A 556,358-nucleotide genomic window follows, 5' to 3' on the forward strand; every position below is an offset into this window, starting at 1 on the left:
AGCAGAGTTTTCTTCATGACTTGGCCGTGCCACGATCTGGGCAGCCCACTTTCGAGGGGAGGGGCAGGTATCTCTAGCCCCAGAACCCAGCACTCTGTGTCCCAGCACAGGGCTCTCAGGTACTGCTGCCTCTTCCTAACTCCCGCCTCCGTTCTTAAGGGCAAAGCAGCGGAGACAGAGCCAACACTTGACCTTCGATAGCTCAGCTGGCAGAGTGGAGGACTGTAGCGGGGGCTCAGCAAGTTATCCTTAGGTAGCTGGTTTAATTCCGGCAGGGCAGGGGGAGGCAGGCAGGGCATGCTGGGCCCTAGGGGGAGTAGCAGGGCAGCCAAGGCGCGTCCAAGGAGCTGCTGAAGTTCTCCGCAGACCAGGGGCACAGCTGTGATGCTGTAAAGAGCCCAGCTCTAGAGGGTCAGGGGACACAGAGCCCAGCCAAGCCCTGGGACTGAAGCAGGGACCTTTAGATCTTCAGTCTAACATGGGCCCGACTGAGCTACCTCAGGCCTCCCAATACGGCTACGGGGAAAGGCCTTCTCATGGCAGAGGGAAGCCGAGTGTCACACTGAGTCCCCCAGCTGGGTTTCTAGTAGGAATCTATTCTCACTATTTCCCACTAAATACAAGGCCCTGAAGATACTGAATTTACTATTTCCCTAAACGCAGTGAAAGAGTGAAAATCGCTAGACAATAGCTACAAACTACACCGTCTGCGTGGGCGATCGAAACCCTCACACGGTCACCTCTGCTCGGTCTCACCAGTAAAGACGCAGAGACACCTCTAGCTAACTCGTGTCCTTGGGTCTGGCTAGCTGAGGAGAGAGACCCCCTGTCACGTTACTGGATTTTGAGGGGAGCAGCCAGATCACTGATGCACCCATAGGTGGGGGTGTTGGCCCCAAAAATGGTATAAAAGGGGGCCATGTGGGGTGTTGAATAGAAGCTCACTGTCTGCTAATCCTGTGTACGCTAGTCATGTGATTGCATAATGTCTGTGTGTGTAGTTAGGAGTCTGTAATCTGTGTAGATACTGAATATTTCTCTGCATGTGGTTGAGCAGTGGGCAGAGCCCGGCCTATGGACATGCTAATCAGCGAGGCCCTGTGGGACAATGGCACTCAATGGGCCAAGGACACACCTAAAGCAGGAGTGGTGACTCATACCTAAGGGCTACCAGCAGGGAACACAGGAAGAAGCCGTGGGCCAGGTGACCTGCTGTAGCCAAGAAGAGACCAGGAAGGAGGGATAAATAGGCCATGTGGCGGACTCCATCTTGGTCTTCAGCTCAGCACTTCATCCCAGAGGCAGCAAGACCTGTGGACCCATTCTGATCCTAGGATGCACAAGAAGGACTTTTAAACCAGCAGCTGTAACATCTCTGCTAGACCCTGCATCGAGAACTGGGAGATTCGATGCATATAATGTACTATCCTTTAACAACCTGACTCTCATGCTTTTCTTTTTTGTAATAATAAACCTTTAGATGTTAGATGCTAAAGGATTGGCCCAGCATGATTTGTGGGTAAGATCCAGAGGGTAAATTGACCAGAGATCTGTGGCTGGTTTCTTGGAACCGGACAGAACTTGTTCGGGGTAGGTGGGATTGGGTGCTAGGACCCCCCCACCTGTGTATGATGTCCGGGGCCATCTGGGGCCTGGATATTGCTGGGATGTTGGAGGGGTTTTGCTTGTGAGGCTTCAGGCAGGCAGCTGAAGTGCTCTGTGTGACTGCTTTGTGGCCTGTTTGGAGTGGTCACCAGTCTGAGGGCTGTAAGGAGCCCTGAATTTGAGCAATTCGCCCTGAGCAGACGCCCTCAGCTGTGCCCAGACACGGCCTGGTCTGTCACACCCCCGTGTTTCTACATTCCTATGTTTAAGACCACGTGAGACAGAACATGGTTGTTGCCAAAACCTTAATTTAAATCAAAATCACAAATTTCTATTGAACGCGCCAAGAACGACCCAGGGACGACAGCAGAGATCGATTTATTGATTTATTTGGACAGGCGAGCAGATGACTCATTTACAGGGACAGTTTTTACATTCAGTCTGAGTACAAAATGGCTTTGTTAACGAACACACTCGAGGGAGAAGCTCTGTGAGCCACACGCTGTGTATGCACTAGGGACGGGAACATGCATGTACTTAAGTTACACGGTTACATGCAGGGGGCAGGCAGCTCATGGTTTCCCCTCCCCTCTGCTGCCTCTGGACTGGAGGCAGCAGCGCAGGGTGGGGGCAGGCGGCTCCACTACAGCTGGTACATGTGGGGCCTTGCTTTAAAAACCAGCACCCCGGGTCTACTAGCTTCTACCTGCCCCCTGCTCTGAGCTGCTGCCTGTGAAAGAGGCACCCTTGCGTGGGGGAAAATGGTCCGGCAGGAGCTGGTGCGTACGGGGAGCTGGCTTGAAGACTGGCTCTCTGCACGCACCGGCCCCCACCTGCCCCCATGTGCCTCTAATGCAGAGGCAGTGCTGGGGGGGGAGGCTGCCTGTTACCGTGCACGTTAACCGATGAGCAGAGGCTCAGGAGGTAACCGCCTCTACGTTGGCACTTTCACACCCCTAGTGCACGCACACTCTGCCCACTGTAACAGACTGGACTGGAAACGTCTCCTGTCAAGCCCCATGTGCTGCCTGTGAATCCCCGCGCAGGGCTCAGGGCTGCCGAGCAGAGATTTCCCTTCCCAGCCCCAAGGCTGCCGACATGGGGCAGAGGCTCTCGGGAGGTGAGAAGTGAACCGGGATGTGCGGGGGCTGCTCACTGGTTCTGGGTAACCAGTGGAGCCTGGAGGAGCCCCCCGCCGCCGTGGGCAGGGGTCTGCTCAGCCCTGCGGAGCCCGACACAGGCAGGTGCTGCTCCGGCGGGGCTGGAGTAACCCCTGCCTGTGTGGGAGGGGGAAGATGCTCCAGCCCGGCCTCAGGGGCTGGGGGAGCCGGTCCAGCCCGGCCAGACTGCAGCATCCTCTGGCTGCCCCTTTCATCGGTTAACCCAGCGGTTCTCAAACTTACACAGGGGTTGTGAGCAACTTAGAGGGGGGCTGCGCTATCACAACATTTGAGAACAGCTGGATTAACCCATGAAATGGGATATTCATCCCTAAAAAGCACCTCTCCCCGGCAGCCCCAAAGTGGAGCTGCCTGGCTGGGGAAATAGCGCCTCTCCCTGCTGCCCCAATGCAGAGCTGGCACAGCCAGGGAGAGACACCTCTGCTGCCCCCCTCCTGCAGCCTAGATCTGCCCCCGCTGGGGGAAATAGGTACCCACCAGCAACTCTCAGGGCAGGTGCTGCCACCATGGAGAGGTGACTCTCACTTGCCCTGAGATTCTGCAATGAGCCAGGGCTGGGGGGAATCCTCTCTGCTCGTCAGCCTGCACCCCATACGCTCCATCCCCAGCCACGCCCCTGAGCCTGCCCCCATCCAGAACATGTACCGCAGCCCACTGCCCATGCCCTATGCCCCCTGCCGCACCTGGACGTAACAACTGAGGGGGAACGTGTCCCCGTAGAGCCGGCCCGAGACTGGGTTTCACCAATGGACCGATGGGCCAGCAACATGAACTCACGAGCGTGCCGTGACTGTGGGTCTGTCCCCAGCGACTAGACAAACTCTCAGCTGTTACCCAGTTAGGCTGGCGAGTTGTCAGTCCGATGGGGGCAGATGTCCCCGGCAGAGTGTCCATCTGGAAATGGGTCATAGGACCTCTCTGAGGACTCCTCTGCCCGACCTCCACCAGTCATGGTGGCCCCTGCCCTTAGGACCATCGAGGGAGGGGACTGCACCAAATGGGGGAAGTGCCGTGTTGCGGGGTCCAGCCCACAAGAGGGTCCTGTGACCCCTCCCAGGAATCTCCCCACCATCCCCTCCAAACCAGTGAGGGTCACCCCCCTCAGGCCAGCTCAGAAGGGAAACGTGCACCAGTCAGAGCAGGTGCAGCCCGACGGGCCAGGCGCTGAGTTCTGGGAACGAGACGGGCTCCTTCCCGCAGTCGTGCGCAGGGACGTCCAGGGCGATGGTGCCGGCCGGCCGCTCAGCTCCAGAGATGGGGGCTTCTGGCCTAGGCCTTCGGGCACTAGCTGCTCTGACTGATGCATGTTTCCCTTCTCAGCTGGACTTGGGGGGGGGGTGACCCTCCCTGGTTGGGAGAGGACGGAGGGGAGACTCCTTGGAGGGGTCCCAGGACCCTCTTGAGGGAAGATCCTCACACCACGGCACTTCCCCTATTTGGTGCGGCCCCCCCCGCCCTCGTTGGTCCTGAGGGCAGGGGCCACAGTGACTGGTGGGGGGCGGGCAGAGGAGTCCTCAGAGGGGTCCCGTTACCCAATTCCACATGCGTCCTGGCCTGCAATTGTCTCCAACGGGTGAAATCCATTCCCGAGGCAGATTCACGTGGAGAAAACCCGCAAGAGGGTCCCAGGACCCCTCCAAGAAGTCCCCACACGGCCTCTGCCAATTGCCTCGGGTTTCACCCCCTCGCTCATTGCAGAAGGGACTCGGGCACCAATACGAGGTGGCGCAGCCCAAAGGCCTCGGCCAGAGTTCCTGAAAAACACCTTCTTGGAGCGAGACCACCTCTTCCTCGCTGCGTCGCCGTGGGATCGCTGGGACGATGCTGCCAGCCGGCCAGTTGTTCGGCTCCAGAGATCGAGGGCTTCTGGTCTAGGTCTCCGGGCCTGGCCTGCTCTGATTGGTGCCCGTGTCTATTCTGAGATGGCCCGAAGGGGGAGTGAAACCCGCCCCTGTGGGCAGAGGGCTCTGTGGGGGTTTCTTGCAGGGGTCACAGGAGTCAGAGCACCTGAGCACAGCACGTCTGGTGCTTGGGCAAGTCCCCTCTCTCCAGGGCCACTACCCCGACTGGTAGAGCAGTGGGAGTCATGGGCAGTGAGCGAACGGCTCACATGGGACAGCAGAGCCCAGCCCCGCCCCTTCTTCCCGAGGCTCCGCCCCCCCATGCCCACCAGGCTGCTGGCCCTGCCCTGCCCTCTCCTCCCCAAACTGGTGGTTGCCCAGCCCCAGATTTCTACCCTCCCACCCCAGCCCCCAGGCTGCCTGGCTCCCTGGCATCCCCACAAACCCCAGAGCAGCCAGACAGCCTCAGCTCCCCACCCCAGTCCCAGAGCGCTGGGCAGCCCCAGCCCCTCCCCCCACCGCGGACCCCACAGTGGACACAACCCTTACCCCTCCCCCCACCGCGGACCCCAGTGCGCGCGCAGTCCCAGTCCCCCCAGGAGCGTGGTCCCACACTGGTGTTTGTGGGAAGGCCGATGGGCGACGAGAAGAACCCACCCAGATGGGCAGAGGCCGGTGGGAAGGGCCCGGAGATGGGTGGGTCTGATGGTGATTTGTGAGCTGTGTCCTGGGGTGACGGGCCAGACAAACGTTGGAGACCAGACCGCAGGGCTGGGGAGGGGCTCGGCTTCCTCTGGCCTGGGGGCGGAACGGCTCCTGGCCTCTGCGCGGCTGGTTCCCCGTCACGTGCAGCTCTGCCTCTTCCGCATCCTCCTGGTGTCCCAGCTGCTTGGTCTTCTGGCCAGGCCGGGCTCGTGGTGGGCTCAGCCGGTGTCTGCCAGAGGAGAAAGGGCAGGAGCACAGATGAGAAGAGCACAATTGTCAAGGGGGAGACTCTGGAGCAGGGCAGGTTCCCCCCATCCCCTCGCTCCCCTCGTGGCTAATGCTGTGGAGTGCGCTTGGCCCCGTGCAGGGAAGGCCCCAGGCTCTATTAGGGCCTTGTCAAGCCGCCACAGCAGGGCCTGGTTTCCTCAGAGGGGAGGGTGAATCTGTCGCCCGGCTCCGAGGGGCCGACTCCTCCCTGAACTGAAGCCTGAGGAAGCCCCACGCTGGGCTGAGTTGTCGTGAGTCAGGTTCCAGCCAATGCAGGAGGCAGGAGCTGGGCTGGTGAGTCTCAGAAGAGGCATCGGCACCTCCGAGGAGAACCAGCAACTCAGTCTGCTCAGTGTCGCTTCATGGCTTGGCCCTCTCCTCTGCCTGAGAGTGGTGCCAGGCCGCCCAGGCCTCAGCCTGCTCCAGCCCTGCTCCTGCTCCGGCCTCGTCCCTAGTCCTAGCGCAGCCCGGCTCGCAGTCCAGCTAAGCTCCCAGCCCTGCTCCTAGATGGTTCCAGGCCCGCACTTGACTCCTGGCTCTGGCTCCTGCTCTTAGCTCCTCTAGGCTCGACCGCCACCACTCCAACTACTAGGCCCCACTGCCACTGCTCCAACAACTAAGCCTCCCCCCATCCCCATCTCAGACAGACAGGAATAATTCACGTTTCTGCTTTCCATGTGTCTGACCCTGCGTTGGTCAGCACCGGCTTTGTGAGAGCCTTGGAACGTCTTCCCAGGTGTCTCTGGGCTGGACTCTGCTACGGGAGCTGATGTCCCTTGTGAATACCCAGCCCACGGCCCAGCCCCTGCTCCAAAGAGCTCCTCCCGTCTGTTGTACGTACCGTGGCAGGATGAAGAGTCCTTCTGTGTCGGTGCCGCTCCCTAATCAAAACGCACCCCACACGAGGTTCGTAAGCTTCTGCAGCCACTTAAAATGTTCATTCAGGACGATCGCTGTGGTCCTGTCTGATCTTAAAGGCACTTCCTGGAAAGCTGAAAGAAAGAGGAAATGGGTTGGAAACCTCACAGAGCTGCTGTCACAGGTGGCTGGGAAACCTTTGCTTCCCAATGGCCTTTGCCACGGGAACACGACAGCAACCGTAACTCTGGCATTTAGGTGCAGAGCCGCAAAGGGGCTTCGGCTCCTAACTTCTACCGAATCCTTTGTGCATTTGTACCGCCTTCAGTGCTCTAGAGGTGGCAGGGAAAGGTGTTTCCTGGGGGCCGCACGGGATGGCCTAGGAGCCAAGAACCCAACTCTGGGTGAAGGTCCCTGGCCTACAACCTCTCTAGTGGAGGGGAGCAGGTGGTGGAACTTTTTGTAACAGAGGGTAAGAATCCTTCTCCTCCTCCTACTGACTAGTCATTTTCAGTTCTGGCCGGCCTCCCTTGAGAGCCTTTGTGTTCTTATCCCCATTTTACAGGTGGGGAAGGTGAGGCACAGAGTTGCTCCTGGTGGCTCAAATCTCCTCACTCCCATTCTTACATTGACCAGCAAGACCATTCTTCCCCCTTAAGCACTGTCCCCAGACAGAGACAGACACTGGGGCAGCTGTGTTCAGGCCTCATACTGCCCACAGATGCCCGAACGCCCAGAGCTGTTTCCTTACCTTCACACAGGCGGAAGATGCCATCTGCACTCACTGTCTCCGCCAACAGGTAGAGGTAATGGTGGATGGTCTCTCCTAAACAGACAAGGAATACCCCGGAGCTCAGGACTTTTCAACATCATCCCTGAAAATTGCTAAAGATACAGCTATTCCCACAAGACAGCCATTGGGAAATTCAATACCCGGCCCTTCGATGTGGCGCGAAGCACATGGGAGAAAGCATCTGGCCCCAGAAGTCACTGAAAGGCCGATTGCAAAGGCGACTGAAATTACATCTTGCTGGTTTCCTGGAGATGTGGCCAAAAAGTTGTGGGCAGGAGAAGTTGGAAGGGACCAAATGGCAAAGTGGCTCCCTCCAGCTTGCAGTAAATGTGAATTCTGGCACACGCAGATCCCCGCTGTCGGATTCTGGTGCTTGTCAGGCTGGGTGCGTTGATTTAAATCAAGTTTCCCACTGGTATTACTTCTCTAATTGCCTCAAACACTAGTGCAAATCTCCTCAGTGACACATAGTAATTTATAGCTGGGAGTAGCATTTTACACCAGCTAAGAGAGCACCTTGTGTGTCATTCTGGTAGATAACCTGACTTCTGTTAATTTAGGAAATAGCACATGATCACCAGTGTTAAGCTGCAGACCTTGAAGCAGCATGTTAGGGATGGGAAGGACTAAATCATACACAAAAACACAATAGGGCTGATATTTTATTCAACTAACTCTTCCATGTTATATCCATGTTTCACATTTGCAGTTGCAGGAGGCTCCTGAGTTGCTGGCTGATGCTTGTCCTGAAACCCCTTTCGGTTCATGTTCATTTTTTATTAATTCAAACAGACGTGTCCCCAGAATGCTAAATGTGCAGTGTCCTTACGACTTCTGCAGGGAGCTCTCCTCTTCCCTCCTCCCACTGGCATTGTGATGCAGCTCTTAAGCCAAGTGACCCAAAAAGCTAAGTTGTGCTTGGGAGACACTTAATTTTGCTGTAAGCCCACTGAAAGACATACAGCAGGGGGGACGTTTGGGAAAGCTGAGTTCTGCCTGGCCCAGGCTCACCACCAGACAAGCAGAGAAGAAAACATATCGGATCCGGGCTATGTCTGTCTGTGCCCATGTGTCTCAGCGGGATGACAGACAATGAAAGCCCAGAACTGACAAGGAGGAAGAGATGCTGGTTAGGCTGGAGAGACTAGAACCATTAATGCGATTGGATGAGACTGTCGGGGTGGGCAGCGCATGTTTGTGATAACATCGTAACCTATTGAACTGATTGTTCAATGAAACTAGTGAAAATTCCCCCTGGTCCCAGAGAACGGAGTGGGAAGTGGAAAAACAGCTTTGAAGGAAGCACGGGAAAAGCTCACGTGGGTTTGCTCTGCTTACCGATGAACAGGGCTGCAGAATGTCGGATGGATGGCTGGGAGCTTTCCAGATAGTTTAAGGCCTGGAACAGGAGCCTGGGGACGTTCCTCTCGTTATTCTCCATCTAGGAACAGAGCAGGGAGAAATGCTCAGTGCAGACAACGTGATCTGCCCACAGCGGGCAGGCCAGGGCTGCTGAAGCTCAGAGGGAGGGCAGGGCAAGAGCCAGTAGGAGCCCAGACGATGGAGCTGCCCCTCTCGGAAGGGCCGGATGCAGACAGTGCCCAGCAGTCCCAGTGTCCTAACCCCACAGGGCCTGCAGGGCAGCAGGGGAGTGGAGGGCAGGAGTAGGGTGCACAGCCACTGTGCCCTCCCCCACAAGCAAAAGGGGCAGGACCCCAAGGGAGCCCTTCTAGGAGGGGCTGCCTCTGATGTCCCTGCGTGACGAGCTGGGTGGAGAACCCCCTGGGTGCTCGGGGGGTGGGGCTAGAAAGGTCTCTCTGAGCTCCCCACTCACTGCTCTGCGGGCCCAAAGAACACACCTACCAGGCACTTCCCGACGCACGGCAAGAGCTGCGAGGAGCCGTCCCAGGCCAGGCTGCAGAAGAGACTCTTCCGATTGGCCCAGCCGAGGAACACGGCGCAGCGGAAGAGGGTCACTTTGCAGCTCTGCAGCACAAGGGGAGAGCGAGGGGACTCGCTGAGAGAGGGAGCATCTGGGGCACGTCCCCTCCTCCCTGCTCCTTGGGCTCCTGCTCTCCCTGCCAGGGGAGGTTCCTGCCCCTTGTTCCCAAAGGGAGGCTGCTCAGGGGAGGGGCTGAGAACTGGCTGGTGAGAGCCGGACGGGATCTCCACAGCTCAGCCCTTCTGCGCAGAGACGGCAACGGCAGCGCCAGGCCGCTCTGGGACCCCAAAGGGTCTGAGCCCAGGGGCCCTCCCCTGTGGCCCCTGCACGTCCCCAGTGGCCCTGGCTGGGCAGGGGCTCTGGAGACGGGTGGGGCCCAGGGGACTCTGGCGCTTTGCTCTCTGGAAATACCGAGCGCGGCACTTACCAGGATCACGCTCTGCTCCTCGTCTGCCAGGTGGAGCAGCAGCGGGAGCAGGCAGTTGGTGAGTTCCTGCTGCACGGCCGCTTTGTCTGGGTCCTTCACCCCGCTCAGCATGGTGCCCAGCAGGGAAATGGCGGCTGAGCGGACACTGCCCCTCTCCTGGCAAGGACACGTGGGGCGGGGAAGCCGGTGAGAGCCGGGCCGTGTCCCTGGCCACAGAGGCTGCTCTGGGCTCCCCTCCCAGGGCCCTGGGGCCTAGCGCTCACGCCTGCCCCCTTGGGGAGCAGCAGCAGGCGGGGGAGGATCTGGGGACAGGAGGTTCGGGGGGGAGGCTGCAGCAGGGCTGGGAGCTTGGCGCTCAGCTTGGCCCAGAAGGGCTCTGCCAGGGAGGAGGCTGCGTCAGAGACGCCCCACCCTTGGCAGGGGCCCCCTTGGGTGCCGCGTGGCCGGCCTGAGGGGGGAAGGGGCTGGGCAGGGACATACCAGGGCGGCAGGGAGAGGAGGGAGCGGGAATGTGCTTCTCTGGGGTTCCCAGCCTTACGTGGTCAATGAGCGGGCGCAGGCTGACTGCCATGTCCTGGGAGATGGAGCCAAGCCCCTCCCCGGCGAGCAGGTAGATGGCGTCTGCCGCCTCCGTCATGGCCTCCAGGACAGTCCTTGCGTCCGTGGCGCAGAACATGGCGATGGTCCCGGGCAGCTGGGCCCGTAACAACTGCCCCTGTGGGAATGCAGAAGGCAGCTCACCACTGTCCTGGGACGCAGCCTGGGGCAGGGGCTGGACCCTCCCTCCCCATCGGCCAGACCCCAGGGACGGCCCAGCCCCCCAGCAGGGGAGAAAGTCCTTCTCCTGCCGCTCCGCCAGGTGCTTTGCACCCCTGGCCCTTGAGCAGAGCCTGCCCTGTCGCCTGCCGAGAGCCGCTCCAGGCCCCGCCCACCGAGCTCTGACCCCGCCCCCCGACTCCTCTGCCGTTGCCAAGTTTGGGCTTTGTTGCCCGACTCCCCTCCCCCCACTGCCCTGAGCGACGACCTGAGTCTCCTTCCCCGCCCCATAGCAGCGGATTTAGGGCAGGGCGAGCGGGGCGGCTGTCCCGGGCCCCGCGCTTCCCGAGGCCCCGCGCATGCACCGAGTCAAAGGAGGGGCCCCGTGAAATTTCACTGCCCGGGGCCCTGCAGTGCTGCCCTGGGCCCCGCAGCAGTCTCACCCGCCCCTGCCTCCCCACCACCTACACTGACCATGCTCTGCCTGGGAGCAGGGACACCCCCTCGCGCCTGGTTTGCTCAGTATCGCACCCCAGGATCTGGGCGCTGGGAGCACCACAGGCTTCCTCGGTCCCCTGGTGTCAGATCGGGGCTCCCCAGGGCACCACTGAGAGGCAAGTCAAAGGCAAACTCCTCAGAGACAGGGCGACTTCCAGCCCACGACTGGGGCCCTCCCTCTGAGGCACCAAACCAGCCACACAGAGCACTGCTGTTCCCCACACTGGCTGGCCAGCAGTCACCCCAGCAAGCCCTGAGATGTGCCCTCACCTTCCCCGGCCAGAAGAGAACACTGGCCAGGCCTCGCAGACAGAGCCTCCGTATTGCAGGGTTGTTGTCTCGGGTCCATTCCATCAGGTGTTCCTGGAGGTCTGATTTGGTGACAGTGCTGAGGATGGAAGGACTCTGGAGAAACTGGAAAGAGAAAATCAGCATCAGGCTAAGGAGCAGAAATCTGCCTTTGGTCTGTGCCTGCCCCATCATCTTTGCCAACTGGCCATTTTCTGCTGCACAAAATCCCTGGCGTGAAGGAGCCAGTGGCTGGTGTTTGAAATGGTCCATTCCTAGAAGGGCAACTAATCCACAAGCACCTAATGAACTCCAGGGACAGAGGACTCTCTGGGGACCGCTAAGCGTCCTGGGCAGAGCGCTGTGGCAGAGGAAAAAGAAACCCCCGGGGAAGGCGAGGAGAGAGGCCCGGGCTTGGGGTGCTGGAGAAACATCTCCTCTTGTCACATGTCCCAGGGAGGTGCATCCAGCCAGGAGCAATCTCACCCTGCCCCCCTCCACTCTGCCCAGTCCCACTAGTATCTGCGTGGGCAGAGGAGCTGGCTGGCTGTGAGATTGCTGAACCGCTGGCCATGGGCCCCAGCACCTATTGGCCCAGGAGGGGTCTGAGCTGCTCTGCACAAGCCCACGTGTGCCAGGCCACTCCGGACTCTCACCTCGGTGCAGAAAGTCAGAGCGATTTCTCTCAGCGCCTCCTCCTCCTCCCGACTCTGCACGATGGCGATGGCCTCTCTGAGAACCACAGGGACCTGTGGGTTCCGGTGCTCGACCATGGTTCTGGAAGAGCAAAGGGAAAGTCCCCAGGATTACCAAAGGGAGAGACAGTCCCTCCCCCATTGCGGGGCTGAGAGGGCCGGCTGGGGCAGAGGAGGATCTCCCGCCCAACTCCCATTGCCCAGACAGGCCGCAGGAAGAGGAAACTTGAGACTCCTACCTTGCGATCAAGCCCACCCCTCGGGAGAAGTGATGGCGGGAGGCGATCATTTCCCAGCCCTGCTGTAACTGGATACTGGCAAATTCCTTCCAGTATCTGGGCATGGAAAAGAGGGTCTTCACGGCCTCCAGGGATGTGCTAAACTCAAAAAAAAAATCCTGGTGTCAGAAATCTACTGCAGCCCAACCCGCTCAAGGCCTGGGGCACAAGGCATGGTCAGCAATAGCCGCTTTCCCCCGGGATGGACCCAGCACCCTGTCGGGGCTCACTGAGGTTTTGGCAGGTGGCGACACTGCAGCTTCTGCAGATGCTCGGTGCCCTCGCTCCCAATGGTCCAACACCTGACTCTTCGCTGGGGCCGGCACCAGGTCACTGGGCACATGGGCCAGATCCTTACTTGGTGCGAGGGAGCAAAACTCTGCCCGTTTGCAGCAGCTGAGGTGCCTTCGTGCTCCCCGGCTCCCCCCAGGGGAGTCCACACGGAATCAGCTTCATGGTCCCTCTTGCTCCTGCCTGCTTGTGACACGGCCCCCCTGCCGGGCCGGGCCCCAGTGCTGCCGGCCTTGCTCTCTCTGCATGTGCTCTGGCGACCCTGCCCTGGGCTGGTGCCTTGTGGGGCCGAGGCCCTAACACTTCGGCAGGTGGCGCATTGGGAGGTACTGACGTGGTCCCTGCCTGTGCTGGGAAGGAGCCGGCCTGTTGGCGGGGTCAGAGGAGCAAGCGTGAATCACAAGCACACGGGTGCCCAGCACCGCTCCCCCCAGACAGACCTGCCCAGAACTGCACCTGGGCTCCGCAGGGGCCGTGTGTGACCTGCGGGTGCAGCAGATCAAATCTGTTCTTCCCCTTCCTTACTGCCGTTACCTCAAGGGGCTGAGGCGGCTGGATCCCTCAGGGCTGGATTTCTGGCTGGCCATCCAGGTCCCTGGCAGGCGCAGGTCCAGCACGTGCTGCACCTGCCTGACGCAGAGGAGGAGCAAGTGGGGAAACATTTGCAAGATGGCTTCTCGGTATCCCCACAGGAAAAAGATCTCATAGAGCGTGTCCATAGCCTGGAGTCAGAACGAGACAGAAAAGTCACTGAGCTGTCCCCACCTCCCATCCGCTCCCAGGGCATTTTGCTGTCATGCTGGTGCCGTTTCTCACATCCTTGTGGCTTATGAGGAAGGAGGGTTAGTTCCTCAGCGGGAGGGGAGATGTGATGGCCCCTGACCCGTCTTCCATTGCTAGAATGGGCGCAGAAGGGAACCTCTTGGAAAGATCAGAAGAGTCCGGCTGACATTATTCCCCATTATCTCTCTCCATGGCCTAGCCCTCGCCCTTCGCCTTCCCAGGCCTGACCGGAGGGGGCGACACCATCATGAGGAGACCCAAACTTCTAGGCGCATGTACAGGGCATCCCACGATCCCTCTGCTGCCTGAGTAACTCCAGTGCCACAAGCAGCAGGGAGCCGGGGCGATGCCGGGAGGTCGATGCAGTTTCAGTCCAGACCCCACGTTGCTCCCGGCGACTGACTTTCCAGCAGCTCATGGTTTGCAGGTCCTCGTTTTCACTCCCCCATCGTGCAGGGCTGCTTGTGTGTTCTGGGCCTGTAGTAAAAACTAAGTGTGCTTCTTCCCCTCCATTGCTTAAGCTCGATACAGAGAATGAGACAACCTGACTGCAGAGGAGTCATCCATAACTATCAATGAGTACCCCTACTCATGAGAAGATGGGATAATTGGCAGATTGACGAGCCTTAGAGCGGAGCAAGCCCCCCGAAAGGACGACTGACTACAGGATGAACCTTCGAGAGATGTTCTGGGAACACTCACATCAAAAGATAACATTCCGGTCACAAGCGGACAGAGCGAGATCCATGGATTTTAACAAGAAGGAGGAATATATAAAGCAGGGTGCTTTGCTATGGAACTTTGAGTTCGTCTGCCACACTATCTGGAGAGGAGTATCGGATCGATCGACCGACAAGGCCCTGCTCCCCCCTGTGTTCAATCTACCTGGCCACTAGATGGACACAGACTCTGGACTGGTAACTATATCATCTGGCAGAACTGTGTATGCATGATGTTTTGTGTGTAGGTGTGTGTTTGAAAAGCATAAGCAACTGTTGTATTCTCAATCAATGCGGCGTACTGCCTTTCCCCCATAAAAGATCTCGTGTGCTTCGTTTAAGCATAACAGCGTAGCCCACTAGCAGGAGGGTAGACTAATGGCTTGTGCTGCTCTTCTAGAAGGGTGCCACCAGATCTAAGTTCCTTGCTGATCTCAAACCAGGACCCCTGGGGCCAGCACTGAGATTGACCATCTCCCTGGCTTGTGTCTGCCCCTTGTTGCCAGGCCTTGGAGGGGTGGGTCACTCCTTTGCTCTTGGAGAACATCCCCCCAAGATCCCAAACTACTTCACCAGGGTCAATGGGAACTTCTGCCGGGTCGGGTTCGAATCCTCCTGCCCCAGTTAGAGGGACCCCGACCGTGCTGCTTCTTTGACTCTCTCAGATGCCCCGGCTTGGGGTCTGGCTTCCCTGGCTCCTCTGAGGCCACGTAGTCCTCAAGCAGGGAGACAGTTTCAGCGAGGGGCACCGGGCGGTGTCGCTGCGCCCATTCCTGCCTGCCCCCGGCAGGATCCGTGTCACGGGCGCGATCACAGAAGACTCCTTGGGGGCGTTTCCCAGAGCGCTGGCAAAGCCGCTGACACTCGCTTCTTGGCACTCAAGAGCTTCTCGCTACACTGTCCTGCTGGGCCAGGTCTCCTGGTCTCCCCCAGCCGAGGCACAGAGCAGAGACCCTCCCCCGCCCCCAGAGCTATACAGACATTGAGTCTATTCTGGTCTGAGGTCACAACTGTTTACACAATGCTTGATAGGAAACAAAAGTGATTTTATTAAGCACAAGCTGTGGGATTTATGTGTTTGCAAGTGAGAAAGGGCAGAGCAAAGTGAATTACAAATGTCAAAGAAGAAGAAACGCATCCGTAGTTTTAACACACACTCGAGCCTCTTACAAACTCACCCTCCAACTGTTCTTATTTGGGTTAAACCTCCCAGCAAGGGCAGGTCTTTTCCCTGGGGTCTCTGGCTCTCTTTCTGGGGAGTGCTATGCCTGGCACAGACACAGGGGCAGCTCACTTCTCTGGGGTTCATAAAAATCACTGTGTATGGGAACGTGGAACACTCTCCCCACCTTCTATGGAAAATTACCTGCTCAGACGTTACCCTTTGCACTTTGGGTATGGAAATGAAATGAAGTAAGAAAAGATCATGAGTAAATAAAGGGGGAAAGGGAATCTAGTCGTCAGGTGGGTATTTTTCTTTACTTTTGGCTGGTTTGAATTGCTCTGTGTGAATCTTTTTTTTTTAAGTTTTCTTGCAGGTCCCCACGTTCTGTGCTCAGAGCGGAGATCAGCCCTGGCACGTGGTGTCCCAACCCTGCACTGGGGCTGCAGAGGTGAAGCCTGGCTGCCTAGCAGAGAAGGTTGCACCCCCACAGGCGTGCTGGGCGGGCTCCAGCTGGAGGTAGCTAGAAAGGCCGGTGGAGCAGCTCAGACAGGGCTGAGGCCTACGGGGGCAGAGGTGCCGCTGGGGCTCCCGAGGAGAAGCGCATGTGCACCCAGACGCCATCACCAGTCAGCAGGAAACCGCAGCAGAAGCCCCAGTTTGGAGGAAAGAGACGGCGCTCAGGATGGGAGAGAAGCTGGCAGGAAGCAGCCCAGGGCGGGTAGTTGAACCCCGGGTGCTTGGCGTCTTTCGGCTGGATTCCCCACCCAGCTAGTGGTGCCCCACTCCAACGCTGACAGGGTGCACTGGGACCCGGTGGAGAGGGTGGCCTGGGTCCCCCTGCCCCTCCACACCAATCCCACCAGGAGTTCTAACACACCTCTGGCTGCTAGGCCTGTGTGAAGGGAGCTGCCCTGTTGATTTGGAGCACAGGGAGTTAAGCCCCGTGTGCAGGGAGCTGCAGGGTTGATTTGGAGCATTGGGACGCAGACGGGGTTGAGCTCCAAGTGAGGGGCCTCCGTGTTCGGTGGCGAGTTCGCTACGTGACAGCTCCAGTCTCACTTACGGCCAGAGACACGCTGCGGCTCCTCTCCTCCCGGTGGCTCTTCCGGAGCTTGTCCAGCAGCTGGTGCAGCACGTGCCGGGGGAGCTGTGCTTCTTCCCCCAAGGCCTTCCACAGCTCCCTGGCACCTCTGCAAGGTCACAAACCGAAATCAGAGCGTCCCTGCTTGCCCACCCTTGTGTCCCCAGGGAGAGGCTGGGAAGGCCAGCGGGAAAGGGGGCCCTTAGAGGAGACGCCCGGGGGCTGGGAGGCTGAGGCAGGTGAGTCCCTTCCATGAGCTCTTCATTTATTCCCTTCCCCAGAGGCCTCATTTCTCCTGCAGTCTGTGCTGCTGCTTCCAGTAACTGCCCTCGGGCTGCGCACAGCGTGACACCACCCAGCCCAGCCTGCACCAAAGGCTGCTCGGTGACATTTACGCTGGAGTCACGGCCCAGGGATGCTCCCCATAGCCTGGTCCTGCCCCTCTGGTGGAGCTGGCGGGAAGGGGGGTGACCCACAGAAATCAGGAGCCTGCTGGAACTCTCCAGGGACCTGTCACGTCTGCACTCTGGGCAGGGAAGGGGGAGGGGCTGGTTCCCAAGGGGCTGGGCCTGGGCATCTCCCCTCAGGAGGCAGGGACAGCCCCATGCCCAGCAGGGAGCTGGCTCCATCCCTGTGGCCTGCCAGGCCTTTCCCGCGCTCTGCCCTGGAGGAGGAGGGGAGGGGCAATCAGGGGCTGAGGTGATAACAGCCTCTCCCTACCTCTCCCATGGCGGCGCGTGGGCCACACAGGCTGGAACCACGTCCTGGGGGTGGGCGCGAGCCAGCAGGGCGACGGTTCCCAGCGCGGCTCTTCTGGCTCTGGGGTCCTTGACGTCGTCCAGCCAAGTCAAAATCTCTCCCACGACGTCTCCCACCTGGAGGCAGCCAGAAAGCTGAGGGGGGGATTGCTGAAGAGCGGCCTCCTGCCAGGTCACCCCTCCTGGCAGACGGCGCTTGGAGAAGGGCAGGAACGTCACCAAGTCACTGAGCCGCTCTTGGTCCCAGGTCCCCGTGTGTCACGCGGGTAGAATTCCTGCCTCCCCAGAGGGCGATGGAGCTCAATTGATCAGGGCAGTGACTGATGCTCACACCTCCTAGGAAGGGGCTGTAGAAATGGACTCGGGCAGAGCCCTCCCTGCACCAGTCTAATTCCCAGGGGGGGGCACCGGAGCCGGTGGGGCTGGGCAGCAGTATCACATGTCACAGGCACCGGGGCAAAGTGCAAAGCCAAATGGTTCCTGCTGCACCGGCGGGTCACACAAGGGCCCTGCAGGGCACGTGAGGAAACCCCGTCCGCTCCGGGAGCCCAGCGTGGCGGCCCCTCGGCAGACTCTGTCAGTGCCGCGCTCCAGGGCTGGGCTGTGACCCACCTGCCGTGGGGCTGGGCTGGCCCCAGGGACGTGTCTGAGCTCCAGCGCACAGAGCTCTGGAAACACCTGCCCACCCCAGCACCGAATGGAAAGGGGCTGAGCCGACCTGCCAGACCGGGACCCTGTGCCCCAGGGCCGGTTTCCTCAGAGCCAGTTCTCCCAGCCCCTCTCCCCACACGCCCCTGCCCCTCGCCGGGCGTCTCTTACTCGCTCCATGCGGGCGCTGTGCTGGGACACGGTGGCTCTCAGCGCCTCCTCCGCCGCCTGAAAGCTCTCCAGGGCGGGGGCCGTCAGAGCCTTCACGGCTGCCAGCAGCAGGGCTGTGGGCTGGGCTGAGGCAGGGGGCTCCCCGAGGGTCTGCAATGAACAGGGGCAGAGCCTGTAGGGACTGAGCATTTCCACTGGGCAGCTGCCCTGAGACACTCGCTCCCTGGGGGCTGGCAGGGCCTGGAGACCATGAAGGAGCCTCCTGAGACCTTTGATTGAGCAGCCTCACCCGGTGCCAAGGGTTCCCCCATCCCCTGGGCACCACAGGTCCCTGTAACTCACGGCCGCTGCACTTAGCGGACTTGCCTTTGGCTGAGAAACCTGCAGAGCCCTGCAGATCCCGTGTGGAGGGCAGCAGAGGGGTGACTGGAGGACATGCCCCATGTTCCATCCTCCATCCTGGGCCTGAGCAGATGGGCCCAGTGGCTCTAGCCGCCCACAGTGTCCGTGTGGAAAGAATTGAGTGCGGGGCCCTCATGGAAACACCCTCTGCCTTCCCCATCTGGCAGCGTGTGGCGCTGCCTCCCAACCGGCAGGAATCACGGGCAGGACAGGAAGTAGCTGAGACTGAGGCTACATCTACAATATAGCCGTCTTGCGGAAAAGCTTATGCAAATGAAGCTTGGCGTGGAATATCGCCGCGCCCCATTTGCATAAATAACGAGCAGCCCTTGTTTTGCAAAACCCCCTCTTGTGCAAGAGCCGTTCTTCCTCAAAAAACAGACTTCTTATAACGTGTAAGGAGGGAAAAGTTTAGCTCGTCTCTCAGGATTTATTGTTTTCCTTCTTTAGGGATGTCAAACTAATGTCTGAGGGTATGTCTACACTACCCCGCTAGTTCGAACTAGCGGGATAATGTATGCATACCGAACTTGCTAATGAAGCCCGGGATTTGAATTTCCCGGGCTTCATTAGCATAAAGCCGGCGCCGCCATTTTTAAAAGCCGGCTAGTGCGAACCCCGTGCCGCGCGGCTACACACGGCACGGGCTAGATAGTTCAAACTACGTAGCCATTCCGAACTAATTCAAATCCCGGGCTTCATTAGCAAGTTCGGTATGCATACATTACCCCGCTAGTTCGAACTAGCGGGGTAGTGTAGACATACCCTGAGCTTCTTAGGGTTTGGGGTGGTTTTTTTCTTCCTTCCTTCCTTCCTTCCTTCCTTTTCCAACTAAGGCTTCAGACCAGGGACTTTGCCTTGGTACCAGTCTCAAAAGGTGGCTCTTTCCATCTATCCAATGTAGAATCATAGAACCATAGAGCTGGAAGAGACCTCAGAAGGTCATCAAGTCCAGACCCCTGCTCTAGGCAGGACCAATCCCAACTAAATCAACCCAGCCATGGCTTTGTAAAGCTGAGACTTAAACACCTCTAGGATGGTCTGTCTGTGTGGACCTGCATGCCTCTGACTAAGGGGTCAGCCACCAGAGCCTGTAGCTTGTTTTTCTCTTTTATTTTTCAAGATCTTTTGGGAAAAAGAGCTTGGGGTACCCCTGGGGCTGGTTTCAAGTGTCCAGCCCTGTTTGTGGGTTCAAAGCATTTGATGGTGGCAGCAGAGTCCCCAAAATATGGGTATTAGGATTCGGGGGGGGGGGGGAGTTTCGGGACCAGAGCCTGTGCAGACAAGGGTTTGGAGTGTTCTTGCAGACCCCCAACTTCTGCGTTCGTTGTGCCGGAGTGGGGAACAGCCTCGACAGGGCCGCTAGGCAAGTGAATGGCAGCACTTCACTGACCTCCGGGGGTGCCAATCACACATGATGAGACTTGCTGTGAACGTTCAGACCAGCACAAAAGCGGAGGCTGCTGCCTGAGAAGGACTGAGTCAGGCCTGCGCCAGTGACGTGCTCATGTGACAGACTCCATCTTGGGACAGACTTTCACAGGAGAACAACGGGATTCCCGCCCCCTGGGCAAGGGGATAAAGGGGCCTGAGGATTCCCCCATTTTTGTCATCACTCCTGTCCTCCCTCCTGATAATCAACTATGAAGGAACTCGGCTATGGACTGAAGCCTGAAGTGGCCCCAGAGCCCTCAGTCTGGGGTTCTCGTCGGCCAGGGAGACTCGCTCCTTCAGTCTCAGCTACTTCCTGTCCTGCCCGTGATTCCTGCCTGTTCGGTGGTAGCGCCACATGCTGCCGGGTGGGGAAGGCAGAGGGCGTTTCAGGAACGCATCCAGCCTAACAGAGGACGTATTCCTGAAACTTGCTCTAAGACCCCCCTTCATCTCATCTGTCACAAGCCGGCTCCAAGGACTTTGCAGTTGGTGAATGGAATTTGATTCCTTTAACAATATTAGTCTCAACATTTTGTTCTTTCTTTTATTAATAAACCTTCATATATTAAATTCTAAAGGGTTGGCACCTCAGAATCTTTGGGATAAGATCTGAGCTTTAAATTGACCTTGCATGTAGAATAGTAATAGCGATGTAGCCGTGTTAGTCTGGTCTTGCTGAAAGAAAACACAGGTCTGGGCCACAAAAGCTCATCACCTAATAAACCGTCTTGCTAGTCTTGAAAGTTCTGCATGGTCCTGTCTTAAACTGACCTGGGCATGTGGCTGGTTTGCTGGAGTGGGAGGAACCTGTTTGGAATTGGTGGGACTGGGTCTCAGAGCCTCTCACCTGTATGAGGGTGGTGCTGGTGGTGGCCCAGAGGACAGGAGTGTCTAAGGGGGTTGCTCGCAGGGCTTCTTACTAGCCAGTGCGGGGAACAGAAGTGCTGTTTGGGACGGGTTCCGATCCTAGCAGTGGAGGACCCCCCGTTGTGGGCTCTAAGAAGCCCTGTCTCAAAGCAAGGTGCCCTGCTTCCACCCTCGGCGTGGTGCTCCAAGAAAGCCCCCATATTACAAGGCTTTGCTCCAGGGAGCTGGTCACACGTAGGAGTGTTTCCTTTGGTCCCTGAGCCGGGGGGGGGGGGGGGGGGAGCGTTCTCCTCTGAGAGACACCGGCTCCGGCACATAGACACTCGCCCCGCAGGGGATGCTTCCCATTGGCTCAGTCACAAACCTCATTACCAGAGTCATGTGGGAGCTGCTCTGTGCTAATGGGATGGGCCGGCGGTCTGGTTCCTCCTCCTCTTCGCTCCCTTCCGCCCCGTTGGACGTCTTCTGGGAGAGCTCGTTCTCCACCCCTGGAGCAGAGGAGACGCGCTGGTTTGAATGTGTTACCGCTGGGCGACAGCAGGACACGGGGCCCAGAGCCCTGACGTGACTCGCCCAGGGTCACACAGCAAGGTGCTTGCAGGGCCGAGCAGAGAGCGCCGCTCCCATGACTCTCAGCTGGGGGCTCTCCCCACTGGGCTTCCTCTCCCCTAGGGGCAGAGTCTCTCCCACGGTGCGTTCTCCTCTCCCCGGCCCTCGCCCCCTTCCTGCAGTGATGGGAACAGGCCTCATTTCCCGTGTGACACCCCAGGAAGTGATGGCCCAGCCCAGCCCAGTTCCCAGTTGAGAGCTGCTGCGACCTTTGGACGGGGTGACCCCTGGTCCCTTTTTAACGGTTCTGTTCCCTCCTCTCCAGCAGCTGCTGCTGGCGCAGGGGGTTGGAGCTGCCCCTCGGCTCCCATCCAAGGATCCCTGGAAGCTGCGTGCGAATCCCTTTCCTGATTGGCTGGGGAAGGACATGGGGCACTCGCTCTCTTGTGGTGGAGGAGGGTGTCCTGCCTCCAGCCTCCACCCCGGTCCCCCCACCCCTCCCAGCCCCCTGCAGGGTCTGCACTGGCTGGGGGAGCAAATCAGGGAGCCAGGACGTACTTGGGGGATCATGTGACCCAGACCATGCTGAAGGGGAGGAGGGATCAATTGTGCTGCATTGGCTGCCACCGCCCACATGGGAAAAGCTGGGGAGGTTACAGGCGCCTTCAGATCAGGCCAACTTCTCTACTTTGCTCCAAGTCTTCCCCGCCCGGTGAACTGCGAACAGGGCAGCAGCCTCCCTCGCACCCTCCTCCTCCCCTGCCTCCCGTTGGGGAATTGGCCCAGCAGGGATCCTGTTTTCTCCCGTTACACTCCCCTGATGATCATTCAGTTCTGTTTATTCTCTGCCTGCTCCTTTGCCCCTGCTCTCCCCAATTCACACCCAATATATTTTCTTCCACACCCACGGCCTATTGAAAATACATATTTATACCGACGGGTTTGGGTCCACACACCACACACCACCGCGATATTGGTGTTGCACATGAGAAAATTCAGTCGGCCCAAGGTTGGAAAATCTTAGCGGGAACACTGCTCCTACCCCCTTGTCTGACAGCCGGTGAGAGGGGACCTGGCTCCGTGGCCACCAGAGCCCTCCGGGAACAGGGGCTGCAGGGGAGCCCTCCTGGCACAGCACGTAGTTACCCCCTGTTCACACACAGCCCCTCGCTGCTCCTCTTTCTACACCCTGAGCTACCCCCTCCCTGCCCGAGCTCCTGTTTCAAACTTTTGGAGCTGAGCAGCCCCCTCCCCTGCTTGTGTCAAAATTTGTACTGTGGCTCCCCAAGCCATTTCCAGGAGAGGCTGGGTGGCCTGCTGGGGAGATCGAAGGGGGGTGGGGACTGGCTTGAGCCTTCTGGGCCCAGCTCCCAAAATAGAGGATCCAGGCAGAGAAAGATGACTGGAGCTATAACACGGGGCTGGGAGGTGTATAACTGGTAAGAAAGGAAACATTATTAATCAAAATCAAAATAATTAAGCAAAGGGGCCGGGGGGGAGGAGTTGGGTTTAGGATTCACCCCTCCGCTGTTCCAGCTGCATGGAGAGCGGAGGGAGACAAGAGAGGACCAGAGTTCAAGGATTCCTATGGGCCAGATTACCTCTTTTCCGTACCAGTGACAGTAGATTTGTATGACCTGCCCTAGCTTTTGGGGTGAGGCCAAGATGAGGGGTTCGGTGTGCGGGAGGTGGCTGCCAGGGCATGGGATAAGGATAGTGGCGCAGGAGGGAGTAAGGGTGGAAGTGTGGGTGGGGGGAAGGTTGCTGGAGTGGCCTGGGACTTTGGGTGCTGGCGGCGGTGAGGTCTGAACAGGAGGGAGGTTGCAAGAGTTGGCTGGGGTAGGGTATCTGGAAGGGAGGGAGGGTGCTGGACTAGGCTGCGGATGCCAGACCCCCAGAGAGCTGTGCCCTGCCATTGTCTGTTCTTCCCACTTCAGGGAGGAACCTGCCCCCCTCTGCCAGAGCGTCTGGCACTCGATGGATTCCAGCCTCTGAGGAGCCCATCGCTGTCCCATGAGACGGCCCTAACGCTCAAGGCTTGTACAGTGACTGGGGTCAGTGTCCCTCACATGCTCCCCTCTCACCGGGTGGGTTGTATCCTCACCTGTGAGATCCAGCTGGTCTTTGTCTGGGCTCTCCGGTGGCTTCTCCTCCTCTGGCTCCTCCTGCTTCTCCGCTGAGTTCTTCTTCCTCTTCTTCCTCTTCTTCAGGGAGAAGCGTGTCCACCGCCTGGGAGAGGAAGCTCTTCTCTCCTCCTCAGCCTCTGCCAGGGAGCTGCCACACTGGCTGCAGGCACAGAGTCTTCTTATGCCTGACAGGATCTTCCAGGAGCCTCTGGTTCTCTTGGGCTCCTCTGGCAAGGCCTGCTCCTGCTGGCTGAGGCCGGTGCATGCCTCGGCTGCTGCAGGTTGGACCACCACCCGGAGCACTCGGCTGTGTCTGTGCTCCCTTGAGGTGAGTCTTTCAAAGAAGGAACACAGCCTGGAAGAAAAAGAAGGAGCCGATGGGTTTTTCTGCCCTGGAAAGTCAAAACATTAATCTGCCAGAATTCAGATACAAGAGCGCTCTATTGAAACCATCCGCTTCTCTAAGAGCCAGAACTGGTCAATAGAACCCAGTCAAAGGTGAAGACACATGGGGCTGTGGGTGACAGGAATTCTTGTGGGGAATTTCTAGGGCCTGGGTGGTGCAGGAGCTCAGACTCGGGGAGCAGGGCTGTGCCTTCTGGCCTTACAGCCTGGGACTCCAGGGGCTGATGACCCTCAAGTTATAGAAGTGGCTGAAGTTCATCCTCCATTTGCTCTTAACGGGCTTTGGGCCTGCAGTCGCCGTCCTACTGGTGGAAGGGAAGCTGTTGCTAGTGGTGGGTTTAGTGGGGGTAGGAGACTGAGCCTGCCATCTCTCTGATGTCCCCAGGGCTGGTTGTGGGGCCCGGATGGCATGGTGGCTTCTGAGCTGCTTCCAGGGAGGGGCCATGTGGGTTAACTAAGTTAACATTACTGCTACTCTAAACTGTACAGGATTTGGATTTGTTATTTTGGGAAGTCGACAAAGAGGCAGAAGAAACTGACCTGTCTAACTGGAATTATTTTGGATTCTAGCTGAGATTCACTGGGTAGTGCCTTTCTGGGCTTCAGCAGATGAAATACAGATAATTACTATCTTTTAGAAGCTACCACAGCAAATAGTAATTGTTCAGTGAAATCAGATGTATTATAGATTGTTTTTAAGCAGTTCTGAATCTCACTGGGCCTCAGAAACTGATCCCTTTGGAGTCAGTTTTGCTTTGTACAAACTTGCAACATGCTTTTGTGAAATCCTCCTGAGTGTTTTGTACTTGATTTGCCTTTGGTGGCAAAACTCAATGAGCTATTTCCTTCTTTTCAGGTTGGTGTTTTGCATCATGTGCTACTAACCCTTCCACTATTGCTCCAGAGGACTGTTATGTTGTTTTGAATAAGGGAGAGAAGGAATCACCCCTGAGGTACCCATCTGTTGCCCTGAAATGTCATCTGGGGAGGTATGCCGCCTGCCAGGGGCCCATATCCCAGACATTACGGAGGCATTGCTGAGGAATATCCAACCTCCTGACTACTACCCCGTGCTTCTCATCCAGGTGGGCCCTAATGATACTGCAAGGTGTGACCTTGAGAGGAGCTAGGGTGGCTACGGGGCTGTGGGAGCACAGGGGAAGGAGTTTGGCGCACAGGTGGTGTTCTCCTTAGTCCTTCCTGTCAATTTTCGGGGCCCAGACAGAGACAGGTACATCCTGGAGGTGAGTGCCTGGCAGTAAAGATGGTGCCTCCTTGACCACGGGACGCTGTCCCAAGAAGAAGGACTGCTAAGCAGAGATGGGGTTCACCTTTCAAAGTCACAGAGTGGCTAACCTAGTGAGAAGGGCTTTAAACTAGTTTTGATTGGGGCAGGTGACCAAAGCCCATAGGCAAGTGAAAAACATGGAGACCTGGGAGATGGGTTAGAAATGGGAGGGAAAATGGGCTTTAACAGCAGAGAGAAAGGAGGGACAAGGCAGAAGTGAGGGGGGCAAAATCCAATCGGTATCTTAGATGCTGGTGTACAAAGGCAAGGAGGACGGGGAATAGGCAGGAAGAACTTGAAGTGCTTATAAAGAAACACAAGGATGACCCAGTTGGTATCACAGAGACTTGGTGGAATAATACACACAATTGGAACATTGATACAGAAGGGTACAGCTTGCCCAGGACTGACAGGCAGGGATAAAAGGGAGGAGGTGTTGCCGTATCTATTAAGAATGTACACTGGGCTGAGGTGAAGCTAGGCGTAGAAGACAGACTTGTTAAGAGTGTCTGGGTTAGGTTAAAAGAGGTAAAAAGAAGGGTGATGTCATGCTAGGGGTCCACTCCAGCCCACCAACCCAGGCAGAAGAGGGGACTGGACTTCAGAAAAGCAGACTTGGCTCCCTCAGGGAAGTGATGGACAGGATTCCCTGAGGTGCTAACATGAAGGGGAAAGGAGTCCAGGAGAGCTGGCAGGATTTTAAAGAAGCCTTAATGAAGGCACAAGACCAAAGCATCCCGATGCACAGTAAGAAAAGCAAATATGGTGGACAACCAGATGGGCTTAGCAGGGAAATCCTTCGTGATCTTAAACACAAACAGGAAGTTTATAAGAAGTGGAAACTTGGAGAGATGACTTGGGAGGAGTATAAATATACTTGAGAATGCCAGGGAGTCATGCTGAAGGAAAAAGCACAATTGGATTTATAGCTAGCAAGGGATGTGATGGGTAACAAGAAAGTTTTCTACAGGCATGTGTCACGTTCCTGGATTTTGAGGGGAGCAGCCAGATCACTGCTGCACCCATGGGGGTGTGTTTGCCCCAAAAGTGGTATAAAGGGGGCCATGTGAGGTGTTGAATAGAAGTTTACTGTCTGCTAATCCTATGTACGCTATTCATGTGATTGTACAATGTCTGTGTGTGAAATTATAAGCATGTACAGTAAACTTCTGATAATCCGGTACCTTTAGGACCCAGGGGGTGCCGGATTATCAGATATGCCGGACTATTGGAAGGGGGGGCTATGAGGGGTCTGGGGTGGGATGGGGGGAGATGCCACTCCAGATCTGTCTTAGCCCCCCCTTCCAATGATCCGGCTCTGCTCCAGGCGTCCCCAATTCAGCCGCTGCTGGTCAATTTCAGCAGCAGCTGAATTGGGACGCCTGCAGCAGAGCAGCTGGGGTGCTGCCGGTTGGTCCCACAGCCCCAAGGGGCAGCGCTATGGGACCTACCGGGCAGCACTCCAACTGCTCTGCCCCCAGCTTCCCCAATTCAGCCGCTGGTCAGTTTCAGCAGCGTCTGAATCAGGAAGCCTGGGGCAGACCAGTTCCAATGGTCCGGCTGCCCGGAGCACTTCCGGGTTCCTGATGGTGCCGGACCATCAGGAGTGCTGGACCATCAGATGCCGGAAAAATGGAGTTTTACTGTACTTTGTATGGATACTGAATATTTCTCTGAATGTGCTTGAGCATTGGGCAGAGCCTGGCTTCCTAATCCGAACTAGCTGTACACCTGTCACGCACACACAGTGATCACATACACACATACACATTGCAGGCCACCATGATCTCTCTCTCTCTCTCTCTCTCTCTCTCTCACACACACACACACACACACACACACACACACACACACACACACACACACACACACACACACACACACACACACACACAGGGGTGGTCCGTGCCTATAGGCATACTAGGCAGCTGCCTAGAGTGCCAAGTTGCATGGGGCGCCACATTCTAAACTCTGCCCCTTCCATTTCCCATTCCGTTTGCTGTGCCTTACCTGGAGCATGGCTTCCCTGCGGCCAGGAGGGGGAAAGTCCTGGGAGTGGGAGCACACGGGTGGGGTGGGGGTGTTTCCCCTGTGCCGCGGGGGGGGGGGGAGGGGACGGTGAGCTCCAGAGGAGGAGGAACGTGTGTGTGGGGGTTCCCCTGTGCCGCAGGAAGGGTCGTCCCCGGGGAGGAGGAACGCGGGGGGGTCGGCCCCCGGGAGGAGGAACATGGGGGGTTTCTCTCTGGAGGAGTGGGATCTTGGGAGGGTCCCTCTGGCTGGCACCCTGTCCCCGGCCCCAGAACTCCATCCCCCGGCCTGCAGCCACCAGCCCCAGCCCCCTGATCCAAAGCCCCCAAACCCCTGGCCCCAAGCCAGAGAACTCCATCCCCAGACCCCAGACCTCCAACTCCATCCCCAAACCCCCAACCCCTAACCTCCTAACCCCCAGCCACAGAACTCCATCCCCAGCCCCCCTCCCCCCAGCACAGAACCAAACCCCTCAGTCAATATCTGCCTTTGGGGTGGGGGGGCGCCTACTGCATTGATCTCCTAGGGCGCCAGTTGGTTGCAGTTAGTCTAGGGCAGCCCCCCCCCCCCACACACACACACTCTGCAGGCCACAGTGGTATCACTTGCTCACGGTGATATCGATCTCTCTCACACTCACACTCACACTCACGGGCTGTAGTTTGCTGTGGGACGTGCACATGATGCTCCTCATCATGAGAGCCAGGGGGCAGAGCACACGTGCACATGCCTGCAGGAGCTGCTGCAGGAGCTGGTGGGGGCGGTCGGCACGTGCTCAGAAGGGTCCAATTGAAAATCATGTGACAGACAGACAAGAACTGTGATTAGTGCTCTTCTACATACAGCAAATAAATGAAGTGATTTTTTGTGTTAAAACCAAATGATTTAGTTTTTGTTTCACAAGTCACAACAACAGAGACTCTCTAACGCTTTTGCCTGTAGAAAGTTTTTTTCATGTGCATCAAGCCAAGAGATGTAATCTTTAATTTCAAGCATAAACTGTAACAATTTTTTTATTTAATATGTCAATATGAATAACAGATTTTGTTTGCTAGGCCAAGAAATAGCAGTTTTGTGTTATGCCTCAAAGGAACAGGACACCTGTAAGATACCAAATGGCTACTGAAAACAACGTATTTGATTTCATAGTAAACAAACATTTAAAGTCAGGCACCTTGCCAACGATCCCTTGTTGTAGTATTCTTTCTTCCATAACATTTTAAATATATCTAAGGTATTTGTTAGTAACTGCAGGTGCCTTAGTGGCACAAATCCCAACAAGCGCACATGACCTTATTATTGGTGCACAAGACAAAACTCGTGGCTGGAGAATCTCAGAGGGATCACTGGTCCCATCTATTTTCTATGATTCTCAGCTGGGCCTTCTCTCAAACCCCACAGCTTTGTGCTCAGAATATTGGGACTCTGGCTACAGATAGGGGCCAAGCTGAAAATGAGGAACCCTCTGTTCCCATCAAACCCAGTAAAAGGAATAAAAGATTGTTAAGTAGCGGGGTTGAAGCACTGGAAGGACAGAGTATCAGCTGCAAATATGTTTAATTCCTGTCAAGTATTTCAAAATCTGGATTTTGTTAGCAGGGGGAAAAAAACCAGTGAGCATTCAATGAAGAGTTTTACACACTATTTAGAACATTGATTCAGAACTGAGGTCACCAAAAAATTACAAAGAAAACACACGGAGACTCATGACAAAATGAGGTAGCAGTTTATTTCAACCCATTACCTGGAATGGAATGTCAGAGGGAATTTACACCGATATTTTATAGGCTGGAGGGGGTACAGGAGAATTCCTATGGGGTTTTGAGTTTCTGAGAGAACTACCCGCATGAGAGCTTGGGACTGGCTATGGAGCTGTACCACTTTCAATATAATTAAAATAGCACTTTGTTATTCTAATTCTGTACATTCTGAGCTGGATGTTGTCTGAACACATCGATATTGGACAATCATTACTTGACACCAAACATTTCTCTACCCATCCTGAAGGCAGGGGATGCCTTAGGGGCACCTCCAAGAGGAATAAGCTCCATGGAGACATAAACCCAAATTCTACTCAAGTTTTGCTACGTTCCCTTTAAGTAAGAAACTTGTAAATTCACCCCCACTGGTCGGCAGGGAGGGAAAATCATCCCCATCTGCCTCAGGAGCACGGGAAAGGCTGAAGCAGAAGGAGAAGGGAAGATGCCCCGAGTCAAATCAAAACGGAGTGTTGGGAACTGACTGTTGCAGCCCCTGCTCCCACCCGTCCTAGGCCGAGGAGGCTCCAATCTCCAAGGTGGGCTCTCGGGGGCAGGGAAAGACTCCGGGAATTACCTTCTGTACAGACTCATCCTCTCTCACGCCCGCGGGGACAGCGGCTTCCTGAGGTTCTTGACAGAGGCTCAGTTCTCGTCTCTCAGATCCTTGGGCACCAGCCGTTGCCAACCAGTTGGACTGGAGGCAGGATAAGAATGCTGCAGCCACATTCTTTGTTGTTGTCACACATGACATCACAATACACTCAGGCCTCCGTACAGAGACACCCCCCGCCCAGGTAACTCATCCTATCGCACGGCCAGGCAGGGGGCAGCGCTAACACCCACAGCTGGTTCATACTGGAAAGCTACTGGGAAGGAAGGCAGGAGGCAGAACTTTCCCTTGACCTAGCTCTGTCCTTCTATTCCTTCTAAAATCAGGAATAAGGGACCTTTCGGAAAAGGCTTTATTTTCCGAAAGATCCCCGTCTAGACTGGCGCTTTTTTCCGGCAAAGCCCCGAGCCGGAAAAAAGCGGCAGCCATGTTCATGCAAATGGAGCGGGAAAAATTTAAATCCCTGCTGCATTTGCATTTCCGACTTGTCTCATCTGTATCCCTTTTCTGCAAAAGGGGCCCAGTGTAGACACAGCCCCTCTGTTTATAACACATCTTCTGTTGCTGCTTCTTTTGCTGCTACTTTTCTTCTTCTGTTGCAGCTTTTTCTTCGGGTGATTCTTCTTCTGCTGCTGCTGCTGCTGTTGCTACTTCCTGTTTCTTCTGCTGCTGGGGCTCATTATTCTTATTATTCTTCCGCTGCTGCTTCTGCAGTGCTGCTCTTTCTGCGGCTGCTTCATCTGCCTCTGTGGCTCCTCCCTCTCCTGTCCCTACTTATTTTCATTCTTCTTCTTCTTCTGCAGCCACTGTTCCTGATGACACCTTTTTTTCTGCTGCTGTTACTTCTCTAGCTTAAATCTGCTGCTGCTCCTGATGCTCCTTCTGTTGCTGTTCCTTCTTCTGCTGCTACTGCCGCTCATTCTCCTGCTCCTATTTATTTTTCTGCCTCTCCTTTGTCTGCTGCTTTTTCATCTGCTACTGTTGCTGCTCCTTCTGTTGCCCATACTTGTTGTTATGCTTCTTCTTCCACTCCTTCTTTGGCTACTTTCCTTCTGCTGATGCTTCTTCAGCTGCTGTTTTTTCTTCTGCTACTTCTGCTTTTGCTGCTGCTATTTTATTTTCTTCACCTTCTGCTGCTGCTGCTTCATCTGCTTCTCTTGCAGCTGCTTCTACTCTCCGTACTTATTTTTCTGTTTCTAATTTTTAGTGTGTGCTGCTGCTTCTACTTTTGCTGCTTTCTGCTGTTTCAGCTTCTTCTCCTGTTGCTCCTCCTTTTATTTCTGCTACAGCGGCTTCTGCTGCAGTTTCTTCTCCTCCTGCTGCTGCTGTTTCTTCTGCTGTTGCTACTACTTGCTTTTTCTTCTTTGCTTTCTTCTTCTGTTGATGGCTTCTGCTGCTGTTGATTTCTCTTTTCATCTGCTGCTGCTACTCCATCTGCTTCTAATGCTACTTCTTCTTCCGCCGCACCTGCTGTATCTGCTTCTTCTGCTACTGCTGCTCCTTCTCCTGCTTCTACTTGTTTTTCTGTTTCTCCTTAGTCTTTTTTTCCTGCTGTTAAAGTTTGTTGCTCCCCCTTTTTTTTCTGTTTCTCCTTAGTCTGTTATTTCTGCTGCTAAAGTCTGCTGCTCCTTCTGCTACTGCCACTTCTTCTGCTGCTCCTTCTGCTGTTTCTTTTTCTGCTGCTACTACTTCCTGTTTCCTCTGCTCTTTTCTGCTGTGGCTTATTATTGTTATACTGCTGCTGCTTCTTTGGTTTCCGCTGCTTCTCCTCCTAGAATCATAGAATCATAGAGCCATAGAACTGGAAGAGACCTCAGAAGGTCATCAAGTCCAGCCCCCTGCTCTAGGCAGGACCAATTCCAACTAAATCAACCCGGCCAGGGCTTTGTCAAGCTGAGACTTAAAACACCTCTAGGGATGGAGACTCCACTACTTCCCTAGGTAACCCATTCCAGTGCTTCACCACCCTCCTAGTGAAATAGTGTTTCCTAATATCCAACCTGGACCTCTGCTGTTTCTTCTACTGCTGTTCCTGTCTCTTTGATTCTGCTGCTTCTTCTGATGTTTCTTCTGTTGTTGCTTGTTCTTGTGATCTGATGCTGTGGCTTCTTCTGCGTCTGCTGCTTCTGCTTCAGCTGAGGTTTCTTCTAGTTCTTCTGCTCCTGCCTCTTTTCTTCCACTTCTTCTTCTCCTCTGTTGTTTCTGCTGCTCTTGATGCTTCCTTTCTTCTTCTGTTGCTCCTTCCTTTGCGATTACAGTTTTCTGCTGATGCTTCTACTTCTTCTGCGTCTTCCTTCTTGGTTTCTTCTTTTGATGATGCTTCTTCTGGTGCTACCACTGCTCTTTTCATCTGCTGCTGCTACTTCTTCTGCTGCTTCTTCTGATTCCAATTCTTATGCTTGTTCTTCTGCTGTTTCTTTTCTTCTGTTGCTGCTCCTTCTCCTCCGCCTGCTTGTTTTTCTGCTTCTTCTGCAGCTTCAATCTGCTGCTGCTTCTGCTGTTTCTTCTGTTCTTTCTTCTTCTGCTGCTTTTGCTCCTGCTTCCTTTGTTACTGCTACTTATTCTGCTCCGACTTTTCTTCTGCTGCTGCTCCTGGTTCTGTTGGTGTTTCTTCTTCTTCTGCTACTGCTGCTGCTGCTGTTGCTGCTATGGCCTCTTCCTTCAATTCTTCTCACTTCCTATTTTTATTCAGCTGCTTCTTCAGCTGCAGCATCTATGGCTGCTGCTGCTTCTGTAGCTGCTACTTCTTCTGCATCCGCTTCTTGTGAGGTTGCTGCTACTCCTTCTTTTTCTGCTCTTGCTCCTTATATTCTGCTGCTGCTACTTCTTTTTCTGGTTCTTCTGCTGCTGCTCTTCTTCTGATGTTCATGCTACTTTAGCTGCTGCTTCATCTGCTTCTGTTGCAGCTGCTTCTTCTGCTCCTACATGTTTTCTGCTTTTTCTTCTTTTCTTTGTGCTGCTGCTGCTTCTTCCGCTGCTTTTTCTACTGCTGATACTGTTCCTTTTTCTGCTGCTGCTACTTTTCTATTTCTGCCACTGCTTCTGCTGGTTCTGCTTTTTCTGTGGCCGCTGCTTTTTCTTCGTTTGTGCTACTGCTGCTGCTTTCGCTGTTTCTTCTGTTATTTCTTTTGCTGATTCTTCTACTGCTGCTTTTGCTCCTGCTTTCTCTGTTGATCCTACTTACTCGGCTGTTGCTTCTACTTCTGCTGCTGTTTTTCCTGCTGCTGCTGGTGCTGCTGCTGCTTTTCTTCTTCTTCTTTTGCTCCTGCTACCACTGTTGGGGCTACTTATTCTGCTGCTGCCTCTTCCGCTGCTGCTTCGCCTGTGTCTTCTTCTGATGCTTCAATCTGCTTCATCTGCTTCTGTGGCCGCTTCTTCTTCTGTCCGTTTCTTTTCATGCTTCTTCTTCCTCTTTTGTTTCTGCCGCTGCTCCTTCTTCTCCTGTTGCTTCCTCTGTGGCTGTGGTTGTTTCTTCTTTTTCTGCTGATGCTTCTTTAGCTGCTGCTCTTTCTTCTCTTGCAGCTACTTCTTCTGCTCCTTGAGGGCTATGTCTCGACTGCATTGCTGTATCGGGATCCTGGAAGGATCCTGAAATAGCAACGCCACATCCAAGGAACGCATTTGCTATTTCGGAAAAATTTTGAAAATAGCGGACGCGCTCTTTCACCAGCCCTGTAAACCTCGTTGTACGAGGAATAAGGGACGGCTCGAAAGAGCACGTTATTACAAAATTTGGTGCTGTGCAGATGCACCAAATTTCAACATAGCCTCTTTCGAATGTAAAATATGCAGTGCTGTTTAATGCAGGGCAGTGCTGGCCCTGCTTCTGCTGCTATTTCTTCTTCTCTTCCTGCCTTTTAGCTTCTGCTCCTTCTCCCAGTAGTTCTGGCTGCTGTTTCGCCAGCTTCTGTTGCTGCACCTTTTCCTGCCCATACTTGTTTTTGGGCTTCTTCTTCTGTTTATGCTGCTGTTTCTTCTTCCGCTGTTACTTCTCCTGCTGCTGCTGCTGCTCTTTCTTCTGCTGTTGCTACTACTTGCTTTTTCTTCTTTGCTTTCTTCTTCTGTTGATGGCTTCTGCTGCTTTTGATTTCTCTTTTCATCTGCTGATGCTGCTACTTCATCTGCTTCTGATGCTACTTCTTCTTCCGCCGCTGCTGCTGTTTCTGCTTCTCCTGCTACTGCTGCTCCTTCTCCTGCTTCTACTTGTTTTTCTGTTTCTCCTTCTTCTGTTCTTTCTGCTGCTTAAGTCTAGACTGGCGCTTTTCTCCGGCAAAACCCCGAGCCGGAAAAAAGCGGCAGCCATGTTCATGCAAATGCCCCGGGGGATATTTAAATCCCCCGCGGCATTTGCAATTCCGACTTGTCTCATTAGCATCCCTTTTCCGGAAAAGGATGCCAATGTAGACACAGCCCTGCTGTTTCTTTTGTTGATTCTTCTGCTGCTACTTTTGCGCCTGCTTCCTTTGTTGGTCCTACTTATTCTGTTGCTAGTTTTCTTCTTCTGCCACGGCTGCTTCTGCTGAGTTTTTTCTACTGCTGTAGCTGCTACCGCCTCTTTCTTCTGCTGTTCTCCTGTGCTTCTGTTTCTGCTTCTGCTACTATTTTTTCTTCTCCTCCTGCCTCTTTTCTTCTGCTACTTCTCCTACTGTTTCTGCTGCTGCTGCTGCTTCATCAGCTTCTGTTCCTGCACCTTTCCCTGCCCCACTTCTTTTCAGGCTGCTTCTTCTGTTTGTTCTGCTGTTTCTTATTCCGGTGCATCTACTACTGCTGCTGCTTTTCTGCTGCTGCTACTTTTTTTCTGCCACTTCTTCTTCTGATATTTCTCCTGCTGCTTCATCTGCTTCTGCTGCTCCATCCTTTTCTGTTGCTTCTTCTACTATTGCTGCTGCTGCTGCTGCCACTTCTGCTTTAATCTGCTGCTGTCTCTTCTGCTGCGGCTGCTGATTCTGTGGCTGTTTCTTTCCTGTTTCTGCTTCCTTTTAATCTGCTACTGATTCTTCTGCTACTGATGCTTTTTCTGTTCCTCCTTCTTCTGCTTTTTCTCCTGATGCTGCTACTTTTCTTTTTGTGCCACTGCTGCTTCTTTTAATTTTTCTTCTTCAGCTGCTATTTCCTCCTGTTTCTTCTACTATTCTTTTTCTGCTACTTCTTCTGCCCTGCTTTTTTCATGCTTCTTCTTCTTTTGTTTGTGCTACTGCAACTTCTTTTTCTGTTGTTCCTCTTTCTGCTGTATCTTCTGTTGCTGTTACTTCTTCTGCTTCATCCTCTTTTGATTCTGCTGCTGCTGCTTCTGTTCTTCTTCTGCTGCTGCTTTTACTTCTCTCGGGCTTCTCTACACTGAGAGGTTTTTGCAGCAGAGAGTATGCTAATGAGGGACTGATGTTTTTTGCGCAAGGGGGTTTTTGCACAAAAAGAAGCAGTGTAGTTGTTTCTGCTTTGCTCAAAACCTCCTTTTTGCACAAGATCTTTATGCCTCTCCGGATCTTGTGCAAAACAGCTTTTTGGCAAAAAACAGAAGTGGCTACGCTGTTCTTTTTTGCACAAAAACCCCTTATGCAAAAAGCATCAGTACAAAATATGCTAATGACATCACAAAGCATACTCTCTGCTGCAAAAACTTGCAGCCTAGACACAGCCTCACTCGATAAGGAGCAGCCAGAGTTCATGACTCAGAGATGCTCCCCATTGCCTGGTCCTACCCCTGTAGTGCAGCTGGCAGGAAGGGTGGGGGGTGACGCACAGAAATCAGGAGCCTGCTGGAAGTCTCAAGAGAACTGTCATGTCTGCAACTGTGCAGAGAAGTGGGCGGGGCTGGGCCCTTGCTGAGCTCTGCCCTGGCAGGAAAAGGGGAGGGGCAATCAGAGGCTGAGGTTATAAGAGAGCATCTCCCTCCCTCCCATTTAGCACATCATTGACAGCAACAGCAGACTGGGAAGCACTTCCAAAGGATGTCACAGAACTAGTTTCAGAGGGGCAGCCTTGTTAGTCAGTAACTTTGTCCCGCAGCACCTTAGGGAGTATTTACACAGCTCCCTGCACTCAAAATAAGCGATGTTCCAAAGATACAAAGATGCTAATTACCTTGCCTATTACAATGATAGCTTCCCCACTTATCACCCCCTGATTAGCCATTCATTAACTCATAAACAGCTATTCCCTCCCTACCTCTCCCTCACCCCACCTTCTGTACTTAATCTGATTTGTCAGGTTAATAATGTGTTCACTTTTTTCATTCTATTCCTTTGGTGTATATGGTAATGCCAATTGTCTTCCAGAATATGATCTGAGGAAGTGTGTCTGGCCCCAAGACAGTGAACACAGAGAACCACCAACCTTAGCGAAACATCTCCTTGGGTCTGACGAACTGGCTTAGACTTGCACAAGGACAAGGACCTGAGACTCCTCCCCATCAATGCCTCTGTCCTGCCAATCGGAGGGAGAGCGGTGGAACATTCTCACCAAAGAGCCCAAAGCATGGCCCACATCATGGGGGCGATCCCAGTCAGAGCACTATTTATGCCCCACCATTTTGGTTTGACTCCCGGGAGACCAGCTCTTGATGTGGGGTGGGGAGCAGAAGAGGACAAAAGAGGCAAGAAAAGAAGAGAAATGCGGGCGGGACGGAGGGAAAGAGAAACCAAACAGGAGAAACCCCCACGGCCCCAGTGGTTCTAAGGGACAAAGCCCCAGATGGGGAATAAAATTCCGACCCTTTCACCCAGTGTTCCGTGCCTAGAATCCAGCCGGGACCAGGTGGATCAGACTGAGCAGTTCCCACCCCCTCGGAGGCTCTTACCTTCTCCACAGGGATGTCTGAGCTGTAGGGAAATCAGGAGAAGGAGGAGGAAGCTCGACAGAGGTTCCTCCAGGCGCTCACGTGCAGGAATCAGGAAGCTCTGAGTCCTCAGAGAGACATTGCGAGACAGAGACTTGCCTTAGCAAATGCCACAGGGGTCTGCGAGGTCATCCCGGCCTTGCCCCTCTTGTGCCTGGCTGATGTCAGCATCTCTCAGTGAGGTCACCACCTCCCCACCATCTTTGCCTAATATGGGGAGGGCCTGCCAAAGGCCTGTGTGATGTCACGGCCGCCCCCTCCCCCCACGCTGCAGGATGAGTGTCCTGCCTCTGGCCACCCCTTGGGATGTTTGAGCCATTCCCTGTGCTCCCCCCACTCAATGCCTGTTCCTCCTAGGAAGTCAGCCGGCTGCACAGTCGCACCTCAGAAGTGTCACATTATTGGATTGTGAGGGGAGCAGCCGGGTCACTGCTGCACCCATGGGGGGGTGTTCGCCCCAAACGTGGTACAAAGGGGGCCATAGAAGGGGGCAAACAAAAGCTTGCTTTCTTCTGATTCTGTATCTGCTCTTCACCTATCTGTATAATGTCTGTGTGTTTAGTTAGGAATCTGTAATCTGTGTGGAGACTGGAAGTCTCTCTGAATGTGGTTGAGCAGTGGGCAGAGCCCGGCCTATGGACATGCTGATTAGTGAGGCCCTGTGGGACAATATCACTTAATGGGACAACGACACGCCTTGGGAATGATGACCAACACCTAAGGGTACCAGCAGGGAACACAGTGATAGGCCACTGGCCAGGTGACCTGCTGCAGCCAAGAAGAGACCAGGAAGGATGTATAAAGATGCCATGTAGCTGACTCCATCTTGGTAATCAGCTCAGCACTTCATCCCAGAGGCAGCAGTGCAGGGATCGAAGAGCTGGAAAGAACTGAGGACCCGTTTTAACCTAGGATGTACAATAAGGACTTCCAAGCCAGCAGCTATAACTTCTCTGCTAGTGCCTGCATCGAGAGCTGGGAGATGCAATGCATGTAGCGTACGATACTTTAGCACCCTTACTCTCATGCTTTTCTTTCTGGTAGCAATAAATCTTTAGATGTCAGATGCTAAAGGATTGGCTCAGTGTGATTTGTGGTAAGGTCCAGACGGTAAATTGACCAGGGATCTGTGGCTGGTTTCTTGGAACCGGACAGAACTTGTTCGGGGTAGGTGAAATTGGGTTCTAAGACCCCTCACCTGAATATGAGGCCCGGGGCCATCTGGGGCACGGATATTGCTGGGGATTGGAGGGGTTTTGCTCATGAGGCTTCAGGCAAGCAGCTGAAGTGCTCTGTGGGACTGATTTGCAGCCTGTTTGGGAAGGTCTCCAGAGGGTCTGTAAGGAGCCCCAAAGTTGAGCAATTCGCCCTGAATGGACACCTTCAACTGTGCCCACGCCGGTCCAGTATGTCACACCCCCCTTCCTGAGACATCTGTCCGTTTTCAAGCTCCTGCTGCATCTGAATTCCCTCCCAGAGTTTACATCTCTCATCCCTTCCCACACCCAAATCCCCCATTCCCACCTCAGAGCCCGCACCTCCTGTCTCAACCCAGGGAGAGTGCATAAGGGCTGGGGACAGCAAGTGATGGAGAGGAGGGGAATGGACAGGATTGGGCCTCAGGGAAGGGATGGGTGTTTGGGGATGGTGGTGGGTGCTTGGAGTAGATCTTGGCTTGCCCTGACATTGAAGAAGGGATCTTCGGTGTAAAAAGGTTGGAGAGAACTGATAACGAAACTGAGAGGCTCATTGAATCCCTTGACTCTGGGAGCTGGGGCTGAAAAGCAAATGACAAAGTTCACAGGATGCATGAGAAAAAGATGAGAAATGGCCACACAGTGTGCAGGGGGCCAATGCTAGAAGTAAATGCTCCTGTTCCAGTCACAGGGCTCAGGAGGCAGAAGGTGATTCCAACAACACCTAAAAAAGCAGAAATTCAAAGCTGGTTCCGGGAAGAATTTCATGTTGAAAAAAGGCCGTTTTTTTCCCAGCCGGGTCTCCTCCTGCCTGCCCCAGGAAAGCCAAGTTCAGACACTGGGGCGATGGTTTTAGTGGCTGAGAAGCTGTTTAACGGGCTGTGATGCTTCAGGTGCAGGAGCAGTGATCTACTGTCCCTCCCAACTCCTCAGCCAGTTTTCATCTCTGTCCGTGTCAGGTGGTGGGTGCCAGGTAAATGCTGCGGCTGCTTTGTCCAGTGCCAATGGGATTATTTCACTCGGACATCATCAGTGGTGCCAGGGGAGGAGAATCACTTACACAGGGCTAGAGCTGTGTCCACACTGGGGGGTTTCCACTGCCCCAGTAACACTTCCTGGTGCGGACCAGGCTGAGGGTGCTGCCTTGGCCCCCACTGCCATAGTGATCACCTCCTGGGCATCGCTGTATTGACCCTCTCACCTGCCTGTGAGGCAGGGCAGGGCTATTAGCCTCGTGCTACAGGTGGGGGAACCGAAGCACGACACGATATTGGATTCACAGAGCTGTGTAGGTGCCTGACACTGACTGACCTTAAGGGGAGTTGGGTTGAGAATCCCAGCCCAGTGACTTACCCCGAGTGTTCCAGGAACCAGGCCAGAGCAGAGAGCTGAACCCAGCTCAGTTCTCTAACCACTGAACCAGCCTTCCTCTGTCACCTGTGTCATGAATCATGGGTAGTGTGAATGGTTAGCACGAGTGCATGAGTGAATCAACAGTAAGTGAGCTGAAGAGAGGCCATGCTGAGGTCCAGGCAAGCGCCCCAGAGAATTATGGACTTGTTTGTTCTGGACAAAACCCCTGGAGGATTATGGACGTGTTTACAACTTTAAGAAGAAGGACCGTGGGAAATAAAAGAACTCTGTGTATGTGGCTGAGGCAGCGTTTCCAGCATTGCCAGATAAGAAAAGTAACAAGAGAAGAGTCTAACCAAGGACAGACCGTTGTTTCTCACTAGTGGTGAGGCAAGTGGTGCAAAAACCGGATATTTCTGGATCGGTCGTGGACACACCAGTAAGAAGAAGGGGGTGTCACTAACGGACATCACCCCACCTGGACTGTGTGCAGCCAGTGGATGGCATCCCACCGGCCTGGCCCCTGCCGAGGGGATATGTACCACACCATTTCCCCCCACAAGCTGGAGTCCATCGATTCGGCATATTGGGGTGATGTGCACATTGGACTTCCACCTCAACCAAATTAACCAACATTCCCTGGGGTCTGGCCAGCCCCAGAGGGTGAGTGTGTGAGTGTGTTAAATTGAATTAAGAATTAAGCTGCTAAATCGGGTTAAGGAGTAGATGTAGATTGTTATTCCATTTAAATATTGCTTTTAATGCTTTTAATGCTTGTGATGCCTTGTATTGTTGTTTTAATTGCTTAGTACTAAATATACATGTAGCGCCCCCCTCCACCTGGTTACCTTCTTTAAGGCCAATCTCCTTACAGGTTTTGATGGAGAGGTCTGGGTTCTTCTGGATTCCGCCACCCACTCAACTTTATTTTTTCCGATGGATTTATTTGGCGGTGCCTCCACCCCCCTCACTCCTTCCTGGCAGGGTCACCAGGGCAGCTTGGGAGAAAAATTCTAACCCAGGGGAATCCCCACGTATTTGCCAGATAGTTGGAGACTCCCAGAAAATAGCACAAACACATACACTATAATAAACACAGTTATATTAAACAGGAGACAAATAGAACAGAACAGGGTAAAACACTATTTTTAAGTTCACCGGTGCCCAGCAACTGTAAGGTCAGTGTCCCTTTGGTACGAGCACTTTGTTGGGGCCCTTGATGACTTTTGACCACAAAATTCCTCTCTGCAGTGGTTTAGCAGTGGGGCTGTCTGGGTCCAGTACAGCCCAAAGGACTCACAAGTGGGAGAAGGTGGTAAATCCCCCACAGGTTTAATATGCAGCAGGTAATAAAATCCCCAAACAAATTCCCTGACTTACTAACTAAAAGATGCTGCACTCACACACTCCATGGATGAGCCTCAGGTTCAGAGATGACTCCGTCACTGCAGAGGGGCTGCTCTCTTCTGGCAGGGATCCTCCTCAGGCAGGAATCAGGCTGCTTCAATCCCGGAATTTCCCCTCATCACAAAGGGGTTCAGGCCACACAACTGCACCAAATTCAAACTATAATCTCCTAGCACAGCATTCAGACACACACAGCAGGCAGCAGCCCCGAACCAGCAGACCGGGCAGAGCTGACCATGGTGGCTGGTCTCACCCAGGGAGTGGGAGAGCCAGCTCTGCCTCGCTGGGGAAGCCTCTCAGCAAACTCCACAAACTGGGAATCAACAGTGGAGACATAACACCCAGCTGAGGGATCCTGCCTTCCGGTCCCTAGAGGCTAGCTCTCAGGGGGAACCCTGCATGCAGGCCTGGGGTTCACTAGCTCCCACACAGGCAGCTTCCCCCTCCCTAGGGGCTGGCTCCAGACTCTCCAACCAATGGCTCCTCCTTCCCCTCCTGAACTCCCTGGGAGGGGCGTCTCACTCCCTATGGGTTGCTGGGCAGACTCTGTCCCTGGTAGGGAGGGGGAGCCAAGGCAAACTCCGTGCGCCTGTCCCTGAGCTGCCAGCAGACAGAGCCCCAGGAATCCAGGTCATCTCCTTGGGGTTACATCCACATACATAGAGAGCTTTTCAAACTGCTCCTGAACTGAGCGCAGTAAAACTCGTTACAGGGATGTCTGAGATACTGAGGAAGACTCTTTTGCTCTGGGAATAATGAACCAAATGCCTTGTGTGACATGGCTTGATCAACCGGAGCACAGCGCCCTCTAGTGACACCTGTTGGCTGCTCTGCACTGGCAGCTGGAGGCTGCGCCATGACACCGCTGCACCAAACATGGACACAACCCCTGCTGTGCCAGGGGGACGTGGTGGCCGGCGTCCCAGTCTCTCCCCCTGGTGCCCGTTGGGGAGATACCTACCCAGCCCTCACCTCTGCCTGTCCCCAGCCCCGCTGTTAGTTCTGTCCCTGCCCAGCCCTCACCTCTGCCCTTGAGGGCCTGATTGCTCCCTGGGGCTGAAGTAGGTTCCTTCCACCTCCCTTGTCCGGATCTGTGAGGGGCGGAAGGAGGTTTCAGGATAATAGAGAGGAGGAGCCAAGGACTGGGTACAGGGGAGTCCTCCAGGGTCACAGACACTGGGGGGGTATGTCTACACTACAAAGTTAGTTCAAACTAACGTCCGTTAGTTCGAACTAACTTTCATAGGCGCTACACTAGCGCTCCGTTAGTTTGAATTTAATTCGAACTAACAGAGCGCTTCGCTCGAACAAGGTAATACTCATTCCACGAGGATTAAGCCTAGTTCGAACTTACTAGTTCGAATGAAGGGCTGTGTAGACCCTTAATTCGAACTAGTGGGAGGCTAGCCCTCCCCAGGTTTCCCTGGTGGCCACTCTGGCCAACACCAGGGAAACTCTACTGCCTCCCTCCCGGCCCCGGACTCCTTAAAGGGGCACAGGCTGGCTACAGTGCCCGTGCCAGGTGCAAGCCTGCCAGCACCCAGCCAGCAGACCCTGCACTTGGCATGGCTCGAGCCACCCACCCGATGCCCCCCAGCCCTCCCCCTCTTCCTGGGACCACGCTGGCGGCTCCCGGGAGCTTGCCCGGGACCGCAAGAGGTGGGCACCCGCCTGGGCTAGTGCGGACATCGTGGACCTCGGCCACAATCTCCGCACTAGCCACAGGAAAGTGGCCGGCTTGGGCAGGATAGCTGCCAGCCTGGCCACCCAGGAGCAGGTGTACATGAAAATCAAGGGGGTTCACTGAGACCCCCGACCCTGAGCCCTGAGCTTACAATGGTCGTCCTGGGTCAGACCAAAGGTCCATCTAGCCCAGTAGCCTGTCTGCCGACAGCGGCCAACCCTAGGGACCCTGGAGGGGATGGACCGAAGACAGTGACCAAGCCATTTGTCTCGTGCCATCCCTCTCCAGCCCTCCACAAACCTTGGGCAGGGACACCACTCCTACCCCCTGGCTAATAGCACTCCATGGACCCAGCCTCCATGACTTGATCTCACTTCCCTTTAAACTCTGTTCTAGTTCTAGCCGTCACAGCTTCCTGCAGCAAGGAGTTCCACAGGTTGACTCTTTGCTTTGTGAAGAACAACTTTCTGTTACTAGTTTGAAGCCTGCTACCCATTCATTTCCTTTGGTGTCCTCTAGTCCTTCTTTATGGGAACTAATGAAGAACTTTTCTGTATGCACCCTCTCCACCCAACTCCTGCTTTTATAGACCTCTATCCTATCCCCCCTCCATCTCCTCTTTTCTAAGCTGAAAAGTCCCAGTCTCTTTAGCCTCTCTTCATATGGGACCTGTTCCCAACCCCTGATCATGTTAGTTGCCCTCCCCTCTCCCAGCCTCTCTCTTCCCCTCTCCCACCTCCTTTTCCCAGTCTCCCCCAGTTTTGTTCAATAAAGACAGATTCCATTTTTGAACACAATTGTCCTTTATTTTGTACATCAAGAAAAGGGGCTAGGGAAGGGTAAGTGGAAGGAGGTGAGGGAGGAATGGGGTACGAGCCCCCGATGGGGAGGACTGGGCTGGCTCTGTGGGCTTCTGGGGGTGGAAGCTCTCCTGCAGCTCCCCAATTGCCCCCTCTCCCCAGATGGCAGCCTGCGGCAAGTGCAGCCGGGCTGATGGCCGAGTGCTGTGATGTGCCCAGTGTGGGCACTCCGGGCACTCCAAGCCAGGACTGCTTTGCAAGCGGGGCACCCCTGAGAACTGTCTGTCCGGGGTGGGGGTCGGGTCCCTTTAAGCGCAGCCCTCAGCTAGCCTGAGACAGTAGCTCCACGCTCTAAGTCCTCATTTGATGCCCTGCCGGCACTGCTTCCGGCCATCCTTAAGCCCGGTTCAGGGTCCACTTAATGAGGACATGCTAGTTCGAATTAGCAAAACGCTAATTTGAACTAGTTTTTAGTTCTAGATGCGTTAGTTCAAATTAGCTTAGTTTGACTTAACTAATTCGAACTAAATTAGTTCAAATTAGCGCTGTAGTGTAGACATACCCGGGGTGTGAGGCCAGAGGCTGGTGTCAGGGGGACAGTTGGAGCTCGGTTCCCCCCAACACCCAGATCAATGGTCAGAGTCTCTCCCCAGGGAGGGAGCCCGGCGGGAAAGTGAAGATCAGGACCTCGGTAGCAGCATCGATAAATGTCACCTGCCCCCGGTCACAGTCCAGACAAACCCGGATCCTGCTGGGGGGGTTCAGGGGCAGGGGGGTGTGAGGGTCAGTGAGAGCCTGGAATTGATCCTGCCACCACTGCACAGCCCAGACCCCCCTCTGGGGGCTCAGGCTGATCCATCCCTTCCTGCTCGCAGACTCTCTGGACACCCCCACAGCCCATTGGCCATCCCCCACCTCCACCTCCCAGTAATGTCTCCCCAAGGTGAAGCCCTCTCGGCCCAGCACACAGGACCAAGTGTCAAATCTCGCCGGGGTGTCAGCCACTGGCTGCCATGTGTCTGCCCATCTCACACGTTTCCCATCCTCAGACGGAACGAGCCGGGGATGCGCCATATCTGGATCCAGTCACGTTGGCTGGGGGAGAATCAGAGCGTGAGGGGCAGAGTTTGGCCCTGGGGAGGGTTCGAGGCGTCAGGGACAGAATCTGTCCCAGCTGGGCAGTGACTCAGGGACTCTCCTGCCTCCAGGGGCGCCCGGCTCTGAGTGGGGAGCAGCCCTGAGGTCTCGGCTTTCGCTCCTGAGGTTCATCCCACCGGCCACTGACAGAGCAAAGAGATTTACTGCCCCCGATCTGAGACTGTCTTCCCCTCAGGCACCATCTGTCCCTGGGTGGGGATTAGTGGCCAGGGGCAGACTGGCAATCAAAATAGGCCCAGGAAATAGGCCCGGGGGAGGAGAAGAGAGGGTGGAGGTTGGGGGCGGGGGCACACAGGTGGGGGGGGACAGCCAGGCAAGGGGGGGTTCACAGGCAGGGGTGTTGCAGGGGAGAGAACACAGGATGGGGTGGCCGGCCACAGGAGGGGGGGGCCACGGGTGGGGAAAGGGAGTTGCGGGGGAGCACACGGGAGGGGTTGTGGCTGGCTGGAGGGGGCTCATGGGCCAGGGTGTAGTAAAAACTAAGTGTGCTTCTTTCCCTCCATTGCTTCAGCTCGAAACAGCACGTATCATTTAGCTGATTGTGCATGTCTTAGAAGGTGCTAAACTTTCTGCCAGGGAACCAAGTAAACTTGCAGTGACCAATCACGTTGCGACACGCTGACCAGAAGGAATGTGAAATCTATAAAAGTTTCAGCTCAGGCGATGCTCAAGGTCGACCTTGCTTTGAGCACTGAGCTCCTCGGACGAACTTGTTTGCAAACAATAAAATAGAGTTGGACCCAGCCTGAAAGTGTGACTCTGTTCTTGAAGCAAATTAAACTAGCCCCCAGGGGACGAAACTAGCAATTTATGCAACAAGTGTCCCCTTTGGGCCCCGCTCCCAGGTAGAGTCGGCAGCCACAAGGGCTGGGTCAGTGTCTGGGGGTTCCCCTGCTGCTGGGCCCCAGAACAGGCCTCCCTCCCCAGCCACAGCAGGGCCGGTCCCAGGCTAGGTTGGGCCAGAGGAAAGGACACACCACAGGTGTGAGAAGACCGACCATGGCTGGGTTCAAGCCAGGTAGAGGGGTCTGCCCGGGGAGGTCTGGGCCTGGGGGCTCGGGCTGGGAAGTGGTGACCGGGCCATGGAAGATCCCAGCTACAGCAGGATTGAGTCCAGGGGATGAGGGAAGTGGCATGTCCAGGCACCCACAGGTCCAGGTGTATTGGCTGCAGCTGGGTTCTGGCTGGGAGCCCCTGAGCCCTTCCTCTTTCCTCTCGCTCTGCCCAGCTAGGGGAGGGAGGAGACGCTCCCCTTGGAGCCAGAGTCTAGCCAGCCACCGACAGTCACTAGCTGAGCACCCGCTACAGCCCTCGCTCTGCCGGCCGGGCTATGGAAGGGCCTGCGGGGGTTGCCACTGAGCAGACAGCTCAGGTTTAACCCTCAAGCCCCAGCACAAACCCTGCAGCCGGGCACCTTCACTTACCTCCGCAGAAGCTCAAAAGGGAGGAGGGGAGCCCTGTTATCTCTGGCTGGGGAAAGGAGACAGGAGGCCCCATCTCTTCCATCCTGGCTCTTTGCTTCTGTCACGGGTTGTGGGGGAGTCACCGACCTGCACCCCCATCCGCAGCCAGACACGACTCTCACCGGCAAGTCGAACTGAAGGTTTATCGGTTCACAGGACACAGCGCAGCACGGGATCTTTGTTAACACAGGGACCAGGAGCAGGCAGGACCATTCCTCTCTGGGAAAAGGGCTCTGGGCCCGGCTCCCCCCTTCCTGCTCAATCCCCCTCCCTCATCCTAACCCAACTAAGACTGACCCTTCCCCCCAGGCCCTTGTCACCATCCTGGAGTCAGCCCCGCCCACCCCTTTGTTCCCCTTCCTGGTCGAAGGTCTTGTCTGCGGCCCCCTGGTCCTCAGGACATGAGACTTAGGACAGGAGAGACACATTCACCTCCACAGTGAGTCATGTCCAGCCTTCCCCTTCCTCAGCCAAGCCGTGTTGCAGTGCCCAGGGAAACTGAGGCATGCACACACACAGAGGGTATGTCTACACTACAAAGTTAGTTCAAACTAACGGACGTTAGTTCGAACTAACTTTAATAGGTGCTACACTAGCGCTCCACTAGTTCGAATTTGAATCGAACTAGCGGAGCGCTTAGTTCGAACTAGGTAAACCTCATTTTACGAGGACTAACGCCTAGTTCGAACTAGCTAGTTCGAACTAAGGGCTGTGTAGCCCTTTAGTTCGAACTAGTGGGAGGCTAGCCCTCCCCAGGTTTCCCTGGTGGCCTCTCTGGCCAACACCAGGGAAACTCTGTGCCCCCCTCCCGGCCCCGGACCCCTTAAAGGGGCACGGGCTGGCTACGGTGCCCGTGCCAGGTGCAAGCCTGCCAGCACCCAGCTAGCAGACCCTGCACCTGGCATGGCACAGAGCCACCCACCCGATGCCCCCCAGCCCACCCCCTCTTCCCGGGACCAGGCTGGTGGCTCCGGGGAGATTGCCCTGGACCGCAAGAGGCGGGCATCTTCCTGGGCTAGTGCGGACATCGTGGACCTTGTCCACGATATCCGCACTAGGCACAGGAAAGTGGCCGTCTAGGGCAGGAGAGCTGCCAGCCTGGCCACCCAGGAGCAGGTGTGCATGAAAATCAAGGGGGTCCACTGAGACCCCCGACTCTGAGCCGTGAGCTTACAATGGCCGTCCTGGGTCAGTCCAAAGGTCCATCTAGCCCAGTAGCCTGTCTGCCGACAGCGGCCAACCCTAGGGACCCTGGAGGGGATGGACCGAAGACAGTGACCAAGCCATTTGTCTCGTGCCATCCCTATCCAGCCTTCCACAAACTTTGGGCAGGGACACCACTCCTCCCCTCTGGCTAATAGGACTCCATGGACCCAACCTCCATCACTTGATCTCACTTCCCTTTAAACTCTGTTCTAGTTCTAGCCTTCACAGCCTCCTGCAGCAAGGAGTTCCACAGGTTAACTATTTGCTTTGTCAAGAAGAACAACTTTCTCTTACTAGTTTCAAGCCTGCTACCCATTCCTTTCCTTTGGTGTCCTCTAGTCCTTCTTTATGGGAACTCAGGAAGAACTTTTCTGAATGCACCCTCTCCACCCAACCCCTGCTTTTAGAGACCTCTATCCTGTCCCCCCTCCGTCTCCTCTTTTCTAAGCTGAACAGTCCCAGTCTCTGTAGCCTTTCTTCATCTGGGACCTGTTCCCAACCCATGATCATGTTAGTTGCCCTCCCCTCTCCCAGCCTTTCTCTTCCCCTCTCCCACCTCCTTTTCCCAGTCTCCCCCAGTTTTTTTCAATAAAGACAGAGTCAATGTTGGAAGAAACGTTATCTTTATTTTGTACATCAATAAGAAGGGGGGCTAGGGAAGGGTAAGTGGAAGGAGGTGAGGGAGGAATGGGGTACGAGCCCCCGATGGGAAGGACTGGGCTGGCTCTGCGGGCTTCTGGGGGTGGAAGCTCTCCTGCAGCCCCCCAATTACTCCCTGTCCCCAGATGGCAGCCTGCGGCAAGTGCAGCCGGGCTGATGGCTGAGTGGTGTGATGTGCCCAGTGTGGGCACTCAGGGCACTCCAAGCCAGAACTTCTTTGCAAGCGGGGCACCCCTTAGAACTGTGTGTCCGGGGTGGGGGTCGGGACCCTTTAAGCGCAGCCCTTGGCTAGCCTGAGACAGCATCTCCATGCTCTAAGTCCTCCTTTTATGCCCTGCCGGCACTGCTTCCGGCCATCCTTAAGCCCTGTTCAGAGTCCACTCAATGTGGACTTGCTAGTTCAAACTAGCAAAACGCTAGTTCGAACTAGTTTTTAGTTCTAGATGTGTTAGTTCGAACTGTAGTGTAGTGTAGACGTACCCAGTGTAGTGTAGCGCTGTAGTGTAGACGTACCCAGAGTTATTACAGAACAGCAGAGGACAGTAGACTCACATACAGCACCACCAGGCAAACAGAGTGAACACAGACCCCGCGACGTCACAACTTCCCTGCAGGCATCACCGGTAGACATGGTAAGAATCCGCACTTAGAGCCCAAGGCTGGGAACCACGTTCCCTGGAGGGAGGGGGGATCTAGAAAGTTCTCAGGGTGCAGGGGGGTAAACAGGCCGACACTGTGACATGTTAGGATGGGCTAAATCATCCTGCATCGGGAGGAGCAGGGACAGGGGTATCCAGAGGCCCCCAGACTGTGGATGGAGGCAGGAAAACCCACAAAAAGTCTCTGCCTCACAGTATATTTTGCAAAGACAAGAAGAGGCAGCGAACAGCCTGGCAGAGGAGGGGAGGCAGGAACTCAGGCTGGGGGGGAGAAGGGACTGAACATTGAGAGGGGAGGGAGAGATGATTTCTGGGTTCCCGCTGTGTGTGTGTCTGCGGGGGCAGGGCTGAGGTTTCCATGCCCGTGATCAGGACAACAGAGATTTCTCCCTGACCGCTCCTCTTGGGAATGTCGGGGGACATTTCGCTGGGGGTCGAGGTTCCGGGAATTCCCCAGCCCCCCTAACTGCGGCAGCTCCCCACGACCACGGCCCCGGACTCCACTTACCGTCCATGTTCTCCTGGGTGCTTCAGGGAGCGTCTGACCCCCCGGCTCAGCTCCGGCTCAGGGCAGGAGGACTCCAGCCGGGTGCGACTCCCCCTCGGCCTGCGGCTGGACAGGACACAGCAGGGAGCGGTGACCCCGTCACCCGTCAAAGCCTGGCCCTGGGCGCTGGGCCCGATGTGGGAGGGTGCAGGGGGAGCCCCTCACTGGCCATGGAGAGAAGCCAGGGGGGAAGGCAAATTAGCCATGAGCCTTGTACACCCTGTACCACCGGGTCTGGCGGGGGGGCTCTGTCTGTGGGGCACAAACTTACAGATAGTCAGGGATCTGGGGCAGAGGCTGGCAGAGGGGGATTATGTCTCTGGGGACAGACTGGCAGTTAGGGACGTGGGGGAGGGCCTGGTAGAGGGGGCTCTGTCTGTGGGGCATAGACTGGCAGATAGTTGAGGATGGGAGGGGCTGTTAGAGGCTGGCTCTGTGAAAACTGACTGGCAGTTAGTCAGAGATGTGGGGTATGGGCTGACAGAGGGGGCTCTGTATGTGCAGCTCAGACTGGTAGTTAGTCTGACACATGTAGGAGGGGCTGGCAGAGGGTGGCCCCATCTGTGGGGCACAGACTGGCAGTCTGGGATATAGGGCAGAGATTAGCACAGACTGGCAGTTTTTCAGGTACATGGGGGGTTGATAACTGATAATAGGAGACTAGCTGGTCTCGTGGGGGTGTCTGGGTGGGGAAGTTTCTAGGCTGCGGGAGATGGGGGTGGGGTTTGGACGGGGGGCACAGGCAGTGCTGGGCTGTGTGTGCACTGATGGTTCAGGATGCAGAGTTAACGGGTAGAAAATCTTCACCCCCGGCCTGTGTTTCAGGGGCAGCTGGACCAGCTGACGTGGTTTCTGGTGCTTCCTTTGAGCATCCCCCCGGGAGCAGGTCGGTGCTGTTGTGTTCACTAGTCTGATGATGATGATGGAGGAAATGTTGCCGTTCAGCTGAGTGTGAGCAAAAGCAACACACACGCCCAGGAGAAACCACGTCCTAGTTCCAGTGCCCAGTGCACCCCTCACATCCCTCTTCTAGCCTCTAGGCCTGGTGCTCCTGGGAACCTCTCCTGGGACCCCCCTCTCTGCCCCGGTGCAGAGTCCTAGAATCACTGGGCTGGAAGGGCCCTGAGGAGTCAGCTTGTCCTGTTCCTGCTCAGAGCAGGGCCCAGCCCAACTCACTCACCCCAGCCAGGCGTGTGTCAGGTCTGGCCTTAAAATCCTCTCAGGACAGAGATTCCCCCCTTCCCCAGGCCTCCCGCTCCAGCGTTTCACCAGCCTCAGTGAAATCGTTTCCCCTAATACCCACCCCAGAGCTCCCCAACTGCAACTCGAGACAGTCGCTCCTTGGGATCCCCTCTCTGGCCATGGAAAGACCCTCTTAGGCCTCTGCCTGGCCTGCATCCTCTGCCTCACCCACCCCCAGCACAACCGGCTGTGAGCCCCAGGCCGGACCTTCCTCCTCAGCCCTCGCTCTGGTCACACAACAAATGGCCTGGGAGCACTTTACAGACCAATAAAACATGCAGGTGGGATCATGAGCTTTGGCGGGCTCAGCCCCCTGCTTCAGATGACCGGGGCCTGGGGGGGCATCAACCCTGCCCTGCGAATCAGCCCCCCCATCCTGCTGGGCCTGCCCCCCGAGGGAGCGGAGTAGAAAAGCCTCTGGAGCCGCTCAGGCCGGGCCGACTGCAGGAGGAGGAGGATGCGCAGGGAGCTCTGGGCCCAGGGGAGCCGAGGGGGCAGGAGCCTCCAGCAGCAGCCACGGCCAGGGAGGCCCTCGGACGGGCCGTGCCCACAGGCCGCGTGAGGGGAGAGACGCCAGGGCTGCTAGGAAGGGGCCCAGGGCGGGGATTGTTCCTGGGGGCTCAGCGTGTGGCTGTCGGAGTCCCTGCTCCTCGGCCAGCAGGGCCCAGGGCTTGGGCCCAGGGACACAGGGGCTCAGGCAACGGGGCGGGAATGGGCGCGTTTGTGCTGCCAGCTCCCATCGGCGGCCCTTGGACTGACATGGGTGGGAGGAATTGGACCGGCTGCCCCGCGCTCCGCAGAGGGAAACGTGGGCTCCCCAGTGCTGAGCTGCTCAGACAATTCTTTCCCCGCCGTGTGGCTGGGGGCTCCGGCCAGAACACGCCTGCTCCTACTGACCCCGTGTTGGGGGGGGAAGGGCTTGTCAAGGGGTCAGACGGGCAGAGTCTGTGGGGGTTGGGTGGATGCGGCTGCCCCCCTCTGCAGAGACCCGGGCTGGGTTCAAGTTGTGCAATGGGGGATTCTCCATCCCTTGATATGGCTGAGCTGTAATGTGAGGGTGTCAGTAACAGCCAGGGCGAGTGGGGCTGGGGCGGGAGGGGTGGGGGAGGTTCTGGGACCTGCAAGGTGCAGGAGCTCAGCCCACATGACCATGATGGTTCCTCTGGCCCTTCAAGTCTGAGCCCATGAGACCGGCCTTTGGGCTGCTCTGGGACTCCTGACCCCAGCTCTGATCCACAGGCCCTGCTCTGACTGCTAGACATGACTGCTCCAGCCAGGAGTCTGGGAGGGTTTTGCCTGGGGAGGGGCTGTTGTGACAGCAACAGAAACACCCCTTCTGTGCCTGTGGGCTGCATCCCAGTGAGGGGCTCTGCTGGCACCGCTCTGTCCCCACAGGCCCTGGGGTGCAGCCGCCCCCTCGGCTGTCATGGGAAAAGTGTTTCAAGTCCTCTGGTTTGCAGGGAATGGCTGAGACCGGCCCGCGCATGCGCTTAAGGCCCAGAAAGCAAGGCTCATACAAACAATGATCGGGTTATTTCTCTTCACTCTCTTTATTTTAAATCAATCTCACAATTTGTTTACTTGGCTCCTGCTGTTGCTGCACCTGAGGTGGGTGGAGGTTTTGGCGTTGAAGGAGCATCTCTCGGACACCACGAATCACTTCTGCTCTTCCCGGCAATGCAGGAGAAGGCAGCAGGGACTCCAGAGTCAGCGGGAGGCTGGATACATCTGGGCTGGCCCCAGTGGCCGGCAGACACAGAGTTTTGGGCCTGGCTGAGCAGCAGGTTTCTTTACACACCCGTCGGTTCCCAGGAGTCTCTGGCCACTCCCTGCCATGGGTGCTGCCGTGTGAGCCCTGCCCTGGCCCTGGGCGTCCCTGGCCAGGCCCTCCCTTTGCTCCTCCACTCTCCATCCAGGCAGATCTCTGAGTTGGGGAAACCTCCCCTGAGAACCTGCCGCCTCCTCCCTGGAAGTGGTGGGAAAGGGGCTGCCGGGAACTCCTGGCCGTGGTGGCCCTCGGGGTCGTAGAGGAATCCCCTAGTGCAGCGTTTCTCCCCCTGGGGGTCCCTGCCCAGAAGGGGGCGGCAAGGCGAGGGCAGGAGGGTCGCTCACGGGGGCACCGGACGTTTGGGCTTTCCCAGCCGTGGCCTCGTGTTCAGTCCCCAGGTCCCCATCCCGGCGGAGTTTGGAAATAAGAAGAAATGTCCCTGATCTCTCCTGGCCTCCCCAGCTGGGCGGCTGGAGGGGCAGCTGCTCTCTGCCCCCAACCTGGCCAGCAGCGGCGCAGACGGAAGGGTGGCAACGGCATCGCTGCCTCCACTTCTCCTGCGCTGCTGCTGCTGCTGGCACTGACCCCACAGCTGGGATCCTGCTCGCTCTGGCCACCCAGCTTGGAAGGGAGCGATGCCCCCAGCAGGGGGCAGAGGGAAGGATGCAATGGCAGCCACTCCCCCTTCCTTCTGCGCTGCTGCTGGGAGCGGAGCTGCCCTCCGAGCTGGGCACCTCCCCTGTGGCCCCTGCTCTGTGGTCCCCAGCGGAGAAGGCAGCCCTGCCAGCAGCAGTGCGGAAGGAACGGTGGCAACATGCCAGGCCACCCTGCCTCTGCGCTGCTGCTGGGGCGGCGTTGACTTCTGAGCTGGGGGACCCGTCAGTGACCACCCCTCACTCGCTGCTCAGTGGGACCCCCCCCAATCTGGGCCCCACAACAGCAGCCTCTGCCCTGCTGCCGCCCAGGTCCAAAGGCAGCGCCACCGCCTGCAGCGGCACAGAAGGAAGGGCTGAGATACCAGACCAGGCCTCCCTTCCTCCTGTGCTGCTGCTGGCGCTGACTTTGCAGCTGGGTGTCCTACCAGCATGGGCCTCTCGCAGGCCACTCAGGGTATGTCTAGACTACAGGGTTTTGTCGACAAAAGTGGACTTTTGTCGACACAATTATACCTGCGTCTACACTGCTGCTGAGTTCTGTTGACAACGTCTACAGAACTCCGCTGTTTTGTCGACAGCTGTAAACCTCATTGTACGAGGAATAACGCCTTTTGTCGAGAGAGTTCTGTCACCAGAAGGCGCTATTGCATCTCCACTGCCCTTTGCGTCTACACTGTCATGTTGACAAAGCGGCTTGCTCTGTCTACAGAACTGGACGTAGTCTAGATGCTCTTTGTTGACAGAAGCTTTGTCGACAGTATCTGTCGACAAAACTTCTGTGGACAAAAGCCTGTCGTCTAGACGTAGCGTCAGTGTGGCAGGCAGGGCTGCCCCCAGCAGTGGCACGGAAGGGAGGGTGGCTCTGCTGGGTCAGGCGGCCTTGTGCACATGGTGCCTGTGCCTCTAGCTGCCCAGCTGAGAAGTGAGAGGCATGGCCAGCAGCGGCACAGCAGGGAGGGCGGCGATATCAGACCAGCTTCCCTCCCTCCTGCGTTGCTGCTGGCGGTGGGGTTGCCATCCAGGTTGGGCACCTGACCCCTTATAACTTCCTCAGCCTCCCCATTAGTAGGCAGAGCCTCTGCCCGCAGCAGTGCAGAGGGAAGGGAGGCACCGCCACACCAGGCCGCCCTCCCTTCTGCACTGCTGGTGGTGCTGGCGCCGCCTGCTCATGGGAAAAGGTGTGAAAAGGGGGCTCCAAAGGAGCAGCGCCACATGGACCTCGGGGTTGCCAGGGGTCTGAGTCCCCTGCTGACTCCAGGCTCCATGCAGGTGCTTCCACTCAGAAATGCACAAGAGCCTTCAGGACCCTGAGTCTTTCAAAGCAGAAGGACCCTCGTAAAGCCGAGTCAGTGGAACTTCCTGCTGGCCCCGGGCTGCACACGGAGTTGCCGTTTTGAAGTGCACAGGAGGCCCTGCTGGGGCCCTTGTCCAGTTCAAAGTGCAGAAAGTGCCCATCGACTAGTCGAGTAGCCAATGGAAATTCCATCGACTCCTCAACTTGTCCATGAATCGTTATTTAACATCCTTACCCAGCAGCAGCAGTGCGGAAGGCAGGGAGGCAAAGCTGCAGCAGCCCACCTGCCTTCTGCACTGTTACCGGAGACAGCACGGACTGTCCAGCTGCCCGGCGGGAGTGGCAGCGCTGTTGCCAGCGATGGCAGAGAAGGACGAGGGGAGCACCGTCCAGGGCCCCCCTCCCTTTTTGCTAGGGATGTCAGACAGGGAGTCAGTGAACAATCATGTCACTGCATCAAACTGTAGCAATTCCACGATTATTCGATAGTCCCTGGTGCCTGAGTCAGCAATGAGGGGCTGCACCGGCATCACACACAGCAGCCTCTGTGCGACGAGAGCTTGTGCCAGCCCCGGACAGAGGCTCCTCTGCAGCAGCCTCCTCTGGAGTGTGAGAGGCAGGAGCAGGCAGCTCCGCAGAACTGGTGCTCACGGAGAACTAGATTTTAAGTCAGCTCCCCTCGAGCAACCCTCCATCCCGCTCGCCTCTATGAGAGACAGCAAGGGCAGAAAGGGGGCTCCATGGAGCTGGCCTGTGTGGAGAGCCGGCTTAGAAGATAGTTCCCCGAACATCTCATGTCTGCCCTGCCCCCACGCTGATAGGGAGGCAGCAGTGGAGGGGGATGGGTGAGATGTGGTTCCATAGGAGCTGATACACATGGGGAGCTGTCTTAAAAAGCTGCTTCCTCTGTGCACCAGCTCCTGCCTGACTCCCTCACCCTCCGTGTTGCTGCATCTCTATGAGATGCAGCAGCCCATGGTGCGGGCCAGGCAGCTCCATGGGATCTGGTGCTCATGGGGAGGCAACTTAATAGCTGGATCCCCGCAGACACCAGCTCCCACCTTCCCCCCCTCTTGCTGCTTCTGTTCCTGAGGCAGCCGGGGGAGGGGTGCGTGGAGTCGACAGGATTAACCAATAAGCCCAGACGTATCGGTTAATCGTGTAGCCAGCTACACACGTTGACACCCCTAGTTTGTGCTGCTGCTGGTATCGGCGCTGCCCTCTGAGGTAGCCCCTGGCCAGTGGCACCCACTCTCTGGTCACCTGGTTTGGGAGGCAGGGCTGACACCCGCCGTGGTGCTGAAGGAAGTGCTGCAATCCCGCCCCTCCTGCACTTCCTGCTGCACCGCTCTTGGGGCAGCACTGACGGCCGAGCGGGTGACCAGAGAGTCGTGGCTGCTCCTGGGGCGCCCAGCTCGGAGGACAGGGCCCCCGCCAGCAGTGGTGCAGAAGTAGGAGTGACACAACACGGAGCCACCCTGCTTCTGTGCTGCTGCTGGCAGGGACGCCGTCGTCTAAGCTGGGCCCCTGGCCAGCAGCCACTGCTCTCCAGCCACCCAGCTCAGAAGGCAGCCCCACACCCTGCAGCACTGCCCCCTTCCCTCTGCGCTGCAGCTGGTGGTGGCGCTGACTTTTGAGCTGGGTGACCTGCCAGGGGCCGCTGCTCTGCAGCCACCCAGATGGAAAGGCAGCCCCACCGCCAGCAGCAGTGCAGAAGGAAGGGTGGCAACACCGGACCAGGCCTCCCTTCCTCCTGTGCTGCTGCTGTCAATGGGGCTGCCTCCAAACCGGATGGCCAGACAGTAGCCGCTGCTCTCCAGCCACTCAGCTGGGAAAGCCGGGAGAAATCCGACAGTTTTTAATATTTCCAAATATCTGCCCAAAGGAAGATTTGAGGCCCGAAGACGAGGTCATGGCTGGGAAAACCCAGGCGGCCAGTGACCCTGTTCGCGAGCCCCCTCCCCTGGCCCTGGGACCCCCTTTTGGGTGGGGAGCCCCAGCTGGAGAAAGGCTGCACTAGGGGATTCCCCAATGACCCTGGAGACCAACAGGGCCAGGAGTTTCTGGCAGACCCTTTCCCACAACTTCCAGGGAATACGCCGGAACTAGGGCCCCATCGCGTCCCCCTGCAACCTCGCCCATTTCACAGCCAGACCGTGTCCACGCTGCTCCCTGGCACACTCCCGGGGGCTTCCGTGGGAAATTTCCCGGCTCTCTGACCAGCTGGGTCCTGGCCCAAACTAGGATTGTGTGCAGTAGGGGTGGGGGCATCCCAAGAGTGCCAATTTCACTTGTAGCCTGTGGGGCAGAGCTAGAGCAGTTCCACCCTCACTTCTCCCTGCCCCTCAGGCTGGCTCTGATCTGCCCCCTCTGAAAGTGCCCATGTCGGGGCAGGACAACTCCTGTCCCATCCCAGCAGGGCCAGGCGAGCAGCTGGTGCCTAAGGCCCCTTCGCCACATTGGGAGCTCAGACTCCCCTCGCCATTCCCCCATCCCCTCCTCTCCCCCCGTTGCACGTCTCCTGGCTGTGAAATGGGTGGGGCCCTAGTCAGGTTCCCAGGGACCTTTACCCCCCACAGAGCAGGGGTGGGGAACCTTTGTTGGGTCGGGGCCACTGACCCACAGAAAAATCTATGGGGGGCTGCACACAAGTGAGAAACAGCCCCCCTCCCCTCCCCAGCGTGGGCCCCCAATGCAGGGGGGAGCCCCGACCTTCAGGGGCCGGATCCCCGCCAGCCGGGGCTGCATCCGGCCCCCGCGCCTGAGGTTCCCCACCCCCGCTGTAGGGATCTGCACTGGATGGGAGTCTCCCTGGGAAGGGCCTGGCCAGGTCTCCGACGCCCAGGGCAGGGCTGCAAGGCGCCCCGGTTGCTGGGGCTTCTGTGCCCGGCGTCCTGGCTGAAGGGCACCGGCAGCCCGAGCTCGGGTCTGGGGGAAGCGGCGCGATGGGGAGGCCCCTTCGTCTGTTCCAGCTTTAGCAGGTCCCCGAGGTTCAGCAGGTCCCTCTCTGCCCTGGCCGGCCGGTTTCCTCCTCCGCTGCCCTGGTCCCGTGTGTGACCTCGCCTGGTCCTGGCTGCTGGGCGGGTTGTTTAGTCTTCAGTCTGCGCCGTGACACTCCCCGTCTCTGGGCTGGAATCGTCTCCGTCGGGTCGCTGGGTCCAGCCCGCGCCTGGTTCCGAGGGGACGGCAGCTTCTCCCGCCACAAAGCCTGCAGGCTCCCAGCTTCCCTCTGGCAGAGCTTGCCATAGGGCAGAGCGGCCTAGTGGGTGGAGTCTGTATTGGCCCCTTTTCTCAGGTCAGTTTGGCCCAATGGCCAGAGTCAGAACTTTGCCCCTTTTCTAAGGGCAGTGTGGCCCAATGGCCAGAGTCAGTACATTTCCCCTTTTCTAAGGGCAGTGTGGCCCAATGGCCAGAGTCAGTAATTGCCCCTTTTCTAAGGGCAGTGTGGCCCAATGGCCAGTGTCAGTAATTGCCCCTTTTCTAAGGGCAGTGTGGCCCAATGGCCAGTGTCAGTAATTGCCCCTTTTCTAAGGGCAGTGTGGCCCAATGGCCAGTGTCAGTAATTGCCCCTTTTCTAAGGGCAGTGTGGCCCAATGGCCAGAGTCAGTAATTGCCCCTTTTCTAAGGGCAGTGTGGCCCAATGGCCAGTGTCAGTAATTGCCCCTTTTCTAAGGGCAGTGTGGCCCAATGGCCAGTGTCAGTACATTGCCCCTTTTCTAAGGGCAGTGTGGCCCAATGGCCAGAGTCAGTAATTGCCCCTTTTCTAAGGGCAGTGTGGCCCAATGGCCAGTGTCAGCAATTGCCCCTTTTCTAAGGGCAGTGTGGCCCAATGGCCAGTGTCAGTAATTGCCCCTTTTCTAAGGGAAGTTTGGCCCAATGGCCAAGGTCAGTTTCTTGCCCCTTTAATCCAACCAGTGTGGCCCAATGGCCAGTGTCAGTAATTGCCCCTTTTCTAAGGGCAGTGTGGCCCAATGGCCAGTGTCAGTACATTGCCCCTTTTCTAAGGGCAGTGTGGCCCAATGGCCAGAGTCAGTAATTGCCCCTTTTCTAAGGGCAGTTTGGCCCAATGGCAAGTGTCAGTACATTTCCCCTTTTCTAAGGGCAGTGTGGCCCAATGGCCAGTGTCAGTAATTGCCCCTTTTCTAAGGGCAGTGTGGCCCAATGGCCAGTGTCAGTACATTGCCCCTTTTCTAAGGGCAGTGTGGCCCAATGGCCAGAGTCAGTAATTGCCCCTTTTCTAAGGGCAGTTTGGCCCAATGGCAAGTGTCAGTACATTTCCCCTTTTCTAAGGGCAGTGTGGCCCAATGGCCAGTGTCAGTAATTGCCCCTTTTCTAAGGGCAGTGTGGCCCAATGGCCAGTGTCGGTACCTTGCCCCTTTAGTCAGGGCTATGCAGCCCAATGGCTACAGTCCATAAGCTGGCCCTGACTCACTGGGCTGTGCAGGACCCTGTCCAGGGACAGGAGATGGGGGAGGGGAGGTTCTATCCCCCGCGGGGGGGAGGGGCAGCTCCTCCTTCTCCCATGGTGCCCGGTCCAAGGCCGAGTCGGGTCCGTGGCTCCAGTCCCGGCGTGAGCAGGAAAAGCTCCGACTGATGCTCCTACTCCCGCTGGCAGCTCCTTCCCTGCAGGCAACACCGGCCCTGGAGCCAAGCTGGGGGTGGGGGAGCTGGTGCATCCCCGTGGCCGGGCTCCTCCTGTCCCAAGACAGCAAGGGCCTGTCATATGCGGGGCCCGGGACCCAGGGGGCAGTGGGGGCTTGGCCCTGGGCTGCGCCTCTCTAGGGCCCCCAGGGCCAGACCCCTCTGGCCTATCACTGCAGGAGCTGCTACCGCCTCCCCCCCCATGTCCCGCTGCCCCCGACCTGTTCCCCTCTCCCCCCCGTCAGGCCTGCTTCCCACTGGCCGCCCCAACCTCCCTCCCTCCCCCGGCCAGCCCTGCCTCCCTCCTGTCCCGTCCCCCCACCCTCATCTGATATCAAGTGTGTCCAATATTTTTTTAACTCACCTGGTAACCCTACTCCCATTGCAGGTGGGAGCCTGGGCGGGGTCATTTCCACAGGGCCCCCGGCCTGGCATCTGCCGGTGTCTGCTCTAGCGGCCCATTGCCCATCAGGGTCCCTCACCTCCGGCACAGCAGCAGTGGGCAGAGGGGTCAGGCCCCTCCCTGGCCGGCTGGCCGGTGTCCTCGGCTGGGCCCCCGAGGGACAGTCCCAGCTGGGCCCCGCGCTCCCTAAGGGGGGCTGTGCTGAGCTGGGATGGAAGGGAGGAGACGGGGCCCATCAGTGTCCTGCTCCCAACCCCCCTGGGTCAGGAGCCTCCCTCCCCACCTGCCTCTGCTGGAGCCACTGGGGAGAGGAGCTAATGGGCCCCCCACCTCCTGGGGCGAAGGGCGGTGGGCAGGGCCCCCCATGGGGACTTGCACCCCCAGCTGGTTTTGCAGGGTTTGCACCAGACAGAACCAGCCAGGCAGCACGTAGCTACACAGCAGAGTGGGGAGTCTGGGGAGAGATGGAATCCTGGGGCCAGACTCGCTCGTCTTTCGCCGGGACCGTGTGCGGGACAGGCAGCGCCCCGGGATCTGCATGCGCCCAGGCCAGCCCCCTCCCCACTGGCCGCTCCTCCCTTGGCCAGATCCACTCCCCCCAACTCCATCCCGGCTAGGCCCCTGCTTCCCGCCGGCTGGTCCCTTCCCCCCCTCCCCGCTCCCAGTTCTCCCCCCCCCCCCATCAGCCCTGCTCCTCCCGACCTCCTCCCATCCAGCCCTGCTTCCCGCTGGCCGGTCTTCCCCACCCCCGATCTCCCCGCACCAGCCCCGTTCCCCCAGCCCCATCCCAGCCTCACTCCCCTCCCAGCCAGTCCCCCCCTTCCCGTTCTGAGATCACGTGTGTCTGGGAGGTTTTTCAAACCCATCTGGTAACCCTACCAGGGGACAAGGAGGGGCCCATGGCCAGATAGGAACCTTATCGTCCCCGGGTCTCCCCTGAGCCAGGAGAAGATGAGCTGGGCCCAAGTCTGGCTCAGGCCCGGCTCTGACTCTGCCCTCCCCAGGGGTCACTCCCAGCCCACAGCCCTGCCACTGCCGGCCCTGCGGCCTGTGGGAGCCACCTGCTCACCCCGGGGGCCAGAGAGGCTCAGAGGTCACTCACCTCCCATGCCGGGTGCGGGGGGGCAATTACAACCGGGCTCTGCTGCTCCCTGGGGCCTTGGCTCCCTTGGGACACTCTGGGCGCGATGCAGGAGCTGACACGCTGCGGGGAGAGGAGGGGGGCAGGTCAATAGACCCGAGCCCAGCCTGTGCCAACGAGCCCCCATCCCCATCCCCGGGGCTGGGCCCTGGTGCTCAGGGGAGCGAGTCGGATCCATGGGGCCTGGCTCTTGGGAAGGGCCTTGTCTCTCCAGACTAGGTCAATGTGGATGGATCCCATAGTGGGGGGGGGGGGGGGGGAGTTGTGAGGGGGAGGGGATGGGATTTGAGGTTCTTGTTCCCAGAACTAGCCAGGCCCTGAGATCAACTTCCACTCCCAGCCCTGACCCTGGAGGGGGAAGGGCCCAACACAGCCCTGACCAAGGGTCCCCAGTCTCCCCTTTCCCACCCTCCACCCCCAGTGCTAAAGGAAAACAGCCTCCCCCTGCTCGCCCATGCTCACCTCCCCGCTGTCTGCGCGCCCGTGTGGGGCTCTGCCCGCAGGTCCCCCCGCAGGGCCGGCCCGAGGCCAGACCCCGCCGTGCGGAGCCTGCAAAGGAAGAGGAGCCGGGGTCACCGCTGGGAAACCTCCTCCCTCTCCATGGCCCCCTGCTCAGCCAATCAGCAGTGAGACTGGGAGAGGGGGCGGCCGAGAGGTCTCAGGGGACGTCCCAAGGGCTGGCCCAGGTCACCCCCGAGGGGTCGGTCTCAGAGCGATTCCAGCCCCGCCTCTTTGGGGGGCTTCCACACAGCCAGAAAGGGCTGGGGAGGGGGGGATATTTCTGAGGCTGCCCTGCCTTGCAGCTGATGTCAGGGAATCTCCATGAGCTCAGCCCCCCCCCCCCCACTCCTTCCCCCCCAGGCCTTTGTGGCATCACCGTCCCCTCCCCCCACACAGCTGGTGTCCTGCCCCTTAGGACACTTGGACCTAAGAGCCCAGAGCTGTACAACCAGCCACAGCCCAACCACTGCTCATGGGCACCGCCAGCAAGTGTGTGAGCAGCCCTGGCCCTTAGAGAGACTCGGGAACTGCCCAGAGATGGGTAGGTAGAGAAACAGCTTGATCACTCCCCCTCCTGCTGACACACACACACCTCCCCCGCAAGCCCTGCTGCTCTGGGACTGATCCGTCTGGTCTGTGAATCACAGAACAGTAGAATGGGAAGGGACATTGAGAAGCCATCAAGTCCAGTTCCCTGCCCTCACGGCAGGACCCAGCTCCGTCTAGATCATCCCTGACAGGTGTCTGTGCAACCTCCTCTGAAATATCCCCAGTGATGGAGATTCCGCAACCTCCCCAGGCAATTTGTTCCAGTGTTTCACAACACTGACAGGAAGTTTTCCCAACAGGCAGAAACATTTTCCAAATGTCCAACCTAAACCTCCCTTGCTGCAGTTTCAGCCCATTGCTCCTTGTCCTGTCCTCAGAGGCCAAGGAGAACAGTTTGTCTCCCTCCTCCTTGTGACACCCTTTTAGATACTTGAAAACTGCTCTCATGTCCCCTCTCAGTCTTCTCCTTTCCAGACTAAACAAGCCCAGTTCTTTCACTCTCATGTTTTCTAAACTGTTCCACATTTTTGTTGCTCTTCTCCCAGCCTTCTCCAATTTCTCCAATTCATTCCTGAAACATGATGCCCAGAATTGGAGACAAGACTCCAAGTGAGGCCTAAGCAGCGCAGAGTAGAGCGGAAGAACGACTTCTCCTGTCTTGCTCACCACACTCCTGTTAGTGCCTCCCAGAATCATGGTTGCTTTTTTTTTGCAAGTGTCACACTTTTGACTCCTATTTAGCTTGTGGTCCACTCTGACCCCTAGATCCCTTTCTGCAGGACTCCTTCCTAGAGAGTCACTTCCCGTTCTGTGTGTGTGAAGTGGATTGTCCCTTCCGAAGTGGAGCACTTTGCATTTGTCTTTATTAAACTTCATCCTATTTACCTCAGACCATTTTTCCAGTTTGTCCAGATCACTTTGAATTCTGACCCTTCCTCCAAAGCACTTGCCACCCCTCCCAGCTTCGTATCATCTGCAAACTTAATAAGCGCCCTCTCTATGCCAAGATCTAAATCACTGATTGAGATTGAAGAGAACCGTCCCAGAACAGACCCCTGCAGAGCCCCACGTGTTAGGCCCTTCCAGCATGGCTGGGAACTATTAATAATGACTCACCGAGAACAGTTTTAAAGAGAACAAAAGGCCGCGAGTCTCCCCTGTCAATAACCACCCACTCGACCAATCCGCAGTGAGACTGGAAGCTCGGAGGCAGCAGGGGGAGGGGAGAGGGCTCAACAGATGTCCGAAAGGACGGGCCAGGTCACCTCCAGCTCCCAGCGCTCTGCCAGCTCAGCTCTGAGTGAGGCCTCCGACTGCCCCAACCCTCCAACACCCACCCACCCTGCTTGGTGGAGCAGGGAAAGGGGGGAAGACGCAGAAGAAGGCGAGACAGAGGGAGGGGAGGGGGCAAAGGGGAACCAAACTGAGCAGGCTCCAAACCTCTCTGAGGCTCCCACTGTCTCACCGGGTCCGGCACTGCCGGCCGCAGGGAAGTAGAAAACGCCGACGAGGCTCCTCCTGCCCCCGCCCCTCGGTCCCAATTCTCCATCCTGGCCCCGCAGAGACCCTGGGAAGGGGCCGCGTTGCTGCCAAACCGCGGGAATCTCTGAGCTTGACCCGGCCTTGCGCCTCTGTCCTGATTGGCTGTTGTCAGAGTCTCTCTGTGAGGTCATCCCTGTCCCCCAATAGGCTGAGGTCCTGCCACAGGCCTTTGTGATGTCACTGCCACACCCACCACCAAAGGCTGGTGTCCTGGCCCTGGCCGGCCCCTCTGGATGTTTGAGGGGTTCCCCTGGGACCCTACTGAATGGCAGCTGGGCCTGGGGCCGAGCGGGCTGGGCAGTAACGACCCCAGGGCTGCTCCCTCAGCCCCACCCAGCTTGTCGGTCCTTAGCAGAGTGTCAGGCCAGACAAGCCCATTCGTGGGTCAATAAAAGTTGCCCCTCCCCCAACACCTGAGACATTAGGCCACTGTAACAAGTTGGGGGGCTGGGGGGAATTGTTAATAGGACTGGTCTAAGCCCTAGCGTGGATACTATAATGGACCCTTCTCTTCCTAGACTTGAATGTAGGTCCTGAGCTGGAATCAGCTCCTGCTAGAAACTCTTTCACACAGGTGGGACCAATTCCCTTGTAGTTTTTTCGTTTCCCCACATTAACGACAGTTGATACATTGGCAAAGCACCTCTAGCTTGTCTCATCAGCAGCACTCACCCTACTTTCCAAAGGAGAGAAGGTTCATTATCCTCATTCTGCAGAAGGGGAAACTGAGGCAGAGAAAGGGGCGGTGTTTTGCCCAAAGTCACCCCACTGGAAACTGGTAGATCCAGGTCTGTTGAGTCCCAATCTAGGGCTGGAAACATGCCGCTCAATCAGGAAGGGCCATATTAGTGTCCCTCTGAGCATGGTTCTTCAGGATCTAGTGGCTGGTGACTTAGAGTAAAGGGCCCTGGGGGAACAGAAAAAATTCAGAGCCAGGGGCCAGGGATGACAAAGAGCATGGAGTGGGTCCGGACGAGGAGCAATTAAAAGTATCATGCTGCACAGCTTAGAGACGAGGCAGCTAACACGGGATCTGAGGGGTGTCTATCAAAGGACAAAAGGTGCATGAACACCTGGCTAGAGAAGTGGGATTCACCTGTTCCCACAATACACCCGCTGCTGGCACAGTGCAGTGGCGATGCTCTGCCTGCGGGTCTGGGGAGTCGCCTGGATCCCTTTCCCATGGCAGGACCTACTGTCAGGGTAGTTCAGTCGTTCGAACTAAGGGAGCAGCGACAGTCCTGCTTTGTAAAACCAGAATGAACTTTTCAATTTGAAATGAAAATAAATGGGTTTGGTCATTGTAAACACTTCCTGTCAAAAACTGGATTTTTTCTAGTTGCAGATCAAGTCTTCCAAGGGGAAATATGATGTTTTGTATTACAGCCAATTTCTCAGTAGAAACACTTCCATGGCTGAAACATTTTAGGTTTCTCCAAGTGGAAGACTAAAGGAGAAATTACTATCAAGTAAACAAATTACAATCCTATAATCAATGGAGAAAAATCATAAAGAAGAGTTATTTACTTCTTCCCAGGACACGAGAACTAGATGGAGACCAAATGACATTTATAGGGAGCAAATTTCAAATAAGCCAAAGGAAGTATTTTTTCACATAGCACAAAGTCCACTTGTGGAACTCCTTGCCAGAGGATGTTGTGGCAGAAACATCCATCTCCATCCTTTTTGCAGCCACATTCTTGCTCTATTTCCTGTTCCTCTTAGGGACCCCAAACCTCTTCCGAGGCTCAGGTGGCCTTGTGGAGTGCTAGCGTGGAGATATCCAGTGGTCCTGTGATGTGAACTATCACCCACGTGGTGATTTGCACCTGACCCTGAACGGCCGAGGGAAGACCAGGAGAAGCTATGGGGATAGTTGCTGCCGGATTGCAGCAGCCCAGGCATGGCACATGGACAGGGGATAAGGCAGCAGTGTGCACAGACCTGCCCTAGGTGGCTGGTCCCTGCTTAGGAGACACCTGTGGGGGCTGGTCTGTCCCCTGGAGCATCGTTTGTACAGCTTGTCCTGCTGCGCAAGGGACATCATTGTGTCTCCATCAGTCCACTCTCTGGACTGCTCTGGCGTCGCCTTGTGTGACATTGCAGCCCATGGACCAGGGACATGAGTCACTCTGCGCGATGCATCATGGATATGCAAATGAAGTTCCAGGGTCTCGGAGGCTATTTCTACACTACAAGGCCATGTCTACACTGCCCAGTCTTCAGCAAGAACATATGCAAATGAGGCACAGCAATGAATATCGCCGTGCCTTATTTGCATACTAAATGAGCCACCATTTTTGCTCAAGAGGCTTTTGCGCAAGAAGGAGAAGTCTAGACTGCTCCTTCTTGCACAACCCCCCCCCCTTGCGCAAGAGTCCTTCTGCCGCTTATTTTCCCCTCCTGTGCAAGAGAGGGGTTTTGTACTACACTGCTCCTTCTTGTGCAAAAGCTCCTTGTGAACGATGGCAGCTTATAAAGTATGCAAATAAGGCACGGCAATATTCATTTCCATGCCTCATTTGCATATCTACTTGCGCAACAATGTGCCGTGTAGACACATGTAGCCTATGAGTAAAAATAGTAGAGTTGAGAATAACATTATAAAGTTACAGAAGAATAAATTATAAAATAGAAATGCCAGTGTTAGGCTATTGGATTCCCTAAGCAAGAATATTTTCCCCTTCCCACAACACATAATAATAATTAATAGGGGGCCACTGGAGCCACCTGGGGCCCTAAGCAATTGCTTAGTCTACTTACGCCTACTGCCAGCTCTGAAAATGTGGAGTTATACAAAGTTACAGCAGTACAGTCATTCTATGGTAGCTATTACAGTCAATTTCCTTGCGTAGAAGAGCCCTTAGTGTAAATAAGAATCAGACCATGTGTGCCTAATTCACAACTGGCATTACAGGCAGTCCCCGGGTTACGTACAAGATAGGGACTGTAGGTTTGTTCTTAAGTTGAATCTGTATGTAAGTCGGAACTGGCGTCCAGATTCAGCCGCTGCTGAAACTGATCAGTTTCAACAGCGGCTGAATCTGGATGCCAGTTCTGACTTACATACAGATTCAACTTAAGAACCCCAGGCATCCCCAAGTCAGCTGCTGCTGAAACTGATCAGCGGCTGATTCCAGGAAGCCCTGGGCAGGGGCTTCCTGTAGTCAGCCACTGGTCAGTTTCAGCAGCGGCTGACTTGGGGACGCCTGGGGCAGAGCAGCTGGGGTGCTGCTGGGTTGGTCCAGTAGCGCCGCCGCTCCTCAGCGCTACTGGACCAACTGAGCAGCACCCAAGCTGCTCTGCCCCAGGCGTCCTGATTCAGCCGCTGCTGAATCTGACCAGCAGTGGCTGAATCAGGACGCCTGGGGCAGAACAGCTGGGGTGCTGCCCAGTTGGTCCAGTAGCGCCCAGAGCGGCGCTACGGGACCAACTGGCAGCGCCCCAGCTGCTGTACCACAGGTGTCCGGAGCAAAGCCATGGAGCACGGGGGCAGCGGGACAGCCCAGACGCGCCGTGGCTGTCCTGCTGCCCTCAGGCAGCAGGCTTTGCTCTGCTTTGCTCCCCGTCCCCCTGATCTGCAGACCAGGGGGACAGGGAGCAAAGCGGCAGAACACGCGGGCAGCGGACAGCCCAGACGTGTCTGGGCTGTCCGCTGGCTGCATGCTCCGCGGCTTTGCTCTGCTTTGCCCCCCCCCCGTCCCCCTGGTCTGCAGACCAGGGGGATGGGGGGGGGCAAAGCAGAGCCAAGCCGCGGAGCGCGCTGCCAGCGGACAGCCCAGACGTATCTGGGCTGTCAGCTGACCGCGCGCTCCGCGGCTTGGCTCTGCTTGGCTCTGCTTTGCCCCCCCCCTCCCCTGGTCTGCAGACCAGGGGGATGGGGGGGGGGGGGGGGCAAAGCAGAGCCAAGCCTCGGAGCGCGTGGGCAGCAGACAGCCCTGTCCACTGCCCACGTGTTCCGCCGCTTTGCTTCCTCTCCCTGGTCTGCTGGAGACCAGGGAGAGGAACGGCCCCGTTCGTAACTGCGGATCCGACGTAAGTCGGATCCGCGTAACTCGGGGACTGCCTGTACTCCAGTTTTAGTACAGTAATAGATTACACTATTCAGTTAAATTACAGTAGCAAAATAATCCAGTAATACAATGAAGATTCAGGCACTAAAGTTTAGAATAATTCTAGGCTGATTTCTTTAAAATATTCATTTTATTTTTAATTAAATAGCCTTCAATCTTGTATGCACATATTTGTGCTAGATTCTTCCACTGTATATGAGCTCTCCTGATTTCCATCCACTCAGTTTTGGGGTAAAATAAAACAATATGGGTACAGTTTTACATCAGCCGAGGATCCATCCTAGAGAAATAAAAAGATACAGCAAAACGTTTAAAGACTGACAATGACCCCCATCCTTTATGCAAATATACACACCAAAATATAGCTGAATGCAGAAAGTCCATTTCTGCTAATAATTTGCCACCAGTGACTCTTTGCCTGATCTTTGTTTTATTTTTCAGTTACAAATTAGGGATGCCTGTTAATTAGTGAGCATTCAATTTAGTTGAAGATTGGATGAACACAGTTTCCTAGAGTGGGTGTGAACTTAACCCATGAGTACATTTTAGAGAAACATGATAGGTCATTTTCACCATTGACTAAGGTTACACTGTATTGTACACTATGTAGAAAGCCTATAGCTAACCTACACTAGACAATTAAATTAAATAAATATTTTCCTCACAATTCTCAACTGCATAGGTGCCTATATGTGTATAATAACCTTGTTGTATTTTCCATGCAGTGTTTTAATGGCAATCCATGAGAAACAGATGAAAACAAATGCAGACCTCAAAGAAACTGAACTTTCAAGATACAGGACTATGTATCACTTTAAAGACTAACAAGATGGTTTATTAGATGATGAGCTTTCGTGGGCCAGACCCACTTCCTCAGATCAAATAATGGAAGAAAATAGTCACAACCATATATACCAAAGGATACAATTTAAAAAAAATGAACACACATGAAAAGGACAAATCACATTACAGAACAGAAGGGGGATGTGGGGGGGGGGGGGGAGAAGGAAGGTGAATGCCAGTGAGTTAATGATATTAGAGGTGGGGAAGGGGAAGGTGTGTGTTATAAATGCACATATTTTTATCTGAATCTGACCTGTATGCAGAAGTCACATTCAGATCAATGGGACAATACCAAGGCACAGAAGATGCAACCTTAGCACTACCTCTTTTGCACTGTCTGGATTTTGGGTTGGTGGGATCTGCTCTAATTTACGACAGTTTTAGTCAGATAACCTATGAGCTGTGCCATTGCCAAGAATCTCAGTTGCGCTTAGTGCTGCAGATACTCTGGTTTCTACCTCTAGTACCCTTCTTCTTGCCTCATGTCCTAACATGGATTCTATCTGAGTGCTATGAGGAATTGCAGAGGGTTGCATTGTGGCCTGAACTGACTTCTATGCAGGGAATTTTTCTGCAAGTGGTTACAGTTCCTATGATCCCTGTGCATTGCCAAAATGAATCCCAGAGTTCTTTGTGCATTACTTGCAAACTTAAGACAATGACTGTGTTTTTTATCTATCTGTGCCTGTTTCTAAAGTTTTTGAGGCAAATATATGTATGGATACGTGTACTGTATCTCTTATACCTACAATTCATCAACGCCTTTGATGTGCAACACAGCAAGCATGTTGATGAATTGTAGGTGTAACAGATCTAGTAAAGTGTATATTTGATGCTCCAATAATATATAACATTCAACAATTGGGAAAGTTATATGATTTAAGTCTGAAGAGAAAATTGGTGATTAACTTACAGATAATGTTACAGTGGGGGAGGTCTAGGTTGGATATTAGGAAAAACCAATTCATTAGGAAGATAGTGAGATACTGGAATGGGTTACCTAGGGAGGTGGTGGAACCCCGATCCCTAGAAGTTTTTAAGTCTTGGCTTGACCAAGCCCTGGCTGGGTTGATTTAGTTGGGATTGGTCCTGCCTTAGGCAGGGGGCTGGACTTGACCTCCTGAGGTCTCTTCCAGCTCTATGATTCTATGATTCTGTAGTAAAAAATAACTAGCCAAATAAAAACTTCTTGACAAGATATATGATACTTTCATTAAACTAATAATTAATACTTCATAAGGTCTGAAGAAGGGACCTTAATAATCTGTTAATTTGTTTCTGCAATATAAATTTGATTTAGCTTTGAGAACTTTTATTTATATGGTATAATAAATGCATACAGAAAAGGTGCACACTGGTTCCTCTAATGCTTGAATCATCAATCATTAAGTTCATTCATCAACTATTCTGCACCTCATATGTAAATAATAGATAATTCTCTATTGTGAGTACTTTTTCTCAAAGTGTCATAAAATATAAGAGGCAATAAGCCCTTTAAAGTCTACTGAAGTTAACAGAACTAAAGGCTACCTAGCAGGATCAGGCTCATGAAAGCGAATAACATGACTAAAATTTAAAAGCAGCTATAGCATCCATATGAGGAACATAAGAATTCTTTATATATTGTACTTTAGAAATATCATTACTTCATCTTTAAGCCACAGGCATCTCCGCAAAAACATTTATTTGTTAAGCAATCTGGATGGCTAAGGGGATTGGAAACATGATACAATGCCTTTCACTGATGCCAGTTCTAATCTGTTTCCCCAGAACAGCAATGAATGAAACTTGGTATCATTTGATGCCTTTGATGGACTCTGTGAAACCAGTTTAGGTTCAGACCACTCTGTGGAGGGCAGGTGCATCACAAAATCACACTTACAGCAAGTACAAATTTGTACCCTGGCTGGTATGCTCAGCAGAGATGCCAACTACAGAATGGAGAAGGAGAATGAATTATCTTCATCTCTAGAAAGCACATTTCTTAGCAGCAATGGGCACTTGTTGCATGGTTATGCTGATGCTCACCTCAGGTGGATTACTTGGAGCCACCTCAGGGAATGACAGGACTTGGGAATGAGGCAGCCCCATTGTCACACAGCTGATCCCTGGAAGAATCATAGAGCTGGAAGAGACCTCAGGAGGTCATCAAGCCCAGTCCCCTACCCCAAGCAGGACCAATCCCAAGTTAATTGACCCAGCCAGGCCTTTGTCAAGCCCAGACTTAAAAACCTCTAGGGATGGAGATTCTGCCACCTCCCTCGGGAACCCAGCCCAGTGTTTCATCACCCTCCTAGGAAATAGATTTTCTAATATCCAACTTAGACCTCCTTTCGCCCCAATTTGAAGGGCTGTGCACTTACACATTTGCTTTCCTGCCATGTTTCTGGATGTACAGGTGTGTCTGTCCGCACCTCTGCTAAGGAATCCCCTTCCTCTCTCAGGGGAAACAGGGTTGTTACTCAGCTGGCCCAAGAGTCCTCCTGAGTGTGTGTGTATAAGTGTATGTGTGTATGTGTGGGGAGGGAGGGCTTTGTCAATGTGCGGTCGCCCTCCTACCCACTAAGGTGAGGGGCCGTCGAAGCCACAGAATAAGCTGCAAAGAACAGGAAAGGGGGGCAAGTAGGAGGCTGGGGGGGGGGGGACCCGGAGGAAGCAGGGGAAGGAGGAGGCCAGAGAGCAGGGCAGAGCGGCAGAGGGGCTGCGGGGAGAAGCAGGGCAAGACAGGAGAGCCAGTTCTAGCCCGGGGGCGAGGGTGCCGCCCTGATCTCCCCCCAGCCCTCCTCCAGTGGTGAGCGGGGAGGGGCCGGACGCCCCGAGCAGCCCCGGGGGGGCGGTGGCCGGTCGGGGCGGGCTGAGAGCGGGGATCACGGCGGCCGCTCTCCCAGCGGCTTCTCCTCCCACCCGCGGGGGACTTTCCGCGGGCGGCGCCTCCTCCCTGGGCTGGCGGCGGCTCCCGGCTCTGCCCAGCGCGGGGCGGCTGCTGGGGCTTGGGCTGCTCCTGGGCTGCGGTGAGCGACGCGTCTTCCCCGGGGGCCGGAGTTGGGCGAAAGTTTGTGCCGCGGGGCCCGCGCTGGTTGGGGGCTCGTGGCCAGGAAGGGGTGGGGAGGCAGAGCCTGGCCAGGACCCCCCCCCCCCACACACACACACCCCGGGTGCGTTGGGGGCGGGCGGTGCCCGGCGCTGCTGGGATACAAGCTGCCGGGCAGGGGGTTTGGGGTCAGATTCCTCCTGCGGCCGCCTCGGCACGTGGGGCTGTAAATCCCCCCCCCCCCCCCCCGCTAGGTGCTATGTTCGGTGTGTCCCCCATGCTGCGAGGTGCGCGTGGCCAGCTGGGGTGGGGACGGTCCCATCCTCTTTCCACGCGCGGCCCGCTGCCTGCGAGTGGGTCTACACGTGCGTGGATGGGAGGACAAAGGGGCCTGCGCGGGCCGGATCCGGCCCGCTGAGCAGGTAGCTCCGGCCCACGGAGACCCTGCTGCTCCCCCGCCCCCAGCCCAGGCGGGGCCTTGGAGCGCGCGAAGCCTCCTCCCACCCTGCCAGGTGCAGGAGCAGGTCGCTGCTCGCAGGCGTAGGAGGCTTCACGTGCTTGTCCCCTCCCCCCACCGCCAGTCAGGGCCTGGGGCGGGGGAGCTGCCGACTCCGAGTGCCCTGAGCTCCTGGCAGGGGGGAGGAGGCTTCCTGTGCTCCCCTGCCCCTCCCTCCCAGTCCTGATTGGCCTGGGGGTGGGGGGAGCATGCCATGCCTCTTCCAGGGCATGGGGCCTAATGGGAAGGAGGGGGGCAAATGGCCTCCTATCATGGTCTGGGGGTGGGGTAGCCCCACTCCTTCCTATTTGGGCTCTGCCCCAACTGGATGGCCGGGGGCTCCTTCACTGGGCAAAAATTACTGCCTACCCCTGCCCTTAGAGGTGTAGAAATGTTCCTCGGATTCTGACACTCTCATTGAACGCTTCCCTCCCTCCCCTCTTACCTTTGCTAACAGTGTTTGTTTAGAAGGAGGGGGGGGGGTTATACTTGTTCAAGCCTGGGGGAAGCGCTCTTTTGTTTCCTCCAAAGCCATCACACGCACCCTTCGCCCTGAATCTGCGGCCCCTGGTATTGAGAGTTGGGGTTGAAAGCACCGAGTCCCACCTGTGGTTTGTTGTGACCCTGGGGGGAGGAGTGACACTCTTCTCCCCCTTCCCAAATCCGCTCTTGCGGAGAGTAGTTGAATCCACAGCAGCCTGGTTGTCTTACTGGAAAAGAAAGGGAAGGCAGAGCCTGGCCTCAGTGGGAGTTACGTGGGGATAAAGGAAGAAAGGGGACATGAGATTGGTGAGTTTTAAGAGAGCCATTTACAGAGCAGTAGTTATGTTACTTTCCAGAGCAGTGCAAGTACCTAAAGAAGCCACTGCTGCTAGGCACCGCTTGGGCTGCGTCTAGACTGGCAAGTTTTTGCGCAAAAGCAGTTGCTTTTGCTCAAAAACTTGCCAGCTGTCTACACTGGCCACTTGAATTTGCACAAGAGCACTGACTTTGTAATGTACAAAATCATTGCTTCTTGCACAAATACAATGACGCTCCCGCTCGAGCAAAAGCCCTCTTGTGCAAATGCTTTTGCGCAAGAGAACCAGTGTAGACAACCCAGAATTGTTTTGCGCAAAAAAGCCCTGATGGCTAAAATGGCAATCGGAGCTTTTTTGCACAAAACCATGTCTAGATTGGACATGGATGCTTTTGCTCAAAAGCGCTTTTGTGCAAAAGCATCCGTGCCAATCTAGATGCGCTTTTGCGCAAATGCTTTTAATGGAAAAACTTCCATTAAAACCATTTGCGCAAAATCATGCCAGTCTAGATGTAGCCTTGCTGTTTCCCTGTTGAGGAGCTGGGCTTCGTGCACAAACAGGGAGTAGAGTGCAGTGAGATTGCTTTGCGGCAGCGTTTCTGTGTTCAGCGAGGTGCCCTTGTGGGGCGGGAAAGAGAGCGCTGCTGTATCGTTGCCTGAGGGGGCAGACTATCACAGTGTGCTCCACTAGGGTGGAGTGTGAAATCGCAGAGAACTGGTTGCGCTCAGGCGAGCTCTGGAGAATAGTATGCCAGGTAACTGCTTTCTGTGCTTTGCCAGATGAGGTTTTATTGGGTTTAGTCATGCTCAGTGTAAGCACAGTTTTGTTTGGCTTCAAACTGGGAGAGGATACCCTTTCTCACACACCACTTCTCATAGACTAATAGACTCATAGACTTTAAGGTCAGAAGGGACCATTATGATCATCTAGTCTGACCCCCTGCACAGTGCAGGCCACAGAATCTAACCCACCCCTCTTAGAATAATCCTCTCACCTATATCTCAGGGTATGTCTACACTACCCCCCTAGTTCGAACTAGGGGGGTAGTGTAGACATACCCTCAGATATTGAAGCCTTCAAATACTTTGAAGGCCCCAACATGCAGAGAGTCCTCCAGCTGTGATCTGTGCCCAATGCTACAGAGGAAGGCAAAAAACCTCCAGGGCCTCTGCCAATCTACCCTGGAGGAAAATTCCTTCCCGGCCCCAAATATGGCGATCAGCTAAACCCTGAGCATGTGGGCAAGACTCACCAGCCAGACACCCAGAAATTTTCCTATAGCAACTCCTATCATCCCTCCATTGACCTATTTCCAACTGATAATGAATGGTCAATTAGTTACCAAGATCATGTTATTTCATCCAACCATCCCCTTATCATAGAATCATAGAACTGGAAGAGACCCTAGAAGGTCATCAAGTCCAGCCCCCCGCTCTAGGCAGGACCAATCCCATCTAAATCAACCCGGCCAGGGCTTTGTCAAGCCGAGACTTAAATACCTCTAGGGATGGAGACTCCACTACTTCCGTAGGTAACCCATTCCAATGCTTCACTACCCTTCTAGTAAAATAGTTTTTCCTAATATCCAATCTGGACCTCTCGCAGCACAACTTGAGACCATTGCTCCTTGTTCTGCCATCTGTCACTACTGAGAACAGCCTCTCTCCATCCTCTTTGGAACCTCCCTTCAGGAAGTTGAAGGCTGCTATCAAATCCCCCCTCACTCTTCGCTTCTGCAGACTAAACAGACCCAAGTCTCTCAGACGCTCCTCGTAGGTCATATGCTCCAGCCCCCTAATCATTTTGGTTGCCCTCTGCTGGACCCTCTCCAATGCGTCCGCATCCTTTTTGTAGTGGGGGGCCCAGAACTGGACACAATACTCCAGATGTGGCCTCACCAAAGCTGAATAAAGGGGAATAATGACATCTCTGGATCTGCTGGCAATGCTCCTCTTAATGCATCCTAATATGCCATTAGCCTTCTTGGCTACAAGGGCACACTGTTGGCTCATATCCAGCTTCTCATCCACTGTAACCCCCAGGTCCTTTTCTGCAGAACTACTACCTAACTGGTTGGTCCCCAGCCTGTAACTATGCTTGGGATTCTTCCGTCCCAAGTGCAGGACTCTACACTTGTCTTTGTTGAATCTCATGCGATTTCTAGTGGCCCAATCCTCCAATTTGTCTAAGTCACTCTGGACCCTATCTCTGCCCTTAAGCGTATCTACCTCTCCCCCCAGCTCAGTGTCATCTGCAAACTTGCTGAGGGTGCAATCCATCCCCTCATCCAGGTCATTAATAAAGATATTGAACAAAACCGGCCCTAGAACCGAACCTTGGGGCACTCCACTAGAAACCGACCACCTGACATCGAACCGTTGATCACTACCCGCTGGGCCCGGCCTTCTAGCCAGCTTTCTATCCATCTTACTGTCCATTTATCCAATCCACAGTCCCTTAACTTGCTGGCAAGAATATTGTGGGAGACGGTATCAAAAGCCTTGCTAAAGTCAAGGTATATAACATCCACTGACTTTCCCATGTCCACTGAACCAGTAACCTCATCATAGAAGCTAATCAGATTGGTCAAGCATGACTTGCCCTTTGTGAATCCATGCTGACTATGGGGCAATGTACTGACACTGGCCATTGGGCCACACTGCCCTTAGAAAAGGGGCAATGTACTGACACTGGCCATTGGGCCATACTGCCCTTAGAAAAGGGGCAATGTACTGACACTGGCCATTGGGCCAAACTGCCCTGAGAAAAGGGGCAAGGTACTGACACTGGCCATTGGGCCAAACTGACCTGAGAAAAGGGGCCAGTTACAGACTCCACCCACTAGGCCCCCTTGCCCTAAGGCAAGCTCTGCCAGAGGGAAGCTGGGAGCCCACAGGCTTTGTGGCGGGAGAAGCTGCCGTCCCCTCGGAACCAGGTGTGAGCTGGACCTAGCGGCCTGACCATGACGATTCCAGCCCAGGGACGGAAGACTGAAGAACCCGCCCAGCAGCCAGGACCAGGCGAGATCACACACAAGACCTGGGCAGCCGAGGAGGAAACCAGCCGGCCAGGGCAGAGAGGCCAGATGGGGGCTGCACCTCAGGGACCTGCTGGAGCCTGGTACAGACCAAAGGGGCCTCTTCTAAGCGCTGCTTCCCTCAGACCCGAGCTTGAGCTGTTGGTGCCCTTCAGCCAGGGCATCAGGTGGAGAAGCCACAGCAACCACAGCGCCTTACAGCCCTGCCCTGCACACTCGTGGCCTGGCCAGGCTGTTCCCAGGGAGTCTCTCATCCAGTGCAGATCCCTATGTCAGGGGTGGGGAACCTCAGGCACGGGGGCTGGATGCAGCCCCGGCTTGCGGGGATCCGGCCCCTGAAGGTCGGGGCTCCCCCCTGCACTGGGGGCCCACGCTGGGGAGGGGAGGGGGGCTGTTTCTCACTTGTGTGCAGCCTCCCATGGATTTCTCTGTGGGTCAGTAGCCCAGACCCAGCAAAGGTTCCCCACCCCTGCTCTGTGGGGGGTAAAGGTCCCTGGGAACCCATTTCACAGCCAGGCAACGTACAACGGTTGGGGGAGGGGAGTCTGAACTCCCCATGTGGTGAGGGGCTTGGGACACCAGCTGCTCACCAGACCCCACTGGGATGGGACAAAAGTTGTCCTGCCCCAACACGGGCACTCTCGGAGGGGGCAGATCAGAGCCACCCTGAGGGGCAGGGAGAAGTGAGGGTGGAACAGCTCTAGCCCTGACCCGCAGGCTGCTGGGAAGTGAAATTGGCACTCTTGGGACGCCCCCACCCTCATTGCACACAATCCTAGTTTGGGCCAGGACCCGCCCGGGCAGAGAGCCGGGAAATTTCCCACGGAAGCCCCCGGGAGTGTGCCAGGGAGCAGCGTGGACACGGTCTGGCTGTGAAATGGGCGAGGTTGCAGGGGGACGCGATGGGGCCCTAGTTCCGGCATATTCCCTGGAAGTTGTGGGAAAGGGTCTGCCAGAAACTCCTGGCCCTGTTGGTCCTCAGGGTCATTGGGGAATCCCCTAGTGCAGCCTTTCTCCAGCTGGGGCTCCCCACCCACAAGGGGGTCCCAGGGCCAGGGGAGGGGGCTCGCGAGCAGGGTCACTGGCCGCCTGGGTTTTCCCAGCCATGACCTCGTCTTCAGGCCGCAAATCTTCCTCTGGGCAGATGTTTGGAAATATTAAAAACTGTCAGATTTCTCCTGGCTTTCCCAGCTGAGTGGCTGGAGAGCAGCGGCTACTGTCTGGCCATCCGGTTTGGGGGCAGCCCCACTGACAGCAGCAGCACAGGCGGAAGGGAGGCCTGGTACGGTGTTGCCACCCTTCCTTTTGCACTGCTGCTGGCGGGGGGGCTGCCTTTCGATCTGGGTGGCTGCAGAGCAGCGGCCCCTGGCAGGTCACCCAGCTCAGAAGTCAGCGCCAGCACTAGCCGCAGCACAGAGGGAAGGGGGTATGATAAGGTCTTGCCTCTTCCCCTTCTGCACTGCTGCTGGGTGTGGGGCTGCCTTCTAAGCTGGGTGGCCGGGGAGCAGTGGCTGCTGGCCAGGGGCTCAGCTAAAATGACGGCGTCCCTGCCCACAGCAGCACAGAAGCAGGGTGGCTCCGTGTTCTGTCACTCCTACTTCTGCACCACTGCTGGCGGTGGCCCTGTCCTCCGAGCTGGGCACCCCAGGAGCAGCCATGACTCTCTGGCTACCAAGCTCGGCCATCAGTGCTGCCCCATCAGCGGTGCAGCAGGAAGTGCAAGAGGGGGTGGGATGCAGCACTTCCTTCTGCACTGTGGCGGGTGTCAGCCCTGCCTCCCACATGGGGTGACCAGAGAGTGGGTGCCACTGGCCAAGGGCTACTTCAGAGGGCATGTCACGTTACTGAATTTGAGGGAAGCAGTCAGATCACTGCTGCACCCATGGGTGGGGGTGTTGGCTCCAAAAATGGTATAAAAGGGGGCCATGTGGGGTGTTGAATAGAAGCTCACTGTCTGCTAATCCTATATACACCAGTCATGTGGTTGTATAATGTCTGTGTGTGTAGTTAGGAATCTGTAATCTGTGTGAATACTGAATATTTCTCTGCATGTTGTTGAGCACTGGGCAGAGCCTGGCCTATGGACATGCTGATTAGCGAGGCCCTGTGGGCCAATGGCACTCAATGGGCCAAGAACACACCTAAAGAATGAGGGCTGACACCTGAGGGCTGCCAGCAGGGAACACAGAGATAGGCTGCTGGCCAGGTGACCTGCTGCAGCCAAGAAGAGACCAGGAAGGATGTATAAAGAGGCCATGTGGTAGACTCCATCTTGGTAATCAGCTCAGCACTTCATCCCAGAAGCAGCAATGCAGGGATTGATGAGCCGGAAAGAACTGTGGACCCATCCTGATCTAGGATGCCCAACAAGGATTTTTAAGCCAGCAGCTGTAACATCTCTGCTAGAGCCTGCATCGAGAACTGGGAGATTCGATGCATGTAATGTACTATCCTTTAACAACCTTAGGGTATGTCTACACTACCCCCTAGTTCGAACTAAGGGGGGTAATGTAGTCATACGGAGTTGCAAATGAAGCCCGGAATTTGAATTTCCCGGGCTTCATTTGCATAAAACCGGCCGGCGCCATTTTTAAATGCCGGCTAGTTCGGACCCCGTGCCGCGCGGATACACGCGGCACGGACTAGCTAGTTCGGATTAGGCTTCCTAATCCGAACTAGCTGTACGCCTCGTGGAACTAGCTGTATGAGGCGTACAGCTAGTTTGGATCAGGAAGCCTAATCCGAACTAGCTAGTCCATGCCGCGTGTAGCCGCGCGGCACGGGGTCCGAACTAGCCGGCATTTAAAAATGGCGCCTGCTGGCTTTATGCAAATGAAGCTTGGGAAATTCAAATCCTGGGCTTCATTTGCAACTCCGTATGACTACATTACCCCCGCTAGTTCGAACTAGGGGGGTAGTGTAGACATACCCTCACTCTCATGCTTTTCTTTATTGTAATAATAAACCTTTAGAAGTTAGTTGCTAAAGGATTGGCCCAGCGAGATTTGTGGGTAAGGTCCAGAGGGTAAATTGACCAGGGATCTATGGCTGGTTTCTTGGAACCAGACAGAGCTTGTTTGGGGAAGGTGGGATTGGGTTCTAAGAACCTCTATCAGTGTATGAGGCCTGGGGCCATCTGGGGCACAGATGGGGTGCCGGAGGGGTTTTGCTCGGGAGGCTTCAGGCAGGCTGCTGAAGCGCTCTGTGTGACTGCTTTGTGGCCTGTTTGGAGAGGTCACCAGTCTGGGGGCTGTAAGGAGCCCCGAATTTGAGCAATTCACCTTGAGCGGACGCCCTCAGCTGTGCCCAGACATGGCCCAGTCCATCACAGGGCATCACCAGTGCCAGCAGCAGCACAAACTAGGGATGTCAACATGTGTCGTCGGCTACATGATTAATATACCTGGGCTTAGTGGTTAATCATCTTGACTCCACGGACCCCTCCCCCTGGCTGCCTCAGTTTCTGAGGTAGTAAGAGGCAGTAGGGGGGAGCTGGTGTCTGTGGGGAGCCAGCTTTTAGGTTGTCTCCCTATGAACACCAGATGCCACAGAGCTGCTTGGCCCCCTACCCCTATGCTGCTGCTGACAGAGATGCAGCAACCCAGAGGGCGATGGGGGCAGGTGGGAGCTGGTACCCGTGTGAAGCGGCTTTTAAGACAGCTCCCCATGTGTATCGGCTCCCATGGAGTCACTTCGCACCCACCTCCTCCACTGCTGCTTATCATAGGTAGCAGTGTGTGGCAGGGGGCAGACAGGAGCTGGTATGTAGGGGGAGCCACCTTTAAAGTGGGTTCTCTACACATGCCACCTCCACAGAGGTGCCTTTTCCCCCTTGCTGCCTCCCACAGAGGCAAGAGCAGGGATGGGGACAGGAAGGAGCCGGGGCTCCGGGGCAGCTGGCTTAAGAGCTGGTTCCCCATGAGCACCTGCTCTTTAAAGCTGCCTGCCCTCACCCCCACACTGCAGAGGAGGCTGCTGCAGAGCAGCCTCTGTCCGGGACTGTTCCAAGCTCTCTGTGCACAGAGGCTGCTGTGCGGGATGCCGGTGCAGCCTCTGTCTTCAGGTAGCTCAGACCCCTGTGGAGAGGGGCTGCACTGCCCCGCGTTGCTGATTCATTATCAGTGTGGGGTGGCCGGGGGCTCCCTGGGACTGGAGCAGGAGTGCACTGGCTGCCGGCCCCATCCCAGGGACTATCAAATAATCGTGGAATTGCTATGGCTTGATACGGTGCCACGATTATTCAATGACTCTGTCTCACATCCCTAGCAGAGAAGGGAGGGCGGCCCTGGACGGTGCTGCCCCTCGTCCTTCTCTGCCATATCTAAGATCAATGAGCCCTGGGAAGTAGGCCCTTTGAAAGGAGACTGGACCTGTGGATGCCTTGGGAGTCTGCAGCAAGGGCCGGCTTTGGGAAGTCCTCTCTTTGGAGGTGAGTGTGGCAGCATTGAGACACCACCCAGAAGCTGGCGCCACCGACACTAACTGCAGATTCGTGGGACGGCTCTCACAGATCTTACACATGCATAAGATGATCGATCTGTGGGGGGGAAGGAGTAACATAGTGAGGAGGCCGGAGGGGGGCAGAATGCTCCCAGACTGGGGCTGTTAATGCCTCAGTGGGGTTAGTGGTTAGGGGGTTGTCAGCCGACGGTCAGGGCAGTGTGTGCGTGTGTGTTACACCCAAGTCTTCAACTGCTGAGACACAGAGTCTCGTTGCAGCGGGCAGCCTAGGAGGCTGGAGGGCACCCTGAAAAGTAGTTTAACGTCCGTGACTTTACTGCTAGGACCGAGGTCCCGTCGCAGAGGGTAGCCAAACAGGCTAACAGACGCCCCAGTGTGTACAGGAAGAGCTTATTACGCTTCAGATTTTAGCTGCTAGAATTTCATAATTCCTTCGCAGCGGGCAGCCTCGGGGAGACTGAGAAGCGCCCCAACTGAATTTTGCCACCTGGGTGTGACACAAATTCAAACGCCCAAGCTCTTCCTATACTATGTGTGTACTATACGCCTAAGACTTTAACTGCTGAGACCGGGGGTCCCTTGCAGTGGGCAACCTGGAAGAGGTTGAAAGGCGCCCCAATAAGTGTACAGGGAGAGCTTATTACGCTTCAGATTTCAGCTGCTAGAATTTCATAATTCCTTCGCAGCGGGCAGCCTCGGGGAGACTGAGAAGCGCCCCAACTGAATTTTGCCACCTGGGTGTGACACAAATTCAAACGCCCAAGCTCTCCCTATATCTGTCCCTTTATGACCGGCTGAAGTTCTTTTGTTTGTGTTCGGTTCGGGTACAGCAGCACGGGTTCAAGTCAGAAGCTTGACACGCACTGGCTTATTTATAGGAGAAAGAAAGAGAAAAGAAATAAAGAAACTTGGTTCAGTGTATATAGATATATATATATTTTATAAGTGAATGAGGGCACCCCACTTGTTCCCAAAGTTTATAGCAAAATCACCTTACCAAAGGTGATTTACAATAGAAATGAAGCAGTTTGACTTTAAGAAAACTATAATAAAGTAACTAACTTACAACAGAGAGATAATTAGAGTGTACACATAAAGAAAAAAACATTGCAGGTACAATTCTCACCCCTGCGTTCCAGACTTGGCGTGGCCAGCGTCTTTCTCTCAATCCCTCGGGAAGAAGTAGGGCGAGGTTGGGCGTCCCACGGACCTCGGGAGACAATCAATACCTGCCAGCAGGTGTAGGTGATTGGAGCTCAAATTGGGTGGGCAACTCAACCCTCTTTATACCCCTTGGGTCACATGGGCTTCTTCCTGGTCTTAAGTGGCCAATCAGGAAAAATGGCTTTGAATGCCAAGTTTCCCACGAAGGGTGCAAAGCATAATTCACACCTGGGAAGATGCAGACAATGGGCACCTCTGGTATGTGATGGGCGAAGATTCCTCTCCCGAGACAGTGCAGGCGTGTCAATTACTGATACTAGCCATCACGGCGACGGGAGGCCTCCCAGTCATCAGCTAGCCCATTTACTGTCTGGTTTCTGTTTATGGTAGAATAAGGGACAGGCACCACACCTGCGTTCCCAGGGCATCAAAGGCTGACTGCCTTTCTCTTGCTCTCTGGGGGGGGGGAAAAACAAGATGGGGCTCGTGGAAAAACAAGATGGGGTGTTGTGTCTGGCTACATTCCACCCCCTTGACACGCCTCACTATGTCTCAGAACGCAAGATGGCGGTGATGCCAGCACCTTTTGCCCTTCTTGGAGGAAGCTAAAATCGCCCTATCGGCAGGGTCTGATCAGATAATTTTGGATCAAGGGATTGATTAGGATCGCTTCCCAACGCCATATATCGGACCTGTACAGAGGAGGTAGCAGTGTACACCAAACGCTTAACAATACATAGAAGCATGCAGCAAGCAATTACAACAAGTAAAACGGTTAATATAGTATTTACAATAGAGTGAAGGAATGGAGTTAACGAAAATCCTAGGTGTTGGGCTAGCCAATCTAGCCATGAGGCTTTTCCATCCTCAGTTACAGCATGTAGTACCTTGACAGCGCCCTTTATAGCGAGTACATCTTGTTCAATTTGTCCTGATTTATTTACATAGAAGCAGCAAGATTGGTTGATTACCGCACATACTCCCCCCTGTTGGGCCAAAACTGCATCCAAGGCTATTCTGTTCTGCAGGGCAAAACGGGCTACTGATTGAATTTGCTCGTTAAGCAAGCCCAGAGCATCTGCAGTGTGGTTGAGTGCCTGTTCTATTTGCCCAGATACATTTACTATTGCCTTCTCTAGCTCAGCTACTCCAAGCCAGGGCAGGAGCGCACGGACGAACTGGTGGAAGCCTGTGGGACGTATTATAAGGGGATTAGTGGAAAACCTTCGTGGTGACCGGTGTAAGAAGCTCCCAAGATTAGTAATACCAGGAGCCATAATGTGAGGGTGTACAGTGAGTCCCTCAGGGGCAGCGTGCCCCATTGAGCAGCGCCCCATCCAATTCAGTGGCAGATACTTGTAGGCTTTCTGCCTGCAAATGAAAAAGAGTCCTGGCTCCTCCTTCAGAATGGGGGAGTAGGGTCCCTTATACCACCCTGTTCCAGTGGGTTCTTTCTTTGGGGTATGGTGGGTAGCACAGTAACTATCATTAGCAGCTGTGCAATGTAAGGCAAGCAGCAAATCCTGTAGGACCTGGTCCGCTGCAAAAAGCTCTGTCCTAGCGCACTGGTTTGGGAGTAGGGTATTACTGGTTACCAGTGTGGGGTTGTATATTTGACCGGTGTTAGGAATTATGAATAATGACTGATTGTACCAGGCTTTTCCCTCCAGGTATTGGCTGAAGTTTAGGGGAATAATGGTGACATTGCTAGATAGTGGTGTGCCACTGTGGGAGATATTATATCCCCCGCACCTTAAGGGTTTTTGGTGGGTTGCACTGGGATAGACATCCCAGACCTTTAATTTCTTATTAAAACTTACTATGTGGGTGCACTGCTGATCCCCTAACCACCCGAGGTGAGGTCCTGTACCATTTTTGTTCTCAAAGCAGATGGGGTATACTTCCCTAGAGGTTCCTGTTATATACTCCAGAGGTTGACCCCATAGTGTAGGTTGCCATTGTCCATGCCACCCCCAAGTTCCCTTCCCAGAGTCATTTAAAAGTTTGTAGTCGCTGGAGCTGCTGTCATCAAACCAGGCTGGTCCCCACTTGAAAACGTTGCTCTTGTTCCACCAGTCATTTAAGTTTAAAGGGACAAATTCAACTCCCAGTCCTGTGGGGGAACCTAGCAGGGTACATATCCAGCAGTTTGTAGCATCGGCTGCAGAGGCAATAGTCTGGATAGCATTCCTGAGAGGGTGCTCTGGTACAGCGGAGATCGCAGTGATTAGGAGAAACAGCAAAGCTCGATCCGGAGTCATGCTGCGTCTTGAGTTGGGTAATGAGGTATTGTTCTCTTGTTAACTCCTTCCCTGCAACAAAACAAAAAGTCAGCCGGTCTTGGATACAATCCAAGCCTCAGAAATGGTTAGTGGCAGTTTGTTGGGGTTTGCAATAATCCAAACGCCCTTGTTTTTATAAGACTGAAGTACACAGGTATGTGTGCCCAGGCTGGGGTGTTTGACCACAACAGTATCCCCAGGGGCATATTTGGAGTCCGTTAGTGGTGTCCCTGGAGTCAGAGAGGCTTTCCTTGTTGGGAAAAATCCTTTGCTAATTGGGCTACCCGTAGGGGTTTGCCGATTGTTTAGCCGTTGAACCACGGCATCCAGTCTGCCTCCCCAGGTTCCCTCTGTAGGCTTAAGGTGGTATTTTAGCAGTCCATTCCATCTCTCAATTATGCCATTGGACTGAGGTCGGTATGGGAGGTGAAAGGTCCATTGGACTCCATTCTGGAGAGCCCACTCCTGGACAGGCTTGTTTTTAAAATGTGAGCCATTGTCAGATTGAATTTCCTGAGGTGTTGGGACAAGTGCAATTAGGCGATTCAGTCCCATAATTGTGGATAGTCCTGTTGCTAAACGAGTAGGGTAAGCGAACCCTATACCTGAGATGACTTCCACTCCTGTGAGAATGTATTTCCACCCTTGCCTGGTGGTGGACAATGGACCCACATAATCGATCTGCCAGGTCCCCCATAGCGTTTTCCCATCCCTTAGTTTGGCAAACCGTTGTCCTTCCGTGATATGCCTCCTGGTCTCAGCACATGTAGTGCAGGTTTGCACTAAATCCCTAGCCTGTTGGTGGGTGATGGGCCACCCCCTGATATGTGCCTGCCTCACCAGCTCCTCACTCCCCGTGTGTCCCAGATTTTCATGCAGCCAGATGTATAGGCGTTCCCAGTCCACCTGGGTAACAGAGATCTGTGCTGCTTCATCAGCTAGGTTATTCAATTGTGCAGTTGGGGTGTTATTCTTTTGGTGTGCTGACACATGTCCAATACTTAGGGGTTGCTGGGTGGCATGGTGGTATATCCACTTCCAGTACTCTAATCCCCATACGGATTTCCCTCCTATTTCCCAGTGGTTATTTTTCCAGTTAGTTATCCACTGGGTGGCTCCTGCCCATACAGCATAGGAGTCCGTATAGATAGTACTAGCACCTGCTTCACAAGCCAGCTTGATTGCTGCTAGTTCTGCAAGCTGAGCTGATCCGTCCACATCGGTGGTTAAGGGTGTGGTGGAATTGTCTGCTGGAACGGCTGCAGCCTTTCCTTTCCATCTCCCTTTAATCAATTTAGCACTACCGTCTGTGAACCACACTCCCTCAGGGTGAGATGGGTCAAATGCAGCGGCGTTTTGAATGGGAGAGGGCTGTGGGGGCAGGTGATATTCATTGGGCATTCCTACCCTCCACAGAGACTCCTTAATCATAGTGGGGTTCTGTGCGGAGTCTGCACCACCCACCCTGTAGTGTATGTACAGTGCCCATTTCTGGGTGGTCATTTTCTGTGCTACTCCTGGCGGCAGCTCCTTTCCTTCCAATATGGGCTTAATAATTGGAAGGGGAGTGTGTATGGTTATAGCGCGATTTTGTGTTAGCTCCTCAGTTTCCCTTAGAGCAGTATAGGCTGCCAGGAGCACTTTCTCATAGGGAGTGTAATTGGCTTGCGATCCCTGCCATGACTTTGAGCCGAATTGTATGGGGCGGCGGGGTGCAGTTTCACTCTCTTGCCATAGGGCATAAGACATTCCCGTAGCTCCTATGGTGAGATACACGTGGAATGGAGCATCGGGATGGATTGGACCCAGAGCTTGGTATGTGTGTATTTCGTTTATTAGCTGCCGCAGCGCTTCCTCATGTACAGGGGTCCATTCCCAAACAGCACTTTTCTTTAGCAGATTATACAGTGGTCGGGCAATTACAGCAAAACCAGGCACATGTTTTCGCCAAAACCCTAAAACTCCCAGAGTTTGCCTTAGTTGGGACTTGTCCCCAGGTGAAGGTGCCTGGCTCAGTTCCTGTACAGTGTCATCAGGCACAGACCTCCGCCCTCCCATCCAGACAGCACCCAGGAACTTCACCTCATGAGAGGGACCCTGGCACTTATCTGGGGGTAAAGCTAACCCAAGATTTTCTAAGGCAGTCTTTACTAAGTCCACAGCTTGCTGCACTTCTTCAGTAGTGTCCCCTCCTATTAGGATATCATCTATATATTGCAGCATTTGGATACTAGGTGGCATGGTTAAACCATCTAGGACCTTTGACAGTGCCCCATGGCAAATAGTGGGGGAATGTTTGAACCCTTGGGGCATACGTGTGAAAGTGTATTGGACACCCTTCCATGTAAAAGCAAATCTGTTCTGGTCTGCAGGCTGTAAAGGGACCATGAAAAACATGTCCTTTATATCTAGCACAGCTAGCCATTGCTTGTTCCAAGTTTGTATGGTATTTACAATGCTTGCTATGTTGGGGACTGCTGCTGTTAGGGGTCCTGTGTTACTGTTTAATTTTCTGTAATCAATTGTGAGCCTCCATTTACCATTAGGTTTCTTTACTGGCCATACCGGGGAGTTGTAAGGGGAGTGAGTGCGAATTAAGACTCCCCTTGTTTCCAGATCTTTAATTAGCTCAGTGACAGGCACTACAGCTTCAGCTGGGACATTGTATTGTTTTACATGAGTCACAGCTGATGGTGGGAGAGCAGGAGCTTGGGCTAGTAACCTGACACTATAAAGAGGAACTTTCCCCTCCTCCAGGATTGTTGTGCTGGGTTTGCAGCCAGCTCCGAATGCCCACCTTTCCCCACCAATGATTCCTTCCTTGCCCTTTAGGATGTCCATGCCCAGTATATTGGCATTCCCAAGTATTAACTCATGTTTCCTGGGCTGCTGGTAGGGGTTTAAAGGGATATCCAGTTTTACTTTGACCAGCGGGTAAGACACAATAGTGCCGTTTACTCCTGTAACCAAAACCTGCTTTCGGCCAGAAGGTGGAGGTCCAAGAAAGTTTTCTCTTTTAATCATGGATAATTGGGCTCCAGTGTCTACCAGGAAAGAGACAGCAGTCTTATCATTAACTGTTACTAAAATCCGGGGGTCGTTGTTATGATTTTCTCTCTCTGCCTGCTCAAGTTTACTTATACAGAGAGAGATTGGACCCCCGCTTGTTAGTTTCCCTGGTCAATTTCAACAAGCGGCAGCAGCTCCTGTAATTGCTGCCTTAGCTGTGCATGAGGAGGGTCAGAGCTGATGCGGGGAGCACTAGGAGTTACTGCTGCTTTCTCCTGCTCAACTCCCTTTGAGGCAGCCAGAAGCTTTAGCTTATCGGTTGCCAGCCCATGTAATAGATCTCGGGTGAACCCTAGATCCAAGCACCGTTTCCACAATTTAGTCCTAAATTCCCTCTCCTGTGGTGTTACTTCGCGTCTAGGCCTAAAGCCTTCCTGCTTGCTTCTATAATCTCCTTTTAAATTCCGCACCTTAACTTTAACCTGCGGTGCCTCAGTTTCCCCAAATTCTCGGAGATCCCGCAGCATAAAATCAAATAAGTCCTGATAGGTCATGCGGTGGTCCTGAGCATGATTTCTTGTGGCTAGTGCTATAGCCTTATAGGATCCGGGAGCCCCTTTTAGCACTGGTCTTAAATCTCCTGTCACTACCTGTTGTTCCCATGGGCTCTCTTCCTGCCTCCCATTTTGGGGACCCCCTTGACGGAGCATAGCTATTATAGCAACAGTTTGTAGGGCTCCTCTAAGTTCATCCCCATTAATCCATGGGATGCTAGTGGGTTCACCTCTGTCAGCGTGGTGAATTCCCCGAGCCCATCTACAGGCAAAGGTCCAGATAGACTTTGGACCCTCCTGATTCCTGGGGCTAAGGAATACTCCTGCACCCAGATTTACCCTGCCACACTCCCGGGAGGACAGTTGGGTATGGCCAGCTCCTGTGTCCCATATCCTAGCTAGCCACTCTATCACCCCTTCCCCAGGTCTCTTGGCAAATTCGTCCTGGATCTTTCTCAACTCTGCAGGCTCATAACTGCGAGTAGTAATTCGGGTGGGTCGGGATTCTGTCCTTTTGCTAGTGGAGGGGTTATCTTCATCAACCTCACTCTCATCTTTCTCAGTTAGGTCCTTTTGGTATGTGATGATGGGTCTCATGTGGACAGGGGGATTCCCTAACTCAGGGGAGGTGGGACACTCATCAGCGGAGGAGTCCCAGATGTCTCCATCCCAATCCTCCGGATCTACCCAGAGAGCAGCCTCTACTTTGGCTTGATTAATTTTTCGGGGCTTGCTCTCTAATCTCGCTCTCCTTTCTGCTCCCTCCCTTTTTATTATTGGAGCAAGACGTTGTTCTAATTGGTGCACATCATTGCTCAGCAAGCGCGCCCGGGTGTCTAGGTTCTGGCAGCGCCGCTCTAGCTCATCCCTCTCCTTCTGTACCCTTTCAAGCTCCATTTCCAATTTTAAATGGCTTTTACATGCTGTCTGCAGGGCACCTTTAAATAGCCAAATGCATGCTCCTTTCCCCTTTCCCCTTTTCATTTTACAAGCAGTTCTCCAGTTACAGAACTGCAACCACAGTTCCTCAGGGTTTCCCCACTCCTCTTCTAACATTTCTTTATCCCATTTAGGGTCAGCCCAACCTTCCTGGGCGAAACTCTTTTCTACCTTGCTAAAATCAGTGACAGGCTTCATGCTGCTGTATTTTGAACCGATATCACAAATCCTGCCGACTACGCCAATTCTGTCAGCCGACGGTCAGGGCAGTGTGTGCGTGTGTGTTACACCCAAGTCTTCAACTGCTGAGACACAGAGTCTCGTTGCAGCGGGCAGCCTAGGAGGCTGGAGGGCACCCTGAAAAGTAGTTTAACGTCCGTGACTTTACTGCTAGGACCGAGGTCCCGTCGCAGAGGGTAGCCAAACAGGCTAACAGACGCCCCAGTGTGTACAGGAAGAGCTTATTACGCTTCAGATTTTAGCTGCTAGAATTTCATAATTCCTTCGCAGCGGGCAGCCTCGGGGAGACTGAGAAGCGCCCCAACTGAATTTTGCCACCTGGGTGTGACACAAATTCAAACGCCCAAGCTCTCCCTATATCTGTCCCTTTATGACCGGCTGAAGTTCTTTTGTTTGTGTTCGGTTCGGGTACAGCAGCACGGGTTCAAGTCAGAAGCTTGACACGCACTGGCTTATTTATAGGAGAAAGAAAGAGAAAAGAAATAAAGAAACTTGGTTCAGTGTATATAGATATATATATATTTTATAAGTGAATGAGGGCACCCCACTTGTTCCCAAAGTTTATAGCAAAATCACCTTACCAAAGGTGATTTACAATAGAAATGAAGCAGTTTGACTTTAAGAAAACTATAATAAAGTAACTAACTTACAACAGAGAGATAATTAGAGTGTACACATAAAGAAAAAACATTGCAGGTACAATTCTCACCCCTGCGTTCCAGACTTGGCGTGGCCAGCGTCTTTCTCTCAATCCCTCGGGAAGAAGTAGGGCGAGGTTGGGCGTCCCACGGACCTCGGGAGACAATCAATACCTGCCAGCAGGTGTAGGTGATTGGAGCTCAAATTGGGTGGGCAACTCAACCCTCTTTATACCCCTTGGGTCACATGGGCTTCTTCCTGGTCTTAAGTGGCCAATCAGGAAAAATGGCTTTGAATGCCAAGTTTCCCACGAAGGGTGCAAAGCATAATTCACACCTGGGAAGATGCAGACAATGGGCACCTCTGGTATGTGATGGGCGAAGATTCCTCTCCCGAGACAGTGCAGGCGTGTCAATTACTGATACTAGCCATCACGGCGACGGGAGGCCTCCCAGTCATCAGCTAGCCCATTTACTGTCTGGTTTCTGTTTATGGTAGAATAAGGGACAGGCACCACACCTGCGTTCCCAGGGCATCAAAGGCTGACTGCCTTTCTCTTGCTCTCTGGGGGGGGGAAAAACAAGATGGGGCTCGTGGAAAAACAAGATGGGGTGTTGTGTCTGGCTACAGGGGTTAATGCCTGAGCTGGGGAGTTAGTAGCTGAGGTGGGAGGGAAAGTTAGTGGCCGGGGGAATAATGGCTGAGGTTGGGGAGAGGGTTACAGGCCAGGAAGGTTAGTGGTTGAGATGGGGGGTGAGTGGCTAGGGAATGACCCAGTGGGGGAGCTACTAATAGCTGAGGTGGGCAGTTAGCAGTGGTTAGTGGCTGAGGATTATGTGTGGAGGGATGTTGCAGGGAGGAGGGTTAATGGCTGAGGATGTGGTGCGGGGGTAGTGTCCGGGGCATTTATTGGCTGATGGAGTGAGGTTAATGTCTGATGTGGGGGTTTAGTGTCCAGAAGGATCAATGGCTGAGTAGGAGGGGGGTCAGTGATCAGGGGTGTCAATGGCTGAAGTCGGGGGGTGTTAGTGACTAGGGAGGTTAATGTCTGAGGTGGAGGGATTAGTGGCTGAGGTGGGGGGGGTTTAGTGACCGGGGGGGGGGGGTCATGGTAGAGGTGGAGGGGGGTTAGTGACTGGGACTAACCCCCCAATCATGTCCAGTTCTGGGTTCCACATTTCAGGAAACGTGGAGAAACTGGAGAAAGTCCAGAGAAGATCAACACAAATGAGGAAAGGTCTAGAGAACATGAGATATGAGGCAAGGCTGAAGGAATTGGCCTTGTTTACCTTGGAAAAGAGAAGACCAAAAAGGGACATGAGAGCAGCTTTCAAGTATCTCAGGGTATGTCTACACTGCCACCCTAGTTCGAACTATGGTGACTACACGCGGCACAGGCTAGGTAGTTTGAATTAAAACTCTTAATTCGAACTACCGTTACTCTTCATTTCAAGAGGAGTAATGGTAGTTCGAATTAAGAGTTTTAATTCGAACTACTTAGCCTGTGCTGTATGTAGCCATGGGCAGGTAGTTCGAACTACCAGGCATTTAAAAATGGCGGCGCCCGGGAACATGCAAATAAAGCCTGGGATATTTAAATCCCGGGCTTCATTTGCAAGTTCGAATGACTACATTAGTCACCATAGTTCGAACTAGGGTGGCTGTGTAGACATACCCTAAAAGAGTATCATAAGAAGGAGAAAGGAAAATGGTTCTGCTTGGCCTCTGAGGTTAGGATGAGAAGCAATGTGCTTAAATTGCAAATATTTAAGACCAGGTTAGACGGATACCTGTCAGGGATGAGCTAGGGTAACTCAACTTTGGAAGCCCCAGGAGCCACACTGATACTTACAGAACATGCTGAGGGCCTCAACTTAAGTGTGGTTGCATATGCAAGCAAATATATACAAATAGCTTCTCTCACACGGACAGGCATGAATACAAAGATTCAAGATACAAAGATGCAAAGGCAAGACTACACAACACACAGGCCCCATTTAAGTCAGTTTTGCTGATATTAATAAAATGCAATAGTTACCCGATTTCTACCCATGTGACAGCACTTTTCATGAGCAATGACAGTCCAAAAATGTAACTACTAAAACATATATCAACAGAAGATCATTTCACTGACTACTTTTTTGTTTTGGCTCCCACTCGCCGGCCACGTCTTGATCCCCACATAAACCCAAACTGCAGCGTGGGGTGCAAACAAACTGGCCGTGGGCAGCATACCACGTTAATAATAAATATTTTTAAACCTTTACCTTTTCTCTCTTCTGCCTTGCTCCATCATCTCCCCTGGTGCCTGCTGTCCCCCAACTCCTCACCCTCCTCTGCTGTTCTGACTCCTTCCCTTCTCACTGCCCTCAGCCCTCCTGTGGCCTGCCCCCCTCCACCAGCCCTTCACTCCTCCCTGTGCCCACTCCTCCAGTAGCACCACTCTGATCATGTGAGCTACCCCTCCTCATCCCCTCTCCTAACACCTCCCTCTACACACCTGCCCTGCCTCTCTCCTCTGGTGCTGGTCCCTCCCCTGCAGGTGTCTGCCCTTCTGCTTCACCCCAGATTTCCCTGGCACCTGCACCTTCCTTTAGCCCTCCTGGTGCCTCCCCCTTCCCTTACTCCCCCTGCCCCCTTTGCCCTCTTTTTCCCTGATTCCCACCCCCTCACCAGTCTCTGCCCCATTCCCCTCCTGCCCCTCTGTGCCCTCACACATGACTTGCTCCATCCCCACCTTTCTCAGGCCGACCCCTTCTTTCAAGCCTTCTCCCAGCACCTCCCCCTCCCCCTTTAGCCCCCAATGCCCTTCTCCTCTCCTCTCCTAGAATCACCCTGTCCCCCTCCCACTGACACCTCCCTTCCTGCCCTTTCCCTCATTGTCTGCACTCGGCCCCCTTCCATTTCTCTCTCCTCCACCCTGTCTCTTGATACCTTCCCCTTTTTTCCTCCTCCCCCTCCACATAAACCTTTACTCTTCCCCCTTCCCCCTCTGCACAAGACCCTTCCTCTCCCCTCTCCCCCTCAGAATAAGCCCCTTCCCCCTCTCCTGCCACACAAAACCTTCCTCTCCCCCCTCTCCCTCTGAATAAGCCTTTCCCTACCTTCTGCCTTCCACTTTATGGGGCTGGAGTCTGCGCTCAGTTCCCAGAGCCAGCCAGGCCAGGTCCCACAACGTGGCCCTGAAGAGTTTTAAAATCCCAGGCTGTGATGTCACGTCACACCTGAGTGTCCTCCCCACCCACCTGCAATGCCGTGCATGGCAGCAGCAGATGGTGAGGGGGAGCTGCGCACGGCAGGAAAGGTCCGGGGCCAAGAGGGACTCTCTGGGGGCAGGGTGGGAGGACGCGCAGGGCAGGCTAGAGGGGGGGGCTGGTGCCCGCTCCAGGCAAAGCCGGGGGAGAGACCTCAAATGTTCAGTACTCCATTACTCCTCCTGAAATGAGCGCGTCTACACTGGCATGTGCTTTTGCGCAAGAGCATCTGTGCCAGTGTAGATGCTCTCTTGCGCAAGAAAGCTCTGATGGCCATGTTAGCCATAGGGGTTTCTTGCACAAGAAATTCATGTTGCCTGTCTACACTGGCCTCTTGCACCAGAAGGCTTATTCCTCGTGGGGGGAGGAATAACTCTTCCAGAAGAAGCCCTGTTTTCCGACGGTGTACTGTAAATTTACTTGCGCAAGAATGCACGTGCAGTGTAAACACCCAGCAAGTTTTTGTGTGTTCTTGCACAAAAAGCCACCAGTGTAGACGTAGCCTCATTGTATGAGAAATAAGGGAAGTTGGAGGAAGACTGCTTCATTTTGAACTAAGTGCTGTGTAGATGCTCCCAATTTCAAAATAAGAAACGCAATTGACATCGCTCACTTTGTGTGGCTTATTTTGAGGTAAGCCCTGCTGTGGAGATGCATCCTAACAGGGTTCAAGAAAGAGCTGGATAAATTCATGGAGGTTTGGTCCTTTAATACTTATTTGCCAGGATGAGCAGAGATGATGATCTTAGATTCTGTTTGCCAGGGGCTGGAAATGGGCGACGGGGAGGGATCATGTGATGTTCACTTCCTCTGGGGATCTCGCTTTGTCCACTGTGGGACGCTGGGCTGGATGGGCCTCGTGTCTGACTCCATATGGCCACTTATGTTCTTATGTCCTTAAAGAGCCCCCGCCCTGCTGCACCCAAGTGTGTCTGCACTGACACAGACGCAGCAGCGCAGGGTCCCGGGTACCTGAGTCCAGTCGTGAGTTCACAGAGAATCTGAGTCCTGCTTCTGTTCAGTAGAATAGTCTGAACGGCAAACACCCCTCCCCCCACAAAAACTACCCCCTAGAGACAGCAAAGCCCCCCCCCCCTTTGTGGCAACAATCCATTTCCTAGACGGGGGAACACACCAGAGAGCAACCGGACAGGGGCAGATGGAAACATTTTATTGAAGTGAATGATTCACACACAGTTCCTGACACACAAGTTACACAGGGGCTGGGCAGGGAGGGGTCCCTGGCCTCTGTGTGTCGGGGGCTGGGAATGGGCGACAGGGGAGGGGTCACTGGATGTTCCCTGTTCTGTTCCCTCCCTCTGGGGCACCTGGCACTGGCCACTGGGGGCCGATAGGACACGGGGCTGGATGGGCCTCTGGTCTGACCCAGTCTGGCTGCTCTGATGTTCCCTGGTGAGCGCCCCCCATAGACTAGCTCAGGCAGCTCCCTGCCGGGCCTGCTGGCTTGTCCCAGACACTCCCATCCCCCGTCACTCAGGCTGGGGGCTCACAGCGTCGTGCCAGGGATTTTCTGGGCAGCTACAATTCCAGGCAGCGCCGTTCAGCGTTGCAATACCCCAGCCCCTGCCTGGAGCTCGCTCCTTGTCTCCAGCTCTGCCGGGGAGAGCAACGTTCCCAGCAGGCAGCAGCTTCAGGAGCCGGGGCCGGCTGCTTTCCTGAGCCCAGCTGGACCCCAGAGCCCCCAAGGCAGGGAGGTTAGTGAGGGGCAGAGCCGTTGGGTTGGTCGATTTGTGTGACCTGATTTGAACTCTGCCTGTCCCCAGCCCGGCTGTTAGCTCTCCCCCTGCCCAGCCCCCAGCTCTGCCCTTCAGGGCCTGTCTGCTCCTGGGGCTGCAGTAGGGTCCTTCCACCTCCAGTAAGTGGAGCTGCAGGGAGGGAGGGGAAGGAGTTTCCAGGGATCACGGAGATGAGGAGCCAGGATCTGGGTACCGGGGAGTCCTTCAGGGTCACACAGACTGGGGTGTGTGAGGCCAGAGGGGCTGGTGTCAGGGACACAGTCGGAGCTCGGTGTCTGTGTCCCCCACCCAGATCCAGGGTCGGATTCTCTCCCCGGGGAGGGAGCCTGGCGGGAAAGTGAAGATCGAAGCCTCGGTTCCAGTATCGATAAATGTCACCTGCCCCCGGTCACAGTCCAGACAAACCCGGATCCTGTTGGGGGGGCTCAGGGGCAGGGGGGTCTCAGGGTCAATGAGAGTCCGGAACTCATCCCACCACCACCACACAGCCCAGATCCCGCCCTTGGGTCTCAGGCTGATCCCTCCCTTCCTTCTCACAGACTCTCTGGCCACTCCCACAGCCCATCGCCTACCCCCCACCTCCACCTCCCAGTAATGTCTCCCCGAGGTGAAGCCCTCACGGCCGAGCACACAGGGCCAAGTGTCAAATCTCTCCGGGGTGTCGGGCCGTGGCTGCCGGGTGTGTGTCCATCTCACACGTTTCCCATCCTCCGACAGGACGAGCTGGGGATGCGCCGTGTCTGGATCCAGAGTCACGTTGGCTGGGGGGAAGAATCAGAGCGTGAGGGGCAGAGCTCGGCCCTGGGGAGGGGGGGGGGGGGGTCGATGGCGTCAGGGACAGAATCTGCCCCAGCTGGGCAGTGACTCAGGGACTCTCCTGCCTCCAGGGGCGCCCGGCTCTGAATGGGGAGCAGCCCTGAGGTCTCGGCCCAGCCCAAGGGGCAGCTCACTCCCCAGCAGGGAGGGGCCATGGCAGAGAGAAGGGGTCAGAGGGGCCCTGACACTGGGAATCTGCCCCCTCCCCCTGGGCCGGGGACAAGCGACTCTGGGCCGGGGACCCCAGAGGGACGGGATGGAAACTGCCTGGTCAGGGCTGGCTGAATCCAGGCCCTGCGCTCGGCTGGGCCCCTCCCCATTGAAATGTCCCTGGGTCCCAGCTGCCTCTGGGCAGGGTTTGTGATTCCCCCGTGACACGTCTCCCCCGCACGGCACGTCTGGGCTCGGCTCCTTTCCCGCCGCACTGGGGCTCTGGGCCGAGCTCTGACCTGCCCCCCGCCAGGCTGCTCAGCCTCCGGCCCAGCGCCCAGACCCCACAGAGCCAGCAGGGAGGGGCAGGGACCGGCCCCAGCTGGGCGGGGCGGGAAGAGGCTGAACTAGGTGAGTCCTGCACTGGGGGTGCCCAGGCGCTGTGCGGAGGGAACGGGGGTGTCTCTGTCCCAGCCATGGCAGAGGCTGACTCAGGGGTGACAGAAGGAAGAGGGGCCCCAGGGAGCTGAGGGGGTCCCAGCGGGGGCTGGGCGGAGGGAGAGAGAAGCTGAGCTCACGCGGGGGGAGAGGAAAAGGGGAACAGGACCAGAGCTCTGCTCTCAGCAGCTCCCCAGCTGCCTGCAATGGGCCCAGGACTGCCCCTGTCTGTGCCCCGGACCCTGGTGCTCTGGGGTCTGATCCATCCCTTCCCCCGGCAGAGCAGGGACCCTCCCATGGACTCCTGGGTCCTCTGCCGGGGGCAGGAGAAAGAGCAACGTCCCCGAGTGCCCCAGAGTCCATGCTGGGCACAGCCCCTCAGTCACTGGGGGAAGGGAAACTCCCCTCTTAGACACCCCATGCCAGAGAACAAGGTGAGACCAAGGCTGAGCGGACACAGGGAGGGGTGAGGCCGAGGGTTTTGGATACTGGACGGGGGGTACAAGCTGAGGCAGAGAGTTGGGGGGCTGGAGGGGTTGAGGTCTCCAGGGGAGCCTTGGGGATAAGGGGCTCTGGGCAGGGGGTTGGGCTCTGGGCTGGGGCTGTGGGCTATGGGGCGGCTCAGGAAGAGGAGTCTGGGGGCAGGAGGTGGCCCCCAGGGTGGAGGAGGCTCTGGGAGGGGCAGTTTGTGGGGCTCTGAGGGGGGCAAGGGGCCCGAGGCAGCTCACCTGGTCTGTATGCTCCTCGGGGTTCCCCACTTTGAGCCTCCAGTGCGGCTGGCAGAGTGTCTGGGGGAGGGGAGGGGCAGATTCAGGTTTGCACGGGGAGCACAGAGCCGGGTTGTCGTGTCACAGACACACTCAGGCCTCCTGCACGTCCAGCCTTTTGTCGTTCCTTAGGCCCAGGCCCTGCAGAGCCTTTGGAATCAGAAGCTGATTTCGGCACTTTGGTCCCTTGGTGCTAACAGGATGTTCAGTGAGTGTGAGATCCTGGCTCTCGCTGGGAGATGTTTATCCCTGGGGAAACTGAGGCAGGGGAGGTCGGCTCCATTGGCCAGGTTCCCCCTGTGCCAGCAGAGCAGGGCGGGGAGGCCACTTGTGACTGGTTGGTCAGTGGCTGCAGGGGCCGGGCCGGGCTTGGCTCAGGCTCAGCCAGAGTCACATCCCGGTTACAATGGCCCCGGGTGCCTGGGCCAGGGAGCAGTGAGCCAGAGGCCCAGAGTTACACTGACCATCTCCCTCTATCCCTCCACCCTCCACCTCTTCCACGAGGAGTAACTATCTAGTTCGTGCCGCGTGTAGCTGCACGGCACGGGGTTCGAACGAGCGGGGATTTAAAAATGGCGGCGCACCGCTTGAGCAAATGAAGCCCGGGAAATTCAAATCCCAGGCTTCATTTGCAATTGCGGTATTCCTACATTACCCTCCTAGTTCGAACTAGCGGGGTAGTGTAGACATACCCTCAGGGACAGGCCTTGGACCTGCAGCTGCTGGGAGGAGGCACAAAAGGCCCCTGTGCTGGAGGGACCCCTCGCCATGGGGGGGGGGCTTTCTCCTTCCCTGCAGCCCCTTGGCCCAAACAGGCTGCCAGGAGGGGCTGGGCCCAGCTTCAACAAACGGCCATTAATTGAGGGGCCTGTGTCTGGGGGGCTGCACTGCCCTTGGGCCCCTGCAGCCTCTGGCTGGGAGAGACGCAGGGGCCCAAGCGAAGGGATTTTGCTGAATGTGGCCTGAAGGTTGTGACCATTCGTGAGTCGGGAGTTGATGGGAGATGCCCTCAGGCCGGGCCCGGCTCCTTCTCCTCTCCCTCGGCTTGGCTAGTGGGGAAGTGCTGAGAACTGGGACCAGGGTCGTTGCTCTGTCCACGTTTGGAGACTGAACCTGGGTATTTACACCAGGGCTGGGCAAAATCCGGCCCAGGGGCTGGATCCGGCCACCAAGCCACCTGATCCAGCCTGTGGCCCCCCCTGCCGGGACCCTCAGGCACACGCAGCTGACGTGGTTTAAAGCTCAGTCCCTGGGGCTCTGGGCTCTGCAGCGAGGGGGGGGGGGCTTCATGTGATCTCCCCACCCCCAGCCCAATCCTCAGCTCCGATTGACTGGAAACAACCGGCCAATAGGAACTGAGAGATTGGCCTGGGGGCAGGGAGCAGCACAAGCCTCTTCCCCCTCCTGGAGCTGAGAGCTACATGGAGGGAGCAGCCTGCAATTTTAGTGATCTGGGGCTGCAGGAGGCAGGGAGCCCAGCCTGCCTTGGGGGTGCTGCAGGGCTGCTGGCTGGGAGCTACTTAGGTAAGTGCCTCCCAGACACAGCCTGCCTCTGGCACCCCAGCCCCTCCTGTGACCCAACTCAATTCCCTAGGTCACCCTCCAAGCCCTCTGTACCCCTTGTCCCAGGTCACAGCTCCCTTCCAGACCCTTTACCCCTCCTACATCCCTTCCCCAGGCCAGAATCCTCTCCTGAACCAAGTCCCTCTCCCTGACTCTGCACCCCAATCCTCTGACCAAAGTCAACCACCCAAACCCTCTGCACTCTGCACCCCCCTTTTCCCCTTCTCCCAGGTCACAGCTCCCTCCCAGACCCTGTACCCCCCTCCTACACTTCTCTCCCAGGCCAGAATCCTCTCCTGCACCCAGACCCCACCCCAACCCAAAACAACACTCCCTCCCCGACCCAGGTCACCACCCCTCCCTGTCATACCCCACACCATCTCCTAAACTACAGTCCCTTACCCCATGTGCTGTTCTGCTCCCAACCTCCACCCTAGACTCTGCACCCCGCCACAGCAAAGTGTGGCCCTTGGCCACATTCCAAAATCTTGGAGTGGCCCCCACCAAGAATTATTCCTCCACCTCCCCTGCAATTGATGCTGATTGGCTTGGCTTGGGCCTGGCAAGCTGTGTGCTTGCCATAAGGGAAATTTGTCCTGCATTGACCTTGCCCTTAGGGTGTGCCTAGACTACAGGGTTTTTTCGACAAAAGTGGACTTTTGTCGACAAAACTATACCTGCGTCTACACTGCCGCCGAGTTCTGTCGACATAACGTCGACAGAACTCAGCAGTTTTGTCGATGGCTATAAACGTCATTCTACAAAGGATAACGCCTTTTGTCGACAGAGTTCTGTCGACAGAAGGCGTTATTGCATCTACACTGTCCTTTGTGTCTACACTGTCATGTCGACAAAGCGGCTTGCTTTGTCGACAGAACTGGATGTCGTCTAGACGCTTTGTCGACAGAAGCTTTGTCGACAGTATCTGTCAGCAAAACTTCTGTTGACAGAAGCCTGTCGTCTAGACGTACCCTTAAAGTGCCATGTTCCTCAGTTGCTCTGCGAGACACAGATGTGTTGCCCGCACAAGGTGCTTGCAGACAGACACCCAAAGTGACCTGCCCAGGCCAGGGAGCGACGTCCAGAGACCCCCTGTGGAGAACTGACCTATGCACATCAGAAAAGAGAGTAACTTGAAAATTTCTTGGACAGCAAAAACCCTCCAGCAATTCAAAGTTCCTGTGTGAGCAGTGCACAAGTCACATAAGATACTTACTGCCCCTAATGCAAAGGTGATTGGAACAAAACTCGTTCGGGTATCATCTGGATGGTTATAACAGGTCAGATACTGTAAGGGGTGGTCCTACTATCACAGAAGAAATGCACCATGACCCGCCTGTGCCCCAGGAGAAGGGAACTGGGCGTGTTTCTCTCCCTGGCGTTTCTCACTCTCACAGTCACTGTCATTGCAAAGGCTGCTTCTGAACAAACAAGGGTTTGAATTAATCAACCTGCATATCTTGGAGCCCAAGTCTGGACCATTCACCCCCCAATTACATGGAAGCATCATCTAATTATGAACCAATTGACCGGCACCATTCTCCTTCAATGGTCTCACTTTCCCCTCCTCCATCCCCCCTAGGTACCTTTGAACTCCCTCAGCATCTCCGACAGCGCAATCGCTTTCTGGGAGAAACCACGGACTTGTTCTTCCAGTTCAGGAGCCATCTCCTCTGGCTGCTGGGCCCGCGCCGTCTCACACCTAGGGAGAAAAAACATCCCATGGTGACACTGCAGTGGTTTCCAGCCTTTTCAACCATGTGGGCCCCTTTTCAAGCTATGAAAATTTTATGGACCACTGTCCCCTCCCTGGGGGAGAAAAAAAAGGAAAACAAAAAGAAGGATCAGGCCCACCGCAACGGGCCCAATCCTTGCTTTTGAACTTTCCACAGATCCCCTGCAGTACCCTCGTGGACCATCAAGGGTTTAGGGTTGCCAGACACTTTCATAAAAAATACCTCCCCCTCACATGGCAGGAGCAAAAACAACAACAACAAAAACCAACTGAACAAAAAAAAAAAAAAGCGTCACTGCGCCTTTAAATCCCCAGAGTCCCCTCTCTCCATGTTGGGAACCACGGCCCTACCAGATGCAGCAGGGGAAAAATGTTCAAGCAGCCTTCCGACCAAGAGAAACAGAAAATACCAGACATTTTACTGGACAGAGGCCACAAATACCGGACTGTCCTGGCCAATACCAAACACCTGGCAACCCTGCAGGGGTCTGCGGCCCACAGGTCGGGACCCGCTGTGATCCTGCCATGACTGACTCAGTTTTTAAGTTCTGGTTAGTGGGTATTTGAGTCTCCACGACCAAGTCACTCCTGGGCCTCCAGGCGCTGAGGGACGGGAGGTTCCCAGGGGAAGGGCTGTAGGAATCTGATCACTAGGAACGAGACTGAGACACCAGCTCCCCCTCCCTGGCTCATCCCACACAGGTCTCCAAACAGCCCTCGGGTGGGAAAGATGCTGGATCCTGCTGCCCAGGGCTGAATGGTGCCCAGCGCCCAGCAGGGATGGGCCCATGTCCCACCCCTCAGGCCTGGGGCAGCCAGTCCCCAGGGCGGTGACATGGGTAGAATATACCACAGGCCAGTCTGCGCCTTTCCCTGGGGAGTTGAAGAGTCGTCTCTAAAGGGGCAAAGGCCTCAGAGTCAGAGATTTGAATCCCAAATGTGACCTTCCCACATGTTCCGCTGTGGAGCCCTGGGGAGAGGCAGCGACAACTTCACTGCCCAGTGTTTCCCCCGCGCTGTGAGGTGTGAGAGCCACCGACCTGCTCAAGGTGCCTCTGACGTCCTGGAGAGAGAGAGAGAGAGAGAGAGAGAGAGAGAGAGAGAGTTTCAGTCCCACCTGACACACACTGTGAATTCCAAGGGAGGGATTTGGCGAGTGAGGGGGAACTAGGCTTTGCCTGGCCCCAGGGCCATGGACCCCTGAACGAATGGGGCTTTGCCATCACTAGTCTCTCTGGGTATGCTGGAGATCTGTGGGTACGTCTACACTACAGCGCTAGTTCGAACTAACTTAGTTCGAATTAGTTAATTCGAACTAAGCTAATTCGAACTAACGCGTCTAGAACTAAAAACTAGTTCGAATTAGCATTTTGCTAATTCGAACTAGCAAGTCCACATTGAGTGGACTCTGAACAGGGCTTAAGGATGGCCGGAAGCAGTGCCGGCAGGGCATCAGAGGAGGACTTAGAGCATGGAAATGCTTTCTCAGGCTAGCCGAGGGCTGTGCTTAAAGGGACCTGACCCCCACCCCGGACAGACAGTTCTCAGGGGTGCCCCGCTTGAAAACCAGTCCTGGCTTGGAGTGCCCAGAGTACCCACACTGGGCACATCACACCACTCGGCCATCAGCCCGGCTGCACTTGCCGCAGGCTGCCATCTGGGGAGAGGGGGCAATCGGGGGGCTGCAGGAGAGCTTCCACCCCCAGAAACCCGCAGAGCCAGCCCAGTCCTCCCCATCGGGGGCTCGTACCCCATTCCTCCCTCACCTCCTTCCACTTACCCTTCCCTAGCCCCCCTTCTTATTGATGTACAAAATAAAGATAACGTTTCTTCCAACATTGACTCTGTCTTTATTGAACAAAACTGGGGGAGACTGGGAAAAGGAGGTGGGAGAGGGGAAGAGAAAGGCTAGGAGATGAGAGGGCAACTAACATGATCAGGGGTTGGGAACATGTCCCAGATGAAGAGAGGCTACAGAGACTGGGACTGTTCAGCTTAGAAAAGAGGAGATGGAGCGGGGACAGGATAGAGGTCTCTAAAAGCAGGGGTTGGGTGGAGAGGGTGCACACAGAAAAGTTCTTCATGAGTTCCCCTAAAGAAGGACTAGAGGACACCAAAGGAAAGGAATGGGTAGCTGGCTTGAAACTAGTAAGAGAAAGTTGTTCTTCCCAAAGCAAATAGTTAACCTGTGGAACTCCTTGCTGCAGGAGGCTGTGAAGGCTGGAACTAGAACAGCGTTGAAAGGGAAGTGAGATCAAGTCATGGAGGTTGGGTCCATGGAGTAGTCTTAGCCAGGGGGTAGGAGTGGTGTCCCTGCCCAAAGTTTGTGGAAGGCTGGAGAGGGATGGCACGAGACAAATGGCTTGGTCACTGTCTTCGGTCCATCCCCTCCAGGGTCCCTAGGGTTGGCCGCTGTCGGCAGACAGGCTACTGGGCTAGATGGACCTTTGGTCTGACCCAGGACGGCCATTGTAAGCTCAGGGCTCAGGGTCGGGGGTCTCAGTGGACCCCCTTGATTTTCATGCACACCTGCTCCTGGGTGGCCAGGCTGGCAGCTCTCCTGCTCTAGACGGCCACTTTCCTGTGCCTAGTGCGGAGATCGTGGACGAGGTCCACGATGTCCGCACTAGCCCAGGAAGGTGCCCGCCTCTTGCGGTCCCGGGCAAGCTCCCGGGAGCCGCCAGCCTGGTCCCGGGAAGAGGGGGTGGGCTGGGGGACATCGGGTGGGTGGCTCTGTGCCGTGCCAGGTGCAGGGTCTGCTGGCTGGGTGCTGGCAGGCTTGCACCTGGCACGGGCACCGTAGCCAGCCCGTGCCCCTTTAAGGGGTCCGGGGCCGGGAGGGGGGCATAGAGTTTCCCTGGTGTTGGCCATAGTGGCCACCAGGGCAACCTGGGGAGGGCTAGCCTCCCACTAGTTCGAATTAAGGGGCTACACACCCCTTAATTCGAACTAGTAAGTTCGAACTAGGCTTAAGCCTCGTAAAATGAGGTTTTCCTAGTTCGAACTAAGCGCTCCGCTAGTTTGATTCAAATTCGAACTAGCGGAGCGCTAGTGTAGCGCCTATGAATGTTAGTTCGAACTAACATCCGTTAGTTCGAACTAACATTGTCGTGTAGACATACCCTCTGTGCCTGTGCGTCTGCACAAAACAGCAATTCCCATGCCAGGAGGGCGCACACGGAGCCTGACTCCTTTGCCCACCTGTTAGGGGCTGTCCTGTCTCTGTGGTAGCATCTGGGAAATTTCCGCTCAGTCTCACCTGCAGGAATTCACTCGCTGGCTTCTGACACTTCCCCTCCAGCTCCTCGATCCGCTCGCTGAGATGGGAAATCTGCTCCGAGAGTTTGGTTACAGTGTAAGTCCATGTTTTCACTATCATCTCATCCAGCTGCTCCAGCTGGGCCAGCAGGAGTCGCTCTTGTTCCTGCAGGAACTGCCGCAGCTGCTGAAACTCGGCCACAATCTTCTGACACTCGGTTTGTGTCCATTTCTGGAAAAAGAAGAACAAAAGGAAGAACATCACCACCGCTAGGGGAACATGGATAGAGCCTGGGGCCCTTCAAGGAGCGCTGAGTGTGCAGGGGGAGAATCTCTTTGAAAATTCTAAGTCACCAGACAGTGAACAGTCTCCTGCAGTAAAGTAGAGAGAAAATTTTCTTACGTCTTCCTGTTTAGCCCCAAAATCTCATGAAGCACGTTTCTGTGTCTGACGTGCTTTGGATCGTGAGTGGCTCATTGCCCCAGCGATGCTGATCCAAAGCAGCAGGGAGCAGGACTCCACACTAGCCCTTGGTGACGTTTTCCACATTGTATTTTTTCCTGGGAAAATGCAGATTTGTCACCAAAGACACATTTCATGAATTACTGGCAACGTCACTGGTTATTGTGCTGCAGAAAGAAATATATGACGAATCAAAATATTTGCTTAATTTTTTCTAGAGTTTAAAGTCTGACTTATTTTTGAACCTGTCCTTGTGTTTTATAACATTATTTTAAGGAAATGGCCAAGTTGAAACAAAACATTTTGATTTCTGCCAAAAAAATTTCATTTGATGAAGCAAAAAATCAAATTCGTGATTTGCTAATAATTTTTAAAATAGATAATATTTTGTTCGACCACTTTTGTTAATATCCTGCCAGCAAAAATCTGGCGTTAGCCCAGCTCTACCCAGAGCCACGCTCACAGACACAGGTGGGACGAAAAAAACAAATGAAACAGTAAGAGAAAAAGCAGGCACCCAAGGTGAACGACAGGAATGGAGAAACTGTCAGGGCAGAAAGGGTGCGTTTACACAGCAGCGCTATTACAGACTAGCGGCCGTTATTCCAAAATAATACGAGCGTCCACACAGCAATTCCATTATTTCTAAATAAATTCAAAATAACAGGTGGCTTATTCCTCCTTCTGTAAACTTTATTTGATGAGGAATAAGGCCTCTTCTCACATTGCTATTTCGAAATAGAGGTCGTGTGGGACGCTCCACTGCTGCTACTTCAAAATAGCCCCTCCCCAGGGTGGTTCTGAGTAATTTCTCCTTAGTGTTTCCTGGAGCTCTACATCGACGTACTGCATCCACATTAGGAGAGCCTGCCTTGGACTGATTTCGAGGGTTCCCTGTAGTATGGATGTGCCATTTTGAAATAAGCTATTTTGGGATACAGGCAGTCCCCGAGTTACGCGGATCCGACTTATGTCGGATCCGCAGTTATGAACGGGGTTTGCTGCCCGTCTCCCTGGTCTGTTGGAGACCAGCAGACCAGGGAGACTGGAAGCAAAGACTCTGAGGACGCCGGCAGGACAGACCAGGGAGACGGGGAGCACAGCCGGGGAGCACGCGGGCAGCGGACAGCCCAGACGCGCCGCGGCTGTCCCACTGCCGGTGTCCTCAGAGGCTTTGCTCCCCATCTCTCTGGTCTGCGGGTCTCCAGCAGACCAGGGAGACGGGGAGCAAAGCCGCGGAGCACGCGGGCAGCAGACAGCCCAGACACGCTGCAGCTGTCCCACTGCCGGCGTGTTCCGTGGCTTCGCTCCCCATCTCCCTGGTCTGCTGGAGACCCACAGACCAGGGAGACGGGGAGCAAAGCGGAGCAAAGCTGTGGAGCACGCGGGCAGCGGACAGCCCAGACGCGCCGCGGCTGTCCCGCTGCCAGCGTGCTCCGCGGCTTTGCTCCGCTTTGCTCCCCGTCTCCCTGGTCTGCTGGAGACCCGCAGACCAGGAAGATGGGGAGCAAAGCCTCTGAGGATGCCGGCAGCAGGACAGCCACAGCACGTCTGGGCTGTCCAGCTGCCCCCGTGCTCCATGGCTTTGCTCCAGACGCCTGTGGTACAGCAGCTGGGGCGCTGCCGGTTGGTCCCGTAGCGCCGCTCTGGGCGCTACTGGACTAACCCGGCAGCACCCCAGCTGCTCTGCCCCAGGCATCCTGATTCAGCCGCTGCTGGTCAGTTTCAGCAGCAGCTGAATCAGGACGCCTGGGGCAGAGCAGCTGGGGTGCTGCTGGGTTGCTCCTGATTCAGCCGCTGCTGAAACTGACCAGCTCTGACTACAGGAAGCCCGAGGCAGAGTTGCTCTGCCCCGGGCTTCCTGGAATCAGCTGCTGATCAGTTTCAGCAGCAGCTGACTTGGGGACGCCTGGGGTTCTTAAGTTGAATCTGTATGTAAGAACTGGCGTCCAGATTCAGCCTGTTGAAACTGATCAGCGGCTGATTCCAGGAAGCCCGGGGCAGAGCAACTCTGCCTCGGGCTTCCTGTAGTCAGAGCTGGTCAGTTTCAGCAGCGGCTGAATCTGGATGCCAGTTCCGACTTACATACAGATTCAACTTAAGAACAAACCTACAAAGGCAGGGTAATAACACCGGGCACCTACCAGATACTCCTGGCTGGTCTCCTCCCTGCTCACTTTCAGTCCCAGCAGCTTTTCTCTCTCTGCTCTCAGAGTCTTCAGATGGGCCTGGAGCCTCTCCTGGAGACACAGAAACATTTCATGTGACTAAGCAAACAATCAAATGTGAGTTTGCTAATAATTAAAAAATAGATAATTTTTGGTTCAACCCATTTCTTTAATGTCCTGCCAGCAAAGATTGGAGAGGAGCGGGTCCAGCACAGCCACACACTGTGCTCACGACTGCAGGGCCCGGCAGATTTATTGGATCAGAGACACAGAGTCACAGTAATAGACACTGGGAGTGTTTTCAGGGTGTTTGAAATTGTCGAACCTTGTTACAGTAGGGAGCTGGGGTCACATACTCAGACGCTGCATGTGCAGGGGCGGGGGGAGATCGCAGGGGAGGGAGCTGGAAGAGAGGAGGGACACCACGAGCATCGGGGACCTCCAGAGAGGCTGGGGGGGGGGGCGAGTGTGGAGGAGGGACTGAGCAAGGCAAGTGCAGGGTGATAATCTGGCCTGGAGGTCATCACAGGTGGCTGCAAGTGTTTGCAAACAACATTCTGTGTCCATCCCCCATTCCCATTCCTGCTTCTTTCCTTATCTACCTGCTGTGTGTCATGTTCATGAGGCTGAGCCTGGGACTGGGACTGGGACTCTCCCTGTGGCTCAGGAGAGGCGGGTAGGGACGAGGCTGGGCACAGGCTGGCTGCCCTTTCAAGGGAGGAGCTCTCAGCAGGGTCCCTGTAAGCCAGGTGCTTGGGCCCAAGAGCGATTCCAACGCTGCCCCGCTGATTAGCAGAGCGCCCAGGTGCCCACAGCTGGCAGCAGGTGTTTCTATGGGTGGTGCACAGCCACACATGCCTTGGTGCACAGAACAACATTTATTCCACACACAGATGGAAAACATTAGAAAAAACATTGGTTGTCAGCCCCGCCTGAGAGACAGTCAATTCTCCTCCCCAGGAAGGGACAATGAAGGGCAGGATGAGGGGCCCTGGGATCCAACCCGGCCTGGGGTAGGTAAGACAGAGGCCCAGGGAAAGCCAGAGGGAGGAGGCCCATGGAGCAGGCACAGGAGACCCTGGATCTTGCTCAGGATGATAAGACCAAACTCCAGACTCAAAGTCCTGAGAGTCCCTGCTGGGAGAGCAGGGCTGTTACTGGCCACAAAAAATGCCACTGTGGGTCTTTTTTGGGAAACTGAGGAAGGGCTACCCCATGGCAAGAGGGGCACTTAGGAGGCAATGACCCTGCTGCGGTGCCCTATCACCACCCATGATCCTATCAGCTAGATTCCCAGGGCGGGAGCTGCTCCCCACTGCTCCCCCTCCGTCCCACGAGGGCAGGGATCGCAGTCGGCATTTCCCCACCTGGAATTCTGCGGCAGCTTCCTCGGCAGGAATCACGGTGTGATCCTGGTGCCCCTTGGATCTGTCACACACCACACAGATGGGGATTCCATCCTCTCTGCAGAAGAGTTTGAAAGGCTCCTGGTGTTTCTCACACAGTCTCTCTGGGGCTGGTCCGCTCCCTGCCTGCAACCGGAGATCTCTGGCTAAGTCCACAATACTCCTCAGCAGCCTGTCTGACCTGAGGTTCCCCTGGGGAAAGGTCCGTCTGCACTGGGGGCAGGAGACGTCTGCAGTGAGTCCCCTCCAGAACTGGGTGATGCAGGCTCGGCAGAAGCTGTGATCACAGTCGAGAGACACCGGATCGTCGAAATACTCCAGGCAAATGGGACAGGTCATTTCATCCTGAAGCTTCTGTCCTGTAGTCGCAGCAGCCATGGCTTCTCCTGCAGAGACCAGAGAGTTTAGTCTCACTTCCTTCTGCTGGGAAATGGGCGGGCTGCAGTTTGTACAGGTCACTGTTGCCTTTCTGGGTGTGTTCTCCTGCTCCTTCCCTTACAGACTCTACAGCACCTTTGCATGAAGTGTGATGAGTCCAAACTGACAGTCACTCCTCCGAAACATCTGCCAGGCCCCAAACTTGGGCTTAGGCACTCTACACTGCACGCTTGTTTTGGAATAAACTATTCTGGAAGATACATTCTGAAATAAGAGCATCTACACTGTAGGGGTGTGTCTAGACTACAGAGTTTTGTCGACAAAAGTGGACTTTTGTCAACAAACTCTACCTGCGTCTACACTACCGCTGAGTTCTGTCGACATAATGGCGACAGAACTCAGAAGTTTTGTCGACGCTGGTAAACCTCATTTTACGAGGCATAACGCCTTCTGTCAACAGAGTTCTGTCGACAGAAGGTGTTATTGCCTGTAGGGTTGTGTCTAGACTACAGGGTTTTGTCGACAAAGCAGCTTGCTTTGTTGACAGAACTGGCTGCAATCTAGACGCTCTATGTCGACAGAAGTTTTGTCGGCAGTATCTGTCGACAAAACCCTGTAGTCTAGACGTACCGTAGGACTATTTGTTTTTCCTATTACATTCCAGCTCGGCTTTCCACTTGATATATTTTTTACCCCCTGCCTCTTCTGGTCCTCCCCCCATTTTTTCCTCTCCCCCCCCGCTTCTCCCCTATTTATTTTAGTTCTGGACATCCAACACTCTGGTCATCTGAAGAAGTGGGCTGTACCCACGAAAACTCATGATCCCATCTACATGTTTTATTAGCCTTTAAAGTCCTACCAGACTATTTGTTGTATGACCATAGCTCGGTGTGAGGAGGTAGGTCCAACCTGGGACTCACAGCTAGTTGTGCTGGGGGTGGTGTAAGGCAGAGAGGAGGGAGGCGAGGAAGAGGGCCTAAGAGGGTCTCTCCATGGCCAGACAGAGAGGGGATCCCAGGGAGTGACTGTCTGGACTTGCAGTTGGGGAGCTCTGTGGTGGACATTAGGGAAAATGGTTTCACGGAAGCTGGTGAAACACTGGAAGGGGAGGCCTAGGGAAGTGGGGGAATCTTTAGACCTGACAAAGTCCTGGCTGGGATGATTGAGTTGGACTGGGTCCTCCTCTGAGCAGGGAGTAGGACTAGTGACTCCTCAGGTCTCTTCCAGACCAGTGATTCTGACTCTGTGGACAGGGGCGGGGGAAAGGGGGTCCCAGGAGAGGTTCCCAGGAGCACCAGGCCGAAGGGCTAGAAGAGGGATGTGGGGGGTGCACTGGGCACTGGAACTAGGACGTGGTTTCTCCTGGGCGTGTGTGTTACATTTGCTCACACTCATCATCATCGTCACCAAAATAATGACCAGTGAACACAACAGCCCCGACCTGCTCCCGGAGGGATGCTCAAAGGAAGCACCAGAAACCACATCGGCTGGTCCAGCTGCCCCCGAAACACAGGCCGGGTGTGAAGATTTTCTACCCGTTAACTCTGCATCCTGTGTCATCAGAGCACACACAGCCCAGCACTGCCTGTGCCCCCCGTCCAAACCCCACCCCCCATCTCCCACAGCCTAGACACTTCCCCACCCAGACACCCCCATGAGACCAGCTAGTCTCCTATTATCAGTCATCAACCTCCCCATGTACCCGAAAAACTGCCAGTCTGTGCCCCACAGACAGAGCCCCCCTCTGCCAGCCCCTCCCCCACATCCCTGACTAACTGCCAGTCTGTGCCCCACAGACAGAGCCCCCCTCTGCCAGCCCCTCCCCCACATCTCTGACTCACTGCCAGTCTGTGCCCCACAGACAGAGCCCCCCTCTGCCAGCCCCTCCCCCATGTACCTGACTAACTGTCAGTCCCCACAGAAAGAGCCCCCCTCCCCCCACATTGCCAAGTGCCAGTATGTGCCCCACAGACAAAGCCCCCCTCTGCCAGACCCATTTCTACAGAGTGTTCAGGGCTCGTACACAATTTGCCCCCCCATGTGGTTTCTCTCCATGGTCAGTGAGGGGCTCCCCCTGCACCCTCCTGCCTCGGGCCTGGCACCCAGGGCCAGGCTGTGATGGGCGACGGGGTCACGGCTCCCTGCTGTGTCCTGTCCAGCCACAGGCAGAGGGGGAGCCGCACCCGGCTGGACTCCTCCCACCCTGAGCCGGAGCTGAGCCGGGGGGTCAGACGCTCCCTGCAGCCCCCCAGCACCCAGGAGAACATGGACGGTAAGTGGAGTCGGGGGCCGTGGTCGTGGGGAGCTGCCGCACTCAGGGAGGCTGGGGAATTCCCGGAACCTCAACCCCCAGCGAAATCTCCCCCGACATTCCCAAGAGGAGCGGGCAGGGAGAAATCTCTGGTGTCCTGCCCCTGGGCATGGAAACCTCAGCCCTGCCCCCCCCACCCACACACAGGGGGAACCCGAAATCATCTCTCCCTCCCCTCTCAATGTTCAGCCACTTCTCTCCCACAGCCTGAGTTACTGTCTCCCCTCCTCTGCCAGGCTCTTCGCTGCCTCTTTTGGTCCTTGCAAAATGTATTGCGAGGCAGAGACTTTTTGTGGGTTTTTCATGCCTCCATCCACAATTTGGGGGCCTCTGGATGCCCCTGTCCCTGCCCCTCCCGATGCAGGATGATTTAGCCCATCTTAATATGTCATGGGGTAGGCCTGTTTCCCCCCCTGCACCCCTGAGAACTTTCTAGATCCCCCCTCCCTCCAGGGAACGTGGTTCCCAGCCTTGGGCACTCAGTGCGGATTCTTGCCATGTCCATTGTGATAGTAAACGAGTCATCCTGCAGCACCTGAGGGTACGTCTACACTACAGCGCTAGTTCGAACTAACTTAGTTCGAATTACTTAATTCGAACTAAGCTAGTTCGAACTAACGCATCTAGAACTAAAAACTAGTTCGAATTAGCGTTTTGCTAATTCGAACTAGCAAGTCCACATTGAGTGGACTCTGAACAGGGCTTAAGGATGGCCGGAAGCAGTGCCGGCAGGGCATAAAAGGAGGACTTAGAGCATGGAGATGCTGTCTCAGGCTAGCCAAGGGCTGCGCTTAAAGGGTCCCGACCCCCACCCCGGACACACAGTTCTAAGGGGTGCCCCGCTTGCAAAGAAGTTCTGGCTTGGAGTGCCCGGAGTACCCACACTGGGCACATCACAGCACTCGGCCATCAGCCCGGCTGCACTTGCCGAAGGCTGCCATCTGGGGAGAGGGGGTAATTGGGGGGCTGCAGGAGAGCTTCCACCCCCAGAAGCCCGCAGAGCCAGCCCAGTCCTCCCCATTGGGGGCTCGTACCCAATTCCTCCCTCACCTCCTTCCACTTACCCTTCCCTAGCCCCCCTTCTTATTGATGTACAAAATAAAGATAACGTTTCTTCCAACATTGACTCTGTCTTTATTGAACAAAACTGGGGGAGACTGGGAAAAGGAGGTGGGAGAGGGGAAGAGAAAGGCTGGGAGAAGGGAGGGCAACTAACATGATCAGGGGTTGGGAACAGGTCCCAGATGAAGAAAGGCTACAGAGACTGGGACTGTTCAGCTTAGAAAAGAGGAGACGGAGGGGGGACAGGATAGAGGTCTCTAAAAGCAGGGGTTGGGTGGAGAGGGTGCATTCATAAAAGTTCTTCATGAGTTCCCCTAAAGAAGGACTAGAGGACACCAAAGGAAAGGAATGGGTAGCCGGCTTGAAACTAGTAAGAGAAAGTTGTTGTTCTTCCCAAAGCAAATAGTTAACCTGCGGAACTCCTTGCTGCAGGAGGCTGTGAAGGCTGGAACTAGAACAGAGTTGAAAGGGAAGTGAGATCAAGTCATGGAGGTTGGGTCCATGGAGTGCTATTAGCCAGGGGGTAGGAGTGGTGTCCCTGCCCAAAGTTTGTGGAAGGCTGGAGAGGGATGGCACGAGACAAATGGCTTGGTCACTGTCTTCGGTCCATCCCCTCCAGGGTCCCTAGGGTTGGCCGCTGTCGGCAGACAGGCTACTGGGCTAGATGGACCTTTGGTCTGACCCAGGACAGCCATTGTAAGCTCAGGGCTCAGGGTCGGGGGTCTCAGTGGACCCCCTTGATTTTCATGCACACCTGCTCCTGGGTGGCCAGGCTGGCAGCTCTTCTGCCCTAGACGGCCACTTTCCTGTGCCTAGTGCGGAGATCGTGGACGAGGTCCACGATGTCCGCACTAGCCCAGGAAGGTGCCCGCGTCTTGCGGTCCAGGGCAAGCTCCCGGGAGCCGCCAGCCTGGTCCCGGGAAGAGGGGGTGGGCTGGGGGGCATCGGGTGGGTGGCTCTGTGCCGTGCCAGGTGCAGGGTCTGCTAGCTGGGTGCTGGCAGGCTTGCACCTGGCACGGGCACCGTAGCCAGCCCGTGCCCCTTTAAGGGGTCCGGGGCCAGGAGGGGGGCATAGAGTTTCCCTGGTGTTGGCCAGAGTGGCCACCAGGGAAACCTGGGGAGGGCTAGCCTCCCACTAGTTCGAACTAAAGGGCTACACAGCCCTTAGTTCGAACTAGCTAGTTCGAACTAGGCGTTAGTCCTTGTAAAATGAGGTTTACCTAGTTCGAACTAAGCGCTCCGCTAGTTCGATTCAAATTCGAACTAGCGGAGCGCTAGTGTAGCGCCTATTAAAGTTAGTTCGAACTAACGTCCGTTAGTTCGAACTAACTTTGTAGTGTAGACATACCCATAGAGACTAACAACTCTGTGTCCGTATTGTAGCATGTGCTTTGGTGGGCACAGCCCACTGCCTCAGCCGAGCCGAGCGATGGAGTGTTATCTCCCCTGCTCAGCTCATAGCGGGCTTCTGTCGTTTAGTTCTCCCATTTTGTGAGGGACCCCCACCCCCACGTGCTGTATGAAATTGACTTATGGCTACGTGTATGCAGAACTCAAAGATGCTTGGGACAAAATTCCTCATGTAACCTCTCAATGTTAATGTCACTCTCTGAGGGGTGTGTCTGTTGTAGCTGGGTGTCTGTGTCACTCCTGCGTGTGAAGTTAGAAATACGGGGCTGACACTGGTTTGTGGTTTTAAAGGTGCCGATGAAAGACATCGGGGTGTTTCCCACAAAGTCTCAGCGCTCACCTGGGAACGGCCACTTTGTCCTTTCAGTCTTAGCCGTGGTTGGTCTTAGGAAGGCATGGGACCTCCCCACTGGTAGGGTCTGACCAGGTCATTTTCCATGGAAGGGTTAATGCAGAAACAGATCCCCCCCCCCGTCCCCTGCAAAATGAAAAATCCAAGCATCAAACCCGGCTCCCAGAGCACAGGGGGAGTTGGGGGGGCTCGTTGCTGGGCCGTGGGGTTCAGACTCAAACCAGCTCCCTCCGGTGGGGCCTGGAATTGTTGTGGAATCAGGGGACCTTGCACCTAGGCACCAGCCATCAGAGAGTCTGGCCGGTCACACAGAGACCCCGCTGGGCTGCCTGGGCCTAGGCCCTGGAGCAGGAAGCAGTTCCCCAGCACCTGTGATGCCTGCAGGGAAGTTGTGAAGTAGTGGGGGCTGTGCTCACTCTGTTTGCTTTGTGGTGTTATGCGTGATTAACTGTCCTGTGCTGTTCTCTAATTTCCCTGGGCACTGCAACACTGCTTGGCCCGAAAGCCCACACCCAGACCTGCCAGGCCAGAGTTTCCCTTCCTGGTTTCAACCCAGACATGTGTAAGCCGGGGCTGAATTACTGCATGCTATCACCCAGCTACAGGGAGAGAGCTGCTCTGGGGGTGGGTGTGCTCACTCCAGTTGTTTAGCTCTGCAAGATACTTCACTGCTAACTGTTGATATGTAAATACAGCTCATGCCAGGAGGCAGAAGGAATCCGAAGTGCAGTTATGTAAATCCCATTCAGCCATGGCTGAGGGAGGATCAGTGTTGGAATGGAATGTGGTGGATTGTAACTAATCTGGGGCTGTTGTGGGGGTCACAAATCATGCGACCCCCTAAATGTGGGAACTGTAAAATATACCATCATTGGTTGCAGGAGAGACACCATCATTGTAAGAAGTCTCAGAGGAACAAGCCTCCCCCCTGTCAGAGTTGAGTGAAGTGACTTTGGGGGGAAAGGGCTTGAGTCAGCCTGCTTCACGCCTGCTAGGTGTGAGCTGTAAGTCTGGCTCAACCTGCCCCTTTTGCCCCGGGTTTTAAGGACGGACCTAAAGCAGACTTTATGAGGACTCTTTTTGCTAGTCCAGTGGAAGCTGGAATCTTTGGCCAGCCTAGGTGATGGCTAAAGAGTTGAAATCACTAAGGCCGTGTCCAGACTCAGGGGTTTTTTCGGGAAAAGTAGCCTTTTCCCGAAAAAACTTCCCCTGCGTCCAGACTCAAGCCGCGTTCTTTCGAAATTATTTCGAAAGAACGCGGCTTTTCTTTCGATGGCGGTAAACCTCGTTTCACGAGGAAGAACGCCTTCTTTCGAAAGTTCCTCTTTCGAAAGAAGGCGTTCTACAATGTAAAGAGGCCGTCTTCGAAAGAGAGCATCCAGACTCGCTGGGTGCTCTCTTTCGAAAAAGCGGATTCCCTCTATCGAAAGATCCGCCTGCAGTCTAGACGCGATCTTTCGAAAGAGGCTCTTTCGAAAGATGCTTTCGAAAGAGCCTCTTTCGAAAGAAGCCTGCAGTCTAGACATAGCCTAAGAGCTGAAATCACTGGTTTGGTTGGAAGCCAGACCCATTGCAGCCAGCGCTGCGGCTGGCGGGGACGACCGGCGGGTGGCCAGTAGGAGCAGCATGAAGGTGGCATAGACTCAGGCTGAAGGAGTAGAGTCATCGGGATGAGGTGTCAGGGTCTGCACTGACTGGACAGAACTGTAAGTGGGGCGTTTGACCTGGGGGACGGAGAAGGTTTGGGTAAGTGAACGGAACCCTTGCCTTATTGGACTGGTGAGCCTGTGAGGCAAAAGACATTGCTCAATCCTTTGGAGCTGGGACAGTTACTCGTGGGGGAGGGGTGCGTGAATTTCCCAGGCTACTGGGTGGGGGCTCAAGCCGGTTCTGTGAGAGATGGGCCCCTAGATATTGAACCTGGCCCTGGTTGCTGCCGGGCCTACCCAGTGGAAGGGTTACTCATGGATGGTCTTCTCAGACCTATGGTGTCTCCCTGCTCCAACCCATCCCGGGACTGGCCCTGCCGTGGCTGAGGAGGGAGGCCTGTCCTGGGGCCCAGCAGCAGGGGAACCCCCAGACACTGACCCCGCCCTTGTGGCTGCCAACTCTCCCTGGGAGCAGGGCCCAAAGGGGACCCCGGCCGTCATGCCCGGGGCGGTTCACCCATCAGACAGTGGCCGGCTGGGGCAGGGCTCTGGAGGCTGCTGGTCCCCAAACACGGGAAAGGCTCCCCTGCCAGTGCTGGGCCTGGGTGGCCTATTGCCCCCATTCCGGACCCCTCCCCCACAGGAGCCCGAATCCCCCACCCCCTATTGCCTCCCCTCGGAGGCTGGTTTGTAGCCAAGTTGCTCCCGAGGGAGGCGCAGAAGCAAAGACCAAACCGAGGGGCTGCCGGGGCCTTTTCCATTTTTTGCCAGAGGCTGGTACTTCCTGTGTCCCAAACAAGCTTCACCGCACAGGCCCTGCCTGGCTCGCGGGCCCCACGGGCGCCGTCCCTGTTCTCCCCCTGGGGCGGTGGCACAGCCCATGTCCATGGCTGGAGCCCCGAGTGGGGGAGGCCGGGCTGATGCCGCTCTGTGTGGGGTGTGACTCTGCTGCACAGAGCCAGGGTGACACTCAGAGACACCCGGCAGCCCCACAGCTCCCCGTGCAAAGGGATGGAGGAATCAGAAGGAGGAGGCAAGGGACTGCTTTACTCCATCCCACCTGTCCTCTGCCTCTCCCTCCCGCCCACAGCCCCTAGCGGAGTGACTCACCTGCTCCCTTCCCACCAGCCAATGGGAGAGCCATGTGGCCACGCACTGCCCAGGCTGTTCCCCCATTGGCACGATGGGTGACGAAGGTGGAGGCCTGTGGAGGACGTGAGAACACCCTGCCAATAAAGGCTTGTGTTAAACTCCCCCAGAGTCATTCAAACTAATTAGTCCCCAGGGCTTCCCTGGGCTCTATGTAGAGGTAGCGTGTCTTCATTGATGGAGACTGTCTTGGACTATTTTTGAGGCTTCCTCGTACAAGCCATTCCCGCTATACGTCTACCCAGTATGGGTACGTCTAGACTACTGCGTTATGTCGACAGGACTCAGCGGTAGTGTAGACGCTGGTATAGTTTTGTCGACAAAAGTCCACTTTTGTCGACAAAACTCAGTAGTCTAGACACACCCTATACGTCGGTTCTGCGCCAACATTGTTGACCCTTGTAGCAACCGTTGTTATACATCCTCCCATTCCCTGCTCTTATGTCATGGAAAAAAAAAAAAAAAAAGATAGCGACCAGTTCATACAAATGGAAGTCAGCCGTGGGGTAAAAAAAATCCCCGTTTTACATCATTTTGCTGTCTATCCCTGTGTTTTGGAACGTGTCTTGGGTGTACAGCGGGGACGCCCTGCAGTGGGAACACGCTATTTTGATGCTGTAAAATTGGGAGTTATTAAGTCGAAGTTAGTGATGTTGAAATCGTTTCCTAGTGCAGACACGGGGTATGTCTACACTACCCCGCTAGTTCGAACTAGCGGGGTAATGTATGCATACCGAACTTGCTAATGAAGCCCGGGATTTGAATTTCCCGGGCTTCATTAGCAAGTTCGGTATGCATACATTACCCCACTAGTTCGAACTAGCGGGGTAGTGTAGACATACCCACGGTCTCTGGGTGCGCTGGCTCCGCAGTCGCTGCACTCTGGGTAAACTACCGTGGCGGGAGGCGTAGAGCTTGCTGGGCTCTCGCCCCAGTGCTGGGGGCAGTGTGGACACCGTAGGGTAGCATGGCTAGTGACTGGCCCCCAGCGCCCTTCCCCCCAGAGACCCGTGAGGAGGGTGGTTTTCAATTCTTTCGTATTATGGCGTTAGAACAGCCATTTCACTGAACCTGAACATGTGTCTCCTCATGAGTCTGATTTTGTCCCATCTCTGCAAAATCCACTTTCAAACAAAAAAGGCAGGTCAGGGCAAATGTTGCTAGTAATTCCATCAGTGGGGAAAAATTACAGTGAATGAGAAACGGTGGGTGTATTTGGGAGAAATATTCTTGGGTTTTTATCACTCGTTTTTTTTCTTCCAATATGTCAGAAGTGAAATGATTCCATGCCATACACGGAGTTGTTAAGTAAGAGGGACCACATAGAAAGATGATCCCCCTACTGCTGGATTTGCAGAAGTTTGTAACTTGCTTCACAAAAGAGAAACCCATTATATATTTTAGAGAGTTTGCATGTCTGTCCGTCTGTCTGCCTGTGAGTCTATTTGTTCAAGAACTCCTCCTAAATGGTAAGAGCCAGGCCCACCAAATGCAGCATGCACCTTCCTCTGATCCTACCTTAGCGCAAGGTCACAGTTTGGTTGTGCCAGCACAATGGGACGTATGTGGAATGTGACTGTTTCTCATCAGATGCAAAGGGATGGGTGTGATAGCAGGGACAGTTCTACCCCAGAATGAATACAGGGGAGTGAGCAAATGTCCCAGCTCTGGTTCAGAAAAGGGCAACAAAAATAATTCGGGGTTTGGAATGGGTCCCATGTGAAGAGAGATGAAAAAGACTGGATGTTTTCAGGGTAGAAAAGAGGAGACGAAGGGGGGATAGGATAGAGATATGTAAAAACATGACTAGTGTGGAAAAAGTGAATAAGGAAAAGTTATTTACTTGTTCCCATACCCGAAGAACAAGGAGTCACCAAACTAAATTAATAGATTGCAGGCTAAAGACAAACAAAAGGACGTTTTTCTTGACACCGCGCACAGTCAGCCTTTGTCTACATGGCAACTTTATTCCAAAATAACTAAGCCCAGGTCTACACAGCAGGCAGTTATTTCAAAAGTGTAAAAATACTGTCAAGCTGGAGAACTTCTTACTCTGACTCCTGTAACCCTCAGGCTACGTCTACATTGGCACCCCTTTCCGGAAAAGGGATGCTAATGAGACGAGTCAGCATTTGCATTTACATGGCTGCCGCTTTTTTCCGGCTTGGGGAGAAGCCGGAGAAAGGCGCCGGTCTAGACGCAATTCTTTGGAAAATAAGCCCTTTTCCAGAGGATCCCTTATTCCTCCCCACTGAAATGTCCCTGGGTCCCAGCTGCCTCTGGGCAGGGTTTGTGATTCCCCCTGGGACACGTCTCCCCCGCACGGTACGTCTGGGCTCGGCTCCTTTCCCGCCGCACTGGGGCTCTGGGCCGAGCTCCGACCTGCCCCCCACCAGGCTGCTCAGTCTCCAGCCCAGCGCCCAGACCCCGCAGAGCCAGCAGGGAGGGGCAGGGACCGGCCCCAGCTGAGCTGGGTGGGAAGAGGCTGAACAAGGCGAGTCCTGCACTGGGGGTGCCCAGGCGCCGTGCGGAGGGAACGGGGGTGTCTCTGTCCCAGCCATGGCAGGAGGCTGACTCAGGGCTGACAGAAGGAAGAGGGGCCCCAGGGAGCTGAGGGGGGTCCCAGCGGGGGCTGGGCGGAGGGAGAGAGAAGCTGAGCTCACGCGGGGGGAGAGGAAAAGGGGAACAGGACCAGAGCTCTGCTCTCTGCAGCTCCCCAGCTTCCTGCCATGGGCCCAGGGCTGCCCCTGTCTGTGCCCCGGGGCCTGGTGCTCTGGGGTCTGATCCATCCCTTCCCCCCGCAGAGCAGGGACCCTCCCATGGACTCTTGGGTCCTCTGCCGGGGGCAGGAGAAAGAGCAACGTCCCCGAGTGCCCCAGAGTCCATGCTGGGCACCGCCCCTCAGTCACTGGGGGAAGGGAAACTCCCCTCTTGGACCCCCCCCCCCCGCACCAGAGAACAAGGGGAGCCCAAGGCCGAGAGCTGCCAGGGAGACCAGACCAGGCCAAGCCAAGTGTGCTGGAGAGACACAGCCAGGGGGGAGATGGAGAAGGGATCTGTCCTGGAGGAGACAGAGGCAGAGAGACTTCCGGCACAGACCATATCGGCCCTGTCCCCGCCCCCTGCTGAGATGCCCAGGGCTGGAGCGGCTTGGCCCAGCGCTCAGTTCTCGGCTGGGTTGCCAGGCACTTCAGTGAGCCCGGTGAGCAGCGCAGCCAGGAAAGTAACTCCAGGACCCCCCCGGGCTGTTTTCTAATGGACCCCTGCCTCCTGCTCTCAGGCACTGGGGGGCGCTCTCCACTCGGGGGTGTTTGCTTTGCATGGCCCTCGGGGGGATGCTGCAGGAGGGCCCCCCAATACTTGGATGCCAATATCTGAACGGCATCATGACGTGGATTCCCCTCCCTTTGGGCTCTTGCTGATCCTGCACCCTTGGCGTTTGACACAAACTCTGTGGCTGTGGCTGATCTGGGCCTCACACCGAGATGTTTCCCGCCCTGCACATCATGCACATTGACACACTGGCTGGGCCGACACTGCCCACGTGATGGGGCCGTGCAACGTCCTTACGTTCCTTGGGGGGAAGGGTGAGGGCGGGACGGAGCAGGCCCTGAGGGAGGGGAGCTCCCCTGGACTGAGGCTCCCTGGCTAAGCAGGGGGCAGAGGGGTCAATCCCAGGGAGAGGGACACAGCCAGGGACCAGAGCAGCCCAGCCAAGGGAAACCCTTTTCACAAGTGTCTTTTGTTCCGCTCAGACCCCGGGCTCCAGGCTGGGGGGAGGCCGAGGGTGTTGGATACTGGAGGGGGGGCTGCACACTCAGGCAGGGAGTCGGGTGCTGGAGGGGCTGGGGGCTCTGGGCAGCCGTGGGGATGAGGGTTTGGGATGCAAGAGGGGGCTCCAGTTTTGGGGAGGGACGCTGGGTTGGGCTCTGGGCTGGGGCTGTGGGCTTCGGGGGGCTTGGGATGAGGAACGCGGTGCAGGACGTGGCCCCCGGCCTGGAGGAAATCAGGGTTGGGGGGGGTTAGTTTGGCTGGGGCCTGGCCAGTGGTGCCAAGCAGCCTGCCCAGTCCCTGCCTGTCCTGGGGCACCACACTGCGCCTGGCAGTGGCCAGCAGGCCTGGCTCTGAGGGGGGATGAGGCTCTGAGGCCGCTCACCTGGGCTGTGCTCTCTGTGTGACACCAGTGCACCCGGCAGAGTGTCTGGAGGGGGAAGGATAAAACAGGTGAGATTTCGGGTTTGCAGAGTGAAATCCCTTCCCCCACCTGCCCCATCCCCATCCCTACCCCTCCATCCCTGCCCCCTCCCCCTCCCCATCCTTCGAGCCCCGTTCCCTCCTGATCCCCACCCCTCCAGCCCTGCCCCCTTCCCATCCCCATCCCTCCAGCCCCACTCCTTCCCCATCCCCACTCCTCCAGCCCCACCCCCTCCCCCTCTCCTCCTCTCCAGCCCCACCCCTCCCCCATCCCCATCCCCACTCCTCCAGCCCTGCCCCCTTCCCATCCCCATCCCTCCAGCCCCACCCCTTCCCCATCCCCACTCCTCCAGCCCCGCCCCCTCCCCCTCTCCTCCTCTCCAGCCCCACCCCTCCCCCATCCCCATTCCCACCTCTCCAGCCCCGCCCTCCTCCCCACCCCTCTCAGGGACAGGCCTTGGGCCTGCAGCTGCTGGGCGGTGGCACCAGAGGCCCCTGTGCTGGAGGGACCCCTCGCCATGGGGGGGGGGCTTTCTCCTTCCCTGCAGCCCCTTGGCCCAGACGGGCGGCCAGGCGGGACCAGAGCTCAGGGAGGGGCTGGGCCCAGCTCCACCCCACGGCCTGAGACTGAGGGTTCAGATGTCGGGTGCTGCCCTTTGGCCCCAGGGCCTGGCTCTCAGCAGGGATGTGCCAGGTTAAGGGGCTAACCAGGCGGCAGCACCCTGGCTGGGCCGTGCTCCCTGGGCTGGCTCACCAGGACCCGGTGGGGCTGGAGAGGCTCCGCGCCGGCCACGGGCAGGGGGCTGCTCCTGGGCCCGCGGGGGACGGGGCTCTCCAGTGGGAGCAGGGAGCCGGCAGCAGCCCCCGCCCAGGTCTGGTGGTGAGAGCCCTGCAGGTCGGGGGCTGCTCCAGGGGGGAGGGGCCGGCACTAGCCAGACCCGCTCAGTCGGATAACGGGTTAGACACGAGGTTTGCATCCCACGAGGAATAACGGGTCGGTCGACAAAGGGCTTTGATGTCGGCAGGGGAGCATCCAGACTAGCGCGCTGAGCCGACAAACAGCTGATCAGCTGTTTGTCGGCTCAGCACGGCAGCCATGTAAATTTAAATGAAGCCGCGATTATTTAAATCGCTGCTTCATTTCCCTTTGCCTACAACCCTCATCTACATGACTCCGTCGATGGAGCCATGTAGTCTAGACACAGCCTAGGAGGTAACTTCTGCCCCAGAAGGGAAACAAAGGGCAGGTGGGGCCGACTGCAAGCGGGGCTTAGGACCTGGGGAAGGGTCAGTCTCAGGCTGGGTTAGGCTGGGAGAAGGGGCTTAGCGGAGGAAGCGGGACCCTTCTCCCCACGAGGAATGGTCCTGCCTGCTCCTGGTTCCTGTAACAAGGATCCCGCTGCCCTGTGCCCATCTGTGCATAAACCTTCTGATCTACTCACCGGTGAGTCATGTCAGGCTGCGGATGGGAAGGGGGGTGAGGGGGGGAGGGCCTGGAGACTCCCCCATGCCCCGTGACGGGGGGAGGGCCCGGAGACTCCCCCATGCCCCGTGACAGCAGAACATGTCAGACATGGGAAGGGGCAGTCAGAGCATCACAGGAGAAATGCATCATCCTCCCCCCCCCTCCATGCCCCAGGAGAAGGGAACGGGGCAGAATTTGTTTCTCTCTCTGGCGTTTCTCACTCTCACAGGCAGTGTCATTGCAAAGGCTTCTGAGCAGAGAAGGGTTCAATGAATGAACCTGAGTGTCCTGCACCCCCAGTCTGTGCCATGCGCCCTGTTCGGTCCCTCCAGGTACCTCTGAACGTCCTCAGTCTCTCCGACAGCGAAGCAGTTTGCTGGGAGAAATCCCGGACTCGCTCCTCCAGTTCAGGAGCCATCTCCTCTGGCTGCTGGGCCTGCCCCTCCTCACACCTGGGGAGAAACAAAGTCCCATGGTGACCCTGCACTGAGTGACTCAGTTCTCACCCTCTGGCCAGTGAGTCGCTGCCCCGATGGGGCTGGAGTGAGAATTTCTCTAGTTCTCCCAGCCTGAGAGCAGGGGCAGCGCAGCCCCCGGCCGGGCGACCTTCCCCGCAGGGACTCAGGAATGTTCCCCATGACCGGCCTGGGGAGACCAGCTATGGGGACAAAGGGGAATTGGGTCTCCACGGCCAACTCACCCCTGGGCCTCCAGGCGCTGAGGGACGGGAGGTTCCCGGGGGCAGGGCTGTAGAATCTGCCCGCTGGGGACTGGACCAGTGATCACCGAGCAGTCGATGGGATTTGCTGGTCAATCTTGGAGCCTCTGACGGGGGATCCTGACGGGTCTGGCCAAGAGGCCATCGAGCCCAGCACGTCAGCTGCCCCTCCCCCCACTGCTGGGCATCTCCTGCCCTTTGCCTCAGAGCTGTTTCCCCCAGAGTGTCCTGCTTTCTGTGCCAGGCAGGGCAGGGCGAGGAGGACCCTGATGTCAAGGTGCCCCCCCTCCCACCCTGTGTCCTGTCTCCACAGATCAGAGAGGGGGCACAACAGGACTAGGGATAGAGCAAGTTCACTGGCTGCTTTTGGGAGTGGTGCAGGCCAGGACGGGGTGAACCTGCCTTACCCCACTGCCCCACCACCCAGGAGCCACCTGAGGTGAGCAGGGCTCAGTCGGAGCCCACATCCTGAAACCCTGCCCCAGTCATGAACCCCCTCCTGCACCCCAAGCTCCTGCCCTAGAGCCAGCACCAAGCACCCCTTCCAACACCCCAAACAGCCTGCCTCAAACTCAGCTCAGAGCCCCTCCCACACTCCACAACCCTTCTTAATCCAAGACCAGAGCCTGCACCCCAACCCTCTGCCCTAGCCTGGTGAAAGTGAGTGACGATGGGGGGGATGGAGTGAGCAGGGGCGGGGCCTGAGAGAGGCGGGGCAAGTCACACAGAGGAGGCGGGGCCAGGGTGGGTTTGAGGTCGATCTTGGATTGCACTTCAATGTATAAAGTGATCTCGTGCTTAAAAAGGTCGGAGACCCCTGGACTAGACTGAGACACCAGCTCCCCCTCCCCGGCTCACCCCACACAGGTCTCCAAACAGCCCTCGGGCAGGACAGACCCTGGATCCCTGCTGCCCTGGGCTGAATGGTGCCCAGCGCCCAGCAGAGACAGGCCCACGTCCCACCCCTCAGGCCTGGGGCAGCCAGTCCCAGGGAGGGGGCAGCTCTAGGAAACACTTGAGGTCACTGGATGGAGAATGGAGTCTCTGCACAATGGGGGTAAGTCTACACTACAAAGTTAATTCGAACTAATGGACGTTAGTTTGAATTAACTTTGATAGGCGCTACACAAGCGCTGCGCTAGTTCACACTTAATTCAAACTAGCGGAGTGCTTAGTTCGAACTGGGAAAACCTCATTCTATGAGGACTAGGCCTAGTTCGAACCGCCTGGGCTAGTGCGGACATCATGGACCTCGTCCCCGACCTCCGCACTAGGCACAGGAAAGTGGCCGTCTAGGGCAGGAGAGCTGCCAGCCTGGCCACCCAGGAGCAGGTTGGCATGAAAATCAAGGGGGTCCACTGAGACCCCCGACCCTGAGCCCTGAGCTTACAATGCCCGTCCTGGGTCAGACCAAACGTCCATCTAGCCCAGTAGCCTGTCTGCCGACAGCGGCCAACCCTAGGGACCCTGGAGGGGATGGACCAAAGACAGTGACCAAGCCATTTGTCTCGTGCCATCCCTCTCCAGCCTTCCACAAACTTTGGGCAGGGACACCACTCCTACCCCCTGGCTAATACTCCATGGACCCAACCTCCATGACTTGATCTCATTTCTCTTTAAACTCTGTTCTAGTTCTAGCCTTCACAGCCTCCTGCAGCAAGGAGTTCCACAGGTTGACTCTTTGCTTTGTGAAGAACAACTTTCTGTTGTTAGTTTGAAGCCTGCTACCCATTCCTTTCCTTTGGTGTCCTCTAGTCCTTCTATTATGGGAACTAATGAAGAACTTTTCTGTATGCACCCTCTCCACCCCACTCATGCTTTTATAGACCTCTATCATATCTCCCCTCCATCTCCTCTTTTCTAAGCTGAAAAGTCCCAGTCTCTTTAGCCTCTCTTCATATGGGACCTGTTCCAAACCCCTCATCATTGTAGTTGCCCTCCCCTCTCTCACCCTCTCTCTTCCCCTCTCCCACCTCCTTTTCCCAGTCTCCCCCAGTTTTGTTCAATAAAGAGAGATTCTATTTTTGAACACAATTGTCCTTTATTTTGTACATCAGGAAAGGGCGCTAGGGAGGGGTAAGTAGAAGGAGGTGAGGGAGGAATGGGGTACGAGCCCCCGATGGGGAGGACTGGGCTGGCTCTGCGGGCTTCTGGGGGTGGAGCCTCTCCTGTAGCCCCCCAATTACCCTCTCTCCCCAGATGGCAGCCTGCGGCAAGTGCAGCCGGTCAGATGGCCGAGTGCTGTGATGTGTGGGTACTCCGGGCAATCCAAGCCAGGACTGCTTTGCAAGCGGGGCACCCCTGAGAACTTTCTGTCCGGGGTGGGGTCAGGTCCCTTTAAGCACAGCCCTCGGCTAGCCTGAGACATCAGCTCCACACTCTAAGTCCTCCTCTGATGCCCTGCCGGCACTGCTTCCGGCCATCCTTAACCCCGGTTCAGGGTCCACTTAATGTGGACATGCTAGTTCGAATTAGCAAAACGCTAATTCGAAGTAGTTTTTTAGTCTGGATGCATTAGTTCGAATTAGCTTAGTTCGAATTAACTAATTTGAACTAAGGTAGTTTGAATTAGTGCTGTAGTGTAGACATACCCTGGGAGACCCTCAAACTGAAGTTTATCAGAGAAATTTGTGCCCAGCCTGTGACCTTCCCCCCCATTTGGCTGTGGAGCCCTGGGGAACGTGGTGCTAACGTCAGCTCCTCGCTCATCCCCTCACACCCCACAGGGCTGGGAGAGCGAGAGCCACGTACCTGCTCAAGGTGCTCCTGATATCCTGGAGGAGAGAGAGGGAGAGAAAAGAGCATCAGCCCCACACGGCACACAGGGAATAGCCCATCAGACAGACAAAGGGGCCCCAGAGAAGGGTTTAGACGTAGCTCTGTGCCTGGGACTCTGCAAAGCCCAACAGTCGCTCACATGTCAAAGCACCCGCCGAGTTACACCCAGACCTGACGGCTGGACCCCAGCACTTGTGTTTCAGGAGCCTCCCTTCCCTGGGTGGGGGGCTGGGCTGTTTCCCCTCGGTCTCACCTGCAGGAATTCACTCGCTGGCTTCTGACACTTCCCCTCCAGCTCCCGGATCCGCTCGCTGAGACGGGAAATCTGCTCCCAGAGTTTCCTGCCCCTCTCGGTCTGGTGCTTCTCAAGCTCCTCTTCCAGCTTCTGCAGCTGGGCCAGCAGGAGTCGCTCTTGTTCCTGCAGGAACTGCCGCAGCTGCTGAAACTCGGCCACAATCTTCTGCCACTCGACTTGTGTCCGTTTCTGTGTGAAAACAGGGACAGGGCTGGTCGGGGGCAGTAATGGAGCCTGAAGGCCCTTAACAGAGTCTGGCAAGAGACACAATTTCTAAAACATTGTACAGGGACCAGTGTCAGACCTAGAGCTGGGGCTGGAAGTCAAGATCTAAAGCCAGAGTCAGACCTGGAGCCTGAGTCAGGATCTTACTAAGGGCCGTGGCCAGAACTAAGATCCAGAGTCATGACAAAGGCCGAGCCAGAGTCAGTGTCTGGGGCCATGTGGGGGCAGGACTGAGGTTGGATTCAGGCTGCCAGGTGACATGACAAGCCTGAGTCAGAGACAGGCAGCAGTGCCCCAGGCCAAACCTGGTAACACCAGGGCCAAGCCAGGGTCAGGGACCAGCCCAGCAGCAGACAAGGAAGTAACTCAGTTGTTTGTATCATGTCCCATGGCTCCTTCTAGTGTATCTAACGATCATGCATCCACAGGGTGACCAGATATCCCCATGCCAAATAAGGGACACCACTGGGGCGGGGGGGCCCTGCTGGCACTTGGGGCTTCAGCCCTGTGGAGGGCTGGGGGAGGGGCAGCACTTGGGGCTTCAGCTGTGCAGCGGCAAGGGGGAGCTTGGGGCTTCAGCCCTGCAGTGTGTGTGTGTCTGTGAGACTCAGGGCTTCAGCCCTGTAATGGTGGGGGGGAGGGGCAGTCAGGGATCCAGCCCTGTGAGGAAGGGGTGGGGGGAGCCACCAGCACTCAGGGTTTCAGTGGCTGAAGCCCTCAATGCCTGCTTTCCCTCTGGGGGTGGCCCCCTTTCAGAAGTGGCGTGCCATGATTTAACCTGTTCACAGATCCGTGTGCTGGGGGAGGGAGGGAGGCAGGGCCAGGCAGGGTACAGTGACCATATTTCCTGAACCAGCTGCAGTGGGGGAGAACGGTTTACACAGATTACGCATTTTACATTTCTCGTGTTAGTTTATCCAAATTAAAAAGACTCGGGAAAAGGAACGCAGAATTCAGGGCACGTTTCACACAGCTTTTCCAAAACAAAACCGTCTCTCGCTGCACCCTGAGACACCTCACTCCCCTGCGCGCCCCGCACATCGTCCCTCTGTTCCAGCTTCATTCCCCTCAGCCCCATGATTCTCCCCACCCCCGCAGCCTGATCCCCCTGCATTGCCCCCTCCCGCCTCAGTGCAACCCCTGCCCCCTCCCATCCTGCCCTCACACCCTCCTTCATCCCCCCCACCTCCCCAGCGCACAACAGCAGGAGAGGTGGGAGGAGGGGCAGAGTCTTTTCCCTGCCTGGCCCAATCCTTTGCTTGCAGGCAGAACCCTGGTTCCATCCCAGAGGGGCACAGGGGAAGGGGCTTCCTAACCCCCCCCCCCCACAGTTCATGGGAAGCAACCTGGGCCCAGCACACTTGTGCCAGCTGCTCATCCCTGCCCCCTCCCAAAGCAAGAAGCCGGGGTGGGGGGGAGGTATTAACCTCTTAGCTCCCAGGAGCTGCATCCCGAGGCTGAGCAGGGGCATCCCCAGGGACTCACGTGCATCTTTCCCACCCCTTCGCCTTCCCAGCTGGAAGCTGCAGCACAGGCTCCCCGCTCTGTGGTGGGAGGGGCCACAGAAAATTGGCTCTTGTGTCACTTGTGGCGCGTGAGCTTCAGGTTGCCAACCCCTGAAACCCTGCTGAGCGCTGGCAGCTCCGGGGAAATATGGGACAGAGTCAGAACGCTGGGACCAGCCCTTAAATATGGGACTGTCCTGGGAGAAACGGGACGGCTGGTCGCTCTCGGCATCCAAACGTCTGGTCCAATCCGGAGCTGAGCCTCCCCGGGCCAGAGTTCGACCAGCCCCTCCCCTGCTCGCTCTGCAGTGCTGTTGGGTTGAGGTGATAGGCTGGGACCTGGGGGCTGGGGACTTGCCCCCCAACGGGGGGGCCAAAGAGGAAACTGCAACAGTGGCACCCAGATCTCCAGGCCCTTTAAATCTCCACCAAAGTGCTGGGGGGCGTCCCTGCCCCTTCCGCCTCAGGCTCTACCCCTTCCAGGAGCATGGAGCTGCCCCCCCCACACACACACACCTTGCTTAGGGGGCTGTCAAGGGTGTCAGCTCCCCTGACTGGGGTTCCAAACCATTGCTCCTTCACAGCCGGATACTTGACTGTATGTTTTCAGCACAAGGGAAGGACTTTTTTACACTTTGCTCCCAATATCCCATAAGTGGCTGCCTCCAAGTCTCCTGGGAAACAACCCTTGTGTTTTGGGAGAAGTTGGTTGTGAACATCACAGTGAATAGAAATTCATTCAGTCATTAAAATGCAGCTTCCATTTTTTCCAGGGAGAGAATATCTGTGACACGCACACACTATCCCATGATCATGGAGAAACTCACATAAACCCACCTTCACCAAGGCCACCGAGAAATCTAACAATAAACAACCCTAAGCCCCAACTATGTGAAAAACAACAGACACCTATCAGATACTGCTGGCTTCTCTGCTCACTGGCCTCATTTAACCCCAGCAGCTTTGCTCTCCTTTCCCTCAGAGTCGCCACGCGGCCCTGGAGTTTTTACTGTACAACAGAAATGAGTCAGTGGGTTTATTTTGGAGCGGTGACTGTTTGTAGGGGGCGTTTTCCCACCCAAATTGCAAGATGCTTCTCGGTCTCCCTAGACAGACTCGGTGGGGGAGGCGATATCTTCTACCTGTCGGTGAGAAAGCCGAGCTTTGGGGCTTTCACAGAGCTCAGCTCTGGGGAACAGACACTTTCCTGGACTTGAACACATGGGGACCATGAGACTCCCTCCCTGTCTCCATGCCACTCTGGTCCCCTTTGCACACACAGGCCCTTGCCTAGCTACAGGCACTGTGTTTTAAAAGCAGAGTCAGTCGAATGAGCCCTAACCTGTTCCTTCCAAGGCCTACCACCAAACTGAGTCCAGCAGCTCCCTTAAGACCTCTGTGCTGTATCTGCTGCATGGAGACTGCTTAAAGGATGCCTTTTGCCTTGTAACTAACACACACCTATTGTGTCGCACAAGTGTTCTTTTATGCTCAGTGATTAGCTCCTGCATTCTGCAATGTGTCTTCTCTACCATCTGCCCTTCCCTTGTGTTGTTACAGCGACTCCCAGACAATGGCCCCTGAGGTCCCTGCCAGCCTTGGGATTCTGTGATTTACCCGTATGACACGGTTACAGCTGTGTGGGGCAACCTGTGATGCCATTAACAAGTAATTGCAATCCAAAGTTATTACTCATTGGACTGAACAGCAGCTTAGTCCCTTGTATTCCTGGGCAGCTTCCTCTCTGGGGGTATGTCTACACTACAAAGTTAGTTCGAACTAACGGACGTTAGTTCGAACTAACTTTAATAGGTGCTACACTAGCGCTCCGCTAGTTCGAATTTGAATCGAACTAGCGGAGCGCTTAGTTCGAACTAGGTAAACCTCATTTTACGAGGACTAACGCCTAGTTCGAACTAGCTAGTTCGAACTAAGGGCTGTGTAGCCCTTTAGTTCGAACTAGTGGGAGGCTAGCCCTCCCCAGGTTTCCCTGGTGGCCACTCTGGCCAACACCAGGGAAACTCTATGCCCCCCTCCCGGCCCCGGACCCCTTAAAGGGGCACGGGCTGGCTACGGTGCCCGTGCCAGGTGCAAGCCTGCCAGCACCCAGCTAGCAGACCCTGCACCTGGCACGGCACAGAGCCACCCACCCGATGCCCCCCAGCCCACCCCCTCTTGCCGGGACCAGGCTGGCGGCTCCCGGGAGCTTGCCCTGGACCGCAAGAGGCAGGCACCTTCCTGGGCTAGTGCGGACATCGTGGACCTCGTCCACGATCTCCGCACTAGGCACAGGAAAGTGGCCGTCTAGGGCAGGAGAGCTGCCAGCCTGGCCACCCAGGACCAGGTGTGCATGAAAATCAAGGGGGTCCACTGAGACCCCCGACCCTGAGCCCTGAGCTTACAATGGCCGTACTGGGTCAGACCAAAGGTCCATCTAGCCCAGTAGCCTGTCTGCCGACAGCGGCCAACCCTAGGGACCCTGGAGGGGATGGACCGAAGACAATGACCAAGCCATTTGTCTCGTGCCATCCCTCTCCAGCCTTCCACAAACTTTGGGCAGGGACACCACTCCTACCCTCTGGCTAATAGGACTCCATGGACCCAACCTCCATGACTTGATCTCACTTCCCTTTAAACTCTGTTCTAGTTGTAGCCTTCACAGCCTCCTGCAGCAAGGAGTTCCACAGGTTAACTAACAACTTTCTCTTACTAGTTTCAAGCCTGCTACCCATTCCTTTCCTTTGGTGTCCTCTAGTCCTTCTTTATGGGAACTCACGAAGAACTTTTCTGAATGCACCCTCTCCACCCAACCCCTGCTTTTAGAGACCTCTATCCTGTCCCCCCTCCGTCTCCTCTTTTCTAAGCTGAACAGTCCCAGTCTCTGTAGCCTTTCTTCATCTGGGACCTGTTCCCAACCCCTGATCATGTTAGTTGCCCTCCCCTCTCCCAGCCTTTCTCTTCCCCTCTCCCACCTCCTTTTCCCAGTCTCCCCCAGTTTTTTTTCAATAAAGACAGAGTCAATGTTGGAAGAAACGTTATCTTTATTTTGTACATCAATAAGAAGGGGGGCTAAGGAAGGGTAAGTGGAAGGAGGTGAGGGAGGAATGGGGTACGAGCCCCCGATGGGGAGGACTGGGCTGGCTCTGCAGGCTTCTGGGGGTGGAAGCTCTCCTGCAGCCCCCCAATTACTCCCTCTCCCCAGATGGCAGCCTGCGGCAAGTGCAGCCGGGCTGATGGCCGAGTGGTGTGATGTGCCCAGTGTGGGCACTCAGGGCACTCCAAGCCAGAACTTCTTTGCAAGCGCGGCACCCCTTAGAACTGTGTGTCCGGGGTGGGGGTCGGGACCCTTTAAGCGCAGCCCTCGGCTAGCCTGAGACAGCATCTCCATGCTCTAAGTCCTCCTTTTATGCCCTGCCGGCACTGCTTCCGGCCATCCTTAAGCCCTGTTCAGAGTCCACTCAATGTGGACTTGCTAGTTCGAACTAGCAAAACGCTAGTTCGAACTAGTTTTTAGTTCTAGATGCGTTAGTTCGAACTAGCTTAGTTCGAATTAACTAATTCGAACTAAGTTAGTTCGAACTAGCGCTGTAGTGTAGACATACCCTGGGAACCACCGTGTGAACGCGATGAGCCCGGGAACAGATGCCAGGCCAGACAGGCAGAAGTCTGATCAACCTCACAGAACAGTTTCAGAGCCTCCTGGCGCTCCCTGCGCACCCTCCTGACCCCTTTGCTGCCTCTGAACGTTGTTTCTGTGTCCGTCACCAGCCGCCTGTCTGGCCGCAGGTTTCCCTGTTGCCGTTTGTCGTTACTGGGGGCCGTGCCTGGGCCGTCAGGGCTGTGGTGGGGGCAGCTCACTCCCTCCTTTCCCGGCCTGGCAGCAGCACAGACACATCTTGCTTCAAGCCTGTGTGCGGGGAAAATGCCTCTCGCAGGGCTGTGGGGCCCACCTCTCCCTAGGGGTAGAATCACAGCTCTGGAAGGAGCCCTGAGAGGTCTTCAAGTCCAGCCCCTGCATGCACGGCAGGGGGCTGGGTGCCAGGAGTGCTCAGAGTTCCCTGCACCTCCCACAGAAAGGAGCTTGCAGGGGACAGATCCAGAGATCAGGGGAGAGAATGTGGGAAACTGGGAGATTCAGGGGCTTGGACAGACTGAGTCTGAAAAAGGAAGGATGGAATTAACCCGCATCCAGAGTGGGTCCTATGTTGTGTGGCTGGGCAGCCTCATCCAGGGGCAGCACCGGGTAAGATCTGTGCTCAGGGGATCTCCAGCAAACCACACACACGACTTCCCAGTCCTCCTCGCAGAACAGATCCAGGGCTCTGCCGTGTCTCCCGCACAGATTCTCATTGCCTGGGCTAAAATCCAGTTGTCTGAGTTTTTCCACAATATTTGCGAGCTGGTTGTTACTCCGGAGGGCCCCTTTCCGGATTTGGGCTCTGCAACTGGGGCAGCACAAAGAGTCATAAACCCCTTCTGCCCACGTCTCAGTGCTGAGTGATGCAGCCTCAGCAGAAGCTGTGCCCACAGTCTGTGCTCACTGGGTCTGTGAGATACTCCAGGCAGATGGGACATTTGGATTCCTCTTGGATTTCCCGTGCAGGAGTCGCTGCGGCCGTGGCTGCCGGGAGCTCTCTGGATTTTGTTCTCATCAGGACTGGTTTTGGAGATAGTGGTAGGGCCGTGCCCCATGTCAGAGCAGCTGCACAGGAGCAGGGTGAGGTGAAGAGAAAGGAGAGGCTGGAGGGAGGAGCTGCAGAAAGATACGGAGAGGAGGAAGCAGGAACTCCACATAAGGAAGCCATGGGGAACAGGGGGGTGTAAAGTAGCAGAAGGGAGTGAAAGGAAAAGGGGAGAAAGCGACACACAAGAACATAAAAGCTGAGAGCCAGGGTCTGTCTACGTGGGACGTATCTGGTTTTGGGCCGGTTTGGACCCTAGTGTCTAGCCCATGCTGGTACCTTGCTGCTGAGGCCTCCCTGCTATTGGCCAGGGGCTCACCCCAGCAGGGTCAACATGTGCACATGTATTGAGCTGGGAACCACACATGCCCCCAGTGGAACTAGCACATTTGTACCCCACAGTGCGGGCGTCCATGGCCACACACCCACTTGCAGAGAAGTAGCAGATGGGAACGGACCCCTCCCTGAGTCACTGCAGTGACACCGTGTGTGAAGAGGACCCTCGGCTTAGCTGTGCCTCGCTGAACACCCCACCTCCCGCTGGGACAGCCAGTGTAATGTAGAACTTTTGACATTCCACCAGCATGTCCCTGTGGCCTCTGAGAGAGGCAGAGCAGGAGGTCTCCACATGCTGTCTTCTCCTGGCCTGCAGACACTGCTCCTGCAGCTCCCAGTGATCAATAACGGGGAACTGTGGCTAGTGGAAGCTGTGGGCTCAGCGCCTGTAGATGAGGGGCAGCACACAGCACCATGGAGCTACTGCTGTATGTGCCAGCTCAGCTGCTTTCAGGAGTGTTTCATAGCCAGGGCAGGAATAAGCTTCCCTTAACCTCACTGCTCATCAAGTGGAAGCCATTTCAGTTAAGTGGTTCTCACTCCGTCCTATTATTGAACCCATCCTCTTTCCGGGTATGTCTATACTACAGCATTGATTCGAACTAACTTAATTTGAATTAGTTAATTCGAACTAAGCTAATTTGAACTAGTGCATCTAGACCTAAAAACTAGTTCGAATTAGCATTTTGCTAATTCGAACTAGCATGTCCACATTGAGTGGACCCTGAACCAAGGTTAAGGATGGCCGGACGCAGTGCTGGCAGGGCATCAGGTTAGGACTTAGAGGGTGTGTCAAGACTACAGGTTTTTGTCAACAAAAGTGGACTTTTGTTGACAAAACTATACCTGCGTCCACACTGCCTTTGAGTTATGTCGACATAACATCGACAGAACTCAGCAGTTTTGTCGACGTATGTAAACCTCATTCTACGAGGAATAACGCCTTTTGTTGACAGAGTTCTGTCGATAGAAGGCATTATTGTATCTACACTGTCCTTTGCGTCCACACTGTTATGTCGACAAAGCGGCTTGCTTTGTAGACAGAACTGGATGTCGTCTAGACGCTCTTTGTTGACAGAAGCTTTGTCGACAGTTTCTGTCAACAAAACTTCTGTCAACAAAACCCTGTAGTCTAGACGTACCCAGAGTGTGGAGCTGCTGTCTCAGGCTAGCCGAGGGCTGTGCTTAAAGGGACTCCACCCCCTACCCCGGACAGACAGTTCTCAGGGGTTCCCCGCTTGCTTGTCTAACTCGATGAGGGACAGCAAAGCAGTCCTGGCTTAGAGTGCCCTGAATGCCCACACTCGGCACATCACAGCACTCAGCCATCAGCCCGGCTGCACTTGCCGCAGGCTGCAATTCGGGAGGGGTGTCAATCGGGGGGCTGCAGGAGAGCTTCCACTCCGAGGAGCCTGCAGAGCCACCCCAGTCCTCCCCATCGGGGGCTCGTACCCCATTCCTCCCTCACCTCCTTCCACTTACCTGTGTTCTCCTCCCTAGCCCCCCTTCCTGATGTACAAAATAAAGGACACGTGTGTTCAAAAAGAAAAGCTCTCTTTATTTAACAAAACTGGGGGGAGACTGGGAAAAGGAGGTGGGAGAGGGGAAGAGAGAGGGTGGGAGAGGGGAGAGGGGAGGGCAACTACAATGATGAGGGGTTTGGAACAGGTCCCATATGAAGAGAGGCTAAAGGGGGCCAATGCGAGAAGTAAATGCTCCTGTTCCAGTCACAGGGCTCAGGAGGCAGAAGGTGATTCCAACAACACCTAGAATAGTTGAAATGCAACGCGGGTTCCAGGAAGAATTTCATGTTGAAAAAAAGCCGGGTTTTGCCAACCAGGTCCCCTCCTGCCTACCCCAGGAAAGCCAAGTTTTAGTGGCTGAGAATCTGTTTAACGGGCTGTGATGCTTCAGGTGCAGGAGCAGTGATCTACTGTCCCCCCCCCCAACTCCTCAGCCAGTTTTCATTTCTGTGCATGTCAGGTGGTAGGTGCCAGGTAAATGCTGCAGCAGCTTTGTCCTGTGCCAATGGGATTATTTCACTCGGACATCAGTGGCCAGGGGAGCAGAAGCACTTATAGGGGGCTAGAGCTGTGTCCACACTGGGGGTTTCCAGTGCCCCAGCAGTGTTTCCTGGTGTGGACCAGGCTCACGGTGACACCCTGTCCCTCATTGCTGTAGTGAGCACCTCCTGGCCATCACTGTATTGACCCTCTCACACACCTGTGAGGCAGGGCAGGGTTATTAGCCCCGTGCTATAGGTGAGGGAAACCAAGGCACAAACCAACTACGGGATTCACCAAGCTGTGTAGGTGTCTGACACTGACTGACTTTGAGGGGAGTTGGGTTGGGAATCCCAGCCCTGTGACTTACCCCGAGTCTCCCAGGAGCCTGGCCAGAGCAGGGAGCTGAACCCAGCTCAGTTCTCTAACCACTGAACCAGCCTTCCTCTGTCACCTGTGTCACAAATCATGGGTAGTGTGAATGGTTAGCACGAGTGCATGAGTGAATCAACAGTAAGGGTGTGTCTAGACTACACGGCTCCATTGATGGAGCCATGTAGATGAGTTTACTAGACATAGCAAAATGAAGCGGCGATTTAAATAATCACCGTTTCATTTACATCAAAATGGCTGCCGCGCTGTGCCAACAATCAGCTGATCGGCACAGCAGGGCAGTCTAGATGTGCCGCGGTCAACAAGAGAAGCCTTTGTCAACCGCTCCGGTATGCCTCGACCACTCCAGAGGCCATGCTGAGGTCCAGGCAAGAGCCCCGGAGGATTATGGACTGGTTTGGTCCTGGGAAAAACCCCAGAGGTTTATGGACGTGTTTACAACTTTAAGAAGAAGGACTGTGTGAGATAAAAGAACTCTGTGTATGTGGCCGAAGCTGCATTTCCAGCATTGCCAGATAAGAAAAAGTAACAAGGGAAGAATCTACCCAAGGACAGACCATTGTTTCTCACTCATGGTGAGGCAAGTGGTGAAAAAACGGATATTTCTGGATCAGTCGTAGACACACCAGTAAAAAGAAGGGGGTGTCACTAACGGACATCACCCCACCTGGACTGTGAGCAACCAGTGGATGGCATCTCACCGGCCTGGTCCCTGCTGGGGGGATATATACCGCACCATTCCCCCCCAGGAGTTGGAGTCCATCAATTCGGCATATTGGGGTGACGTGCACGTTGGACTTCCACCTCAACCAAATTAACCAAGATTACCCGGGGTCTGGCCAGCCCCAGAGGGTGAGTGCGTGTGAGGGTGAGGGTGTTTAATTGGATTAAGAATTAGGCTGCTAAATTGAGTTAAGGATTAACATGTAGATTGTTAATTATTCCATTTAAATATTGCATTTAATGCCTTTTAATGTCTTTTCATATTGGTTTAATTGCTTAGTACTAAATATCCACATACATAGAGAGCTTTTCAAACTGCTCCTGAACTGAGCGCAGTAAAACTCGTTACAGGGATGTTTGAGATACTGGGGAAGACTCTTTTGTTCTGTGAATGCTGAACCAAACGCATATTGTGATACGGACTGATCAACCGGCTCACAGCGCCCTCTTGTGACCCGTTGGCTCCTCTGCACTGGCAGCTGGCAGCTGGGACATGTCACCACTGCACAGAATGTGGCCACAGCTCCTGCCATGCCACGGGGGGACATAGTGGTCGGCATCCCAGCATCTCCCCCTGGTGCCCGTTGGGGAGACACCGACATAGGGCTGTGCCTAGACTCTCAAATGTCATGTCGTCGGCCTGGTGCTGGGCTCTGCTCCTCCCATTGGGCCCAGAGTCAGATGCAGGTGCTGGGGGGACATCTGTTAGCTCTGTCCCTGCCCAGCCCCCATCTTTGCCTGGCCCCAGCCCAGCTATTAGTTCTGTCTGCCCAGCCCCCACCTCTGCCCCTCAGGGCCTGTCTGCTCCCTGGGGCTGCAATAGGTTTCTTCCACCTCGCTTCTCTGGATCTGCAGGAAGGGGCAGGAGCTTCTGGGGACATAGAGATGAGGAGCCAGAGCAGAATACAGGGGAGTCCTCTAGGGTCACAGAGACTGGGGTGTGTGAAGCTAGAGGGGCTGGTGTCAGGGACACAGTCGGAGCCAGTCGTCTGCGTCCACCCCCACCATGATCCAGGGTCGGATTCTCTCCCCGGGGAGGGAACCCGGCGGGAAAGTGAAGATCGAGGCCTCAGTTCCAGCATCGATAAATGTCACCTGCCCCTGGTCACAGTCCAGACAAACCCGGATCCTGCTGGGGGGGCTCAGAGGCAGGGAGGTGTCCTCAGGATAAGTGAGAGCCCCGAACTGATCCTTATATCGCCCCACAGCCCAAAACCCGCTCTTGGGGCTCAGGTTAATCCATCCCTTCCTGTGCACAGACTCTCTGGCCACCCCCACAGCCCAGCCTCGCCCATCCCCCACCTCCACCTCCCAGTAATGTCTCCCCGAGCGGAAGCCCTCTCGGCCCAGCACACAGGGCACAGAGTCAAATCTCTCCGGGTTGTCGGGCAGTGGCTGCCGTGTGCTTCCCAGTCTCACATGTTTCCCATCCTCCAACAGGATGAGCTGGGGAAGTGCCGTGTCTGGATCCAGAATCACGTTGGCTGGGGGGAGAATCAGAGCGTGAGGGGCAGAGCTCGGCCCTGGGGGGGTCGATGGCGACAGGGACAGAATCTGCCCCAGCTGGGCAGTGACTCAGGGACTCTCCTGCCTCCAGGGGTGCCCGGCTCTGAGTGGGGAGCAGCCCTGAGGTCTCGGCCCAGCCCAAGGGGCAGCTCACTCCCTGGCAGGGAGGGGCCATGACAGAGCCCAGGCACCGTGTGGAGGGAATCAGGGCCGGCTTTAAGAAGCACAGGGCCTGATTTTAGGGGCGGGGCCCCACATACACCGTGCATCTGGGGTCCTACCCATGCGCCGCGCACCCAGGAGCGGGGCCCGCTTACGTGCAGGGCCCCATTCCAGGGAATTGGCTGAATCAGCCTAAAGCCAGCCCTGGAGGGAACGGGGGTGTCTCTGTCCCAGCCATGGCAGGAGGCTGACTCAGGGGTGACAGAAAGAAGAGGGGCCCCAGGGAGCTGAGGGGGGTCCCAGCGGGGGCTGGGCAGAGGGAGAGAGAAGCTGAGCTCTCACGGGGGGAGAGGAAAAGGGGAACAGGACCAGAGCTCTGCTCTCAGCAGCTCCCCAGCTGCCTGCAATGGGCCCAGGACTGCCCCTGTCTGTGCCCCGGGCCCTGGTGCTCTGGGGTCTGATCCATCCCTTCCCCCGGCAGAGCAGGGACCCTCCCATGGACTCTTGGGTCCTCTGCCGGGGGCAGGAGAAAGAGCAACGTCCCCGAGTGCCCCAGAGTCCATGCTGGGCACAGCTCCTCAGTCACTGGGGGAAGAGGAACTCCCCTCTTGGACCCCCACCCCCGCGCCAGAGAACCAGGAGAGCCCAAGGCCAAGAGAAGGCACGGAGGGGTGAGGCCGAGGGTTTTGGATACCAGAGGGGGTACAAGCTGAGGCAGGGAGTTGAGGTGCTGGAGGGGCTGAGGGCTTTGGGGGAGCTCTAGGGATAAGGGGCTGTAGGCAGGGGATTGGGCTCTGAGATGGGGCTGTGGACTTTGGCGGGGGGAGATCAGGAAGAGGAGTCTGGGGGCAGGAGGTGGCCCCTGGGCTGGAGGAGGCTCAGGGAGGGGCAGTTTCTGGAGCTCTGAGGGGGGCATGAGACCCGAGGCAGCTCACCTGGTCTGTATGCTCCTCGGGGTTCCCCGCTTTGTGCCCCCAGTGCGGCCGGCAGAGTGTCTGGGGGAGGAGAGAGGGAGATTCAGGTTTGCACGGGGAGCACAGAGCCGGGTTGTCATGTGACAGACACACTCAGGCCTCGTTCACGTCCGGCCGTTTGTCGTTCCCTAGGCCCAGGCCCTGCAGAGCCTTTGGCATCAAAGCCCATTTCGGCACTTTGGTCCCTGGGTGCTAACGGGATGTTCAGTGAGAGTGAGATCCTGGCTCTCGCTGGGAGCTGTTTATCCCTGGGGAAACTGAGGCAGGGGAGGTCGGCTCCATTGGCCAGGTTCCCCCTGTGCCAGCAGAGCAGGACGGGGAGGCCACTTGTGACTGGTTGGTCAGTGGCTGCAGGGGCCGGGCCGGGCTTGGCTCAGGCTCAGCCAGAGTCACATCCCGGTTACAATGGCCCCGGGTGCCTGGGCTAGGGAGCAGAGAGCCAGAGGCCCAGAGTTACACTGACCATCTCCCTCTATCCCTCCACCCTCCACCTCTTCCTCCTGCCCTCCCCACCCCTCTCAGGGACAGGCCTTGGGTCTGCAGCTGCTGGGAGGAGGCACAGGACCCCCCTGTGCTGGAGGGACCCCTCGCCATGGGGGGGGGGGCTTTCTCCTGCCCTGCAGCCCCTTGGCCCAGACGGGCTGCCAGGCGGGACCAGAGCTCAGGGAGGGGCTGGGCCCAGCTCCAGCAAACGGCCTTTAATTGAGAGGCCTGTGTCTGTGGGGGCTGCACTGCCCTGGAGTACCCGCCCTGCAGCCTCTGGCTGGGAGAGACGCAGGGGCCCAAGCGAAGGGATTTTGCTGAATTGGGGCCTGAAGGTTGTGACCATTCGTGAGTCGGGAGTTGATGGGAGACGCCCTGAGGCAGGGCCTGGCTCCTTCTCCTCTCCCTCGGCTTGGCTAGTGGGGAAGTGCTGAGAACTGGGACCAGGGCCGTTGCTCTGTCTACGTTTGGAGAAACTGAGGCTGGGAAATATACGGCCCGGGGGCCGCATCTGCTCGGCCAAGCCATCAAATCCGGCCTGTGGACCCCCCTGCCAGGACTCTCAGGCTCACTCAGCTGCCGTGGTTTAAAGCTCAGTTCCTGCGGCTCTGGCTCTGCAGGGAGGGGGGGCTTCATGTGATTTCCCCACCCCCAGCCCAATCCTCAGCTCCTATTGGCTGGAAACAACTGGCCAATGGGAACTGAGAGTTTAACCTTGGGGATGGGGGCAGCACAAGCCTCTTCCCCCTCCCAGAGCTGAGAGCCACCTGGAGGGAGCATCCTGCAATTTTAGTGATCTGGGGCTGCAGCAGGCAGCGAGCCCAGCCTGCCTTGGGGGATGCTACAGGGCCACTGGCTGGGAGCTACTTAGATAAGTGCCTCCCAGCCAGAACCTGCCCCTGGCACCGCAGCCCCTCCTGCATCCCAACTCAGTTCCCTAGGTCACCCTCCAAGCCCTCTGTACTCCCTGCCCCCGTCACAGCTCCCTCCCAGACCCTGCATGCCCTCTTACATCTCTCCCTCAGGGCAGAATCCTTTCCTGCACCCACACCCCCTCCCTGACCCTGCACCCCAATTCCGTGACCCAGGTCACCACCCCAAACTCCCTGTCAGACCCCACCCCATCTCCTGCACCCCAGTCCCTTACCCCATGTGCCCTTCTGCACCCAACCTCCAACCTAGACCCTTCACCCCCACCACAGCAAAGTGTGGCCTTTGGCCACTTTCCAAAATCTTGGAGTGGGCCCCACCAAGAATTGTTGCCTCCTCCTCCTCCCTCCCAGCCGATTGATGCTGAATGGCTTGGCTTGGGCCTGGTGAGCCATGCGCTTGCCATAAGTGACCTTGCTCTTAAAGTGCCACGTTCCTGAGTTGCTCTGCAGGACACAGATGTGTTGCCCATACAAGGTGCTTGCAGACAGACAAGCAAAGCGACTTTTCCAGGCCAGGGAGGTGTAACACTATGGCATTTCTGAACCAAAGGCACCTTCTGCAACCAGACTGCAGAGCATCAGCCATTAGCTGTAGGGCTTGGAGTCACATACTCACATTCCATTCATTTTGTATTAAAACAGTGTCACACCAGGCTGTGAGAATAGGACTTTGCCTTGATAGCTCCCCATTGTCACCAGATAAAGAAACAGATCTCAAGATGGGTAAAGAAAACTGAAGCCACACCATTCTGTCTGGCCAGAAACTGCTTATCAGTAAAGAATGTTGTGGAATCCTCATTCTATGATCATTGTCATTACACTTCCCTATTGTCTGACTGTATGATCTCTGTCTGGTTTGTACCTGTTTCTGTTTGCTGTATAATTATTTTTGCTAAGTGTAAATCAATTAAGGTGGTGGGGTATGATTGGCTAGGTAATTTTTTATGATTGTTTAGTACAATTATACTAAAATAATTTGTTACGGTATAGCTAACCAAGACTCAGGTTTCATTATATAAAATGGGGTCCAAGAAGGAGACCAAGGAAGAAGAAGATCAAGAGTAACAGAAGCAGAAAAGGCTGGAAGAAGACCAAGAACACCAAGAGAAGAGGGAAGACCTGGAAAAGAAGAACTCGCCTCCAAGACAGAGCCAAAGACCAGAGAGACTGATATTGCCTGGCCAACAGGGGAAGTCTGCCTGCACCTGGATTGGTGACTATGATACTGTGTGCTTAGCATGTGTATGCTGTTTGTTTGGGAATTGTCAATAAATAGAGGATAAGGATATTACTGTGTGAGGCTCTTTCAGTGGCTAAAGATCCTGCAAAACCCACAGGAATATGCGCCCTGAACCCTAAGAATTGGGTACGGGTGGGTGTGTAAATTAACAGGGTTGCACCCTGAGCCCTAGGAACTGGGTAAAGGTGTGTGTGTCCCTACAGTGTGGAAGGGATAGAGAAATTTGTGTGGGTAACAGAATGACATCCAGAACCCCCCCTGTGGAGAAGTGACCCGTGCACATCAGAAAAGAGAGTATCAGAGGGGTAGCCGTGTTAGTCTGGATTTGCAAAAGCAACAAGGAGTCCTGTGGCATCTTAGACTAACAGATGTACTGGAGCATAAGCTTTTGTGGGCAAAGACCCACTACATGCACATGACAAAGTGGGTCTTTGCCCATGAAAGCTTATGCTCCAATACATAAGTCTATAAGGTGCCACAGGACTCCTTGTCACTTTTATCAGAAAAGAGAGTAACTTGAAAATTGCTTGGACAGCAAAAATGCTCCAGCAATTCAAAGTTCCTGTGTGTGCCGTGTACAAGTCACACAAGGTACTTACTGTCCCTAACACAAAGGTGATTGGAATAGAACTCATCCGGTATAATCTGGATGGATATAACAGGTCAGATACTCTCAGAGGTGGTCCTATTATCACAGGAGAAATGCACCATGACCCGCCGGTGCCCCAGGAGAAGGGAACTGGGCGTGTTTCTCTCTCTCTGTCGTTTCTCACTCTCACAGTCACTGTCATTGCAAAAGCTGCTTCTGAACATACAAGGGTTTGAATTAATCAGCCTGAGTATCTTGGAACCCAAGTCTGGGCCATTCACCCCCCAATTCCATGGAAGCATCATCTAATTATGGACCAATTGACCAGCACCATTCTCCTTCCACGGTCTCACTTTCCCCTCCTCTATCCCCCAGGTACCTTTGAACTCCCTCAGACTCTCCGATAGCGCAATAGCTTTCTTGGAGAAACCACGGACTTGTTCTTCCAGTTCAGGAGCCATCTCCTCTGGCTGCTGGGCCCGCCCCTCCTCACACCTGGGGAGAAACAACGTTGCATGGTGACACTGCAGTGCTTCCCAGCCTTTTCAAGGGTCCAGGGTTGCCAGATACTTTCACAAAAAAATACCTTCCCCTCACGAGGTTGGAGAAAAAAAAAATCCACAACCATACAAAAAAAGCATAACTGAACCTTTAAATCCCCAATCTCCCTGTTCTCTGCACCTCCACTGAAAGTGCTGGGGGAAAATGGCCCAAGCGCCCTTCTGACTGAGAGAAATAGAAAATTTTACAGGACAGAGGCTGCAAATACCAGACTGTCTGGGCCAATACCAGACACCTGGCAACCCTACAGGGGTCTGTGGCCCACAGGTTAAGAACCGCTGTGATCCTGCCTTGAGTGACTCAGTTCTTAACTTCTGGTTAGTGAGTATTTGAGTCTCCAAGGCCAAGTCACCCCTGGGCCTCTGGGATGGGAGGTTCCCAGGGGAAGGGCTGTAGGAATCTGATCACTAGGAACGAGACTGAGACACCAGTTCCCCCTCCCCGGTTCATCCCACACAGGTCTCCACACAGACCTCGGGTGGGAAAGATCCTGGAGCCTGCTGCCCTGGGCTGAATGGTGCCCAGCGCCCAGCAGGGACAGGCCCATGTCCCACCCCTCAGGCCTGGGGCAGCCAGTCCCCAGGGAGGTGACATGGGTAGAATGTACCACAGGCCAGTCTGCGCCTTTCCCTGGGGAGTTGCAGAGTCGTCTCTAAAGGGGCGAGGGCCTCAGGGTTAAATGGGTCAGAGATTTGAATCCCAAATGTGACCTTCCTGCACGTTCTGCTGTGGAGCCCTGGGGAGAGGCAGCGACAACTTCACTGCCCAGTGTTTCCCCAGCGCTGTGAGGGGGTGAGAGCTACTGACCTGCTCAAGGTGCTTCTGACGTCCTGGGGGGAGAGAGAGAGAGAGAGAGAGAGAGAGAGAGAGAGAGAGAGAGAGAGAGAGAGTTTCAGTCCCACCTGACACACACTGTGAATTCCAAGGGAGGGATTTGGCGAGTGAGGGGGAACTAGGCTTTGCCTGGCCCCAGTGCCATGGATCCCTGAGTGAATGGGGCTTTGCCATCTCTAGTCTCTCTGTGCCTGTGAGTCTGCACAAAACAACAATTCGCATGCCAGGAAGGCGCACACGGAGCTGCCCTGTGACCTCTGACTCCTGTGCCCACCTGTTAGGGGCTGTCCTGTCTCTGTGGTGGCATCTGGGGAATTTCCCCTCAGCCTCACCTGCAGGAATTCACTCGCTGGCTTCTGACACTTCCCCTCCAGCTCCCGGATCCGCTCGCTGAGACGGGAAATCTGCACCGAGAGTTTGGTGACAGTGTCAATCCCTGCCTTCACGATCATCTTATCCAGCTTCTGCAGCTGGGCCAGCAGGAGTCGCTCTTGTTCCTCCAGGAACTGCCGCAGCTGCTGAAACTCGGCCACAACCTTCCGCCGCTCGACTTGTGTCCGTTTCTGGAAGAAGAAGAACCAAAGGGGAAAAAATTACCACCACCGCTAGGGGAACATGGATGGTGCCTGGGACCATTCACAGAGCGGTGAATGCGCAGGGGGAGAATCTCTTTGCAAATTCTAAGTCACCGGACAGTGAACAGTCTCCTGCAGTTAGTAGAGAGAAAATTTTCTCACATCTATCTGTTTGGCCCCAGTGTCCCATGAAGGACGTTTCTATGTCTGATGTGCTTTGGATTGTGAGTGGCTGATGGCCCCAGTGATGCTGATCCAAAGTAGCAGGGAGCAGGACTCAGCACCAGGGCCGGTCCTAGCCATTTTGGCATCCTGGGTCCGGGCGTGCGGTGCCACCCCCAGGTGCTCGCCCATGCGGCATGGGCCTGCCCCCCCAGGGTGTATGTGCAGGGCCCTTCTGGCCATCGCCACGGGGATGGGTGGGCCAGTGCCACAGGGATGGGGGGGGTGGCCGGCATAGCGCCTGATAGCAGCTATAAGGGACGCCATGCGCCCCTTACAGCTGCCATCAGGTGCCCCCCATCGGTAGCTGCCTGGCTCGCCCACCCCTCAGTCCGGCCCTTCTCAGCTCTAGACCTTGGTGACATTTTCTGCATTTATTTTTTTTCCTGGGAAAATGCAGATTTGTCACTATAGAAACATTTCATGAATTACTGGTGATGTCACCAAATATTGTTGTGCTGCAGAAAGAAATACATGGCAAATCAAAACATTGTCTTAATTTTTTCTAGATTTAAAAGTCTGACATTTTTTAAACTGTCCTTGTGTTGTATAACATTATTTTTAAGGAAATAGGCAAGTTGAAACAAAACATTTTGATTTTTGCCCCAAAAATTTCATTTGACCAAGCAAAAATCAAATTTGTCCTTTGCTAATAATTTTAAAAATAGATTTTTTTCTGTTCAATCCATTTTGTTAATACTCTGACAGCAAAGATCTGGCTTTTGCCCAGCTCTACTCAGAGCCACGCTCATAGAGACAGGTGGGAAGAAAAAAACAAATGAACCCGTGAGAGAAAAAGCAGGCACCAAGGTGAACGACAGGAATGGAGAAACTGTTAGGGCAGGAAGGTTGCGTTTACACAGCAGCGTTATTACAAAATAGCGGCCGTTCTTCCAAAATAACAACGCGAGCATCCACACAGCAATTCCGTTATTTCTAAATAAATTGAAATTAACGGGCAACTTGTTTCAACTTCTGTAAATCTCATTCCATGAGGAATAAGGCCTCTTCTGAAATTGCTATTTCAAAATAGCGGTCGTGCAGGATGCTCCACAGCTGCTACTTCGAAATAGCCCCTTCCCAGGGCCGTTCAGAGTAATTTCTCCCCAGTGCTTCCTGGGGCTGCACATCGAGGTAGCGCATCCACATTAGGGGAGCCTGTCTCAGACTGATTTTGAGGCTCCCCTGTAGTGTGGAAGCGCTATTTTGAAATAAGTTATTTCAGGATATATTTTCTGGAACAGCTTATTCCGATATAAGTGTGCAGGGTAGAGGTACCCAAAGGGACTAAGCCAGGAAGGAGCAGAGGGACAGAACTCACCGCATGACAGCCGGGAACACGGGGCTTTATTTAGAGATTTAAGCTGGAACTGAGAACAGCACAAACAGAGATTGCACAAGAGGACTCCCCCAGACATAACTAAACATCCTGCAAACTCTGGGCTGAGGGAAGCTGGGAACTGACGAATGAACGTGTTTCCCTGGGACTTTGGTCTCAGGCTTGGCATTTCCTAATTCCCAATTCTGTGTTTGTTAATATAAATTGTTGCTTGTGAAGTGAGTTTAATGAACTAATCGTAGCTAACAGACAGTAGATGAGAATAACAGTTCACAGAGCGAGTGGCACTGGTTTCCACCCTGGGGTCTTTGTGCCCCCGGGGCCATGAACCATGTGAGCAAAAGACTTAGACTGGACAGAATTCAGCTGTTCACACAGACAATCGATTTTCAAAGGTGTCACAGAACCTCCCTCTGCCATTTCTAAAGGGGTCCACAAACGCACAGAGGGTGGAAGCGCCTGGCTTAGGGTCCAGCCCTAAGGAGGGATTCTGCTAAAGCAATGAATTGTGATTTCTGCGTGCTCATTCCCTGACTGATGAAGAGAAACCGTAATCCAGTCTAGGGCCGCTCCTTAGTGTCTGATTCAGGATCAGCGCCCTCTGGCTTGCTCCAACGGCAGGGTCATAATTGTTGCATAAAAAAAGCCTCCGCCTGAGCTTACTTAATTTATATACATGGATTTTCTGAAACTACACCAAACTGTAAGGTCTAAGGTTTTAAACGGCAACGCATTGTGATCTTTGTCAAACTTTGTAATCTTGGTAATGCTCAAAGTTAATGTAAGCTGCAACTCTAATCTTTATAACCAGGGGCAGATGACCGTTTTGCGGTGCCCCGGGCAGCATAATTCCACTGGGCCCCCCCTTTGCCACGGCGCATGCGCAGTGACGCCACGGCGCATGCACGGGGCTTTTTGAAGCACGGGGCCCGGGGCGGCCACCCCGTTCGTCCTGCTCTATATCCGCCCCTGTTTATAACTCTCAGCCATTTTGCTTGTAACTTTCTCTAAGCTGCATTCTCCCCTGAGTGAATGGAAAGAGTGTGAATGCATTTTTGGGTTTGAAGAAGACAGAACAATGCAGCACATGACAATGAGTCATCACAGTCTGGGCATGCTCCCTGCTGGATCAAGGGAAATAAGGAGAGGAAGCACGTGTGAGACTCTTTTTTTCTTCCCCTGCTCCTGAGAAGCTCCTCTCCAGTGTCTCTCCTCCAGACCAGCTTCCCCAGCCATGATGGGCAGACAGACCCTCCAGGATCCATATGCCTTGGCTCCTTCTGCAACCCATATGCTTGGCTGTGTCTACACTGGCGCAATTTTGCTTAAAAGCGGCCGCTCTTGTGCAAAAACTTGCTGCCTGTCTACACGGGCCTGTCTACTACCCTTGCGCAAGTAAACTGACGTTCTACTATATAAAATATGGGCTTCTTGCACAAGAACTCTGAAGCCCCCACTCAGGAATAAGCCCTTTTATGCAACTGTTCTTGCGCAAGAGACCAGTGTAGACAGGCAACATGAATTTCTTGCACAAGAAAGCCCTATGGTTAAAATGGCCATCGGAGCTTTCTTGCGCAAGAGAGCGTCTACACTGGCACGGATGCTCTTGTGGAAAAGCACATCTCTTGCACAAAGGCACATGCCAGAGTAGATGCTCTCTTCTGGAAGAGTTTTTGCACAAGAAGCTGCCAATGTAGATGTAGCCCCTGTGTAAGTGGGTGAGTGCCTGAGGGCAGGAATAAGTGGGTGTGAAAGAGTGAATGAACAGAGGTGGGTGTGCTTGCTTTTGTGTGTGTGTGTGTGCGCGCGCGTGTGTGTGTGAAAGAAAGAGCTCAATCTTCTTTAGCTTAAACCTTTGCTGGCTGCTCTCTCCTCTTTAGTTTTACCTAGTGTAAATAAACCCATACTAGTGTAACCCTGGGTGGTCTCCAGTGAGAATATTTTTGGGATAACAATAATGCCAGGCACCTACCAGGTACTCCCGGCTGGTCTCCTCTCTGCTCACTTTCAGTCCCAGCAGCTTTTCTCTCTCGGCTCTCAGAGTCTTCAGATGGGCCTGTAGCCTTTCCTGGAGACACAGAAACATTTCAGGTGACTAAGCAAAAAATCAAATGTGAGATTTGCTACTAATTTAAAAATAGATCATTTTTGGTTCAGCCCATTTCTATAATGTCCTGCCAGTGAAGATGTTTAGTTTTTTAGATTTGTTTCTGCTATTGTTAGTTTCAGGACTAGAGGGACGGGAGCTGGCCCAGCACAACCACACACTGTACTCACGACTGCATGGCCCAGTAGGTTTATGGGATCAGAGACAGAGTCATAGTAATAAACACTGGGAGGCTACGTCTATACTGGCATGATTTTCCGAAAATGCTTTTAACGGAAAAGTTTTCCGTTAAAAGCATTTTCGGAAAAGCACGTCTAGATTGGCAGGATGCTTTTCCACAAAAGCACTTTTTGCAGAAAAGCGTCCGTGGCCAGTCTAGACGTGGTTTTCCGCGAAAAAGCCCCGATCGCCATTTTCGCCATGGGGGCTTTTTTGTGGAAAACAGTACTGTGCTGTCTACACTGTCCCTTTTGCGCAAAATTTTTTCAGAAAAAGACTTTTGCCCGAATGGGAGCAGCATAGTATTTCCGGAAAAGCACTGATGATTTTACATGAGATCGTCAGTGCTTTTCCGGAAATTCAAGCGGCCAGTGTAGACAGCTGGCAAGTTTTTCCGCAAAATCATATGATTTTGCGGAAAAACTTACCAGTCTAGACACAGCCGGAGTGTTTTCAGAGTGTTTGAAACTGTCGACCCTTGTTACCGTAGGGAGGTGGGGTCACATACTCATAGGCTGCATGCACAGGGGGAAGGGGGAAGATTGCAGGGGAGGGAGCTGGAGGAGAGGAGGGACACTGTGAGCATCAGGGACCTCCAGAGAGGACGGGGTACGCGGGGGGAGGGAGGGGGAGGTGCAGAGAGGAGGGACACAGCCAGGCAGGTGCAGGGTGGAAATCTGGCCTGGCAGCCACCCGTGATGGCCTAGCTCTGGCGACTACAGGTGTTTGCAAACTACCCTCAGTGCCCCTCCCCCATTCCCACCCCTGGTTCTTTCTAGGAGCTCTCTCTGGCTGGCTTGCCCAGTCACTCCCTGGGGCCTGGAGAGGCTGGTGCTATGGACACCAGTGCATTCTACTGTGGCGTAGTGGGGGGGCTGTCTGCTCTGTGACCCGGGGTCCCCCTGCACTGGGATGGGAGATTCTCACTGACTCACCCACATGTGTATTAACGCAGACACCCAGGCTCAGCCTCCTAGGGAAGGAGGCAAAGGGAGGAGGGCGGAGACCAGCACCTGGCTGGGGGGCAGGGCTGGAAGAGAATTTTTAGCTTCTGTCTGGAATCATGGAGGACGCAGCCTAAGCAAGGGGGCTGGGATTTAGGGGCCCAGTCTCCCCCATCTCAAGGGGGGGCAGAGGCATCCTAGGCCTGGCCCTGTAACCGGATTCCATCTGTGCTGTGCTGTATCCTGGAGAAGCAATAAACTCCCTCTGTTCTACTGGCCGGCGGAGTCTGTTCGTGCCACTACGGGGGTGCAGAAGGCGGGGGAACCCCGACGCAACGTCACATGTACTCACTACCAATTATTGCCATTGCCATTAACGTCAGCATGGACACATCGTGGGCACAAGGTTCCCCCACTGAATCTGCAGAGAAAATCTGCATGACTGGGACTCTCCCTGTGGCTCAGAAGAGGTGGGTGGGGACAAGGCTGGGCACAGGCTGCCTGGCCCTGTCAAGGGAGGAGCTCTCAGCAGGGTTGCCTATAAGCTGGTCACTAGTGCAGCCACCCAGGAGAGATTCCAGTGTTGCCCAGCTGATTAGCAGAGTGCCCAGTCTCCCACAGCTGGCAGCAGGTGTTTCTATGGGTGGTGCACAACCATGCATGCCTTGGTGCACAGAACAAAATTTATTCCACACACTAATGGATAATTTTAGAAGGAACATTGGGTGTCAGCCCTGCCAGTGACATAGTAAGTTCTCCTCCCCAGGAAGGAACAATGAAGGGCAGGGTGAGGGTCATGGGATCCAACCTGGCCTGGGGTAGGTAAAACAGGCCCAGGCAAAGCCAGAGGGAGGAAGCCCCTGAAGCAGGCAGAGGAGACCTGGGATCTTGCTCAGGATGATAAGGCCAAACTCCAGACTCAAAGTCCTGAGAGTCCCTGCTGGGAGAGCAGGGATGTTACTGGCCACAAAAAATGCCACTGTGGGTCTTTTTGGGAAACTGAGGCAGGGCTAGCCCATGCCACGAGGGGCACTCAGGCGGCAGTGACCCTGCTGCGGTGCCCTATCACCAGGCCGTCCCTGCTTCCTTCAGTCCCACCCCTGATCCTATTGGCTAGATTCCCAGGGCGGGAGCTGCTCCCCAGAGCTCCCCCTCAGTCCCGCGAGGGCAGGGATCGCAGTCGGCATTTCCCTACCTGGAATTCTTCGGCAGCTTCCTCAGCAGGAATCACGGTGTGAGCTCGGTGCCCCTTGGATCTGTCGCACACCACACAGATGGGGATTCCATCCTCTCTGCAGAAGAGTTTGAGAGGCTCCTGGTGTTTCTTACACAGACTCTCTGGGGCTGGTTTCATCCCTGCCTGCAACCGGAGTTCTCTGGCTGCGTCCACAATACTCCTCAGCTGCCTGTTCGGCCTGAGGTTCCCCTGGGGAAAGGTCCGTCTGCACTGGGGGCAGGAAACATCTGTGGTGAGTCTCCCCCGGTACTGGGTGATGCAGCCTCGGCAGAAGCTGTGATCACAGTCCAGAGACACTGGATCGTCGAAATAATCCAGGCAAATGGAACAGGTCATTTCATCCTCGAGCGTCTTTGCTGGATTCACAGCAGCCATGGCTTGTGGTGCAGAGACCAGAGAGTTTAGTTTCACTTCCTTCTGCTGGGAAATAGGCGGGTTGCACTTTGGATCAGTCCGTGCCGCCTGTCTGGGCGTGTTCTCCTGCTCTTTCCTTTTTTAGACTCTATGGCCCCTTTCCATGAAGCATGGTGGGTCCAAACTGACAGTCACTCCTCCAAAACATCTGCCAGGCCCTAAACTTGGAACTAGGCACTCAGGGTGCATCTACACTGCACCGTTATTTCGGAATAAGCTGTTCTTGGAAGATACATTCTGAAATAAGAGCATCCACTCTACAGGGAAGCCTCAAAATGAGTCTGAGGCAGGCTCCCCTAATGGGGATGCACTGCCTCGATGTAGAGCCCCAGGAAGCACTGGGAAGTAATGGCTCTGAATGGCCCGGGGGGTGGGGAAGGGGATCTATTTCGAAATAGCAGCAGTGGAGTCCACACGACCAGCATTTGGAAATAGATATTTCGGAAGCAGCATTAGTTATTGTGGAAGGAGGGTTATAGAAGCTGGAATGAGCCATCAGTTATTGCGACTTTATTTCCAAATAGTGGAATTGCTGCGTGGACACTCGCATTGTTATTTCAGAATAACGGGCCAGGGTCTCTTGTTACCCTAAGTGAGAAAGGGGTAACAAGAGACCGGGGGGTTCCCTGCCTGACATGGGGATGGGATGGAGCAGCCGGAGAATGCGGGCGACAGTCTCAGCTAATTGCCTATTCCTCTCTTGGCCATTAGGCTCTGTAAGCCCCAGGTCCCTCTGGTGCCCATGAATCCCACTGCTGGGGGTGTAGCTGATGCTGTTCTCAAGGGGTGAACACTTAGCACCGACGGTGGGACGCTCGCCTGTGCTGTGAGGTGTGGGGGTTCTGGTTCAATCCTGGGGCTGGCAGCCCAGAGACCAGCTGTCACCCTTGTGCTTGGCCCCAGTGGCAACGGGGTCTTTTCTGTGAAGTCTCCCCAGCTCTCATGGCAGCGGGAGGGGGGAGCTGGTGCTGGGCCCTGGTGCTGTGTGGGGATAACCAAACACTCCAGGTCTCACGGCTCTCAGGCCACTCACCCAGCCTGGCTGCGGGGGGATCTGGGGACAGACAGAGCGGGCCTGGGGGAGTCTGGGGAGCAGCCCCCTTGGACGAGCCCTGGAATCCAGCTGTGGGGGAGAAAAAGCAGCACAGAGGTGGACCGACCCTCTTGCCACCGGGTTCTCCCTGCCCCTCCTCTTCCCACCACCCGCAGCCGCAGCTCCTGTCGGCCACCGGCACAGCCCAGGCAGGGAGGCAGGAAAGGGGCCAAGTAGTGAGTCAGGCTGAAGGAGGCAGGCAGGGCCGTCCTTAAGCTTTATGGTGCCCTAGGCAGGGTTTATTAAACTGGTGCCCCTCTGCCTGACTTGCTCTTCCACCCCCACTCCCTCCCTTTCCCAGAGACCCCAGCAGCCAATGTTGAGGCTCTCTCTAGCGCGTTCGGCTCTCTCTAGGACCCAGCCCTGTTGTTACATGCTCCACTGTTTCCTGTCACATTTCATTAGGGTGTGCACCCAAATAATTTTTTTAAATGTACTCTTTGACCCCCCCCCCCCCCCCATAGCCACAATCCTGACCCCCATTAGCCAGGCCTCTGGAGGCAACACTCTCAGGGCAAGATGGACACATGACCAAAAGTAAAAGGTGTCATGTGACCCCCCCTCTCAGGACTCTTCCCATCCTCCTCCTACCAATAGGGATTAGTCTGGTCCCCACCAAACCCCTCTCATGCAACTATCCTGCAATTGCATTAGCCCAACGTGTGTGACATTAACTCGGGGGCGGAGAGGCCGGGGGAAGTGTCCCCTCTATGAGTTTCCTCCCATGAGCAGAATGAATTTTGTGTTGTGCACCAGTACTGACTTCATGTGGCTTGTTTGAATGTGCCACCCACGTTAATAAATATGGGTATGTCTACACTAGCCACCCTAGTTCGAACTAGAGTGGCTAATGTAGGCATTCGAACTTGCAAATGAAGCCCGGGATTTAAATATCCCAGGCTCCATTTGCATGTTCCTGGGCGCCACCATTTTTAAATGCCCTGTAGTCTGGACTACCTGCCCACGGCTACATGCGACACGGACTAGGTAGTTCGAATTAAAGCTCCTAATTCAAACTACTGTTATTCTTCCTGCTTTCCCTTCCCCCGGCCCGGTACCTTCGGTCTAGCAGGGTCTTCTAGCCGGGCCGTCCCGGAAGAGTGGTGCCCCAGAAAAAGTGGTGCCCTACGCAACTGCGTACCCTGCGTATGCCTAAGGACGGCCCTGGGGGCAGGCAAAGATCCTCTTTCCTTGCAGGGGCCCCGGCAACAGCTTCTCTCTCGTGCGCCGCTGCTGAGGAAACTGCCTTGAGAGAGACGCGCAGGCCCTGGGGCCAGGGGGCAGCCGCTGAAGTGGCGGAGTTGGGAGAGCGCGAGGCTGCAGGTCGAAAGGTCCCTGGTCCAGTCCTGGGCCTGGGCAGACGCCTCTGTCCCTGGGGCTGAGCTCTTGGGTGGCTCCGCCATGGAGAGCGCAGCTGGGCCTCCTGGAAGGGCCTTGTCTGCCCTGCTGCCCGCCTAGGGGCCAGCCAGCCCTGCCTCTGTCCCCGTCTGCCTAGGTCCCAGCCCTGCCTCTCTGCCCCTCTCTGCCTAGGTCCCAGCCCTGCCTCTCTGCCCCTCTCTGCCTAGGTCCCAGCCCTGCCTCTCTGCCCCTGTCTGCCTAGGTCCCAGCCCTGCCTCTCTGCCCCTGTCTGCCTAGGTCCCAGCCCTGCCTCTCTGCCCCTGTCTGCCTAGGTCCCAGCCCTGCCTCTCTGCCCCATCTGCCTAGGTCCCAGCTCTTCCTCTCTGCCCCTGTCTGCTTAGGTCCCAGCCCTGCCTCTCTGCCCCTGTCTGCCTAGGTCCCAGCCCTGCCTCTCTGCCCCTGTGTGCCTAGGTCCCAGCCCTGCCTCTCTGCCCCTGTCTGCCTAGGTCCCAGCCCTGCCTCCCTGCCCCTGTCTGCCTAGGTCCCAGCTCTTCCTCTCTGCCCCTGTCTGCCGAGGTCCCAGCCTTGCCTCTCTGCTCTTGCTCTCCCTCAGCCAGGGCAGGGAAGAGAGTCTCCCCTTCGAACCGCAATTAAACCAGCCCCCTAGGGAATCATTTGGCTCAGTTCCCGTGACAGCCCTGCCCTCTGCCCACAGAGCTGTCGAAGGGGCTGCACCTTTGTCCAGGTTGGCCACCTGCAAGTGCCACTCAAGTGGGTGGCATCCCAGGGGAGGGATAGAAAACCGAGTCATCCTGAAGCACCTTGGAGACTAACAAATACACGTCTGTATCATGCACCACACACTGCCTCAGCTGAGCCGAGCGATGGAGTGTTCTCTCCCCTGCTCAGCTCATAGGGGGCTTCCATAGTTTAGTTCTCCCACTTCGTAATGGACCCCTCTCCTCCAGGCTGTATGAAACTGAGTTCTGCATATTTGTATCCATCGGTCAAAGAGACTTTGGACAAAATTCCTCATGTGACTCTCAATGTTAACATCACTCTCTGAGGGGGGAGTCTGTCTTATCTGGGTGTCTGTGTCACTCCTGGGTGTGAAGTTAGACATACGGGGCAGGGACAGGTTTGTGGGTTTAAAGGTGCCGATGAAAGATGTCAGGGGTGTTTCCCGCAATGTCTCAGCGCTCACCTGGGAACGGCCACTTTGTCCTTTCAGTCTTAGCAGTGGTTGGTCTTAGGGAAACACGTGACCCCTCCCTCCCCACTGGTAGGGTCTGACCAGGTCATTTTCTGTGGAGGGGTTAATGCAGACACAGCCCCCCCTCCCCCATATGAAGAATCCAAAGAGCAAACCCGGCTCCTAGAGCACAGGGGGAGTTGGGTGGCTCGTTGCTGGGCCGTGGGGTTCAGCACCAAACCAGCTCCCACTTGTAGGGCCTGGAATTGTGGTGGAATCTGGGGACCTTGCGCCTGGGCACCGGCCAACAGAGAGTCTGGCCGGCCACGCAGAGACCCCGCAGGGCTGCCTGGGCCTAGGCCATGACGCGGCTCCCCAGCACCTGTGTTGCTTACAGGGGAGTAAAGTGCAGGGATGGGAGAGATGGGGTCTCCTGTCTCCTCCCCCGCCCTGAGGCAACAGGGCTTCCCCCTCCCCTTTGAGCTTGTGTGGAGGCGAGCGACAGGGCCCGGCTGCAGAGTTTGTGCTGGGGCTTGAGGGTTAAAGCTGAGATGTCTGCTCAGTGGCAGCCCCCGCAGACCCTTCCATAGCCCGGCCGGCAGAGCGAGGGCTGTAGCGGGTGTTCAGCTAGTGACCTCAGGGGCTGGTTGGACTCTGGCTCCAAGGGGAGCTTCTCTTCCCCTCCCCCCTGGCTGGGCTGAGTGAGAGAAGAGAGGAAGGGCTTGGGGGCTCCCAGCGTGAACCCAGCTGCAGCCAGGAGGACTGGACCAGTGGGTACCTGGACATGCCACACCCCTCACCACCTGGCCCCAACACTGCTCTAGCTGAGACCTGCCATGTTCTGGTCACCCCTTCCCCATCTGGAAACCCACGCTCAGACCTGCAGCGTTATACGTCCTCCCATTCCCTGCTCTTATGCTGTGCAAAAAAAAAAAAAAAAAAGACCAAGTAGTTAGCCATGGGGAAAAAATATCCCCACTTTGCGTTTCGCTCCACATCTCCATGTTTCAGGACTCTTCTTAGTGGGAACACACAATTTTGAAGTTATAAAATCAGGCGTTAGTAAGTCAAATTTAGTGATGTTGAGATCATTTCCTAGTGTAGACACGGTCTCTGGGTGCACTGGCTCCTCAGTCGCTGCACTCTGGGTAAACCACCGTGGCAATAGGCGTAGAGCTTGTTGCGCTCTGGCCCCAGTGCTGGTGGCAGTGTGGACACCGTGGGATAGCACCGCTCATGACGGGCCTCTGGCTCCCTTCCCCCCAGGGACTTGCGAGGGGTGTGGTTTTCCATTTTTTCATACTGTGGTGTTAGAACAGCCCTTTCACTGAACCTGAACATGTGTCTCGTCGTGAGTCTGATTTTGTCCTATTCCTACAAAATCCACTTTCAAACAAAAAAGGCAGGTCAGGGCAAACATTGCTAGTAATTCCATCAATGGGGAAAATTACAGTGAATGAGAAACGGTGGGTGTACTTGGGAGAAATATGCTTGGGTTTTTATTACTCACGTCTTTTCTTCCAACATGTCAGAGGTAAAAAATTTTCGTGCCCTGAGGGGAGTTATTAAGTAACAGGGACAACAGAGAAAGATGTTCCTCCTACTGCTGGATTTGCAGAAGTTTGTAACTTACTTCACAAAACAGAAATCCACTCTATATTTTAGGGTATGTCTACACTACAGCACTAATTTGAACTAACTTAATTCGAATTAGTTAATTCGAACTAAGCTAATTCGAACTAGTGCATCTAGTCCTAAAAACTAGTTGGAATTAGCGTTTTGCTAATTCGAACTAGCATGTCCACATTGAGTGGACCCTGAACTGAGGTTAAGGATGGCCGGAAGCAGTGCCGGCAGGGCATCAGATTAGGACTTAGAGCGTGGAGCTGCTGTCTCAGGCTAGCCGAGGGCTGTGCTTAAAGGGACCCGACCCCCACCCCGGACAGACAGTTCTCAGGGGTTCCCTGCTCGCTTGTCTAACTCGATGAGGGACAGCAAAGCAGTCCTGGCTTGGAGTGCCCTGAGTGCCCGCACTCGGCACATCACAGCACTCGGCCATTAGCCCGGCTGCACTTGCCGCAGGCTGCCATCCGGGGGGGGGGGGTCAATCGGGGGGCTGCAGGAGAGCTTCCACCCTGAGGAGCCTGCAGAGCCACACCAGTCCTCCCCATCGGGGGCTCATCCCTGGCCTCTGTTTGTGGAAGGCTGGAGATGGATGGCACGAGACAAATGGCTTGGTCATTGTCTTCGGTCCATCCCCTCCAGGGTATCTAGTGTTGGCCGCTGTCGGCAGACAGGCTACTGGGCTAGATGGACCTTTGGTCTGACCCAGTACGGCCATTCTATGCTCAGGGCTCAGGGTCGGGGGTCTCAATGGACCACCTTGATTTTCATGCAAACCTGCTCCTGGGTGGCCAGGCTGGCAGCTCTCCTGCCCTAGACGGCCACTTTCCTGTGCCTAGTGCGGAGGTCGTGGATGAGGTCCATGATGTCCGCATTAGACTAGGCAGGCGCCCGCCTCTTGCGGACCTGGGCAGGCTTCTGGGAGCCGCCAACCTGGTCCCGGGAAGAGGCGGAGGGCTGGGTGGCAGCGGGTGGCTGGCTCGAGCCGTGCCAGGTGCAGGGTCTGCTGGCTGGGTGCTGGCAGGCTTGCACCTGGCACAGGCACCGTAGCCAGCCCGTGCCCCTTTAAGGGCTCCGGGGCCTGAAGAGGGGCAGAAGAGTTTCCCTGGTGGTGCCCAGAGTGGCCACCAGGGCAAGCTGGGGAGGGCTAGCCTCCCACTAGTTCGAATTAAGTGGCTACACAGCCCTTAATTCGAACTAGGCGTTAGTCCTCGTGGAATGAGGTTTACCTATTTCGAATTAAGCGCTCCACTAGAATTAAGTTCGAACTAGCGGTTTGCATGTGTAGCGCCTATCAAAGTTAATTCGAACTAACGTCTGTTAGTTCGAATTAACTTTGTAGTGTAGATATATAGCCTTAGAGAGTTTTCATGTCTGTCCGTCTGTCTGTGTGTGAGTCTGTTTGTTAAAGAACTCGTCCTAATGGTAAGAGCAGGCCCACCAAATGCGACATGAGCCTTTCTCTGATCCTACCTTAGAGCAAGGTCAGAGTTTGGTTGTGCCAGGACAATGGGACATATGTGGAATGTGACTGTTTCTCATCAGATGCAAAGGGATGGGTGTGATGGCAGGGACAATTCTACCCCAGAAAGAATACGGGGGAGGGGTGGGGGGGGAGTCAGCAAATATCCCAGCTCTGGTTCAGAAAAGGGCAACAAAAATGATGAGGGTTTGGAAAGGGTCCCATATAGAGAGAGAGAGGAGAGAGACTGGGACTTTTCAGCTTAGAAAAGAGGAGATGAAGGGGCGATATGTTATAAATCAATAAGATCATGTCAGGTGTGGAAAAAGTGAATAAGGAGAAGTTATTAACTTGTTCCCATAACCTAAGAACTAGGAGTCACCAAATTAAATTAATAGGTAGCAGGTTTAAGACAAACCAAAGGACAGCGCACAGTCAACCTGAGGAACTCCTTGCCAGAGGATGTTGTGAAAACCAGGAATTTAAGGGCATGTCTTTACTGCAACTTTATTTTGAAATAACTTAGTCCAATTCTAGACAGCAGATAGTTATTTCAAAATTGTTTCAAGATACTGTCTAGCTGGAGGACATTGTATGAGGAATAAGGGAAGTTGTAGGATGAGAGCTCTATTTCAAAATAAGATATGCAGTTGACGTAGCTCACTTATTTTGAGGTAAGCCCTGCTGTGGAGACGCACCCTAACAGGGTTAAAAAAAGAGCTGGATAAATTCATGGAGGTTAGGTCCGTCAGTACTTATTAGCCAGGATGGGCAGGGATGGTGACTCTGTTTGACAGGGGCTGGGAATGGGTAACAGGGGAGGGATCCCTTAATGATTCCTTGTTCTGTTCACTCCCTCTGGGGCATCTGCCATTGGCCACTGTCAGCAGGGCTGGATGGGCCTTTGGTGTGACTCCATGGGTGTGTCTAGACTACCTAGTTTTGTCGACAAAAGTGGACTTTTGTCGACAAAACTATACCAGCGTCTACACTACCGCTGAGTTCTGTCGACATAACGTCGACAGAACTCAGCAGTTTTGTCGACGCTGGTAAACCTCATTTTACGAGGCATAACACCTTCTGTCGACAGAACTCTGTCGACAGAAGGTGTTATTGCCTGTAACATTGCGTCCAGACTACGGAGTTCTGTCGACAAAGCAGCTTGCTTTGTCAACAGAACTCAATGTGTCTGGACGCTCTTTGTCGACGGAAGTTTTATCGACAGTATCTGTCGACAAAACTTCTGTCGACAAAACGCGGTAGTCTAGACGTACCCCATATGTCTGATCTTATGTTCCTATTTCCTTGAAGAGCCCCCACCCTGCTGCACCCCAGTGTGTCTGCACTAACGCATACGTAGCAGCGCAGGTGTCCCAGGCACCTGAATCTAGCCATGAGTTCACAGAAAATCTGAGTAGTTCAGTAGAATAATCTGAACGGCAAACACCCCTCCCCGCACAAAAAATACCCAACAGAGCAGTGTTTCTTAAACTTTTTAACACCAAGGAACATCAAACAATATTTTTTTTCAGGAACACCAAGGAAACTTTAAGGGTGGCCATTGTGAATTCTGATGTTCTCTGTGGCACACCTCCAACTGCCTCGCGGCACTGCAGAACACGGTTTAAGAAACACTGCAATAGAGACAACAAAGCCCCACCCCTTTGTGGCAACAATCCATTTCCTAGAGGGGAGAACACACGAGAGAGCAACCGCACAGGACCAGATGGAAACATTTAATGAAAGCGAATGATTCACACACAGTTCCCGACACTCAAGTTACACAGGGGCTAGGCAGGGAGGGGGTCCCTGACCTCTGTGTGTCGGGGGCTGGGAATGGATGAGAGGGGAGGGATCACTGGATGTTCCCTGTTCTGTTCACCGTCTCTGGGGCATCTGGCACTGGCCACTGCAGAGAGATAGGAAACTGGGCGATATGAATCTTTGGTCTGTCCCAGCCTGGCCACTCTGATGTTCTGATGTTCTCTTGTGAGCGCCTCCCACTGGCTATTACCAGACGGCTCCCTGCCTGGCTTGTCCCATTACCAGACACTCACATCCCCCCTGTAACTCAGGCTTGGGGACTCACGGTGTCGTGCCAGAGATTTTATGGGCGGTTACAATTTACAGGCAGTGATGTTCAGCGTAGCAATACTCCAGCCCCTATCTAGAACATATTCCTTGTCTCTAGGTCTACAGTGGAGAGGAAAGTTCCCAGCAGGCAGCAGTTTCAGGAGCTGGGGGCCAGCTGCTTTCCTGATCCCAGCTGACCCCCAGAGTCCCCAAGGCAGGCGGGGGCCTCGTGAGGGGCAGAGCTGTCACACTGGTCACTGATCTGAACTCTCTTATGCTTTGTCTAGTGAATTCACAGAGCAATGCGGGGCAGGACTTGTGCAAAGAGAGATCAACTTGGCATGAAGCTCTGGGAGACTGGGGGGGGTCTCATCACGTGGGACTTTGAAGGGTCAGCTCATGGCACAGGGGGTGACACAGCTGAGGCAGGGCCTAGAGACCCTCCCCCCAAGAATGTGACCAGGGACCCCAAGATTGGGGCAGTGGCTGGGCCTGTGATTAGGTCCCATTGTTTGTCCTGATTTTACCGCTTCCCCTCTGGCTCTGCCAATGGACCCAGATCTCTGCAAATCGCCTCCTGCTGCTGCAGAGCCTCCAGCTTCTCCCCAACCCTGATGGGTTAATTCTGTGTCCTGCCACCCCCAGCTCCGCCTGTCCCTAGCCCAGATGTTAGTTCTACCCCTGCCCAGCCCCCACCTCTGCCCTGCAGGACTTGGCTGCTCCCTGGGGATGCAGTACATTTCTTGCACCTCGCACATCTGGATCTGCGAGGCAGGGGGAGCAGCTTCTGGGGCCAGAGATATGAGGAGCCAGGGGATGCATACAGGGGAGTCCTCCCAGGTCACAGAGGCTGGGATGTGGGAGGCTAAAGGGGCTGGTGTCAGGGAGACATATGGAGCTCAGTGTCTGTGTCCCCCACCCAGAACCAGGGTTGGACTCTCTCCCCAGGGAGGGAGCCCGGCGGGAAAGTGAAGATCGGGGCCTTGGTACCAGCATCAATAAATGTCACCTGCCCCCGGTCACAGTCCAGACAAACCCGGATCCTGCTGGGGGGTGCAGGGACAGGGGAGTGTGAGGGTCAGTGAGAGCCTGGAACTGGTCCCCCCACCGCCCTACAGCCCAGATCCCATCCTTCGGACACAGGCTGATCCATCCCTTTCTGCTCACTGACTCTCTAGCCACCCCCACAGCCCAGCATGGCCCATCCCCCACCTCCACCTCCCAGTAATGTTTCCCCAAAGTAAAGCTCTCACAGCCCAGCATGCAGGGCACAGAGACAAATTTCTCCAGGGTGTCGGGAGGTGGATGCCATGTATGTCCACATCTCACACGTTTCCCATCCTCCGACATGACGAGTTCGGGATGTGCCGTGTCTGGATCCAGACGTTGGCTGGGGGGGGGAGGAGAATCAGAGCGTGAGGGGCAGAGCTCGGCCCTGGGGGGGTTGATGGCGTCAGGGACAGAATCTGCCCCAGCTGGGCAGTGACTCAGGGACTCTCCTGCCTCCAGGGGTGCCCCGCTCTGAGTGCGGAGCAGCCCTGAGATCTCGGCCCAGCCCAAGGGGCAGCTCACTACATGGCGGGGAGGGGCCATGACAGAGCCCAGGCACCGTGTGGAGGGAATCAGGGCCGGCTTTAAGAAGCACAGGGCCTGATTTTGGGGGTTGGGCCCCACATACACCATGCATCTGGGGTCCTACCCATGCGCCGCGAACCCAGGAGCGGGGCCCGCTTAGGTGCAGGGCCCCATTACAGGGAATTGGACGAATCAGCCTAAAGCCTCTTCCCCCTCCCGGAGCTGAGAGCCACATGGAGGGAGCAGCCTGAAATTTTAGTGATCTGGGGCTGCAGCAGGCAGGGAGCCCAGCCTGCCTTGGGGGTGCTGCAGGGCCGCTGGCTGGGAGCTATGTAGGTAAGTGCCTCCAGTCAGAGCCTGCCTCTAGCACCCCAACCCCTCCTGCATCCCAACTCAATTCCCTAGGTCACCATCCAAACCGAGTGTACCCCCTGCCCCAGGTCACAGCTCCCTCCCAGACCCTGTACCCCGTCCTACATCCCTTCCCCAGGCCAGAATCTTCTCCTGCACCAAGACCCTCTCCCTGACCATACACCCCAATACCCTGGTCCAGGTCACCACCCAAACCCTCTGCACTCTGCACTCCTCTTTTCCCCTTCTCTCAGATCACAGCTCCCTCCAAAAACCAGTACCCTCCCCCCCTACATTTCTCTCCCAGGCCAGAATCCTCTCCTATATCCAGACCCCCTCCCTTACCCTACACCCCACCCCCCGACCCAGATCACCACCCCAAACTCCCTCTCAGACCCCACTGCATCTCCTGCACTACAGTCTCTTACCCAGTGCAGCCTTCTGCACCCAACCTCCAACCTAGACCTTGCATCCCCGCCACAGCAAAGTGCAGCCCTTGGCCAATTTCCAAAGTCTTGGAGTGGCCCCCACCAAAAATTATTGTCCCCCTCCCTCCACCTCTGACTGATGCTGATTGGCTCGGTTTGGGCTTGGTGGGCTGTGTGCTGGACATAAGGGAAATGTTTCCTTCCGTGATGTTGCTCTTAAAGTGCCACGTTCCTGTTTTGGTCTGAAGGACACAGATGTGTCGCCCACACAAGGTGCTTGCAGACAGACACCCGAAGTGACCTGCCCGGGCCAGGGAGCGATGTCCAGAACCCCCTGTGGAGAAGTGACCCCTGCACATCAGCCTGTGCTGAGCAGTAATGAATCGGAAAAGAGAGTAACTGAAACATTGCTTGGACAGCACAAGTCCTGACAATTAGACTGACTGTTTCTGTCTGTGCAGCATGCAGGAGCAGCCCTAGACGAGCTTCCAGTAACTGGCACCCTAGGCGAAATGCACGATTGGCGTGCGATCAGCAGCCCCGCCTAAAGATCTCAACAACCATTCATCTTGGCGCCCTAGGCTACTGCCTAGTTTGCCTGTATTGACGGGCCACCACCGGCAGTTTGTGAATCATACAAGCCCCTTACTGCTCCTAAAACAAAGGTGATTGGAACAAGACCATTCCAGGTATAATCTGCATGTGTGTAACAGGTCAGATACCATAAAGGGTGGTCCTAGCATCACAGAAGAGATTATTCATGCCTTGGCATTCCCCAGGAGAAGGGAACTAAGCGTGTTTCTTTCTCTCTGTCATTTCTCGCTCTCACAATCACTGTAATTGCAAAGGCTGCTTCTGAACAAATAAGGCTTTGAATTAATCGACTCGAGTGTCTTGAAACCCAAGTCTGTGCCATTCAGCCCCCAATTACATAGAAGCATCATCTAATCATGAACCAATTGATCAGCACCATTCTCCTTCCCGGGTCCCCCCAAAGGTACCTTTGAACTCCCTCAGACTCTCCGACAGCACAAAAACTTTCCGGGAGAAACCACGGACTCACTTTACCAGTTCAGGAGCCATCTCCTCTGGCTGCTGAGCCTGCCCCTTCTCACACCGGGGCTGTGTCTACATTGGCACCCCTTTCCGGAAAAGGGATGCTAATGAGACACTTCAGAATTGCAAATCCGCGGGGGATTTAAATATCCCCCGCGGCATTTGCATTTACATGGCTGCCGCTTTTTTCCGGCTCGGGGTTATGCCGGAGTAAAGCGCCAGTCTAGACGCGATTTTCCGGAAAATAAACCCTTTTCCGGAAGATCTCTTATTCCTACTTTCAAGTCTAAAGAGATAAATCCCAAAGAGAAACCTGCATGTCTGTGATCAGGAGAGGTGGGTGGGGAGGAGGCTGGGCACAGGCTGGTTGGCCCTTTCAAGGAGGAGCTCTCAGCAGGGTCCCTGTCAGCCGGGCACTTGAGCAGCCACCCAGGAGAGATTCCAGTGCTGCCCAGCTGATTAGCAGAGTGCCCAGTCGCCCACAGCTGGCAGTAGGTGTTTCTATGGGTGGTACTCAGCCATGCATGCCTTGGCGCACAGAACAAAATTTATTCCACACACTAATGGATAATTTTAGAAGGAACATTGGGTGTCAGCCCTGCCAGTGACATAGTCAGTTCTCTTCCCCAGGAAGGGACAATGAAGGGCAGGGTGAGGGCCATGGGATCCAACACGGCCTGGGGTAGGTAAAACAGGGGCCCATGGAAAGCCAGAGGGAGGAGGCCCCTGGAGCAGGCAGAGGAGACACTGGATCTTGTTCAGGATGATAAGGTCAAACTCCAGACTCAAAGTCCTGAGAGTCCCTGCCGGGAGAGCAGGGCTGTTACTGGTCACAAAAAATGTAATTGTGAGTCTATTTTGGGAAACTGAGGCAGGGCTACCCCATGCCACGAGGGGGACTCGAGCGGCAATGACCCTGCTGCGGTGCCATATCACCAGGCCGTCCCTGCTTCCTGCAGTCCTACCTCTGACCGTATCGGCTAGATTCCCAGGGCGGGAGCTGCTCCCCAGTGCTCCCCCTCAGTCCCACGAGGGCAGGGATTGCAGTCGACATTTCCCTACCTGGAATTCTTCGGCAGCTTCCTCGGCAGGAATCACAGTGTGACCTCGGTTCCCCTTGGATCTGTCACACACCACACAGATGGGGATTCCATCCTCTCTGCAGAAGAGTTTGAGAGGCTCCTGGTGTTTTTCACACAGTTTCTCTGGGGCTGGTTTCATCCCTGCCTGCAACCGGAGATCTCTGGCTGCGTCCACAATACTCCTCAGCTGCCTGTTCGGCCTCAGGTTCCCCTGGGGAAAGGTCCGTCTGCACTGGGGGGCAGGAGACATTTGCAGGGAGTCTCCCCCAGGACTGGATGATGCAGCCTCGGCAGTAGCTGTGATCACAGTCGAGAGCCACCGGATCGTTGAAATACTCCAGGCAAATGGAACAGGTCACTTCATCCTGGAGCGCCTTTGCTGGATTCACAGCAGCCATGGCTTCTTGTGCAGAGACCAGAGAGTTTAGTGTAACTTCTTTCTTCTGGGAAATAGGCGGGTTGCACTTTGTATCGGTCAGTGCTGCCTTTCTGGGCGTGTTCTGCTCTTTCTTTTTTCAGACTCTATGGCGCTTTTGCATGAAGTGTGATGAGTCCAGACTGACAGTAACTCCTCCGAAACATCTGCCAGGCCCCAAACTTGCCCCACAGACAGAGCCCCCACCTCTGTCACCCCTCCCCCACGTCCGTGACTAACTGCCACTCTGTGCCCCACAGACAGAGCCCCCTCTGCCAGACCCTCCCCATGAGAGCTGGGGAATTCCCAGTACCTTGACCCCCAGCGAAGTCTCCCCCGACATTCCCAAGAGGAGCGGGCAGGGAGAAATCTCTGCTGTCCTGCTCACGGGCATGGAAACCTCAGCCCTGTTCCCCCCCCCCCCCAGTGGGAACCCTGAAATCATCTCTCCCTCCCCTCTCAATGTTCAGTCACTTTTGCCCCCCAGCCTGAGTTCCTGTCTCCCCTCTTCTGCCAGGCTGTTCGCTGCCTCTTTTGTCATTGCAAAATATACTGTGAAGTAGAGACTTTTTGTGGATTTTTCATGCCTCCAGCCAGTTTGGGGGCCTCTGGATGCCCCTGTCCCTGCCCCTGCCCGTCCTAATGCAGGATGATTTAGTTCATCCTAATATGTTATGGTGTAGACCTCTTTACCCCACCTGCACCTCTGAGGCCTTTGTAGATGCTCCCCGCTCATGGTGCCCAGCCTTGGGCTTTTAGTGTGGAGTCTTGCCATGTCCATTGCGTTATTTACCCCATTACTCAACTAATATCAGACTTCACTAGTTTCATTCTCCCACTTGGCTTTGGAGACAAGATGACAGTGCTATGGACCCCGGCTTTGCTTTCAGGGTGCTTCTCCCTAAATACAGCATGGATTGACACCGCCCTGCTGTGTGTACAGCTACCAGCCCTGGCTCACTCAACTATGAATGTCATGAGGGAATTGTGGGCTAACCTGAAATGGAACTGTAGGGGTAAACTGAGGCAGTCCAGGGGCTCTTGCTAAGAATTCCCATTCAAATCCTAAAGTTGAGGCCAGGCCTGGGAACACAGCATAAGCCTTTCACTTGACCCTGGTTTCCCTAGCAACCACATTCCAGGAGGGGCTCACTCTGATAAGGCCCTGTCTGGTACCAGACAAACTGCGCAGGAGTTATTTTCACTGTCTGCTTTATTCCTAGAAAATAAGCTTGAATCCCAAGGACCATGCCAATGCAAGGCAGTATCACCCCCGCAGTAGACGCATCATATTTCCGGCCGACAAAGTCCATCAACATGCCTTTGTTTATGTTGGCTTATTTAGTTTGTTAGGAATAATTATTTGTATTATTGATAAGATGTTTAATTGGCAATGGGCAGAGATACTCTGGGTGTGTCTCATTCACAGCATTTGTGGTTGGAGACGTGAATATTGAAACGGGAGAAATTGCCTTTGTAGTGAGTTAACCAGCTAAGAACTTTATTCAAGCCTAAGTGGATAGTTTCTGATTAGCTGACATAGTTAGTCCTCAGACTTGATTGGCGCACATCTGATTTTTTTGAACATATTGTCAGAGCTTATGTGATAAATTGCAAACATAATGGTCAGGGTTTAAGAAAACTGGGAGAGATGAAAGAACCATGTGTTGACCTGAGAATGACTGATTCTTGTAACACCAGTGTTGTCCAGATTAGCTATGAACACCTCTGAGGAATGGGCAATATCTGGCCAGATTAATTTTCAATGTAAAAAAAATGGAGCAATTAATTGATTCATAGTGACCTGGGATAGGATTGACTTTATTATGAATGCTGTGTGTAAACACCAAACGGAGACTTTGTATGAATACATTTTGATACTGTTGTGTTTTTAATCAGGGGTGGGACCCAAATATTCTTTATGCTCAGGGTCTCTGTGTCTATGACTCTATTTCTGTTCAGAAGCAGCCACTGTACCTAACCCATGTTGTTAGCCTGGTACGATTCTCAAACATGAGTCAGGCAGTTAGTCAGGGCTGGGGGTGGGAGGGCTGGAAGAGTGTAAATCAGGGGGCTCTAACCGTTTTAACCACTCGATCACTTTTTTGATTAAAGTGAAATGTAAGATCAACCTCAAACCCAAATCCCCTTGCCTCACTTCCTTCCCACCTCTTCTTTGAGGCTCCACCCCTTCTTCAAGCCTCCCCCTGCTCACTCCAACCCCCTTCCTCCCCCATCCTCACTCACTTGCACCAGGCTGGGGTAGAGGTTCAGGCTCTGGACTTGGGCCAAAGGATTCAGAGTGTAGGAGGGGCTCCGGGATTAGCCCTGGGCAGGCGATTAGTGTCCAAGAGGGGTTCAGGGTGCAAGCTCTAGGAAGGAGTTTGGGTCCAGGGGAACTCACGTCTGGGGCAGGAGGTTGGGAGCATGACTGGGACAGGGGTTCAAGAAGCGGGCTCTGGCTGGGCAGCATTTAACTAATATGGCTTCCGGATGGCGAAGCAGTGGGGTTAAGGGAAGTGTATTCCTGCCATGCCCCTGCACCACTCCTGAAAGCAGCTGAGCAGTAGCTCCAGGGTGCCATGTGCTGCCCCTCATCTACAGGCACTGAGTCGGCAGCTTCTACTGGCCATGGTTCCCCATCACTGATCAATGGGAGCTGCAGGAGCAGTGTCTATAGGCAAGGACAGCATGTGGAGACCCCCTCATCTGCCTCTCTGAGGCCACAGGGACATGCCGGCCATGTCCAGGAGCAGCAATTCCCACAGGGATACTTACTCCAGCCACGACAGGTTTGGCATTTTAGAACTCACCACGCAACCAATGCCATTTGAGCGTAAGAGGGAAAAGAAAATTATGAAAAGCACAGTCCAGTCAAAAGCCCATAAAACCCCACCTTGCCAGGAGTAACAGAAATAACAAAAACCCAGGTATTTGCTGGGTGGGGAGATGAGAGTGAGGGATACTGTGTGCTTGTGGGAATGACAGAGATTTGCCAAGCTTCCTCCATCCCCTCCCCCCATTAGACAGGATACAGGAGTGGGGCGGGGAGGAGGGACAGCCTGACATCAGCACCCTTCTCCCCCCGGCCAGAGGCAAGCGGGGCACAGGCTGACCCAGCTCGGCCTGCAGGGGAGCCCGGCAGAGGAACAGCCCGGCCGTGTTGCGCATCGTACGGGGCTCAGGCCGCTGGCAGCCCGGGAACTGCCCCGCGGGCCATGGAGGCTCGGAGGGTCAGGACTGGGGGGCCTTTGGCTTACAAGTTCCTCTGGGAACCGGCCCCGCCACTTGCCCAGGCCCGCCTGAGGCTCCTGCCCCCAGACGCCGGGCGGGCGGGCGAAGGCCATGGGACATCTGGGGCCCCGCCAATCACCGCTCGGCCTCCCAAGGCTCCGCCCAACGGGAAGCAAGGGACACGCCCCTCCGTCCCCGCCTGGCCACTTAGCAGTCGTCTGCGCGGCCAGCGCACACTGCTCGGGGAGCCCGGGCGGGGGCTGTAGGTGCAGGGCTGTACGCTGTGTGGGGCACAAGGGGACCGGTCCCTGTGCTACATCACCAGGGGGACCCCATGACCAAGGAGACCGGTGTCAGGAACTACGTCATTGGGGGACCCCCCCCCCCGTTACCAAGGAGACGGGGCTGTGGCGCTACATCACTGCGGGGACCCCATTGTATCTATATCACTAGGGGGATCCGTTACCAAGGAGACCAGGGTCCCGTATCTACATCACAGCAGGGGGACCCCCCTTCCCAGGGAGTCCTGGGTTCTAGAGCCTTGGTACCGGGGAGGATGAAGTTCTAGAACCTCCCTACTCCAGTTCCCCTCCCCAATGCTGGCGGGGGGAGGGGGGTCAACCGTGCTATACCAGGCCATGTCCAGAGCTCTGGCATCTCCCTGCCCCTATTGCAGTCATTGGGGTAACGGGGGGAAGTGGGGGACAACCCTCTCTTGTGCCAGTGAGTCCAGGAAGTGTTGTTCAGCCTGAGACCTCCCTGACCCCACAAGTTTCTGAGTGGCGCAGGGGGGAGGAAAGGGGCCGCCCAGGGCCTCCCTTGTCCCAAGGAGCTGCAGTAACACGGATTCTCTGTCCGGCAGCATCCTGGTCTCAGGCACTGCGGCTGGGAACAGGGGCACTCGGACTGGGGCAGATGGCTCCACTCAGAGGCATGTGATGCGGGGCTCAGACGGGTCTGCCAGAGAGACACCGCTGCCATCTAAACAGGGCGACCCCTGAGCTTGCGTCACTGGGACGCTGAGGGCCCAGCCCTGGAGCTCGGCAGGCTGGATCGAGGCTTTCAGTGGTGCCAGACTGAGACCCACCTCGCAGCACCTCCCCTCTGCCCTTCTTACCTGGCTGGGACCATGGGGGGCAATTGGCATCTGCCCTGTGCCTGCCCCGTGCTGCTTTGTACCTAGGGCTGGAGGTACCTTCTGTGGCAGCCGTGGGCCAGCCCCCCAGCCCCACATGCTCCCCCCTCCCAGGCCCAGCTGTTACTGCAGATTGGCAATGGGCTCCCCTGCAGCCTTCAGTCCCACAGGTCACCTCCCTACCCCACCCATCCCCCTATTTGCACTGTCGCCCCCCCCTCCCCTTCGCCGCTCTAGTTCCACCTCCACCTCCCTGTGCTGAACTGGGACTGAATGTCCTTTGTGGATCCGTGAGGTTAACCTGGCGCAGAGGGTCCCACACCAGCCTGGCAGCCCCCCGTGTGGGACCCGTCCTCAGTGCCCAGCTCTGGAGCGAGAAGGTCCAGAGCGTCTCCTTGTGCTGCAAGGGCAGATCAGACCAACCCTCTCAGATGGGCAGCTCCCTGCTCTGTGTGGGGTCTGAGCAAGAGACACTAGGGCTACGTCTACACTGGCCCCTAAAAATGGAAAAGCGATGCAAATCAGGTAAGTCAGCATAGGGAAATCCGCGGGGGATTTAAATATCCCCCGCGGATTTAAATAAGAAGTAGGAATAAGAGATCCTCCGGAAAAGGGCTTTATTCCGGAGGATCGCGCCAGTCTAGACGCTTTTTTCCAGCTTTTCCCCAAGCCGGAAAAAAAGCAGCGGACATGTTTATTTAAATCCGCGGGGGATATTTAAATCTCCCGCGGATTTCCCTATGCTGACTTACCTGATTTGCATCGCTTTTCCGTTTTTAGGGGCCAGTGTAGACATAGCCTTCAAGAGAAAACCAGCTCTCGGGCCACAACTGGCTCAGGACACACAGAGGCACCTTCTGTTGCCCAGGGCTCCACCTGCCCCTGGCCAAGGCAGAGGTAGGAATGGGGACCCTGGGTCCCTCCTTCCTGGTTTGGGGGGAGCAGCAGTTTCTGGCCCCACCCAGGGCAGGTGCAGGGTTCGTAGCTCCCCAGAGCTACCCATTTAGTTGTTTCATTTTCAGCGTGGGCTGCCCCTTCCCTCCCCCCCGGCTCACAAGAGGGAGAGTATAATACTTATATACTTTGCTGTTCAGAAAGTGATGTTGCAGGGGACCTTTTGACTCCAGATCAGGAAATCAAATTCACCTCTTTTCCCTCCTGAGCTGGCTAATCCTGCTTCATTCAGCACCTCAGTATTTGGTCGTGTGTTACGGAGGTTTTAAATATGGAGATATACACCTCTCTAGAGCTGGAAGAGAGACCTGCAGAGGTCATCCAGCCCAGTCCCCCCCTGAGGGCAGGACCAAATACCATCCCTGACAAATTTGCTCCAGACTCCTACACAGCCCTCTTACAGGGTTGAGCTCAGGACTCTGGGTTTAGCAGGTCAGTGCTCAAACCACTGAGCTATCCCTCTCCCTGCGGTTAAGCATCCTCATAATGAAAGAAGGCTACAAGAAATAAAAGGGGCCCCACAGTGAGCAGAGAAAAGTTTAAAAGCGAGAACAGGGATGCATGTGGACGATCCTGATGGGTCGATACCCAGGGTACAATAGGTGGGAGGCGTTTGATCTTTCTATGCGGAAGGCGACGGCCCCGTTCCTCTGGTCCAGGGTCTGTCCCCTGTGACTCACTCAGGTGTTTTATTGCCCCATCCCCTTCCTGGCTAAAGAGGAGATGAGATATAAAGTGAACCCAGAAGAAGAGCCTTGGGGAATGATCCAGAATCAGGGGATGTGGGGCGGAGGCTGGGGAGTCCCTAGATGTTATGTGGGGAGAGAAGAGAGCGGTGGGGGTGGTTCGGGGCAGACAGCAGTGATGGCGCCACCCCCATCTCATACAGCCCCCTGGGCGGGTCCCCTGAGGGGAGCGGAACTCTCGCCAAGGCGGGAAAATCCGGTTAGAACCGGTTCCCCAACGGTCGCTCGGCTCCCTCGCCGCAGGGCGCCGGAGCCATTCCCCCCTCCCCCGCCCAGTGCGGGTGCAAGTGCCCAGCCGCAGTGACACTGTCCCCACCGGCCTGGCTCCACCCGGCTCCTAGCCTGCTGCCCTCTGCCGCCTGGCCCCAGGGTGGAGCAGAGCGCAGTGGGGCTGGGACATGGGTGGGGCCGGGACATGGGTGGGGCCCCACCATGATGAGCGTGTGGGGCTGGCCCCTGTTCCCACCCTCTGCCTGGCCCCCCAGTAATCTCCTGGCTCATGTCACACAGGAGAGGGGGCTTGGAGAAAGGGGGGCAGTGGGGATGGGAGGGGGTAGAGCAGGAGTTGGGGCTGGGGGAAGAGGCGGAGGAGTTCTGGGGCATTGTGGGAGCGGTTTGCTCTGGTCCCCCATGTTTCTCTAGGAACAGCCCTGCCTGCTTCCTAGTGTGGATACTCAGAGACAGTCTGTGGGAACAGCTCCCATCCCATGAACACCCCCCCTAGACACCATAGCCTGGGAGGACCCACCCAGACCAGAAACAAATCTAACCCCTCCTCACCCAGCAACAGGACAAATCAGACTTGTCTTTTCTGCCCCCCATTTTTTAATACCGTAAAAGCCCATCAGAATGAAAAGGAGCACAGAAGCAGCTTTAATCCCCACGTCAATGGCAAAGAGGCACACAGATGGGAGAAGGAGTTTATGTTTTAATGACACTGATACAGCAACCATGTCAAGGTAGAAACCTGAAATGAGTGAGCAGCCGTCTCCCCTTGCATCCGGATCGGTACATTTCTAAGCCCCTTTTGAGCTGCCTTCAGTTCAGCCTCGTCTTCCACGTGTTATTTCTAGACACCCTGTTCCGTTCCTGTTTATTTCTTGATGTCTCTCCTACTCTCCCCCAATCTCTCTCAGACACCCAGCCCCCTCATATTCTCCTTTTCCCCTACATTTATACCCTCTCCTCCAACAGCCATTGGCAGTTTTCTCCCCCAGGAGTGTTTCTTTTGTTGCTTTTATATCCAGTTTTACACTTTTCCCAGGACACTCTGTTTATTTCCTTGTACTTGAACTTTTCCTTTTGTTTTCACTGTTACCTCAAGTTCAGCTCCTCCCATACCATCCCCCTCCCCTGCATTTTGTAGCCTGTCCCCAGCCCGCCTTTAGTTGTTCCCTACCCAGCCCCCACATCTGCTCCTCCTCCAGGCCCAGGCATTCTCCCCCCTTCCTGTCTCATCCCTGGGGCTACAGGAAAAGAAAGGGGGGAGTACGGGGTTATGGAGATGAGAAGCTGGGAGTCCTCCAGGGTCATGGAGACTAGACAGGCTGATTTAAAGGTCCCCAGGGGGACGTCTCTCTACACCCCCATGTCTCAGGGACTCAGGCTGAGCTGGGATCCTGACCCCACCCAGAGCCAGGGTCGGATTTTCTCCACAGGGAGGGAGCCCGACGAGAAAGTGAAGATCGAGGCCTCAGTACCAGCATCAATAAATGTCACCTGCCTCCCATCACAGTCCAGGCAAACCCGGATCCTGCTGGGGGGGCTCATGGTCAGGGTGGTCATAGGGTCATTGAGAGCCTGGAACTGATCCCCCCACCGCCCCACAGCCCAGATCCCCCCTTCAGGGCTGATGGCTCTTTTCCTCCTCCTAGATTTCTTGGCCACCCCCACAGCCCAGTGCCCCCCGTTTCCCACCACCACCTCCCAGCGATGCCTCCCTGCGGTGAAGCCCTCCCGGCCCAGCACACAGTGATCACTGTCAAATTTCTCAGCGTTGTCGGGCAGCAGCTTCTGTGTCTCTGCCCGGCTCACGCGTTTCCCATCCTCCGACAGGACGAGGTCGCGCTGAGCCGTGGCAGGATCCAGCATCACGTTGGCTGGGGAGAGAGAATCAGAGCATGAGGGGCAGAGCTTGGCCCTAGGGAGGGTTTGATAGAGTCAGGGACAGAATCTGCCCCAGCTGGGCAGTGACTCAGGGACTCTCCTTCCTCCGGGGGGGGGGGGACCTGCTCTGAGTGGGGAGCTGCCCTGAGGTCTCAGCCCAGTGACGGAAGGACTCACTCACCAGCAGACAGGGAAGTGAGAGAGAAAAAAGTCAAGCCTGAGACACAGAATGTCTCCCTCTGAAGGGGATTAAAGGCCTTAACATTTCAGGAAGTCCCAGGAGACTTCCACTCACATTAATCTTTTCCCAGATGCACCCTCCCTCCATTTTAAAATCGTGGTGCTTAGACATCCGTTGTCTGTCATGGGGGCCACCACTGTAGATCATGACAAAATTAAACAAGTCCCCAATTAAAGTTCTGTGGCTCATCATCTGGGCCAGCCAAAGAGAATTATCACCCCCGATTTCAGAGTCTGAAGTTAGGATTTTGGTTTACAAGCAAAGAGCTTTCAGAGCCGAAGGAGGTATGTGGGGGAGGGAGGAGAAAGAGAGTTAGGAAGTGAGTCCATGAAAGAGAAAATGGAAAATATGGATAAAAACAGCAGGAAGTTGCTGTTTGACAGAGAGGAAAAAGGCAGAAAAAAGAGGGGTTGGAAGTGAGTCCATGAAGGAGAAAGTAGAAAATATGATTTAACACAGTACAAGGCTGGTGTTTGACAGAGAGAGGAAAAATGGAGGAGAAAAGCAGAACCTGACCCATCACAAGGGGGCTTTGGTTTGAACACTTTGGCTGGTCACTCTTGTGCCTGGACCTGACAACAGGACTGGGATCCTATGGGACAATCACAGCTCAGTCACTCGGAGCCAGGATCATTTACAGCATGAGCTGAACTAGGTGTCAGTAGGGCGTGTTGTTGTGTGGATTCCTTCCTCTTCCTCCTTTGAACCGCAGGGCCCCTCTGTTCTTTGGGCCGGGAAATATTACATTCCTCTTTCCTCCTTGTGTTTTGCACGGTGAGAGGGAGCAGGGTCTCCCATCGATTAAACACGTGTTGGAATTACCTGCGTCACTGAGGGATCTCCTCTGCTCTGAAAGCAAAGACACAGGTGAGGATGAGAAGGAAGCCTGACCAATTCAGTACCAATAGGGTGAGTTACCACAGAAAGGGGTGCAGTAGAGAGAAGCCAAACAGAACATGCCCTTACCTAGCTCTGTGTGAAGTTTACCTGAATAAAAAAACAAAGAAAAAGGCTCCTTTAAAAGCTTCTCTTGGGTGAACTGACCTCCTCCTGGTCCCCAGTCATTGATCATTTCAGCCTGTCTGCTGGGCACTGTTTAACATCGATACACCCCTTGGCACTGGGCACAGGGTAAGCCCACCAATGCAAGTCACTTTTTAGTGGGGTGTGACTGCGTTGGGGCAGACCTGCAGCAGCTCGACATGGAAAGGCAGAAGGAACCCAGAAGTCTGGGCAAAAAGTGGCAATTCTAACTCATGCATCCCATACCACCTTCACAGGATCCTGCCCCCAGTGGCCACATCGTCCCTTCCATCCAGGGCTGCCACCAGCCCCTCTGGGAAGCTCTTTATATGCAACTAGCATGGAGCCATTTCTACCATGGGCATCACGTGCCCAGTTCCCCCATCGTTCACTCCAGGAGACACATGCCCAAGGCTGGCTTCCTACCCGCTCCTGTCATAACATGCCATGCACTGAGTCAGGGCAGCATTGCTGAGGATTTTCTAGTGGACATGTTCACATTCAAAATTCTTTATAGCATCACGTGTGTCCTGCGAGGAGAAAAATGGAACTTACTGATCTCGTCGAGATGTTGCCCTAGAAAACAAAAGGAGCACAGTTTAAGGGCTTTTCCAGTGACTCCAGATTGAAAGGTGTTTTTATTCAGTTTCACACCATGAATGAGGATATTCTCATTTATGAACCCCTGCCTAATAATAATGTTGTTCCTCTCTCAAGCTGGTGCTCCCAGGGGGCAGAAATCAGTACATGTTGAATCTTTCTCATCCAGAACTCTCTTGTTCAGAAATATCTGTGGTCCAGCATGGTGTTAGCCAGGTGTCCATTTTTCCAGATGTCTCGAGAAATGAGGTCCAAGAAATGAGCTAACTCTCCTGTTTGGTTCCCTTCTCCTGAAACTCTGCTGAACCCCAAACTACCAAGAATGTAGCCTGCCGGCCCCAAGACTGAACATTAGCACACACACTCAAAACAAAAATAAAACTGCAAAAAACTAGGAAGATTTGCACCGTGACTCCCCTAGAAGGAGCCAGGCAAACCCACAAACAGAATGCATCATTCCTTAGTGTTGTAGTCATCTTTTGAACACACTAGATTAGAATTAAACCTCAAACTCTCTGAGGCTAGGTCTACACTAGACCTGACAGCTTGGTTTAAGGGGTGCAACTCCAGCTATGTAGAATATGTAGCTGGAGCTGACTTACCTTTAGCCGAGCGTGGGGGGCATCCCCAGAATGGGAAGCTAATGGGAACAAATGCAAGTCTTAACGAAACTGGGTAAATCAAACTCCAAAAGATCAATCACAGAAGCGTTGATCTTCCACAGAATGAAGACCAGCCCTCAGGCAAGAGTTTTCATTGGAGCCAAGGGGACGTACGAGCCCCAAACACATCGATTTTCAGCAGTAGCAGGACAGTTAATTCCCTTAGCTCCTTTTTCAATGTAATTCAACTGGTGCAGTCCAAGAGTTACACTTATTTTAGGAGGAATAAGAACAGGTTTAAGTTACCCTGAAATAAACTGCACTGTAATCCATGTGTCCACATATAGGTTTGCATTGACTTCAGAAAATCAACTGAATCTCACACCTTAAACTGGGATGACTTTCTCATGTAGAAAAATTATAACTGTCTTTCCTAACCTGGAGAGCTCATTCTGACCACACCGTGTTTTCCACAATAGATTAAGATTAAGATGAGTTAAGATTACCTCTTAATCTGAACAGAAAAAGTGTCAGGCCGATGAACACCAACAAAATCACCAGAGTGACACTCCAAACCACAAGCCATGGTGACGTTCTTGGGAAAAAGAAATCTGAAACACAGACCCCACATTAGGTTGGAAATAAACAATATTCTTCAGTTTGGAAGCATAGGCAGCATCCTTGTATTTTAGTATCATGTATCTAATCAGGATTTGTTTGGAACAAGTGTGGGGATGCTCCCTGCAATCTAAAAGTGAGCAGAAACCAACATGAGAAAGAGGTTCTGCTCACACACTTGTGATAGTGTATTAAATGTGCATGGTGTATTAAATACGATGGGACCTGCTACCAGCCTCTCTCCGTGTGCCCCTCTCCAGCACAAGTAAGCGGGCCTGGTCATATACCCTAGTATTAAGGTGGTTCCATCCTTCTCATATTCAATTGCTTGCTATTTTGCGAAATTGTAACTCTCTGGGCAGAAAAGTTCCATGCTGGGTGGCTGCCCCAGACTGAACTTTTCTGGCAAGTTTCAGCCAAAGTGGTTCAAATGTTTCTGAGAACGAGGCTAGAGAATGACAGGTTTTATTGACATCAGAAAGAAAATCCAATGAGCTTTTCTAGGAGAAACTTGAGTTGCCTGAACTTTGGAGCAGAGATATGAGATGAAGTAACGGGCAACCTCATGGCAGGGATGGGCCTTTTCCCTGGGAAAATCCACCCAACAACTGGCCAAGTGCTAAGCCTCTGAAAAGCTGTAGTTTGTGCACACACGGTAGAGTTCTTAGAGTTCAGCAGCTTCACTATCTGAAGATCGTGTCTCACTGAACCTGCTCCATCCGCCCACAGCCCCTGGTGCTGCACACGTGACATCCCCATGCTCCTGCTCAAGAGTAGAAGGACAAAGCTGAACTTTCCCCACAGTTCCTGCTGCTGGCAGCTCCCAGCTTGTGAGGGGTGGGGCTCTAGAAAGGCCAGCAAGGGGCCTATCTCTCCCATGCTCTCAGGGCATGTCTACACTAGGAACTCGTTTAGAAAGAACTAACTTTGAACTAATAACTCCCAAAATAACAAAAGCCAACTAGTGGGTCCCCACTATGGGGCAGCCTCGAAATGAGTCCAGGCCAGGCTCCCTTTATGTGGACGTGCTACCTCGACTTAGAGCCCCAGGAGGCACTGGGGAGTAATTAGTTTGAATGACTCTGGGGAGGAGCTATTTCGAAAAAGCAGCATGGGTAAGGTTGGTGAATGGTGCTTTGGGAAGTGGGAGAGGGGAAGATAATACACGACCATGGTAGTAGAACCTGTATCCTTATTCCCAGACACAAAGGGGACACATTTCGAATGCACAGGGAACCGCAATACCGTCCTTTCTAATGTTTGAATCCTTTGCTGCTGTAAGGATGGTCTCGTGTTTTGTATGTGTTTGCGCATGCGGCAGCGCATGCGGCTAACTCCTTGTGGATTTGTTTGTTTACATCTTAAAATTCTGCTGGTCCTTGTGCAGGTTCTTCACTATGTTTGATAACGGGGGCTTCTGAACCTATCACCCGAACTAGAAGCCAAACCCGGGGAACGTGAGCAAAGAAAGAGTCTCCTTTCTATGGAGCTAGTAGCACAGTTAAAAGAGAAATCATCGTATCGTTACATTTCCCGGCAGAAAACTGCCCCTTAGGTGAAACAAATTTTTGAAACATCAGGGAATTGCAGAGTAAATGGAAATCTGAGGCAGTAAGAGAGGAAATAAATAGCTCAGGGAGGGCAGAGAAATATCCCCAAACTCTTGAATTCAGCTGGCTCAGGACTGGACCCAAATCCCACTGATGTTGGTAACAGGCTTTGGATGAGGCACACAGGGCTTTGTGGTTATGGCCACCCCTTTCCCTGGGTGATGTTCGGTAACGGGGGGGGGAGGGGGGGGAGGAAATGAGACTTCCTATGAAAACTTGGACCTTGTAGGCAGTGACTCACTGAAATGTGTGTTCCCGGGGTTCCAGACTTTCTTGGCCCTGCCTGGTTCCTGATCTTCTGTGAGCAGAGACTCAACAGCCACAAATTTACTCAGGTTGAACAGATCTCAGCAGATCACATCTCCCTCTCCACAGTCAAGGGAGGCAAGGAACCTAGTCCTTGATCTATCAGTCCACTAGGAGCCAGACAGTCCAAGCAATGAGTAGTGCCCCCAATAGACCATCACCTGAACACTGCCCTGTGGTGAATGCATGAGAAGAAGGAATTGAATTTCAATTTAAATATATATTACGAATCACTGTATCGATTTGTAGTATGCTGATCTTCAGACACCAACCAAGATGCTTAAATTATTGTCATGTCCACAAGGAATTTCTAGGCTGAAATATATTTATGTTTTGTTTAACCTTAAACCTGAATTTCCTAGGTTAAAACATTTGTTTCTGAGATAATCACAAAATCCGTGGCATGTGCTTCACCTGCCGTTGTGCTCTCTACTTTAACTGCACCTCAGTGTAGTTTTCTGTGAGGAACTAAATATTTCAAGGGATTTTTTCCTATTGGGGATGGCAGCGTTTGGGTTGGGTAGTCACTGACCTGACATATAGAAAGTCGAGGGATCCTTTTCCAGGCTGAAGCGGGTGCTTCTGATAGAACAGGACACATTCTGGTTGGAGCGCTCGGTCACAACGAGGGAACTTCTGATTTCAAAGAGCCCCTGGGCGTCTCTGGATTTGGTTTCCGCTGAGGAAGATAAACGCTGCCCGCTGAGATCTCTCCACAGCACCTCGGGCTCTGGGTACCACCCGGCCAGATGACAGACCATCCGGATCCCTCCGTCCTGGTAACCCTCCACTGAGATCTGAGGCGCAGAGCCTGAAGCTAGAGTGAGTAAATCAGTGAGAAATCAATATCTCTACAGCCTAGAGGACAAACACTGACGTTTCCAATAACTGACTGAACACACTTTCTTCCTTACTGATTTTCATGGAAACAGGAAACTAGACTCTCACAAGCATTTACTTAACTGTGCCACAACCCTGGGGCTTGTGAGATGAAGGAGGACGCCTTACAGAACATGGGGGTGCAGCTCGCTGCAGCGGTGCAGGCAATATGAAGGGGCTAAGGAATGCAGTAGGTTTTCCCCTTGATTTCTCATGTCTAGCCTTTGGTTTTGTGTTCCCAGATTCATTAGGTTTTAAGGCCAAAAAGGACCACTGTGATTGTCGAGTCTGACCTCCTGCATCACACAGGCCATAAACCGTCCTTTAATTAATTCCTGTTTCAAGCCCAAATGCTGTGGCTGGACTAGAGCTAGCACCTGGGCAGCATGTCCTGATGCAATTGTAACAGCCACTAAACAAAGTTTGTTTTGATTGTTATGGAGGTGAGGAAAATGTGTGTTTTTCACTGCTGTCTCACCGGAGAGCCACCTGGAACTTCTTAGCACACACTGACTAATTGAAAGATTCTTGACACAGAAAAATCTTGCCTCTGTCTTTCATCTAGTAAATACTGAAGTAGTCAGTGTGTGCAAGAGAGGCTGTGTTGCCCAGTGGCTAGTACACCCACCTGGGAGGTGGGAAACACTGAGTCTGGTCCCCCTGCTCCAGTCACTCTTCCATCATTATCCCACCTGGAAACACTTCAACAGAAGAGATTAAGGGAGCCCCACATTAGACTCTCAGAGCGAGGGTGGAGCTTAGGACACAAGCAGGTGGTTGCCATTTCCCACTGGCTGGCTTAGACTCCATCAATTCCTCCTCTGGCTGTGGTGTGTGAAGTGAGGCATTTTCTGCCTGAATTCTGCAGAGGGACCGAGTGAGGTGTCTAAAACAAGTGGAGCTTGGGCCAGTAACAAAGACCCAGCTGCTGCTATGGCTGAATAGCCAGGGAGGAGATCCCTCGCTTCTGGAACAAAAGGCAAATCCACTATTTGGGAGCATCCCTCGGCCTAATGGGGAGAAAGTATCTGAACAGGGGTTGCCTGGTTCTCATGAGCCTGCTCTAACCCCAAGGCTCCGGGATAGTCTGGTGTGTGGGGCTCTTTCAATCTCTCCTGCTGTTGCTGTTTCGCTTAGAATCATAGAACACTAGGAGTGGAAGATACTTCGGGAGGTCATTGAATCCAGCCCCAAGCCCTCAGGGCAGGACCCAGCATTGTCTAGACCATCCCTGATAGACATTTATCTAACCTGCTCTTAAATATCTCCAGAGATGGAGATTCTCCAACCTCCATAAGCACCTTATTCCAGTGTTTAAAACAGATCATTACACAACCATTTTCCTTCTCCTTCTCTGAACCAACCACTAACTCATGTAATGACTTTTTCAGGTTCTCAGGGGCATGGACATATGCCCCTGACACGGGGAGTGGGTGCCTAAGCAGTTTTGTGGGTCTGGGTCCAAGAGCTACCTAAAAAGAGATGACAGATCCATGTTACGGACCTGCTACTTCCAGCTGCAGAACAGCTTCTTCATAAGAGACACCTTCTTGGACAAAGCAGTGGTATTGTCCTTCGTCGGAGGGCCTGACGTTGGCAATCTTCAGGGCCACGTTCCCACCTGCGATGTCAGCTTTGAAAAGCTCCGTCCTGCCGTGGTACTCGGGCATCTGCTGCCCAAACTGATCCTTCCCATGCTGGTACAGGTGCACAAAGGACGCGAACTCATGTCGAAACCATCTCACCTCCATGTGCTCCGCACTGACGCTGGGAGACAGGTGGCAGGGTAACACGATGTCCTCCCCCACCACAGCCGGGACAGGGTGACCAGGCCCAGCCACGGTGAACCGAGCTGCAAAAAGCACAAAGGAGCTAAATCAGATTCCCTTTTAATCAATGACACTCCCACCCACCCACAATTCTAACGTACGTCCCATTCCATACAGGTGTTGTGCTGCTCTGTCACTGGCTAGCAAGTGTCCATAGAATTTGACGGAGCCCTGGTATTCTCTTTGATGCAATCTTCTTTATTTACAAGGAACATACAAGTCTTACTTCTCCAGACCCAGAGGAATCAAGGAAACAGGAAAAGGAGCTGTTTCATAGCATACAGCCCCAACCCTCTCTACTCAGCAGACCCAAACATTCTCTCTTCTCAGGATTCCACTGAGGTCCTGTTGGCTTCCTGGCTATTTTTGTTTTTGTTTCCACCTCCCTCTCTGTTCTTGATTCTGTGTGTTCTCTCTCAGAGGGTATGTCTACACTAAACAGCTGTTTTTCTGAAAAAAAAAAAATGAACTTCCATCCACACTGCAATCATGTTCTCTCAAAAAAAAAATTGAAAGAACAGAGGGGTTTTTCCAACATTGGTAAACCTCTTTCTATGAGGAAGAAGACTTTTTGGGAAAAAGCTCTTTTGGAAAAAGGCACGTGTGAATGGGGAAGAGGGAGCGCTTTTGGAAGACGAGGAAAGAGGAAAAAGCACAGGTGCCCTGGTGGCCACTCCATCTATAGCAATTGCAGCTTACATGTAAGAAAGCGTCCATTCAGTGTGGACACTATCTTTTGAAAAAGCAGATCGCTTTTTCGATGTGCTTTTGCTGTGTGGACGCTCTCTTTCGGAAGAAGTTTTTCGTGTAAAAGCTTCTTCCAAAAGAAACCTGCAGTCTAGACATAGCCTTAAACCCTCCACACACACCTGGTCACAAAACCCAGCGGAAAAGGTCCTCTGTCTTTTCTACCCCCTTCTCACACCCAACATATCCACAGTGCTTGGCTGTGTTTACATGAACACTTTTGTCCATCAGACTTTTGTTGGAGAGGGATGTGAAACCCTGATCAATAGACGTTTCACCAATAGAAGTGCTGCGGTGGACTGGGCTATGATGGTGGAATATAGTCTCTTGCCGACATAGCTACTGCTGCTCATTAGGGGTGGTGTAATTATACCAATGGGAGAGCTCTCTCCTATTGGCATAGAGCAGCTACATGGGAGGCTTTTCAGTACCACTGTAGGATCAGTCGTGTAGATGTAGCCCTAGCCTTTGTGTAGACTCTATTTAGCTTTGTTTTAGGTGCGGCTACTTCACTGTCTTATATGGCTCTATTACGTGACAGGTGCAGTCAGACACCAGTTTGAACAAGGTCAGCTCAATCCAGAACAAATTTCACCCAGATCATAACAATTCATTGATTATTACTTATGTCGATACAATTGTGCTAATTTTTATTCAGTGTTGCATAACTAGTGAAACAGGGCAATTATATAGATCAAAGCCAATGAATAAATCCTGCAAGCAGCAGCCGAACCCACGGACGTTCCTACCTGATTCCAGCTTGTGAACGTAAAACGTTATGAAGAAAAGGATAAAAGCGGGTAGGGAGGAGCTGGCTCTGGAGCTATGGCTGAGGGAGAGGCCTTTCATCTCACTGGAACTGGATCCAGACGACAGGAAACGGGGGCAGCCCACAACAACAACAAATGTGTTGAGTAACACCACCACAGTGATTTCAGACAGCCTGGGTACAGACACAATGGAAAACGATGAACAGGATGCATTACTGGCCAAAAAACAAAAAACAACAAAAAAAAAACAAGGCTCTTCACTTGACTGGAATACATTTCTCTGTTTCTATGAAGGACGATAACTTTTATGTGCCGCATTGGATCAGCAATTCGTGGAAGATTCCCAGAGTTGATCAAAAGCCGTTTCATAATCTAGAGAAACCAATCACGTGTACAAAAATGGTTTGTTTTCAGCCAAAACTACATCCCATAATAGGAAAATGTTATTAAAAACAGACCTGTAGAAGATGCAATGGGCCTGCCATGGTGCACAACTGACCCAATCACAGTTTCTAGTCTTTTTACCAAGGCCTTTGAGAAAAGTTTATAGTCAGGGCAATGCAGGCACACAGATCTCCAATCCTTCAGCCCTCCTCCCCTAGGTACCCTTTCTTAAAGGCAAAACAGTGAGGACTGCTCAGAGTGGGTCTCCCTGATGCTCTCCTGAAAAACCTGGGGTAAGTCAGGCCTAAGGGGAGTTCAAAGAGCCCTGCAAAACTCAACAGGCAACCACCATTACCAGGTGTCCTACCTAGAGCAAAGCCATGTCAGGCAGAAGTCAATTCAGAGTGTGTTGAGCCTGTTCCAATCTATCCCCATCCAACTCTGAAACCCTAGGAGACGTCTCAAGGGGCGGCTGAGTCTCAGATGGACTCTCAGGCTCTGTGTGTCACGGAGCAAATCCCAGCAAAGCTCCTGATCCCCCCAGGACATAAACAATCAATTCTTGAAGTGGCTCATCACTTCCATGAGGAGTAACGGTAGATCGAATTAGGATCTTTAATGAGGAGTAGGATCATGGAATGAGAAGTAACGGTAGTTTGAATTAGGATCGTTAATTCGAACTACCTACTCTGTGCCATGTGCAGCCGCGGGCACGGAGTTCGGACTAAGGGGGATTTAAAAATGGCGGTGCCCAGGAACATGCAAATGAAGCCCAGGATATTTAAATCCTGGGCTTCATTTCCAACTCCGCTTGCCCTAATTACCCTACCTAGCTCGAACTAACGAGCTAGTATATACATACCCTTACTGACCCTCCCTGCATTCATCAACAAAAGTGATTTTATTAAGGGTGCAGGGTAGGATTTAAGTAGCCATATGAGATAGCAGACAGAACTAAGTAAAATACTAAGTAAAATAAAACAGACCACAGACTGGTTAGATGTAATCTCTCACCCTAACACTTGTTGTAATAAGCACTGTCACACAGAGGGCTCGCTTCCGGTTTGGACTCGGACCTTTCTCCCTGTTCAGTTCCACATGACCTCTTATAGGATAAGCCGGGGTGTCCTGACACCTGACAGCACCTGCCCCTATTGTTTGGCTGCTTTCCCCTACATAGGTTTTTCCAAAACCAGGAATTCTTTGTGTTCTTTCCTTCTGCTCTGGTGGAGAAAAACACCAGCATCCCAGAATTGTGGTGTCGGGTGACACTATCTCTTGCTTCACAGGGCCCCTCCTAGCCCCTCCACACAAGCTTACAGGAAAAACAAGTCCATTTACAGGTCATTGTTGCCTTGACAAAGGACCATGGCATTCCCAAAGTCCCATTCAAGGCCTGCACAGAGTAGGCTTCTAGCCACAGAACCACCCTCAGCAGCGTGCTCCCCGACTGCACTGCCTTTCCTCTCAGAGCCCCCAGGAACAGGGCTGCCACTGCCAGGCCCAGCCTAACTCTTCTCAGGGCACCCATGAGCCATGTGTGTCAGACTCCCACAATCACTTCCCCAGGGATGCTCAACTCCTGCACTGCCCCCAGCGATTTTCTGAACCTTTTCCAGTGCCAAGAGATCTCTTCTGAGATGAAGCGACCACATCTGTATGTAGGATTCAAATTGTGGGCATCCCCTGGTTTTATAGAGAGGCAACAAGACATTCTCTGTCTTATTCTCCGTCTTATTTTCCTTCCTCTTTTAAATGATTCCTAACATGCTGTTTGCTTTTCTGACTGCCGCGGCACACGGAGTGGATGTTTTCAGAGAACTCTCCACAATGACTCCAAGATCTCTCTCGAGTGGTAACAGCTAATTTAGTCCTCATCATTTTTATTGTACATTGGGGATATTTTCCAGCATGTATTACTTTGCATTTATTGGCATTACAATTAATTTGCATTTTGTTGCCCAGTCACTTCGCTTGGTGAGATCTTTTTGAAGCTCTTCACAGTCTGCTTTGGTCTTAACTATCTTGAGCAGTTTGGTATCATCTGCAAATTTTGCCACCTCACTGTTTACCTCTTTCTCTAGATAATTTATAAATAAGTTGAATAGGATTTGTCCCAGGACATACTCTTGGGGGACCCCACTAGTTATTTATCTCCACTCGGAAAACTGACCACTTATTCCTACTCTTTGTTTCCTGTCTTTTAACCAGTTAGCAATTCACGAGAGGACCTTCCCCCTTATCCCATGACAATTTATTTAATGTAAAAGCCTTTGGAGAGGGACCTTGTCAAAGACTTTCTGGAAATCTAAGTACACTAGAGACACTGGATCCCTCTTGTCCACGTTTGTTGACCTTCTCAAAGAACTCTAGGGCTACATCTAGACTGCCTCTTTTTTGTGGACGAGGCAATACAAATGAAGCACTCATTAGCAACGTCTCACTCTTCATTTGCATATTCGCTTCTGATGCTTTTTGCACAAGAGGTTTTTGCGCAGAAACAAGCAGTGTAGATGGGTCTATTTTGCACAAAAACCCCTCTTGCGCATAGTCCTTATGCCTCAAAAAAGAAGGTATATGGGATCTTGTGCAAAAAAGGTTTTTTTGTGCTGAACAGACCCATTTACACTGTTCCTTTCTGCACAAAAACTGCTGCTAATTAATTATGCAAAAACTGCAAAACTGCTGCTAATTAATTATGCAAATAAAGCACAGCAATAGTCTACTCTGTGCTTCATTTGCATAAGCTTTTCAGGAAGAAGGCTACAGTGTAGATGTAGCAACAGAGTCACCCAGATCAGAGGCATCCTCCATACTGTGCTAGGGAGATCTGAAAGGGTGGGATAATGCGACAACCAGGACACACACACACATCACAATGCTGCTTCTTGGTTATGGCTTCAAAAGAGCATTCACCAAATCCATCCAGGACAACAGTCTGCCTCGCTCACAAGGGGAGATGGCTCGTGAGGCGAACACACGATTCTCCGCTGGAAGAACAATCCCTGAGCAAACCTCCAGGACATGCTGCCCGGAAGGCAGAGAGACCCTTATTCCAGAAGTGCACAGACTGGATTCTAGTCTGAACAGTAAGAGCTGCTGTCAACCTCCATTGTGTCTCACATAACTTTTCCTAGCTAGTCAGCAGGGTCAACCCAGCCTGAGAAAAAGCAGAAAACAGGACCTTGAGGAGAGAGATTCAGTGGGGGAAAAGAGGGTTAAAAAAAGTGCCTCTTCTGAGAGCCATAAATCAGAAAGTGCCCAGTGTCAAAAGACGGTTACAAACAGGACTCTGTACTTGGACTGTAATTGTAATCTAGACTCTGTTATCAACTGAGTGCCAATAAAAATAGGTAGGAGTAAAAATTAATGAGCCTCTGGGCTTAGCCATCTAATGGCAGGAACAGCTAAGCAGGGCAATAATGGCATCTATTCCAAACAAATTGATTCAGATGCTTTTGAATCTGGCCCACAAGGCCTCTTTCTGATAGAAGCAGGAAGGGGAGAGGGAAGCAACTAGTTGACTATCCTGTCGACTATCCGATAAGCATTTGACTAGTCCTTCACATCGTTAACAAAGCACTTGCATGTCACAGCCAGACAAGCTGAAACGTTAAATACCATCCGCAGAGGCCAGACGATGAATTGGGAAAGCATCTGGCAACCCGGATAGCCAGGGAGATGGCTTCTGAGGAGGTGTGTGAACAGGTGCTAACTCACAGACTTCTCAGGCAAAGGACACCCTAAGGAAGGACTTTGCAAACTGGAAAGCAGCCGCTAAGAGACCTGCTTGACTATGGGACACTGCAAAAGCGGCGGTGCAATAAGGAAATAGATGATGGGAACACTGGCCCACTCCCCACAGCTATCAGATAACTACAGTTAACTCCTGTCAAAGTCCTTCCCTAGGTGCACTGAGACAAGCCACACACCCAGCTCCCAATGTTTGCTCATAGTAAAAAAAAAAAAAAAAAAAAAAAAAAAACCAGCCAACTCATACACAATGTAAAAACCCAATGATAAAAACACAGCCATTAGGAACACAGTGCTTGATCTGGATGTATAAGTGAGTCCAGGCAATTTTTTCCATCACTGAAGGTATGTCTACACTGAAGACTTTTTTCAGAAAAACAGCCGTTTATCAAATAAATACTTCATTTATACTCACACTACAACCGCGTTCTTTTGAAAAATAAATTGAAAAAAAAAAGGGGGGGGGGTTCCAAAAATGGTAAACCTCTTTCTATGAGGAAGAAGTCTTTTTTGAGAGAGTTCTTTCAGGAAAAGGCAAGTGTGGACAGGGAAGAGGGAGTTCTTTCGGAAGAAGAGGAAAGAGGAAAAAGCACAGGTGCCTTGGTGGCCACTCTGCCCATAGCAATCATAGCTGATATGTGAGAAAGCATCCACAGTGAATGGTCTATATCTGTCGAAAAAGCAGATCGCTTTTTCGATGCGCTTTGGCAGTGTGGACTCTTTTTTTGAAAGACTTTTTTGGAAGATCTCTTCCAGAAAAGTTTCTTCTGAAAGAAACCTGCAGTTTAGACATAGCCTGAGCTAAGGCCTGGATAAGATCTAAGAGCCAGAACAGAGAAGGTCTCCACTTCCATCAATCACAGAGGGCACATCTGCACTGCAGGGATACACTGGGAATAAGCCAGGCAACCTGAGCTAGGCTAATTGTGTAGCTTAAGTCGAAATAGCTTGTTTTGGCTTTGGGCGCTGTCTACACAGCAGTGCTTCCATGACAGAGCCCTCTGCCCCCCGACTTCCCTTACTCCTCAGACACTAAGACTACGTCTACATTGGCATGATATTGCGCAAAAGCAGCTGCTTTTACGCAAAAACTTGCTGCCTGTCTACACTGGAGGGGAGTTCTTGCGCAAGAACACTGACGTTCTAATGTGTGAAATAAGTGCTTCTTGCACAAGAACTATGATGCTCCCGCTCAGGAATAAGCCCTTTTGCGCAACTGTTCTTGCTCAAGTGGCCAGTGTAGACAGGCAACATGAATTTCTTGCTCAAGAAAGCCTGATGGTTAAAATGGCCATCGGAGCTTTCTTGCGCAAGAGAGCATCTACACTGGCACGGATGCTCTTGTGCAAAAGCACATCTCTTGCGCAAAGGCACATGCCAGTGTAGACGCTCTCTTGCGCAAATACCTTAACAAAAGAACTCTTGCATTAAAGAGTATTTGCGCAAGATCATGCCAATGTAGACGTAGCCTGAGGGCCACAGGAGCCCGTTATTTCAAATCTATCTCGGAATAACATTGCTGTGCAGACACAGCCAAAGAGCCCCTTTCTTAGGCAGCTCACTGCCCTGTGGCAGTGGAGGGGCAGCAGCTCTTGATGCTGGAGATCCTGCAGCCCCACTGTACAGAAGTTGAGACTGACAAGATGCCAGAAATGCCTGCAAAACCCAGGCAGCAGCTCACCCATAGCTGGGAAGGGCTGGGAGATGGCCAAGTGGAGCAGTCTGGGTCAACCTGAGCCCTGATGCCAGGTTCCCAGTAACACCCCAGGCTACCTTTGTCCCTCAGGGTGCCCTCAAAGCACGAGGCCCCCTGGACAGGATGGCTCTGGAGAGCCCCACAATCTGAACAGCTGAGAGATCAGAGCACACGGCTGATGCGTGGGAGGCCCCAGTTGAAATTCATTCTCCCCTTGGCCAGAGAGCAGGGGAATTAAACCTGAGACTCCCCTATCCCTGGCAAGGCTCTGTCCAGCCTCCTAGGTCAGGCTGGCACCTTCTCCTTTGCCTGGAGTCTGAAAGGGAGCAGGCTGGGCGGCCGTCTCTGAGCAGGCCTCTTGGCTGGGGCTCCACACTCAGGCCAGGCCCTCATTGGCCTCTCCCCTCCCAGTCTGAGAATTGCTCAGGGAGGGAGGGAGGCAGCAGCGTTGCCTGACCAGACACAGGTTCCAATGGAGGTTCTACACTGAAAAGCCTGGCTCCTAGTAACAAGGGGATTGAAGTGCCCCTGGATTTGGAAGGAGTTTTGTGGATCTCAGTGGAGCCAAATTTGAGACTTTAGCTGGCTGGGCACAGTCTTACCAAGGATGTAGGACTCTCAGATTCAATTCCATCCATAGGATGGTTCGGGGCAGCTGTCCTTTAAATTAGGATCAATTAAATTGCTAATTTTAATCATGATTGAAGCCAGCATCTGGAGTTTTTAGTTATGTCCCTAACGAAACAGTGATTCTCATTGTTTGTTAACCATTGAAATATGTTGATTTGCAATTGAATGTAGATTTTACTCTAAATTTGGTAATCCTTTCTAACCAGGAGGATACACACATGTTGTATAATTTATTCAGAATCTTAATTTTAACTTTTTTATTATGGCAACAATGGAGAATGACATTTCTTATTAACAGGAGAGTTTTATTTAGTTTACCTCAACCTGTATTTGGATGGAAATTGGAATTCATTTTAAAAAATTAAAACTTTTTTATAATTAAAATTTAAAAACCTACCGTCACTGTTCTGGACAATTAAAGGGAAAAGTTAGAAACTTGCTTTGTATTTAAAACCTATTTGCATCTTATCTGTATTAGTGAATTGAACTGAATGTTTCTGGTTACCATGTTCTTTAAGATTTTTTCAGTTTCTTTTTTATGCAAACCAATAAAAATAATCATAATTCAGGTACAAAAATAGATATGAAATGGACTTAAAATCATTAGCTTTACAATTAAAATACTAATAATAGATTTCAGATTCTCATTTTTTTGCCTTTTGATGTCTGACCTTTGACAGTGTACTCAGGTCAGATTCCTAAACTTTTCTCTGCAAATGTGAGGGCTAAACATTTACTTGTTCTTCAATGAAATCTGAAGTTCTCACCTATTCTTAAAACAGGAGACCTGGAGCTTTTGGAAAATTAGCAGAGAAGGTGAAATTTACAATAAAATGCCAAAACTCCCCATAGCAATGTGTGACCTGACAACCCTGTAGCTCATCTGAATGTTTGACAGCAAATGCCTCTTCAATAGAAAACGAATGTTTAAAACATTAGACATTCATTTTCCTACTATTTGAATGTTTCCATTTTTCAATGAAATTATGCTAAATGAGATTTCTAAATCAAATTGAAATTAAAGTATTTTATTAATTCACCCTTCCCCCGCTGCCAAAAAGGAGAAAAAGAAGAGAAACTAATGAAAGCTGAAGAAAAAAAAAAAGACAGAAAAATTGTTTTAATGTTGATTGATTAAAAATCAGAGGGAGAAAACTAATGTCAACAGAAAGAAAACTAGAGTAATAATACTTGGGATTTGATACAATCTTCTGCATCCTAATTATAAGAAATTAATTTGTTATAAATCTCCTGCAGGCATCCCTGAGATCTAGTTGGGGCCAGGGTTCTTGAGTAAGACAGAGCTGCAAAAGAAATAAATTATTAAATCAACATGCTGCACAAATCTGGAATTATATTTCTAGGAAAGTAACCTGAAAAGCCCTGAAATGTAGAGTCCCTTTGAATGCACTGCTGAAGTAGCATTTACAGAAAGAGCAAGACAAATCATCACAGGATTATTCAATCTTTGTTGCTAGAATATTTCCAAGCAAGAAGCAGTATGTAGGAAGGGCTTTAAGGAGACACTTCGAAGTCAAAATAACCTACCTGATTGAGCTTTCTGGAGTTCTGAGAATCTTTCACAGTCTCCAGGTATGTTCAGACCTCCTGTGTTTTGTGGAGATGAATTGAAATAATCACTTAAAATGTCAGTTAGCAAGTTGCAAACAGCTATCTTTGTGTCTGTGAATGTGCTTCCTTCTTGGCAAAGAGCTGCAAAAGCGAAAGTAAAACATTACAATAGTCTTGTTGTTTGTTTCACTTACGTGCAGAAAGGAATCTTCCCCTTAAAGCAACAGCGACAGGACTTACTGTCTGTTCCAGCAGACTCAGGTATCCAGATGTCCCAAGTGAGCTGAATCTGATAAAGATATTCAAGAGTCTTCCTCCCCCTGGTCTGTGGACTAGAGTAAATTGAATGTCCAAAACTAAACTAACTAACTAACTAAGGCAGAGACCATACAGCTGCTGTTGGCTTCTGGAAACAGCTATATTAATCTGTGGTATGTTACATTCATCACATTTCACCTGTTTACCCCTGTAGTGAATTGAATCATCTGTGTTTGACTAAAGCCTGTCTTCCCAAAATCCCTCCAATCTTACCTTTAGAAGATCAAAAAATGGAGAATCCACCATGTCCCTTGTCAGTTTGTTGCAGAAGTTAATGGTGCTAGGTGCTAAAGCTGCGAGCCTGGTTTCTAATACTCACTTGTCTGCCTCAGTTTGCCTCCAGTGGTTTTCACAGACAGATTACATAGCCCTTTAGGAACCCCTATTTTTGTTAATGAAGGTTAAGTCACCTCTCACTGAAAGGCTTGTGAACTTCAGAACATTATACATAGGCTTCATAGAATTATATAGATTAGATATAGATTAGATTAGATGTATAAACAGATATAAAACTTCAATTGATAATATTGGTGTTAATTTTTCAATGTTCCACTGCATCCTACCCCCAGTTTTATCTGTTTAAATGTTCAGAATTGTGAACAATTATGTGTTTTAAGCATTTCTTTTCCTGATTTTAAATTTCATAATTGCAGGATTTTGTTTGGGGAGGGGAGATCATATAACTGTAATGTTTTATCTACACTGGCAGATTCTTGCACAAGAACATCTTGCACAAGTGTTCTTGTGCAAGAAGTCTTGCGCAAGAAAACGTCCACACTACCCTGTGCGCGTTGTGCTTTTGCGCAAGAGCGCCCATGACAGTGCAGACGCTCTCTTGCACAAGAAAGCTCTGATGGTCATTTTAGCCATAGGGCTTTCTTGCACAAGAAATCCCTGCCGAGTGTCCACACTGTCCTCTTGCGCAAGAGCTCCTGTGCAAGAGGGCTTACACCTGTTAAAAAAGAGTGTAGCTCTTGCGCAAGGAGCCTTCTCTTACCATACAGTACTGTAAATTTCCTTGCGCAAGAGCGGGCAGGCAGTGTGGACTCTCTGCACATTCTTGCACAAGAACGGCAGTACTTGTGCAAGAAACTGCGAGTGTAGAAATTCAAAAAGGTTGACATTCAAAAAGGTCTTAAATATTACAAAACAAATTACACGCTCATATGCCAAAATACACAAAGGCTATGTCTATTCTCGCGGCTTCTTGTGCAAGTATGGCCGTTCTTGCGCAAGAATTTGCAGAGCGTCCACACTACCCGCCTGCTCTTGTATAAGTAAATTTACAGTACAGCGTGATAAGAGAGGGCTCCTTGCGCAAGAGCTACGCTCTTTTTTAACAGGTGTAAGCCCTCTTGTGCAGGAGCTCTTGCGCGAGAGGGCAGTGTGGACGCTCGGCAGGGATTTCTTGCGCAAGAAAGCCCTATGGCTAAAATGGCCCTCAGAGCTTTCTTGCGCAAGAGAGCGTCCACACTGCCATAGGCGCTCTTGCACAAAAGCACAGCTCGCACATGGCAGTGTGGACGTTTTCTTGCGCAAGACTTCTTGCACAAGAACACTTGCAAGAAGCCGACACTGTAGACATAGCCAAAGTGAATATCCTTAAACAAACCTCTTGTGCAGCATTTCTCAAACTGTGGGTCCCATCTCCCGGGGAGTCGCGAGCAACTGAAAGGAGGGTCGCGGTATCACAAGTTTGAGAACGCCTGCTCTAGTAAGTTCTCAAGCAGCTTCTTCCTCACTTTGCCCATCTGTATGGAGAAAACCACCCAGGGCCGTCCTTAGGCATATGCAGAGTACGCAGTCGCATAGGGCACCACACTTTCTAGGGCACCACTCTGCCGGCCCGGCATGGAGGGGAAGCATACATGTGCGCTCTGCACCAGAGCCAGTAGGGGCGCTGCTGGCTCTTACGGCCCTGCCAGAAGACCCCACTGAGCTGAGGGACTCCGGTGAGGAGGCTGGCAAGCTGACCTCAGCTGGAGAAGGGAAGCTGTCAGCCCGGGTAGCAGCGTTGGGAGGAGCCAGGGCTGCGCCAGGGGTGGGGTCACATGCAGCGAGCCAGAGGGGGCAAGGTCACGCACGGCTTGGCATTGCGGTGCCATTTTTAAAAATGGCCAAGCCGTGCCTCGGAAAGAGATGCACCGAGCGAGGCGCGGGGGAGCAGATCCTCACTAGGGCGGGAATGGCCGTGTTGTGATGGGCCGGGGCTGTGAGCACCAAGTGGCCCAGCTCCGGCTCCGGTACTGGCACATGGTTTGGAGCCCGGGCTGCAGGGACTTCTGGGACCCAATTGCAGCAGACTCCAGCCCTGCAAATGGGAAGGCAGAGGGTAGGGGAGGCAAGGGGGATGGGGGAGGGGAGAGAGGAAGGGGCTTGTGCTGATGGGACGGGGGGAAAGGGGGCAGGTCAGGAGAAGAAAGGGGAAGGCACCAAGGGGCAGGGGTGCAGGAGAGACTAATGTGGGGGGGGGGCAAGTGGAGACAATGAGGAAAAAGGCAGGAGGGGGAGGTGTCAGTGGGAGGGGGGACAGGGTGATGGTGGGAGAGGAGAGGAGAGGGGAAGGGCATTGGGGGAAAGAGCGGGAGGGAAGAAGGCTTAAAAGAAGGGGTGGGCATGAGAAAGGTGGGGATGGAGCACGTCATATGTGAGGGCACAGAGGGGCAGGAGGGGAATGGGGAGAGAGTGGTGAGAGGGTGGGCATCAGAGAAAAAGGGGGTAGGGGCAGTAAGGGAAGGAGGAGGCACCAGGAGGGTCCAGGGGTAAGAGAAGGTGCAGATGCCAGGGGATTCTGGGGGTGCAGCAGAAGGGCAGACACCTGCAGGGGAGAGACCAGCACCAGAGGAGAGAGGCAGGGCAGGTGTGTAGAGGAAGGTGTTAGAAGAGGGGATGAGGAGGGGTAGCTCACATGATCAGAGTGGGGCTACTGGAGGAGTGGGCACAGGGGGGAGTGAAGGGCTGGTGGAGGGGGGCAGGTCTCAGGAAGGTTGAGGACAGTGAGAAGGCCAGGAGTCAGGACAGCAGAGGAAGGTGGGAAGTTGAGGGCAGCAAGATTAGGGGAGCTGATGGAGCAAAGGGAGGAGACATGGCAGCAGAGGGGAAAGGTAGAGGTTTTAAAGATATTTATTAATAACTTGGGTGCCACAGTGGCACATGCAAATAAGCCACATGAACTCAGTACTGGTGCACAACACAATTCATTTTGCACATGGGAGGAAACTCTTAGGCTGCGTCTACACTGGCATGATTTTGCGCAAGAACTCTTTTGCAGAAGAGTTCTTGTGCAAAAACTCTTCCAGAAAAGAGCATCTACACTGGCATGTGCCTTTGCGCAAGTGATTTGCTTTTGTGCAAAAGCATCCGTGCCAGTGTAGACGCTCTCTTGCGCAAGAAAGCTCTGATGGCCATTTTAACCATAGGGCTTTCTTGCACAAGAAATTCATGTTGCATGTCTACACTAGCCTCTTGCACAAGAACAGTTGCGCAAGAGGGCTTATTCCTGAGCGGGAGCATCATAGTTCTTGCACAAGACGCCCTGATTTCATACATTAGAACGTCAGTGTTCTTGCGCAAGAACTCGCAGCCAGTGTAGACAGGCAGCAAGTTTTGGTGCAAGATCGCACCAATGTAGACACAACCTGAGATGGAACACTTCCCCCGGCCTCTCTGCCCCCTGAGTTAATGTCACACACATTTGGCTGTGTCTACATTGGCACCCTTTTCCGGAAAAGGGTGCCAATGTAGACACAGCCATTGGGTTAATGCAATTGCAGGATAGTTGCATGACGGGGATTTGATGAGGGCCAAACTAATCCCTATTGGTAGGAGTATGGTGGGAAAAGTCCTTGGGGGGGGGGGGGTGTCACATGACACCTTTTACTTTTGGTCATGTGTCCATCTTGCCCTGAGAGTGTTGCCTCCAGAGGCCTGGCTAATGGGGGTCAGGGTTGTGACTAATGGGGGGGGTCAAAGAGTACATTAAAAAATTATTTGGATGCACCCCCTAATGAAATGTGCTGTGCATGCCTCTGACAGGAATCAATAAAGCATGTAACAGCAGGGCTGGGTCCTAGAAAGCCGAATGCACTGCCTGCAACACAGTCTGAGGGAAGGGATTGGCTACTGGGGTTTCTGGGAAGGGGAAGGGGAGGGGGAAGGGCGAAAAGCAAGTCAGTCATAGGGGCACCAGTTTAATAATCTCACGTAGGGCACCATAAATCCTAAGGATGGCGCTGAAAATACTGACCGGCAAAGGTCTGACCTCGCAAAGTCCCTGTACCCAGTATCCTAGTACTAATCTCAGCAAGGCCAACTCCCCTGCTCACACACCCAAGGGTCTCATTATCAAGGCTCAGATTTTGTCACAACTTATTTTGAGAGACAGTCGCAGACAGGCCACGGGCCGTGAGAAAAGTGAACGGAACCCCGGGAAGCTGGTGACCTGTCGGCGACTTTCACTAACAACCAAACAAAATGGGGAGTGAGGGCTCTGGGGTCCCCTGCCACTCCTGGTGGCTGGGAGCTGCCTGTGGGACTTCCCTACCACAGCAGCTGGGAGCTTGGATCCTCCCACCCCACCCCGCTGTGGGTTGGAGCTCCAGGGTCAGTCGCTAGGAGCTGTGGAGTCCCTGCTGGCTGACAGTCCCAGCGCTACAGCTTGGATCCGAAGCAGAACAGGCCACGTAGGTCTCTGCCAGCCACAGGGACTCCAGGACACGCTCAAAGCCTCCCCTTGTCCCCCACAGAACAGACGGCAGAAAAATCTCTTCCCCATTATTACTGGGTATGAAGGCCAGAGCTTGTGGGCCTGGCCTGAAGCCTTCAGCCCAGCAGGGCTGTGGCTGTGTCTTTAAGAGACGCCTCTAATCTCTTCCCATGACACCGAGTGAGATAACTGCCCCTTTGCCTGCCTGTAGGACTGCACTTTTGCTTTCCTTCTGCCTGGGCTGCAGGTGGTAGGCACGGAAATCCCTTTGGAAGGGATAGAAATGTCGTGTTAAAAGGGGAAGGAAAAGCCATGAGATCAGAGAACTCTGCAGCTGTTCTGTAGCCAGGGGCTTGGCTGTGCAGTGGGATGCACTGAAATAATGACTTGGAGTGTCAATTATTGCAGCAGAACCAGTGAAGTTTATTCACACCCCGAAGACTGGGACAGTTCTCAGAAGGATCAATCAGGTGGGTTAATTTTGCTTCACAAAGCCCCTTCTGTCCCCTCACTTACACTGTGTGTTGCTTCACCAGATTGCTACTAACCAAAGGTTCAATAATCCCATGAGATTTGTTTTACGCTTTCTGTAACCCCTACACTATGGGTACATTGAAAATGATTTATACACCGGTGCGGTTCAGATCGCTTTCCTAGCCATGTTAATCGAGAGTTGGGCCTCAGGCGGAATTAATCGTTTGTTTCTCTTGTGGCTTTCATGGGCACTGGGTGATAAAGGCAAGGGAAGGCGTCACCTTCCCCAAAATACCAGGGGGGAAGGCCACATTGCTGCCTGGCTATTCCATCAGAGCCGTGCTGGGGCAACATGGCTGCCCAGCTGCTCCCGGGGCTGGAGCTGTAGGGATCATGGAAAGACAGGGGTTGCTTGGTGCTCTCAGTGTGTGTGTTGGGGAGTGATGGGGCCACACATCTGCCCAGCATTGAGGTGGGGGGGGGGGGTTACTGCTAACCTTGGACAGTGCCAGTAGCGATAATGGAAGGTGCAGGGTTGGAGCCAGCGGCCATGTGGTGTGAAAAGGCAGGTCCTTGGGTGGAAGGGGCCTGCCTTCCCAAGCCAAAAATTGATTCGTCCACCCCTCCCATGGAGGTTGTGTTTCATTCTAGGCCACTGGGCCTGATCCTGTTCTCAGTTGTGTCTGAGGAAAATTTGTCACAAAATAACTTCCTATATTTAAAATACTGTCAGAGACATACGGTGCCACACCCAGCTGCGGTCAGGCTGCCCTTCTGCCTGTTCACGTTCCAATCCTTTGTTTCTGATACTTTTAAGGGGGGGGGGAGAAACAATTATTTCCACAATAGGTCCAAACAGAAGATTCATCCTGTTCCCCTATTGATACAAGAGGGAGCCAAGCACGTGCCTAAAGCAGATCTCAGTTCAGTTGTACTGTTGGATATAAGTAATTTTAAAAAAAGGCATTTTATACCCTGATCTACAAGTATCTCCTACTGTGTGAGCAACCATTGGAAGGGAGATACCTGGGAAAATCTGTCAGGCTCAAGCTAGTCAACAAATGGAATTCATGTTCTAAAATAGAAATTTTAAATTATTTTTGTTTTAAATATTTTATAGACTTTTCTATTTTAATCAAATATTATGGAAATAAATCTAAAATCTATTTATTTCAATTTTTGGGAGGGGAAGGATGTTCCTAGCAAGAATAAGAAAGGGAGTTAATAAAATATTTTCAATTTACTTGGTTAGGATTCCCATTTTGAATCAATGAGAAATGTCTCTTTTCTCACTGAAATGATCAAGAAAAAACAGAAACATTCAACTCATAAGAAAATGAATGGCAATGCTTTTCTAAAACTCATTTTTGTCGTTTTTATAACACGTTTTTAACCAGTTACTGTGTTATCAGATCAGACCTTCCAGTCCCCGGTCATCTGCTCGTCCTCTCTGGGAAACTCCACATCTCACCTTACTCTCCTTTGAGAAGTTTTTCACTCTTCATTTAGGCCTTGTTGGCATTTATATTGGGCATCACATGGCCCGCTCTGGGCAGCACACAATGATTGATTCCATGAGGAAATAGGCAGTATAGAGCAGATCGATTGTTGGTGTCAACGTCTTTATTTACAGAACAGATATGCCAAGTGTTCCAACTGCCACACCTGTCCTGACACTGAAGTCCACACATCAACTTTATCTCTGCTATTGAGGGGCTTTTCAGTGAATTATTATTTTTCTTTTTGTCTGGGAGAATAGCCATTTGGGGTATCCACATGTTAGCCCCCACAAGGACAATATACAGAGTTGAGAAGGTGAGGTGGGCTGGTGGCCTGGTAGAAGGGATGTGTAGCAGGCATCAGATGCAGACTGGATGAAAATGGATGGCTCTGCTCACCAGTCACTAGGTGCCCGCGTCTGTCCGGTTTTATGGGTTTTCCTAAAACGAAGGGGGTTCTGCCCCTTGGTGTGAAGAGTACTCTGTGAAATGCTGCAGCTGATTGGATGCAGCAAAAAAAGTGAGGATATGTCTACACTAGCCCCCTAGTTCGTGGAATGAGGTGTGACAGTTAATCCAAACTAAGGACTTAGTTCGGATTAACTTTAAACTGCCGTGTGTAGCCGTGGGCAGTTCGTTCGAACTAAGGAGATTTTAAAATGGCGGCCAGATGGGAAGATGCAAATCAAGCCCAGGATTTTTAAATCCCGGGCTTGATTTGCAACTTCGAATGCCTACATTAGCCACCCTAGTTCAAACTAGGGGGCTAGTGTAGACATACCCTGACTGTGTCACTCAGAAGCAGAGAAATGAACTGAAGTTGCATGTCAGGCCTTCTTCTGCGTGGCCAGGAATGTATCCCGCTCAGAACTGTCTGTGTTCTCTGAGCCCAGGTTGTCTGAAATCACTGTGAATGTTACATTCAACCTGCTACTTTTTGTTGTTGTTTTCTCTCTCCTCTCCCATCATCGGGATCGTCTCAGGGTGTGATGAAAATTCTCTCCATCTGCCACAGCTCCAGAGCGAGATCCTCCCTACCTCATTTCATTGTTTTCTTCCTCACGTGTTACGTGCACAAGATGGAATCAGGTAGGAAAGTCTGTGGCTGCTTCTGCTTCTTACAGGATTGACTGATTTATTTGCTTTGAGCTATTCAATCTCCCTGAGTCACTATTTGACACAAACCGGAACAAAAAACAGCACCAACTGCTCAGTGTATCAGCTCCAGTCCAAACAAATAATCACTGTTATGAGCTGGGTATGTCTACACTAAAAAGTTAATTTGAACTAACGGATGTTAGTTTGAATTAACTTTGATAGGCACTACACTAGCGCTCCGCTAGTTCGAACTTAATTCGAACTAGCGGAGCGCTTAGTTCGAACTAGGTAAACCTCATTCTACGAGGACTAAGCCTAGTTCGAACTTACTAGTTCAAATTAAGGGGTGTATAGCCCCTTAATTCGAACTAGTGGGAGGCTAGCCCTCCCCAGGTTTCCCTGGTGGCCACTCTGGCCTACACCAGGGAAACTCTATTGCCCCCCTCCCGGCCCCGGACTCCTTAAAGGGGCACGGGCTAGCTATGGTGCCCATGCCAGGTGCAAGCCTGCTAGCACCCAGCTAGTAGATCCTGCACCTGGCACGGCTCGAGCCAGCCACCCAATGCCCCCCAGCCCTCCGCCTCTTCCCGGGACCAGGCTGGCGACTCCCGGGAGCTTGCCCGGGACCGCAAGAGGCGGGCACCCGCCTGGGCTAGTGCGGACATCGTGGACCTCATCCACGACCTCCGCACTAGGCACAGGAAAGTGGCCGTCTAGGGCAGGAGAGCTGCCAGCCTGGCCACCCAGGAGCAGGTGTGCCTGAAAATCAAGGTGGTCCACTGAGACCCCTGACGCTGAGCCCTGGGCTTACAATGGCCGTCCTGGGTCAGACCAAAGGTCCATCTAGCCCAGTAGCCTGTCTGCCGACAGCGGCCAACCCTAGGGACCCTGGAGGGGATGGACCGAAGACAGTGACCAAGCCATTTGTCTCGTGCCATCCCTCTCCAGCCTGCCACAAACTTTGGGCAGGGACACCACTCCTACCCCCTGGCTAATACCACTCCATGGACCCAACCTCCATGACTTGATCTCACTTCTCTTTAAACTCTGGCATTTGAGGCCAGCCTCACCGACCGACGCGGGCCTGCCTGTCGCGAGGCGGCGGAGCCGGCGGCCTGCAGGGGTAGCACACGCTAGAGCTACGCAGCCGCCGGGGGAGAAGGGTCAGTGCCTCAGTCCTGGGCGTGGAGGGAGGGGAGAGTTGCTGCCTTGGTGGAGCCGGGCAGAAGGCAGGCCCTGCCCAGGCAGGATGATTCAAGCAGAGGCACCTAGGCTGGGTGGAGGGGAGAGCTACTTTGCAGCCCCATTTGGTTGGGCTGGCGGCGAGCAGCCACTGGAGGAAGCCTCGCCTGCCCCGGCTCAGAGATTTGGGGGGGGGGGAGGGAGAGAGGTGTCGCTGCCTCGCTCCAGGAGCTGCTCCGCGAACCCCGGCCTTGCCCATTACGTTTCCCGGCTGTGTCCGCGCGCATCCCTACGGGGACCCCCCCACACAAGCTTTCACCTCTCCCCCAGGGTGCTCTGACATTTCCGTGCATGCTGTGGGGAGGGGACACGAGGGTTTGGCGGGGAGAGGGAAGGAGACGGAGTTTGGTCAGTGGGGGGAGGTGGGAGAAGGAAGAGGACTGGGTCCTGTCGCGGGGAGGAAATTGGGTTTGGCTGGGAGGGAAGAGAAGGCGCAGGGTGGATTAGGTGGGGGAGGAAAGGGGGGGCGGACTGGATCTGGTCACTGAGGGGCCGGATTTGCCTGCAAGGGGAGAGAAAGTGGAAACTGCCTAGGTTTGGTGAGTGCGTGGGGAGGGGGGAGTCGGGATGTGTGTGGACAGGGATGTGTGTGGAGGGGAGACAGGACGTAGGCTGGGTTTGGCTGGAGGACATGGTGGGAGTCAAAGAGGCACAAGGTGAAAGGGGCGCTTTCCTCCTCAGTGCCTGTCCTGCAGCAGTGGGCCAAGGGGAGGGGGGATTTTTTTGCTTGGGGTGGCAAAAAACCTAGAGCCGGCCCTGCCTAAAGTGGGGGCAGAGGGGACTGAAGCTCCCTCCCCTGCCCCAGATTTATACAGGGACTTTGCTGGTTGTTCTTCTTTGTCAGGAAGTGAGGGGAAAGTGCCCAGTTTACTGCATCCCTCACTCTGGCTGGGGAGCGTGCACCCCCCCACACCTCTAGCCTCCAGACTTGGTCCCCTCCTTAAGGGCCCAAGCAACACAGGGGAAATATGCAAATTAGAACCTCGTGTGACTAACTGATTCACTTTATATTCAATTCCCCTTTTGTTTATTTGTTTTATCTTTTCCGGGCTCTGGTGCATTTCCCAGCCCAGTTCACTGTGGTTGGACCTGGTCACCCTGTCACGGCCACTCTGGGTGGGGACATCGCATTACCCTGTCGCCTGTCACCCAGCATCAGCGCAGAGCACATGGAGGTGAGATGGTTCCGCTCTGAGATCACTCCCTTTGTGCACCTGTACCAGCACAAGCAGGATGAATATGTGCAGCAGATGCCTGAGTACCGTGGCAGGACGAAGCTTTTGAAAGCCGGCATCACAGAAGGGATTGTTGACTTGAGAATTATCAATGTGAGGCACTCTGACAAAGGACTGTACCGTTGTTCTGTTCAGGACGGTGACTTTCATGAAGAATCTGTACTGGAATTGGAGGTCGCAGGTCAGTAACATGGGTCTGTCGTCTCTTCTTAGATGGTTCTTGGACCCAAAACCACAAAAGTGGTTAGGCACCTAACTCCAAACCTCAGTCCAAAATTTAGGTGCCCCTGGTATCTTCAAGATTGTCAGTAATTAAATATTTGTTATGAGAGACAGAGGGAGAAAGGGAGACTCTATAGTCCTGTGGTTACAGCACCAGAGGTGGGATACCCAAGGGCTAGTCTCCCTGTTCTAATTAATCTTTGATTATTTATCTAATCTGCCAAGTAATAAAATCACCACCAAAAAAGCAGGACTGGACATGAGTTTTCCCACTTCCCATGGGTGCACCTGATCTACTGCACCAGGGATGGATTAAGGTTTCTGTAGGCCCTTGGCACGCTCATAATCATAGGTCTTTAAATTAGATTCTGTATAAATATCGAATAGTATGTCTGCACTGCGGAGCTATTTCGTAGCTATTCCACATCTGTTGAAGCAGCCTGTTATTTTGAAATAGATTTTGAAATAACAGGTGGCTTATACTGACATCCCAGAAACCCTTGTTCCATGAGGGTTAAGGGACGTTCCAGAAAAGTGAGTTATTTTGAAATTTGGCACTGAAAAAAAAGGAGAGATTTCAATTTTTTTCAAAATGGGAATTGGAGCAAAAAATACTGAAAATATAAGCCATTTCAAAATAAACTACACAATTTGTGTAGTGCAAATTGCTTAGCTTGTTTTGAGCTAAGAGTATTGTGTAGACGCATGCTAAGGGAGAAATGCCTGATTGCCTGTATGCTTAAGAGTTAATTGTATGTTATACCCATATGTTGTTTGTTGACTAAAGAAAGCAAATTATTAAGTCTGAGTTAGCAGTTTTCTATTCTTATTTTCAAGTCTAGTATTCATTTTTTTAGGGTCTAATTTTTTGTAGGCCCTGAACTTTTTTGCAGGCCATAGGCACTATGCCTATTGTGCTGAATGGATAATCTGGCCCTGCCCTGTGCTATGCTCTCTCTCTGGCCCAGTGACTTTACATATTGATAAACACTAGAACAGTCCTTGGGCCAGAGAGAAAGAGAGGCAGGAATTTTCTAGGTTATCATCACCCTTCACTGTATCTGGTCACACTAAGACATTTTCAGTTACTCAGTTCATGTTGCAGGGCCGTACACAGGAATTTCAGGGGAGGGGGGAGGTTGCAAGCTGTTGGAGGGGCTGGTGGCTTCCCCTCCTCACCCCTGTGGTCCAGGCCGGTCCACTCCGGTGGCCCAGCCCTGCCCCCAGTCTCATTCTGGGTCTTTCCTGGACAGCCTTTCCTGGACAGCTGGAGCACAGGGGCGGGAGACTGGGGCAATGCACCTCCCAGCTTTTCCGTGGCAGGCTGGAACATGCGGGAGGGAGACTTGGGCAATTTCCTGCCCCTGCCTTCCCTAAGTCATCCAGAACCAGCCCCCTGGTGAACTATGAAGGACCATGATGGTGTGTGTTCACACACCCCTGCATATGGGCCTGTGCTGTTGGATTGAGATGCATTTAGCAGCAGCTGGATCTAACGACTCTTAAGGCAAAACACTCAGCAAGTAGTGATCAAACACTCACAACACTGAGTGATTGCATCACCGTCGCCTCCAATAGTGGACAACACAGCTTCAACCTCCCTTTACTATACAAACTGCTCTACACCTTTTTGTTATTTATACGTATGCTTTAGCCTCCCATGTCCATGTCAGCTCCCCTCCCCTGCCAGCACAGGGCCAGTGTGACTTCAAACAGGCCTCTTCTCGGTTCTTTGTTACTTTATCTTTCCTTTTCCATAAACGGGATCGTTCTGCAACTATTCATACCTGCGCACTACTGACTCTGCTATAAAACATGATCTGAACACACTCTGACAATCCACAGCAGGCTTCTGCCAGGTCTAGGTGACTTTGTTCCCAGCACGGTTCTCTTCAGTGCAGGTATCAGTCAATTTGCTGTTGGCCTGGTTTAGGACAGGAGTGAAGAGAGAACATCTTGGTTATGTCTATACTGCAGACTTCTTCTGAACAAGCTTATACAAATAAAGCGCAGATTAGCATATTGCCACACTTCATTTGCATAATTAGAGGCTGTTTTTGTGCAAGATGTTTTTGTGCAAAAAGGAGCTATGTAGATGGCTCCTTTTTGCACAAAATCCCCCTCTTGCACAAGAGCCATTCTTCCTCATTTTTTCAGGAAAAACAGCTCTTGCGCAAGAGGAGTATTTTGTGCAAAAAGGAGCCGTCTACACAGCAACTTTTTGCTTAAAAGCCTCTTGCTAATTAATTACGCAAATGAAGTGCTGTGATTCTACTCTGTGCTTCATTTGCATAAGCGTTTGCGGTAGAAGGCTGCAGTATAGACCGTTAGATGTAGCTATCCACAGCTAAAGTGCATTTAAAGCAGCCTAAAAAATTTAGTTCAGTGCAGCATTTCTCAGACGTGGCCACCAAGGTCTTTTCGTACAACACAGCCTCTGGGCCATGACAGTTTCATTAAGTCAAGTTTCCTCTTTCTGTGAACATCAGCAATAAAGAGCATTCAATGATGTTATTGGATCACTCGGCTGTAGGCTCATTTCGTTTATCACTGATTCATTCCAGCTTTAGGCTCCGCACCTCGCATCTCTGTTGAGGGTCACCAGGACGGAGGGATCCGAGTGGTGTGTCAGTCGGCCGGATGGTACCCACAGCCCCAGGTGCTGTGGAGAGATCCCAAGGGGCAGCCTTTATCTGCATCCACTGAAACAAAGTCTGAAGAGGAAGGTGGTTTCTTTCAAATAAAAAATTCTATTGTTGTAACGGAAAATTCAAACAAGAATTTGTCCTGTTCTATGAGGAACACACACCTGGACAAAGAAAGGGAATCGGTGACTTTCTACATATCAGGTCAGTTACTATCAAAACCACTTTCTGTGATACCGGCAAGAATTAAAAATGAGATTGCTAAATCAAACAAAAGTCTTAGTGTGAATATCCCCTCACAACAACTATATTTCAGATGAAGAGAAGGTGCGGGTACAATGTTGGATAAAATGCACTCCAGGGATTTTGTAGTTATCCCAGAAACAAGCATCTTGAACCCAGACAATTGAGGGTTACCATTACATTTACAGGAAATCCAAATATGTTAACACATGAAAGTGACCTACAGGGACACCAGAGAGCAGGGAGAGCTGAGAGGAGGGGAGGGGCTTTCCAGAGATCTCCAGCCCAACTAAAGTGCGGGGTTTTTTGTGGGTCTGGGGCTCTGGGCTGCAGCCTCTAAAGCCTCTGTGTGTTATCTGGCCCTGACTGGTGGGGCATGGGGGGACATGTAGCTCTGCCAGCTGCCCTCCCCTCCACTGGGCTGAAACCATGTTGCTGCATGTGCTGAGGGAAGCTCCATCCCTGCACTGCCCTTGCCTGCAGGATCTGCTCCCGCAGCTCCTATTGGCCAGGAATCTTGGCCAATGGGAGCTACAAGAGGTGGTGCCCACAGGCAAACACAGGGCAGTGTGGTCTGCACTGAGCCACCTGCCAAAAAGAAGCTGCCTCAGGTAAGAGCCTGCACCCCAACCCCTTGCCCCAGCCATGAGCCTTCCCTTGCACCCTACCAACATGTTACTCCCTCATCCCTGGCTCAGCCAGAGTTGGCCCATTCTGACTGGCACTTTTCCAAAACGCTCAGTCTGAAACAGACACCCCACAGGGACCCTTCTGCCCAGATGGAGTGAGTTTGAAAAATTAGTGAACAAATGAAAAGAAGGCCCTGCCAGGAGAAGCACCAAGCAACTTTCATAAAGGTGATGTGAAGAGAGAGAGAGAGAGAGAGAGAGAAGGCAATGGAGGAGTGGGGCAGAGAGGCGTTAGGACTGGTAGCTCAGTGATCATGTTTAATACCTTTTTCAACATGATCAAAAGTGGATGAGCAGAATCTGGTTTTGAAGTTGGTTTCTGCCAGTTTTTATATTGCAGGGAACAACTTTTCTCACATGTATTTCACACCGAATCTAAGGTGAAGCATTTCTCTAGAAGGCTGTTTGTCGCTACCATTCCCAAGCTAGTGGGGCTTTGTGTTTCAGACTCCTTTTTCCCAAGAGCCTCTCCCTGGATGGTGGGCTGGAGCGTGACCTTGATGATTTTGTTGTCATTCATCTGCCTGGCTTGGTTTCTATTCAGAGTAAGAGGTAAAGCTCAAATGGGGGAAATACAAAGTAACCAGAATGGGATTTTCTCCTTAAAAATAGATTAGATATTCTACCTGGGAAAGTCATCTCAGTTCAAGGGGCGCATCCTAGCAGTGACACATCCTGGGAGGAGGCGATTGCTTCTAACGTTAGAACAAGTTCTTGGCTTGCAGTGACTCATTCGCTTGCTGACCATTCTCCCCCTTCTCTCCCTCGCTGTGCTCCAAGCTGCTGCCCAAGTGTCTTGGGAGGAATCCAGGGGCTTGCTGGGGAAGCTGGTTGGTCCCCCTAAGGATCCCATGCCACTGCTCACAGAAGCAGCATGTTGTCAGGGGTGCTCCAGACCATCCTTTTGCCTCCTTTGCTTTTTGATCTGACTGGCTCAGCCCCTTTAATTTCAGGTGGAAAATCAATGTCATGGGGCTCAGTCCAACCCAAACCCCCAGTGCAGACCAGGCCTCAATTTGAGTTCCCACAGACATTCAATGTGCTTTGGAGTTGGACTCCCCCAGGCTCCACAGAGATACCTGCCCTGGGAAGTTTCTGATGTTCAGTTCCAGCGTGTTCAGATTACTGCAGCATGAATGGAAGGCTTAGTCCTGCTGGTGTGAGAGCTCTGTCAGGTGGCTTCAGTATTCAGCCTCACATGTGAGCGAATGTCCAGGCTTGGGCAAACAGGCTGCATTTTGGGTTCTGAGAAGCTTCAGGAAGAGGAAGCTGAATAAGGAACGGAGGCGTTTGCTCTTCGTCTTGGGCTTGGCATCAATTCTCGAGACACCAAGTTTTGAGATTCTCTAGTGTCATGGATCCATTGGATCAGTGCTAAGTCCCAGCTGAGTCTTGCAGTAAGCTATTTAACCAGATCCCAGAGGGATTTTCCTTCAGAGTAGGTCCCTCAGCCTCAGCACTGCCTCAGCTGGGCCTCTGGGTTCCAGCCCTCCTGTTTCATACCAAGAGCTCTGCCCAGTGAGTCCACACTGAAGCTATGGCTACATTGCCATTTTTTCCAAAAGAAGATATGCAAATGAGAGTGTGATTTCCATATCTTCTTCCGTTTCCTTTTGAGGAAGAGGTTTTTCTGATATTTGGCCCATTTACGGAAGGCAAATGTTGGAAAAACCCCTTCTTTCACAAGACCCTGCAAACCTCATTTTATGAGGAATAAGGAGTCTTGCAAAAGAAGGTTTTTTTCCCGACATTTGGCCCTGTGTAGATGGGCCAAATATGAGAGAAACCTGTTTTGCAAAAAGAAACAGAAGAAGATATGGAAAGGAGAGTGTGACACTGATTTTTGACTTCTGGGAACCAACCCGCAAGCTGCTGGAGAGCTACAACTGCTTGGTTGAGGGGCAGCCTGGTCATTACTTGAGGATTCATTATGAAAAGATTCCTTTAAATCTAGATCAGCTGAAAAAGTCTCCAAATAATTGTGTTTGTTTTCTCTTTTAGGGAAACATCTCGACACCATCAGTAAGTTCTTTCCCTCTCCTGGGAGAACCAGTTTTATGTTATGGAAGATTTTTACACGGCTGTGACAATGACAACTTGCCAACCCTAAGCAATGCTGCCCATGCTAATTGCGTAACTAGTTACCGAAGTAATAGAGTAGGAACCCGGTACTGTGCTAGTGTCTTAAGTGGGGCCAAATGGAGCCAGTGATCAGGAGGGGGGGAGGGGTTTGTGCACTTGATGCTCATGGCAGAATGGCTCTGTACAAAGAATGTCAGAGAGGGGCTGGTGGCAGCTCAGGAGAGAAGTAAAGATGTGGCCAGTGGGGTCAGCGTCATGTACAGTCAGTGCCCACAACCTCAGCATGTTGGCACTTTGTGAGTCAGAATTGTGACCTTTTGCCAGACTCCAGCCTGGAAAACTGGACATGGGGTGATCTCGGGGCTCTTTCTGCCTTTCCCTATCAAGCTGACACAGCTCACACCCCTCACACAGCTGTGCCAGGGTGAAAAGTGACTTGTACCAGGGTGGCTTATGCTGTGTCTGGTCCCTAGGCCTGTATCGACATAAAACAATGCCTAGGGACCGGATACAGGATAAGCCTCCATGATCAGTAGGTTGGGGGCCTGGGATTGTTAATTTCACACAAGATTTTACAGCCTGATCTTCTTTCTCTTTATTATTTAGGAAAAATTCGCACAGAGCTGGGTAAGGACTTTCTGTTGTTTGTTTTATTTCTCTGTCTAGTGCCGTCTTTACTGTGAGAGCGAATCTTAATGATCTGTGTCTTGACTTTCAGAGTGGAGGAGATCCCAATGTGATGCAGGTAATCACAGCAAATGTTTAATCAGTGGGTGACCCTGCTCTGTCACTGTATAAGAAGGTGAACATATAACAAACAGAATAGAGTATTTTCCTGGTGGGAAAAGTGAAGGTGTTGAGGCTCGAAGGAGGAAGAGGCAAGGAACAGCCCAGCATCTCCTGGTTACAAATTGCTCCCCTGCCTCTGGGATTAATTCCTTATGTGTGGCTGAGTCAGTATTCCTCCTTAGGATCCCAGTCCCAGAGTCAGGGAGAGGAACGAGAGCGGGGACCAGACACAAGAGTTCAAACCCAGAATCCCCCTGATCCGTGTTCAGCTGGTGCCTGTTTTCTCTTCTCTCTGCCCACAGAGATCTCCCGTTTCTCCATCAGATCCCAACTTTCTGCTGGTTTTAACCCTCTCATCCATGTTACCCTCCATTCCTTCATTTATACCAATGAAACCCTCCTTCCCCGCTGTCCACCACTAAACACCTTCTTTTGTAGAAGCCCCTAATTCTCTGTCTGCCCCCGATGACTAGCCGTAGACGTTTAATTAGGAGTCTGTTGACTCATGTCATTATCTTGGATCTCAGACTTATGGCAGGAGGGAGCAGAAGTTGGGCTGGTGTCAGCAAGAGATGGCCAAGCTCCAGGGCTTTAAATACAAGTGAGGAAAGGCCCATCAGGGAAAGCTAATTGGGACCATGTAACTGATAAGTCTTAGAGGGGGAGACGTGTTTGTCTGCAAAGTGTGACAGGGTCAGTCCCCTGTTCAGCCCACAGTTTAGGAGTCACGGTATAAGACTCACTCGCCTTGTTTTGGTGTTTGTCCCTCTGTCGCCTCCCTGCAGCCTTTAGCAGGGCAGATGCTGTTCTGCTTGGCTCCTCCAGTCTGCTTATCAGTTGTCTTTTTCTATCTCTAATCAATCAATCAATCAATCAATCAATCAATCAATCTCTCTCTCTCTCTCTCTCTCTCTCTCTCTCTTTGCTCCAGAGCTGCCTCTTTCCCCTTCCACCAAGCCCTTTATCCTGCTCTGTCACAAAAAACAACAAGCAGTTCTGTGGCACCCTTGAGACTTGTGTATAGACATAACACAAAAAAAAGAAAAAGGGTACAAGTCCATCTACACTCCTGCCTCTGTTTAACCCACACAGGCTGATGCCCTAATGAATCTGTTAGTCACTCAGGGTATGTCTACACTACCCCCCTAGTTCGAACTAGGGGGGTAATGTATGCATACCGCACTTGCTAATGAAGCCCGGGATTTGAATTTCCCGGGCTTCATTAGCATAAAGCCGGCGCCGCCATTTTTAAAAGCCGGCTAATGCGAACCCCGTGCCGCGCGGCTACACGCGGCACGGGCTAGATAGTTCGGATTAGGCTTCCTAATCCGAACTATCTGTACGCCTCGTGGAACTATCTGAAGCTTAATCCGAACTATCTAGTCCGTGCCGCGTGTAGCCGCGCGGCACGGGGTTCGCACTAGCCGGCTTTTAAAAATGGCGGCGCCGGCTTTATGCTAATGAAGCCCGGGAAATTCAAATCCCGGGCTTCATTAGCAAGTTCGGTATGCATACATTACCCCCCTAGTTCGAACTAGGGGGGTAGTGTAGACATGCTTCCAGGTGCCACTGGACTCCTCTTTTTTTTTCATATGATTGATGTTGGGAAACTCTCCTAGTCTTCCTTGGGAGTCCAGGGCATGGGCAAAATACAAGTGAGACACAAGAGATGATTTGGCCCCAACACCGTGGGCGGGAGAGAGGAGAAAGGGGCTGGCCTGTGGCCACTGGGGGCATTGGTGGTGGGGGGGCTTGGTGGGTCAGCAGGGGCCCAGCCTCCCTGCACTAATCAGTAGCAGTGGGGGAAGCAGAGTGATGTGGCCAGGGGAGCAGAGCAACCTGGGGTTACTGGCTCCATCTCACCCTGCTGCTGCTGTTGAGTGTAGGGGGGCAGATCCTCACAGCTGCCACTGGTCCCTCCCCCAACATCACTATTCCCCCAGGGCTGCCTCAGTGGGAGGAGAAGCAGGGTAAGGACAGAGCAGAGATGGGTGGGGTGCAGGCAGGGAGGTGTCATGACAGTGAGAAGTGGAACCTGCACTGGAGGCTGGAGGGGGGTTGTCACAGCCCTTCTCTGGGCCAGCGGGGGGGAGGGTCATGTGGCTGGTGGCCTCCAAGTCCTCCCCTCACCAGTCACCTCTGCAGGACCCCTAATCCCCACCCAGGGACAGATGGTGTCTGAGGGGGAAGATTGAGTCTCAGGTCGGGTCAGTAAATCTCTGGGCTCAGTCACTGGCCGGTAGGATGAACCTCAGGAGCGAAGGCCAAGACCTCAGGGCTGCTCCCCACTCAGAGCCGGGCGCCCCTGGAGGCAGGAGAGTCCCTGAGTCACTGCCCAGCTGGGGCAGATTCTGTCCCTGATGCCGTCGCCCCCCCCCCCCCCCCCAGGGCCGAGCTCTGCCCCTCACGCTCTGATTCTCCCCCCAGCCAACGTGACTCTGGATCCAGACACGGCGCATCCCCAGCTCGTCCTGTCGGAGGATGGGAAACGTGTGAGATGGGAAGACACATGGCAACTGCTGCCCTACACCCCGGAGAGATTTGACATTAGACCCTGTGTGCTGGGCCGTGAGGGCTTCACCTCGGGGAGACATTACTGGGAGGTGGAGGCGGGGGATGGGAAATACTGGGCTGTGGGGGTGGCCACAGAGTTTGTGAGCAGGAAGGGAGAGATCAGCCTGAGCCCCAAGGTGGGGATCTGGGCTGTGCAGCGGTGTGCGGAACAGTTCCAGGCTCTCACTGCCCCTGTGACCCCCCTACCCCTGAGCCCCCCCAGCAGGATCCGGGTTTGTCTGGACTGTGACCGGTGGCAGGTGACATTTATCGATGCTGGGGCCGAGGCCTCGATCTTCACTTTCCCGATGGGCTCCCTCCCTGGGGAGAGAATCCGACCCTGGCTCTGGGTGGGGCCAGAACTGCTCAGCCTGTACCCCTGAAATCAGCCCATCTAGTCTCCCAGGATATGTCTACACTACAAAGTTAATTCGAACTAATGGACTTTAGTTCGAATTAACTTTGATAGGTGCTACACTAGCGCTCCGCTAGTTCGAACTTAATTCAAACTAGCGGAGCGCTTAGTTCGAACTAGGTAAACCTCATTCTATGAGGACTAATGCCTAGTTCGAACTTACTAGTTCGAATTAAGGGCTGTGTAGCCCCTTAATTCAAACTAGTGGGAGGCTAGCCCTCCCCAGGTTTCCCTGGTGGCCACTCTGGCCAACACCAGGGAAACTCTATTGCCCCCCTCCCGGCCCCGGATCCCTTAAAGGGGCACGGTCTGGCTATGATGCCCATGCCAGGTGCAAGCCTGCCAGCACCGAGCCAGCAGACCTTGCACCTGGCATGCCATGAGCCAGCCACCCGATGCCCCCCAGCCCTCCCCCTCTTCCCAGGACCAGGCTGGCGGCTCTCGGGAGCCTGGCCAGGACCGCAGGAGGCGGGCACCTGCCTGGTCTAGTGCAGACATCGTGGACCTCGTCTACGAACTCCGCACTAGGCACAGGAAAGTGGCCGTCTAGGGCAGGAGAGCTGCCAGCCTGGCCACCCAGGAGCAGGTTTGCATGAAAATCAAGGTGGTCCACTGAGACCCCCGACCCTGAGCCCTGAGCTTACAATGGCCGTACTGGGTCAGACCAAAGGTCCATCTAGCCCAGTAGCCTGTCTGCCGACAGCGGCCAACCCTAGGGACACTGGAGGGGATGGACCAAAGACAGTGACCAAGCCATTTGTCTTGTGCCATCCCTCTCCAGCCTTCCACAAACTTTGGGCAGGGACACCATTTCTACCCCCTGGCTAATACCACTCCATGGACCCAACCTCCATGACTTTATCTCACTTCTCTTTAAACTCTGTTCTAGTTGTAGCCTTCACAGCCTCCTTCATCAAGGAGTTCCACAGGTTGACTCTTTGCTTTGTGAAGAACAACTTTCTGTTAGTAGTTTGAAGCCTGCTACCCATTCCTTTCCTTTGGTGACCTCTAGTCCTTCTATTATGGGAACTAATGGAGAACTTTTCTTTATGCACCCTCTCCACACCACTTTGCTTTTATAGACCTCTGTCATATCCCCCCTCAGTCTCCTCTTCTCTAAGCTGAGAAGTCCCAGTCTCTTTAGCCTCTCTTCATATGGGACCTGTTCCAAACCCCTGATCATTGTAGTTGCCCTCCCCTCTCCCAGCCTCTCTCTTCCCCTCTCCCACCTCTTTTTCCCAGTCTCCCCCAGTTTTGTTCAATAAAGAGAGTTTCTATTTTTGACCACACGTTTTCTTTATTTTGTACATCAGGAAGGGGGGCTAGGGAAGGGTAACTGGAAGGAGGTGAGGGAGGAATGGGGTACGAGCCCCCGATGGGGAGGACTGGGTTGGCTCTGCGGGCTTCTTGGGATGGAAGTTCTCCTGCAGCCCCCCGATTGTCCCCTACTCCCAGATGGCAGCCTGCGGCAAGTGCAGCCGGGCTGATGGCCGAGTGATGTGATGTGCCCAGTGTGGGTACTCCGGGCATTCCAAGCCAGGACTGCTTTGCAAGCGGGGCACCCCTGAGAACTGTCTGTCCGGGGTGGGGGTCGGGACCCTTTAAGCACAGCCCTCGGCTAGCCTGAGACAGCAGCTCCACGCTCTAAGTCCTCCTCTGATGCCCTGCCGGCACTGCTTCCGGCCATCCTTAACCTCTGTTCAGGGTCCACTCTGTGTGGACATGCTAGTTCGAATTAGCAAAACATTAATTCGAACTAGTTTTTAAGTCTGGATGCGCTAATTCGAATTAGCTTAGTTCAAATTAACTAATTCGAACTAAATTAGTTCGAATTAGCGCTGTAGTGTAGACGTACCCACACACTCCAGTCTTTGTGACCCTGGAGGACTCCCCTATTCTCAGCCCCTGGCTCCTCATCTCTCTGGTTCCTGAAAGATCCCCACCCCTCCCTGCAGCTCCACAGAAGGGAGCAGACAGGTCTTGAATGGTAGAAGTGGGAGCTAGGCAGGGACAGAACTAACAGCCAGGCTGGGGACAGGCAGAAAACAATAAAACAAGAATAAAGGGGCAGCCCTACAAAAATGGTGACCCCTGCCACACCGCCCTGCATGTCTCCAGTCAGCAAGGACTCCGGCCAGAGATACCAGGGTGGGATGGACGAAGTCCCCCGGCTTGCTCCAGTGTCCACACTCTTGCTCTGGTGTCACCACCAGGGATGGAAGCCAATAGTCAACCCTCCAATAAGCAGAAGCTTAGTGGACAGTGGACTAGTGATGTGACTAGTCACTCCCCCTCTTGCTGCCTCTATCGGAGAAAGGTTGTGACGTATTGAGGGTGGGGGGCTGGCTGTTCTGTAACCCTGTGTCCCTCTGTGCTGTGATGTGGGATTCCCACTGTCTCACCGATATGTGTATTAGCCCAGACACCTTGGCCTAGCCTGAACAGATAACAAGTCTCTTCCCGGGGGAGAGACAAAGGAAGGGAGGTGGAGATGAACACCTGGCCGGGGGAAGGTCCTGGGAGTGAGGCAGTGGCTGGCTGGGATTCAGGAGGGGAACAGCCTAAGCTGAGGGCTAGAGGTGATGGATCCCTAATCCAAGGGGTCTGAGGCCCATAAACAGGCCTAGACAGCCACTTCAGCATGAGCACAGAAAGGGAGGGGGACAAAAGGGTGTGACGGGGTGTGGGATGACCCCGCTGAAGCACCCACACCCCTCACTGGAAAGGCGCCTGGTCTCGGCACCGTGGGGAGTGGGCAGCCATGCTGGGAGTGTACGGTGCCCACAGTTCACGCCGGTGTCGGGGTGCTTTGGGCCGTCCAGCTGTCCGATGGGAAAGCGGCTGCACCAGGACGTCTCAGGCCGCCCAGCTGTCTGGCAGGAGGGCATCTGCGTGGGTATCCCAGCTGGTGGTGCCGGTGTTGAAAAGCGGCGGGCCAGTCTGCCAAGGGGGAGCAGAGGCGAACTGAAGAGAGAGAGCAGCGAGAGGCAAGAAGAGGAGAGACCGAACTAAGGAGGGGGAGCAGAGCTGAGCCAAGTCAGGACAAGACTGATTTGGGGGTCCCCAGTGAGATGTGCCCAGGGTGACTCGGCATGAGGGGAGGAAGTAACCCAGGATGGGGCACCAGAGGGCCAGTGAATTAGAGGAATGGTCCCACCGGCCGAATGAGCAGCAACGACGCACGTTCTTAGGGTCCTGGGTTGAGGTCTGGAGCGGGGGCAGGCCCAGACCTTCCTCCCCTCCCTGCAGGAGGCAAAGGGATGAGACCAAGGCCGTCCCGCTCCAAGTCGGGCCCTCTGAACTGTAGACGGGGCTTAGGGACACTGCGAGAGGAGTTTATTCCCCACTGGAGCGGGGAGTGACTTGTAACAAGGGGGTTGAGTGCCACAGAGAGGGCAGCTTGACCCCGCATCCTTCCTGATGCCCAAATCTCTAGTGAAGTCGCTGAGCTAGACATTTAGGAAAACAGGAAACTTGTCTAATGCCCTAGGACACAGATCTGTCAGGGCCCCGGGCATGGAGCCTCTGAGACAGAAAAAATGCATCTGTTGAACGTGATGATCAGAAGAAAACCTCTTGCCTAACCTTTGAAAAGTGCTTGCCTGACAAGTGCTTGAGTGACATGTTATTGTAACACTAATGGATAAATAGGGAAGGAAAGTTTGAGTTAGTGGGACAATTTGGGGGACATTTGGCGGGGTGCCTCAACGACTCCTTGGGGACTCTTCACATCTGGATGCATCTTCGTCTGCACCGACAAATGGAAGAGTAGCCATGGAAGCCTGCCCAGTGTCCCTCGAGAGCCACACTCAACTCCAGTAACTATCCAGGGTGGGGGTGTTTTACTGACCTGTTGCAGACGTGTGTAAGTGCTTGAGACGAAGTAAAGTTTAGCTGTAAGTGAAAGCATCTTGTGTTGTCCTGTTTGTACCATCCCTCTATCGGTCGGACGACCGTGTCTCCCCTGAATTATTTCCTGACACCACCTCGCAGAGACTAATAGTTACCGAGAGGTTTGGATTGAAAGACCCCAGGGTAACACCCCCTCCCCCTTCCCAGGGCTCTCGAGTCCCAGTTGCATGGTTCAGGGGAGAGTGACCCTCTTTCTCAGGGTGGCTTGGCACAGTTCTGCTGCCCTTTGCCTGTCCAGTAAAGCAACACCCCTGCCAGGAACTTGTCACTGCCCCTGCGCTCAGTACTACGGTGATTTGTACCCAGCACTGGCCCAGGTGGATCTGTTGGGCAGCACAGCTGTGCGGTACCATGGCAGAGGGGGTGTGAGCAAACACAGCCTGGGCCTGAAGCCTTCCCTCTCCCCAGCTCGCTATCGGTACAGAGCTCGCTCAGACCCTGTGACCCACCGAAACAGCCTGGACAGTGACACCTCCCTGCACGTCAGCGGCAAGAAACCTACCACGGGTGCTTGTGCCCTGCTCTCGTTTCTCATCATTTCCTGCCCCCTCTCCTCCTTCAGCCATTCCCTGGGCTGCTTCGGCCCTTCCCTGCCCAGCAGCCCTGCTGCGCCCACCCTGACTCCCGTGGGCAGTCGCCCAGACACAGGGCGGGGGACGTGGGGAGACCTTCCGGCAGAGGCAGGCCGTGAGTTACACAGCGTGTGGGACCCATGGGGCTGTGCTTGTCCGACCGAGCTCGGGATCCCCTGAGCTGTCACATGCCTGGGTTTGGGCAGCGCGGATGGAACAACCCAGTTTGGAAGCACAATGAAGATCCGTGTCCATGTGTGGGGCTGTGTCTGTGCTGGAAAGCGGGAGGCCGGGGATGAGAAGCTGCCAAGTTTTGCTGCCTGCACCAGGGAGAGGGGAGCACACGGGCGGGGGGTGGGCCCTTTCCCAGGGCTGCAGAAGGAAGAGAAGGAAGGGCCTGGACTCCACACAGGGATAGTTTGGTCCAGGCTCGGGAGCTAAAGCAGCCTGCGTGTTAGGTCACACCTGAGCCTGGCCTGTGTGCTCGCTGGCAGGACCCAGGAACAGCCAGGCCGTGCGGGCCCATCTCTGCGACTGCCTCGCGCTCTGAGGTCTCAGCTTTCGCTGGGTGTTTGCCTGCGTCTCCACCCGCCCTGGTTGTGTTAACGCTTCTTCTCCCCGCACAAGCACAGAGAGGGAGAGATGCAGCCCAGCCCCACTCCCTGCCACGCTGCCTCCACCCCCTGCCGCAGATGCGTGCTGGGAGGGAGATACCATCCCACATTATTTTCCCAGTGAAGAGGAGCCAGGCCCAGAGAGCCCAGCGGTGTGTTCTTGTCCCCCATGGGGTGTCCTCCCTGCCCCATTGGCCCTAGGGGTGACCCTTCCCACCTGCAGGCCCTGAAGTCTAGTCCATGCTCTGGGAGGATGGGGAAGGGAGGTCCGGGCCGTCCCTCTCCACCAGACCCCAACCCAGGGCCCTTTTAGTGGTGGGTGGTTCCCACCACTGGTTCAGCGGAAAGTTCTCCTCAAAACACACCAAGCCCACCAGAGGGTTCCCTGCCCCCTGCCCTGGGTTGCTTCCTACCCAGCTCCCCGGCCGGCGGAGACCCCACCTGCAGCAGCGGTGCTGGTCATGACGTTGCCAGGCTCCACGTCTGGGGCAGTGGTGCTGGGGTTGTCCACTGCAGCTGGGCGGGTTGCCCCCCGGGGTCGGCACTGAGGTTGCACTCGGTCTGGGGACGGCAGTGGCGCAGGCGGCAGGCCCGGTGGCTCCTGCTCCGGCGGTTGGTCCAGCAGCTCTGGCTCCAGCTGTCCAGCTGTGGCTCTAGCAGTTGGACAGGAATTCCTCCCTCCCTGGAGGCCGGCCCCAACTGAGCTGTCTCCCTGGCCTTTATACCTGGCCCGCAGTTGGAGCATGCCCAGCACTGCTGCGGGGCTGGGGTCTGCATAGCCCAGCAGGCCAGCTGGCTTCCCCCGTGGCCAGTGCGGGGCTGGGCCACCCTGTCACAGAGCCCCTTGGAGCCAGTCAGTAACACCATCCCTAAGACAGGCCCTGCTGTGTCCTTTCAGTGGCTCACATACTGGTGGAGCTTTCAAGAGTCCAGACACCCTCTGTCCTCTCCCCAGGCTGGCCCCTACTCGGTTAGGGCATGTCTAAACAGCAGGGCTAACATGGAAAAAAGCTGCACAACTTCACCTACGCTAATTGCATAGCTGAAGTTGAAATAGCTTTTTTCGAATTTGGGAGCATCTACACCACACTTCTTTGGAGACAGAGCCCTCTGCCCCGACTTCCCTTACGTCTCGTGCAAGGAGGGTTACAGGAATCGGAGTGAGCCGTCCTCCAGCTCGACAGAATTTCAATGTTCTGTCTCAGTAACCGCTTGTGTGTAGACAAGGGCTGTGTGATCTTGGAGTAACTTCCATTATTCCAGAATAACATTGCCAGGCTGATGACGCTCAACAAGTTTTTTGCTGGCTATAAAGGCTTCTCCTCCTGTCTCTCACCAGCCCCTCCCACCTGAGCATTCAGTTGAAACAACAGAGATGTGATGAGAACAGGGAATGGTTAGTCAGATGGGACCTTTACTGCTGGGTTCGTTGTGCTTATCACAGAGAAGTCCATTTAGCTTCCCAGTTACACAGTAACGTTCCAAGCTGTAACCAGGGAAGCAATTCTCTGTGTTTTCAATCCTTTTCTTATCTGCCCTGTAACACCCAGCAATCAAGCAAAATTTTACCAGCTGTGCTCGGGGGATTGTTCATTTGTTTTGTTTTCAGGAAAAATCATCCTTTTAAGAACATGCTCCATGTCCTACAAGGCGGGAGGTTCTGCGTGTGAGTGTCTGAACCTGCGCAGCCAAACTACACAGAGAAACTAAACTTCCATTTTCAGTCAGTCTCCACAATGGGGTTCCAAGCTCTCTCTAGGGGGAGGTTTAAGGCTCTCGAGGGTCCCCCACAGGAAGGAATTCCTGAGTGTGCCTTTCTGGGTTCTCAAGGGGGGTTGCATTGGGGTGGTGGCAGTGTTACCAATCCAAGACTGGGGAATCTGTGATCTTGGGGGGTTTTAACACAAGACATTACTAGCAGAGTGTTCTCACGTCCTCCACAGGCCTCTGCTTTCTGCAGTGCAGCATGGGCAGTGCGTAGCCGGCACGGCTCTCCCATTGGCCGGTGGGAAGGGCGCGGGTGAGTCACTCCGCTAGGGGCTGTGGGGCAGGAGATAGAGGCAGAGGACAGGTAGAGAGGGAATAAAGCAGCCCCTTGCCTCCTCCTTCTGACTGCTTCATCCCAGCACAGGGCCATGGGAACGGGGACCCCAGTTAGCCAAAGGATTCAGGGGGGTTGTCCCCAGCCCGGAGCTGAGTTCAGTCTCTCAGGTCCAGCTCAGTCACTCCCATGGCTTGCCCAGGTACTTAACCCAGGTAAATGACCCCACACACACACCCCAAGTGGGGGGTCATAAGCAACTTAGAGGGGGGTCACGGTATCACAAGTTTGAGAACCCCTAAGCAGACACTTCATCAGGGACCATGAGTGGGAAATACACCCCCCAAGTTCTGCAAGGTATTTTTTGTCTCCCCACCATAGATTTGCCACATGTCACAACAGGAAGAGCTGCCTTTACTGTTCAAGGGCGGGCATGGGTCCCAGGTTACTGGGAGACACCTTTCTCCTCAACTGGGGCCATCAACTGCTCTATGCCTTCCCTCCTACACCTCAGATTGCTAGAGTCCTAGAAAAGGTTGCCAGAGACAGGGCGACAGTGATCCTAATAGCTCCATTTTGGCCCTGACAAACTTGGTTGCCCTATCTCTTCCACATGTCTCCTCATCCACCCTATCCACTACCAATCGACCTCTTCACCCAGGATCACGAAGCCTTATTACACCCTCCACCCCAGCATCTTCATGTCACTGTGTGGTTCCTGACTAGTTCCAGGACACAGAGATGAGCAGATGAGTGAAAGAGGTTCTATTACAGAGCAGACGACCTACTACTCGATTTACTTATTTACATAAATGCTGCAGATTTTGCTCTTGGTGCACAGACAATAACTTACAACCATCCTCTGCCTTGATACCTCAAATACTCAATTATATATTAGCGTTAAAACACTCCAGATTAGCCTTGTCCTCCCTCAAGGGGTACCTCACTCCAATTACAGCTTTCCAGCATACCATGGACAGTTATTCTGTTTTCACTCTCTGGCCACCAGACGGTTTATGAAGGGGTTGGCAAATCTTTACCCACCTCATAGAGAGCCACGGAATTTGGAACTGGTCCTGGATGCTCTGAAGTGACACCCATTTGAGCCCTTGGCTACCTGCCCGCTAATGATGCTAAACACCAATGTGGCCTTTTTGCGAGCAATAACAGCTACACGCAGAGTGGGTGAGCTTGCTGCTTTCTTGGCTGCGCCTCCTTATACAGTGTTTATGACTCACAGGGTAGTGATCCAGCCTCAGCCGGCCTTTTTACCAAAGATAAATGCTGAGTTCCATATTAACGAGCCTGTTGCCCTTCCAATCTCCTCCCAGCAAGACAGTCAGCTGCACACTCTGGACGTACGCAGAGCTCTAGCCTTTTACATAAATAGAACGCAGCCCTTCCTGAAGTCTCAGCGCCTGCTCATTTCAATTGCCACCTATTCTAAGGAGATCCTCTCTCTGCACAGTGAACCTCCAAGCTCATCAGTCAGTGCATAGTAAGAACAAGTCTCTCCCAGGGGGACGAGGACAGTATCGGATTCCACAGCCTTCCTAAAGGTCGTTTCCCTACGCGATGTTTGCAGAGCAGCTACATGGTCTTCCAAGTATACATTTGTGAGGTATTATACCATTCCTAAGAGCTTTATCAGTGACTCAGCAGAGGCCTCCGCAGTACTATCCACGGCAGTAAAATCTTGACTCCAAGGTCGCCCACTTAACTCTTTGGCTACTGCTATTTAGTAAAGAATAAAATTCTGAAGCATGTAGAAGAACATAATTTGTTGGACAAAAGTCAACATTTTTTCTGTAAAGGGAAATCATGTCTTACTAATCTATTAGGGTATGTCTACACTACCCTCCTATTTCGAAGTAGGAGGGTAATGTAGGCATACCGCACTTGCAAATGAAGCCCGGGATTTGAATTTCCCGGGCTTCATTTGCATAAGCCGGGCGCCGCCATTTTTAAATCTCGGCTGGTTCGAACCCCGTGCCGCGCGGCTACACGCAGCACGAATTAGGTAGTTCGAACTAGGCTTCCTACCGTTACTCCTTGTGGAATGAGGAGTAACGGTAGTTCGAACTAGGAAGCCTAGTTTGAACTACCTAGTTCGTCCCGCGTGTAGCCGCGCGGCACGGGGTTCGAACCAGCCGGGATTTAAAAATGGCGGCGCCCGGCTTATGCAAATGAAGCCCGGGAAATTCAAATCCCGGGCTTCATTTGCAAGTGCGGTATGCCTACATTACCCTCCTACTTCGAAATAGGAGGGTAGTGTAGACATACCCATAGAGTTCTCTGAAGGGGTTAACAAACATGCAGACAAGAGAGATCCAGTAGATATAGTATACTTAGATTTTCAGAAAGCCTTTGACAAGGTCCCTCACCAAAGGCTCTTGTGTAAATTACATGGCCATGGGATAAGAGGGAAGGTCCTTTCTTGGATTGAGAACTGGTTAAAAGACAGGAAACAAAGAGTAGGAATAAATGGTAAATTTTCAGAATGGAGAGGGGTAACTAGTGGTGTCCCCCAAGGGTCAGTCCTGGGACCAATCCTTTTCAACTTATTCATAAATTATCTGGAGAAAAGGGTAAGCAATGAGGTGGTAAAGTTTGCAGATGATACCAAACTGTTTAAGACAGTCAAGACAGAAGCAGACTGTGAGGGACTCCAACAAGATCTCACCAAACTGAGCGATTGGGCAACAAAATGGCAAATGAAATTTAATGTGGATAAGTGTAAAGTAATGCACATTGGGAAAAATAACCCCAACTATACGTACAGTATGATGGGGGCTAATTTGGCTACGACAAATCAGGAAAGAGATCTTGGAGTTATCGTGGACAGTTCTCTGAAAACTTCCGCAAAGTGTGCAGCGGCAGTCAAAAAGGCAAATAGGATGCTAGGAATTATTAAGAAAGGGATAGAAAATAAGACCCAGAATATCTTACTGCCCCTGTATAGAACTATGGTACGCCCACATCTTGAATACTGTGTACAGATGTGGTCTCCTCACCTCAAAAAAGATATTTTGGCCTTGGAAAGGGTTCAGAAAAGGGCAACTAAAATGATTAGGGGTTGGGAACAGGTCCCATATGAAGAGAGGTTAAAGCGACTGGGACTCTTCAGTTTAGAAAAGAGGAGACTGAGGGGGGATATGATAAAGGTATATAAAATCATGAGTGGTGTGGAGAGGGCTGATAAAGAAAAGTTACTTATTAGTTCCCATAATAGAAGAACTAGAGGACACCAAATGAAATTAATGGGTAGCAGGTTTAAAACTAATACAAGAAAGTTCTTCTTCACACAGCACTTAGTCAACCTGTGGAACTCCTTGACAGAGGAGGCTGTGAAGACTAGGACTATAACAGAGTTTAAAGAGAAGCTAGATAATTTCATGGAGGTTAGATCCATAAAAGGCTATTAGCCAGGGGATAGAAATGGTGTCCCAGGCCTCCGTCAGAGGCTGGAGAAGGATGGCAAGAGACAAATCGCTTGATCATTGTCTTCGGTCCACCCTTTCTGGGGCACCTGGTGTTGGCCGCTGTCGGCAGACAATCTACTGGGCTAGATGGACCTTTGGTCTGAACCAGTACAGCTGTTCTTATGTTCTTATGTTCTTCTGCTATGAAGTCACTTATGGTATGTCTACATTACCACCCTAGTTCGAACTAGGGTGGTTAATGTAGGCAACCGGAGTTGCAAATGAAGCCCAGGATTTGAATTTCCTGGGCTTCATTTGCATGTTGCCGGGCGCCGCCATTTTTAAATGTCCGCTAGTTCGGACTCCATGCCCACGGCTACATGCGGCACGAACTAGCTAGTTCGGATTAGGCTTCCTATTCCGAACTAGCTGTACACCTCGTTCCACCCCAACCCATTTCCCCTCCACTCCTGAGAAGCCCCACTACCTACCTTCAGCGAAAACAGAGGTAGTGCCGGCTTCCCGCGGGTGGACGGAAGTCCTGCAACTTAGCGCCACTTCTGGGGGTTCCGGAAATGCACTGGCTGCTCTGCCGGGCGCATTGCAGGAAGGGGCGTCGGCCCCGGAGGAGGAGCGTGGCAACTTCCCTGCACTGGCGCAGGAGGGGTGAGTCAGCCCCGGGGCAGGTGCATGCAGGGTTTCCCTGTGCCACGGAGGGGGGGGAGAGTCGTGCCTGGAGGAGGCACATGCCGGCTTCCCTCTGACGGGGGGGGGAGACACCTGGGAGGAGGTGGATGCAAGGCACTCTCTGCCTCCATTGGCACCCTGCCCCACTCTGCACCCCCCACTCCCCAGCCCCCAAACTCTGTCCCCACGCCCCTGTCCCAAGCCACAGAACCCTGCCCCCACTCCCTGAACTCGGTCCCCACTCCCGTCCCAATCCCAGAACTCTGTCCCTACTTCTCTGTCCCCAGCTACAGAACTGTCCCCACTGGCACCCTGTCCCCAGCTGCAGAACCGTCCCCACTGGCACTCTGGACCCTGCTGCAGAACCCTGTCCTCTGTCCTCCCAGCATCCTGTTGCCTCTCCCCTGCCCCCAGCCGCAGAACTCTCTCCCCACTGGCACCCTGTCCCCTGCCGAAGAACCCACTAGCACCAGTCCCCAGTACCATGTCCCCTGTTCCCACCAACACACTTGGGGCCACATTAGTGAAGCTTGGGGGGGGAGGGGTTGGAGGCGGGTTTTTTTGCATCTCACTTGTGTGGCCTCAACTGACTTTTCTTGGGTCGGTGACCCCTGACTCAAAACTGGTTCACCGCCTTTCTCAGAAATAAAGACAATGCAGAAAGTTTTTGTTTGACACAGTATTTTATTTAAAAATGAAGCCTGGCCAACAAACCCCCAATTGGGGCCAAGCCCCCATCTGGCCACAGCATCATAACACTCCTCCACTCCTGCTTTCCCCAGACCCTACACTGGAACCCCCTGCCCTGAGCCCCTGACATACCCCAACCCAAATTCCTGAACCCTCACATCCAGAAGTCTGTGGCTTGCTTAGTACCCTAACCCTACATCTGACCTCAACACTGACCGGCCTGGTGCCCCCTCCCTGAGCCAGCGTCCCCTTATCCACCTTCTCCTGTGTCCAGATTTACTCCCAGAGCTTGTACCTCTCACCCCTTCCCACCCTCAAATCCCTCATTCCCACCCCAGAGCCTACACATCCTGTCTCAACCCAGTGAGGTTACAGCTAAACTGCAGGGCTGTGTCTACACTGGTCCCCTTTTCCGGAAAAGGGATACAGATGAGACAAGTCAGAATTGCAAAAGAAGTGGGGATTTAAATCTCCCCCGTTCCATTTGCATGAACATGGCTGCCGCTTTTTTCTGGCTCAGGGCTTTGCCAGAAAAAAGCGCCAGTCTAGACGGGGATCTTTCGGAAAATAAAGCCTTTTCCGAAAGGTCCCTTATTCCTGATTTTAAGAGGAATAAAGGACCTTTCGGAAGAGGCTTTATTTTCCGAAAGATCCCCGTCTAGACTGGCGCTTTTTTCTGGCAAAGTCCTGAGCCGGAAAAAAGTGGCAGCTATGTTTATATAAATGAAGCGGGGGAGATTTAAATCCCCGCTTCATTTGTGATTCCGACTTGTCTCATCTGCATCCCTTTTTCGGAAAAGGGGTGCAGTGTAGACACAGCCCAGGAGTTTTTCAGGATTCTGGAGATATCCCAGAAAAACTCTTCTGCATCCAGGGTTGCGTTTGTTCTTCCACTTTTTTAGTGGAAGAGTAAACATGATCTTTCGGTCACCCCTGTATTCCTCTTTCCACAAGGAATAAGGGGGCTTCCAAAGGAAGGGGGTTTTCAGACATTTGGTCCAGTCTAGACAGGCCAAATGTTGGAAAAACCTCTTCCTACAGAAGAATTGGGGGAAAAAAGCAGCAGTATAAGGGTTGGGGATAGCAAGTGATGGAGAGGAGGAGAATAGAGAGGAAGGGGCGGGACTTTGAGAAAGGAGCCGGGCAGTAGATCTTGGCTTGGTCTGTCATTTAAAAAGTGATCTTGGGTGTAAAAAGGTTGGAGACACTGGTGTAGATGCTCTTATTTCGGCATATATCTTCCAGAGTAGCTTATTCCAAAATAAGCATGCAGTGTAGATGTACCCACAGTGCCTAGTCCCAAGTTTCAGACCTGGCAGATGTTTTGGAGGAGTGACTGTCAGTCTGGACTCATCACACTTCATGCAAAGGCTCCGTACAGTCTGAAAAAGGAAAGAACATTAAGAACACACCCAGAAAGATAGCACCTCATGATACAAAGGGCAACCCGCCCATTTCCCAGCAGAAGGAAGTGACACTAACTCTCTGGTTTCCCTGTGAGAAGCCATGGCTGCTGCGAATCCCGCAAAGATGCTCCAGGATGAAGTGACCTGTTCCATTTGCCTGGAGTATTTCAACGATCCGGTGTCTCTCGACTGTGATCACAGCTACTGCCAAGCCTGCATCACCCAGTACTGGGGGGACCTCACCACAAACGTCTCCTGCCCCCAGTGCAGACGGACCTTTCCCCAGGGGAACCTCAGGCCGAACAGGCAGCTGAGGAGTATTGTGGATGCAGCCAGAGAACTCCGGTTGCAGGCAGGGAGGGAACCAGCCGCAGAGAGACTGTGTGAGAGACACCAGGAGCCTCTCAAACTCTTCTGCAGAGAGGATGGAATCCCCATCTGTGTGGTGTGCGACAGATCCAAGGGGCACCGAGGTCACACCGTGATTCCTGCTGAGGAAGCTGCGGAAGAATTCCAGGTAGGGAAATGCCGACTGTGATCCCTGTTCTCATGGGACTGAGGGGGAGCACTGGGGAGCAGCTCCCACCCTGGGAATCTAGCCGATAGGAGCAGGGGTGGGACCGCAGGAAGCAGGGACGGCCTGGTAATAGGGCACCGCAGCAGGGTCACTGCCTCCCGAGTGCCTCCCCGATCCCATAAACCTGCCGGGCCCTAGAGTCATGAGTACAGTGCATGGTTGTGCTGGGCCAGCTCCCCTCCCTCTAGTCCTGAAACTAACAATAACAGAAACAAAATTAATAATTGTTGCTGGCAGGATATTAAGGAAAAGGGTTGAACAAAAATGATCTACTTTTAAATGATTAGCAAATCTCACATTTGATTTTTTGCTTAGTCACCTGAAATGTTTCTGTGTCTCCAGGAAAGGCTCCAGGCCCATGTGAAGACTCTGAGAGCTGAGAGAGAAAAGCTGCTGGGACTGAAAGTGAGCAGAGAGGAGACCAGCCAGGTGTATCTGGTAGGTGCCCGGCGTTATTTCGCTGCTGCTGTAGTGAGCCGATCCTGAATCAGACACTAAGGAGCGGCTGGGGCAATCTAGGGACTGGATAACCGTTTCTCTTGATTGGTTGGGGAATAAGCACCCAAAAATCACGATTCATTGTTTTAACAGAATTCCTTCTCAGGGATGGGCCCTAAACCAGCCGCTTCCACCCTCTGTGCATTTGTGGACCCCTTTAGAAATGTCAAATGGTTCGAACTAGTGCGTCCAGGAACGCACTTCCTGGTTCGAATCAGTGGAGTAACGTGCCGGCAAGATCATGCTAATGAAGCACGGGATATTTAAATCCCCACTTCATTAGGAATTTCGCTCGCCTACATTTGCATCCTTAGCTCAAACTAGGGAGCAAGTGCAGATGTACCCTAACAGGATAAACTTAAAAAACAACAGATAGGCTGGTAGCATTTTAAAGACGAACACAACATGTAGATGGTCTCATGAGCTTTCATGGGCACAGCCCACTTCTTCAGATGACAAGAGACGTTATTCCTCATGGAATGAGGTTTACAGAAGTCAGAAGAAGCCGTCTGTTATTTCCAATTTATTTAGAAATAAGAGAATTGCTGTGTGGATGCTCGCTTTGTTAGTTTGGAATAAGGGTCGCTATTCTGTAACTAGCCAATTAGCCCATCATAAGACGGGATTTTCAGGTCTCTCCTCCACGTGGGTCTTCTCTCCTGAGCCTCCGGTCTCTCTCTCTCTCCTCCTACTGCCTCCCCCCCTATCTCTCAGCTCTCCTCCGCCTCCTGCCTCTCTCTCCATCTCTCTCTTTCACTTCTCCTCCTCCTCCTGCCTCTCACTCGGAGGACCAGCATTTCAGGCAACAGCGTCCCCCCAGAGGGAACAGCCAGCATTTCAGCGTTACAGACTCAGGGTATGTCTACACTAGCCCCCTAGTTCGAACTAGGGAGGCTAATGTAGGCATTCGAAGTTGCAAATGAAGCCCGGGATTTAAATATCCCAGGCTTCATTTGCATCTTCCCGGGCGCCGCCATTTTTAAATGCCCCTTAGTCCGAACTCCGTGCCCATGGCTACACGTGGCACGGAGTAGGTAGTTCAAATTAGGATCTCTTATTCAAACTACCGTTACTCCTCATGGAACGTTAGGTCCATAGAAGGCTATTAGCCAGGGGATAGAATTGGTGTCCCTGGCCTCTGTTTGTCAGAGGCTGGAGAAGGATGGCAGGAGACAAATTGCTTGATCATTGTCTTCAGTCCACCCTCTCTGGGGCACTTGGTGTTGGCCACTGTCGGCAGACAGGCTACTGGGCTAGATGGATCTTTGGTCTGACCCAGTACGGCCGTTCTTATGTTCTTATGTTTTAAAATCAGAAGAAAAAAATAAACTTTTAGGCTGTGTCTAGACTGGCCAGTTTTTCCGGAAAATCAGTCGCTTTTCTGGAAACATTTGCCAGCTGTCTACACTGGCCGCTTGCATTTCGGCAAAAGCACTGACTTCCTACTGTAAGAAATCAGTGCTTCGTGCGGAAATACTATTCTGCTCCCGTTCAGGCAAAAGTCCTTTTGTGCAAAGCTTTTGTGCAAAAGGGCCAGTGTAGACAGCTCAGATTTCTTTTCCGCAAAAAAAGCCCTGATTGCGAAAATGGCGATCGTGGCTTTTTTGTGGAAAAGCGCTTTTGCGCAAAAGCGTCCGTACCAATCTAGACGCTCTGTTCCAAAAATGCTTTTAACGGAAAACTTTTCCATTAAAAGCATTTCCAGAAAATCATGCCAATGTAGATGCATCCTTAGGGTCAAAGAAAATGTTTTCATTTTTTTCTCACATCAGAAAAAAATGAAACTTTTAGGGCCCATGAAAATCTATTAAATTTTGCCTAAAACAGAAAAAAAATGTATTTAAAGTTATATCAAAAATAATTTTTAATATTTTTTTATGGAGGAAGGAACCCACGAAGGCAAAAGTACCTAGGGCCCACGAAAGTCATAATGCGGCCCTGTGCACACACATTGCTCTGGGAAGGGCCCCGGGCTCCAAGCATGTCCCCCTAGCAGTGGTGATGTTCTTTAGTTCTTCTTCTTCCAGAAACAGACACAAGCCGAGCGGCAGAAGATTGTGGCCGAGTTTCAGCAGCTGCAGCAGTTCCTGCAGGAACAAGAGCGACTCCTGCTGGCTCAGCTGGAGAAACTGGATAACATGATTGTGAAGGCAGGGATTGACACTGTCACCAAACTCTCGGAGCAGATTTCCCATCTCAGCGAGCTGATCAGGGAGCTTGAGGAGAAGTGCCAGAAGCCAGCAAGTGAATTCCTGCAGGTGAGACTGAGGGGAAACAGCCCAGCTCCCTCCACAGGAGAGACAGGACAGCTCCTAACAGGTGGGCACAGGAGTCAGAGGTCACAGGGCAGCTCCGTGTGCACCTTCCTGGCATGTGAATTGTTGTTTTGTGCAGACCCACAGGCACAGAGAGACTAGCGATGGCAAAGCCCCATTCGCTCAGGGGTCCATGGCCCTGGGGCCAGGCAAAGCCTAGTTCCCCCTCGCTCGCCAAATCCCTCCCTTGGAATTCACAGTGTGTGTCAGGTGGGACTGAAACTCTCTCTCTCTCTCTCTCTCTCTCTCTCTCTCTCCCCCCAGGACGTCAGAAGCACCTTGAGCAGGTCGGTGGCTCTCACCCCCTCACACCTCACAGCGCGGGGGAAACACTGGGCAGTGAAGTTGTCGCTGCCTCTCCCCAGGGCTCCACAGCAGAACATGTGGGAAGGTCACATTTGGGATTCAAATCTCTGACCCATTTAACCCTGAGGCCTTCGCCCCTTTTGGGACGACTCTGCAGTTACCCAGGGGAAGGCGCAGACTGGCCTGTGGTACATTCTACCCATGTCACCTCCCTGGGGACTGGCTGCCCCAGGACTGAGGGGTGGGACATGGGCCCGTCCCTGCTGGGCGCTGGGCACCATTCAGCCCAGGGCAGCAGGGACCCAGGAGCTTTCCTGCCCGAGGGCTGTTTGGAGACCTGTGTGGGATGAGCTGGGAAGTGGGGAGCTGGTGTCTCAGTCTAGTCCCTAGTGGGCAGATTCCCACAGCCCTTCGCCTGGGAATCCCCCGTCCCTCAGCGCCTGGAGGCCCAGGAGTGAATTGGCCGTGGAGACTCAATTCCCCTTTGTCCCCAGAGCTGGTCTCCCCAGGCTGGACATGAGGAACATTCCTGAGTCCCTGCGGGGAAGGTTGCCCGGCCGAGGGCTGCGCTGCCCCTGCTCTCAGGCTGGGAGAACTAGGGAAATTCTAACTCCAGCCCCATCAGAGCAGCGACTCACTGGCCAGAGGGTGAGAACTGAGCCACTCAGTGCAGGGTCACCAGGGGACGTTGTTTCTCTCCAGGTGTGAGGAGGGGCAGGCCCAGCAGCCAGAGGAGATGGCTCCTGAACTGGAAGAACAAGTCCGTGATTTCTCCAAACAAACTGTTGCTCTGTCGAAGAGTCTGAGGGCGTTCAGAGGTACCTAGGAGGGACCAAACAGAGAGCATGGCACAGACTGGGGGTGCAGGACATTCAGGTTGATTACTTTTACCCCTTATTTGATCAAAAGCAGCCTTTGCAGTGACACTGACTGTGAGAGTGAGGAACGCCAGAGAGAGAAACAAATCCTGCCCCGTTCCCTTCTCCTGGGGCATAGGCAGGGCATGATGCATTTCTCCTGTGATGCTCTGACTATCCTGTACGATGTCTGACATAGCAGCGAGGAGTCCTGTGGCACCTTATAGACCAACCGAAGTGTTGGAGCATAAGCTTTCGTGGGCAAAGACCCACTTCAGATGCATCTGATGAAGTGGGTCTTTGCCTGCGAAAGCTTATGCGCCAACACTTCGGTTGGTCTATAAGGTGCCACAGGACTCCTCGCCGCTTTTGCAGATTCAGATTAACACGGCTACCCCTTTGATACTCGATGTCTGACATGTTACTCACAGGCAGACGGAACACTGATTAGTTCTGTTCCAATCACCTTTGTGTTAGGAACGGGAAGTGTCTTGTGTGACTCACACGCCACACACACGGGAACTTTTCATTGTCAGAGCTTTTGGTGTCCAAGCAGTTTTCAAGTTATTCTTGATTCCGATTCATTCATTGCCACTCAGCACAGGCTGATGTGCACAGGTCACTTCTCCCCAGGGGGGTCTCTGGACCTTGCTCATTGCTCCTTGGCAGGACACTTTGGGTGCTTGTCTGTAAAACACCCTGTGGAGGCAACACATCTGTGTCCTGCAGAGCAGCTCAGGAACTCGGCGCCTTAAGAGCAAGGTCACTGAAGGAAACATTGCCCTTACGACCAGCACACGGCTCGCCAGGCCCAAGCTGAGCCAATCACCATCAATTGGGGTGAGGGGCAATAATTCTTGGTGGGGCCCACTCCAAGGCTATGTCTCGATTGCATCCCTTTTTCGTAAAAGGGATGCAAATTAGACATATTGCAATTGCTAATGAAGCAGGGATTTAAATCTCCCCTGCTTCATTAGCATAAAAATGGCTGCCACTTTTTTTCAGCTCAGAGCTTTGCCGGAAAAAATAAGGGATAAGGGATCTTAAAATAAGGAATAAGGGATCTTTCGGAAAAGGCTTTATTTTCCAAAAGATCCGCGGCTAGACTGGCGCTTTTTTCCGGCAAAGCTCCGAGCCGAAAAAAAGCGGCAGCCATTTTTATGCTAATGAAGCGGGGGGGATTTAAATCCCTGCTTCGTTAGCAATTGCGATACGTCTAATTTGCATCCCTTTTATGAAAAAGGGATGCAATCTAGACGTAGCCCAAGATTTTGGAAAGTGGCCAAGAGCCACACTTTGTTAGGTTGGGTGCAGAGTCTAGGTTGAGGGTTGGTTGCAGAAGGGCGCACGGGGTAAGGGACTGGGGTGCAGGAGATGATGTGGGGTCTAACAGGGAGTTTCGGGTGGTGACCTGGGTCAGGGAATTGAGAAGTAGGGTCCGGGAGGGGGCGTGGGTGCAGGGGAGGACTCTGGCCTGGGGAAAGGATGTAAGAGGGCATGCAGGGTGTGGGAGGGAGCTGTGACCTGGGGCAGGGAGTACAGAGGGCTTGGGGGGTGACCTAGGGAACTGAGCTGGGATGCAGGAGGAGTTGGGGTGCCAAAGGCAGGCTCCGGATGGGAGGCACTTATTTAAGTAGCTCCCATCTAGCAGCCCTGCAGCATCCCCCAAGGCAGGCTGGGCTCCCTGCCTGCTGCAGCCCCAGATCACTAAAATTGCAGGCTGCTCCCTCCATGTGGCTCTCAGCTCCAGGAATGGGAAGAGGCTTGTGCAGCCACCACCCCCCAGGCCAATCTCTCAGTTCCTATTGGCCGGTTGTTTCCAGACAATAGGAGCTGAGGGTTGGGCTGGGGGTGGGGAGATCACACGAAGCCTTCCCCCCCCCCCCCCCCCCCACTGCAGAGCCCAGAGACCTGCCAAGTTCGAGAATTTTTGTGAAGGTAGCTGGCACCCCTGTCAGAGGCATATCCCTGAGAGGGATGGGGATGGGGTGAGGCTGGGGAAGAGGTGGGGCAAAGGACAGAGGGACATGGGCAGTTTAACACTGGGCCTCTGGCTCTCTGCTCCCTGGCCCATGCACAAGGGGCCATTGTAACCGGGATGTGACTTTGGCTTAGCCTGTGCCAGGCCTGGCCCCGGCCCCTATAGCCACTGACCAGCGGGTCACAAGTGGCCTCCCCACCATGCTTTGCCAGCACAGAGTGAATCTGGCCCATGAAGCCTACTGCCCCCTGCCTCAGTTTCCCCAGGGATAAACAGCTCCCAGCAAGAGCCAGGATCTCACATTCTCTGAACATCCCGTCAGCACCAAGGGACCAAAGTGCCGAAATGGGCTTTGATGCCAAAGGCTCTGCAGGACCTGGGCCTAGGAAACAACAAAAGGCGGGCAGTGCAGGAGGCCTGAGTGTGTCTGTCACACAACAACCTGGCTCTGGGCTCCCCGTGCAAACCTGAATCTCCCCTCTCCTCCCCCAGACACTCTGCCGGATGCACTGGAGGCAAAAAGTGGGGAACCCCTAAGAACGCACACACCAGGTGAGCTGCCTTCCTCAGAGCCAGGCCTGCTGGCCACTGCCGGGCACAGTGCGGTGCCCCAGGACAGAGAGGCACCGGGCAGGCTGCTTAGCATCACTGGCCAGGAGCCAGCCATGGAAGCGACTCAAAAACTGCCCCTCCTCCAGCTTCCCCCAGCCCAGGGGCCATGTCCTGCCCCCAAAATCCTCCTCCTCAGTCCTCCCAAAGCCCACAGCCCTAGTCCAGAGTCCAACCCCCCCTGCCAAGATCCTGTCATCTGCAGGGCTACCCCAGAAGTCTCAGACCCTCCTGCACCCCAAGTCCCTGCCTCAGCTTGTACATCCCTCTCCCCCCCGGTATACAAAACCCTCAGCCTCATCCCTTCCCGCCTGGACCCCTCATACACCTGAAACTCCACTCAGCCTTGGGCTCCCGTTGTTCTCTGCTTCAGGGGAGTTTCCCTTCCCCCAGTGACTGAGGGGCTGTGCCCAGCATGGACTCTGGGGCTCTCGGGGATGTTGCTCTTTCTCCTGCCCCCGGCAGAGGACCCAAGAGTCCATGGGCGGGTCCCTGCTCTGCCGGGGGAAGGGATGGATCAGACCCCAGAGCACCAGGGCACGGGGCACAGACAGGGGCAGTCTTGGGCCCATTGCAGGCAGCTGGGGAGCTGCTGAGAGCAGAGCTTTGGTCCTGTTCCCCTTTTCCTCTCCCCCGGCATGAGCTCAGCTTCTCTCTCCCTCCGCCCAGCCCCGCTGGGACCCCCCTCAGCTCCCTGGGCCCCTCTTCCTTCTGTCAGTCCCTGAGTCAGCCTCCTGCCATGGCTGGGACAGAGACACCCCCGTTCCCTCCGCACGGCGCCTGGGCACCCCCAGTGCAGGACTCGCCTTGTTCAGCCTCTTCCCGCCCAGCCCAGCTGGGGCCGGTCCCTGCCCCACCCTGCTGGCTCTGCGGGGTCTGGGCGCTGGGCCGGAGGCTGAGCAGCCTGGAGGGGGGCAGATCGGAGCTCGGCCCAGAGCCCCAGTGCGGCGGGAAAGGAGCCGAGCCCAGACGTGCCGGGCGGGGGAGACGTGTCACGGGGGAGTCACAAACCCTGCCCAGAGGCAGCTGGGACCCAGGGACATTTCATAGAATCATAGAATCATAGAGCTGGAAGCGACCTCAGAAGGTCATCAAATCCAGCCCCCTCCTCTAGGCAGGACTGATCCCAACTAAATCAACACGGCCAGGGCTTTGTCAAGCTGAGACTTAAACACCTCGGCTGCATCTAGACTGGCTTGATTTTCCGGAAATTTGCGGAAAAGAGCGTCTAGATTGGCACGGATGCTTTTCCGCAAAACCACTTTTTGCAGAAAAACATCCGTGCCAATCTAGATGTACTTTTCTGCCAAAAAGCCCCAATCGCCATTTTCGCGATCGGGGCTTTTTTGCGGAAAACAAATCTGAGCTGTCTACACTGGCCCTTTTGCCTGAACGGGGGCAGAATAGTATTTCCACAAGAAGCACTGATTTCTTACAGTAGGAAGTCAGTGCTTTTGCGGAAATTCAAGCGGCCAGTGTAGACAGCTGACAAGTTCTTCTGGAAAAGCGGCTGATTTTCCGGAAAAACTGGCCAATCTAGACACAGCCAGAGGGTACGTCTAAACTACATGCCTCCGTCGACGGAGGCATGTAGATTAGCCAGATCGGCAGAGGGAAATGAAGCCGCGATTAAAATAATCGCGGCTTCATTTAAATTTAAATGGCTTCCCCGCTCTGCCGATCAGCTGTTTGTCGGCAGATCGGGGCAGTCTGGACGCGCCGCGCCGACAAAGAAGCCTTTCTTGATCGGCACAGGTATGCCTCGTGAAACCAGGTTTACCTGTGCCGATCAAGAAAGGCTTCTTTGTCGGCGCGGCACGTCCAGACTGCCCCGATCTGCCGACAAACAGCTGATCGGCAGAGCGGGGCAGCCATTTAAATTTAAATGAAGCCGCGATTATTTTAATCATGGCTTCATTTCCCTCTGCCAATCTGGCTAATCTACATGCCTCCGTCGACGGAGGCATGTAGTCTAGACACACCCAGAGTGATTAAAGTCCCCCACGAGAACCAGGGCCTGCAATCTGAAATCTTCTCTCAGTTCTCTGAAGAAAGCCTCATCTACCTCATCCACCTGATTCAGCGGTCTGTAGAAGACACCAACCACAATATCACTAAACATAACCCATAGACACTCAGGGTATGTCAACACTAGCCCCCTAGTTCAAATTAGGGAGGCTAATGTAGGCATTCAAAGTTGCAAATGAAACCCGGGATTTAAGTATCCTGGGCTTTATTTGCATCTTCCCGTCCGGGTGCCATTTTTAAATCGCCTTAGTCCGAACTAACTGCCCGCGGTTACACGCGTCAGTCAAACTTTAACTCAAACTAAGTCCTTAGTTCAAGTTAACTGTTACACCTATCACCATCCATCCCTGCTATCCTGGAGAAAGGATTTAAAAGAAAGGCAAGAGAACCTCACCCCATTCCCAACTCCCTCTCTAAACTCCCTGTTAACACTCACCTGTTTGCAAGCTCCTTGGTCGCTTGCTCACTGCTTTATAAAGCCCTGGACTGCCTGAAAGTCTCTCCCCCTACCAAGGCTCAGCCAATCAGCAGAGGCTTCTAGAATTCCAACTTTAATTAGAAGCCAACAGTTTCCTCCTGCCAGTCACAGCACACACTCCATGAAGGAGAGAGGTAGGGGAAAGGAGAAGTGAAAATAAAAAAAACCTCACTCACGAACAGGGGAAAAAAATCACACACACACCAACCCTCACTCATAAACACAAGCTCAGCACACAGCAAGAACTCCCCAAGCACAACACACACTTCCCTCAAGAGTTCTGTATCTGTTTCTCCTTTACCTGGAGAACTCCCTCTTTAAACCCCCTGTTTCAATGGGGAGGGATCCAGCCAAGGGCAAGAGCCTGGATTCAGACAATCCTGAGTAGGCAGTTTCCATGACATACCCCTGGGGTCCCCAGCCCAGAGTCGCTTGTCCCCGGCCCAGGGAGAGGGGTGCAGATTCCCAATGTCAGGGCCCCTCTGATCCCTTCTCTCTGCCACGGCCCCTCCCAGCCGAGGAGTGAGCTGCCCCTTGGGCTGGGCCGAGACCTCAGGGCTGCTCCCCACTCAGAGCTGGGCACCCCTGGAGGCAGGAGAGTCCCTGAGTCACTGCCCAGCTTGGGCAGATTCTGTCCCTGACGCCATTGACCCCCCCAGGGCCAAGCTTTGCCCCTCATGCTCTGATTCTCTCCCTCCAGCCAACGTGTCTCTGGATCCAGACACGGCGCATCCCCAGCTCGTCCTGTCGGAGGATGGGAAAAGTGTGAGATGGACAGACACACATCAGCCACGGCCTGACACCCCAGAGAGATTTGACACTATGCGCTGTGTGCTGGGCCGTGAGGGCTTCACCTCGGGGAGACATTGCTGGAAGGTGGAGGTGGGGGGTGGGCGATACTGGGCTGTGGGGGTGGCCAGAGAGTCTCTGAACAGGAAGGGATGGGTCAGCCTGAGTCCGAAGGGCGGGATCTGGGCTGTGGGGCGGTGCGGGGATCCGTTCCGGGCTCTCACTGACCCAGAGACCCCCCTCACTCTGAGCCCCCACCACAGGATCTATGTTTGTCTGGACTGTGACCGGGGGCAGGTGACATTTATCGATGCTGAGACCGAGGCCTCGATCTTCACTTTCCCACCAGGCTCCCTCCCTGGGGAGAGAATCCGACCCTGGCTCATGGTGGGGTGGGACACAAACACCAGGCTCCGACTGTCTCCTTGACACAACCTCCTCTAGCCTCACACACCCCAGTCTCTGTGACACCTGTACCCAGCCCTTGACTCCTCATCTCTATGACCCCAGAAGCTCCTTCCCCTCCCTCACAGATCCAGAGAAGGGAGGTGGAAGAAACCTACTGCAGCCCCAGGGAGCAGACAGGCCCTGAAGGGCAGAGGAGGGGGCTTTGGCAGGGGACTGATGGAGGTGGGGGCTAGGCAGGGGACAGACGGAGGTGGGGGCTGGGCAGGACACAGAATTAACCCATCAGGCTTGGGGAGAAGCTGGAGGCTCTGCAGCAGCAGGAGGCAATTTGCAGAGATCTGGGTCCATTGACACAGCCAGAGGGGACGGGATAAAATCAGCACAAACAACGGGACCAAATCACAAACCCAGCCACTGCCCCACTCAAGGTGTCCCTGGGCACGTTCTTGGGGGAGGCTCTCTAGGCCCTGCCTGAGGGTCATAACCTGCTGCCCCATGAGCTGCCCCTTCAGAGTCCCACATGCTGAGACCCCCACCCGCGTCCCTCAGAGCTCCACACCAAGGTGATCTCTCTTTGCACACGTCCCACCCCGCAGGGCTCTGTCACTTCACCAGATAAAGCACAGAAGAGTTCAGATCAACGATCAACCCAACAATACTGCCCCTCACTAGACCCTCCCCACCTGCCTTGGGGTGTCTTGGGGGCTAGCTGGGCTCAGGAAAGCAGCCAGCCCCCCGCTCTTGAAGCTGCTGCCTGCTGGGAACTTTCTTTTCCGCTGTAGACCTAACGACAAGGAACATGCTCTAGACAGGGGCTGGGGTATTGCGACACTGAACGTTGGGGCCTGTAATTGTAGCTGCCCAGAAATTCCCTGGCACGACACTGTGAGCCCCCAAGGCTGAGTTACAGGGGGGATGTAAATACCTGGGAATGGGACAAGCCAGCAGGGAGCTGCCCGAGCTAGCCACTGGGTGGCGCTCACCAGAGAAACTAAGAACATCAGAGCGGCCAGGCTGGGTCAGAGCAAAGGCCCATCTCACCCTGGCTATGTCTACACTGGCCGGTTCTCGTGCAAGAAATATGCAAATGAGGCTCAGTGTGGAATATCGCAGAGCCTCATTTGCATACCTAAGGAGCTGCCATTTTTGCAGAAGAGGCTTTTGTGCCAGAAGGAGCTGTCTACACTGCCCTTTCTTGCACAAAAGAACCCTCTTGCACAATGCCATTCCTCCTGAAAAATAAGTGGTGGAACAGCATTACGCAAGGGAGGGTTGTGCAAGAAGAGGCAGTGTAGACAGGTCCTTCTGGCACAAAAGCTTCTTCCGCAAAGTGGTGGCTCATTAGGTATGCAAATGAGGCTCAGCAATATTCCATGCTTAACCTCATTTGCATATTTCTTGCACAAGAACCGGCCAGTGTAAACATAGCCCCAGTGTCCTGTCTGCCCACGGTGGCCAATACCAGGTGCCCCAGAGTCATTGAACAGAACAGGAAACATCCAGTGATCCCTCCCCTCTCATCCATTCCCAGCCACTGACACACAGAGGCCAGGGACCCCCTCCTGGCTCAGCCCCTGTGTAACTTGTGTCGGGAACTGTGTGTGAATCATTCGCTTTCATTAAATGTTTCCATCTGGTCCTGTCCGGTTGTTCTCTGGTGTGTTCTCCCCTCTGTGAAATGGATTGTTGCCACAAAGGGGTGGAGCTGTGTTGTCTCTATTCCAGTGGTTTTAAACCGTGTTCTGCAGTGCCGCGAGGCAGTTGGAGGTGTGCCACAGAGAACAACAGAATTCAAAATGGCTGCCCTTAAAGGTTCTTTGGTGTTCCTCAAAAAAAATATTTTTGTTTGGTAATCATCGATGTTAAAAAGTTTAAGAAACACGGCTCTGTTGGGTATTTTTTGTGGGGTTGTTTGCCGTTCAGACTATTCTACTGATAAAAAGCAGGACTCAGATTCTCTGTGAACTCACGACTGGATTCAGGTACCCGGGACCCTGCGCTGCTACGTCTGTGTCAGTGCAGATACACTTGGGTGCAGCAGGGCGGGGGCTCTTTAAGGACATAGGAACATAAGAGTGACCATATAGAGTCAGACCAAAGGTCCATCCAGCCCGGTGGCCTGTCTCCTGACAGTGGCCAATGGCAGGTGCCCCAGAGGGAGTGAACACCTCCCAGAGGGAGTGAACATTAAGGGATCCCTCCCCTGTTACCCATTCCCAGCCCCTGGCAAACAGAGTCACCATCCCTATCCATCCTGGCTAAGTATTGAAGGACTAAACCTCCATGAATTTATCCAGCTCTTTCTTGAACCCTGTTAGGGTGCGACTCCTCAGCAGGGCTTAACTAAACATAAGTGAGCTACGTCAACTGCATATCTCATTTTGAAATAGAGCTCTCGTCCTACAACTTCCCTTATTCCTCATACAGTGAGGGTTACAGGACTCAGAGTAAGAAGTCCTCCAGCTTGACAGTATTTTGAAACAATTTCAAAATAACTACCTGCTGTGTAGAAGTGGACTAAGTTATTTCAAAATAAAGTTGCAGTAAAGACTTACCCTTAAATTCCTGGTCTTCATAACATCCTCCAGCAAGGAATTCCACAGGTTGACTGTGTGCTGTGTCAAGAAAAACTTCCTTCTGTTTGTCTTAAACCTGCTATCTATTGATTTAATTTGGTCACTCCTAGTTCTTAGGTTATGGGAACAAGTAAATAACTTTTCCTTATTCACTTTTTCCACACCTGTCATGATTTTATAGACCTCTAACATATCACCCCTTCATCTCCTCTTTTCTAAGCTAGTGACTAAGGGGTTAACTACACCTAGCCAGGTGCAGTAACAAATAGGAATGTAGGTAGGAATTTCAACCTAGGACAAAGGAATGTTTGGTTTTTCCCCCATTTTGTCTCTGAGGGCACGTCTAGACTACATGGATCCATGGACGGAGCCATGTAGATTAGGTTTTTAGGCAGAGGGAAATGAAGCGGTGATTTAAATACTCGCCATTTCATTTAAATTTAAATGGCTGCTGCGCTGAGCCAATCAGCTGTTTGTCGGCTCAGCGCGATAGTCTGGACGCTCCGCAGTCGACATCAAAGGATAGCCACTGGATAGCTGCCAGCCTGATCACCAAAAGCCTCATGCGAACCCAGGAGCGGGTTTGCATGAAAATCAAGTTGGTCCAGTGAGACCCCCAACCCTGAGCCCTGAGCTTAGAATATAAGAACATCAGAACGGCCGTACTGGGTGAGACCAAAGGTCCATCTAGCCCAGTAGCCTGTCTGCTGATAGCGGCCAACACCAGGTACCCAGGAGGGGATGGACCGAAGACAATGACCAAACCATTTGTCTCATGCCATCCATTTCCAGCCTTCCACAAACAGAGGCCAGGGACACCATTTCTATCCCCTGGCTAATAGTACTTCATGGACCCAACCTCCATTAATTTATCTAACTTCTCTTTAAACTCTGTTATAGTTCTAGCCTTCACAGCCTCCTGTGGCAAGGAGTTCCACAGGTTGACTATTTGCATTGTGAAGAAGAACTTTCACTTATAAATTTTAAACCTGCTGCCCATTAATTTCATTTGGTGTCCTTTAGTCCTGATATTATGAGAACTAATGAAGAACTTTTCTTTATTCACCCTCTCCACACCACTCATGATTTTATAGACCTCTATCATATCCCCCCTCAGTCTCCTCTTTTCTAAGCTGAAAAGTCCCCGTTTCTTTAGCCTCTCTTCATATGGGACCTGTTCCAAACCCCTAATCATTTTAGTTGCCCTTTTCTGAATCCTTTTCAAAGCCAAAATATCTTTTTTGAGGTGAGGAGACCACATCTGTACACAGTACTGAAGATATGGCATACCATAGTTTTATACTTCCCCTCCTCCTTCTTTCCCTGGCTTCCCCCTTCCAGCTCCCTCTTCCCAGGTTTCCCCCTCCCCTTTCCCACCCTCTCTCTTCCCCTCTGCCACCTCCTTTCCCCAGTCTCCCCCGAGGTTAATCCCCCCTCCCTCCCAGTTTTGTTAAATAAAGAGAGTTTCTATTTTTGAACACGTGTCCTTTATTTTTTACATCAGGAAGGGAGGCTAGGGAAGGGTAAGTGGAAGGAGGTGACGGAGAAATGGGGCACGAGCCCCCGATGGGGAGGACTGGGGTGGCTCTGCGGGCTCCTCAGGGTGGAAGCTCTCCTGCAGGGTCTCCTGGATCCTGACAGCCCCCCGATTGACCCTCCCCCTCCGGACGGCAGCCTGCGGCAAGTGCAGCCAGGCTGATGGCCGAGTGCTGTGATGTGCCGAGTGTGGGCATTCAGGGCACTCCAAGACAGGACTGCTTTGCTGTCCCTCATCGGGTTAGACAAGCAAGCAGGGAACCCCTGAGAACTGTCTGTCCAGGGAGGGGGCCGGGTCCCTTTAAGCACAGCCCTCAGCTAGCCTGAGGCAGCAGCTCCACACTCTAAGCCCTAACCTGATGCCCTGCTGGCACTCGTTCCAGCCAGCCTTAACTTCAGTTCAGGATCCACACAAAGAGGACATGCTAGTTCGAATTAGTTTTTAGGTCTAGATGCATTAATTCGAATTAGCTTAGTTCGAATTAACTCATTCGAATTAAGTTAGTTCGAATTAACTTTGTTGTGTAGACATACCCGATGGCAGTGTCTAGACTGGCAAGTTTTTCCGCAAAAGAACCTGCTTTTGCGGAAAAACTTGCCAGCTGTCTACACTGGCCGCTTGAATTTCCACAAGAACACTGAGGATCTCATGTAAGAAATCAGTGCTTCTTGCGGAAATACTATGCTGCTCCTGTTTGGGCAAAAGAACCAGTGTAGACAGCTCAGATTTGTTTTATGCAAAAAAGCCCCAATAGCGAAAATGGCGATTGGGGCTTTTTTGCACAAAAGCGTGTCTAGATTGGCACGGACGCTTTTCCGTAAAAAGGGCTTTTGTGGAAAAGCATCTGTGCCAATCTACACGCTCTTTTCCGCAAATGCTTTTAACAGAAAACTTTTCCGTTAAAAGCATTTGCGGAAAATCATGCCTGTCTAGACGTAGCCTCTATGTGGGTATGGAGAGATGCTCTAGGCCCACAGCCCCTTTTCCTCCATCCTCTCTGCCCCCCAACGCCCAGCCTTGCTGGTGTCCCAAAGCCTGTCCGGGAGCCCCAGGACATACCTGTCTCCTCACAGGTAGCTAGACAAACAAGTGCTCTTGTGGCAGTCTCCTGCCAGTGGCAGAACCGAGCAAGGCTCAGACTCTGGCTGGCAGCTGAGGCCAAAGGCACCAGGGTACAGCCTGTGTCAGGATCCAGCCCTAGGGCAGCAAACGTGCAGAGGGGAAGGTTTTCAGGAAACCCAGTGGCCTGGAGCCTGTGCAGAGAATCAGATCGCTGCTAACCACCGGGGACTTCAGCATGTGCCACCCTCAGTGCCGCCCGGAGGATTCAGGGGGTCTGGGGCAAAGCAATTTCAGGGGCCTCTTCTATAAGGGGAGCGTGGGGCCCAAACGGACTTCAGACATTCTCGTGGGGGTCCCTGCATGGCCTGGGACCTGGGGCAAATTGCCCCACTTCCCCCCCCCCGGGTGTCCCTGGCCGCCCTGTGCACCTGTCCCCACAGTCCCCACTCTCTGAGCTGACACACCTCCCCCCAGAGCCAGACAAAACTGGACATGCACCCCAGCTCGCATTTCCCCAAAGCAGCACCAGCCCCCACCGTGATCATGGCTCAGGATCGGCCCAAGGAGGGAAAATGGCAGGGAGAGACTGGGGCAGCTGGAACGGGAGTGGAGGTGGGGAAATGGGTGGGGTTGTTATTTCCCCTTCTGTGCCTGGTGTTTTACAAAGTTGAAATGTAACATCTGCTTTCCAGCTCATGGTGGGCTGCAGGAATGGGCTGGGCTGTGACCGCCAGGCTGCAGGGTCATACAGTTAAAAGGTTCACCGTGAACTCTCTCTTCAGTGGAAGGGTTGCAGCAGTGAGTTGCTGCAGTTTCACGCCTTGTCACCAGCACACACCTGCTGCCTGTGACCTTAAGCCCAGGCGCCCTGGGAGGTGGCTGTCTCAAGCGGGAGGTGGGGTGTTCAGTGAGGCACAGCCAACCTGAGACTCCTCTGCACACACGGTGTCACTGCAGTGACTCAGGGGGGTTCGTTCCCACCTCCTGTTTCACTGCAAGCGGGTGTGTGGCCGTGGACGTCCGCACTGCGAGGTACGAATGTGCTAGTTTGATTGGGGGCACGTGCGGTTCAATACATGTGCACATGCTGACCCCGCTGGGGTGAGCCCCTGGCCAATAGCAGGGAGGCCGCAGAAGCCAGGTGCCAGCATGGGCTAGACACTAGAGTCCAAAGCAGCCCAAACCCAGACACGTCCCACGTAGCCAGACCCTGGCTCTCAGCTTCTATGTTCTTGTGTGTCGCTTTCTCCTCTTTTCCTTTCATTCCCTTCTGGTAATTTACAACCCCTGTTCCCCATGGCTTGCTTATGTGGAGTTCCTGCTTCCTCCTCTCCTTATCTTTCCGCAGCTCCTCCCTCCATCCCCTCCTTTCTCTTCATTTCCCTCTGCCCTTGTGCAGCTGCTCTGACATGGGGCACAGCCCTCCCACTATCACCATAAGCAGTCATCATGCAGAGAGATCAAAGCCCAAAGAGCTCCCGGCAGCCATGGCCGCAGCGACTCCTGCACAGGAAATCCAAGAGGAATCCAAATGTCCCATCTGCCTGGAGTATCTCACAGACCCAGTGAGCACAGACTGTGGGCACAGCTTCTGCCGAGGCTGCATCACTCAGCACTGTGAGACGTGGGGAAAGCTGGGCTCTGACCCTTTGTGCTGCCCCAGCTGCAAAGCCCGAATCCAGAAAGGGTCCCTCCAAAGTAACCACCAGCTCGCAAATATCGTGGAAAAACTCAAACAACTGGATCTCAGCCCAGGCAATGAGAATCTGTGCGGGAGACACGGCAGAGCCCTGGATCTGTTCTGCGAAGAGGACTGGGAAGCCGTGTGTGTGGTTTGCTGGAGATCCCGCGAGCACAGATCTCACCCGGTGCTGCCCCTGGACCAGGCTGCCCAGCCACACAAGGTAGGATCCACTCTGGATGTGGGTTAATTCCACCCTTCCCTTTTCAGACTCAGTCTGTCCAAGCCCCTGACGCTCCGTTTCCCAGATTCTCTCCCCTGATCTCTGGATCTGTCCCCTGCAAGCTCCTTCCTGTGGGCAGGTGCAGAGAGCCCTGAACACTCCTGGCACCCAGCCCCCTGCCGTGCATGCAGAGGCTGGACTTGAAGACCTCTCAGGGCACCTTCCAGAGCTGTGACTCTACGACTAGGGAGAGGTGGGCCCCACAGCCCTGCAAGAGGCACTTTCCCCCACACAGGCTTGAAGCAAGATGTGTCTGTGCTGCTGCCAGGCCGGGAAAGGAGGGAGGGAGCTGTTCCCACCACAGCCCTGAGGCCCAGGCACGGCCCCCAGTAACGACAAACGGCAACAGGGAAACCTCCGGCCAGACAGGCGGCTGGTGACGGACACAGAAACAACGTTCAGAGGCAGCAAAGGGGTCAGGAGGGTGCGCAGGGAGCACCAGGAGGCTCTGAAACTGTTCTGTGAGGTTGATCAGACTTCTGCCTGTCTGGCCTGGCGTCTGTTCCCGGGCTCATCGCGCTCACACAGTGATTCCACTTCCTAAAAGGAAGCTGCCCAGGAATACAAGGGACTAAGCTGCTGTTCAGTCCAATGAGTAATAACTTTGGATTGTAATTACTGGTTAATGGCATCACAGGTTGCTCCACACAGCTGTAACCGTGTCATATGGGTAAATCACAGAATCCCAAGGCTGGCAGAGACCTCAGGGGCCATTCCCTGGGAGTCGATGTAACAACACAAGCGAAGGGCAGACGGTAGAGAAGACACATTGCAGAATGCAGGAGCTAAACTCTGAGAATAAAAAAACATTTGTCCAACACAATAGTCATGTGTTAGTTACAAGGTAAAAAGCATCCTGTAAGCAGTCTCCGTGCAGCAGATACAGCACAGAGGTCTTAAGGGAGCAGCTCAGTTTGGTGGCAGGCCTGGGAAGGAACATGTTGGGGCCTGCTCTCTTGACTCTGCTTTGAAAACACGGTGGCTGCAGCTCAGGTAACTAGGCAAGGGCCTGTGTGCAGAAGCAGCCTGAGGCCGGCTGTAGCAGCTGCCGCTCCAGGCGGACGGCACGATCGGTGCCCCCACCTGCACGGCCATCAATGGCCATGACGTCATCATCGGGCGCCCAGGCCGGTGGTGCCCTAGGCAACCGCCTAGTCTGCCTAGACTCACGGGCTGCCCCTGCCTGAGTGTGCAAAGGAGCCCAGAGTGGCACGGAGGCAGGCCAGGGAGTCTCATGGTCACCTTGTGTTCAGGTGCAGGAAAGAGTCTGTTCCCCAGAGCTGAGCTCTGTGAGGCCCCAAAGCTCGGCTCTCTCACCGACAGGTAGAAGATATCGCCTCCCCCACCGAGTCTGTCTAGGGAGACCGAGAATTGTCTTGCAGCTGGGTGGGAAAACACCCCCTACAAACACAGTCACCGCTCCAAAATAAAACCCCAAACTCATTTCTGTTGTACAGGAAAAACTCCAGGCCCATGTGGCGACTCTGAGGGAAAGGAGAGCGAAGCTGCTGAGGTTAAAGGAGACCAGTGAGCAGAGAAGCCAGCAGTATCTGGTAGGTGTCTGTTGTTTTTCACCAGCTGGGAGACATAGCTGGGGCTTAGGGTTGTTTATTGTAGGATTTCTCTGTGGTCTTGATTAAGGTGCGTTCTTGTGTGTTTCTCCGTTCTCATGGGATAGTGTGTGCGTGTGTCACAAATATTCTCTTCCTGTAAAAAATGGAAGCTGCATTTTAATGAATGAATTTCTGTTCACTGTGATGTTCACAAACCACTTCTCCCAAAACACAAGGGTTGTGTCCCAGGAGACTAGGACACGGCCCCTTATGGGATATTGGGAGCAAAGTGTAAAAAAGTCCCCCCCTTGTCATGAAAACAGACAGTCAAGTATCCGGCTGTGAAGGATCAAAGGTTTTGAACCCCAGTCAGAGGAGCTGACACCCTTGACAGCCCCCTAAGCAAGGTGGGGAGGAGGCAGCGCCATGCTCCTGGAAGGGGTGGAGCCTCAGACGGAAGGGGTGGGGATGCCCCCCAGCTGTTCGGTGGAGATTTAAAGGGCCTGGAGTGCTGCTGTTGCCGTTTCCCCTTTGGGCCCCGTTGGAGGGTGTGACGGGGTGTACTCGCTCCGCACTGGCCAAGGGGAGGGTCGCCAGGCCTACTGGGCTGAGAAGGCCCCTCCTCCGCAGCCCTGCTGGGCGTGCTCCAGCTGCAGGCCGGGTATAAAGGCCAGAGGAGCAGCTCGGCTGGGGCTGACCTCCGGAGGGGCAGGAGCTCCTTGTGGTCGGAGCTGCAGCCACAACCACCACGCCACCATCAGCTGCCACAACGATTGTGGCTGGTGGTCGGGCTAGACTCCGCCCCACCGGATGCAGCCGCCGCACCAGCATCCACCCACACAGGTGGGGACTGTGCCTAGGGTTACCAGGTAGCTTCAGTAAAAATACCGGACACACTTGATGGCAGGAGCGACTGGCTGGGAGGGGAGCGGGGCTTGCTGGGGTGGGAGAGAGAAGCAGAGCTGGTGGGGGGGGGGGCAGTGGGGCTGGCCAGGGGAGATCAAGAGGAGAAGTGGCCAGCAGGAAGGAGGGCTGGCCTGGAGGGGGTTGGGGGCAGCAGGGTTGGCTGGGGGAGATGGGGGGGTGGGAAGCAGGGCTGGTCGAGGGGGGTCGGGGGCAGTGGCACTGGCCAGGGGAGATGGGGGAGAGGGTTGGAGGGAGCGGGGCTGGCCAGGGAACATCAGGAGGAGGAGAACCAGCCAGCAGGAAGCAGGGCTGGCAAGGAGGGAGTCGGGGGCAGCGGGGCTGGTCGGGAGGGGTCTGTGGGGAGGGGGAGAGAATTGGCTGGCAGGGAGCGGGACTGACCCGGGCACATGCAGATCCTGGGGCGCTGCCCGTCCTGCGCACGGTCCCGGCGAAGCGCGAGTGAGTCCGGCTACGGCTCCACAACCCGCTAGACCAGCGCTCAGGAGCGTCTCCTCCTCCCCAAGGCATCACTCCTACGTCAGACACAACCAGAGGCTCCTAGCACCGATTGCACCCCGCCTCCCAGCCACTCTCCCTGCCCTCGCCAGGCTTCCGTCGGGCGCCCAGACGGAAAACCAGAAAATACCGAACATTACACATGTCCGGGATTTTCTGAATTTTTTTATTGGACAAAGGGCCCCAGAACCAGACTATCCGGTTGAATACCAGACACCTGACAACCCTAGACTGGGCCAAATGTCAGAAAAAAAAACCTTTTTCAGAAGCCCCCTTATTCCCCATAGAACGAAGAATGCAGGGGCTTCTGAAAAAGCGTGTTTGCTCATCCGCAAAAAAAAGTGGAAGAACAAACGCATCCCCGGACGCAGAACAGTTTTTCTGGGATACATCTGCTATCCCGGAAAAACTGTAGAGTGTAGACGGACCCTCTGTTGGGGGGCCACAGCAGTAAAGGCTGAGGATTTTTTGGAAGAGGTTTTTTGCTTCTCACTTGTGTGGTCTCCAGCTGACCCTTCTCATAAATACAGAGGCATTGAAACATTTGGTGTTGGACATAAGTTAATATTTAATCTGTTTCATTTAAATTGAACCGTTCTCCTTTGCTGCAGCTGGTTCAGGAAATATGGTCACTGTACCCAGCCTGGCCCTGCCTCCCCTCCCAGCACACAGATCTGTGAATAGGTTAAATCATGGCACGCCACTTGTGAAAGGGGACCACCCCAGAGGGAAAACTGGTGCTCTGAGCTTCAGTCACTGAAACCCCGAGTGCTGCCCCTCCCCCATGGGGCTGGATCCCTGATTACCTCCTCCCTCCCCCGTTACAGCACTAGAGCCCTGAGTCACACACACACACATACACGCTGCACAGCTGAAGCCCCAAGTGCCAGCAGCCCCCCCGCCCTTGGTGTCCCATATTTGTCATGGGGAAATCTGGTCACTCTGTGGATGCATGATCGCTAGATACACTTGAAGGAGCCAAGGGACATGATACAAACAACTGAGTTACTTCCTTATCTGCTGCTGGGCTGCTCCCGGACCCTGGCTTGGCCCTGGTGTTACCAGGTTTGGCCTGGGGCACTGCTGCCTGTCTCTGACTCTGGCTTGTCATGTCTCCTGGTTGCCTCAGTCCTGCCTCCACATGGCTCCAGACACTGACTCTGGCTCGGCCTTTGTCATGACACTTAATCTTAATTCTGGCCGCAGCCCTTAGTAAGATCCTGACTCAGGCTTTAGATCCTGACTTCCAGCTGCAGCTCTAGGACTGACAGCTCAGGCCCTGGTCCCTGTACAATGTCTTAGAAATTGTCTCTCTTGCCAGACTGTATTAAGGGCCTTCAGGCTCCATTACTGCCCCCGACCAGCCCTGTCCCTGTTTTCACTCAGAAACAGACACAAGCCAAGAGGCAGAAGATCGTGGCCGAGTTTCAGCAGCTGCGGCAGTTCCTGGAGGAACAAGAGCGACTCCTGCTGGCCCAGCTGCAGAAGCTGGAGGAGGAGATTAGGAGGCACCAGACCGAGAGGGGCAGGAAACTCTCGGAGCAGATTTCCCGTCTCAGCGAGCGGATCGGGGAGCTGGAGGGGAAGTGTCAGAAGCCAGTGAGTGAATTCCTGCAGGTGAGACCGAGGAGAAACAGCCCAGCCCCCCACCCAGGGAAGGGAGGCTCCTGAAACACAAGTGCTGGGGTCCAGCCGTCAGGTCTGGGTGTAACGTGGCAGGTGCTTTGACATGTGAGCGACTGTTGGGCTTTGCAGAGTCCCAGGCACAGAGCTACGTCTAAACCCTTCTCTGGGCCCCCTTTGTCTGTCTGATGGGTTATTCCCTGCGTGTCGTGTGGGGCTGATGCTCTTTTCCCTCTCCCCTCCAGGATATCAGGAGCACCTTGAGCAGGTACGTGGCTCTCGCTCTCCCAGCCCTGTGCAGTGTGAGGGGACGAGCGAGGAGCTGATGTGAGCACCACGTGTCCCCAGGGCTCCACAGCCAAATGGGCGAGGGGGGAGGAAGGGAAGGTCACAGTCTGGGCACAAATTTTTCTGATAAACTTCAATCTGAGGGTTTCTCATTGTGTAGACTCTGGAATTCTCCATTCAGTGACCTCAAGGGTTTTCTGGAGCTGTCACCTACACAGGGACAGGCTGCCCCAGGCCTGAGGGGTGGGACATGGGCCTGTCCGTTCTGGGCGCTGGGCACCACTCAGCCCAGGGCAGCAGGGGTCCAGGGTCTTTCCCACCCGAGGGCTGTTTGGAGACCTGTGTGGGATGAGCGGGGGAGGAGGGAGCTGGTGTCTCAGTCTAGTCCAGGGGTCTCTGACATTTTTAAGCACGAGGTCACTTTTTGAACGGAAGTGCCGTCCAAGATCGACCTCAAACCCAAATACCCTGGCCCCGCCTCCTGCGCGTTACTTGCCCCGCCTCTCTTTCAGGCCCCGCCCCTGCTCACTCCATCTCTCCCCATCATCACTCACATTCACCAGGCAGGGGCAGAGGGTTGGGCTGCAGGCTCTGGTCTTGGATTAAGGGATGTGGAGTGTGAGAGGGGCTCTGAGCTGACCTTGGGGCAGGATGTTGGGGTGCAGGAGGGGGTTCTAGGTGCAGGCTCTGGGAGGGTGTTTGGATGCAGGGGGCTCAGGGCTAGGACAGGGGTTTGGGGTGTAGGAGGGGGCACATGACTGGGGTAGGGTTTTAGGATGTGGGCTCCAAGTGGACACTGCTCACCTCAGGTGGCTCCTGGGTGGTGGGGCAGTGGGGTACGGCAGGTTCATCCCTGTCCTGGCCCTGCACCACTCCCAAAAGCAGCCAGCAAACTTGTTCTATCCCTAGTCCTGTTGTGCCCCCTCTCTGCTCTGTGGAGACAGGATTCAGGGTGTGAGAAGGAAGCACCTTGACATCAGCGCCCTCCTCTCCCTGCCCTGCCCAAAAAGCAGGACCCCCTCCCCCTCCGAGGGAAACAGCTCCAATGCAAAGGGCAGGAGATGCCCAGCAGTAGGGGGAAGGACAGCAGAAGGGCTGGCACTTGACAGCCTCTTGGCCAAACCCGTCAGGATCCCCCGTCAGAGGTTCCAGGATCTACCCGCAAATCCCATCGACTGCTCGGTGATCACTGATCCAGTCCCCAGCGGGCAGATTCTACAGCCCTGCCCCCGGGAACCTCCTGTCCCTCAGCACCTGGAGGCCCAGGGGTGAGTTGGCCGTGGAGACCCAATTCCCCTTTGTCCCCAGAGCTGGTCTCCCCAGGCCGGACGTGGGGAACATTCCTGAGTCCCTGCGGGGAAGGTCGCCCGGCCCTGGGGCTGCGCTGCCCCTGCTCTCAGGCTGGGAGAACTAGAGAAATTCTCACTCCCGGCCCATCAGGGCAGCGACTCACTGGCCAGAGGGTGAGAACTGAGTCACTCAGTGCAGGGTCACCATGAGATGTTGTGTCTCCCCAGGTGTGAGGAGGGGCAGGCCCAACAGCCTGAGGAGATGGCTCCTGAACTGGAGGAGCGAGTCCGGGATTTCTCCCAGCAAACTATTGCGCTGTCGGAGAGACTGAGGGTGTTCAAAGGTACCTAGGAGGGACCGAACAGGGCGCACGGCACAGACTGGGGGTGCAGGACATTCAGGTTGATTCATTGAACCCTTCTCTGTTCAGAAGCCTTTGCAATGACCCTGCCTGTGAGAGTGAGAAACACCAGAGAGAGAAACAAATTCTGCCCCGTTCCCTTCTCCTGGGGCATGGGATGGTGGGGGAGGATGATGCATTTCTCTTGTGATGCTCTGTCAGCCCCATCCCATGTCTGACATGTTCTGCTGTCACGGGGTGTGGGGGAGTCCCCGGGCCCTCCCCCGCACCATCGGCAGCCAGACGTGACTCTCAGTCAGGATGCAAACCTCGTGTTTAACCCGTTATCCAACTGAGCGGGTCTGGCTGGCGACTGCCCCATCCCAGTTGGAGCAGCCCCCGACCTGTGGGGCTCTCGCCACTAGCCCTGGGCGGGGGCTGCTGCCGGTTCCCAGCTCCCATTGGAGCACCCCGTCCACTGCGGGCCCAGGAACAGCCCCCTGCCCGTGGTGAACCAACCCCAGTGAGCACGGCCCAGCCAGGGTGCTGCCTCCTGGTTAGCCCCTTAACCTGGCGCATCCCTGCTGAGAACCAGGCCCTGGGGCCAAAGAGCAGCACCCGACACCTGAACCCTCAGTCTCAGGCCGTGTGGTGGAGCTGGGCCCAGCCCCTCCCTGAGCTCCCGTCCCGCCTGGCCGCCCATCTGGGCCAAGGGGCTACAGGGAAGGAGAAAGCCCCCCCCCACAGCGAGGGGTCCCTCCAGCACAGGGGCCCCTCCAGCACAGGGGCCTCTGGTGCCCCCTCCCAGCAGCTGCAGGCCCAAGGCCTGTCCCTGAGGGGGGTGGGGAGGGTGTGGGGCTGGAGGGGAGGGGGAAGGAGGGACAGAGGCAGGTCCCTGAGAGGAGTGGGGAGGGGGTGGGGCTGGAGGGGAGGGGGAAGGAGGGACAGAGGCAGGTCCCTGAGGGGAGGACAGGAGCGGCACAGGAGCCAAGCAAACAGAGCTGTAAACAGGGGAGTTTGAGTGGGAGTTTGTAAAGGGAGTTTGTGCCAATCAAGAAAGGCTTCTTTGTCGGCGCGTCGCGTCCAGACTGCCCCGATCTGCCGACAAACAGCTGATCGGCAGAGCGGGGCAGCCATTTAAATTTAAATGAAGCCGCGATTATTTTAATCGCGGCTTCATTTCCCTCTGCCGATCTGGCTAATCTACATGCCTCCGTCGATGGAGGCATGTAGTTTAGACGTACCCAAGGAGGATGATTGGATGTGGTAGCTGCGGTATGTACATGATTCTGGAGGGGGTACCTGAAAGGAGTTTTGTTTGCATGAAGTGCCGCCTGATCGAGCTGATGGAAGAAAAGATCCGAGGACTGGAGATGCAGGTGGAAACTCTGGTCGAGTTTAGAAGGGGGTTTGAGCAGATGATGGGGCAAAGGCATGACGTGGCTGAAGGGGAAAGTTTAGATATGCAGATGAAAGCAGGATCAAGGGCCTCAGAGGGGGGACTGCTGGGCGAAGAAAATGGACAGTGGAAGCATATGCCTAAGAGAACCAGGCAGAGGAAAAGATGGGTCAGTGAAGGAAAAATAGAGCTCAAGAACAGGTATGTGGAGCTGGAGAATGAAGAAGGGGTACAGCAGGTAGATAATGAAGATAGAAGGGTGAGGAAGAAGAGAAGAGTGGCTAGTCCCATAGATAAAGGGGAAGACTTAATGGAGACAACACCAATAATGAGCATTAGGAGGATACAGGATGGGTTAAAGAAGATTACTAGGGAAAATAGGAATGGCAAGGACTTGCAGCCAGAGGAAGCAAGAGATAGACTAGAGAATTTACTGTCACTAGGAAAAGGCAGGTCTATGTGATTGGGGACTCCTTATTGAGAAGAATAGAAAGACCTGTAACCAGAGCTGATCCAGAGAATAGAAGGGTGTGCTGTCTGCCAAGGTGCTAAGATACGAGATGTGGAACTGAGGTTGAAGAGGATTATTAAGGGAGCAGGAAGGAATCCATTGATCATCCTTCATGTAGGAACAAATGATACAGCTAGATTCTCGCTGGAACGAAATAAGGGAGACTATGATAGGCTATGGAGGATGCTCAAGGAAATTGAGGCTCAGGTGATCTTTAGTGGGATTCTGCCTGTTCCTAGAGAAGGGCAACTAAGATGTGACAGGATTATGATGATCAATAGATGGCTTAGGCAGTGGTGCTATAAGGAGGGCTTTGGGCTATGGTCACTGGGAGGCATTTATGGACAGAGGACTGTTCTCTAGAGATGGACTTCACCTAAGTAGGGAGGGAAAAAGACTTCTAGGATGGAGGCTGGCTCAATTGATTAAGGGTATGTCTACACTACAACGTTAATTCGAACTAACTTAGTTTGAATTAGTTAATTCGAAATAAGCTAATTCGAACTAATGGATCCAGACTAAAAAACTAGTTCGAATTAGCGTTTTGCTAATTCGAACTACAATGTCCACATTAAGTGGACCCTGAACCAGGCTTAAGGATGGCCGGAAGCAGTGCCGGCAGGGCATCAGAGGAGGACTTAGAGCGTGGAGCTGCTGTCTCAGGCTAGCCGAGGGCTGTGCTTAAAGGGTCCCGACCCCCACCCCGGACAGACAGTTCTCAGGGGTGCCCCGCTTGCAAAGCAGTCCTGGCTTGGATTGCCCGGAATACCCACACTGGGCACATCACAGCACTCGGCCATCAGACCGGCTGCACTTGCCGCAGGCTGCCATCTGGGGAGAGGGGGCAATTGGGGGGCTGCAGGAGAGCTTCCACCCCAAAAGCCCGCAGAGCCAGCCCAGTCCTCTCCATCGGGGGCTCGTACCCCATTCCTCCTTCACCTCCTTCCACTTACCCTTCCCTAGCCCCTCTTCTTGATGTACAAAATAAAGATAACGTGTCTTCCAAAATTGAATCTGTCTTTATTGAACAAAACTGGTGGAGACTGGGAAAAGGAGGTGGGAGAGGGGAAGAGAGAGGCTGGGAGAGGGGAGGGCAACTAAAATGATCAGGGGTTGGGAACAGGTCCCAAATGAAGAGAGGCTAAAGAGACTGGGACTTTTCAGCTTAGAAAAGAGGAGACAGAGGGGGGACAGGATAGAGGTCTCTAAAAGCAGGACTTGGGTGGAGAGGGTGCATACGGAAAAGTTCTTCATTAGTTCCCATAAAGAAGGACTAGAGGACACCAAAGGAAAGGAATGGGTAGCAGGCTTCAAATTAGTAACAGAAAGTTGTTCTTCACAAAGCAAAGAGTCAACCTGTGGAACTCCTTGCTGCAGGAGGCTGTGAAGGCTAGAACTAGAACAGAGTTTAAAGGGAAGTGAGATCAAGTCATGGAGGTTGGGTCCATGGAGTGCTATTAGCCAGGGGGTAGGAGTGGTGTCTCTGCCCAAGGTTTGTGGAAGGCTGGAGAGGGATGGCACGAGACAAATGGCTTGGTCACTGTCTTCGGTCCATCCCTTCCAGGGTCCCTAGGGTTGGCCGCTGTTGGCAGACAGGCTACTGGGCTAGATGGACCTTTGGTCTGACCCAGTACGGCCATTGTAAGCTCAGGGCTCAGGGTCGGGGGTCTCACTGGACCACCTTGATTTTCATGCACACATGCTCCTGGATGGGCAGGCTGGCAGCTCTCCTGCCCTAGCCGGCCACTTTCCTGTGCCTAGTGCGGAGGTCGTGGACGAGGTCCACGATGTCCGCACTACACCAGGCGGGTGCCCGCCTCTTGCGGTCCTGGGCAAGCTCCCGGGAGCCGCCAGCCTGGTCCCGGGAAGACGGAGAGGGCTGGGGGGCATCGGGTGGCTGGCTCGAGCCGTGCCAGGTGCAGGGTCTGCTGGCTGGGTGCTGGCAGGCTTGCACCTGGCATGGGCACCGTAGCCAGCCCGTGCCCCTTTAAGGGGTCTGGGGCCGGGGGGGGGGGGCAGACGAGTTTCCCTGGTGTTGGCCAGAGTAGCCACCAGGGAAACCTGGGGAGGGCTAGCCTCCCACTAGTTCGAATTAAGGGGCTACACAGCCCTTAATTCGAACTAGCTAGTTTGAACTAGACTTAATCCTCGTAAAATGAGGTTTTCCTAGTTCGAACTAAGCGCTCCTCTAGTTCGAATTAAATTCGAACTAGCGGAGCGCTAGTGTAGCACCTAAGAAAGTTAGTTCGAACTAACGTCCGTTAGTTCGAACTAACTTTGTAGTGTAGACATACCCTAAGAGAGCTTTAAACTAGGAATTTGGGGGAGACGGTTGGGAGATGCCCAGGTATTCTCTACGCCAGATTTTAACACTGAGAGGGAGGAAAACGAAGTAAGAAAGGATATAGTTGGGGGTAGGAGAATGAACATGAGGAAGGGTGGGGTGGATACTAGTCTAATAGGTCATGTTGGAGGTATAACGTCCGTGCCAAATTGGTTAAAGAATGTGAATGAGGCCAAACAGCAAAAATTAAGATGTTTGTACACCAATGCAAGGAGCCTAGGTAACAAAAAGGAGGAACTAGAGCTATTGGTCCAGGAAGTGAAACCAGATATTATAGGAATAACAGAAACACGGTGGAATACTAGGCATGACTGGAGTACAGGTATTGAAGGGTATGTGCTGTTTAGGAAAGACAGAAATAAGGGTAAAGGTGGTGGAGTCGCATTGTATATCAAAGATGAGGTAGATTGTAAAGAAATAAAAAGTGATGGAATGGAGAAGACAGAGTCTGTTTGGGCAAAAATCACATTGGGGAAGAAAACTATCAGATCCTCCCCTGGGATAGTGCTTGGGGTGTGTTATAGACCACCAGGATCCAATTTGGATATGGATAGAGACCTCTTTAATGTTTTTAATGAAGTAAATACTCATGGAAACTGCGTAATCATGGGAGATTTCAACTTTCCAGATATAGACTGGAGAACAAGTGCTAGTAATAATAATAGGGCTCAGATTTTCCTAGATGTGATAGCTGATGAATTCCTTCATCAAGTAGGTGCTGAACCAACAAGGGGGGATGCTATTTTAGATTTGGTTTTGGTGAGTAGCGAGGACCTCATAGATGAAATGGTTGTAGGAGACAACCTTGGCTCAAGTGATCATGAGCTAATTCAGTTCAAATTAAATGGAAGGATAAATAAAAATAAATCTGAGACTAGGGTTTTTGATTTCAAAAGGGCTAACTTTAATAAATTAAGGAAATTAGTTAGGGAAGTTGATTGGACTAAAGAAATTATGGATCTTAAAGTGGAGGAGGCCTGGAATTATTTTAAGTTAAAGTTGCAGAAGCTGTCAAAAGCCTGTATCCCTAGAAAAGGGAAAAAAATTATAGGCAGGTGTGTTAGACCAAGCTGGATGAGCAAGCATCTCAGAGAGGTGATCAAGAAAAAGCAGAAAGCATATAAGGAGTGGAAAATGGGAGGAATCAGTAAAGAAAGCTACCTTATTGAGGTTAGAGATTGTAGGGACAAAGTGAGAAAGGCTAAAAGTCAGGTAGAGTTGGACCTTGCAAAGGGAATTAAAACCAATAGTAAAAGGTTTTATAGCCATATAAATAGAGGGAAAAAAAAGAAGTAGGACCACTAATTACTAAGGATGGAGTGGAGGTTAAGGATAATCTAGGAATGGCCCAATATTTGAACAAATACTTTGCTTCAGTCTTTAATGAGGCTAATGAAGAGCTTAGGGATAATGGTAACTTAACAAATGGGACTAAAGATATGGAGGTAGATATTACCATATCCGAGGTAAAAGCCAAACTTGAACAGCTTAATGGGAGTAAATCGGGTGGCCCAGATAATCTTCATCCAAGAATATTAAAGGAACTGGCACATGAACTTGCAAGTCCATTAGCAAAAAATTTTAATAAATCTCTCAACTCAGGGGTTGTACCATTTGACTGGAGAATTGCTAATATAGTTCCGATTTTTAAGAAAGGGAAAAAAAGCGACACGGGTAACTATAGGCCTGTTAGTTTGACATCTGTAGTATGTAAGATCCTGGAAAAAATTTTGAAGGAGAAAGTAGTTAGAGACATTGAGGCTAGTGGCAATTGGGACAAATTACAACATGGTTTTACAAAAGGTAGATCGTGCCAAACCAACCTGATCTCCTTTTTTGAGAAAGTAACAGATTTTTTAGATAAAGGAAATGCAGTGGATCTAATCTACCTCGACTTTAGTAAGGCATTTGATACAGTACCACATGGGGAATTATTGGTTAAATTGGAAAAGATAGGGATTAATATGAAAGTTGAGAGGTGGATAAGCAACTGGTTAAAGGGGAGACTACAGCAGGTCATATTGAAAGGTGAACTGTCGGGTTGGAGGAAGGTTACTAGCGGAGTTCCTCAGGGATCAGTTTTGGGGCCAATTTTATTTAATCTTTTTATTGCTGATCTTGGCACCAAAAGTGGAAGTGTCCTCATAAAATTTGCGGATGACACAAAGTTGGGAGCTATTGCCAGTTCAGAAAAGGATCGGCCCTGGAGGTTTTTCGCCTTCCTCTGTAGCATGGGGTACAGATCACAGCTAGAGGATTCTCTGCATCTTGGGGTCTTCAAAGTATTTGAAGGCTTCAATATCTGAGATATAGGTGAGAGGATTATTCTGGGAGGGGAGGGTGAGATTCTGTGGCCTTCACTGTGCAGGGGGTCAGACTAGATGATCATAATGGTCCCTTCTGACCTTAAAGACTATGAGTCTATGAGTCTATGAGGTGGGGAGGGGCGGGGCTGGAGGGGAGGGGGAAGGAGGGATAGAGGGAGGTCCCTGAGAGGGGTGGGGCTGGAGTGGGTCTAGGGAGGGTGGGGGAAGGGATTTCACTCTGCAAACCTGAAATCTCACCTCTTTTATCCTTCTCCCTCCAGGCACTCTGGCAGCTACACTGGTGTCAGGAAGAGGGTACATCCCGGGTGAGCTGCCTCTGAGCCTCATGCCCCCTCGGAGCCAGGCCTTCTGGCCACTGCCGGGTGCGGTGCAGTGCCTCAGGACAGGCAGGCACCGGGCAGGCTGCCTAGCACCACTGGCCAGGCCCCAGCCAAACTACCCCCCCTCCCCAAACCCTGAGTTTCCTCCAGGCCAGGGGCCACCTCCTGCACCCAATTCCTCATTCCAAGCCCCCCGGCTCCCGCAAGCCCACAGCCCAACCCCCCATCCCAGAGTCCCTCCCAAAGCTTGCATCCCAAACCCCTCATCCCCAGGGCTACCCCAGAGCCCTGAGCCCCTCCAGCGCCCCACTCCCCGCCTGAGTGTGCAGCCCCCTCCGGTATCCAACACCCTCGGCCTCCCCCCAGCCTGGAGCCCGGGGTCTGAGCGTGACAAAAGACACTTGGGAAAAGGGAAGAGGCACCGAGCAGTAACCCAGGGACACGCCACAGCCCCACTGCGCAGCTGCAGCCCCCTGGCCGTGTCCCCTGAGAGGGACAGAAGGGTAGTTGGTGACGTCTGCTGCCACCTGCCTCTGCTCCCCGGCTTCCTCCTGCTGCTCCTCTGTGACGCCCTGGCCTGAGATCCCCCCACTGGCCCCAGCCCCTCGTGATTTCACTGGGTCACAGGGACCCTCACTGCTCAGGCAGCCTCTGCCCTGCCCCTCCCTGCAGCGTGGTGCCCAGGCCAGCTCGGAGGCTCGGCCCCTCGGCCTGCTTGTGAGTGATTCAGCTTTGATGGCGGGAGCACGAATGGGGATCGCCCCCAGGGAATCTAGTCAGCTGAGTGGGAGCCCTGGTGGGGGACGAGCCAAGCGGGGCCAGGCACCGCACAGCCCAGTCTCCCACCAATTCCTGTCTCTCCTGCTGGGATTGACACCCCAGCCCCCTGCTTAGCCGGGGAGCCTCAATCCAGGGTGAGCTCCCCTCCCTCAGGGCCTGCTCTGTCCCGCTCTGCACCCTCCCCCCACAAGGAGGGTAAGAACATTGCAGGTCCCATCACATGGGCAGTGTCGGCCCAGCTAGCGTGTAAATGTGCGTGATGTGCAGGGTGGGAAACATCTCAGATCAGTCACAGCTGCAGAGTTTGTTAAACGTTAATGGTGCAGGACCAGCAAGACCCCAAACTGAGGCGAATCCATGTCACGATATTTGCATGCTGATATCGAAACACTATTTGAGGGCAACCCTCATGCAGTGTTCCCCAGAGGACCGTGCAAAGCAAATACACCCCTGAGTGGAGAGCGCCCCCCAGTGCCTGAGAACAGGGGGCAGGTGTCCATTAGAAAACACAGCCCGGGGGGAGTCCTGGAGTTACTTTCCCGGCTGCGCTTCTCACCGGCTCACTGCAGTGCCAGGAAACCCAGCCCAGAACAGGGCGCTGGGCCAAGCCGCTCCAGCCCTGGGCATCTATGTGGGGGGAGGGAGGAGCACAATGCAAATATGGTCTGGTCCTGAAGTCTCTCTACCTCTCTCTCCTCCAGGACAGCTCCCTTGTCCCTCCCTCCTCGCTGTGTCTCTTTCTCCAGCACACTTGGCTTGGCTTGGCCTGGCCTGGCCTCCCTGGCCGCTCTTAACCTTGGGCTCCCCTTGTTCTCTGGTGGGGAGAACAGTGACTGAGGGGCTGTGCCCAGCATGGACTCTGGGGCACTCGGGGACGTTGATCTGTCTCCTGCCCCCGGCAGAGGACCCAAGAGTCCATGGGAGGGTCCCTGCTCTGCCGGGGGAAGGGATGGATCAGACCCCAGAGCACCAGGGCACGGGGCACAGACAGGGGCAGCCCTGGGCCCATGGCAGGCAGTTGGGGAGCTGCTGAGAGCAGAGCTCTGGTCCTGTTCCCCTTTTCCTCTCCCCCCGCGTGAGCTCAGCTTCTCTCTCCCTCCGCCCAGCCCCCGCTGGGACCCCCCTCAGCTCCCTGGGGCCCCTCTTCCTTCTGTCAGCCCCTGAGTCAGCCTCCTGCCATGGCTGGGACTGAGACACCCCCGTTCCCTCCGCACGGCGCCTGGAACCCCCAGGGCAGGACTCGCCTTGTTCAGCCCAGTTGAGGCTGGTCCCTCCCTCTCCCCCCCCCACACCCTGCTGGCTCTGTGGGGTCTGGGCGCTGAGCTGGAGACGGAGCAGCCTGGTGGGGGGCAGGTCGGAGCTCGGCCCAGAGCCCCAGTGCGGCGGGAAAGGAGCCGAGCCCAGACGTGCCGTGCGGGGGGGAGACGTGTCACAGGGGGAATCACAAACTCTCTGTCCCTGAGTCACTGCCCAGCTGGGGCAGATTCTGTCCCTGATGCCATCGACTCCCCCCCAGGGCCGAGCTCTGCCCCTCACGCTCTGATTCTCCCCCCAGCCAACGTGACTCTGGATCCAGACACGGCGCATCCCCAACTCGTCCTGTCGGAAGGAGGGAAACGTGTGAGACGGGCAGAGACACGGCAGCCACTGCCCGACACCCCGGAGAGATTTGACATTGCGTTCTGTGTGCTGGGCCGCGAGGGCTTCACCTCGGGAAGACATTGCTGGGAGGTAGAGGTGGGGGATGGGCCGGACTGGGCTGTGGGGGTGGCCAGAGAGTCTCTGAGCAGGAAGGGATGGATCAGCCCTGAGGGCAATGTCTGGGCTGTGGGGCGATATGAGGATCAGTTCCTGGCTCACACTGACCCTGAGACCCCCCTACCCCAGAGCCCCCCCAGCAGGATCCGGGTTTGTCTGGACTGTGACCGGGGGCAGGTGACATTTATCGATGCTGCTACCGAGGCCCCGATCTTCACTTTCCCGCCAGACTCCCTCCCTGGGGAGAGAATCCGACCCTGGCTGGCTGCTGAAGACACAGACACCGAGCTCCGACTGTGTCCCTGACACTAGCCCCTCTGGCCTCACACACCCCAGTCTGTGTGACCCTGGAGGACTCCCCTTTACCCAGCCCCTGGCTCCTCATCTCTATGACCCCAGAAGCTTTTCCCCCTGCCCCCCACAGATCCCTAGAAGGGAGGTGGAAGAAACCTACTGCAGCCCCAGGGAGCAGACAAACCTGGAAGGGCAGGGTGGGGGCTGGGTAGGGGGCAGAACTAACAGCCGGGCTGGAACAGGAGCATTTACTTCTCGCATTAGCTCCCTCCACACCATGTGGCCACCCACCAGCTTTTTCTCATGCATCCTGTGAACTTTGGTGTTTGCTTTTCAGTCCCAGCTCTCAGAGTCAGGGGATTCGGTGAGACTCTCAGTTTCATTAGACCGTGGGTCTCCAACCTTTTTACACCCAAGATCACTTTTGCAATGTCAGGGCAAGCCAAGCTCTACCCCAGTCCTTCCCCAAGATCCCACCCCTTTCCTGAGGCCCTGTCCACTCTGTTCCCTTCCTCTCCATCACTTGCTGTTCCCCACCCTTACTCACTCTCCCTGGGTTGAGATAGGAGGTGTGGGCTCTGGGGTGGGAACAAGGGATTTGGAGGTGGGAAAGGGTAAGAGGTGCAAGTTTTGGGAGGGAATTTGGGTGCAGGAGGAGGTGGAGAAGTGGATGCTGGCTCAGGGAGGAGCTCCAGGCTGGGGAGTGTTGGCGTCAGGTGGAGGGTTGGGGCGCTGAGCAAGCCACAGGCTTATGGATGTGGGGGGGGGAGGTGCAGGACTTTGGGCTGGGCTGTGTGAGAGGCTCAGGATGGGGGGTTGGGAGTATGAAGGGCTCAGGGCACAGATTTGCAGTGTGTAGATTATGCAGGAGTGTTGTGGCAGAAGACTGGGGATGTGGGGGTGCAGGAGGTGGGGGATGTGAGGGGCTCAGGGCAGGGGGTTCAGGTGTAGGATGGGATCAGGGTTAGGGCTTGTGGGGGTGCAGGAGTGTTATGATGCCATGGCCAGATGGGGGTTAGTTGGCCAGGCTTCACTTTTCAATAACATATGATGTCCAACACAAAAGGTTTCAGCGTTGTCTGTATTTATGGGCGGGACAGGGAACCTGTTTTGGGTCAAGGGTCACTGGGGTTCCAGGATTAGTGGATTTTGTGGGCTCCTCTAAGCTCTGGGATGGGCCCAAAAATGAGGGATCCAGTGTGCGGGACAGGGCTGCCAGTGAGTGGGATAGGGATGGGGGTGCAGGATTTGGGTGAGTAGTAGGGGGCAGGAGCAAGCTGGGGGTTGGAGTCTGGCCAGGAGGGAGGGGGCAGGGTGCTGGTGGGGGTCTGGCCAGGAGAGAAGAGGCGGAGCAGCTTGGCTGGTACCTGGGGGTCTCCTGGGATGAAAATCTCTAGGGTAGGATCTGCAGGCAGCACTGCAAGAAATGAACATGTGGCTCCTTTACAAAATCCAGACACTTTTGATCCTGCACCTCCATCTTAACTACCCCCCCTCTCCTCCACCTCCATGCACCTTCCCGGAGCATAGGAAAGGAAGGGAAGACAAGGAAGGGTGCCACTGTTGTGGGCAGGGGAGGAGTGTGCACTTTTTTGTCTTTTCCTTCCCCGTGCTGCTTGCCTGCGGGGGGCAGGGGGAGGGAGGGAGAGTCCCAGACTCTGCATCAGATCTGAGAAGCCAGATCTGGTGTGGAGCCCTGGGACTTACTCTCCCTCCCCCCCCCCCCCCCACACACACACACCCTGCAGGAAGCCAGAGTTAGCTCCATTTTCACAGGAAGCTGTAGCACCAGCACGGGCTCCTCATTGGGGGCGGAGGGAACAAAGGGGGGCTGGGAACTCCTCCTTGCGATTGACTGGCCATGCCCCCATGATCGACCAATCAATCACGATTGACTGGTTGGTGACCATGGCCCTAAGCCCTGCCCCTTTCTGCCCTGCTCCAGCCTGCCCCTCATATGCCCCCTCCCACCCCCATTCACCCCTCCCCACAAGCCCTGTGTGTGATTACCAGGGGGCTGGGACTGGCAGTGGGGTCGGGCCCCCACACTCTCCATGGCAGCAGGAAGCAGAACGGCCTGGCCTGGCTCCGCCTTGCCAGTGTAAGGCCCTCCAGTAATCTCCCAGGTTTCCCTGGGCCTCATGGCCTGCCCCATAACGCGAGGCCCAGTACGGCTGCCCTCAACAATCTTAGGGCTGGGATGGCTCCACTCAGAGCCAGGCAAGAGCCAGACCCACACGCTGCTCTCCTCCACCTGCCCAGGCTCTCCTAGGGCCTCCCTCTGCAGCAGTCCAGGGCCTGATGCCAAGGCAGCCCCATTATCTGCACAGGGAGGAGCTGCGATGTGGCAGGAGATCGGTGAGGCCCAGGGGACACTCACTCTGGGGGAACAGGCACCGGTAACTGAGGGTGGGCGGGAACCACCCTGGGTTCCCTTCCCCTCTGGCAGCCTGTGAGTCATTCACCCCGCACAGCCAGGCTCTCCTGCCCAGTCAGCCCCGCTCTGGGCAACACCCCAGGCCGCCCCTCAAGCCAGGGAGCCGGCAGGGGCTGGTGGGAGACTGGGGGAGAAGCAGCCTTTGCAGCCCGAAAAAAAACTTCCTGAGGCGCTGTCTGCCCGGCAGCGTTATTCCGGAAGAACGGACGTTACTCCGAGATCTCACAGCCCGTGTCTACACACAACTCATTATTGCGACAGAAGGTCGAAATCCTGTCGAGCTGGAGGATGCTCACTCTGGCTCCTGTAACCCTCCTCGCACAAGGCGTAAGGGAAGTCGGGGCAGAGGGCTCTGTCTCATAGTAAGTGCAGTGTAGATGCTCCCAAATTCGAGATCAGATATTTCGGCTTCAGCTGCGCAGTTAGCATAGGGCAGGTTGTGCAGCGTTGTCCCAGCTTAGCCCTGCTGTGTAGACGCGCCCTAACCGAGCAGGGGCCAGCCCAGGGAGAGGGCAGAGGGTGTCTGGACTCATAGACTCATAGACTTTAAGGTCGGAAGGGGCCACCATGACCATCTAGTCTGACCCCTTGCACAATGCAGGCCACAGAATCTCACCCACCCCCTCCTAGAATAATCCTCTCACCTATATCTCAGATATTGAAGTCTTCAAATGATGGTTTAAAGACCCCAAGATCTGAGGGGTGGGCAAGCCGGGCAGCTGCCTGGGGCGCCAACCAATGGGGGGGGCGCCTGATGGCAGCTGTAAGGGGCGTGTGGCATCCCTTATAGCTGCCATCAGGGCGGCGCCGCGCACCCGGCTCCCGCGCCGGCCAGCAGCGCCCTTCCCCCACAACTGTGGGGCCCAGCATGGCCCGGCGCACACGCCAGCAGCGGTAGCTGGGCCAGGCTGGGCAGCACATGTGCCATGTGCCCCAGGGACGGGCTCGCGTTCCTTAGGGGGGGCGGGCCCATGCATGTGCCATGCGCCCGGGGGCGGCACCGCGCACCCCGGCCTGGGGCGCCAAGATAGCTTGGGCAGGCCCTGCCCAAGATACAGAGAATCCTCCAGCAAGTGACCCATGCCCCATGCTACAGAGGAAGGCAAAAAGCCTCCAGGGCCTCTGCCAATCTACCCTGGAGGAAAATTCCTTCCCGATCCCAAATATGGCGATCAGCTGAAACCTGAAATTGTGGGCAAGACTCACCAGACAGATACCCAAGAAAAAGTTCTCTATTGTAACTCCTATCATCCCTCCATTGGCCTATTTACCACTGATAGTGAAAGGTCAATTAGTTGCCAAGCTCATGTTATCCCATCAAACCATCCCCTTCATAAACCCATCTAGCTTAATCTTGAAGCCAGATAGGTCTTTTGTCCCCACTACTTCCCTTGGAAGGCTGTTCCAGAACTTCACTCCTCTAACGGTTAAAAAACTTTGTCTAATTTGGAGTCTAAACTTCTTGGTAGCCAGCTGATATTCATTTGTTCTTGTGTCCACATCGATATTGAGCTTAAATAATTCCTCTCCCTCCCTAGTATTTATCCCTCTGATATATTTAAAGAGTGCAATCATGTTCCCCCTCAGCCTTCTTTTGGTTAAGGTAAACAAGACAAGCTCCCTGAGTCTCCTTTCATAAGACAGGTTTTCCATTCCTCGATTCATCCTAGTGGCCCTTCTTTGTACCTGTTCCAGTTTGAATTCATCCTCCTTAAACATGGGAGACCAGAACTGCACACAGTATTCCAAATGAGGTCTTACCAATGCCTTGTATAACGGCACTAACACCTCCTTATCCCTACTGGAAATACCTTGCCTAATGCATCCCAAGACCGTATTAGCCTTTTTCACGGCCATGTCACATTGGCGGCTCACAGTCATCCTGTGATCAACCAGGACTCCGAGGTCCTTCTCTACTGTCACTTCAAACTGATGTGTCCCCAGCTCATAACTAAAATTCTTGTTATCAATCCCTAAATGCATAACCTTACACTTCTCACTATTAAATTTCACCCTATTGCTATCCCTCCAATTTACAAGATCATCCATATCTTCCTGTATGATATCCTGATCCTTTACTGAATTGGTAATACCTCCCAACTTTGTGTCATACACAGACTTTATTAGCACACTCCCACTTTTGGTGCCGAGGTCAGTAATAAAAAGATTAAATAAGATTGGTCCCAGAACTCGTTGAAAACAAAGTTTGCAATTTATCACGTTAAAAAAATCAGATGTGTGCCAATCAAGTTTAAGGACTAACTATTTCAGCTAATCAGAAACTATCAGTTTAGGCCTGAATGAAGATCTGAGCTGGTTAATGTACTACAAAGGCAATTTCTCCTGTTTTGATATTCGCATCCCCAACCACAAATGCTGAGACACATCTACCCTGACTTAATCAGCCTCCTTAATTCTGCTCCTACAATTGAAAGGCAACATCCTTTGCAATTTCCACTCCAAATCATCTGCTGAGGTGGGTTTTACTTACAAAAACTCATGACCTAAGAAATCTGTTAGGGTATGTCTACACTACCCTCCTAGTTCGAACTAGGAGGGTAATGTAGGCATACCGCACTTGCAAATGAAGCCCGGGATTTGAATTTCCCGGGCTTCATTTGCATAAGTGGGGAGCCACCATTTTTAAAACCCCGCTGGTTCGAACCCCGTGCAGCACGGCTACACGGGGCACGAACTAGGTAGTTCGAACTAGGCTTCCTAGTCCGAACTACCGTTACTCCTCATTCCACGAATTCAAATCCCGGGCTTCATTTGCAAGTGCAGTATGCCTACATTACCCCGCTAGTTCGAACTAGCGGGGTAGTGTAGACATACCCTTAGTGTCTAAGGTGCCACAGGACTCCTCGTTAGCTTATACGGGTATATTAAGTCGTGCTTCTAAGAATAGGCCAGGTTCTGATTGGCCAGAGAGAATACCAGGATGTATGGGGATTATTGAGCCAATGAGATGATAGTTTTTCCAGTAATATTGCAAAGTGAGAATGTCCATCACTCCATCATGCCAGGGACTTATCATCAGTGTCATGAAGCAAAAAAAGTCACTGGAACCTAGGTCCCTCACAAGATACATTTCTCCCACTTCTATAGCTATCTGGGTTTGTCCTTTATGTCTCACCCCCAGCCGGGCATGGCTTGGACATGCACATAGCAACAGACAACTGAGTCCACTGAACATCTTCAGTCAGTGCATTGCAGGCTAGCCAACAATCCCCTCATGACATTCATAGCTGAGTGAGTCAGGGCTGGTAGCTGACACAGCAGGGCCGGATCAGTCCATGCTGGGTCCAGGGAGACAGACCCTGAAAGTAAAGGCGGGATCCATAGCACTGTCGTCTTCTCCAAAGCCAAGTGGGGGAATGAAACTATTGAAGTCTCATAGTAGTTCAGTAATGGGGATAATAACACAATGAACATGACAAGACTCCACACTAAAAGCCCAAGGCTGGGAACCATGTAGCGGGGGGGTTAGGGGGGTCTACAAAGGCCTCAGAGGTGCAAGTGGGGTAAAACAAGAGTACACCATGACATATGAGGATGGGCTAAATCATCCTGCATTGGGTGGGGCAGGGACAGGAGCATCCAGAGGCCCCCAAACTTTTGGCCCAGGGCACCAAAAGGATTTGAGCCGGCCCTGTCTGTGCCAATGGAATTATTTCACTCTGACATCATTAGCGGTGCCAGGGGAGGAGAATCACTTACCCGGGGCTAGAGCCGTGTCCACACTGGGGGGTTTCCACTGCCCCAGCAACACCTCCTGGTGTGGACCAGGCTCAAGGTGCCACCCTGGCCCCCATTACCATAGTGAGCACCTCCCGGCCATTGCTGCATTGACCCTCTCACACACCTGTGACGCAAGGCAGGGATATTAGCCCTGTGCTATAGGTGGGGGAAATCGAGGCACCAATCGACTACAGAATTCACCGAGCTGTGTAGGTGCCTGACACTGACTGACTACAAGGGGAGTTGGGTTGAGAGTCCCACCCCAGTGACTTACCCCGAGTCTCCCAGGAGCCTGGCCAGAGCAGGGAGCTGAACCCAGCTCAGTTCTCTAACCACTGAACAAGCCTCCCTGTACCACGAATTATGGGTAGTGTGAATGGTTAGCACGAGTGCATGAGTGAATCAACAGTAAGTGATCTGAAGAGAGGCCATGCTGAGGACCAGGCAAGAGCCCCAGAGGATTATGGACTTGTTTACAACTTTAAGAAGAAGGATCGTGGGAAATAAAAGAACTCTGTGTATGTGGCCGAGGCAGCATTTCCAGCATTGCCAGATAGGAAAAAGTAACAAGGGAAGAATCTACCCAAGGACAGACTGTTGTTTCTTACTCATGGTGAGGCAAGCGGCACAAAAACCGGATATTTCTGGATCAGTGGTGGTCATACCAGTAAGAAGAAGGGGGTGTCACTAAAGGACATCACCCCACCCGGACTGTGAGGAACCAGTGGATGCATCTCACCGGCCTAGCTCCTGCCGAGGGGATATATAACACACCATTTCCCCCCAGGAGTTGGAGTCCATCGATTCGGCATACTGGGGGAACGTGCACATCAGACCGCTGCCTCAACCAAATTAACCAACATTAGCTGGGGTCTGGCCAGCCCCAGAGGGTGAGTGTGTGGCTGTGTCTACACTGGCCACTTATTCCAGAAAATCAGCCGCTTTTCCGGAATAACTTGCCAACTGTCTACACTGGCCCCTTGAATTTCCGGAAAAGCACTGACGATCTCCTGTAAGAAATCAGCCGCTTTTCCGGAAATACTATGCTGCTCCCATTTGGGCAAAAGTCCTTATTCCGGAAAACTGTTCCGGAAAAGGGCCAGTGTAGACAGCACAGTAGTGTTTTCCGCAAAAAAAGCCCTGATCGTGAAAATGACAATCAGGGCTTTTTTGCGGAAAAGCGCATCTACATTGGCACGGACGATTTTCCGGAAAAAGTGCTTTTCCGGAAAAGCTTCCTGCCAATGTAGATGCGCTTTTTCTGGAAATACTTATAACAGAAAACTGCTCCGTTTTAAGCATTTCCGGAAAAGAGTGCCAGTGTAGACGTAGCCTCTGTGTATGCGTGTGTGTATGTTAAATTGAATTAAGAATTAGGCTGCTGAGTTAAGAATTACATGTAGATTGTTAATTATTCCATTTAAATATTGCATTTAATGCCTTTTAATGCCTGTGATGCCATTTAATGTGTAACGTTGTTTTAACTGCTTAGTACTAAATATACACATACATACAGAGCTTTTAAAACTGCTCCTGAGTTGAGTGCAATACAATTTTTTAAAGGGATGTTTGAGATGCTGTGAAAGACTCTTTTGTTCTGTGACGGTGTGTCTAGACTACAGGGTTTTGTCGACAAAAGTGGACTTTTGTCGACAAAACTATACCTGCGTCCACACTGCCTTTCAGTTATGTCGACATAACGTCAACAAAACTCAGCAGTTTTGTCGACGTATGTAAACCTCATTCTACGAGGAATAACGCCTTTTGTCAACAGAGTTCTGTCTATGGAAGGCATTATTGCATCTACATTGTCCTTTGCGTCCACACTGTTATGTCGACAAAGCAGCTTGCTTTGTCGACAGAACTGGATGTAGTCTAGACGCTCTTTGTCGACAGAAGCTTTGTCGACAGTATCTGTTGACAAAACTTCTGTTGACAAAACCCTGTAGTCTAGACATACCCTGAATGCTGAACCAAAGGCATAGGCTATGTCTAGACTGCAGGCTTCTTTCGAAAGAGGCTCTTTCGAAAGCATCTTTCGAAAGAGCCTCTTTCGAAAGATCGCGTCTAGACTGCAGGCGGATCTTTCGATAGAGGAAATCTGCTTTTTCTAAAGAGAGCACCCAGCGAGTCTGGATGCTCTCTTTCGAAGACGGCCTCTTTACATTGAAGAACGCCTTCCTTCGAAAGAGAAACTTTCGAAGGAAGGCGTTCTTCCTCGTGAAACGAGGTTTACCGCCATCGAAAGAAAAGCCGCGTTCTTTCGAAATAATTTCGAAAGAACGCGGCTTGAGTCTGGACGCAGGGGAAGTTTTTTCGGGAAAAGGCTACTTTTCCCGAAAAAACCCCTGAGTCTGGACACGGCCATAGTGTGATTCGGCTTCATTAGCCAGCTCACAGCGCCCTCTTGTGACACCTGTCAGCTCCTCTGCACTGGCAGCTGGCAGCTGGGACATGTCACTGCTGCTCAGAATGTGGCCACAGCCCCTGTCTGTGTCAGGGGAATGTGGTGGCCGGAGTCCCAGTCTCTCCCCCTGGTGCCTGTCGGGGAGACACCAACACAGGGCTGTGCCTAGACCAGTGTTTCCCAATTTTATTTGGCCACAGAACCCTTTTTAGCTTGAAAGAATTTCAAGGAACCCTAGGTTCCGAGTCAAAAAAAAAAAGCCACAATTTGTCTCTGTCTCTTTAAGAAGGGACGGGGGAGTGCCGGGGTCTCACGGAACCCCGGGGTTAACGCACCAATTGGGAAACACTGGCCTAGACTCTCAAACGTCGTGTCGTGGGCCTGGTGCTGGGCTCTGCTCCTCCCGCTCGGCCCAGAGTCAGATGCAGAGGGCGGGGGGGACATCTCAGACACTCCTCACTTGTAGGGCTGGAGGGGTTAAGGCTGCAGTCAGCCACCAGATTACTGACTGCAGGGGCTTCGCTCCCCCCATCCTCCCGACTAGAGGTGAGTGTGGGTGGGTGGGGACAGACTCATCCAGGCCAACCCACTCAGGCCTGCAGGTAAGCTTGGCACGGGAACAGCACCTGGTGGGTTGTGCCTGTCCCCAGCCCGGCTATTAGTTCTGCCCCTGCCCAGCCCCCTCCTCTGCCCTTCAGGGCCTGTCTGCTCCCTGGGGCTGCAGTAGGTTTCTTCCACCTCCCTTGTCCGGATCTGCAATGGAGGGGAAGGAGCTTCTGGGGTAACAGAGAGGAGGAGCCAGGGGCTGGGTACAGGGGAGTCCTCCAGGGTCAGAGAGACTGGGGTGTGTGAGGCCAGGGAGGCTGGTGTCAGGGAAACAGTCGGATCCAGTTTTTTCTGTCCCACACCCAGATCCATGGTCGGATTCTCTCCCCGGGGAGGGAGCCCGGTGGGAAAGTGAAGATCGGGGCCTTGGAACCAGCATCGATAAATGTCACCTGCCCCTGGACACAGTCCAGACAAACCCGGATCCTGCTGGGTGGGTTTGGGGTCAGGGGGGTCGCAGGGTCAGTGAGAGCCTGGAACTGATCCCCCCACCGCTCCACAGCCCAGACCCCCTCCTCGGGGCTCAGGCTGATCCCTCCTTTCCTGCTCACAGACTCTTTGGCCACCCCCACAGCCCAGTATCGCCCATCGCCCACCCCCACCTCCACCTCCCAGTAATGTCTCCCCGAGGTGAAGCCCTCATGACTCAGCACACAGCGCATGGTGTCAAATCTCGCCGGGTTGTCGGCGACTGGCTGCCGTGTGCGGACCCGTCTCACACGCTTCCCGTCCTCCGACAGGACGAGTTCAGGATGCGCCGTGTCTGGATCCAGAGTCACGTAGGCTGGGGGGAGAATCAGAGCGTGAGGGGCAGAGCTCGGCCCTGGGGGGGTCGATGGCGTCAGGGACAGAATCTACCCCAGCTGGGCAGTGACTCAGGGACTCTCCTGCCTCCAGGAGCACCTGGCTCTGACTGGGGAGCAGCCCGGAGGTCTCGGCTCATCCCAAGGGGCAGCTCACTGCCCGGCAGGGAGGGGACGCGAAAGAGCCCAGGCGCTGTGCGGAGGGAACGGGCGTGTCTCTGTCCCAGCCATGGCAGGAGGCTGACTCAGGGCTGACAGAAGGAAGAGGGGCCCCAGGGAGCTGAGGGGGGTCCCAGCGGGGGCTGGGCGGAGGGAGAGAGAAGCTGAGTTCACACGGGGGGAGAGGAAAAGGGGAACAGGACCAGAGCTCTGCTCTCAGCAGCTCCCCAGCTGCCTGCCATGGGCCCAGAGCTGCCCCTGTCTGTGCTCCGGGCCCTGGTGCTCTGGGGTCTGATCCATCCCTTCCCCCGGCAGAGCAGGGACCCTCCCATGGACTCTTGGGTCCTCTGCCGGGGGCAGGAGAAAGAGCAACGTCCCCGAGTGCCCCAGAGTCCATGCTGGGCACAGCCCCTCAGTCACTGGGGGAAGGGAAACTCCCCTCTTGGACCCCCCCACCTCTCCCGCACCAGAGAACAAGGGGAGCCCAAGGCTGCGAGTTTTGGGTGTAGGGGGTCTCCAGGTGGGGGCAGAGGAAGGTGGAGGGTTTTGGAATACCAGTGAGGCTGATGCCGGGGGAGGGGAGTACAAGCTGAGGCAGGGAGTTGGGGGGCAGGAGGGGCTGAGGGCTCTGGAGCCCTGGAGGTGATGGGCTCTGGGCTGTGCCTGTGGGTTTTGCGGGGGGCTCAGGAGGGGGCGTTTGGGGGCAGGAGGTGGCCCCTAGGAAGGAGAAGTCTGGGGGGGCAATTTGTGGAGCTCGTTTCCATGGCTGGCTCCTGGCCCGTGGTGCTAAGCAGCCTGAGGTGCCCGCCTGTCCTGGGGACCGCACTGCGCCAGGTCCCACATGAGGTTTTCAGGGCGTTCACCTGGTCTCAGGGTTTCATCCAGTGCATCCGGCAGAGTGTCTGGGGAGGGAGAGAGGGAGATTCAGGTTTGCAGGGGGAGCCCAGAGCCGGGTTGTCACGTGACAGACACACTCATATGACAAGGGCTGAAATCTCCTGTTTGCTCTCACTCCAGGCAGCTCCCGGCCATGGACCCGACCCCCCTGCAGCCCCACGGCCATCCCAGGACGGACAAGCTGGGGGTGAGATTGACTGTTCCCTCCGCATCCCCTCCCACCCCTCAGGCCCCAGTGGGTTTGCCTCAGTCGCTCACGCCCTTTGTCAGGGCCCGACACAGACCCTGCAAAGACTTTCCCATAAAAGTCACTTCACCCGCTTTGGTCCTTCATACTAACAGGAGGTTCAGAGTTTGCAAGCTCCTGGCTCAAGCTGGGCTGTTTGCTCACGACAGGGCCTCGGCTTCGATAGGCAGCAATAGGAATAAGGAGAAAATCACTTTATCCCTGGGGAAACTGAGGCAGGGAGCGGTGGATTGTATGGGCCAGATTCACCTTGTGCCAGCAGAGCAGGGCGGAGAGGCCACTTGTGACCGGGTGGTCAGTGGCTACAGCGGCCGGGGCCAGGGTTGGTTCAGGCTCAGGCGGAGTTGCATCCCGGTTACAATGGCCCAGTGTGCCCGGGCCAGGGAGCAGAGAGCCAGAGGCCCACGTCCCTCTGTCCCTTCCCCCCCCCCCTTCCTCCTGCCTTCCCAAGCCCCGCCCCTCCCAGCCCTCTCAGGGACAGGCATCTGTCCCTCCTACCCCCTCTCTCCCTAACCTACTCCCTCCCCAGCCCTCTCAGGGTCAGGCCTTGGGCCTGCAGCTGCTGGGAGGAGGTACAAGAAGCCTCCTCCTCACTCCTGCATTGCTGGGAGCCTGCACGGGACAGGCAGCAAGTGCTCAGGTCAGTCCCGCTCCCTGCTGGCCAATTTGCCCCCCCCCCCCTTCCTGGCCAGCCGGTTTTCCCCCACTTCCCCTCCTGATCTTCCCTGGCCACCCCCTCTGCAACCCCTACAGCTCTGCTTCCCGCCAGCCCGTTCCTCTTCCTGATCTCCCCTGGCCAGTGCAGCTGCACCCCCCACCCCGCCAGCTCTGCTTCCCGCCTCCCCTTCCTCCTGGCCACCCCCCTTGTGACTCCCTATCCCCCTCAACTGTGCTTCCTGCCCCACCTTTCTCCCGGTCAGCCCCACTACCTGGTAACCCCTAGCAGTGTTCCAGGCTCATAGAGTTTTTTTTTTTTTTTTTTTGCTCAACAACTTTGGTCCCCCCTCCCCTTTTTTTTCCTTCAATACATTTTTTTCCTGGTGGTTTTTTTGGGGAGGAGGGGGGAGCAGTGTTCAGTATTTTTGTTCCAGCCATCTGGCAACTCTAGAAGTGACCCATGCACATCAGAAAAGAGAGTAACTTGAAAATTGCTTGGGCAGCAAAAACTCTCCAGCAATTGAACGTTCCTGTGTGTGCCGTGTACAAGTCACACAAGGTACTTACTGTCTCTAACACAAAGGTGATTGGAACAGAACTCATCCGGGTATAATCTGGACGGTTATAACAGGTCAGATACTCTCATAGGAGGTCCTACTATCGCAGGAGAAATGCACCCTGACATGTCTATGGCCCAGGAGAAGGGAACTGGGCATGTTTCTCTCCCTGGCGTTTCTCACTCTCACAGTCACTGTCATTGCAAAGGCTGCTTCTGAACAAACAAGGATTTGAATTAATCAACCTGAGCATCTTGGAACCCAAGTCTGGGCCATTAACCCCCCCCCTCCCCCCGGATACATGGAAGCATCATCTAATTACGAATCACTTGACCAGCACCATTCTCCTTCCACGGTCTCACTTTTCCCTCCTCCATCTCGCCCAGGTACCTTTGAACTCCCTCAGCCTTTCCGACAGCACAATAACTTTCTGGGAAAAACCACGGATTTGTTCTTCCAGTTCAGGAGCCACCTCCTCCAGCTGCTGGGCCTGCCCCTCCTCACACCTGGAGAGAAACAACGTCCCCTGGTGACACTGCAGTGGTTCCCAGCCTTTTCGACCATGTGGGCCCCCTTTCAATCTATGAAAATGTCATGGACGCCCTCCCCTCTCTGGGGGAGAAACAAAGAAAAGGAAAAGAAAAAGAAGGATCGGGCTCAATCCTTGCTTTTGAACTTTCCACAGATCCCCTGCAGTACCCTCGTGGACCATCAAGGGTCTAGGATTGCCAGATACTTTCACAATAAATATCTACCCCTCACATGGCAGGAAAAAAATTGGTTGAGCCCCCTCCCCAAAAAAAACCTCACAAAAAAGAAAAAAAAACCACTGTGCCTTTAAATCCCCAGGTTCCCCGCTCTTCATGGCCCCACCAGACACGGGGAAAAATGTCTCAACTGGGCTTCCGATAGAGAGAAAAAGAAAATAACAGACACTGTACCGGACAGAGGCTGCAAATACCAGACTGTCTGGGCCAATACCAGACACCTGGTAACCTTACAGGGGTCTGTGGCCCACAGGTTGGGAGCCGCTGTGATCCTGCCTTGAGTGACTCAGTTCTTAAGTTCTGGTTAGTGGGTATTTGAGTCTCCTCGGCCAAGTCACTCCTGGGCTTCCAAGCGCTGAGGGATGGAAGGAATCCGCCCTCTAGGGACTAGACTGAGACACCAGCTCCCCTCCCCAGCTCATCCCACACAGGTCTCCAAACAGTCCTCAGGAGCAAAAGACCCTGGATCCCTGCTGCCCTGGGCTGAATGGTGCTCAGCTCCCAGTAGGGACAGGCCCATGTCCCACCCCTCAGTCCTGGGGCAGCCAGTCCCCAGGGAGGTGACATGGGTAGATGTTACCCACCAGCTCTGTGATTCTTGGGGAACCAGAACATGGTCACCTGTCAGCCTTGTGCTCTTGGGAAGCCAGGGAGTGACATTCATGGAAAACCATCCCTCTCCCTCAGGCCTCTGCTAGAATCAAAGACAAAGCAATGAAAAGGCCGGGGAAGACGCACCGAAACTGCTCCAGACAAGGGTGATACAATTAAGGAAACACCCCAGCCTCATTTGCATTAAAGATGGAACAGAGGGACATCTCATTAGCATACAGAATGGAGAGCAGCTCTTCCAAGGCAGGAACCACACTGAACTATGGGATACCGAAAGCAGAGAAGTACTGCCTGATGGGAAATCCCTGCTCCAGATGCTAATGAACCTAGGCTTGCTCACACCCAAATTAGTCCTTATGGGTATGTCTACACTACCACCCTAGTTCGAACTAGGGGGGGTAATGTAGTCATACGGAGTTGCGAATGAAGCCCGGGATTTGAATTTCCCGGGCTTCATTTGCATAAAGCCGGCCGGCGCCATTTTTAAATGCCAGCTAGGTCGGACCCTGTGCCGCATGTAGCCGTTCCACGAGGCGTACAGCTAGTTCGGAATAGGAAGCCTAATCCGAACTAGCTAGTCCGTGCCGCGTGTAGCCGCGCGGCACGGGGTCCGACCTAGCCGGCATTTAAAAATGGCGCCGGCCAGCTTTATGCAAATGTAGCCCGGGAAATTCAAATCCCAGGCTTCATTTGCAACTCCGTATGACTACATTACCCGCCCTAGTTCGAATACCCTATCAGACCAATTCTAGTAACGATCCTATTGACATCTAAAATACTGAAACTGCCTAGTTGCATTGTGAGCTCGTTAAAGGAACATCACCCATAACCAGGGGTGATCAGTCTCTATTGTCTCTCCTCTTTCTCTTTGAATTATCCCTATAAAAATGCCTATCTTTGCCCCATGAAAAACTGTTCTGATACCTGGACTTAAACTGCATCAGTTCCATTGAGACTTCTTCATCTCCTGTCTGATCGTGCTGGGGGCTCTGTTCTGCTTGTCTCCTGCCCTCTGGACACCAGGCTACCAACATCACCTGGGAACCCCGATCAGTGCAAGCTCCGTGGAGTGGTGAGGTCTCTCTCTCTGGGTATGTCTACACTACAAAGTTATTTTGAACTAACGGACGTTAGTTCAAATTAACTTTGATAGGCGCTATACTAGCGCTCCGCTAGTTCGAACTTAATTCGAACTAACGGAGCGCTTAGTTCGAACTAGGTAAACCTCATTCTACGAGGACTAAGCCTAGTTCGAACTAGTGGGAGGCTAGCCCTCCCCAGCTTTCCCTGGTGGCCACTCTGGCCAACACCAGGGAAATTCTATTGCCCCCCTCCCGGCCCCGGACCCCTTAAAGGGGCACGGGCTGGCTACGGTGCCCGTGCCAGGTGCAAGCCTGCCAGCACCCAGCCAGCAGACCCTGCACCTGGCACGGCACAGAGCCACCCACCCGATGCCCCCCAGCCCTCCCCCTCTTCCCGGGACCAGGCTGGCGGCTCCCGGAAGCTTGCCCGGGACCGCAAGAGGCGGGCACCCGCCTGGGCTAGTGCAGACATCGTGGACCTCGTCCACAACCTCCGAACTAGGCACAGGAAAGTGGCCATCTAGGGCAGGAGAGCTGCCAGCCTGGCCACCCAGGAGCAGGTGTGCATGAAAATCAAGGTGGTCCACTGAGACCCCCAACCCTGAGCCCTGAGCTTACAATGGCCGTACTGGGTCAGACCAAAGGTCCATCTAGCCTAGTAGCCTGTCTGCCGACAGCGGCCAACCATAGGGACCCTGGAGGGGATGGACCGAAGACAATGACCAAGCCATTTGTCTCGTGCCACCCATCTCCAGCCTTCCACAAACTTTGGGCAGGGACACCACTCCTACCCCCTGGCTAATACCACTCCATGGACCCAACCTTTATCACTTTATCTCACTTCTCTTTAAACTCTGTTCTAGTTCTAACCTTCACAGCCTCCTGCAGCGAGGAGTTCCACAGGTTGACTCTTTGCTTTGTGAAGAAGAACTTTCTGTTACTAGTTTGAAGCCTGCTACCCATTCCTTTCCTTTGGTATCCTCTAGTCCTTCTATTATGGGAACTAATGGAGAACTTTTCTGGATGAACCCTCTCCACGCCACTCATGCTTTTATAGACCTCTATCCTATCCCCCCTCAGTCTCCTCTTTTCTAAACTGAAAAGTCCCAGTCTCTTTAGCCTCTCTTCATATGGGACCTCTTCCAAACCTCTGATCATTTTAGTTGCCCTCCCCTCTCTCACCCTCTCTCTTCCCCTCTTCCACCTCCTTTTCCCAGTCTCCCCGAGTTTTGTTCAATAAAGAGAGTTTCTATTTTTGACCACACGTTTTCTTTATTTTGTACATCAGGAAGGGGAGCTAGGGAAGGGTAAGTGGAAGGAGGTGAGGGAGGAATGGGGTACGAGCCCCCGATGGAGAGGACTGGGCTGGCTCTGCGGGCTTCTGGGGGTGGAAGCTCTCCGGCAGCCCCCCAATTGCCCCCTCTCCCCAGATGGCAGCCTGCAGCAAGTGCAGCCGGTCTGATGGCCGAGTGCTGTGATGTGCCCAGTGTGGGCACTCAGGGCACTCCAAGCCAGGACTGCTTTGCAAGGGGGGCACCCCTGAGAACTGTCTGTCCGGGGTGGGGGTCGGGTCCCTTTAAGCACAGCTCTCGGCTAGCCTGAGACAGCATCTCCACGCTCTAAGTCCTCATCTGATGCCCTGCCGGCACTGCTTCCGGCCATCCTTAACCCCGGTTCAGGGTCCACTTAATGTGGACTTGCTAGTTCGAATTAGCAAAACGCTAATTCGAACTAGTTTTTAGTTCTAGATGCGTTAGTTCGAATTAGCTTAGTTCGAATTAACTGATTCGAACTAAGTTAGTTCGAATTAGCGCTGTAGTGTAGACATACCCTCTTTCTTTCTCTCTCTCCTCCATCAACTATCTCTCTCTAAGCATAGCCTCCTGACCCTGCCCTATGTAAACTGTTATATGGTTACCTAACATTTGTAATCAGTTTCAATTTAGATTTAATATTGAATTGTTAGATTTAACATTGTAACTTTTTGATATCTATTCACTACTCAGAAATAAATAACTTTCATTGTTGAGCTGGTTGCTTCTCTTTCTCTCTTTCTTTCTTTCTTTCTCTTTTGCTCGCTCTTCCTTAAGGGGTGGTGTTTTGGCTTCCCCATTCGCTCTGCAGCAACGCTTCTTGTACCCAAGCTAAAGATCCCTGTAGTGCCCAAAATCCTGTGGGGTTGCTCATCGTGTGGTTAACCAGTGAATGACTGTGGTGTGAAAGTGGGGATTAGGGGTGCTGAACCTGGGGGCTTATGAGGATGGCAGCTTAAAATACTGTTTAATCCAGCCCATGGAGTCTAAAGGCACATGAGGGTGCAGTGTGGCATTGCTGTGAAACCCAGCCAGCTGAGTCCAGGGACATATGAGGGGGTCAGCTTGTGAGTGCTGAGTACCCAGTCCTCTCAGACGTGCTCTGTTAGCGGGTGTGAGTGTCTGTGTGTGTTGCCAAGGTGGTAAAAACCCCGTCCTGAGGAACCTAGTTCCTGCAGGAGAGCTCCAGTGGGAGGGGGAATTGGCAGCAGGGAGAATTTAGCTCCATATGAGAGCACAAGTAGCATAAACAGCACACTGATAGAATTGTTAACCTTCCCCCAATCCCATAAGGTTAACCCTGATAAATGAGCATACCCCAGAGTATTGGGCAAATCTGGTAACATAGAATATAGCACAGGCCAGTCTGCGCCTTTCCCTGGGTAATTGCAGAGTCGCCTGTAAAAGGGTGAGGACCTCAGGGCTAAATGAGTCAGATTTGAATCCCAAATGTGATCTTCCTGCCCCATCTGCTGTGGAGCCCTGGGGAGAAGCAGCAACAACTTCACTGCCCAGTGTTTCCCAGCGCTGTGAGGTGTGAGAGCCACCTACCTGCTCAAGGTGCTTCTGACGTCCTGGGGAGAGAGAGAGAGAGAGAGAGAGAGAGAGAGAGTTTCAGTCCCACCTGACACACACTGTGAATTCCAAGGGAGGGATTTGGCGAGCGAGGGGGAACTAGGCTTTGCCTGGCCCCAGGGCCATGGACCCCTGAGCAAATGGGGCTTTGCCATCTCTAGTCTCTCTGTGCCTGTGGGTCTGCACAGAACAACAATTCGCATGCCAGGAAGGTGCACACAGAGCTGACCTGTGACCTCTGACTTCTGTGCCCACCTGTTAGGGGCTGTCCTGTCTCTGTGGTGGGATCTGGGGAATTTCCCCCTCAGTCTCACCTGCAGGAATTCACTCGCTGGCTTCTGGCACTTCTCCTCCAGCTCCCAGATCCACTCGCTGAGACAGGAAATCTCTGAGGAGAGTTTGGTGACAGTGTCAATCCCTGCCTTCACAATCATCTTATCCAGCTTCTCCAGCTGGGCCAGCAGGAGTCGCTCTTGTTCCTGCAGGAACTGCTGCAGCTGCTGAAACTCAGCCACAATCTTCTGCCTCTCTGTTCCTGTCCGTTTCTGGAAGAAGAAGCAAAGGAAGAACATCACCACCACCGCTAGGGGGACATGGATGGAACCAGGGCCCTTTCACAGAGCGCTGAGTGTGCAGGGGGAGAATCTCTTTGTAAATTCTAAGTCACCAGACAGTGAACAGTCTCCTGTAGTTACTAGAGAAAGAATTTTCTGACATCTTCTCGTTTGGCCGCAGTATCTCCAAAAGGCCGTTTCCGTGTCTGACGTGCTTTGGAAACTGAGTGGCTCATGGCCTCAGCAATGTAGATCCAAAGCAGCAGGGAGCAGAACTCAGCACTCGCTCTTGGTGACATTTTCTGCATTTCAGTTTTTTTCCTGGGGAAATGCAGATTTGCCACCAAAGAACCATTTCATGAATTACTGGCAATGTTGTGCTGCAGAAAGAAATGCATGACAAATCAAAATAGTGGCTTTTTTTTCTAGATTTAAAAGTCTGACGTATTTTTGAAACTGTCCTTGTGCTGTATAACATTATTTGTTAAGAAAATGGTAAAGTTGAAAGAAAACATTTTGATTTTTTTCAAAAAAAATTCATTTGACTAAACAAAAATTCAAATTTGTCATTTGCTAATAATTAAAAAAACAAGTGAACCTGTGAGAGAAAAAGCAGGCACCTAAAGCGAATGACAAGAATGGAGAAATTGTCGGAACACAAAGGAACTAAGGGTATGTCTACACTACCCCGCTAGTTCGAACTAGGAGGGTAATGTACGCATACCGCACTTGCAAATGAAGCCCGGGATTTGAATTTCCTGGGCTTCATTTGTATAAACTGGGCGCCGCCATTTTTTAATCCCTGCTCATTCGAACCCCGTGCAGCGCGGCTACACGCGGCACGAACTAGGTAGTTCGGACTAGGCTTCCTAGTCCAAACTACTGTTACTCCTCGCTATCGGGGCTTTTTTGCGGAAAAGAAATCTCTGCTGTCTACACTGACCCTTTTCCAGAACAGTTTTCCGGAAAAGGACTTTTGCCCGAATGGGAGCAGCATAGTTTTTCCGGAAAAGCACTGATGATTTTACATTAGATCGTCAGTGCTTTTCCGGAAATTCAAGGGACCAGTGTAGAAAGCTGGCAAGTTATTCCGGAAAGCGGCTGATTTTCCGGAATATGTGGCCAGTGTAAACACGGCCAGGGTGTGACAGTGGTTTCCAACTCGTGGTCTTTGTGCCCTCGGGGACCATGGACCATGTGAGCAAAATACGTGGATGGAAAAAAACTGGACAAATTTCAGCTGTTCACACAGACAGTAGATTTCAAAGGGGTCACAGAACCATCCTTTGACACTTCTAAAGGGGTCTACAAATACACAGAGGTTGGAAGCGTCTTCGTTTAGCGCCCAGCCCTAAGGAGGGATCCTGCTAAAACAATGAATTGTGATTTCTGGGTGCTCATTCCCCGGCGGATCAAGAGAAACCAAAATCCAGTCCCTAGATTGTCCTGGCCACTCCTTAGTGTTTGAATCAGGATCAGCTTCCTCCAGCTCGCTACAACAGCAGGGTCATAACGCCGGGCACCTACCAGGTACTCCTGGCTGGTCTTCTCCCTGCTCACTTTCAGTCCCAGCAGCTTTTCTCTCTTGGCTCTCAGGGTCTTCAGATGGGCCTGGAGCCTTTTCTGGAGACGCAGAAACATGTCATGTGACTAAGCAAAAAATCAAATGTGAGATTTGCTAATAATTAAAAAAATAGATCATTTTTGGTTCAAGCCAGTTCTGTAGTGTCCTTCTGGTGAACGTGGGAGGGGAGCTGGCCCAGCACAACCACGCACTGCACTCCCGACTGCAGGGCCCGGCAGGTTTAAGAGATCAGAGACGGAGGCTGTGTCTACACTGGCACCCTTTTCCGGAAAAGGGTGCCAGTGTAGACACAGCCTGGGAGTGTTTTCAAACCTTGTTACCGTAGGGAGCTGGAGTCACATACTCAGAGGCTGCATGTGCGGGGGTGGGGGGAGCTCGCAGGGAAGGGACAATGCAGGGCAGGGTGAGGGGTTGTGGCATCCAACCTGGCCTGGGGTAGGTAAAACAGAGGCCCAGGGAAAGAAAGCCAGAGGGAGGAGGCTCCTGGGGCAGGCAGAGGCCAAAGTCCTGAGAGTCCCAGCAGGGAAAGCAGGGCTGTTACTGGATACAAAAAATGCCACTGTGGGTCTTTTTGGGGAAACTGAGGCAGGGCTACCCCATGCCACGAGGGGCACTCGGGAGACAGTGACCCTGCTGCGGTTCCGTGATGGGGCATATCTACCCCGCACTGAAGGGCAGACAGCCCGGGCTCAGCTGGCTGAAAAGCCCCTCCCATTCATCCCTGCTGGGCACGCGCCCAGCGGAACCAGGGTGCAGGAGCTCAGGGAACCCTGCAGTGGGGGCGGGCGGCTGGGGGAGAAGGAGCTCAGACCGCAGCTCCCGACCCGTCCTCCAGCAGCTGTTGCCTGACCCGCCCCTGCTCCCGCAGCAACATCAACAGCTGCAGACACTCGGGAAGCAGCATCTGCAACCACCGCCTGGACCAAGGACCATACCCCGTAGGCGAGCGGATGCCAGAGAGCGGTAGGAAGCAGCCCAGGGCGGAGGATTATCTTTCGGGGCTCGGTGCGTATCGGCAGGAATCCCCAGCAGGCAGGCAGTTGCTGTTGTCTCTGCCTACAGGGCCCTGGACTGGGACCCGGTGGAGTGGGAGGGCCCGGGTCCCCCGACCTCCCATTTTCCTCTCCTGGCCAAAGAGCTCCCGAGCGGGGAGAGATTTACCTGGGACTTGGCCTCAGGGCCGTAAATGCCCTGGGAGAGGGGCAGACAGTTTTGAACGTGGCCACACATCGTATCAGCTAGATTCCCAGGGCGGGAGCTGCTCCCCAGAGCTCCCCCTCAGTCCCATGAGGGCAGGGATCGCAGTCGGCATTTCCCTACCTGGAATTCTTTGGCAGCTGCCTCGGCAGGAATCACGGTGTGAGCTCGGTGCCCCTTGGATCTGTCGCACACCACACAGATGGGGATTCCATCCTCTCTGCAGAAGAGTTTGAGAGGCTCCTGGTGTTTCTCGCACAGTCTCTCTGGGGCTGCTTCCTTCCCTGCCTGCAATTGGAGTTCTCTGGATGCGTCCACAATACCCCTCAGCTGCCTGTTCGTCCTGAGGCGCCCTTGGGGAAAGGTCCGTCTGCACTGGGGGCAGGAGACGTCTGCGGTGAGTCCCCTCCAGCACTGGGTGATGCAGGCTCGGCAGTAGCTGTGATCACAGTCCAGAGACACCGGGTCATTAAAATAATCCAGGCAAATGGGACAGGTCACTTCATCCTGGAGCATCTTTGCTGGATTTGCAGCAGCCATGGCTTCTCGCAGGGGAAACAAGAGAGTTTAGTGTCACTTCCTTGTGCTCAGAAATGGGCGGGTTGCACTTTGTATTGGTCAGTGCTGCCTTTCTGGGCGTGTTCTTGTGGTCTTTCTTTTTTCAGACTCTACGATGCCTTTGAATGAAGTGTGATGAGTCTAAACTGACAGTCACTCCTCCGAAACATCTGCCAGGCCCCAAACTTGGGACTAGGTACTTTGGGGTGCATCTATACTGCACCGTTATTTCAGAATAATGTCGTTATTCAGAGGTAACAGCATGCTTGTCTACACAGCAAATCCATTATTTCGAAAGGACATCGAAACAACGGACGGCTTATTCCAACTCCTGTAAGCCTCATTCCACGAGGAATAACGCCTCTTCTGGAACAGCTATTTCAGAATCGCATCTCCGTGGATGCTCCACTGCTGCTATTTCGAAATAGCCCCGCCCCAGGGCCGTTCAAAGTCATTACTGCCCAGTGCTCCCTGGGGCTGTAAATTGAGGTAGCACATCCACATTCGGGGAACCTGCCTTGGACTCATTTCAAGGCTTCCCTGTAGTGTGGATGTGCTATTTTGAAATAAGCTATTTTGAACGATCCCTTCCGGAAGAGATCATTCTGAAATAAGTATGCAGGGGAGACGTACCCCCAGTAAGAAAGGGGTAACAAGTGACTTGGGGTTTTACTGCCTGGCTGCACGATGTCTGGGGACAGACAGAGAGGGGTGCTGGAAATACAGATCCACAAAAAACAAACCTCTTGAGTGAATCTTACCCTTCTCTCTCCCAAGCAGTTTGCATGCCGGAGGCAATATCTACATAAACAAGTTGGCTACGTCTACACTGGCATGATTTTCCGAAAATGCTTTTAATGGAAAAGTTTTCCATTAAAAGCATTTTCGGAAAAATCACGTCTAGATTGGCAGGATGCTTTTCCACAAAAGCACTTTTTGTGGAAAAGCGTCCGTGGCCAATCTAGACGCAGTTTTCCACAAAAAAGCCCCGATCGCCATTTTCGCGATCGGGGCTTTTTTGCGGAAAACAGTACTGTGCTGTCTACACTGGCCCTTTTGTGCAAAAGTCTTTTGGAAAAAGACTTTTGCCCGAACGGGAGCAGCACAGTATTTCCGCAAGAACACTGACGATCTTACATGAGATCGTCAGTGTTCTTGCGGAAATTCAAGCGGCCAGTGTAGACAGCTGGCAAGTTTTTCCATTAAATCAGATGATTTTGCGGAAAAACTTGCCAGTCTAGACACAGCCGTTATGTTCACACAGTGTATGTATCCCAGCTACAATCCAGTGCCGTGCGTGGAACAGATTTCTTTATCATTAGCAGGTAACAGACATTTGAAGAAGAGCGTTCCATGGTTAGACATTTGAAGAAGAGCGCTCCTGTTTGCACCTCTCCAGGGATGGCGTATTAGGGGTTTACAGCCCTTGTCTCTTATTGCTCGGGGCCAAGGGAGTTAGGAGAATTCTGATCCACTCACTTCTCAATTCACTGGGTAAGAAAGAATCCCCCCCCCCCCCCGAATTTCCCCTTCCTTCAGTTTGGCCAGCACCAAGCAGATCAGGCTGCTTTGGCACCAGCCCTCTCGGAGGCTCTGACCTTTCCCACAGGGCATCTGTCTACAAGCTCAGTTAGTCGTGGGAAAGGAGAACACCCCACAGAGGCTCTTCCTGGTGCTCCTGGGCGTGACTCTGAATTCGCTCTCTCTCGCTGACCTCAGGAATTGAGACTCCCTGCAGCAAAATCGTGTGTGGGGGGGGAGGTGTCTCTGAGATAGCCCCTGCCCTGCAGTCTGTCCCACCTGGCTGTTGTCATGGATGCTCTGTGAGGTCACCGCCTCCCAAACTTCTTTAGCCAATAAGCTGAGGGGCTGCAAAAGGCCTTTGTGATGTCACTGCCACGCCCAGCAAAGCTCATGTCCTAGGCAGCCCCTTTGCATGGTTGAGCTGCTCCCCAGTATTACCCCCCACACACACACTCAGGACTAGATCTGGGCTCAAGCCGGCTGCCCTTGGAAACATCAGAGGCTGCTCAGGGCCACACACAATTGGCAGCTCCCAGGCCGTGTGTACGGCACAGCAGTGAGTTTGGTCCAACGCACACACCAGAAAGGCATCCGGCCTGCCCTGGCAGACACCCAGGGCTGGAGACGGGGCTTGATTCTTTGCCATGAGGCAAACGGCTCGTTCTCCCTGCCCAGGGGCTCTGGTCCTGAGACTCAGCGTGGGCAGGGGAATCACCTTTTCCTTCTTTAATCTGGGGCATGAACACAGAGCACCCTGCCCTTCAAGCCGTATGGCCCCAGCTCCTTTCTGCCGGAGGCCCCACGACCAGCATTCCCAGCCCCCGGCCAGTCAGGACCTTGGGCAGAGGAGGGTGTAACGTCATTCACTGTTGAAAGTGGCTGGTGGCTCCCTCCAGGCATCGTGCACCCCAGGGGATGGGAGGGAACCACCAGCCACTTTGAATACTGAAGGACTTCACATGCCCCTCTGCCCCCAGACCCCAACTGGCTTTGGGTCAGGGGAGCGGTAGGGAGGCCATGGGCCGGATCAAACGACTTGGCAGGCTGTACCCGGCCCGTGGGCCATATCTTGCCCACCCCTGGGCTGGGCACACATCACCTGAGGACGGGAATCAGAGAGGAGGTTTCCTGACACCTTCAGGGATTGCATCTTGGAGCAGCTGGTTCTGGAACCCGCAAGACTCAGTTCTTGATTTGAACAAGAGGCCAGTCTTGATTTAGCCCCAAGCGGAGCAGAGGATCTGCTCCAAGAGGTGAATCCAGCCGGACCACTTGTAAATAGTGTCCATAAATATAAATGTGACATCCCTCCGGTGGGGAAAACACCTCCGTAGCCCAAGAACGTAGCATTTCATTTCAGACAGGGGAACTACAGAGCAATGAGGAGGTTAGTTAAGCAGACATTAAAAGGTGTAGCGCCCCTCTCCACCTGGTTACCTTCTTTAAGGCCAATCTCCTTACAGGTTTTGATGGAGAGGTCTGGGTTCTTCTGCATCCCGCCACCCACTCAACTTTATTTTTTCCAATGGATTTATTTGGCGATGCCTCCACCCCCCTCACTCCTTCCTGGCAGGGTCACCAGGGCAGCTTGGGAGGAAAATTCTAACCCAGGGGAATCCCCACATATTTGCCAACTAGTTGGAGACTCCCAGAAAATAACACAAACACATAGGCTGTGTCTAGACTGGCCAGTTTTTCTGGAAAATCAGCTACTTTTCCAGAAAAAATTGCCAGCTGTCTACACTGGCCGCTTGAATTTCCGCAAAAGCACTGACGATCTCATGTAAAATTGTCAGTGTTCTTGAGGAAATACTATGCTGCTCCCGTTCGGGCAAAAGTGCCTTTTCACAAAAGGGCCAGTGTAGACAGCCCGGATTTGTTTTGCGCAAAAAAAGCCCCGATTGTGAAAATGGCGATCGGGGCTATTTGGCGGAGAAGCGCGTCTAGATTGGCACGGACGCTTTTCCGCAAAAAGCGCTTTTGTGGAAAAGCATCCGTGCCAATCTAGACGCGCTTTTCCGCAAATGCTTTTAACAGAAAACTTTTCCGTTAAAAGCATTTGCGGAAAATCATGCCTGTCTAGATGTAGCCATACACTATAATGAACACAATTATATTAAACAGGAGACAAATATAACAGAACAAGGTAAAACACTATTTTAGGTTCACCGGTGCCCATCAACCGGTAAGGTCAGTGTCCTGTTGGTAGCGTACTTTGTTGGGGCCGTTGATGACTTTTGACCACAAAATTCTTCTCTGCAGTGGTTTAGCAGTGGGGCTGACTGGGTCCAGTACAGCCCAAAGGACTCACAAGTGGGAGAAGGTGGTAAAACCCTTCACAGGTTGTAAAATCCCCAAACAAATTCCCTGCCTTACTAACTAAAAGATGCTGCACTCACACACTCCATGGATGAGCCTCAGGTTCAGAGATGACTCAGTCACTGCAGAGGGGCTGCTCTCTTCTGGCAGGGATCCTCTTCTGGCAGGGATCAGGCTGCTTCGGTCCCAGGATTTTCCCTCACCACAAAGGGGTGCAGGGCTCAAGGTGCAGGCCACACAACTGCACTAAAATTCAAACTATAACCTCCTAGCCCAGCACTCAGACACACGCACAGCAGGCAGCAGCCCCAAACCAGCAGACAGGGCAGAGCTGACCATGGTGGCTGGTCTCACCCAGGGAGCGGGAGAGCCAGCTCTGCCTCGCTGGGGAAGCCTCCCAGCAAACTCCACAAACTGGAAATCAACAGTAGAGACATAACACCCAGCAGAGGGATCCTGCCTTCAGGTCCCTAGAGGCTAGTTCTCAGGAGAAAACCCTGCATGCAGGCCTGGGGTTCACTAGCTCCCATACAGCCAGCCCGCCCCATGCCCTGGGGGGGCTCCAGACTCCCCCAACCATAGCTCCTCCTCCCCATCCTGAACTCCCTGGGAGGGGCATCTCTCTCCCTATGGGTTTCTGGGCAGATTCTGTCCCTGGGAGGGAGGGGAAGCCAAGGCAAACTCAGAGTGCCTCTCCCTGAGCTGCCAGCAGACAGAGCCCCGGGAATCTAAGTAATCTCCTTGGGGGTTACAAAGGTCTAGAGCCAAAAGTGAAAACCCTGCAAGAAACTTTTCAAAGACACCGTAATAGAGGCTCAACTTAAATGTCCACCCCAAATGAGAACACACTCAGAGAACCGAAAAAGTGCCCCCGTGGCTTAACAACCGAGTAACAGAAAGAAGCAGCGAGAGAGAAAAAGGCATCGTTTAAAAGATGGAAGTTCAGTCCTAGTGAGGAAAATCGAAAGGAGCCTAAACTCTGGCCAGTGAAATATACAAATGTCCTCAGGAGAGCTGACACGCAATTGGAAGAGCAGCTGGCCCAGAACTCTAACTCTCCCCCTGCGCAGTGCCGTCGGCAGGTGTGGGGAGTTTTATTGACCGAGCTGGAGCCTCAGTTGAGCTCTGGGCAGGCGCCGGATGCCGCAGCATCCTGTCATGTGATGTGTTGAGCAGCCCAGAGTGGAGACTGGATTCTTATAAACCCTTCCAAATAAGGAAGCCCTGGAGCAAGAGGGGGAGCAAACAGCCCAGCCCCTGGTGCCCGGCCCTGCTGCTCAGCTCTGACTCTCCCAGCCACCAAGATCCCCTGAAAAACCCCTAATACCACCCCCCCATCCATTCCCCTAGCAGCCCTTAGACACGGCAGCAGCCCCGGCCACCAATACCAGGCTTGGGCTGGGAGGGTTTGCAGGATCGGGCCCTGCCCAGCTTGCTCCATATTCCATGCAGCAGGAGGGGTCTGACCAGAGAAGGGGGGACTCCAGCACGGGAGCCCCGGTGGGGCGGGGGCTGAGATCCAGGCGGCTGGAGGTGGCCAGGAGCATGGAGAGAATCGGTGCCCCCCACTCACCTCGCCCTCAGGGCCCAGTTCGGCAGGTCTGCTCCGAGGGGGCCAGCAGCTCCCGTCCTGTGGGGACTCTGGCCGGGGAGGCGGTGCCTCTGCTGCGGGTTCAGCCCAGGGATGAGGGCACTCGCCTGCGATATGAAGAGACTGGGGGCCCTGGGTCTTCCCCCCCCCCCCCGCCCTCCCGCTTGGGGAGGCTGGCCACGCCCAGGCCCCTTTACCCCCCAGAGTCAGAGTACCCCCAAGACCCCATCATGGCCCAGCCCCCCCTCGGACGTCTGGCACAGAGGGCAGGCCCAGCCCTTCCTCTGGGTCAGGTGCAGCCTCACTGCCCAGTTCCCGTACTGGGGTTTCAGGGAGATTTCCCCCTGCTCTGCCCACCACGCAGCCAGCGGCCCGTGCTCCCCTCTGCTAGAAATGGGAAGACGAGGGATCTCTCGATGGCCTCCCTGTCACAGACAGGGTGAGTCAGGAGGGGCTGCAGGAGGGCCCTGGGAAGGATGCAGCGCCCATCCGACAGCCTGGAGCTGCAGGCCAAACACCAGGCATAAAGGGCAGGTGCCCTGCAGCGAGGGAGCTGCCGGGGCCTCTCCAGAGCAGCTGGAACTGTGGCGGAAGAGCCCACTGAAGGGTGTTTTTACCCTCGGTTTCATTTCACAATCTGGTGCCATTCAAAACCAGCAGCCGCCTTCTGTGTGTCCGATCTCGGGTGTGGAATCTTCCTTGGGGCAGGGGCCACTGACCCACGGAAAAATCAGTCGGGGCCACACACAAGTGAAAAGCAAAAAGCCCCCAAACAGATCCCTGACTGACATGGCCCCCGCTGGGAGGAAGACTGACGTTCCCCTTGCACACTAGAGCCCTGGGGATTCCAGGCTAGCAGGTTTTGTGTGCTCCAGCCCCATGGGGGCATGGCAGGATGTTGGAGCATCTGCCCAGGCTTCCCAGTGCTGGGGAGAAGCCCTGAGCCTCGGGGGCCAAATGCAGGCAAGCTGGGAGCCCATCTGGCCCCGGGCCTTAGATTCCTCACTCCTGATTTGAGCTAAAATAATCCATTCCCCATGTAGCTCTTGGAGGAAGGGCTTGGCCAAGGAGCTCTATGACAGCTCCCATTGCAGGGGGAGAGACAGTAGCCCTGTACTCAGGGGAGCAAAGGACTGAGCAGTGTCCAAGGCAAATGGGGGCACCATGCCTGGGACAGGGAGGGCCAGGAGCCAAAATGCAAGTTTGCCCAGGGTGCCATTTTCCCTAAGACCAACCCCGAAGGTAGGAGTCGGGAACCTCAAGCCTCATGGGCTGGGTCGTGTTGAGGGGGAGGGGAGAAGCACAGCATGGCACTGGGTGAATGTGGTGCTGGAAACTGCTCGTGGGAGAGTTTCCCTGCTCTCCACTGGCCAGATTTCAGGGTCACATCAGGGAGGGGGTTTTGTTGGTTTGTTTTTGGAGGGTTGCCTCTCGTGTGGCCCCAACTGATTTTTCTGTAGGTCAGTGGCTACCAACCCAAAAAAGGTTCCCCACCCTGATATAAGCTATTTGCAAAACACAAAACCAAACCACCCTAGAGTTTTTCAGAAGTATCTTCTTCATCAACAGCTGTTGTTTCACACACACACACAGACGTATATATGCATATATAGAAATGCACATTATGGCTGCGTCTAGACTGGCAAGATTTTGCGCAAAAGCAGGCGCTTTTGCGCAAAAGCTTGCCAGCTGTCTACACTGGCTGCTTGAATTTGTGCAAGAGCACTGACTTTGTAATGTACAAAATCAGTGCTTCTTGCGCAAATACTTTCACGCTCCCACTCGGGAAAAAGCCCTCTTGTGCAAGAATACTTACACAAGAGAGCCAGTGTAGACAACGAAGAACTGTTTTGTGCAAAAAAAGCCCCGATGGCTAAAATGGCGATCAGGGCTTTCTTGCGCAAAATCGCGTCTAGACTGGCCACGGATGCTTTTGTGCAAAAGCACTTTTTGTGCAAAAGCATCCGTGCCAATCTAGATGCGCTTTTGCGGAAATACATTTAACGGAAAAACTTTTCCGCTAAAAGTATTTCCGCAAAATCATGCCAGTCTAGACGCAGCCTATGTGTGTGTGTCTCTATGAAAAATACTGGTGCCCTATGATAACTCGGGTGGTTAACCATAGATTTCCATAGGACGGCTACTTTTTATTTCTAGATACTTGAGTACAATTAAGATGCGATACTTTTGTACGTTTACTCAGGTAGTTTTCCACAAGGATACTTTGACTTTTACTTAGTTTTTTTCCAAGTGCAGTACTTTTATTCAAGTAACTTTTTGGGGAACTTGTCCCACCACTGTATGCAGGCAGAATGTCTGTCATGGCCTCATGACAGGTGCCACACTTGTTGAAGCCCAGGGAGCTTGGCATTGTGAAGAGTCTTCTCTATGTTGTCTTAACTTTCCTGTCTTTCTTAACTATGGTGTACAAACAGCTGAAAACCAGCAGCTTTTTTTTTTTTTCAAACAGCACAACTACCACATTCTACTACCACTATAACTATTTAACTGACAACTAGAAACACCACTTACGTAGAAACTAAGAACTAAATTCCTATCTCTGACTAGAAGAAGCCCCTGAGTGAGAGGAGCTCACTCTGTCTGCGACCGAGGGCAGTGAGGAAGGACCTGGTGGGAGGCAAACTGTGCGCCTGAGCAAAAGGGAATGAACGGCGTGAGGTACCCACAGTACATGCATGGTCAGGGGCAGCCCTAGATGAGCAGCAAGCAACTGGCACCCTCGGCGAACCAGCAATCGGAGCCCCCACTTCCAAACCCCTCAATGATATTGCACCACCATTTGGTGCCCCATTTAACTTGGTGACTGCCTAGTTTGCCTATATGGACGGGCCGCCCCTGTGCACAGTCCAGCCGACTTCTGCTAATGAAAACTCCAATCTCTGGCATTGGAATGACCTGACACCAGCAGTGGAGCACCCATGGTGACATCACACAAAGAACATTTATTAAAGGAAACATTTCAGATAAGGTTCCAGGTGCACAGTTGACAAAGGGAGGCTCCATACACCTGAGGTCAAGCTTGAGTTATGGGAAGTTCCTAGTATCAATTTAAACAGTTTGCAAGATACACGGATTCAGTAACCAGCATTATCCCACACTGAGATATGAGAGGGGCCTGGATTCCTCATGCAATTCCCCTCTGGTGAGCACCTCCCACTGGCTAGCTCAGACAGCTCCCTGCCAGGCCTGCTGGCTTGTCCCAGATACTCACATCCCCCGTCACTCAGGCTGGGGGCTCACAGCGTCGTGCCAGGGATTTTCTGGGCAGCTACAATTACAGGCAGCACCGTTCAGCGTTGCAATACCCCAGCCCCTGCCTGGAGCTCGCTCCTTGTCTCCAGCTCTGCAGGGGAGAGCAACGTTCCCAGCAGGCAGCAGCTTCAGGAACTGGGCTGCCTGCTTTCCTGAGCCCAGTTGGCCCCCAGAACCCTCAAGGCGGGGGGGGGGGGGGGAGTGAGGGACAGCTGTTGGGTTGGTTGTTTTGTGCAACCTGATCTGAACTGTCTTGTGCTTTGTCTGGTGAACTGACAGAGCACTGTGGGGTGGGACTTGTACAAAGAGTCTCTGGCATGGAGCTCTGGGAGATTTCAGTATATGGGACTCTGAGGGGTCAACTTGGCACCAAGGAGCTAGGAAGGGGGTGACACACCTCAGGCAGGGCCTAGAGAACCTCCCCCCAGGAATGTGCCTAGGGACCACAAAGATTGGGACAGGGAATGGGCCTCTGATTTGGTCCCATTCTTTGTCCCAATTTTATCCCCTCCCCTCTGGCTGTGCCAAGGGACCCAGATCTCTGCAAATCGCCTCCTGCTGCTGCAGAGCTTCCAGCATCCCCCCCAATTCTGATTGGTTAACGCTGTCCCCTGCCCAGCCCCCACCTCTGCCTGTCCCCAGCCCGGCTGTTAGTTCTGTCCCTGCCCAGCCCCCTCCTCTGCTCCTCCTGCTGCTCCGGAAGGGGGTGGGGGGAGCGGGGAGGGGAGTTTTCAGGAACCCTAGAGATGAGCAGCCAGGGGCTGGGTACAGGGGAGTCCTCCAAGGTTATAGAGACTGGGGTGTGTGAGGCCAGAGGGGCTGGTGTCAGGGAAACAGCTGGAGTGTTTTTATGTCACTCACCCGGATCCAGGGTCGGATTCTCTCCGCGGGGAGGGAGCCCGGCGGGAAAGTGAAGATCGGGGCTTCGGTTCCAGCATCGATAAATGTCACCTGCCCCCCATCACAGTCCAGACAGACCCGGATCCTGCTGGGGTGGCTCAGGGGCAGGGGGATACAAGGGACAGTGAGAGCCTGGAACTTATCCCAGTTCCGCTCCACAGCCCAGATCCCCGCCTGGGGGCCCAGATTGATCGCTCCCTTCCTGCTCACAGACTCTCTGGCCACCCCCACAGCCCAGTAGTTCCCATCCCCCACCTCCACCTCCCAGTAATGTCCCCCCGCGGTGAATCCCTCACGGCCCAGCACACAGCGGTGAGAATTAAATCTCTCCGGGTTGTTGGGCATTAGCTGCCATGTCTGTTCCCATCGCACACGTTTCCCATCCTCCGACAGGATGAGCTGGGGATGCGCCGTGTCTGGATCCAGAGTCACGTTGGCTGGGGAGAGAGAATCAGAGCGTGAGGGGCAGAGCTCGGCCCTGGGGGGGTCGATGGCGTCAGGGACAGAATCTGCCCCAGCTGGGCAGTGACTCGGGGACTCTCCTGCCTCCAGGGGCGCCCAGCTCTGAGTGGGGAGCAGCCCTGAGGTCTCCGCCCAGTGCAGGGAAGAGTCACACCCCGGGCTGAGCTGGGACAGCCATGGAGCAAGGACGTCACTTGAGCCAGGTCTGGGATTCAGGTTCTTTCATGTTCTGTTGCACATCTCTCTGGGGATGGAGGGGGGACCAGGGACCCAGGGGCCATGGGCAGCCTCACAGAGTGGTGAGGCACTGAGCTCCCTCCACTCCTGCTCACCGACACAGCTCCCCGCTGCCTGCAGTTCCCATCTCCAACCCGCCTTCCTGGGCTAGAGACTGTCGCTGTGGGGAAGAGACCAGGTGCCCCCATCCCTGGCCTGGCCTGAGGGAGAGCAAGGGACATGTGGGGGAGAAGGGGCAGGAGGCTGGAGGGAGAGCCAGAAGAGGGGCAGGGAGGGGGGATCTCCAAGCAACCCGCCTTGGAGCAGGGCAGCAGCAAGAGAAGGTTCAAGGGAGTTTGTGACAGAAATGTAGCCGTGTTAGTCTGGGGTAGCTGAAACAAAATGCAGGACAATGTAGCACTTTAAAGACTAACGAGATGGTTTATTAGATGATGAGCTTTCGTGGGCCAGACCCACTTCCTCACCAGCTGCTGTCACCAGCCCTTCCACCTACCCCCACACCTTTTGCCTCCCCACTGGCTCCTGCTCTCCCCACCCTCCTGTTCCTACCAGCCCCCTCCAAATGCTGCCCCCTCCCTCAGTCTGCTGGCTCCTTCCCCATCCTGATGCGCCTTCCTCTTTGCACTCCCCTGACTTTCCCACTGGGCAGGAGGAAGGAGGCGAGGTCAGCAGGAATAGCTGGGGAGCTGGTGGGTAGGAGGAGAGCTCTCTTGGCCCTGTGCAGCCAGGCTGGGTGTGCGCCCAGGAAGCTCTGCCGGTCGCACGGACCAGGGAGGCAGGGGAGGGACGGTGCCTGGAATCTGGACGCAGGGCTGCATGTCAGGCCGTGTCTGCACAACCTGCCTTCATCCCCTGCTGCGAAATCTGCCCCTCCCCCAGTCACAGTCAGAAGCAAATCGTTCTGGCAGCAGTTGGCATTGGGACACTGACAGACCCTGAACTCGACTTACCTTCCAGTAGAGGCGGCTCAGCGCTTCCTGGCCCTGAAAGCAACAGGGGATCAGAGGTGAGAGCTCCTCTGAGCAAGGGCAATAGCAGAGGCCAGGGTGGTGCAGAGGGAGGCCACTTGCTGGGGCTCAAATGGAGGGATCCTTGTTGAGAACTTTGTCTGTTCCCCGGCACTGGGTCAGAACTGGACGTGACTGTGCCCAGTGCTGGACGGGAGACATGGCCTTGTCCTCTCCCTCTCTCAGAAATGGGCTTTTGGGAACTGAAACAAGCTCCGAGCCCTGGCCCAGCCTTTTGCCCACCTGCCCTCCCAGAACTTCAGCCCCCCAGGGCCAAGAACAGCATCTCACTGAGAAGCCTTCGGGCTCCCAGGGCGCCCAGAGAACCCTTTTAGGAGCCCAAACCAGCCTTGCTGGTCCCAGCAGCCTTTGTGCCTTTCCCCCTTGGCACAGAGCTGCCCCCGCCTCGAGGGGCCAGTGCAGAGAGGCTCTGCCTGAGACGGGCAGTCCCAGGGCAGGGGAGATTTGGGGGCTGATTCCACAGGAGCTGTAGTTACCTGGGCAGACGATGTTTCTTCTCCAGGCTGAAACCAAACACAGGGGGAGAGATAAGAACTCAGGTACCAAAGGCAGCTACCCTGGGGCTCTGGGATGAGGAGCAGTCACCTTACGCTGAGCCCAGACAAGAGCCATGTGATGCAGGAAGACGGGCACGTTTTGCGGCGCTAGGTAAGTCCTTTGCCCCTCGTTCTATCGAATGTGCCCAGCCCCCCTTTGGCGAAGAGATGCAAAGGTCCAACCCTCTCAGACCCTGGCTGGTTATGGGGACAAGGTAGCACCAGCATCTAAAGCAGGCGGAACAGAGTCAATTTACCTTCGGGCCAGTGCCAGGCCTCATGCCCTCCTCGTGGCCAGTGGGCACCCCCGTGGCAGGGCTCTGAGTGAGGTAGCAGGGTATCTCCATGCATCTACTGGTCCTGCCTGTCAGTCTGCAGGTGCCCCGTACATTCCCCTGGGGGAAGGGCTTAAGGGAAGGGAGAGGGCAGTGAAAGGATAAGAGGAGGCAGGATGGGGTGGAGCAGGGGCTGGACTTGGGGGTGGAGGGACAGAATAGTGACACCGACGGCCACAGGGACTCATGTGCCAGAAGCCGAGCTATGGCCAGACTAAGGCCTTGGCTCTAACCTGCAAGGCAGCGACGGAATCCAGCCCGGGGAGACTGTTTCCCTCAAGTGGCCCAGGGGTGAGAATTCTCCCAGATCAGGGGCTGGGTCTCAGCCCGTTTCTATCTGGAATTGCTCAGGGAATCCCCCTGGCATTGGACCCAGAGCTCGTTGCTCCCCCATCCTCCCCCACCTGGCAGAGGGCGACAGATCGATCGACCCAGGGATCGTTTCAACACCACAGAAAAGGCTGCATGTGAGGAACAGGGAACTTACCAAGTTCTGTGTGGAGCTCCCCTAGGGAAGACAAGAAGAGAAGCACACACACTCATTAAGTGCCCCTCTCACAGGACGGATGTAACCCCAGCCTCCCACCAGACCGCCTGCCCCTCCCAACCCCACTGATCCAGGCTGTGGGCGGGGCAGCTCCAGAGGTCTGGGGAGAAGAGTCCATTGGCCAACCCACGGACAGAGCATGGAGCACCAGTGAGGCCCCATGAGACGGCCACACAGCAACTGACCATCCACAACCGGCCCGTGTCAGCTGACACAGGCTCCCGGGACATGGGGCAGGAGCTGTAAAATTTGGGCTTGATCTCCGGGACCCTACGAGTCCTGAGTCTGTTGGCAGGGCTCCGCTGTGCATGTGCAACTGCTGTGTAGCTCTAACCACAGTGACCTATGAACTCGCCTTGAGGGGGTGACTGTAACCCCTGTACAGCACCTACATGGACTCCACAATGTCCTCTCCCTGGCCCTGGTGGGCTGGCACTTGGGATGTGAAAACAGTAAAGAACAAGGGAGAATCATTTTCTTTGTCACTCCACAGCCCCCTCCTCCCCACCCAAGCACCTGAGGCTGCCCTGTCCCCCACCTAAGACCCAGGTGAAAAAAAGGCCATTTGAAACTTATAAAATTTTCCATTACATTTCCCTGAAAAGTACAGAAATAAAGGTAAGTGATTATCAGCCCCTTGCTTCATTAAAGAGTGTTAGAAGATGACATCCAATAGTTACACAATCCATTAGGAAAGATGTCGGCTTTCTTTGGACATTCAGCAGAGATCCCCTCTGGATGAAGTTCACCTGGGACTGGACAGCAAGGTCTGAGTTCAGAGAAACCCAAGGCTGGCAGAGACCTCAGGAGGCATCAGATCCAACCCCTGTCCAAAGCAGGACCAACTTAATCATCCCAGCCGGGGCTTTGTCAAGCTGAGACTTAAAAACCTCTAGGGATGGAGATTCCACCCCCTCCCTAGGGAACCCATCCCCGTGCTTCCCCCACCCTCCTCAGGAAATCATTTTTACTAATATCAGACCTAGACCTCCCCTACTGTAACTTGAGACCATTGCTCCTGTTCTGCCATCTGCCACCACTGAGATCAGCCTCTCTCCATTCTCTTTGGAAGCCCCCCTCAGGGAGTTGCAGGCTGTTCTCAAATCCCCCCTCACTCGTCTCTTCTGCAGACTAAACAAGCTCAAATCCCTCAGCCTCGCCTCATAGGTCATGTGCTCCAGCCCCCTCACCATTTTGGTCGCCCTACACTGGACCCTCTCCAATGGGTCCATAGCCTTTGTGAGGTGGGGGCCCCAGAACTGGATGCAATACTCCAGATGTGGCCTCACCAACACCGAGTAAGAGTTATGTGACTATGGGGTTATTTTTATTACCTGAAGAGCAAATGTGTTTTTTACCGATTTACCACAGGGGCCTCTCTCTAGGGTATAGGTCACCCCAGCAAAACAGAGATAGGCCCTAGAGCAGTGGTTCCCAAACTTTTCGGCATCACGCCCCCCTTTTGATTTTTGAGAAACCTTCACGCCCCCCCACCTCTTCTTTACCATTATCCTACCTCTGCTTTAAATTACAAATTGAATTTTTAGTTAAAAATTAAAAATAAATACAAAAACTTGTAGAAAAATAATTTAAAATTAAAATTATGCACAAATATTTTTCTTGGCACAAAAATTTAATAAAAATGTAATTTAACATAATAGCAGAACAATTTAATTTAATGTGAAGGATGATGCTGCATTTTCTTCATGAGTTGGGAAATCCTAGGTTTGAAAGATGAAAGTGTGAACGTAAATCATTTTTGACATCCAGTCAATTTCTTTGTTCTGTTTTTAATGTGATTGTGAGGGGGTCACTCACCACCGTAGCGGGGGTCCATCGTCTGACCCCGGAATCAGTCCATTCCGCCCGCAAGGGCCTCCGCTCATGTGGCATTTCCCCTCTGGAATCCTCCGGTCACATCGTTCTCTTCGCCACACTGCCCTCCAGCAGTGCCCAAGTCACTCGCTCTGAGCCCCCCTTCTGGGGGTTTGGTGTCTCTCCAGCAGGCCTTGCCGCAGGCCTAGCAGGCTGGCCGGTTGGCTGTCCGAGCGCCCTGGCCCAGCCTGACTCTCTAGCCCTGCCCTAGCTCCAGAGAACGTCCTGCTCCCTCAGCAGCCAGGCTCACACTGCCTTCTCTGAAGCAGCCCTTCCCTTTTATGGCTCCCAGCTGGGCCTTAATTGGCCAACGCCGCCCAGCTGGGCTGAACTCCCCGGGCCTGCTCCAGGCTGGGGTTTGGCTCTTAAAGGGCCAGTACAGGGCAGCTGCCCTGTTACAGTGACTAAAAACTTGAAAAGCTTTTTTTTCCATTTGACAAAAATGGAAGAATAATACATTGCACTTCTTCTCCAATTTTTGAGTACATTGGAAAATATTTTATCCAAAATTCCTCCAAGCTTGTTTTTTCAAAATTATCTTTCACGCTTGAATCATATTTTATTTTGAGTGCTTATTCTTGCAATACTTCTGGCAACGAATTGACATCAACGTTGAATGGATTTCATACTAATTTATGAATGGGGTTGCCAGAAACTTTGGCAGTCCAGATGAAACACAATTTTGTTCTTCACATCCTCTTTACAAACTTCTTGGAAACGTCCATTTTCAGTGAGTAATGAAAATGTCGGAAAAGATTAAAAGTTAGGCATCTGAGCTTGTGTCTGACATTTCCAAAGCTGGATTTTTTTCATAAATGCTTTGATGGCATTGTGGTGCGCTATAATGCTTGCAGTGTTGTTTTCCTGCAGCTTCAAATTGAGATTGTTCAAAGGTTCAAAAAATGTCCACGAGGTATGCCAGTGAAAGTTGAAATGTTTGGTCTGTAAATTCATGATATAACTTTTCTTTCTTCTGTTGCTGGAGGAAAATTTCCACTTTGTCTTTCAGTTTGAATAATCTCAAAAGCATGTTACCTTTGGAAAGCCATCATACCTCCATGTGAAACAAAAGAGTTTTATGATCCGCTCCCAAATCCGTGCAAAGAGCATAAAAAAGTCTCGTATTTAAAGCACTGTTCTTCATAAAATTGACAATTTTGATGGCCAAAGTCAATGAGGGTATGTCTACACTACAGCGCTAATTCGAACTAACTTAGTTCGAATTAGTTAATTCGAACTAAGCTAATTCGAACTAACGCGTCTACAACTAAAAACTAGTTCGAATTAGCGTTTTGCTAATTCGAACTAGCATGACCACATTAAGTGGACCCTGAACCGGGCTTAAGGATGGACGGAAGCAGTGCCGGCAGGGCATCAGAGGAGGACTTAGAGCGTGGAGATGCTGTCTCAGGCTAGCCGAGGGCTGCGCTTAAAAGGTCCCGACCCACACCCCGGACAGACAGTTCTCAGCGGTGCCCTGCTTGCAAAGCAGTCCTGGCTTGGAGTACCCGGAGTACCCACACTGGGCACATCACAGCACTCGGCCATCAGACCGGCTGCACTTGCCGCAAGCTGCCATCTGGGGAGAGGGGGCAATTGGGGGACTGCAGGAGAGCTTCCACCCCCAGAAGCCCGCAGAGCCAGCCCAGTCCTCCCCATCGGGGGCTCGTGCCCCATTCCTCCCTCACCTCCTTCCACTTACCCTTCCCTAGCCCCTCTTCTTCATGTACAAAATAAAGATAACGTTTCTTCCAAAATGGAATCTGTCTTTATTGAACAAAACTGGGGGAGACTGGGAAAAGGAGGTGGGAGAGGGGAAGAGAGAGGCTGCGAGAGGGGAGGGCAACTACAATGATCAGGGGTTGGGAACAGGTCGCATATGAAGAGAGGCTAAAGAAACTGGGACTTTTCAGCTTAGAAAAGAGGAGACGGAGGGGGGACAGGATAGAGGTCTCTAAAAGCAGGAGCTGGGTGGAGAGGGTGCATACAGAAAAGTTCTTCATTAGTCCCCATAATAGAAGGACTAGAGGACAACAAAGGAAAGGAATGGGTAGCAGGCTTCAAACTAGTAACAGAAAGTTGTTCTTCATAAAGCAAAGAGTCAACCTGTGGAACTCCTTGCTGCAGGAGGCTGTGAAGGCTACAACTAGAACAGAGTTTAAAGGGAAGTGAGATCAAGTCATGGAGGCTGGGTCCATGGAGTGCTATTAGCCAGGGGGTAGGAGTGGTGTCCCTGCCCAAGGTTTGTGGAAGGCTGGAGAGGGATGGCACGAGACAAATGGCTTGGTCACTGTCTTTGGTCCATCCCCTCCAGGGTCCCTAGGGTTGGCCGCTGTCGGCAGACAGGCTACTGGGCTAGATGGACCTTTGGTCTGACCCAGTACGGCCATTCTAAGCTCTGGGCTCAGGGTCGGGGGGTCTCAGTGGACCCCCTTGATTCTCTTGCCCACCTGCTCCTGGGTGGCCAGGCTGGCAGCTCTCCTGCCCTAGCCGGCCACTTTCCTGTGCCTAGTGCGGAGGTCGTGGACGAGGTCCATGATGTCCACACTAGCCCAGGCAGGTGCCCACCTCTTGCGGTCCCGGGCAAGTTCCCGGGAGCCGCCAGCCTGGTCCTGGGAAGAGGGGGAGGGCTGGGGGGCATCGGGTGGGTGGCTCGATCCGTGCCAGATGCAGGGTCTGCTAGCTGGGTGCTGGCAGGCTTGCACCTGGCACGGGCACTGTAGCCAGCCCGTGCCCCTTTAAGGGGTCCGGGGCCGGGAGGGGGGCAGACGAGTTTCCCTGGTGTTGGCCAGAGTGGCCACCAGGGAAACCTGGGGAGGGCTAGCCTCCCACTAGTTCGAATTAAGGGGCTACACACCCCTTAATTCGAACTAGCTAGTTCGAACTAGGCTTAATCCTCGTAAAATGAGGTTTACCTAGTTCGAACTAAGCGCTCCGCTAGTTTGAATTAAGTTTGAACTAACGGAGCGCTAGTGTAGCGCCTATCAAAGTTAGTTCGAACTAACGTCCGTTAGTTCGAACTAACTTTGTAGTGTAGTCATACCCTGTGGTGGGGTCAAAATGAGGGATCCAGTGGGCGGGACAGGGCTGCCAGTGAGTGGGATAGGGGTGCAGAATCTGTGAGGAAAATAGGCTACAGGAGCAAGCTGGGGGTAGGTGTCTGGCCAGGAGGTAGGGGGCAGGAGCAGGATCCTGGTGGGGCCCTAAGCAGAGGGCACCCTGAACAGGGGGCAGGTGAGGCCCTGGGCAGGGTACTCATGGAGGTTTGGGAAAGGGGGGCAGGGCATTCATGGGGCTTGGGTAGGGGGGCAGGGTACCAGTGGGGGTTCTGGGCAGGGGGGCAGAGTACTTGGGTTCTGGGCAGGGGAGGAAATGGTACTTGTGGGAGTCTGGGCAGGGGGGCATAGTACTCTTGGGAGTCTGGATGGGGGGCCAAGTACTCGTGGGCTGTGTGGATAGGGGAGCAGGCACTTGTGGGGGTCTCGACGGGGGGCAGGGCACTCGTGAAGGATCTAGTCGGGGGGGCAGGGCACTCTTAGGGAGTCTGGTCGGGGGGGCATGGCATTCCTGTCGGGTATGGGCAGGGGGGCAGGGCACGGCACTCTGGGGGTCAGGGTAGGGGGGCAGGGTACTCTTGAGGGTCTGGATGGGGGGACAGGGCACTCATGGGGGGCTGGACGGGGGGGACAGGACAGCTAAGCTGGTACCTGGGGATCCCGTAACCAAGTCCGGGGGCTCAGAAAGCATGTGGGCCACTTTTTTCCTGGGCTGCTTCCTGAGTTTGAGCTAGCAGCTGTTTGCAATTCTGCCACATTGGAGCCTTTTTAATCAAGGATTATTCAAAGAGCCTAGCTCCACAGCCCCTATTGTCCCGGGAAAATTAGCACCTTTTCAAAGTCAGCTCCGAATTAGCACCTTTCCAAAGTGTTCTGGGGCTTGTCTGTAGCCCCAGGAGGAGGGAGGGAGACAGACCTGGGGAAGCCACAGTACAAAACAGTGAAAGATGGTGGGTAAAGAACAGGATAGGAACTACTTAGAAAAGCTAAAGGTACATAAATCCATGGGTCTGGACTTAATGCATCTAACGGTACTAAGGGAGTTGGCAAATGTCATTGAGGAGCCTTTGGCCATTATCTTTGAAAAGTCGTGGAGATCAGGAAAAATCCTGGATGATTGGAAAAAGGGAAATGTAGAGCCTATCTTCAAAAAAGGGAAAAAGGACGATCCAGGGAACTATGGGCCAGTCAGTCTTACCTCGGTTCCTGGAAAAATCATGGAAGGGATCCTTAAGAAATCCATTTTGAGGCCCTTGGAAGAGAGGAAAATGAGTAGAAATAGTCAGCATGGATTCACGAAGGGCAAATCGTGCCTGACCAATCTGATTAGCTTCTGTGATGAGGTAACTGGCTCTGTAGACATGGGAAAGTCAGTGGATGTGATGTACCTTGACTTTAGCAAGGCTTTTGATACGGTCTCCCACAGTATTCTTGCCAGCAAGTTAAGGGAATGTGGATTGGATAAATGGACGGTACGATGGATAGAAAGATGGCTAGAAGGCCGGGCCCAGCGGGTAGTGATCAACGGCTCGATGTCAGGATGGTGGTCAGTTCTGTTCTAGGACCGCTTTTGTTCAATATCTTCATTAATGACCTAGATGAGGGGATGGATTGCACCCTCGGCAAGTTTGCAGATGACACTAAGCTAGGGGGAGAGGTAGATACGCTTGAGGGCAGAGATAGGGTCCAGAGTGACTTAGACAAATTGGAGGATTGGGCCACAAGAAATCTGATGAGGTTCAACAAGGACAAGTGCAGAGTCCTACACTTGGGACGGAAGAATCCCAAGCATAGTTACAAGCTGGGGACCAACCAGTTAAGTAGCAGTTCTGCAGAAAAGGACCTGGGGGGTACAGTGGATGAGAAGCTGGGTATGAGTTAACAGTGTGCCCTTGTAGCCAAGAAGGCTAATGGCATATTAGGGTGCATTAGGAGGAGCATTGCCAGCAGATCCAGAGATGTGATTATTCCCCTTTATTCGGCTCTGGTGAGGCCACATCTGGAGTATTCTGTCCAGTTCTGGGGCCCCCACTACAAAAAGGATGTGGATGCATTGGAAAGGGTCCAGCGGAGGGTGACCAAAATGATTAGGGGGCTGGAGCATATGACCTACAATAAGAGACTGAGGGTATGTCTACACTAGCCCCCTAGTTCGAACTAGGGAGGCTAATGTAGGCATTCGAAGTTGCAACTGAAGCCTGGGATTTAAATATCCTGGGCATTATTTGTATGTTCCCGTCCGGTCACCATTTTTAAATTCCACTAATCCGAAGTAACTGCCTGTGGCTACACGCGGCAGTGAAACGGTAATTCAAACTAAGTCCTTAGTTCAAATGAACTGTAATACCTCATTCCATCCTCCCAAAGAGGATGGAGAGAGGCTGTTCTCAGTAGTGACAGATGGTGGAACAAGGAGCAATGGTCTCAAGTTGTGGTGGGAGAGGTCCAGGTTGGATATTAGGAAAAAGTATTTCACGAGGAGGGTGGTGAAGCACTGGAATGGGTTACCTAGGGAAGTAGCGGAGTCTCCATCCCTAGAGATTTTGAAGTCTCGGCTTGACAAGACCCTGGCCAGGTTGATTTAGTTGGGATTGATCCTGCCTGGGGCAGGGGGCTGGACTTGATGACCTTCAGAGGCCATGATCACCAACCAGTCGATTGCAAGACGTTCTGGGCCCCCCATTTCCTGCCACCCCCAGGAAGCCCTCCTACCTACCTTGAACAACAATGGAGGTAGGGGCAGCTTCCTGTGGGGTAGACGGAAGTCCTACAGCTGCGCATCACTTCCGGGGGTTGCGGAAATGCGCTGGCTGCTTCCTTGCCCCAGCTCCCTGGTGTTCTGGGAACTTACCGGGTATGTCCCCAGAGGCGCACGCTGGGACTTCCCTTCTCTGCGGGAGGGGGGAGCTGGGCCCAGAGGGAGCACATGTGCATGTGCTCACCCCTTTCCACGCCCAAATCCCTCATTCCCATCCCAGAGCCTACACATCCTGTCTCAACTCAGCGAGGTTATGGCTAGACTGCAGGAGGTTTTCAGGATTCTGGAGATATCCCAGAAAAACTCTTCTGCATCCAAGGATGCGTTTGTTCTTCCACTTTTTTTAGTGGAAGAGCAAACATGCTCTTTTGGTCACCCCTATATTCCTCTTTCCACGAGGAATAAGGGGGCTTCCAAAAGAAGGGGATTTTCTGACATTTGGTCCAGTCTAGACAGGGCAAATGTTGGAAAAACCTCTTCCTACAGAAGAATTGTGGGGAAAAAAGCAGGGCTACGTCTAGACTGGCATGATTTTCTGGAAATGCTTTTAACGGAAAAGTTTTTCGTTAAAAGCATTTTTGGAAAAGCGTGTCTAGATTGGCAGGACGCTTTTCCGCAAAAGCACTTTTTGCGGAAAAGCATCCGTGGCCAATCTAGACGCGCTTTTCTGCAAAAAAGCCCCGATCACCATTTTCGCGATTGGGGCTTTTTTGCGGAAAACAAATCTCTGCTGTCTACACGGGCCCTTTTGCGCAAAAGTTTTTCGGAAAATGACTTTTGCCCGAACGGGAGCAGCATCGTATTTCCGCAAAAGCACTGACAATCTTACATGAGATCGTCAGTGCTTTTGTGGAAATTCAAGCGGCCAGTGTAGACAGCTGGCAAGTTTTTCCACAAAAGCAGATGATTTTGCGGAAAAACTTGCCAGTCTAGACCCAGCCCAGCAGTATAAGGATTGGGGATAGCAAGTGATGGAGAGGAGGAGAATAGAAAAGGGAAGGGCTTCCAGAAAGGGGCGGGGCAGTAGATCTTGGATTGGTCTGTCATTTAAAAAGTGATCTTGGGTGTAAAAAGGTTGGAGACCACTGTTCTAAGGTCTCTTCCAGCTCTATGGTTCTATGATTCTATAAGATGAACTTTAAATTAAATTAATGGAGATTGTCTCTCTCCTAAAACTGGAAGGGATGTTGAAAGGTCATTGAGTCCAGGCTGCTGCCTTCACAGCAGGAACAAGTACCACCCCTGACAAATTTTTGCCCCAAATGGCCTCCACAAAGGTTGAACTCACAACACTAGGTTAAGCAGGCCAATGCTCAAACCACTGAGCTATCCCTCCCTTTGGGTAAGGTAACGCCAGCGCGGGCTCTTTCTTGGGGGGCGAGGCTGGGTCACCTTGCGCCCACCCCTGGAATTTCTTCACACACCCCCAGTTTGGGAAACTATGCTTTAGTAGCAAAAGAGATGTGTAGTACAGATATGTGAGGCCAGGCCTAAAGCCTAGGACCAGAGACAGACAGTGGTAACCCCCTGACATCAGCTGCCACAGCCCACCTTGGGCCGCCCCTGGCAGCGAGGCCAATCAGAGAAACCAATAACAATATGAGCAGTTGTCTAACTTGGTCAAATATTGCATTTGTGGCCCAGCCCTTTCCCTCTGGCCGGGAGGGAGGGGGAGTGGAGGGGACCGAGTACCAAGCCATCTCCTTCTGGAAGGGACTGGGTTCCAGGGGAGAGCCACAGTGCCCGGTCTTCTCCCTCTGGTTGGGAGGAGGGAGGACACGCAGCTCCGGCTCCCTGCCAATGAGGGGAAAGGCTGTGGTGCTCCTACGCACCCCCTGCCCTTGGACCACCAGCAACGCCACACGTGTCCTGTGCATCCCTCCCCCATCCAAACCTCCACGAAGCTCTGGGGTTCCCACATGCGTCCTCCCCATCACCCCTGTCCTCGCAAGACCACGCAGCTCCTGGTCCCCTCCCTGCACCCGAGTCCTCCGGGCTCCCACCTGGCCCCATCCGAGCTGCTCAAGGCTGCACATCTCTTGCATACCCCCACCTCTTCCCTGCCTGAGCCCTCTTGGCTCCCTTGTGCTTCTCAGCCATGGTGCTTCTCACTTGACCCCAAATTGTTGCAATGACAAAGGCTGATCTCTCTGCTAAGGCAGCCTGCAAACTGAACCCCTCAGCCCTGCCCTACCCCAGAGCAAGGCTTTCAATTAAAAAAAACCACACACATTATTTCAGTTAAGGACCTGAGCAAGGCCGGGGAAATCTTTTAGTCAATGAAACAGCCCAACAGTGCACAGAAAAGGCTGCAACGGGAAAAATCAAACTTACCAATTGTACTAAGATGTTTCTCTAGGGAAATAAAATAGACACAGATACAAACACAAATTATTGAAGAATATTTTCAGTTACTCCATATTAAAGAGTGTTTCACTGCATGAATCCCTCACACCTAGGCCATAAACAAACCTCCACTTTCTATTAGTAACTGTTTCATATTTACCGGAGTAAAACTGATCAGATTTGCTCTCATCCCAATATCTTATTTAATACCACATACTAATATCACATACTAGTCCCTTAATAAGCACAACGCACAGTCTTAATGATGATCCAACTCTGTGCCAGATACTGAGCTGTGAGGCTGAATCTCATCCTGATTTATGTTTCAATTTAAAGGGGCTGCCTACCCCTGCTCGCTACACTCGCCCACCCGCCTCTCAGGGGCAGGCAGACCCTTCCTGGCCCTGGCGAGAGCTAGGTTGAGGCATAGCAGCCCTGGCCTGTCCTAGCCCTCCTGACTCCGGCCAGCAAGAGGAGGGTGTTGGGCCGGACCAAGGCTGCAGCTGGCCAGCTCTCTCCCCTCCTGCCCCTGGGGAAGGTGGGGGAGGGTTGAGCTAGACTGAGGCTGGCCCAGCTCTCTCCCCTCTGGCCGCTGGGGGGCTGGGTTTGGCCAAGGCCACTGTGGGCCCAGCCCTCTGACTTGGAAGGGAAGCCACAGAGCTCCAGCCCCCCACCCATGCAGCTCCAACTCACTCCCTACCCCCAGACCAACAGTGACACTGTACATGTCCTGCATGCCCCCTCCCCCACCCAAACCTCTGCAAGGCTCTGGGGTTCCACACGTGTCTTCCCCACCACCCCAGTCCTCACAAGGCCACATGGCATCTGGGCCCCTCCCCACACCCAAGCCCTCAGGGCTCCAACTTTCCCCCACCAGAGCCCACTAAGTTCCTGCACACACCCCTCCCCCACACAAGTCCTTGCAAGGGTGTGCAGCTCCCACGTGACCCCCCCGACCTGGGCCCCCGAGTGGAAAAAGGCCATTTGACACTTACCCACTTCTCCAGTAAGTTTCCCTGAAAAGTACAGAAATAAAAGTCAATGATTATCAGCCCCTTGCTCCATGAAACAGTGTTAGAAGTGACATCCTACAGTCACACACTCCATTAGGAAAGATGTCGGCTTTCTTTGGACATTTAGCAGATATCCCCTCTGGAGGAAGTTCACCTGGGCCTGGACGGGTGGGTCTGAGTTCATAGAATCCCAGGGCTGGCAGAGACCTCAAGAGGCATCAGGTCCAGGCTCCTGCTCAATGCACGACCAACCCCAACTAAATCATCCCAGCCAGGGCTTTGACCAGTTGGGACTGAAACACCTCTAGGGATGGAGATTCCAGCATCTCCCTCTGGAACCCATCCCAGTGCTTCCCTGCCCTCCTGGGGAAACAGATTTTCCTAATACTAAAACTAGACCTTCCCCACTGCAACTTGAGACCATTACTCCTTGTTCTGCCGTCCGCCACCACTGAGAACAGCCTCTGTCCAGCCTCTTCGGAACCTCCTTCAGGAAGTTGAAGGCTGCTATCAAATCCCCCCTCGCTCTTCTCTTCTGCAGACTCAACAAGCCCAAATCCCTCAGCCTCTCCTCCTAGGTCATATGCTCCAGCCCCCTAATCATTTTGGTTGCCCTCCACTTGACCCTCTGCACTGCGCCCACATCCTTTCTATAGTGGAGGGACCAGAACTGGACACAATACTCCAGATATGGCCTCCCCAATGCCGAATAAGGATTATGTGAGTATGGCTTTTTAAAATTACCTAACTGAAGGAACAAATGTGTTTTTTACCGATTTACCACAGGGGCCTATCTGTAGGGCCTATCTCTGGATTGCTGGGGTAAGCTACACTTTTAAAGCAAAAGGGATTTGTAGTACAGATATGAGAGGCCAGGCCTAAAGCCTAGGACCAGAGACAGACAGTGGTAACCCCCTGAGAATTAGCTGGGGCAGGAGAGGAAGGAGGTTGCAGAAAACAGATGGATTTGCTATGATCAGATTCTCTCGTTCAGTTCTATTTCCCCAGACTCTGCTCTCTTGTTCTACCCCCCTCCACGCATCCCCTTCTGCCATCCCCCACTGTCGATAAACTCTCCCTCTGATACTCACCTTTCATTAGAAACAGACTAGCTGGAGTTACCCAGCTTTGCTTGGGGAAACGGCCGCCCTTCTCCTGATCTCCCCTGGCCAGCCCCGCTGCCCCCGACACCTTCCAGCAGTTCTGCTTCCCACCGGCCACCCCTCCCCCAATCTCTGCTGGTCAGCCCCACTGCCCCTGACCCCCCCACCAGCTCTGCTTCCCGCCAGCCACCTGTCCCCCGATCTCCACCAGCCAGGCCTGCTGCCCCCGCCCTCCAACCAGCACTGCTTTCCACCTGCTGCCCCTCCCTCGATCTCCCCCGGCCAGCCCTGCCACCCTCGACTCCCCTACCACCAACTCTGCTTCCTGCCCCCCCTCGTCCTGGCCAGCACCCTCCTCTCCTGGCCAGTTCTTCACCCTTCTCCTCTCAGAGAACCAAGCCAGCCCCAGTGGCTCAATTCCTGCGCAAGGCCAGCCCCCACATATGTTACATTTGATATCACGGGCTGGAGGGAGGAGGGGGTTCCCCTGCCCTGGAAGTGCCTGCGCAGTGGAATGGGCTGGTAGGGACGAGTGGGTGCTGCCCCTCGGAGTGCCGGTGTTGGGGGGAGGTGGTAATTGGGTCCAAAAGTACCTTAAAACCTTCTCCTGGAGGAAAGGTTCTCCCATGCAAAGCTTGGTTGCGGTAGCTCTTATAGGGTATGTCTAGACTACAGGGTTTTGTCGACAGAAGTTTTGTTGACAGATACTGTCGACAAAGCTTCTGTCGACAAAGAGCGTCTAGACTACAGCCAGTTCTGTCGACAAAGCAAGCCACTTTGTCGACATAACAGTGTGGACGCAAAGGACGGTGTAGATGCAATAATGCCTTCCATAGACAGAACTCTGTCAACAAAAGGCGTTATTCCTCGTAGAATGAGGTTTACATACGTCGACAAAACTGCTGAGTTTTGTCTACATTATGTCGACATAACTCAAAGGCAGTGTGGACGCAGGTATAGTTTTGTCGACAAAAGGCCATTTTTGTCGACAAAACTCAGTAGTCTAGACACACCCAAAGTTTCCAAGTTATCAGAGCACAAACATACAAACATTCTCCTTTATATATTAGTTAAATTGCCAGGACAATCAGGGTATGTCTAGACTACAGGGTTTTGTTGACAGAAGTTTTGTTGACAGATACTGTCGACAAAGCTTCTGTCGACAAAGAGCGTCTAGACTACAGCCAGTTCTGTCGACAAAGCAAGCCGCTTTGTCGACATAACAGTGTGGACACAAAGGGCAGTGGAGATGCAATAGCGCCTTCTGGCGACAGAACTCTGTTGACAAAAGGCGTTATTCCTCGTAGAATGAGGTTTACATACGTTGACAAAACTGCTGAGTTTTGTCAACGTTATGTCGACATAACTCAAAGGCAGTGTGGACGCAGGTATAGTTTTGTCGACAAAAGGCCATTTTTGTCGACAAAACTCAGTAGTCTAGACACACCCATAGTTTCCAAGTTATCAGAGCACAAACATACAAACATTCTCCTTTATATATTAGTTAAATTGCCAGGACAATCAGGGTATGTCTAGACTACAGGGTTTTGTCGACAGAAGTTCTGTCAACAGATACTGTCGACAAAGCTTCTGTTGACAAAGAGCGTCTAGACTGCAGCCAGTTCTGTCGACAGAGCAAGCCGCTTTGTCGACATAACAGTGTGGACGCAAAGGACAGTGTAGATGCAATAGCGCCTTCTATCGACAGAACTCTTGACAAAAGGCGTTATTCCTCATAGAATGAGGCTTACATACGTCGACAAAACTGCTGAGTTTTGTCGACGTTATGTCGACATAACTCAAAGGCAGTGTGGACGCAGGTATAGTTTTGTCGACAAAAGTCCACTTTTGTCAACAAAACCCTGTAGTCTAGACACACCCTCAGGGAAACCAATAACAATGCGGGCAGTTGTCTAACTTGGTCAAATATTGCATTTGTGGCCCAGCCCTCTCCCTCTGGTCGGGAGAGGGAGGGAGCGGGAGGGGAGGGGACCCATTGCCGTTGCCTTCTGGCAGGGACTAGCATTGAGAAGAGGAGCACAGTGCCCAGCCCTCTCCTTCCAGCTGGGAGGGGGGAGGCCATGCAGCTCCGGCTCCCGCCAGTGAGGGGAAACGCTGCACGGGTCCTACCCACCCCCTGCCCCCAGACCACCAGCGACACAGCACACGTCCTGCACACCCCTCCCCCACCCAAACCTCTGAAAGGCTCTGCAGCTCCCGCATGTGTCCTCCCCGCCACCCCAATCCTCTCAAGGCCACGCAGCTCCCGGTCCCCTCCCTGCACCCGAGTCTGCAGAGCTCCCACATGCCCCCACCTCCTCCTGCCTGAGCCCACACACCTCCTGCACACACTCCTCCCCCACACGAACCCTTGCAAGGGTGTGCGGCTCCCTTGTGACCCCATCTTGGCCCCCGGGTGGAAAAAGATTATTTGACACTTACCCACTTCTCCAGTAAGTTTCCCTGAAAAGTACAGAAATAAAGGCCAATGATTACCCGCCCCTTGCTCCGTTAAACAGGGTTAGAAGTGACATGCTACACTGACACAATCCATTAGGAAAGATGTCAGCTTTTAGCAGATATTTAGCAGATATCCCCTCTGGATGAAGTTTACCTAAGCCTGGGCAGCTGGGTCAGAGTTCATAGAACCCCAAGGCTGCCAGAGACCTCAGGAGGCATCAAGTCCAGCCCCCTGCCCAAAGCAGGACCAACCCCAATTCAATCAGCCCAGCCCTGGCTTTGTCAAGCTGGGATTTAAACAGCTCTAGGGATGGAGATTCCACCCCCTCCCTAGGGAACCCATCCCAGGGCTTCATCACCCTCCTAGGGAAATAGTTTTTCACAATATCCAACCTAGACCTCCTCCACTGTAACTTGAGACCATTGCTCCTTGTTCTGCCATCTGCTACCACTGAGAACAGCCTCTCTCCAGCCTCTATGGCAGTGCTCCCCAACCTTTTGGGGCTGCCGGGTGCCCGGGGGCAGGGCTGCTCATGCACCGCACATCCGGGGAGGAGGGCCGCTCATGTGCCATGCGTCCAAGGGTAGGGCCATGCATACACTGGGCGCCCGGGCATGGAGCCACCCACGCGTCACGCTCCTAGGGCCAGCACCGCACATATGCCACGCGCCCAGGGCATGCCCCCACCTCCCCCCACCTGAGCCCACACACCTCCTGCACACACCCCTCTCCCACACGCAAGGGTGTGTGGCTCCCGCATGACCCCCACCCAGGCCCCCACGTGTAAAAAGGCCATTTGAAACTTACCCACTTCTCCAGTAAGTTTCCCTGAAAAGTACAGAAAGAAAGGTCAATGATTGTCAGTCCCTTGCACCATTAAACAGTGTTAGAAGCCCCATCCTACAGTTACACACTCCATTAGGAAAGATGTCGGCTTTCATTGGACATTCAGCAGAGATCCCCTCTGGACCTGAACAGCTGTGTCTGAGTTCACAGAGCCCCAGGGCTGGCAGAAACCTCAGAAGGCATTGGGTCTAGTCCCCTGCCCAAAGCAGGACCCACCCCAACTCAACCATCCCAGACAGGGCTTTGTCAAGCTGGGACTTAAACACCTCTAGGGATGGAGCCGTTCCCTCCCTAGGGATCCCTTTCCAGTGCTTCACCGCCTGCCTAGGGAAATAGTTTTTCCTGATATCAAACCTAGATATCCCTACTGTAACTTGAGACCATTGCTCCTCATTCTGTCATCCATCACCACTGTGAACAGCCTCTCTCCATTCTCTTTGGAACCCCCTTTCAGGAGTTGAAGGCTGCTCCTAAATCCCCCCTAACTCTTCTGTTCTGCAGACTAAACTTGCCTGAATCCCTCAGCCTCAGGGCTGGCCTTACCATGAGGGAAACTGAGGCAGCCGCCTCAGGTGCCAGACTGTGGTGGGGAGCCACTAGGACTCAGAGTGTAGAAAATTTTGTCTCCTTCTGGTGCATATGTATGTTTCAGAGCCAGAGCCGGCCCTAACCATTCTTGCACCCCGACAGCTCCGCACGGTACCCCTTATAATCAGGCGCCCCGGGCTATCGCCTGGTCAGCCCATAGCTTGGGCCAGCTCTGAGCAGAGCACTCCCAAGAGAGGAGTAGAACAGGAAGAAGGCAGAATTGAGACCTTTCACAATTTTGGCCCAAGCGAAGAGGCATGGGGGCATCATTTGGGCTTCCCGCATCAGGTGCCAAATGTTGTGGGCCAGCCCTGTTCAGCCTCTCCTCATAGGTCATGTGCTCCAGCCACTGAATCATTTTGGTTGCCTTCTACTGGTTCCTCTTCAGTATGTCCACATCCTTTCTATAAAGGGAGTCCAAGAATTGGACACAATACTCCAGATGTGGCCTCACCAACACCGAATAAGAGTTATATGAATATGGGGTTATTTTTATTATCTGAGCAAGAAATGTGTTTTTTAATCGATTTACTGCAAGGGCCTATCTCTAAGGCCTATCTCTGTATTGCTGGGGTGAGTTACACTTTAATAGGAAAAAAGATGTGTAGTACAAATATGAGAGGCCAGGCCTAAAGCCTGGACACATACAGTGGTAACCCCCTGAGAACTAGCCGGGGAGGGAGAGAGAGGACATTGCAGAAAAAAGATCGATTTTCTATGATCAGATTCTCTCGTTCGGGTCTATTTCCTCAGACTCCGCTCTCCTATTCTACCCCCCGCCACATACACACACACCCTTCTGCCATACCCCACTATCGTTAAACTCTCCCTCTGATACTCACCTTTCATTTTAAACAGATAAATGGCGAGACCAATGCTACAAAGCCAAACCACCAGGATCATACTCAGAGCCACCATCCATGAGTGTGTTAGTCTTCAAAGTGCCACCAGACTCCTTTTTGTTGAAACAGACTAACCTGACTGCTTTTAAAAGGACTTTTACTAGTTCTCTAAAAAGAAAGAGCCAGAAGCAGGGTCCTGGTGCCTGAATCAAAGGTAGCAAGAGTTATACTCTGAGTAACAGACAGGTCATGTGAACAGCAGATGTTTCCCTGGATGTCAGTGTCCATTACCACTAGAGCTGTTAGCACTGATAAAAGCCCATGGAGTGTGTAATTACATTCCACCAGGACAGCACAAGGACACCCCAACTTAGGACATGAAACTATAGTTTGAAACAACAGAAGGGAAACCATGACAAGAGGCGGTGAGTAGGGATGCTTTGGAGGAAAGTCCAAGGGGACATACCAAACATGTCATTAATGAACAAGATGATCGTTTGGCGTGTATTGTACATAACATAAGAACATCAGAATGGCCGTACTGGGTCAGACCAAAGGTCCATCTAGCCCAGTAGCCTGTCTGCCAACAGTGGCCAGCACCAGGTGCCTCAGAGAGAGTGGACCAAAGACAGTGATCAAGCGATTTGTCTCCTGCCATCCCTCTCCAGCCTCTGACAAACAGAGCCCAAGGACACCATTTTATCCCCTGGCTAATAGCCTTTTATGGACCTAACCTCCATGAAATAACCTAGCTTCTCTTTAAATTCTGTTATAGTCCTAGCCTTCACAGACTCCTCTGGCAAGGAGTTCCACAGGTTGACTACACACTGTGTGAAGAAGAACTTTCTCTTATTAGTTTTATACTTGCTACCCATTAATTTCATTTGGTGTCCTCTAGTTCTTCTATTTAGGGAACTAATAAATAACTTTTCTTTATCCGACCTCTCCACACCACTCATGATTTTATAGACCTCTATCATATCCCCCCTCAGTCTCCTCTTTTATAAACTAAAAAGTCCCAGTCGCTTTAACCTCTCCTCATATGCAACACATTCCAAACCCCTAATCATTTTAGTTGCCCTTTTCTGAACCCTTTCCAAGGCCAAAATATCTTTTTTGAGGTGAGGAGACCACATCTGTACACAGTATTCAAGATGTGGGCGTACCATAGTTTTATACAGGGGCAGTAAGATATTCTGTGTCTTATTTTCTATCCCTTTCTTAATAATTCCTAGCATCCTATTTGTCTTTTTGACCGCCGCTGCACAACATGTGGAAGTTTTCAGAGAACTGTCCACGATAACTCCAAGATCTCTTTCCTGATTTGTCGTAGCCAAATTAGCCCCTATCATACTGTACGTATAGTTGGGGTTATTTTTCCCAATGTGCATTACTTTACACTTATCCACATTAAATTTCATTTGCCATTTTTTTGCTCAATCACTCAGTTTGGTGAGATCTTCTTGGAGTCCCTCATAGTCTGCTTCTGTCTTGACTATCCTAAACAGTGTGGTATCATCCGCAAACTTTACCACCTCACTGCTTACCCCTTTCTCCGGACAATTTATGAATAAGTTGAAAAGGATTGGTCCCAGGACTGACACTTGGGGGACACCACTAGTTACCCCTCTCCATTCTGAAAATTTACCATTTATTCATACTCTTTGTTTCCTGTCTTTTAACCAGTTCTCAATCCAAGAAAGGACTTTCCCTCTTATCCCAGGGCCATGTAATTTACACAAGAGCCTTTGGTGAGGTACCTTGACAAAGGCTTTCTGAAAATCTAAGTATACTATATCTACTGGATCCCCCTTGTCCGCATGTTTGTTAACCCCTTCAAAGAACTCTAATAGATTAGTAAGGCAGGATTTCCCTTTACAGAAACTATGTTGACTTTTGTCCAACAAATTGTGTTCTTCTACATGCCTCACAAATTTTATTCTTTACTATTGTTTCGACTACTTTGCCCGGTACTGAAGTTAGACTTACTGGTCTGTAATTGCCAGGATCGCCTCTAGACCCTTTTTAAATATTGGTGTCACATTGGCTACCTTCCAGTCATTAGGTACGGAAGCCAATTTAAGAGATAGATTACAAACTACAGATAATAGTTCAGCAATTTCCCATTTGAGTTCTTTTAGAACCCTTGGATGAATGCCATCTGGTCCCGGAGATTTGTTAACATTAAGTTTTTCTATTTGTTCCAAAACCTCCTCTAATGACACTTCAATCCGGGACAGTTCCTCAGACTCATCACCCACAAAGGACGGTGCAGATTTGGGAATCTCCCCAACGTCCTCAGATGTGAAGAATGAAGCAAAGAAATCAGTTAGTTTCTCCACAATGGTTTTATCGTCCTTCATTGCTCCTTTTATAGCTCAATCACCTAGGGGACCCGCAGGCTTTTTAGCAGGCTTCCTGCTTCTAATGTACTTAAAAAACATTTTGTTATTTCTTTTTGAGTTTTTGGCTAGCTGTTCCTCAAAATCTTTTTTTGCTTTTCTTATTACATTTTTACACTTGATTTGACAGTGTTTATGTTCCTTTCTATTTATCTCTCTATGATTGGACTTCCACTTCTTAAAAGATGCCTTTTTGTCCCTCACTGCTTCTTTCACATGGTGGGTAAGCCACGGTGACTCTTTTTTAGGTCTCTTGCTATGTTTTTTAATTTGGGGTATACATTTAAGTTGGGCCTCTATTATGGTGTCTTTAAAAAGTTTCCATGCAGCTTGCAGGGATTTAGCTCTAGTCACTGTGCCTTTTAATTTCTGTTTAACTAACCTCCTCATTTTTGTGTAATTCCCCTTTTTGAAATTAAATGCCAGGGTGCTGGACTGCTGAGGTGTTCTTCCCACCACAGGAATGTTGAATGTTATTATATTATGGTCACTATTCCCAAGCGGTCCTTTAACGGTTATCTCCTGGACCTGATCCTGCACTCCACTCAGGACTAAATCGAGAATTGCCTCTCCCCTTGTGGGTTCCTGTACCAGCTGCTCCAAGAAGCAGTCATTTAAGCCATTGAGAAATTTTATCTCTGCTTCTCTTCCTGAGGTGACATGTATCCAGTCAATATGGGGATAATTAAAATTTATAGGAGGAGACAAACAATCGTAGATTGTTTGTCTCCACCTATAAATATTGGCGTACCTTGACTTAACTTGTCTGGCCTACAGGGCGACACTAAAATCCATACTGTTAACTGAGCGGAGTCCTTTGTCCTGAGTTCAAACGCATAGGGCCTCAGAGGCCGTCTGGCTACTGATGACTGTTAATGTTCTTTGTTTGTCAATAAACCTGAATTGGATGCCTTTGTACCTTACCTGAGTCTGTAGTCTTTGGTATCAGAAGGGTAACCATGTTAGTCTGACTTTGCAAAAGTGATGAGGAGTCCTGTGGCACCTTATAGACTAACAGATGTGTTGGGGCATAAGCTTTTGTGGACAAAGACCCATTACATCTGAGGAAGTGGGTCTTTGCCCACAAAAGCTTATGCTCCAATAAATCTGTTTGTCTACTGTGGTCTTTGGAGGCTCTCGTGAAGTTTATTGCACTAGCTACCCGTGTAGAGCTGGCACAATCTGTGGGAGCCTATGAAAACACACGCAGACGAATGCTGATCATCACTGAAGGAGCAGTAGACATATGAGGATGCCACACCAGTGAATCCTGAACTTACTACATTGACCTACTACAGGGGAATAAATGAACAGGTGGGTGGGAGCGGGCAGGATTTTGACTGCACTGTTTGGCCTGATCTACACTAGGGCTGTGTCTAGACTGGCCAGTTTTTCCAGAAAATCAGCCGCTTTTCCGGAAAAACTTGCCAGCTGTCTACACTGGCCGCTTGACTTTCCGGAAAAGCACTGACGATCTCATGTAAGATCATCAGTGCTTTTCCGGAAATACTATGCTGCTCCCGTTTGGGCAAAAGTCTTTTTCCGAAAGACTTTTATGCAAAAGGGCCAGTGTAAACAGCACAGTACTGTTTTCCGCAAAAAAGCCCCGATCGCGAAAATGGCGATTGGAGCTTTTTTGTGCAAAACCACGTCTAGATTGGCCACGGACGCTTTTCTGAAAAAAGTGCTTTTGTGGAAAAGCATCCTGCCAATCTAGACGTGCTTTTCCGAAAATGCTTTTAACGGAAAACTTTTCCATTAAAAGCATTTTCGGAAAATCATGCCAGTGTAAACGTGGCCTAGGAGTTTACATTGGCCTTAGCACCATACAGTCAATTTTATTATATGATATTTAAATGATATTCTTATCAATAAACTAGGTAAATACAACTTAGATGGGGCTACTATAAAGTGGGTGCATAACTAGGTGGATAACTGTACTTAGAGAATGGTTATTAATGGTTCACAATCCTGCTGGAAAGGTATAACAACTGGGATTCTGCAGGGGTCTGTTCTGGGACCGTCTCTGTTCAATATCTTCATCAACGATTTAGATATTGGTATAGAAAGTACGCTTATTAAGTTTGCAGGTGATACCAAGCTGGGAGGGGTTGCGACTAATCTGGAAGAAGGGTCATAATTCAAAATGACCTGGACAAATTGGAGAAATGGTCTGAGGTAAATAGGATGAAGTTTAATAAAGACAAATTCAAAGTGCTCCACTTAGGAAGGAATAATCAGTTTCACACATAAAAAATGGGAAGCGACTGTCTGGGAAGGAGTACGGCAGAAAGGGATCATGGGGTTATAGTGGACAACAAGTTGAATATGAGTCAGCAGTGTGATGCTGTTACTAAGAAAGCAAACATGATTCTGGGATGCATTAACAGTTGTGTTTTAAGCAAGACACGAGAAGTCATTCTTCCACTCTACTCTGCGCTGGTTAGGCCTCAATTGGACTATTGTGTTCAGTTCTGGGCACCGCATTTCAAGAAAGATGTGGAGAAATTAGAGAAGGTCCAGAGAAGAACAATGAGAATGATTAAAGGTCTAGAGAACATGACCTATGAGGGAAGGCTGAAGGAATTGGGTTTGTTTAGTTTAGAAAAGAAAAGATTGAGGGGGGACATGATAGCCGTTTTCAGGTATCTAAAAGGGTGTCATAAGGAGGAAGGAGAAAACTTGTTCATCTTGGCCTCTGGGGATAGAACAAGAAGCAATGGGCTTAATCTGCAGCAAGGGAGGTTAAGGTTGGACATTAGGAAAAAGTTCCCAACTGTCAGGGTAGTCAAACACTGGAATAAATTGCCCAGGGAGGTTGTGGAATCTCCATCTGTGGAGATACTTAAGAGTAGGGTAGATAAATGTCTATCAGGGATGGTCTAGACAGTATTTGGTCCTGCCATGAGGGCAGGGGACTGGACTCGATGACCTCTCAAGGTCCCTTCCAGTCCTAGTATTCTATGATTCTATGAATTTTTAACTGAAGTGTCCACACTACCAAGCCAATTGTGTCACCCTGGCCGTGTCCACACTCAGGGGTTCTTTCGAAAAAAGTACCCTTTTTTCGAAAGAACTTCCCCTGCATCCAGACTCAAGCCACGTTCTTTCGAAATTATTTCGAAAGAACGCGGCTTTTCTTTCGATGGCGGTAAACCTCGTTTCACGAGGAAGAACGCCTTCCTTCGAAAGTTCCTCTTTTGAAGGAAGGCGTTCTTCAATGTAAAGAGGCCGTCTTCGAAAGAGAGCATCCAGACTCGCTGGGTGCTCTCTTTCGAAAAAGCGGATTTCCTCTATCGAAAGATCCGCCTGCAGTCTAGACGCGATCTTTCGAAAGAGGCTCTTTCGAAAGATGCTTTCGAAAGAGCCTCTTTCGAAAGAAGCCTGCAGTCTAGACACACCCCCTGAGGGTCTGCTGAAGTCTATTTCACCAGGAGTAGCGCTATTCCTGACCTTGCGTGGTTGAAGTGATGCTGGTGTAGTTGCAGCATTTCTTGAAATTTGACGCTATTGGCCTCTGAGAGGTCTCCCACAGATGTCCGCTCCGAGCGCTCTGGCCACAGCTTCTGCCTCTTCTGCTCTCCCACCAAGCTCAACAAAGTCCCAGAAACAGTAGAACGGCCTGTCCCATGTGGCTGTCCCTATCCCATTGGACACTGCAATGACTACACGTTCTTCTGCTCCCATGGGCTCCAGTTCCCAGGGGTTCAGAAGAGCACCAGCCTGGAGAGTCCAGAAGATCCTGGAGCTCATTGGGGGGGGGGGGGAGATGAAACCATCTGGAATGAGCTTAGAACCAGCAGGAGGAACATTGAGATTTACAGCAGGACTGCAACCTGCCTGGTACTCACTGCATGCAGTAACAACTGTTCTTTGAGGTATGTGTCCCAATGGGTGCTCCACTGTTAGTGATGGGTCATCCCTGGAGCCGCAGTCCGGAGCTTTTTCCTTAGCAGTTTACTGTCGGGCTGCGCATGCACAGGAGGCAGCTCACACCATTGGTGGTTTGACAGCTGCCTCCTGCACAGTCTGCCCCCTCCCCTTCAATTCCTCGATTGCACTCGAGTCTACGTAACTCCGAGAAGAAAGGAGGAAGGGAGAGTTGTGGCGCACCCATGGAGACACACATCTCGAAGAACAGTCCTTACTGCACAAAGTGAATAACTTCCTTTTCTTGTTCCGGCGATGTCCCCATTTGTGCTCCTCTGTTGGGGTGTGTCTAGACTACATGGCTCCATCGACGGAGCCATGTAGATTAGGGTCGTAGGCAAAGGGAAATGAAGCGGTGATTTAAATAATCGCTGCTTCATTTAAATTGAAATGGCAGCCGTGCTGTGCTGATCAGCTGTTTGTCGGCTCAGCGCGCTAGTCTGGGTGCTCCCCCGTCGACATCAAAGGCATTTGTTGACCGCCCCAGTATGCCTCGTGGGATGAGGTTTACCGGGGAGGTCGACAAATGCCTTTGATGTCGACGGGGGAGCGTCCAGGCTAGCGCGCTGAGCAGACAAACAGCTGATCAGCTGTTTGTCGGCTCAACGCGGCAGCCATTTAAATTTAAATGAATTTAAATTAAAATTCATTTCTGGGCTTCATTTCCCTTTGCCCAGTAAACAAATCTAGATGGCTCCGTCAACGGAGCCATGTAGTTTAGACATACCCTTGGTGACTACAAAGCAGTACCCACTGTGGATGGTGGGAATCAGAGTTACTGCCTAATGGTGGAGGATAAGACTGCTGTAGCCACTGCTCTATCGCCTGCTAATTGCAGCATGATGGCATAATGCCTGGAAAAGGTGTGTTCAGATGACCAGGTGGCTGCTCGACAGATGTTGCTCAAAAGGACACTGCTCAGGAAAGCAGTACTTTGCCAGGGCATGGGTGGAATGTTTCCTCTGGGGAGTTGTCAGGGGCTTATTGCAAAGATCATGAGAGTGGATGATACAGGATGCTATCGATGTGGAGGAGATGGGTGTACCCCTTAGCGACTGAGACAAAAAGGAATGCCTTTTTGCAGAACACCTGCGTTCTGTCAATGTAGAATGCTAGAGTATAAAATGTCTAGCGAATGAAGCAGTGCATCCCTAGGGGACATGTGCGGGTTTGCAAAAAAACAAAAATAGGCAGAACTATTGATGTGGAATGAGGTGGTAATTTTAGGGAGAAAGGAAGGGTGGACAATTAATGCCCATCTCACTGACCCTCCTTGCAGAGGTGACAGCTACCAAACACAGCACCTTCACTGTAAGGAATGAAAGTGCACTTGTGGCCATAGGCTCAAATGGGGGTCTCATAAGGCAGTCTAGCACTAGACTGAGGAACCATGAGGCTGCAGAGGCTCTGGGAGACAGACCCATAGTTTCCTATAGACAACCACCTAACCTCAAGATGATTCTTACCAACCACCACAGGACATACCACACTAATACCAACCCTGGTACCTTCCCTTGCAACAAACCCTGTTGCCAGCTTTGTCCACATATTCGTTCTGCTGACACCATTATTGGACCTAACCAAGTGAGTTATAAGATCAAGAACACATATTCCTGCGCATCCAGAAATATAATCTATGCTATCATGTGCCGAAAGTGTCCGTCTGCTATGTACATTGGACAAACGTCTCAGACACTTCGCCAAAGGATTAATGCCCACAAAACAGATATCAGACAAGATCACAAAGAAAAAACAGTTTCTTGCCATTTTAACCAGAAAGGACACTCTCTCAATGACTTGACCACCTGCATTCTGCTACAAAGACCTTTTACATCTGCACTTGAAAGGGAATCCTCTGAACTGTCATTCATGTTAAAATTCGATACTTTCCAAAAAGGACTCAACAAACATTTGAACTATCTCACCCATTACCAAGATAGTTTCCCCAATTATCACCTCTAATACCATTAACTCACAAACATCCCACTCTCCCTACCTCTAATATCATCAATTCACAGACACTTACCTTCCTTCCTTCCCCCCCCCTGCATCCCCCTCCTGTTCTGCAATGTGATTTGTCCTTTTCATAATTGTTCATTTTTTTTAATTGTATCCTTTGGTATATATGGTTGTGACTATTTTCTTCCACTATTTGATCTGAGGAAGTGGGTCTGGCCCACGAAAGCTCATCATCTAATAAACCATCTTGTTAGTCTTTAAAGTGCTACATTGTCCTGCATTTTGCTTCACATGCTCTGTGTGTGTGTTGGGGGGGTGGGATAAAGGCTCTGAAGGCCCCTTAAAAGCCTCTTCGTAACAGGCTGGGTGAAAACTGATGAGCTGTCCACTTGTTCATGGAATACAGCAATCGCTGCAAGGTGTACCCTGACCGTAGAGGCAGATAAGCCCCCTTCCTTAAGGTGATAGATGTAGTATAGAATGGAAGGACCTGGGGCATTCTGAGGATCAAATTGAGTTCGTTGGTATCAGGATGTGAAGCGTCTCCATTTTTGAAGGTCAGTCTCCCTGGTAGATGGGCTTCTACTGTGAAAAAGAACTGACTTCATGCAGTCAGAGCAGCGGGATTAAGCTCCAGACTGTCAAGTGTCTGGTAAGTACAGAGGTGTCCTTAAGCTCCCCCTGTTTTAAAAAATGTGAATAGCAAATCTTTCAAAAGAACCAGGAAACACGATGCCCACTCCCTCCCCAATGCTGCTACAAGGACATGAGCATGTACAAAAATATCATGTATGTAAGGAGAGAGAAGGAGACTTACCAAATGGCTCTGAGTGCTTCTCTGCATTGGAGAACACATTTCTTTACATAGCCCATTGGCTGTTTGTCAGAGGCTGGAGATGGGTGGCACGAGACAAATCGCTTGATCATTGTCTTTGGTCCATCCCCTCTGGGGCACCTGGTGGTGGCCACTGTGGGCGGACAGGATACTGGGCTAGATGGACCTTTGGTCTGACCCAGTATGGCCATTTTATGCCCTGGGGAGTTGTCCCCTGAGCCTGTAACCAGGGGCTGCTGCCAGGGCCAGCCCAAGCCTTTTTAGTGCCCTGGGCCCGGGCACGCAGCGCCGCCCCCGAGCGCAGGGTGCATGCGTGGGCCCACCCCTGGGGCACATGGCACATGCGCTGCCCAGCCCGGCCCGGCCCGGCCAGCGCTGCTCGTGCGCATGCCGGGCCGTGCAGGGCCCCGCAGCCATGGGGGGAGGGCGCTGCTGGCCGGCGCCGCATGGATGCAGGCAGGCCGGTGCTGCGGGAGCTGGGCGCACGTCTCCTGATGGCAGCTGTAAGGGACGCTGCATGCCCCTTACAGCTGCCATCAGGCGCCCCCCATCGGTTGGCTCCCTGGGCAGCTGCCCGGCTCACCCATGCCTCCGTTCAGCCCTGGCTGCTGCAGATGATCAGTCCACGGACAGAGGGAAACCTCAGTGGTATTTCCATCCCTGTGCTGCTGGGGGTGGGGCAGTTCTAAGCTCCCATCGTGCCAGGCCAAGTGTCAGATCTGTCCCTATGTGCACTGCTTTGAAGAAAATCCCTTGGGAATGTCCCTGTATTTCCTGCTCCAACATTAACCTTTGATTCTGAAGAGATAAACACTCAGGGCAAAGGAGCCCAGCAAAACCACCAGGGTCACTCCCAGAGACACCATCCAGGGATTCACCTTTGGGAAAAATGGATCTGAAAAACACAAGCCCAGAGACACCCACTTTACTCAGTAAGCAGGGACCCAGCTCTGATGACTCCATTGTGTGTAAGGTAGCCTACATGGGACTGGTCTAACACAAAGGAGAGAATGTGGCCCCATCAGCACTGCACCAAACACCACAAACCAACCAGTAGAGCCACCACATTGGCACATTGGTATATGAGTGAACCTGACCTGGCAGTGGGATGGGTCTTGTGAGATCTGCCGTGGGAACGTGGACAAGCCCTTTCCCCTCTCGGTGGCTCCATTTCCTGGCCAGACTTTCTGGGGTCCTGATTATTTAGGCGCTTGTTCTTTGTAGCAGGCACTGACTGTTACGCTGTGATTTTTTGCAGTGTGCAGCACACTGGGGCTACTGTCTCATATGAGCTATCTAACATAGTAACTGCTAGTAACAGTAACAGGTCGGAGTATTCAGCATTAAAGTCTCTGATCACTGAGGGGATCCTGGCATAAGATAGAGAAGTAGAAGTACAGCTTAACCAGTATAGTAGTGTCCATACCAGTGTTCCCAGTAAGCTGTGTGCTGGGGCGGCCACTCAAAAGGGATTCAGATGCCACCAACTTGATTAGCAGAGTGCACAGAGCACCCTCCACCTGAAGGATGAGTCCTAGGGGTGGTGCACATCTGTACATTCCACTGGTGCGTGCAACAAAATTTATTCTGCACATGGATGGAAAGAAATGAGAGAGAACACTGGCCCACGCTAGAAGTGTTTTGTTGGTAGAGCTGTCCTGGCAAATTCTTCTTAGTAGACAAGACTTAAATTATCTATGTGCACAAAAAAGATGACACCATTAACTAACTAGGTTTTTTGGAGATTTCTGTTTGTAAGTTTGTTTTAAATAGATGCTGTATTTAATCTGATCAGGAGGTTGTTGTCTTTTTTCTGTCACTGCTCAATATGTGGTTTTTGATGGTCACTGACCTGATATATAAAATAATGTTGATTCCTTTTCTTGGCTGAGGCGGGTGTTCCTGACCAAACAGGACAAGTTCCGATTGGAATTTTCCATTATAACAGCAGAATTTTGTGTTTCATACAGTCCATTGGCTTCTTGGGAATTTGTTTGAGAGACTGAAGGAAAGGCCTGTCCATTGAGATCTCTCCACGTCACCTCGGGCTCCGGGTACCACCCAGCCGACCGGCACACCACTCGGATCCCTCCATCCTGGTAATTTTCAACCGACACATGAGGAGCAGAGCCTGAAGCTAGAGACAAATGAATAAATCCATGTTGGTTTATGCACATACTGAGCCTAGAGAATAAGAAATTAAACTTCCCTTTTATTCTCAAATGCCCATAGACTCAGGGAAATAGATGAACAAGAAATAAATTATTTCTTGGAGAGGATGGAGCTTTCTCCTCAGTATTGTTCCCTCCCAAGATCCACACAGACATGCCATTTTTGGACTATAGCAAACCCTTTAATTGATCATTGAATTTAGCACGAAGGGTATGTCTACACTACCACCCTAGTTCGAACTAGGGTGGTTAATGTAGTCCATTGAAGTTGCAAATGAAGCCCGGGATTTAAATATCCCGGGCTTCATTTGCATCTTGCCGAGCGCCACCATTTTTAAATCCCCGGTAGTTCGGACTCCGTGCCCACAGCTACACGCGGCACGGAGTAGGTAGTTCAAATTAGGCTTTCGAATTCGAACTACCGTTACACCTCGTTCCGCCCGGCAAGATGCAAATGAAGCCCGGGATATTTAAATCCCGGACTTCATTTGTAACTTCGATTGACTACATTAACCACCTTAGTTCGAACTAGGGTGCTAGTGTAGACATACCCAAACAGATTCTGTATAAAAATGGAGAAAAATAAATCTTGTATTTCAAATGTGCCTTCAGGTGAAATGTCAGCTCTCTGATTATGGAAAGTGACACCGGGCCACGGCACAAACCAAACTACACGCTGGAACTGCCTACCCTTATCGACTAATCGAATAGTTGATAACCAATCCACCGACTACTTCATGAGGAAGTAATTGCATGTTAACATTCATATTTTAGTTGTGGAGTCTCTGGAGCCCATAGGCTATTCAATGGGCATTCCAGACCGGCACAGCTGTGACTCCCTGTGTAACGAATTGCAAGTGACATGAAGGCTGCACAGGTCTGTCCCACTCCAAAGGGCATTATTCTCACTGCTGTGGCGCCTCCTGCTGGTAGCTCTGGGGAATTAGTCCTTTCTCAGCAGGGCGCCCCCTCCTGGAGGTGTCTCGCCCGTCTATGGTCCACGCTCATGTGCCAGACCTGCACTGCTCCAGGAATGTGGCGCCCTCTGCAGGACACGGCCCTCTAGCAGTGCCGCTCCAGTGAGTTCTCATCCCCCTCCAGGGGTTATCGGAGGTGCTGAGTCTCTACTGCCCTTGTGGCCGACTGTGGCCTCCAAGCCCAGCCCCTCTGCCTCAGGGGCACACGACAGTCTGTATGGGCCATGTCTTGGCGGTGAGGTGAAAGGAGAATGTGGGGGACTCAGATCCATCCATTACTCTGGGTCCCGACTGAGGGACCCTCTGGCAGCTGCCTTGTCCCACTCTATTCTCCCCTCCACTGCCTCTCGCTCCCTGGGCCACTTCCCCTCTGGCCCTTTGCACCTCCTGGCCTTGTAGCAAGGCCACAGCCAGGAAGGGATCAGGCTGGAGCCTATCTCTCTAGCCCCCCTGGGCCTGCCCAGCCCTGCTCTACAGGTGATGCCTTCTCTGAGGGAACCAGGCCCTGCACCTTCCTAGGTCTGGGCCTCTCTCTCTATAGGGCTGTCCCCACAAGCTACCCCCTGCTTGGCTCTTTCAAAGCCTCTTTCCAATGGGCCAGGACTCTGCCCAGGCTCCCTCCAGCCTGCATTCACCGTTCCCAGCCAGTGTGGGGCCATCGCCCCACCACAGAAGGGAATTTGCATATTTGGCCAATTATCTCAGGAAATGAAAAGTCATTCCTGGGTCTTAGATTTAACCATGTGACTATAGGAAATCGGGTTTTGTGTCTCTCTTTGGTCCATTTCCCACGCCTGGGAAATGTTAAGTGTCAGGGTGAAATGACTCTTGAGGAAACAGGCGTCATAATCCAGGGTCACCTTCTCCGCTTTTCTCCACATTTGGTACAAGTAAGTAAATCACCTCAGGAACAGACCGTGGGTAAAATGCTCAAATCATTCAACTCACTTGGCATCATCCCTAAGAGACGTACATGCTACTGACCTGCCACCTTTAGTTCCAGTAGCGTTTCTTCATAAAAGGTGCCATCTTGAACAAAACAGCTGTACCGCCCTTCGTCGGAGACTGTGACATTGAAAATTTTCAAAGTAACATTCCCCTGGGTCAGACCATCATTCAAGAGCTCTGTCCGTCCCTGGTATTCTGGCATCTGCTGCTCGTACTGGTTCTTTCCATCGCTATAGTGATGGACAAATGGGGAGAGCTCGGACCGGAACCAAGTCACTTCCATGTTCTCAACGCTCATCCTGGGGGCCAGGTGACAGGGTAACACGATCTCCTCCCCCACCACGGCTGTGACAGGCTGGTCAGGTCCCACCACTTTAAATTGTGCTGCAGAATGTCCCAGGAGAGAAGGGAGAAAAGCTCAGAGAGAAGATCTTGTCCATTTAGTCAGTGGCGCACCCAAAATCAGTCCTGTTTTCTGTATTTTGCATTCCCTGGAGCTACTGGGAAGAGACCCAGCACAAGGAGATGCCACCAGCCAATGGGCCTTGCAGGCCGGGCTGAAGGGAAACCCCATCTGAGGGAACTAACACTGGGGAGAAGATTCCTGCCACATTGAGCCTTAGGGTATGTGGCCACCACGAGAGCAAGTGTCTGACCCACGGCATCCCTGGCTATGTCTAGACTGCAGGCTTCTTTCGAAAGAGGCTCTTTCGAAAGCATCTTTCGAAAGAGGCTCTTTCGAAAGATCGCGTCTAGACTGCAGGCGGATCTTTCGAAAGAGAAATCCGCTTTTTCGAAAGAGAGCACCCAGCGAGTCTGGATGCTCTCTTTCGAAGACGGCCTCTTTACATTGAAGAACGCCTTCTTTCGAAAGAGGAACTTTCGAAAGAAGGCGTTCTTCCTCGTGAAATGAGGTTTACCGCCATCGAAAGAAAAGCCGCGTTCTTTCGAAATAATTTCGAAAGAACGCGGCTTGAGTCTGGACGCAGGGGAAGTTTTTTCGGGAAAAGGCTACTTTTCCCGAAAAAACCCCTGAGTCTGGACACGGCCCCTGTGGCACAGCCGGGGGCAGGGTGAAGGGGTTTCCAGAAAAGATAAAGATATACCATCTCACAGAGATGGAAGGAACCTTGAGAGGTCATCCAGTCCAGTCCAGCCCTCTGCACTCATGGTAGGGCCAAGTACTATCCCTGACAGATTTGCCCATGACCCCTAAATGGCCCCCTCAAGGGTTGAACTCACAGCCCTGGGTTTAGCAAGCCAATGCACAAATCACTGAGCTATCCTTCCCCCTCTTTCTTTTAGCACTCCCCATTTTTCAACTTAGGAAGTGCCCAGTGCAGAGCCAGCACCCTGAAGTGAGGACAACTCCGCCCCTCCCTGAGATTTAGTCCTGCAGAAACCCTGGGCCCAGCCTTGCTGGGTTCCAAGGACTCTGCCGCACGGGAAAGAGGAAGTGGAGCCCTCGAGGTCAGGGAGGCCACTGGGGCTGTGCCTGCCCTTCTAGGGTATTTTCAAATAATAATTCATTCCCCAAATAACTATTTTGAAATAAGCTTTTTCCTCTTCCCAAGCAGGCATTGTTGTTTCAAAATAACAGGCTTGGTCGTGTGGACGCCTGGTTACTTCAAAATAAGGGGAGTTGTTTTCAAATATCTCCCCACTGTAGATATGCGCTGGGTAAAGACGTGGGAGCGAGGACTCTGATCCTGTCACTAGCCCATTTCACCAGGGTAGTACAGAAGCCAGGAGAGTTCTCTATAGGAGCAGGGCTCTCACCCCGCTTACACCGAGCTTGCTGTGTTATGTTTGCACACTGTGGGTATGTCTACACTGCACACTTATTTCAAAATAGCACGTCTACACTGCAGAGAAGCCTCAAAATAAGTCCGAGGCAGACTCGTAGTCATGCTACCTTGATTTAGAGCCCCACGAGGCCCCGGGGAGGAATAACTTAGAATGGCCCTGATGAGGGGCCATTTTGAAATAGCAGCAGTGGAGCGTCTGCACAGACCTTATTTCGAAATAGCTATTTCAGAAGAGGCGTTATTCCTCATGGAATGAGGTTTACAGATTTTGGAATAAGCTGCCCGTTCTTTTGAAAGTACTTCAAAATAAAGGAATGGCTGTGTAGACACCCACATTGTTATTTCGAAATAGCGGTGCAGTACAGATGCATCCTATGAGAAGTTCCATTGACTCTGAGGTGCACATGTTGTTAAGACACTTCTTGGATTTAAATAAATCCTCTCAGAAACCGCAGACCCAGCGCAGAGTCCTACCTGATTCCCTGCTGCGGACATAACAAGTCAGGAAGAAAACAAGAAAACCAGGCAGAGGGGAGCTGGCTCTGGCGCTGTGGCCGATGGAGGGAACCTTCATCTTCCCTGAAACTTGATCTAGACAACAGGAAGGAGAAAACAAAAACTGACCACAGTGAGCAGGACACTGACTAGCATTAAGGCTAAGTCTAGACTGGCAAGTCACTGTGCAGTAAATCAGCCCCCAGTGCTGTGATGTTCAAGATGTCCACACCGGCAAGGCAATTAGCCCTGGCCTATGTTAGGGCTTTATGTCAAAATAACCCCCCTTGGGTTGAATTTATAGGCGGAGCATCCACCCTAACCAATCCCTTATTTCAAAATAACGGGCTGTGCATTTCGAAATCTGGACTCCTGTTTTCCTCAGGGAATAGCGTTAATTTTGAAATAGCTATTTCGAAATAGCATTAGTGTGGACACTCCAGTGCCATTATTTCAAAATAGCTCCCCAGTGCTTCCCGGCCTCTAAGTTGAGGTAGCACGTCCTCATTAATGGAGCCTGCCTCGGACTATTTTTGAGGCTTCTCTGTACAGGGCATCCCCGCTATATGTCTCCCCAGTATATGTCAGTTCCGGACTAATGTTGTTGACACTTGTAGGAACTGTTGTGTTATATGTCCTCCCATTCCCCGCTGTTATGTCATGCAAAAAAAAAAAAAAGAGACCAATTTGTCCAAATGGAAGTCAACTGTGGGAAAAAATATCCCTGCTTTACATCATTTCACTCTACATCGTTTCCTCATGTAGACATGGTCTCTGGGTGCACTAGCTCTGCAGTCAGTGCATTCTGCTGCACACAACAGCCTCCATCCCCTCCCATCCAGCACGATGGGTAGGGCAGCTAAGCCAGCTTCTGGGGGCGCGCCCTTTCTCTCTACCTACCCTACTCCATCAGACCGCCTCTGCCATGTGGGGTTCTGGTCCAATGGCACCACCTCCTTCTCCTCCGGGCCCCCTTGAGAGCTGGGTTGCCGTGGGGTGGGGCATGCTTGGGCTTGGCAGGTGCAGCAGAAGCCACCCCTGGTGCTATTTTTTAATACGCAGGTCCCAATCTCTGTGGGCAACCCCAGCTCCATCTGGATTCAAGTGGCAGCCATTCGATACATGTTCCAGCTGGGTCAGCCTCACCGGAATGGACCTCCTGTGGTTGCAGCTTGACTCTAGCTGGAGCCGGGCAGCCTGTGGGGTAGCAGAAGTCTGTACTAAAAATAGCACCACAGGTGGCCTCTGCTCCAATCTCAGCACACAGTGCTGCACCAGGAGCAGCTGGGAATGAGACTGCAGTAATAGCATCACAGCTCCAGGGCTGGTCCACAAGATTTTGACCCCTGAGGCGGGGAGCTCAAATGATGCCCCCATGCCCTCTTTTTTCCTGCCTGCCTGTTGTGTCTCTTGTGCGCGCCTTCCTTCAGCACAGCACTCCACCATCTCTGTGCATCTAGAGCAGAGAGAATACATATGCACCAGCAACAGACACAATTTTCTACACTTTGGCTACGTCTAGACTGGCATGATTTTCCACAAATGCTTTTAACGGAAAAGCTTTTCCGTTAAAAGCATTTGTGGAAAAGAGAGTCTAGATTGGCATGGATGCTTTTGCGCAAAAGCATCCGTGGCCAATCTAGACGTGCTTTTGCGCAAAAAAGCCCCAATCACCATTTTCACGATCGGGGCTTTTTTGTGCAAAACAAATCTGAGCTGTCTACACTGGCCCTTTTGAGCAAAAGCTTTTGCACAAAAGAACTTTTGCCCGAATGGGAGCAGCATAGTATTTCCGCAAGAAGCACTGATTTCTTACATGAGATCGTCAGTGTCCCTGTGGACATTCAAGCGGCCAGTGTAGACAGCTGGCAAGTCTAAACACAGCCTTTGGGTCCTAGTGCTCCGCCCTCCACAGTCTGACACCTGAGGCGTCTGCCTCAGTTCGCCTCATGGTAAGGCCAGCCCTGTGCAGCCCAGCACCAGCCCCAAAAAGTGCTTTACACATGGAAGGCAGAAGGTAAGAGAAGGGGCAAGGGGAGTACTAAGGAGAAGGGGGGCAAGGAAAGGAAGGGGCTTGTGTGGAGGGGAGGGGGTAGGGCTGAAGAAGAGAGGGGCAGCCCCAAGGGGGAGGGTAGAGGAGAGATAAATGCCAGGGGGCCAAGAGGAGACAATGAGGAAAAGGGCAAGCGGGGAAGAGAAAGGAGGGAAGGTGTCAGTGGGGATGGGAAAAGGAAGGGGACAGCGTGATGCTAGGAGAGGAAAGGGGAGGAACAATGCGGACAAGAGGGAGGAAGAGGAATGGGTACCCAGAGAAGAGGGGTTGAAAGGAGGGGTAGGCATGAGGAAGGCAGGGGATGGAACAAGTCATGTATGGGGACACAGAGATCCGTGAGGAGAACTGGGGCAGATGATGGTGAGGGTTGGCACCAGGCAGAAAGAATCAAGGAGGTCAGGGGCACTGAGGAAAGGAGGAGGAAACAGGAAGGTGCAGGGTAAAGGAAGATGCAGGTACCAGGGGATGGGGGGAGGCGGAGGGAATGGAAGGACACTGGAGGGGAAGGACGGACACCAGAGGAGAGAGGCAGGGCAGGTGGGAAGAGGGAGGTGTTAGCAGCGGGGATGGGCAGAGGCAGCTGCAGCTGATCAGATGGGACTACAGGAGGAGAGGGCACAGGCGGAACAGAAGGGCTGATGCAGAGGAGGTGGGCAGGTCCTGAAAGGGCTGAGGGGAGTGGGAAAGGCAGGAGCCAGGACAGCAGAGGGGGGTGAGGGATATGGGTGCAGCAGCAGGCAATATGCTCACCATTGGTATAGTCTGGGCTTGTATTGTTTGCAGGGGCACTTGACCCCATTCTACAGTAGGGTGCTCAAAGCCAGTGAAATTGCCCCCAAACTTTTTACCTCACCCTCTTTCTCCCTGCCCGTGGCCCCAAACCACATTTCGCTTGTAGAATTCCTTAATACTGATTTTTCAATGAAATTGATGCTACATGAAAAAAAATGATTCCATTTGAGAAGGCCCACTCAGGAGGCATACAAATCTTTATTGCCTTCTCCTCTCTCAAAGGAGAAAAGGGAGCCCAATGAAAACTGAAAGAAAGAAAAACTACAATATTTCGTGGTCCATAGTACACGATTAAAACCAAACCAAGCCAAACCATGACATGTAATTTCCCAGGCAACACTACCAATTTGGAAGAGCTGTCCTCCTCCCATAGGATTCCCCGGGATTCTGCATCGTCAGTGGCTTGTCACACAGGAGGAAGCGATCCGTCACGCAAGGTACAGTACATTTCCCTGGGTCAGTGTAGCCTGGAGCCCCCCTCAGTGACACCCCCGAACAAGATCAGCTTCAGGCACGCGCAGAAAGACCCAGCTGCAGTTTTCTGCCCTGCCTGGTTCCGAGCAGGACTCGATGCTTCCCAAACACAAGAGGACTCGCCCCGCCGGCAAGAGGGAAAAGCGCAGCGAGAGCGGGCGGGGAACCAGACTTCGCGCAGCAAGTCGCCAGTCTCCGAAATCTTGGGAGGGGACGGGGGGGGGGGGGGGATTTGTCACAGATCGCCCCGGAGAACAACACGCAAGAGGCAGAAATCCCCAATCCCGCCGGCGGGCAGAGGGACACCCCGGGGCACCCTGCGGGGGGGTGAGACCGGAGATCTCCCCGAACGGGGCACCCCGGGCCGGTCCCGCACGGAGCGGGGCCAAGGAGCGCGCCGGGTGTTTCCAACCATCTGCCCGCGCCCCGCGGCTCGCCCAGCCCCTCCCGGGGCAGCACGTACCTGGCTGGAGCCTCGGGGCGCGGGACGCTCTGCCGGGCGCGGCCGGACCCCCCTTGGCCTCGGGCCGGGCTCGCTACGCGCCGCTGGGCTGGGCCCGGGCCCCCGCTGCTCGGCTCCAGCCGGGGCGCCCCGAGGGGACCCGGGTCTCGCCGCGTTCGCCTGGCGGAAAGTGAAAGTGACCATGGAAGGGTCGAAGCCCGTGACGTGGGCAGGCTGGAAAACCCTCGCTCCCCCGCGGGGCGCGCAGCCCCAGCCTCCCTCCCTCCCGCGCCCACCGCCCGGCGTCGCTCGCTGGTAGTGAAAGTAGCGTCGCAAATCGCATCATTTCCAGCCTGTCACGCAGCGAGCCTGGAGTCCGCTCCCCAACCGCAGCAACAAAGCGGCCCTTCCCTTTCCTCCAGACATCCATTTCCTACCGAGCTCTCAGCGGGAGAGCACAGCAGACCGCAAAGTGATGGGAACAGATTGACGACAAGAGGTTAGTAGGGGCCAGGCCAGTTAGTCAAGGGTTGGGTGGTCAAATCTCCCAGGGGTCAGTTTAGCGGGAGGAATAGCCCAGTGGTTTAAATAAATAATGGAGATTGCCTATCTCCTAGAACTGGAAGGTCATTGAGTCCAGTCCCCTGCCTTCACAGCAGGACCAAGTACCATCTGTGACAAACTTTTGCCCCAAATTCCTAAATGGCCTCCACAAGGATTAAACTCACAACTCTTGGTTTAGCAGGCCAATGCTCAAACCACTGAGCTATTGCAGCATGGCTTGCTTAAGCCAGGATTATGAGCTCGATTTCTGAGGGGGCCATTTAGCAATCTGGGGTAAATCTGTTCGGGATTGTATTTAGCTATGCCGTGAGGGCAGGGAACTGGACTAGATGACCTCTCAAGGTCCCTTCCAGTGCTATGAGATGGTATATCTCCATATATTATTATTTGCCTGGTACCTTGTGTGTCCCTTGTGTAATGCATGAAACTGGATTACAAAGGGTACGTCTAGACTACCGCGTTTTGTCGACGGAAGTTTTGTCGACAGATACTGTCGACAAAACTTCCGTCGACAATTTGCGTCCAGACACATGGAGTTCTGTCGACAAAGCAAGCCGCTTTGTCGACAGAACTCCGTAGTCTGGACGCAATGTTACAGGCAATAACACCTTCTGTCGACAGAGTTCTGTCGACAGAAAGTGTTATGCCTCGTAAAACGAGGTATACCAGCGTCGACAAAACCGCGGAGTTCTGTCGACGTTATGTCGACAGAACTCCGCGGTAGTGTAGACGCTGGTATTGTTTTGTCGACAAAAGTCCACTTTTGTCGACAAAACTAGGTAGTCTAGACACACCCTAAGTCTGGAGCTGGGTTGAGACAAAAGTGGTTCATAAACAGATGGGTCTGCTAGGGAAGCTAGCAAGCAGTGGGACTGGTGCAAAGGTCAAGTTCTGTCTGTGCAGAAGGCGAGTGTTCTATGCACATCATGGGAATCAAAAGTAGCCTGGCTTGGGATAGGAGGATGATTGGTTCATTGATGTGGAAGGCGTAACACATATCAAACAGGAGGGCCTCTATTTTGCAGCTCCTAACGGACTTTGGCAGGTTGCAGCCATGAGGCTTTCCACATAACTAGAGGTTGCCGTGGGATTGACTGCCATGTCCGCAATGTTGAGCTCGATCTTCAGGGCAGTTCTTGCAGAAGCATAACTCTCCTGAATGATGGACTTGAGGATTGGTCTTTTTCAGTCTGGTAGGTGCACCATGAGGGTAGAGAGTCTAGTGTAGTTGTCAAAGTACTGGGTCGACAAAATGACTACATAATTCACAATGAGGGGCAGGAGGATCAAGGAGGAATACACTCCCGTCCAATATATATTCTTTAGTGGGATCACAGGAGAGAGGCTTGTAAAATCCGGTATTGGTGAGTTTTCTTGTTGCCTCCTGCTCATCATCTGTCCTGTTCATGATGACCACAGCACCTACACAGCTACATCATAGACATCCAGGAAACCAGACCTGCAATCAGCCATGGTGCCAACTCTGCCCCTATATCTCTATAAGCGAATTCATTACTGGAACCAACAGCATAAGCCACCAAATCAGAGGCTCATTTAACTGCACATCCAGTAATTGAACCTATGCCATCAAATGCCAGCAATGCCCCTCTGCAATAGATATTGGACTAACTGGACAGTCTTTACAGGAAAGAATTAATGGACACAAATCTGACATCCGTAAAAGGAATATACAAAAATCTGTTGGAGAACACTTTAATCTTCCTGAGCATGCAATAACAGATCTTGAAGTAGCTGTTTTGTTACAGACCAATTCCAGAAGCCAAATACATAGGGGAGGACTGGAATGACAATTCATTCACAAGTGTGAATAAAGATACTGGGTGGCTGGGTCATTATCAACCTACCAAACAATGGTTCTTTGTCTATATAGAATTTCATGATACCATCTACATGAGTTGTTAGTCTTTAAGTGCTCCCAGACTATCTGCTGTCTGCTAATTAATGGTTCTTCTCTGCCTCTTTTGACTATCCAGTATTTAAGTATTTATAGATTTTTTTCCTATTACATTCCAGCTTTGCTTTCCCCTTGATATATTTTTTTACCCGCTGCCTCTTCTTGCCCCTGCACTCCATTTTTTCCTCTTCCACACACACACCCTTCTCCCTTAGCAAAATGCAGGACAATGTAGCACTTTAAAGACTAACAATATGGTTTATTAGATGATGAGCTTTCGTGGGCCAGACCCACTTCCTCAGATCAAATAGTGGAAGAAAGTAGTCACAACCATATATACCAAAGGATACAATTAAAAAAAAATGAACAAATATGAAAAGGACAAATCACATTGCAGAACAGGAGGGGGATGCGGGGGGGGGGGAGGAAGGAAGGTAAGTGTCTGTGAATTGATGATATTAGAGGTAGGGAGAGTGGGATGTTTGTGAGTTAATGGTATTAGAGGTGATAATTGGGGAAACTATCTTGATAATGGGTGAGATAGTTCAAATGTTTGTTGAGTCCTTTTTGGAAAGTGTCGAATTTTAACATGAATGACAGTTCAGAGGATTCCCTTTCAAGTGCAGATGTAAAAGGTCTTTGTAGCAGAATGCAGGTGGTTAAGTCATTGAGAGAGTGTCCTTTCTGGTTAAAATGGCAAGAAACTGTTTTCTCTTTGTGATCTTGTCTGATATCTGTTTTGTGGGCATTAATCCTTTGGCGAAGAGAAAACAGTTTCTTGCCATTTTAACCAGAAAGGACACTCTTTCAATGACTTAACCACTAGAATTAGGGAAAAAGATTTCACTGAGGTTGGTGAAACACTGGAATAGGTGGCTTAGGGAAGTGGGGGAATCTGTAAACCTGACAAAGCCCTGGCAGGAATGATTTGGTTGGGGTGGGTCCTGCTCTGAGCGGGAACAGGACTAGCTGACTCCTCAGGTCCTTTCCAGCCCAGTGTTTCTAGGACTCTGTGGACAGGGGGCAGAGAGTGAGATCCTAGGAGAGGTTCCAAGTAGCACCAGGCCTAGAGGCTAGAAGAGGGATGTAGGAGGTGCCATGGGGCACTGGAACTAGGACGTGGCTTCTCTTGGGCGTGTGTGCATTTGCACACACTCAACTGAACTGCAACATTTCCATCATCATCCTCACCAAAATAATGACCAGTGAATACAACAGCCCCTACCTGCTCCCGGAGGGGATGCTCAAAGGAAGCACCAGAAACCACATCAGCTGGTCCAGCTACCCCCAAAACACAGGCCAGGTGTGAAGATTTTTCTACCCATTAACTCCGCATCCTGTATCATCAGTGCACACATAGCCCACCATTGCCTGTGCCACCCCCGTCCAAATCCCACTCCCCATCTCTCAGGGTATGTCTACACTCCCACCCTAGTTCGAACTAGGGTGGTTAATGTAGGCAACCGAAGTTGCAAATGAAGCCCGGGATTTGAATTTCTCAGGCTTCATTTGCATCTTGCCGGGCGCCGCCATTTTTAAATCCCCGCTAGTTCGGACTCCGTGCCCGCGGCTACATGCGGCATGGACTAGGTAGTTCGGAATAGGCTTCCTATTCCGAACTACCGTTACTCCTTGTGGAGCGAGGTGTACCGGTAGTTCGGAATAGGAAGCCTAATCCGAACTACTTAGTCCGTACCGCGTGTAGCCGCGGGCACGGAGTCCGAACTAGCGGGGATTTAAAAATGGCGGCGCCTGGCAAGATGCAAATGAAGCCTGAGAAATTCAAATCCCGGGCTTCATTTGCAACTTCGGTTGCCTACATTAACCACCCTAGTTCGAACTAGGGTGGTAGTGTAGACATACCCTCACATCCTAGAACTGTGGTCACCAATAGGTCGATCGCGATCCACTGGTCGATCACGAGGCCTCGACCAGTCGATCACGAGGCATCCTGTCTGCCCCACACCCATTTCCCTCCCACCCCTGAGAAGCCCCACTACCTACCTCAATTGAAAATGGAGGTAGTGTAGGCTTCCCCGGGGTGGACAGAATTCCCGCAGCTTAGTGCCACTTCCGGCGATTCCAGAAGTAGCGCTAGCTGCTTTGCCGGGTGTACTGCGGGAGGGAGCATCTGATCCCTGCACCGCACAGGAGGGATGAGTCAGCCCCAGCAGTCGGCCCTGGGGCAGGTGCACGCGGGGTTTCCTTGCACCGAGGGGGTCGGCCCCAGGGCGCGCTGGCACCCCACTCCCCAGCCCCCACTCCCCAGCCAGAGAATTCTGTCCCCACTCCCCGAACGCTGTCCCCACTCCCCTGTCCCCAGCCACAGAACTCTGTCCCCACTCTCCTGTCCCCAGCCACAGAATTCTGTTACCACTCCCCTGTTCCCAACTACAGAACTCTGTCCCTATTCCTGTCCCCACTGGCACCCTGTCCCCAGCTGCAGAAACCTGTCCCCACTGGCACTCTGTCCCCTGCTGCAGAACCTGTCCTCTGCCCTCCCAGCACCCTGTTCCCTCTCCCCTGCCCCCAGCCGCAATACTCTGTCCCCACAAAATGTATAATTATAAATGCTTCATTTTAGATTTGAATAGCATGAATAAAAACCAGACCATTTATTTCATAACTATAAACATGTGATTTTAATTTTATATAGCGCATAATTTAAAAATAAACTGTTTATCAGAGTGTGTAAGTAGTTCGAATTAAGGGCTGAGTAGCCACTTCATTCGAACTAGTGGGAGGCTAGCCCTTCCCAGCTTACCCTAGTGGCCACTCTGGGCACCACCAGAGAAACTTGTCTGCCCCCATCCCGGCCCCAGAGCCCTTAAAGGGGCACATTCTGACTACGGTGCCCGTGCCAGGTGCAAGCCTGCCAGCACCCAGCCAGCAGACCCTGCACCTGGCACAGCACAAGCCAGCCACCAGCTGCCACCCAGCCCTCTGACTCTTCCTGGGACCAGGCTGGAGGCTCCCAGGAGCCTGCCCAGGGCCGCAAGAGGCAGGCGCCCACCTAGTCTAGTCTGGACATCGTGGACCTCATCGAGGTTTGGGGGGAAGCCTCCAACGTCCACGACCTCCGCACTAGGCACAGGAAAGTGGCCATTTAGGGCAGGATAGCTGCCAGCCTGGCCACCCAGGAGCAGGTTTGCATGAAAATCGAGGTGGTCCACTGAGACCCCCGAACCTGAACTTAGAACATAAAAACATAAGAACGGCCGTACTGGGTCAGACCAAAGGTCCATCTAGCCCAGTAGCCTGTCTGCCGACAGCGGCCAACCCTAGGGACCCTGGAGGGGATGGACCGAAGACAGTGACCAAGCCATTTGTCTCGTGCCATCCCTCTCCAGCCTTCCACAAACCTTGGGCAGGGACACCACTCCTACCCCCTGGCAAATAGCACTCCATAGACCCAACCTCCATGACTTGATCTCACTTCCCTTTAAACTCTGTTCTAGTTTTAGCCTTCACAGCCTCCTGCAGCGAGGAGTTCCACAGGCTGACTCTTTGCTTTGTGAAGAACAACTTTCTGTTACTACTTTGAAGCCTGCAACCCATTCCTTTCCTTTGGTGTCCTCTAGTCCTTCTTTATGGGAACTAATGAAGAACTTTTCTTAATTCACCCTCTCCACCAAACTCCTGCTTTTAGAGACCTCTATCCTGTCGTCCTCCTCCCCCCCCCCCTCCCCCGTCTCCTCTTTTCTAAGCTAAAAAGTCCCAGTCTCTTTAGCCTCTCTTCATATGGGACCTGTTCCCAACCCCTGATCATTTTAGTTGCCCTCCCCTCTCCCAGCCTCTCTCTTCCCCTCTCCCACCTCCTTTTCCCAGTCTCCCCCAGTTTTGTTCAATAAAGAGAGATTCCATTTTTGAACACAATTGTCCTTTATTTTGTACATCAAGAAGAGGGGCTAGGGAAGGGTAAGTGGAAAGAGGAGAGGGAAGAATGGGGTACGTGCCCCCGATGGGGAGGACTGGGCTGGCTCTGCGGGCTTCTGGGGGTGGTAGCTCTCCTGCAGCCCCCCAATTGCCCCCTCTCCCCAGATGGCAGCCTGCGGCAAGTGCAGCCGGTCTGATGGCTGAGTGCTGTGATGTGCCCAGTGTGGGTAGTCCGGGCAATCCAAGCCAGGACTGCTTTGCAAGCAGGGCACCCCTGAGAACTGTCTGTCCGGGGTGGGGGTCGGGTCCCTTTAAGCACAGCCCTCGGCTAGCCTGAGACAGCAGCTCCACGCTCTAAGTCCTCCTCTGATGCCCTGCCGGCACTGCTTCCGGCCATCCTTAAGCCTGGTTCAGGGTCCACTTAATGTGGACATGCTAGTTCGAATTAGCAAAATGCTAGTTTGGATCCGTTAGTTCGAATTAGCTTAGTTCGAATTAACTAATTCGAACTAAGTTAGTTCGAATTAACGTTGTAGTGTAGACATACCCAGGGAGGCTTGTGAGGCTGCTTGTAGTGGCTGGCTAGAGCTGGTGCTAATGATGTCAGGTCGGGAGTTCAAGCGGCAGTCTGGGCAAGGTGGGGCCCTGTCTCCCTTTAGCTGGCAATTACAGGCAGAGAGGCTGGAAAAGGAAACAGGCTGATCTGCTGGCAGGGAACAGGCCAATGTACTGGTTAGAGGAGCTCCAGCAGGCACACACTGCGCTGGGCCAGCCTGCTGGGAAGGGGCTCTGGCCACCTGCTTCCCTGCCCTCTCTCAGCTCCCCCCTTCCCTTGTTGGCTGAGAGGGATATCATAGAATACTAGGACTGGAAGGGACCTCGAGAGGCCATTGAGTCCAGTCCCCTGCCCTCATGTACTGACCAAGTACTGTCTAAACCATCCCTGATAGACATTTATCTCACCTACTCTTAAGTATCTCCACAGATGGAGATCCCACAACCTCCCTGGGCAACTTATTTCAGTGTTTAACCACCCTGACAGGTAGGAACTTTTTCCTAATGTCCAACCTAAGCCTCCCTTGCTGCAGTTTAAGCCCATTGCTTCTTGTTCTATCCCCAGAGGCCAAGATGAACAAGTTTTCTCCCTCCTCCTTATGACACCCTTTTAGATACCTGAAAACGACTATCATGTCCCCCCTCAATCTTCTCTTCTCTAAACTAAACAAACCCAATTCTTTGAGCATTCCTTCATAGGTCATGTTCTCTAGACCTTTAATCATTCTTATTGCTCTTCTCTGGACCCTCTCCAATTTCTCCACATCTTTCTTGAAATGCGGTGCCCAGAACTGGACACAATACTCTAACTGAGGCCTAATCAGTGCGGAGTAGAGCGGAAGAATGACTTCTCGTGTCTTGCTCACAACACACCTGTTAATGCATCCCAGAATCATGGTTGCTTTTTTGCAACAGCATCACACTGTTGATTCACATTTAGCTTGTGGTCCATTATAACCCCTAAATCTCTTTTATAAAATATATCGAAAGGATAGAGCAGGCCAGCTGGGTGGTGGAGTGGCACTGTATGTGAAAGATAGTGTAGAATCAAATGAAATAAAAATATTAAATGAATCAACATGTTCAATAGAATTGCTATGGATAATAATTCCAAGCTCCAATAATAAGAAATTAGCAGTAGGGATATATTATTGACCACCTGACCAAGACAGCGATACTGACATTGAAATGCTGAGGGAGATTAGAGAGGCTACCAAAATAATGAACTCTATAATAATGGGGGATTTTAATTATCCCCGTATTGACTGGATACATGTCACCTCAGGAAGAGAAGCGGAGATAAAATTTCTCAATGGCTTAATTGACTGCTTCTTGGTGCAGCTGGTACAGGAACCCACAAGGGGAGAGGCAATTCTCGATTTAGTCCTGAGTGGAGCGCAGGATCAGGTCCAGGAGATAACCGTTACAGGACTGCTTGGGAATAGTGACCATAATATAATAACATTCAACATTCCTGTGGTGGGAAGAACACCTCAGCAGTCCAGCACTCTGGCATTTAATTTCAAAAAGGGGAATTACACAAAAATGAGGAGGTTAGTTAAACAGAAATTAAAAGGCACAATGACCAGAGCCACCAAATCCCTGCAAATTGCATGGAAACTTTTTAAAGACACCATAACAGAGGCCCAACTTAAATGTATACTCCAAATTAAAAAACATAGCAAGAGACCTAAAAAAAAGTCACCGTGGCTTAACCACCATGTGAAAGAAGCAGTGAGGGACAAAAAGGCATCTTTTAAGAAGTGGAAGTCCAATCCTAGTGAGATAAATAGAAAGGAACATACACACTGTCAAATCAAGTGTAATAATGTAATAAGAAAAGCAAAAAAAGATTTTGAGGAAAAAACTCAAAAAGAAATAATAAAATGTTTTTTAAGTACATTAGAAGCAGGAAGCCTGCTAAAATACCTGTGGGTCCCCTAGACGATTGAGATATAAAAGGAGCAATCAAAGATGATAAAGCCATTGCAGATAAACTAACTGATTACTTTGCTTCATTCTTCACATCTGAGGACGTTAGGGAGATTCTCAAATCTGCACCGTCTTTTGTGGGTGATGAATCTGAGGAACTGTCCCAGATTGAAGTGTCATTAGAGGAGGTTTTGGAACAAATAGAAAAACTTAATGTTAACAAATCTCCGGGACCGGATGGCATTCATCCAAGGGTTTCAAAAGAACTCAAATGGGAAATTGCCGAACCATTATCTGTGGTTTATAACTTATCCTTTAAATCGGCTTCCATACCTAATGACACCAATATTTAAAAATGTGACACCAATATTTAAAAAGGGTCTAGCGGCGATCCTGGCAATTACAGACCAGTAAGTCTAACTTCAGTACCGGGCAAATTAGTTGAAACAATAGTAAAGAATAAAATTGTGAGGCACGGAGAAGAACATAATTTGTTGGACAAAAGTCAACATGGTTTCTGTAAAGGGAAATTATGACTTACTAATCTATTAGAGCTCTTTGAAAGGGTTAACAAACATGCAGGCCAGGGGGATTCAGTAGATATAGTATACTTAGATTTTCAGAAAGCCTTTGACAAGGTCCCTCAACAAAGGCTCTTGTGTAAATTACATGGCCATGGGATAAGAGGGAAGGTCCTTTCTTGGACTGAGAACTGGTTAAAAGACAGGAAAAAAAGGGGTAGGAATAAATGGTAAATTTTCAGATTGGAGAGGGGTAAGTAGTGGTGTCCCCCAAGGGTCAGTCCTGGGAACAATCCTTTTCAACTTATTGATAAATAATCTGGAAAAAGAGGTAAGCAGTGAAGTGGTAAAGTTTGCGGATGATACCAAACTATTTCGAATAGTCAAGACAGAAGCAGACTGTGAGAGACTCCAAGAAGATCTCGCCAAACTGAGTGATTGGGCAACAAAATGGCAAATGAAATTTAATGTGGATAAGTGTAAAGTAATGCATATCGGGAAAAATAACCCCAACTATAGGTACAGTGTGATGGGGGCTAATTTGGCTATGACAAATCAGGAAAGAGATCTTGGAGTTATCGTGGATAGTTCTCTGAAAACTTTGACACAGTGTGCAGCAGCGGTCAAAAAGGCAAATAGGATGCTAGGAATTATTAAGAAAGGGATATAAAATAAACACAGAATATCTTACTGCCCCTGTATAAAACTATGGTACGCCCATATCTTGAATAATATGTACAGATGTGGTCTCCTCACCTCAAAAAAGATATTTTGGCCTTGGAAAGGGTTCAGAAAAGGGCAACTAAAATGATTAGGAGTTTGGAACAGGTCCCATATGAAGAGAGGTTAAAGTGATTGGGACTTTTCAGTTTAGAAAAGAGGAAATGAGGTGGGATATGACAGAGGTATATAAAATCATGAGTGGTGTGGAGGGGGTGGAAAAAGAAAAGTTAGGGCCCATAATAGAAGAACTAGAGGACACCAAATGAAATGAATGGGTAGCAGGTTTAAAACTAATAAAAGAAAGTTCTTCTTCACACAGTGTGTAGTCAACCTGTGGAACTCCTTTCCAGAGGAGGCTGTGAAGGCTAGGATTATAATAGAGTTTAAAGAGAAGCTAGATAATTTCATGGAGGTTAGGTCCATAAAAGGCTATTAGCCAGGGGATAGAAATGGTGCCCCCTGGCCTCTGTTTGTCAGAGGCTGGAGAAGGATGGCAGGAGACAAATCGCTTGATCATCGTCTTCGGTCCACCCTCTCTGGGGCACTTGGTGCTGGCCACTGTCGGCAGACAGGATACTGGGCTAGATGGACCTTTGGTCTGACCCAGAATGGCTGTTCTTATGTTCTTATGTTATGTTCTTTCTGCCGTACTCCTTCCTAGACAATCGCTTTCTATTTGGTATGTGTGAAATTGATTGTTCCTTCCTAAGTGGTGCACTTTGCATTTCTCTTTATTAAACTTCATCCTATTTACCCCAGACGTTTCTCCAATTTGTCCAGATCATTTTGAATTATGACCCCATCCTCCAGAGCAGTCGTAACCCCTCCCAGCTTGGTATCATCTGCAAACTTAATAATCGTACTTTCTATGCCAATATCTAAATCGTCGATGAAAATATTGAACAGAGCCAGTCTCAAAACAGACCCCTGCGGAACCCCACTTATTATACCTTTGCAGCAGGATTGAGAACCATTAATAAGTACTCTTTCAGTACAGTTTTCACGGTAGTTATGCACCCACCTTATAGTAGCCCCATCTAAGTTGTATTTGCCTTGTTTATTGATAAGAATATCATACGAGACCGTACCAAACGCCTTACTAAAGTCTAGATATACCACATCCTCCACTTCTGCCTTATCCTCAAGCCTTGTTATCGTATCAAAGAAAGCTATCAGATTGCTTTGACATGGTTTGTTCTTTACAAATCCATGTTGGCTGTTCCCTATCACCTTGCCACCTTCCAAGTGTTTGCAGATGATTTCCTTAATTACTTGCTCCATTATCTTCCCTGGCACAGAAGTTAAACTAACTGGGCTGTAGTTTCCTGGGTTGTTCTTATTTCCCTTTTTATAGATGGGCACTATATTTGCCCTTTTCTATTCTTCTGGAATCTCTCCTGTCCCCCATGATTTTCCAAAGATGATAGCTAGAGGCTCAGATACCTCCTCTATCAGCTCCTTGAGTATTCTAGGATGCATTTCATCAGGCCCTGGTGACTTGCAGGCATCTAACTTTTCTAGGTGATTTTTAACTTGTTCTTTTTAAATTGTATCTTCTAAACCTCGCCCCTTCCCACTAGCAGTCATGATGTTAGGCAATCCTTCAGACTTCTCCCTGAAGACTAAAACAAAGACGTCATTAAGCAATTTCCAAGTTTCCTGTTACTGGGATGTGGGCCCAGAGCCCAGCTTGCCCCAGGGGAGGAAAAGCTAAGTGCAGGGATGTGGGAGATGAGCTCATAATCCTGGGTTGAGCAAGCCATCCCACAAACCACTGGGCTATTCCTCCCGCTAAACTGACCCCTGGGAGATTTGACCACCCAACCCTTGACTAACCGGCCTGGCCCCTACTAACCTCTTGTCATCAATCTGTTCCCATCACTTTGCGGTCTGCTGTGCTCTCCCCGCTGAGAGCTCGGTAGGAAATGGATGTCTGGAGGAAAGGGAAGGGCCGCTTTGCTGCTGCGGTTGGGGAGCGGACTCCAGGCTCGCTGCGTGACAGGCTGGAAATGATGCGATTTGCGACGCTACTTTCACTACCAGCGAGCGACGCCGGGCGGTGGGCGCGGGAGGCAGGGCGGGCTGGGGCTGCGCGCCCCGCGGGGGAGCGAGGGTTTTCCAGCCTGCCCACGTCACGGGCTTCGACCCTTCCATGGTCACTTTCACTTTCCGCCAGGCGAACGCGGCGAGCCCGGGGTCCCCTCGGGGCGCCCCGGCTGGAGCCGAGCAGCGGGGGCCCGGGCCCAGCCCAGCGGCGCGTAGCGAGCCCGGCCCGAGGCCAAGGGGGGTCCGGCCGCGCCCGGCAGAGCGTCCCGCGCCCCGAGGCTCCAGCCAGGTACGTGCTGCCCCGGGAGGGGCTGGGCGAGCCGCGGGGCGCGGGCAGATGGTTGGAAACACCCGGCGCGCTCCTTGGCCCCGCTCCGTGCGGGACCGGCCCGGGGTGCCCCGTTCGGGGAGATCTCCGGTCTCACCCCCCGCAGGGTGCCCCGGGGTGTCCCTCTGCCCGCCGGCGGGATTGGGGATTTCTGCCTCTTGCGTGTTGTTCTCCGGGGCGATCTGTGACAAATCCCCCCCCCCCCCCCCCCCGTCCCCTCCCAAGATTTCGGAGACTGGCGACTTGCTGCGCGAAGTCTGGTTCCCCGCCCGCTCTCGCTGCGCTTTTCCCTCTTGCCGGCGGGGCGAGTCCTCTTGTGTTTGGGAAGCATCGAGTCCTGCTCGGAACCAGGCAGGGCAGAAAACTGCAGCTGGGTCTTTCTGCGCGTGCCTGAAGCTGATCTTGTTCGGGGGTGTCACTGAGGGGGGCTCCAGGCTACACTGACCCAGGGAAATGTACTGTACCTTGCGCGACGCATCGCTTCCTCCTGTGTGACAAGCCACTGACGATGCAGAATCCCGGGGAAACCTATGGGAGGAGGACAGCTCTTCCAAATTGGTAGTGTTGGCTGGGAAATTACATGTTATGGTTTGGCTTGGGTTGGTTTGAATCGTGTACTATGGACCACGAAATATTGTAGTTTTTCTTTCTTTCAGTTTTCATTTGGCTCCCTTTTCTCCTTGGAGAGAGGAGAAGGCAATAAAGATTTGTATGCCTCCTGAGTGGGCCTTCGCAAATAGAATCATTTTTTTTCATGTAGCATCAATTTCATTGAAAAATCAGTATTAAGGAATTCTACAAGCGAAATGTGGTTTGGGGCCATGGGCAGGGAGAAAGAGGGGTGAGGTAAAAAGTTTGGGGGCAATTTCACTGGCTTTGAGCACCCTGCTGTAGAATGGGGTCAAGTGCCCCTGCAAACAATACAAGCCCAGACTATACCATACCAATGGTGAGCATATTGCCTGCTGCTGCCCCCATATCCCTCACCCCCCTCTGCTGTCCTGGCTCCTGCCTTTCCCACTCCCCTCAGCCCTTTCAGGACTTGCCCACCTCCTCTGCATCAGCCCTTCTGTTCCGCCTGTGCCCTCTCCTCCTGTAGTCCCATCTGATCAGCTGCAGCTGCCTCTGCCCATCCCCTCTGCTAACACCTCCCTCTTCCCACCTGCCCTGCTTCTCTCCTCTGGTGTCTGTCCTTCCCCTCCAGTGTCCTTCCATTCCCTCCGCCTCCCCCCATCCCCTGGTACCTGCATCTTCCTTTACCCTGCACCTTCCTGTTTCCTCCTCCTTTCCTCAGTGCCCCTGACCTCCTTGACTCTTTCTGCCTGGTGCCAACCCTCACCATCATCTGCCCCAGTTCTCCTCATGGTCCTCTGTGTCCCCTCTGTGTCCCCTTCCTTTTCCCATCCCCACTGACACCTTCCCTCTTTTCTCTTCCCCGCTTGCCCTTTTCCTCATTGTCTCCTCTTGGCCCCCTGGCATTTGTCTCTCCTCCACCCTGCCCTTTGTTGCATGCCTCTCTGTTCTCCTGCCCTGCCCTCCTCCCTTCTGCACAAGCCCCTTCCTCTCCTTGCCCTGCTTTCCCTTCGTCCTCCCCCTGTCCCTTCTCTCACCTTCTGCCTTCCATATGGAAAGGAGTTTGTGGGGCTTGAGCCAGGCTGCGATGCTATTACCGCAGTGTCCATCCCTGCTGCTCCTGATGTGGGACTGCATGCTGAGATTGGAGCAGAGGCCACCCATGGTGATATTTTTAGTATTGCGGTTTCGGTCCCCACAGGCTGCCCGGCTCCAGCTGGAGTCAAGTGGCAGCCACATGAGGCCCATTCCGGTGAGGCTGCCCCAGCTGGAACGCACATCGTGTGGCTGCCGCTTGACTCTAGCTGGAGCTAGGGTCTCCCGCGGGGACCCAGACCAGGGTATTAAAAAATAACAACACAGGAGGCCTCTACTGCAGTCTTGGACTCTGCCGAGCCCAAGTGTGCTCCACCCTGTGGCACCCCAGCTATCAAAGCAGCCCAGAGGAGAAGTAGGTGGCCCCTTCAGACCAGGACCCCACACCGCAGAGGGGCTCCTGTGGAGGGAGGGAGGGAGGGAAGGTGGAGAGTAAGGGGCCCTGCGCCACTGGAAGCTGGCTCAGCTGCCCTACCCACCCTGGTGGATGGTGTCACAAAAGGGTGCTGCTGCTGCTCAGTTGATCAAACCGAGCAAACAGAGCTCCTGACTGTGTAATATGACTGGCCCACAGAACAAGAGATCTACAGCAGACAGACTGTACCCTTGAGAAGTTTATTGCAAGCAGTTTAGGAGCAAATCTTAAAAGCACTAAATGTGTGTGTGTGTATATATATATATATATATATATATATATATATATATATATATATATAAAACAATTAAAACAAACAGTGAAAGACAGAAAAAGGCATTAAAATGAATAATTAAACGGAATACTTAACAATTTAAATTTAATTCTTAACCCAATTTAGCAATCTAATTCTTAATTCAATTTAACACACACACACACACACTTACACTCTCACACACACTCACCCTCTGGGGCTGGCCAGACTCCAGGTAATGTTGGTTAATTTGGTTGAGGCAGAGGTCCGATGTGTACATCACCTCAATATGCCGAATCAACGGACTCCAACTCGTGGGGGGAAATGGTGCGGTATATATCCCCTCGGCAGGGGCCAGGCTAGTGAGATGCATCCACTGGTTGCTCACAGTCCGGGTGGGGTGATGTCCGTTAGTGACACTCCCTTCTTCTTGCTGGTGTGTCCACAACTGATCCAGAAATATTTGGTTTTTGCACCGCTTGCCTCACCACAAGTGTGAAACAGCAATCTGTCCTTGGTTAGATTCTTCCCTTGTTACTTTTTCTTATCTCGCAATGCTGGACACCCTGCCCCAGCCACATACACAGTTCTTTTATCTCACACAGTCCTTTTTCTTAACGTTGTAAACAATTCCATAATCCTCCGGGGCTCTTGACTGGACCAAACAAGTCCATAATCTTCTCTTCAGCTCACTTGCTATGGATTCATTCATACACTCACACCTACCAGTCACACTACCCATGATTCGTGACATCTTTCCCCTCTTGATACCTGAGCCATGCTCATGATGTCACTACATAAGTTAGACAAGTATTAATATTTATGCAAGCTGTAAAAAGGTACAAAAGTAGTTATAATTTATAACATACTTTTTAGATGCATTGGCTTGAACACAACAGTACTTAGCCGTTTATGGCAGTAACAGCACATAATGATAAACAAGAACAATACAAAAGTGGCAAGGGATCATGCAATAATAAACACATACATAAGCAAATACATATTTATATTTTACCAATGGTGTTTGGTCAGGTTGACTACTTTGTTGTTCAATTGTTTAATCTGGCAGCCTTTTAGCTAAAGCATAAATTTGTGTGGTTGCCACAGACTGAGTTATTTGAGGAGTCTGTTGAGCCAGATTAGAACTTTTGTTTAAAAGTTTGGTCCAAATGGACTAGTTTTGCGGAGGAGGAATTGGTAGCCTGGGCATAGGAGTGAAAACTGTACTGGTTTGAGGCAAGGGTGACACATAATATGATGGGAACCATGAATTAGAATATCTGATACATTGCAGGTACATTTGAGTATAACTTTTAGTAGAATTACCTTTTTGGCCTAAATGTAACCAGTGACAGGAAACATTTTTGCAGGAGGTTGTAAAGGAAGGGCCTGTGTTAAGAACAGATTGTTTTATTTTGTAATGGTAGGAAAACACAAAGGCCCTTTTTCTTGTAGGCTATGTCTAGACTGCAGGCTTCTTTCAAAAGAGGCTCTTTCGAAAGCATCTTTCGAAAGAGCCTCTTTCGAAAGATCGCGTCTAGACTGCAGGCGGATCTTTCAAAAGAGCAATCCGCTTTTTTGAAAGAGAGCACCCAGCGAGTCTGGATGCTCTCTTTCGAGGAAGCCCTATTTACATTGAAGAACGCCTTCTTTCGAAAGAGGAACTTTCGAAAGAAGGCGTTCTTCCTCGTGAAACGAGGTTTACCGCCATCGAAAGAAAAGCCGTGTTCTTTCGAAATAATTTCAAAAGAACGCGGCTTGAGTCTGGACGCAGGGGAAGTTTTTTCGGGAAAAGGCTACTTTTCCCGAAAAAACCCCTGAGTCTGGACACAGCCGTAGTCCAGCTCAGAGAAACAAGCATTTTGGAGCACTGAGCTAGATGGACACACCGAAGAATTTAACTTAATCTGTGAACAGGGAACAGCAGAGATGAAGTGTGCCAAAATCAGAGTCCAGTGGGATTGAATTTTAAAAAGGAGCCATAACTGCTCCGCTACTGACAAGGCATTCTTAACTAGTTGACAAGGGATGGTAGCTGGCTTGGTGACATTCCAAATCTGTAAGCAGAGCAAGCTCTGCATTTCACCCATTGAAGTCCATGAAAGGCTATGGCTAAAATCCCAGTCCAAATTGTGTTTCTGATGATCCCAAAGAGAAATTGTGCCACAGCTCATTTGGGATACTTGACCTTTACACCGAATTTGCAGTTGAAAATGAATCACCCCAGGGAACTGGTCCCAGGAGTGATACGCTCATGTGGACACCACCTCTTGAAGGAGCTCTGGAGTTAGCACTGAGCCATCCAAAGTGATGGTTGTGATTTGCCATTATAGAATGTGCAGCCACCCCTTGATGCACGGTATTTGGAGCAGTTGTTCACAATTTTTCCAGAACCTAGGGCCACTCTATCAGAATCAATGACTGCAGAGATCCCATGCAGACACACAACTTTCTGAAATAGTTTTTGGGCAGCTATACAGGATTTCATGGGGAAAGCCTGTTCATACCCTTCCACTAAAGGAATTAATAACCCCCATCTGTCTCTGGGGATCTCCCTGTGCACTTCAGGAATTGGGATTTGCCCTTTTAGTTCAGCTGCTATTTATGTTCAAAAATGTTATTTTACTAGCTTAAACAGCTAGCACAATAAACTGTTATAAAATAAAATACCCCAGTAGCATAGTTGGTATTCTTTTCCTGTAAAGTTCAAATTATGTTATTTTAGACTGAGATGTTTAAATCAAAGCTAAGGTTACCAGCTTCCGACGGGATGCCCTTATGTTCATTTGGGAGTGCGATGCTGGCAAGTTCTGGTCTGGGTAGATACAAATACAGTCTGGAACTTCAAAGGTGACATTAGAGATGCTTAAAAAACAACAAATAGTCTGACAGCACTTTAAAGACCAATAACACATGTAGATGGGATTATGAGCTTTCATGGACATAGCCCACTTAGAGATACTGTCGGTTGAAGTTACCCAATCAGTAGATGGTTGATAATGGAGGAGAGTGATTCTTGCCCCTTACAGTATTTGAGTCGTAGGAAGACAGGTCAAGTTGACAGATATCAGATGTGGAGCAGCAATTGTTACACATGTATTTTTGTTTAAATAACAATATGTTGACCTAAAAGTTGTTATAAGTTAATAAGACCCAATACGTGTGTCCCCACACCCATGACAATGATGGCCCCCTGACTCTAGGTATAAGTCTGAGATTTAGGTGCATTACCTGATTACAGCAGAGAGTAAGGGCAGTTTTCCATTATTGCCCCTGCATTCACTTCAGGAAGGGGACCCTCCATGTGGTTTATTTGTTACCGCTTTGGTTAATTGCCTAGTCTTCCCTTTTACTTAAAATAGATTTTTTTGTACCTATCTGCTTCAACTTTTACTTTATTTACATAGTTCCAGAATTAACCTTAGCAGTTTGCTAAGCCCAGCAAGTTTGCCACAACAACCATGCCATTGCCGGATCCTTGCTCTTTAGATGGAACACCATGGAAATGGATATTCAATTTATCAGGAGGCAGATAGAGATAAGATGAGTTCTGATTAGAGCGTCATATATTTTTTTCCCCCTGCCTACTACAGTGTTCCTTTTTTTAAAAACAATACACAATAATGCTAGCATTGAGACAAATGACACAAATTGACAAAACATAACATATGAGACAACACATAAGACATGTAACAATTATTCTTGATTGCTCTTCAGCTGGTACCAGCTTTTTCTGATGTTCTGAAAAACAAAAAGAATTTTTTTTACCCCCGTGGGGGTGGCACATCATATTTTTAAATGCTTCTTTTTGTTACAAGTATTCTTGCTGACTTTATCAGCCTGAATTATTACCTATGCTTTTGTTTTATAAATCAGCCATGCCTAAGTAATGTCCATCTTTTGGGGGTTTTGGGTACATTATTTCACTGCTCAATTAGGGTATGTCTACACTACCCCCTTAGTTCGAACTAGGGGGGTAATGTAGTCATTCGGAGTTGCAAATGAAGCCCGGGATTTGAATTTCCCGGGCTTCATTTGCATGATGCCGGCCGGCGCCATTTTTAAATGCTGGCTAGTTCGGACTCCGGGCCACGCGGCTACACGCGGCACGGTCTAGCTAGTTCGGATTAGGCTTCCTATTCCGAACTAGCTGTACACCTCGTTCCATCCGAACTAGCTAGTCCGTGCCGCATGTAGCCGCACGGCACGGAGTCCGAACTAGCCGGCATTTATAAATGGTGCCGGCCGGCATCATGCAAATGAAGCCCGGGAAATTCAAATCCCGGGCTTCATTTGCAACTCCGAATGACTACATTACCCCCCTAGTTCGAACTAGGGGTGTAGTGTAGACATACCCTTATTGAGTTAATGAGGTGGCATGCCTCAGTTTCCCTCTTACACTGCAGACCAGAATTTAATTGTCTGTTGTGAATAAATTTGGAGGTTCACTGAGAAGCTTTCCTTTTTTTTATAGTGATTTTCAGCAAGCCCAACAGGTTTTTTTTTCTGAAAGAGAATAATATTTAATGTTGCAGGGTTACTTATTAACACTACATTTATTTTTATGTATACATATTTTATTATATACCATTCCTTTTATTTGGACAATTTTTTTCTGAGGACAGTGTGTGTGTTACCCCCTCTTCAAATCTTTGAATAGCAGATTCCTTCTAAAACAACGAGGCAGCCTGCATTTACACACAACTTTGGATCTGAAAGCAAGCCAAAAAGTATTAGCAACCCAGAAACGCAGTCTTGAAAAGGAACACAGTGAAATCCAGAGCTTTGATTCTTTTCACTCTTAAGTTCTGCTTTTAAAGCACACAACAAAACCACAACCCCATTTTGGCTTTTTTTTTTTAGAGTGCACATGGTGTCTTACAGATTTTATGTACCCTCATCAAAGCAACAGTTTAATTACTTAGGACCCTTTAAGACTCACGGTTCTTGATATTGCTTTCCTTTTTAAAGTAATAGTTTGATTTGTTACCCAAAAGATAAGAAATCCAGACTCCATCCTCATTTTGGAGGTTTTATCTGTCTCAGATATTCAGCCTGTACCAAGATTTTGAACCTTATACAGCATTAAGGTATTTAAATGCCAGAAGACAAACAGCATCAGCTATTTTTGTTTGAAAATAAAAAGTGTCTTGTTAGTTTGCAACTTTAAATGAAAGGGCATTATTTAAAAACAAAAAACAATTAATTTGAAATCTTAAAAACAGATTTACAAATTTACAATTCATAAATTTAATTCCCTTTTATGGATTTAACCAGTTAAATTCCAGTAGGATTCCCTATTTCCCCTTTAGCAGATTTAACAAAAGTGTCCACAGCCAACTATTTAAATCAGAATACTTTTTGCCTGGATTATTTACATATTTTTCAGAAAAGAGGCTGCAAAAAACAAAGGAGGCTTTTTATAACACTTTTTCTTCTAGCATCTTTTACAACAATTGCTTAATTCCTTCCACACTTCATAGAGTTAACTTTTCACATATTTTTCCCTTAATTACTTGCTCATCCTTGAACTGAAAACTTCATTAGTTTAAATATTACCATTTTCAGTATTTTTTCAAGAATTTAAATTTCCAATGCCCCTTTGGGGCTTTAAACCTTTTACCCATTCTTACATGCTTATTTGGTTTCTTATTTGTCTGTGCTTAATTCTGCTTTCTCTGCTGAATGTCCCCTTTCCATAGTCACATGTTTTGTCCCTTACTAATTTAGCAAACTTAATTTTTGCTCTAAAGACTGTAATCTTGGCACCAATTTTGCCACTTTCCTTCGTGTTCCAGTATCTCCTTCACTTTGCTCTTTCCTCAGTTTTCCCCTGACCTCCTCTAGTTGTTCTACAGCTACACTTAAATGACCCTTTTTTATTTCAAGCTCTTGCTTATATTCTCCCAAATCAATCTACAATTGTTTAATTCGTGCCTCTTAATGCTGCCAATGCTTAAATTCTTCTTTGCTGCAGCGTATGCAAGCAACACAGCTGGGCTACATCTCGATTGCATCCCTTTTTCGTAAAAGAGATGCAAATTAGACGTATCGCAATTGCTAATGAAGCGGGGATTTAAATCTCCCCCCCTTTATTAGCATAAAAATGGCTGCCGCTTTTTTTCGGCACAGAGCTTTGCCAGAAAAAAGCGCCAGTCTAGATGCAGATCTTTTGGAAAATAAAGCCTTTTCCGAAAGATCCCTTATCTCTCTTAAAATAAGGGATAAGGGATCTTTCAGAAAAGGCTTTATTTTCCGAAAGATCTGCTCTAGACTGGCGCTTTTTTCCGGCAAAGCTCCGTGCCGAAAAAAAAAAGCGGCAGCCATTTTTATGCTAATGAAGGGGGGGAGAAAATCTTAAAAGCACTGTGTGTGTGTGTGTGTGTGTGTGTGTGTGTAATACTAAAACAATTAAAACAAACAGTGAAAGACAGAAAAAGGCATTAAAATGAATAATTAAATGGAATACTTAACAATTTAAATTTAATTCTTAACCCAGTCTAATTCTTAAATCAATTTAACACACTCACACTCACACTCTCACACACACTCACCCTCTGGGGCTGGCCAGACTCCAGGTAATGTTGGTTAATTTGGTTGAGGCAGAAGTCCGATGTGCACATCACCCTAATATGCTGAATCGATGGACTCCAGCTTGTGGGGGGAAATGGTGTGGTATATATCCCCTCAGCAGGGGCCAGTCCGTTGAAATGCCATCCACTGGTTACATGCAGTGCAGGTGGGGTCATGTCCGTTAGTGACACCCTTTTTGCACCACTTGCCTCACCATGAGTGTAAAACAATGGTTTGTCCATGGTTAGACTCTTCCCTTGTTACTTTTCTTATCTGGCAATGCTGGAAACGCTGCCTCAGCCACATACACAGTTCTTTTATTTTACAGTCCTTTTTTTTTAAAGTTGTGAACAAGTCCATAATCCTCCGGGACTCTTGCCTAGACCAAACAAGTCCATAATCGTCTCTTCAGTTCACTTGCTGTGGATTCACTCATACACTCATACTGACCATTCACACGACCCATGATTCGTGACAATGGGAGGGGAAGGAGGTTGTTGTGCACAGCAGAGTGCAGTGACTCTGGAGCTAGAGCACCCAGAGACCATGTCTACACTAGGAAATGATTTCAAAATCACTGAATTCGACTTAATAACTGCCAATTTTACAGCATCAAAATAGTGTTCCCACTACAGGGCGTCCCCGCTATACACCCAAGATACGTTCCAAAACATGGGGATGTAGCGTGAAATGATGTAAAGCGGGGATATTTTTCCTCGTGGCTGACTTCCATTTGCATGCATTGGTCCCTTTTTTTCTGCACGACGTAAGAACAAAGAATGGAAGGATGTTTAACGCAACTGTTCCTACAAGGGTCAACGACATTAGTGCAGAACCGATGTATCCTGGTGAGACATATAGCGGGGATGCCCTGTATGGGGAAGCCTAAAAATAGTCCGAGGCAGGCTCCATGAATGAGGATGTGCTACCTCAACATAGAGCCCTGGGGAGTAGTTAGTTCAAATTCCTCTGGGGAGCAGTTATTTTGAAATAATAGCACTGGAGAGTGCACACTAATGCTATTTCGAAATAGCTATTTCAAAATTAACGCTATTCCCTGAGGAAAACAGGAGTCCAGATTTCGAAATGCACTTCCCACTATTTTGAAATAAGAGATTGGTTTGGGTGGATGCTCCACCTATAAATTCAACCTAAGGGGGGTTATTTTGACATAAAGCCCTAGTGCAGACCAGGGCTAATTGTCTTCCCCGTGTGGACACCTTGAACATCACAGCACTGGGGGCTGATTTACTGCACAGATACTTGCCAGTGTCGACTTGGCCTTAATGCTAGTCAGTGTCCTGCTCACTGTGGTCAGTTTTTGTTTTTTCCTTCCTGTTGTCCAGATGAAGTTTCAGGGAAGATGAAGGTTCCCTCCATCGGCCAGAGCGCCAGAGCCAGCTCCCCTCTGCCTGGTTTTCTTGTTTTCTTCCTGACTTGTCATGTCGGCAGCAGGGAATCAGGTAGGACTCTGCGCTGGGTCTGCGGTTTCTTAGAGGATTTATTTAAGTCCTGGAAGTGTCTTAACAACATGTGCACCTCAGAGTCAGTGGAACTTCTCACAGGGTGTGTCTACACTGCATCGCTATTTCGAAATAACAATTTGGGTGTCTACACAGCCATTCCTTTATTTTGAAGTACTTTCAAAAGAACGGGCAGCTTATTCCAAAAACTATACATCTCATTCCATGAGGAATAACGCCTCTTCTGAAATAGCTATTTCGAAATAAGGCCTGTAGAGACACTCCACTGCTGCTATTTCAAAATAGCCCCCTTCCCTCCGCCCCCTCCTAGGGCCGTTCTAAGTTATTCCTCCCCAGGGCCTCCTGGGGCTCTAAATCGAGGTAGCAAGTCTACGGCTGTGTCTACACTGGGCCACTTATTCCGGAAAATCAGCCGCTTTTCCGGAATAAGCTGCGAGCTGTCTACACTGGCCCTTGAATTTCCGGAAAAGCAACGACGCTCTACTGTACAAAATCAGCCACTATTCCGGAAAAACTATTCTGCTCCCGCTCGGGCATAAGTCCTTATTCCGGAACACTGTTCCGGAAAAGGGCCAGTGTAGACAGCCCAGTAGTCTTTTCCGGAAAAAAGCCCCGATTGCGAAAATGGCGATCGGGGTTCTTTTCCGGAAAAGCGCGTCTACATTGGCCACAGACGCTTTTCCGGAAAAAGGGCTTTTCCGGAAAAGCAGCCTGCCAATGTAGATGCTCCTTTTCCGGAAAAACTGAAAACGGAATAGTATTCCGTTTTAAGCAGTTCCGGAAATTCATGCCAGTGTAGACAGCCTACATGTGTTCCTCAGACTAGTTTTGAGGCTTCTCTGCAGCGTGGATGGGCTATTTTGAAATCAGTGCGCAGTGTAGACGTACCCTGCGTGTAAACATAACACAGCGAGCTCAGTGTAACCCAGGGGATGGTGCTGTGACTGTGGGGAACTCTCCTGGCTTCTGTACTACCCTGGTGAAATGGGCAAGTGGCAGGATCTGAGTCCTCGCTCCCACGTCTTTACCCAGGGGCATGTCTACACTGGGGAGTTATTTCAAAACAACTCCCCTTATTTTGAAATAACAAGGCATCCACACGACCAAGCCTGTTCTTTCAAAATAATGCCTGCTTGGGAAGAGGAAAAGGCTTATTTCAAAATAGGTGCTCCAGCAGTGGCCACATGCCCTCATGTTCAAGGTGTTAGAATCTTCTCTCCGATATTAGCTCGCTCGGTTGGGGTCTCCCTCTAGCCTGGCCTGCAAGGCTCATTGGCTGGTGGCATCTCCTTGTGCCGGGTCTCTTCCCAGTAGCTCCAGGGAATACAAACTACAGCAAACAGGACTGGTTTTGTGTGTGCCACTGACTAAATGGACAAGATCTTCTCTCTGAGCTTTTCTGCCTTCTCTCCTGGGACATTCCACAGCACAATTTACAGTGGTGGGACCTGACCAGCCTGTCACGGCCGTGGTGGGAGATGACGTCGTGTTACCCTGTCACCTGTCCCCCCGGATGAGCGCTGAGAACATGGAGGTGAGATGGTTCCAGCGGGAGTCCATTCCCTTTGTGCACCTGTACCGGTATGGGAAGGATAAGTTTGGGCAGCAGATGTCCAAGTATCGTGGTAGGACAGAGCTTTCCAAAGCCGGCATCACAGATGGGAATGTGGCCTTGAGGATTGTGAATGTCAGGCCCTCTGACGAAGGACAGTACCACTGCTTTGTTCAGGATGGTGCCTCTTATGAAGAAACTGTACTGGAACTGAAGGTCGCAGGTCAGTAACGTGGGTCTGTTGACTCTTTTTAGCTGGCTCATAGACCCAGACCCACAGAACTAGTCAAGTGCCTCTCTCCCCACATCAAGCACTTAACTCCAAAAGTTAAGTGCCCAGGAGATCTTCAGAGTCTTTCTCTGTGTAAAAAAACGTTTCCTGTGGGACGCCAGAGTGATGTCATCACTTTCTTTTCTTTCCAGTGATGGAGATTCCACAACCTCCCTGGGCAATTTATTCCAGGTAGTTAGAAAGTTTTTCCTAATGTCCAACCTAAACCTCCCTTGCTGCAGTTTAAGCCCATTGCTTCTTGTCCTATCATCAGAGGCCAAGTAGAACAATTTTTCTCCCTGCTCCTTGTAACACCGTTTTAGGTACTTGAAAACCACTAACATGGAGTTCTTTGAGGGGTCAACAAACATGTGAACAAAGGAATCCAATGGATATAGTGTACTTAGGTTTCCAGAAAGCCTTTGACAAGGTCCCTCACCAAAGGCTCTTAAGTATGTTATCTTGGACAAAAGAGGGATGGTCCTCACAGATTGAAGACAGGAGGAAAGAAAGGGTAGGAATGAATCGTAAGTTTTCATAATGGAGAGAGGTAACTAGGGGGTCCCCCAAAGGTCTGTTCTGGAATCAGTCCTATTCAATTTATTTATAAATGATTTGGAGAAAGGGATAAACATTGAGGTGGCAAAGTTTGCAGATGGGACCAAATTGCTCGTGATAGTTAAGACCAAAATAGACTGAAGAGCTTTGAAAAGCCACTGTGACGGACAGGGCCGTGTCTGGGCACAGCTGAGGGCGTCCGCTCAGGGCGAATTGCTCAAATCCGGGGCTCCTTACAGTCCCCCTGCTGGCGACCTCTCCACACAGGCCACAAACCAGTCTCACAGAGCGCTTCAGCTGCCTGCCTGAAGCCTCCCGAGCAAAACCCCTCCGACACCCCAGCAATATCCGTGCCCCAGATGGCCCCGGGCCTTATACACAGGTGGGGGGTCCTAGCACCCAATCCCACCTACCCCGAACAAGTCCTGTCCAGTTCCAAGAAACCAGCCACAGATCCCTGGTCAATTTACCCTCTGGATCTTACCCACAAATCACGCTGGGCCAATCCTTTAGAATTTATATCTAAAGGTTTATTATCACAAGAAAGAAAAGCATGAGAGTAAGGTTGTTAAAGTACAGTACGTTACATGCACCGAATCTCCCAGTCCTCGATGCAGGCTCTAGCAGAGATGTTGCAGCTGCTGGTTTAAAAGTTCTTATTGCACATCCTACGATCAGGATGGGCTCACAGGTCTTCCGGGCTCTTCAATCCCTGCAGTGCTGCCTCTGGGATGAAGTGCTGAGCTGAGAACAAAATGGCATCGACCACATGGCCTCTTTATACTCCTTCCTGGCCTCTTCTTGTCTGCAGCAAGTCACCTGGTCAGAGGCCAATCTCTATGTTTCCTGCTGGCTGCCCTCAGGTGTCAAATCCCATTCTTTGGGTGTGTCCATAGCCTATTGAGAGTCATTGTCCCACAGGGCTTTGCTACTCAGCCTGTCCATAGCAATGCTTAACCACATTCAGAGAAATATTCAGCTTCCACACAGATTACAGATTCCTACCTACACACATAGACATTATACACTCACATAAATAGCGTACATAAGATCAACAAACAACAATCTCCCATTCAACACCCCACATGGCTCCCCCCACACCAATTTCTGGGGCCAACACCCCCACCTAGGGGTGCAGCAGCGATTTGGCTGCTTCCCTCCAATTCAGCAACGTGACACCAATCTAGGTGCTTGGGCAACAAAATGGCAAATGAAATTGAATGTTGATAAATGTAAAGTAATGCACGTGGGGAGGGGGGGAATAATCCCAGCTACACATACAGTATGATGTAGATTAATGCCTATTCTGAAATAGCTATTTTGAAATAGGGGCTGAGTAGATGCTTCACTTCTGCTGTTTCGAAATAGAGGTGACGTAGTTCTGGTCCGAGCTCTCCCCATTTGTCCATCGCTATAGTGATGGAAAGGACCAGTATGGAGAGCAGATGCTGGAATACCAGGGGAGGACAGAGTTCTTGCATGATGGTCTGACCCATGGGAACATTACCTTGAAAATTCTCCATGTCAGACTCTCTGATGAAGGGTGGTACAGCTGTTTTGTTCAAGACAGCTTCTTTTTTGAAGAAGCTCTATTGAAACTAAAGGTGGCAGGTCAATAGCATGTGTCTGTACGTCTCTCGGGGATGGCGCTGAGCGAGTTAAATGCTTTGAACATTTTACCCACGGTCTGTTGCCAAGATGACTCACTTACTTGTACCAAATGTGGAGAAAAGTGGAGAAGGTGCCCCTGGATTCTGACGCCTTCTTCCTCAAGAGTCATCTCACCCTTTCACCTAACACTTTCCAGGTGTGGTACATGGACCCAAACAGAGACATAAAACCCAATTTCTCATAGGCACAAGGTTAAATCTAATGCCAAGGAATGACTTTTCGTTTCCTGAGATAATTTGCAAATGCCCTTCTGTGGCGAGGCAACAGCTCCACACTGCCTGGGAACGGTGAATGCAGGCTGGAGGGAGCCTGGGCAGAGCCCTGGCCCATTGGGGAGAGGCTTTGAAAGAGCCGAGCAGGGTGCAGTTTGCTGGGGCAGCCCTATAGAAAGAGAGCTGCCCGCAGAGAGAGTCAGTGAGGCCCTGGCCAAGGAAGGTGCAGGGCCTGGTTCCCTCAGAGAAGGCACCGTCAGTAGAGCAGGGCTGGGTAGGCCCAAGGGGGCTAACGAGGGAGGCTCCAGCCTGATCCCTGCACAGCTGTGGCCTTGCTACAAGGCCAGGCAAACAGCCAGAGGGGACGTGGCTCAGGGAGCAAGAGGCAGTGGAGGGGAGCAGAGGGCAGGACAAGGCAGCTGCCATAGTGTCCCTGAGTCACAACCCAGAGATGTGGGCGGACCTGCGTCTCCCTCCCCATTCTCCTTCCACCTCACCTCACCGCCAAGTCATGGCCCACACAGACTGTCGTGTGCCCCTGAGGCAGAGGGGCTGGGCTTGGAGGCCACAGTCAGCCACAAGGGCAGGAGAGACTCAGCACCTCCGATAACCCCTGGAGGGGGATGAGAACTCACTGGAGCGGCACTGCTAGAGGGCCGTGTCCTGCAGAGGGCGCCACATTCCTGGAGCAGTGCGGGTCTGGAACATGAGCGTGGACCATAGACGGGCGAGACACCTCCAGGAGGGGGCGCCCTGCTGAGAAAGGGCTAATTCCCCAGAGCTACCAGCAGGAGGCGCCACAGCAGTGAGACTAATGGCCTTTGTAGTGGGACAGACCTGTGCAGCCTTCATGTCACTTGCAATTAGTTACACAGGGAGTCACAGCTGTGCCGGTCTGGAATGCCCGTTGAATAGCCTATGGGCCCCAGACACTCCATATTTAAAATACAGATGTTAACATGCAGTAACTTTCCTCATTAAGTAGTCGGTGGATTGGTTATCGACTACTCCATGAGTTGATAAGGGTAGGCAGTTCCAAGGTGCAGACTGGCTTTCGCCATGGTTCACCGTCACTTTCCCCACTGCTGCTCCCCATCGAAAGGGCCAGGGGAGCCAAGCCACAGAAAGGCTGGTGCAGTCCCTGCTCCCGCGGGTCTCCGAAGTTTGATCGTCACGTGCTGGCTCCCCTGACCGCTTCAATACAATGTGGCAGTGGGGACAGTGATGCAGACTGATCAGACCCCCGCAGGAGCAGGGACTGAGCCAGCGTACTCGTGTGCTGAACCCCAGGAGGAATGGGGAGGCGGGACTAGTCAATAGAGCTAACTGGTAAGCTTCTGCTTATTGGTTAGTTAACTAGTTGACTAGTCGCTGACATCCCTAATCTGAAAAAGAGAACCACACGACTTACTGCCCTGGGATGTTCTGGAGTCACCTTCTGAGGGTCCCTTGCTTTCCGTAGAACACAACACACAACTTGGAGGAGGAAGAATTCATCCCATGTGGGTCAGTTCTCTACTGATTCTCATCAGTCGGGTGGTTGAAGATTGTGACGACCTGCTGGGGTCGGAGTTTTGACATAGCCACTGCCGCTTGCTTTCTCTGGGGCTCCTCACTGCCTGGCCCCACTGGGCCAGTTCCCCGGTCTCCCCCAGCTTCCCGGGATACTCCTCCCCAAATAGGATCAGGCCCCAAAGCAATTATTTAGGTGAGCCCCCTTTGGCAATGAAAGGGGGAATGTGCACAATGGTTGTTACCCCAGGTAACAATTATTTACACTGGGCTTGATGGTAAATAAAAATAAATGTAAGAAGTGCAAGCAGTAGGACTGAAGTGGTCATAAGTGAGAACAGGCAGAGCAAAGTAAATTACAAATTCCAAACAACAGAAATCACGTAGCTAATTTTAACACTGAAACCTTAGTACAAACTCAGCACAAGCTCACCCTACAACTGCTCCCTTTCAGCTGAGCCTCCAAACCAGGGAAGTCTCCTCTGCCCCTGGGTCTCTGGTTCACTCTCCTGGGTGTGTCAGCCAAGAACCAAGACCCGCTAGTTTCCTGTTGTTTTATAGATTCCCACTGTCACATGGGAAGTTACCTGGCCAGTCCCTGCCAGTTAGGGAGGTCAGGGGACTTCCTAAGACCAACCACTAAGACTGAAGAACACAGGCTTCTTGCATACGGTAGCCCAGACAGTGAGGTATCCCAGCATTGGAAACACCCTGGATGGCACATTAAAACCATAAAGCCATTCCATTCTCCATACATCTAATTTTACATACAAGAACAATAAACAGATCCAGCGGATTATGACATGAAATTGCAGCCAGGGAGGTTTAGGTTGAACGTTAGGAAAAACTTCCTGCCTGTCAGAAAAACTTCCTGCCTGTCAGGGTGATTAAACACTGGAATAAAGTGCTTAGGAAGGTTGTGGAATCTCCATCTCAGACAGATACCCGTCAGGGGTACTCTAGATGGTGCTTGGTCCTGCCATGAGGGCAAGAGACTGGACTCAAGGACCTTTCGAGGTCCCTTCCAGGTCTAGAATTCTGTGATTCTCTGAAGATTACTGGGTTACATGAGATCATTTGTCCAAAACACCTTTGAGTTAGGCATATCTGTGTCCATAGGTCGATTTTCTAAAGCATGTTGGGGGGTGGGGAGGAGAGTCCATCATGAAGATGATTATGCTCAAGTAGATGTCCAGATATTTTTCCCCTTCTGCTTTAGTTCTGCATTTGCAGGGTCAAGTAGAAGAGCTTCCATAATCAAAGAGGTGACATTTCACCTGAAGGCACATTTGAAATACAAGGATTATTTTTCTCTGTTTTTTTTTAACAGCATCTGTTAGTACTAAATTCAGTGATCAAGTAAAAGGTTTCCTGTAGTCCCAAAATGACATGTCTGTATGGATCTTGGGAGGAGAAAGCTTTCCAGCCCCTCCATGAAATAATTTGTTTCTTGTTCCTCTATTTCCCTGAGTCCATGGGCATTTGAGAATAAAGGGGAAGTTTAATTTCTTATTCTCTAGGCTCAGTATGTGCATAAATCAACATGGATTTACACATTTGTCTCTAGCTTCAGGCTCTGCTCCTCAAATCTCTGTTGAGGATTACCAGGATGGAGGGATCCGAGTGGTGTGTCGGTCAGCTGGGTGGTACCCAGAGCCCGAAGTGGTGTGGAGAGATCTCAATGGACAGGCCTTTCCTTCAGCCTCTCAAACAAATTCCCAAGAAGCCAATGGACTGTATGGAACACAAACATCTGCCATTGTAATGGAAAATTCCAATCGGAACTTGTCCTGTTTGGTCAGGAACACCCGTCTCAGCCAAGAAAAGGAATCAACATTATTTTATATATCAGGTCAGTGACCATCAAAAACTACACACTGAGCAGCAATAGAAAAAAAAAGACAGCAACCTCCTGATCAGAATAAATACGGTGTGTATTTAAAACAAATATACAAACAAAAAAACTCCAAGAAACCTAATTAACTAACGGTGTGACATAAATAATTTAAGTTTTGTCTACACTAAGAAGATTTTGCCAATACAGCTCTGCCAACAAAACACTGCTAGGCTGTGTCTAGACTACACTTCTCTGTCAACAGAGAGATATAGATTAGGCACGTCGAAATTGCTAACTAAGCGGGGATTTAAATAGCATAAACATGGCCACCACTTTTTTTTTTAAACATAGCTTTTTCAATAAAAAAGCCAGCAGTCTAGATGAGGATCTGTGGAAAAATAAACCCTTTTTTGAAAGATCCCTTATTCCTCATAAAATGAGGTTTACAGGATCTTTTGAAAAAGGGTTTATTTTTCGACAGATCTGCATCTAGACTGCCGTTTTTTTGAAAAAGCTCCATTTTGAAAAAAAGTGGTTGCCATGTTTATGCTAATAAAGCACGGGATATTTAAATCACCGTCTCATTAGCAATTTCGACGAGCCTAATCTGCATCTCTCTGTCGACAGAGAGGTGTAGTCTAGACACAGCCCCAGTGTGGACCAATGTTCTCTCTATTTTTTTTCCATTCATGTGCAGAATAAATGTTATGTGCACCAGTTGAATGTGCAGATGTGCACTACCAGTAGAAACACATCCTTTTGGCGGACGGTGCTCTGTGCACTCTGCTAATCAGTTTGATGGCATCTGAATCTCTCCTGAGTGGCCGCCCAAGCACACAACTTACAGTGAACACTGGTGTGGACACTGCCATACTGGCTAAGCTGTACTTTTGCTGTTCTTTCTTACCCCAGAGTCCCAAACCGACATAACCTATACGGGTGTGTAAGTGCAGGATTTCCAGTATAGCTGTGTCTATAGTCGGGCTTTTATCAGAGTAACTCTGTTGATAAATCATCACAACCCCAAATCATGTGTGGTGTCAGAAATGTTTTCTGTTGTAAAGTAGACATTAGGCACTTTTGAAATTCCCACCCGTACTGTGCAGTTATCAGACCAATCTAGTTATTGTATTTTTCTGCCAGAGGGAACATAAGGGCACTGACCTGGCTGAAGGATGTGTTACGTTCCACTTGTTTCCTTTGACATCAGAGATTTTGAATGTCTCACCCAAAACCTGTAACAGTATTTGACTGAAGAGTAAAGGGAAGGTGCAGGAGACAAACAGCCAAACATCCTTCTGCTCCTGCACAGATGTACGATTGTTGGATATTCTATTGGCTGGTTATGGGTGGAGGAACAACTCTTCACTCTGTTGCGAGGCTCAAACTCCAGACAAATCCTTGGCCCACTTAAGTCAATGGCCAAGCTTTGATTGAGTTCAGAGTGACCCAGATTTCAACTCTACAAGGGTTTTGTTTCTTAAGCCATTGACTGAAACAGTGATGCTCCCAGCTCACCAGCTGCTTAGATGCTCTCAGGTGGCATCATTGCAGAGAGGACAAGTTGGTTGATTTATGCGCCTTGGCTGGAGTGTTTCCCGCTCTGCTGGGCAGTGAGTGTGAAAGCCCAACATACCTTGTTGCACACACCTAGAACAGAGGTTGAGCGGGGGGGGGAGAGGGAAGGGAGAAGGGGAGGAAGAGAGACTGATGTTGGCACAGTCAGTTAACTGAACCTGGCACCTGGCCTAGTGGTGCTGTTCAGGGTTGGTAGGTGGGGTGGCCTCACCGGATGGGGTGAAGACAGGAGGTTCATGTCTGATTCTTGGGAAAGGGCAGCCAATAGAGGACTTTAAAATGGCCGATAATGCAGTCTGGGCAGTGAGATGGTGGCCGTGGTATTTTGCCTTGGTGTCATGGCAGGGAACGGGGAGCACTGAGGCCAGGGACAAGGAGGGTGAAGTTGCACAGGAGAAAGTGGTGGGATTTACATCTGAGGTTTAAAAAGGAGAACTAGGAATCATGAATCGCTTCCCGCACAGTCGTTTGGATGAATTGTGCTTATGATTCATTGACAGATTATGGGGGAAATAGTGGATCTACAAGCTGTTGTTTTCAGACAACCCGGCAGTTTCTGAGTGTTCTGTAACCGACAGCCTTGTGCTCCCTGACATAACACCCAGGCTGTGTCTACACTGGGCCATTTATTCCGGAAAATCAGCCGCTTTTCCGGAATAAGCTGCGAGCTGTCTACACTGGCCCTTGAATTTCCAGAAAAGCAACGATGCTCTACTGTACAAAATCAGCCACTATTCCGGAAAAACTATTCTGCTCCCGCTCGGGCATAAGTCCTTACTCCGGAACACTGTTCCGGAAAAGGGCCAGTGTAGACAGCCCAGTAGTCTTTTCCGGAAAAAAGCCCCGATCACGAAAATGGCGATCGGGGCTCTTTTCCGGAAAAGCGCGTCTACATTGGCCACAGACGCTTTTCCGGAAAAAGGGCTTTTCCGGAAAAGCAGCCTGCCAATGTAGACGCTCCTTTTCCGGAAAAACTGAAAACAGAATAGTATTCCGTTTTAAGCAGTCCCGGAAATTCATGCCAGTGTAGACACAGCCCCAGTGATCAGAGACTTTAACGATGGCCACTCGCACCGGTTACTGTTACTAGCAGTGATTGTTACATTAGATGCCCTGTATGAGACAATTGCCCCACTGTGCTGCGCACTGCACAAAGCCACAGACTGACAGTCGGTACCTCGTGCTTGCTACAAAGAACAAGCCTCTATATACAGGCAGTCCCCGGGTTACGTACAAGATAGGGACTGAAGGTTTGTTCTTAAGTTGAATTTGTATGTAAGTCGGAACTGGTACATATTGTAGGGGAAACTCTAGCCAAACATTTTTTTTAGTTTTGGATAGCATAGGGAAAGGTTAACTCCCCTCTAATGTTTGTTTTGCTGTCTGTTCCCCTGTTCAGAAGATTTCACATCTATTTCTGTCCCTGTGACAAACTCAGGACTAAAGGAGTAACTCATCAAATACCAAACAGCTCTGCACCATGCTTTGAGCTAATAGCTTTATTTCCACACACCACCCAGGGTTCTAGGAGGAGGGTCCTTTTTTTGCTAACACAATGAGGCCAGCACTTTGTTTGTTTTGGTGGAGTCTTTGTTTGCCCAGGGAGCCCAGCATGTATAGGGGGAGGAGGGGCGGAGAGGCTGCTTTTGTCTGCTGTTCGGCAGCCTGTTGCTCAGGGGAGGGGGCAGCCTGTTGCTGGCAGGGGGGGAGGGGGGAGGCATGCAGGATGCGAGGCCGCGGGGGGGGGGGGGGAGCGGGCGTGGGGAGGCACTTTTCCTCAGCCCGGCAGCTCTGCGGGATCCCTGTCCCTGTGGCCAGCTGCTGCAGGCAGGGGCCAGTTGGAGCCGGCTGAAGAGGAGGAGGAGGTGGATTCTAGGACCCAGGTGAGCGAGCCCCGGGGACACTGCTGCGCTCCAGGAGCCCGGCATGTATAGAGGGGAGGAGGGGCAGAGAGGCTGCTTTTGTCTCTTCGGCAGCCTGTTGCTCAGGGGAGGGGGCAGCCTGTTGCTGGCAGGGGGGGCAGCGGGCGTGGGGAGGCACTTTTCCTCTGCCCGGCAGCTCTGCGGTCCCCAGTCGGAGCCGGCCCGAGGAGGAGGAGGATCCTAGGACCCAGGTGAGCGAGCCCCGGGAATGCTGCTGCGCATGTGCGGGAGTTGCCTCACCCCGTTCGTATCTAGGGATCCGACGTAAGTCGGATCCACGTAAGTCGGGGACTGCCTGTAATCAGAACCCCAGCGAGGCTGGCCAGGAAATGGAGCCACAGAGAGGGGAAAGGGCTTGTCCACATTCCCATGGCAGATCTCACAAGTCCCATCCCGCTGCCCCAGGCTCACTTATACACCAACGTGCAAATGTGGTGGCTCTACTGGTTGGTTTGTGGTGTTTGGGGCAGTGCCGATGGGGCCACATTCCCTCCTCTGTGTTAGACTGGTCCCATGGGGGCTGCCTTACACACAACGGAGTCATCAGAGCTGTTTACTGAGTCATGTGGGTGCCTCTGGGCTTGTGTTTTTCAGATCCCCTTTTCCCTAAGGTGAATCCCTGGAAGGTGTCTCTGGATATGATGATCCTGGTGGTTTTGTTTGGTTTCATTGCTCTGAGTGTTTATCTCTTCAAAATCAAAGGTAAATGTTGGAGCAGGAAACACAGGGACATTCACACGGGATTTTCTTCAAAGAAGGAGGAAATTAAACCTTTTTGCCTTTGTGGGATACATCAAAGTCTCCGTCATTCTAACCATTCTAGGGCCAGTGTGAAGACCCTGCCTGTGACATGCTGGAGGGGGGGGAGTGCGGGGGCTCTGGCTCACAGCTACCCTTCCTGCGCAGGCACCGAGAGGTACAGGGCATTTCGCATTAGCCCCGCACAGCACAGGTCAATTTCACAGAATCAAAGAATCCTAGAACACTAGCACTGGAAGAGACCTCGAGAGGCCATCGAGTTCAGCCCCCTGCCCTCAAGGCAGGACCCAGCACCATTTAGACCATACCTGACAGGTCTGTTCTTAAATATCTCCAGAGATAGAGATTCCACAACCCCCAAGGCAATTTATTCCAGTGTTTCACCACCTTGACGTTCCACGAGGAGTACAGATAGTTCGGACTAGGAAGCCTATTCTGAACTATCTAGTTCGTGTAGCTGCGGGCACGGAGTCCGCAGTAGCGGACATTTAAAAATGGCGGCGCCCGGCAACATGCAAATGAAGCCCGGGAAATTCAAATCCCGGGCTTCATTTGCAAGTTCGTATGACTACATTAACCACTCTAGTTCGAACTAGGGTGGTAGTGTAGACATACCCATAGATAGTTGGGTTTGTGATGACCAGGAAAACCGTATGGTCACTTGCCTGCCTGGTGTGAAGGTTGCGGATCTCTCGAGGCATCTAGATAGACTTATGTGTAGTGCTGGGGAGGAGCCGGTGGTTGTGGTACATGTAGGTACCAATGACATAGGGAAAGTAGGAGAGATGCCCTGGAGGCCAAATTTAGGCTGCTAGGAAAGAGACTGAAATCCAGGACCTCTATGGTGGCATTCTCAGAAATGCTTCCAGTTCCACGCGCAGGGCCAGGTAGGCAGGCAGAGCTTCAGTCTCAACGCGTGGATGAGACGATGGTGTAGGGAAGAGGGCTTTGGATTTATTAGGAACTGGGGACACTTTTGGGAGAGGGGGAGCCTATGCAGGAAGGATGGGCTCCACCTAAACCAGGGTGGAACCAGGCTGCTGGCACTGAACATTAAAAAGGCCGTAGAGCAGATTTTAAACTAAGAGATGGGGGAAAGCCGATTGGTGTGGAGATGCACGTAAATCGGAGGGAGACTTCTCTTAGAGGAGAATCCATTCATAGAGATTCTCTAAGCTGTAGTCAGAAAGGGTATGTCTACACTACCCTCCTAATTCGAACTAGCGGGGTAATGTAGGCATACCGCACTTGCAAATGAAGCCCGGGATTTGAATTTCCCGGGCTTCATTTGCATAAACTGGGCGCCGCCAATTTTAAATCTCTGCTCGTTCAAACCCCGTGCCGCGTGGCTACACGCAGCACGAACTAGGTAGTTCGGACTAGGCTTCCTAGTCCGAACTACCGTTACTCCTCGTGGAATGAGGAGTAACGGTACTTCAGACTAGGAAGCCTTGTCCGGGGAAGCCTTGTCCAAACTACCTAGTTCGTGCTGCGTGTAGCCGCGCGGCACAGGGTTCGAACTAGCAGGGATTTAAAAATGGTGGCGCCCAGTTTATGCAAATGAAGCCCGGGAAATTCAAATCCCGGGCTTCATTTGCAAGTGCGGTATGCCTACATTACCCTCCTAGTTCAAACTAGCGGGGTAGTGTAGACATACCCAAAGAGAGGAGGGGAGAGGACAAACCATTGGCCAGAGCAGACAAACAACCGCATACAAAGGAATCCAATGCATCAGGGAAGGGCAGACAAATAAGCAGTGACAGATTTTTAAAGAGCTTCTACACAAATGCTAGGAGTCTGACTAATAAGATGGGTGAACTAGAGTACCTCGTATTAAAGGAGGAGATTGACATAACAGGCATCACTGAAACCTGGTGGAATGAGGAAAATCTGTAGGACACAATCATACCAGGATATAAAATATATTGAAAGGATAGAACAGGCCGGGTGGGTGGCAGAGTGGCACTGTATGTGATGTAATGTAGAATCAAATGAAATAAAAATATTAAGTGAATCAACATGTTCCATAGAATCGCTATGGATAGTAATTCCATGCTCCAATAATAAGAAATTAGAAGTAGGGATATATTACCGACCACCTGACCAGGACAGCGATACTGACATTGAAATGCTGAGGGAGATTAGAGAGGCTACCAAAATAAAGAACTCTATAATAATGGGGGATTTTAATTATCCCCGTATTGACTGGATACATGTCACCTCAGGAAGAGAAGCGGAGATAAAAGTTCTCAATGGCTTAAATGACTGCTTCTTGGAGCAGCTAGTGCAGGAACCCACAAGGGGAGAGACAATTCTCGATTTAGTCCTGAGTGGAGTGCAGGATCAGGTCCAGGAGATAACCGTTACAGGACTGCTTGAGAATAGTGACCATAATATAATAACATTTAACATTCCTGTGGTGGGAAGAACACCTCAGCAGTTCAGCACTCTGGCATTTAATTTCAAAAAGGGGAATTACACAAAAATGAGGAGGTTAGTTAAACAGAAATTAAAAGGAGCGCTTTATTCGAACTAGGTAAACCTCATTCTACGAGGACTAACACCTAGTTTGAATTAAGTAGTTTGAATTAAGGGTTGTGTGGCCACTTAATTCCAACTAGTGGGAGGCTAGCCCTCCCCAGCTTGCCCTGGTGGCCACTCTGGGCACCACCAGGGAAACTCTTCTGCCCCCCTCCCGGCCGCGGAGCCCTTAAAGGGTCATGGGCTGGCTACGGTGCCCGTGCCTGGTGCAAGCCTGCCAGCACCAAGCCAGCAGACTCTGCACCTGGGACGGCACGAGCCAGCCACCAGCTGCCACCCAGCCCTCCGCCTCTTCCCGGGACCAGGCTGGCGGCTCCCAGGAGCCTGCACGGGTCCGCAAGAGGCGGGTGCCCGCTTGGTCTAGTGCGGAGATCGTGGACCTCATCGAGGTTTGGGGGAAAGCCTCCAACGTCCACGACCTCCTCACTAGTCACAGGAAAGTGGCCGTCTAGGGCAGGATAGCTGCCAGCCTGGCCACCCAGGAGCAGGTTTGCATGAAAATCAAGTTGGTCCAGTGAGCCCCTGACCCTGAGCTTAGAACATAAGAACATAAGAATGGCCGTACTGGGTCAGACCAAAGGTCCATCTAGCCCAGTAGCCTGTCTGCCGACAGTGGCCCACACTAGGTACCCTGGAGGGGATGGACCGAAGACAATGACCAAGCCATTTGTCTCGTGCCATCCACCTCCAGCCTTCCACAAACAGAGGCCAGAGACACCATTTCTACTCCCTGGCTAATACCACTCCATGGACCCAACCTCCATGAATTTATCTAACTTCTCTATAAACTCTGTTAGGGTATGTCTACACTACCAACCTAGTTCAAACTAGGGTGGTTGATGTAGTCATACGAACTTGCAAATGAAGTCCGGGATTTGAATTTCCCGGGCTTCATTTGCATGTTGCCGGGTGCCGCCATTTTTAAATGTCCGCTAGTGTGGACTCCGTGCCCACGGCTGCAGGAGGCACGAACTAGATAGTTCGGAAAAGGAATCCTAGTACGAACTATCTAGTTCATGCTGCGTGTAGCCGCAGGCACGGAGTCCGCACTAGCGGACATTTAAAAATGGCGGCACCCGGCAACATGCAAATGAAGCCTGGGAAATTCATATCCCGGGCTTCATTTGCAAGTTCGTATGACTACATCAACCACCCTAGTTTGAACTAGGTTGGTAGTGTAGACATACCCTTATAGTTCTAGCCTTCACAGCCTCCTGCAGCAAGGAGTTCCACAGGTTGACTGTTTGCTTTGTGAAGAACAACTTTCTGTTATTAGTTTGAAGCCTGCTACCCATTCCTTTCATTTGGTGTCCTCTAGTCCTTCTTTTATGGGAACTAATGAAGAACTTTTCTTTATGCATCCTCTCCACATCACTCATGCTTTTAGAGACCTCTATCATATCACACCTCAGTCTCCTCTTTTCTACGATGTAAAGTCACAGTCTCTTTAGCCTCTCTTCATATGGGACCTGTTCCAAACCCCTGATCATTTTAGTTGCCCTCCCCTCTCCCACCCTCTCTCTTCCCTTCTCCCACCTCCTTTTCCCAGTCTCCCCGAGTTTTGTTCAATAAACAGAGTTTCTATTTTTGAACACGTGTCCTTTATTTTGTACATCAGGAAGGGGGGCTTGGGAGAGGTAAGTGGAAGGAGGTGAGGAGGAATGGGGTACGAGCCCCTGATGGGGAGGACTGGGGTGGCTTTGTGGGCTCCTTGGGGTGGAAGCTCTCCTGCAGCCCCCCGATTGACACCCCCCCCCCCCCGGATGGCAGCCTGCGGCAAGTGCAGCCGGGCTGATGGCCAAGTGCTGTGATGTGCCGAGTGTGGGCATTCAGGGCACTCCAAGACAGGACTGCTTTGCTGTCCTTCATCGAGTTAGACAAGCGAGTGGGGAACCCCTGAGAACTGTCTGTCCGGGGTGGAGGTCGGGTCCCTTTAAGCACAGCCCTTGGCTAGCTTGAGACAGCAATTCCACACTCTAAGTCCTAACCTGATGCCCTGCCGGCACTGCTTCCGGCCAGCCTTAACCTCTGTTCAGGGTCCACTCAATGTGGACATGCTAGTTCGAATTAGCAAAATGCTAATTCGAACTAGTTTTTAGGTCTAGATGCACTAGTTTGAATTAGCTTAGTTCGAATTAACTAAGTTAGTTCAAATTAGTGCTGTAGTGTAAACATACCCCTAGTGAGATAAATAGAAAGGAACATAAACACTGTCAAATCAAGTGTAAAAATGTAATAAGAAAAGCAAAAAAAGATTTTGAGGAACAGCTAGCCAAAAACTCAAAAAGAAATAAAATGTTTTTTAAGTACATTAGAAGCAGGAAGCCTGCTAAAAAACCTGTGGGTCCCCTAGATCATCGAGCTATAAAAGGAGCAATCAAGGACGATAAAGTATTGAGGAGAAACTAAATGATTTCTTTGCATCAGTCTTCATGGCTGAGGACATTGGGGAGATTCCCAAATCTGCACCGTCCTTTGTGGGTGATGAATCTGAGGAACTGTCCCGGATTGAAGTGTCATTAGAGGAGGTTTTGGAACAAATAGAAAAACTTAATGTTAACAAATCTCCGGGACCGGATGGCATTCATCCAAGGGTTCTAAAAGAACACAAATGGGAAATTGCTGAACTATTATCTGTGGATTGTAACCTATCCTTTAAATCGGCTTCCGTACCTAATGACTGGAAGGTAGCTAACGTGACACCAATATTTAAAAGGGGCTCTAGAGGCGATCCTGGCAATTACAGACTGGTAAGTCTAACTTCAGTACCGGGCAAATTAGTCGAAACAATAGTAAAGAATAAAATTGTGAAGCTTGTAGAAGAACATAATTTGTTGGACAAACGTCAACATGGTTTCTGTAAAGGGAAATCCTGTTTTACTAATCTATTAGGGTATGTCTACACTGCCACCCAAGTTCGAACTAGGGTGGCTAATCTAGGCATTCGAAGTTGCAAATGAAGCCCAGGATTTAAATATACCGGGCTTCATTTGCATCTTGCCGGGCGCCGCCATTTTTAAATCCCCGTTAGTGCGGACTCCAAGCCAGCGGCTACACGCGGCACGGAGTAGGTAGTTTGAATTAGGCTCTCTAATTCAAACTACCGTTACTCCTTGTGGAACGAGATGTACTGGTAGTTCGAATTAGAGAGCCTAATTCAGACTGCCTACTCCGGGCTGCATGTAGCCACGGGCACGGAGTCCGCACTAACGGGGATTTAAAAATGGCAGCGCCCGGCAAGATGCAAATGAAGCCCGGGATATTTAAATCCCGGGCTTCATTTGCAACTTCGAATGCCTACATTAGCCACCCTAGTTTGAACTAGGGTGGCAGTGTAAACATACCCTTAGAGTTCTTTGAAGGGGTTAACAAACATGTGGACAAGGGGGATCCAGTAGATATACTATACTTAGATTTTCAGAAAGCCTTTGACAAAGTCCCTCACCAAAGGCTCTTGTGTAAATTACACGGCCATGGGATAAGAGGGAAAGTCCTTTCTTGGATTGAGAAGTGGTTAAAAGACAGGAAACAAAGGGTAGGAATAAATGGTAAATTTTCAGAATGGAGAGGGGTAACTAGTGGTGTCCCCCAAGGATCAGTCCTGGGACCAATCCTTTTCAACTTATTCATAAATGATCTGGAGAAAGGTGTAAGCAATGAGGTGGTAAAGTTTGTGGATAATACCAAACTGTTTAGGATAGTCAAGACAGAAGCAGACTGTGAGGGACTCCAAGAAGATCTCACCAAACTGAGTGATTGGGCAACAAAATGGCAAATGAAATTTAATGTGGATAAGTGTAAAATAATGCACAGTGGGGAAAAATAACCCCTACTATACGTACAGTATGATGGGAGCTAATTTGGCTAAGACAAATCAGGAAAGAGATCTTGGAGTTATCGTGGACAGTTCTCTGAAATATTCCACACAGTGTGCAGCGGCGGTCAAAATGGCAAATAGGATGCTAGGAATTATTAAGAAAGGGATAGAAAATAAGACACAGAATATCTTACTGCCCCTGTATAAAACTATGGTACGCCCACTTCTTGAATACTGTGTACAGATGTGGTCTCCTCACCTCAAAAAAGATATTTTGGCCTTCGATGGGGTTCAGAAAAGGGCAACTGAAATGATTAGGGGTTTGGAACAGGTCCCGTATGAGGAGAGGTTAAAGCAACTGGGACTTTTCAGTTTAGAAAAGAGGAGACTGAAGGGCGATATGATAGAGGTCTATAAAATCATGAGTGGTGTGGAGAGGGCGGATAAAGAAAATTTATTAATTAGTTCCCTAAATAGAATAACTAGAGGACACCAAATGAAATTAATGCGTAGTAGATTTAAAACTAATAAAAGAAAGTTCTTCTTCCCACAGCGTGCAGTCAACCTGTGGAACTCCTTGCCAGAGGAGGCTGTGAAGGCTAGGACTATAATAGAGTTTAAAGAGAAGCTAGATAATTTCATGGAGGTTAGGTCCATAAAAGGCTATTAGCCAGGGGATAAAATGGTGTCCTTGGCCTCTGTTTGTCAGAGGCTGGAGAGGGATGGCAGGAGACAAATCGCTTGATCATTGTCTTCGGTCCACCCTCTCTGGGACACCTGGTGCTGGCCACTGTCAGCAGACAGGACACTGGGCTAGATGGACCTTTGGTCTGACCCAGTACGGCCATGCTTATGTTCTTATGTTATGTTCTTAATGACTTATCATGTCTTGCTCACAACACTCCTGTTCATGAAGCCCAGAATCATATGCTTTTTTTTGCAACAGTGTCTCACTCTTGACTCATACTTAACTTGTGGTCACCTATGACCCCCTAGATCTCTTTCTGAAGGACTCCTTCCTAGACAGTTGCTTCCCATTCTGTGTGTGAGACACGGATTGTTCCTTCTTAAGTGGAGCACTTAGTGTTCATTCTTCTTAAACTTCATCCTGTTTACCTCAGACCATTGCTCCAGTTCAGCCATCGTGTGTATGACTCTTGGTAAGTAGGATTTCCAAAGCTGCCTAAGTGATGATGGGGACATTGGGACTTCTGCACCCTAGTCACTTAGGCCAGTGGTCTCCAACGCGGTGCCAGCGGGTGCCATGGTGCCCGCCGGGGCATTTATCTGCGCCCACCGACAACCTGGGCCGGCCCCAAGTGCGTGACACGCACCGGCGCCCGGGTGCGTGGCGCTCACACAGCCCCAACCCCAGGGCACATGCGGGTGCGTGGGCGTGCGGCGCCAGTGTCGGCCCCAGGCTTGCGTCTCGGGCGGCAGCACTGTCCCCGGGCCCACGGCACAAGGCGCTCGGGCGGCCCCAGCCCCGGCCCTAGGGCACATGCTGGCACCGGGTGCAAGGGCATCCCAGTCCCCTGGCGTGCCCCCGGACGCGCGGCCCCGTCCCCGGGCGCCCGGCGCATGAGTGGCCCCCACCTCCTGGGAGCCCGGGAGCCTCTAAAGGTTGGGGACCACTGACTGAGGCAGTGTTGGAAATCCCACCCTGCATGTAGATCCTGGAAAGAGAAACCCACCCCCCGCCCCCGCAATCATTTATTCCTTTGTCCTTGTTTTCTAGGGAAACAGGCAGCAGAACTTGGTAAGTGTCATTCTCCTTCTCCCTAGTGTAAACCCTGTTGTACTCAGGTGTGTCCTTATGATGGTGCTTTGTTCGTGTAGGGGTTTGTCTTGTTTTTTTGTCATTTATAACATACATTTAAAAATGAATGGTGATCTCAGAGTATACAATGTTGAATCCTGTATATACAGCAAGGTGGGCCACCTCAGGGTACAGAAATTAGAAGGAGGGCCAGTCAGGGAAGGAAACATCCAGGCATGACTCAGGCCTTGCCCCCATCTGACCTCCCCATTCTCTGGCTCCTTACTGTCTCCTAGGATTCCCCACCCCAATCCAACCCCCACTGATCCTTGCCCCAGACTACCCCACCCCTGGACTCCCATCCCCTGTCCAACTCTTTCCCCCGCTCCCTGCCCCATGACTGCACCACTCAGAGCACCAGGCTTGGTGGCACCACAGCTGTGGTGCCTGGACACAGCTGCCGTCACACTGCAGGGAGCCCAGGGCAGGTGGGGTGAAGAGCGGGGACTGTGGGGGAGGGGAAAGGGAGGAGGCTGAGGGTGCAGCTCAGGGTGGGATAAAAGGGCCAGCAGGGTGGGTGGGGCCCACAGGCCATGAGTTGCTTTCTGAGATCAAGCCTGTGCTCCCATCACTCTCAGCTGGCTGTCTCTGCTTGGTTTTAGACTGGAGAAGATCTGTATTCCCTGTTGAAGAAGGTAACTGACGTTCATGGTTTGTGAGTGTTCAGATGTCCCGTCCCATGTGACAATGCGGCTCCTTTGCCATCCCGGTGGGAGCAGGCTGGAGCCTGAGATTTCAGGGCGTCAGCACCAGCAGCTGCAGTTCAAAGATGCCGTCAAGTCACGACTCTTCTGCCAGGTGGTAACGGCAGCAACCTGGGGCAGGTTCGGTGTCCAGGGTCCCTTTTAACAACATCACACAGAGCCGGTCTGAGCCCCTCTCCAGTAATCTGGGAAAACGACCCCCACCCCTCTCTGCAGCCTAGGCCCTGTGAGCCAGGGTGGGCTGGCTCAGGGCAGCAGTGGGTTTCTCTGGGCTGGGCTGCTCTGCCCTAGGAGGCAGCACGTCCCCCGGCACGAGCCCTGGGTCTGAGCGTAACAAAAGACACTTACAAAAAGGGAAAAGGCACCGAGCAGTAACCTAGGGACACGCCACAGCCCCATTGCGCAGCTGCATGCCCTCGCACGCGCCCCACCTCCGGTTCCTGGCCCTGTCCCCAGCCTCAGCCGTGGCAGCACCAACCCAGAGTCGCTTCCCCATGGGCCCTCCGGCCCCTGAGAGAGAGAGAAGAGCAGTCGGTGACGTCTCTGCTGCCGCCTGCCCCTGCCACCCACCTTCTGCTGCCATCCTCTGCCCCTGCCACCCACCTTCTGCTGCCATCCTCTGCCCCTGCCACCCACCTTCTGCTGCCATCCTCTGCCCCTGCCACCCACCTTCTGCTGCCATCCTCTGCCCCTACCACCCGCCCCCTTCCCCTGTGTTCTGCCCCTGCAACTCCGGCTTCCTCCTGATGCTCAGAGCCACCTCTGTGACGCCCTGGCCTGAGAACCGCCCACTAACCCAGCCCCCCCGATTTCACTGTGTTGCAGGGACCCTCGCTGCTCATGAAGACTCTGCCTTGTCTCTCCCTGCAGCGCAGTGCCCAGGCTGGTTCTGAGGCTTGGCCCCTCGGCCTGCTTGTGAGTGATGCAGCTTTCCTAGCCTGGGAGCAGGAAGGCCGGGCCCCTGGGAATCTAATCAGCTGAGTTGGAGCCCTGGTGGGAGAAGAGCCAAGAGGGGTCAGGCACCGCACAGCCCAACCCCCACCCACTCCTGTCCCTCCCCCTGGGATTTGACACCTCAGCCTCCTGTTTAGCCAGGGAGCCTCAGTCTAGGGTGAGCTCCGCTCTCTCAGGGCCTGCTCCATCCTGCTCTGTGGCCCTTCCCTCAGCAAGGGCTATGTCTGCACTGGTGGCTTCTTGTGCAAGAAAATCTTGCAAGAAAATAGCCACACTGCCATGTCTGGGTACATCTAAACTACATGCCTCTGTCGGCAGAGGCATGTAGATTTGTTTTTTTTGGCAAAGGCAAATGAAGCCGCGATTTAAATGATCATAGAATCATAGAATCATAGAATAATAGGACTGGAAGGGACCTCGAGAGGTCATCGAGTCCAGCCCCCCGCACTCAAGGCAGGACCAAGCTCCGTCTACACCATCCCTGACAGATGTCTATCTAACCTGTTCTTAAATATCTCCAGAGAGGGAGATTCCACCACCTCCCTTGGCAATTTATTCCAATATTTGACCACCCTGACAGTTAGGAATTTTTTCCTAATGTCCAATCTAAACCTCCCCTGCTGCACTTTAAGCCCATTACTCCTTGTCCTGTCCTCAGAAACCAAGAGGAACAAATTTTCTCCTTCCTCCTTGTGACACCCTTTTAGATATTTAGATCGCGGCTTCATTTACATTTACATGGCTGCCGCGCTGAGCCGACAAACAGCTGATCAGCTGTTTGTCGGCTCGCGCGCTAGTCTGGACGTTCCCCCTGTCGACATCAAAGCCCTTTGTCGGCAGCCCCGGTAAACCTCATTCCATGAGGAATAACGGGGCTGCCGACAAAGGGCTTTGATGTCGGCAGGGGAGCGTCCAGACTAGCGCGCGAGCCGACAAACAGCTGATCAGCTGTTTGTCGGCTCAGCGCGGCAGCCATGTAAATGTAAATGAAGCCGCGATCATTTAAATCGCGGCTTCATTTGCCTTTGCTGATCTGTCTAATCTACATGTCTCTGCCGACAGAGGCATGTAGTCTAGACACAGCCTCTGAGTTGTGCTTTTGCACAAGAGCATCCACGGCAGTGTGGACGCTTTCTTGCGCAAGAAACCCCTGCCACGCATCCACACTGCCCTCTTGCACAAGAGCTCCTGCACAAGAGAGCTTACACTTACATAGCTCTTGCACAAGACGCCCTCTTTGACCACACAGTACTGTAAATCTACTTGCTCAAGAGCGGGCGGGCAGTGTGGATGCTCTGCGGATTCTTGCGCAAGAACCCGCCAGTGTAGACGTAGCCTACGAGCGTAAGTACATTGTGTTGCCCCTCATCACGTGTGCAATGTCAGCACAGCTAGGGTGTAAATGTCCATGATGTGCAGGGTGTGAAACATCTCAGTGTGAGGCTGATTAGCCACAGCCGCAGAGTTGGTGTTAAGTATCAAAGATGCAGGATGAGCAAGAACCCAAACTTAGATGAATACATCCAAATATTCATGTGCTCCCCTCATGAAAGTTTACCCAGAGGGCCGTGCAAAGCAAACACACCCCTGAGTGGAGAGCTCCCCCCAGTGCCTGAGAGCAGGGGCAGGTGTCCATTAGAAAACACAGACGGGGGAAAGTCCTGGAGTTACTTTCTAAGCTACACTTCTTGCCGGGCTCACTGCAGTGCCTGGCAACCCAGCCCAGACCTGAGCACTGGGCCAAGCCGCTCCAGCCCTGGGCATCTAGGCAGAGGAGGGGGGGGTCTGTGCAGATATGGTCGGCACCTGAAGTCTGCCCTGCCCCAGCTTGTGACGGCCGTGGGAGGGGGTCCAAGAGAGGAGTCTTCCCCATGTCGGGAGGACTCCCTCAGACCCTGCTCACAAGGAGAAGCAGACTTTGGGGCTGTGTCCCACCAAATGCCATGAGTCCAGGTGTTGTTGCATCTGCTGCTCCTGCACCTCAGAACCAGACCTCTGACAGATAAAACAGAGAGAAAGTTGATGACGCAAAAAGCCGTCTTAGGCTCTGTTCCCTGGCTGGTTACGTTTGGCAGTGGGGAGGCCGTTTACAGCCTCCTGCGTGTCCCCTTCCTCCTCCCGTTCCACTCCCCTTGCCACAGTGATGTAGCCCTCCCCGTGATCTCCTTTTCCATCCCATATAATGTGGTTCCAGGCACCTGTCTCTACCCCTCTCCCCTCCAGGACAGCTGCCTTGTCCCTCCCTCCTGGCTGTGACTCCTTCTCCTGCTCGCTTGGCTTGGTCTAGCCTTGGCTCCTTGGCAGCTCTTGGCCTTGGGCTCCCCCTGTTCTCTGGGGGAGTTTCTCTTCCCCCGTTGACTGAGGGGCTGTGCCCAGCATGGACTCTGGGGCTCTCAGGGATGTTGCTCTTTCTCCTCCCCCGGCAGAGGACCCAGGAGTCCATGGTAGGGTCCCTGCTCTGCCAGGGGAAGGGGTGGATCAGACCCCAGAGCACCAGGGCCCGGGGCACAGACAGGGGCAGCCCTGGGCCCATTGCAGGCAGCTGGGGAGCTGCTGAGAGCAGAGCTCTGGTCCTGTTCCCCTTTTCCTCTCCCCCCGCGTGAGCTCAGCTTCTCTCTCCCTCCGCCCAGCCCCCGCTGGGACCCTCCTCAGCTCCCTGAGCCCCTCTTCCTTCAGTCAGCCTCCTGCCGTGGCTGGACAGAGACACCCCCGTTCCCTCCGCACGGCGCCTGGGCACCCCCAGGGCAGGACTCGCCTTGTTCAGCCTCTTCCCGCCCAGCCCAGCTGGGGCCGGTCCCTGCCCCTCCCTGCTGGCTCTGCGGGGTCTGGGCGCTGGGCCGGAGGCTGAGCAGCCTGGTGGGGGGCAGGTCGGAGCTCGGCCCAGAGCCCCAGTGCGGCGGGAAAGGAGCCGAGCCCAGACGTGCCGTGCGGGGGAGACGTGTCACAGGGGGAATCACAAACCCTGCCCAGAGGCAGCTGGGACCCAGGGACATTTCAATGGGGGGTGGGGGGGCCAGCCGAGGGCAGGGCCTAGATTCAGCCAGCCCTGACCAGGCAGTTTCCATCCTGTCCCTCTGGGGTCCCCGGCCCAGAGTCGCTTGTCCCCGGCCCAGGGAGAGGGGGCAGATTCCCAGTGTCAGGGCCCCTCTGACCCCTTCTCTCTGCCACGGCCCCTCCCTGCCGGGGAGTGAGCTGTCCCTTGGGCTGGGCCGAGACCTCAGGGCTGCTCCCCACTCAGAGCCGGGCGCCCCTGGAGGCAGGAGAGTCCCTGAGTCACTGCCCAGCTGGGGCAGATTCTGTCCCTGACGCCATCGACCCCCCCAGGGCCAAGCTCTGCCCCTCACGCTCTGATTCTCCCCCCAGCCAACGTGACTCTGGATCCAGACACGGCGCATCCCCAGCTCGTCCTGTCGGAGGATGGGAAACGTGTGAGATGGGAACAGAAACGGCAGCCACTGCCCGACACCCCAGAGAGATTTGACACTTGCTTCTGTGTGCTGGGCCGTGAAGGCTACACCTCTGGGAAACATTGCTGGGAGGTGGGGGTGGGGGATGGGCGATACTGGGCTGTGGGGGTGGCCACAGAGTCTGTGAGCAGGAAGGGCGGGATGAGCCTGAGCCCCCAGGGCAGGATCTGGGCTGTGCGGTGGTGGGGGGATGAGTTCCAGGCTCTGACAGACCCTGCAACCTCCCTGCCCCTGAGCCCCCCCAGCAGGATCCGGGTTTGTCTGGACTGTGACTGGGGGCAGGTGACATTTATGGATGCTGTTTCCAATGCCCCGATCTTCACTTTCCCACCAGGCTCCTTCTCTGGGGAGAGAATCCAACCCTGGATCTGGGTGGGGTCAGGATCCCAGCTCAGCCTGTGCCCCTGAAATCAGCCTCTGGCATCTTGTACACCAGGATATATGACCCTGGAGGATTCCTTTCTACCCCACCCCGGCTCCTCATCTCTATGATCCCTGAAACCTCTTCCCCCTCCCTCCCTGCAGCCCCAAGAATGGAGGCAGGGAAAGGGGAAGAACCCCTGAGTCTGCAGGACAGGCAGAGGTGGGGGCTGGACAGGGAAAGAACTAACAGTCGGGCCGGGACAGGCAGAGGTGGGGGCTGGCTGGGAACAGGCAATAAACAATACAAACAGACTAAAGGGCGAGTCCTGGCAAAATGTTGCCAAACAGGGAAGGAAAGCTGGGCAGGCCGGTATCTGTGGCAGGGAAAACAGCCCAGGGCAGCCAGAGAGGAAGGGATAAATTTGAGGGAAGGAGGGAGCAGCTGCGTGGGATGGTCTGTGACAGGGAAGGCCTGAGAGTGGGATAGTCCCAGGAAAATAAACAGGGCTGGGTGCTGAGGGGCAGAGAAATGCGGAGTGCAGAGGACAGACGAGGCAGGGTTGGAGAGCCAGGGTATGTCTACACTATAGCGCTAATTCGAACTAACTTAGTTCGAATTAGTTAATTCGAACTAAGCTAATTCGAATTAGCGCATCCAGACTTAAAAACTAGTTCGAATTAGCGTTTTGCTAATTCGAACTAGCATGTCCACACTGAGTGGACCCTGAACCGAGGTTAAGGCTGGCCGGAAGCAGTGCCGGCAGGGCATCAGAATAGGATTTAGAGCATGGAGCTGCTGTCTCAGGCTAGCCGAGGGCTGTGCTTAAAGGGTCCCGATCTCCACCCCAGACAGACAGTTCTCAGGGGTTCCCCGCTTGCAAAGCAGTCCTGGCGTGGAGTGCCCTGAGTGCCCACACTGGGCACATCAGAGCACTCGGCCATCAGACCGGCTGCACTTGCCGCAGGCTGCCATCCAGAGGGGGCAATTGGGGGGGGCTGCAGGAGAGCTTCCACCCCGAGCAGCCCACAGAGCCACCCCAGTCTTCCCCATTGGGGGCTCGTATCCCATTCCTCCCTCTTCTCCTTCCACTTACCCCTCCCTATCCCCTCCCTATCCCCCCTTCCTGATGTACAAAATAAAGGACACGTGTGGTCAAAAACAGAAACTCTCTTTATTGAACAGAATTGGGGGAGACTGGGAAAAGGAGGTGGGAGAGGGGAAGAGAGAGGGTGGCAGAGGGGAGGGCAACTAAAATAATGAGGGGTTTGAAACAGGTCCCATATGAAGAGAGGCTAAAGAGACTGGGACTTTTCAGCTTAGAAAAGAGGAGATGGAAGGGGGATAGGATAGAGGTCTTTAACGGTTCTAAATCCTGCTGGAAAGGGATAACAAGTGGAGTTCTTCAAGGGTCTGTTTTGGGACCCGTACTGTTCAATATCTTCATCAATGATATAGATATTGGGATAGAGAGTACGCTTATTAAGTTTGCAGATGATACCAAACTGGGTGGGGTTGTGACTTCTTTGGAGGATAGGGACATAATTCAAAATGACCTTAGCAAGTTAGAGAAATGGTCAGAGGTAAACAGGATGAGGTTTAATAAAGAGAAATGCAAAGTGCTCCACTTAGGAAGGAACAATCAGTTCCATACATACAAGATGGGAAGCGACTGTCTAGGAAGGAACATGGCGGAAAGGGATCTAGGGGTCATTGTGGACCACAAGTTGAATATGAGTCAACAGTGTGATGCTGTTGCAAAAAAAGCAAATATGATTCTAGGTTGTATCAACAGGTGTGTTGTAAACAAAATTCGTGAAGTCGTTCTGCCGCTCTACTCTGCACTAGTTAGGCCTCAGCTGGAGTACTGTGTCCAGTTCTGGGCGCCACATTTCAAGAAAGATGTGGAGAAATTGGAAAGGGTACAGAGAAGAGCGACAAGAATGATTAAAGGTTTAGAGAACATGACCTATGAAGCCAGGCTTCATGAACTGGGCTTGTTTAGTTTGGAAAAAAGAAGATTAAGGGGGGACATGATAGCGGTTTTCAAGTATCTAAAAGGGTGTCACAAGGAGGAAGGAGAAAATTTGTTCCTCTTGGTTTCTGAGGACAGGACAAGGAGTAATGGGCTTAAAGTGCAGCAGGGGAGGTTTAGATTGGACATTAGGAAAAAATTCCTAACTGTCAGGGTGGTCAAATATTGGAATAAATTGCCAAGGGAGGTGGTGGAATCTCCCTCTCTGGAGATATTTAAGAACAGGTTAGACAGACATCTGTCAGGGAAGGTGTAGATGGAGCTTGGTCCTGCCTTGAGGGCGGGGGGGCTGGACTCGATGACCTCTCGAGGTCCCTTCCAGTCCTATTATTCCATGATTCTATGATTCTATGAAAAGCATGAGTGGTGTGGAGAGGGTGCATACAGAAAAGTTCTTCATTAGTTCCCATAATAGAAGGACTAGAGGACACCAAATGAAAGGAATGGGTAGCAGGCTTCAAACTACTAACAGAAAGTTGTTCTTCACAAACCAAAGAGTCAACCTGTGGAACTCCTTGCTGCAGGAGGCTGTGAAGGCTACAACTAGAACAGAGTTTAAAGAGAAGTGAGATAAAGTCATGGAGGTTGGGTCCATGGAGTGGTATTAGCCAGGGAGTAGAAATGGTGTCTCTGGCCTCTATTTGTGGAAGGCTGGAGATGGATGGCACGAGACAAATGGCTTGGTCATTGTCTTCGGTCCATCCCCTCCAGGGTCCCTAGTGTTGGCCACTGTTGGCAGACAGGCTACTGGGCTAGATGGACCTTTGGTCTGACCCAGGACGGCCATTGTAAGCTCAGGGCTCAGGGTCGGGGGTCCCACTTGACCACCTTGATTTTCATGCAAACCTGCTCCTGGGTGGCCAGACAGCGTGGAGCTGCTGTCACAGGCTAGCCGAGGGCTGTGCTTAAAGGGACCCGACACCCACCCTGGACAGACAGTTCTCAGGGGTGTCCCGCTTGCAAAGCAGTCCTGGCTTGGATTGCCCGGAGTACCCACACTGGGCACATCACAGCACTTGGCCATCAGACCGGCTGCACTTGCCGCAGGCTGCCATCTGGGGAAAGGGGGCAATTGGCGGGCTGCAGGAAAGGTTCCACCCCCAGAAGTCCACAGAGCCAGCCTAGTCCTTCCCATCGGGGGCTCATACCCCATTCCTCCTTCACCTCCTTCCACTTACCCTTCCCTAGCCCCCCTTCCTGATGTACAAAATAAAGGACAATTGTGTTCAAAAATAGAATCTCTCTTTATTGAACAAAACTGGGGGAGACTGGGAAAAGGAGGTGGGAGAGGGGAAGAGAGAGGGTATGTCTATACTACAAAGTTAGTTCGATCTAATGGACGTTAGTCCGAACTAACTTTCATAGGCGCTACACTAGCACTCCGTTAGTTCGAATTTAATTCGAACTAACGGCGTGCTTAGTTCGACCTAGGTAATCCTCATTCCACGAGGATTAAGCCTAGTTCGAACTAGCTAGTTCGAATTAAGGGCTGTGTAGCCCCTTAATTCGAACTAGTGGGAGGCTAGCCCTCCCCAGGTTTCCCTGGTGGCCACTCTGGCCAACACCAGGGAAACTCTTCTGCCCCCCTCCCGGCCCGGACCCCTTAAAGAGGCACGGGCTGGCTACGGTGCCCGTGCCAAGTGCAAGCCTGCCAGCACCCAGCCAGCAGACCCTGCACCTGGCACGGATCGAGCCACCCACCCGATGTCCCCCAGCCCACCCCCTCTTCCCGGGACCAGGCTGGCGGCTCCTGAGAACTTGCCCGGGACCACAAGAGGCGGGCACCCGCCTGGGCACCCACCTGGGCACCTCCGCACTAGGCACAGGAAAGTGGCCGGCTAGGGCAGGAGAGCTGCCAGCCTGGCCACCCAGGAGTAGGTGTGCAAGAGAATCAAGGGGGTCCACTGAGACCCCCGACCCTGAGCCCTGAGCTTACAATGGCCGTCCTGGGTCAGACCAAAGGTCCATCTAGCCCAGTAGCCTGTCTGCCGACAGCGGCCAACCCTAGGGACCCTGGAAGGGATGGACCAAAGACAGTGACCAAGCCATTTGTCTCGTGCCATCCCTCTCCAGCCTTCCACAAACTTCGGGCAGGGACACCACTCCTACCCCCTGGCTAATACCACTCCATGGACCCAGCCTCCATGACTTGATCTCACTTCCCTTTAAACTCTGTTCTAATTCTAGCCTTCACAGCCTCCTGCAGCAAGGAGTTCCACAGGTTGACTCTTTGCTTTGTGAAGAACAACTTTCTGTTACTAGTTTGAAGCCTGCTACCCATTCCTTTCCTTTGGTGTCCTCTAGTCCTTCTTTATGGGAACTAATGAAGAACTTTTCTGAATGCACCCTCTCCACCCCACTCCTGCTTTTAGAGACCTCTATCCTGTCCCCGCTCCATCTCCTCTTTTCTAAGCTGAAAAGTCCCAGTCTCTTTAGCCTCTCTTTATATGGGACCTGTTCCCAACCCCTGATCATTGTAGTTGCCCTCCCCTCTCCCAGCCTCTCTCTTCCCCTCTCCCACCTCCTTTTCCCAGTCTCCGCCAGTTTTGTTCAATAAAGACAGATTCCATTTTGGAAGAAACGTTATCTTTATTTTGTACATCAAGAAGAGGGGCTAGGGAAGGGTAAGTGGAAGGAGGTGAGGGAGAAATGGGGCACGAGCCCCCGATGGGGAGGACTGGGCTGGCTCTGCGGGCCTCTGGCGGTGGAAGCTCTCCTGCAGCCCCCCAATTGCCCCTCCTGGATGGCAGCCTGCGGCAAGTGCAGCCGGGCTGATGGCCGAGTGCTCTGATGTGCCCAGTGTGGGTACTCCGGGCACTCCAAGCCAGGACTGCTTTGCAAGCGGGGCACCCCTGAGAACTGTCTGTCCGGGGTGGGGGTCGGGACCCTTTAAGCACAGCCCTCGGCTAGCTTGAGGCAGCAGCTCCACGCTCTAAGTCCTATTCTGATGCTCTGTCGGCACTGCTTCCGGCCATCCTTAACCCCGGTTCAGAAGTTGAGGGTGCAGAAGTTCAGGTTGGGGTGTGTGAGGGTCTCAGGGCAGGGGGGTTGGGAGTAGGATGGGCTCAGGTCACAGATTTGCAGTGTGTGGATGGTGCAGGAGTGTTGTGGCGGAAGACTGGGGATGTGAGAAGCTCGGGATAGGGGTTCCGGTGTGTGATAGGCTCAGGGTTGGGTTTGTGTGGGGATACAGGAGTGTTATGATGTTGCAGCCTGATAGGGGCTTGACCCCACTTGGGGGTTTATTGGCCAGGCCTCATTTTTTAAAATATATTGTCCAACACAAATGTTTCAGCATTGTCTTTATTTATGGGAGGGGCAGGGAACCTGTTTTGGGTCAGGGGTCACTGACCCACAGAAAAATGAGTCAGGGACCACACAAGTGAGATTAAAAAATAACAGCCCCTCCTAGCCTAACTGATGTGGCCCCAATTGAGACACCTCCCTCCCTTGGCACCACAGTCCCATGGGGGGGACGTGGGGGGGACTGAGGTTCAAGGCCTCAGGCCAGATTAACTCTTCTGGGGTTCCAGGGGTAGTGAAATGTGTGCGCCCCTCCACACTCTGAGGTAGAGCGAAAAATGAGGGCTCCAGTGTGCCAGTGAGTGGGATAGGGATGGGTTGCAAAATCTGGGTGGAAAAAAGGATACAGGAGCAAGCTGGGGGTAGGTAGCTGGCCAGGAGGGAGGAGGTAGAGGCAGAGTGCCGGTGGGTGTCTGGCCCCGAGGCAAAGGCAGGGTGCCTCTGGGCAGGGGGCTGATGGGAGTCTGGCCAGGGGATAGGGTGCTGGTGGGGCCTGGTGCAGGGTTCTCATGGGGACGCGGGCAGAGGGGCAGGACTCATGAGGGTCTGTGCAGAGGGGGAAAGGGGAACAGGGTACTCATGGGAGTCTAGGCAGGGGGAGCAGAGTACTCATGGGGGTCTGGGTGGGGGGAGGGGACAGGGACAGCTCGGCTGGTACCTGGGGGTCCTACAGCTACGCTCCAGGTCCAGGTGTCAGGAAACGCGTGTGCTGCTTTCCTCCTCCCCAAATAGCTGGCACATTTCCTGAAACGCCACTGGGGACTTCCTTCCCCTGCTGCCTGCCTGCGCGGGGAGGGGTGGTGTAGGAGTCCCGGGATTGTGCCAGCACCTTGCTCCCCACAACAGCTCACACTGCCTGAGCAGTTGGAGCTGGCACAGTCCCAGGACTCCTACTCCTCGCCCCCCACAGGACTTCCCCCCTCCTATGCCACAGGAAGCTGGCGCTTCCTCCACGTTTGCAGGAGGTAGCACCCACCTGGGTTCTTTCTTAAGGTAGGGTGAATGATGGGGGTGAATGATTGCCTTGCGCCCCCCTTGGAATATCTTCACACACACCCAGTTTGGGAACCAATGCTGTACAGGCAGGACTGTAACAGCTAGACCATGATGGCCATCTAATCTGCCTACCTGAGTGATGCCAGCCAGAGACTGGTGCTCCCTGTAAGCTGGGCACCCGTGCAGCTGCTCAGGAGAGATTTCAGTGCTGCCCAGCTGATTTGCATCCATAGCCCCCAAAAATAGGTTTTTGATTTCTTCTGGTGGTGTACTTCCACGCAGGCCTCAGTGCATGTAACAAAATTTATTCTGCACATGTATGGGGGGGAATCCACACGGGGTGGAAAAGATTAGAGGGAACATTGCCAGAGAGCAACCCCCCCAAATATTTCCTAGAGCAGCTCTACCCTGCTCAGGCTTGGATGCCACTGTGAATGTGGAAATGGTCATGAATTCTCCTTCCCCAGCTGTCATAAATAACAAACAAGCCGCCACCTGCTTCTCAGCTTTGCCCACCTGGGAAACAGCCCTGACTCTCTTCTGCTTCTTGAGGAAAGGAGCAGAGACCTGCTACCGCTGATGCTTTTTCTTCCAGCCGTGGCAAACAAAGAGGTCTTCTGGAGGGTACATCAGCTAAACTAGCTATGGGTATGTCTACACTACAAAGTTAATTCAAACTAACAGACATTACTTTGAATTAACTTTAATAGGCGCTACACTAGCACTCCGCTAGTTCGAACTTAATTCGAACTAGCGGAGCGCTTAGTTCGAACTAGGTAAACCTCATTCCACGAGGACTAAGCCTAGTTCGAATTCACTAGTGCTGTGTAGACCCTTAATTCGAACTAGTGGGAGGCTAGCCCTCCCCAGCTTTTCCTGGTGGCCACTCTGGGCACCACCAGGGAAACTCTTCTGCCCCCCTCCCGGCCCCGGACCCCTTAAAGGGGCACGGGCTGGCTACAGTGCCCGTGCCAGGTGCAAGCCTGCCAGCACCCAGCCAGCAGACGCTGCACCTGGCACGGCTCAAGCCAGCCACCCGCTGCCACCCAGCCTTCCCCCTCTTCCCGGGAGCAGGCTGGCAGCTCTCGGGAGCCTGCCCAGGACCGCAAGAGGTGGGTGCCCACTTGGTCTAGTGCAGACATTGTGGACCTCGTCCACGACCTCTGCACTAGGCACAGGAAAGTGGTCATCTAGGGCAGGATAGCTGCCAGCCTGGCCACCCGGGAGCAGGTTTGCATGAAAATCAAGGTGGTCCAGTGAGACCCCCGACCCTGAGTCCTGAGCTTAGAATGGCTGTACTGGGTCAGACCAAAGGTCCATCTAGCCCAGTAGCCTGTCTGCCGACAGTGGCCAACACTAGGGACCCTGGAGGGTATGGACCGAAGCCAATGACCAAGCCATTTGTCTCGTGCCACCCATCTCCAGCCTTCCACAAACAGACGCCAGGGACACCATTTCTACTCCCTGGCTAATAGCACTCCATGGACCCAACCTCCATGAATTGATCTCACTTCTCTTTAAACTCTGTTCTAGTTCTAGCCTTCACAGCCTCCTGCAGCAAGGAGTTCCACAGGTTGACTCTTTGCTTTGTGAAGAAGAACTTTCTGTTATTAGTTTGAAGCCTGCTACCCATTCCTTTCCTTTGGTGTCCTCTAGTCCTTCTTTATGGGAACTAATGAAGAACTTTTCTGTATGCACCCTCTCCACCCAACTCCTGCTTTTAGAGACCTCTATCCTGTCCCCCCTCCGTCTCCTCTTTTCTAAGTTGAGAAGTCCCAGTCTCTTTAGCCTCTCTTTATATGGGACCTGTTCCCAACCCCTGATCATTGTAGTTGCCCTCCACTCTCCCAGCCTCTCTCTTCCCCTCTCCCACCTCCTTTTCCCAGTCTCCCCCAGTTTTGGTCAATAAAGACAGATTCCATTTTTGAACACAATTGTTCTTTATTTTGTACATCAAGAAAAGGGGCTAGGGAAGGGTAAGTGGAAGGAGGTGAGGGAGGAATGGGGTACGCGCCCCCGATGGGGAGGACTGGGCTGGCTCTGCGGGCTTTTGGGGTGAAACCTCTCCTGCAGCTCCCCAATTGCCTCCTCTCCCCAGATAGCAGCCTGTGGCAAGTGCAGCCGGTCTGATGGCCAAGTGCTGTGATGTGCCCAGTGTGGGTATTCCGGGCACTCCAAGCCAGGACTGCTTTGCAAGCGGGGCACCTCTGAGAACTGTCTGTCCGGGGTGGGGGTCGGGACCCTTTAAGTGCAGCCCTCGGCTAGCCTGAGACAGCATCTTCACGCTCTAAGTCCTCCTCTGATGCCCTGCCGGCACTGCTTCCGGCCATCCTTAAGCCTGGTTCAGGGTCCACTTAATGTGGACATGCTAGTTCGTATTAGCAAATCGCTAATTCGAACTAGTTTTTTAGTCTGGATCCGTTAGTTCAAATTAGCTTAGTTCGAATTAACTAATTCAAACTAAGTTAGTTCGAATTAACGTTGTAGTGTAGACGTACCCCCTGCTCCCTCCCCACCTGCAGCCACTTCTTCCCCAGGCAGGGCCTGTCACTCTGCAGGGAGCTGCTCTGCACCCACCACCCATCGTGCCGTTACCAGGGCAGGTGTGGCTACAAATCTTACCTCTCCAGATGGCTCGAGGGCTGCATCTACCCTGCCCTCTCTTGAGCAAGAAAATATGCAAACGAGGCAAAGCAGTGAATATCGCCATGCCTCATTTGCATACTTAATGAGCTGCCATTTTTGTGCATGGGGCTTTTGCACAAAAACGAGCCATCTACATGGCTTCTTTTTGTGCAAAAAACCCCTCTTGCACAAGAGCCGTTCTTCCTGAAAAAAAGTGGCAGAATGGCTCTTGCGCAAAAGACCCTTGCGCAAAAATGGCAGCTTATTAAGTATGCAAATGAGGCATGGTGATATTCACTGCTTTGCCTCATTTGCATATGTTCTTGCACAAGAGGGAGCAGTCTAGACATAGCCTGAGAGTAACAGCCCAGCCAGCTGCTGTGAGGAATTGTGGTGTGGACCCTCCACCTGCCTGGGGAAGAGGTGCTCTGTGGGGTCCCTTCCCAGGGAAGATGAAGGGGCAACTGCCGCCCCGAAGCTACCCACCTTACTCTTGCAATGACACAGTGGCTCTGAGCCACCCCTGGAATGCCTGGGCTCTGGGAGAGCCTCACGGGCAGTTTCAGGAAGCTGTCGCCCCCGCACCTGCCTGAGTCTGGGGCAGAGCCCTGCAACTGTGCACCCATCTCCAGAGAGCTGCAGAGCAATTCTGCAGATGCAGACACACTTTTCTGTATCTCTGCCGAGCTCTAGCCCCTGTTTCCGCCACAAACCAGCCCCCTGGCCCGTCAGCATTGGGTCTGGCAGATCCCAGTATCCCTGTGGGATTTGGGAAGGGGAGGATTTAGAAGCTTTGCCTCTTCCAGGGAACAGCTCTAGGGGCAGTAGGGGAACCCAGCCAAGGAGTGATGGACAATGGGGGTGGGGATGGGTGTCCAGAGGGAAAGTGGGACCTGACCCAAGTGTACATCTCACAATGACCATGGCAAGGGGATCCCAGATGGGATGGGAAGGGAGAGGGGCAACTTGAGGCAGGCAGGGGGAGCATCTGGAGGAGTTTGTGTCTCTTTCTTCTGCCCCGTGTGGCCCATCAGCTCAGCAGCCAGGGCTGCAGCCGACACGAGGGGTAATTGGGGTCCCCTGCTCTGCTTGGGGTTTGCTCAGACCAGGCAGCGCCAGAGGGTCACTGACCAGTTGATCATTGGATGCTGCTGTCTCCTCAACCCAGACCTGGCCAGCTCGGCTACTTCTACACTACACGTTATTTTGGGATATTGGAAGTATCTCGAAATAGCTATTCCACATCTTTGAAGCAGCCCGTTATTTCAAAATAGATTTCCAAATTATGGGCGCGCTATTCTGGCATCACTGTAACCCTCATTCCACAAGAGGTAGGGGATGTTTCAGAATAGCACTTCATTTCAAGATTATCTCAAAATAAGCTATGCAATTTGCATAGTGCGAATTGCATAGCTTATTCTGAGATAAAGGCACAGTGTAGACACACCTCTGGATCCCTGGGACCGCTCATCTGTGTATGGGAATTAGGCAGGGCACTGAAAGAATTTCCCTCAGGTGTGGAGCAGTCTGTGGTGTCCAGGCTCTGACAGAAGTGTTTTACACACCAGCTACTGAAATCTGAGAGGTTTCTTCCTGGGGATTGGCTGATGCAGGACCTGTGTGGATTTTCTGATGTCTAGTAAGGTCTGAAGTTTGCCTGAAGTTTTTCCCACAGTCAAGGCACTTATATGGTTTCTTTCCCGTGTGGATTCTCTCATGTTTAATGAGGACTGGTCGACAAGTGAAACCTTTCCCACACTCATGACATTTATATGGTCTCTCTCCTGTGTGGGTTCTCTCGTGGACAGTAAGGGCCGATCGCTGAGCGAAACCTTTCCCGCATTCATGGCATTTATATGGCCTCTCTGCCATGTGGGTTCTCTCGTGTTTAAGGAGGATTGATCGTGCAGTGAATCCTTTCCCACATTCATGGCATTTATATGGTCTTTCTCTGGTATGCACTCTCTGATGGATCATAAGTTCTGAATTCTCAGTGAAGTTTTTCCCACAGTCAAAGCACTTATATGGTTTCTTTTCCATGTGGGTTCTCTCATGTTTAATGAGGGCTGATTGTGTAATGAAATCTTTTCCACACTCATGGCATTGATATGGTCTCTGTCCTGTATGGATTCTCTCATGTGTAATGAGGACTGGTCGACTAGTGAAACCTTTCCCACATTCATAGCATTTATATGGTCTCTCTCCTGTGTGAATTCTTTCATGGACAGTGAGGGCTGATCGTATAGAGAAACCTTTCCCACATTCAAGGCATTTGTATGGTCTCTCTCCTGTGTGCATCCTTTGATGGATAATAAGTTTTGAGCGCTGCCTGAAGCTTTTCCCACAATCCATGCATTTATACGGCCTCTCTCCCATGTGGGTTCTCTCATGGACAGTAAGGTCTGATCGCAAAGTGAAACCTTTCCCACACTCATGGCATTTATATGATCTCTCTCTTCTATGGATTCCCTGATGTACCGTGAGGTGTAACCTCTTAATGAAACTTTTCCCACATTCCAAGCATCTATATGGCCTCTTGCTGATATGGATTCTCTGATGTATAATAAGGTGTGATTTACAAGTGAAGCTTCTCCCACACTCAAAGCATTTATGGGATTTATCTCCCATGGGGATAATCTCGTGTTCAATAGGGGATGACTTTTCAGTGAAACTTTTTCCACACTCCAGGCAGTTGCAGAGTCTCTCTCCTGAGTGCCCTCTCTGGGGCAGAATAAGGCCTGACTTCTCACTCAATCTTTTCCCACAGACTGAGAATTCACAAGGTTTTTTTCCATTGCGATTTGTCTGCTGGGCTGGAGTTTCCTTGGGATCCTTGGATTCTCCTCCATATTCAATGGATTCCTCTGATTTCCTGCTTGCATTGCTCTCCAGCTGCCTTTCTGCCCTGTGTTCATTTCCCCAGGGTTCCCCCTGTTCCACACACTGGGAAAAATCCCCTTCAGCTCCTTCCATAAAAGTTCCCTGTGATTCTATGGTTCCAGGACCTTCCTGCTGTCGATTCACCTCCTTGCTCTCCCACATTGTCCTAGCACCTGCTGGGAGAGAGAAAATCCAGGCAGAAGTCACTGACTGTGCTGGGGAGAAAGGACCCAGATGGGAATGGCAAAGACAGAAAGCACAACACAATAATAATTGGGGAGACTGAGACATTGGATTCTACTTCCACACCCAACCCAAACACTCCCAGGGAAGGAAACGTAGGGAAGAAACTCCTGACAGCTGACAGGATGGCTGGGGAGTTGTGACAGGCATTTGCCAGGATGACACCTGCAGCCCTACCTCAGACACGTGGGGCAGAAATGAGGGCTCTCACTCACTGCTCATTTTTGGGAGTCCCAGCTTTTTCTTGCACTCACCAGAAGGTTTCTGTGTCAGTTTCGCTAACTCCTCATCTGTGCGGGTGCCTCTCAGGATCTCCATTTCTTGGAAGGGCTGGAGATCTGGGACCCACGGCTCCTCCCCTCGCTCCAGCCAGGCGATCAGGTCAGGTTTGGGAATGGGGAATCCTGCACAGGGGTGAGATCAGGCAAGGTGAAGGCACATGGAGTCTGGGCAGAGTATGCATCACAGGAACATTTCTTGAGCTCAGTCTGATCCTACATGGGACTGTGGTAACTCAGACATCTTGAGAGCAGCAGACTTCTGGGGGCGGAATGGGGTGGGAGATGTGATGAAGTAGAGATTGTATTCACTCTGTTTGCTTTGTTGTTCCATGTGATTTCTACTGCCCTGTAGTAACCGTGTGTGTGTGTGCCTCAGTTTCCCTGGACCCTGCACCACTATCTAGATGAGGATGGGAATTTGGGGGTGACTCACTGACAGAGGATGCCCAGGTCAGCACATTCACAATGGCCCAGGCTCATGGCAATCAGCCTGGGAGGGGTGTGTGACCCGGTGACCCAGTGACACCTTTTGCCCAGGAAGCTGGACAAAGGCTTGAGACGGGGCTGGCTATAGGCAGCAATGAGTTGTGGAGGGTGGAAGTGAGTCTCACTGGCTTGGAGGGTAGAGATGGGGGAGCAGGGCCCTAGGTTCTGGGGACCCTTCTCCCCAAGACGGACTGTGCTGACTGCTCCTGGTTCCTGTGCTAACAAGTCTGCTCTACGCTATATCCCTGTGAACTAATAAACCTTCTGTTCTACCTCCTGGCAGAAAGCCACGTCTGGCTATAGATGGAGGTCTAGGGCCCGGCGACCCCCCACCCCTCAGTGACAGAGGGTGTCGTCATGCCCTCCCTAGGAGTTTTAATGATGTGTGGGCTCTGGGGGACTTGCTGACACACACACAGGTTTGGAGTTAAACTCTGGGCTATTTCCAAGTCTGAGGAAGCTGGTGCCCTCCCCACGGATGGAGCTAGTCCCAAGGAGGCAGGTGAACAGCGTGTGAAGGAGAAATAATGTAGGCTGGACAGTTCCCTGCTTCTGGCCCCTGAAAGCTGGGGAGACGGGGATGAATTAGCATGTCCCATAGGTGTCTCACTCCCCTGTTCCCCAGAAGGGGGCATGGGGATGAAAGTGTCTCTCACACGGGGGCTCTGGGCCCCACTCCCCTCTAATCGAACTGACCAGGGAAGAACCTGACCCGATGCAGAAATGCCGGCCCCAGGGCTTTGCTGGTTGAGGGTATGTCAAACTAGGGTGGCTAATGGAGGCATTCAAACTTGCAAATGAAGCCCGGGATTTAAATATCCCGAGCTTCATTTGTACATTCCCGGGTGGGCGCCATTTTTAAATCCCCTTATTTTGAACTGACTGCTTACGGCTACACGTAGCAGTCAGAAGTTAATCCGAACTAAGTCCTTAGTTCGGAGGAGTAACAGTTAATCTGAACTAAGGACTAAGTTTGGATTAACTTCTGACTGCCGTGTGTAGCCGTGGGCAGTCAGTTCGAACTAAGGGGATTTAAAAATGGTGGCGCCCGGGAGCATGCAAATGAAGACGGGGATATTTAAATCCCGGGCTTCATTTGCAAGTTCAAATGCCTACATTAGCCACCCTAGTTCAAACTTGGGTGGCTAGTGTAGACATACCCTGGGGGACAATCTGCTTCCCTAGGGCAAGGGGGTTTGAGCAAGTTTTAAGTTCAATGTTCAATAAAACAGAAGCAAACCTGCTCTGCTCTCACTCTCACTGAAAAACAAGACACCAAAGAGCACACAGGCCTGGGAGTGCTCCCCACACAGCCTGCCCCTGCAGAGGGGAGATGCTATGCCTCCCCCCGGCACAGAGCGGGAGATGGGGGAGGAGCAGCAGGGGGCCCCCAAGCCCAGAGGTTAACAACTCATCAAGCCAAGGCAAAGGGAATGGTTCCAACTCCTTTCCCCCTGAGCCAGGCTTCCTCCCACCCATCCCCACCTCCTGGAGCGGCTCCTCCCTCCACCTGCTAACTGGTGCAGGCCCCAGTCTCCAAATTCAGTCCCCCATGGCAGCCAGCCCTAGAGTCCAGCCTATCTTTCCCCCCACCCACTGGGATACTGCTGGGAACTGAACCATTTGGGGGTGAGTTGCACTAGAGCGGAAACCAAACACTGAGGCTACGTCTACACTGGCATGATTTTCCGGAAATGCTTTGAATGGAAAAGTTTTCCGTTAAAAGCATTTTCAGAAAAGCGCATCTAGATTGGCAGGACGCTTTTCCGCAAAAGCACTTTTTGCAGAAAAGCATCCGTGGCCAATCTAGACGTGCTTTTCTGCAAAAAAGCCCCGATCGCAAAAATGGCGAAAAACAGTACTGTGCTGTCTACACTGGCCCTTTTGCACAAAAATCTTTCGGAAAAAGACTTTTGCCCGAACGGGAGCAGCATAGTTTTTCCGGAAAAGCACTGATGATTTTACAGTAGATTGTCAGTGCTTTTCCGGAAATTCAAGTGGCCAGTGTAGACGGCTGGCAAGTTTTTCCAGAAAAGCGGCTGATTTTCCCGAAAAACTTGCCAGTCTAGACACAGCCTGAGGCTACGTCTACACTGGCAGCTTCTTGTGCAAGAACAGCTGTTCTTCCACAAAAACTTGCCGGCTGTCTACACTGCACTGAGTGTTCTTTCAGAAGTAAATTTACAGTACAGCGCCGTAAAACAGGGCTTCTTCCGGAAGAGTTATTCCTCTCCCCATGAGGAATAAGCCCTCTTGCGCAAGAGCTCTTGCAGAAGAGGGCAGTGTAGACAGGCAACATGAATTTCTTGCGCAAGAAGCCCCTATGGTTAAAATGGCCATCAGAGCTTTCTTGCGCAAGAGAGCATCCACACGGCCATGGATGCTCTTGCGCAAAAGCCCATGGCAGTGTAGATGCTCTCTGGTGGAAGAGTTTTTGCGTAAGAACTCTTCCACAAAAGAGTTCTTGCACAAGAAGCTGCCAGTGTAGACATAGCCTGAGTGTCACTGAACTCACATCTACACCGAGCCAACCCCCAGTTCCACTCCCTACCAGCCGTGGGCAGCAGTGACTCTGGTTTGACACCGAATCCTGGGCAGAAACCAGAGCAGCACCTGATCCACCCTGTCGGCTTAGGCCCTGCAAATGCTGAGACTGGTTTAACATAGAGGTTAAACTGGGAGCCGAGCTGGGGGGGTTGGGGGAACAGCACAGGGAGGGGCTGCCCACAGATATTTGCCTTGTAAATTCTTACTCCATTGAGCAGTGGTCACCAACCAGTCGATCGGGATCTATTGGTAGATCTTTGAGCCTCTGACAGGTGATCCTAACTGATTTGGCCAAGAGGAGATCAAGAGGCCGGCACGTCAGCTGCTCCTCCCCCCATGGCTGTGCATCTCCTGTGCTTTGCCTCGGAGTTGCCCCCTCAGGAGCCTCCTGCTTTCTGTGCAGCACAGCGTAGGCGTGCTCATGTCAAGGTGCCCCCTCTCCCACTCTGTATCCTATCACCACAGAGCATCAGAACCTGGGATGGAGTTTCCTGGATCCTTTTGGGAGTGGTGCAGGGCCAGGGCAGGGCTGACCCTGTCTTAGCCCCACTGCACCACCGCCCAGGGGCCACTTGAGGTAAACAGTGTCCAGTCAGAGCCCACATCCTGAAACCGTACCCCAGTCATGAACCCCTTCCTGCACCCCAACCCCCTGAGCCTCCTCTAGACCCAAACTCCCTTATAGAGCCTGTATCCTGAACCTCCTCCTGCATCCCTACTCCCTGCCCCATTGCGCAGCTCAGAGCAATTCCAAATCCCTTAACCTAAGACCAGAGCCTGCGCCCCCAACCCTCTGCCCCAACCTGATGACACTGAGGGAGGATGGGGGAGGGAGGGAGGATGGAGTGAGCAGGAGAGGGGGCCTCGGAGAAGGGGTCCAAAGGAGGCGGGGCCAGGGCATTCTGGTTTGAGGTAGATCTTGGGTTGCACTTAAATTTAAAAAGTGATCTCGTGCTTAAAAAGCTTGGAGACCCCTGCCATAGAGGGATGTCCTCTGTCCCCACCTCCCCCGCCCCACCAATAGTCATGGGACCAGTTCTAGGGAAACAGATCCCAGATCCCCCCCCCCCCCCGGCTGCTGGGTGGGGCAACCCCCATCCCTCTCCTACCTCACAGACTGGGGGAGCGGCCAGTGTCTCTCATCATCCCCCTCCCTTCCCCTGCCCCCCCCCACCAGGTTCCTCCTCCCCAGCCAGGCTGCGCTTGCTCCCGTATTCCCCCACCTGCCCCTGCACAGCCCCACCCCCACATCTTCTTTGCTTCACTTCACACACACACACCCCACTCATTCCCATCCCAGGTCTGCCCCCCAGCCCCAGAATTCTTCCCCTGCCCAAGTTTGTGTGTCTCCTCCACCCCCTCTAGTGCCTCACAGCCCCATGGCTCCTTCCCACTATGGAGAGGGCAGCAGAGAGGTGAGAGGGGGTTGCAGAAGGGTAAAAGGGGAAAGCAGAGGGGCAAACAGAGGGGCAGAGAGGTGAGAGGGGCAGCAGAGAGGCAAAATGGGGAGGCAGAAAGGTGAGAGGGAGCAGAAGAGAGGCAACAGGGGACGGCAGAGAGGTGGGGGTGAAGGCAGAAAGATGAGAGGAGATGGCAGAGAGGCAAGAAGGGTGGCAGAGAGACTAGGGGGCAGCAGAGAGGTGAGGGGCAACAAAGAGGTGAGAGGGGAGGCAGAAATGTGAGAGGGGGCAGGAGAGAGGCAACAGGGGAGGCAGACAGGTGAGGGGGCGGCCGAGAGGTGAGGTGGCAACAGACAGGTGACAACGGGGTGGCAGAGAGGTGAGGGGGGGCAGAGAGGAGAAAAGGGGCAGCAGAGAGGCAAGGGGGGGCAAAGATGTGGGGGCGGTGACAGAGAGGCAGGAGGAATCGTGGTGCCAGGGAGCAGGCAAATGACCAGTGACCAGCGGATGGAGTAAGATACTTCTTTACCTCCCTGCCACTCGGGATGGGGGTGGCTCTATGGCTGCCCCTCTGCGCTCTGAGCTGCCCCGGCCAGGGGCAGTGACTGGAAGGGGTGCTAGGGGGCTGGGCATGGGGAGGAACATGACATGGCTGCACTTAGGAACCAGAGAAGGCCAGGCACTGCTCCCCTGTTGGGGCTGGGACTGCTACTCGCGTGCGGGTCTGACATTAATGCCACATCCCGGCCCTGCCCTGGGATTAAAGGTTTCTGTCCCACACTCAGACTCTATGCAGGTGGAGCGGCACTCGGGGGTGTGAATTTCCCAGTCACTAGGGGGGAACTGGGGCCAGTTCTGGAGGGACAGATGTGGGGGGACCCTGAGCTACTGACCCCAGCCCTGGCGGCTGCAGGTGATGCCTGGCAGGAGGGTTACCATGGGAACGGGGCCTGGCCTCTCTGTCAGAGGTTGGGGACCAGACGCCGGGAAAGGGCAGCAGGGGAGGGTCAGCTGGCCATTCCCTGTTCTGTTCACTCCCCCGGGCGCCTGCGTCAGCCGCCATGGGCAGACAGGACACCGGGCTGGATGGACCTTTGGCCTGCCCCAGCCTGGCCGCTCTTACAAGCCTGCCCCCGCCCATGGTAACCTTGCAGGCTGGACGGGGGGAGGATGCTGCAGGATGGGAGCAGCCCCCAGAGCTGCCTGCCCCCCCACAGTGGAGACCCTGCAAGCCACAGGGGGGAAGCCACAGGCTAGGGGCAGTCCCCAGAGTCTTGCCCCCTCCCAGACAGGCTGCAGGTCAGGGCCGGCCACTGGAGGCCCCTGGAGTGCAGGCACAGCCCCTGGAATCTGGCCTTCCCAGAGAGGCTACAAGGGGCTGCTGGGGCAGTTGGCAGCTCCCCCCGAGCAGTCTTGAGGCCACGTGGAGACCATTGGAGGTTGGGGCCAGCACCCGGCGCTTCACCCTCCTTGGACAGGCTGCAGCCTCCCTCCACCCCACCGCCATTCAAGCTGCAATTCGGGACCAGCCCTCCCCTCCCCCCACCGCCTCCCAAGGGAGCCACAAACCAGGGATTGCAGCTCCAGCCCTGCCAGAAGAGCTGCCAGCTAGAGAGCACTGCCGTGGTCCCCCGCCTTGGCCTCACAGCCCCCTGCCCAGCACCTCCCACCCCTGCCCTCACTCCATCACCCCCACCCCGTGTCCTATGCCCTCCCACCCTTGCCCAGAGGCCCCCACACACCTCCCAGCCCCCTGCCCTATGCAATCATGTAAATAGCGTGTACATTTTCCTTTTCATTCAAATAATTCCCAAGGTCACTGAGCAACGCTGGGTCCAGCTGCCAGCACATACACCGACTGGCTGGAGAGATAACAGGCACCCGGCAGCTAATGGCTGGATTCTCTGACAGAAAATTAGAGTTTTCAGGTGCCTTAAATAGTCCCTGGAATGATGGTCAAAGTCATCTCCCCCTCCCTCACAACCTGAAATGGCCCCACAAGGGACAACCCTACCCCCCACCCTCCACCCTGAGGCTACGGTGAGAGGCAGCAGCAGGAGAGGAGACACACATGTGGTGGCGGCCCCCCGCCCACCACTCCCTGCACACCCACACTCCTGCAAAGCCTCGGCCTCACCCCCTGTCCTTCCTGGACAGAGGCTCTGACCTGGCTGGGTCTGTCTCTGACACCTGCGGCTGGTCCCCAGGGAGACTTGGCAGCCGGAGCTCCCCGTTCACTTACCAAGGCAGCTGCCCCACTCTGTGCAGGGTGCCCCGAGCCAGAGCTGGGACCAGCCTCTTCCCAGCGGGGCTTGGTACCTGCTCAGCCCAATTGTCTGGGCCGAGCCCCCCGCCTGCCGCTGCCCCAGCCCATCTCTCGCTTCCCTCCAGAGACACGAACTCGCAGCACCTGGACTGCAAGTAATGGCGCAGCCCAGGCTGGGTGGGGCAGAGCAAACGCCTGGCACAGGCACAGCCCTGCCCCAGGCACTGAGGGGGGGGGCAGTCTGGGGACCAGGGTAGGCAAGCCCGACCCCCCCTCCAGGGATCACTGGGCAGATCCAATTCAGGGAGGGGCAAATGCAGCACCAGCAAAAACCCCTCCCGGTTTGTCCCCCTGCTCTGGGGATACAGGGTGGAGAAGAGGGGAGGAGCTGAATCCAGAGGGACTGAGTGGGAGCAGAGGGGGAGGCAGCAGCTGCTGCTTGGTGGGGCAGACTGGAGCTGTCTGTAACTCAGGGGCTTCTGGGATGGGGCTGGCTCGGTTCCTGCAGAGGCGCTGCAGGGCAGAGCTGGGGCAAGGAGGGACCAGGGGGCATAGTCATTTCCCTGGCCAGCCCTTTGCCCAGGGTGCACCCCTCACCTGCAGGCTGCGGCTCCAGGGCTGTGGCGAGCAGACTCTCGGGCTGCCCAGGTCTGGCTCCGGCCCCTGCCGGGAGTTTTAGGGACCTTGTGTGAGTGTCAGTTGAATGCTGGGTGGGCGCTGGATGCAGCTGCCAGGACCAGGGGCCCGCAGCATCCTGCCTTGTGCTGTGCAGAACAGACTGGCACAGGCTGGAGACTCGTGAATCATGTGAGTTCCCCTCACTCCAGCCGCCCCCAGCTCCTTGCAGAAGGAAACTCTGGAGCGGAAGGGGAGCAAACCACCCAGATGCTTCCTGCCCCTACTGCACATTGTGACTCTCCCAGCCACCAACACCCCATCCCCTCCACCCACTTCCCCAGCAACCCTGAGACACAGCAGCACCCCTGGGACAACACAATGGCTGGACTGGGAGGCTTTGCAGGATTGGGCCCTGGCCAGCTTTCTCATCCCGCACCAGAGCCCTGGTGGGGTGGAGGCTGAGATCCAGGCAGCTGAAGTTGGCCAGTGTGTCAAGAACTTCTCCCCATCCAAATTTGCTAGGGATGTCCAAGGAGAGCCAGGTGACCAGTGAGCATTGGGCTGACGGGGGCACCGACCAGCTCACGGGTGCCATGGCCAGTTGCGGCCCGCTGAAGCTGTCCTGTCTGAGCCTGCACCAGCTCAGCAACCTTCATACAGTCAAGAGAATTAAAAGACAACAGGCTTAATATCGTTATAATAAATCAGTGATTCCCAAACTTTTTGGCCCGTGGACCACCTGGCTCAATGTAAACCTTTCCACGGACCACCAGTTGTTAATGGAAACTCACCATTAATTACATAATTACAACTGAACCATTTTGCTAGTTCTGCAGCTAAGGAGAATGGTTTAATTTCAATTATTAAACAGATTGGCTGTGTCTAGACTGGCAAGTTTTTCCAGAAAATTAGCCGCTTTTCCGGAAAAACTTGCCAGCTGTCTACACTGGCCGCTTGAATTCCCGGAAAAGCACTGATGATCTCATGTAAAATCATCAGTGCTTTTCCGGAAATATTATGCTGCTCCCGTTCGGGAAAAAGTCTTTTTCCGAAAGACTTTTGCGCAAAAGGACCAGTGTAGACAGCATAGTACGAAAATGGCGATCGGGGCTTTTTTTCGGAAAACCGTGTCTAGATTGGCCATGGACACTTTTCCGCAAAAGTGTTTTTGCGGAAAAGCATCCTGCCAATCTAGACGTGCTTTTCCGAAAATGCTTTTAACAGAAAACTTTTCCGTTAAAAGCATTTCCGGAAAATCATGCCAGTGTAGACGTAGCCATTAAGTGTTTTAACTTTCTCATGTTAGTTTATCGAACTGCTTTTTAAATACAGTAAAATACTGACTTACATCCAAAAAAAAAAAATTCAATGTTTTCTTTATCTATGGCAAGTGTGGGTCAGGGCCATTGGGTCAGGGCTTTGACCTTTTTTGGGTCAGGGCCATTGACCCACAGAAAATTCAGTTGGGGACCATACAACTGAGAAGCAAAAAAACTCCTCCAAAACACCCCAACCCTCACTGATGTGGCCCCTCAATTGAGACACCTCACTCCTCTGTCACTCCAGCCCCATGAGGCGAGGAGAAGGGACAGAGAGGACTCAGATTCAAGGCTTCCCATAGGCCAGATTTACTTTTTGGGGGTTCCAGAGTTAGTGGATTTTAGGGACCCCCTTAGGCTCTGTGGTGAGGACAAAAATGAGGGGTTCAGTGTGGGACCGAGCTGTAAGTGGGGGTAGGGATGGGGTACAGGATCTGGGGGGGAGGTGGGATGCAGTAGGGGGCGAGGTTGTGAGGCCTGGGTGGGAGTTAGGGTGCAGAAACAGGCGCGGAGTAGGTTGTCTGACCAAGGGGAGTGAGCACAGAAGCAAGGAAGGGTGCAGTGTGTGCAGCCAAGAGGGAGGGTGTCAGGAGCAATGGTGGACGCAGGAGCAGGGTGAGGGTCGGGTGTCTGGACAGGAAGGAAGGTGAAAGAATGGACTGGGGGGAGGGTTCATAGTCTGCCCAGGAGGGCGCATGCTGGAGCAGACAGCGGGTAGGGTGTCTGGCCAGGGGCAGAGAGTGATTGAGGATAAAGCTGGGTGGCTGAGGGGATTCAGGGACATGGGGCATAGGATCCCCTGGGAACAGAGCTGGGGTCAGTGTAACGCGAGGGGAAAAGGGGGGAGCAGAGAGGCTGGGTGCAGTGCAGCGAGGTGGCAGTGGGCAGGAGGCTGACCTTAGAATGTCCAGTCCTGCTGAGGGCAGGGTCCTGTGGGGATCCGATCCATGGTGCCCTTGGGGGCAGGCACTGAGGCGGATCAGCCCCTCCCCGAGACTGAGTCCCCATGGGTGCAAACTCTGAAGGGACCTGATCCCCCACCTGCATCCTCTGGGGTCCTCAGCCCGAGTGCCACCTCCTCCCACTGCTGCAGGGCACAGTTCAGCCTAATCTGCTGTCGGGGAAGGGGGAGGGCACCAGCCGCTTACGCTCCATGAGAGCCTGTCCCATCTGGCTGGACCCCACGCAGTCCAGCCTGCCCTGCAGGACCAACTGAGGGACACGCTGCTCTTAACATGGCGGTGGCACTCCACCGTGTGTAACTCCGTGACCCGCATGAGAGGGAGGGAGATGAGTTTGCTCTTCACTTCTCTGCCTCCCAGCTGGAGCTGATGCTGCAGCCTCACAATTGTGCACCAGCTGCATGGCTCCAGCATCAGCGCAGGCTCCCCACTATGGGTATGTCTAGACTACACACTTACGTCGACATAAATTTTGTAGACAGAATCTGTTGACAAAACTTATGTCGACATCGAGCGTCTAGACGACATCCAGTTCTGTTGACAAAACAAGCTGCTTTGTCGACATAACAGTGTGGACGCAAAGGACAGTGTAGATGCAATAACGCCTTCTATCGACAGAACTCTGTCGACAAAAGGCGTTATTCCTTGTAGAATGAGGTTTACATACGTCGACAAAACTGCTGAGTTTTGTCGACGTTATGTCAACATAAAGGCAGTGTGGACGCAGGTATAGTTTTGTCGACAAAAGTCCACTTTTGTCGACAAAACCCTGTAGTCTAGACACAGCCTTTGTGAGGGAGGTGTAGAGGGTGAACTCCAACCATGAACTGCACTTTGAGAACCGCTGCACTAGATGATACATGAAGATTTTTCTTTCTACGTTTTTCTTTTTGAAAATTTGAGAGGGTTTTTCTCGGTGCACCTGTGCATGCATCTCTGGCTACGTCTAGACTGCAAGCCTCTTTCAAAAGAGGCTTTTTCGAAAGTATCTTTCAAAAAAAAGCCTCTTTTGAAAAAGAGCGTCTAGACAACAAGAAGATTTTTTGAAAAAGCGGCTCGCTTTTTCAAAAGAGAGTCTAGATGCTCGCTTTCAAAAAAGCCCTGTTTTCATGAAATAGCGCCTTTTTTCGACAGATGACTTTCGCAAAAAGACGTTATTCCTCGTAGAATGAGGTTTACTGCTGTCAACAAAACCGCCACGTTCTTTCGATTTACTGTCGACAGAACGCGGCGGCAGTCTAGACACAGGTACAGTTTTTTCAAAAAAAGGCCACTTTTTTAAAAAAAAAAAACCCTGTAGTCTAGACACATTCTTTGTGTCTGGCTGGCTGTTCAAGAGCTCCTACATGGTAAGAGCTAGGACCACCAAATTGGGTATGCAGCTCCCTCTTATCCTAACTTAAAGTAAGGTCAGGGTTTGCTTGTGTCAGGAAAATAGGATGTGATTGATTCTCAGAAAACCATTCAGAAAAGAGACAGAGTCACGAAGCAGATGAAAAGGGCTTGTTGGGCAGCACAACACCCAGCACCGACAGTCAGAAATGGCAGACCAGGAATGTAGGCAGGTCTGAAACTGTCAGCCAAGATTTCCTCTTACTGCTCAGACAACTTCCTCTGCCTCCTGCTGGTTCAAATAGAGCATCCAAGCCAAGGAGCTGGGCGAGCCGAGCCCCCCAGCCAGGAGTTTTGTGGACAGAGCCCTTGGGGAGCTAGAGCTCGGCTGGGTCCTTTCTCTCCAAGTTCTAGTGACCTGCTATGTGGCAGCTGCCGTCTGAGCCCTGCCTGTGCACTCCAGTGTCAGACCTGCCAGCCCTCACTGGAGCTCTCCTTCTGAGCAGTGTTCCTGTCCTGCCCTGGGATGGGCAGAGGGATAGGGGGGTGTAACAGGCCCTGAGGAAGACTTAGCTGTACGCCAGAGAGTGCAGCAGAGAGCTCAGTCCCCCTGGGGAATCAGCTGGGCCAGCAGGACCAACTCTAACTAAGCCATCCCAGCCAGGGCTTTGTCAAGATGGGGCTGAAAAACCTCTAGGGATGGAGATTCCACCCCCTCCCTAGGGAACCCATCTCAGTACTAAAAATCAAATTTAGACAGCGTGGGGTCCTGATCCCAAAGCTCAATTGACCAAGATCTGTGGATCCTGCCGACTACGCCACTGTGACGAACCGGGCCATGTCTGGGCACAGCTGAGGGCGTCCGCTCAGGGCGAATTGCTCAAATCCGGGGCTCCTTACAGCCCCCAGACTGGTGACCTCTCCAAACAGGCCACAAACCAGTCCCACAGTGCGCTTCAGCAACCTGCCTGAAGCCTCCCGAGCAAAACCCCTCCGACACCCCAGCAATATCCGTGCCCCAGAAGGCCCCGGGCCTATACACAGGTGGGGGGGGGGGGGGTCCTAGCACCCAATCCCACCTACCTCGAACAAGTTCTGTCCGGTTCCAAGAAACCAGCCACAGATCCCTGGTCAATTTACCCTCTGGACCTTACCCACAAATCACGCTGGGCCAATCCTTTAGAATCTATATCTAAAGGTTTATTATCACAAGAAAGAAAAGCATGAGAGTAAGGTTATTAAAGTACAGTACGTTACATGCACCGAATCTCCCAGTCCTCGATGCAGGCTCTAGCAGAGATGTTACAGCTGCTGGTTTAAAAGTTCTTGTTGCACATCCTAGCATCAGGATGGGTTCACAGGTCTTCCGGGCTCTTCGATCCCTGCAATGCTGCCTCTGGGATGAAGTGCTGAGCTGAGAACAAAATGGCATCAACCACATGGCCTCTTTATACCTCCTTCCTGGCCTCTTCTTGTATGCAGCAGGTCACCTGGTCAGAGGCCAATCTCTGTGTTTCCTGCTGGCTGCTCTCAGGTGACAGCCCCCATTCTTTAGGTGTGTCCTTGGCCCATCAAGTGCCATTGTCCCACAGGGCTAATCAGCCTGTCCATAGCAATGCTTAACCACATTCAGAGAAATATTCAGCTTCCACACAGATTACAGATTCCTACCTACACACACAGACATTATACACTCACATAAATAGTGTACATAAGATCAGCACACAATAAGCTCCCATTCAATACCCCACATGGCTCCCTTTTATAACAATTTCTAGGGCCAACACCCCCACCTAGGGGTGCAGCAGCGATCTGGCTGCTTCCCTCCAATTCGGTAATGTGACAGTGTTCTATTTCAAAATAAATGCTGTGTAGACCAGAGCCACTCAACACGCAGACCATGGGCCACATGCGGCCCGCAGCCCATTTGTTTGCAGCCTGCAGTGGAGTTTGGGTTTATGCAGGGCTCAACATGAGGGATCCTTTGAACGTGGCCTCCGCTGGGAACATGCTCCACAACAGCGAAGTGTCTCCCAAGCAGGGTGAGCACTGAAAGATGCAAGCAGATGGGCTGGCTGGAACAGACAGGTGCAGGGTGTTGGCATTTCTAGTTCCCAAGGAGGAGGTGCCAGGAGTGCCAGGGCATTGTGGGAAGTACTGACTGCTTAGCCTTGTGGACAGAGCCTGAGAGGTTCTGACTGGCTCACACTGGTCATATTTGGGTCCAGTGCCATGGCTTAAGGCTTAATATTTATTTTAATGCCCAGCAGTGTGAAAGACGCTATTTGCACATATTTCCATATATATATTTGCATGTACATGCAACTACACTTAAGTTGCAGCCCTCAGCATGTCCTGTATCATTGTGGCCCCCGGGGCTTCCAGAATTGAGTAGCCCTGGTGTAGACGCTCCCAATTTCTTATACCTCTCACTGAGAAGAATACAGGGATGCTGAAAGAACATGCCCGCTTTTTCAGAAACTGTTCCAAAAAAGTGGACGTGTTCCCTGGATGCAGCAGAGCTTTTCCGGGATACCTCTGGTATCCTGGAAAAAACTCTGCCGCACTATTCCAGGTCTTTTGAGCAAGTCCGTTATTTCAAAATGTAACGGGCTCACTCTTCCAAAATCTCTGTAAACCTCATTCCGTGAGGATTAAGGGATGTTTTGTAAGGGTGCTCAATTTCAAAATTTGGTGCTGTCTAGACAGTGCAAATTATGAAATAAACCATTTTGAAATTAACTCAAAATAAACTATACAATTTGCACCGCTCAAATTGCATAGCTTATTTTCAGATAAGGGTGCAGGATTGATGCACCCTGAGTGACTGAGCAGATCAGTGGAAGGGGCCTGATGCCATCACAATTGTAGGGTCCCTGTGCTCAGCTCATGCCGGTGGCAACAGACAACTTGGAGGGAGCCAGAGCCGGGCAGGACCAGGGGACAGGATAGGTATGAAGCAGAGAACAGAGACAGGGTAGCAGAAAATGAATAGGTTCATTCTCACCTATTAAAGTTAATTTGAACTAACGGCTGTTAGTTCGAATTAACTTTGTAGTGTAGACATACCACCAGTGAGTTAGAGCCCAGCTCTGATCCCAGCTCCCTGCTTCACCCACCAGTGTACTGACTTCCTCGCTGCCATGGGGCTGTTTGTATAGGGCTTTTAGAGGAGATTGCAGGCTTAGTTTTGTACAATAGCCCAGGGAACATTGTGAAAAGCCAAAACCTTCCCACCCTCGGTTTTCCTGGCCAGCCAGCGAGTAGCACAAAGGTACTCAGCAGGGTTGATGTTGGGTAGTTTGAAATAAACCCGCCCCAGCTCAGATGAGGTGGTTAAGGCATTGGAGTGCTAATCCATTGTGCTCTGCACGTGTAGGTTCAAATCCCATCCTCATTGGATGCTTGCAACTCTCCCTCTTGCATCTCACAGAGCTCTCTTCAGTTCAGCGCCTGCCCCTCCTGCCTGCCACAGCCCCCTTCCCACTGCAGCATGGGAAAAGGGGAAATCTCCATAGAGACATTCCCAGAGGTAACCCTCAATTCCTTCTGCCCTCACAGGGAAACCTCACAAAGGAGATTCCAGGCAGCCAAGCCATGGGGATCTCTGAGATTGCACCTGGCTGTTGCCGTGGTCCCTTTGTGAGGTCACTGCCTCCCAACCACCTTCAACCAATGAGCTGAGGTGCTGCAAAAGGCCCTTGTGATGCCACTGCTGCCTGACAGGGCTCATGTCCTGCCCCGGGCAGCCCCTTGGCATGTTTGAGCTGCTCCCCCATGTCACCCCCCTCCCCCCCCACACTCAGGCCTAGTTCTGGGACTCAAACAGGGAATATCTCAGGGTGCCACATGCAATCAGCAGACTTTAAGGCAAGAAGAGACCATTAGATCCTCTCATCTGAGACCTGCCCTCTCCCCTGTATCAGCAGCCTCCCGCATGGCACAGCAGTGAGTTTTGCACCAAAGCACACTCCAGAAAGGCATCTGATCTTCATTGCCAGCCCCCCAGAGGTGGAGAAAGCACCACACCACTTGGGAGTGGGGAGGGATTGATACAGTGACAGGAGGGGAAGTGACCCCAAGGCCACACTTGTGAGTCTGTATCACACACACATGCACAACAGCCCTGCACTCCGGCTGTACAGGTTCCTTCATTCTGTTCTTTCCTAACACTGGCAGGCCTGGTTGCACACACTGCTTGGTATTGACAGAGCTATTGCGGGAGAGATGCACTAAGTTATTGGTTATTGTGAGGGGCCTCCTGGTTTTCCACCTGAAACTGGGATGCCCTCGAGCCCTGTGTCTCACCAGCTTGGGCCCCTTACTCTGTGCTGCAGGGATGAGGTGGAAATGGCCCCTGACCCTGCACTTACACAAAGCTTTACACAGCCCGGGACAGACCCGGCTGCAGTTACTGTGAAGCTTCTCCCCATCTCTGAAGCCTGGTTCTCCATCCCTGTCCTATCTTGCCACAGTCCTAAGCCTGAGCAGTGTAAATGTATTACCCTGGGCACCAACCTTCAATGTCGTGAGGCCAATGCAGCCCAGGTAAAATATCTCTCAACTCCAGAGAGATAGGCTTGAGTGACTATGAGCAGTGAGCACACAGCGCAAAGACGATCACCCAAGAAATAAACAAAAAAACCATCTAAGCCTCGGAAACTGGACAGGCTTGGAACGAAGGAACATCTCACCCTCGTACGCAGTAGGAACAGTCCACCAAGCTTTTAGACACAGGCAGGCAGGCTGGCCAAGGGGCAGAGGCTGTGAAAGCTGATAGCTTGCCTGAGACCTCCAGGAACCAGCATGAAGCACTATCCCAAGCATATCTCTGACAGGAGCAGAAGGGGATTGATGAGATAGGGAGTTGTGGAGAGTGTCTAATGGGTTGCGCAGCAAGTTGCCCTGGTTAGGGGTGTGGTTAAAACACAGGCCTCGCTGTGAGCAGGTTTGAACCTGCGCAGGGAAACCCTGGTGGATTTCTAGTCCAACACCTTCACCACTCAGCCATCACAGTTGGAAGCACAGCCCTGCGAACCACTGGGAAACAAATTGAAAAATTACCAGACATAAAGGCTGTATCTACACCGGTCACTTATTCCGGAAAATCAGCCGCTTTTCCGGAATAACTTGCCAGCTGTCTACACTGGCCCCTTGAATTTCCGGAAAAGCACTGATGATCTAATGTAAAATCATCAGTGTTTTTCCGGAAAACTGTTCCAGAAAAGGGCCAGTGTAGACAGCACAGATTTCTTTTCCGCAAAAAAGCCCCAATCGTGAAAATGGCGATCGGGGCTTTTTTGCGGAAAAGCGCGTCTAGATTGGCCACGGACGCTTTTCCGCAAAAAGTGCTTTTCCGGAAAAGCATCCTGCCAATATAGACATGCTTTTTCCGAAAATGCTTATAACGGAAAAGTTTTCCGTTATAAGCATTTCCAGAAAAGGGTGCCAGTGTAGACGTAGCCCTAATGTCTGGTATTTTCTAATTAGGTAAGTTTTATTATAATTAGGTGTATCAGTCCTTAGCTGTGAACTGCCAGGCTGGAAGATGTGCTCACGCTGCCTGAGTGTGTCTATCTGCCAGGCAGTTTGCAACTACTCGAGGGAAGGTATGTGTGTGTATATGGGAGGGGGGGGTAAAATGGAATCCCTGGCCAGACTCACTCATCTGCCAGGGTCTGCAGGTGCCTGGGTCAGTCCCACTCCCCGCCCCTTCTCCTCCTGATCTCCCCAGTACAGCCCTGCTGCCCCTGTCCAGCCCTACTTCTGGCAGCTGGTTCCCCCCACCTCCCACCGATCTCCCTCGGTCAGCTCCACTCCCCTGACGACCCCCCCAACCAGCCATGCTGCCCCCATCCAGCCCTGCTTCCAGCAGCTGGTTCTCCTGTCCATCTCCTCCTGATCTCCCCTTGCCGCCCTCCCTCCCCCAGCCAGCCCTGGTTCCGCCACCTGCCCTCCCCAATTTCTGCCAGACAGCCTGCTGCCCCCAACCCTGCTTCTGCCGCCCACCCGTCTGCCTGCCCCAAACTCTGTGGGACAGCCCTGCTACTTCCAACCCTGCTTCCACTACCCGCCTGCCCAGATCTCCGTGGGACAGCCCCGCTACTTCCAACCCTGCTTCTGCTGCCCGCCCACCCAGATCTCCGCGGGACAGCCCTGCTACTTCCAACCCTGCTTCTGCTGCCCACCCGCCCAGATCTCCGCGGGACAGCCCCGCTACTTCCAACCCTTCTTCTGCCACCCGCCCCTCCAGATCTCTGCAGGACAGCCCTGCTATCTCCAACCCTGCTTCCGCTACCCACCTGCCTCCCCCCATCTCTGCGGGACAGCCCTGCTGCCCTCAACCCTGCTTCCCGGTGGCTGGTTTCCCCCACACACACACCTCCTCCCAGCCCACCCTGCTCTGCTCCCCTCCCGGCAGCCATGCTAAGGCCCGGTATTTTTTTTTTCCACGGCCCAGTACTGAGCCGTGGCCCATAGTTTGGGAAACGCTGGCATAGCTTATTTCAAAATAGCCTATTTCAAAATTGGGAATGTCTATACAGCACTTATTTTGAAATAGAGCACTCTTCCTCCAATTTCCCTTACTCTTCATACAATGAGGGTTACAAGAGGTGGAGTGAGAAGTCCTCCAGTATGACAGTGTTTCAACACTATTCAAAATAATTGTCTGCTGTGTTGACATGGACTAAGTTATTTTGAAATAATGTTGCTGTGTAGACCTTAGGATGCATTAGGAGAGGCATTTCCAGCAGATCTAGAGAAATTATTATTCCCCTCTATTCAGCACTGGTGAAGCCACATCTGGAGTACTGTGTCCAGTTCTGCCCACCCCACCCACCCTCCATGGAAAGTGGACGCACTGAAGAGGGTCCAGAAGAGTGCAACCAAAATGTTTAGGGGCTGGAACATGTGACCTACAAGAAGAGGCTGAAGGATTTGTACTTGTTTAGTCTGCTAAAGAGAAGAGTGAGGAGGGATTTGTCAGCAGCCTTCAACTTCCTGAAAGGAGGTTACAAAGAGGATGGAGAAAGGCTGTTCACAGTAGTGACGGATGGCAGAACAAGGAACAATGGTCTCAAGTTACAGTGGGAGAGGTCTAGGTTGGATATTAGGAAAAACTATTTCACTAGGAGGGTGGTAAAGTTCTGGAATGGGTTCCCTAGGGAGGTGGTGGAATCTCCATCTCTAGAGGTTAAGTACCAGCCTGACAAAGCCCTGGCTGGGCTGATTTAGTTGGGCTCATCCCGCTTTGGGCAGAGTGCTGGACTCGATGACCACCTGAGGTCTCTTCCAGCCTTAGGATTTTATCATATGATTCTATGACATGCCGGTGGTCATGGTACATCCAGGTATCAATGACATAGGGAAAGATAGGCAAGAGGTCCTGGAAGCAAATTTAGGTGCTAGGGAAGAGATTGAAATCCAGGGCCTCAATGTTAGTGTTCTCTGAAACGCTTCCAGTTCCAAAGGCGGGGCCACGTAGACAGGCAGAATTGCAGGGTCTCAGTGCCTGCATGAGACAATCATATAGCTTATTTCAGAGGGGTTGTAGTATTGCCACCTTTACTTGTGCAGTGCCTTCAGAGAAAAGTACCCAGAGAGTGGGGGCTACTGGCTACATACCCAGCTCCGAATGCAGCACAGAATGGTAGCAATATCACAACTCCTCCAACAATAACCTTGTGACACCTCTCCACACCCCACAATTCCTTTATTGGTCAGGATCCCAACAATTACACGACCATGAAATTTCAAATTAAAATATCTGAAATAAGTGATATTTATGGTTTTTAAAATCATCTGACTGCAACACTGACAGAAAGGGACCACGAATAACAACAGATACTACTTTTGTCTTTAGAAGAATTTTTGTACTCATACACATGTATCATTTTTTACTTCAAGTTATGAGTACTGGCTCTGTACTTCTATTTGGTGTTTTGTTTTTGGGAGATTAACAACAGGCTTCACCCACCTGTTGAGAAAGTGTCACTAATCATATGTATAGAAATACTTGACTGACAATGCACCTCAAGTGGTGCCAATCCACAGCTGAAGACTTTGCTGTGTACCTTCACACCAACATATAAGACATGGGTCTTGTATAAAAGGAGAGTCGTGAAGAGACAGGTGACTTGGTCAAGTGACAAACTCCATTTTAGAAGGTACTTTCACACAGCAAGAACAATGGAATTCCCTCCACAAGGGCAAGAGTATAAAGGGGGCCCTGAGGTTTCTCCATTTTTGTCTTTATTCCAGCTTATCACTTCAGGAGCATCTTTGCTATAAATTGAGCCCAAAAGGACTGATGGCCCACCCTAACAAAGGATGTGATCCAGAGAGATTTAAGATAGCTGTTTATTCCATCTCCGTTACAAGCCTGCACCAGGAACATTGCAACAGGTATATGTATTTTGTTTCTTTTAACAATTTTACTCTCAACACTTTCTTTCTTTCATTATTGATAAATCATTTGATTTTAGATTCTAAAGGACTGCCACAGCATGCTCTTTTAGGTAGGATCTAAAGTATAAATGGACCTGGAAATGCGGCAGATTCTTGGGGATTGTGAGAACCTGCTTGGATTTGGTATGATTGGTTTTTATAACCTTCATCTATGGAAGGTATGGTGCCAGTTGTGGCACTAGAGAAGCTGAGGGGGTTTCTCTGCAGTGTGGCTTCTCCTATGTCTAACAAGGACTGGGCTCTCACTGAAGCTTTTATCACACTTAGGGCATTTATACTCTGTTCCACTGAATTTTTCCCACACATGCGTAGAATGAGTTTTGTTAGGGGCACCAACAGGGAGGGAATGTGACACCATCTCTGTATTGGTGCCCAGAACTAAGTTCATGTGGTAGGAGTGGGGATCAGCAGTTTGGATTGTGCAAAGGAGGCTCAGGGCTGGGCAAAAAGTTGAGGAACAGGGGTGTGAGGGCTGGCTCTGGGGTGGGGCTAGGGATGAGGGCCTCAGGGCTAATTGAGGGCTCCAGCTAAGGGGGTGATCTCAAGGATAGAGAGGATTGAATGCAGGCCACTGAAAGGCTACATCCAGGAGAGAAAACTCCCATGAGCTCACTCTGTCTCTGTCGCAGTTATGGTGCTATTGTGAAGGGGGAGAGGGGGAAGAAATCTTTTTGCCATGGTAGCTCTGCAGCTGCAGGATAGCCAACTATCCTCTGGCCAAGGCAGCTCTGGTCCGGGGTTGAGACCACTGGATAGAGGTATCTCCCCCTCTCCCCACCCTCAGAGACCTAAGAGCTCACATGGCATTGAATATTCTGCAGAAGAGCCACATGGCCACACAGCTTAAAGCAGAGTTAGGCAATAATTTTTTATGGGGGGGGGGGGCTTTCCAAGATCTTAGAAAGTGATCCAGGGCTGCACTCTTCCACGATATTAATGGAGGAGGTGCAGGGTTGGGGATGGAGGTTGGGTGCAGAAGGGAGCTTGGGAAAGGGGGTTGGGGTGCAGGAAGAGAATGGAGTTTGGGAGGGAGTCTGGGTGAAGGAGGCAGTTGTGACCTAGGGCAGGGGATTGGGTGCAGGGTTTTGGGATGTGACTTAGTGTAGGAAGTGATTGTGATCTGGGGAAAGATATTGGAGTGCCCGATCTGGGAGAAGGAGGGGAGAGACTGGAGTTCCAGAAGCAAACTCTAGCCAGGAGACAGCCAACAGCCAAGTCTGCCTGCCTGCAGAGCAGAGGTTAAAATGTTTCTTAGTCAGCCAGCCAGCATACCCAGCCACGTGCTTGTGTGAACAAGAGGGGAGGGGGTATGGTGCTTTGCGGCTGCCTGTTATTTAAACAGGAAGGTCCCATGGGCCAGTTTCTGGCCATAAGCCAGCCAATGGGATTTTGCTAGGGGCACAGGCAGTACCTGAAGCTTTCCCTGTCCCCTCCAGGATTACAGTTTTAATGGGAAATAGGGCCCAGCAGCCATGTTACCAGGTGGGGATATAAGTGACTAATTAACTATCTGTGATGGAATGGACAAGGCCCCAATACCCCTGTGGGAGGCTTTTCCACACCCTGCCCAGTAACAGAAATAGAAGAATGGTCCTCCAAGCAGAACAGAGTGGCAGCCTCTGCTGCTAGAGCTGAAGTACCTGCATAAGTACTCTCTGCTACTGCAGGGCTACTGCAGGGCTGCTCATTCTGCCTCTTGCTGTGCTTCCAGCAAGTGCCTCTGCAGTGCTATGCTGCTGCTGGGCCAGCAGACTCTCCCACTCCTCCATTACCCCTTGTATGCAGGGATGGCTCATAACTCCCACTCCTGGTACCAGTGTAAAGGGTTCTGCCCTTCTTGTGAGCACCACTCAGTGGCTGAGGAGAGTCTTATAGTCTCTACTCAGCTGTCTGCAGGAGAGTAAGTTTCTGGTATGTGGCCTGGGGCCAGACCTCTTCTTTTACCTCTGTTGCGGCTGCTGGGGGGTTGGGGGAAGGGACCCAGGCCCACCCACTCCTGTGGGTTCAAGCCCACAGACCCTATAAGTAGCAGTTACCTGCAGAGTCTCAAAGTGATTGGTTGTCGTCACGCTCCCTGGGCCACTTCTCCAGGAAGCTATTCCATCCAGCCCTTTCTCTAGGGCCTTGTGATCAAGTTCTCCCTGTTCGGGTTCTGCAAGGGTTGCCATTGGCTTACTGAATAGTCAGCCATGGGACCTGATTCCGACCAGGTATGAAGTCTAACGCCTACTCGGAGCTGTCCAGAGTACTGATCTTCTCCCAGTCAGCCATTAGTTGAGCTGGGTTGAGCTCCAGGAATGAACTGCCAAGCCCTGACCTAGCAGCTTCTTTTATATCATCCTGCTGCACCCTGATTGGCTACCACAGAAGCTGCCACTCTGTTCTGCTTGGAAGACCTCTCTTCTCCTCCTGTTGCTGGGCAGGGTATGGAAAGGCCTCAAAGCAGGGATATTAGGGCTTTTCACACTATCCAATAAGCATAAGCTTATCAGATAGTTGACTACTCCCTCAGCTAGTTGCTCCCTCCCATCTTGCTGCCTCTATCAGACTAGTCCAGGGAAATTCCATCAATTAGCTGATTAAATGAAATTTAACATTCCTATTTCCAAGTGGCTTGCAGGGCTGCAGGGAAAGCAAGGCAACCAGCCTGAGGCTCCCCACTGCTTCTGTGGGCTAATCTGGCCTGCAGGCTTGTAATTTGCCCAGACATGGCTTAAAGGGAACTCAGGTTATAGGGTTTCTCCCCTGTGTGGGTTCTGTTATGTTGAATGAAGTCTGACCTGTGTTTGAAGCCTTTTCCACAATCAAAGCAATTATGGGGTGTCTCTCTTGTGTGTATTATCTGGTGATCAATGAGGTGGGAGTACCGACTGAAGCATTTCCCACAGGCAGAGCATCTGAAGGGTTTCTCTCCTGTGTGGATTCTCCTGTGGATAACAAGATTTGAGCTCTGACTGAAGCATTTTCCACAGTCAGAGCAGGTGAAAGGTTTCTCCCCTTTGTGGCTTCTCCAATGTGTATTAAGGTGTGAGCTGCAACTGAAGCTTTTCCCACAGTCAGAGCAGCTGAAGGGTTTCTCTACTGTATGGCTTCTTTCATGTTTCACAAGGTCTGACCTTTCCTTGAAGCTTTTTCTACAGTCAGAGCAGCTGAAAGGTTTCTCCCCTGTGTGGATTCTCTTATGTCTAACAAGGTGTGACCTCTGACTGAAGCTTTTCCCACAGTCAGAGCAGCTGAAAGGTCTCTCTCCTGTGTGGGTTCTCCTATGTGCGACAAGACTTGAACTCTGACTGAAGCTCTTCCCACAGTCAGAGCAGCTGAAAGGTTTCTCCCCTGTGTGGGCTCTCTTATGTTGAATAAAGTGTGACCTCTGTTTGAAGGCTTTTCCACAATCAGAGCAGTTATGGAGTGTCTCTCTTGTATGTTTTATCTGGTGATCAATAAGGTCCGAGTGCTCACCGAAGTATTTCCCGCAGTCAGAGCAGGTGAAGGTTTTCTCTCTTGTGTGGATTCCTTCATGTTTAGCAAGGTCTGACCTCTCCTTGAAGCTTTTTCTGCAGTAAGAGCAGGTGAAGGGTTTCTCCCCTGTGTGAGTTCTCCTATGTCTAATAAGGTGTGATCTCTGACTGAAGCTTTTCCCACAGTCAGAGCAGCTGAAAGGCTTCTCTCCTGTGTGGGTTCTCCTATGTGCAACAAGACTTGAACTCTGACTGAAGCTTTTCCCACAGTCAGAACAGGTGAAGGGTTTCTCTCCTGTGTGGGCTTTCTTATGATGAACCAAGTCTGATCTGTCTTCAAAGCCTTTTCCACCATCAGAGCAGTTATGGTCTGTCTCTCTTGTATGTATTATCTGGTGATCAATGAGGTGGGAGCGCCGACTGAAGCATTTCCCACAGTCAGAGCAGCTGAAGGGTTTCTCCCCTTTGTGGATTCTCTTATGTCTGGTGAGATTTGACTGCAAACTGAAGCTTTTCCCACAGTCAGAGCAAGTGAAGGGTTTCTCCCCTTTGTGGCTTCTCCAATGTATAATAAGGTGTGAACTGCAACTGAAGCTTTTCCCACAATCAGAGCAGCTGAAAGGTTTCTTCCTTGCGTGGGTCCTGCTATGTTTAATAAAGTCTGACCTGCGTTTGAAGCCTTGTCCGCATTCGGAGCAGTTATGGGATGTTTCTCTTGTATGTATTATCTGGTGTTCAATGAGGTGGGCACGCCGACTGAAGCATTTCCCACAGTCAGAGCAGCTGAAGGGTTTTTCCCCTTTGTGGATTCTCTTATGTCTAGCAAGATTTGACTGCAGACTGAAGCTTTTCCCACAGTCAGAGCAGCTGTAGGGTTTCTCCCCTCTGTGGCTTCTCCAATGTTCAATACGGTGTGAACTGCAACTGAAGCTTTTCCCACAATCAGAGCAACTGAAAGGTTTCTCTCCTGTGTGGCTTCTTTCATGTTTCACAAGATCTGACCTCTCCTTGAAGCTTTTTCTACAGTCAGAGCAGCTGAAGGGTTTATCCCCTGTGTGACTTCTCCTGTGTCTAAGAAGATGTGACCTCTGACTGAAGCTTTTCCCACAATCAGAGCAGCTGAAAGGTTTCTCTCCTGTGTGGGTTCTCCTGTGTGCAACAAAGTTTGAACTGTGACTGAAGCTTTTCCCACAGTCAGAGCAGCTGAAGGGTTTCTCTCCTGTGTGGGATTTGTTATGTTTATCAAGGTCTGAGCTCTCACTGAAACTCGTCCCACAAAAAGAGCATTTGAAGGGCTTCTCTCCTGTGTGTTCCTTTTCATGTTTAAAAAGAGTTGCACAATCACTGCAAGTGCAAGGTGACTGTTGATGGGGGATTTTCTGTTGAACAGTTTCTGTGTTTGTTTTCACCCCTTTGCTTCTGTGACTGGATTTACCCTGCCCCTCTCCTGTATAGTTTCCCTGACACCTTTGTGGGGTACACTGACTCTCACAGGTCTCTCCTTGTTCAGGACTCTGAGAAACATGCCCTTCAGATCTTTCCAACACCACCCCACTTGGAGCCATTCGCTCTGGTCGTTCCTGCTGAAGACTCTTCTCATGGTTCTCACTCAGCATCCCATCACCTGCTGAGACAGAGAGAGAGAATCCAGACAGGAGTTATTCCCTGTGCTGAGCTGAAAGGAAACTAACAGAGAAATAGAAAAAGGGAACATACCTAAAGAATGGCTTGAAATATTGAATAATCATGAGCTGAGTTCACCCTCCTTCTCTATAATCTTTTCCCCCACCCAGCACCCTCAGACAGGCCGAAGGGGCAGTTAGACTTGATGAAAATGCACAAGTGACACCTGCTATGAGGACACAAAAATGGGTTTCTGAGTCAATTTAGCTGAATGCTCACCTGTGTGGGTGTCTCTGATGATCTCCCCTTCCTTACAGCCCTGGAGATCCAAGACCCACAGGTCTTCCCCTCGCTCCACCCAGGAGATCACATTCGCTGTGGAGACAGGAAATCCTGTTCAGGGGTGCAATTAACTAAGTGGGGATCTTGTTCATTGAGGTTTGTGCCATTACTGCTTCCAGAGCCAGGATCTGAGTTGCCCACCCAGAGAGGCTCCTTCCCCACCTTGCACAGACTGGGCTCTGGCTGGCAGAAGATCCAAGGACACACTCACCTGCAATAAAGGTGCATCCCCCCTGCCTCAAGAATGGCCCAGCTGATTCCCCAGAGGAGCGGAGTTATCTGCTGAGCTATCTCTAAGGTACAACTAATTTTCCCTTATGGCCTGTTCCATTCCCCCATCCAAGGGAAGGACAGGAACACACTGCTCAGAAGGGGAGCTCTAGTGAGGGCTTACAGGGCTGACACTATAGGCAGGGTTAAGACTGCAATTGCCACATGGCGGGTCACTAGGGCTTGGAGAGAAAGGACTCAGAAGAGCTCTGGAGCCCCAAGGACTCTGTGCCCAAAACTCCTGGCTGGGGGGCTTGGCTCGCCTTGCTCTTTGGCTCAGATGCTCTACTTGATCCAGAAGGAGGCAGAGGAAGTTGTTGGAGGACAAAATGATCCCTTGGTTGGCTGCTTCAGGCTGTGTCCATGCTCCACACTCCTGGTCTCAACTGCCTGGCTGGGTGGACCCTGCCAGATACCCACAACACCTGCCACTCTCACGGCCAGCCAGGGCAGAAATGGGCTGTGCTGCTTCTCTGTTGCTTGTGGGTTTTGTTGCAGATCAGCTCCCCCTCTGCAGCCTCAGTTCTACTCTGCCACCAGCAGCAGATTCTGTGTGGTTTCCCAGCCTCCCTCTTGTGGCCAGTCTGGACTGACATTTGGTGCCCCCTCTGGGCTGCACAGAATCTACCAGAGGCAGGAAAGGTCTCTAAGACTACACCCCCTCCCCCCTTCCAGGGACTCAACCCACTGGCACAAAGGGGACCCTGCAGGCACTAACAGCAGCTGGACCCAGACCTCTGGTATCTGCCGTTCCTGTCTGGGCCCTTCCACTCACACTTCGGGCCAAGGCACAACATGGGCAAGATGGTGTGGAAGCACATTGAGACCTTGGCTGTGAGAAGAGCAGCACCACTGTTATGTTCCTGAACTTGCTTCCCTGGGAAAGGGTATGGAAGGGACAGTCTCAAAGGGTACGTCTACACTACAGCGCTAGTTCGAACTAACTTAGTTCGAATTACTTAATTCGAACTAAGCTAATTCGAACTAACGCGTCTAGAACTAAAAACTAGTTCGAATTAGCGTTTTGCTAATTCGAACTAGCAAGTCCACATTGAGTGGACTCTGAACAGGGCTTAAGGATGGCCGGAAGCAATGCCGGCAGGGCATAAGAGGAGGACTTAGAGCATGGAGATGCTGTCTCAGGCTAGCCGAGGGCTGCGCTTAAAGGGTCCCGACCCCCACCCCGGACACACAGTTCTAAGGGGTGCCCCGCTTGCAAAGAAGTTCTGGCTTGGAGTGCCCGGAGTACCCACACTGGGCACATCACACCACTTGGCCATCAGCCCGGCTGCACTTGCCGCAGGCTGCCATCTGGGGAGAGGGGGCAATTGGGGGGCTGCAGGAGAGCTTCCACCCCCAGAAGCCCGCAGAGCCAGCCCAGTCGTCCCCATCGGGGGCTCGTGCCCCATTCCTCCCTCACCTCCTTCCACTTACCCTTCCCTAGCCCCCCTTCTCATTGATGTACAAAATAAAGATAACGTTTCCTCCAACATTGACTCTGTCTTTATTGAACAAAACTGGGGGAGACTGGGAAAAGGAGGTGGGAGAGGGGAAGAGAAAGGCTGGGAGAGGGGAGGGCAACTAACATGATCAGGGGTTGGGAACAGGTCCCAGATGAAGAGAGGCTACAGAGACTGGGACTGTTCAGCTTAGAAAAGAGGAGACGGAGGGGAGACAGGATAGAGGTCTCTAAAAGCAGGGGTTGGGTGGAGAGGGTGCATTCAGAAAAGTTCTTCATGAGTTCCCATAAAGAAGGACTAGAGGACACCAAAGGAAAGGAATGGGTAGCAGGCTTCAAACTAGTAAGAGAAAGTTGTTCTTCAGAAAGCAAATAGTTAACCTGCGGAACTCCTTGCTGCAGGAGGCTGTGAAGGCTACAACTAGAACAGAGTTTAAAGGGAAGTGAGATCAAGTCATGGAGGTTGGGTCCATGGAGTAGTCTTAGCCAGGGGGTAGGAGTGGTGTCCCTGCCCAAAGTTTGTGGAAGGCTGGAGAGGGATGGCACGAGACAAATGCCTTGGTCACTGTCTTCGGTCCATCCCCTCCAGGGTCCCTAGGGTTGGCCGCTGTCGGCAGACAGGCTACTGGGCTAGATGGACCTTTGGTCTGACCCAGGACGGCCATTGTAAGCTCAGGGCTCAGGGTCGGGGGTCTCAGTGGACCCCCTTGATTTTCATGCACACCTGCTCCTGGGTGGCCAGGCTGGCAGCTCTCCTGTCCTAGACGGCCACTTTCCTGTGCCTAGTGCGGAGATCGTGGACGAGGTCCACGATGTCCGCACTAGCCCAGGAAGGTGCCCACCTCTTGCGGTCCAGGGCAAGCTCCCGGGAGCCGCCAGCCTGGTCCCGGGAAGAGGGGGTGGGCTGGGGGACATTGGGTGGGTGGCTCTGTGCCGTGCCAGGTGCAGGATCTGCCGGCTGGGCACTGGCAGGCTTGCACCTGGCACGGGCACCGTAGCCAGCCCGTGCCCCTTTAAGGGGTCCGGGGCCGGGAGGGGGGCATAGAGTTTCCCTGGTGTTGGCCAGAGTGGCCACCAGGGAAACCTGGGGAGGGCTAGCCTCCCACTAGTTCGAATTAAGGGGCTACACACCCCTTAATTCGAACTAGCTAGTTCGAACTAGGCTTAATCCTCGTAAAATGAGGTTTACCTAGTTCGAACTAAGCGCTCTGCTAGTTCGATTCAAATTCGAACTAGCGGAGCGCTAGTGTAGCGCCTATTAAAGTTAGTTCGAACTAACGTCCGTTAGTTCGAACTAACTTTGTAGTGTAGACATACCCTAACACAGGAGCCAGGATTTATTGGATGGATACTCCTGACATTGGGAGGCAGGAGACAATGAGGGACCCTGAACCAAACCCAACCCAGCTGCTCCTCACCCAGCTTCTGTTACCCGATGGGACAGGAATCCTTACCCAGCCAGCTCACAGCCTCATAATTCTCCTGCATCACATCCCAATAGAGGGCTCTCTGACCCGGGTCCAGCAGAGCCCATTCCTCCTCAGAGAAATACACAGCCACCTCCTCGAAGGTCACCGGCTCCACCATAGCCATTTTCTTTTCCTGGCTCTGTAGGCCATGGGCTGAACTGGAGCAAGACATGGGTGTTCTGCAGCCTGCAGTGGGAGAAGGGGGATTGGAGACATTTCAGAAGGGTTTTTTTAACCCTTTCCACACTCCCATTCTACCTAGACTCTGTGACAGATGATGCACATGCTGGACAGCCATTTGGGCAAATTCTTGAGTCTCAATATTACATAAACAGCACACACCAGTGAGACCCCAAATCCATATTAATTTCTCTCACTGGCTTGAGTTTCAACATTATTGCATCTGCAACAATGGGGTTCAGTTCTCAATGCCCAGTGTTTTTTATTTAAAAAAAAAAGCTGCAACTTCACCTGCCTGAATACAGGTTTAGGTGTAAGAGCTCTGACACCAATCCAGGAAATCTGCTACCTTGATACCAGGGGATCCAAAAGAATAAAATGCCACAGGAAATGCAAGTACAAACAGCACGAAAAACTGCAGTGCAGACAGGAAATGCTACACTGGGAACATGGGGCTAAGAGATGCAGAAACTGCCAGCAGCACAGAACACACTTTGGGACCCCAGCTTTTTGCACAATGGTGCCTTGACCAGCTTCGTGCACACAGAGCTGTCAGTGGTGAATACCTCCCCTACACTTCTCTCACACTGGGAAGGTGACAAATTGACCCTTCCCCCACACCCGCACACTAGTGCTCTGCTACCTCCTGGCCTGAGCAGCCAGAGGACTCTCCCCTCTCCTGGGACCTGACAGCATAGGGGCGGCTGGGGGGCTGCAGGGCATGAAAGGACAGGGAGGAGGCAGCAAGTGAGGGATGGAAAGGACAGATGGGTATGGTGACCATACAGCCCCAAAAATCTGGGACAGTCCTGGATTTCAGTCTCTGTTTCTTGTCCCAGTGCCCCGAAAAACACTAAAGAGGTCCCGGAAACAGCAGCACAGCTAGAAAGGGCTGAATGCTTCTGTTTCCCCAACCCCTCCTCCTCCCAGGTGTGCAGGCACCACTCACAGATTTTTCCCACTGCTTTGGAATCCAGCCAATAGGAGCACTGAGAGACAGTGCTTGATTCCTCTGGCCAGCAGGCAGTTCTTTCGGGAGCCACCAGTAAAACAGCAGCAGGTAAGTGGTCTCCTTCCTCTCCACAAAACTTGCTCTTCTTAGATTGAAAAGGCAGAGCTGGGGGGATGGGGCCAGCTGAGCTGAGAATCAGCTGATCCCAGTTTGTGCACAGAGCAGGCTCTGTCTTAACTGTAAAAAGCCACATGGCTCTTACTCAATTTAAAAGGAAGAGCTAGCGCTGTGCACAAACTGGGATCAGCTTATTCCCAGCTCAGCTGGCCCTGTCCCACGGCTCGGCCTTTTCAATCTAAAACAACCAGCATGGCTTTTGCTAAGTTTTTAGAGGGGAGAGCTGCAGCTGGACCAGGAATCAGCTGATTCCCTCTGCATTTTAAACCTAGTAAAAGCCATGTGGATCTTAGATTTAAAAGGCAGAGCTGCATGGGACAGCACCAGCTGAGACTCCCAGATACTGGCCAAGCTGCTCCTGCCCCCTATGCCCTGGCCAGACCCCACCAGTACCCTGCTCCTGCCCCCTGGCCAAACCCCCACCAGCACCCTGCCCCCAGGCCAGACACCCACCCACACCCTGCTCCTTGGCCAGACACCCACCAGCATCCTGCTCCTGCCCCCTCCCTACTGGCCAGACTCCTACCCACAGCTTGCTCCTGTATCCTACTTTCCACCCAGATTCTGCACCTCTGTCCCTATCCCACTCACTGGCAGCCCTGTCCCACATACTGAACCCTTCATTTTTGGCCCCACCTCATAATATAGAGGGGGCCCACAAAATCCATTAACCCTGGAACCCAGAGGAGTTAATCTGGCCTGAGGCCTTGAACCTCAGTCCTACCTACCTTCCCCCACATGGGACTGGAGCACCAGGGGAGGGAGGTGTCTCAATTGGGGACCACATAAGAGACGATTGAGGTTTTGAGGAGATCTGGAGGGGGGAATTGGCAAGCAGAGCGGCAGGAGGGGTGGGGGGGACTAGCAAGCTTAGTGAGCAGGGGGCACAACCCACTAATGTAATTGTAAAATTTTATTTTAGTGTCAAATGAATGCAAAGAGCAGGAAAAGAATGTACACTTTAATTAGGCTTGGCAAAAGGAATAGCCTTTTTAAAAGAAACACCACACCCCACACATAACATTTTGCACCCAATGCGGTAGTGAGATAAATGTTGCTCATGGCAGGAAATTTGACATCACTGCACATATTCAATCAAAGAAACATCAGTTAGCTGTCTGCTCTGCAACCTCCAGTGCTTCAATGAAGAAATGTATTATAAAAGATGATTCTGTTAAAATGGAGCTTGTGGCAAAGGAAGCAGTAATTGCATAGCATACTGTAAAACACAATCACAGTTTCAGATCTGTAGATTGCACCTGTAAGCTAATTTCTACATTGCTTGGGCCTACATTTTCATCAGCACAAAAAGTGAACCAATCATGAAAAACCTTCTTGCTCCAGAAGCTGAAAAGATTTTGCAACAGGAGTTGGCAAAACTTCACATCTCACCATTATGGTAGGTTCATCTAACCGCAAAGGTCAAAAGGCTGTTCCTCTCTTAGTAAGAGACTTCCATGCGAGTATAGAGCTAATGTGAAAGTTCTTGGACTTGATCTCCTGCCAGGTGAGACAAGTGACCAATCCAATGATTATGTTTTCTTTGTTTGGAGCCGCACCCTTTACTTCCGGGCATGTGCCCATCTTGACCGTTGAAGTTTTACCGGGGAGGGGGACGGACGGACTGCTGGTGGTAGGTGGGTGTGGCTAAATGGGTTCAGGGTGTGGGTAATGTGTTCCCCTTTTTGGTTTAGAACAGTGGTTCCCAATCTTTTTGATACTGGGGACCAGTAAACCCATTCACAAGCTTTTGGAGCACTGGTAACATTTATTTGTATATTCATTAAGCAAATGATGAATATGCAAATAAATTGTGTTGCTGGCCCTACCTGTCCCGCAGGTTGCTCTGCCCCCCTTCCTGGCCCCAATCCTGGCCACTTTATCAGCTGGCATCAGCTCCCCCAGCTGCATCCGGTGCCGGGGGTTCTCCATTGGTGCACATGGTGCCTGGCCTTCTCCCTGAGTCCTAGCGCCCGCCGGATCTAGCCCTGCCACCCAGGAGCATGCCTGACAGAGCTGCCATGGCAGTGGCTCTCTCCCAAGAGGGCCATGCCATCATACTCGGCAGTGTGGGCTGCTGCTACGTTGTCACGCAAATTAATAGGATCATGCGCAATCATTTTTCTAAGGACTGGTATTTTTTTTTTTTTTATAAGGACCGGTAACTGGGCCGCGGCCCACATTTTGGGAATCGCTGGTTTAGAAAATATGGTCACCGGCTCCCCTCCCCCCCACCGCATTTGTTACATGCGCTGCAAATGTTCCCCCCCTCCCCCCATGAGTTTTTTCCTGTGTAGCAGCTCTCTACACACAAGGGCTACGTCTACACTGGCAGCTTCTTACGCAAGGACTGTTTTGCAGAAGAGCTCTTGCCCAAAAAGTTTTCTACAAGAGCGCGTGTACACTGACATGTGCTTTTGTGCAAGAGCATCCATGGCAGTGTGGACGCTCTCTTGTGCAAGAAAGCTCAGATGGCCATTTTAACCACAGGGGCTTCTTGCGCAAGAAATTCATGGTGCCTGTCTACACTGGCCTCTTGTGGAAGAGCTCTTGCACCAGAGGGCTCATTCCTCATGGGGCGAGGAATAACTCTTCCAAAAGAAGCCCTGCTTTCCAACACTAGACTGTAAATTTACTTGTGCAAGTGCAGAATAGACAGTAGGCAAGTTCTTGCGCAAGAAGCTGCCAGTGTAGATGTAGCCAAGCAGTGTGAGTGCCACATGATCTCTGCCCCCCCCCCTCCCGAGAGACAGTAATTTGGGTCCAAGTCAACCCCTCCCCTATCTCTGCCCCCCATCTAACACATCACCTACTCCGCCCGCGCCAAGCGCCCCCACGCACCCTCCCGCCCCACCTTGGCTACTCCGATTTATCCGGCCACGCTCTCAGCCCAGCGGGGTGCCCCCTCCCGCACCCCGGCGCGGCCCCAAAGCAACGCGCGCAGGGCCCGACGCGCGGCCGCGGTCTGTGCTGGGGCCGGGACTTACAGCGGGCAGACGCGGTCGCACGGACCCCGAGTTTCGTCCCGCGCTCTGATCTGTTTTCCCGGGCCCGTGGGCGCTACAACACCGGCCCGTGGGCAGCGGGCGGAGCAAGCGCCTGTTCCCAGCCCCGGCTGCAGGAGCCTTCCAGCTGCCCAGAGCGAAATACCAACCCCCCCCCACCCCGCGGCGGGCGGGGGCAGGAGGCAGCGACTCCCCGCGCCGGGCGCTGCTGCGGGCGGAGCTGGAGGCTCCGTCTCTCCCGGCCGCGCCGCAGCCGGACCGAGCCCGGGGCAGCAGCGCGCAGAGCCAGCTGCACCCAGCGTTCCAGCCCCTGCCAAGCCTGCGCCTGCGCGCAGAGTGAGGGCAGCAGCGTCAGCCGCGGCTACTGCGCATGCTCTGCTCGGGGGCGGCTTTGCTCAGCCTGTTCTAAGGAGAGAACTCTGAGACCAGCTGGTCGAGTCGCTGCAGCCCGGTGTGTGCGGGGCTGGGGGGGAAGGAGGAGGCGGGGGCAGGAGTTGCACTGAGGGGCATGGGGCGCTGCCGGGGGGGGGAGTTTCATGGGGCTGAGGAGAGCGAGGCTGGAGCGGGGGAAAGATGGGGGGGGGAATACCCTTTGCAGAAGCCGCACTTTCCTTTGCTCCCCTCTTCTTTGCCTCCCTCTCCCGTCGCAGAGGAAGAGAAAGTAGGAGTTCAGCACTCCCTGCATCCTGCCTGGCTGCCTCCTGCCCACACCCCTCCCTCGCCAACCTCCTGCACCTCACCTTCTGGCCAGATCCTCACCAACCTCTTGCATCCCACTTCCCGCCCAGATCCCACTCCAAGCCTGCTCCTGCACCTTGTATTGTGCCCAGACCATCACCTCAAGCCCTATCCCGCACCCAACCTCCTGCCCAGGAACCCCCCCCCCCCATTTCCAGTCCACTCCTAGCAGCCACCTCCTGCACAGTGCACACTCATTTTTTGTCCCCGTTCCAAAGCCCCCACAAAATCTACTAGTTTGGGCCCCCAAAAGAGTTTATCTGGCTCTGATGGGTGAGCCCTGAGCCTTAGTGCCTCCCTCCATCCTTTTTTACATGCTGCTCAGACTAGGTAGACTAGCGGCTTTAAATAAAGCAGCCTAAATGTAGATCCCTACATCCATATTTGGGCATCAGAATGTATGGCTTATTCATCAAAAACCCTGGGTGCTCAGAACGGAAGCCTGTCGTTGCAGATGCATTAATGTTTAAGTCAAGCCAGGCATTGAGAGAAATCAATGCGGATTTGGGATCTAAGTTTTATTTGTTGTTTATGGAATATCTAGACTCAAGCATTTGCCCAAAATGGCAGTGTCTAGCATGAGGGTGGGCAATAATTTTTGATTTTGGAAAGCGATCGAGGGCTCCACTCTTCCACGGTATTACTGGAGAAGATGTGGGATCTAGAATGGAGGCTGGTGCAGAAGGGATCTTAGGATAAAGGATCGGGGTCCAGGAGAGAGAATGGGATTTGGGAGGGAGTTTGAGTGAAGGAGGCAGTTGTGATCTAGGGCAGGAGACTGGGGTGCAGGGTTTTGGGATGTGGCCAAGGAGAGGAGGGCATTGTGATCTCAGGCAGGAGAATGAGGTACCAGATCTGGGAAGGTGTATGTGTTATGGGGTGTAGGCAGAGAGTTTGGGTATGTGGAGGAGGGAAGAGGGTTGGGGAAGGGAGGGGCTGCGATGCCAAGAGAGGGGCTGGGATACTTCTCAGGCTCTGGCTGAGAAGTACTAACCAGCAGAAACGTGAGGCAGACTGTCTGCTGCAGGCTGCTCTGTGCTCCACATGGCTCTGCTCTGGGCATGAGGGAGAGGGGGAAGGGGGTATGAACAGGGAGGGAGAAGACTTCCTACACTGCTCCCAGCAAAAATGCTCAGCTCCAATTGGCTGGAAACTGAGAGATTGGCCAATGGGAGCTAGGAGATTTTCCTGGGGAGTGAGAAGAGCATGAGAAGTCTCCTTCCTCCCTCCCCAACCATCTGGAATGGAGAACAGCTGGCTTTTTAAAGGTTGAGCTGTTCTCTGTCTAAGGGTTCCAGCGAGGCAGCTGCAGGCTGGATCCGGCCCGTCGTCAGCTTCTTGCCCACCCTTGGTCTAGCACACGTGTCACCAGGGTCAGAGTCTGGGCCCAATGGGGGTATGGAAAGGATTAAAACCCCCTCTGAAATGTCTCCAATTGCCCTTCTCCTCCTGACAGGCTGCAGGACACCCATGTCTTACTCCAGCACAGCCCGTGGCCTCCAAAGCCAGGGACAGAAAATGGCTGTGGCAGAGCCGGTGACCTTCAAGGAGGTGGCTGTGTATTTCTCTGAAGAGGAATGGGCTCTGCTGGACGCGGGTCAGAGAGCCCTCTACTGGGATGTGATGCAGGAGAATTATGAGGCTGTGAGCTGGCTGGGTAAGGATTCCTGTCCCCTTGCGTATCAGAGGCTGGGTTGGGCTCTGGAGCAGCTGGGTTGGGTTTGGTTCAGGGTCCCTCATTGTCCCCTGCCCCCCAGTGTCAGCAGTATCAGCCCCAATAATCCTGGCTCCTGTGTGAGAGACTGTCCCCTCCACGCCCCCTCCCAGGGGAAGTCGGTTCAGGGACATAACAATGGTGCAGCTCTTCCCACAGCCACGTCTCCATGTGCTTCCCCATCATCTTGCCCCTGTTGTGCCTTGGCCAGAGGTGTGAGTGGAAGGGCCCAGGTAGGAATGGCAGGTGCCAGAGTTGTGGGGTTGGGTACGGCTGCTGTTAGTCCCTGCTGGGTCCCCCTTGTGCCAGTGGGCTGAGCCCCTGGAAGGAGAGTGCAGTTCCTGGAGTCCTTTCCCGGCTGTGACTGATCTGTGACATGCTGGTTCCTGGCTGTGAGAGGGGCTGGGTGCTGGAGCTGAGGGAGGGTGGATGAGGCAGTTCACGCTCTGCGAGCATTTTGTGTGGAGCCGGTAGCTCTGTCGTGGATAAATGTGAGGAGAGCACTTGTGTTTCAGGCACTGCACTTGGGAGACCTGTGTTCAGTTCTCTGCCCTGACTCAGCCTTCCTGCTTGATCTTGGGCAAGTCACTTACATTAACACAAAATGTGGACCCAAGATTCTTCGCTAGTTGCTTGTCTATAACCATAACTATACGTGGATAATGTAGCTGACGCACGTGTGTAAAAGGGGACAGCTCATCCTGTAGGGATTGCCCGGATATTATCAGAGGGTTGTCTCTGACTAAAAAAAAACCCACCAACACCCTAAAACAATGAAGTGAATTATGGGACACAGGCTAGATAATCTTTCAAGTGCTACTAGACTATTTGTTGTTGTTTTTTAAGTTTAGGCTAGAAATAGTTACAATAGATGCACAGAGATCTTTCCTCTACTGCATATTTGGGAGAGTTTGTTTGTGTCTGTCTGTGTATTCAAGAACTCTTCTTAAACGGGAAGACCTAGGACCACCATATTCAACTTGCTGCTTTTTCTTATCCTATCTTAAAGCAAGGTCAGGGTTTGGTTGTGCCAGGGAAACGGGATGTGCCTGGAATGGGATTGTGCCTCGGCACATCCTACAGAAAAGGGACAGACTCACAAGGCAGATAAACGGGGCTGGTTGGAGTCTGGAGCATAAGCAGAGTCTGAAACAGCCACCAAGGATTCTCTGAGCTGCTCAGACAACTTCCTCCTTGTAGCTCAAGTCGAGCATCTGAGCCAAAGAGCAGGGTGAGTCGAGCCCCACAGCCTGGGGCTTTGTGCACAGAGCCGTTGGAGTGGTAGAGTTCCCCAAGTCCTAGTGACCTGCCATGTGGCAGCTGCAGTCTGAGCCCTGCCTGGGGGCCTCAGTGTCAGACCTGCCAGCCCTCACTGGAGTTCCCCTTCTGAGCTGTGTGTTCCAGTCCTGCCCTGGGATGAGGGGAAGGAAAGGGCCTTGAGGGAGCCTGAGATATACCGTATATTCCGGCGTACAAGACGACCTCTGATGTTAAAAAACATCCCCCAAAAATCGGGGGTCGTCTTGTACGCCGGATGCCCCGCCGCCGGAGCCCCTCCGCGGCTTTGAAAGCCTCGGGGGAAGCCGGCGGCGGGGCATCCCAGGCGCGCATGGGCTGCCCCCCCGCCGGAGCCCCTCCGCGGCTTTGAAAGCCTCGGGGGAAGCCGGCGGCGGGGCATCCCAGGCGCGCCTGGGCTGCGCCCCCGCCGGAGCCCCTCCGCGGCTTTGAAAGCCTCGGGGGAAGCCGGCGGGGGGGCATCCCAGGCGCGCATGGGCTGCCCCCCCGCCGGAGCCCCTCCTCGGCGGCGCGGAGGGGCTCTGGAGGGGGCGCAGCCCAGGCGCGCCTGGGATGCCCCGCCGCCGGCTTCCCCCGAGGCTTTCAAAGCCGCGGAGGGGCTCCGGCAGGGGGGGGCAGCCCAGGCGCTCCTGGCGGCTTTGCTCCCGGTGCCTCTGGTCTGCTGGGGACCATCTCCAGCAGACCAGGGACACCGGGAGCAAAGGAGGCGGAGGGGCGCTGGGGTATAAGATGAAACCCTATCTTTTAATTAAAAAGATAGGGGGTCGTCTTATACACCCAGTCGCCCTATACGCCGGAAAATACGGTACTCTAGAGAGTGCAACAGAGCGTTCATTTCCCCTGGGGGATGAGCTGGGCCATTCACAAGGCAGGAGGGATGCACCTTTACTGCAGGTGGGTTTGTCGTGGGATCTTGTACCACCCAGAGCCCAGTCTGTGCAAGATGGGGAAAGACCCCCTTTGGGTGAGTGACTCAGATCCTGCCTCTGGAAGCAGTAACGGCACGGACCTTAATGAACAAGATCAGCACTTGTTAACTGGTCCTCGAGCAGGATTTCCAATCTCCAAAGCTCATGTGATCTCCTGGGTGGAGCGAGAAGAGGCGCTTTGCATACCAGATCTCCAGGCTGTGAGGAAGGGGAGATCGTCAGCAATCAGCTAAACCGACTCAGAAACCAATTTCTGTGTCCTCATAGCACCGGGGTCGGCAACCTAGGGCTGCGAGCCAAATATGGCTCTTCTGGAGCCCCAACTCAGCCTCCCCCCCCAGATACTCCTGCAGCAGGGAGTTAGTGCTAACACTACAGCCTTATGGCCCCCCACAAGTTTAGAATGCAGCACCGGCTTCCCCCAGTGTGTAGGAAACAAACAGCCAAAATGGTTCCCATGTGTTGCCCATTTTTTTCCCTGGGAAACACTTCCTGGAGGCTTCCTTCTGGGAAATGGGAGCAGCAGGGGACAGGTTATGTATTGCCTGCCATGCAGCGCAAAAACAAGTAAGTGCCCCCTACCCCTCACTCATCCCCCTGGCCAGATGCCCCTGCCCTCGCCCTTTCTATACTCCACCTCCCGCACCGATCCTGCACTCCCAGCCCTGTCCTGCATGCTGAACCCCTCATTTTTAGCCCCATCCCAGTACTTGGAGGGGGGGTACAAAATCCACAAACCCCAGAAGAGTTAATCTGGCCTGAGGCCATGAACTTCGGTCCTCCCTGGCTCCCCTACTATTGGGCTGGATCACCAGGGGAGTGATGTGTTTCAGTTGGGGGTCACATCAGTGAGGGTTGGGTTGATGGAATTTGTTTTTTTAACTTCTCACTTGTGAGGTCCCTGGCTGATTTTTCTGTGGGTCAGTCACTACTGACCCAAAAAAGGTTCCCCACTCTTGCCATAAATCAAGATAATGTTGAAACCTTTTGTGTTGGACATAACATTTTATTTTATTTAAAAATAAGGCTTGCCAACAAGCCCCCAGTTGGGGCCAAGCCTCGTGGCTGCAGCATCGTAACACACTTGTACCCCCACATGCACCACCCCTGGGTTCATCATACACCTGAGCCCCTGTCATATGGTTCGATTTTTAGATCCAAGGGAAACCAGGACACTCCAGAGAGACTTAACCACTTTCTTATTTATTACCAGCTTTAAGCAGTTAACTTAGTTGTGTTTTTACAAGCCTTAAAAACAATGACTATACAATTTAAAATATTTAACGTTTAAAATCGAAAACAATTAATAAAATGCAAACGCAAGTAATAGAAGATTATTATAATACAATAATTAAGCCTAGTTCACTTACACTTCACCCGTATGCTACCTACAGTACCAGGCAGGAGGTGCTGGTGATTCCCACGCGCAGAAAAGCCATGCACTGGGGTCGCCGGTGTGAAGAAGTTCACTCCTTCTAGTCACATTGAAAGCAAGACTTGTGGGTCAATCCTGCTTATTTCCTCCTACTGATCCTTTTCTTCCTCTATATGTATATTCAACTTGGTCGTTCTAGTAATATCTACAAATCAACTCCATATTGAGTAAGACACCTATTATACCAATATTTAGGATATATTTTGCTGAGCCAAAATATTGCAAAAGCCCTTAATTGATAGGTTTTTTCGGCTGTCTCTGGAATTTGTCTCTCATAAAAAATGGGAAGTACTAGTGCCAGGTTGTTTCTAGTGGTTTTGGCCTGGTTTCACTGGCCTGTATAAGTTATGCATGATTGGGCAAGCACTCCTGACTCTCCCCCATCTTTTTTGGCCTTGCCTGCGTGCATGCATGCACCAGACTTGAGTCAGGCCTAGGGTTTGCTTTGTTAGAGATCCATACTTTGGGTAAGGCCGGGACAAGGCCTAGCAATGCAGACATCATTGTTCTGGTCAAGGGAGGGTCGTCCAGGCTCCCCTACGCTCCCCCCCTCAACCAAGTCGAGTTTGAAGCGATAAAATACTGGGTCAGGAATGTACCAACTTAACTCTCTTTAATATGAGGCACGCAAGAAATAATTTGCCACACGGAGGGTACATCTCGACTGCAAGCTTTTTCGAAAAAGCTTTTTCAAAACAGATTTTTCTAAAAAGCTTTTCAAAAGAGAGTGTCCAGACTACAAACGCGGATCGAAAAAGCGATCCGCTTTCTCGAAAGAGAGAGTCCAGACTGCCTGGACACTCTGCCGAAGAAAGGGTACCTAGAACCCTTTTGGCAGGGCATGGGGGCAGCATTTACTTCCTGGTTCTGCGACATGCCCTTTGCTCCACAGATGCTCAAAGGGGCCCTCCTGCACAGCCGTTTCTCTGCTCCTGCAGCTGGCTTGCTTGCATGCCTCTCCGAGGTCAGCAAAGCTCTTGCAGAGCCGGCTTCGTTTGCCCAGCTTTCTTGGATGCCACAGTATTTATTTATTTATTGGCCATGGTGCAGAAACTGCCCCTGGGCATCCGATGGCCCCACGTGAGGGGAGGCTGTTTGATCAGCCTTGGACAGCTGCCATCCGCCAGGCCCATCAATTGACGGTGTGCATCCAGAAGGCCCTGAGGGAGAGGGTCTCTGAAGGAGCCCAGTAACTCTCCCCAAGGTTCAGGTGCCTACTGACCTGCCTTGACGTGGGGGAGCGCAACATCCCTGAGGTGGTGGCCGTGTGTTGCGTGCTCCACAACCTGGTGGAGAGCAAAGGGGAGGCCTTCCTCCGAAGGTGGGGGACAGAGGCTGGTGGCGAGGGGAGGCTGTTTGATAAGCCCTGGACAGCTGCCATTCTGCAGCGGTTTCATTGGGCCGTCTGGATGGTCCTGGCCCAGCACCGCTCAGAACTTGGCCTTGAGACCCTCCCCCTGGATCCGGGAATACTGGCCTTGCCCCTGAACCTCATGTTGGAGAGGCAAATTTGGAGGCTGGACACCAGTTCCAACTGGTGGGACCGTCTTGTGTTGGAGCTGTGGGACGACCAGCAGTGGCTCAGCTACTTCCGCATGCGGAAGGCCACCTTCCTTGAGCTGTGTACCTGGCTCACCCTTGCCCTCCGATGACAGGATACCCACTTGCGGCCCACCGTCCCCCTGGAGAAGAGGGTCGCTATTGCCGTGTGGAAGCTCGCCAACCCCAACAGCTACTGCTCCGTGGAACACCAGTTTGGTGTAGGGAGGTCTACCATTGGGGCCATCTTGATGGAGGGTAAGGCACTCTTCGGGCAAAGGCCTTGCAGGAGGGAGGGCAGGGTGGAAAAGGTGGAATGTTGGGAAAGGGCAGAGGGATTGGAGGATGATGGGGTGTGGGGACAAGGCCCAGACCGGGGGGGGGAGGGGAGGAAGGTGGAGCATCTTAGCCTCACTCATCCTTGCTGCTGGAGGGGTCAGTCTCCTGGGGAGTGGCTCCTAGATTCTTAGGGTGGGGGGAGAGAGAGTAGTGGGCCAGGCACCTTCCAAGGGCTCAGGGCTCCTCTCATTCTCTGGTGTGTGTGTGTGTGTGTGTGTGTGTGTGTGTGTGTGTGTGTGTGTCTTTCTACAGGTGGTGATGGCCATCAACTCTGTGCTTCTGTGAAGGATCATCTGGCTCAGAGATGTGGACCCTATCGTGGCCAGATTTTCTGCCCTTGGATTCCCAAACTGGAGGACCGGTCAATGGAGGACACATCCCGATCTGCACACCACTCCATCGGGCCACCCAGTTTATTAACAGGAAGGGCTACTTTTCGATAGTGCTGATTGACTACTGGGGACAGTTTACAAACTTTTATGTTGAGTGGTCAGGCTGCGCACATGGTGCCCACATATTTAAGATCTCTTGCCTGTACCGCAGGCTGGAACATTCTTCCCACAGCAGGACTTTGCTCTTGGGGACCTGCAGATACCGACTTGCATCGTGGGTGACGCGGCCTATCCACTGATGCTGTGGCTCAGGAAGCCCTACACTGGCCACCTGGATCCGAGCAAGGAACAATTTAATGCACACCTAAACTGGGCTCTGATGCAGGTGGAATGCACCTCCGGGCGTCTGAAGGGGAGGTTCAGATGCCTACTGACCTGTCTTGACATAGGGGAGCGCAACATCCCTGAGGTGGTGGCCGTGTGTTGCGTTCTCCACAACCTGGTGGCGAGCAAAGGGGAGGCCTTCTTCGAAGGTGGGGGACAGAGGCTGGTGGTGAGGGAGGCTGTTTGAACAGCCCTGGACAGCTGCCATCTGCCAGGCCCATCAATTGGGGGTGCGCATCCAGAAGGCCCTGAGGGAGAGGTTCTCTAAAGGAGCCCAGTAACTCTCCCCAAGGCCTCCCCAATGGGGCCTTGTGTCTTCCCCCCCCCAATATACCCTAACTCTTTCTCCATTCCTTGGAAAATCAAAAAAGACACTGTTTTGGAATTGAAAATAAACTTTGTTGTAACTTTGTACTAAATGTGTTTTAACTTTCTACAAAACTTATTACAAAACTGGGGTGGAGGCAGGGTTCAAAACCTGGAAGGGGGAAGTGGGAGGGGAGAAGAGGGGAGGGGTCAGAAGCTGGAGGATGGCAGGGAACTAGGAGGGGAGCTCAGGACTGGGAACGCCTGCACCTGCCACCTCGGGTCTGGGGTCCTCTGTGCTTGAGGTTGGGTGGGGTCTGGGAGAACAGGGGGCTGTGTAGGAGGGGAGGCTGCAGCTGACTCAAGGAGGATGGGAGGAAGGGGAAGCAGTAATTGGGACAGGATCCGGGTAGGCCATGACAACATCTGTGCCATGATTCGGGATATCTCCCCGCTGAACCGTCTCTTCCAGCATGCACTCCCACCACTCGGCCTCCTCGCAGAACTTCTGAGCGTGGGATTGCTGCATATCCTGCATAACCGAGATGTGCTGGCGCATGAGTTCTGGGCCCCCCACTATAGAAAGGATGTGGATGCATTGGAGAGGGTCCAGCAAAGGGTGACCAAAATGATTAGGAGGCTGGAGCATATGGCTTATGAGGAGAGGCTGAGGGATTTGGGTTTGTTTAGTCTGCAGAAGCGAAGAGTGAGGGGGGATTTGAGACCAGCCTTCAACTTCCTGAAGGGAGGTTCCAAAGAGGATGGAGAGAGGCTGTTCATAGTAGTGACAGATGGCAGAACAAGGAGCAATGGTCTCAAGTTAGAGTGGGAGAGGTCCAGGTTGGATATTAGGAAAAACTATTTCACTAGGAGGGTGGGGAAACACTGGAATGGGTTCTCTAGGGAGGTGGTGGAAGCTCCATCCCTAGAGGTTTTTAAGTCTCGGCTTGACAAAGCCCTGGCTGGGTTGATTTAGTTGGGATTGGTCCTGCCTAGAGCAGGGGGCTGGACTTGATGACCTCCTGAGATCTCTTCCAGCTCTATGATGCTATGAGTTCCTGGTGGGCCCGCCAGTGCCTGCGGATCCCCCTGCTTCGGTTGGCCGGCTGAGCTGGTGGGCCTCACCCTTCACTGAGGGCTGTTGCAGCTGTGAAGAACAAGAGGAAGAGGTGATCAATCATCCCTGAACTCACAGCCTTGACAGAGGGGACGCTGATGTCCTAAGACCCAGGCCCCACGTGGCCTGCCCAGCCGTCCCAGCCTCACAGGGGCCATGAGATGGCCGGGAGTCCATTCTGCATGCATCTCCTCTCCCCCCACCCCGGACGAGCAGGCCAGGGAAGTGTCCATCCAGAGTGGGTTCCCAGGTGTGGGAGAGGGGCCTGGAGCAGCCTGGCCATCCCTGCCCTCCCTGCACACACACAGCTGCACCTGGCCCATGCATGCTCCGGGACTGGCTCCTGAGACTACATGTTGTCGCACACGGCCACTGCACATGCTGGCCGTGCACGTTCAAGTGGCACGCTGTCCAGGCCGAGTGTTACAAGTGACGATCGTGCCCCATCCCCTGTGAACCAGCCTCCCCCACCCTGTCCATGTACTAACCTCACAGCACTCACATTATGTTCCCTCCCCGGCGTCAGATGATGCCTGGGAGGTATCCTGGCCCTGGGGAACCAAATCTAGGCTGAGTGTGATGGTGTCCTCTTCCTGGACCAGCTGCTCATCCTCATCCCTTGGTGACCTGGCTGGGTGACCGCAGGCGCCTCCATTCCCGACTCCATGAGGGACCTCGGGGACTGTGCATCCCCACCTTCTGTGATCTGGTGGAGTGCTCTGAAGTACGGGCAGGATGCTGGTGCTGCCCCAGAGCGAGAGCTGGTGTCGTGGGCCTGAGCATAGCCTTGCCGCAGCTCTTTGACCTTTGCCCGTACTTGGTCAAGGGTGGTGGCCTCTTTGTGCCAGAGCAGTGGCCATCCTGCCATATATGTCGGTGCTCCTTCGCCACGATTGAAGGGCCCAGAGTTACTCCTCCTTAGTCCAGACCTCCAGCAGGGGCTGGATCTCAGCCCCTGACCAAGCAGGTGCCTGGCATTTGTTCCCCCTGGGCAAATCCTGGGGCAGCTCCCTGGAAGGGTCAGGGGGGCCTCAGGAGCCTTGTGGCTGTGTCTTTTTTTTAACCTGTTGTGGCAGGTTGAGCTGTGCAGTCAATGTGCTGTCTTGAAGCCAGCTTCCTGCCATCGTGGCTTACCGGGGTGCCTGTGCCTCTAAGTCCTGGCAGGAGACAGGAACTATAGAGTTGTGATTAGTGTAGAAAAATTGTCCACCAGGGTTTTTCCTGGAGGCCTCTTTTTTCGATAAAACTGGCTCCCCCGCGTCCACACATGCCTTTTTTCGAAAGATCTCTTCCGAAAAAGGCATTATTCCTTGTAAAAAGAGCTTTACCGCTGTTAAAAAAAATCACCATGTTCTTTTGATTTAATCTTGAAAGAACGCAATGTCAGCATAGACGCGGGTTAAGTTTTTTTGAAAAAAGGCCCGTTTTTTCAAAAAAAGATGTAGTCTAGATACTCCCAGAGACAGCCACAAAAACATCAACACTGCTATTAATATAACTACTAATACTATAGTATGAATTAAAACACTCAATAGCATGCTAGCTATAGATAAATAGCCTGCAATTATATATCATACTAACATTACTCTGCTACTTGCTCTATATCTGCCAGCTTAAGCAACTACTTCTCACAGTGTACGATGGTTGTTTAGTTTACAATACCATCATGTTTTCCCCACTCTTGGCAACCATGGTGGTATAATAAGTCACCCAATGGTAAAAGCCACTTGGCTGTTACTCTGAGTGCCCAGATACAACCCATTACAATAATGGGGGGCAGGGACATACTGATAGCCCTTTGAGTACCCTCCTTATGCTGCATCCAAGTATTGAGCATGGGATTAGCCCATTTACTACAATTAGAATGCATTCAGGAAATATTAATGTCCCATTTTAGAGTCACAAAATATTCAATAACTCCCGGTGAAAATACTACAGAATCCTCAGGCATCGCATGACCCAGGAGAGTGGGTACTTCTGCTGGGTTAGTGGGTTCAGTAGAGACGTAATACCATGCTGTGTCCCCCCCCACACACACACCAAAACCCATTTGTGTCCCCATGTATACCAAATCTGCTGTGTCCAGTCACTGTTTACAGGTCTCCTACAAGCTTGTTCCCAAATACTTACACTATCAGGCCTAGTGTTGCCAGATGGTTTCACCAAAAATACAGAAAAAAATGCCAGGAAAATTTTGTTGAGCAAAAAACAAAGCAGTGGTTGTAGCTTCTGCCACTCCTCCCACCCCGACTGGGCGCCAAGTCAGGAAAAGCAGAAAACACGGGACATTGTATATGTCAAGAATTTTCTCAATTTCTTTAGCGGACAGAAGGCACAAATGCTGGACTTCCCAGTTTAATACTGAACACCTGGCAACCCTAATCAAGTCTTGTGGCACAATCAAGTTAACCATTCACCCTAGCAATTATAACCATGAACAGGGCTCACCGAGCTGCGGCGAGCCCCGCTCACCAGCCGTGCTGTCCGGCGATTTGTGCATGTGCAGATCATTCTGCACATTCGCAGATCGTCTGAATTCGGCTCTTCCGGGTTGCAATCTACTCACCACGGGCGAGTAGATTGCATTATTTGTTGAGCCCTGACCATGAACATAAGTTGTAATCCATTTGTTACAGAATAATGATAAGTCCCATACACAGTTTGTCTATGTCTACATTGGCGCAATCTTGTGCCAAAGCGGCCTCTTTTGCGCAAAAACTTGCTGCCTGTCTACACTGGCCGTGAGTTCTTGTGCAAGAACACTGACGTTCTAATGTGTGAAATCAGTGCTTCTTGCACAAGAACTATGATGCTCCCGTTCAGAAATTAGCCCTCTTGTGCAACTGTTCTTGTGCAAGAGGCCAGCGTAGACAGGCAACATGAATTTCTTGAGCAAGAAAGCCCTATGGTTAAAATGGCCATCAGAGCTTTCTTGTGCAAGAGAGCGTCTACACTGGCACGGATGCTCTTGCACAAAAGCACATCTCTTGAGCAAAGGCACATGCCAGTGTAGACGCTCTCCTGCACAAATACTTTAACGCAAGAACTCTTGCGTTAAAGAGTATTTGCGCAAGATCATGCCAATGTAGACGTAGTCTTCCAGTCTGATTGCGCACCACTTCGATAACATAGTTGGTATTCTCTGCCCATAATTGTTCAAAATATTTGGGTCTGAGATATTCAATGCAAAGGTGAGTTTACTGACTTGGCTAGGGATATGGATGCCCTCATTTCGCATTCCCAAATTGATGCTGGCGAGCTCTGGTCCGGGTGACCCAAATGCAGCCTGTCACTCCAAAGGTGACATTAGAGATACTGTTGGTGGTCCAAGTTACGTGGTCAGTAGATGATTGATAATGAAAGAGAGTGGCTCTTGCCCCATACAGTATTTGAGCCGTAGGAGGACAGGTCTAGTTGACAGATATAACATATGGAGCAGGAATTGTTTTTACATTTGGGCTATGTTTACATTGGCATGCTCTTGCGCAAATACTCTTTACCGCAAGAGTTCTTGCGTTAAAGTATTTGCGCAAGAGAGCGTCTACACTGGCATGTGCCTTTGCTCAAGAGATGTGCTTTTGAAAGGATTCATTTCCCCCCAGAAAGGCTGCAAAGAAGCCAAGAATTGTTTTACTATACCACTTTTTCTTTTTGACATTTTCAACAATTGCTCAATTCCTTCTAGACTTTTCAGAATTAACTTTTTACGCTCTTTCCCTTAAATGCTTGCTTGCTTTGCTTTCTTATTTGTTTGGGCCTGATCCTGCTTTCTCTGCTGACTGGTCCCTTTCCACGGACACAGGTTTTCTCCCTTACTAATTTAGCAAGAAAGATAGGCTTCTTAACTAGTCTCCATGCCACCTGTTCCTTTTTTTTTTTTTTTTTTTTTTTTGTAAATCCAAATTTTCATGTATTTGGAATGCTAGTGTAGTAGAATGCTGTTTAAGCCATCTTATATTAATTGCAAAATTCTAGTTTTTTTACTTTTATTTTTATTCTTTACAGCTTCCCATTGCTTTACAAGTGCCAGTCTATGTTTTCCCAGTTTTTACCAGTTACTCGACATTTATCTCGATCCCAGCCAACCAGAGGCTGAGTTTGGCTTGTAAAATGCTCAAGGATAGTCCAGGGATTAGAAAGTGCCCATCCTGGCATCATCCCCTGGTCCTTATCCTTTCCTCTCGTACTGCTCCTGGAAAGTGGCATGGTTCCCAAATCTCCTGGACCTGTCTGGATCCCTCAGATTCTGTTTGTGATGTCAATTGTCATATAGTTCAATTTTTAGGTCCAAGGGAAACCAGGATACTCCAGAAAGATTTAACCACTTTCTTATTTATTACAAGCTTTAAGCAGTTAACATAGTTGTTTTAAGTTTTACAAGCCTTAAAAACAATGACTATACAATTTTAAATATTTAATGTTTAAAATCTAAAGCAATTAATACAATGCAAAGCAACACAAAAGCAAGTGGTAGAAGATTATTATAGTACAATAATTAAGCCTAGTTCACTTACACTTCACCCGTATGCTACCTACAGTACCAGGCAGAAGGTCGTGGTTCCGTTGAGTCCCACATGTAGGAATGCCATGCACTGGGGTCACCAGCGTGAAGGGGTTCATTCTTTCTAGTTACATCAAAAGCTGGACCTGTGGGTCAATCCTGCTTATTTCCTCCCACTGATTATCTTTTCTACCCCTATATTTATACTTGACTTGATCAATCTAGTAATATCTACCAATCAACTACATATTATGTAAGATACCTTCTATGCCAATATTTAGGATACATTTTGCTGTGCCAAAATATTGCAAAAGCCCTTAGTTTTTTCAGCTGTCTCTGGAATTTGTCTCTTATGAAAAATGGGATGTACTAGTGCCAGGTTGTTTCTGGTATTTGGGGCCTGGTCTTGCTGTACAAGTTATGCATGATTGGGCAAGCACTCCTGACTCTCCCCCACCCTTTTTGGCCTTGCCTGCATGTGTGCACCAAACTTGAGTCAGGCCTAGGGTTTGCTTTGTTAGAGATCCATACTTTGGACAAGGCCGGGATGCGGCCTAGCAATGCAGACGTTGTTCTGGTCAAGGGAGAGCTGTCCAGGCTCCTCTTCAGCCCTCTGTCCTGACCCCTTCATGTCGCCACATCCCTAGATTCATGCATCCTCACATCATCAGACTTTTGCACCCCCACATCACCAGTATCCTGCCATAACACTCCTGCACTCCCCACACTCCCCAACCCTGAGCCCATCATACACCTGATCCCCCTGCCCTTAGGCCTTCATACCCCCTACAATCCAAGACTCATGCACACCCACATCTGCAGTCCCCTTCCATAAGATTGACAGAAGACAGCCTGAATGCCTGCATGAAACTGGATTTGACAAGTTATGATGTCAACTTCAAAGAAATATGCAAAAAGGTACAGCAGCAAACGTGTCATTAAATAAAGTCTGTGCGTACAATGTTTCATGTATGCTATTCATCATTCTGTCAATTATCTATACTATGAAGTTGTATATTTTCAGCCATGCAAGTGGGCATTCTTATATGTCTCTTCGTTGACCATTTGTTCTGAATTTTTATGTAGTTTGGCTCTTTGGTTTGAAAAGGTTGCCAACTCCTGTCATAGCAGGTATCACTTGAGCATTTTCATCAAGTCTAAGTGACTTTTCAGCTTGTCTTCAATTCAAGTCCAAGTGTGGGAGGAAGGTTGGGTTCTCCTCTGGGGAAGGGTTGGCAGGAAGGAGGATGAACTCAGCTCGGGATTATTCAACCTTTCCAGTCAATATTTGGGTGTGGTCCTCCTTCTCTGTTCCCCTTTCAGAGATTTCCTTTCAGTTCAGCACGGAGAATGACTCCTATCTGGATTCTCTTTCTGTCCCAGCAGGTGATTGGACGGTGAGTGAGAACAATGAGGAGAGTCTTCAGCAGGAAGGACTGGAGCACTTGGGTTTACAAGGAATGTTATTGGGAAGATCTGAAGGACCTGTTTCCCAGAGTCCTGAGCAAGGAGAGACCTGGGAGAGTCAGCATAGCCCAGAAGGGCCACAGCAAAACCATCTGGTAGAAGGACAGGATAAATCCAGTCACAGGAACAAAGGGATGAAAAGAAACACAGAAACTGTTCGACGGAAAATCCCCCATCCACAAGCACCCTACATCTGCTGTGACTGTGGGAAAATCTTCCACTGGAGACAGTCCCTTAATTTACACCAGAGAATGCACACAGGCGAGAAACCCTTCAACTGCTCTGACTGTGGGAAAAGTTTCATTCAGAGATCATACCTTGTTAAACATAGGAGAATCCACTCAGGAGAGAAGCCCTTCAACTGCTCCGAGTGTGAGAAAAGCTTCAGTAGACGCTCAACTCTTATTAGTCATCAGAGAATACACACAGGAGAGAAACCCTTCAACTGCTCTGACTGTGGGAAAAGCTTCACTCGGAGGTCATACCTCGGTGCACATGGGAGACTCCACTCAGGAGAGAAGCCCTTCAACTGCTCTGAGTGTGGGAAAAGCTTCAGCCAGAAAGGACATCTTATTAAACATCAGAAAATCCACACAGGGGAGAAACCCTTCAGCTGCTCTGACTGTGGGAAAAGCTTCACTCAGAGGTCATACCTGGATGCACATGGGAGACTCCATTCAGGAGAGAAGCCCTTCAACTGCTCTGAGTGTAGGAAAAGCTTCAGCCAGAAAGGACATCTTATTAAACATCAGAAAATCCACACAGGGGAGAAACCCTTCAACTGCTCTGACTGTGGGAAAAACTTCAGTCAGAGGTCATACCTTGTTAGACATGGGAGAATCCACACAGGAGAGAAACCCTTCAACTGCTCTGACTGTGGGAAAAGCTTCAGTCAGAGATCAGACCTTGTTAGACATGGGAGAATCCACACAGGAGAGAAACCCTTCAACTGCTCTGACTGTGGGAAAAGCTTCAGTCAGACCTCAGACCTTGTTGCGCATAGGAGAATCCACACTGGAGAGAAACCCTTCAACTGCTCTCAGTGTGGGAAAAGGTTCAATCAGCAGGCAACTCTTACTAGTCATAAGAGAATTCACACAGGAGAAAAACCCTTCAACTGCTCTAAGTGCGGGAAAAGCTTCAGTCAGAAAGGACACCTCATTAAACATCAGAAAATCCATACAGGAGTGTCATGATTAGGAGCGCTGATCAACATCCAGTGACTTAGGGGTTAATTCAGGTACCTAGCAAAGGTGTCAGCTGCGGGGGTTCAGGCAGTCTGTCAGTAGCAATGCAGGTAGGAATTTCAAACTGGGAAAGAGCCTTTTTCTGTTTCTTCTTTATTTGAGATCCAAGCAGTTTCTCCCAGGTATTCAGGGAGATAGGAGATGCTTTCTTGCTCCAAGAATGGACTCCTTGAAATGTGTAAGTTGGGAAAAGTTTAGATAGTTCATCGGGGTTTATTGTTTTCCTTGTTTTGGCTGTTTGGAAATCATGTCTGAACTGTCTAATTGTTTTTCTGTTTTGTAACTAAGGATTACAGCCCAGGGACTTTCCCTGAGTATATATATCAAATAGTGGCTATTTACCACCTAGCCAATTTACTATGCTTGCAACAGTAGTTTTGTTTTGATAATAAAATAGTTTTCTTTTTATTCTAATTAACCGGTATTGGTTGATTGTTGTGTCCTTAGGACTAAGTGCCTAGTTACAAGGGCAGAGTCCATTGTTGTCTATGGATTCCCTCTGTTTTTCCCAACTCCAGGCAAAAGGAAGTTTGAGACAGGGGAGAGCTTTACTTTAGGGAAGGGATTTCCCAAGTGATCTCTTCCCTGATTTTCTTGGACTCACTTGGGTGGTGGCAATGAGGAACCAATCTTGGGTTTGTTTGTTTTGGGGAGGGGTTTAATCTCAGAGGGACTGTGATTGAATAAGTTAGTTTCTGGGAATTAGAGACAGGTTTTTCAGTGTTTATTAGGTTAGCCGGCCCCCTTCTCTGCATGCAGTGTGTCAAGTTGGGGGATGGAGCTGTTACACTGGTAAATAATCCCAGTGCCCAGGCCTCACGTCACCTGCCACACAGAATTCAAACAGCAAACCTGGCACCCAGAGCACAGGGGGAAATTGGGGGGCTCGTTGCTGAGCCGTGGGGTGAAACATCAAACCAGCCCCCTCCTGTGGGGCTGGTAAGCATTCCGAAATCTGGCCACCCTGTGCTTGGGAAATGGCAAACAAAAGGTCTAGGGGCCACAAAGAGACCCCCGATGGACTGCCTGGGCCTAGGCCATGAAGCAGAAAGTGGCTGCAGCCAGCCAGGGAGCTCTCCGGGCCCTGTGATTGACAGCAAGGAAACAAAAGGCAAGGCCTCCTGTCTCCTCTCCCATCCTGAGGCAACAGGGCTTCCTCGTCCCCTTTGAGCTGTCTGCCTCAGTGTCACTTGCTTCTTTCCTGCCTTGCTTCCTCCTTTGGCAAGCAGCACACAAGGGCAGAGGAGGCCAAGATGAAAGCCTCTAAGGACCTCTCTCCACTAGCGAGTTATTTTAAAATAGCAATTCCTCATTTCCTTGGTGAATAAGCTGATTTTGAAATAATTTCCTAGTGTAGACAGGCCCTAAGAGGTGAGAGGCCTAAGGCCTCTAGCTTGCCCAGGCTCACACCAAGGGGTTTTCTGTGGTGCCGGGAGGGGGAAGGAATGCCAGCCACAGGCCAGTGGTAGAAGGAGCAGCGCCTGCCAGGGCAGAAAGGGAAGCTGCAAAGAACGAGAAGTGGCGCTTCTGCCTGGTTTGGATTGAGGATCCTTTTATGTGTGAAGCACAGGTGAAACCCATAGTGCTGCCCCTTACACCATGGGCCCAAGAGGAATGGTGAGAAGCAAAAAAAAACCCACCAAAGCACTTGCTGACTACGCCAATGCAGGCTCTTTACAGAAGAGGAAACCCCTTGAATGTGGACAAATGAACCCAGAATAAGAAAGACAGAGCTGGTCTCCTGGAGCTACAAGACTCTCCTGCTATGTCTACACTACACAGTTACTTCGGAATAAGCTATTCTGGAATAGTTATTCCTAAATAGCTTATCAAAATAGCACATCTATACCGCAGGGAAGCCTCAAAATTAGTTCAAGGCAGGCTTCCGTAATGTAGACATGCTGCCTTGATTTAGAGCCCCAGGAGGAATAATTTAGATTGGCCCTGGTGAGAGGCTATTTCAAAATAGCAGAAGTGGAGCATCCACACAAGCCTTATTTTGAAATAGCTATTTTGGAATAGGCATTATTCTTTGTAGAATGAGGTTTAAGCTGTTCATTATTTCAAAATTATTTTGAAATAACAGAATTGCTGTGTAGACACTCACATAGTTATTTTGGAATAACGGCCATTATTCCAAAATAACTTTGCTGTGTACACACACCTTAAGGGAGTGTCTGCAGGGGAAAGGAAACCAAGGCTGAGCAGAACTGGAGGGAGCCCTCCCCCCCAGGGGTGTTAACTGAAGGGTGGAGCATCTTCCATACCCAGGTTCCAGACTGTCCCACCTGGTTCCCAATCTGCCCCCTTCCCCCCCGTCCATGCTGCTGTAAGTGCCAGTGTCTCACCACACAGTGAAATCAGAACAGAGACAGACAATCTCAGTAAAGGTTCCTCTTTGAGGGTATGTCTATACTGCAAATTTAATTTGCAATAACAGCCGTTATTTCAAATTAACTTCAATAGCGTCTATACATGCAAACCGCTATTTTGAATTTAATTCGAAATAGCGGAGTGCTTATTTTGAATTTGGTAAGCCTCATTCTACGAGGACAGCTTTGGTCTGGATAGCTCAGGTGGTTAGAGGGTGGTGCTAATAATGCCAAGGTCATGGGTTCAAGCCCTGTGTTGGCCACTGCACAGCTAGGATGGGGCCTTGTTCTCTGCCAGCTGCCTGCTACAGAGAGGGAGGAGGAAACAAGGAAGAGGCTGAGGCTTTGTGAAAAGCAGACCAGAGAGATCTGGGAGGAGGAGACTCCAGCATGCACAGACCCTGCACAGGGCCAGCCTGCTGGGAGGAGGCTCTGGCCACCTTCTTCCTTCCCCTCTCTCAGATGCCTCCTTCAACCAGTGGCTAAAAGGGGTTTTCCATGGTGCCCTCACTCCTGACCCACAGGAGCCAAGAGGCCCTTTCAGGAAAAAATCAGTGGAGCCACAAGTGTCTGTAAGGTAGAAACCGAGCCCTGGTTCTACTCTCTGGAGTTATTTTGACATAACAAGCAGAGCGTCCACGCTACCAAGCCTGTTACGTCTAAATAATGGGCTGGTTATTTTGAAATCTGCACTCCTGCCTTCCTTGGGCCATAACACATATTCTGAAATTGTTAATTCCCAATAGCAGCAGCGTGGATGCTCCAGTGTCGCTATTTCGACATTACCGCTCCCCGGAATCATTCAGAGTAATTACTCCCCAGTGCTTCCTGGGGCTGGAAGTCGAGGTAGCGCATCCATGTTAAGGGAGCCTGCCTCAGATTAATATTGAGGCTCCCGCATGGTGGGAGCACTACTGAGCCATACCGGAGCCTGCTGATACGAAGGATTGGGGGTGGGGCAGATGAGACGTTCTAACTGACTCTTCTGGCCTTAAAGTCTGCAGGTTGCATGTTGAGCCCTGAGCAGCCTCTGGTGTTCCCTGCTTGAGCCCCAGAACTAGCCCCTGAGTGAGTGGGGGTGACACGGAGGGAGCAGCTCAAACATGCAAAGGGGCTGGCCAGGAGCAGAACACAAGCCCTGCAAGGCAGCAGTGACATCACAAGGGCCTTTTGCAGCACCACAGTTCATTGGTTGGGAGGCAGTGACCTCACAGAGGGTCCATGACAACAGCCAGGTGGGACAGGCTGCAAGGCCAATCGCAGAGACTCCCCATGGCCTGGCTGCTTGGAATCTCCTTTGTGAGGTTTCCCCTTGAAGGCAGAAAGGATTGAGGGACACATCTGGGAGTGGCTCTATGGAGATTTCCCCTTTCCCCAGGCTGCAGTGGGAAGGGGTCTGGGGCAGGCAGGGTTACAGGAGGGAACTAGCACTGAACTGAAGAGAGCTCTGTGAGAAGCAAGAGAGAGGGTTACAAGCACCCCACAAAGATGGGATTTGAACCCATGCATTGGGGAGCACACTGGATCAGCACTTCATCACTTTAGCCACTCAGCCAAGCTGTACCTGCTTCCAAGCTACCCCAAGTCAGTGCTGCCAGGAACCTTTGTGCCACTTACTGGCTGGCCAGGGACACCCAGAGCAGGAAGGTTTTTGCTTTTCACAGTGTTCCCTGGGCTGTTGTACAAAGCTCCGTGCTGGTAACAGACACCAAACATCCCTTGGGTGCCCAGAGATGGGCTGGCTAGTCACAGCCTGGTTCAGAGTGCTTTCTGCTGTGGGAAGATGCATGTGGAGCAGTCACGTGGCAGCAGCACACAGCTCCGGTGGGGCCGGGGAGAAGGGCGCAGCATCTGAAGGAACAATTCAGAGAGGAGCCTTTCCTGGCAATTCTGTCTGTCCTGATTTCACTGTATGGTAAAATATGGGCATCTACAGCACCATAGCAGGGGGGGCCAATTGGGAGCCAGGTGGGACAGTTTGGAACCTAGGTATTGAAGATGCTCAACCCTTCAGTTAACACCCCTGGAGGGGCTCTCTCCAGTTCTGCTCAGCGTTCGATTCCTTTGCCCTCCTGCATCGCCTCAAGAGGGAATGCCACGAGCAGAAGGCTGAAAGTTCAGCATCAAACCAGCAACCTCCTGTGGGCCTGGACAGTTATGTTGACACTGCAGCACTCTTTTGGGGTACAAAGATACCTGAAATAGCTGTTCCTCTTTGTAATAGCAAGCCCCTTATTTTGAAATATAATGGGCTAGCTATTCTGACTTCTTTGTAAATCTTATTCCACAAGGGCTACGTCTACATTGGCAACCTTTTCCGGAAATGCTTAAAACGGAACAGTTTTCCGTTATAAGTATTTCCGGAAAAAGTGCGTCTACATTGGAAGGATGCTTTTCCGGACAAGCACTTTTTACGGAAAAGCATCCGTGGCCAATGTAGACGCGCTTTTCCACAAAAAAGCCCCGAACGTCATTTTCGCGATTGGGGCTTTTTTGTGGAAAAGACTACTGTGCTGTCTACACTGGCCCTTTTCCGGAACAGTTTTTCCGGAAAAGGACTTTTGCCCGAATGGGAGCAGCATAGTTTTTCCGGAAAAACACTGACAATTTTACAGTAGATCATCAGTGCTTTTCCGAAAATTCAAGGGGCCAGTGTAGACACCTGGCAAGTTAATCCGGAAAAGCGGCTGCTTTTCCGGAATAAGTGGCCCAGTGTAGACACAGCCAAGGAGTAAGGGACATTTCGGAATAGCGGGTTATTTTGATATTTGGCATATTGTGTTTCTTATTTCAAATCTATTTTGAAATAGTTTATTTTTCTCTGAGAGCCAAGAGTCAAAGATACCCAGAGAAAACTCTGCCTCTAGATCGCAGAGTGTAATGACCAGCACTAAGAACTTTGAATCCTGCCATCTCAGTTCTGCTTTCAATGGGACCTGCTGGTTTGTTGCAAATTCTTGGGAAGTGATGCTTTTGCCTTCTTTTCCCTCTGCCTGAATTCCACTTCTTGACTATTTCAATCTAAGGACTTTGGAGAGCCTGCATAAGCAGCTGCTCCAGTGGCACAATGGGTCAGTACACAGTACTTATAAGGCAGTACCAAGATGCAGGCTTGTGAGTTCAAGCCTTGCCTGGAGCACTGCTTTTTCAGTCCCTTCAGGGCTTTCCCCTTACTGTGAGCCCTGTGCAAGCTGGGGCTACGTTTACACTGTAGGCTTCTTGTGCCAGGATGTTTTGCACAAAAAAGTTCTTGCACAAGAGCACATCCAGACTGCCATGTGCTTTTGTACAAGAGATGTGTGGATGCTCTCTTGCATAAGAAAGCTCTGATGGCCATTTTAGCCATAGGGGTTTCTTGCGCAAGAAACCCCCGTTCCCATCCACACATGACTTTTTGCACAAGAGTTCTTGCACAAAAAGGCTTAATCCTCGTAGAAAGAGGAATAATTCTTGCACAAAAAGCCCTGTCTTCTTACAATTTACTTGTAGTTTTTCTCGTGCAAGAACAAGCTTGTAGTGTGAACACTCCGCAAGTTACTGCGCCAAAAGGAACCGTCTACACAGCACAAAAGCCTCTTACGCAAAAATGGACCCTAGTTAATTATGCAAATGAAGCATGGCAATATTCTATGCTGAGCTTCATTTGCATAAGCTTTTGCAGAAAAAGGCTACAGTGTAGACAGACAGACAGATCCAGAACCCGAACTCAAAGGCTGCGCTGACACACACAGGAGATTTCGATAAGAACACATGGGCAGATACTAACATTGGGTCAGGTCTCTGCCAGGCCATACTTAGCGTGGGCCTCCTCAGATGTCACCCTCAGAAGGGCAGATGGGGGCTTTGTGAGTCCCTGTTGCTCACAGCCAGTCCCAGCCCCACCAATCACACTCTGGGGCAGCCACAGATGCTGATAGAGGGTGGCTACTCAAGCCCCCCATCGCCCACCCAACTCAGTCAAAGTGGGGCGCTGGCTCATGCCTATTCAGACCCAGCCAGCCCCACCCTGCAGGCTTTGGCAAAGCAAAGGGGGGCTCTGCTCACTCCACTGAGGCACTGGGCTTCTGCACTGATTTTTAGCCATCTACACAGATTTTAGCGCTGATTTTAGCCATCTACACAGGGCCAAATTTCAGAAAAACCCTCTCTTTCAGAACATTCCTTCTTCCTCATACATTGAGGAATACAGGGATACCGAAAGAATGCATCCACTTTTTCAGAACAGTTTCTGAAAAAGCAGATGCATTCCTTGGATATGGCATAGCTTTTCTGGGATACATCTGGTATCCCAGAAAAGCTCTGCAATATAGACACAATCTCAATTTGTACCCCAAAATACCTTTGTCTCCATGATTTCATTCCTGGCCTCTTGGTACAGCAGTTGAACTCCTACTGCAGATGTTTTCTTAACAGAGATGCCAAAACAGACTAAGCCACATGGGCAAAGGCTTTTGCCAGATTGCAGGGTTGGCTCAGGGACTTTTAGATCTTCAGTCTAATGCTCTCCCAACTAAGCTACCTTGGCAGCTGTGTTCCTGGACCTGGGACCACCACTGTTCTCTCAGAGATGGTTTTCCAGCAGCAGTGCACAAGAGAGAAACTATTGCCAGTGGCCCTGCAAGGCAAGATGAGTTTTGCCTGTCTCCCTCAACTTGACTTGCAACTTTGCCCCATTCCTGCCTCTCTTCCTGGGGTGACCCAGTGGCTGAAAGGGACTGCGGCTGTGGAAGGCAGGGAAGAAGATGGGCAAAGGGAAGATGAGATTTTCCATCCATGAGCGGAGTAAGTTTCATTATGTGCACCACTAGCGAGGTTGTGCACACTTGTGCGGATGCGTGTCTCTGTTGCTAGCAAACAGCTTAGCTAGATATATTCTTATAATGTTATAGAAGAAAAATACTGAAACAAGGGATAAGTAGCAAGGTACGTGGCTTTATTTATTTAATATGAAATCAAATAAAAAGAAAATTAACACTGCAACATGTTCAGTAGCTATTTGGTATCTTACATGTTTCTGTTCCTTTGAGGCATGAAACCAAATTGTCCATCTTCTTCATACAGCAAAGTATTATGATTCGTATGGATATATGAAATGAAATTGTTGTTACTCTCTATGCTGGAAATGAAAGACTCTTGTTATTTCATGGGCTCGGTTCGGAGCGCTATTTGTGCCCATATGGCTCACTGTCATCTAGGAAACAGGGTTTTAAATGTCTCAGTTGTTTGCATGTCACAAACTTTTCCTTCTTCCAAGCCGGGGTGGTTCAGCTCTGTGGGAAGGCTGGGAGATGAAATCTTTCTGCAGGTTTTATTTGTGTATTTGTATTTCTGCATCTCAGCAGTGTGAGGCTCACATGGGCAGACAACAAGCTTCAGCCTTGTAGCACCAAGTTAGCACAGAATCACTCTTAGCTCTGCGTTGCTCCCTCCATGGGCGCTTCCTGCCTGGCGCTCTGAACAGGAGCCAAGCATCTGCAGTTACCTGGGGGCAAGGCGAGGGGGCCTAGGAACCTTTTTTTAAAAGACGCCCAACAAAACAGGGCTGCTGCCGGAGAGAGGGAAGGGGGAGGAGCAGGGGGCACAGTGCTGCCTGGCTGGCTGTCGAGCCGTTTTTTAAAGCAGCTCTCACTCTCCCCTACCTCTATTCCCTTCCCCCCAGCTTTCCCACTTCCTGTGACAGCGCCTCTTCCTGGCAGAAGCACCTCATTAGTGCAGGGTTGCCGCACGCTGCTGCACCAGTCGGTGGGCAGGTTTAAAATTCTTCCTGCAGGGCAGCGCAAGCGCCAGCCTACAGGGAACGGTGGCAGAGGGTCCAGCCGCTTCTTTACTGCTTGGCTCCGAGCCCCAGTGTGACGTGCTGGCTGCCAGGCACTTGGAGAGGGGACGGAAGGAGGCAGGGCCCCCTCGTCTGAGGAAGAGTCTCCAGCTTTGTCCCCAATAGAGAAGTGGCGGCCCCAGAGCAGGGGAGCAGGCGATGAAGTTGCTCAGTTGGGAGCATGAGCCTGAAAAGCTAAAGGTTCCTGATCTAATCCCGGGCTCTGGCAGACGCCTTTGTCCCTGCGGCTGAGCCCTTGTTTGGCATCTCAGGGGAGAGCCGGACTGTGCTTCTGAGAAGGGGGCTGCCCACACTGCTGCCCCACTGAGGAGCCAACCAGCCCTGCCTCTCCTCCCTTGCCCTGCCTCAGCTGGAGGAGGGGAAAGGTGCTCGCTCCTTGGAGAGCCCTGAGGGGCAACTCTGTCTCCGTGGCTGTGTCTACACTGGGCCACTTAGTCCAGAAAAGCAGCTGCTTTTCCGGAATAAGCTGCGAGCTGTCTACACTGGCCCCTTGAATTTCCAGAAAAGCACTGACAATCTACTGTAAGAAATCAGCTGCTTTTCCGGAAAAACTATGCTGCTCCCGCTCGGGCAAAAGTCCTTTTTCCGGAAAACTGTTCCGGAAAAGGGCCAGTGTAGACAGCACTGTAGTCTTTTCCGCAAAAAAGCCCCGATCGCGAAAATGACGATCGGGGCTTTTTTCCAGAAAAGCGTGTCTACATTGGCCACGGACGCTTTTCCGGAAAAAGGGCTTTTCCGGAAAAGCATCCTGCCAATGTAGACACGCTTTTTCCGGAAATACTTATACCGGAAAACTGTTCCGTTTTAAGCATTTCCGGAAAAGGGTGCCAGTGTAGACGTAGCCTGTGGTTCTGTCACTGCCAGGCAAAGGGATGCTGAGTCCCAGCAGCCGCCTGCCCCACCGGGGCTGGCTTTTGGGGAGAGCATGTAGGAAGAGGGAGGGGCCACTGGAGGCACTTGGCCCCCTGGCTGGCTCTGCCTGTGAAAAGGAAAAAAAAAAAAGGATTCTCACATCACTAGAGAATTGGGGCATCAATCCCACAGCATTTCACATGCTTAACAAGGGCTTTGCCATGTCCACTAACTCCCCCAGCTGCATGCGCCTTGCCTGACCCACCCACCCTGTTCCAGAGCCCACAACGTCCCCGCAGCTGCCCAAGGCTCCTTTCCGAAAGGGCCACTTGTGCAACCTACTTTATGTAGGCCGGCTAGCTCAGCTGGTTAGAGCATGGTGCTAATAACACCAAGGTCATGGGTTCAAGCCCCATGCTGGCTACAGGAACAGTTGGGCGGGTGACCTGCTCTCCTTTAGCTGCCCACTATAGTTAGGGATACAGAAACCAGGAAAAGGCTGAGGGCTTTGCAGAGAGCAGGCCAGAGATCTGCTAGGAGGGGCTCCAGCATGCACAGTGGCCCAGCAGCTGCACTCCTGAACCCGAACTCGCTCCTTCTCGAGTCCCCCCTGCTCCTGCTCCTCCAGCTTCTCCCTCTGGTGCCACCCCATGGTTGTCGAGGCCCTGCCCATGAGGCAGTGGGACCACCAGAGGCAGGCCCCAGTTGCAGCCCCGTCCCTGAGCCCCACCTCTCCCTTCCTCCGCCTTCCACCAGCCTCCTCCCAAACCCCTCCCCAGTTCTAGATTCCCCAAATAAAAACCAGACAGTTTGTTCTTTTAACAGAAAAAAGTCCTGTTTATTTTCTCTGTGGGGGAGGGGGAGAGTGGGAAGGGCAGGCAGGAGAAATGAGGGGCGGGGGGAAGAAGGCACAGGGGGAAAATGCAGAGGCCCCTCGGGAGTCTCACAGGTGTCCTTGTCTGAAACTCTCTCAGGGCCTCTCAGATGCGCAAGCCCCCTGATGTGCCTGCTTGATGGTAGCCGTGAGCTGATGCTGAAAGACCCTTGCGAGCTGCCCAGACTCTGGCCCCCACCCTGGCAGGAATGTCTTCCCCTTGTTCTCGCAAATACTCTAGAGGCCACCGCAGGCCACCACCACGTGGGGGACATTCGACTCACCACGGGAGCAGACAGCGGAACCTCCCTTTAAGGTGCCCGAAGGTGCCGGACCCTGCTGAGCCTGCCTGGGAAACGTTCCTTGCTTTAGGATTTCATCAGCCCAGGAAACAAAGGGCAGGCGGCATCCCCCACAATGCACAGGGGCATGTCCATGTGTAGCCTGCGCTAAGCTTATATTTAAATTCTAATTACCCACCTTTAGGGTTGACAGGTTCTTTGTCCCAGGATCAGGCCCAGTATTCAATTATAGTGTGATTGGGAACCCTGATGTGCACAGTTGCAACACGCACAATATAGAAACTCTCGTATATTCACAAATATAGTTTATTAATACAGTTAGCACAGTCATAAACACCCCAATTTTATAAGACAGGGAATGTCCATCCATATTTCCTTACCATAGACTTACATCATTCCTTCTAGAACAATCTTAAGTGTTAGCCCATCATCTTCCTCATTATCTTCACCTTTCCCATCACCGGAGCTCCTACTGGCCTTTCCAAGGATGACACCTTCTCCTCCCTATCGCCCCTTGGCCGGGGTCCCACTTTTATGCTAAGTGACACTGGCAATAACATGTTTGATGCTTATTCAATAGGGGATGTTTCTAGTGCTGAAGTGTTCTTTTCCTATTAGTCAATGTATCATTGCTCTCAACTTATTATCATATACGTAAATTCATTGCCGTGGGCCTTTGTGGTTCTCTATCACAACCTGTGTCCTGATTACTTAACTCAGCCTGAACCAATTATTTTGGAAGCTTCAGGGGGTAGCCGAGATAGTCTGTACAGGATAAAGTTAAAAAATAACAAATGGCCTGGTAGCACTTTATAGACTAACAAAACATGTAGATCAGTGTTTCTTACATTTTTTAAGACCAAGGAACATCAAACAATAATTTTTTTTATGGGGTCAAGTATCAGAGGGGTAGCCGTGTTAGTCTGAATCTGCAAAAGCGACGAGGAGTCCTGTGGCACCTTATAGACTAACTGAAGTGTAGGAGCATAAGCTTTCGTGGGCAAAGACCCACTTCGTCATGCACATGCATCTGACGAAGTGGGTCTTTGCCCACGAAAGCTTATGCTCCTACACTTCAGTTAGTCTATAAGGTGCCACAGGACTCCTCGTCGTTTTTTTATGGGGAACACCAGAGATTTTTTGGTTAAGAAAAAAAAAGCCTCCAGGGAAAAGTTGTTGAGAAAAAAAGGAGGCTTGCTCCTTTAAAGGCGGCCATTTTTAATTCTGTTCTCTCCGCAGCACACTTCCAACTGCCTTGTGGCAAACACGGAGGCTCTGTCTAGACTGGCAAGTTTTTCTGCAAAATCATCTGATTTTGTGGAAAAACTTGCCAGCTGTCTACACTGGCCACTTGAATTTCCGGAAAAGCACTGACAATCTCATGTAAAATCATCAGTGCTTTTCCAGAAATACTATGCTGCTCCCGTTCGGGCAAAAGTCTTTTTCCGACAGACTTTTGAGCAAAAGGGCCAGTGTAGACAGCATAGTGCTGTTTTCCACAAAAAAGCCCCGACTGCGAAAATGGCGATCGGGGCTTTTTTGCGGAAAACCGCATCTAGATTGGCATGGACGCTTTTCCGCAAAAAGTGCTTTTGCGGAAAAGCATCCTGCCAATCCAGACGCGATTTTTCCATTAAAAGCATTTTTGGAAAATCATGCCAGTGTAGACGTAGCCTTTAAGAAACACTGGTATCATGAGCTTTCGTGGTCACAGCTCACTTCTTCAGATGACTGGACTCCATGTGCCCACAAAAGCTCATGATACCAGCTACATGTTTTGTTAGTCTATAAAGTGCTACCAGACCATTTGTTGTTTTTTAAGTTTATTCAATTATTTTGGGACTTTTATATTTTAATGCATCTGCTGAGTCTGAAGGTATTTTTCCTACCATCCTGTGTGGGTGAAAGGTCCAGACCTAAGTTCCCCTTTTCAGTCTCGAGAAACCATAAATAAGTTATGACCGGTATCTGGGTGAGACCATGTCTCAACCACGGAAGTCTGCTACCCTCCGCTTCTGCTGATCTTTCAAACAGCCTGTTACAGCAGGGACAAAAGATAAAATATAACCCCATATTACTTGACCTGGACTGTGAGCTTATGTATGTTCCCTCATTCAAGTGCAACCCTGCCCGAATGCAGAGATGGCACTCATTGGAAAGTGCACTCAAAGGCTGCACCATCTTGTTATACCCTAGAGCAGGAACCACTGCACTGCAGGGGAACCCGGCTCACCAGACAGCCTAGGGTTGGGCTGTACTGCACCTGTGCTGCTCCTACACCTAATGGCATCTGGTCTGCCACAGCCCAGTCAGTGCATGGCACCAACGGGCTTCTGGTTGGCTATGTCAGGGGAGGCAAGCAGTATATGCCCACAGACAGGCACAAGCAGCAGGACCGCTAATTTGGGGCTCTTGCTAGACTCTTATATACCAACATTTCCTGGCCCCAGCTAAGAAAGAGCATGGACCTGTTTCCAGGTGGGTTAATGATATAGCCCCTTCCCACGAAGGAGTTGAGTGCTGCTGTGCTAGTATTCAGTGGGCAGACGTAAGGCCTACTGTATTACACCTGAACCCCGACATCAGTCAAGCTAACACAAAGGCCCTGCAGGAATGCTGAGAGCAGCTTTTAGAAAATGTCTTGCATTACAGCTTTTAACTATTACCGAATGAATCTAAATTAACCCAAACATATTATTAGCATGATAGGCAAGTCACTTGATAGGCTACGTAAGTCTCCGACCTTGATGGTGCGGTCTGGGGAAAAGAGCTGTGGGGGTGCACCTGGTGGAGTTTGGGGCTACAAAATATGCTGGCATCATGCGCTTTCTCCCCCCATCCGACGCTGATGTCGGTGATGTGGCCTCGGTGGCCCATGATGGCCTGCGGGACCATGGACAATGCTCCTCCTGGGTGAGATAATCCAGTGCCCGGTGGTCGGGGGCCCAGCTGGGGAAGCCCAGAGCGGCAAAGCAGCGACGATGGGGCCCATGTCACCCAGGATGACGACCCTGCACCGCAGGGCGGTGTTGACGGCCCTCACCACCTGCAGAAAGAGACACTCAGAGAATCACAGGGTTAGAAGAGCCCTTGGGAGGTCCCCAAGCCCAAACCCCTCCCCCCACACACCAGGACGAACCCCTACTTGCCCCATCCCCCAGCAGGGCTCTGTGAGAGCAAGGCTGAAAAATTTTCTGGGGAAGGAGCTTCCACCCCCCTTCCCTATGGAATCCCATTCCAGCAGTTCACCACCCTCAAGGGACAATAGCACGAGAGAGCCAAATTTGTATGAGCATGGCCCTGATGGTTGATTTCCCCTCTTCAAACTGGTTCCCAGCGGATCGGTAGCTGTCCGGCGTGGCGAGCTTCCAGAGGGCGTATAGGGAAACCTGGATGGTCTTGCCTCGACAATTAAGTCTGCCTCGACTACCGTGCAGCTCCCTAAGAACAAAACTCCAGGCCGGGTTCAAGCCTGGTGCGCCCAAAGCAGGCGGGCACGGCTGGAGCTAATAGGGGAGCTGTGAGAGTCAGGAATTGTTTTGCATAACAATGCAGATAAAGCCTAGTACAGCAAGACCACATCAAAAACACACAGGATAAGCAGCCTTGTACTGGTACTTCTGTTCTGCTAAGCAAAAATTACAGAGTACAGCCATGAAACTGTTAACTGCATATATAGTTTTAGCAATATCCTGTGTGGCAGAAACTCATAGACTCATAGACTTTAAGGTCAGAAGGGACCATGATCATCTAGTCTGACCCCCTGCACAGTGCAGGCCACAGAATCTCACCCACCCCCTCCTAGAATAATCCTCTCACCTATATCTCAGATATTGAAGCCCTCAAATACTTTGAAGACCCCAAGATGCAGAGAATCCTCCAGCTGTGATCTGCACCCCATGCTACAGAGGAAGGCGAAAAACCTCCAGGGCCTCTGCCAATCTACCCTGGAGGAAAATTCCTTCCCGACCCCAAATATGGCGATCAGCTAAACCCTGAGCATGTGGGCAAGACTCACCAGCCAGACACCCAGAAAGTTCTCTCACGGAGCATCCACACCTCTAGCGCGTTTTTGTGCAAGTAAATTGAAAGATCAGCTGTGTAGACATAGCCTCAGTGCACTTGCCCAGTGGGCCAACTGCTTCTGTCACTGCCAGGCCAAGGGAGTGTGAGTTCCAGCAGCTTCCTGTCCCACTGGGGCTGGTTTTTGGGGAGAGCAAGTGGGAAGAGGGAGGCACTTTGCCCCCTGGCTGGTTCTGCCTGTGAAAAGGAAAATGGGGATCCCCCACCACTGTAGAATGTGGACATCAATTCCACTGCCCCTCACATGCTAAGCTAGAGTTCTGCCCCTTCAGCTCAGTCCCACCCACCTTGCTCCAGAGGCCTCAATATTCCTGCAGCTGCCCGAGGCCACTTGTGACACTAACACCTGTGGGCTAGCTAACTCTGAGGTTTAGAACAGGGTGCTTGTAACACCGAGGTCATAGATTCAAGCCCCATGCTGGCAACTGGACAGTTGGCATGTTGGCTTGTCTTATTCTGGCTGGTTACCTGCTATGGACAGGGAGGCAGAAACAAAAAAAAGGCAGGGTAGTTTACATAATGCAGGCCAGAGATCTGGTGGGAGAAGGCTCCAGCATGTACCAACTGGCTACAGCTACACTGCAGTGCTATTGTGAGATACCTCAGGTATCCTGAAAGAAATACTGTGCATCTTAAGAACAAGCCTATTATTTCAAAATACAAAGGACTTGCTATTCCAACATCCCTGTAAACCTCATTCCACGAAGAGTTAGGGGTGTTTTGGACCAGCAATTTATTTTAAAATAAGCTATTTCAACATTGACTTGAAATAAGCTACACAATTTGCATAGATCACATGGTGTAGCTTACTTTGAGCAGTGTAGACGCACCCAGCCTATGCAGGACCAGCTTGCTGGGGGGAGGCTCTGGCCACCTCCTTTCCTCCCCTCTCTCAGCTGCCTCCTTCACCCAGTGGCTAAAAGGGCCTTGGCCTGGCCTGCTTTCTCCAGGAGTAGGGAAGACTCAACAGTTTCTGATTGAAATGCACTTGACAATTAAACTTCCCCAGTGCTCATGTCTGACCCAGCTCTGTGTTTCCATGAAAACCAAAATCCTCCTTTTTTCCTCATTTTTTCAGGAAGAACAGCTCTTGCGCAAGAGGGGGTTTTGCGCAAAAAGGAGCCGTCTATACAGCTCCTTCTTGCGCAAAAGCCTCTTGTGCAAAAACGGCCCCTAATTAATTATGCAAATGAAGTGTGGCAATAGGCTCATCTGCACTTCATTTGCATAGGTTTTTGCTCAAGAGAGGTGCAGTGTAGACCTAGCCTGGGAGACTTACCTGGCTGATTCCCAGCCAGCAGCCAACCACTTTTCTCAGCCAGCCTGACTACCTGCCCCCGCACAAGTTTCAGGGTACATATGCATGACTGAGTTAAAGCCTGAGTGGAGGAGGGAGTGTGTTGGACTGAAGATCTAAAGGTCTCCGCTTTAATCCCAGGCTGCGGCAAGTGCCTCTCTACTAACCCAGAGATACTCAAGTGTTTCATCATCGCATCCCTCTTTTTGGCCACAGCTTGGCACTGACAAATCATGTTCATCTGATTAGCCCCCCTCCCTCCCAACTCTTCCTCAGAGTCACTACTTCCTTGGCTAATGCCCACCCAGTGCTGGCCCTAGATAGGGGCACAAGGGTTGTGGCTCAGGGGGTGCATTTGGAAAGTCTCATGTGATCTTACCTGGGGCCAGCCAGCTAAGCAGGAAGGGAAACTCAGCAGCCAGGTCAGGCAGAGGTGGAGGACAAAGAAACTCACTTGCTTGTCTCAGGTGGAGACCACAGGCAGCAAGAATTTGAGTCATTAGATCAATGGATTGGTGACAATAGGGGCAAGACATGAGCATCTTCTCCTCCTCCTGGGGGAGGCAGCTGGTCAGGCTGGGCCTAGGGTCCAAGTCCCTTTCAGCTCCCAGGAGAAGGAGGGAGCTGAGAGAGGGGAGGGAAGGAGGTGGCCAGAGTCCCTTCCCTGCAGGCTGGGGCTGCACAGGGTCTGTGTCTGCTGATCCCTTCTCACACCAGGGCTTTGTCTACACTATGGCTATGTTTACATTACCAAGATTTTGTGCAAATACTCTTTAACGTAAGAGTTTTTGCGTTAGAGTATTTGCGCAAGAGAGCGTCTACACTGGCATATGCCTTTGCGCAAGAGATGTGCTTTTGCGCAAGAGCATCCTTGCCAGTGTAGACGCTCTCTTGAGCAAGAAAGCTCCAATGACCATTTTAGCCATCGGGCTTTCTTGTGCAAGAAATGCATGTTGCCTGTCTACACTGGCCCCTTGTGCAAGAACAGTTGTGCAAAAGGGCTTATTCCTGAGCGGGAGCATCATAGTTCTTGTGCAATAAGCCCTGATTTCACACATTAGAACGTCAGTGTTCTTGCACAAGAACTCCCGTCCAGTGTAGACAGGCAGCAAGTTTTTGTGCAAAAGCAGCCACTTTGGCACAAGATCATGCCAATGTAGACACAACCTATGAGTTTTTGAGGCAAAAAATATGCTAATGAGGGATTCATTAGCATAAGTCACAACAGCATTAGCATATTTTCTGCTGTTTCTTTTTGCACAAGGGTTTTTTTGCACAAAAAGAAGCAGTGTAGGCACTTCTGTTTTACACAAAAACCCCGTTTTGCACAAGATCCTGAGATGCATAAGGATCTTGCACAAAATGGGGCTTTTGCACAAAATGGAAGCGGCTACACTGTTTCTTTTTGCTCAAAAAGAAATGGCAGAAAATACGCCAATGATGTCAGGATTTATGCTAATGAGTCCCTCATTAGCATATATTCTGCTGCAAAAACTCGCAGTGTAGACAAAGCCCAGGACTCCTGCCTGCTCCTTGCAAGCTGCTCAGCCTGTTTCTTGTTCTGGCCTCCCTGCCCAGAGCAGTCAGCTAAAGAAGAACAGGCCACCTTGGCAAAAGGCTGCAGTGCCCAGCACAGGGCTTGAATCCAGCCCCTTGCAGTTATTAGCACCAAAATCTAACCAGCTGAGGTAGCCAGCCCACAGCAAAATGAGTCACTTAGTGGCCTTTCAAAGAAGAGCCACAGGCAGCTGCAGGGATGTTGCGGGCTGTGGAATGAGATGCCAGTTGCGTTGTTCCCTCTCTTTTTCCCCAGCAATTGCCGTGCTCCGAGGAAGAAGCCTTTTTGAGAAAGAGCTCTTTTGCAAAGAGGTGTGTGTGGACAGGGAAGAGGGAGTTTTTTTGCAAGAAGAAAGAAGAGAAAAAAGCACAGGTGCCCTAGTGGCCACTCCATCCATAGCAATCAGCTTACATGAGAGAGAGAGTGTCCATTCAGTCTGGACGCTCTCTTTCAAAAAAGCTGATCGCTTTTTCGATGCGCTTTTAGGCTATGACTACACTGGCGCGATCTTGCGCTAGAAGTATGCAAATGAGGCTAAGCGTGGAATATCGCTGAGCCTCATTTGCATATCTAATGAGCCACCATTTTTGTGGAAGAGGCTCTTGCGCCAGAAGGAGCTGTCTACCCTGCCCCTTCTTGCACAGGAAAACCCTCTTGTGCAATGCCATTACACGGATTATTTTCAGGAATAATGGCATTGCACAAGAGGGTTTTCTTGTGCAAGAAGGGGCAGGGTAGACAGCTCCTTCTGGCGCAAGAGCCTCTTCCACAAAAATGGCGGCTCATTAGATATGCAAATGAGGCTCCGTGGTATTCCACGCTTAGCCTCATTTGCATACTTCTAGCACAAGACCGCACCAGTGTAGACATAGCCTTGGAGTGTGGACGCTGTCTTTCGGAAGAAGTTTTTCCGGAAGATCTCTTCCGAAAAAAGCTTCTTCCAAAAGAAGCCTGCAGTCTAGACGTAGCCCCAGTGCATGCTGGGGAACGGAGTGATTGTGCCCTTGAGTGGCACTCTCTGCTAGCCAATCAGTTTTGTGGGGAGGAGCACAGAGGAGGGGCACAGGGCTGGGGCTCTGGTGCTACATCAGCAGGGCTGTGTCCAGACTCAGGGGTTTTTTCGGGAAAAGTAGCCTTTTTCCGAAAAAACTTCACCTGCATCTAGACTGCAGCCGCGTTCTTTCGAAATTAAATCGAAAGAACGCGGCTTTTCTTTCGACGGCGGTAAACCTCATTTCACGAGGAAGAACGCCTTCTTTTGAAAGTACTTCTTTCGAAAGAAGGCGTTCTTGAATGTAAATAGGGCTTCTTCGAAAGAGAGCATCCAGACTCACTGGGTGCTTTCTTTCGAAAAAGCGGCTCGCTCTTTCGAAAGTTCCGCGTGCAGTCTAGACGCTCTCTTTCGAAAGAGGCTTGCAGTCTAGACATAGCCCAGGAGAGCAGCCAACACCTCACCCCAAGGAAGCCGGCTGGAGATCATGTGGAGCCAGCCCCTGCCTCTCACAGGTGAAGCAGGCACTTTCCCAACTCTGCCGTTGTGGGGCATGTCTGCTAGGGGAAGCTTTTGGGAGACTAAGTAGGAAGAGGGAGGTGCTAAGCTGGAGGTGCTTAGCTGCCTGCCTGGCTCTGCCTGTGAAAAGATGAAATAAGGACACCCCTCTCTCCAGAGAGCATGGACATCAATCCCACTGGCTTCTCCATGCTAAGCGAGCACTCTGCCACTTCAGCTAATTTCCCCACCTATGGGCAGTTCTCCTGCCCAACCCATCTTTTTCTAGACCCCACAACGTTCCTGCAGCTGCCGAGGCTCCTTCTGACAGCAGGCTCTGTTGGGAGACTAGCTCGGCTGATACTCACACCAAGGCGATGGCTTCAAGCCCCACGCTTTTCATGGGGCTATCTCGCTAAGTGGCCGGTCTCCCTCCAGCTGACTGTGATGGTCAGAGACGCCAGAAAAGGGAGCAGGCAGGGAGCCTGGCAGAGGTTTCCAGTGAGCTGCTGGCCGTGAGCTGCCTAAATAAGCACCTCCCTGCCAGACCCTGCCTCTGCCATCCCAGGTCACCACCCAAACCCTCTGCAGCCCCCTTCCAAAAGGTCATGACTCTTTCCTAGACCCTGCACCCCTTCCCCTAGGCCAGAATCCTCTCTTGTTCCCATCCCCCTCTTGGACACTGACCCCAATCTCCTGCTCAAGGTCACAACTCCCTCCTTCACCCAAACTCCCTCTCAGATCCCACGCTCTCTCCTGCACCCCAGTACCCTACCCTGAGCTCCCTTCTGCACCCAACCTCTGCCCAGACCCCGCATCCCCTCTGTAAAAAAGTGCGGCCCTTGACCACTTAGCAAAACCTTAACGTGTCCCCCCCCATCAAAACTTATTGCCCGCCTCTGGGCTAGCTTAAGACTCGTGAAACCTTCTGTTTTTTGGTGGCTCTGCAGCCCCTGCGCCCCAATGATTCTGGAACACAAATGGCTCGTGGAAAGAACCTTGTATAGAGCTGAGTGTTTGACATTTCCCATGGAGCCGCTGAAGTGCAGCCGACAGGATTTTTGTGGGTCTCCTTTCTCTGTGGGAATTGAGCCTTTGATGGCTCTGTCACCGTGCAAGCCAGCCCACAGCAAAGTGGCACTCAAGTGACCCTTTCAGAAAGGAGCATCAGGCAGCTGCCGGGACCTTGTGGGCTCTGGAACAAGATGGATGGAGTAGGAGCCCTGTTCAAAGGCTGGGGAATTAGCTCAAGTGGCAGAACGCTTGCTTACTATACAAGAGGCCATGGGATTGATGTACCTGTTCTCCAGTGGCATAGTGTTGGGGGTCCTTATTCCTCCTTTTCACAGGCAGATCCAGCCAGGGGGCTAAGCGCTCCCAGAGGCCCCTTCACTCTTCCTACTCAGCCACCCAAAAGCCAGCCCTGGCAGGGCAGAAAGCTGCTGGGTGCCAGCCCTCCTGTTCCTGGTAGTGGCAGGAGCACCAGAATCAGGCCTAGGGGGCTGAGTTAACTCCACTGGAAAAGTACGTTCTTTGTATGTGAGAGGTAGTGGGATTCACTCTCACCTGCTCCCACCTATTTCCTTTTCTTTCTTTCTTTCTTTCTTTCTTTCTTTCTTTCTTTCTTTCTTTCTTTCTTTCTAATAAACCTTTAGGTGTTAGATTCTAAAAGGGTTGGCTCAGAATGCTCTTTGGGGGTAAGATTTAAGGTATAAAGTGGCCTGGGAATGTGGCTGGTCCTTTGGGATTGGAAGAACCTGTTGGGATTTGGTGAGATAGGTTTAAAGACCCCTCCCCTGTGTAAAGAGCGGTGCTGGTTGTGGCACAGGAGAACTGGAGTGTCCAATGGGGATTGCTTGTGTGTCTTCTTGCAGGCCAGTGTGGCAAACAGTAGCACTCTTTGGCTACATCTACACACGTGGCCGTTCTTGCGCAAGAATCCGCACAGCATCTACATTGCCCATCCGCTCTTGCGCAAGTAAATGTACAGTACGGTGTGATAAGAGACAGCTCCTTGCGCAAGAGCTACGCTGTTTTCTATCAGGCTTAAGCTCTCTTGCACAGGTGCTCTTGCACAAGAGGGCAGTGTGGACGTTCGGCAAGAGCATTCCTGCATAAGACTTGGCCTCCAGTGAAAACACAGGTGGCCTCTCTGACACGCCGTACAGGCAATCACCACTCGTTGGTTCCCCCTAATTGGCCCCCCTTTAAAGGCACAGAGCACAACCATTTGCCACATGCAGCCTGGGTAGCAGCCAGAGGGAGGAATGGCAGCTGCCCAACCTCAGCCAGGTCCCTCAGACCCCATGGAGGAGCCACCCCAGAGCACCCAGCAGGCCCGAAGGGGCACCAAGCAGCAGGCTTCATGCTGGAGCACCGCCAAGGTGACTGCCTTCCTGGACCTCTGGGGAAAGGAGGAGGCCCTCCAGGACCCCAAGCCCCGGAGAAGAAATGAGCACATTTTTGCCCAGATGGCCCAAGCACTGGCCACAAAGGAACACCCGGCCCAGACCCTGGAACAGGTCCAGGCCAAGGTGAAGGACCTGCACCTCACCTACATGCGGGCCAGAGAGCATGGGGGCGGCGGAGCCACTGCCTGTCCCCAGTATCACCGCCTGCACCAGATCTTGGGGGACAAAGGGGCCACTCCCCTGCTGTCCCAGGTAGACATAGCAGTGGCCACCCCAGTGGTCCAACCCAGGCCACCGAAGGATGAGGAGGAGGGAGACCGTCCTCGGATGAGGAGAAGGAGGTGACAGAGGACAGCAGCCAGACCTCACCATCCTGGCCCAGCAGCAGTCAGGATGTGTCCCGGGCATCCTCCAAAGCTGGCGAGGGATTGTCTGGTGAGTGCAGTGGCTACCATTTGCAGTGTGCTGGGGGGGCGGGGAGAGGTAGCAGCACATGGCACGTGCAACCTCATGCAGCTAGGGTTGCCAGGATAGTCCAGTCTGAGCTTTCTGTTCAGGAAACAAATTGAGAGGATATAAATGAGAAAATATACGTCTGGTATTTTTTAACTAAGATGTAACGTAGACTACCATGTAATATCAAGTGTGTCTAGTACTTTTGTTGAAACCATCCAGCAACCCTACATGCAGCCAGACCAAGTGGCACAGAGAATTTGCATAGCTCAAATTGTGGAGCTTATTTCAAGCTATGGGTGCAGTGTAGACACATCCTCTCTCTCCAGTTAGTAATGAAGTGAGAATATACATTAAAATTATAAGACCAATCAGTGTCCCTCAAGTGACTTATCACAAGATGTCAGAATACGTTAATGTTAGAGCTGAGTCAGTCTAGTATTTATTTACTTTTCTCTTTCTTTTATATAGGAATTAGATACAGTGCTCCTGTCAGCCAACTACTAAGTTGTCTGCCAAAAAAGTAGAGATTCCAATGTCCAAGTAGCCCCTGGATAGAGATATGTGTGAGGAGAGGGCAGATGGATATGGTTCCCCCCGCCTCGCATTTGGTGCTTGGCTTGTACTGAGCATGCTCAATAACACTGCTGAAGCCTCTGAGTCCATTCCCCTCACACTCTCACTCTTCCTCCTCCCATCATGACATGCACAGGTTGCCCCACCACCAAAATCTGATATGGTGCCCCTCAATTTGGGCTTTGGCTTGGGCCCTCATAAGGTCTAACACCAGGGCTGTGTCTACATTGGGCCACTTATTCCGGAAAAGCAGCGGCTTTTCTGGAATAACTTGCCAGCTGTCTACACCGGCCCCTTGAATTTCCAGAAAAGCACTGACAATCTACTGTAAGAAATCAGCTGCTTTTCCGGAAATACTATGCAACTCCAGTTCGGGCAAAAGTCCTTTTTCTGGAAAACTGTTCCGGAAAAGGGCCAGTGTGGACAGCCCAATAGTCTTTTCCGCAAAAAAGCCCCAATCGCGAAAATGACGATCGGGGCTTTTTTGCGGAAAAGCGCGTCTACATTGGTCACAGACGCTTTTCCAGAAAACGTGCTTTTCCGGAAAAGCATCCTGCCAATGTAGACGCTCATCCTGCCAATGTAGACTGTTCCGTTTTAAGCATTTCCGGAAATTTATGCCAGTGTAGATGTAGGCCTGGTCTAGTGACCCCATTAAAATGGGGTTACTACTCACTTTGTGTCCCAACCAAGACTATAAGACCCATTGACTTAGACTAGAAAAAGACAGAGCGTCCCTGATCACCTTCAAGTCAGCTACTGCTGGAATCCTGCCCAGATATGGGCCGAAGGAGACCTGGGAGCCACATGCCACCAGTGTGTGTGGGAATGAGGAAATGGAGTTTTGCTAAGGCCAGTCCCAGCCAGGACACTGAAAGCTTTACTCCCGTGTGGAGCAGTCTCTGATGGCCAATGTAGTGTTAGCACCGAGTAAAGCATTTTCTATGCTGAGGGTATGAAAGGCTCTTCCCCATGTGGATTTCCTGGAGACTGATGTGCAGGATTGGGAGTCACAGAGAACTCAGACTGTGTCTCTTCCTGCAGTTACTGAAGGCTTTCCCACAATCCAAGCAGGTCTGGGCTCTCTTCAGTGTGTGGTTTGTGTCACGTGAATCAAGATTTTGATCTTTACATGAAGTTTTTTCCACTGTCCAGGCATTTATTAATTCTGTCCCATATGGACTCTCGGATGTTTAGGAAAGTAGGAACAGCTGGAACTAAAGCTTTCCCCGTCATCCAGGGATTTACGTGGTTTCTCGCCCGTGTGTGTTCTCTGATGTGTAATGGGTTTTGATCCATCACTGAACCTTTTCCTACACTCAAGGCACTTCTAGGCTCTCTCCTATGTGCAGTCGCCGATGTCTATTAAGACTTGAGCTACGATTGAAGCTTTTCCCACACTCAAGGCATGCATATGGTCTCTCTCCTGTGTGCACTCTCTGATGTGCAATAAGATTCCCTCTCACATTGAAGCTTTTCCCACAATCCAAGCATTTATAGGGTCTTTCTCCGCTGTGTAGTCTCTGATGTATAATCAGATGTGAACTCATACTGAAGCTTTTCCCACAGTCCAAGCATGCATAGGGTCTCTCCCCTGTGTGCACTCTGTGGTGTGTAGTAAGACTTGAGCTCTGTATGTAGCTTTTCCCACACTCATGGCATTTATACGGTCTCTCCCCCGTGTGTATTCTCCTGTGCTTAATAAGGTATGAGTGGTAACTGAAGCTGTTCCCACAGTCCAAGCACTTATAGGGTTTCTTTTCATTGTGATTTGTCCACTCCACTGTGATTTCTTTGGGATCTTTGCCTCCTCCACTACAGCCAATTGATTCATACACTGTCTTCCTTGTGCGGCCTCCCAGCTTCCTCCCTGACATGTGCTCATCACTCCAGACTTTGCTCTGTTCCAAGGAATGGGGAACACACTGTTCAGCTCTTCTCAAAAAGGTCCTCTGCAGTGTTTTAGGACCTTCCTGCTGAGGTTTATCCTCCTCGTTCTCACTCACAGTCTCAGCACCTGCTGGGGAAAGAATAAATCCAGGCAGAAGTCAGTTCCTGGGTTGTACAAAGGACAAGAAAGGAAAATGCAAAGAGGGAAAACACAATAGTCCCTGCTGGGAAGACTAAGGAATTGGACACTGCCACCACATGCCGTCCAAAAAGTCCCAGGGCAGTGAAGACAAGGAGAAAACTCCTGACAGCAAACAGGAGGGCTACGTCTACACTGCAGACTTCTTGTGCAAGAACTGTTTTGTGCAAGAGTTCTGTTGCCACGTGCAAGAGCATCCATGACAGTGTAGACGCTCTCTTCCGCAAGAAAACTGATGGCCATTTTAGGCACAGGGGTTTCTTGTGCAAGAGCTCTTACACAAGAGGGCTTATTCCTCGTGGGGAGAATAACTCTTGCACAAGAAGCCCTCTCTTCTGATGCTTTACTGTAAATTTACTTGCGCAAGAACATGCATGCAAACAATGTAGACGTGCCACAAGTTTTTGCGCAAGAACAGCTGTTCTTGCACAAAAAGCCTGCAGTGGAGACATAGCCAAAGAGCGGGAAGCTATGAGCGATATCTGCTGGGATGACATAGCAAGTACTGATCACAGCCTGACCTGGGTGAGAGGAGGCAGAGCTGAGGGGGCTCAGACCACATGCTGGGGATTTTAAACTTTTTTCTCCATTTGTCAGACACTTTCTGTGCCACTGACTCCTCACCTGTGCTGGAGCCTTTTGGGATCTTGCTTTCCTCGGAGGCCTGGAGATCTGGAACCCACGGCTCTTCCCCTGCTTCCAGCCGGGCGATCAGTGCAGGTTTGGGAATGGGGTGTCCTGTTCGGGGGATGAAATCAGGCCTGAGACAAGGGCAATGTGGACTGGGGCTCTATTTCTCACAAAGGACACAGCTGGAGTTTAAACTCACCCCATGACTTTTCTGAGGGTTATAGGAGAGCAGATGTCTGTGGCGGTGAGGGGGGGACAGGACTGTCAGGATCTGTGGGCTCTGGGGAACTTACTGAGACACATACAGCTCTGGTGTTAAACCCCTGCCTATGTCTGAACCCCTAAAGCCCGCTCCATAGAAAGAGCCAGTCCCATGAAGGAAGGTGCACAGAGGCTCTGGATGCGAGTGAGAATTGATGCACAGAGGGTAACACAATATTTCTGCTCCCATGACAGCTGGAGGGATGGGGATGAATTAGCCCATGGCTCCCATAACCTGCTATGGAGCTGAATAGCTCTCTGAGACTGGCCCCGAAAACTGGGGAGATGGGGATGAATTAGCATGTCCCCTAGGTGTCTGACTCCCCCGTTCCCCAGAAGGGGGCATGGCTATGAAAGTGTCTCTCATATGGGGGCTGTGTCGCCCACACCACTCTGTCATGTAACTGACTCGGAAGAACCTGACAAGATGCAGAAATGCCGGCCCCAGGGCTTTGCTAGCTGAGGGAACAGGAATCCTTACCCAGCGAGGCCACAGTCTCATAGTTCTCCTGCATGACGTCCCTGTAGAGGGCTCTCTGAGCGGGGTCCAGCAGCGCCCCCTGCCCCACGGTGAAATACACAGCCACCTCCTCGAAGGTCACCCGCATCTGAAACAACAGGGGTCCCCCATTCAGTGCCTGCCGCCCCAGCCAAAATCCCACTAGTCAGGGGAGAAGACACAGAAACAAAGCAGCTCTGGGAGGGGCAGAGGAGCAGAATCTCATCCCCTCCACCCTCCTCAGAGCAGCCAAAAGGCTCCAGGGAGCAGAGGAAAGGGGAGCGCTCCTTGTGCCTCCCAGCAGACAGAGCCGGGCAGGGTCTTCTCAGTCACCCACCTGCCAGCCACAAGCTGATATGGGAAGCAGAGCTCTGGGCAAGGAACAGGGGCAGGCATCCCAGCACCTCCCCTTTGTATCTCAGCCCAGCCTCTGGTGGCGGGTTCAGGCTCCAGTTACCCCCCTTTAGACACGGCTCATGCTCCAAGCTCCCTTCCCCACTGAAAGGGCCCCCAGCTGCCTCCCAGCCCCGCCCGATACCCACATTCACCCCCACCCTGCCCAGACACACGCCCCCCTCGCAGGGAAATCTGGGTCCCGGGCAGCAACAGGGCGCAGGGTGGGGGACGGGCCGGAGACATTTGCCTTGTAAATTCTGAGCCCCCTAAGTCACCTGCCCCCTGCTTGGGTCACCAGCTGGGGGGGGAGAGGGGGGGACATGCCCCCTCCTGCTGCTGGGCCCCTCCCCCTCTCCTACCCCACCCCACAGCCTGGGGGAGCTGCCAGTGTCTCCCCCCCAGGCTGCGCTTCCCCCATGTTCCCCTCCAGCCCCCCCACAGCCAGTTTGCTCCCCCCCACAGTGTCCCCCCCCAGGCTGCGCTTCCCCCATGTTCCCCTCCAGCCCCCCCACAGCCAGTTTGCTCCCCCCCCACAGTGTCCCCCCCCAGGCTGCGCTTCCCCCATGTTCCCCTCCAGCCCCCCCACAACCAGTTTGCTCCCCCCCCACAGTGTCCCCCCCAGGCTGCGCTTCCCCCATGTTCCCCTCCAGCCCCCCCCCCACAGCCAGTTTGCTCCCCCCCCACAGTGTCCCCCCCAGGCTGCACTTCCCCATGTTCCCCTCCAGCCCCCCCCCCCACAGCCACTTTGCTCCCCCCCCCCCCACAGTGTCCCCCCCATCCTGGCTCGCGCAGCCCCGCCCCCTCCAGTGCCCCGCCCCTGCAAGGCCTGGGGGGGGGCGGGACTCACCTTCGCCCCGCGCGAGGGAGGGGCCGCCTGGGGGCGGGGCTCGGGGCCCAGCCAGGGGGCGGGGCTGGGGCTCTGCGCGGGGAGAGTCTCTGGGGCGCAGCGGGAAGGGCCCCGCGCCGGGAGCCTGGTTTGCGCAGAGCCCGCTGGGCGGGGGCGTGGCCAGGCAGCTCCCGGTCTGAGCTAAGCCCTGGCGCTGGCTGACGACGGGAGTCACTGACCCAGTGCGCACGCGCGGTCTGATCACCGCATCCCCATCCCATTCCTCACCGATCCGGTCGAGTTTTCAGGACGTCCCCCCCGCTCCGTCTGTCACTCCCTGCCCCTGATTAAGCTCCGCCCACCCCTCTGCGATTGGCCCCTGGGCGTAGCCTGCAGCCGCTTCTGAGTCGGCAGCAATACACCCCCCCCGCCCCCCGCCGTCACTGCGCATGAGCCTGGCGCTCTCAGGACCGAATTCTGAGGGAGCCGTTTGTGCCGTTACTCGCTCCGCCTCTGCTTCCGCTTCCGGGAAGGGGGGGGGTTTGGCGGGGTAGCGGAAGTGCGGGTGGGGGCGGGGCAGGTGACGTGTCAGCTCTGGGGGGGCGTTAAAGGGGAGGGGGTTAGGCCGGGGTAGTAAAACGCTGGAGGGGGGGGGGGGAGGTTTTCCCCTGGAACCCAAATCACTGGCTGCGGAGGGGGAGGGGGAGGGGTGTTGGAAACGCTCCTGCCCCGCGGGGCGGGGCACGTGGGGAACAATGGTAGGGGGCGGGGTATTCTGCGCGAGACACAGCGCGGGGGGCGGGGCGGAGCGGCGCGAGACACAGCGCGGGGGGGGGGGCGGAGCGGAGCGGGCACGTGACGGCAAGTGACTGACGGGTCGAGGGGCCGATGGAATCCTGCTGACCAGCCTGGCCGAGGGGCTCCAGCTGCGCTGGGCACGTGCCCGCCCCAGCTGCTCGTCCTGCATCGCACGTGCAGCTCCGCCCCCCCCCCCCTTCTTGCACTGGCTCCTGCTTCTCCCCCGCCCCACCCTTGCTGCGGGGCGGGGCGGGGCGGGGGCGGGAGGGGGAGACTAGTCGCTTGCATTCCCCACTCTACACCCAACCCCCGGGCACAGCGCCTCAGTGCATAAGGCAGGAGCGTGACCCAGGTGCAAGAGAAGAATAAGGCTGAGAAGTATTTGTTCGGTTTGAGGACAGAGACTTTGCATCCTTTGAGCGGTCACGCTGCCACTCCGGCGATAACGCTTTAACTTTCCGAATCCCAGGCTGCCTCTACGCTGGCGCGATCTTGCACCAAAGCGGCCGCTCGTCTGCAAAAACTTGCTGCCTGTCTACGCTGGCCGTGTGTTTTCACACAAGTAAACTGACATTCTGCTGTATAAAATCAGGGCTTCTTGCGCAAGAACTGTGATGCTCCTGCTCAGGAATAAGCCCTTTTGCGCAACTGGTCTTGCGCAAGAGGCCAGTGTAGACAGGCAACATGAATTTATTGCGCAAGAAAGCCCGATGGTTAAATTGGCCATCAGAGCTTTCTTGTGCAAGAGAGCGTCTACACTGGCATGGATGATCTTCTGCAAAAGCGCATGCCAGTGTAGACGCTCTCTTCTGGAAGAGTTTTTGCACAAGAACTCTTCCGCAAAAGAGTTCTTGTGGAAGAAACTGCCAGTGTAGACGTAGCCCTAGTGTCTGCTGACATTCGTTGTTGTCTGACTCGCTCGTGGCCTATTTCCCCCCCCCCCCCCCATTTCCTGCTAATCTGAAAAGTCAGACTGGTAACAAGGAAACAGAAATGCCCAAACCCACGTTTTTGTGCCATTGTGAAAAGTTAACTCAAGAATTACAGAAAAAAAAAAGTTTTGATCAAGCAGTGCCGCTACGAGAAGCCCTGTGGCACCTTATAGACTAACAGATAAGGTGTCACCAGACTCCTCGTCGCTTTTGCAGATTCAGACTAACACGGCTACCCCTCAGATATCTATACCTATGTACATCAATTAATCCTGCCAGGCGTGGCTGTCCCTACGTAGCTATAGACTGCCCCTTCAGTGCCTTCCGACGGGGGGGGGGGGGAGGGACACTCCCGCGAAGGGACACCACAGGCACATGTGCACAGCACCCTGCTGGTTGGAACGTTCCTGAGGGTGCTCACAACTCCATGCACGGGCCAGGGCCAGGCCCAGAAGGGACATGTGTTACTGCTGCTGCAGGCCCAGACAGAGCCCAGCAGCCTGACCTAGATGCTTGGCGCAGCCACTGCTTCTGCTTTGCCCTTTGCTTGGGCTTTGTTCATTACCCTCCGCAGCGTGTGACTGGCTCCTAAGTGCACCAGCTGCTCTGAACAACTGCCCTGTGCTGCACCAGCACAGATTTGGCTTTCAAGCCCAATGGCTGTTCATCACCCAAAGAATGCCTGTTGCATTGTCATGCTGTCAAGAGGCTGCCACAGCCTGCTAGAAATCTATCAAAGCTCTCTAGGGCCTGACCCTGTCATCTCATCTGTTTACACTTGGTCAGGGACAGCTTCAATTGCAAGACTGAAGACTCCATCTTCAGTCTGGATTATGCTGTGAATCCTATGAAAAAATTGGAATAATGTCTGTCTATAGGCTGCCTGCTTGGACTGTAACCTAGGGAATTGATTCTGGAAGAACTTTTTGCAACTCAGCAGCTCTCTAGCTCTTCATTTCTATACGTGTAATGGTCTTTATCTACAACACTCTGTGTGTTCTTAATCTGAGTTAAGTGAATAAGATTTGGATGTGTGTATGTGGGCGAGATCTGAGATATTCACTGACCTAGTGGGTAACACATCTGGCCCAGAGCTGGATAGCTTTAAGGGAGCTGTGCTTTGCCTCTCTGTAACCAGTAGGCTGTGACTAGACTGGCAAGTTTTTCCGCAAAATCATCTGCTTTTGCGGAAAAACTTGCCAGCTGTCTACACTGGCCGCCTGAATTTCCGGAAAAGCACTGACAATCTCATGTAAGATCGTCAGTGCTTTTACGGAAATACTATGCTGCTCCCGTTCGGGCAAAAGTCTTTTTCTAAAAGACTTTAGCGCAAAAGGGCCAGTGTAGATAGCACAGTACTGTTTTCTGCAAAAAAGCCCCGATCGCAAAAATGGCAATTGGGGCTTTTTTGCGGAAAAGCGCGTCTAGATTGGGCACGGACGCTTTTCCGCAAAAAGTACTTTTGCGGAAAAGCATCCTGCCAATCTAGATGCGCTTTTCCGAAAATGCTTTTAACGGAAAACTTTTCTGTTAAAAGCATTTTCGGAAAATCATGCCAGTGTAGACGTAGCCATAGGGTATTGAAGAAGCTGCTTTGTTGCTGGCTTGGTGAATCGAATTATTTGAATAAGAACCAGTCTGCCCCATTCTTTCATACTTTGCCCTCCTTTACCTGATGTGCAGAGAGGAGACTTCAGCAACTTGCCTAGAGTGGAGGAAAATCCTCCCCTTCCATGCAGTCGCTATGGGTACAGCTACACTGCATTCCTCTTTCGAGAGAGGAATGCAAATGCAGGCGAGCAAAATTGCAAATGAAGCGCAGATTTGAATTTCCCGTGCTTCATTTGCATAATCGTGGCCAGCTGCTTTTTCAAAATAGAATCACAGAACCATAGAGCTGAAAGAGACTTCAGAAGGTCATCAAGTCCAGCCCCCTTCCCTAGGCAGGACCAATCCCAACTAAATCAACCCAGCTGAGACAAACACCTCTAGGGATGGAGACTCCACTACTTCCCTAGGTAACCCATTCCAGTGCTTCACCACCCTCCTAGTGAAATAGTTTTTCCTAATATCCAACCTGGACCTCTCCCACCGCAACTTGAGACCATTGTTCCTTGTTCTGCCATCCGTCACTACATCCGTTACGCCTTATAAAATGAGGTTTAAGGGTTATTTCAAAAGAAGGTTTTTTTCTTGAAATACCCTATTTCGAAAAAGAAAACGCTGTGTAGATGGGGTTATTTCAAAAATGCCCGAACGCGATTATGCAAATGAAGCATGGGAAATTCAAATCCATGCTTCATTTGCAGTTTCGCTTACCTGCATTTGCATTCCTCTCTCGAAAGAGGAATGCAGTGTAGACATACCCTATGTGCTCAGGGACTGACTGCGCTCCAGAGATTTGCAGACAGTTCCTTGCTGATGCAAGCTTTGCCCAGAAGTGGGAGACAGCTCCGCAGCAGCAGGCAGTACCCAGGCTGCGAGCTCCATAATTATGTAATCAGAGGAACAGCCCTGCGACAGTGCAGAACTTTCCTGGCTCACACACTGTCCTGGTGGAGCCAGGTGACAGGATCTGAGTCCTCATTCCTGCTCTCTTTGCCCAGAGCCTGCCTGACCTGCAGGGCAAACATTGGAGCAAACAGGAAGTATCTGATGTCAAGACAGAAAGGCTATATATACACAGCAACATTATTTCAAAATAACTTAGTCCGCATCTATACAGCGGGTAGTTTTTTTGAAATAATGTCAAAATACTGTCAAGCTGGAGAACTTCTTATTCTGACTCCTGTAACCCTCATTTTATGAGTAAGGGAAATCTGAGGAAGAGTGCTCTATTTTGAAATAAGTGCTATGTAAACAGCACCAAAACTCAAAATAAGCTATTTTGAAATAAGAGCTCAATTTGACACAGCTCAATTTGCGTAGCTTTTTTTAAGTTAAGCCCTGCTGTATAGATGCACCCACAGGGATCAGAAGGATCCTTGTGTTTCAGCATGATCACACTTGCTCTTAGGAGTAATTAGAATACAGATTGTGTTATAAAGAAAATATGATGAACAGGGCTTGACAAAAAGGAGCTACCGGCTGAAATCTACTTGCCACGGGTGAGTAGAAACAGCGATTTATCAAGCCCCAATGATGAATGAATTAAAAGTTTGTACTAATAGAAGCTTTGTATTAGGAATTATATTGATACCTTTCGTATCCCTTTTCCCATGTGTGAAATGATTGTATAGTTCCTGGGGAGGGGGAGTGAATGGAATGTGAGTGTTTGGAGAGAAAACAACTTGTAAGCCCAATAGTTTCAGAGTCCAGATTGTGGAAGAAGGGAGGTGAGGGGGGAGGCTGGAAAACTCAGAGGCGTCAAGGTACCATAAATTAGGCACAATACAAAGCAGATCAATGGAGGACATATGGACGGCCTTGGAGTGTTAAGAAACAAGCGCTGTTACAAACAAGACAGCCTTGAAATAACACTGGGAAGGAGACACCAACATACTTATGTCAGAGTAAAGAGTAACTCCCAGATAAACAGATATTAAGCAGAATGGGAGAAAAGTCCTATAAAAGACGGAGCATCTTGCATGAATCTCTGGGTCTCGTCTTGTCAACATCAGGTCATCAGTCCAGACCGAGAGAAGACCTCACTCCTCCCCCTCACATTTAACTTGACTTACTAGCCAAGCAATGTGAGCAACAGACTAGTAACTTTAAGCAACGACAAGATTTTGTGTGTGGGGGGGGGGGGGGGGAGGGACTTGGCTTATAAAGCATATGCTAACTGTTTTTTTACTATAGTCTCAATAAATGTGGCATATTGCCTTTTCCCCTGAAAAGATCCTGTGTGCTACTTATAAGCATAATAGTGGAAGAGTGAAAGGGTAACCCCTCTAACAGATTCCTGGGGGCTCAACTTTGTCACCATGTAGGATAAAGGCAAGGGTTTCCCTGCTCTGGGATGCTGTATCCATGTTAGAAGCTTCCTTAACCCACTGGAATTGTCAAGAGCAATCATGACACGCCAACCTGACAACTTCCTTTGACAGGGTAATAAGTCTCATGGACAGGGGAGAAGCCATAGATGTGGTGTATCTAGATTTTAGTAAAGCACTTGATAGTCTCCCATTAAGGGAACATCTACACAGCATGCTTATTTCAAAATAAGCTACAGTGAAACCTTTGTTATCCGGCACTCTGTTAACCAGAAAACTTTGTTAAACAGCATTGCCCCCAGCCACAATGCTGTCACATCTTCAGGCGCACAGGCTTGGTTGTTTTACCATGATTGACTTAGCAATTTTTTATTTAAGAAGTACTAATCATCTTTAACTCAAAATAGAAATGTGAGACCAACTGCCTCACACTTCAAAACTACCAATATTAAAAAGTTGAGTTTTATTTACTATTATTGTCCATTGGTTTTTCCTACGTTGATGGGACCCTCAGATAACCAGAGTTTTTAGATAACTGGAACGCCCTAATCCCCGAGCATGCCAGATAACACAGGTTTTACTGTATTTCGAAAAAAAAAATTAAAAATAGCTTATTTCAAAATAGCACGTCCACGCTACAGGGAAGTCTTAAAATTAGTCCGAGGCAGGCTCTTCTAATGTGAATGTGCTATCTTGATTTAGAGCCCCAGGAAGCACTAGGGAATAATTACTTTCAATGACCCGAGGGAGGAGCTATTATGAAATAGCAGTGGAGCCTCCACACTACTGCTATTCCAAAATAGCTATTTTAAAAGAGGCGGTATTCCTCGTGTAATGAGGTTTACAGATTTTTAAATAGGCCATTCGTTATTTCAAATTTATTTCAAAATAACAGAATTGCTGTGCAGAAGCTTGCATTGTTATTTCTAAATAATGCTGCTGTGTAGACGCACCCTAACAAATTGGAGAAATACAATCTAGATGGAGCTACTGTGAGGTTGCATAACTGGTTGGAGAGTAGGTGGTTAAACACTGGAATAAATTGCTTCCGGAGAGTGTGGAATCTCCCTCCATCACTGGAGATATTTAAGAGCAGGTTAGACAAACATCTGTCAGGGATAGTCTAGATGATGCTTGGTCTCTCGAGGTCCCTTCCAGTTCTATGATTCTATGACTCCATACAGCTCAAAGTAAGGGCCATTTAATAAAATAGCAATAAATTTAAGAAAATAAGGGAAAATGAGAAAGGTTAAAAGAACACATACAGCCCTGCTCTGTGGCATGGGGACATCACACCCACCCACCTCTGCAATGCATGGCAAATTCACAGTCTGTTCTTCATATGTCCCGGGACTTCCTCCCAGTCCTCGGCTCTGTTGCAAGTGGACAATTGCTCTGGTAGTGCCCACAGGCTTTCAGGTGCTAGGAGATAGGAACCTTTTCCCCAGTGGTGGCACCCCCCTCCAAGGCTACCTCTACACTATGATCCTCGTCCGCAAGAGAAAATGCAAATGGAGCGCTCATTTGCATATGTCGCACTCTCATGTGCATTTCCTCTTCCTTTCCCTTTTGCGCAAGAGGTTTTTGTGCAAAAAAGTGCTGTGTAGACCCCTTTTGTGCAAGAGCCGTTCTTCCTCAAAACAATGCTCCCAGCACTGTCCTGCTGCCTGGCTGCTACTGTCTCTCTCTGGCTGGCCCAGCTCTGCTCTCCAGCTCAGCTAGGTTCCTGCTCTCCCCCCCCCCCCGCCCCCATTCTGCCTGACCCAGGCAATTGCCGCTCATTTGAGGGACAGGACCCCTATTCTTGCTTCCTGGCTCCTTCATTAGCTTGCCTGCCTTGTCCATCATGCTAACCTGCAGTCTTGGCCCCTCCCCATTGTCCCCGAGGACTGTCCGTTTCAGGGTCCTTGATTCCCATCGACCCTTCCCCTTTCTGTTGGTGCTGAGGGCTATTCAACCCCCCCCCCCCCCGCCCTGAGTTTTAGTGAGAGGCCAACAGTCCATTTATACGCAAAAAAATGGCAATACCATTGGCTGTTCCAGCTGTTCTACAGCAGAGCCCCATTGGGCCAGATCAGATCATCAAACATCCCGGATAATCAGGAGAACGGGGAAGTGGGAGGCTGCAGCGTCATCTAGTGGCCGTAGGCAGAGTTGCTGGTTGGTGGGTTCACATGGAAAGCAGCACAATGGAAGGGTGGAAGAACAGGGCTCTACTGCACCCTCGCCCCCAACATCTGTACTGACTCCCCCAGCATCTGTACTGACTAAGCGATAGGACACCTCCTATTATACATTGCTGCTGGCAACACCCTCACATAGCTCCTCAGCTGTCTCTACCATGGGGCAGAGAGGAGAAGATTTGTTACACCCAACTCACAGAGGGAGAAACAAAGGTTGAGAAAGGCAAAGGGCCTTATCTCACACCACACAGCCAGTCCGGGCCAGCACTGGGAACAGGACCCAGAAGGCCTGACTTTCAAACTCACCATCAGTTTGGAGTTTCACACACTAAGGCTACATCTATACTGTAGGCTTTTTGTGCAAGAACAGCTGTTCTTGAGCAAAAACTTGCAGAGCGTCTACACTGCACGCGCGTTCTTGTGTAAGTAAATTTACAGTACAGCGTTGGAAAACAGGGCTTCTTCTGGAATAGTTATTCCTCTCCCCACAAGGAAGAAGCCCTCTTGTGCAAGAGCTCTTCCACAAGAAGGCAGGGTAGACAGGCAATAGGAATTTATTGCGCAAGAAACCCCTATGGCTAAAATGGCCATCAGAGCTTTCTTGCACAAGAGAGCGTCCACACTGCCATGGATGCTCTTGTGCAAAAGCACATGGCAGTGTGGACGCACTCTTGTGGAAGACCTTTTGCAGAAGAACTCTTGTGCAAAACAGTTCTTGCCCAAGAAGCCTGCAGTGTAGACATAGCCTAACTGATCAGAATAAAGTGTCTCAAACGAGCTACAGACACACAGCCCTTCCTAGTGACTGTTCAGCCAGTAGTTTAGAAGTATGAGACTAGATCATCCCTGATAGATGTCTCTCTCAAAACAGGAGCTAACAGGAGAGGGGTTTGAACAACAAACAAACACCCATTGGACCTTAAGTCCAACACCGTAACCACTCAGCCATACTGGTGGCATGGGGAAGAGCAGAAGTGTGACAGTTCTTTCCCCAAATGTCCCATGGGAACAGACTCGCTCTCAGAGCATCTGCCTGTCCCATCTCTGTGTCGGAGTTTCCCACCATGAGGTCTAGAGAGCAGCCCCCTCCCCACCTATGAGGTGAGAAGCAGGGAAAAGGGAAACCAAAAAAGACAAGACCCAGTGTCCCCAGGAATTCTAAGGGATAAAGGCCTGGTGGGAAAAATATCCCCCACCTTAACTAGTGTTTTCCCTGCTTTGCATTTGGCCAGCCTCCAGTGCATCAAGCCAGTGTTTTCCAAACTTTTTTATATGGTGGACTGCCAAACCCATTCACAAACTTTCTGGCAGACAAGTAACATTTTATTTACATACGTGTATATTCATGATGCAAATCATGCTTATGAAAGTATGCAAATAAAATGTTACAAGAACCTAACAGATCAGCATTTGCAAATATCTGCACTAAACAAAATTCACAGAAAAAATTCCTCTCTGGCTGCTGGATGGGGCAGCCTCTCCCTAGGGGTGCTTGCAGATGGAGGGGCGCAGGGAGAGGCACCTACAGGGACAAGGGGCAGGGAGCATTTGGGGCACCCTATTTAGAAACTTTAGAAATTTTATCAGGGGCATAGGAGCTGGTGCCTCCAAGTGCTACCATCAGTAGTAACCTTTGCCCTCCGCCCCTCCTGCCCGATGGGGTGACGGAGCTGCCATCGTCTCTGCCCCATTTCCTTCTGTACAGCCCCTGCCCTGTGTCTCTTCCTTCCCCAGCCAGACTGCTCTTCCTCCCCCAGTCCTCCCCTTAGTGACCCCCCCTTAGTTTCCCTCCATTGCACCCTGCTCCCAGCCACCCCATAAGTACCCCGATCCCACCTCCCCTCACCACCTCCTGCATCCCCCTCCTGTCCCCGTGGGAAGGGGAGGGGTTCTCTTACCTGCCCCCAAGCGCTGCCCACCCTGGGGCAGGAGCTGGCCAGGCTGGGGCCGCGGCCCTAGGAGAGTGCCTGAGGAGCAGCTTTGTACAGCACTACAGGAGCGTGCCCCTCCCGGCTGCAGCCTGGGCTGTGGGGCCCAGCAGCACCGCCCCTCCCGGGCGCTCAGGAATCCAGCCCCAGAGTTCCCGCAAGCAGAGGCTGCGAGTGGCTCCCTGCTGCCAGCGAGCTTCCCCCAGCTCCTGCTGCTGCCCCAGGGTCCTAGTGAGCAAGGGGCTCCCAGACTCCTGCCGCCTGGTCCAGCGGTTGGGAACTGCTGGATCAGGCAGTATCAGTATCAGACCTCTCAGGCTCTTGCCTTCTGCACAGGGACGTCTGCCTCCTAGCTCAATTTCCCACTGGGAAAGGGGAACACTCCTAAGAGGCTCTTCCTCATGCTCATGTACCTGTTCCTGAACCCTCTCTCAGGACTCAGGGGCAGATCTCAGGAAGGAGACGCCCTGCAGCAAAATGATGGGAGGTCTCTGAGATTGCCCCTGCCCTGCAACCTGTCCCACCTGGTTGTTGTCATGGTCCCTCTGTGAGGTCACCACCTCCCAACCTCCTTTAACCAATAAGCTGAGGGGCTGCAAAAGGCCCTTGTGATGTCACTGACACACCCACCCCTGCCCTGCAGGGATAATGTCCTGTCCCAGCAGCCCCTTTACACAGTTGAGCTGCTCCTAGAGGAGAAAATAACATTTTTTTTTACAGGTACAGTTGTATTGGGCACACACACACCCCTTGGGCGGAAGGATGCTCAAGGCAGGGGGGGGGGGTTGTGATACAACAGAATCTGTCAGAAATTAAAGTGTGGAGGGCTCAGAAGTCAGGATAGGCAGTCCTTGGGGTTAATGCATCTAGAATCCCAGCTCCCTCTCCTATGCGTTCCCAGAGGACCTTTAACAAACAAGGGAGTTCTCTGCAGTGGAGAGAAACCCCTGAGCCAGTGACACTGAATGGTCTGGGTGCAGGCAAATGAAGGTTGTTTCAATGGCACCACCTGGCTGTGTCTAGACTGCATCCCTTTTTCGTAAAAGAGATGCAAATTAGACCCATCGCAATTGCTAATGAAGCGGGGATTTAAATCCCCCCCCCCTGCTTCATTTGCATAAACATGGCTGCCGCTTTTTCCCGGCACGGAGCTTTGCCGGAAAAAAGCGCCAGTCTAGACGGGGATCTTTCGGAAAATAAAGCCTTTTCCGAAAGATCCCTTATCCCTCATTTTAAGAGGGATAAGGCATCTTTCGGAAAAGGCTTTATTTTCCGAAAGATCCGTGTCTAGACTGGCGCTTTTTTCCAGCAAAGCTCCGTGCTGGAAAAAAGCGGCAGCCATTTTTATGCTAATGAAGCGGGGGAGATTTAAATCTCCGCTTCATTAGCAATTGCGATACGTCTAATTTGCATCCCTTTTACGAAAAAGGGATGCAATCTAGATGTAGCCCCTTTGTTTCATGTGCTCTGTCCTCAGGCTTCCTGAAGGCAATTTTGTTTCTGCTGCTGGGTGTCTGAGGCCTGCTAGAACTGGGTCTGCAGACTGATGGGAGGGGCCTGATCCTGTCACAGCTACAGGGCAGGTCACCCACCCAGCCTCTGAGCTCAGCCCATGCTGGAGGCAGCCAGGCAGTGTAAGTGGAACAGAGTGTGGAGGAAGGAAGGATTTGTGTATTTGGGGAAGGGTCCAGGGTCCTGAATCCCAGCCATGCACCTTGGGGCAAAGCCCAATGGACCCTGCACAAAGTGCATCATGATAATAAGAGTTGGGTCAGCAGGAAAGGGGCTGGCCCCTCAGCACTAGAGAGCAGGCAGGAAAAGATGGGAGTGAATTCCGCTACCTCTCGTGTGCAAAGGGAGCACTTTGCCAATGGAACTAATTCTGCTCCACCTGCAACTTGTCTCCAGTGCACCTGCCACTGCCTGGCCCAGGAGGGCTGGGGCCCTGCAGCTTTCTGCCCTGCCAGGGCTGGCTTTTGGGGAGAGCAAGTAGGAAGAGGGAGGGGGCCACTGAAGGCACTTAGGCCCCGAACTGGCTCTGTCTGTGAAAAGAAATAGGGATTCCCCCCATCGTTGGAGAAAATGGGCACAAACCTTCCTAAGGATTGTTCAGCCAGTAGTTCAGAAGCACTAGTACATTAGAGAGACTCAGGAATTGCTCAGAGACAACCAATGGTGAGAAGTGAAACAATTCCCTGAGCAGATGATTGGTTCTGGCTCATTTACTGGGACTTAAAGAGAACAACAAAGTCCTGAGTCTCCTCCCTGTGACTGGTCCCCCAGCTCATAGAATCATAGAACCATAGAGCCGGAAGAGACCTCAGGAGGTCATCAAGTCCAGCCCCCTGCTCTAGGCAGGACCAATCCCAACTAAATCAACCCAGCCAGGGCTTTGTCAAGCCGAGACTTAAACACCTCTAGGGATGGAGACTCCACTACTTCCCTAGGGAACCCATTCCAGTGCTTCACCACCCTCCTAGTGAAATAGTTTTTCCTAATATCCAACCTGGACCTTTCCCACCACAACTTGAGACCATTGCTCCTTGTTCTGCCATCTGTCACTACTGAGAACAGCCTCTCTCCATCCTCTTTGGAACCTCCCTTCAGGAAGTTGAAGGCTGCTATCAAATTCGCCCCTTTCACCACCACCACTCTTCGCTTCTGCAGACTAAACAGACCCAACTCCCTCAGCCTCTCCTCATACGTCATATGCTCCAGCCCCCTAATCATTTTGGTTGCCCTCCGCTGGACCCTCTCCAATGCGTCCACATCCTTTTTGTAGTGGGGGGCCCAGAACTGGACACAATACTCCAGATGTGGCCTCACCAGAACCGAATAAAGGGGAATAATGACATCTCTGGATCTGCTGGCAATGCTCCTCTTAATGCAACCTAATATGCCATTAGCCTTCTTGGCTACAAGGGCACACTGTTGACTGATATCCAGCTTCTCATCCACTCTAACCCCCAGGTCCTTTTCTACAGAACTACTACTTAACTGGTTGGTCCCCAGCCTGTAACAATGCTTGGGATTCTTCCGTCCCAAGTGCAGGACTCTGCATTTGTCCTTGTTGAACCTCATCAGATTTCTTGTGGCCCAATCCTCCAATTTGTCTAAGTCACTCTGGACCCTATCTCTGCCCTCAACTGTATCTACCTCTCCCCCTAGCTTAGTGTCATCTGCAAACTTGCTGAGGGTGCAATCCATCCCCTCATCCAGGTCCTTAATAAAGATATTGAACAAAACCGGTCCTAGAACCGAACCTTGGGGCACTCCACTAGAAACCGACCGCCATCCTGACATCGATCACTAACTGCTGGGCCCGGCCTTTTAGCCATCTTTCTATCCATCTTACCATCCATTTATCCAAGCCACATTCCCTTAACTTGCTGGCAAGAATATTATGGGAGACCGTATCAAAAGCCTTGCTAAAGTCAAGGTATATCACATCCACTGACTTTCCCATGTCCACAGAGCCAGTTACCTCATCATAGAAGCTAATCAGATTGGTCAGGCAGAACTTGCTCTTTGTGAATCCATGCTGACTATTCCTGATCACTTTCCTCTCATCCAAGTGCCTCAAAATGGATTCCTTAAGGATCCCTTCCATGATTTTTCCAGGAACCAAGGTAAGGCTGACCGGTCTATAGTTCCCTGGATCGTCCTTCTTCCCTTTTTGTGAAGATGGGCCCTACATTTGCCTTTTTCCAATCATCTGGGATCTCTCCCGATGTCCGTGACTTTTCAGAGAAAATGGCCAAAAGCTCCTCAATGACATTTGCCAACTCCCTCAGTACCCTTGGATGTATTAAGTCCGGATCCATGGATTTGTGTACGTTTAGCTTTTCTAAATAGTTCCTAACCTGTTCTTTACCCACCAAGGGCTGTCCGTCTTCAGCCCATCTTGCATCACTTAGCGCATTAGTCCGGGAACCAACCTTGTCCGTGAATAGAGGCAAAGAAAGCATTGAGTACTTCAGCTTTCCCCACATCATCTGTCACTAGGTTACCTCCTTCATCCAGTAGGGGCCGCACACCCTCTCTGATCACCTTCTTCTTGTTAACATGCCTATAGAAATCTTTCTACAGTTCAGCCAATCCCCTCTCCGAGGGGCAGGAAGCTGTAGGTTCCACTCCTCACACACATATATAGCCCAGGGATGGTTCAGGTCACCACTGGGGATCACTCCCAGAGCATTTACCTGTCCCAGCTCCTTGTGCAGCCCTCTCTCTAGTGTGAAGCAGGGAAATGGGAAACCCAAAAGACAAATCCCAATTTCCTCAATGATAATAAGAGGCAAAGGTCTATGTAGGGAAATAATACTCCCAACTTCTCTTAGTGTTTCCCAGGTCTTGTGCTTGGCCGGCGCCAGGTGGGTCAGGCTGCACCAGTACCAAACCTTTCTGAGGCTCTTACCTTCTCCCAAGTGGCAGCAGGTGCCAGGGTCAGGGTGTTGACCAGGTGGTCGCAGTGTGCCATGAGGTCACTCCAGGCCTGCTGCCACCACTCCAGGTGAGCGTTCAGCTGGTGCAACAGGGTGGTGTGTACATTGCGCATCACCCCTATGTGCTTGTGCATCAACTCCGCCTCAGGCCTGCCTCATCTGTGGCTCCCCAGATTCTGGAAGGTGGCTACGGTGGTGGTGTGGCTGGGCCCTCCGTCCCGGCTGCGCAGAAGACACAAGAGAGGGGGCAGTCAGTGCACCCTGCGTGTGTGGCCTGCACAGCACACCCTGTGTCACAGGGGCCCCGAGGTGGCCAGAGGACCATGCTGTCCTTTCTGCCCCATCCCTGCACACACACTAGGGCCAGGCAGGGAAGGGAAGTGTACGGTCACAGTGGGATCCCCTCATGGGCGGCAGAGGAGCCGATAGCAGCTTTCCCCTTCCTGGGATCTACACACACAGCTGACACTAGCTGGATTATCAAGTTGGAGTGGCTTCTGCCTCTCATGTGGAGGCATGCCCATGTGCTGTGATCAGCACTCTGGCACGTGTGTGGGGTGATGCTCCCACCCTGGAGGCTAGCCTGCTTGCAGCTGGCTGTGCCCTCCCTCCTTCACCTCCTGGGAGCAGGACTCACGTGGCCAGGCATGAGGCTGGCAGCAGGCTCCCGGGCAGGTTGAGGGGCTGGCTGCTGTGGCCACATGCCACACCCTCCCACTGTATGTGAGTGCATGTGCCCAGACTGCAGCAGCACGTGCTGGCCTACCTGCCCGCGCGACACTGTGTCCCCCACCCTCTGTGCACCCACCTCCCCTGCCGTGTGTGTGTGTGTGCCAACGTACCTGAAGATCCCTCCCAAGTCTCCTCGGAGGCCTGGGAGATGTCCGGACTGGCTCCAGGGACTCGGTGATGGTCCCACTCTCCTGGTCCTCGTCCTCATCCTCCTGCTCCATTGGTGGCTGGACCTGGCCCTCCAGCTCCTCCAGCTTGGGAACACGCTCCAGGAGCTGGAGGATGAGCTGCTCCAACCCAGAGTCCACCACAATGGAGGGGGAGGAAAGTCCCCCCCCCCTTCCCCAAGGATGTGGTGGAGCTCCTTGTAGTAGGGGCAGGTGTGGGGACCTCTCCCCTCCGTCGCCTTTCCATATCCTTCACCTTTGCCCAGACCTGTTCCATGGTCCGGGCAGGGTGATCTCACTCCATCAGGGACATGGCCATGCAGGTGAAAATCTCTGCATTTCGCTGTTTGGCCTGGGGTTCCTGAAGCAACTCCTCCACGCCCCACATTTCGAGGAGGGTCAGTTTCTGCTGATGACCAGGCTGCTGCATGGCACTTGCTGCCCCTGGGGGTGTCCTGGGAGCCCTGTGGCTGCTCCCTGTAAGGGCCAGGGGGGTCTCGGGCACCTGCTTGCTCTGCCATCTGTGCCAACAGACAGCCACGTGGCAAGGCAGTTGGTTGTGGGCAAGCTTCCTGCCGGAACAGCTGTGCAGGGTGCCTGCCCCTTTAAGAGGGGCTAGCAGACAGGAACAAGAGAGTTGTGATTGCTGCTATGGAGCATCCAAGTGACAACCTGTGTTTTTCTCTGGAGGCCAGTTTTTGTGTAAAACTCCCTGTGGAGCATCCACACTTGCCTTTTTGCGCAAAAACTCTTACACAAAAAGGAGTTATTCCTAGTGAGGAGAGGAATAACTCTACCGCAAAAAGCCCTCTCTTCTGCCAATTTTCTTGCACAAAAGCGCAATTGAGGTGTAGACGCTCTGCCAGTTTTTGTGCAAAAACCTTGTAGTGTAGACGTAGCCTGATAATCTGGAATGTGAGGCTCTTAGTCTCTGGGTTTGGGCCTGAGCCTCAGATAGGGGCCCTGCCTGCTTCAGTTTGGTCACTTCCTGAGGGCACAGAATTAACAAGGCAGCTAAAGCCAAGAGCCTGTTTCAGCCTCCTGTCAGCAGGCCTCAAAATTAGTTCCTCGGGACAATTCTACACCTTAAATTATTTCAAAATATCTAAATTCAAAATTACTGACATAACTAAACTAGCGTGTTCCCACTAAGGGGGAGTCTCAAAATTAGTCTGAGTCAGGCGTCCATGATGTGGATCTGCTACCTTGACTTAGAGCCCCAGGAAGCACTGGGGAGTAATTATTTCAAATGACTCTGCGAATAGTTATTTCAAAATAGTGGCACTAGAGCATCCACACTGCTGCTATTTCAAATTAACTATTTTGAAATAAGCATTATTCCCCGAGGAAAGCAGAAGTGCAGATTTCGAAATAATAGGCTTGGTTGTATGGATGCCCCACCTGTTCTTTCGAAATAACACTCTAGTATAAACCAGGGCTCAGTTTCTACCCTAGAAATGCTTTCAGTACCAATGATTTTTTCCTGTTGGCTTTTGCAGGTCAGAAGCGAAGGGCACCATAGTGCCGAGCTGGCACAGGCTGCAGCTCTGGAATGAGGGGCACTGTGGAGCAGGGAGTAACAGCGTACACAGCAGAGACTCAGGAGCACTGTGGGGCTGGGAGGGGTCCAGGAAGACAGCAGGGGACTGCAGGTCACGAGTAGGGTGCACAATAGGGCTGGGATAGCAAGGGTCTGTGGGTCAGGCATGAGGGGCACCATAGATCTGGGATGGCAGGGGCAGTTGGGCTCAAACCTGGGCCTTGTGTCTCAATTCTTCAGGCCTTGGGGAGGTAGAGGTGACAGGCTCACAGCTGTGATGGCCGAGTGGTGAAGGTGTTGAACTAGAAATCCAAAACGCCCTGTGTGCGTTCAAATCCTGCTCACAGTGAGGCCTGTATTTAGGCCACAGCTGGTGGGTGCTTACTTAACTCTGTGACCCAGGCTGCAGGTGTTTGAGGTTCCCCCACTGTTTGCTCCTAGCCAAGGCACCTGCCAGGCCCAGTAGAACTGAGTGATGTGACACCAAGAGGTGCTGGGCTGGGTGCAGCTGCTCCTCCCACGCTCTGGTCAATCTTCTGAGGAAGCAGAGAAGCTGCCTGGGGTTGGCCATGTGAATGTTTGCAAATGAGACTGGCTGTTTCTTCTGGCAAGTGTTACATGGAGGAACGTAAGAAATCTGGAGACAAGGCAAAGGAGATCAATTGCAGCTACAACGCAGAGCACTAAACTCTGTGTCCCACAGCTGGGGGCAGAAGGGTTTTCCCAAAGGCTTTTTCCTCTGGCAGGGGTCTCTCTGGGTACACTACAAAGTTAATTCGAACTAACGGACATTAGTTTGAATTAACTTTGATAGGCGCTACACTAGCGCTCCACTAGTTCGAACTTAATTCGAACTAGCAGAGCGCTTAGTTCAAACTAGGTAAACCTCATTCTACGAGGACTAAGCCTAGTTCAAACTTACTAGTTTGAATTAAGGGGTGTGTAGCTTAATTCAAACTACTAGGAGGCTAGCCCTCCCCAGCTTTCCCTGGTGGCCACTCTGGCCAACACCAGGGAAACTCGTCTGCCCCCCTCCCGGCCCCGGACCCCTTAAAGGGGCACGGGCTGGCTACGGTGCCCATGCCAGGTGCAAGCCTGCCAGCACCCAGCCAGCAGACCCTGCACCTGGCACAGCTCGAGCCACCCACCCAATGCCCCCCAGCCCTCCCCCTCTTCCCAGGACCAGGCTGGCAGCTCCCGGGAGCTTGCCCAGGACCGCAAGAGGCGGGCACTCACTTGGTCCAGTGCAGACATCGTGGACCTCGTCCACGACCTCCGCACTAGGCACAGGAAAGCGGCTGTCTAGGGCAGGAGAGCTGCCAGCCTGGCCACCCAGGAGCAGGTTTGCATGAAAATCAAGGTGGTCCAGTGAGACACCTGACCCTGAGCTTAGAATGGCCATACTGGGTCAGACCAAAGGTCCATCTAGCCCAGTAGCCTGTCTGCCGACAGCGGCCAACCCTAGGGACCCTGGAGGGGATGGACCGGAGACAGTGACCAAGCCATTTGTCTCGTGCCATCCCTCTCCAGCCTTCCACAAACTTCGGGCAGGGACACCACTCCCACCCCCTGGCTAATACCACTCCATGGACCCAACCTCCATGAATTGATCTCACTTCTCTTTAAACTCTGTTACAGTTCTAGCCTTCACAGCCTCCTGCAGCAAGGAGTTCCACAGGTTGACTATTTGCTTTGTGAAGAAGAACTTTCTGTTATTAGTTTGAAGCCTGCTACCCATTCCTTTCCTTTGGTGTCCTCTAGTCCTTCTTTATGGGAACTAATGAAGAACTTTTCTGTATGTACCCTCCCCAACCCACTCATGCTTTTATAGACCTCTATCATATCCCCCCTCCATCTCCTCTTTTCTAAGCTGAAAAGTCCCAGTCTCTTTAGCCTCTCTTCGTATGGGACCTGTTCCAAACCCCTCATCATTGTAGTTGCCCTACCCTCTCCCAACCTCTCTCTTCCCCTCTCCCACCTCCTTTTCTCAGTCTCCCCCAGTATTGTTCAATAAAGAGATTCTATTTTTTGAACACAATTGTCCTTTATTTTGTACATCAGGAAGGGGGGGCTAGGGAGGGGTAAGTGGAAGGAGGTGAGGGAGGAATGGGATACGAGCCCCCGATGGGGAGGATTGGGCTGGCTCTGCGGGCTTCTGGGGGTGGAACCTCTCCTGCAGCCCCCCAATTGCCCCCTCTCCCCAGATGGCAGCCTGCGGCAAGTGCAGCCGGTCCGATGGCCGAGTGCTGTGATGTGCCCAGTGTGGGTACTCCGGGCAATCCAAGCCAGGACTGCTTTGCAAGCAGGGCACCCCTGAGAACTCTCCGTCCGGGGTGGGGGTCAGGTCCCTTTAAGCACAGCCCTCGGCTAGCCTGAGACAGCAGCTCCACGCTCTAAGTCCTCATCTGATGCCCTGCCGGCACTGCTTCCGGCCATCCTTAACCCCAGTTCAGGGTCCACTCTGTGTGGACATGCTAGTTCAAATTAGCAAAACGCTAATTCGAACTAGTTTTTTAGTCTGGATGCGTTAGTTCGAATTAGCTTAGTTCGAATTAACTAATTCAAACTAAGTTAGTTCGAATTAGCGCTGTAGTGTAGACATACCCTCTGACGGCAGAGTCCCTGAGAACATGGTGCTGCCTGCAGGCACTGGAGAGCTGTGTCTGGCATCTCTCTATCTCTGCTCAGTCAACACCTGCATTGGGAGTTCAAAGGCTGCACCAAGAGGCCCTCACAGGACAGGAACCATAGAGCCAAGAGTGTTTCCATGGTAGAAACTGAGGGTATGTCTACCCTACAGAGTTTCCGACAAAACTTGAGCAACATCTACACAGCAATTGTGTTCTTTCAAAACTAAATTGAAAGAACAGAAGGTTTTTTCCAGCATTGGTACTGAAAAGGCAGGCAGGCAAAGTGCAGACTGTAACATCTAGAGCAGGCATGTCCAAAGTCCGGCCCGCGGGCCAATTGCGGCCCGTGTTCCGATTTAATACGGCCCCCGCTTCCTCCCCCTCTCCTGGCTCACCGGCGCTCTTTTGAACTGGCGCGCCCAGTGCGCTGCTTCCGGCCACGCCGCCGCCGCCCATGGCCTCCGCGGTCCTAGAGCCTGCCCTGTAGGGCACGTCCGCAGCCCCGCTCGGCTGCGGGTTCGCCCTGCCCCCGGGCTGCTGTGAGGCCGGCGTGCCCTGCGCTCTCCGCCCGCCTCCGACCCCGCGGGCCCTCCACCTTGGGGCTGAGAGTGCGGGGACGGCCCTCACGCATGTTCACTTCTTCAAATCTGGCCCTCTTTGAAAAAAGTTTGGACACCCCTGATCTAGAGAAAGGAATTCACCTGCCTGGGGTGGGAAGGAACAGACCAGCGCTTAGGAGCTTGGCTGCCAGCTGCTTAGCACATCTGAACACAGAAGAATCCCAAGCCTTGATTCTGCTAGCCAGAAGTTTCCCCTCTTCTGTTTCTTGTCAGCTCACTGAAAACTGCAATGCAACTGTAGGTGAGGATGAGTGTGTATGAAACCAGCTGCCCTTTGGATGATTTTGTTAGTTGTTTAAAAAGCCTTGTCTATCTCTTCTGCCTGGGGAGTTGTCTGTAATAGACCCCTAGCATGACATCACCCTTGTTTTTACCCCTTTTAGCCTAACCCAGAGACTCTTAACAAGTTTGTCTCCTATGTCCATCTCCACCTCAGTCTGTGTAAAAATTTTTTAATATATAAGGCAACACCTCCTTCCCTTTTCCCCTGCCTATCCTTCCTGAGCAAGCTGTATCCTTCTATGCCAATATTCCAATATTATCCCACCAAGTCCCTGTGCTACCAACAACTGTCATAGGTGTGTTTATCTATTAGCACTTCAAGGCCTTCCTGCTTATTCCCCATACAGCTTGGGTGCATCTAGACTGGCCGCTTGAATTTGCGCAAGAGCACTGACGTTCTAATGTCAGAATTCAGTGCTTCTTGCGCGAATACTTTGACACTCCCGCTCAGGATAAGCCCTCTTGCGCAAGAATACTTGCGCAAGAGGGCCAGTGTAGACAGGGTAGACAGACACCTTAATTTTTTGTGCAAGAAAGCCCGATGACTAAAATGGCCATTGGAGCTTTCTTGCGCAAAAGCGCATCTATACTGGGCACGGATGCTTTTGTGCAAAAGCACTTTTGCACAAAAGCATCCGTGCCAATCTAGACACTCTTTTACAGAAATACTTCTAACGGAAAAACTTTTCTGTTGAAAGTATTTCCGCAAAATCATGCCAGTCTAGATGCAGCCCTTATGTTTGTAGACTGGCATCTAAAATACAGATTAGATTTTTGCCTCCCAGTGCTCCCTTGTCCCTCCTTTATCTCTTCTATTATAGCCCACAATCCCTCCCATTTCTGACCCATCTCCTAGGTCTCCATGTTTTTCACTTACCTGTGGATTTTGGTCACTTGCCCCCATTGACCTAATTTAAAGCCTCCTTACTAGGTTGGCCAGTCTGTGTCCCAATACTCTCTTCCCCTTCCTCGAAAGGTAAACTCCGTCCCTGCTGAGCAGCTCTTCCTGCAACAGCATCCAATGGTCAAGGAAGCCAAAGCCCTCTGCTCAGAGCTGTAGCTTTCTGTGCCCAGGGAGCCAGACATGGCAAGGGCTGGAAGGCAGGAGGGAAATGAGGAATGGCTGCACTTTGGAAGTTGAAGGTGTTGCCTGGGTCCATAAAGTACAGTTTTAAGGACACTTTCAAGGATGGCACCATGGCTTCACTGGCTAAAGCATCTGTTTAGTAAACAGGAGATCTTGGGTTCAACTCTGAGTGGTGCCTTTGCTCACATTTTCCCATAGCCTTCTGGGACACAGAAGAGGCCTCCCCTGGCCACCCATGGAGCTGCTTGTTCAGGAAAAGGCTGATTGGAGAGGCACCTTGGAAAGAAGGAAACCACAAGCCTGGTGCAGAGGCTACTATGATTGGCAGTGGCAAGGCAGGGCTCTGACTCCAACTGCTGGGAAAGGAGAGCCAGCACCACATGCCCTTGTGATTCCCTGGGGATGTCAATGCCCAGAGATTCTGAGAGTGCAGTTCCTGCAGCCATGGACAGTTACTCTCCTCCCCTCCCTTGGGATGGGCAATGGCAACACGTGGAGCAGCTGGGAGGAAAGTCCCAGAAAGCAGTCCCATGGCTAAGCTGACAGGTACAGTGGAGGTGAGAGATGCAGCCCCAAGCGGTGCCTGGTCAATGTGGCTGCTCTTCCTACCATCCCTCCATACGTAGCTGGAATCAGCTTTCCCTTCAGTCAAGCTTGGCCATGTCCCCACAGCGGGAAGTCAAAGGGACCAAAGAGCAGAAGTACTGGAAGCTGGTAGGGGTGGCCTCTGAGTTTGATTTGGAAAGTCTTAGTTGGACTGGCTAAATCAAACTCTGGAAGATCAATTGCAAACATTCCTCTCCAGCTGGACATGGCTCTTGTTCTTCTGCACAGCCCATGGAGCCATGGGCCTGCCAGTGGGCATTTAGATCACACCCTTGGTGAATCAAAGGAAACAGGAACCTGAGAGACAGTTGGCTTTATGCCCAGGGTTCTCTGGAAAACAGAGGAGCAGTTCTGTGTGAAGAATCTTCCAGGAATTTTCTTTCTACTGTATTCAGAAGACAAGAATTTGTGGACTTTTTTTTTTTTTTGCTACAAATAATAAAGTTTGCATCAACCCCCCCGCCTGACTCCTACACTCAGGCTACGTCTACACTGGCATGGTTTTCCGGAAATGCTTTTAACGGAAAAGTTTTCCGTTAAAAGTATTTTCGGAAAAAGTGCATCTAGATTGGCAGGTTGCTTTTCTGGAAAAGCACTTTTGCGGAAAAGTGTCCATGCCAATCTAGACGCACTTTTCCGCAAAAAAGCCCTGATCGTCATTTTCGGGGCTTTTTTGCAGAAAAGAAATCTCTGCTGTCTACACTGGCCCTTTTCCAGAACAGTTTTCCGGAAAAAGACTTTTGCCCGAACGGGAGCAGCATAGTTTTTCCAGAAAAGCACTGATGATTTTGCATTAGATTGTCAGTGCTTTTCTGGAAATTCAAGCAGCCAGTGTAGACAGCTGGCAAGTTATTCCGGAAAAGCGGCTGATTTTCCGGAATAACTGGCCAGTGTAGACACAGCTTCAGTGTCTCCTGTTAGTGGCAGAACCGAGCTAGTCCTGTACAGGGAAGAGAAAACCAAATGCCCCATCTGCCTTGTAATATCTGACAGAACAAGTGGGCCCCACTTCTCCTGCTCCTCCTGCTGAAATGTCCTGGGAAAGTTCAGACAGCAGGATCTCAAACCAGGCAAAGAAACTCTCAGTTTTTAATCTGCGAGGAGGAGAGGGAAGCTGGGTGCATGGTTTGCTGGAGCACAGGTCTCACCCAGTGCTGCTCCTGGACGAGGCCGCCCAGACACACGGTAGGACACACTCTGGATGTGGGTTAATTCCAACCTTCCCTGTTCATACTGTCTCTCTGAGCCCCAGAATCTCCCCGTTTCCCAGATTTTTTTACCCTGCTCTATGGCTCCAAACAAATCTCTGCCCTGCAGGCGCCTCCTCTGGGCAGGTGCAGGGAGCCCTGGTGCTGCTGCTGCTCCAGCCAGCCAACCCCACCCGGCTCACTAGGGAAAGCTGGGCTCTCAAGTGCTCTAGGAGGAATGTTCCTGGCACCCAGGGCTGAAGGACGCCGTGTCCCTACTGCTGTCTGGCCAGGAATGGCGGGAACAAGCTACCCCCAAAGCACCCCTGGGAGGCCAGGCACCGCCAGCAGGAGGCGCATTAACTGTGAGCAAATCAGCAATGGCTCTGCTGGGCGGGATACAGAGGCACCAGACAGAGAGGCCCAAGGGGTCGTTGCCTCCTGCGCTTCAGCCCAGGTTTGGCCCCCTGACCAGGCTGGTAGCTGCAGCCCAGTCCAGCAAACCTGAGGGACTCGGGGCATCGGTGGGGAGTGGCAGAGCTGGGGGGGGGCCCAGAGAGCAGCCCCCTGCCTGTTCCCCCACCCTTTGGGCTCTCTGCCTACAGCTCCAGCTTCCAGCCTGGCCAGCGGTTGGGCCAGGGGCCCAAAGAGCCACAGTCAGGCCGTGCTCAGAGCTGCGTGGTCAGACCCTCCACTCGCCCTGGGCAGGGAACCTGGGAGGCAGGGACATGGGCTGGGGGCTGCTCTTGGGGGCCACACCGACTCTGGGCAGGACCTGGGCAAGACCAGAGCCCCACCCCGATGGGACATACGTACAGGAGTGGTGGAACCTCCCTCAATGTGGGGGGCCACCAGCACCTGAACTGCGGCTGCTTCTGCTCAAGGCCAAGTCCCCGCCCACCACTCTTCTCACAAAGGTCCTGGGCTGCCGTTAGCCCCAAAACTCGGTCATACTTATAAGAAGCACAAGGGCAGTTATTGAGACGACAGCAGAAAAACAGCCTGCGCTAGAGCCTCTGCCGCAAAAAGGCGGCTCATTAGAGATGCAAATGAGTCTCGGCGATATTCCCCCGTGTCGCCTCATTTGCATCCTTCTGGTGCCAGATGGCACCAGCGTCGACATCGCCTCAGTGTCGGGCCGAGCATCCGTCCTGCTCTGGGACGCGTCTCCGTGGCAAGAGCCTGCCCAGGAGGCGCTAGAAGTGAGCGCCCCCCCCCCCCACCCACCACAGCAGCGAGATGGCGCCAGTGTAGACACAGCCCCTGGGGGCTGCTCAGCGCCGGGGCGAGACAGGGCAGGACGAAAGGGTCTGAGGGCGCCTGAAGCCTTTCAGCACAACCCCCCCCCCCCCTCCCCACGTACCTCGCTGGGGACGGTTTGGATTCAACCGCCACCGGCCCAGCAGAGTCACAATCCACCAACCCCCCCAGACTCCCTCAGGCAGCGCCCACCCCGCCTTGCCTCAGCCCCGCTGCGGAGGGGGAGGGGCTGAGTTGCCCCTGGCGGGGGCGAGAGTTTGATGCCTCGTCACACACCCCAGACCCCCCCCCCGTATCCTGCCGCAGGGCCCAGCCCTCACCTCGGCTGCTCCATTTCCCGGGCAGCGAGTAACGGCTCCCCAACGGCTCCCCGAGAATTCGAAGGGGGGGGGGGGGAGGGCGCGCGGAGTATGACGCTGCGGCGGGCTCCGCCCAGGGGCCAATCACAGAGGGGCTGGTTCGGAGCCGGGCGTGACTGACGGGGTCTGGGAGGGAGGGAGACGCATTGAAAACCCGGCCGGGGCGAGGCGGAATGGCGCGGAGGAGGGGGGGACCGCGCATGCGCAGCGGGTTGGTGACTCCGGTTCGGGATCAGCGCCAGGGCGTAGCTCGCACCCGGAGCTGCCTGGCCACGCCCCGGCCCAGAGGGGTTGGGCTTCGCCGGGCCAGGCCGCGCGGCAGGTTGCAGGTGCGGCGCGAGTCCCGGGCAGCAGCTGTGGCGGGCGGGGCTGGAACCCGCCTTGCAAGCCTTGGGGGGGGGGGGTGCTGGGCACCTTGAGGAGCAGGAGCTGGGTCCGGCCCTGCAAGGATCAAGCTGACCCAGGTGGGGCATTTGCAGCATGTGTAATCTGGGGAAGGGGGGGCTCCCCCATTCCCATGTGAAGGGGGGGGCATGCCTACCTAGGGCTGGAGCAGGCAGTGTTGCAAGGGTGGGGTAGTGCGTGCAGCTTATCAGATCGTGGTACACTAGGGCTGTGTCTACACTGGCCACTTATTCCGGAAAATCAGCCGCTTTTCCGGAATAACTTGCCAGCTGTCTACACTGGCCGCTTGAATTTCCGGAAAAGCATTGACGATCTACTGGGAAAACTGGAAAACTGTTCTGGAAAAGGGCCAGTGTAGACAGCACAGATTTCTTTTCGGCAAAAAAGCCCCGATCGCGAAAATGGCGATCGGGGCTTTTTTGCGGAAAAGTGCGTCTACATTGGCACGGACGCTTTTCCGCAAAAAGTGCTTTTCCAGAAAAGCATCCTGCCAATGTAGACGCGCTTTTTCCGGAAATACTTCTAACGGAAAACTGTTCCGTTTTAAACATTTCCAGAAAAGGGTGCCAGTGTAGACGTAGCCTAGTTGTTAACCTCTCCCCTTTAATGAGAAAGAGGAGGGGCGGGGGGGGGGGGTGTGCCTCAAATCTGCAGTGTCAAGCAGAGTCCGGAGCTAGCCCTCAGGCTCCATGTGGTGCTGCTGCTTTGAAATGCTGTGGGGAGCACTGGGCCAGCAGGGCACTGCTTGCTATGTCTACGCTGGCGGGTTCTTGCGCAAGAATGGCCGTTTTTCTGCAGAGCGTCCACACTGCCCGCCCGCTGTTGCATAAGAAGATTACAATAAGGTGTGGTAAGAGAGGACTTCTTGCGCAAGAGCTACGCTCATTTCTAACAAGTGCAAGCCCTTTTGCGCAAGAGCTCTTGCGCAATAGGGCAGGGTGGGCGCATGGCTGGGGTTTCTTGTGCAAGAAACCCCTATGGCTAAAATGGCCCTCAGAGCTTTCTTGCGCAAAAGAGTGTCCACACTGTCATGGATGCTCTTGTGCAAAAGTACATGGCAGTGTGGATGTGTTCTTGCGCAAGAACCTGCCAGTGTACACACAGCACTTGAGTCCCCCGCTGGCCCTATGCTCCCTGCAGGGCTTTCGCCTTTGAAGTGAAATCCCAGGGCTGCTGGTACACTTCAAAGGCAGAGGAGCCCTTATCAGCTAATCAAATAGTCAATGCAAATTGACTATTAGATTAGCCATCCCTCATGGTGGATTCTCCATCTCTTGATGTTTTCAAATCAATGCTGGTCGACTTTCCAGGAAACACGTTTTGGGGAAATAGAGCGTTGTGCCTCAGTAACTGAGTTGTATGGAATGGTCTATGACATAGAGGGGGGTCAGATTATACCACTTCAGAGCCTCTGCATTTTAGAATTTCATCCTACAAACATTCACCACACACATTTAATAATGAGCATCTGAATAGTATTAACTTCACTTTAATCTCTGTTGTGGAGAGGTTTTATAAAGTCTCTGTCAGTTTGATCCTGATGCGAGGGCTTACTTCTGTTACAAATAAATGGAGCTTTAAAAACAGGAGCCTAAACAAGATACCTTCATCCATGTTCAGGCAGATGAACATGTGGCTTTTTTTAATAGAAACACTGGGGCTATGTCTACACTCATGGCTTCTTGCACAAGTATGGACGTTATTGCGCAAGAATCTGCTCGCCGGCTCTTGCGAAAGGAAATTTACAGTAAGGTGTGGTAAGAGAGGGTTTCTTGCGCAAGAGCTACGCTCTTTTTTAACAGGTGTAAGCCCTCTTGCGCAGGAGCTCTTGTCCAAGAGGGCAGTGTGTAAGCTGGGCAGGGATTTCTTGCGCAAGAAAGCCTTATGGCTAAAATGTCTATCAGAGCTTTCTTACGCAAGAGAGCGTCCATACTGCCATGGGTGCTCTTGCGCAAAAGCACAGCACGCACATGGCAGCGTGGACGTTTTCTTATGCAAGATGTTCTTGCGCAAGGAGCCGCCAGTGTAGACAGCCTAGGTGCTCAGAACTAAATCCCATTGTTGCAAGTGCTGAAACTGAAGCCACCTTAACTTCAGGGCGTCCCTTCTCCCACCTTCCACCAGGGCGGCATGGGTGTTGGCTATCCCATCCCATCCCTCTCGGCAGGGGGTGGGGACTTATACCCACCATCCTGCCCTCCCCAGCTGAAAGTATAGAGAGAAATGAATGTAGATTTGGGATCTATTTTTGTGTGTGTTGTTTATGGAATATTGAGACTCAAGCATTTGCCTAGAATGGCAGAGTCTAGTATGTGTGTCACCAAGGGCAGAGTCTGGGCAAAGATGGGGGTATGGAAAGGATTAAAACCCCTTCTGAAATGTCTCCCATTGCCCTTCTCCCTGACAGGCTGCAGGACACCCATGTCTTGCTCCAGCGCGGCCCATGGCCTGACAAGCCAGGAACAGGAAATGGCTGTGGTGGAGCCGGTGAGCTTCGAGGAGGTGGCTGTGTATTTCTCTGAGGAGGAATGGGCTCTGCTGGATGCGGGTCAGAGAGCCCTCTACTGGGATGTGATGCAGGAGAATTATGAGGCCGTGAGCTGGCTGGGTAAGGATTCCTGTCCCCGCGGGTATCAGAAGTAGCGTGGGCTCTAGAAGAGCTGGGTTGGTTTGGTTCAGGGTCCCTGCTCCCTAATGTCAGGTTTATCTGCCACAATAAGCCTGGCTCCTGTGTGAGAGACTCTCCCCTCTGCACCCCCTCTCCTCTACTCATGGAGATGCTCTTGGGGACAGAGAGGGCGTGAAGAAGGAGGGAACGCAGATGCTACCAACAGCTGCTCCCCCACCTGGATGGCAGTAATGGTCATGCTCCCTAGAGGGGGCAGCCTTGTGCTGGGAGTGTGGGGGGTGGGTGGGGTAGAGTCCAAGTGCAAAGAGGTGTTGGGTGAGGGCATGGTGGGGTCATGAGGGTGTTAGCATGGGCTGTTGGGGTCAGGTTAAAGGGTCAAAGGACACCAGATGTAGTGGTGGGGGTGAAAGGGTGTCAGGCACTGGGAAGCAAGGGGCTGGGTTGGGGCTAAGTGGACAGACATCAATTTATTTGCATATTCTTTATTTGTGTAATGAATATACAACCATGCAAATTAAATATTGCCAGTCTGCCAACAGTTTATGACTGGGTTTGCTGCTCAGTAGTATCAAAAATGTTGGGAAACAATGCTCTAGAGAGTGCAGCAGAGCACTCAGATCCCCCAGGGAATATTCCCGAGGCTGGAGGGATGCACCTTTACTGCAAGTGAGTGTGTCCTGGGATCTTGTATCATCCAGAACCCAGTCCCTGTAAGGTGGGGAAGGAGCCTGTCTGGGTGGGTGACTCTGATTCTGGGTCTGGAAGTCATAATGGCACAGACCTTAATGAACAAGATCAGCACTTGGTTAATTGCTCCCTGAGCAGGATTTCCAGCCTCCACAGCTCATGCGATCTCCTGGGTGGAGCAAGGGGAGGAGCTGTGGATCCCAGATGTCCAGGGCTGTGAGGAAGGGGAGATCATCAGTGACCCCCACACAGGTGAGCAATCAGCTAAACTGACTCAGGAACCAATTTCTGTCTCCTCAGAGCAGGTGACACTTGTGCATTTTCATCAGGTCTAACTGACCCTTCAGCCTGTCTTCAACTCCAAACAGAGGGAGGTGTGTGGGGGAAGGTTGGGTTCTCTCCTTTGCAAAAAGAGATTTGAGGAAGGAGGATAAATTCAAGTCATGATTATTCACCCTTTATTTGGATGTGTTCTCTGTTCTCGCTTTTATGTTCCCCTTTCAGAATTCTCCTTTCAGCTCAGCACAGAGAATGACTCCTGTCTGGATTCTGTGTCTATCCCTGCAGGTGATTGGATGCTGAGTGAGAATAATGAGGAGAGTCTTCAGCAGGAAGGACCAGAGCAAATGTCTCCATTTGGGATGTTATTGGGAAGATCTGCAGCGCATGTTTCTCGGAGTCCTGAGCAAGGAGAGACCCGTGAGAGTCAGCATATCCCAGAAAGGCAGCAGGGAAACCATGTGGTGGAGGGGCATGTTAAATCCAATCACAGGAGCAGAAGGAAGAAAAGAAAAACAGAAATCATGGAACAGAAAATCCTCCATCAACAAGCACCCTCTGCTTACAGTGACGGCGCAACTTTTATTGAACATCAAAGAGCCCACACAGGAGAGAAGCCCTTCACATGCTCAGACTGTGGGAAAAGCTTCAGGGAGAGCTCAGACCTAATTAGACATAGGAAAATCCATACAAGAGAGAAATCTTTTAGCTGCTCTGAGTGTGGGAAAAGCTTCAGTAAGAGCTCACACCTTATCACCCATAGTAGAATCCACACTGGGGAGAAACCCTTCAACTGCTCTGACTGTGGGAAAAGTTTTAATCAGCGCTCAAATCTTGTTAGACATAAGAGAACCCACACTGGAGAGAAACCCTTCAATTGCTCTGACTGTGGGAAAAGCTTCAGTAAGAGTTCAAATCTTGTTAAGCATCGGATAATCCACACAGGGGAGAAACCTTTCAGCTGCTCTGACTGTGGGCAAAGCTTCAGTACGAGTTCAAATCTTGTTAAGCATCAGATGATCCACACAGGAAAAAAACCCTTCAGCTGCTCTGATTGTGGGAAAAGCTTCAGTCAGTGTTCCTGCCTTACTAACCATCAGATAATACACACAAGAGTGACACCCCACAAATGCTCTGACTGCGGTAAAGGCTTCAAACACAGGTCAGACTTTATTAAGCATAAGAGAACTCACACAGGAGAGAAGCCCTTCAGCTGCTCTGACTGCGGGAAAAGCTTCAGTCAGAGTTCAGACCTCATTAGACATAGGAGAATTCACACAGGAGAGAAACCCTTCTGCTGCTCTGACTGTGGGAAAAGCTACAGTTGCGGCTCAGACCTTATTACACATTGGAGAAGCCACACGGGGGAGAAACCCTTCAATTGCTTGGACTGTGGGAAAAGCTTCCGTAAGAGTTCAGACCTTGTTGCCCATAGGAGAATCCACACGGGAGAGAAGCCGTTTAACTGCTCTGACTGTGGGAAAAGCTTCAGTCAGCACTCAAATCTCGTTAGACATAAGAGAACTCACACAGGGGAGAAACCCTTCTGCTGCTCGGACTGTGGGAAAAGCTTCATTCAGAGTTCAGACCTTATTAAACATAGGAGAATCCACATAGGGAAGAGACCCTATAACCTGAGTTCCCTTTAAGCTGTGTGGCCATGTGACTGTGCCACAGCCTATTCAATGTAATGCAAGTGCTTAGAGTTGTGGTGGGGAGAGATACTTCTACCCACTGGTCTCAACCCTAGCTCACACCTGCCATGGCCAGGGACAGTTGGCTATCCCTTGGTTCTGCCCACAGCTGCTATTGCAGGGAGAGGTGCCTCCCCCATCCTCACAGCAGCACCCAAGCTGGGGGGGAGTGAGCTGGTGGGAGTCTTCTTTCCCGAATATAGCTTTTCAGTAACCTATACTTCAAAGCCTTTCATGCTTGAGATCACACCCCCAGCTGGAGCTCTCACCCCAGCTGGAGCTGCACCTGAAATCTCTGTCTGAGGCCTTCACCTCTGGCCCCACCCCAGAGCCAGCCCTCACACCCATGCTCCCCGAGTCTTTCCCCCAGCCCTGAGCCTCTTTTGCACATCCAAACCTCTGAACCCCATTCCTACCACTTACTTCTGTGCACCAATATTGAGATGGTGTGTCACACATTCCCTGCCTATTGGTGCCCCCTAACAAAACTCATTCTGCACGCATGTGGGTAAAATTAAATGGAACACTGTGTATAACTAACCTGAGTGTGAAAAAAGCTTCAGTGAGAGTTCAGACCTTGTTAGACATAGGAGAATCCACACTTCAGAGAAATCCTTCAACTTCTCCTGTGCCACAACCAGTACCGCACCTTACACAGATGAAGGTTATCAAAGCCAATCTCATCAAATCCAAACAAAAAACAGTATTATGTAGCACTTTAAAGACTAACAAGATGGTTTATTAGGTGATGAGCTTTTGTGGGCTAGACCCACTTCCTCAGATCAAATAGTGGAAGAAAATTGTCACAACCATATATACCAAAGGATACAATTAAAAAAATGAACACATATGAAAAGGACAAATCAAATTTCAGAACAGAAGGGAGATGGCGGGGGGGGGGGGGGGAGAGGGAAGGTAAATGTCTGTGAGTTAATGATATTAGAGGTGATAATTGGGGAAGCTATCTTTGTAATGGGTAAGGTAATTAGAGTCTTTATTCAAACTTAGGCGTAAAGTGTCGAATTTAAGCATGAATGACAGTTCAGAGGATTCTCTTTCAAGTGTAGTCTTAAAAGGCCTTTGAACAAAGCTGGCACGGGACATACCACACTAAATACCAACCCTGGTACCTTCCCTTGCAACAAACCCCGTTGCCAGCTTTGTCCACATATTCACTCTGCTGATACCATTATTGGACCTAACCAAGTGAGTTATAAGATCAAGAACACATATTCCTGCGCATCCAGAAATACAATTTATGCTATCATGTGCCGAAAGTGTCTGTCTGCTATGTACATTGGACAAACGTCTCAGACACTTCGCCAAAGAATCAATGCCCACAAAACAGATATTAGACAGGATCACAAAGAAAAAACAGTTTCTTGCCATTTCAACCAGAAAGGACATTGTCTCAATGACTTGATTACCTGCATCCTGCTTCAAAGGCCTTTTAAGACTACATTTGAAAGAGAATCCTCTGAACTGTCATTCATGCTTAAATTCGACACTTTATGCCTAAGTTTGAATAAAGACTCTAATTATCTTACCCATTACAAAGATAGTTTCCCTAATTATCATCTCTAATATCATTAGCTCACAGACATTTACCTTCTCTCCCCCCCCACCTCCCGGCCATCGCCCTTCTGTTCTGAAATTTGATTGGTCCTTTTCATATGTGTTCATTTTTTTTAATTGTATCCTTTGGTATATATGGTTGTGACAATTTTCTTCCACTATTTGATCTGAGGAAATGGGTCTGGCCCACGAAAGCTCATCACCTAATAAACCATCTTGTTAGTCTTTAAAGTGCTACATAGTCCTGTTTTTTGTTTCAGCTACATCAGACTAACATGGCTACATTTCTATCACCATTCCAAATCCAAACAGGTTCTCATGATCCCCAAGGATCTGCCACATTTCCAGGTCAATTTATACCTTAGATCCTGCGTCAGCAATCTTTCAGAGGTGGAGTGCTCAGATTTGACTTATTCAGCTCTATGTATGGGTCTGAGTGCTGGTGATACTTTTTAAAGTCAATAATAGTCCTATTTACAGCAGCTTCTTTAATAAATACATTTACATGTAAATCTTACCTTTTAGTGCAGGGGTTGGCAACTTTTCTGAAGTGGCGTACCAAGATTTAACCAATTATTCACAGATCTGTGTGCCAGAGGAAGGAGAAGGAAGGGGAAGCAAGGGCAGGCTGGGTACAGTGACTTTATTTTCTGAACCAGCTGCAGCTAGGGAGAATGATTTAATTTAAATTAGGAAACAGATTACGCATTTTAATTTTCTCATGTTAGTTTATAAACTTCATTTTAAATACAGTAAAATATGATGTCCAACACAAAAGGTTTCAATGTTTTCTTTATTTATGGCAGGGGTGGGGAAACTTTGTTGGGTCGCGGATAACTGATCCACAGAAAAATCAGCTGGGGACCACATAAGTAAGAAGCAAAAAAAACCTCCAAAAAAACCCCAACTCTCACTAATGTGGCCCCCAACTGAGTCACCTCATTCCTCTGGTGTCCCAGACTCACAGGGTGAGGGGAAGAGAGAGTGGGGACTGATGTCCAAGGCTTCCCACAGACCAGGTTTACTTTTCTTGGGTTAGGGAGTTAGTGGATTTGTTGACCCCCTTAGGCTCTCAGGTAGGGACAAAAATGAGGGGTATACTGTGAGGCTGTGTCTAGACTGGCAAGTTTTTCCGCAAAATCAGATTTTGCGGAAAAACTTGCCAGCTGTCTACACTGGCTGCTTGAATTTCCAGAAAAGCACTGACGATCTCCTGTAAAATCATCAGTGCTTTTCCGGAAATACTATGCTGCTCCCCCGTTTGGACAAAAGTCTTTTTCCGAAAGACTTTTGCACAAAAGGGCCAGTGTAGACAGCATAGTATTGTTTTCCGCAAAAAAGCCCCGATCGCAAAAATGGCGATCGGGGCTTTTTTTGTGGAAAACCATGTCTAGATTGGCCACAGACGCTTTTCCGCAAAAAGTGCTTTTGCAGAAAAACATCCTGCCAATCTAGACGTGCTTTTCCGAAAATGCTTTTAACGGAAAACTTTTCCATTAAAAGCATTTTCGGAAATTCATGCCAGTGTAGATGAGCCTGAGAGACAGGGCTGCCAGCAGAAGGGAGAGAAATTGCAAGATCTGGGTGGGAGGTAGGATGCAGAAGCAGTCTGGGGCTGTGTCTACATTGGACCACTTATGCCAGAAAAGCAGTCGCTTTTCCGGAATAAGCTGCGAGCTGTCTACACTGGCCCCTTGAATTTCCTGAAAAGCACTGACGATCTACTGTAAAATTGTCAGTGTTTTTCCGGAAAAACTATGCTGCTCTCATTTGGGCAAAAGTCCTTTTTCTGGAAAACTGTTCCGGAAAAGGGCCAGTGTAGACAGCCCAGTAGTCTTTTCCGGAAAAAAGCTCCGATCACGAAAACGACGATCGGGGCTTTTTTCTAGAAAAGCGCATCTACATTGGCCATGGACGCTTTTCCGGAAAAGGGGCTTTTCCGGAAAAGCATCCTGCCAATATAGACGCTCTTTTTCCGGAAATACTTATCACGGAAAACTGTTCTGTTTTAAGCATTTCCGGAAAAGGGTGCCAGTGTAGATGTAGCCTGGGAGTATGGTGTCTGGCCAGGAGGGAGGGTGCAGGAACAAGGGAGGGTGTTGGAGCAAACAGGGGATGCGGAGTCTTGGTGGGGGGAGGGGAGTGAGAGAAGTGGAGGGAGTCTGGGCATGAGGGGGTACCTTAGCTGGCTTTGTGCCCCCTTGAGCAATGGCCATAGCCACCTGGAGGAGGCCCCGCTCCTGCTGCCAGAGCCCAAGTGGTCTGGGTCCAGCCTTGGAGGCCCCGCTGCCAAGGCCCACGTAGTGCAGAGCCAGCCTGAAAGTGCTGCTGCTGCGGCCCACACAGTCCACGGCCAACCATGGAGGCATCGCTACTTCAGCACATGTGGCCTGGAACCAGCCCTGGCCTGCGTGGCTGCAGCAGCAGCACCTCCAGCCTCTGGAGCTGGCTCCAAACTGCATGGTGACAGAAGCAGCACCTCCGGTCCCAGCTGAGGCGCCTCTGAGGAGTATGAGTACAAAAATTCTTTTAAAGACAAAAGTGGAATCAGTTATCAAACTCATGGTCCGTTTTTGTCAATGTTGCGGTCACACAATTTAAAAAAAAAATTCATTTATTTCAGATATTGTCATTTGAAATGTCATGGTGGTGTGATTGTTGGGGTCCTGATCAATAAAGGAATTCAGAGAGAGACGTTATCACAAGATTAGTGTTCAAAGAGTTTTGTTACTGCCACCATTCTGTACTGCATGCGGATCGGGGCACCTAGCTAGCAGCCACCACACTCTGGCCATCTTGCTTTGAAGGCTGTGCAGAAGTAAAGGTGGCAATACCACAGTCCCTCTAAAATAAGTTACACAATTTTCTCAGCCAGGCACTGAGGCCCTGCAGTTCTGCCTGTCAACCTGATCCTGCCTGTGGAACTGGAAGCATTTCAGAGAACACGTAACATTGAGGCCCTGGATTTCAATCTCTTACCTGGCAACCTAAATTTACTTCCAGGACCTCTTACCTGTCCTCCCCTGTGCCATTGGTACCTACATGTACCATGACCACAGGCTCGTCCTCAGCACTACACATAAGTTTATCTAGATGTCTCAATAGATCCGCAACCCATGAATGAGACAGGCAAGTTACCATATGGTTCTCCTAGTCATCACACACTCAGCTGTCTATGTTTCTAATGATCAAATTCCCTATTACTAACACTTGTCTTTCCCTCATAACTGGCATTCCCTCCCCTGGAGAGGTATCCTCAGTGTGAGAAGGTATAATAACATCATCTGGAAGGTGGTTTCCAGTTGGATGTTCTCTTTCCCTGACCCTTCCACCCCCCTCAACAATGGAGGCTGCCTGACTGGGGGTGAAACTGTTCTACTGGGTCCCAGAAAGTCTCATCTATATACGTCTCTGTCTATCTTAGCTCCTCCAATTCAGTCACCCTGGTCTTCACACTCGGTACATGGTCTCTGAGGGCCAGAAGTTCCTTGCACTAAATGTACACATACACCACTTATCTGTAGAGCAGGTGATTCATAGAATCCTAGGGCTGGAAGAGACCTCAGGAGGTCATCGAATCCAGCCCCTTGCCCAAAGCAGGACCAACCCTAACTAAATCATCCCAGTCAGGCAGTGTCTACACTACAGGCTACATCTAGACTGGCATGATTTTCCGCAAATGCTTTTAACAGAAAACTTTTCCGTTAAAAGCATTTGCGGAAAAGAGCATCTAGATTGGCACGGGCGCTTTTCCGCAAAAGCACTTTTTGTGGAAAAGTATCCATGCCAATCTAGATGCGCTTTTGCGCAAAAAAGCCCCAATCGCCATTTTCACGATCGGGGCTTTTTTGCGCAAAACAAATCTGAGCTGTCTACACTAGCCCTTTTGCGCAAAAGCTTTTGCACAAAAGGACTTTTGCCCGAATGGGAGCAGCATAGTATTTCTGCAAGAAGCACTGATTTCTTACATGAGATCGTCAGTGTTCTTGTGGAAATTCAAGCGGCCAGTGTAGACAGCTGGCAAGTTTTTCCGCAAAAGCACCTGCTTTTGCGGAAAAACTTGCCAGTCTAGACACAGACTACAAAGTTTTTCTGGGATCCTGGAAAAACTCTGTCACGTCCAGGGAACAAGTCTGCTCTTCCAGAATTTTTTTCAGAAGAGCAGATGCACTTTTTTGGCATCCCTGTAAACCTCATTTTATGAGGAAGAAGTGATGTTCTGAAAAAGGGGAGGTTTCTGACATTTGGCCCAGTGTAGATGGGCCAAATGTTAGAAAATCCTCTTCCGAAAAAAGAAGTGGACAAAGCTATGCTTTTTCTGGAAGAACAGTATAGTGTAGACATAGCCAAGCTGATCCCTAGGGCCCCATGATGCACAGGAGGTTATCTCCGGAGCCAGACTCTGTGTCACTAAGCAATGGATGCAAAATCAGACTGCAAAGGCCTGGATCCAGAAAATATATTGAACAATTCTGTAACTTTCTGCCATTCAGGTATTCCCACAGTTACCAAGCCCATGTGTGTCAAAGTGTGAAATACATACCACAAGTATCACCAGCTCTTCTGATTCTGGCATAATTCTGGCAATATTTGGCATTTTTTAAATGTATAAGATGCTGGGTAGTGAAAGCTAAGCAATGAGGTTAATTCTACTTACTGACTTGGAAAAAAGGCAAATAAAAATACCCAAAATGTAACCTTGTGGGGTTGGGAGCAGAGGGTGGCAGCCATGCCTCTCCCATACCACAGTCCTAAAGGTGGAAGAGTGTCCTTAAGGCAGGCAGACCTCTAACTAAGGATGAGATGGAGTTCTTCCTAAAGATGAAGGCTAGATCTAGACTGGCATGATTTTCCGGAAATGCTTTTAACGGAAAAGTTTTTTGTTAAAAGCATTTGCGGAAAAGAGCATCTAGATTGGCACGGATGCTTTTCTGCAAAAGCACTTTTTGCGGAAAAGCGTCCGTGGTCAGTCTAGATGCGCTTTTCTGCAAAAGAGCCCCGATCGTGAAAATGGCGATCGGGTCTTTTTTGTGGAAAAGCGCGTCTAGATTGCCACTGACGCTTTTCTGCAAAAAGTGCTTTTGCAGAAAAGCGTCCGTGCCAATCTAGACGCTCTTTTCCGCAAATGCTTTTAACGGAAAACTTTTCCGTTAAAAGCATTTCCAGAAAATCATGCCAGTCTAGACATAGCCGGAGTGTTGTAGTGGGGAACAACCTTGACACCATCACTGGAGATTTTTAAAGAGAAGATTACACAGTCATCTGTCAGGGATGGCCTAGATCAGGGCTACTCAACTTTGGTAGCCCTGAGGGCCACAACGATACTCACAGCACATGCCCAGGGCTGCAACTTAAATGTGGTTGCATAGACATGCAAATAGCTTCTTTCACACTGATGGGCATGAATACAAAGATTAAAGCCTTAAGCCATGGTGCCAGACCCAAACATGGCTGGTGGGAGCCTGTCAGCACCTCTCATGCTCTGCTCACAAGGCTAAGCAGCCAGCACTTCCTACAACCAGGCACCTCCTCCCTGCGTGCTAGAAATGCTGACACCCTGTACCTGTCTGTTCCAGCTGGCCCTGTCTGCTTGCATCTTTCAGTGCTCACCCCACCTGGGAGACGCCTCGCCTTCGTGAAGCGTGTTCCCAGTGGAGCTCATGTTCAAAGGATCCCACCCACAGGCCGCGTGTTGAGTAGCCCTGGTTTAGGTGGTGCTTGGTCCTCCCATGACGGGAGGGAATTGGACTTGATGACCTCTCAAGGTCCCATCCAGTTCTATGATTCTTTGGTTAGATACAGCTCATAGCAAATGCCATTTATTAAACAGCAATAAATGTAAGAAAATAAGGAAAAACGAGAAAGGTTAAAAGAAAACACACAGCCCTGCTCTGTGGCCGGGGGACATCACACCCATCCAGCTCTGAAATGTTCAGGAAGTTCACAGTCTGTTCCTCACATGTCCCAGGTCTCCTTCCCAGTCCGCAGCTATACTGTGGGTCAGACAACTGCTCTGGCAGTGGCCATAGGCCTTCAGGCTGTAAGTGGTAGGAACCTTTTTCCCAGTGTCAGCTGCCCCCCAATGGGGTAATGATCCCCTCCAAGTGTGGCCTGCCAGGCTGCTGAACCAGTGAGGTCTCCCTGTGCCGGGCCTTCAGCCCAGGGTCCTCCCTCACTCTCGCCAGCTGCTCACAGCACCCAGCACTGAATTGCTTCAGTCCCAGCTCCACTCTGCTGCTTCTCTCCTGGCTCTGGTGGCTGCACTCTGCTCCCAACAAAGATGAGCTATCTGGGCTGCTTCTGCAGCCTTCCTCCCAGCCCCATCCTGCTGCCTGGTCTGCTTTCTGTCTCTCTCTGGGGCTCTGTCTATGCTGCAATGCTATTTCGGGATACTGGAGTATCCCAAAATAACTAGCCCACATCTTAAGAGCAAGCCTGTTATTTCGGGCTCGCCATTCCAATGTCCCTATAAACCATTCTGCAAGGAGTAAGAGACGTTTCAGAAGAACAGCTTATTTCAAAATTTGGTGCTGGCTATGAAATAAGCTATTTCGAAATGAGATTGAAATAAGATAATGCAATTTGTGTAGCTCAAATTGCGTGCCTTATTTTGAGCTACAGTGCAGTGTAGGTGCACTCCGGGGGTACATCTACACAGCAGGGCTAAAGTCAGAATAAGATACTCAACTTCAGCTATATCAATTGCGTAGCTCAAATCAAAATAGCTTATTCTGGCTTTTGGTGCTGTCTACACAACAGGAAGTTGAATGAAGAACATTCTATCTTCGACTTCTCTTACTCCTCGTGAAATGAGGGTTACAGGGGTAGGGGTCAGAAGTCCTCCAGCTCAACATTAATAAAGGCTTGTAGTGTAGACATGCTCTTTGTTATTTTGGAATAACATCAGTTTTTCCAAAATAATACTGCTGTGTAGACATAGCCTGGTTGGTCCCTGCTTTCTCCTTAGCTCAGTCCCACTCTGTCTGACCCAGGCAATTGCAGCTCACATGGGGGACAAGACCCACCCTCATGCATCCTGGCTCCTTCATTAGCCTGCCTGTCTTGTCCATCATGTTGGCCTGCAGCTCTGGCCTCTCCCCATTGACCCCAGGGACTGTCAGTTTCAGGGTCCTGATTCCCATCGACCCTTCCCCTTTCCTGTTAGTACTGGGGGCTATTCCCCTCTTCCCCCCCCCCCCGAGTTTTATTGAGGGGCCAACAGTCCCCTTACACACAATAAAATAGCAATACCATTGGCTGTTCCAGCTATTACACAGCAAAACCCCATTGGTCACATTGAGTTGGGACGGGACCAGATCAGATCATCAGGAGAACAATGAAGTGAGAGGCTACAGCACCATCTAATGGCCGCAGGAGGAATCGCCTGCTTCTGTCCCTGTGTGCACTGGTTGGGGGGGGGGGGGAAGTCTCATGGAAAGTGGCACAACGGAAGGGTGGAAGATCAGGTCTCTACTGCACCCTCCCCCTTGCATCTGTACCGATTCCAGGTGATAGGACACCTCCTATTATAGAAGCCTTGAGGCAGGATGCCTGGCAAGAAGGGAGGGTACAAGAGGAGTCTTGGGGCAGGGTGTCTGGTCAGAAGGGAGGGTACCAGAGAGGAACTGGGGCAGGGTGTTTGGCCAGGAGGGAGGGTAGAACAGGGGACTTGGGGCAGGGTGTCAGAACAAACTGGGAATGTGGGCTCTTGGTGAGGGGAGCAGTGTGAGGGGGATATGGGTGCGGGGTCTGGGCATGAGGGGGGACACTTACTTGGCTTGGCACCTGCTCCAGCAGGGAAAGCCTCCAGGCTTGTTCCTGGGGGAGGGAGGGAGCTCAGTCCCCCTCCTCCCCTTCCCATGCAGCAGGGAACCCAGTGCAGCTGCAGCACCAGGTTATGCTTCCCACTGGCAGGGCGGGGGAGGACGGGGGGATGAGTAGAAACCCCGACCTTCCCCACCAGATCAAACTGCCACTTTTCCAGCAGGCTAGGGAGGGGTGCAGGGGAGAGAGAGCAGCAGCACATGGTGGGCAACAGAGCCCAAGCACACCACGAGGGGGAGCAGCAGAGCCCGAGCGCACCCTGAGGGGGGGCAGAGCCTGAGCATGCCCCAGATGCGGGGGAGAGGCAACAGAGCCTGAGCCGGGTTCCACGCAGGAGGCAGTTTTAAAACACCATGGTCTGAGAGCGGCTCATCAGCTCCAGACATCCTTGCCCCTCCCAGCAGCAGCAGTCGCTATAAAAGCTGCCACCTGCACACGAGGAAGAGGCGGCTATAAGGCACCAGGACAGGGCAGTTCTGCGGGGTGAGGACGGGCCGCGCAGTGCCTGGGGATGGGGCAGCCACAGTGGGTGGTGGAGCGGCCAAGCCGCCTGCCCCTGGAAGCCCGTCCTCCGTGACAAAGCTGCCTATGGGTTCTGCAGGGGGCGGGGGAGCAGAATTTTTTCATGAAACTCAGGGTTCCACGGAGCACCATTTGGGAAACACTGTTCTAAAGGATTGGCACAGTGTGCTCTTTTGAATAAGATCTAAGGGTATGTCCCTATCACTGAAATGTAATAGGTGTAACGGCATCACACAAGAGGGTTTTTCTCGTGCAAGAAGGGGCAGTGTAGATGCTCCTTCTTGCGCAAGAGCCTCTTCTGAAAAAAATGGTGGCTCATTAGGTATGCAAATGAGGCTCGGCGATATTCCACGCTTAGCCTCATTTGCATATTACTCGCACAAGAAGCCACGAGTGTAGACATAGCCTAAGAGTCTTGCTTGTATGTCGTCTTGCTAACCAATGCCGTGAATAGAAGTGCTCTTTGTGACTGGTTTGGTGCTCTTCATACTAGAGGACCTCAAACTTGGGCTATAAGTAACCCTATCTTTAAGCAATTCACCCTTTGACCCTCTCAGCAGTCCCCTACAAACCCTGTTTATTATAGTAGGGTCTCTCTCATCTTTGGTTTGTCCAATGTGATGCAATCTGAGAGCACTAACTAAAGCTTTCTCTGCTCGAACTATAGCTTTTACCTTTCTCTCCTGACAAATGTTCAAGGAGGTATCAACTTTTCTCACTGGGGAGAGAAGACTCCCACCCACTCGCTCCCCGCTAGCTCAGGAGCTGCGGTGAGGAGCAGAGAGAGAGAGGCGCCTCTCCCTGTCATGGCATCCCTCTCCACCACAGCCCTATGTGTTTGCATGTCACTTAATAGCCTTAATACGGCCATGGAGCTTAAAGGGAACTTGGGTTATAGGGTTTCTCTCCTGTGTGGAGTCTCCTATGTCTAAAAAGGTCTGAGCCCTGAATGAATTTTTTCCTGCAGTGAGAAAATGCATTCCTATGTAACTTAACAGGAATGTTGTGAGCAAGACACGAGAAGGAATTCTGCTCTACTCTGCACTGATTAGACCTCAATTGGAGTACTGTGTCCAGTTTGGGCACCATATTTCAAGAAAGATTTGAAGATCCAGAGAAGAGCAGTAACACTGATTAAAGAGCTAGGAGACATGACCTATGAGGGAAGACAGAAAGAATTGGGTTTGTTTAGTTTGGGCGGGAGGGGGAGGGAGAAAAAGATTGAAGACAGACATAATAGCAGTTTTCAAGTCCCAACAAGGGTTTTACAAGGAGGAGGGAAAAAAATTGTTCTCCTTGTGCTCTCATGATAGGAATGAAGCAATGGGCTTAAATTGCAGCAAGGGAGGTTAGTTTGGACATTAGAAAAACTTCCTAACTGTCAGGATGGTTAAACACAGGAATAAATTGCATGGGGAGATTGTGAAATCTCCATCCTTGAAGATATTTAAGAGCAAGTTGGATAGAAATATATCAGGGATGACCTAGATCAGTGGTCTCCAACCTTTTTACACCCAAGATCACTTTTTAAATCTCAGAACAAGCAAAGATCTACCCAATCCTTCCCAAGTCCCCCCTCCCATTCTTCTCCTGTCAATCACTTGCTATCCCAGCCCTTATACACTCTACACTGCCACTTTTTTCCAATTCTTATGTAGGAAGAGGTTTTTCCAACATTTGGCCTGTCTAGATTGGACCAAATGTCAGAAAAACCTCTTCTTTTGGAATCCCCCTTTTTCCTCATGGAACGAAGAATATAGGGGTTACCGAAAGAGCATGTTTGCTCTTCCACTAACAAAAGTGGAAGAACAAATGCATCCCTGGATGTGGAAGAGTTTTTCTGGGACAACTCTGGAATCTTGGAAACTCCTGCAGTCTAGCTGTACCCTCACTGGGTTGAAACAGGATGTGTGGGCTCTCGAGTGGGAATGAGGAATTTGGGTGTGGGAAGGGGTGAGAGGTGCATGATCTGAGAGGAAATCTGGATTCAGGAGGAGGTATAGAAGGGGATGCTGGCTGGGGAGGGGGCTCCAGGCTGGGGAATGTTGGGGTCAGATGGAGAATTGTGGTACTAAGCAAGCCACAGGCTTGTGGCTGTGAGGGTGCAGGAATTTGGACTGGGGTATGTGAGGGGCTCAGGGCAGGGGGTTCCAGTGTATGATAGGCTCAGATCTAGAATCTGGGGGGTGCAGGAGTGTTATAATGCTGTGGCCAGATGGGGGGTTGGCCCCATTTAGGGGTTTGTTGGCCAGGCTTCATTTTTAAATAAAATACTATGTCAAACACAAAACGTTTCTGCATTGTCTTTATTTATGAGAAGGGCAGGGAACCTGTTATGAGTTAGGGGGCCACAGAAAAGTCAGTGGGGGCCACACAAGGGAGATGCAAAAAAAAATCTCCTCCAAACCCCACCCCACCCCCCAAGTCTCACTAATGTGCCCCAACTGTGCTGGTGGGAGCAGGGGACATGATACTGCAGAAGGGAGCTAGGGCAGGGGACAGAGTGCTGGGGTGGGGGCAGGGTTCTGCAGCAGGGGACAGGGTGCCAGTGGGGGCAGGGAGTACCCTGCACCAATCTGTTCCCAGGACTCTCCCCTACCCCCCACCCACAGAAAAGAGAAGCCCCCACGCACACTTCCCCTGGGGCCAACTCCCCCTCCTGCGGCACAAGGAAGCCCCCATGTGCCTCCTCTGGGGACTCACCCCTCTCCCGCCACAAGTTCCCAGCCTGCCACAGACCTGAGGGAGGGGAGCACTCAGCGCACTTCTGGAACCCCCGGAAATTGCGCACAGCTGCAGGACTTCTGTCCACTCCACAGGAAGCCGGCACTACCTCCATTTTCACTGGAGGCAGGTAGTGGAGCTTCTCGGAGGAGGGGGAGGAAAGAGGGGCCAAATGCCTCACGATTGACTGGTCAATCACAATCGACGGGTTGGTGACCACAGACCTAAGACCTAGATGATGGTTGGTCCTGCTGTGAGGGTAGGGAAGAGGGTGAAACTGATGACCTCCCGAATTCCCTTCTAGTTCTAGTGTTCTATGGTTTTATGATTCTTCTGTTGGATTGTATGATGATTGTTAAGATTTGAACAGTTACTCAGTTTTTTCCCCAAAAGGGTTTCTCCCTGGCATGGATTCTCCTATGTTTAACAAGATATGATCTCCTATTGAAACTTTTCCCACAGTCAGAGCAGCTGAAGGGTTTCTCTCCCGTGTGGATTCTCCCATGTCTAACAAGATCTGACCTATAACAGAAGCTTTTCCTGCAGTCAGAGCAATTGAAATGTTTCACTCCTGTGTGGGTTCTCCTATGTTTTAGAAGATGTGAACTCCTACCAAAACTTTTCCCACAGTCAGAGCAGCTAAAGGGTCTCTCCCCTGTGTGGATTCTCCTATGTCTAACTAGGTCTGACCTGTCACGGAAGCTTTTCCCACAGTCAGAGCACTTGAAGCGTTTCTCTCCTGTATGGACTCTGCTATGTCTGTCAAGATCTGACCTCTGATTGAAGCTTTTCCCACAGTCAGAGCAGTAAAAGGGTTTCTCCCCTGTGTGGATTCTCCTATGTTTAATAAGACTTGCGCGCCTACTGAAGCTTTTCCCACAGTTAGAGCATTTGAAAGGCTTCTTTTTTGTGTGGATTCTCTGATGCTCAATAAGAGTTGCACAGTCACTGTAAGCGGAGGGTGCTTCTTGATGAGGGATCATCTGTTGAATGGTTTCTGTGTTTCTTTTCACCCTTCTGCTCCTGCGATGGGATTTATCCCGTCCTTCCACTGGATGGTTTCCCTGCTGCCTGTCTGGGCTATGCTGACTCTTACAGGTTTCTCCCTGCTCAGAACTCTGGGAAACATGTTTTTCAGATCTTCCTAGTAACATCCTATGTGGAGTCACTTGTTCTGGTCCGTCCTGTTGAAGACTCTCCTCATTGTTCTCACTCACCATCCCATCAGCTGCTGGAATAGAGAGAGAATCCAGACAAGAGTCATTCTCTGTGCTGAGCTGAAAGGAAAACTCCGAAAGGGGAACAGAAAAGGGGGAACAGACCCAAATAATGTCTGGAAAGGTTGAATATTCATGAGTGAGTTCATCCTCCTTCCTCATAACCCTTCCCCAGAGGAGACAATCCATCCTCCCCACCCGACTGAAGTTGATCAAGGGCTAAAGGGGCAGTCCAACAATGAAAATGCACAAGTGACACCTGCTACGAGGACACACAAATTGGTTTCTGAGTCCGTTTAACTGATTGCTCACCTATGTGGATGTCTCTGATGATCTCTCCTTCCTCACAGTCCTGGAGATCTGGGATTGGCAGCTCCTCCCCTCGGTCCACCCAGGAGATCACATGAGCTTTGGAGACTGGAAATCCTGCATGGGGGAGCAATTAACCAAGTGCTATTCTTATGCATTAAGGTTCATGCCATTACTACTTCCAGACCCAGGATCGGACTTGCCCAGTCCGAGAGGCCTCTTTCCCATTTTGCAGAGACTGGGCTTTGAATGATACAGGATCTCAGGACACACTCACTTGCAGTAAAGGTGCATCCCCCGCTACCTGGGGGCGCGTAGGAGGGGATTTCCCAAGAGAGCTGAGCACTCTGCTGCACTCTCTAGGGTATAACTAAATCTCCCTCGCAGACCGTTCCATTTCAGGGCAGGACAGGAACACACTGTTCAGAAGGGGAGCTCTAGTGAGGGCTGGCAGGCCTGACACTGAGGTTCACAGGCAGGTGTCAGCTGCAGTCTGAGCCATGGCAGGTCACTGGGACTTGGAGAGAAAGGACCCAGCGGAGCTCTAGTTTCCCAAGGGCTCTGTCCACCAAGTTCCTGGCTGGGGGCCTTGGCTCGCCCTGCTCTTTGACTTGGATGCTCTACTTGATCCAGAAGGAGGCAGAGAAAGTTATCTGAGCTAGGGCTGTGGCTGTACAACATCAACAAGGGGAGTTGTCAACTATACAATTAACAGATCAGGCTTATTGGTTAATCTTGTCAAGTATTTGCATGTTCCCCTGTATCAGAGGCAGTAGCATGGAAGGAGGCTAGGGGAAGCTGCCATCAAGCTGCTTCTGTCCACGGAGGGCTTGAGCTTCCCACGGACACAAGTTGCTATGCATCCCATGGAGCAGCCTCTGTCCATGGGGAGCTGGGACCCCCGGAAGACAAGGGCTGCTGCTGGACAAGCCTCTGTCCGCAGTGGGCACAGGCTCATCTCTGTCTGTGGAAACTTCAGACTCCCTGCGGATGGTCAGGGGCTGCTGCTGGACCAGCCTCTGTCTGCAGCCAACCTGGGTTGCTGCACACAGGGGCTGCTTCATGGGATCCTCCTCTATCGCCTCACTCTCTCCCCTCCCTGCAGCAACTTGGACCTGGTAGCTAAGGCAGCAGTGAGGGGGTGGCAGGCAGTTGGACTGCATGGGGAGCTGGTTTTTAAGCTCTGATACAGAGGCAGCAGCACAAGGTGACAGGGAGTTCCCAGGAGTGGGGCCACGAGCCAAGACAACCTTGCTGCCCCAGAGCCCAACCAGCCTCTAATACCCAAGGGGACAGGAATCCTTACCCAGCCAGCTTGCAGCCTCATAATTCTCCTGCATCACATCCCAGTAGAGGGCTCTCTGACCAGGGTCCAGCAGAGCCCATTCCTCCTCAGAGAAATACACAGCCACCTCCTCAAAGTTCACCCGCTCCGCCACAGCCATTTCCTGTTCCTGGTTTGTCAGGCCATGGGCTGCACTGGAGCAAGACATTGGTGTTCTGCAGCCTGTCAGGGGGAGAAGGGCAATGGGAGACATTTCAGAAGGGGTTTTAATCCTTTCCACACCCCCATTCTCCCCAGACTCTGACACTAGTGACACACATGCTAGATCCTGCAATACTGGGCAAATGGTTGAGTCTCGATATTCCAAAAAGAGCACACACAAGTCAGATCCCAAATCCACATTTCTTTCTTTCAACACCTGGCCTGAGTTACATCATTCCTGCGCCTGTAACAATAGGATTCGATTCTGAGCACCCGGTGTTTCTGATAAACAAGCCTCATATTCACTTGCCTGAACATGGATGGATGTAGGTGTTTATATTTAGGCTGCTGTATTTAAAACGCCCTAGTCTTCATCCATTTACTTGTAGCACAGACTTTGATTCTCTCATCTGAGAGAGACTTATAATTTCTCTTGTGGGGAGGGGTTAAGTGATGTTAATACAACTATTCAGATGCTTATTATTAAACATGTTGCTGAGCGTTTGCAATATGAGACCCTAAAATTCATGGGATCAGAAGATATCCTTAGTCATGCAGTCTGACCTCCTCCGTGGCACAAGCCATTATGCTTAACCCAGGCACAAAGCTCTGTTTCCCCAAAGCATGTTTTCTAGAAAGTCACCGTGTGTTGACTTGAAGACATCAAGAGATGGAGAATCCACCAGTTCTTTGCTCATTTGTTTCAGCAGCTAATCATCTTCCCTATCAAACATTTGTGCCTCCTTTCTAGCCTGAAACTGTCTGGCTTCAGCTTTCAGTTATTGGCTCTCACTGAGCTGTATCCACTAGACCAGGGATGGGCAATAATTTTTGATGGGTAGCCAAAATTTTGGAAAGTGATCAAGGGTGGCACTCTTCCATGACATTAATGGAGGAAATGCAGGGTCAGGGATGGAGGCAGGGTGTAGAAGAGAGCTTGGGGTAAGGGCTTGGATGCAGGAGGGAGAGGAGTCTGGGAGGGAATTTGGGTGAAGGAGGCAGTTGTGACCTGGGGCACTAGTCTGGCCAGCTACTCATTAGATTATTGAAACTAACTTTATTTTAGAGAAGTGGCTGAGTGGACAAATAAGGGACTGGGAGTTTCTGACCACTGAGAGCTCTTGCATATATGGATGCAGGAGGAGGGTAGAGGGTTGGGAGGGGAAGGGAGAGGCTGGGGTTCTAGAGGCAGGCTCTAGCCAGGACACCTACCTGAGTAACTCTCAGCCAGCAGCCAAGCACGTCTCTCAGGCAGGCAGGCAGGGAGACTGCCCCGCCCTGGCACAGGCTGCAGGGCCGCACATGTGTGAATAACTATGAGCCGGAGAGGAGGGGGATGTGGTGCTTCGTTTCTGGCCAGAACCCGGCCAATAGCATGGATTCACAAGGGGCAAGTTATGCCTGACCAATCTGATTAGCTTCTATGATGAGGTAACCGGCTCTGTGGACGTGGGAAAGTCAGCGGATGTGATATACCTTGACTTTAGCAAGGCTTTTGATACAGTCTCCCACAATACTCTTGCCAGCAAGTTAAGGGAATGTGGATTGGATAAATGGACGGTAAGATGGATAGAAAGCTGGCTAGAAGGCCGGGCCCAGCGGGTAGTGATCAATGGCTCGATGTCAGGATGGCGGTCGGTTTCCAGCAGAGTGCCCCAAGGTTTGGTTCTAGGACCGGTTTTGTTCAATATCTTTATTAATGACCTGGATGAGGGGATGGATTGCACCCTCAGCAAGTTTGCAGATGACACTAAGCTAGAGGGAGAGGTAGATATGCTTGAGGGCAGAGATGGGGTCCAGAGTGACTTAGACAAATTGGAGGATTAGGCCACAAGAAATCTGATGAGGTTCAACAAGGACAAATGCAGAGTCCTGCACTTTGGACGGAAGAATCCCAAGCATAGTTACAAGCTGGGGACCAACCAGTTAAGTAGTTCTGTAGAAAAGGACCTGGGGGTTAGAGTGGATGAGAAGCTGGATATCAGTCAACAATGTGCCCTTGTAGCCAATGGCATGTTAGGTTGCATTAAGAGGAGCATTGCCAGCAGATCCAGAGATGTCATTATTCCCCTTTATTCGGTTCTGGTCAGGCCACATCTGGAGTATTGTGTCCAGTTCTGGGGCCCCCACTTAAAAAAGGTTGTGGATACATTGGCGAGGGTCCAGCAGAGAACAACCAAAATGATTAGGGGGCTGGAGCATATGACTTATGAGGAGAGGCTGAGGGAGTTGGGTCTGTTTAGTCCGCAGAAGTGAAGAGTGAGGGGGGATTTGATAGCAGCCTTCAACTTCCTGAAGGGAGGTTTCAAAGAGGATGGAGAGAGGCTGTTCTCAATAGTGACGGATGGCAGAACAAGGAGCAATGGTCTCAGGTTGTGGTGGGAGAGGTCCAGGTTGGATATTAGGAAAAACTATTTCACTAGGAGGGTAGTGGGTTACCTAGGGAAGTAGTGGAGTCTCTATCCCTAGAGGTGTTTAAGTCTCGGCTTGACAAAGCCCTGGCCAGGTTGATTTAGTTGGGATTGGTCCTGCCTAGAGCAGGGGGCTGGAGTTGATGATTTTCTGAGGTCTCTTCCAGCTCTATGGTTCTATGATTCTATTAATAGGATTGTGCTGGGGCTGGTAACAGCACCTGAAGTCTTCTCCCCTCCACTCCGGGCTCACAGTTTAAGAGAAATGGCCTGGCAGATGCTTTCCGAGTGACATCTGGATGAGGCGCAGTAAGCAGGGAGCCCGCCTGGGGCTCCCCCAGCATCTGCAGTTCGGATCTGGTGGTTTGGCAGGCTGGATCTGGCCCATGGGCCGTGTCATGATTATGAGGGTTAGCCAGCAGCCTGGGGATTAAGGGGTTAACTACACCTAGCCAGGTGGAGTGACCAGTAGGAATGTAGGAGGGAGTTTCAACCTGGGACAAAGGAATTTGGGTTTTTTCCTTTCTCCTTTTTTGTCTCTCTGAGTGAGTTCTCTACAGCTACAGAGAGGGACAAGCATGTCTCTCTCTCTCTCCAAGGCACCATTCTCATTTTCTGTAAGTAGGGTAAAGTTTAGGCAGTTTCGTTAGGTTTTATTGTTTTAAGGATTGGGTATGGGATCTGAGATCTGACACTGTTTAAAAGATGTTTTGGCTTTTCTTTGTAACTAAGTTCTAGGCCCATGGAGTTTCTCCATGAGTATATTTTGTTACCTCCCTATCTAGTCATTATGGTTGCAACAGGAATATTGTTGTAATAATAAAAGTTCTTTCTTTTCTTTTTATTAACCTGGCAGTGGTTAATTGTGTGCCTTGATTTTTATTTTAGGGGTAAGATTTCCCAAATGATCTTTCCCCTGATTTCTTTATCAACATTTGGGTGGTGGCAGCGGAAGTTTTATTCCCAAGATCTAGGTTTTTAAGATCTTGGGGGAATTTTTATACCAAAGCCTGGTAGATAAGGCTTTGGGGTACACTTGCTGGCCCCCACTTCTGCATTTATCATGCCAGAGTGGGGAAGGAGCCATGACAGGCCGTATTTTGCCCAGGCCTGCACTACTGAAGAGCCCTTGGGGATCCCGAGTTTCTCACCATGAACAGACTGATATAGCGGAAGCCAGTCAGCTCTCAGCCTATTTATTGTTTGAAACCAACTCCATATTGAAACTGAACTGAGCAGTGAAATCTGAGACTGACGGAGCTGTCTCTGTGCTTTAACTTCACACCTTTAGCATCACGTCCCACAGTCCAGTGCTTCTCAAAGTGGTTTGCAGGTCCCCTAACCCTGGGCCTCCTCACTGATCAACTGATCAGTTGGTTAGATTTAGGGCTGTGAGTGCCGTGGTCACTGTGGGTTTGGCTGGTAACTTTAAATACAATCCCATGAAGATGTTTTAATGGGAATTTTCTTATCATTTAAAGACCATCTCCACCTGCGAACCCACCCTGTCTGAAAGCTCCCAGGGATTTTTCTCTTGCTCTCTCCAGTGCAGAGGGTGGAGTGTCTGGTGGGGGAAGGGATAAGAGAGGTGAGATTCCAGGCTCTCATCTTTATAACAATTTCCCCACTCTGACCCTGCATTTCAATTATATCAGAAACCAGACAGAGACACTTAGCTGTTTAATATGAAAAAATCTGAAACCTTCTATTTCCTCTCACTCAGGCATTTCCCAGCAATGGAACCAACATCCCTGCAGCCTCACACCCGTCCCAGGAGAGACAAGCTGTAAGTGAGATTTTCTTTTCCCTCCTCATCCCCTCCCATTTGGTTTCTCTCATTCACTTACTGCCACTTGTCATAACCTAGACCTGCACTCAGGGAAGATGTTGCCATGACAATAACTTTACCCATTTTGATCCCATGACACTAACAGGAGGTTCAGAGTTTGCAAACTCCTGGCTCCAGTTGCAAGCAGTTGAGTCTGTTCGCTCAGCATCTCTAAGGAGAGCAGCACGATGGGGCCGTCATTCTCCATGTGGGAATTGAGGCAGGGGAAGGTTGGCTCCATCAGCCAGATTCAATAGTCTCAGATTCTTAAACCACTTTCCCCTCCTCCATCCCTTCTAGGTACCTTTGAACTTCCTCAGAGTCTCCAACAGCTCAATCATTTTCTGGGAGAAATCACTGACTTGTTCTTCCAGTTCAGGAGAAACCTCCTCTGACTGCTGGAACTGACCTGTTTCACACCTGCACAGAAACAATTTCATGTGATTGTGTTTCATTGACTGATTATAAGTTCTGGCTTATGAGTCTCAGCTCTGCCAGGCCTGCAGGTTATAATTCCTCGAATTCTCCCAGCCTGAGAGCAAGGGCAACACAGTCCATGGCTGTGCAATGTTACCCTGAAACGTCCCATTACTGTTCTTTACCTCTGGCTTGAAAAGACCAGCTGGGGGACAAAAGGGGAATGGAGTCTCCATGCCCAACTCATTCCTTGGCCTCCAGGTGCTGAGGGACAGGAGGTTCCCAAGATGAAGGGCCGTAGAAATCTGCCCACTAGGAACTAGATTGAGATACCAACTCTCCTCTCCCCCCCCCCCCCCCCCCCAGCTTGTTCTATACCAATCTCTAAACAGACCTTGGGGGGAAAGACTCTTGATCCCTGCTACCCTGGCTGAATGGTGCCCAATAGTGACAGGCCCATGTTCCATCCCCACAGACCTGAGGCAGCCAGTCCCCAGGGAGGTGACAGCTCTAGGAATCACTTGAGACTGTGCCTCTGAACGGGGAATTTCAGAGTCTTCTGTGTGAGGGTGAAACCCTCAGAATTAAATAACTCAGAGATGTGTATCCAACATCTGGCTGTAGAGCCCTGGGGAGATGTGGTGCTAACATCAGCTCCAAGCTCTTTCCCTGTGTTGTGCAACATGAGAGGAGTGAGAGCCACGTACCTCAAGGTGCTTCTGACATCCTAGAGAAAAGAGACAGAAAAGAATCTCAGCTCCATTGGACACACACAGAGGGGATCCCAGGGAAGAAATTTTGCAAAATGGGGAAGAGAAACATTGCCCTGGCCCCAGGGCCCCCTGAGCAAATGGGGCTTTGCCATCTCTAATATCTCTGTAACTGTGCAGAGCTCAAGTATCACTCACATATCAGCAATGCACACGCCGAGTTACACCCAGATCTGACTACTGGATCCCAGAGCTTGGGATTCAGGAGCCTCTCTTCCCTGTGTGGAGAGCTGGGATGTTTCTCCCAGAGTCTCACCTGGAGGAATTCACTTGCTGGCTTCTGACACTTCCCCTCCAGCTCCCCGATCAGCTCACTGAGATGGGAAATCTGTGCGGAGAGTTTCCTGATAGTGTCAGTCTGAAGCCTCACAATTTCCTCCTCCTGCTTTTTCATTTGGGCCAGCAGGAGTCGCTCTTGTTCTCCCAGGAACTGCAACAGCTGCTGAAACTCGGCCACAATCTTCTGCCTCTTGCTTTGTGTCTGTTTCTGTATGAAAACAGGGAAAGGGCTGGTCAGGGACATAGATGGAGCTGGGGCCCTTTCATGGGGAGCTGAGTCCGCAGCAGGCAGAACTTTTTGGAAAACCCTACAATTTGTGAAATTTGATTCTACTCTGTGGGTACAAGCCCTTTGGCAGCTGTGACCCTCTGAAAAGGATGTTTCCAGGACAGCATGTTCTGTTATTGATAGGTACTAGGTGTTCAGACCCAGAGCACAGGAGGCAGGACTCAGTCCCACATGGACAGAGATATCCAGGGAGGAAAAAGAAACAAACATGTTAATGCACAAAGCGACCAGACACCGCAGACAGCCCTTCACTGGGGCATTCAGCAGCCTTGGGGAGGATTTCTGGGAAAGTCCCTGTCCCTAGAACATTAACTTATCCACAGGCTCAGGGCCTGTCTACACATGGATCTAACCAACAATCCATGATCCAGGAGAAATACAAACAAGCCCTACCTCACCAAGCCACATAGGAGTCTGCCTCCTAACACAATCCTCCCACTGCCAGTCCCTGCCAGTTCATACCCACAGGCACTTACCATACACTCCTGGCTTTTCCCCTCTCCCGTTGCTTTCCATTGCAGCAGCTTTTCTCTGTCTTCTCTCAGAGTCTTCAAAAGGGTTTCAATTTTTTCCTGAAGAAACAGAAATGAGCACCAGGGCAAACCCCATGAGATATTGGGAACCCATCTGTCTGCCTTTAAGCTGCAAAGTCCCAGTTTTGTGGAGCTGTTCCTGACCAGGAGGGACTCAGCCCTGGATGGGGCTTTGTCCATTGAAAAAGAGACAGGAATAGACTGCAGATGCAGCAGGACACCTGCGAGGGTGAGCGATGGATCACTGGTGGCAACTTCGTAAAGAATGATGCAGGTGGGGATTAAGACAGTAAATAGGGTTAAAAATACTAATCGTGTAACTGATTACAATTTAGTCAGTTACATTGTTTTTAACTTGCTGACAGACAGGGCCAGTAGCAGATGTGGGCTCTTCTGGGGCGGGGCTCCCTTACAGCGACTGCAGGGGTGGCCACAAGGACCGCTGGCAGGTGGAGACTCCCAACAGTTGCAGACTGACATTAGCTGCCTGAGGCAAGTGGGCACTGCCAAGGCAGCAGGGAGTTTAACCGGTAACTGGCACCGATAAGCATTCTCTCATCAGGTAACCAGTTTGAACTCTTGCTACAACCCAATCGAGTCCCAGTGGTGCCTGGCATGGACTCGCGCTGCCTGGAGCCTTGCTGTGGGTGAACTCAAGGGTCCCACACAGCATCCAGCCCAGCGACCTCCTCTAGTGCCAGCTGCAATGCCTGAGTTTAACCCCTCATGGAGCAGATCAGGAATTCAGCATCCCAGTGGGAAACCTCCTCTCCCTGCTGGGCCTGGCGTCTTTCCCTCCTAAGGGCCACACTTCATCACTGTTCAGTGATGCTAAGGGGCAGGAGGGAGTGGAGCCTAGTGGTTATGGCCTTGGACAGACTGGAAAGACCAGGGTTCTGGACTAAACTCGATCACTGACGTGCTTAGTGATTAAGAGCAACTTGCTGCCCCACTTCCCCTTCCCACCATTTGTCTAACTAGACTATTACCTACTCAGGGCAGGGATTGTCCCTTGCTGGGTGTTGTGCAGGGCCCAGATATCACTGCGGGCCTATAATGCAAATGACAGATTATTACTGCTGTTCATCCAATCAATAACAGCTTGTAACCGCCTCTTCTCCAGTTCCAAGGCAGCTCACTCCCATAGAGTGGCTGGCAGCTCCTGTGATCTAAACCTCTCTGACTGTTAGCATCTTGTGTAAAAATCCCTCCTGCCACCAGTAAGGACTGGGTTTCAAGATTTAGACTCTCAGAGAAAAAATTCCCACATCAGGTATGTGTAACGACTTGACATAAGTTGCCACACAGCCAGAGCATTTATTTTTTACATTTCTCATACCATGAAGGCTTTAGAAAGCTGTATCACACCTGTGCCAGGTAGCAATCAGTGAAATTAGCCTGTAATTAAAACCCAAAGTTATTTCCCATTACACTCGACAGCAACTCTGTACCTTGTACTCCTGGGCAGACTCCTCTATAGGCACGACTGAGAGAGCCCGAGATCTGTCACACACTGCACAGATGGGAGTTTGATCCTCTTCATAAAACAGCTTCAGAGCCTCCTGATGCTCCCCACACATCCTGCCCCATCTTGATCTCTTTGGTGCCTGGAAACTCAGCCACTTGGCTAGTTCTACCACATTTGCCGGCTGTCTTTTGGGCCGGAGTGGTCTCTGTTGCACAGTATCTCTGCACCGAGGACAGGAGGCGAGAGGGTCAGGTGCCTCCCAGCACTGGCTGAGGCAGGCCTGGCAGAAATTGTGCCCACACTTCAGAGTGACAGGGGCTGTGAAATCCTCCAGCGAGACAGGACGCGTCGCTTCCCCCCAAAGCCTTTCCATGGGGCTCTCTGCAGCCATGGCTGCCTTTGGTCTAGGGAACAGGAGTAGTTTCACTTTCCTGAGCTCAGCAATGTAGGGGCAGGTCCAGACGGCACTGATGATTTAAAAAAAAATCCAAATTAAAAACCAAAAAATCCAAAAGCTTTGCTCACCCATAGCCCATGCTAGAGCCTCCATTGTGCACCCTCAACCACCTGCCCCAGCCAGAAACGCCCCCATCTCTGCGCCACTAATGCCAGGGCCCCTTCCTCATGCTGTGTTCAAATCCTTCCCCCTGCACACTCTGCAGTCCCCTCTCACAGCATCTCTGTATGCCCCCCTCTGCCAGCACCCAGCTCCCCTCTCAGCCGCCACCACCACCCTCAGCCCAGTGTGAGCATTAGGAAGCACCAAGGCAAGGAGCAACACGCATTGATCTGAATTTTTATAATTCAACAATAGAGAAGAAACGAGGCAGCACCAGGCCGGCCCAAGGCATGGCCACTGCACAGCTGGAGCAGCTCCCCCTAGATTCTGCCTCCAGCTGGTGCACCCTGATACCCAAAGCCTGACCAATAAGCAGCACAGAATGGTGGGTCACAACCCCTCCCCAGCCTGGCCAATCCCCCCAACTCCCTCACGCTGTGTTGCAGCCTCCCCAGCTTTGCTGCCTCCTGTCCCCTCCCCCAGCTGAGCTGTGCCAATTCCCCCCCAACTCCCACAAGCCAAGCTGCAGCCCCCCCCGTTCCCTCCCCCACAGCCTGCGTGTGCTCCACTGACAGACTCCGCCCCCGCCACACGAATTCCCTGCAAGTGCCAAGTAAGCAAGGCAAGGGCAGGTAAACGGATGCTGCACTGCTGCAGTTACTGCTGCCGCCCCTCAAAACCCAACACCCCCCCAGTCCTCTGCCCCTCAAAACCACCTTCCTGCCACGAGCCAGGCATAGCCACGCACCCAGCAGCTGCCACCCCACAAACAAGGTTTCCCTGGACCTGAGCCTGGCTCCACAGCCACAGCCACAGCGGGGCAAAGCAGAAGTCAGGGGCAGGACCAGCAGCTGCCACTGGGCCCGAAAGCCAAATCCATGCCTGCCCACTTCTAAAAGCTTTGTGGGAGGGACCACTGGACCTGGGACTCAACTGATTACTTGGGGCAACTAATAAAAAACAGGGTCAAGGAGTGCAGGTCAAAGGTTTAGAACAAGGGAACTGGACAGGGACACTTAGCGGAGAACTCTGGATCGCGCCCACTGCTTCTCAAAGCTGTGGATGGAGCCGGTGGATGCCGCCCAGAGGAACTCTGCCCAAATACATGATATAAGGGAGGAACAGAAGTAGACCCCACAGTTGCAGAGCACCTCACCTAGCATCCTCCTCCTGGTATTATATATAGTAGCTTTCGCCAGGACCAGGAGGAGGTTGATGAAGAGGTTAAGCAACTTTGTGGGGCCACGAACGGGGTGTGCAGAAATAAAAAGGTGTGGGGAAAAGTGCAGCCAGCACGTCAATAACAGGTTCTGGAGGAGCTGGAATAGGGGCTGCAACGTGGCACATTCCAGATAGGCGTGCTCTAGGTTGTCCCTCATGCTGCAGAAGGGCCAGGTGTCTGAGACAGGGGGTGAACCATGCCAAGAGCCCATGGCTCCGTGAAGGAGCCGCCAATTGATGTCCCCGATGGATCGCGGGACCAGGGTGGAACACAGGCTGGCCCCTTGGGGTTGCCCACTCTCTACGGCTGTGTCTACACTGACCACTTATTCCGGAAAGGTGGCTGATTTTCCAGGATAATTTGCCAGCTGTCTACACTGGCCCCTTGAATTTCCGGAAAAGCACTGACGATCTACTGTAAAATTGTCAAGTGTTTTTCCGGAAAAACTATGCTGCTCCCATTCGGGCAAAAGTCCTTTTCCGGAAAAGGGCCAGTGTAGACAGCACAGTAGTCTTTTCCGCAAAAAAGCCCCGATCGCGAAAATGACGATCGGGGCTTTTTTGCGGAAAAGCGCGTCTACATTGGCCACGGACGCTTTTCCGGAAAAAGTGCTTTTCCGGAAAAGCATCCTCTCAACGTAGACGCGCTTTTTCCGAAAATGCTTATAACGGAAAACCGTTCCGTTTTAAGCATTTCCGGAAAAAGGTGCCAGTGTAGACGTAGCCTAGCGGGCTTAGACAGTCCCACCACCTGGTGCCAGGGCGGGACACGCGGGGGGAGGAAACGTATCGCACGAGCGCGTGCAGGCGATCTCTTGGCGCGGTTCGAAAACAGACCGGCTGCAAATTTGGCAGCCATCTTGGGGGAGAGAGGGGGGCGTGGAAGAGGGGCCCAAGAAAAATGGAGGGAGGCTCTGGAGGGGCGGGGCGGACCCTCTCGCAGGGGTCGCTGCAGGAAACCGCCTGGGGGGGGCGCGGAGCCGCCCCAGGGAAGGTTCCAGCCCCCAGGGCGCTGGGCCCATGTGCCCCGCGGGCCCCTCTGCAGGAGCGTGTCCCCCGATCGGGAGGCTCCCTAAGGGCAGAGTCTGCGGCTCCGCAGGGCGGGATTCACCTCACCACACCCCCCGCCCCCCGCCCCCCGCCTTGCCGGAACCGGAAGTAGCCGCGCGGCGAGTAACGGCACCAACCGCTCGCTCAGAATTCAGGCCGCGCGGCAGCGTCGGGAGGGAGAAGGGGGTTGCCGCCTCCCCTCTGTCTGCGGCGCGGGAGTGGGGGGGAATCACACTGGCTGGGGCCAATCGCAGCCGGGTGGGCGGGGCCTGAGCAGGGACAGGGAGTGACGTGAGGCTGCGCGTGCGCACAGCGGGTCAAGCGAGTCCGCTCGCGGCCCGGCTCCGGGGCGCTACGCAAATCAGGCTTCTTCCCGCTGCGCCCCGGACACTCTCTCCCCGCGCAGAAGCCCAGCCCCGCCCCCAGGCAGCGCCCACCCCTTCCCGGGGGAGACAGTGAGCCCCGCCCCCAGCGCTTGCAGGGGCGGGGCAGCCACGTGGTGAGCCATGCGGGGGGAGGGAGCTGAAAGGGGCGGGGCTATGGGAGCCAGAGGGCGGGGACTCACAGGAATGGGGGGGAGCTGAAAGGGGCGTGGCTATGGGAGCCAGAGGGCGGGGACTCACAGGAATCGGGGGGGGGAGCTGAAAGGGGCGGGGCTATGGGAGCCAGAGGGCGGGGACTCACAGGAATGGGGGGGAGCTGAAAGGGGCGGGGCTATGGGAGCCGGGGGGGAGCTGAAAGGGGCGGGGCTATGGGAGCCAGAGGGCAGGGATTCACAGGAATGGGGGGCTGGAGAATTCTGGGGCTGGGGGGGCAGAGCTGGGACAGGGGGATACTCTGAGTGGGGGGGGGTGAAGGGAAGCAAAGTGCCTGGGGGGGGGGAACGTGGGAAATGTGCAGCCTAGCTGGGGAGGGCACTGGCAGCTCCCCCAGGCTGTGGGGTAGGGAAGGGGGCCCAGCAAGGGGGGGGGGTGTTGGGATCTTCCCCCTCCCCCAGAGCTGGTGACCCAAGCAGGGGGCAGGTGACTTAGGGGGCTCAGAATTTACAAGGCAAATGTCTCCATCCTGTCCCCCACCCTGCGCCCTGTTGCTGCCCAGGACCCAGATTTCCCTGCGAGAGGGGCGTGTGTCTGGGCAGGGTGGGGGTGAATGTGGGTATCAGGCGGTGCTGGGAGGCAGCTGGGGGCCCTTTCAGTGGGGAAGGGAGCTTGGAGCATGAGCCATGTCTCAAGGGGGGGGGGGGTAAATGGAGGGAGGAGCTGCCTGGGAGAGCTGGGCAGCGGCTTGTCTAAAGGGTGAAGGTTGGGGGGGCTGTTACCTTTGCCCTTGGACTTGCAGATTTATTATGGACTTCAGGGTCCCGGGAGCGTCCCAGATCTCCTCTCCCCAAGGGGGCGCCTCAGAGGTGGCTCCTGTACCGCTGGGCCCCGGCTACCTCCCAAAGTCTGTGGCAGCTCCCAAGCTCCCTCCTCTGGCCCTGAGCTTGTGGGCTGGCCCCTTTGGTTCTCATTCCCATCTCTCTACCCTGGGCAGGCTGCTCTGGGGCCATCCCCAGGCTTTGGTTATTTTGTTGTCTGCTCTTACCCAAGTCTCTGGGATTTGTTTTTCAATAATGAGATTTAAAACGGACAATCTTTATTTTAACTGGTGCCCTCCCCCTCTCCCCCGACTTTTGGATTCAGCTCCATGGAGGTTCATTCAGTAAAACAAATGCCTGGCTCTGGTTCCTGCATGAAATCCCAGGCCGCACACTGGGTCTCTGGCTCCACACCGACTGCAGAGGGCCAATAAGTTGAGCATGAGCCGGGTTGGCCTGGGGGCTGCAGGGGCAGCACAGGGAGACATCTACACAGCTTCTTTTTGTGCAAAAACTCCCTCTCGTGCAAGTGCCATTCTTCCTGAAAAAAATGAGGAAGAACGGCTCTTGCGCAAGGTGGGTTTTTTGGAGCAAAAAGGAGCCGACTACACGGCTTTTTTGCGCAAAAGCCTTTTGCGCAAAAACGGCTGCTCATTAATTATGCAAATGAAGTATGGCAATATGCTAATACATGCTGCATTTGCATAGGCCTCTGTGGAAGAGGGAAGCTGTGTAGACATAGCCCGAGTGTCCTCTTGAAAACTTTCTTTAATGGAAACATTTGCTTCTCCAGTTCCATCTCATTCTGGATTTATGTTGTTTGGGGAATTCTTTAAATGACTACGAACCCTTAATGCTTTCCTGTGCCAATGCACGGAAACCTGTCCCTCAGCTGAAACCAGTTCAAAACCCAGTATGTGTCTGGTTTCTATTTCCATCGATTAAAAAAGGGTGTAATGTGAATGCCCATTGGCAGTTCCTTAGGATGGGCTGTGCAGAAGAACAATAAATACATCCAGCTGGGGGAAACCACCCCACCCCTCACTGCCTGGTTTCCACCCCCCACAGCAAGGCAGCTGGGGGAGAGGAGCTTCAGGGCTGCTCCTCACACTGGGCATCTGTTGCATGGCTGGTGCCTCCTTCCCCAAGCAGAACCCAAGGGCATAAAAGTTCCCCCTGAGAACAGTGGTGAGGAGCCTGTGGTGCATGCCGCCCATCAGGGCAATGTGAGTGCAGCCGCCAGGCCTTATGCTAGTGTTGTCACTCCGCAGGCACCGCCCCTGCAGCTCCCAGTGGCCGTGGTTCCCTGTTCCTGGCCAATGGGCTGTGGGAAGTGGAGCCCAGCACAGCCCTGGACCCCTTTGCTTTCCATAGTTACATCTATCTATGGCTGTAAAGCTTTGTGAGTGACAGTATCACTGCCAGTAAATCATTATTCGTTGCTCCCCCTTGTCTGACACCCTCCAACCCCCACTAATTCCGTACAACTGCAAACATCTGAATAGAGAAAAATTGTAACAAACCTACCACTAGAGGAAATCGTTTAAATCAATCGACATTTACAAAATGCTTCACAACAAACATCTGTCCAGCCTGCAAGTCTCTGGGAGAGATTTCTGCCAAGTTCAGTGGTCAGAGCTCCCCCGAGAGACGGGAGACTCTCGTTCAGAGCCGTGTCCCCACCCGAGAGAGGAAGGGGAAATGAGCCCCGGGAGGCTGCTCTGTAGGCAAGCAGACGAGTGGGGCTGAATGTTCTGAGGGACACCACAGAACCACCCCTGCTTCCCATTGGAGGGGGTTTCCTGTGTGGAACAGCACAAGCCCCAGCCTCCAGGAAAAGGGCTCTTAGCTGGGGATCCCCAGCAGCAGCCATGTGGTAGTGGGAGCCAGTTAATTAAAAACAAACACCACCACAAGTGGGAGAAACTAAAAATCTGCTTCATTTGCAAAGGAGGAATAAAGACAGACTCCTGTCCGCACCCCGCTCAGCCTGGCACCTGCTAGAGAGCAGCATTCACACATGGGTGGCTGAAAAGTGGAGAGAACCCCTGAGGGGCCAATACAAAAGGAAACTCTGCGGGTGAGTCTGCACTGAGATAATAGCCCTTTGGCAAGGCTGCAGCTGGCCCAGCTCAGCAGTATACGGCCTGCAGGGCTTGGGTTAGGAGATTAGAAAACTGCAGCCAGAGCAATCCCTCCGGGGTGGTGGTGGTGCAGTGTCAGGGCAGCTCCCCTACCCCATAACTTCCCCTGCTCACCCCACTCAGAGATACTGACCACTGTCATTGCTCAAATCACACAAAGAGCTTGTGGCAAAGGCACCAAAGAACATGGTGAAAATACAATTAAAATTTTGGCAAATGATCATTTGAGTTGTGACGTCTGCACATCTAACTAACCGGATATCAAAGTGTGTGACCCAACAGCCTTCACAAGGAAAGAAAACCCCATGATACAGGGTGGGCCGTTAATCACTTTCACATCCATAGAGTGAAACATCAAGGAATCTTTTAAGTCTCAGAATCAAGGAAATAAATACAATTTACCCATTTTCTTCAGAAATGGCTAAACCTGCTTTACTTCTCATTACTTGACTGTATTAGTTACAAAAGTTCTATATGTCATTATACTAAAATAAAAAAAAGCCCTCAAGTTCCCATGAACACATGAGCTACAGTTGCCCAGAAAAGTCCAGCAGCAACTGTACCCAGAGATGGAACCAGGGCTGTGAAACAGGATGGGACCTTTGGAAAGGTTGCCGACCCCTGATCCAGTGAGTTCTAGCCCATCAGGCAGGAAAAGGACAAATACAAAACACATTTCAGCATAGTCTGGGGTCATATGAGAGTGTCTGGGAATGAGCTAATCTGCCCTCACAGGGCACTAGGGGACTAGCAATCACTCCGCTTAAGGGGGGGCAGAATCCCAGTGCCCCCTCTGGGATTTGGGGAGAGGAGGATTTAGCAGCCTTTCTGCACGTGCCCCTTCCAGGGAACAGCTCTAGGGCAGTGGGGGAGCCCAGCCAAGCGGGGAGATGTATGATGGGGGTGGGAAATGGGTGTTCAGAGAGAAAGTGGGGCCTTGCCCAAGTGTTCTTCTCATAATGTCCATGGCAGGAGGATCCCAGCCGGGTCAGGAAGGGAGAGGGAGAACTTGAGGCAGGCTCGGGGAGCATCTGGAGGAGTTTGTGTCCCATCAGATCAGCAGCCAGGGCTGCAGCTGGCACGAGGGGTGATTGGGGTCCCCTGCTTGAGGTTTGCTCAGACCAGGCAGAGCCAGCGGGTCACTGACCAGTTGATTGTTGGGTGCTGCTGTCTCCTCACTCCAGCACTGGACAGCTGGATCCCTGGGAGCCAAGTGCCACTCATCTGCGTGGAAATTAGGCAGGGTGCTTGGAGAATTTCCCTCATATGTAGAGCAGTCTCAGGCGCCCAGGCTCTAACAGAAGTGTTTTACATGCCAGCTAATGAAATCTGCAGTTTCTTCGCTGGGGGATTTGCTGATTCAGGAGCTGTGTGGATTCTCTGATGCCTACTAAGGTGTGAGGTGTGCCGGAAGCTTTTCCCACAGTCAACGCATTTATATGGTCTCTCCCCTGTGTGGGTTCGCTCATGGACAGTAAGGGCTGATTGCTCAGTGAAACCTTTCCCACATTCAGTACATTTATACGGTCTCTCTCCAGTGTGGGTTCTCTCATGGACAGTAAGGGCTGACTGACGAGTGAAACCTTTCCCACACTCACGGCATTTATATGGTCTCTCTCCTGTATGCACTCTCTGATGGCTAATAAGATATGAAGTCTGACTGAAGCTTTTCCCACAGTCGAAGCACTGATATGGTCTCTCTCCTGTGTGGGTTCTCTCATGTCTAATGAGGGCTGATCGCATAGTGAAACCTTTTGCACACTCAAGGCATTTGTATGGTCTCTCTCCTGTGTGGCTTCTCTCATGGACAGTAAGGGCTGATCGTGTTGTGAAACCTTTCCCACATACATGGCATTTATATGGTCTCTCTCCCGTGTGGATTCTCTCATGGACAATAAGGGCCGATCGCTCAGTGAATCCTTTCCCACACACATGGCATTTATATGGTCTCTCTCCTGTGTGGATTCTCTCATGTACAGTAAGGGCTGATTGCTCAGTGAAATCTTTCTCACACTTGTGGCATTTAAACGGTCTCTCTCCCGTGTGGATTCGCTCATGGACAATAAGGGCTGAGCGCTCAGTAAAATCTTTCCCACATTCATGACATTTGTATGGTCTCTCTCCTGTGTGTACTCTCTGATGAAGAGTAAGGTTTGAACTCTGACTGAAGCTTTTCCCACACTCATGGCACTTGTATGGTCTCTCTCCCGTGTGGGTTCTCACATGTTTAGTGAGGGTTGATCGGTCAGTGAATCCTTTCCCACACTCATGGCATTTATATGGTTTCTCTCCTGTGTGAATTCTCTGATGTACACTGAGGTGTGACCTCTTAATGAAGTTTCTCCCACATTCCAAACATCTATATGGCCTCTCACCTGTGTGGGTTTGCTGATGTATACTAAGGTGTGATCTCAAAGTGAAGCTCTTCCCACACTCAAAGCACGTATGGGATTTTCCTCCCATGTGGATAATCTCATGTTCAATACAGGATGACAGTTCAATCAAACATTTTCGACAGTCAAGGCACTTGCAGAGTCTCTCTCCTGTGTGCCCTCTCTGGGGCAAAATAAGGCCTGACTTCTCACTGATTTTGTTCCCAGTGTCTGAGCATTCACAAGGTTTCTTTTGATTGTGATTTGACTCCTGGACTGGAGTTTCCTTGGGATCCTTGGATCCTCCCCCACATTCAATGGATTCCTCTGCTTTCCTGCTTGGATTGTTCTCCAGCTGCCTCTCTCCCCTGTGTCGATTTTCCCAGGCTTCCCCCTGTTCTACACACTGGGAAAAATCCCCTTTAGCTCCTTCCACAAACGTTCCCTGAGATTCTACTGATTCAGGAGCTTCCTGCTGTCGATTCTTCTTATTGTTCTCCCTCGCTGTTCTATCACCTGCTGGGAGAGAGAGAGAGAGAGAATCCAGGCTATAGTTACTGTCTGTGCTGAGGAGAAGGGACTGACAGGAAAATGGCAAAGACAGAAAGCACCACACAATAATAGTTAAGGAGACTGAGACATTGAATTCTATCTCCACATCCCACTCAAGCATTCCCAGGGAAGAAAACGTAGGGAGGAAACTCTTGACAGATGACAGGATGGCTGGGGAGTTGTGACAGGTATTTGCCAGGATGACACCTGCATTCCTACCTGGGAGATATGGGGCAGAAGTGAGGGCTCTCACTCACTGCTCATTTTTGGTTGTCCCAGCTTTTTCCTGCACTCAACAGAAGGTTTCTGTGTCAGTTTCCCTGACTCCTCACCTGTGCAGGTGCCTCTCAGGATCTCTATTTCTTTGGTAGCCTGGAGATCTGGGACCCACAGCTCTTTCCCTCGTTCTAGCCAGGTGATTAGGTCAGGTTTTGGAATGGAGAATCCTGCACAGGGGTGAAATCAGGCAAGGTGAAGGCACACAGAATCTGGGCAGAGTATATGTCACAAGGAACATTCCCCGAGTTCAATCTGATCCAACATGGGACTATGGTAACTCAGACAACTTGAGCAGCCGCAAACTTCTGGGTCAGAATGGGGTGGGGGATATGACAAAGTCAGAATTGTATTCACTCAGTTATGTTGCATGTGATTTCTACACCATTTAATACTACAGTTTAGCGAATATAACATGCACCCATGTATAACCTGCGGTTTTTCTTTTTTGTATAAAAAAAAAAAACTTGATTACCCGGGGACGTATATAGCCTGTGGGTCCTGCATTCATCCATTCACCACACTCACACCCAGGTCCTGCACAGCCACAGTCAGGCACAACCCACCCTCCTCTGGGTGGGGGAGCAGAGAACGCAGCGCAGGCAAGCTGGCCAGCCTGCGGGAAGGGAGCCCAGGCCCTGTGCAGCCACAGCCAGGTACAACCCACCCTCCTCCAGGCGGGGGAGCTGCTTGTGAGTAAAAATAAACTTGTATACCCCACGGACATGTATACCACATGGGGGGGGGTTGTAAAAACGTGTATAACCCACAGGTTATATACACTAATTTACGGTAACCCTGTGTATGTGCCTATTTCCCTGGGCACTGACCCCTATCTAGATGGAGATGAGAACATGGGGGTGCCTCACTGTTGGAGAATGCCTAGTCCAGCACGTCCACAATGGCCCAGGCTCATGGTAATTTGAGCCTGGAGGGGTGTGTGATCAGGTGACACTTTTTGCCCTGGAGGCAGGACAAAGACTTGAGATGGGGCTGGCTGTAGCCAGGGATGAGCTGAGGAGAGTGGAAGTGAGTCTTGATGGCTATGGGGCAGAGATGAGGGGTGGGGGAAGCAGGGCCTTTGGCTCTGGGCCCCCATCTCCTCATGATGGAGTGTACTGACGGCTCCTGGTTCCTGTGCTAACAAGTCTGTTCTAGGGATGTTAAGAAGTGGGTATTTAACTAATCGTGTAGTCAATAACATTTTTATCAACTACACCAGGGTGTTGAATAGCCCTGGACTACATGATCAGTTGATAAGGGAAGAAGTTATGTTACAGATGCATTGTAGAGGATTATCTGGCCCTCTGACTACTACCCCATGCTACATATCCGTATGGGCACTAATGATACTGCAAGGTGTGATACCGAGTAGATCAAGAGTGACCACAGGGCACTGGGAGTACGGGTGAAGGAGTCTGGAGTGCAGGGAGTGTTCTCTTCAGTCCTTCCTGTCAAAGGTAGGGACCCAGGCAGAGACAGGTGCATCCTGGAGGTGAATTCCTGGCTGCGAAGATGGCATCGCGGGGAGGGCTTTGGCTACCTTAGCCACAGGATGCTATTTCAAGGAGGACTGCTAAACAGGGATGAGGTTCACCTTTTGAGGAAGGGGAAGATTGTATTTGGATGCAGACTGTCTAACCTAGTGAGGAGGGCTTTAAACTAGGATCGACAGGGGCAGGTGACCAAAGCACACAGGCAAGCAAAGAACATGGAGACCTGGGTGTTGGGTCACAAATGGGCTATAATAGCAGAGAAAAAGGGACAAAGCAGCAGAATTAGGAAGCAAGATCAAATCAGTATCTTAGATGCCTCTGAGGAAGTGGGTCTGGCCCACGAAAGCTCATCACCTAATAAACCATCTTGTTAGTCTTTAAAGTGCTACATAGTCCTGTTTTTTATATACAAATACAAGAAGTATGGGTAATAAGCAGGAAGAACTGGAAGTGCTAATAAATAAACATAACTACGACATCATTGGAATCAGAGACTTGATGGAATAATACACACGATTGGAATATTGATATGGAGGGGTAAAGCTTACTGTCACATTATTGGATTTTAAGGGGAGAAGCCAGATCACTGCTGCGCCTCCAATGGGGTGTTTGCCCCAAAATCTATACAAAGGGGGCCATGTGAGGTGTCAAATGAAAGCTTATGTTCTACTGATTCTATGTATGCTATTCATGTACTTATGTTATATCTGTATGTGGAATTATAAATATGTACTCTGTGCTTATGCTGAAAGGTTCTCTGTCTGAGACAGAGCAATAGGCCAGGAACATCCAGTGAATGACTGTACTATTTAGCACAGTTCCAGGGACAATGGCTCTCAAGGTGCCCAAAACATACCTGAGGAATGCGTCTGGAATCTGCAAATCAGTCAGTATCTAATGGCTGCTGACATGGGACACAGGGATAGGTCACTTGGCCATGTGACCTGCGCCTGCTTGGAAGATACCAGGGATGATTATAAAGTGCCATGAAGCAAACTCCGTCATATCTTCAATTCTGCCACTGACCCCAGATGCAGCCTTGCGAGGGACAGCAAGCCGGGAAGGATTGTCACCCGTCCTGACATAGGATGTACACCAGAGACTTTTAAGCTAGAAGTTTGTAACATCTCTGCTGAGAGCCTGCATCAAGAACTTGGTGATTGGTGCATGTCATGTATTTTCTTTAACAACCTTACTCTCCATCTTGTCTTTTTTTAATAAACCTTTAGATTTTTTTATTCTAAAGGATTGGCCCAGCATGATCTTGTGGGTAAATTGACTGGGAACTGTGGCTGGTCTTTTGGGATCAGGAGAACCCATTCAGGGCAGGTGAGATTGGGTTCTATAACCCCTCATCTGTGTTTCGGCCCAGGGCTGATTGTGGCACAGGGAGAGCTGATTGTGGCACAGGGAGAGCTGGGGTATCACAGAGGTTTTGCTTGTGAGGCTTCCTGCTGGCTGGATTAGCAGATGAAGTGCTCGGTGTGACTGGTTTGTGGCCTATTTGGGAAAGGCCTCCAGTCAGGGGCTGTGAGAAGCCCTGATTTTGAGTAATTTGCCCTGAGCAGACACCCTCAGTAGTGCCCAGGCTCGGCCCGGTCCGTCACACTCAGGAAGGATAGGTGGGGAAAAAAGGGTAGAGGTGCTGCCTTATATACTAAAAATGTATACAGTTGGACTGAGGTGTAGATGAACGTAGGAGACAGATGTGTTGAGAGTTTCTGGGTTAGGTTAAAAGGGATAAAAAAACAGGGATGATGTCATGCTAGGGGTCTACTACAGACCACCTACCCAGGTGGAAGAGGTGGATGAGACATTTTAAACAACTAACAAAATCATCCAAAGCACAGGATTTGGTGGTGATGGGGGACTTCAACTATCCAGACATGTGCTGGGAAACTAAAATAGCAGGGCACAGACTATCCAATAAGTTATTGGACTGCATTGAAGACAACTGTTTATTTCAGATGGTTGAAAAAGCTACTGGGGGGGAAGCTGTTCTAGATTTGATTTTAACAAATAGGAAGAAACTGGTAGAGAATTTGAAAGTAGAAGGCAGCTTCAGTGAAAGTGATCATGAAATCACAGAGTTCATGATTCTAAGGAATGGTAAAAGGGAGAACAGAAAAATAGAGATAATGGTTTTCAGGAAGACAGATTTTGGTAAGCTAAGAGCAGGTAAGTAAGGGTCCCATGGGAAGCAAGACTAAGGGGGAAAACAACTGACGAAAGTTGGCAGTTTTTCAAAGGGACATTATTAAGGGCCCAAAAGCAAGATATTCCACTGCGGAGGAAAAAATAGAAAATGTGGCAAAAAAATGACTTGGCTTAACCAGGAGATCTTGCATGATCTAAAAATCAAAAAGGAGTAATGTAAAAAGTGAAAACTAGGATAAAGTACAAAGGATGAATATAAGCAAACAACACTGGTATGCAAGGGCAAGATTAGAAAGGCAAAGGTATAAAATGAGCTCAAACTAGACAGACAAAAAGGGTATCAAGAAGACTTTCTATAAATATATTAGAAGCAAGAGGAAGACCAAGGACAAGATAGGCCCATTACTCAGTGAGGAGGGAGAAACAGTAACCGGAAACTTGGAAATGGCAGAGGTGCTTAATGACTTTTGTTTCAGTTTTCACCAAGAAGTCTGATGATGAAGGAATGCCTAACATAGTGAATGCTATTGGGAATGGGGTAGGTTTAAAAGATCAAATAAAAAAAAGGAACAAGTTAAAAATCATTTAGAAAAGTTATATTTCTGCAAGTCATTAGTGTCTGATGAAATGCATCCTAGAATACTCAAGGAGCTGATAGAGGAAGTATCTGAGCCTTTAGCTATCATCTTTGAAAAATCATGGAGCGATTCCAGAATATTGGAAAAGGGCACATATAGTGTCCATCTAGAAAAATGGAAATAAGAACAACCCAGGAAACTACAGGCCAGTCAGTTTAACTTCTATGCCAGGAAAGATAATGGAGCAAGTACTGTATTTTCTGGCGTATAAGACTACTTTTTATACTAAAAAACATCCCCCAAAAATCGGGGGTCGTCTTATACGCCGGGTATAAACATACTGTAGCTTCGGCTACATACAGAACATCCCTGTGCTGATACTGTATGTACCGCACTGAGCCAATCACGGCAAGCGGTGTCATCTATTAATGCATACAAAGCCTGCTCGGATTGGCTGAGTCAGAGAGGCGGGCTATTACAACCTTTGCCAATCCGAGCAGGCTTTGTATGCATTCATAGAATACACCGCTTGCCGGGATTGGCTCAGCGCGGTACATACAGTATCAGCACAGGGACGTTCTGTATGTAGCCAAAGCTACAGTACTGTATTAGGGCACATCCAGCGGGCTGGTGTTTTTAAATGGTATTGCCTCAGAAGTGGGGGGTAGTCTTATACGGCGAGTATAGGCCAAAACCTATGTTTTAACTGGAAAATTAGGGGGTCGTCTTATACGCCCAGTCGCCTTATACGCCGGAAAATACGGTAATCAAGGAATTCATCTGCAAACACCGGGAAGATAAGAAGATAATAGATAACAGTCAGCATGGATTTGTAAAGAACAAAACATGTCAAACCAATCTGGCCTCAAAGATAAATCATCTAATAAAAGGCATGGTAAAAACCCACTTGTAAGAGACTTTATGATAATGTTACTGTTTAATCCTGGGATAAATTTAAGGTTCATAAGTAACCCTGTAAGAATGTATATGATTATCTTTTGGAAAAGGAAGAGCCTTTAAGCATGCTGGAATAGTAGTTGGAAACACACCTGGTCTGCAGCATAAGAAGAAAACTGAAGTACATCACCTAATTAATTTAACAGTGGGATAATTCATCCTAGACCAGGTGTGGGCAATAATTTTTTTTTTTTTTAAACAAGGGGCCACTCTAGAAGGGGCAGGGCCAGGATACTTCTCTGCTTCCCCACACACAGACCATGATTGGTCTGATGGTGGGGGAGCACATGAAGTCTTTGCCCCCTCCCCCCTCAGCCCATGCCCCAGCAGTGGGAGGAGACTTCGCGTGCTCCCACTTCTGCCTCCAGGACAATCAGGGCTTAGGAAGCCTCCCCCGCCTGCTACTTCCACCTTAACCACAAGACTCCTTATCCCTAGCAAAGAAAGCTAGTGGATTGGTTTCACATGATTTGTTCTTTACAAATCCATGCTGGCTGTTACCTATCTCCTTCTTAACTTCCAAGTGTTTGCAGATGAATTCCTTTAATTACTTGCTTTATTATCTTTCCTGGCACAGACATTAAACTGAGTGGCTTGTACTTTCCTGGGTTGTTCTTATTTCCCTTTTTATAGATGGGCACTATATTTGCCCTTTTCCAGTCTTCTGGAATCTGTCCTGTCTTCCATGATTTTTCAAAGATAATAACTACAGGCTCAGATACCTCCTCTATCAGCTCCTTGAGTAGTCTAGGATGCATTTAATCAGGCACACGTGACTTGCAGACATCTAACTTTTCTAAGTGATTTTTAACTTTTTCTTTTTTCTTTTATCTTATAAACCCATCCCTTTCTCTCTAACATTCACTATGTTAGACATTCCTTGGTGAAGACCGAAACAAAGAAGTCATTAAGTACCTCTGCCATTTCCAAGTTTCCTGTTATTGTTTCTCCCTCCTCACTGACCAGTGGGCTTATGGAAAGTAGTGATAGTTGTGTAAATTTACATACTAAAATAGATAAAGGAGTGTAACTGCTGCCAAATCACTGTCACTCAGAACATTGTGTTGGGGGTCTGAGATAAACATGAGGGGGTGATAAAGTGGTCCCACTTACTCCATCCTCTCGAGTTTCCTTCTTCCAACAGGACACACTCACCTGCAGTAAAGGTGTATCCCCCGCCCCGCCAGGGGAATGGCCCAGCTGATTCCCCAGGGAAGCTGAGCACTCTGCTGCACTGTGTACAGTATAACCAAGTCTCCCTCATGGCCCGTTCCATCCCTCCCGTCCCAGGGCAGGTCAGGAACACACTTCTCAGAAGGGGAGCTCCAGTGAGGGCTGGCAGGTCTGACATCGAGGCCCACAGGCAGGGCTCAGACTGCAGCTGCCACATGGCAGGTCACTAGAACTTGGAGAGAAAGGACCCAGCAGAGCTCTAGCTCCTCATGGGCTCTGTCCACAAAACTCCTGGCTGGGGGCTCGGCTCGCCCTGCTCTTTGGCTTGGATGCTCTACTTGAACCAGAAATAGGAGGAGGAAGTAGTCAGATCAGCTAAGTGAGTCCTTGGCTGGCTGCTTCAGACCCTGCTAGGGGGTACCTTGTGGGCACTAACAGCAGCTGGATCAAGCCCCGACAAACCTGGAGCCGTTCTTGCTTGGGCTCTTCCACTGACACCTTCACCAAGACAGAAAATGTGCAAGATGGAGGGAAAGCACATTGGCTGTGGGAAGAGCAGCACCATTGTTATGATCCTGAACCTGCTTCCCCTGGGAGGGACCATGGAGGGGACAGTCTCTCACACAGGAGCCAGGATCACTGGGGCTCATACTCCTGATATTGGCAGGGAAGAGAACATTGAGGGGCCTGAACCAAACCTAACCCAGCTGCTCCAGAGCCCACCCAGCTTCTGATACCTGAGGGGACAGGAATCCTTACCCAGCCAGCTCACGGCCTCATAATTCTCCTGCATCACATCCCAATAGAGGGCTCTCTGACCTGGGTCCAGCAGAGCCCATTCCTCCTCAGAGAAATACACAGCCACCTCCTCGAAGGTCACTGGTTCCACCACAGCCATTTCTTTTCCCTGGCTTTGCAGGCCATGGGCTGAGCTGGAGACAAATATAGCTGTTCTGTAGCCTGTCAGGGGGAGAAGGGCAATTGGAGACATTTCAGAAGGGGCTTTAATCCTTTCCATACCACCATTCTCCCCAGAATCTGTCCCTGGTGACAGGCATACTAGTACTGGACATTTTGGGCAAATGTTTGAGTCTAGATATTCCATAAACAGCGCATACAAGTTAGATCCCAAAACCACATTCATTTATCTCAATACCTGGCTTGAATTATAACATTACTGCACCTGCAACAATGGGATTCAGTTTGGTGTATCCAGTGTTTCTTATAAACAAGCTGCACATTCACATGTCTGTGTTGTAGTTGTTTAAATTTAGGCTGCTGTATTTAAAACCCCTAATATTCATCCATTTATTTGCAGCACAGAGCTTGGTTCTTTCATCTGACAGGCAAATTATAAATCCTCTCCCCAACAGAAATTAAGTGACGATAATAAGACTATGCAGATGCTTATTTTTAAACATGTGCACTGAGGCTGTGTCCAGACTCAGGGGTTTTTTCGAAAAAAGTAGCCTTTTTTCGAAAAAACTTCCCCTGCGTCGACTCAAGCCGCGTTCTTTCGAAATTAAATCGAAAGAACGTGGCTTTTCTTTCGATGGCGGTAAACCTCATTTCACGAGGAAGAACGCCTTCTTTTGAAAGTTCCTCTTTCGAAAGAAGGCGTTCTTCAATGTAAATAGGGCTTCTTCAAAAGAGAGCATCCAGACTCACTGGATGCTTTCTTTCGAAAAAGCAAGCCGCTTTTTCGAAAGTTCAACGTGCAGTCTAGACGCTCTCTTTCGAAAGAGGCTCTTTCGAAAGTATCTTTCGAAAGAGCCTCTTTCGAAAGAGGCTTGCAGTCTAGACATAGCCTAAGAGTTTGCAGGCTGAGATCCTAAAATTCATGGATTCATGGGATCAGAAGATATCCTTAGTCATGCAGTCTGACCTCCTCTGTGGCACAAGCCATTAAACTTAACCCAGCTATCTAGGCACAAATCTCTGTTTCCCCAAAGAATGTTTTCTAAAGAGTCGTCCAGTGTTGATTTGAAGACATCAAGAGATGGAGAATCCACAATATCCTGTGACCATTTGTTTCAGTGACTAATCCTCTTCCCCATCAAACATTTGTGCCTCCTTTCTAACCTGAAATTGTCTGGCTTCAGCTTTCAGTTATTGGTTCTCGCTGAGCTGTCTTCATTAGACTCAGGAGCCCTTGGGGATCCAGCAGTTTCTCTCCATGAACAGACTGATACAGTGGAAGCCAGTCAGCTCTCAGCCTATTTATTGTTTTAAATTAAACTAACCCCATATTGAAACTGAACTGACAGAGCAGTGAAATAGCCAAGACTGAAGGTGCTTTACATTGTGTGCTTTACCTTCACACCTTTAGCATTATACCCCATATACCAGTGTTTCTCAAAGTGGTTCAGGGACTCACTCTGAGAAACTCACTAATGGGTCGCTCCAGGTTGTTTACTTACTGGCTCCACAGCCATGGAGTCTCACAGCTCCCATTGGCTGCGGTTAGCTGTTTACAGCCAAGGGGGAACAGGGGAAGCATTGTGACCTGGGCCACTGCTAAGCTGTGTGTTTTACAAACATAGGTGAACATGCATTAGCTGTTCCCCTGCAGAGAACCAGGGGGGAGATACCTCTGGTGAGGTCAGCACAGTATCCTGGACCCTTTCAAAAAAGATAATTTATTTTAAAAACCCTGGAATTTGGTAACACAGAACAGTAGGGCTGTCAGAGTGAAGAGCACCATTGGAATGTATTGTTACAATAGATGTAGCACACAGAAGAACTATGAAACTGAAATATGTGGTTTGAAGTACAAGTATATGAGTATAAATCCAAATATTTATATATGCAATAAAAAAAGTAATAGAAAATGTAAGTGTGTACTTCAGTGTTTGTAGGATGGGGAATTACTTATAGAAATATAGAAGTTTTCAAGTACAAAATTATTTTCAACAATATCTCAGTGGTTTGACATTTAATCATCTAACCTGTAGTAAATATTCAGAAAGCAAAACCTACCCAAGTGGCAAGTGATGTGAAAAAGCACTAGGGTTACAGTGACCATATTTCCCTTTGTTGAATACTGGACACCTGATAAAACTGTTTATATTCAAGAGAGCTCAACGGAAATCAATCAGAACCAAGCAGTACACAGATTCAAATTAACAGCAAATCCCTGTTAAACATAATGGCTACGTCTACACTGGCCCCTTTTCCGAAAGGGGCATGTTAATTTCACAGATCGTAATAGGGAAATCTGCGGGGGATTTAAATATCCCCCGCGGCATTTAAATAAAAATGTCCGCCGCTTTTTTCCGGCTTTTAGAAAAGCCGGAAAAGAGCGTCTACACTGGCCCCGATCCTCCGGAAAAAAAGCCCTTTTCCGGAGGATCTTCAAAGTAGGAATAAGATCCTCCGGAAAAGGGCTTTTTTTCCGGAGGATCGGGGCCAGTGTAGACGCTCTTTTCCGGCTTTTCTAAAAGCCGGAAAAAAGCGGCGGACATTTTCATTTAAATGCCGCGGGGGATATTTAAATCCCCCGCGGATTTCCCTATTACGATCTGTGAAATTAACATGCCCCTTTCGGAAAAGGGGCCGGTGTAGATGAGCCCAATTACTGTTTAGCTGGAGCCTTCTTATCTTTAAGGCTTTAGGGTTCAAAAGGGAGTGGGGGACACCCCCTACTTACACCTCTCTCACACGACCGAGGTGTCTGATAGAACTGACCCTGGAGCTCTCCTCTGAGCCAAGTCTGGCAAGGAGGGAGGACACACTCCCCTCTCCTGGTACCTGGAATCACATCTCCCTGAGGTAATACATGGGCAGGGCCATACTCCACAGGGGGAGATGAAGGAACAGGGGGGCTATGAGGCATGAAGGGGCCAAGCAGGGAGAAGGCAGCAAGAGGGGGAGAATGGAAAGGACCAATGGGTGGGCAGCTGCCGTCTGGTTCCTGGTCACACTGACCAGCCATTGCAGCTGGCAGTGCAGTTAGCACACAACAGGAAGGGGATGTGGAGGGGCCCTCCTGCTGGCTGATGCTGACATGAAGCACAGGCTGCGCTGATGGACCAACTGGGGGAGCAGCCACTGGACCCCCTACTCCCTGTTGATGGGTGGGCAGCTGGTGAGTGGCCATGTGGCGGCGGCAGCAGGACCCGCAAGCACTGATGAGGAGGGAGACAGAAAATACAGGACAATTTGCCCATTTTTAAGAAAGAGTCAACATGCTGCAGCAGGGCTTTAATCTGGGGCATCTGCTCATCCTCACTAGGGTGTTGGGCACATGGCAAAACAGCAGCTAGCACAGGCAGCCCTTAGCCACTGAATCTCACCCCCTGTTGCAGAGTCCTGCCTCTCGGGTAGGGAAAAGGCACCTTCTCCAGGTACTGGCCACCCACACAGCCCTGGCAAGTGGGCACTGCCACCCCCTATCCTGGCAGGGAGGGAAAAAACCCTCTCCCTCCCCCCATCCATATTTTTACAAACACTGCAAATGCTGCCCCCACTGGGGTACTTTTTTGGAAGTGCCCAGATTCTGTTCTTAACTCCACTGCCTGTCCCAATTTTGCCCTGTGGCCCCTGTCTTGGCCCTGCAGCCAGTTGTGTGATCTGCCCCCCCATACAGTCAGTTTGGCCCCTGCATAGAGTTTGCCTCCCCTGCAATTTCATGCATCAATTTCCTTCAATAAACTTATGGGTGGGGAACCTTTTTTTGGGTTGGGGGCCAATGACCCACAGAAAAATCAGTCAGGGGTTGCACACAAGTGAGAAACAAATGAATAAATAACCCCTCACTGATGTGGCCCCTGACTTGAAAAGCAGACACTCCCCATTTTCCCCTCACACACCAGAGCTTAGGGGGGCCCAACCTGGTAGATTTTGTGTGTTCCAGCCCCACGGGGAGTGGCGGGGGGCTAGAAAGTCAGTGCAGGCTCCCCAATGCTGAGGGGAAGGGTCCCTGAGCTTCGGTGGCTAGATCCAGGCAAGCTGGGGACACCTCCAGCCCCCAGGCCGGAAGTTACCCACCTCTGCTTTATAGTGTGAGACAGGCAGCTTTACGCAGACACAGAAGCGGATCCAGGATTCTTTAGATCCTAAAACCAGGTCTAGCTATGGCCATGTGTGGAAGGGGCTGTTATCTAAAACATTTCCCTGCATTCACCCCTTTAGCAGGCTGTCATGATTATGAGGGTTAGCCAGAAGCCTGGGGATTAAGGGGTTAACTACACCTAGCCAGGTGGAGTGGCCAATAGGAATGTAGGTAGGACTTTCAAACTGGGACAAAGGAACTTGGATTTTTTCCTCTTTTGTCTCTTGGGGAGAGTCCTCTGCAGCTATAGGGAGGGACAAGCATGTCTCTCTCTCTCCAAGAAACAATTCTTCACTTTCTGTAAGTAGGGTAAAGTTTAGGTAGTTTCGTTGGGTATGGGATCTGATATCTGGCACTGCTTAAGAGATGCTTGGCTTTTCTTTTTAACTAAGTTCTAGCCCATGGTGTAATTCCTTCATGAGTATATTTTGTTACCTTTCCATCTGATCCTTATGCTTGCAACAGGAATATTGTTGTAATAATAAAAGTTTTCTCTTTTCTTTTCATTAACCTGGCTTTGGTTACTTGTGTGTCCTGATTTTTATAATAGGGGTGAGATTTCCCAAATGATCTTTCCCCTAATCTCGTTATTAATATTTGGGTGGTGGCAGCAGAAGTTTTATTCCAAAAATCTAGGTTTTTAAGATTTTGGGGGAAGTTTTATACCAAAGCCTGGTAGATAAGGCTTTGGGGTACACTTGCTGACCCCCACTTCTGCATTTATCATGCCAGAGTGGGGAAGGAGCCATGACACAGGCAAATCCACCTTATGCAGCAGGGAAGCCAGTACCTGGGGGACATTGTGCCATTCAGATCACAGCCCTGGGAAGAGGCCCTGAGATACCCTAGAAATGGGAAACACTCCACACCTGCCCCACTTGCTGGTTTTGCAAACACTGCAGATGGCTCCTCCCCCTACCCTGTCACTTCCATCCCCTCTGCCCCATTTGACCCCTGAACAGCCCTCCCTCCTACCATTGCCCCTCACATACAGGGCTGTAGTGACATGAGCTTCTGGTCTCAGATTTCACTCCTTAAGGCTGCTGGGGGGGGGGGGGGGGGAGAAGTAGCAGGTAAACTCCGCTGCTGCAGCAAAACAGAGGGCAAAGCACCAGTACACGTAGAGCAGAAGGGGTAAAAACAATAACCCTAGTGGGAATGAGGCACCAAAGTGTGACTGTGGCAGAGGGGCTTTTTAAATTTGTTTAAACCCGATTTTGTTTTAATTTACAAAAAATAAAAAATAAAATAAAAAAAACAGCAACTGAGCATGCTCAGTAGCTCTGCTGAAGCCACTGCCCTTTGCCCTACTATGGATAAGTTTCTGCTAACTACATTTTACAGGGGGTTAAAAATGGAAAAAAGGGGGCTAAAGAGAGAACATGAAGTCTCATAACATTTCACAGATTTGTCTTTTCTGCTGTCCATGAATCACTGAACCACACTCCCATCACTGTATCCCATTTGAATTGTACCTAAGCTTTGCTCCTTTGCAAATGTTATTTCTATTACTTTTATTACTCTGTGCAATGCTTGTCATGTACTATTTGTTTTTGTTTTAATAGCTAATGCTCAGAAACACATAAGTACATAGTAGTTACAGATTTTAGCAATTTTTTCTGTGATTCTCTTATAGCGTTTGCAACCTTTTATTTTTTATTGTTATAGCCCTGCCTTCTTGAGGGCAAAATATCCAGCCATGCACGCTAATGAAAAACCTTCCCACTATCCTCCCTCCCAGTGTCTGCTTGAATCAAAGCCAATCATCAGAGAAGGGGGAAGGCACACCTACCCCCTACCCCTAAAAAAAGCTCTCAGAGCCTCATGTGCATCATTCTATTCATATACAGAATGAAGAACACAAAGTCCAACACAAGAACTGCACTGAACTCTGGGACACAGAAAGCAGGGTAGCATGGCCTGATGGGAAATCCCTGCTCCAGATGGTAATGACCCCTTGCCTACTCGCATCCAAATCACTATCAGGCTAATTCTAGGGAAAAAATCCTCTACCATATCCAAAATACTAAAGCTGTCTAATTGAATTATGAGGTCTCTCTAAGGCAGTGATGGAGAACCTACGACCCACAGGCTGGGCTGCTTTGGACTCCCTCCCGCCCCCTGCAACAGGGCAACTTGGCACCGGTGCTCAAGCCATGCTGGGGAGGGGCTCTGAGGCTTGTTGCCGTCTCTACCCCTTGTGGCTGGAGCACCAGCACATCTTGTCCTGCTGCAGGGGGCCAAGGACCCTGAGCTTCATGGGCTGGATCCTGTGCTGCATGCTGTTGTATATAGCTCATACTGCAGAGCCCGCCGCCAACCAGCATCAGGAGCGGGTCCCACAGTTAGGAGCTGGTGCGCACTTAGAGAGCACTCTCAGCGTGCACCGGCTTGCAGCTCCCAACCCTGCTCCAGGGCAGCCCAACGTGCTGCAGGCTCCGCAGTACAAAGCTGCACAATCTGCAGTGCATGTAGCTGTGTAACTGGTAGGATTTTTAACAGTCACATGCTTACATTTTATCCGGAGTTTATCTCCCTAATATACATCCATTTGCACACCTCTGGGAGGTGTCCCAGGTAATCAGTCCCCTATCCCATGCTGACCAGACCTTGCAGACCCACACCCTCCCAGACCCTGCACCTCCACCCGCAGCCCGCTCTTGAACCCCAATTCCTGCCCAGACCGCCCACCTTCACCCTGATCCTGTACCCTATGCCCCAGCCAGATCCTGAATCTCCACTACCCCAAGCCCGCTCCTGCACCGACATCCTGCCTAGATCCAACCCCTGCACATCCCCACCCCAGCCTGCTCTCCAATGGCTGCTTACAGCTCACCGAACCCTTTAGTTTTTATCAAGCCCCAGAGCCGAATGTACCACAACATCTGTTATCAGCCCTGAGCCCCAGAAGAGTGAACCTGGACGTTTGGGGAAGCCCTTAGCCAGGGGTGGGGCACCTCCGGCCCAGGGTGCAGCCCAGATCGCCTGGATGCGCCCTTAGGCAGGTGCATGGTCTGATGGATTGGAAAGAGCATCCCAGCTGTGGCAAAAACTTCGGGAGCCCCCCCCAGCAAACGTCATCGCCCTCCCCCCCTCAGCAAACGTCATCGCCCCGCCCACCGCGTCACCAGGCTGGAGACGGTGTCACGTGATCTCTGACACACACACACACACACACACGTGTGACAAGGAGCCCCCCCCCATACCCTCACACGCAGCCAGTGATTTGGGTCCCAGGGCAAAACCTCCCTTCCCCCATTACCCTCCCCCAGCGATTTATCAACCCCCCCCAAGTCCCCACAGCCCCTTATCGCCCCCCCCCCGTCTGACACTTCACCTGCCCTGCCCCCCCGTCTCACCTCGGCTCCTCCGATTTCTCCCCACCCCCGGCGCTGACGGGGACCGGAAGCCGCAGCGCGGCGAGTAACGACACTAACGGCTCCCTCCGAATTCTCGTCTCGGGGCGCGCGCGGCGCTAGCGCGGGGGGGGGGAGGGGAGAGAGCTGCTACCTCCCTCTGCCCGCGCGCAGAGTCAGACGCTACGGCGGGCTCGGCCCTAGTGGGCGGGGCCTGAGGAGGGGCAGGAAGTGACTAGTGCGGGAGGGTGACGCACTGAAAACCCGGCCGGGGCGAAGCGGAATGGCGGAGGGGGGGGTCAGACTGCGCGTGCGCAGTGACTCCGGTCCGGGGTCAGCTCCAGGGCGTAGCTCAGACCGGGAGCTGCCTGGCCACGCCCCAGCCCAGCGGGGTTGGGCTCCCCGGGGCAGGGACTCGCGCTACAGGCTGCAGGTGCGGGGCGCGCCCCGGGCAAAGGGCCGGGCCGGGCAGCAGCTGCTGGGGGCGGGGCCGGAGCATCCCCTGCAAACCGGGCCTGATGGGGGGTTCGCAGCCCGGGTATCTCGCAGGGGGGTCTGTGCAACCCCCCCCCCCTTCGGGCTCTGGCGCGTGGAGCTTGTGGGGCGGGACATTGATGCATGAAATTGCAGGGGGGCAAAGTCTGCGCAGGGGCCCAAGCGGCCGCCTGGGCGGGGAGATCACGCAGCTGGTTGCGGGGCCCAGGGGCAAAGCCAGGGCAGGCAGCGGGGTCGAGAACAGAGTCTGGGCACGGCGCAAACAAAACTACCCCCGTGGGGGGAGCGTTTGCACGGTAGGGGGGCAGAGCAGTTTCCCCGCGTTTGCACGGTAGGGGGGGCGGAGCAGTTTCCCCGCGTTTGCACGGTAGAGGGGGCAGAGCAGTTTCCCCGCGTTTGCACAGTAGAGGGGGCAGAGCAGTTTCCACACTGCCAGGATGGGGGTGCAGCAGCGCCCACTTCCTAGGGCTGGGCCGGTGCCTGCAGCAGGTACCGCTGGGAGCCGGGAGGCGCTGCCAAAGCAGAGGAGAGTCAGTGGCTGGGGAGCTGCTGTTTTCCTCCTGCCCAGCACCTCGGCCAGGGCGAGCAGCGCCCCGGGCGGAAGGGACAGGGCTGGGTTTAAGCCCTGCTGCAGGATCCTGCCTTGTTCTTAAAAGCAGGCAAGTTGTCCCGTGTTTTCTGTCTCCATCAGTGCTGGGGGGGTCCGGCTGCTTCCAGATCCCTGTTTGCCAGCAGGGAGTGGAGTGTCATAAGAACATAAGAACGGCCGTACTGGGTCAGACCAAAGGTCCATCTAGCCCAGTATCCTGTCTACCGACAGTGGCCAGCACCAGGTACCCCAGAGAGGGTTGACCGAAGACAATGATCAAGCGATTTGTCTCCTGCCATCCCTCTCCAGCCTCTGACAAACAGAGGCCAAGGACACCATTTTATCCCCTGGCTAATAGCCTTTTATGGACCTAACCTCCATGAATTTATCCAGCTTCTCTTTAAACTCTATTATAGTCCTAGCCTTCACCGCCTCCTCTGGCAAGGAGTTCCACAGGTTGACAACACGCTGTGTGAAGAAGAACTTCCTTTTATTAGTTTTAAACCTGCTACCCAGGTAGCAGTGTCCAGTGGCCCCCTGCTCCTTCTATATCCCCCTTGACACTGCTGCTTTGCTGTGACAGGTATTTGCATTTGTATGCCTGCAGCTCCCTGTCTGCAGTAAGGGGTTGTCTCTGGGGTGTGAAGTTAAAGCACACAATGTAAAGCACCTTCAATCTTGTCTATTTCACTGCTCTGTCAGTTCAGTTTCAATGTGGGGTTGGTTTAAACCAATAAATAGGCTGAGAGCTGACTGGCTTCCACTGTATCAGTCTGCTCATGGAGAGAAACTGCTGGATCCCCAAGGGCTCTTCAGTCTAGTGGATACAGCTCAGTGAGAACCACCAATGTGAAGCCGGACAATTTCAGGCTAGAAAGGAGGCACAAATGTTCCATAGGGAAGAGGATTAGCCACTGAAACAAATGGCCAGAGGAGATGATGGATTCACCATCTCTTGGGCTACGTCTAGACTGGCATGATTTTCCGCAAATGCTTTTAACCGAAAAGTTTTCCATTAAAAGCATTTGAGGAAAAGAGCATCTAGATTGGCACAGGTGCTTTTCCGCAAACGCACTTTTGCGCAAAAGCATCCGTGGCCAATCTAGACGCGCTTTTGCGCAAAAAAGCCCCAATCGCCATTTTCACAATTGGGCTTTTTTGCGCAAAACAAATCTAAGCTGTCTACACTGGCCCTTTTGCGCAAAAGCTTTTGCACAAAAGGACTTTTGCCCGAATGGGAGCAGCATAGTATTTCCGCACGAAGCACTGATTTCTTACATTAGATTGTCAGTGTTCTTGCAGAAATTCAAGTGGCCAGTGTAGACAGCTGGCAAGTCTTTCCTCAAAAGCAGGTGCTTTTGTGGAAAAACTTGCCAGTCTAGACACAGCCTTGATGTCTTCATATCAACACTGTGTGACTCTCTAGAAAACATGCTCTGGGGAAACAGAGCTTTGTGCGTGGGTAACTGGGCTAAGTGTAATGGCCTGTGCCGCAGAGGGGATATGACTGCGTGATATCTTCTGAATCCATGAATTTTAGGATCTCATCCTGCAAACACTCAGCACGTGTGTTTAATAATAAGCATCTGCATAGTCGTATTCACTTCACTTAATTTCTGTTGTGGAGAGGGATTATAAAATCTCTGTCAGATTAGTCCTGATGAGAATGCCTAGGTCTGTGCTACAAATAAAATCATGAAGACTAGGGGGCTTTAAAGACGGGTGCCTGAATTTAGACACCTACATCCAGGTGAATAAATGTCTTGTTCATCAGAAACACTGGATACACAGGAGTGACTCCCATCGTTGCAGGTGCAGTAATGTTATAACTCAAGCCAGGTATTCAGAGAAATGAATATAGATTTGGGATCTAACTGGTGTGTGCTGTTTATGGAATATCTAGACTCAAGCATTTGCCCCAAATGCCAGAGTCTAGCATGTGTGTCACTAAGGACAGAGTCTGAGGAGAATGGGGGTGTGGAAAGGATTAAAGCTCCTTCTGAAATGTCTCCAATTGCCCTTCTCCCCCTGACAGGCTGCAGAACACCCAGGTCTTACTCCAGCGCAGCCCATGGCCTGCAGAACCAGGGAAAGGAAATGGCTGTGGCAGAGACGGTGACCTTCGAGGAGGTAGCTGTGTATTTCTCTGAGGAGGAATGGGCTCTACTGGACCCGGGCCAGAGAGCCCTCTACTGGGATGTGATGCAAGAGAATTATGAGGCTGTGAGCTGGCTGGGTAAGGATTCCTGTTCCTGTGGGTATCAGAGGCTAGGTGGGCTCTAGAGCAGCTGAGGTGGGTTTGGTTCAGAGTCCCTCCTTTCCCTCTGTACGCTAGTGTCAGGAGTATCAGCCCCAATAATCCTGGCTCCCATGTGAGAGACTGTCCCCTCCACGCCCCCTCCCAGGGGAAGCAGGTTCAGAGACATGACATAATGGTGCAGCTCTTCCTACAGCCAAGGTCTCAATGTGCTTCCCCACCATCTTGCCCATGTTGTACCTTGGCCGGAGGTGTCAGTGGAAGGGTCCAGACAGGAACAGAAGGTACCAGAGTTCTGGGTCTGAGTGCAGCTGCTGTTAGTGCCTACGGGGTCCTCCTTGTGCCACTGGGCTGAGCCACTTGGAAGGAGGGTGCGGTTCCTGGAGTCCTTGCTTGCCTGTGGCTGATCTCTGTGACATGCTGGTTCCTGCCCGTGAGAGGGGCTGGATTCTGGGGCTGAGGGAGGATGGATGAGGCAGTTCACGCTCTGTGGTGGGGGTGGTGGAGTAGCTCTGTAGTAGATAAACATGCTTTGCATGCACAGGGCCTGTGTTCTTTGAAAAGTCCAGCTTTATTCTATCTGGGGCTCACTTGCCTCTGTGTGCAATGGAGATAATCACGTCAACTGTCTTGTCGTCTGACTAGAGTGAAATATATTTGGATACGGACTTTTTCTTCCTATGTGAGTGTCTGGCTTCAGGAGACTTGCATTCAATTTCCTGCTCTGCTGTGATATTGGTAAAGTCTCTTAGACTGTGTCCAGTCCCCGGTCTCTGCAATAGCTATTATAGTATCTTCCTGTTTCACAGGGTTGGAGAAGGATAAATACATTAAATAGGAGAGATGCTCAGCTCCATATAAGCACCCCTATAGCCCAGTGGGGTCTTGATTGATACCGGAGATCCCAGGTACTGCTGTAACTGATAATCTTTGCTTCCCATAGCAGCTGCAGTGCCATGTGAATTGCTGCTAGTGTCACAGAGAGTCATTACAGCTACTCAGGGTGTCTCTTTCTGGAGTTAGAGCATCCGGCTTGCCCATGTAGCACAGTTCAGGGTCGTAGCCAAAGAATGACCCAGGCTGCATTTGGGGGCTAAGGCGCTCAGCCAGATTTATTGTGTTGTTACCCCCTATCTTTGTACCTGCTCATTTGAAAAAAATATCCATATCTATTATACCCTCATCTCCCCTGGTTTGCACAGGGCGTCAGTGAGTTCCTCTGCCATCTCTTAGGAGTGTGTGTTTGTAGTTACTGCAGAGATCGGTGTGTTTTCTGTCCTCTTTCCCCATCTGGAATGTGCTTACATGGTTAGCTGGGACCTAGTGTGCTACCATTCTGCCAAGGCCCGGCCTGTTCTGGTTCCCAGCCATTGATCAGTACTGTTATACCAAGGGCCTCCCTTCCCCTTCTTGTTTTTACTGGAGGGTTTTTACTTGTCATCCTGGAAAAGCATGAACTGAAAATACGCACCAGGATAAACATTGCTTCTTGGGCATTTTGCTTCATCCCTCCGGACATTCATGCCCCCTGTGTCCGGTGATTTCCACGTTGCCTCATGCTGCCTGTGGACAGTTATTTCTGCCGCTGTTTTCAGTTATCCAATGTTGCTTTGTCGGGACTGAGTGTTGGTGACTGGACACTGAGCAGGATGGTTTGGGGGTAACATGGGCCTCAAGATACAGTCGTACTGACCCAAATCACAGAACACACCCCTGCCATGCCCTTGTCCTGCAGTGACGTGTGGCTGCCTTTACCGGTGGCCAACGAGGAGGCCTGAAGACTTGTGGGGCCTTATGTGGGCAGTGAGTCAATACAAATGTGAAGACAAAAGTGCAGGAAGAGTCTCAGCAAGGGGTTCCAGAGGAGACAGAAAAGGGGCTGTAACCCTGCCACACTCTAGATACAGACAGGCCTGGGCCTCCCTGTCACCCAGAACAAACGAAGCACCAGGGAAGGCTGAAAATGGAGTCCGCAACATGCCCGTGCTCCATGGCAGAGCCCAGCCAACTCTAATTCCTGCTGGGCCGTGGGATGAAGGCAGAACACAGGCTGGCCCCCGAGAGTGCCTCATCCTGAAGAGGAGGCTGCACGTCCAGCCAGTGTGTGTCTGGGCAGGACACGAGTCCAAGGGGATGACTAGGGCAATGTGAGTGTGCAGAGCTTCTCTGGGGATGACACAGAGATTCTCAATATGAGTCAGCTGAAATGAGAGGTTCTGAGCGATGGGTGGGAGCTGATGTGCAGGGGCCTATCCGGCGCCAGCGAGCTGGGTGACACGGGCAGGTGGGGAACACCTTGCCTGAGAAGAGCCACAGTGGCAGGGGCAAGGCAGGCTTTACTTCTTGGAGCACAGAGTGGAGGACGTCGGGTCGGCAGCGCTATGTACTGGGCAATCATAGTGGGGTCCACCATCCACCCAGTGGGGCTGCCAACCATCGTCCAGGAGGTCATTGACTTTGGTGACACCAGCCAAGACCAGCCTCTGTGGCAACTGAGGAACCTCCACAAAATGGGAGCTGTGCAAGAGGAGTTCGGACAGGAGGGCTCCACGCTTGGGTCATGGGGCAGATCTGGTTGCAGAGATCAGCTTTCAGGAGCTGAGGAGATCTCTGCAGCTCTGAGTGATTTCAGAGGAAACACCTCAGAGGGAGCACAGCAAGCTGCTAGTGGTATCAGAAAACTGGCAGGCAGTGGAGGCAGGTGTAAGACCACAAGACTATGGAAGTGGCCCTGGAGGATTCCTCTACTTGCCCCTCTCCATTCTGCCACTGCCCATTTATTCCTCATCAGTGGCGTGGTGAGCTCTCGACAAACCACCTCCAGGAGGGGAGCAGCTCACAGCACCAGGGGCGCTGGTGCATCACAGCTCTGTGACTGGCTGCGCCCATAGAGTCCATGCTGAGTAGCGACGCTGAGCACCAATTCCTCAGGGCATGGAGGTCCCGCTTCTCCAGCAGCAGGGTGCACAGGGCCCCTCTGTGAGAGGAGGAGTCACACACTGCCATGGGGCTCTGCCCAGTTCATGGCAAGGCCCGGGGCCAGGACATCCCAGAACGTGAGGTAGAGCTGCAGGATCAGCCGTTGGTGCCTGCAGATTGGTTCGTGGGCATCGCACAGAGCCCTTCTGAGAACTTGGCCAGAGCTTGGGCTCCCATGCTCTCCATTAGGGCCACTCAGAGATTGGTCAGTGTGGAGAGAAAAGGCTGCTATAGAAAACTCTCGCCCTTTATCTCATCTGCTCTAGGGCCAGAAGAGCGGTGCTGTCCTCTGCTAGGAGACAGGTGACTTTTCTCTTCCTAGTCTCCAAAGCTCACAAGAAGCAGGAGCCACACCGCATCCCCTCAGGTGGTTCATCCATCACTTGACAAAAGCAACATGGGCTCAGGGTTTGTGCAGGACCCCAAGGTACTTCCCATTTCTCGCAGCACTTGCTGTGGAGACAGAGACGTTCAGGATCGGGAGCCACGAATCTTTCAACCCCCATGACTTGATTAGGCAATGAGGCAGCCAGGCCATGGCCACGTGCACTCAGCTACTATTGCTACTGGGCTTAAAAACTGGCAGGGCAGCAGGCAGCCTGGCCCACTGGTTAGGGGGCAGGAGTGCTGGGCAGGAGCAGCTGCAGGGCTGGGGTAGGTGCAGGAGTACTGTGTGGCACACGCCTTCTCTGTCCGTCCCCATCTCTGAGCCGAGGGAAGATGTGCCTCTCCTCGCCAGCCCAGCCCACCACCCGAAGGACTCCACAAAGCCAACATCCTCCTACAGGGCATTCTTACAACGCAAGCAAGCCGGCCTGAGCTGCTCAGCTCGCAGGGATGTCACTGTGCCTCAGTGGGTCACATCTGGGAATACCACGCTCAGGACAGTTTGCTGAGAAATCGGGCAGACATACCACAAACCTGGTGGTGGTTCTCCCATAAGATGCATTCTGCCAGCAACAAATATATTCTTCTGTCTCACCACACTGGCTAACCACGAGTCAGGAATGCAGCCTCCTTAATATTCCAGGCCTTGTTTCAGTGCCCAGACACTCGACTTAATGAGGAGCGGTGTTTTAAAACAAGTTTCATTAACCAAAGGCTTCTCCTGATGCCAAAGGACCAGCCACACACCCAGGCCAATAAATAACTCAGATCTGAACCCCAGAGTCACACGGTTACCAATTCTTTCACGGTTTGTATGGAAGTGAAGAGAAAGAGGTAGGAGTTACAAGTGGGGAAAGAAATCAAATACGGATGGAGATCAAAGCAGGGAAGAGGCCAAATGGCGTATAGCTCTCTGGCATGTGGATGGCAGGGTTCCCTTCATTTTTTCCGCCCATGTGTAGGAAACATGTTGTTGTGGCCACTGGCACGTGCTCTTGTGCACCACCAGTAGAAACAAAACACCCTAGGATTAATACCTATTTTTAAAAAGTCGTGACTGTGTGTGTGACACAGAAACAGTGTTGTGTATGTGTGGCATCATAGCTGTGTTTGTCAGTGACTCAGATCAGTTGTGTGTGTGTGTGAGAGGGAAGGGGGGCAAAGTCTGTGTGTGTGATGGCTCCTGTGGGGCCAGTTTCTGGGAAACCCCATGCGCTGTCTCTTTAAGGCACAGCAAGCTGTCCTGCCCTGTCCCTGACCCCTGTGCAGATGTGGCACACGAGCGAGGGGGGGGGGAAGGTGTGTGTATGACACAGGGTGTGTGTTTTTGTGTGTCACTCACTGTGTGTGTGTGTGTGTGTGTGTGTGTGTGTGATAGGCCGTTGGAAGTGGCTGCTGGGGACATTGCACACGCAGAGCACTGCCTCTGTCAGAGAGGCAGCCTGTCACCGTTCAGTGGTCTCTGGAGCCAGGCTGTGTCCCCTCTGCCCTGCTCTGCGGAGTTGGGGTACAGGGGGACATCCTGACGTCAGCGCTGCCATTCCCCCCCCTCCAGCTAGCAGGAGGGTCCCTCCTAGGAGCAGCGGCAGGATAGTGCAAGATGGGGGAGGGGCCCCTGCTGCCAGCTGTGCACGCGGTGCTGATCTGCTGGGCGAGGTGTGAATCTCTCCTGTGCAGCCGCTCGTCTGCACAGCTTACAGGGAGCTCATTGTTCCAAGCAAAGTCTCCAGCACTGTGAGCTGAAAAGCACAGGGGCGAGATGGAGTTTTGTGTCACATGAGCTGGTCACATGCCCTTGCCTGCTCTGATGAGCCCTGGCATTGCCCACTGTCTGGCTGAAAGTCCATAGGAAAGTCCGGTTGGTGGGATGAGATTTCCATGGGCCGTGGGTTTTGTTGTTGGACCATCACTCTGAATGCTCCATTCGCAATGTGCTGGCTGGCCTGGATGGAAACTACCTTGTGGGTGTTTCCACAGCAGCAGCCATATTTGAAATTCAGGTGTATGGTCCATATTCATAACGTGAGGTACAAAAATGATGTCCACATACAGACAGGGATGATCACAGTCGCCACATCAGAACATTCCCACTGACATCGCGTGTGATACACTTTGCACAAGGTTTATTGCAGTTGTGTAACTGTGGTAGCACAATGACCTACATGGTCATATTTTAATCTTATAACATCACAGAGGGATCTTCCCAGCACTAAATGTCGGTCCCAGCAGGGGTCTGGCTGTAGATGTCAGGAATGCGCCCACAAGATGGGAAAATGTGAATGGCAGATTCTGTGCAGCCGAGCTGGGGAGGAAGGAGGGAGAATATACGGGAGGCCAGGCTGGCCACAAGAGGAAGGTGGGGAAACCACACAAAGCAGCTGCTGCTGCTGGCAGAGTAGAACCAAGGCAGCAGACAGAGCGCTCAGGTGCAGTATTGACCACACACCCTGAAAAAGCAGCACAGCCCAACACCACCAGGGCCAGCCTCAGGAGCAGCAGTTATTGTGGGCAACTGGCAGGACCCACCAAAGAACAGGCAGTTGGTGTCAGGGGTGTGGAACGTAGGCAGAGTCTGAAACAGCCACCAAGGATTCACTTAGTTCAGAGCTACTCAACTTTGAAAGTCCCGGGGGCCACAGTGATACTCTCAGCACTTGGCGAGGGCCTCAACTTAAGTGTGTTTGCATATATATGCAAATATATGCAAATAGCTTCTGTCACACTGATAGGCATGAATACACAGATTAAGGCAAGACTACACAACATGCAAGCCCCATTTAAGTCAGTTCTGCTGATATTAATAAAAATCAATATTTACCCGATTTCCACCCATATGACAGCACTTTTAATGAGCAATGACAGGGCAGGAATTTAACTACTAAAATGCATATCAACAGAAGACCGTTATATTGACGGCTTTTTTTTTTTGGCTCCAATTCACGGGCCGTGTGTTGAGTAGCCCTAACTTAGCTGCTTAGACAACTTCCTCTGCCTCCTTCTGGTTCAAACAGAGCAGTGTTTCTTAAACTGTTCCATGGCACACCACTGTGCCGTGAGACAGTCGAAGGTGTGCTGCAGAGAACAATAGAGTTCAAAATGGCTGCCCTTAAAGGGGCAGGCAACATTTTGGTTTTGGGTTTGATTTTTTTTTTTCCTCAAAACAAAAAAAAATAGTGTTTCTCATTAAAAAAAAATATTTTTTGGTGTGTTTGGTGTTCCTTGGTCTTAAAAAGTTTAAGAAACACTGAAGAAGAGCACCTGAGCCAAAGAGCAGGGCGAGCCGAGCCCCCGAGCCAGGAGTTTTGTGGACAGAACCCTTGGGAAGCCAGAGCTCTGCTGGGTCCTTTCTCTCCAAGTTCTAGTGACCTGCCATGTGGCTGCTGCCATCTGAGCCCTGCCTGAGGGCCTCACTGTCAGACCTGCCAGCCCTCACTAGAGCTCCTCTTCTGAGCAGTGTGATCCTGTCTGGCCCTGGGATGGGGGGATGGAATGGGTCATGAAGGAGACTGAGTTGTACCCTAGAGAGCTCAGCAGAGTGTTCAGCTCCCCTGATAAATCACCTGGGCCATTCCTGATGCAGGGGGGATGCACCTTTACTGCAGGTGGGTGTGTCCTGGGATCTTCTACCAGCCAGAGCCCAGTCTGTGCAAGGTGGGGAAGGATCCTCTTTGGGTGGGCAACTCAGATCCTGGCTCTGGAAGCAGTAATGGCACAGACCGTAAGGGGGGTTCATCAGTGACACCCACACAGCTGAGCATTCGACTAGCCTGACTCAGAAACTAATTTCTGTGTCCTCATAGCAAGTGTCACTTGTGCAGTTTCATCAAGTCTGACTCTTCAACTCCAGTCACAAGGTGGACGGGGGAGGCTGGATATGTCACCTTGGGAAGGGTTGTGAGGAAAGAGGATGAACTCAGCTCATGATTATTCAACCTTTTCAGCCAGTATTGGATGTGTTCCCCCTTTTCTGTTCCTCTTTCAGAGTTTTCCTTTTAGCTCAGCAGAGAGAATGACTCCTGTCTTGATTTTCTCTCTGCTCCAGTAGGTGATGGGACGCTGAGTGAGAACAATGAGAAGAGTCTTCTGCAGGAGCAAGTGCCTCCACGTGGGCTGTTATTGGAAAGATCTGAAGGGCAAGTTTCCCAGAGACCTGAGCAGGGCAAGACCTGTGAGAATCAGTGTAGCCCAGAAAGGCAGCAGGGAAACTGTTCAGTGGAGGGACAAGGTAAATCCAGTCTCAGAAGCAGGGGAGTGAAAAGAAACACAGAAACTGTTCAACAGAAAATCTCCCATCCAGAGACACCCTACACTTGCAGTGACTGTGGGAAAGTCTTCCAACGGAGACAGGCCTTTAATTTACACCAGAGAATCCACACAGGAGAGAAGCCGTTTAACTGCTCTGACTGTGGGAAAAGTTTCTGTCATCATTCAAACCTGGTTACACATCAGAGAATCCACACAGGAGAGAAACCCTTTAACTGCTCTGACTGTGGGAAGAACTTCAGTCAGAGGACAGACTTTGTTAGACATAGGAGAATCCACACTGGAGAGAAGCCGTTCAACTGCTCTGACTGTGGGAAAAGCTTCTCTCGTCGCTCAAACCTGGTTACACATAGGAGAATTCACACAGGGGAGAAACCCTTTAATTGTTCTGACTGTGGGAGAAGCTTCAGTCAGAGGACAGACTTTGTTAGACATGGGAGAATCCACACAAGAGAGAAACCTTTCAACTGCTCTCACTGTGGGAAAAGCTTCAGTGGGAATGGATACTTGGTTATACATCAGAGAACCCACACAGGAGAGAAACCCTTTCACTGTTCTGATTGTGGGAAAAGCTTCTCTATGAATGCACACCTGGTTATACATCAGAGAACCCACACAGGGGAGAAACCCTTTTACTGCTCTGACTGTGGGAAAAGCTTCAGTGGGCGCTCAAGTCTTATTAATCATCAGAGAACCCACACAGGAGAGAAGCCCTACATCTGCTCTGAGTGTGGGAAAAGCTTCTGTCAACGCGCAAACCTAATTAAACATCAGAGAATCCATACAGGGGAGAAACCCTTTGACTGCTCTGACTGTGGGAAAAGCTTCAATCAGCGTTCACATCTGATTAGTCATCAGAGAATTCACACCGGAGAGAAACCCTACATCTGCTCTCGCTGTGGCAAAAGCTTCAGTCAGAACGCACACTTGATTAAACATCAGAGAATCCACATTGACGAGACCCTCTTCAACGGCTCTGACTATGGACAAAACCCTCATTGAACATCAAATAATTAATGTGGGGAGAAATCCTATGACCTAAGTTCCCTTTAAGTTGTGTGGTCATGTGGCCATGCAGCAGCCTATTAAATGCCATACAGGAGCTTAGGGCTATGGTCGGGGGGGAGATACCTGTACACACTATCTCAGTGCTGGCTCAGACTTGCCATGGCTGGGGGACAGTCCTGCAGCCCCAACCCCAAAGCTGCTATGGCAGGGAGAGATGCCTTTCCCCCCTATTCCCAGCAGCACTTGAGCTGGGGAAGAGAGAACTCATGGGAGTCTTCTCCCCTTGCTTCAGTCCTTGAGTGGCCTGCACCTAAAGCCCATTTTGCCACCTGAGGGCCCACACTCCCAACTTGACCCCTGCTATCCAACACTTTGCCCCACCCTTGAGCTCCCTTCCCACAATCCAAACCTCTGAGCCCCACCCCTACCACATGATTTTTGTTCTGTGCACCAATATGGAGATGATGTGTGTCACATTCCCTCCCTCTTGGTGCCCATAACAAAATTCATTCTGCACCTGTGTGGGAAAAATTGTATGGAACACTGTGTATAGCTGCTCTGTGAGACGCTTCAGTGAACACTCACACTCTATTGTACATCAGACAGTTCACACAAGACAAAACCCCTGTAACTGCACTGATGGCGGGCTTAAGATCACTTGGAGCTGACACCTCATTCAACATCTGTCAGGAGAGAAACGTGACACATGCAGTGCAATAAAAAAAAAATTAGTCAGTGGTCACACATTCTATCACATTAGAGAACCCAAAGATGAGAAAGAGACTATGATTTTCTAAGGACAGGAAAGGCCTCTGTTGGAGGTCAATCCTTGTTGTCCACTAGAGAATCCACACAGGAAAGAATCCTTTAAATGCACCATATTCAGTGAGAGCACAGCTCTTAATAAACAGAGAATCTACAGAGATGGAAAGTGTGCTGGAAAGCCTTCTAGCGCTGCTTATCCCTCCTGAGATGTAAGCACATCCACTCAAGACACACACAGGAGAAATGTGCTGGCTAGGTATGGGCCAAGAGAATATAATTCTTCCTTCTTCCAACAAATCTAAGAGTCCAGCACGCCTACTTTGGCTGTGTAGTGAGGACATGCAGCATTATTAAACTGGAGATGAAATGTTCTTCCAAGAACAGAGCCATGCAGAGCAAGAGGCTGAGATAAGATTCCCACATTATGACAGGACTTGAGTATAAGTTGTTGGGAAATCTGAATGTTTTGTGTTCGGTCACTTTACTTACATTTGATGTAACACACCTAAGCCCATCTTTTTCTTGTCTGCCATGACTTCTCATTCCTCTCTGATAGTGGTTTTGTGACACTGACATGCCCCATGCTTTTGTTCATACAATATCAGGAAAATGGCAGTGGATCAATAAAGACTGAATAATGTGACAATGTTCCTTATTAAATGAATGAGGAGGGACAGGTGCCTTAACTTGGATCTCTAAATCTCCACATTACATGGGGAACCATGTAAAATAGCTACTGTGGCATGTCCTAAGCCCTGCCCCTTTTATGGAAATAGGTGCATAATTCTTCCAACTCATGAATCATGGAAGCGAAATGATCCTCTGACAACAGGGCCCAGTCCAGTAGATGTTCTTAGAGCCTGCCGAACTCTGCAGTGTGGGGCTCTTTATAACCTTTTGGCCAGTCATCAGGATACTCACCCAGGATGTGGGAGACTATTTTATGTCTGCCCTTCCTCTCCCTTTAATGAAGCTAAGGGTTTAGAACAGACTTCTACCACTCCTCAGGAGAGTACCTGAGCCTCACAGCTATCAGCTGATCTGATGTGGGTTCCTCAGTCTGCTAGTGAAACAGTTCCACTGTGTATAAATCCTAAGTCATTCGGTGAGGACAGAGAGGGAAAGACCCACAGTTAGGGCACCCATGTAGGAGGTGGCTATCCCTGAATCCAGTCTTTTTGCTCTGAAGACTCTTATATTTCCCTAGAGACAAAACCCTAACTCCTGTCACGAAGAAGATTCTAGAAATTCCAGCTGCTAAAAAGTTCACAGTGGATTAGAAAAACAATGGTTATTGCTAAAATTTCACGTAGGGAATCTCTGTGCTGTAGGGACATTGGAATATCACCAGGAGGCTCCTTGGACAATCCCTGGCTCAGATCACTCAGAGCCGCCCTGCGTGTGAATAGAGCTGTAAAGAAAGGCTGCTCAGTTCTCTCCTCTGGCCACTATTGTCTTAACATGCCTCACCCCCTCCAGGAACGTTCTTCCCCTGAGGCCCCGCCCGCACTGTGGCTCTTACTGCTGCCTACCCTGAGGCCTCACCCATCAGCTGTGTCTAGACTGGCAAGTTTTTCTGCAAAATCATCTGCTTTTGCGGAAAAACTTGCCAGCTGTCTACACTGGCTGCTTGAATTTCCGGAAAAGCACTGATGACCTCATGTAAGATTGTCAGTGCTTTTCCGGAAATACTATGCTGCTCCCGTTCGGGCAAAAGTCTTTTTCCGAAATACTTTTGCACAAAAGGGCCAGTGTAGACAGCACAGTACTGTTTTCCGCAAAAAAGCCCCGATCGTGAAAATGGCGATCGGGGCTTTTTTGCAGAAAAGCATGTCTAGATTGGCCACGGACGCTTTTCCGCAAAAAGTGCTTTTGCGGAAAAGCGTCCTGCCAATCTAGATGCTCTTTTCCGAAAATGCTTTTAACGGAAAAATTTTCCGAAAATGCTTTTAACGGAAAACTTTTCCGTTAAAAGCATTTCCGGAAAATCATGCCAGTGTAGACGTAGCCAGCTTGTATTTCCTTTGCCCTCCAAAAGTTCCCCGCCTGCCCCTTGTTCCTCTCTGGTTCTTCTTCGCCCCCTTCCCCCCAGATTGTCCTTGCTGCTGGCTCCTCTCCACCCCTGCATGAAGGGCCTCTTGCTCAGCTTCTGTCCCACTTTAAAATGGAACAGCCCCAGGGGTAGGGCTGAGCCATAGGGTGCTGGGTGAGTGGCAGGTGCTGAGACCTGAATGACCCAGCGTGAGGGATCATCTCAGGCATCTCTCTGAAAGGAGCAGAAGGGGATTTACAGAGATGGGTGGGTGGAGAGTGTCTCAGGGGTTATGTAGCTGTGTTGCCGGAGCTTGGTGGGAGAGGGGAAAAACACAGGCCTCCTTGTGAGCAGCATTTGAACCTGCACAGGGAACCCCATATTGAATGTTCAAATCCACTCCCTTCACCATTTGGCCATCACAGCTGTGAGTGCAACAGTGCTCCAGGGCTAGGGAAATCGGTCAATTATCCCAGGCCTGACGTTAACTGCTTCACAGAATTCAAACAGCAAACCTGGCTCCCAGAGCACAGGGGGAATTTGGGGGGCTCGTTGCTGAGCCGTGGGGTTAAGCATCAAGCCAGCATCCACCTGTGAGCCGTGTAAGTGTTGTGGGAGGGCAACGGCAAACAAAAGTTCTGGGGGGCCACACAGAGACCCCCGATGGGCTGCCTGGGCCTAGGCCATGAAGCAGGAAGCGGCTGAGGCTGGCCAGGGAGCTCCCTGTCACCTGTGATTACCGGCATGAAAGTAAAGGGAAAGTATGTGAGAGATGAGGCCTCTTGTCTCCTCTCCCATCCTCAGGCAACCTGTCTCCAGTGCTCCTGCCACTGCCAGGCACAGGAGGGCTGGCTTTTGGGCAGAGTAAGTAGGGAAGAGGGAGAGGCAACTGGAGGCCCTTAGCCCCCTGGCTGGTTCTGCCTGTGAAAAGAAAAACAGGGTCTCCCCAATTACTGGAGAATGTGGGTATTGATCCCATTGCCTCTTGCATGCTAAGTGAGCACTCTGCCACTTGAGCTAATTCCCCCATTTGTGACTAGCTCTCCTGAGCCACCCACCTTGTTCCAGAGGCCACAACCTCCCTGCACCTGCCCAAACCTCCTTTCTGAAAGAGCCACTTGTGAGGCTGTTTCCTGTGGGCTGGCTAGCTCTGTGGGTGGAGGGAAGGGAATGGGCAGTGAGCCCCAGC

The 556,358-nt window shown here is 52.3% G+C and overlaps 18 protein-coding genes, 3 long non-coding RNA genes and 1 other non-coding gene across 58 annotated transcripts; 8 read left to right on the forward strand and 14 right to left on the reverse strand.

The window, feature by feature from the left end:
- Positions 1–4,210: 4,210 nt before the first annotated feature.
- On the reverse strand, positions 4,211–9,764 carry LOC142823265 (maestro heat-like repeat family member 5). Its single transcript, XM_075914129.1, has 6 exons — positions 9,620–9,764; positions 9,114–9,236; positions 8,589–8,691; positions 7,209–7,283; positions 6,441–6,591; positions 4,211–5,561 (listed from the first exon to the last, which is right to left on the reverse strand). Exons 1-5 carry the CDS (start codon positions 9,728–9,730, stop codon positions 6,485–6,487), a joined length of 519 nt encoding a protein of 172 aa, XP_075770244.1. The 5' UTR covers positions 9,731–9,764; the 3' UTR covers positions 4,211–5,561; positions 6,441–6,484.
- A 210-nt stretch (positions 9,765–9,974) lies between these two features.
- On the reverse strand, positions 9,975–12,247 carry LOC142823084 (maestro heat-like repeat family member 5). The gene is made up of 4 exons (XM_075913374.1): positions 12,096–12,247; positions 11,818–11,938; positions 11,144–11,287; positions 9,975–10,334 (listed from the first exon to the last, which is right to left on the reverse strand). The coding sequence occupies exons 1-4, from the start codon at positions 12,197–12,199 to the stop codon at positions 9,975–9,977; spliced, it is 729 nt and encodes a 242-aa protein (XP_075769489.1). The 5' UTR covers positions 12,200–12,247.
- A 718-nt stretch (positions 12,248–12,965) lies between these two features.
- On the reverse strand, positions 12,966–17,274 carry LOC142823277 (uncharacterized). Its single transcript, XR_012898550.1, has 3 exons — positions 16,894–17,274; positions 16,156–16,282; positions 12,966–13,147 (listed from the first exon to the last, which is right to left on the reverse strand). It is a non-coding gene; the product is annotated as an uncharacterized LOC142823277 (long non-coding RNA).
- A 3,551-nt stretch (positions 17,275–20,825) lies between these two features.
- LOC142823280 (uncharacterized) lies at positions 20,826–40,398 on the reverse strand. Its single transcript, XR_012898553.1, has 3 exons — positions 40,007–40,398; positions 23,107–23,483; positions 20,826–20,941 (listed from the first exon to the last, which is right to left on the reverse strand). It is a non-coding gene; the product is annotated as an uncharacterized LOC142823280 (long non-coding RNA).
- A 17,054-nt stretch (positions 40,399–57,452) lies between these two features.
- On the reverse strand, positions 57,453–60,135 carry LOC142823274 (uncharacterized). Its single transcript, XR_012898546.1, has 4 exons — positions 59,795–60,135; positions 59,294–59,395; positions 58,153–58,397; positions 57,453–57,842 (listed from the first exon to the last, which is right to left on the reverse strand). It is a non-coding gene; the product is annotated as an uncharacterized LOC142823274 (long non-coding RNA).
- Positions 60,136–80,295: 20,160 nt separating this feature from the next.
- LOC142823238 (endogenous retroviral envelope protein HEMO-like) lies at positions 80,296–82,875 on the reverse strand. Its single transcript, XM_075913997.1, has one exon. The coding sequence runs from the start codon at positions 82,088–82,090 to the stop codon at positions 80,435–80,437; it is 1,656 nt and encodes a 551-aa protein (XP_075770112.1). The 5' UTR covers positions 82,091–82,875; the 3' UTR covers positions 80,296–80,434.
- Positions 82,876–91,901: 9,026 nt separating this feature from the next.
- LOC142823239 (zinc finger protein RFP-like) lies at positions 91,902–123,103 on the reverse strand. 2 transcript variants are annotated; one of them, XM_075914008.1, is made up of 11 exons: positions 122,987–123,092; positions 122,707–122,729; positions 119,574–119,689; positions 117,735–117,779; positions 105,229–105,653; positions 103,838–103,933; positions 101,232–101,462; positions 99,013–99,035; positions 97,824–97,939; positions 94,636–94,695; positions 91,902–93,264 (listed from the first exon to the last, which is right to left on the reverse strand). In XM_075914008.1, exons 3-11 carry the CDS (start codon positions 119,653–119,655, stop codon positions 92,753–92,755), a joined length of 1,590 nt encoding a protein of 529 aa, XP_075770123.1. In that variant the 5' UTR covers positions 119,656–119,689; positions 122,707–122,729; positions 122,987–123,092; the 3' UTR covers positions 91,902–92,752. The 2 variants fall into 2 exon arrangements, with proteins under 2 accessions (XP_075770123.1, XP_075770124.1); XM_075914009.1 differs by lacking the exon at positions 122,707–122,729 and having other exon boundaries at positions 122,987–123,103.
- An 8,308-nt stretch (positions 123,104–131,411) lies between these two features.
- On the reverse strand, positions 131,412–186,722 carry LOC102445914 (uncharacterized). The gene is given in 19 exon segments (XM_075913375.1): positions 131,412–134,379; positions 135,499–135,558; positions 139,161–139,276; positions 140,150–140,172; positions 140,509–140,739; positions 144,285–144,380; positions 146,778–147,309; positions 167,771–167,957; positions 168,575–168,607; positions 168,610–169,089; positions 170,160–170,186; positions 170,304–170,324; positions 170,916–170,936; positions 172,069–172,173; positions 174,629–174,913; positions 176,480–176,827; positions 178,301–178,494; positions 186,333–186,497; positions 186,597–186,722. Coding segments are annotated over 17 exon segments (3,186 nt in total). The 5' UTR covers positions 178,401–178,494; positions 186,333–186,497; positions 186,597–186,722; the 3' UTR covers positions 131,412–133,858.
- A 7,616-nt stretch (positions 186,723–194,338) lies between these two features.
- On the forward strand, positions 194,339–206,533 carry LOC102446380 (butyrophilin subfamily 1 member A1-like). Its single transcript, XM_075914140.1, has 8 exons — positions 194,339–194,441; positions 196,761–197,108; positions 199,714–199,998; positions 201,174–201,278; positions 202,728–202,748; positions 203,415–203,435; positions 203,527–203,553; positions 206,025–206,533. Exons 1-8 carry the CDS (start codon positions 194,342–194,344, stop codon positions 206,531–206,533), a joined length of 1,416 nt encoding a protein of 471 aa, XP_075770255.1. The 5' UTR covers positions 194,339–194,341.
- Positions 206,534–220,009: 13,476 nt separating this feature from the next.
- LOC142823247 (zinc finger protein RFP-like) lies at positions 220,010–230,776 on the forward strand. Its single transcript, XM_075914068.1, has 7 exons — positions 220,010–220,426; positions 220,829–220,924; positions 223,012–223,242; positions 223,564–223,586; positions 224,308–224,423; positions 226,936–226,995; positions 230,259–230,776. Exons 1-7 carry the CDS (start codon positions 220,010–220,012, stop codon positions 230,774–230,776), a joined length of 1,461 nt encoding a protein of 486 aa, XP_075770183.1.
- Positions 230,777–237,324: 6,548 nt separating this feature from the next.
- LOC112546901 (tripartite motif-containing protein 10-like) lies at positions 237,325–255,691 on the forward strand. 3 transcript variants are annotated; one of them, XM_075913983.1, is made up of 7 exons: positions 237,325–237,834; positions 239,352–239,447; positions 242,256–242,486; positions 242,738–242,760; positions 244,298–244,413; positions 251,252–251,296; positions 253,647–255,691. In XM_075913983.1, the coding sequence occupies exons 1-7, from the start codon at positions 237,340–237,342 to the stop codon at positions 254,153–254,155; spliced, it is 1,515 nt and encodes a 504-aa protein (XP_075770098.1). In that variant the 5' UTR covers positions 237,325–237,339; the 3' UTR covers positions 254,156–255,691. The 3 variants fall into 3 exon arrangements, with proteins under 3 accessions (XP_075770098.1, XP_075770096.1, XP_075770097.1); XM_075913981.1 differs by lacking the exon at positions 253,647–255,691 and having other exon boundaries at positions 251,252–253,638; XM_075913982.1 differs by lacking the exon at positions 253,647–255,691 and having other exon boundaries at positions 242,256–242,468; positions 251,252–253,638.
- A 3,652-nt stretch (positions 255,692–259,343) lies between these two features.
- On the reverse strand, positions 259,344–276,392 carry LOC102452907 (zinc finger protein RFP-like). Of its 2 annotated transcripts, none has more exons than XM_075914028.1 (7): positions 275,463–276,392; positions 274,085–274,207; positions 272,318–272,548; positions 271,980–272,002; positions 267,045–267,160; positions 265,160–265,198; positions 259,344–264,118 (listed from the first exon to the last, which is right to left on the reverse strand). In XM_075914028.1, the coding sequence occupies exons 1-7, from the start codon at positions 275,877–275,879 to the stop codon at positions 263,598–263,600; spliced, it is 1,470 nt and encodes a 489-aa protein (XP_075770143.1). In that variant the 5' UTR covers positions 275,880–276,392; the 3' UTR covers positions 259,344–263,597. The 2 variants fall into 2 exon arrangements, with proteins under 2 accessions (XP_075770143.1, XP_075770145.1); XM_075914030.1 differs by having other exon boundaries at positions 274,085–274,180; positions 275,463–276,390.
- An 8,866-nt stretch (positions 276,393–285,258) lies between these two features.
- LOC102453157 (butyrophilin subfamily 3 member A2-like) lies at positions 285,259–325,054 on the reverse strand. Of its 6 annotated transcripts, none has more exons than XM_075914004.1 (14): positions 324,845–325,054; positions 321,042–321,158; positions 318,796–319,143; positions 316,516–316,800; positions 315,454–315,558; positions 304,069–304,089; positions 303,243–303,263; positions 299,680–299,700; positions 298,673–298,693; positions 294,779–294,832; positions 288,590–288,610; positions 287,708–287,734; positions 287,154–287,186; positions 285,259–285,941 (listed from the first exon to the last, which is right to left on the reverse strand). In XM_075914004.1, the coding sequence occupies exons 2-14, from the start codon at positions 321,139–321,141 to the stop codon at positions 285,430–285,432; spliced, it is 1,569 nt and encodes a 522-aa protein (XP_075770119.1). In that variant the 5' UTR covers positions 321,142–321,158; positions 324,845–325,054; the 3' UTR covers positions 285,259–285,429. The 6 variants fall into 6 exon arrangements, with proteins under 6 accessions (XP_075770119.1, XP_075770117.1, XP_075770120.1 ...); XM_075914002.1 differs by lacking the exon at positions 324,845–325,054 and adding an exon at positions 324,251–324,708; XM_075914005.1 differs by lacking the exon at positions 324,845–325,054 and adding an exon at positions 321,963–322,239.
- Positions 325,055–325,168: 114 nt separating this feature from the next.
- Positions 325,169–374,341, forward strand: LOC102460034 (butyrophilin subfamily 1 member A1-like). Of its 3 annotated transcripts, none has more exons than XM_075914035.1 (8): positions 325,169–325,322; positions 347,539–347,655; positions 349,104–349,451; positions 355,020–355,304; positions 359,384–359,491; positions 367,645–367,665; positions 368,328–368,360; positions 372,747–374,341. In XM_075914035.1, the coding sequence occupies exons 2-8, from the start codon at positions 347,556–347,558 to the stop codon at positions 373,256–373,258; spliced, it is 1,407 nt and encodes a 468-aa protein (XP_075770150.1). In that variant the 5' UTR covers positions 325,169–325,322; positions 347,539–347,555; the 3' UTR covers positions 373,259–374,341. The 3 variants fall into 3 exon arrangements, with proteins under 3 accessions (XP_075770150.1, XP_075770151.1, XP_075770149.1); XM_075914036.1 differs by lacking the exon at positions 325,169–325,322 and adding an exon at positions 336,803–337,244; XM_075914034.1 differs by lacking the exon at positions 325,169–325,322 and adding an exon at positions 337,502–337,841.
- Positions 374,342–383,605: 9,264 nt separating this feature from the next.
- Positions 383,606–386,034, reverse strand: LOC142823240 (uncharacterized). Its single transcript, XM_075914015.1, has 2 exons — positions 385,548–386,034; positions 383,606–385,226 (listed from the first exon to the last, which is right to left on the reverse strand). The coding sequence occupies exons 1-2, from the start codon at positions 385,609–385,611 to the stop codon at positions 383,728–383,730; spliced, it is 1,563 nt and encodes a 520-aa protein (XP_075770130.1). The 5' UTR covers positions 385,612–386,034; the 3' UTR covers positions 383,606–383,727.
- A 17,317-nt stretch (positions 386,035–403,351) lies between these two features.
- LOC102460271 (uncharacterized) lies at positions 403,352–519,503 on the reverse strand. Of its 3 annotated transcripts, none has more exons than XM_075913861.1 (10): positions 519,061–519,503; positions 516,077–516,560; positions 514,569–514,664; positions 513,781–514,011; positions 513,462–513,481; positions 512,642–512,757; positions 512,014–512,073; positions 413,580–413,780; positions 410,334–410,429; positions 403,352–410,055 (listed from the first exon to the last, which is right to left on the reverse strand). In XM_075913861.1, the coding sequence occupies exons 2-10, from the start codon at positions 516,482–516,484 to the stop codon at positions 407,687–407,689; spliced, it is 3,597 nt and encodes a 1,198-aa protein (XP_075769976.1). In that variant the 5' UTR covers positions 516,485–516,560; positions 519,061–519,503; the 3' UTR covers positions 403,352–407,686. The 3 variants fall into 3 exon arrangements, with proteins under 3 accessions (XP_075769976.1, XP_075769974.1, XP_075769977.1); XM_075913859.1 differs by having other exon boundaries at positions 403,352–410,058; XM_075913862.1 differs by lacking the exon at positions 512,014–512,073 and having other exon boundaries at positions 403,352–410,058.
- Positions 417,892–435,658, forward strand: LOC102458372 (uncharacterized). Of its 5 annotated transcripts, none has more exons than XR_012898523.1 (4): positions 417,892–418,359; positions 420,103–420,303; positions 423,980–425,817; positions 426,151–426,999. XR_012898523.1 is itself a non-coding variant. In XM_075914031.1 (3 exons), exons 2-3 carry the CDS (start codon positions 420,117–420,119, stop codon positions 435,199–435,201), a joined length of 1,467 nt encoding a protein of 488 aa, XP_075770146.1. In that variant the 5' UTR covers positions 417,892–418,359; positions 420,103–420,116; the 3' UTR covers positions 435,202–435,658. The 5 variants fall into 5 exon arrangements, 2 of the variants coding, with proteins under 2 accessions (XP_075770146.1, XP_075770147.1); XR_012898524.1 differs by having other exon boundaries at positions 425,676–425,817; XR_012898525.1 differs by lacking the exon at positions 423,980–425,817.
- TRNAI-AAU (transfer RNA isoleucine (anticodon AAU)) lies at positions 444,663–444,736 on the forward strand. Its single transcript has one exon. It is a non-coding gene; the product is annotated as a tRNA-Ile (tRNA).
- LOC112545944 (zinc finger protein 75A-like) lies at positions 446,565–477,054 on the reverse strand. 10 transcript variants are annotated; one of them, XR_012898528.1, is made up of 6 exons: positions 476,250–477,048; positions 460,817–460,943; positions 460,069–460,182; positions 458,101–459,375; positions 456,696–456,875; positions 446,565–448,534 (listed from the first exon to the last, which is right to left on the reverse strand). XR_012898528.1 is itself a non-coding variant. In XM_075914088.1 (4 exons), exons 1-4 carry the CDS (start codon positions 476,409–476,411, stop codon positions 458,675–458,677), a joined length of 1,101 nt encoding a protein of 366 aa, XP_075770203.1. In that variant the 5' UTR covers positions 476,412–477,054; the 3' UTR covers positions 457,189–458,674. The 10 variants fall into 10 exon arrangements, 6 of the variants coding, with proteins under 6 accessions (XP_075770203.1, XP_075770202.1, XP_075770206.1 ...); XR_012898529.1 differs by having other exon boundaries at positions 456,691–456,875; XR_012898527.1 differs by having other exon boundaries at positions 456,470–456,875.
- Positions 486,951–493,221, forward strand: LOC102458839 (uncharacterized). Of its 4 annotated transcripts, none has more exons than XM_075913994.1 (4): positions 486,951–487,076; positions 489,560–489,760; positions 490,607–490,720; positions 491,036–493,221. In XM_075913994.1, exons 2-4 carry the CDS (start codon positions 489,574–489,576, stop codon positions 492,394–492,396), a joined length of 1,662 nt encoding a protein of 553 aa, XP_075770109.1. In that variant the 5' UTR covers positions 486,951–487,076; positions 489,560–489,573; the 3' UTR covers positions 492,397–493,221. The 4 variants fall into 4 exon arrangements, with proteins under 4 accessions (XP_075770109.1, XP_006123967.3, XP_075770110.1 ...); XM_006123905.3 differs by lacking the exon at positions 486,951–487,076 and adding an exon at positions 487,137–487,211; XM_075913995.1 differs by lacking the exons at positions 486,951–487,076; positions 490,607–490,720 and adding an exon at positions 487,137–487,211 and having other exon boundaries at positions 490,973–493,221.
- Positions 519,504–522,691: 3,188 nt separating the features above from the next.
- LOC106732075 (uncharacterized) lies at positions 522,692–540,574 on the reverse strand. Of its 6 annotated transcripts, none has more exons than XM_075913969.1 (4): positions 540,398–540,574; positions 532,805–532,945; positions 525,681–525,794; positions 522,692–525,315 (listed from the first exon to the last, which is right to left on the reverse strand). In XM_075913969.1, the coding sequence occupies exons 2-4, from the start codon at positions 532,881–532,883 to the stop codon at positions 523,733–523,735; spliced, it is 1,776 nt and encodes a 591-aa protein (XP_075770084.1). In that variant the 5' UTR covers positions 532,884–532,945; positions 540,398–540,574; the 3' UTR covers positions 522,692–523,732. The 6 variants fall into 6 exon arrangements, with proteins under 6 accessions (XP_075770084.1, XP_075770082.1, XP_075770085.1 ...); XM_075913967.1 differs by having other exon boundaries at positions 532,745–532,945; XM_075913970.1 differs by having other exon boundaries at positions 522,692–525,312; positions 540,398–540,573.
- A 132-nt stretch (positions 540,575–540,706) lies between these two features.
- Positions 540,707–554,320, forward strand: LOC102457366 (uncharacterized). 3 transcript variants are annotated; one of them, XM_075914067.1, is made up of 3 exons: positions 540,707–540,827; positions 543,514–543,714; positions 551,147–554,320. In XM_075914067.1, the coding sequence occupies exons 2-3, from the start codon at positions 543,576–543,578 to the stop codon at positions 552,364–552,366; spliced, it is 1,359 nt and encodes a 452-aa protein (XP_075770182.1). In that variant the 5' UTR covers positions 540,707–540,827; positions 543,514–543,575; the 3' UTR covers positions 552,367–554,320. The 3 variants fall into 3 exon arrangements, with proteins under 3 accessions (XP_075770182.1, XP_075770180.1, XP_075770181.1); XM_075914065.1 differs by having other exon boundaries at positions 540,711–540,827; positions 551,144–554,320; XM_075914066.1 differs by lacking the exon at positions 540,707–540,827 and adding an exon at positions 541,416–541,548 and having other exon boundaries at positions 551,144–554,320.
- The last annotated feature ends 2,038 nt before the right edge of the window (positions 554,321–556,358 follow it).

This window comes from Pelodiscus sinensis, chromosome 32 (assembly GCF_049634645.1).
Source record: "Pelodiscus sinensis isolate JC-2024 chromosome 32, ASM4963464v1, whole genome shotgun sequence".
Taxonomy (NCBI): domain Eukaryota; kingdom Metazoa; phylum Chordata; order Testudines; family Trionychidae; genus Pelodiscus; species Pelodiscus sinensis.

Bases quoted from the DNA above. Each gene is read 5' to 3' on its own strand.
- LOC142823265 (XM_075914129.1), bottom strand. From the start codon at position 9,730: ATGCTGAGCGGGGTGAAGGACCCAGACAAAGCGGCCGTGCAGCAGGAA. The intron at 9,237-9,619 runs GTAAGTGCCGCG...CTTGTGCTGCAG, and splicing joins AGGAGCAGAGCGTGATCCTG to AGCTGCAAAGTGACCCTCTT. The intron at 7,284-8,588 runs GTAAGCAGAGCA...TTGTCTGTTTAG, and splicing joins TTCTGCAGCCCTGTTCATCG to GAGAGACCATCCACCATTAC.
- LOC142823084 (XM_075913374.1), bottom strand. From the start codon at position 12,199: ATGCCCAGATACTGGAAGGAATTTGCCAGTATCCAGTTACAGCAGGGC. The intron at 11,939-12,095 runs GTAGGAGTCTCA...TTGCTCTTCCAG, and splicing joins GGGGTGGGCTTGATCGCAAG to AACCATGGTCGAGCACCGGA. The intron at 10,335-11,143 runs GTGAGGGCACAT...GCATTCCCACAG, and splicing joins TTCTCTTCTGGCCGGGGAAG to GGGCAGTTGTTACGGGCCCA.
- LOC142823238 (XM_075913997.1), bottom strand. From the start codon at position 82,090: ATGACTCCGGATCGAGCTTTGCTGTTTCTCCTAATCACTGCGATCTCC.
- LOC142823239 (XM_075914009.1), bottom strand. From the start codon at position 119,655: ATGGCTCCTGAACTGGAGGAGCGAGTCCGGGATTTCTCCCAGCAAACT. The intron at 99,036-101,231 runs GTGAGACTGAGC...CTCTCTCTCCAG, and splicing joins CAGCGAGTGAATTCCTGCAG to GACGTCAGAGGCACCTTGAG. The intron at 97,940-99,012 runs GTCGGTGGCTCT...TTTTCTCCCTAG, and splicing joins GTCAGAGGCACCTTGAGCAG to GTGTGAGACGGCGCGGGCCC.
- LOC102446380 (XM_075914140.1), top strand. From the start codon at position 194,342: ATGAAAATTCTCTCCATCTGCCACAGCTCCAGAGCGAGATCCTCCCTA. The intron at 199,999-201,173 runs GTCAGTTACTAT...TTTGTGTTTCAG, and splicing joins GGTGACTTTCTACATATCAG to ACTCCTTTTTCCCAAGAGCC. The intron at 201,279-202,727 runs GTAAAGCTCAAA...TTTCTCTTTTAG, and splicing joins GTTTCTATTCAGAGTAAGAG to GGAAACATCTCGACACCATC.
- LOC142823247 (XM_075914068.1), top strand. From the start codon at position 220,010: ATGGCTGCTGCGAATCCCGCAAAGATGCTCCAGGATGAAGTGACCTGT. The intron at 220,925-223,011 runs GTAGGTGCCCGG...TTCTTCTTCCAG, and splicing joins AGACCAGCCAGGTGTATCTG to AAACAGACACAAGCCGAGCG. The intron at 224,424-226,935 runs GTACCTAGGAGG...CTCCTCCCCCAG, and splicing joins GAGTCTGAGGGCGTTCAGAG to ACACTCTGCCGGATGCACTG.
- LOC112546901 (XM_075913981.1), top strand. From the start codon at position 237,340: ATGGGGCACAGCCCTCCCACTATCACCATAAGCAGTCATCATGCAGAG. The intron at 239,448-242,255 runs GTAGGTGTCTGT...GTTTTCACTCAG, and splicing joins AGAGAAGCCAGCAGTATCTG to AAACAGACACAAGCCAAGAG. The intron at 244,414-251,251 runs GTACCTAGGAGG...TTCTCCCTCCAG, and splicing joins GAGACTGAGGGTGTTCAAAG to GCACTCTGGCAGCTACACTG.
- LOC102452907 (XM_075914028.1), bottom strand. From the start codon at position 275,879: ATGGCTGCTGCAAATCCAGCAAAGATGCTCCAGGATGAAGTGACCTGT. The intron at 274,208-275,462 runs GTAGGGAAATGC...TTTTTTGCTTAG, and splicing joins CAGCTGCCAAAGAATTCCAG to TCACATGACATGTTTCTGCG. The intron at 265,199-267,044 runs GTACCTGGGCGA...CTCCCTCCCCAG, and splicing joins AAGGCTGAGGGAGTTCAAAG to ACACTCTGCCGGATGCACTG.
- LOC102453157 (XM_075914002.1), bottom strand. From the start codon at position 324,278: ATGGGAGGAGGACAGCTCTTCCAAATTG. The intron at 288,611-294,778 runs GTAAGACTGACT...TGTCTTCCCTAG, and splicing joins TGATTTTTCCAGGAACCGAG to GGGAGCTCCACACAGAACTT. The intron at 287,187-287,707 runs GTAACTACAGCT...TGTTGCTTTCAG, and splicing joins AAGAAACATCGTCTGCCCAG to GGCCAGGAAGCGCTGAGCCG.
- LOC102460034 (XM_075914034.1), top strand. From the start codon at position 337,814: ATGGGAGGAGGACAGCTCTTCCAAATTG. The intron at 359,492-367,644 runs GTAAATGTTGGA...CTTGTTTTCTAG, and splicing joins TTATCTCTTCAAAATCAAAG to GGAAACAGGCAGCAGAACTT. The intron at 368,361-372,746 runs GTAACTGACGTT...TTCTCCCCCCAG, and splicing joins TGTATTCCCTGTTGAAGAAG to CCAACGTGACTCTGGATCCA.
- LOC142823240 (XM_075914015.1), bottom strand. From the start codon at position 385,611: ATGGAGATCCTGAGAGGCACCCGCACAGATGAGGAGTTAGCGAAACTG. The intron at 385,227-385,547 runs GTGAGTGCAAGA...TCTCTCTCCCAG, and splicing joins ACTGACACAGAAACCTTCTG to CAGGTGCTAGGACAATGTGG.
- LOC102458372 (XM_075914031.1), top strand. From the start codon at position 420,117: ATGTCTTACTCCAGCACAGCCCGTGGCCTCCAAAGCCAGGGACAGAAA. The intron at 420,304-433,921 runs GTAAGGATTCCT...TTTCTGTCCCAG, and splicing joins TGAGGCTGTGAGCTGGCTGG to CAGGTGATTGGACGGTGAGT.
- LOC112545944 (XM_075914087.1), bottom strand. From the start codon at position 476,411: ATGCACAAGCACATAGGGGTGATGCGCAATGTACACACCACCCTGTTG. The intron at 460,944-476,249 runs GTAAGAGCCTCA...CTGTTGTTTCAG, and splicing joins CTGCTGCCACTTGGGAGAAG to ATGCGGGTGACCTTCGAGGA. The intron at 459,376-460,068 runs GTGAGGAGTCAG...TTCTTTCCCCAG, and splicing joins CCCAAAAGGCTCCAGCACAG to CAGGTGCTGAGACTGTGAGT.
- LOC102458839 (XM_075913994.1), top strand. From the start codon at position 489,574: ATGTCTTGCTCCAGCGCGGCCCATGGCCTGACAAGCCAGGAACAGGAA. The intron at 489,761-490,606 runs GTAAGGATTCCT...CTCCCTGAGCAG, and splicing joins TGAGGCCGTGAGCTGGCTGG to GATTTCCAGCCTCCACAGCT. The intron at 490,721-491,035 runs GTGAGCAATCAG...CTATCCCTGCAG, and splicing joins CATCAGTGACCCCCACACAG to GTGATTGGATGCTGAGTGAG.
- LOC102460271 (XM_075913859.1), bottom strand. From the start codon at position 516,484: ATGGCTGCAGAGAGCCCCATGGAAAGGCTTTGGGGGGAAGCGACGCGT. The intron at 512,758-513,461 runs GTACGTGGCTCT...GTTTCTGTGCAG, and splicing joins GATGTCAGAAGCACCTTGAG to GTGTGAAACAGGTCAGTTCC. The intron at 413,781-512,013 runs GTGGGTTCGCAG...CTCCCACTGCAG, and splicing joins CCTGGGAGCTTTCAGACAGG to GCTGCAGAACACCCATGTCT.
- LOC106732075 (XM_075913967.1), bottom strand. From the start codon at position 532,883: ATGGCTGTGGTGGAACCAGTGACCTTCGAGGAGGTGGCTGTGTATTTC. The intron at 525,795-532,744 runs GTAAGGATTCCT...ACCCCTGTGCAG, and splicing joins TGAGGCCGTGAGCTGGCTGG to GATTCTCCATTCCAAAACCT. The intron at 525,316-525,680 runs GTGAGGAGTCAG...TCTCTCTCCCAG, and splicing joins CCTGAGAGGCACCTGCACAG to CAGGTGATAGAACAGCGAGG.
- LOC102457366 (XM_075914065.1), top strand. From the start codon at position 543,576: ATGGCTGTGGCAGAGACGGTGACCTTCGAGGAGGTAGCTGTGTATTTC. The intron at 543,715-551,143 runs GTAAGGATTCCT...TCTCTGCTCCAG, and splicing joins TGAGGCTGTGAGCTGGCTGG to TAGGTGATGGGACGCTGAGT.